The 576,716-nt window shown below is 36.4% G+C and overlaps 2 protein-coding genes across 4 annotated transcripts; one reads left to right on the top strand and one right to left on the bottom strand.

Annotated features, from left to right (window-relative positions):
- Window positions 1-90,159: 90,159 nt before the first annotated feature.
- Window positions 90,160-473,086, bottom strand: LUZP2 (leucine zipper protein 2). Of its 3 annotated transcripts, none has more exons than XM_037040408.1 (12): window positions 472,749-473,086; window positions 277,258-277,371; window positions 273,684-273,754; window positions 267,779-267,860; window positions 254,116-254,178; window positions 175,422-175,484; window positions 168,669-168,731; window positions 133,788-133,862; window positions 123,603-123,767; window positions 101,547-101,639; window positions 93,642-93,728; window positions 90,160-92,886 (listed from the first exon to the last, which is right to left on the bottom strand). In XM_037040408.1, exons 4-12 carry the CDS (start codon window positions 267,851-267,853, stop codon window positions 92,782-92,784), a joined length of 789 nt encoding a protein of 262 aa, XP_036896303.1. In that variant the 5' UTR covers window positions 267,854-267,860; window positions 273,684-273,754; window positions 277,258-277,371; window positions 472,749-473,086; the 3' UTR covers window positions 90,160-92,781. The 3 variants fall into 3 exon arrangements, with proteins under 3 accessions (XP_036896303.1, XP_036896301.1, XP_036896302.1); XM_037040406.1 differs by having other exon boundaries at window positions 277,258-277,375; window positions 472,749-472,885; XM_037040407.1 differs by lacking the exon at window positions 101,547-101,639 and having other exon boundaries at window positions 277,258-277,375; window positions 472,749-472,885.
- LOC118983112 (elongation factor 1-alpha 1-like) lies at window positions 239,290-240,807 on the top strand. The gene is given in 2 exon segments (XM_037040403.1): window positions 239,290-240,530; window positions 240,532-240,807. Coding segments are annotated over 2 exon segments (1,380 nt in total). The 5' UTR covers window positions 239,290-239,364; the 3' UTR covers window positions 240,746-240,807.
- Window positions 473,087-576,716: the final 103,630 nt, after the last annotated feature.

Here is a 576,716-nt window from a genome sequence, read left to right as displayed (position 1 = left end):
CTTTAACCTAAAATATCTTTTCTCGAAAAACTTATAAAATTTTTAGAAATATCTGAGAACTTGTTTATGATTCAATAAAGTTCAAAATACGTCAGTGCAATGAATATAATGTTTCTGTGATGAACAGTGAGTTTACAGTGTATTAAGTGATACGTTGAGACTATCAACTCCCAGGTACTGATATGATGAAACAACCATGGTACTTCTATTAAGAATTTTTATATATGTATTTAGATTATGTAGAGGCAAACAAACAAACATGGCCTTTTCAAACACTGTTAGAAGTGATTATGGCCAATTTTAACCATTTAAGCCAATTTTTATACTAGTTTTTTAAGTCTAATACCAAAAATAAGAAATTGATGGGTAAAACTATGGTCTTGCAGCATAGTGTTTAAAACCATAGATTCTAGAGCCAGATTCTCTGAATTTTAATACCATCACATACTTAATAGGTACATATTTTTAGGCAATTTAATATTCCTCTCAAGTTCCCTTCCATAAAAATAGGGTTACAATAGTACTCATCTCTTTGTATTTGGGTGAGGGATAAGTAAATTAAATAAGGCTTTCTTTAGAAACATACCTAGTTTTTTTTTGCAGAGGGGATTGGGAGAGAAGGGAAGAAAAAAAGAGAGCAAGAGAAACATCGATTGGTTGCCTTCCACATGCACCTGACTCTGGTCCAAACCCACAACCCAAGCATGTGCCCTGACCGGGAATCAAACTGGCGATCTTTCGCTTAAAAGGATGATGCCCAGCCAACTGAGCTACAACCACCAAGGCACAGAAACACACGTAGGCTCTTATCACCAGTATGCAGACCCAGAGGAAGGTGGTTAATTCAGTTCTGTAACTCCAGGAAAACCCCTCAGTTCACCGACTCTGAGGCAGGTCTTCAAACTATTTTATTTTATACCAGCCAGAGCATAATACCTGGCCAAGCCATTCTTTGGTCTATTTAGAAAAGTCAATGAGTGCAAGGGAAACTCAGCATTATTTGAGACCTCATTTTTCTCTCTCTCTGTAAAACTGAATGCTTATTACTCAGGAAGGCTGGCCACAGTGACCCTTTATGAAATATCTGTGCCAGAATAAAAAACTCATTCCCTAAAAATGCCAGTGGAGGCTGTACAGTGTTATTGCAGGGAGTACAACAGATGTTATACAGAAAGAAGCAGTGTTCATATCCAAGCAACTTTCTGGAAGACTGCATCAGGCAAATTCAAATAGGTTTCTTTAATAAAATGTTTGTCAGGACCTTCAATACATGCATGGGAATCCTATTATTCAGTGTGCCCTGCAATTACGGGGATAATAAACACCTCACAAATGTGATCGCACTGTGGAAAATGATTACAGTCACAAGCCATTTGCCTTTTTGGAATCTGTACACTGTGGGTTGAAGTTCTGCTTCTGTACCTTGCAACCTTGAGCAAAACGCTCTCAGCCTCCCCTTGCTCACCTACAAAAAAGAGACATGGAGATATACATCTTTCAGTTCTGTGTTGTCATTTTCTTTTATGTCTCTAATGCAAGTGATTCATTGAGATATTGGTAACATTCAGAACAGAGTTATGGAAGTCAGTTTATGAACTTTACTAAACAAACACTGCAGCAGAATATGCAGTCTGAAATGAGCTTCTTAAAATTTAGCCTAAGTCACCTCCCCTGTGTACATTTCTTGATTTGACTCAGTTTCTGGCAAAAGGTGATTTTTAAAAAAATTTTCACTTCTCTCCGCTGACTCACAAATTCACATCTAAAACTTTTCTTATGCTATAGGTCCAGTCTTGTATTTCTAGCAGCCTATTCTATATTTCTTTCTGGCATTCAGCTAAATCTCTAAATCATTATAACATTTTTATTGTATCAGTTACAACTTTCTGTATATTGTAGTTATTTTCACTATATCATAACTTCCCTGATATTGATTTTTAACACTTTTATTATTATTATTTTTTAAAGATTTTATTTATTCATCTTTAGAGGGGGGAGGGAAGGAAAGGAGAGAGGGAGAGAAATATCAATGTATGGTTGCCTCACATGTGTCCCCTACTGGGAACTGGCCTGCAACCCAGGCATGTGCCCTGACTGGGAATCGAACCGTGATCCCTTGGTTTGCAGTCCCGCGCTCAATCCACTGAGCTACACTAGTCACACAACACTGATATTATTTAGTCAGTTAAAAAACTATCATAACTGATATAAATTACATTAAATAAACTAAAATGATATGAAACAAAATACATGTCCATGTAAAAGGCATAGCTGAGTTCTGAAGACATAGAAAGGAACAAATTGGTATAAATAAATTATCATCAATAATTAGTATGCAAAAATAGTTATTAGGGAATTATTAATAAGGGCCTTATTTCACAACTAGTATTTATTGATATATAATTTCATTAATTATCATCACAGTATTTATATATCCATAAAAATGCTAAAGAACATTGAACAGGGGGATTCTTGATCACAGACAACAATGGCGATTTTTGAGGGGGAGGTGAGGAAGGAGGGGACAAAAAGTATGGGGGAAGATAGTAATGGAAAATATAATAAACAAAAATGAAAAAAGAAAACCGAGTCTCAAGATTGCAGAAAACTGCTATGATAAAGGGAAAGTAATTTGGCATTTGCTGTCCTAAGGTGTGCATCATGATACTGAATTCATCACATGCTGGTTGTATAATTTCGAATGAATCATTTCTGATCGCCGGTACTTCACGGTGTCTAACAGAATGATGATGATAGTCATATTTCTTTACTCCAGTCACAAAATTGTTACTAGTTTAAAATTATCTAGTGTATTTAAAAACACTCAATGAACTATAATAGATTTTAATTATGATTCAAGGAAAATAAAATAAAATATAAAGAGCTTGTGGATGTGCTGTGAGTAGTTTAAAGAGCTGTGGGAATGCTAATGCATTTCCTGAAACAGGGACTATCTGTCCTCAGGGGGGTTTCGTTTGTTTATTTGTTTTTTCCCATCCCCATATCCTCAGTTTTTACATGCAGAATTTGGTATTGTGATTAAGAGGTTCTCTGGGTTTTGGAGACTGACTTCCTGAATTTAAGCTCTAGTAACATCATCTACATTTTGTGATGACAGGCAAACCAGTATCATCTGCAAAGAAGATTAATAATGATTCAGCACATAGGTTTATCATGTGGATCATAAAATATATGTAGAGAATTTGGCAAGATACCTGGGACATAGTAAATAGTAAATAAATGATAGATGTTGATAATAATGCTGAGACATTTTTCTCCATGTTCTGTGATAATCAAGTAGTATTTTTTTTTGGTTAGAGAGCACTATTTCTAACAGTTATACATTCATTAGCCATGTACAAATAATGCTCAGAATATAAAAATATTTTAATATTCTGCCAACTTTTCTCTTTGAATTATACTTATTTACTTCATCAAGATATACAAACTATCTCTTCACTGCTAAGCAAAATGCAAACCACAAAGTTCAGACTTATGGTCAAAACTAAATGCCTAGGGTCTCAATGTGTTAGAATACACCATGGCTGACTTTCCAAACAGATGTCTTGTGCATTTATTAGGAAAGATTTTATGTGTATTAAATCTAGATAGACTTATGTTATTTTGTTTTATTTTTAAGTCATGAGGTCAATTGACCTTCCTCCAGGTCTTATTTACCAGCGAAGTTAAATCTAAACTCCTGTTTTCTAAGCAGTAGATTAAGAAAATTAAAGTAATGTTAAAAGGATTCACCATACTTTGCACAGAAGTCAAACAAGTTTCAGTTTATTAGTCAAATACAGTTGGAACTGCCAGCCTAGCTTATTGCATTGGAAAATAAATTTGAAATCTTAGAAAAACTAAGAACCATCATTGCAGAGATATTTGCTATGGGGATGTGGAAACCACCAGTGGGAGAGTGCAAGCATAACATGAATAAATGGAGGATTAGAGCTTCTCATAACATACTGAATAAATGACTTGAGATCATTCACAGAGACATTCCCTACAAAAGGGTCTTATTTCACAATATTTGTCAATATTAAACTTATTTCCCAAGGAAGCACAGACAGATGTAGAGATACTCATCTGATATTCTTTGGTAAATGTACTAATATAAAAATTCTATGAGCAACTTTTACCTTAAAAGTTTTTTGTTGTTTCTTTGTTCTGTTTTTTTTTTTTAATTTGTGTTTTAAGGGACTTCATTTTCCAGAGCATTTTTAGATTCACAGCAAAATTCAGCAGACAGTAGTACTGAGATTTCTCCTTTTCCATGTACTTCGTGCTTCCCACCCCCACCATCTTCCATTATCAATCTCCTGCCATAGTGATACATATTTTATCATTGATAAACCTACCTTGACAAGTCATTACCACTCAAAGTCAAAGTTTAAGGTTCATTCTTGGTGAAGTGCAAAATTACATACAATTTGTATTTTACCACATACACATGCATATGTTTTCCATTCATAGCATAATGTTGGAAACTACACAAAACTATCTCAACTTCTAAAAAAGTTATATTTTCACTTGTAAACATTTCACTTACATGTTCTATCTTCTGATTACAGATGGGGAAGGAAGGATTGAAAGTAAAAGAAAAAATGCAATGTGCCTAACTTACATTTTCTTCTTACAGCATAATTTTCAGTATAAAAGGTATGTCTTAGTCTGGGCTATCACAAGAAAAATAGAACAGGCTATCAGTACATAGCCTGTGTATCAGACGTAAGGGTTTATTTATTTTCTGTGCCCTGTATAAAGAAATTTTATTTAAATTTCTGTGTCTTATATATCACACACTGCTTATTCTACTGGAAATTCCTTGCCATTTGTCTTGGAGAGAGAAATCAAGATAAAGGTATTTAAATAATAAATAAAACCTCAGAAACCTGTCAGACAATATCAAAAGTTTTAATATATTGGTAATTGGAATGCCATAAAGGGAGACATGGGAATATGGGGAAAATATATACACGTTTGACAACATCGCAGCTCTGAATATGCTCAATATGGAGAAAGATATACAATTACAACTGCTAGGAGAACAACAAAATATAAGAAGGGTAAATTGAAGGAAACAATGCTTCCTTCATCACAGGAAACATTGTTCCCTACAGTCACAGTTGAACTGCTGAACAACAATGACAATCAATCTTGAAAGGTAAGGAAGAGAAGTTAAATATATAAAAGCAGTTCAAATAAGCCCTGGCTGGTATAGCTCAGTGGATTGAGCATGGGCCTGCGAACCATACGATCGCAGTTCGATTCCCAGTCAAGGGCACATGCCTGGGTTGCGGACCAGTTCTCGGTTCCTGGCAGGGGATGCACGAGAGGCAGCCATACATTGATATTTCTCACTCTCTCTCCTTCCCTTCCCCTCTGAAGATAAATAAATAAAAAATCTTTAAAAAAAACAATTCAAATGAAAAACAATTCAAATGAGTGTGCACTTCTCATTAAAGGGGTCCATCCAGATGATTGTAAAAGGATGACTTTAAAGTGCTTGAAATAATATTAAACTCAGAATTCTGTACCAAGTGAAATATCATTTGAAAACAAAGGCAAAATAAAGAAATTTGCAAATTAAAATAAACAAATCAAAAAACCACAAATATTGGAGAGAATGTGGAGAAAAGAGAACCTTAGTACACTGTTGGTGAGAATGCAGACTGGTGCAGCCACTGTGGAAGGCAGTATGAAATTTCCTTAGAAAACTAAAAACGAAACTGCCTTTTGACCCAGCAATTCTACTGCTGGGATTATACCCTAAGAATCCTGAATCACGAATTCAAAAGAACCTATGCACCCCAATGTTCATAGCAGTGCAATTTATAATAGCAAAGTGCTGGAAAAAGCCTACGTGTCCATGAGTAAGTGAGTGAGTCAAAATGCTATGGTACATTTACACAATGGAATACTATGCAATGGAAAGAAAGAAGGAGCTCCTACCTTTCCCAACATATAGTTCCTACCTCTCCCAACTGGAGAGCATCATGCTCAGTGAAAAAAGCCAGGCAGTGAAAGACAGATACCATATGATCTCACCTATAAATGGAACACAATCACAAAACAAGCAAGCAAGCAAAATATAACCAGAGACATGGGAATAAAGAACAAGCTAACAGTAATCAGAAGGGAAAGGGGAGTTGGATAACAAGGAAAAGAAGGGGAAGGGTCATCAAGTAACAAGCTAAAGGACACATGGACAAAGCCAAAGCTGGTAGGATTGAGGGTGAGAGGGAGGAGTGGATGGGGGGAAAGTGGAGACAACTGTGCTTGAACAACAATAAAAAATGCATAAAATTTAAAGAAATTTGCAGATTAAATGATCAGTAGGAGAACATATCAACAACAAGTCTGCTGTACAAGAAATGATTAGGATAACTTTAAGTCTCAAGAAAAATGGTAAGAGATGAATATACATATATTTTACTTAAGGAATTAAGAACACTGGAAATGACATGAGTATCTGGGTAAATGTAAAGTACTCTTTTTTATCTTATAGTCTTTGAAATCCATACAAATTTCAAAGCAAAAATTTTACTTTTAACTTGTGAGTAATATAGTGTCTTAGATGTATGACATAAAAACTACAGAATAAAGTGGTATAAGCACAAATAAGTCTATAGGCAGGCAAACTTTCTACATTTTATATGCAGTGATAGAATATTAATTCTAAGTATGGTATAAATATTAAAGGACATATCATTTTTATTCCCCACAGCAATTAGTAAATAATTTTGAAAAAAGAAAGAACTAAATAGCAAATAGAATACTTATAACTAAATTATAAGTCTTTTAAATCATCTAAAACAATAATGAAAAGTAGAACTGAAGAACAATTTAAAAGGGGTAAACAAAATGAATCAATTAAAATGGCAGAATTAAACCTAATCACATAAAATAATGGATCGATTTCTGGTCTCCAGAAAAATAGAACTAAAGAAGGTATCTAATTATGGCTATATCATTATCTATCTCTATATCTTTATTCTGATATTGACATTGATATAACTATAGATTGATTTTTTTAATTGGCCCAGGCATTGTTGGATCTGGAAATACTAAATTTATAAGGCAGAAATTGATGTGGGAGTTAATGCTGAGGAATAACAACAGAATTGTTCTTCTATAGAAAATCACAGCCTTTGTTTTTTTATTTTTACTTATTTTTTGGCTTTTCCTCAGAATTTTTAAAGGTTTTTAATTTATTTTTATTTTTAGAAAGAAGGGAAGGGAGGGAGAAAGAGAGGGTGAGAAATATTGATGCGTGGTTGCCTCTCATGCGCCACCTACTGAGGACCTGGCCCTCAACCCGAGCATGTACCTTGACTGGGAATTGAACTGGCAATCCTTTGGTTTGCAAGCTGGCACTCAATCCACTGAGCCACACCAGCCAGTGAAGAAATTTTCTTATTGTTAACATTATTACAGATGTCCCCAATTTTCCTCCACTTTGCCCCTATACATCCAGCTCATGCTCCCCATACCAGCCTTACATTTTTGCCTGTGTCTATGTGCTATGCCTATGTGCATATATGTTCTTTGGCTAATACCTTCCAGTCTCCCCACCCCTCTACTCTGAGATCTGTTAGTTTCTGCTTTTATTTTGTTCGTCATCTTATTTTGCTCATTAGATTCCATATATGACTAAGACTGTCAATGGATTGGATAGCCATTCATGTTTCCCATGATAACCACATCTAAAAATACCTCACTACAACACACAAATTTGTGTTTGATTAAATAACTGGGTACTATAGGCTAGCCCAGTAGACACATTAAAATTAACTATCAAAAATAATTACAGTAAATTATTTAACTGTTCTCTCCATGAGATTGGACAGAACATTCCAGTTTAAAAAAATATTGTCAATACAAACAAAAAAATTTTAATTTCTTAAAAGAAAAATTCAACTGCCATCTTATCTAAAAGTTATATATTAATTGTAATAGTAGCAATAATTTGAAAATATATAGAAAACCATTTGAGAGTAGATGAAAAATTACACCAAGGAAATATAAATAATTGAAGACTAAAGTGGCACATTTATATCCAATGACATAGAACTTGGTTAAATGTATTACTAGGTAAAAATATGGCCATTTTGTAAGGTGATGGTCAACTCATCATAAAAACCATGAAAGCATTTGTTTCTAATAGAAAAGTTTCAAAACACATGGAACAAAGGTATCAGACTTCATAGGGCAATACAACTTCCCAGTAATAGAGATTTTACATCTGTCTCTCTGCAACTGTTAAACTAGACAAAGGATCAGTAAAGACAACCACCTCAAACTGCACGATAGTCATGCAGCTCTGTATTCACCTAGCACAGCAGAGTACCCATATTTTTAAGTGTACCAGGTGTGTTCACCTATAGACCATAGCTGGTTCACAAAATCAGTCTCATTAAACATAAGAACCTTGAAATCCTACAGAGTTTATCTTCTCAATAAGATTAAATAAGAAATTTTACATATGTAAAAAAAATCTATAACTCATGATTTCTATGTATCAATCTGTTAATACTGTTTGAATACTTAAGAGATGGAGGGTTTTTTTCTTCTTTTTTTCCAAGATCTTCCACTTTTGAAGGGCAATGAAGATTACACCGTGAAATCCTGGATAATCTGTTATTGTTCCTATTTGAAAGTTAGCTGATTAGGAAGAAGCTTAATACCATCTGCAATCTTAATTTCTCTTTACTATGTAACATGACATATACACAGGTTTGGGGAATTAGGATGTTAGTATATTTGGGGGTCATTATTCTGCCTACCCAAAGTGTGCATGGAGAGACTGTGGGTTCTGACCATTTTTGCCCGAGAATGTTAGTTCTTCGCTTGGATGCTACTTAATAAATCCACTAATGTGAAGGTACTGACATTCAAAAATCCAGTCACATTAGAAACAAGATGACTTAATCTTGCTGCATTAAAATGTTGTAAAACTGGATTAGCCTTGGTCAAAGTAAGGATTAAGTAGTAACTGGGAGATCATATTAAGTAGCAAACAGAAGCATCTTGTCTCAACGATACACATTGGTTTAAAAATATATTTGCTTTCTCTAAAATAAATCATCCTTATTACTAGAGGCAATATGTTAACTATGTTATGCATCCTTATAGACAGTCAGACTCGGCAAATCTGTGTTTTCCACCTTTGGTTAAGGAGGCTCAGAAGTTAACAACTCACATATGTGAAAAACTGTGACCTTCACTTAAAATAGCTACTGGCACACCTGCGTATTTCAAGACACACTCTGATAGTTATTTGAATGTAATTGCAGTAGTTTTGGTGAACAGAAAAATATTTATACATTCTCTAATTAACTAAAAAGCCATTTATGATGAAGCGGCACCCTGGATGAAATACCATTAAAATAGAAGGTGCATACACCTGCAAATTCAATGGTGAAGAAATGTGAGCATAATGGCTGCAGTGAAAGGGTATTTTATTCCCTGGTGCCTTGGTTCTTCCTTTGCTAGTATGTAGAAGTATGCATGTCAATAATGGGCAAGGTCAGGTAGGTTACAGGAAATTCTACCAACAGCAGCTATTTGAGGAGAAGAGACTCCTGATCAATTCAATCGATGGAGTCTTTTCATTTTAGACCATAATGAGGACCGTGGCTCAATCTCATTTATTCCAAGGAGCACTGAGAAGCTATTTTCTTATCATAGATACATGACATGTCAGCTTGTGACCTTGTCACAAGTCCAACCACTACACTATGAACTACGAAAAGAATTGACTGTTGGCAGGTAAATTGAAGTTATGCTTAACATAAAGCAGAGCAAAAGCTCTGTATACAATATTAAATATTTGGGGTTAATTGTTGAGAAGCTACTGATACAACTAGTTTCACTAATACTTTTACAATCCCTGTTACTAATAATCTACCACTTAAGTGTGGCTAGTACTTTGCAGTGTATCAGTAACTTTTTAACTGATTAAGTAACTGAATGCCCACAATAATGTTTTGGGAACAAACACTCCTATTGTGCATTTAAAACTTTAACTTTATCAGTGGTTTATCAGTTTATTAGTTTAGTTACTGTGCCTCAGTTTGTTAACTGAACTTCATTTATCTCTACAGAGTACATCTGAATTGGAGCATCATGGAAGCTAAATAAGTTAGAACTATGGCTGGCACAAAGTAATTGCTTAACAAATATGTATTATTATTACTTTACTATTATTTATGAAGATAAGAAACAAGGGGAAATAATTGGAAGAGATTTTTTTAATTCAAGAAGCTCCATAGAGGTGTATGAGTCCAAAAAATATTTTACCACTTAGTTTAGAACTTAAAATAATGACAAATATTTCTAAACAGCATAAATAGGGCTGTAGCTAATAAATTGCCCACATTTTTCTAGAAACATTTTGTTTTCTTCAAAAGTGGTAATTAAGTATTTTTATGACTAAACTATTGAATGTTATGGAGAAAACCCTCAGATTATTAGCTGAGGAATGATTTACTAAATAGCTATTTGCACTTTTAAAGTTTACATATATTAACATAGTCAGATAAAATACTCCTTCCCTGTATGTTTATTCGACAACTCATCTCCCAGGTAAAGATTTTTTACTACAACATCCAAAAATGCCAAAAATCACCACTGCAGTTTTTCCTTAAAATAATGAATTATTTACTAATCTTAACTTACCTGGTTTCGATTAAGAATGATTAATTTGTCTTCCTGTACACTCCTTTTCACAATCCGTGAGGAAGTTTCTGTGAGAGAAATATAAAACTATGTTTATTTCTTGACAGATATTTTTGCTGATGACCTTTATGCATTTCTGTATGTCTTCCTTAAGGACAATTTTCCATATTGGCATAAACTAAGATTCTTCTTGTCACCAAAAAGACCAATTAGGTCAAACGATATTTTTTACAACGTAACAAAACTAAAGATAGAATAATCTTTAATCTTTAATTTAATTTGGGACCCAAATTAAGTCTTTAAAAAATCATTCCAAGTTTGTGCTCCAGATCAGTAAAAATGATGCTCCTGGTGGCTTCAGTCCTATCCTTTCCCCACATCTGTCCAACAGGACACGCAGGACCATCAGCCTCACACATTTCCCGGCAGCCGGCCCTTTCTGGTACCATCCCCCACAGCGGCAGCTCTCCACCGTTCAGACCCAGGACTCACTATAATGTGAGATGCTCTTTATAGCAATTTGTATTTGCTGTGTCATTTTCATATCCTTCAGGAGAGAATGGAGCATGTGGGTTAAGAGTTTCCTTTCTGCTATAGAAAAGATGCGGTTTTGGATTTTAGCAAGTTGTGTTACTTTGAATGGAAAGTTATATATGAAGATAAAAATGTAAGAATAGCACTCATAAAATTAGAAATAGAGTATATAACTTTTAAAAAATTAAAAAGAAGATACAAAATAAATCCAAAGAGTCAAGTATATTATTAATTAGAGTTCTCAGGAGAAATAGAACCAATAGGTACATAAACACACACACTTATATATAAATGCATGCATGGTTATACATGTTTGTGTATATATGCATGGGCACACATATGTATTTACATATGTACACATGTATAACCCCCTTTGTATGTGTATGAATGCATATATACACATATAGTATCTTTGTGTGTTTGTGTCTGAATATATATTAACAAAATATATATATATTTTACACATATGTGTATGTATATTTTTTGAAAATATATTTATATATTATATATTTTATATATAAAATATACACATATATTTTACACATATATGTGTATATATTTAGAATATATAACTATATATTTATATATTTTATATATAATATATAAACTACATGTATTTTACACACATATATATGTGTACATATACACAGAGCAAGAGTGAAAGAAAAGAAAGAAAAAAGACAGAGAGATTTACTGTAAGGTATTGCTTCCAGTGGAGTCTGAGAGGTCCCAAGATCTTCAATCAGCAACCTGTAGACTCAGAAAAGATGGTAAGGAAATTCCAGTCTGAGTTCAAAGGTCTAAGAATCAGGGGAGCCGATGGTGTAGGTTCTAGTCTGAATCCAGCTTGAAGACTGTCAGGCCCAGAGGAGGGAGCAAGTTCTCCCTCCCCAGGGTTTGCCTGGTCGAGGCCCACCTGCATTGGGGAGGACGGTCGGCTTCAAACGGTCTACAAGTTCAAAGTTCAATCTTACCCAGAAATGCCTTCACAGACACACCCAGAATACTTTGTAATGAATATCTGGGCACCCTAGTGGCCTAATCAAATTGAAACAAAAAATTAACTATCTCACAAATAAATATACTGTGTCTTTATTTGTGTGGTAATTACATAATTGTAGAGATACATTAAAAATTGTATAATAACAATTAAAACATATAATCTCTGCAGATTATATGTTCCATACTGGTAGACTCTGCCTTACATATGATATCTCATCTTTTAAATTAAAACTGGAAAAGGGATCAGAAAGACTAATGAAGAAGCAGAACAAATTAATGTAAATGAAGTAAGATAGCAGAAATAATTCCAAATATGACCCTTAATTTAAAATAGAAGTCTCAACTAAAGATATCAATTTTAAATTGGTGAAATTAAAGTCAGCTCTATCTTACATGCAAGAGACACTTAAGACATAAGTTCACAAAGAAAGTTTGTGAACGGAAGAGTGAAAAGAAACGTTGTACAACACTAACCCACAGGAAGCCGCTGCTGCGGTTGAGAGCATGGACTTCGGAATGTGACTGTCTGGGATCTTTAGGTCCCTAACAGCAAAGTTAGGATCTTTGCTGTCACAATTTTTTTCAAAGTGGTAGTTACTTACCTTTCTAATTTGTACTGGAGGGTTTTAACTATCATGGTACTGCTAGTCAGTATATTGTGAATATTAAATAAAACAATATGTATTGAGAAAACCAAAATCTTTTTCACATAGTAGATGTGAAAAAATTGTTGGCTATCATTGTGGTTAATATCATCAGCAAAATATAAAATAAACTTTATGGCATTATTATATATAAAGAGGGTATATATATATAATAAATACATTTAAACTCACCAGGCAGATGTGGAATTCCAAACATGCATGGATCTCATATTATAGTCTCAAAATATAGGAAGCAAATATACACAGAATTAAACAGAACAATGTAAAAATATGTCATTAAAGTAATTTCAATGTTTCTGACTTATTAGCTAATCAACAAAAAAAATAAGTGAGGTTGTAGATATTGGGAGAAATTTTATTAATAATTTGATCTAATGACATAGAGATAACAAATCCAGCACTAGAGAACTCATATATTTAATTAAAGCATTCATGGAACAATTGTATGACTTCACCATCAATTTAAGCTAAAGAAATTTTGCAACTACTTAAAAGCATTGTGATTATACAAAGACCACTTTCTGACTCTATATAAATAGAAAAATTAAATAATAAAAATAATTAGAGAAGTAAACATATGCTTAAATCTTAAAGTATTCTAACAACTGAGATTTAAATCAATTGTAAAGGAAGTGAAATAAAAACTTGGTGATACTGAAGATGTTAAATAGTATTAGTCTATGCTATTTCATTCTCTGAAACACAGAGAAAAACACTTATGGGATAACCGAGGAAAAAGTATGAGTGCTTGGCTTAAGGGATGTGAAGTACTCTTCATCACCCAGGCCCACGTACAAATCACATGGCCACCTTTCCAGTCAGTGACAGTCCTTATACCTTCTTCGTCTTTTTTCAAGGTTATCCTTTCGAAGTCAGCCCAGCTTTTTTACTTTTGGACGCTCTCCTCACTTTTACCTCCCTACATCCTTATCTTCGTGAAATGTGCTCTGGCACACCAGTTAAAATCACTAATAACTGGCATTTGTGCAATACTTTGAAGTTTACATATGTGATGTTTATCATTTTGCATCTATTATTTAACTTGATCATATTTTGAATGAAATATGCACATGATTCTGCAAAGCACGATACTGTGATCAGAGATATTAACACGCACGTACAAAACTTGCCCCATGTCAGAAAAGGAGGAGTCCTAGACTGAGAGCATTTGGTTTTCTGCCACCAGACTTTGTTTTTGTTTATAAATACCAGTTACTCTAGCTATTTTTTCCATGGCAACTTTTACACATGGCACAACAATTAGAATGCTGTCTTGTTTTATTGTTGAGTCATTCTTATGTTAATGAGCTGGTATATCTTACAAACAGTATGAAAAAGCCATATGTTGTTTCCCTCACAGTGGTAGAATTAATATAGCCTACTCCTTTTCAAGAGAGCTTTTTCACAGGCAGCATCAAGACTGCAATGGGACTTTAGAAAAGAGAGAGCTGGTGTGATAAAATACTTAAAACCATAGAGATTGAGCTGAAATTGCATTAGAAAAGAATAAGAAGAAATTTTTGTTTTAATTCAGGAAAGATGGAAGAATTAGAAATTATTTTTGATAGGAAAGATTTTTTTATTTTTAATTTATTTATCTTTAGAGGGGAAGGGAAGGAGAGAGGGAAAGAAACATCAATGTACAGTTAGTTGCCTCTCGTGTGTCCCCTACTTGGAACTGGCCTGCAACCCAGGCATGTGCCCTGACTGGGAATCAAACTGCCATCCTAGGAAAGATTTTTTTAACTGATGATTAATGTTTAAAGAAGATACACAATGTCAGAATTTCCCTGATAATTAGTCAGATGAATTTAACTGTGGAGATGTGTCAGCACCTGCTAGAGAGGTTTACAGATGCAAAGAGTTTGATTTGCACATTTTTATTCTGACTACATCAGGGATCATAACTTCTTTCTGTTTGTTTACTGCATCTTTTGCTCCTGAGAAAAAATTACTACTACACTCACCCATCTCTATAGAGACTAACCACATATAAGCCTCTTCCATCTTAAAAAAAAGCACAGCAAAAACCATAAATTCTTGACAGCCCCACTTGGATATCATGAAGCCTCTTAGATTCAGCAAAATCAATATTCAAATGCACCCTTCTACCTCATTTTCTTAAACCTCTTTTCCTGTTCATTTTTCTTCAGTCAGTTTTAGTAAAAAACAACCAGTTGGTCAAACTGGAAATTGAGCACTGTGTTTGGACATTCTCTCTCCCCTCCTACCAGTGACCAAATTCTCTTTCTTTCATCTACCAAATATTCACTAAACCTGTCCACTTTTATCCATGTTCACTGCTAGCATATTTGTACAAACTCCATCATTTCTTACCTGACAGCTGGTAAATCTTTTGATATATTGCATGCATTTTTGCTTTCTCCTGTATTTGCCACATTGCTAGTAGAGTGACATTTTAAAATGCAAACCTTAATTTGACTTTACTCCTGTGTCTGTGATTCACCCATTTGTTATTTCAGTGCTTGGGCACTAATTTGTGTTTACTTATCTCACTTACCAAGCTAACTCCAGTTTATAATTCAGGACTGATTTCACATGTGACATCTTCAGGAGAGCAAATTCTACTTTTTTATCCTCATTAACAATAGTCATCACTGCTCAATAGCTCAACTTCAAAATCAACCACATCATCGCACGCTTGTAATGTCTACCTGTCCTTCCTTTCCTATCAGACTGTAAGCTACACAAGGGCAGTGACCTGTTCTACTTTACTCACTGCATGCCTGGTATAGTTCAATGCACTATAATAGATTACACTATAAGCATATCTTAGACAAATAAAACAATATAATGTTGTAGTGAACAGAACTGACTCATATTTCCAAATACAAGCCTGTAACTTGCTAACTGAGTATCCTTGACCAAATCATTATGTTGTTGCCTCAGCTTTCATCTATAAAATGGAGATAATATAGGACCTACCCATCAGGGCTTTCGCAATGATTCTGTGCTTAAATGAGTCTCTGGATCATTATAAGTTTATATGTGTTAGCCATTCTTATTATTCTTATTTTTAAGTGGGAGCACAAATCAGTAGTGTACAAATAAATGTCATTAGTGTACAAATAAATACATATTCAAATATAAACCCATACAAATAACTAGTACCAATATTGCCATTTGCTATTGGCCACTTTGAAATAATAAAATTACATAAACTATTAAAACTGCTGCAAGACTAATGTCCTTTTTTAATTGTTGTTCATGTACAGTTGTCTCCATTTTCACCCCACCATGGCCCCATCCATCCCCTCCTCCCAATCTCAAACCTTTGGCTTTGTCCATGTGTCCTTTGTACATGTTCCTTGATGGCCCTTTTCCTATCACCTCCTATTATCCCCCATCCCCCCTCCCCTCTGGTTACCAGCAGTTTGTTCTTTACTTCCATGTCTCTGGTTCTATTTTTCTTGCTTGTCTGTTTCGTTGATTAGGTTCCACTTATAGGTGAGCTCATGTGGTATTTGTCCTTCACTGCCTGCCTTATTGCACTTAGCATAATGTTTTCCAGTTTCATCCAAACTGTTGCAAAGAGTAGGAGCTCCTTTCTTTCTGCTGCTTAGTATTCCATTGTGTAAATATGCCACCGTTTTTTTTGATCCACCCATTTACTGATGGGCACTTAGATTGCTTCCAGCACTCAGCTATTGTAAATTGTGCTGCTGTAAACATTGGGGTGCATAGGTTCTTTTGAATTGGCATTTCAGAATCCTTAGGATTTAATCCCAGTAGTGGAACTGCTGAGTCAAAAGGCAGTTCCATTTTTAGTTTTCTGAGGATATTCCATACTGTTTTCCACAGTGGCTGCACCAGTCTGCATTCCCACCAACAATACAGTAGGTTTCCCTTTTCTCCACAACCTCTCCAACACTTGTCGTTTGTTGATTTGTTGTATATTAGGACACAAACGTCAAAAGAAGAGAATTGATATTCCAATGTACCCTCATGTTAGTAATAATGCCCAAACAAATATCTAAATCTCTTTCCTCTTATTCTGAGTCTTCCTTTTTGGTTAGTTTTGGTGAGTCAAATATTTCAAAAAATTATCTCTTGCTTTAGATTCAATAGCAGCTTAGTTGATATGTTATCTGCAAATCCACAAATCTGAGCAATTTTAATGCAGAAATATTAAAATGACAAAGGAAAGTACTAAAAATAATATAATTTTGATTTTCAAGTATAAATACAAAAATTTAGTCAATGATACAATAATATTAAAATTTAATTTATGTTCAATTTTAACTCAAGCATTCATTTTATTTATCTTTCCCCAGGAGCATTAAAATACATAAAGACATCTGGCCAAGATGGAGGCATAGGTAGACACACTGTGCCTCCTCGCACCACCAAAACAAGGACAACAATTTAAAAAAGAAAAATAGCCCTGGCTGGTGTAGCTCAGTGGATTGAGCATGGGCCTGTGAAGCAAAGGGTTGCTGGTTCGATTCCCAGTCAGGGCACATGCCTGGGTTGCAGGCCAGGTCCCCAGTAGGGGACACATGAGAGGCAACCACACATTGATGTTTCTCTCCCACTCTTTCTCCTTCCCATCCCCTCTCTGTAAAAATAAATAAATAAAATATTTTAAAAATATATAAAAAAGAAAAACAACCAGAACTGACAGAAAATCAAACTGTATGGAAGTCTGACAACCACAGAGTTACAGACACATTCATTCAGACCTGTAGGAGGGGCGGAGACGGGCACATGGGGAGGACTCACAGTAAGGTGGTGGCTGGAGAACTGGAGCACGCAAGGCTGGGCCTGTGGATGGTGGAGTGGGCAGTCCCACATTCACATGCAGATGAACTGAGAAGAACAATTGAGGAGTGAGACAGACCTCCAGGCTAAGGGTCCCAGCGCAGGGAAATAAAGCCTCAAACCACCCAATTGAAAACACCTGTGGGGGTTAACAGTGGTGGGAGAAACTCCCAGCCTCACAGCAAAGTTTGTTGGAGAGACCCACAGGGTCCTAGAATGTACACAAACCCACCCACATGGGAATCGGCACCAGAAGGGCCCAATTTGTTTGTGGGAAGTGGAGGAAGTGACTGAAAGCTGGCAGAGAGTGGAGCAAGTGCCATTGTTCCCTCCTGGACCCATGCCCCACATACAGTGTCACAAACCAGCGACATGGGTTGCCCCATCCAGGTAAATACCTAAGGCTCTGCCCCTCACTACAGGTGCATCAAGACAAAAAAAATGGCCCAAATGAAAGAACAGATCAAAGTTCCAGAAAAAAATACAACTAAGCAACAAAGAGGTAGCCAACCTATCAGGTGCACAGTTCAAAATACTGGTAATCAGAATGCTCACAGAATTGGTTGAATTTGGTCAGAAATTAGATGAAAAATGAAGGCTATACTAAGTGAAATAAAGGAAAATGTACAGGGAACCAACCAATAGTGATGGGAAGGAAACTGGGACTCAAATAAACAGTTTGGAGCATAAGAAAGAAACATTCAACCAGAATAGAATGAAGAAACAAGAATTCAAAAAAATGAGGAGAGGCTTAGGAACCTCCAGGACATCTTTAAACGTTCCAACATTCAAATTATAGGGGTACCAGAAGGAGAAGAGGAAGAGCAACAAGTGGGAAAGTTATTTGAACAAATAATAAAGGAGAATGTCCCCATTCTGGCAAAAGAAATAGACTTTCACAAAGTCCAGAAAGCTCAGAGAGTTCCAAAGAAGTTGGACCTAAGGAGGAACACACCAAGGTACATCATAAGTACATTACCCAAGATTAAAATGAAGGAGAGAATCCTACAAGCAGCAAGAGATAAGGGGACAGTCACCTACAAAGGAGTTCCCATCAGACTGTTAGCTGATTTCTCAAAAGAGACCTTACAGGAAAGAAGGGGCTGGAAAGAAGTATTCCAAGTCATGAAGGGCAAGGACCTATATCCAAGATTGCTCTATCTAGCAAAGCTATCATTTAGAATGGAAGGGCAGATAAAGTGCTTCTCAGATAAGGTCAAGTTCAAGGAGTTCATCATCACAAAGCCCTTATTACATGAAATGTTAAAGGGATTTATCCAAGAAAAATAAAATAAAAAATATGAACAGTGAAAGAACAGCAAACTCACAATTATTAACAACCACACCTAAAACAAAAACAAAAGCAAAAGCAAACTAAGCAAACAACTAGAACAGGAACAGAACAACAGAAATGGAGATCGCATGGAATGTGATCTCCAAACAGGGGAATGGGAGGGGGAGAGAGAAGTAAAAGGTACAGAGAATAAGTAGCATAGATGGTAGGTAGAAGATAGACAGGGGGAGGGTAAGAATAGTATAGGAAATGTAGAAGCCAAAGAACTTATATGTACAACCCATGGACATGAACTAAAGGGAAGGAATGTAGGTGGGAGGAGAATAAAGGTGGGGAAATGGGACAACCATAAGCGCATAATCAATTAAATATATTTTAACACACACACACAAAAGATACATACAACCCTCTTGGAAATACCAACTCTCCTGAAAATAGTTTTTAATGATGTTTGTTTTTTTATGAAATTATATTTTTAAGTTGATTTAGCAAAAATAGTCACCCAGTGTCCCATATTGAGCATGCCCCGACTTTAAACTGAACAAAACAAAAATGCTATCACCAATTATTGTTTTTCCTATGAGCTTTTTATATCTTACACAATAAAATAACACAATGATTTCCAAGTTTGAAAATGGACAAAGCATACTAACAGACAAACACCTCAGTGAGAATTATTCTGATTTTTTCCATGATGGAGTAATGTATATTCTTCAACTAATCAATGCCCTTCAAGAAGTCCAGCATAACCATACTTTTTATTAATTGTTATTTTAAAAAGAAGAATACACAATATTTTCATAATAATTTTCATTCTACTTTGTGTTATTTCAAATGGACAACTCAGAATAAAAACACAAGTCAGTCAATATAATTCAGAAGCTCAAACCAGTACTTCGAAAATTTATAATACATTAGAGTCACAGTATAAGACCTTATTTTAACAGCAAGAAGAAAAATAAGTGACCACACCTAATTTTTAGTCATCATATGTGCCTTGTCAATTTCTTAACCTCTCTGCTATATTTGAAAAGGCATAAGATAAATTTTCATGGTAATATTCAAGCTGATCACATAAAAAAAGAACACTTAGGAGGTCTAATTTGACCTTAAGTACTTTTTGATTAAAAAAAAAGCTTTATAAAGGAATAGAGATTAAAAGCACATGACAGTATCATTCCTGGAAGGACAAGGTCTCCAGTTAATTCCCAGTCAGGTCAGGGCACATGCCTGTGTTGTGGGGTTGGTCCCAGCTCAAAGCATACACAAGAAGCAACCAATCGATGTTTCTCTCTTGCACTGATATTTCTTCCCAGTCTTTCACTTTTCCTTCTCCTATCTTTAAAAATAAATAAACTATTTTTTAAAATAAAATAGAATAAAAAATAAGAGCACAGGACACAAATTGAAATCAACATTATCTTTGATCTTTGATCTACAATTATTGGATGCATGTCATATTACTTGAATTTGTGACCACACGAAAACCTGATATAAGTTTGTAATTTTGACTAATGTGTTTGAAAATTTTTTTTTAAAAACTGACATAAGTGGAAAGATATGTTAATGGAGCAAAATGCCTGAAAGGATGTTTGTTTTATGGTACTATACAAGAGTCAGAAAAGTCCACTGAATAAACCCTGAATGATAAAAGTCCTTGATAGTTTTTGAGGAGATTTCCATGCAGGGGAAATAGTGAATGCCAAGGCCTAAGGCAAGGCTAAGTTTTTTTTGATATGTATTAGACAAGAAAAGCAGGCCAATGGGCCTGATCTCAGGAGGTTTCAGGAGATGAGAGCTGACAGATATGCAGGTATCCTATCAGCTAGGATCTTGTAAGCCAAGGTAAAAAAAATGAGATTGCATTTTAAGTGCAATTGGAAATCATTGTATGGTTTTAAAAAATTCGCATAACATGACAATTTTGATCATTCAGTCTGCCATGTTAGAAAATGTGAATTCTAGAAACCTGTGTTGTGTCATCATAAACATTACAAACTAGCAGAGGGTAATTACACATTGCCCTAAATAGACATGACCATATAACCATGATTTAGTATTACCAATCTTGTGATCAAAGTTATGTTCTCTGTCACAAATCAAAGATTATAATCAACTGTGTCCTTTCATCTCTGGCCAAGTTCTTGTGACAATTAAACAGCCTGTTCCAGGAATAAGGAACCCTGATGGTAGCAATCACACCCCAGCGGTCCAGCTGACACACGTTGAAAGGTGTCATTGTAGCAGAAAGAATGAGACTGAGCCAGAACTGCATGCCACCAGAAATTCCACAGTTCCTTGTTTTCCATGATTTCCCTACATAGGTTTAGCTGCAGTGTCTGGGATGCTAAGGTGGGATTTGGAAAAAGATTCCCCCATCTTCTCAGGTGGCCAGCATTTGAATAAACCTCTTCCCTTCTCATCAGTATCTGTCTCTTGAGTTTGGTTTTTGTTACAGCAAGCAGCCAGACCAAGGTTCGGTTTCAATCACACACCAGAAATTTTAAGAATAAATGTTAAAGAGACTTTCATCTATTTTACTCAAATTACATCTGTAGGTTCTTTTTGCGAGCTTAGCAGAATGCCTATTTCAAAATGGTATCAAATATCAACTTCATAACAAAAATAAATTTATTGTTTAGAAAGAACAACATTACCCATGTTTGACACCCACAACAACAGAGATACTAGTCAGAAATTGCAGCTTTGTGGTCCCCTCCCCTCCCAGGGCAAGGGCTCCAATCCTGCACAAGGTACCAGAAGACACTGGCCAGGAGTGACTTGGGAAGATATAGAGTTGGGTTAATCCAGGCTACACACACACACAGCAAGCAGCACATCCATAGCTGCAGTGCCAAATGCCAATTGGGAGAGTGCCAGACAAAGAGAGGGACTCTATTCTCCAAAGAATCAGGGGCTGCTCCTGGATTAGGTTCCACTTATAGGTGAGATCCTATGCATTTGTCTTTCACTGCCTGGCTTATTTCACTTAACATAATGCTCTCCAGTTCCATCCATGCTGTTGCCAAGGAAGGGCAGGAGCTCCTTCTTTCTTTCTGCTACATAGTATTCCATTGTGTAAATGTACCACAGTTTTTTGATCCACTTGTTTCCTGATGGGCACTTAGGTCACTTACAGCACTTGGCTATTGTAAATTATACAGCTATGAACATTGGTGTGCATAGGTTCTTTTGGATTGATGTTTCAGAGTCCTTAGTGTATAATAACTTGTCCCTAGAACTGTGAGACAATAAACCTTTCTTGTTTAAGCCACATAGTCTAAGGTATTTTTTTAATAGCAACCCGAGTTGACCAATATAGTAGGCTTGGTAATTATATTCTGGGCCTTGACATCTTTATATTATGCTTGAATTTGATTTTAGTTTCTAACAGTAAAATATTAATAATAAAGTATGGTTTATTGTGTTATTGTGAGGAATAAATAAGATTATATAGTCCCCAGACCGTGTTGTATGTTCAATAGTTGTTAAATTTTCACCAGTCCAGTTATGGACAATAACTAACGTGGTAGGTAGAAAGGAGACTGGAGTGAAAATGAAAAATTGGTCCATACTTATGAGGCTAATTGGATCCTATATTTTTTCATTGAAAAGATCTAGTCTTGCTAATATTTTATTTTCACACATAGCCCAGTGTGCAAATGTTCAATCAATGTCTTCTCAATGAAAAAAAAATGCTTTGCTCTCCAATGTTAATACATTTTTTTCCTATACATACCTTGTTCAATTTCATTAAGAGCAGGGCAAGAGATAAATACCATAATGCTAAGTGTGTTTCATCATTTCTGTCATATAAAACCCCCATCAATAATTCAACCTACCTCTGTGTATTAGGTTTTGCTCAGCATAGGTTTTTCATTTCCTTCCCTGGATTTTACTAGACAATGCCATGGTATTTTTGAGGGGGATGTCCAATATTTATGTGGGGTCGTAAGGGACTATAAATTTGCCACTCTAAGGGAATAAAATTAATCAAGTTGTGTCTTTAAAGCAACACATCTCAAAATCTGTAATATGAAATAGTGCATTATGGATCTCCAAGGAGAAGATGCTGATCATAGCATTTTTCAAATATTTTGTCCATTAATGTTATCTGTTTAAAATATCCCCCCCCCAATGTTGTAAACTGTGGATCACTATTGGTAAAATGCAGCAATAACAAAGAGGAAACCACCTATAGAAAGTTTAAGGGAGGGGGATGGATGACCCTAGTTGAACTTGAAATCCTTTGGCATGACTATTGGGCAACTCTTCTGTGAACTATTTAGGTATATTCTCAATATGAGAAAGAATACCTGATCCTCTGGATCCCCAGAAATTTACCTGGATTTGACTCTCTGAATATACTTATAATTGGTTTAATTCAAAGCTGCTATTTTAACATTGATTTGAAATATAAAAAGTGAATGTATGTAAAATTCACATTATCTAATGCCTTAGACAGTTGAACAAATACAAATATACAACCATAGCCACAGTAAAAAATAAATTATGTCAGGAACACAGATGTCAGGCAAGGGCGTTGTAATATGTAAGTAATAATAATCTCAACAATGTAATTAAAAGGTGGGAAAAGTAAGTGATAATGAAAACATCTATAAAAATGCTACCCCAAAACTAAACATTAGAATTCCTCAGATGAAAAACCAACAGCATGAGCTGATCAGCAGGACAGACATTGCAGAAGAAATGGTCAGTGACATCACAAAACAGCAATAGAAACTATCCAAATTTAGCTTAAAAAGACTATAAGTAAAAAAAATTTATCTGACTTGCGGAAAAATATTAACAATGTATTATACATCTTTTGGAATATGAAAAAGAGAAGAAAATACCATTGAGAATCACAGAGAAACAAAAAGGATAATAAGGATATGTTACAATAACATGACAAATTAAATGAAGCAGAAAAATTTTTGAGTGACCTTTCAAAACTATTTAGAGACTGATATGTATTATACACATTGAACTTATAATTTAAAACTTTTGCAAATTCCAGACCAAAGAGGCTTCAATGGTAAATTTATGAACTCTTTATAAATAAAACATATAATTCTTATAAAACCTCCCATAAAATAATCTGGGTTGAATAATCCCCACCTCATTTCATGTGATTCTCATTACCTTAATACAAACACTGGACACGGGCACTAGAAGGAAAAAAAAAAAAACACTTGTAAGCTAATATTCCTCACAAATATAGGCCAAATCTTTTTTTTAATTTTGGCAAATTAATTTATAAATATATAGAGAGAATACTCTAGCAAGACCAGGTTATATTTATTCCTGAAATGAAATGCTATTCTAATATTTGATAAATAATTAATGAAATTATCAAAATATGAACAATTTAAGGCAGAAAAATAATATGATTTTCTTGATGTAGTACACCAAAAGATAGATGTAAAAACAGTATTTGATAAAATTTAACACACATTCATGAAAATAAATATTCAGCAAATTATGTACGAAAGCAGACTTCTTCAACATGATAGTGGACATTTACAAAATTATTAACCAAAATAAGATGAAGAACAAAACTAAATAGTTACTTCTTAAAATATTTTCTTAAATAATTTTGTTGGAATTTCTAGCCAGTGGACTATCACGAGAAAAATAGATACAATACATTCAGATGGAAATAAAAACCAATCTGAAGTTTGAAATTACAGAGGATTTTCTCTGATTTGAAGAATATTCTAAGGAATATACAGAAAAGCTATTCATCCTACTACCTACATGTAGCAAAGTCACAGAACTCAAAGTCAATGTAAAAACTAAAGAATAAATTGTCGTAATTACAACATAAATTATAATTTTAAATGCTACCAATGATCAATTGGCAAAGGGGCAAAAACAGAAAATATACTTTAGTGTAAAATAGCTACATAAATGAAGAAATATATCATGGTCTTATATGTGAAACAAACATGTTTAATAATATCAATTCACTCTAAAATACACTGTCATCAAAGAACTTGTATAAAGGCCACACAGACAAAGCCAAAAAGGGGTAGATTTTAGGATGGGAGGTGGGGGTGGGTGGGGCAGGAGGCCAAGGTGGGGTGAAAATGGAGACAGCTGTACATAAACAATGATAAACAAATAAAATAAGATGAACTGTAGATTTAATGATTTTTCTACTAAAATCCAGCTATTGAACCAAGATTTATATGTCAACCTAATAATCACCATTATCCGGAAATTTATGTTTGAGAATTTCACTTCTGCATCTGTGTCTCTCATCTCTGTCCTTTTTTTCTTGTTTCTTGTTTCTTGGCAATCTGGAAATAATTTCATATCGATATGAAGAGATACCTGAAAATAAAGCTACTCTTATCTTCCCACTAGATAGGTTATTTGTGCCTTCTAACAAAAAGTTCGATTTAGGACTCATTACCTTAATGCAATATTAACATGAAGCTTTGTTCATGCCTGTCCCAATCTCTGAGAGGTGCTGTCTGTATCTGGTTCTCATTTATTCCTGGAATATAACTACCCCAGATCTTAAATGGAAGCCTGGAGCATTTGCTGTGGACTTTCTTTCTTCATAATATATAAGCTCTAATTGTTATTGACTCAAGCTCAGAAACCATGCTTGCTTTCTCCTACTTGAAGCTTTCAGAGCTGCTTCCCCACCTCTTACATACCAGTCACATACTGGAAAGTTCCATTTGGGTTAGGTAATGCAGAATATTAGACTTACTTCAGTGTGCTTCTCTTTCATTCAGCACTTTTCTCTTTCAAGTAACGGTTAATTGGTTGTTCTGAATCCCGAATGTTATTTCCACCCGGCTTATGAAAGAACGTGCTCTGCTAAGGGTTCCAATATTTCGGTTGTCTTTCTCTTTTTTTTTTTCACATTTTAAAATTTGTGTTCAAGTGCAGTTGTCTCCATTTCCCACCCAACAGTCCTCCCACCCCAGCCATCCCCACTTCCAACTCTTGATCCTACCCCCCTTTGGTTTTTTCCATGTGTCCTTTATGCATGTTCCTGAAAACCTTTCCCCCTCATCCCCTATTATCGCCTTCCAGTTGTCTTTTTTCTGACTGATTTTGTAGGTTCTCAGCTCCATAGCATTTACAAATTAGCAAATAACTGGTGAAGAAGAGCCAATAAAGTATTGATTTTACTTCAATGAATATTTTCTTCTGTATTCTAGCTTCCTATTAAACATGGCTGTCTTGGAAGCTCTCTGTTGCCAAAGCAACAGCAATAAAACAAGTTTGGTTTGTTTTGTTTTGTTTTATTTTGTTAATGTATTTTTCCAGCTTTGCCACTGGTCTTTGGAAAAAGTCTGCAGCAAGCTAATCCATGATTGTTTTCCGTGAAAACAATCATACACACAATAGGTATTTAGAAATATACTTTTAGTGGATATATTTAAGTTAGCCAGTTTATCACAAGTTTTGAAGGTACATAATGGAACAGTAACTTATTTGGATGTGCCAGTCATGTGAAACATTTACATTAGTTTTACAGCTCATCTCCTAGGAAAAATATAACTTGTTTATCAATCCACCTCTGCATTTTTTAAATTACCATAAATTGTTTCTTAAATCAACAGTGTTCATTCAATGAAGGAGAAATGAGGATTTGGGTGTTTCTGAAAATGAGTTTTAATACTAAGCAATCAGCTATTGATGAGAAAGTCATTGGACTGTGCCACGATTTTATTTGAGAACAATTAAACGTCTTCATGAAATATTGCAAAGACTAAAGTAAAATAAAACAATAGCTTTATACCAAGTTGGACAAAGTTCCAAGGTCCCAAGGGGGTATATTAGAGTAAACTTCCAATTTTATCTTAGAAAGAGCCCTGGATTACAAGTCAGACTTGAGGTTCGTAAGGTTATGGAGAAGTATGAAATGCTCAGACTCAAAATTTGCACATGATTTTAAAATGAAGTTCACCACGAAGGTACTCTTATTGCACATTTTGGTAGAGTTAATAAGATCGATGAAAGCTGATTAACAAAAGCAAATGGTACCTTGATTAAATGGAAGAGGACACCCTTGGAAACCTGCAGGCTGTGCTTCACGAAGAGCCGCTAACACTGACCTACGATATATGATAATACATCACTGCTGAAATAAAAGCATCCTTTGCCTGACTCCTGATGCAGAAATGAAATAAAGAACATAGCAAGATGAAAATGGAAACTGTGGGCACTCCGAAATCATTAAGATTTCACTATAACATATGTTTTCAAAATACCTAGCCTTCATTCATTAAAGACATGTATATTGCCCACTATTTGCCTTCTCTAGGCATAGATAAGACACTTGATCAAGGCACACGTTCTGGACTTACGGGCTGTGTACTCTGGTGAGGAAGATGGTCAGCAGATGAATATAGAGGGACATGACAGTAGTGATTAGTTCTTTAAAGAAAAACAAAACTGGGTAAAGAGACAGCATCTAAAATGGAGTCAAAGGAGATGTCTCATGAAGTATCTCCGGATCAGAGGCTAGAAGGATGTGGGCACATGAGCATTAGGGGAATAATTGTTCAAAGTCTATGGTGAGAGAATCTGTGAGAAATACATAAAAGTCCATAAGCCTGAAAGGTTTGAGAAAGCAGAAGATCATACTGAGCTGTTGTATGTGAAAATTGAGCAAAAAGGAAAAACGACTCATTGACACGGACAACAGTGTGGTGATTTCCGGGGGTGGGGTATAAGGGTACCAAATGGTAATGAAAAATGCAATAAAAATTTTTGAATAAAAAAGTAAAATTTGTATTTTTCATATAGGTTTTTGTTAGGTGGGGAATTAATTTGAGTAGAAAAATCACATAATCTGATTTATGTATTAAACTACCATTATGATTACTGTGTAAATACACTGTACTGCTAAGAGGAGCTGCAGGGAGATGAATGAGCAGGTTAATGAAGTAGCGGAGGTGGGAGATAATGGCGCATTAGACGTGGTGTTAGTGACGGTTGCAGCGAGATGGATTTGATGATCAAATATATTTTAAAACTGCAGTTGACAAATGTGCTAATGGAATCACTATGGAGTGTGAGGAAAATAAAAAGCTCAAGGATGACTTCAGGTTTGCAGCAGCTAACATCTGGAAATGTTTACTACGTGTCAAACCAATAATTCTAAGAGGTGAGTGTGATTACGATGATCAATCCCATTCTAGAAATAAGTTTCCAGAGCCTATGCGTTTCACCTCTATAATAGATGGCCTTTCAGCAAAGATAACATGAGCTAGTAACTAGCCCTCTTAAAAACAGTTGAAAATAGTAATAATTCAAATTGATTTCATCTGATACTTTTGCGTGGCAACTAAGCTAAGAGAAAGCATGATGAATACGTTTAACTGTATAATATGTTCTCTCCTGAAAAAAATTACACTGTTTACTTGGATGAAAAGGAATTACTGAGTAATGTTTTACTTTTATAGACTTTTTCTAATTAAAATTTTGAGCCAATTAAAATAAAAACTTTCTTGTAACTACTTGCAATTATTTCAGAAATAGATGTATCTGCAATGTATTATTAACATTTCTTCAATGACTGATACGTTGTCCTTTCTATTTACTGGCACGTGATCTTAATAGTGATAAATATCACTTAATAGTGGTAAATATCACTTAATAGTGGTAAATATCACTTAATAGTGATATTAGATACATTGTGGGAAACACTTTGGATGAAAAAGTATCAAATACTAAGGGCACTTACAGAAAACACTCATCACAGTGTATTTCTCAGTTTTCCTTGTATTAATTCAAATCAGTTCAAATCAGCTACTGTAATTGTACTATTTTACTCTTTGAAACATTTATGAATTTACTGGAACAAACATACCTAAATAATTCCATTACTAAAATGTACTATTAATTATGCACCCTGTGGTGCCATATACCAAATTAAGTCCTTGATACATGCTCTCATAATTTATTCTCACAAATCTACCAAATGGACATTGTTTATACCAATTTCTCTGGCTCTCTAGAATTCCAAAATCCATGCTCTTCATTTATAAGGTTTACTGATTCCACATGCTCCCCATAGCATTTGCAAGAAATTTATGAATAAATACAGAACTGTTGATTATTTCCTATACTTTCATATAAGTTGAATTCTGATTATCTTGTTTGATAATATAGTAACACATCTTATTAATACATATGCAAATATATTATATATACACACATATTATTGCCTTTTGATATACCAAAATATTGTTCTTTTCTGAGGCTCAGGCTGTTGACACCTCAGACAAGGAGATTCCAGCACTGTGTCCCAGTATTCTGTGCTGGCTTGAACTAGTTTGGTAAATTCCCTGGACTCCACTTGGCTCTCATTAAACTATTTTTTCAAGACTAAACCTTAGCTTTCTAAGCAGAAAGATAATATAGAACATAGGAGAATGTACCTTTTTTAGTTGGTTAATTTATGAACAGTATGGGTAATGCTCTACTTGGCTTCCAGTAAATCCAGACAAAAGCCATTGCAGTCCCATAGCAATGTCCTGAGTGAAGCAGCCCTGCCACAACGTGGTATTTTTCCTCTGCGCTGTTGACAATGAGCAATACAGTTCTGTTTCCAGTTCGAGAAATGACAGTTAAGCAGAACTTAAAAAGGGTTAGAACATCAGAGCCTTTGCCCTTCAGGATCATTCGTGCCATGGCCGATTAGACCGTCCACTGGTCACCATGATTACATACATGTAGTGGCTCTTGCCCTCATTTATCAAATGAGAGAAATGGTGTTCACAAGCAAAGATAAAAGACAGTGCACCAGAGTCCCTAACATCCTGGTTTCTGGGCTGAGGTTAAAAACTTGACCTCACTGCTGTCTAGGGTGATCTCAAGAAGATCTTTGCTCTTTGCTTCTCAATTTTCTCAATAATGAAAGGAAGAGAATAATACTATCCACCTGTGAAACTTAAGACCTGACTATCTAAGAATGAAATCACTTGGCTCATCACACTCCATTCTGTTTCATTGCTTTATTTCTTTTATATTTATCACTTAAGTATAGTAGTTATTCATGTGTTGTCTTCATTTACCTTCTTCCTTCACAAAAGATAAGCTTTGTGAATTCAAGAAATATGTCGTGTTTATCTCTGATTTTCAGCAGTTAAACTGGTGCCCAGTAATTTTAGACATTGACTGTCATTATCATGGATAACTAGTTGTCTCTTCTTTGTTGAAAAGCTTTAGAAACTTTAAGGCTTTTCTTCATTCTATGTTACTTTTGTCAAGGCATTAAATCTTCCCTAAACCTATTTTCTCTTCTGTAAAACCAGGAAAAATATGTCCCTTAATATCTGGGTTGGTGCACATGACAGTGAATTAATAAATGAATAATCAAAGTTTCACTTTATATATTTCACCTTTCTCTTTTTTTTAAATATAATTTTTATTTAATTCTTGTTCACGTACAGGTTTCTGTCTTATATTCCCAACCCTGCCCGCCCCCCGCCCCATGCTCCCCGCCTCCCTCCCCTTTCCACCCCCCACCCTTAGTTATTGTCCATGTGTCCTTTATACTTGTTCATGTGAGTCCATCCCCTTTTCCCCTATAATTCTCTCCCCTCTCCCCTCTGGACCCTGTCAACCTGTTCCATATTTGAGTGTCATTGGTCGTATTTTGCTTGCATGTTTGGTTTGTTTAGAATCCTGTTAACGGTGAGATCATATGATATTTGTCTTTCACCGCCTGGCTTATTTCGCTCAGCATAATGCTTTCCAGTTCCATCCATGATGTTGCAAAGGGTAGTAGTTCCTTCTTCCTTTCTGCGGCATAGAATTCCATTGTGTAAGTGTACCATAGTTTTGTGATCCAGTCATTGACCGATGGGCATCTAGGTTGCTTCCAACTCTTGGCTATCGTGAATTGTGCTGCTATGAACATTTTGACCCAGCAATTCCACTCTTAGGAGCATATCCTAAGAATCCTGAAACACCAATCCAAAAGAACCTATGCACCCCAATGTTTATTTCACCTTTCTCAATGCCCCCCTGAATACTATGGCCCTATAATTGAGCCATAACATTCACAGGTCTGGAGATACTAACTAATCCACTTCTCTCAGGACCAGGATGTTCACTGAGAAAACCCAGCAATTTTTAGGGTAAGTGCTAGTCTCATTAAAATTCAAAATTACGTGTCAAAGTGCGGGCATGCACTTTGTTGTGAATGGAGTCCTGCTATTGCTCGCAGTCTGTCTCAACTCTGTCCTTATGTTTTTGCCTAGTTGATATTAGAGCAAATTGTTAGGAAACAAGATTTTGTTTCTCACAGTGAGTAGCTGATATTCTATTATTATTAGACTATTTGATGATATAAAGATTAACAATGAGAATCAAGGCTAAATAAAAACCTGCAGATTTAATCACCTGCTGAGACTAATGATAATCTTGTCTTAAGCGACTGTCATAATGATTGCACCACTGTCTCCAAATAAATAGAACTGATTAAGAAATCCTGTAAAGTTAACCTTGTTTTATAATATATGCAATTTGTAATCAGTGAAGCATAAGATGATAATTAATTAGAGCTAAGAAAGGAGCTAGGACCAGGACAATTTTTGAGTTTATAAATCTAAGCTTGAATCCTGGAGCCTCACTTACTAACCTTGATAGTGATTACGGGGATATTGAAGATCATATGAGATAATACTATAAGAGGATCTATCACAGGTTTTTGTACAATGAATGCTAGCTGTTATTTTACATTATTGAAACTGAATACAGTAAAACATTGCACTTAAAAACTAAAAGGCTATTTCTTAGATGATTTGATATTAATACACATATGATCTGCACATAAATATGTAGGTTGAAATAACCTCAGTGCATATTTATTCTCCTTTCCACTTTTTAAATAAAAATGGTGATCTAATACCAGGAAAGATAAACACATGGAAAGACATATAAGAAACATAGCTTGTTCTTGATGGCATATGTACTTGCCTCTTCAATAACTGCTTGAAGATATGTTTATTGTTCTTATAAATAAAACCCAGCATATAAGATATTTTTTAAAAATCCAAGGAATTGACCTGGCTGGTGTGGCTCGGTGGATTGAGCTCTGGCCTGTGAACCAAAGGGTCACTGATTTGATTTCTCAGTCAGGGCACATGCCTATGTTGCAGGCCAAGTCCCTGGTAGGGGATGAGTGACAGGCAACCACACATTGATTTTTCTCTCCCTCTCTTTCTCCCTCCCTTCTTCTCTCTCTCTAAAAATAAATAAATAAAATATTTTTAAAAATCCAGAGAATTTACCACGATGGCTAAATTTATGTATCCACATGACTAAACCCAGAGGTAGCCAGATATTTGGTTTAACATTATTCTGTGTGTGTGTGTGGGTGGGGGGGGAGCTGTTTTAAATAAGCCTAACATTTCAATCTGCAGGCTGAGTAAATTAGATCATCCTTCCTGATATGGTGGGGTCTCAACCAATCCATCGAAGGCACTACTAGAACATGAAGGTTGACAGTAACACCAGTAAGAAGGGACTCTTTTCTCCTGATAGTATTCCAACTAGAACATTGGCCTTATTCATACTTCCAGTTGAGCTGAAACATCAGCTCTCCTGGTTTTAAGAATTTTAAACTCAGACTGCAGTTAAATTATTGGCTATCTAGATCTCCACCTTGCCAATTACCTGGGTCTCTATCTTGCTAGTTTACCCTGCAGATCTTGGGATTTGCCACCTCCAAGAGTAAATTCTTTAATAAATTTCATATACATATACATATATATATATATATATATGTGTGTGTGTGTGTGTATACACATACATATATGTATAAAACCAGAAGGTGTACAGCTATGTAATATAAAAAATGGAGACATTTATTGAAAAAGATATACATCTCAGTCCCTTCAAAGTAAGTACCTTGGAACCTCACACAATTCTCCCAATTGCCATCAGCTGCCCTGTCGTATTTTTCCAGAATCTCTTCAACAGTCTAAAATCTCTTCCCTCACAAAGGTAATTTTAGTTTTGGGAAAATCCAGAAGTCACAGGGTGCCAAATGTGGGCTGTGGCGGGAATGAGTCAGCGGGGTGACATGGTGTTTCTCTAAAAATCTCTGTACAAGACATGATGCGTGAGTGGGGGCATTGTTGTGATAAAGCTGCCAACCACCCGTTGCCCCAGATGTGGCATTCTGAATCATCTGCATAGTTTCCACAGAGGAATGTTCAAGCTTAATGCAAAATTTGATGCAGATTCATTGCTCTACTCACTCAGTCATTTTGAATGCAATGGCGCCTCAGTACACATGCTCATTCAATGGCATCTACTGCTCCCACTGCCTAGAACAATGAAGTTGTCATTGTTCACACATGCACATTGCAGTTGACTCTCCTTGACTTCCAGGCTATATCAGTGCAGCACAATGCATTCTTATATTAATAATGGCTGGACTTTTTCTGGACAAGCTATATTTATATTTGATTGCATTTTGTTTTATATAATTTAAATGTAGACCCTATTCATTAATTCATCTTTCTTTGAAATGAGGGCCTTATGAACTCTCTTTGTATTCACTTGTGAACTTCTGAGAATACAGGGGTTTCTAACTTACTGTGCTGATGTGAGTACTGAATTAGCCATTGTTCACCTTCTTTAGAAATACAACTACTATTAATATGGGCTGTATTATCATCATTCTTCATCTTGACTTCTGCTATATATTACATGATATCCTTTACCAAAAATATTTTATTTGATGCTTATTTTCTATGCAACCATCATACTTTTTGACATCATGACATCTACTTTATGTCATGTGTTCTTATTCTTACATTGCATACATCAAAATGCAGTGTTACCACATTTTTGACTTAATAGAATAGAGGAGAGGGAAATGATGATTACCCATGGTTTCTTCAATTGTTTCTGAGAAAGTCGGGATAAGAAATTACTGTCAAGTCTTCCTGACATAAAAGCTGAGGAAAGTATTATGCTCTTCTATCAATAAGGCGTGACAGTGGTTTCTTATGCAAGTGGACGGAAATCAGCGCCTGTAATTTTCAGCTGTGTTTTTCTTTCATTTTATTTTAATTCTCTATATTTATGTACATAAAATATAATTCTGAGATGCCTTATTGCCATTGGATACATTTATTCTGATGAATAACAATCTATGATATTTACACACCACCTACCCTTTTCAAAGCAGTTTTACTGTATTATCTCATGCGATTCCTATATGCCCATGGATAGATTCAGCAAACCATTATTGGGGTTTGTGGTTGTAATATGCCTGCCTTTCTGAATCTCAAGTTAGTAGGGAAGATAAAGAGGCTAAAAGGCAATCAAAATACAGTGTGAGGAGTGCTGTTAACATACAGTTATTCAACAGCAAACACAAGTGTCTTCCCATCTTGCCTAGAGGGGGAAAAACCTGGGTTTCTTTGAGGAGACTGCATTTAGGTCGAAACTTGAAATGTGATTAGGTTTTAAAGGGAAGGATGCAGGGGGTACATCTCACGCAGGGAAAGGAGATGTCTCCGTGGCAGAGACATGGATGCACAGTGCATCCATGTGCACTGTGCACAGATGTGCATGAGGGAAGAACATTTAAGAGCTCAGACTGTGGAGCCAGAGCCAGGAAGCACAGTGCCTAGTCTCATGTTGGCTTCTTACAACGTAAAACTTTGCTCAGGTTATTTACCTCCCCTGATACCCTTACTTAAAAAATGGAGAAAGTAGTAGTACATATCCCCTAAGACTGTTGGGAGTATTTAATGAATCAATGTGTGGGGAATACTTAGAAATGACCGGGCACACAGGGCTCAGTAAAAGTCATTAGCATATCTAGAGGAAGAGGAGGAGTTACAGTAGTGGAGAAATGTTAACCACCCCCCCAAAGGGGAGATTTTTTCCTCTCTGTAAACATAAAGAAACTGCAGGGAAAAAAACAAGGGATTTCTAATATTTAGGAAATCCGTTCTCTTTTTGATATATATCATTCCTTTAGTCCTATTACAGGTTACTATTTTGCTAAAACATAATTCAATAAACTTTTTTATATCTTAAATTTCTAAGAGGGAACCCCTAGTTAAATGACACTGTAGTTGCAAATAATACCTTGTAAATGCCATGCATGTTATCTGTCTACAGCTGTCTGGCAATGGAAAAAAGAGAAGTTCGGTTTTTGTTCAAATCTTCTAGTCTAGCAGTTATGGCAGGTTTGGGCAGATTTGATCATTATTAAAAATCTTTCACTAGTGGACATTCTGGACATTCAACCCCTTAAACATGAGGTTTTCCAAATTAGGGGCTGCAGAGAGAGGGCTAACATGTTTCACACATAACATGTTTTTTTTCAAAAGTGGATGCTGTCTTTCACGCGGGATTCCCAAATGACCTAGAAATGTTCCCCTTTTATTATGACTCTGTCACTGCTAGAGTATCACCTTTCAATCAGAATAGTTATTATATAATACTTTACCAAATTCTCTCCTCTTGCTGTTTATGTGCAAAAATATTTAATTTTATGATAAATCCCTCTCAGAATAATTAAAATTGGATCCAATACATTTTAATATTGGATGCCCCAGTTTATCCCAACAAAATGAGTCTGAGAAAGAAGGTATTAATGCTACATTTTTGAGAATACCACAAAATCACCAGAACTGTGTTCACTATAGTGAGGACACTGAGTTGTAGTTTGTAAAGTTTTGGGGTTGTGATTTGGAAATATCTCTTACTTTTTCCCTTTTGTTGTTCAAAACAGATATGCAGAGTGTGAACGTTCAAGATAGAAATGCACAGGAAGTTCTGTCAGGGAAGCACAGGAAGGCAGGGCTGTTCTCCCAATTAAGGTCCCAGCATATACTGTTACGTCAGCTCTGTCCACAGTTACTTGATTGCAGAGTGCAGCACAGCCTGCTTAAATGTTTTGGACTAAACCGCTCAGTTATAATTATACTGACTTATTATTAGTGGACTCATTAATTTAATGGATGTGTTTACCAACTGGACTAAATTCCATGAGGTTAGAAATTACAGTGGTCAGATTATGTACCTACCCTCAGTGTTTAGTAGGTTCATGATTCATAATTAGACAATAAGCATCTATTGGAGAAATAGATGAATGAACAAATGAATTTACTCAACCTCCCTTAAATGCATCTCAGTCTCCTGCATTTCAGAGCTTGAGTACATAACCATTGCTTACGTTTATTTTGTTCAGCTTCCATTATTGTTAACAAAACACCTTACAAAATATCTGTAGACTTTCGTCATTCATATACTTACTCTAAATTTTTCTGTATTTTTGTACATCTTTTTTTGCTATTCTTTGTAAGCAGGCTGAAAGCGTGTAGAAGAAAGACAGATCAAAGAACTTGAACACAATGTAATCTAGAAAGTTTTATATAAATGAAATACTTCAGAGGGCTTTATATGTTCTCACAAAGGAGGTATGTTATTATTTGGAAAATTTCTTGTGATAGTTGCACTTCAGGGTAGCAACTCAAGGAATGGGTTTGGAATCATAAACACGATGATCCATATCCACCACAAGAGAGTTATTCAGTCAAGGGGAGAATCATCTAGTGCTGCTGTGCAAAAAAATCACAAAACAAGTGGATCCATCTTGTCACATTTGAATGGAGAACCGAGTGAATCACTGAGCATTGTGTTGAACCCACATGAATTCTTCCTTGTTGATCAGAAAACAAAGGGCACAGCTGTTTTAACTGCACAGACAGAACGAGATTTTGCAACATAAAGTTAAGAGGACAGAGTCATCATTCAAAAAATGATTGTAACAGATGACATCAAAGTTTAAAAATAGCTCTGGAAAGTAAGATGTGTTGGCTAATGTAGGTAAGGGTCCCTGTTCTCCAGATTTTCTTCTGAGCTAAAAGCTGAGACATTTAGGATTATCAAAGGTAATACCAATCATCTTGTAGATAAATCTGCATTCGTTAGAGGGAAAACAATCCATTAACATATGTGTGTTAACATATGTGTGTGTGTGTGGAGAGAGAGAGAGACCATAAAATATATTCTATCTAGATAATTTCTGTGAGAGTGAGAATGGTATTCTTCCATTCTCATTATCATAACACAAGACATAAAGTTGCCATTTGTGTCCACGCTGAGATTAAAATCAGGCTGAATTGTCCTGTGACTTATGCTACTTACTTGTGTTAGAGAACACCTCATTTCTTGTTTTCCTTTGGAAAGATATCCATACCTGACTTGCTACAATATTGAATTATTTTTCCCCCAGTAAGGCCCTTATTCTTAATTCCTAACATCCAGCCTGCATTTTTCCACCCTGGGATCTAGATGGAAGTGACTATTGCCAATTAATAAACAGACTCAGTCTTGCTCTTCCCTCTGAAAGGTCTATCTGGGCAGCCTCCTCCATTCTGTTCTTAATGGAAAAAAATCACAGAAATATTATTATATCTACTCTTTCTTATTATCACCACTAATCTTTCCCAAGCTTTTACTTAGCCTTTTTAAAATTTGTGGAAAAGAAATATTAACATACGTCTCCAAAATAGTTTTGATGGTGAACAGCATAAATATGTGTTTTAAATATTGAAAAACACTTTAAATACTCTAAAATATTAGGAATTGCTCCATAGAAATCAAAAATAATAATTTTACTTAAAATTTAAAAAATGTGTTATATTATTTCAGGGCCCGTAATTCTTAGTCCAAGGTTAGTGAAAGGCAGTCTACATTGTATACTCTGAGCTTTATTGCCACCTCGCCTGTCACCCAGTATTTACACTCTGATGAAAGAGCCTGTTTCTGGACACAGAGGAGGATGAAAGGCAGTCAGTATAGGAGGCAAGTTACATGAACGTGTTGGGTTTCAAAAGGCCGTAGCACAGAATACACTGCGCCCCACCGCGGCACTGATGCACTGTGAGTGCGCACCCAATCCGCTAAGGCGCAGGGACTGCTGGGGCTGCTCGAGTTTCCGCTTTCCTGACTTAACTTCAGGTTGCTGTAGTGCAAGCTCTGACAGCTGAGTGCTCCTCTGCTATTTTTTTTTGGGGGGGGGGGTATGTAATGCAAGTGCCTGACGGTAAGCTTTGACTGCAGAGACATCCACTTGGAAGATGGCTCTCTCAACAGACACGTGGCCTGCTATGCAACTAAATAAAGAACCCGGCCAGACGTCCTCCACCCACCCCTGGCTCCTTTGCTTTAGAGGTCTTGGGTGATTTTAATAATTACTGTCCATCTGGACTCTTTGTTTTTTTCTCTTCCTACACTTTAGATTTCCACTCTTACATTTTAAAGCCACGAGTAAAGAATGAATGGACAAAACCCTACGCTTCCTACTTCCAATCCAATAAAAGCAGAACCCTAGGCTCACTCCTTCCTTGTCTCTACCTCTGACCTTACACACACACACACACACACACACACACGCACACAAGGATTTTATTCAGACTTGAAAAATAAAGAATCCTGTCATTCTGGACATTGTGGATGAAACCCGAGGGCATTCTGCCCCATGAAATAAGTCAGACAGATAAAGACAAATATTGTATTTGAATTGAATTCAGGGAGACAATTTGGTTATGCTGTATTCTGGTGGGTAATCTGCTTGTACTTTAAAAAATATATATATAAAGTGTTTAAGCATTGTATGACTATTATGCACAGGGAATATAACCAACCATTTTTTGTATTATTATTTGGTTACTATTAATAGATAGAAAAGACTCTATTGTTGATATTTTCTTTCTGACTACCATGGTTCCTCTTACTAACATGAATAACTTGGAGTTTATTCATTTTGGGTTTCTTAGTGTCTATATTTTAAATAATCATACTAAACCTGGTTTTCTAGTGGTTCAAACAATCAAAGTTATCAGAAAACTGGTAACTGAATAATCTAAGGAGTCTTGTGAGAAGAAAGAAAATAATTTTCCTGAGAAACAGAAAACAAAATCAAGTACATCACTTTGAATCTTGGGTAGAGAGATCAAACAGCACACGTGTAGAGTCTTCTCAAATTCAGTTACTGTTTGGTTTACTATAACTCCCAACAACATACCAGTGAAATACTTTTGTAAATAAAAATTTGAAAGTCTATTCAGAAAAATTATTTTCTAAAATGGCCTGGAAGCTAACAGAATGCCATAGGAATAAAGGAAGCAATTGTAAACTGCCTTAGTTAGGGTTGGCTCTAGCTGAACGCAGAAGCCCTCACACTATAACTCTTAAATGAACAAGACTCTATCATCTTCCTGCAGAGTGAGGCTCCACTGGAGAAGTCCCATCTCTGTTCTACAGGGGCAGGATAAATGCCAAGGGGACTACCAGCTGGTCTGTTCCCGTTGTTCAGGAAAGCTATTGCTTACTCCCCATTTCATAGTCCACACTACAGACTATGTCTATTGGCAAGGATGGATAGAAAGTGTACACTTTAGTTGAGCACAAAGCCATCCCATACAAAATTGGAGTTTTGCTAGAAAAAAAGCTTTATTTATATTTATATATGTGTTTGTGTATGTATATATGTATGTGTTTATACACATGTTTTTCTGTTTATATGCTTTTGTAAATACATCAGTATTTTATAATTACAGTAACTAAAAATGTGATTTACCTAAGAATTGGCAAAATATTAAAAGTCATAAAAGACCTTATAGATGCATTTCTTCCACCAGGAGAAGAGGATAGATCAATACATAATAGACATAGATAAATAGATTCATAGACAGACAGACAGATATTACATGTATATTTTATATTAGAACATAAGATATTTAAATAAGTGTTTTGTATTCTTATTCTAGTGATGCTATAACAAAATACAATAAACTTAGTGATGAAAAAGTTTTTTTTTAATTATGTAATCTGACACTTATGTCTTCATCTTAAAAAGACCCTTCTCTCATATTGGGTACACCCAGATAATTCAAGATAATCTCAGTTAATATCCTTAACTTAATCACACCTGTAAAATCCCTTTGGTAAGGCAGGGTAATACCCATAGCTTTTGAGGATAAGATATGGATATTACTGTGTCTACCACACTTTCCAAACCAACAGAGAATCATTTAACTGTGGTAAGAACTTTCCAAACATTATTACCTATAGAAAATAAATTAATCACTACCTTGTACCATATACCAAAATAGCTTTTACAAGGATAAAATAGTTTTGAATGAAATTTGAAGTCATAAACATTTGGAAGAAAATATCCTTGGCAACTCACCTCGGTAGCCCAGGACTTTGCAAGGAAAATGATTAAATTAAAAATGTTAGTGAAGAACTGCAATATCTGAATATAGAAACGTGTACCATAATGTTTGCATAAGTTAAGAAACAGAAAAAAGTGACTGATAAAACGAAATAGTTTCAGCACATGCGACCACTGACTTATAGCTATGTTGGCAGTCAATAGCTGTTTGAAAAATAGTGAGTGGCTATGATATGCTCAATACCTAGATGCCTTTTCTTGTCCCCATGAAGCTTCTCTTCAACTGGATGAGAGCTGTAAAGCCAATAAACCCTCTGATGCAATAGAGAACCATAGGTAAAGTTACCTTTAGAGAAGGTGGCTTAAGAAAGTGATACTTAAGTTGAACTGTGAAGGGAGAGATCAAAATAAAAGTGAAATATTCAGGCAAGAACAAATGCAGGCACCCTGAGGCAAGAAATGCCTTGATTTGTTGAGAAGCCAAAGCAGTCCAGGGAGGCTGGGGAAAAGTGAAGAGGCGGGAGTGTGGCTAGAAATAAGGTTAGAGAGGTGAGCGGAAGACAGATTCTACAACACCCTGATTTATGTTTAAGATTGTGCATTGTATTCTGAGAGCAGTCCAAATCCACTGAGGGATTAAAGCTGAAATGCTTCAAATATTATTTATACTTTATAAGTATTTCTGTGGCTGCTACATTTAAAATATAATTCACTTTAAGGCAATTTGTCAATGCCTACCCTTATAATTTAATAAATTTCTATCCATAGAGATAGTAATGGTCCTTTATGAAATCTGTCTTAAAGAAACAACAGATTTGCAACTTATTAAAGATTACTGCAGATAGCTTCCTTCGAATTTTAATTATGAAATCAAAGTAATCCAAATGTCTTTCAATAAATGAATTAAGAATTTGACATTCAAAAATGCAATATTCTTTAGCCATTAAAGATCTTTTTCAGGAATATTTAAAAAGTAACATTTTTCATGAATCAGTATTACAAAGAGAAAATGAGATCATGATACTATATGGGTATACATTGGATTCATTTTCTGAGTATGTTTATGTGAGGGTATTCATGCATAAACATAAATATATCGCTGTCAGTCTCTGCATTATATTTACCTAGGTTTGACCTTCAGCATACTGGCCCATTGTTAAGATTGTTCCTGAACTTTGTTAGACTCATTAACCAGCCTTCCAAATGTAGGTGTACTTGCATAGTTAAAGTCTATTGGACATTTCTGCAATTATTCAGCAAACACAGAAGAAATGGCAAGAAAAAATGAAATATCTTGAACACTTAAATGGAGATCAGCAAAACAACCATCAGATACAATATACATAAAAAGAATGAAAATTTTACATTTGAAGGGCCACAGGTTTTTCCCCCCCGAGGCTAAGATTTTTTATCAGGTTTCTAAAAGAGAACTCTTTTCTTAATCCTCCCGATGACATCATGCAGCATTTTATCTAAATTTTGCAGGTGGAAAATAAAGGCCATCCAGAAGTATTAAGTTATTTGTCAGGCCCCACACCACCTGGGGTGGTAGTAGATTTGGAACTTGAACTTGTCTAGATCATCTGGAAGGACAGCCGAATTCTTACCCAGCAGTCTTCATTCTGCTTCAACAACGGACACATGCCAAAAATTCCAGAACATAGTCACTTATACTCAGAACTATTTTCCCCAACTACACACAAAAATGCATTGAAAGTGCAATCTGCACAGGCCAAGGGACATCTTATCCATCTTATCTTGTTAGATGGATGGATAGATGCCCTGGAGCCCTGAGTGCCAGGAATCAGCCTCAATGCAGGAAGCAGACTTTAACATCCCTGATAAAACAGGGATGTTTTATCAGCCAGAGCGGGCAGTGTGACTGTGGGTGGATTTCCCACTGCTTCAGAAGCTTTCTTCAGCACTTATCCGTCACCTTCCTTTATAAACAGAAGGGGGGGTGTTCAATTATGGCCAAATAAAAGTATACTGTAGACTGCAGTCTGTTCCTGCGAACTCCTAGCCTGCCAGACATGCTATTTTTCAATTTCATATAACGTTAATCATGTTAAACAACACAATTTGGAAAAAACAGCTGAAAGGTAAGAATGAATGTCTTATAATTTCCCTACCAATTTAAGATCTCTCTTCATCATTCTCATGCCATCATTCTGTAATTCTGTTTCTTTTTGTGTGTCTTTCCTTGTTGTGCCGGTCTCCTGATTTATGTTTTCCCCTTAAACAGTGCAATCAATTACACCTTAAAGACAGCATCCATGCTATTTACATTGTGTAGTTCAGAAGAATTATAGTCTGTTTTTTAAGATGTGGTTTCAAGGGATAGGTTACCTGTTCAGATCCTTGACATTGCCTTCCAAATGCTCATTCATCATACTTTTTTCTCTGTGATTTTGTCATTTTGTTTTGCCTGTTAGCCATTTCAAATTCAGTCTGCCTTCAGCAGCTTGAGGAAAAGAGCACCTGGCATCGCTGAAGCTGTAAACATGATCTAAAGACTTTTGTTCTCCAACTGTCCCAGCCCTGTATTCAATATCACTCACTCCGGCGCGAGGTGTCATTCACCCTAATGGGTGGAACAGTGTTGCAAACGGAAATGCCAAATGAAGCCTTTTTTTCCCTCTTAGATTTGCAAGCAATTTATAACTGTCAAAAGAAGAAAATGCCTAAATGTAACCTTCCGCATATGGGAGTGCAATTTTAAACGTTACATAAATGCCAAGAGAAAATTGACACACACACAAGTAGGAAACACGCCCAGGGAAAATTATTCATTGCTGGGAATGATGAAAGGAATGTTTATTAAAATAAGCCTCAGTTACTATTTTTATACTAGCAAAATTATTAGCAAAATCAATTAAAACACACATGGCTGATGTGGTTTGAGTGCAATCGAAACACACAGCTTGTATCATTAGCATTCAAATTGGTATAAATGTCTTAAAAGTACCAAGGTAAAAATTCAAAATACTTCTACAGATGAATATGTGATAAGAACTTGTGGTCTGACCCAGGAATTTGCTGAGGTTGTAACTCAACAAACATGCTCAAAAAGGTTTTATGAATAAATCATCTCTTATTAAAAAAGACCTGATGTAAGTGAAATACAAATTCATGTTTAAATGGTATATTAACACCACTAATGTTTATTTGCCTATTCAATGTATATGTGTATATATATTCATATATATATGAATTAAGGAGAGAATGGAGAGATGAAGCTTTTGGGATGTTACATAAATCATAAAATATGATTATAATTGTATAATTATCACATGCACATGCATGTATGTTTTCCCAAAGCAAACACATGGTGGGGGGACTTATAAAAAAAGAGATTTATGAAAGAGTTTAGTTTTCTGTGTGTGTGCTTTAGAATTTGGGGAGGGAGTAGGACAGGGATTGTGTCCTTCATTTGGATTTTAAGTTCCTAAGTAGAAGAGACTGAGCCTTATTGCATTAAGGATGCCAAATGAACTTAGCAGTGTCCCAGCTCAAAAGCACTTAGGTCTTCAGCAGTTGTCTTATATGAATCTTTCACGTGTTTAACTCTTTCTCCATTTCTCTCTCCTGGGGTAGCAATAATCCTAACTTGCCAGAAAATTGTTTTAGCATTGCAAGTCCCAGGAAAATCTTCAATACTAGGAAAACCAGGAAGAACTGATCACCCTAAGCTGTTTTTTCCCCTCTTGTTGGAATTCTGCCCCTACTTCTTTCTATTGCAGGATTCCTGAACACTTCCTGAGTAGTAAGTAACCAGATCCTCAACTCTATCTTCAAATGGCTTAGTTTCCATCTTTTCCCTGTATATTGTTATGAAAATTAGTTTGTATCTGTGCCTTGAACTCCTCAAATTTTAGTAGAACTGGTGGGATTGCTAGTAGAACTGCTAGTAGAACTGGTAGAGTTTTGGGGGGAAAGGGTCAACTTTTAAAAAATTGATAAGGGTCCTTCGCCTTCATGCTGACTGTGCCTGTTTTGTCTAAAACAATGTAGTTCTAATACCCCAATGATTTATTATTTTCTAGAGCCTTCCCTGAGCTCATATCAAGTATAATAGAAGGAACACATCAAGTACATAGAAGGAAATCACATCTACTCACTGGAAAAAGATTTGCTCTATTTTGACAAAGTCATGTACTGACCTTATTCTTTCAAGAGATCATCTACCTGTAAATGGGCTGAATTGTTTCACAACCCTTACCTTTGTTTGCAACTAGAAATAGGTTAAGCTTGATAATCTAAGATCATGGAGAGCTAAGTGATTCTTAAAACTTTAAGCCATAAAACTATTATCTTACCTCTTTAGATAGTCATGACTACTTAAATTATCTGCATATTTTAGGACATGTAAACATTTCAAATATCCTGATTATGAATTCCTTACTAATCACATGTATGGCATCCTTAAACTAATTTAAGATTAATTTAGTCTTTTTTTCATCCCCTCCCCTTTGTTTCTTCCTTTGTCACGTCTAAAACTTCACCTGACATTTCATGTTATTCAATATATAAATCAGAGTAGAGGGATAAGTGTTGAAATATGAAAAATAATGATATATGTTATTATTGAAGCCATACAGATATGATGAATTGCTTTTCCCCTTAAAGTCAACAATTTAGCCCTGGCTGGTGTAGCTCAGTGGATTGAGCACGGGCCTGTGAAGCAAAGGGTCGCCGGTTCGATTCCCAGTCAGGGCACATGCCTGGGTTGCAGGCCAAGTCCCCAGTAGGGGATATGTAAGAGGCAACCACACACTGATGTTTCTCTCCCACTTTCTCCTTCCCTTCCCCTCTCTCTAAAAATAAATAAAATATAAAAAAGTGAACAATTTAAATATCAAATCACCTTGATACCCTGTTCAGTGGTCCAGGTTATATTTTATGAGTACACTCCATGGACCTGGTCCCCTATTGCACGGGAGTGCAGCACTTTAAAAGAACATGCACTTACAATAACCCCCAGCCCTACAGACCAGTTCTGTCGTGATGCCATTTGTCAACACACAATTCCATCATACTTAATGTGCAAGAGAGAAAGAGGTAAATCACATTCCCTGTGGAACACAGCATCATTTTTTCCCCTTTCTTCTTTGGAATTGAAATTTTACTTTCTTCTACCTAGGTAATACATTTTGTACTACTTTTCTTAAAATGTCCACAAGCATTACAAACAAATAATTTCAAAGCATGAATATAGGCTTTGTAAATAAGTGTTGAATGATTCCCATTAAGTGTAGCTATTTAATGATTGGCTTATCTTCTAGAAAGTTCATACCTGCAAACTGTCTTCCCTCTTTTTATCTCCCCTGCCTTTTCTGTCTCACATCTCTCTCTCTCTCTCTCAGAAAATGCAATATCTGAGTGCAACATTCATATTTGCTCATATTTGAAAAAATTCTCTTTCCACATATTCTCATGTCTCTATCCTTGTTTTATTGTGGCTCTAAAGGTTTGATCAAACTTCAGAGTCATAGCGGACTGACTTCAAATTATAGATATGTGTCACGACTACTTTCTCTAGCTTTCCAACTGGCTTAATCAGCAGGTTATTAGTAATATTATGTAGGTTAATACTTAAGCCACTCATCACGATGCTCTATAGGACATGCTGGTCTCCTTCCTCTCAGTAGCTGCCTTGGGGAAGGTACTTGGAAGCTATCATTCCGTCCCTGGATCCACTGGGTGGCTGTTGGACAGGTGGGGAAGTCTTTAAGAAATTTGAATCAGAGATTCAGAAATATTCTGCAAGCAAAACTGAAGTGATATAAACCAAGTGTTTAAATACAGAGAAAAAGAGATCTATCTGTAATGAACCGCTGCATCAAAATATATCTCGCTGAGAAATGCACAGTGAAAGAGGAAAGACATCAGTGCCGGTTCCCCGACCACCTTCCCATTTGAGATGTTGGTACTAAAAAAATCCCACTCTCCTCAGGCTCAGAAAGATACCACTGTACCTGTCCTGAAGATTTCTGCTGTTATTTAATGTGTTCAGGTAGGTTTTTGTAACTATAACAGCATTAAACAGGGAAAATGCTGGATATTAATAAATGTCACTAAAACTACCATCTGATTCCACAAATTTTTTTTTCAAAAAAATTTGTTTTAAAATTAAAAAAATAATAATTTCACTACCTTTTCAGAAATTGAGCCCTGGCTGGTGTAGCTCAGTGGATTGAGTGCGGGCTCTGAACCAAAGGGTCGCTAGCTCAATTCCCAGTCAGGGCACATGCCTGGGTTGCAGGCCAGGCCCCCAGTATGGGGTGTGCAAGAGGCAACCACACACTGATGTTTCTCTCCCTCTCTTTCTCCCCTTTCCACACTCTCTAAAAGTAAATAAATAAAATCTTTTAAAAATAATTAAAAATATATATTTTTAAAAAGACATTGAGAGGATCTGTGTAGGGTGTGAAGAAGACGAGCTAGAACCCAATGAGAATCACTGAGGTTGTTACAGCTTCTGACTGTGATATGCTTCCAATAGTGATAATTCCTATTTTCTTCTGCCTTCCTTATCTAACACACTAGTTGCATTTTTGCAGTTTATAATCTGGAAATAAACATGAAAAGTAATCAAAGGAAATGTAGTCTCCAGCATAACAAGCTGATCTAACACTACCCAGCACAACATTTGTTTATTATAAATTAACAATGGGCAAAATCAACTTGATTAATAAGGTTAAAAAATCAGTCAGTTGGGGTTAAATATTTTTAGTCTAGGTTGACATAGTAATTTTTAAAATTATTTTATTGTTGATTAATTGCAGTTGTCTTTATTGATCCCCCATTACTCCCCTCCACCCCGACCAAACACTCCTCCCTCCCTTGCTTCCACCCCCCTTGGTTTTGTCCATGTGTCCTTTATAGCAGTTCCTGAAAACCCTGGCCCCTTCTCCCCATTATTTCCTCCCACCTCCCCCCTGGTTACTATCAGATTGTTTTTAATTTCAATGTCTCTGATTACATTTTGCTTGCTTATTTGTTTTGTTGATTAGATTCCTCTTATAGGTGAGATTATACCATATTTGCCTCTCACTGCCTGGCTTATTTCACTTAGCATAATGCTCTCCAGTTCCATTCATGCTGTTGCAAAAGGTAGGAGCCCTTTCTTTATTTCTGCTGCATAGTATTTCACTGAGTACATGTACCATAGTTTTTTGATCCACTCATTTACTGATCGGTACTTAGTAATTTCTTTACTCAAGTTAACAGTGAGAGAAATTGGAAAAGGAAATAGTACTTATTGAACACAACAGAATGTGAATAATTGTACTGGAAAATTTGCACACATTGTCTCCTTTAAACATTCCCAAACACATGCAATTAGTTATTGTAATCCCCTTTGTCGATATTTGAAAAGTGAGGCTCTCAGTGCAATTTCTTTCATGTTCATGCACAGAAGGTAGTTTTATATGTGTCACACCAAGATTACACAGTCAGGCAACACTTAAATATTTGAATTTGTACCCTTAGATCTCTAAAACTCTCTTGTCCAAAAATACAATAAAAACAGTAAAACTATTTTAAACACAACCCATTATGAAACTAAATGACCTAATATAAACTAAGTTCATCATATAATTAACCACCAGGGAAGAAGGAATTTAATTTTCTGACAAAAAATACTCAGATTATAGAATCAGATACATTTAAATTTGTAACTGGTTTCTGAAATACACAAGCTGTACAACTTTGGATAAATTAACCTCTGTATTTTCTTGTGTATAAAATAGAGAAAATGAGTTTATATAGAGTAGTTCACAGATTTATTGTGAGAAATAAAATGACTGTAATGATCTGACTGTGCTCAGCAAGTAGTAATATATTAAACAAACAAATATGCTATAATTAGAATTATAATGAGAAAGTTTTATGTGTATAGCATATGCATGCACAACATGAAATATAAAATACAAGATCTGTCCAGAATGTATCCATCTGTGCACTATGAGAAATAGAGAAACTTACTAAAGAAGATACAAGACACCAGAAACATTGTACACAGGACAATGATGCCTCAGTCCCCTTCCAAGTAGTCCCCTTGGTACCTCACACAGTTTTTCCAATCACCATCAGCTGCCCCATGGTATATTCCTTAATCTCATCAATGGTCTAAAATCCCTTCCCTTTCAAAGATGCTTTTAGTTTTGGGAAAAGCCAGAAGTCACGGAGCACCAAATGTGGGGGCAACTTTGCCCACAAGTCTTCCCATCTGCCGCAGATGAAAGCAACGCTACCAAGACATGATCTGCTTGGAGAGGAAAGGTAGCCAGTTTCTCAGGAAAGGTAGCCAGTCTCAGAGGCCAGAAACTCCTTCCGCTGGGGGGTTTTATTGGGTTGTAATACACAGGAATACAGGCGGCAAGGATCAAACAGTAGATAACATTTCAAAGAAATCTGAGGGCTTAGTCTGAGTCAGTGTCTGTCGGGAGAGGGGGTTGTAGAAACTTTGGGAGACATACTCATTTCCTGCTCAGACCCATAACATATAAATGAAAGCACTCTTAGCAAAGCAGGTTTCACAGGACTTTTAGGAACTCTTTCTCATGCCAGATTTATCCCAATACCACTCTAGAAAGACAAGGAGTTGAACGCCTCCCTTTCACGAGTTTTCAGGCTTAAGTGGATTAGAGCCAGGAAGCACTTCTCCCAGATGACAGGGGACTGGGGTTATATCAGAATAGCCAGGGAGGAGGGTCCATCACTCCCTCTTTGTCACAGCTCCCTGATTCCTTCCATGATGGCCTCCCAAGTGATCATGTCTGGCTTAGGTTGCCCCTCTCTCATGGACTAGCTGACCATGCTTTGGGGGCAGGGGAGTAAACTGAGGCAGCATTTGCTACCAGAGACAAGCTTTGTCTCCTTTGGCTCACATTCTCACTCAGTTGAATGTGAGCTCACTCAGTCTTAGTCATGGGGGGTAGTTATAACTCCTGAAACCAGGCAGAGCGGTTTCCAACAGCCAAACATGGGCTGCAGGGTGGCCGAGTGACCTGGGTGACCTGGGTAACTTGGGTTTTTTGCCACAAACTCTGCATAAGATGTGATATATGAGCAGTTGCATTTTTGTGATGAAGCTGCCAATCACCAGTGGCTGTTTTCATTGTATTGTATCTCTCAACTGACTTAGAACATTGAGATAATGAACATTGAGATAATTGCTTGGCCTGGAATGGTATACTCATGATTGGGCGACATCTTCCCAATCAATAAACACAGTTAACATGATCTTAACCCTGCTGAGACTTTGCCCTGCCTTCTTTGAGGGTGGAGAAACAGACGACTTCCATTGGGATGACTGGGCCTTCATTTCCAGATCATAGTCATATATCCATGATTCATCTCCAGTTATGACCTTCTTGAGGGAATCTAGTTAATCGGTAGCAGTTTGAATCAAGTTATTAGCAAGTGCAGCACGATGTTCCTTCTGCTCTGGCAGAAGCCACAGAACAGATTTGCCACAGCATTTTTCATACTGAGATTCTGTGTCAAAATCTTGGACACAGCAGTTTTTGGAATCCCCAGATTAGCTTCCAGTTTTCATACTGTCACTTACCAATCTTTGTTGATTGCAGCCCGCGTATGTTCAATATTCTCAGATGTTCTGGTTGTTGCAGGCTCCCTAGAACATGGATCACTTTCAATAGATTTTTGACCATCTTTGAAACATTTGTGCCACAAATTCAGTTGCACAAATCATATCATCCTGCACTCATTGTATCATCCCCTAGAGTTTTCTGAATCATCCCAATAGTTTCCATGGAGGAATGTTCAGCTTAATGCAAAATTTGATGCAGATTCATTGCTCCACTTGCTCAGTCATTTTGAATGCAACAACCACACAGTACATGTGTTCACTCAATGGCATTTACTGCTCCCACTCTCTAGTATAGTGAAGTCATCATTGTTCACACATGAGCTTCTGGTGCACTCTCCTTGGCTGCCAGGTTACATCGATGCTGTGCAAACTGTTCTCATTAAATTAACAATGGTTGAACTTTTTCCAGACAGACCTAGGTATTTATTAAAATTATTATGTGTGTACATATCCTTTAACCTAGAATTGAAAAAGGGTGCAAAACCCAGGGAATTGCACCCTTTATTAAAAGGCTTTAAATCAAACTGGCAAATTCATGCCTTTTAGGTTACATATCCATTTAACCTAGAATTGAAAAAGCTTCAGCAATACAGTTAATTCTCAAATGCAGTAAACATATGGATCTAGTTTTCAGAGATAAAAACTCCCAAATATTCTCTGTGCATTTTCTTTAGTTTCCATTTTATAAGCCCTACTACCTATGCCTTTTTTGTGTATTTCCCCATACCTTTTATTGGGAAGATTTTGTTTAAATTTTCAGTAGAGAAACATTTTATGCGACATTTTCATTTCTTAGATAATTTGTAATTTCACTAAATTGAAAACGTTGGCTTGAAATCTAAGAGTTATTTCCAAAAGTCTGAATCACTTCAAATCCAATGAATTATTTTTCATAAAACTAAGAATAATTTTCATAAATCTCCCACTTAGCAGCTTTTAATAATATTTCATCTCACTTCCTAGATGTCATCCAAGCCAACTGACTCTATCACAATTTATATAATCCTGCCGAGAGCCTCTCTTTGAACAAGTGCAACTAAACCCCTAAGATACCCCTGATGATCTATAAAGATGGTGAAAATTGCTTTTTATTAAACTTAATATCAACAATACCTGGCTTAATTCACTATAATCAAAAGAACATGTCTAAAATTCTCCAGTAAATTGTGCAGAGACCCTTTGTCTTTTAATGATACAAAAGGATGGAAAACATAGTCATAAAATTTCACGGTTGAGTTCTGCAAAACCATTGTGCCTAATGGAGTATTGATTTGAAGCAAGTAGAAATATGGAGAAACAGGTGGAAATATTCCCAGGACATCTGAAAATCTAGATCACATTACATTTAAGAATTTTGCCAAATATACAGGCAATTCTCTGAGGAGTTGCTGTCACTTATTTCAAGCTATTCCTAGGGAACTAAAATGCTGCCATAAATGTGTGAAAGGAGCACCTGGGAGCAGAAGTTCCTCTTGGTTAGACAGAGTCAAGAGAGAACTAAATGACACTGTGGACAATATTAGTCTTTTTGTCTCCCTGCAATTCATGGATGACATTATGAAGTTACCCTTACACTTTCAATTCTTTCTTTGGCATATACACTGAACTGCTATTGTCTTTGATCATAAGTTTATAAACAGCTCATTTTTTGATGCCATGTGTTAACAAAGACTATTCTATGTTATATAAAAATTCAATAGAACAAGAATTAACATGTAACATTACTTAGTAGGTGCTAAGTAATCGATCACAGTTTTATTTCATTTGAATCATGTTTAAAAAAAACTGAACTATCAACACAAAGTACAGTAGAGACAGACTTATAGATAGAGAGCAGGCTGACAGCTCTCCGGGGGTGCTTTGGTGGTTGAGGAATTGAGTGGAAAAGAAAAAGAACTCATGGACACAGACAACAGTGTAGTGATTGAGTGGGGGAGGGGTCAGGTAGAGGTGGAGGAGGGTATAAGGGGGATAAATTGAACAGAAGGAGTTCATTGTTTGCAGTTGCTATTTTAGTCTGTAAGCAGCAGAGAAAAAAATCAATGCACATAGCCATCAATTCTGCATGATACACAGAAGACTGAAGTTGGATTGAGGACACCTGAGAAAAGTTTGCTTTTTTTCCAGGACCATATATTCTAGATCTACATTCACATGTAGACACAGTAGCTTCCCCCCCCTTTCAGTATTTGACAGCAAAGTGTCCAAAAGAAAGTCACTGAACACTGGGAAAGCTAATGAGCAGAAATATCAAAAGCTGTTGCCCTCGTGTCCGCAGACCATTTCAAGGTTCACCGTTCCTCCAGGGTAGAGCTGGCCGTGGTTTCTCACCACTTCTCTATAATTAACGTATGAACCAAGGGGGAAAGTGAGAACACGACTTACAGCAAAATGCAGCCAGGAAAAATATTGAGCAGAAACTATTTATATATGTGAGAATAATTTTAAAGTGTTAACTATTGGCAATGGTACAAGTAAAAAACCAAGACAGAAGATTATAGGTTTATGTATTAATCTTCGCAATTTGTTTACACTGGCAGGTGTGGACTGTAGGATGTTTATTTCATTTCCAGAAAGATAAATTTGTAAGGATAGCAGAAGTTAGGATCTACCAGAGGCTGGGAACTCTGCGCCGCTTTGAATTCTCACAGCCACCCTGCAAAGTAAAGTGTTACGTTTCCCTCAATCTGTGAATGAGCACACTGAAGCTCAGATGAATTTAGGGGAGAAAAAGTTATCCACTGACTCACTTGGCCTATAATTTTGAGTGCTTACAGAGTGCCATGTATCATTTCATGTTCTGGGGATGAAACTGTAAACAAAAAACACAGACATGCATTTGAGGGCATGTGAATGGGGGGGGTTGTAAATATATAAAATAAATAAAATTTAGTTTGATGTAATGTAAAAAGCAATCAAAAGTCATTGCATAAGAAAATAAAATCAGGAAGTGTCAGGGGGGCTTAGGTGGGCATTTGGTAAAAGATGGCAGAGTAAGGAAATGAAGGAGGGTCTGAGAGATAGTAATAAGAGATAAAGATAAAAGGTGATGGAGTCAGTTCATGTAGTGCCTTTTAGGTCACGATGCCATTATAATGGTTTTAGTCGTCAATTAAAATTAGTTGATTATTAAATAGAATGAAAATTACATTTTTAATAGACACATACTTATTCTGATCAGCAAGCAAAAATAATGGTAGGGAATGACTGGCAGGTGATAGACATAGATAGATATAAGAATATAGACACTGGCACGAGAAAACTAAATTACAAACTTAATTTCTTAGAAACTTGTAGAAAATGAGAGCAGGGAATTGCACCCTTTATTAAAAGGCTTGAAATCAAACTGCCGAACTCATAACACGGAAAGGCACGATTCACCTTGAGATGATGTTCTTTATCTAATGTGGTACGTTTATGGGAAAATTCCTTCCGACAAGAATGCACAGCGTTGCACGTAGAAATGCATGGTCAGCTTCTTTAGAGCTCTCTTTGGGGTCCAAAAATCAATTTGATCTATAATGGACTTGAAAAAATGGGTAGAAAATAGAGACATGGCCTATGGACACTGCCACAGACTCACAGGTTAGTGTAATGAATCTGTGGTTAGTGCAATGTCCCCACTCTTCTGCATAAGGTCAATACAATCTTCGCCTGTGTTGACAGAGCAAGACTGTGCAGAATGCAGGGAGGAACCCTTTCACGGAACTCTGCATGGATCCGTGGAGGACAATATTTCAAATTGAGAAATCACAGCTTAGTTCCAAATCATCAAGGCCGAGTTTATATAGACCATCCAACATGGCTGGGGAAATGACTACTTTGCAATATGAGGACAAACTCAATGAACTGGAGAAGAAAAGAGTAAGGAAAATAAACAAGTGATAAATCTAAGTATCTGAAAGGCTAATCTGGATGAAAGAAAAAAACCTTATTTTGATTGTCCCTAGAAGAATTTGAACCAATTTGGATATAAGGAACAAAGAAGCAGATTTTTGCCTTAATGTAAGGAAGATCTTCATAATAAGTGGGGTTCTCCAACAATTAAGTAGGACACCCAAGGTACCACTCAATAACTACAGATACTCAATTTGGATACGCATTGGGAAGAGGTATAGTTAAGCAGGGTTTCTTGGACTATGATACACATGCATCAGTGGGTTATTTGTTTAATGATGATTTGGAAAAAAAATGTGAGGTTGTGATGTATAGTCTAAGTAATTCCCATGCTTCTCATTCATTGCTCACCCTTCAAGTAGCAGCTTTTAGAGTAATTAAATGCACATCGCTGTAGTTTGAAATGCGTGTTCTAGATTTTATTTAACTCCTTTGATTTCACCCAACATTGTTGAGCATGCTGTGAACAAAGCTGTTGTCTGCTTAGGAATTATCTCCTTTTCACTCTGACAGAAGAAAAAATCTTTCAAGGAGTCCACCAGGGAATGTGAAGTGACTTGTCTAACAAGGAGGATATCCTGAAATTCACCACGTCCTAACACACGTGGCATGTAATTTCTGCCTCCTATATTGAGGTTTATGATACAAGATAAGTTAATAGAGTCATTTTCCTGCAACATGTTAGTGGTATTCTTTCATTTTGCATTAGTCCTTCATTGTCTTCCTTAATATTGTTGGAAGTAAAACATTATTCTGAGAAACTTGCATTGAATACACGTTAAATTGTTATATTGAATTTGGCAAATGGCAAATGGCAGCTCCAACACTCGATCATTATTAGCATCTGAAGTGTTTAGTTGTGATTTTTTTGTTGCTGCTGTTGTTTCCTTTTACGGCCTAACTATGATAAAAAAAAACAACTTCAGCGTCCCTGGTCTGTCTATGGACGGCAGCTGACTTGAACACATTTTCTAAACAAGGCTGTCTGAGCACAGTATTTCCACGGAAACACAGAAGATTCTGAACATTAGTTTGCCCATAATTAAATCTGTTAGTTCTCTCAAAAAAGTGTTTGACTTTCCTCTACATGATTGACTTTAGTTGATTATTTTACCTTCACATAATGAACGCCGAGGGATAAAAGAGTAAACACTTTAAAATAGTTTTTAAAACCTCCTAAAATAGACATTACAATCCATTATTCTTTATTTTCTCTATTCTAAGCCTTCAAATAATAGTGGGGGGTCGTATTTCTATAGTACCATTTTTCAACGATTCATGCCACTTCAAACTAACAACTCCACCTATTTTCAAAGAAAAGAAAAACTATACCACCACTTGAGAAAGCAAAAAGAAAAATAAAACTCAAGACAAAAGGTTCTACTCCTGACAAATATTTCCAGAGTATCCACTAATTAATAGAAAAATGATATACTACATTAATTGGCTTCCTCTCAATTACACACAAATCATGATAAATTGGAGCAAGGAACTAAGCTTCAGGCTTTATGATGAGAATAATGGAAACCATTATCCTCCGTTTAGAATAATAAAAAGGTCATTTGACTTGGGAGAATTTAGGTGACAGTCAAACTTGATCCAACCTGTTAGTGGAAAATGAAACCATATTTCCTCTGGGGTCAGATGTCAATCAGCGAAATACAATCCTGGTAAGTAAGCGGGTTGCATTATCTCATCTATCCCCTTGCCTGCTTCGGAAGGAGAGTGTCGCCACATCGTTGCAGAAGATCGATGCGGAGCTGGCTGTGAATCGAAAGCACGTAATGGTCTTTCAAAATCAGACGCTGCATCAGAGAGATTTAAGCATTTAAAGCTGGGAAAATATTTCTTAACAGAAACAAGTAGAAAAGGTAGATATTTTAAAAAATGAAATTAACTTTTCCACATAAATTTATATATTTTATATTAAAATGTATAATTATGTATTGCTATACTATTTTAATTATGGTATATAATCTTTATATTTATGTACACATACACACGTGTATATATGCATGTGTATATGTATATAGCATGTACCCACAGATCTTATATAAGCACACTCTTATGCAGCATGTTTTCATGTCCGAACACACACATATGTGTATATACGTATATGTATATTTACACATACCATCTTGCATGTATACACACATATATGTAAACATATCATCTTATATGCATACTTATACATGTGGGTTTATGTAACTATATAAAATGACTACAGAAATTTTAATTTGAAGTTTTTAACTCAAATGTTTAAAACTCAGAAGACAGAACCAGACAGACATCAGCACCAGTACCACCAGAATCATTCAGGAGCAGCACAAACTTTGCTTTAAATCATTTGCACTGGGATCCAAGACAACAATGCCACACTTAACCATGAGTTTTATTCTAAAAAGGCTTCACTTTACAAAGAAAGAGTTACATATAAAATATTTCACAATTAGCATTAATTTGTAAGTAATTCACTTTACTGAAGATGACATCGTTGTACAGAGGGACTACTCTCTATTTTCTGTTGATTCAGACCAACTAAAGGAGAAAAACTGTTACTAAAGAGGTGACACCCAGGAGGCCAAATGGCTTGCTTGGGACTGTCCCTAATTAACAATGCAAAGAGCACATGCTCAGCCTTTCACCTGACTCGGCTCTGGTGCCAAATACAAGTTGAAGACCTTTATCCATGGTCTTTGGAAATACGAGTTTTAGAATTTGCCATAGGATACAAAATGCAGACGGATGGCAATTTCATGTGACTTTTTTTCTGTTAGTTTTTTATTCTCCTCTTAAAAAGCAGAGGTGTCACAAAAGGTCCTAATGGGACCAGAGTGCAAGGTGTGTTAACTGTATAAGTTTTCCTAAGTTTTATCTTGTCAACTCCATAAAAGAAATAAACCTTATAAAAGTACAAGTCCATGTACTTTTCTTTTATAAGGTTCGCACCTCTCTTTTGAAATACCGTCTTGTCTCAAGAATACACCATTACATGCATTATTTTCCAACAACATTTTGATTTTGGATATTTGATTAATGCACAGGTATCTACATTTTATTTAAACAAGGTAGCTTATTTCTAAATATATGTCATATACTTGTGTTATTCCAGTCAGTTCTCAGGCACTGATCTCGGCACACAGTTTAAACTCCCTTTTGCTGTTACATCTTTATTTTTACTCCTATGTTATTTTATACATTTGGATTTAAATTTAGATTATTTTCATATTATTAAGAGATGTACAATTTGAAGTCTCTGGCTCTAGGTGGAATTGTCTTTGTTTTGTTTCTTGGCCAAAGTCCATTTCACCTCTCTCTTTTAAAGCATCTTTAGCACATTGATTTTCCTCGAAGTATCCACCTTCACCCTCCTAACCCACTAATACTCTCGGTTTCATTGCCTCTCTCAGTGTGCACATCCCTTAGAAATAGATGTGTATTAGTCCATACAATCAGAATTCTTAACCTAGAAATGTGAATTTGAATTTTCAAGGGTGAAAATACACTAAAAACTGAAGGATTAATCCCTCTCCATCTGTGGTACCTAGATGTTTTCATTAATTATGTCTAGCAGGATTTCTGAACTTGTTCCAACATATCTGATGCCAGAATATCCCATTTTTCCTTTAATGGTCAGGTTGCTCTCATTTCATTTTCTTCCATAGACCTCTCTTTTCAGATAAGTTAGTCTCCTTTTGTTGCAAGAAAATAATTTCCCTAAGTATATGTCAGCTCTTTGTGGTTTGGTAATCAGGTCTTAAGTTCTTATTCTAATTCTTTTCCCAGTGAATGTAAATGGTATTCCCCTTCATGCCCTAACAACTGTTTACAATGTCCTTCTGAGTAATAGAAGTCTGGATGTTTAAATAGTCATAAGGACTCAGATGTGTAGTCACAGGACTAAGTTCTAGTTAATAGAAGGCAGGTGCTATCAGTATGAGCACGTATAGGTAAGGTATCCTTAAAGAGAAAGTATTACCAGCTGAATTGTATCCCTGCCTCCCAAATTTATATGTTGAAGTATTTACTTCAGGTTTGTCAGGATGTGTGCATATTGGAAAATAAGATATGTAAAGAAATAATTGAGGCAAAATGAGGTTTACAGGGTGAGCCCTAATCCAGTATGACCAGTGTCATAGAAAAGAGGAAATTAGCACATAGATGCAGAGGAAGGAGAATCCGTATGAAGACCAAGGAAGGTGGCAGCATCTGCAAGCCAAGGAGAGAGACCTCAGAAGGAAACCAACGCTGCAAACACCCTGATTCTCCATTTCTAGCCTCCACTATCATGCGAAAACAAATTCCTTACATTGAGGTCAAACAATCTGTGGCACTTTGTTACGGCAACCCTAGCACAGAGGGTTACGTCCTTCTCTGTGGCTCTCTCATTCCTATTGGCTGAGATGCAGAAACCATGGCTAGAGTTTGTGCAGACCTCTGGAATTAAACAGTGGGAACCGCATAAAAAAGAATCCATAGGAAAAGAGAATGATGGTATAACAAACCTATGTTTAGCCATAACTTTCTTCATGATACTGAAATAAAATTAAATGTTGGAGGTACTGTTATTTTCTTTTTCTACCCACTGTTGTGATTGACTTAAGCTAATGTTAAGTTGAGTTGAACATGAATTAGTATAGAGATACTCATTTCTTCATCTGTAACAGGAAGATAACAGCAATCATAAAAATGATAACCTTATAATATGCCTTATGCAAAATAGGACCACAAACACCACTCATTAACTTAACACTTGAGTAACAAATATTAATGTTCTACTGGAATTCTCCTCCAATGCAACACTGTACTATTCTCCAGAGTGTTGATGCTGTCAGGTGTTTCCGAACTACCTTACTGTCCCCAGAAAACACTGGGAAGTTGCAGTGATGATGAAGACGGTAGGGAAGAAGTGTCAAACTGAGGCAATCAGAAGTGAGGTAATTGCTGACTGCCCTTCTCATGACTGATTTACGATGAGAATCAGTGCTCCTAAGGGCTCATCTGAGAGTACTCCTCTGTGCACGAGTGTCTGAGACTGTGGAAAGACTGGCTCTGGCTTTCACCTTGGGCTTCTTCAGAAGTGTGACCAACGAAAAACAAATGGATATCGACTATAGAAACTTCTGTATGTTTCAAACAGACCAGAAGCTCAGATTTGCAACACGTGTGGGGAGAGAGGACGCTTCTTTTTCTAAATTCAGAAATCAGGATTAGGCAGTGCTAAGGTCAACTATTTGAATGTTGATTTATCAGCAGCAATAATTTTCTTCATTTTATCCTTATAAATACATGATCACAAATTAACAAATTTGGTTAGTTATTGAGAAGGTAGTGGCAACAGGGTACAGAATGGCAACTAGGGACTTGGGTCAGTCAGTTTTCTGATTTGTGGCAATTCAGGTATGCCTGCCAGACAAGATTTTCTTAACTCTAATACGGTGCCTAACACCTCTTCCAGCCCTGGAAACTGATTTCAAATAAGCTCTGTATCAGAGAGGTGTCCTGCGAAAGTGAACTCAGGAGGCAAAAATCATATCCGAGTTCCAGGAAGAGGAAACTATTAAAAATACACAGTTCTCAACTGACTTGTCCTCCCCCCGCCCCACTTTTTTTTATCATCTCACAACCCTAGAGAGAAGAAGTTAAGTATTTAAATGGAGGTATTAGCAAAACCACAATGAAGGCTTAGGGTTTATAGATACACGTGAAGAAACACAAATATGGCAAACAAAACACCCTCCCACTGAGTGATTCAATCAACATTAGAAATGTATACAGACATACTGCTCACTTGCACACTAGCTTATGGGCAAACCATATGAAAGAAAAGAAAAAATCACCGCATACCATCAGTTTTAGAAGCATCACAGATTTTTAGGCTAGAGAAAATCAAAAACAGGTAATTATCAAGTTGTCTAAGATATAATACAGATATTATTTATGAACAATGTAAACAGCTAAGTATATTTTCATGGGTGATTTTTCTATCGGTCTGTATTTTTCTGTCTGCATGTGTCTTAGATGCAGTACCCCAAAGGATATAACCTGGCTTTAGGCGGTCTTCTATCGACACTTACTGTGAAAGATTCTTTGAAATACAATGCTCTCTCTCTCTCTTTCTTTCCTTTTGGATTGGCTGCTGATGATTCGATATTTCCATTCACTGTCCCTTACTTTGTCAAATGATTTGAGTATCATATCGTGATTATATTTAAAAAACAAACGAAGAAAAATTGTTTGCCCAGTGAATAAACTGGAAAAGCCATTTTTACCCTCTTGCTTCCAAAGACTTTTGTTTCAGCATAATTGAGACTCATATTCCAGGAGGGAATTTATGATTTCATCTTTGCTGTAAGATTACTGGCAGCCAGCACAAGTAATGTGGGAAGTAGCTTTTATTAAACTTGAGAAATAGCATCATCTCTCTGCAAAATAATGATCCTAATACACCATGCACATAAAGTTTTCTGACTAGGCTATTGTCTCAAAATGAGAAGAAATAAGCTCATGTTGAAGATATAGGCTAATAAAATTGATATTAGTAATATTATTTAACATAGTAAACATTAAATATGTTTTGTGTATTACCTCAAGTAATGAACATGACCCTATCAGGTAGGTACTATTAACAACCTCATTTTACATGTAAGTGAGGGACAAAGATAATTGGTGTAAGATTTCACAGCTCATAAGTAGAAAAAACAGGATTTGGATGAAAGTCATCTGACTCTATAGGAGTTTGCTCTTTTAACCATTATATTACACTGACTCATTCACATAAAATATTTAATCCTGCTGTTCTTTGTATACTTTTATCTATTTTCATGAAAATAAAATACACAATAGAGTGGAAATATGTTGAAAAATGAGTACAGAATTATTTTCTGTGTTATATTGTTATTTGGAGGAATTAAAATATGGTAGCCACATTGGTTGGGACATTTTAAATAGAAACTACAGGAAAAACATCTGTACTCAGGAGTTCAGCCAGTGTTATTAGAATTATATATCTCACCCAGTTCATAGATGCAAGAATTCTATATTTATCCAAATAAAAAACATTTCCCTTTGTTCACAATCTCTAAGAAATTGAAGCTCTGATTTCTCTTCAAATCATGTGCCTGTGCTTTTTATATTTCCTTTCAGCCTTGTGTAGCTCTGTCTTAACTGTGACAGTGCAATGTTGGGTTTAGGCTGAGGAGTGGTTGGAGACATAAAGGGCATGGAAATTTGTTGTATTTATTGCAAAAACACACAATAGTCTGTGGCCACAGGGCAAGAAGGTAGAGAAGAGTTACTCATGTAGTGCACTCTATACACGGTTTTGCGGGGTGTGGGGTCTGCCCCTCCTCCCCAAAGCAACTGCTCAGAAACACAGATACTGTAGTTCTTTCCCCCGGATGCAGTTGGTCGATTGGGGTTCTTCCGGGTCTCACTACCTCATGAGACACCCTCAAACGAAAGCCAAGTAGGTTATGCACAGTTTTAAAACTTGTATCACATGAAGTTAAAACATTTCAATGAATTCCTCTCTCAAAAACATGCTGGAGGACCTAATTTCTTAAACCAGATATTTTAAAAATACAGTGTGGGGCAAAAGTAGGTTCACAGTTGTCCCTATGGAAACTAATACAACCATTACATAATAATTCAAGGATGAACCCTGTTTGGCACACTCATAACTGTAAAGCCCTTTGGCCCTGCCCTGTATTTGCAGACCAGTGTTCAGTTTGGGATGCATGACAGCTGTACCCTTCTTTAATGCGGAGACTATTTTGTAGGGGAGAGCAGAGAGCTCTGTCATATGAATGTTATTTTAAAAAGCAGTCTAGTTTGTAGTTTTAGTATCATGCACTAACTACTCCTCCCCAGGTTTTATCAACGATAACCAATTATTCATTAAAACTCTGAGACAGATATCGTGTGGGGTGTATCATTGGTAACCCAAGAAGTAATATTCAAATTGGAAATGGTGATGGATTTTACTAATGTAAACTTGGCTAAGTTGAAAATTGCACTCCTTAGAACCACTACGAGGTTGGTATTGGCCAGAAGAGATGGTCCCATGAGGTCTGTAAGATTTAAATTAGGCAGTGGTGTTTATTCCCAGGTTTTCACACTCAGACAGACAGGTGCAGAGGACCCAGAGGAAGGTCATGGCTTATTCTTTCTCTCCTCTGCTCAGACCCTCCTTATCTTCCTCAATGCTTGCCTTGCTGATAGATTGTGCCCCCCATTCCATCATCAAACACTTGTCTGTAGCCCCACAGTTAACCAGTCAACAGCATCCTGTAGACCAATCCATAGGCTGTCCTTCATTGCCCCATTTCAGTGGCTGAGTGTACTTGGCCCTCAGACTCCCTGGTAACCTTCAGTGTATCCATCCAAGCCAATGCTTTCTCTTTTTCTAAATTTCCAACTCTCTCTTTCAGAACTGTTAAAGTAACTTTGCATGGTCCATGTTCTATAAATAAACCCCTTCTTATGTAACGCTCATGGTGATGTAAATCCTGCTACCCTGACTGACACTTGACTAAAACAGTAATTAGTACCAGGAGTGGTTTCCTCAGAAACAGAATCTTAGCACAAGAAATATGGGAGTGGCTTCTTGATTTGACAAGATTAAGAGACATAACAGATTATAAGAGTGCTAGATCGGGGAAAACATAAGCTCAGATCAAGCTGTTACTATTCATGTAAGTGCGCTAGTCAGAGAGCCTGGCCTCCGTGTGTTTGCTCAAGAAGCTGGAGTCAGCTTGGTTGGTTGCCTGAAACGTGGTCCCAAATGTAACTACTCCTTAATGAAGTTGAGACACCAGAATTTCTTTGTTGTATTGTGAAGTCGTGACTTCCAATACGACAATACTATCCACATTGGGATATTAAAATTAATATTACACCAAAATATTACAAGTTATCTTTGGGTTAAAAATAAGTAATTAGAAGTTAATAAATATTATGAAAACCTAAAGAAATAATAAAATTGAATATATATTATCAAAATTATGGCAGTAATTATTAGGTCATCGCAACAAAATGAGCTGAGACTTCATGTAGTTCTATTACAAACTAAAACTACAGAATTGTTTTAAGAAACAATACTCAGTTTTGTCTTTATTTCTATGAGTGGGAAAGAGTAATGGGGGCAAATGGAGACAACTGTAATTGAACAATAAAAAAATAAATAATATTCAGTAAATGTGTCCTTAATACAAATGTACATAAAATGTACATAGTATAAAGTGTATTACTAAATCTATTTTATATTAAGAAGCAACATTATTTAGTTTAATAATAAAACAAATAGTAAAAGAAAAAATAAAATTGAGAATAATGAGAATTAAAGACTAGTTTCATGGTTGTTTTAGCCATATTATAAGTGTTCAATAGTCAAATGCAGCTAGTGGCTACCATATTAGACTACACAGAGCCAGACTATCCTCGTCACTGCAGAAGGTTCAGTTGGACAGTTCTGCTGCAGAAGAAAATATTAAAGGCATATTAAGACTGGAATGTTAGAGAGGATATATCACATGACATGAGCCTGCCCAACCCTTAACTTTGCCTCTTTGAAGAGGACAATCAATTAACCACGGATTGGAAACGCGCTTTGGCAGCTGGAACACCGGCAGCCTTCCTGAGTTTTGCAGGGGTTAGTTTCTACAGTCCAGGAGTGACAGGAGGAACTGTCATCAAAGCACTTCCCAGAATTTGATGGAGATGATACGTGCTGGAGTTGTAGGAAGAACGTGACTTACGTTTAACTGATAGGGACAAATTATGTAATGCTTTTTGTAATGGTGAGCAGAATCAAAGAGACCTTTGATTCTGAGTAATTTCTCCCTGGGACTGAAATAGATGGTCAGCCTATTACATTTTTACTTGAAAGTCCAAAGTCTGGTGAACATTAATCCTTTTTCAAAAGATCAGGGTAGAGCTTATCTATCAATTCTCAGGCTTGAACCTATTTTTAAAGCCCAAACTCTTTGAAAGAAAAGGAGAGTGAATACGTTGGAGGAAGAAATGCAGTCCTTCTCAGAAGGCATTCTATAAATCTTTGCTCTGGTCTTTCCCCACTGAATCTCTCTTTTATATCAGGGACATTGTTCATTAAGGAAAAACAAAACCAGCTTTCATAGATTATTGAGCACTGACTTTGGACTGACATTAATTCATGAAGTCAAAAAGTGCAATTGTACTCTCCTACTCAGCACAGGCTGTAATGGAAGTCATGTGATTAAGGCCCATCTCATATGCATGCAGTGGGACCCCAGCCCCTTGCTACAGTTTCTCAATTCTGACATGCATAATCGGAACAGATACATGTGTACCCACTAATTAGCAGAAGCTTCACTTTGGTAAACTGACCTGTGGGGTAAGTACACTTACGGTAGAAAAGGACATTTGGAAGTGTGGGGGCAACTTTGCCCGCAAGTCCCCCCCACCGTCAGCCACATATGAAAGTAAAACTACCAAGACATGATCTGCTTGGGGAGGAGAGATGGCCAATGTCTCAGAGGAGAAAGGCCAAGAGCCCCTTCCTCAATGGCTTTTATTGGATTATAATACACAGGAATACAGGCGGCAAGGATCAAACAGTAGACAACAATTCAAAGAAATCTGAGGGCTTAGTCTGAGTCAGTGTCTGTCGGGAGAGGGGGTTGTAGAAACTTTGGGAGACATACTCATTTCCTGCTCAGACCCTTATCCTATGAATGAAAGCACTCTTAGCAAAGCAAGTTTCATAGGACTTTTAGGAACTCTTTCTTATGCCCAATCACCCTGGATCCCACTCTAGCTGGCAAGGGGCTGCACCGTCTCCCCCATCATAGGTTTTCAGGCTTAAGTGGATTAGAGCCAGGAAGCACTTCTCCCAGAGGACATGGGGACTCGGGCTATGTCATAATAGCTAGGGGGGTGAGGGTCCACCACTCCTTCTTTGTTGCAGCCCCCCGAGTCCTTCCATGATAGCCTCCCAAGTGATCGTGTCTGGCTTAGGTTGCCCCTCCTCTGAGGAGTCTTACCCATCATTGACTAAATGAATAGTCAATGGGGGTGATGAGAGTAAGCAGAGACAAGCTTTGTCTCCTTGTGGCTCACATTCCAGAAGCCGCTCACTCAGCCTTAGTCATGGGGGGTAGTTACAACTCCTGAAGCCAGGCAAAGCAGTTCCCAACATGGAAGCTCCTACATTTGTCTTTAACAACCAAAACAGTGAATCAAAAGCAATGCTGCCTTCCTAAAGGAACTGAACGACTAGTTTCACCATCACTTGAATTATGCAGGGTTGGTGATTCCAATCACGTTCCAATCCCACTTGCTTCTTTTCCTGTGCCAAAGACAAATGGATTTTAGAGAAAGAGTAGGTTATTGTAAACTTAATCGGGTGGTGACTTCAATTTCACCTGCTGCTTTAGATGTAATTTCTTTGCTGGAGCAAATCAACACATCATGGCACCTGATATTCAGGTATTGATCTGATGAATGCATTTTTTCTCTGCCTGTTAGTAAGGACACCAGAAAGAGTTTGCATACAGCTAGCAGATCCAGTAATACAGCTTCATTTTCTTACCCCAAAGTAGTATCGGTTATGCCATAATCTAATCATGGGGCCATTGATCTCTTCTCTATTCCATATACCGTGTATATCCACTTTATTGATGTCATGCGGATTGCAGCTGATGAGCCAGATGTAATGAGAAGACTAGATACTTTGCTAAGAAATGTGTACTAAAGGGTAGAAAATAAATATAGAGAAATTCGATGGCCTTTCACATCTGTAATGTCTCTCTCGATATATATAGGTATATATATATATAATAAATTAAATACATATAAATATGCATTTATTATATTATAGAAATATTTCTTCTAAGATGAATGGCAGCACAATACTTATGCCATGAATCACTTTATTCAAAGTGAACCACTCTAAAGTTTGGAAGATTATACACCTTTTGGGGATGTGCTATTCAAAGCCCATTTACCAAATAATCTAAAAGGCGGCCACTTCTGAGTACAACTCAAAGGAAGAAAAGTCATACTAATGGAATTTAGCTTTTGGGTTAAGCTACACGGGCCATCATTGGAGATGATGATTTTTCAAGTCTACGTACTAAATAGGGATGCTGTCTGGAGTCGTTGGTGTGTCCCTATGGGGTTCCATAGCACAGGGCTTTAAAGTAGTTTGGGACAATGCTATCTTCTTCTCCCTGGATTGCTGTCCTAAGGAACAACAGTTTCTGATTTATACGGTTTCAGAAAAGATCGAAAGCTCTCCATATTCTGATTATCGTGTGACCTAAGACCTCCATACCCAGATGATATCCAATCTACCTAGACCTAATTTGGGCATGCCCAGCAGCACTCCATCCAGTGGAAGGGGTGTATATAGGACCAGCTGAGGACTGGCCCTGAAAGCATTAGCAACTGGCTACATTTCTGATGCTGCTGTTCCCGTTACATCGTATTCTCTTTTGTAATTGGTTCCTATAGTACTTGTATGTCTTCCCAGTTTTCAGCTGCAGCTATTGTTGGTTGAAACTAAGTCGTCAATCACATCTGTGAAGAGCTCTTAAACAGAGATTGTGAGAGAATTACAAAGGAAGCGAGAGGTACTTGCCTTGAATTTATAAAAGAATTGTATATTACTTATTTAAAAAACAAGAGTATACAAATACCTATTTCTTTACACAGAACCGATGTTTCAAAATAGTCAGCATATCCTTAATGCTTTATTTTTGTGAGGACACTCACAAAAAAAGTAGCCGGTCCTCCCTCCCTTCGTACAGTGTCTATCTTTTCCAGCAGCCTTCAAAGTGTTTTAGGTCTATATTATCTAGTCAAGACCAGTATAAGATGAGTCAAGTCATATCGTGTAAACAAATACACACACACCTATAGACACATGAAACAAATGTCCCAAGCATAATAGAGCTTGAAATACAACATGCAACAGATTATAACAAAGGACACATGATCTATCTCTCAAAACAGAATACTATTCTATCCATTCTGTGAAAATACAACATCTGACATACTCATTCAAGGTGGAAAATCCATTAACAAAGATAACAGGGGGCAATGAGCACTTTGACTTAGGCAATCAGAGGAAAATTATTGGCCCACACTCTCTGTCTATCCTAATGGCCATACTGAAGCCCTGACAGACTGGAGGAATGCCCAGTGTTTCACTGCTGGCTAGGGATAGAGGTAGTGTAACGGGAAAAGACACCGGCATTCAGGCTGCCTGTCACTACCAAGTCCAACAAGCAATGACAGGGATTGAATCTTTTACGGGCACTTTATTCGGATGGCCAGTGATCCAAGAAGAGNCTTAGGCAATCAGAGGAAAATTATTGGCCCACACTCTCTGTCTATCCTAATGGCCATACTGAAGCCCTGACAGACTGGAGGAATGCCCAGTGTTTCACTGCTGGCTAGGGATAGAGGTAGTGTAACGGGAAAAGACACCGGCATTCAGGCTGCCTGTCACTACCAAGTCCAACAAGCAATGACAGGGATTGAATCTTTTACGGGCACTTTATTCAGATGGCCAGCGATCCAAGAAGAGGGCAGGTTCATACCCTAACAAACCATCTTCCCTTCTCTTTCCTGGCCAGACCGTTTATAAAGGGGTTGGGGGAGGACAAACAAGGTGCAGCAAGGGCTTTGAGATTCAGAAGCTGCAACACTCCAGTCCTGGGCAGTGAGCTGTTCCCAAAGGAGGGGGGTGGTCATCTCCTCCCCAGGCAGACAAAAAGCCCAATGCCTCCAACTTGTCCCCAGGCAGTAATCTCTAGCCAGTGCCCCAGGAGGTGGCTGTTTTTCCCAGGAGCCAGGATGGGCGTTGTCTGTAGTTTCTGAAACAAAAGCTTTAACATACACATTACTTGCTAGACTTATAACTTTACCTCAAGCTAAAATTTTCCAAGTCTTGAGTCCCCTATCATTAGAATTTATACAGGAATCTCTGGGATGCATGTGATGGAAGTTTCTTACCTAAAAACTCAGAAATTACACCAGGGGAAAACATCTTCAAAATAAAAATTATAGCAAAAAACATTGGAGAGCTAACAAGTAAGTATGCTAAACCCACAAAAGAGGACAAAAACCAAAACTAAATCTCTTCACAATACAAGGGTATTTTGAGTGAAGAATTAATGATCTCTGTGGATACCTTTTTCTCCATCATACCACAAAATTAAGATCTTTGTTATTGACAAATGCCATCCACATGGCTAATGCTTTTTATATGATATGCAACAATAACTACAATACAATGGAATTACTGTAAGAAAACTAACTAAATATGCTGATAGGCAAAGATAATATGCATCCCTGCATTTATTCCATTTATTCAAAGAGAGACGGAGAGAAGGGGAGAAGAGAGAGGGAGAGAGAAAAATTATAAATTTTACTGAATACTTGCAATTTCAAAAATATACCATCTCTTTCTCTCATCCAAGTACTAACCAGGCCCGACCCTGCTTAGCTTCCAAGATCAGACAAGATCAGGCACATTCAGGGTGGTATCGCCATAGACTATCTGTGTTTTTTTTTAAAGAAAGATTTCTTTTTTTTTAAAGATTTTATTTATTTACCTTTAGAGGGAAAGGGAAGGAGAGAAGGAGAGAAATATCAATGTATGGTTGCCTCTCGTGAGTCCCCTGCTGGGAACTGACCTGCAATCCAGGCACGTACCCTCACTGGGAATTGAATGGAGATTGTGTGGTTCACAGGCCCGCGCTCAATCCACTGAGCTACTCCAGTCAGGGCAACAATCTGTTTCTTAACTAAGTCCTTGGTTTGCATTATTTCCATTGCTATTTACCTTTGATGGATTGAGTCATCAAGAATGCCATATCCTTACTTGATCTATCACAGACACTTAAAAGTGACCTTCTCTAGGTAGGTTTCTTCATTCCTAGTCCCTAAACAATACCTGAAGTTCAGAAGCCTCTTCAATTAATTTTGTCTCCCTATAGCTACAAGCTAACACAGCGTCTAGAAGGTAGTAGGTACAAAAATCTTTTCTAACTAAAAAGTACTTTATATAAGATGAGCTGCATGCTATCCATACAATCTGGTTAGGGCAAAATTGGGTATGGATGATGATAATATTGAAGTGACTTTTTTTACATCTGTGAGAGAGAGCACAAATAATTTATTGGCCAAGTCAGACACACGAGAATCAAAGATCTTAGTCAGTAGCAATATTTACTCTAATTGCAGTAGCTACAGGTGAGGTAGAGACAGAGGGTAGAGGGTGTTGCATTTGTATTTTATTTCTTGGCAAATTAAGACATTCTCTGATACTTATTTAGCAAAAGAAACCTCTAAGAGTCTGCATGTGTGTGTATGTGTGTATCTCACATGCAAAGGAAACTCATTTTGATCATGAATTAGTGAAATATGCCATTATTATTCAGATATCTAAACCCAATGCATGCTCCAGATTTCAAGGTTTTGTTTTTGCTCTTGTTTGTTTGTCCTTACAGCTAGAGCAGTCCTAGCTGAACCGCATAGAGACAGCTAAAAGCATTTCACAGATGTGGGCCCTTCTAGTAGTCTGCACCAACTGCGTTCTTTGTCGGGAGGTCAGTGATTAGCATTTCCAAGAAGAATTGACCAGGTTATTTTTCTTTCTTGAGCATTTTCCAATAATTGAAAACAATCAATTGCGGGCCTGCCAGTTCTTCCTCACCTGCTGTGCATAAAAAATCTTAGAAAAATGTCTATATTAGTGTTGCCCTAAAGAACACATACTGGGAAAAATTAAGACCCCTTTAAAACTGTGCTATAGCACTGAAGGTTTTAGGACAGGCTCTAGGGAGCACGGTCAGCAATCGGCACAATAACCCTGTGCCGGAGGCGTCTTCATTATTTCACAGAAGAGGACTCTGACGCCTAGGGAGGTTAAACAATGTACCCAAAGGAAGGATATCTTTGAACTGGTTCTTAAATTCACTTGACTGCAAATTCAATACTCTTTGCTTTATTCACACTGACTTCCTGCTGGTTTGTAAATTGAAAATTTAAACACTAGCTGAAGAAATGTAAATGCAACATAGTATGTTTATTGGAAGGTTGACTTAGGTGCATTTGAAAGAAAAAATTAAGTGCCTATTTTTATTTTATTTTAATTTCTCCTTCAGGAGTCAAGAACTTGTGACTTATTTGTGAACAAAAGAGCTCGTTCATGGCTATTTTTAACTTCCATGAAAACAATGAATTTAAAACACATTATGAAAAAGATAAGAAAATATAAAAATGAAATTTCCTACGCTAAACACTACATTCTCATGTTTTATTAAGCGTGTAACTGCAAATTACTTGTGAAATATTTTTAAGTTCTCAACGTATCTTCTGAAGATCCTACATAGTTTGTTTTTTTTTAAGAATAACCTCTGTGCACCCCAATGTTCATAGCAGCACAATTTACAATAGCCAAGAGCTGGAAGCAACCTAGGTGCCCATCAGTAAATGAATGGATCAAAAAGCTATGGTACATTTACACAATGAAATTCTATGCAGCAGAAAGAAAGAAGGAGCTCCTACCCTTTGTAACAGCATGGATGGAACTGGAAAGCATTATGCTGAGTGAAATAAGCTAGGTGGTGAAAGACAAATACCATATGATCTCACCTTTAACAGGAAGCTAAACAACAAAACAAGCAAGCAAGCAAAATAAAAACAAAAGGCACTGAAATACAGAACAGGCTGACAGGAACCAGAGGGGAAAGGGGAGAGAACTTCAGGGGAAAAGGGGAAGGATTTANCTGCAAATTCAATACTCTTTGCTTTATTCACACTGACTTCCTGCTGGTTTGTAAATTGAAAATTTAAACACTAGCTGAAGAAATGTAAATGCAACATAGTATGTTTATTGGAAGGTTGACTTAGGTGCATTTGAAAGAAAAAATTAAGTGCCTATTTTTATTTTATTTTAATTTCTCCTTCAGGAGTCAAGAACTTGTGACTTATTTGTGAACAAAAGAGCTCGTTCATGGCTATTTTTAACTTCCATGAAAACAATGAATTTAAAACACATTATGAAAAAGATAAGAAAATATAAAAATGAAATTTCCTACGCTAAACACTACATTCTCATGTTTTATTAAGCGTGTAACTGCAAATTACTTGTGAAATATTTTTAAGTTCTCAACGTATCTTCTGAAGATCCTACATAGTTTGTTTTTTTTTAAGAATAACCTCTGTGCACCCCAATGTTCATAGCAGCACAATTTACAATAGCCAAGAGCTGGAAGCAACCTAGGTGCCCATCAATAAATGAATGGATCAAAAAACTATGGTACATTTACACAATGAAATTCTATGCAGCAGAAAGAAAGAAGGAGCTCCTACCCTTTGTAACAGCATGGATGGAACTGGAAAGCATTATGCTGAGTGAAATAAGCTAGGTGGTGAAAGACAAATACCATATGATCTCACCTTTAACAGGAGGCTAAACAACAAAACAAGCAAGCAAGCAAAATAAAAACAAAGACACTGAAATACAGAACAGGCTGACAGGGACCAGAGGGGAGAGAAGAGGGAATTTCAGGGGAAAAGGGGAAGGATTCACAGGAACAAGTATAAAGGACACATGGATAAAAACTAAGGGCGGTGGAAATGGGAGGGAGGTGGGGAACACATTGGGGGGGTGGGCTGGGATGGGAGTGGGGGACGGAAAACTGTACTTGAAGAAGAATTAAATAAAAAAAGAATAACCTCTATGTACCAGTCAATAAAATTCAAATTTACAGAGTTCCACAGTTTTATATATTTCCTCCAAGTAAAATCTTTAGACCAATATAATTGGCAGCAATTTTATGGAAGAAAGAGGACTGAGGCCCCAAACAACAACTTCTTGGAAAGACAGATTTTGTGTGGTGGTTAGAGTTCTAACTAGAATGTGAAGGGCCAAGTGTTCCTGAAACTAGGTGTCCTAGGGCCACCCAGAAATCATTTAAGACTTCACTCAGCCTTACTGTCCTTAGTCAATGCAGCACACGGAGATGTTACACCAGAGAGTCTCTTCATGTGAGATTCCCCCCTTCTTCATAGGAAAACAGACTTCCTATGCCCTAGATTAGCATACATGTCATCTCCGATGACACACACACACACACACACACACACTAACACACACTCCAACACACACTCCTTGCTTTCTGATCAGTCATGCTGGCAGAGAACGTCTCCCTTTACTATGAAAATAAGTTTTCATTTACAGGGTAAATTCTAAGATATTTTTTGTTTTGTGTTTCTTGGAATATACTCCATTTATACAGTAGTCGGACAATGCCTTCAGTTCTGTTCTTGAACCTCAAACTACTGGACAAACTTAAAAATGGACAAGCTACTGGACATTAGCATTTTCCAGTTAATTACATTTTATTCCTTAAAATAATAATTGATAGCAAGCTAAAATGGCCATAATTAATATAGTAATTACTCCAGAAACCAACAAAGTGAGGAAAGAAAAGCAAGAACAAGCAAACTAAACACTCTATAACCACAAGTGGTCAAGGAATTTGAGTGTAAGGATTTTCTTATTTCTTGCTAAGAAATGGTTCCATAATGGGATTCAGAAAATGCTGCCTCAAAATGTGACACATTGTGACACTTGGCACATTGAGTATTTCAAGGTTAAGGAATGTGAGAAATGACATCTGCAGGAAGGACTTTCTAACCTTCCCTTGAGGCAATTCATAAAATCTAGAAGGACTTTCTGACCCCCTGAAGCAGGTGAAAATACCCTCATAGGAGAGTTGCCCTCCTTATAGCCAAAGGGAAGGAGTACTCTCATCTCCGAAGGTAAAGGGACTCTGAGGAAGATCTGAATAATAAAGCCTCATTAAGTAGATTTTCCCCAGTTTACTGCGCTCAGCACATATTCTTTGATTCATTTCTCTCCACAGCTCTCCCCTCTTCATCAAACTTAGCACAAAAGCTCTGAACATTAAATGTGTCTTTTTATCTTTCTTTCCTTATGAAGGCCCCTGTAAAATTTTTATGAAATAAATATATATGGAATTTATCATGTAAAATTTATATGGAATAAATCTGTATGCCTTTCTTTTGATAATCTTTCTTTTGCTGCAGGGATCTGAGTCAAGAACTTTAAAATGAAAAAAAAAAAAACTTCCTCTTAGTCTGCATAGTTTTAGGAACCAGGTTGCTTGGTTTAATAACATTATTAGTCACCATTTATTCTAACCCTGCTTCCCACTCCTCTGCCTGCCTCAGAATTTATAAAAATGATTTACAAAAATTACTCTGAATCCCTTGAATTTAAAGTCTTTCTTTCAATCTTACTCTTCAAATGAACCATAGTGAAGGGAAGCAACAGGACTGGCTTGCAATGTCAGGAAAACCTGTATTCTGATCGAAAGGCAAGGCAGTACAAGGAGCCCCAGATTCAACACATGGTAGTGGAAAATAAAGGTGTGACCGTGAGTCTGACAAACACAGAGTTGACATACAAGGAGTCACAAAGAACAGGGTCTGGAAGCCACGCAAGGGCTAACTTCAATGCCAGATACTTAGTCAGAGGAGCACAGTGTATTTAATTTATGTCTGATTTTTTTAAATGTAGGGTATTTCATCAATATGTTTATTTTAATAACTTGTTAGTTGACATCTGTAAGGTGATATTTTCCCTTCCTGTGCTTCCATAGACTTATAATTAGATTTATCTTCAAGCATTTCTTACTATTATTCAACTGTCTCAATTAATGCTTGGTTTCACATGTCTCATAAATAAACAAATAAAGAAGTACCCTAATTTAAAACATTTTTGTTAAACAGTCATTTTTAGGACAAAGAAAGTCACAGGACGTTGATTGTTACTCTGATGATTGTCTACTTCTGAAAATAGCAGTGGAGGAAACTTAAAAAATTACCGTGGTTGAATTAAGGTGATGCCAATGAGTGTGAAAGGAAACGCACGCGAGTATCAGATGTGCTTTATAGGTAGATTTTTGTGTGCGTTTTGAAACTGTTGCACTGGTCTCCCTTGGTACAGGAGAGCAATATTATTTAAAAGCATAGATTATTTATACTTGGAGATGCCTATGCGAGAAAGAAGTTGGGATGGTTTGTGGTTCGTCAAGGAAAACAATATCTGTGACACAAATGTCACCCACACACGTTTTTCTGCCCCATTAAAAGGTCTTGTTTCTTCAAGGTACGCAGTTATTTGCTCATAAAATAATTACGAGTAGATAGAGATCTCACAAATCCTACACCAGCCATTTTTCTGTTTCTAAAACTCAGAAAGTTCATCTCCACTACAGATCACACCCCACTCACCCCACTACCCGGAACAGTGGCTTCATCTTCCTAGGTTAACTACCTTGTATTCAGGAATCAACTTAAATATTATTTTCCGAGAGAGGTCTTCATCATGCAAAAGAGTATTTTCAAAATATATATATTTTCAAAATACACATATTTTATTTAGCTCATATATGTATGTGTGTGCATACACATTAAAGAAAGAAACCTAGTTAGAAACATAGGACTATATGAAGAAATATTGTTTTCTGATTGCAAGACAAGTATATGTTTATTAAAGAATTGAGCAAATGAAATATATCATGGATAATGACGGCCATATTTCTAAGTGTTGGAGAAAAGAGTTGCAGATAGGAAAAGGCAGAAGATAGTAAAGTCCTTGATGGTGCATTGGAATCGGAAAGGGAAGTCCTAATATCAGCCTAGAACATATTCCGGGGCTAGAAATTTAAAAAATTGAAAAATATTCAGTGAATATGTCAAAGTGACACAGTACTCAACTTCAAAAAACTTCAATGGCTTATCTGGATTAAACTGAGCAACAAAATTAATAACAACATACCTCCACACTGTTTTGAGAGCACCCTTCCACTAACATATTCATCAGAAATGGATGGGTTATTTCCAATTAACTAGAAGTCATTTTACAATAATTTATAAAGAAAAATATGCCATTTTGCTAGAAATAGGAATTCTGACAAGAAAATACTATAAAAGTTTCAGTATTCTTCAAAAACAACTGATGATATATTTTTTATGTAAAATAAATTAGTTGACACACATGGTTATCTCCTAAAAAGAAATACCATTAATTTATAAAAAGCACTAGTGAAAGTGTTTAATCATATTTTTTCTCTTTTAAAGAAAGCTGAATGTGATTTTTATAAGGAAAAATTATTAGGCACAGTGCGAGAAGTACAACCATCAAATCTTTCCTAATAAACAAGTTTTACCGGAAGATAGACTACCTGTTACTGGTAATAAGTTAGGCAGACTTAGGAGTCACAGCATTGCAGAGCTGAAAGGGACCTTATATGTCCCTCCATCCAGTGGCTTGATTCTGTAGACAAGAAAAAGCCTCAGTGAGTTTGACTAATTCACCCAGCTAGAAAGCAGGAACTTTGGACTGTCATGTCACATAAAATAATAATATCTCTAATTAGAACCATGCTTTATAATAATGCTTTAAATATTTTTCAGTGTGCCCTTGTTCAACTTCTTCATTGAGTATTTAATCTGCACAGCTTGGGTGAGAACTCATTTTACATATTTTTTTAAAAGATTAAAGGGGAAGGGAAGGAGAGAGGGAGAGAAACATCAATGTATGATTGTCTCTCATGCGTCCCCTGCTGGGAACTGGCCTGCAACCCAGGCATGTGCCCTGACTGGGAATCGAACCGCAATTGTCTGGTTCTCAGGCCCATGCTCAATCCACTGAGCCACACCAGCCAGGGCCTCATTTTACATGTTTTAAATGATTTGTATAAAATGAGGTTTAAAATTAAAAGTGACAAATGTTAACTATGGGATTTTTATTTATGCAAGTAACAAAGGGACTAAAGCAGAAAGATGTGAAATCTTTTTATCAATAGAGGAGAACAATGAGGTTATGTTTCAGCCCTGACCTTCTCAGACTCTCCTCTATTTAAAGTATCTTGTGCTGTTAGGGGAATGCATTTGTAAATTTTGGTGGTTATTTGCTGCTTAAACTGCCTGAAATCTTTTAATCTGTCAGTCAACATCAAACATATTTTAAGCATCTACTTATGGGCCCAGAAATGCCCTAATTGCTGAAGTTATAACAGAAAGCAAATTAAACTTTAGGGAATCATAAAAAAATGGGAGACCACTGCTACATAGTTTTATTTGCAAGATGAAATGCAAAATACATTGTTTAATGTAGTTGAATGGGTGAATGGAGGATGGGTTGATGAGTTAATGCAATAAAATGTTCTGTTATGCTCTGGTATGCTGAATAATTTTCAGATTTGGGCTACATCACATATTGGTATTTGAAATGAGTTAAAAATGAACAAAATGAGATTGGAATAAAAATTATTTTTGAAACATTGAAAAGAGAAAATAATGATAGGAATAGATCATACAGCAATCTTCCTATGACATTAGACCACTGGTGCATATTATACATTCTTGAAATGAGACCCATCTGACTATTTAATGCAAGGAAACTGACTTTTTGACCATTGATGCTTGCTGAACCCTATATGTAATACCAGTAAAATTTTTAAAGAATTGAAATACTAATGCCTGTCTTAAAAGATAGTGTGTTATTAAATGATAGTGTGAATGTGTGTGTATTCTCTGTTATGTAATGATGATATACCTTTTTATTGCATGACCATTAAAATTGTGGCTATCATTGTATATCTCTAATGCTTTATATTAAGAATGGGAATCACTTTTCTACAGTTACATAACTTTTGGATCCACAGTAACAAAGACTTTGAAATAAGTAACTATAAGAATCAAATGAGATCTCTGTAGAATTGCAGATAAAAGTTTAATTCATATAAAAGAAAGGATAAACAGGTATATGAAAGACAAAACAAGTCAGGAAATTAATTGCATGAAAGCTCTTGCAATAGGGCAAGGCCCCTCTATCTGAAGATCAGAGTGCCTGGTGAGGGGGTTTGCCTTATACTGTATAGGAAGGAGTACCTGGGTGGTTACAGGTGGAGCGATTTTTAAGAAAAACCTTAGTCTCAGTAAACTGGAGAGAAAAGCTAATCTTTCATGAGACAAAGAACAGGGAGTTGGAGGGTCAGTGTCTGGTCTGACCAACTGTATTGGACAAAAGGTGAGAGATCTGTGTCTTACCTTGTCACGGGTACACATTGGAGCCACTGCAGGATCTTATGGAAGTCACGAGACAGCATGGGCAGCTACTGTTAGAGGGGGTCATTGAGAGACATGATGGAGGCTGGGCCTGAGCAACCGAAGCGTCCCTAGTCCCTCCTCTGTCCTCAGAATGCTGGTTCTGCTTGCCTTCCCTGCTCTCGAAGCCAAAGAAACTTCTGAATAAGCTTACATGTAAGTGTTTAAAATCCTGGCAGGCAGCTGTGGAGGTCTACTCCCCTGAGGTGCTCACAACAAGTCTCCTACATAAGTTCTCTCAGTTATCAAACCTGCTGCGTGCCTACTGGGAGTGGTCTGCCTCTCTCTTCGGCTCTTCCTTGCCCTCCAGGGTCACTTGGGTCTGGTTTTGAATTATGAAGTCATTTTTAAGAAATATAAATATTTTGAGGTTATGTATTTCCTCTTCATCAGCTTTCTAGTTATGTTTCTTCTAAGACCCCAAATATCTGTACCACATGTTGGCTGTTACTCATGAATCAGTATACCTTTAGAACTCTGGCTGTTTCTCTCTCTTTTTTTTTAAGATTTTATTTATTTATCTTTAGAGGGGAAGGGAAGGAGAGAGGGAGAGAAACATCAATGTATGGTTGCCTTTCGCGCGTCCCCTGCTGGGAGTTGGCCTTGCAGGGAACTGGCCTGCAACCCAGGCATGTGCCCTGACTGAGAATTGAACCTCGATCGTCTGAGTCGCAGGCCCGCGCTCAATCCACTGAGCTACACCAGCCAGGGCTCTTTTGAAGTAAAATGAATAATCAGATACCTTCCACCTACTAGGAGAATTTCTCTTCAAGACATTCCTTCAAGAATGTCCCAGAAAATCTCAAGTGTGTGCTGTGATCCCCCTATAGGGTTCTGCTAAAGGCTCCAAGCAGTACCTCCATCTGTCACTGACATTTCACGCTCCATTAAGTCATCTAGACCACATGGCTCAGGGAACAGAGTGGTGGACCTGCTGCAGAGCTTCCCTTGGTTCTGGGTCTCCTTCAGAAACAGCAGCTTTACGGGTCACTTGTAAGTGGCCAGAGTAAGCACGCCCAGATGGGAAATGTGTTGCCTCCACAATGGAAAATGCCCCTCTAGTTGCAGCACTTTGTTTTTGGTTTTCAGGACAACCAAATGTAACAATTTTTCCTCACTTTATAAGGAATGCACCATTCCACAGGATGCCTAGAAATTTCACTAGAGTAGAAGGTCCCTGAATTTTTGTTGGATTTGTTCCTTGGCCTCCGCCATGCAAATGTCTTAACAATAGGTCTAGGGTACTTGCTACTGCTTCATCAGTAGGTAAAATAAACAAATAACAATCAATTTCATCAATGCAATATTTCATATTGTGCAAACATCACCACCAAAACTTTTTTTCACCTTGCAAAACTGAAACCAAATGCCTATAAAAAATAAAACTCTGTTCCTCCTGCTAGATGCTTGTAATAGATGCTTGTAATAGATGCTTGTAATAGATGCTCTATTCAACTTTCTGTCTCTAGGAAGTTGCCTATTTTATAAACCTTGTCTACACAGAAGCATGAAATGCATCCTTTTGCATCTGCCTCATTGTACTCTACATAGGCCTGCAAAACACATCCCTGTTGGAGGATGTCAGAATCCCCTTCATTTTTGAAGCATAATGATACTTCATTGTACGTACATACCACATTTTCTTTATTCATTTTTCTATGGACACTTGGGTAGCTTCTACCTTTTCACTATTGTGGATATGTTGTGATGAATATGGGTGTACAAATATTTCTTTGAGACCCTCTCTTCATATCTCTTGTCTATATACAAAGTAGTGAGTTTCCTAAATCGTATGAGTTATATATTTAACTTTTTGAGGAACCACCAAACTATTTCCACAGCAGTTATACCATTTCATATTTCAAATAGCAAAAGAAATTTGATTTCTACACATTTTTGTCAAAAGTTATTCTTTTTCATAGCCATCTTAATGAGTATGAGGTAATATCTCATTGTGGTTTTGATTTGTTCAATGATATTTTGAACCATCTGTAATTTCTCTTCCTTTCTGTCTTTTTTTGTTCCATGCATTTTGGAGATCTGATGTTAAATAGGTACATGTTTATAATTACCATATTTTCCTGATAAATTGACTCTTATTCTAAAATGTCCTTCCTATGTAGTTTTTGTTTGTTTCAGCATCTATTGTGGCTGATAGTCTAGCAATGTAGATTTCTATGGTTGCCATTTGCATGATATAATCTTTTTCGCCCTTTTGCTTTCGACCTATTGGTCTTAAATTTAAAGTGCCTCTCTAGTAGACAGCATATAGTTGAACCATGATTTATTTCATCTAGTCTTTTAATCTCTCTTTTAGAGTGTTTAATCCACTTGCATTTAATGTAATTATTCAGAATTACACTAGTTATAATTTTTCTGTTTTCCATATTTCTTGGGGTTTTTTGTTTCTCTGTTACTCTGTTGGTGCCTCTTTCATGTTAAATAAATATTTTTAATGTGCCACCATAATTCTGGTTTTACTTCTTTTATTATTTTAAAGTTATTTTTCTGAGTGGTTTCCCTGGGGATTGCAGTTAACATTTTACTTTATAACAATCTGGATCAAATTAGTATCAATTTAATTTTAATAATATACAAAAACACATGGTTTTATTGTATCTTCCCTCCTTTGTAGTATTACTGTATAAAAATACATCTTTATCCATCACTTTCCTATCAACACAGATTTATAATTGTTATCCTAGGCAATTGCATTTTAAGTAGATAAACAGGAATAAAGAATTACAAAAAAAATAAACAAAAAAATTCTGTAATATTTGTTTCTGATGTCTTAAATTTCTCCAGTGGGTTTGAATTACTGTCTACTGCCCTTTTGTTTTAGTCTGTATGTCTTCCTGTAATTTCTTGTGGGGCAGGTTTTCTGGCAACCAGTCTCTCAGTTTTGCTTACATGTTGCTATCTTAATTTCTCCTTTCAGATACACTTGTGCTGGATGTAAAAATCATGGCTGACTGTCCCTTTCAATTGCCTTGAATATGTCATCAATGGCCTTCCTAAATTCAATGATTTTGATGAAAAATAGGTTTTAGTGCTCCTGGAAGTCCCTTGAAAGTGTGGCCACTTTTCTCTTGTTCCTTTTAGATGATCACATCTTTGGCTTTCCACAGTTTGATTATGAAGTGTCTAGGTCAGAGTTCCTTTGAGTTTATTTCTTAGGTGCTTACCTTTTTCATCATATTTGTAAAGTTTTTATGCCATTCTTAATTCAAATGTTATTTCTTCCCTTTTACCCTCTTTTTGCCTTCTGGAACGACACCCATGCCCATATCGGTACACGTGATGTTCTCCCACGTGTCTTTGAGACTGTAGGTAGGGAGCTTCCTGGCAAGAAGATCTGCAAGCACTGAGGCCCCAGGCAGAAGGAGCTTGAAGTAAACAAGAAGAGTCAGGAGGACAGCAAATCTGGAGCTCAGTGAGTGAAGGAGAGAATGATGCAAGAACAGGGTCAGCATTGTAGAGGTGTTATCTTTGGAGTGGAGGTCCCCGGATCTCAGAGGGGCTCTACACTTGGTTTGGTGCATCCTGTCGCTGTCATAAATCAATAATAATTTTTGGACAATGACTCCACATTTCCATTCTGCATTCAGTATGTTCTTCATTCTTTATTCTGCATGTTATATAACTGGTATTATGGAAAAGGACATATTTAAATGCATAGGCAAGAACCAAAACTGAACTCCTACACTGTTATTTATTTTAAGTAAGTTCACCAGACACTGACATGCATTAATCAAGGGAGAGCTGTGGTCTGATTTGTAGACTGGCACAGTGGTTAAGAACATCAACTCTGAAGTCAGACTGCCTGGTCTTGAGTCTAGCTCTGACGCCTAATAGGTATCTTGGATGATTTACTTGGATTCTCTGTGTTTCAGTGTGTCCTCAGGAAAAGAATGGGAAATTGCCCTGGCTGGTGTAGCTCAGTGGGTTGAGCGCAGGCCTGCGAACCAGAGAATCGCGGTTTGATTCCCAGTCAGGGCACATGCCTGGGTTGCAGGCCGGTTCCCTGCAGGCCAACTCCCAGCAGGGGATGCATGAAAGGCAACCATACATTGATGTTTCTCTCCCTCTCCCCTTCCCCTCTAAAGGTAAATAAATTTCAAAAAAAAAGAATGGGAAATTGATATTACTTATCTCACTGGCTGGTTGAAGTTTGGCTTAAAATATTTATGTGATGTTGTTAAACTGATTAATGGGATATAAGACAGAAAACTATACTTGAACAAGAGTTAAATAAAAATTAAAACAAGAACTGTACAAGTATTTGCTATTGTGACTAGTAATGCTAGTAAAATTTTCATATTAGGTTTTACAAATATGTTGTCAGGCACTCACTGGAGAGCAGTGTGAAAAGCAGAGAGTGGCAGGTGATGTGGTCAAATATAAAATAGCCAGAAGGCAGATCTTGTAGGGCTTTGAGTTACTCAGTGAGAAGTTTGGACTTTAAGTTCATGGAAAAATTTAAAATAAAGAGTAAAATGTTCTGATTTGCATTTTACTATTTTAGTTTTCAACTCTTTATTAAAGACTTAGGCTAGTTTGTTTACTCAAAGGCTATTCAGAAAATAATAGAAGTAAATTGTGCAATTCTTGCTGCTTCTTGAGGGAGACAAAATAGTAACTTCACTGAATTCAATGCCAGTTGCTGTCCCTAGTGTTCTTTGAAGTCATGGAAAGGCCTGAGGCCAATACTATACTATATTCAAAAAATGGTCCAAGTTCAGGTTTCTTAATGACCTACCCCCCAGCAAACTTGTTGAAAATTGTCACATTACAATCCCTCCCACAATCATCAATAATGGCCAATTTGTTACAATCAATTATCTGACATGTTCGAGGCAAATTTCTAGCTCCTGTAACTTCTCTGTCTAATCTCTTTTTTCTTGATTATGGCCACAGTTTTTGTTTCTCCATTATAAGACACCTGAAGTTCTCTGCAACACCTAAAATCCATTGCCAAGTACAAAAATAAGTAAATAAATCTTATCCCGAGGGGGAAATAAACTCACAGTTGAAAACAGTTTACGTAAAAATAGTAAAACCAGCAGCGTCCAGAAGGGACTGTTGCTACAGAGAGCCCATGGCAGACATCCACCGTGGCAGTCAAATACAGCATTCCTGTTAGAATAATTACTAGCATTGTTGGTCTCAGTAACAATGGTCAGTGTTTTCAGACATCCAAGCGGAAGAGAAGAAAGACAGCCACGGCACGCTTGCCAGCTTGGTGACACTGCATGGCAGGCTCGTAGCACAGAAATGTGGACACGGGCAACTTTGCTTCACTACTGGCCGGCAAGCTTCAGTGTTTGGAAGATGGTGAACACATTTTTGTGATGAAAAGCTTGCAAATGTACTACTGTAAGAGAAAACCTTAGAACAGGGAAAATTTGTATAACTAAGTAGCTCTCATGTAACAAGAAAATGGGAGAGATCTGGGATAATAATATACATGATATGTCACATCTACGGCAGTGATTTAAAGATTTGCACAGGTTTATCTCGAGTGCAAATAGCTATCACTGTGTATGGCGCCAGTTGTAATACTGGAAATAGCAAGGGGAACACCAGCAGGGCTGTCCAACCTCTTGGAGTCTCTGAACCACACTGGAAGAAGAAGAGTTGTCTTGGGCCACACATTAAATTACAAACATGAGCAAAAACTGATGAGGAAAAAAAAGGTTTTAAGTAAATTAAAGATTTTGTGTTGGGCCGCATTCATAGCTATCCTGGGGCTTATGCAGCCTGTGGGCTGCGGGCTGGAAACTCCTGAATTGTAAAGTATATGATTGTGTAACCAACCACCTGAAACCAATACAAAATAAAGTTTAAAAAAAGATCAGAGTTCTCAGTTACAGTGTAAGAAAATCTGTTTCAGTAATTCTGAAAGTTGGCCCAGAAATCTGTTTTTGCAATACTAAAGTGCGGTTAGATGCACAGAATTTATTAAATACTAGGTACACATGGCAACACTGACTTCCAAACGTGGATCTCAATTCTGGATTCATGTGTCTTGGGAAAGTCACCTAAAGTTTTCAATAATCACATTTAAAATCTGGCAAGTTACTCTTCACTCTATTATGAAAACTAACTTTTTGGTTTAGTTGTCTATCCTTGTTACACATTATTTTATAATTCTACTTAGAAAAAGCTATGGCTACTATTTTTGTATCAGATTCAGAGTCAAACTGTTAATGTTTATTTTTTTAGTAAGTAGTTCTATCAGAGATTTCAGGAAAATTTCAGTGGGGAAGAATAAGTGCCAATGCTCATAACTTCTGAAAATATAAATGATTAAGCAATCCTTCTGTTATTTTAAGTGACTTTCCCAACACTAGCAGACTGATTTTTTCAAGTGACATAGCTGGGACCTGCCCTGAGGGTATATATTCTCCAACTTTCAGAGTAGTCTCACCTCTGCAGTGACAGGTGTATCAAAGCCAATGGAGAAAGTTCATTTTTTATGTGGATTTATTCAACTGGTGTCCATTAGGCACCTCCTTGTCTCAGAGACTCTAGGGACAGGGCAATGAAGAAAATAAAAAGAAGCCCTGCTCACCAAGGATTACATTTCAGAAGTAGCAGACCAATGATATATATATATATATATATATATATATATATATATATATAATGTCATAAGTGATGCATTTTATGCAGAGTAGACAAGTGAATTTAGGGACTATGCAGGGATGACCACAGAGTGGAGAGCACGGTGGTACCATTGCAGATAGGAGACCAAGGATAATCCTTCTTCCACCCTAAACTTGGAATAGAGAATGAACTAAATAAATATTTAGAGAAAAACCACCCCAGCCATTGACCAGAAGGTATTAAATACTGAGACAGAAGCTTCTCAGCAAGTTCAAGGCCCAGCAAAAAGCCCAGTACAAAATGAGCCCAGTGGGCCACGGGAAGAGTAGTGGGAAATGAGGCCAAGAGAAGGAGGCCCAGCACGATGAGGCCTGGTAGCCTACGATGAAAAATATTGTTTTAACATAAATCTCAATGATATTTGAGACCATTGGTTCATTTTGCTTTTTATTGTTGTTTTGTTGCAGTTGTCCCAATTTTACCCCATTGCTCTCCCCTGCCCTGCCCACCTTTTGCTCCCACATTTAGGAGAGAAATGTCGTGATGTAACATTTCGTTTTTAATTGTCAGTATGAATATTATGTGGCAAATAGATTGTAGGGGGCAAGACCATACAGAATATACAGAATGACAACTTAAAACACAGAGCAGGTCAGAAATGAAAAAAACCTTATATTTAATGGGTGTGTTGGTTATAAGAATTCCAAACTGGTCAAGGGGCTTTTAGATCCACAGAGATCTTATCTCATTTTCCCTCAAAAGAAATTTCAAGGCAGATCAGGAAGGAGTCTGTTCACATACTTTCCTTTAATAAAAGGGAGAAGAGGGTAGAGGGGGGGATAAAAAGAAGTCCATTAGGCTTTGAAGCTTTGAAGTGGGAATGGAAAAAAGATTGAAAAAGTAAAGAGGATGCTTCTTTTCCCCAAATGAGAATAAAAATCTAGTTTCAAAAATAGTAACGAATGTGTATAGAATCATTTTTACTGTAAAAAAATGAACTGTGGCTTGGTTTTGATTAATGTTTTATTGGTGTTTTAAAGATCCCAGAAAAACTAGTACTCCGTCTATGCAATTTTAAAACCTAGAAAGCAAAAGAATCTCTTTTTGATTATATTTTGGTCTTTTACTATGAAAATATCATTGGAAATGTAAATATTTTATTTGTGTGCCTCTTCACTTGATTTATGAAAAGAACTGTCCCACATCCCCTTGGGTTATAGCCTATGATACATCTTACTAAAATTATTATGGCTGTTAGTTAGGGTAAACAGACTTCTCATTTTTCCCAGGCACTATTAATTACCTATTTGGGTAAATAATTAAAAAAAAGTCTGGAAAATAATTCAAACCAGAAGAATAAAGGAAATAGTTACATCCTTATAAAATTCTAAACAAGAATCCCTTACTTAGTATTCTGACTCTCAAAAGGAGAGAAAAATTAGATAACTCCAGGAGAAAAATGTTTCACTGTTACGTTGAAAACACAGAGAGACACTTGATGCCACTACTCAGTGGTTTTAAAAGAGTGTTCATATCTCAACTCATTCATCTTAATAAATATTAATTCAACAGAGCATTATCTAGGCAAATCCAGTCTTTTTCAAAATTAGGAGAGTTTCTGTTTAGGCAAAAACAATCATACCTCCTGCTCAACACACACACACACACACACACACACACACATACAGGACATAGAAAGAGAAATATACTGTACATGTATCCGATTCTACATGCATAATAATTTACCTGTTGGGGATTTGTGAATGTATTTATGTATGTATAGATACCTTTATGGCTTACCGTATTTTTATTACCCTTACACACCCTCTGCCTTGCAATGTCCATCCTGTTGTCCATGTTTTTAAAAAGTAGTGTTTTTAAATGTTTACAGTTTTTCCTATTTATATAATCTCACTTAATACTTAGAAGAAATCTCTTTTATTATTGTGATGCCCAGGTTACCAATGAGGATGATGAAACACACAGAAGTTAGCTAATTGCCTGCGGAGCTGAACAAAGACTTCAATGTGAGCAGCCTGACTCTCAAGTCTGTGCTCAGAACTGTGTGTGGCACTTCCAGTGTTCTGTGTACACTCCTAAAGGTTCACTCACACACGTGTAATAAAGTAACTTTTGGTAAAGCTGACCTCGAAGTAACGGATTTTCAGACACAACATTGAGACTCGAGCTCAGGAAGGCTTCTGAGAATTGCCTTCCAAACTCAGCTCCATCCCTGTACCTCCTTACTGCTTGGCCCATGCAAGGCACACAGGGCAACCTTCAGAAAAGAGACTTGGTGAGTTTGCACTGCTTTTTCAAATCTGAGGGAATAAAAAGAGACATTAAATTGTATGATGTGTTAAAGAAAAATAATTACCCACCAAGTCACCTGGTGAAGTGGGGGTCCCTAGAAACCGCAGTGCAGGTCAATCAAAGAAATAGATCTTTACATTATCTGAGAAAAGGAAATTATACAAAACACATAAGATCTTTAATAAGAGCTAATTGACCTTGGCAGTTGTACCATGAAGTAATTAGTATTTTATTTTAAAATGATAGTCATTCAATGCATTTTATTTAACCCAAATTTCAAATAAAACACAGAGAAAAGACCAAGTATAAGGCATCATTTTATTTAAAAAGGAGAGAGAAAGACAAAGCCTCAGTGAAGTATTTCCTCCTTAAACCAGTCATTGGTTTTCAAAAGTGTAGTAATTGCAAAGTAATCTACACCTGGAACCTTCTTCAGCAAATTCCTGTATGATATCATTCTCTCATTACCATTTGAGAAAAGTAAAATACCTCTTTCCCTAATCTTATGAATCCATTCTTCTTTCTCTAGCAGTGTACCTGTGCTAGAGCAGTCAGAGTGAATCATAATTATTAATGCTGTGTATTCATTGCTCTGGACATTCACAGAACTATGCATACAGTTATCTACTGTGCTCAGAATTCCTGTGTTAAAATAGCATGAAACATGTGAATAGGAGTGGAATCGGGAGAAAAATAAGCATTCAACTGGTATATGAATGTTTTGCTGAATTAATATCCATGAACACATGTAGGCGTATGAACACATATAGGCATTTACATACATGGATAAAGATGCAAATGTAGGAGGGTAATCACATACTCAACTTATGAATCTACAAATTACAATGCTTACCAACGTCAGAAAACACAAATGTGTACAGAAACAGCTAGAATAATGCCTACAATTTTTGAAGTTTGAACACCCATACAAAATAGTATGTATCCATTAATCAGAGTTTAATATCACTTTCTGAGTGAAGATCATACACTCCATCCACTCCCCCCGCCCCTTGCACGGTATGCTGTAATATGCTGTAAAGAGAACCATAGTCTTTCTTTGCATCAGTCATGCATTTATCTGCATGCGTCCTTTATTAATGTTGTCTTTTTTTCTGAACTGTGAGCTCCATAAATGCGGGCCTCTGGCCTCTGCAGGAGAGGCCGTGTGGTGAACTGGTAACGCACACAGATTCCAGCAACTCATTTTTCAGGTGTATACCCCTCCTTTTCCTCCTATCAGCTATGTGATCTTGGCAATTAATTAATGCTTTTCTACCTCAATGTTCTCATCGGTGAAATAGGATAGTTTTAATGTCTCAAGTAACCCTGAGAATATTCAACAAATCTTTTTATTGAATTTATTGGGGTGACATCGGTTAATAAAATTATACAGGCTTCAAGTGCACAAGACTAAAATATGTCATCTGTATATTGTATTCTGTGTTCACCACCTAACGTCTAGTCTCCTTCTGTCTCCGTGTACCCCTCTTTCCCTGATTCTATCTCTCCCGCCTCCTTTCCCTCTGATAATCACCATACTGTTCTCTGTGTCTATGAGTTCTTTTTCTTTGCTTAATCCGTTCACCTCATCAAAAACAGTGACTGGCAATATTACACTTATCAATATTAAGTGTAATATTGATATTCACAATGAATACTTTTGCTTACTCTTGTATCTTCAATGGAAAAGTAGAATGGCTGAACGACTGGCCATTCATTTGAATGAATAAACAAATGGGGAGAAAGGATCACAGAAGTCATCTTATTCAGTGATATTCAAATCACTTTGAAACTGGACTTTGGGCTGCCTTTTCCCATAGAACGTATATGCAGAATGTGTAGGCCCAATAGATAGGTTATTAAAAAGAATAGATACTCTATAAGAGACTGACAGCTGTCAGAGGGGAGGGCTGGGGGATGGATGAAACGTGAAAGGACTCAGCAGCATAAATTGGTGGTTGGAGGATAGCCACAGAGATGTGGACTACAGCGTAGGGACTATAGTCAATAGCACCAAGATGAACAAGTATGGGGCTAAGTGAGACCCTGAAGCAACAAGGTGACCGCTGTAAAGAACATGGTTTTCTAGCCCCTTTGCGGTCGTGCCTCTGAAGCTGATACAAAATATGATTGAATGTAAACTGTAATTGACAAATAAATTTAAAGAACATAATATATAATCCGTTAAAGGTGAGTGTTTATGCAGTCTAGAGCCTCATCCTCTACAGGTGTCCTCAGCAGTCCTCAAGTTGTCTCTGCTAAAGTTTCAGGGCTCAGGAGGAGAACAGAGAGGAAAAGCTCTGATTTAAGTACGACTACAGAAGGTCTAAGACCTTAGAAGCTAATAACAGGTGAAATTAAGTGACCTGGGGAAGTCCAGGTGAACGTCAAATCTCGATTCCAATTAAAGACACATACATGCCCTGTGAATTGTGTGTTACATTGTGCTGTGTCCCAAAATTCTTCAAGCACTGTCATATATCCACTTGGCTGAAAGTCACACTTTCAGGTCCATACATCAACCTTTCAGAGGAAAAGACAAAGAAAAAACAAACTAACTAAAAAACCACATGAACAACCACAAAACCCTAAAAGACAGCATTTATGTATCTTTCTTGAAAGGGCAGGGGAGAGCGCCAACGGGAGAAAGGACACTTCTACTGGCATTTGCAGTGTGTAGGATTTGGGGGTGGAATTTTCAAATGGAGGGCACGTAGAAACTCATCCCCTTTTCTTTCCCCTTGCTAGCCAAGGGGATCTGGGACCGGAGCATGCCTGGGCCAGGGGACTCTGGACACCAAGTAGCCAGGTGACAAGCCCAACACCTCTTCCTGCGAGAGAAAGGGCGGCAGCGCTGATGACTGGAACTGAACTGCAAGGCCCCGCTCAGCCAGGCATACAGAAGCGCTGGACACAGGGACAAGGCAAGAGTCCTGCCAGCGGGCCGTGACCAGAGGAAAGGGCAGAGGGCAAGGAATAGGATGCCAGCGCACACGGACTCCAAAAGATGCCTGAAGCCCCACTGGGCCTGGGAACCAGGTAAGCTGCCTGTGTATCTCAAAGGATGATTTCTTTAAAATAGGAGATGTGACCTTGAACTGATCTGGCAAAACATGGAGGGGTAATTTCCCTTAGGGCATTTTAAAGGGAATTGGCTTTGAGGTAGAAGCCTGTTCTTCTTCCAGAATTGTGTAGCTTTTAAACTAAAGACTCCTTTCTTTTTTCACCAAACATCTGCTTCCAGAACTTATGGGCGGCAGACAGCAGAAGCCCACGTGGTTTTATGGTGACAATTCTACTGAAGTAGGGCCGGCTCCCTGCTTGCTTCCTTTCCTTCTTCCCTTGCAGCTTCGGGTTCTCTTAATTCATTCAGCAAATATTTGAGTACTTTCTATGAGGCAGCTAGTTCTAAGCATCTGAGATTCATTCGTGGAAAAAAAAAGACAAAAATTTCTGCCATCATGGAACTCTATTTTTTCAAAAAACACTCCAAGTAAGATAAAAGATTTTCAGGACACTGGCAAAGAGAGATTGAAGAAAATCCCTAGATGAGGTCTTTAAAAAGTTCGTAGCTCTTAACACGCAGAAGCAAGCATTATTTATAATGTTAATATGTGTTTTTTCAATTAGTTTATGTAGAGTAATATACATTGTAGTTTTGGTAACAAACCTTTATTCAGGGAAAATAGGCTATCGGTGCTTTTGACCATCACTGGGCCATAAACACTAGGCTACATAAACCACGTGAACAGAGAATTTGGGGACGTTTGGGACTGTACACACGACAGAAAATGCCCACTCAGTAAACAAGCGCATCTTTGTGTCACTCTCTAGGTCTGGCCAGTTCACCCTGCTCTAAAGGGTCAGTAATATTTCAGCCTCTGCCTCAGTTAGTGCTAATTACAGTACCTAAGCTATAAAAGTGAAAGATCCCATTATTCGAAGTTCACAGAAATTGTTTTAATCCAGCTGCCCACACACTGTCGATCTGAAACAGGAAATGTCTCCTTCACACGGTAACTGTCTTAGACTTGCAATCCAGTGTATGTGATGAAAGAGAATTAGGTCCAAACTAGCAGTTCTTCATTGCTAAATATATAATTAATGAATGAAAAAAATAGCCACTTAATATGTTCAGGATTTAGAGATTTGAGATCACGCAGAAAATCACATCCTGACGAGCTACTGATGTTTTCCCTTTCCATCTGAGAATGTTGGCATTGGATAGATACAGTCAGCGTTCAATTTAGGTCTTATACACTTGAGGTACTAGTTTAATTCACAGAGTTAATAGATACAAGTGGAAACACAAAGTCTGAACAAATGTCTAACTTAGAATGAATACGTAACATGATTAGTACTTTAAAAAAAAACAGAGAGAAATAAATTGATATCATTTGGTAATCCCTATATTGTTATTCCACCAAAAAGTATGTTTCTCAATAGGAATCAATTTGTATTCTGCAAAACAAGAAATCTTCCACTGCTTACCATTACAGGAACCTAATAGAATTATGTATCTATATTCAACACCCAGGTTAATGCGTTCTTTCATATGAGGGTAGTTAGCCTATGAATGTTAACTCCTCAAGACAACCATCCATTTATAGAGCTATTAATTAAGAGATATAATAAGAAATGGCATCTCTCTTATAGACAAAAGCCACATGTATAAGTAAAGCATTTTAAACCTCTCTGATACTATTTTAAAGCAATTAAATGATTGAGAGAAATAAAATGCATCCATTAAAGTCATATGACATACTAAACAAGCATTACATAATTATTAAAAGGAACTCTCCGAATATTTCTTTAAAAATATTTATAAAGCTCTTTTGCTACAAACTCCTTTTTTGTTTTGAGACAATAATGCCATGAATATACCACAGTAAACTCTACAGGACACATAATGCTGTCTGTATTTAAAGAAGAAGTATATACATTGTGTTCATTTGGAGTAGACTTGAGGATGGCAATAATTAAGAGAAGTAACTTGATTTCATTATCAATACTAGGATAAGAATTTAGAGCATAGAAAAAATAAGCTGTTCAAATCTGGTTAATGTTAAGCCAAATTCTCATTGTTCATCATGATATGCTGTAAACATTTTAGAAAAATTTTAGAGAATTTTAGAGAATCAGTCTGGTTCTCTTTTTATTAGTCCCAAAATGCCTTGTAAAAGTACTATGCTAAAGTGAAATGGATGATTAGATCCAGAGAGTCAGATCCAGAGAGTCTAGGAGTGAAGTTGGGACACAGGGTGAGGGTAGGAATGTAAAACTAAATTAAAACAAAATTATCTAGTTCCCTTTCAAAAACCTTTGGAGATGGTTAGCATTTGTGGATACAGTGGGAATATTAGAAGGAAAAGGACTTGAGAAACTAACCATATTCCTTCTGATAGAATTACATTTTTAGAGCAAGAAATCAGCAGAAACTTTGGACCTTGATCTTTTTCTCTGTTGTGGTCACTTCATCTGAAAACCCTACGGATCATCTATAAAATTAATACTCTTTTATTCTTAGGTAGTCTCTAATCTGAAAAAATACTGATGACACTGAACGAATCTGTAAGTACAACAGCTACGTGAATATATCACAGTATTCCATTTAGTGTCAATGGGAATTTACCATGCCTCCAAGTCACTATACCTTTTTGAATATGTCTCTGTGATCAAAGATATGCCACCATATCCTGGAATTTAATTGTATCTACTAATCCAAATATATATAAATATATGTTTAAATATATTTATATTTCAAATTAAGTATTTGTAACACAGCCTGGCAGAAGTCAGTGTCCTGCTGCTTTGCGTATTCATTATGCAAATTCTATAGTTTTATTAGCTTTCTGCAAATGATCTATATATATTCGGTGCAGACAAACTATGATTGATAATTTAATCCATTAATTTGAGTCTGAAAGTTTGATGTTATAATCATCCTATTTATCAGACAATTACTCAAGTGTCAATTCCTCTAGCATGTGAGCTATGTTCAGATTATTCAGGAGTGAATTTATCTGAGCAGTAATATTCCTATATAGAGCCCCAACTTCAAAGATTATCACAGCCATTGATTCGTTTTAATAATACATTTGTTTTTAAGTTGTACAAATTCAGGTTCATTGGCTCTACATGGCTATTTTATTTCGATCATGTCCCCATTTTTAAAAAGTATATTATCTGCTTTCAAATGTGCATTTTGAAACTTCCTTTCCATCCCACATTCCTCTATCCAAATTTCATATCAAAACTCATGCCATGCATTTCTAACAACCCGATTTCTAACGTGGAGTGATTCCAGCACATGTGCACAGGGATATGTGTATAGAATACCAAAAATATATATAATTGGTTCTGTCAGAAATAGAGTCGTTCATTTAGATATTTCCTCCATATTCTACCTAGTGCAATTAATGAATAACATCAACTGACTAAATCCCTCACAGACTTGCCTTGATACTGTTTAGCCATGGTTCGACATAATAAGAACAGCAATAGACACTCTCCAAAAATATATTGAGGTTGGCAGATTCCAGCCTTGAACAATGTGACTCCAATCAGCCAGTGCGGACTGAATTCTTTATCATATGATTGAAACTGGATTCTAAGAATGCTGAGGATACAAAATGTTTTGTCTTCCAAATGATTTCAAATACTAGATCATAGAAGTACCAGATACCCAAATCAATAATCAGAATCAAATCTTATAGTGCATTTAAGTTCAAAACAAACCAATTTATACTGGGCAATTTACTGATGGCAATGACTTTTTGTGATTATGGATATCCATTCTAATTAGGTTATTGCTTCAGGGTCATAATTGGCCTGAAATCTTTTGGAAAATTTGAAGATTATTTATAAAGAACATTAAACTGTGAAAAGTTGCATGATTTAAAAATTTAGTATTTCCATTTTAAGCCCGTGGTCTAAAAAGGTTATGAAGACAATAGCAAATAGATGTTTCAACACAGTTTCTTGGTATCTACAGTATTTTTTCTTCCTTCGTTGCTCTTCCTTCAAAGCTGGTGAATTTTTTTTCCTGGGTTTTTCCCCCCTCACATTTAGTACAAGGAGACATTTGCAACTTCTGTCAAACAATAAAGAAAAAAAGTTAGGAGAGTCAAAACAAAATACACATATCTGGCAAAAATTAAAATATAATGATAATTTAAATAAGTCTCAGTAAATATCTTACAGACAACTAATGCCCAACAAAAATAAATGTAAATATGTCAATACCTCTAATTCATGAAAGTTCATAACATATTGTGTACACATGGCAAGATATTTCAAAATATTTTGAGAAAACTTTAGCCAAACCTTTCAAATTTATTTAATCTAACCCCAAATTTGAAAAATGTGTTAAGTGAAAAGAAAACTAACTATTGCTATGACACAATGTTTTAGTCAGGTGTAGAACAGTCCAGATATAATTGAAGAATTAACTTTCTGCGTTCTGTTTGTTATGTACTTTTGGGGGGGACATGTACTTTTTGTACCTGCCCTGCTTCTTCGGGTCTTCCTTTTCCCCTTTTTCCCCTAAGGAAGAAAAAAATGCGTGTTTTTCATTCTCAGATTATTTTTGTTTTGTTCCTTGGTTGTGGGTGAGGGGGCAGACCTCTCCCTCACCCTTGTTTTTCTGAGGGCCTCAGCAATAAAATTGAAAGCTTAGTGGCAGGCACAGTGGTCATGGAAACTTCAAACAACACTACACGAAGGAGTAGCTTTTATTCAGCAATACAACACCCCTGTTTCAGCTATGGAAAGAGAGGAAAATCACAGGACCACATGGATTCAAGAAGTGCTTATTAACATAATCAAAACCAACTAAAAAATAAATACCTGTGGAGTCGCCTCTGGTTCTGCTGTGCTGTTGTTTGGCGGATTTTCTTTACGCTTCATAGAACATGCCTTGCCCTCCTGTAAACGCTGCAATTAAAAACAAGTCAAAGAAAGTGCATTAAATAATGCAAGGGGGTAGAAACACTCCTTGGAATTCTTCCCATTGAGACACCTCCTTCGCTTTGATACAATCTGAAAGCCCAAACCAGGGACAAAACCATCACAACATGAATCCCAAGGAGAACGTAACCATTCATACTGGGCTTGGGGATCTCAGTAGTGCTTGTAGCAGTAGCGACTACAAAACAGTTCAATTCCAATGCACAGTTCCCTCTTTAATAATATTAAAGAATAATAATGGAAGAATTACAAAACTACTGCATTTGGGATGTGGCTAACCTTTAGGATATCAGTATGCCAATGGTCTCTGTGCCTGCAGGAACATCAACCTTGCAAGCCAGGAAACAATTTAAACAATAGAATCATCTATCTGTCTAGCAAAAAATCTTTAATGCCTTAAAAGTGTTACATTTCTGGTATAATATCCTACATTTTATTAAACAGGAGATTTCATCTTTCTTATTAGCCTCAATAGTTTAGAAGAAGGTGAATTGCTAGATGTGTATCCCAATTGGGCTTCACTTCTATTTAAACCAAAATGAAAATACTGACTTTTCCTTTCTTCTCTCTCTCCCTCTTCTTTCCGTTCCTACTTTTTTCTTTCCTTCTTTGTCTGTCTCTCTTTCATCTTCCTTTCCTTATTACCTCTCACCATCTCCTCCTCCTTTTCTCTTTTTCTGCCTCTATATTCTAAACACATTTTTCTTACACCAGAAGAATTTATTTTTATTAATAAAAAATGACAAAATGGAGTTTGGCAGTATGCATCCACTGTACACATTTTTAAAGTAATGATAAAAATCCTTTAGTATAAAAATATGGGTTTTTAAATTTTTAATCTTTTTATTTTCCCAACTCCCTTTCTTATATAAAACAGAGCTTAGGAGTTCAATAGTTCAGGAACACCAGTTAGCTCTGACCTTGAACAGGTCAGTTTGTTTGTTAGGGTGCAAATAGAATGCTTAAGCTAGTTTTGAACTCTTACATTCTGCAAATTCGACAAGTGTGGGATTTAACCCACTCCAATTCAGATTTTAGACCAAAGTTATTTTATGTGCTCCCTATTCTCACACTACATTGCTCTTACTTGACCATACACCATATCACTTTCTGTCTGTGCCTATGCCTACGGCACCTCACCATGACAAGAATCTGTCTTCACTGTGACATTCTGAAAACTGGTTACTCTTTCTCTCCCTAGCACATCACCACTCCCACTAACAGACTCAGTAACACTCTCCTCTTCTAAAAGTGTTTAGAAGGCAACCACAGGCAACATTTATCAGACCTTAATGGCAGCAAGATGTCTACCAGATAGCACATTGCCAATATGTAACCTCTGAATAAATAATAAATGAATAAAACAGAAGTTGGACATGAAATATGGTAATTCCTAGAATTTTAATAAATGTCTCTTTTTCAAAGATTTTATTTATTTATATTTAAAGGGGAAGAAAAGGAGAGAGGGAGAAAAATATCAATGTATGGTTGCTTCTCATGCGTCCCCTGCTGGGTATTGGACTGCAACCCAGGTATATGCCCTGACTGGGAATCGAACCACAGTTGTTTGGTTCCCAGGCCGACGCTCAATCCACTGAGCTACACCAGCCAGGGCTGATTTTTTTTCATAAGATGAAATGTTGGTATACTTGATGGAGGCTCTAACATGATCACACACAGCCCCTTTTTTCTAAATAAGCATACAGTATAGTGGAAAAGTAGGTTATAATTATAATAATAGCAATCGGTAGTCATAACCTTGACTATCTTATTCCCAAGAATTTTAGGCAGATGTGCAGTAGAACCAGATAAGTAAATGTTTATTTTTATATTGCACAGGTTGGAGTTAGACCTCAAATCTAAAATTACTTGGGAAAAACTATAATTATTTGATTCTCATTGTGATAATGTAATTGGTTGTTGTTTTTATTGTACTTGCATTTAGCCTTTTAAAAGTTAACTAAAGTAAGTATATGAAATCAAGCTCAAAAAACATGGTAAGTGCAGGAAGCAACCTGTATAGTGAAGGATATCCAAAATATATTTTTGAATGATGGAGTTCATTACTCCTATAAGCTTGGAGGAAAAGTTTACTCGAACATTAATCACTTGTATTGAAAGTAGTTCTCTGCACTTTCAACACACACTTTCTTAGAGTTTTGGTCTTGATTGATCTGTCCACGTAATTGCTTGAGATAGTTGTTTAAAAAATAATACTCTTGGATGATAATCGAGTTCTATAAATATGGGACTTGCATTTTTAAGTAGCACTCCAGCAATGCAAATGCACAATGAAAGTTGAAATCTACTTCATAGTGCATAAATGCCTAATACATCTTTTAGAAAGATATATGATATAAACTATTTTCCAAATACTTTTGACCTCAAAAACTTGTGTGTGTGTGGGGGGGTAGCATCACTTTAGGTCACTGCCCTGGGAAAAAATACTAAAGATTTTCAGTGGAGTATGTGCTTCCATTACTGCAAGTATAGCTGACTATTTGAGCCAAGCCTTTGATCATCTGCACAATGAAAACTTATTACATTTTAACATTAAAGAAAACACTATATGGCTGGAAGACAGCTCAAATCTTCTTAGATGCTTTCATCTTATAATGAACAGTACCTTTAAATGTATTTTTTCTGTGCCCCCTAGACACTGTGGAAACTTCATGAGATGGGGTTCAAAAAAGCCTTAGTGTTTCTCAGAGAAGCAACAGTTAAAGGGCAAAAAGGTTATGATGTAACGTATTGTTCCTTAATAGGCATCTTATCAACTTCATAGTCAACTTATTGCAACACTGCTGTTGGTAGAAACTAGGTTCTTCCATGGTATGGCAAGGCAAGCATACCAGGCATCCACACACGGGAGACTGTGGGGTGGCAACATGGTTTATTCATGTTGAAGCCTGTCCCTTGGTTTCCAATGTCCCATCTTCCCCTGTCTCACCATGGAAAAAGTCCAACCTTGTCCTCAGCAAGGCCAGAGCCAAAGCTGTGTCTAGAGTTCCTGCTTCATATTAAAGCTCAGTCCTCTGGAGCCCACAGGCAGCTGCTGAGTGGTCTCCATCCCCATGCAGGTTGGTTAACTAGTTCTCTGCTGCTCCAGGGACAGGGTCCATTGGCTGCTGGCCATGTAGCTGCTAAGCCCACCTTGTCATGGAGAAGAAAGTCACATGCACCATGTGAGTGCATTACCAGGGAGGTGAGGGGATAAAGAGAGAGAGAGAGAGAGAGAGAACGAGCCTTTTGTTCCCCTGGGATTGTATTACTTTGGGTTTGGCACAGACTAGGTGCTTCTACAAAATGATCTATGAACTCCCCAAGCTTTCACTGGCTTTGGATGGGTTTACCCCCCAACCAATTATTTCTTTCTCCAGGCTAGACTAACAGGCCTGTTTGGTCAAGAACCTCCCCCTGCACCATTTCATTACTCTTGCACATGTGCCTGCCTTCTCCTGCTCCCACCTAGCAATCTGGCACTGGTTGTGGGGAGGGAGAAGTGTTAGCTCTCTTGACAGAGCAACACCGTGATCTCCGGGGTGTAAAGCTTCCCAGCTGAGCAAGCAGGCCTATATTCCCACTCTATTAAGCTCAGTGTCTAGTCCTCTTGGCTTCCCGTCTATTAGCTAAATATCAATGGTAACCTTTGTCTAACCACTAGTGGTGAATATCTTTACAATACATATTAGCTATTAGGCTATTATTAGGCTATTAATAGCTATTGGCTATTATTAGGCTATTTTATTTACCAAAATAACAAACATTATTCTTATGATTTCTATACTAATTCTGGTAAAAAGATTACATTCACAGTTTTGCATGCTTCAAATTAAGATGTCATAAGAGAGTAAACATGGAAATTTATATCTAATTTGAAAAACAATTTATATTTAATTGTTTTAAAGACCTTAGGGAACTACCTACCATTCCTATGTTATTTGGAGAGATGAATACTTCTTATAAAATACCACAGTAGCACCATGAAAAATGCCGTGTGTGAAGTCAGCCTCCCCAGATGGTCTGATGGAGCGTAGCCTAAAATGACCAAGGTAGGTGGTAGTCTCAGCCCAATTAAAACAGGGCGTGACTTGCCTAGAAAAATTTTTAAACAAGCCTTTGCCAAAAACTTACTAGGGCCATCAGATGTCACATAATGAATATTGGATGTAATAAGCAAGCTAGGATTTCTTAAAACTGACAAAATTAGTTTCACATGACAAAGCTGGCATCGTTGTCTCCTTCCAGCTCTAGGATTTATTTTCTGAACATTTTCTTCTCTCATTCTCCTAGACAATACTTTTTTTTCTGTTGAATAAGCTCCTTTTAACCAGAAACTTGCATGCAGATGTAATGGCAAGAAAACAGAACAAGTGCTCACAGTGCTAAACACTTTTTATTTTTGTAAAACATTGAGAGAAAATTAAACGTTTGTTGCCTACAGCAGTCAGAAACATGGTAAAACAAATTAACAAATGGAGTAGTAAATCTTAATCTCTAAGTGGAAATTAAAATAAAATGTTCAACGTCTTTGATTCTGGATATGCTATCAAACACTATGAGGCACATTTACAAACTGCACGAAAATGGGATGAAGCAGTTACATCCTCTGTGTTCTCCTTGTGACGCCAGTATTATTTTAGTAAAGCTGCTTTCAAGTCATTTAAACATATCCCAAACTGATAGCCTTGTATGCAGTTAAGCCCTTGATTTCTCTGCCTAAAAAAAACCAAGAAACACAAAACAAGGGCTAAGGCATCCAGAGGTCATTTTTCTGTGTGACTTTGTCTTACTTGCATTGGGCAGAAAGTAAGAAGTGCATGGCCTCTACTCCCATTTGAGACTTTGGCCATAGGAGATACTGAGACTTTGCATAAAAATCACAGAGCAACTTTTTTAGAATGAATAAAGTAGAACATGAACAAGGATATAATTGAGTACTATATGCTTAATATCTAGTATATAATAATTATACATAATGTTATATGTACCATTTTATGTTTTATCTAAATTTATAAATATAATTATATATTATATATAATTACGGTGTATATCATTATCATGATAAACATGCAAGAAACCAATATAACATTTCTCAAAAATTTAACAGGAAATGCTGATAGAAGAAAAGCTAGGTGAGTTTATTAAACAATACACACTCTTGGGCTGTCCCTGGGACTTTATTAATTTTCTGTAGGAGCGGAGCCTTACTCTAAGCAATTTCATAGGCTGACCTGGTGATCTACAGGCATGCAAAAGTTTAAAAACTGATGCTATACATTAAATAGATAAGGAATATGAATGATAAAATAATTTGCTAAGGTGGCATGTTAGGAAAGAGTAGATTTGCTAATCAAATCTAGGTTTTATGTACTTTCCAGTTTTTCTGTACTTTCCAGGTTTTCTGTACTATGTTATTTTGTCTCAGTTGTGACCAACAGGAATGAAAATGTATCACCTTTGCTATTTATTTATTCACTGAGACATTTCCTGCGGTCCCATCAGCTCAGTGAAGTTGCTGGAGATCAAAGAATCTCATTTTGAAAGCAAAGCTAACATAACATAGTACTGTTTTCTTTCACTCCAATGTTTCAGTCCCTAACTATAATCAGAAAAAATGTTTTTCATTTTTCAGTCATATACTATGTCCTCCAGCAGCTAAGTCTATTTTCATGTATTTTTCACTAAGAGTTTACTTTTATATTTGACTGAAATATTCTCCTTATAGCTGTTGCCATAAGCTGCATCTTATTCTGCCCTGAGAGTAGCAATTAATAAAACTGGACTCTGTTTAAAATAATATTTTTTAAGGCTGCCTGTGTTGTGTTTTAAGTTCTCTCATTTGAGAAATTAAAACATTTAATTCAAAAAATATGTATTGAAGTTTCAAGTAACAGGAATAGCTTTGCGTAAAAAAAACAACAAAAAAAACCCAGAAAGTAATAATCACTGAGGGTTTACTGTGTGCCCTCAGTATACCAGGTACTAATTTAGGCTCTGTCATTTGATCGTTGAACGAGCTAGATAAGGTAAGATACATTTATGTCTCTTTTTCAGAAGAGGAAAATGATCCTCAGAAGGTCTAAACATTCAGGGTCTCATGTTGGGTTAACTGGCTGAAACATAAATTAATCTAATCAACCTGGCATTCCTGACTTTGCAGCCTTTTGTTTCATAGTACACATACTCCATTTGTCATTGTTGACCTTAGAAGTGCCGTATCTAGAAGAGACTATGCTTTGTCCATCAATATTCTTTGGCAATGTTTTATAAAGGATTTATCTTCCTTATTCTAGGTGTAGCATCTTAACTACTGGACATCAGTGTTGGAATTTCATGTAGTTGTTTGGCCAGTCTCATCACATTTTGACCGCAGAGCTCACAGTCACTTAAAACAATTTAATCTGATTCAAGATAAATATATGAAAGTTAGTTGTATTTCTACCGCTGAAAATAAGAATCTGGAAATGAAATTAAGAAAACAACTCCTTTATCATTAAATTAGAAACATTAAGGTACTTCATAATAAAGAAAGCAAAAGAAGCTCAAAACTTCCACACTGAAAATCTATGAAACATTGCTGGAGGATATTATAAAAGATATAAATAAATGGAAAGGCAACCCATGATTATGGACTGGCTACATAACGGATGAACGTATCACTGAATTGAACACAAACATTGGAAAACCTTTCCTATATTCCTAATTCAAACCAGGGTCCCTCCACTTAAGTCCCAAATTATCTTTTTGGATGCGTATCTGACCCCTTTCTGCTCTCCATTTCCTAGCCTTGCCAGTCTGCTTTCTTTTCCCTGCGCGTTTGCTCACCCTGTCAGAGACCTATCTGCCCTTCAAGCTGCAACAAAGCATCCCTCCCTGCCTTAATATTTTTGACTTCTTCCTCCCTTGGAATTCAATTGCAGAATATTTCATTTCTACTGCCCATTAATCTTATTAAATTCTAAATTGTATGGTTTTAGTACATGCTTAAATATACAAAGATAGGAAAGCAACTTGTCGAGAAATTAATATTTCTAAGTTCACTTTGGCAGCCAGTAGAAGAAAAAGAGATAGACTTGGTTAACCTATGTTTCTGTGTGGACTTATTTTATTGCTATAGCTTGATTTCTTTTTGATCGTGAATAGTTTCAACAGATACTTTGCACTTTGTTCCCTAGATTGAAGCCTACCTCGGAATTTACTCAACACAATTGTTGTCATTTGCTCTTTCTAAACTCCAGACATGATAAATCTGTAACTGTGCCTAAGTTTCAAAATTAAAATTTCATGACACTTAACTATAATTAAAAATCCAGCAGAGTACAAGTTCCATCATCCCTTTTGTCACGTGAAGGCTGAGAATCTCCCTTCCCCTAATGTAATCTCTGTATAATGTCAGGTTTATTTGCTTCACAGGGAAAGGACCATAAACACATCCTTTGGGATGTGATTTGCTTGCTTTTGTTTTTAATATTTTAACAGATTTCTTTCATGTGGTTGTCAAAGCAAGCACACTGTTGAATGCGTGGTTACCTTCTTTACATCTGACAATTCAAGTTCACAGTACTCCTAAGAATCTGGCTATACCAATGCTTCCTAATGGAAAACCTACCTGATTCACATCCAAAGAACACCTGCATTTTGAAGTTTTGAAGTGCAATGTTTAGACAGTGAACAGTATACATAAATAGAGAGTTTCACAATGGCATGAACTAGGGTTGGTAAAATGCGTATATTTTTGTTTTCATGTTGAATACTGTTAAGACCCTTTTAAGTTAACCTTACATTTTCAGGATTGCACTCAGGGCCACTCAGATTTTCTTCCTTTGTTGTAACAGCTTGAGTGTTCTCATTGCTTCTGGGAGAGCTTTGTTCAGGCTACAGACAGAGAGAGAGAGACCATAAAAGGAGAGAGGTAGAGACTCAGAGCAAGAAATAAGTTCAACAAATAGATTCGTGTGACATTGTAAAATATAATACAATGGCAGTGTTACATTCAAAGAGGAAGAATAACACACAGACTTGTATATATTAGAGACTTTAAAGGGTGTACATTAAAATTCTTAACTTTAAAACTAAATAAAATAATTTCTACTCAATTTCATATTAGCGATGTCCAATGAGATTATTTTAAGAACCCTAGTTCCTCACAAAAAAGGAATCCCGTATTTTCTCTTTATTTTAACTTCTAGTATATCTGAGAACTATTAAGTACATACCTTATTTTCTCAGTAAGAAAGATGTTTTATAACCTCACTGTAATTTGCTTCATTGCAATGCTAACTAATTAGTGGCCACTTTATACCCCTGGAAATCTAAAATATGAATTCTGAAGTTCATCTCTGTAGGAACACTCATTGACAAAGTAAAATAAAAAGGCAGTTTTCCAGGTTCTGGCTGGGGAAGGGTATACCATAACTAATATATGTAAATATCTCTATAGGCTAGTCTAAGACTGTCTCCTCGAATATGTTTCTTGGGCAAAAAGTAAACTTGGTGAGCACTAACTTGCTTGGACCTGAACCTTTCATGTTTGTGGACCACAGGGGCAGAAGAAAAGAGGAAGACGAAGGCTGGGATGCGGCCAGAGCCTCAAACCCACTGAAGTTCCCCTGGGATACACTTTAAACGGCATTGGACTGTTTTTACACAGGCAGTTACATTACTTAGCAAGGGGATATTCTTACAGAAATAATCATTTTATAAAAATAAAAACAAAATAGTCTTAATAAAATTAGTTGAGTATTAAACATAAAAAACAATTAATGAACTAGCAGCATACTAGGTAAACACTAGAAAATAAAACATATTAGTTGACAAATACAGTTTCTATATTAAGTTGCCTAAATGCTGAGCTTTCTTTATAATAATGAATAAATAAAGCAAATAAATTCCTTTTTCTTTTTTTTAATATTTTACTTATTTATCTTTAGAGGGGAAGGGAAGGAGAGAGGAAGAGAAACATCAATGTATGGTTGCTTCTCGTGTATCCCCTGCTGGGAACTGGTCCCTGCTGGGAACTGGCCTGCAACCCAGGCATGTGCCCTGACTGGGAAATCGAACCGCGATCATCTGGTTCGCAGGCCCGAGCTCAATCCACTGAGCTACACCAGCCAGGGCCCTTTTTCTTTATACTTAAAGAAGTTTCACTAAATTTGATGAGATCCAGGAGGCACCTCTGTCTTACTCCCTCTTTCTCTCCTGGTCTTTCTTATTTAAGGCCTCTATCTTCAGAGCTCCCCTCTGTGGCTTCCTAGGAATAAGGAAAATACTTGAACAGAGGAACAAATGTTTTCAAAGAAGCCAGTTCTGTATTAGATGGGGAATCTAAAGATAAGAAGATGCCATTTTTGTCTTCATAGAACTTATATAATCTGAATTTTAATCACATCAATAGTTCTAATAGAAAGAAGATTACTAAAAGCAGGCACAAGCAGAGCTTGTGTATATTTTGAAGGAACAAATGTCAATTCCATTTGAGGTAATAAGAGAAGGCCTGATGAAAAGGGGAATCTTCAAAATGGGCCTTTGAATGCTTAAGGCAAGAATGAGGGGAAGATATTCCAGTCAACAGAAACTCTGCAGGAAAGTATAGGCAGGAAGAAGAGTCAGGTTCTGGCCCTGTAGAAGGCATTAGTAAAGTAACTGTAAGAGAAATGCTATGCGGTAGGCAGGAGAATCCCAAATTCTAACCACAAAGTGTGTGCTTCATTTAGTGGCCAAAGGGGTGTCCATTGGATGTTTCAAAGCAGGGGGAGGAGATGGCTAAAGTCGCTGTCAAAACGAAACAGCAGCCATGTTTAAGAAAAACAGAACAGAAGAGAACAGGACAGGGGAAACAAGAAAGGAGCCATAAAAAATTACCAAGGAGCTGGTGTCAAAGGAGGAACTGAAGTAGTCATTTGGGCAATCCAAAAGAAATTGGGCAGTGATCACACTGAGAGCAAGGAGTATAACCTACAAAACTGAAAATCTCTATGAAAGCAGAGAAACCTGCAGAAATAATAGGTTTATAGAAAGATGCATTTTACATTATTAATAGAGAATTTAAAACACTCAGGAATATTAAATATGAGAGAGGACCCCCCCAAACAATTCATTTATAAAAAGTTATGTAAAAAGTCTTTATTCTTACATATATAAATTTCAGTCACCTTCAAAATATTCTCTAGTTGATATAATACAGTTATAGAGACTTTTTTTCACTGTTCAAAGTAGTTTTTCAACCAGTCGATTCTGATGCCTTTCAGTGCTTCTGCTTTTTTGTTTGTTTGTTTGTTTCCCTCAGAGGACATTTTTTATCAGGAAACAAACAAAAAATGTGGCTTGGGGCAAGATTGGGGGAATAGGGAGGGTGACGCATGGCAATTGTGCTGTTTTCGGTCAAAAACTGCTGACCACTCAGCACTGCATGAGCAGGTGCGCTTGTAAGTCACCCATCCCGAAATGGGCAAATGGGTTGAAAGAGTCTTCAAAAAAAATTTCACTGAAGTCAAATGCAGCCTGTCACAACAAAACCAAGTGGTACACTGATACAGGTGGTTCCTAGAACACTCACCTACTGAGGAAGTCTGTACTACAAGACTTCCACCCTCCAGAAGATAATTCTGTTTGGGGGAGTCCCCCTTGTAAATAGGCACTATTGGGTAACAGTGTAAAAAAAGACAGTTCTCCAAGGGGAACATGGAAAGGGTAAAGAGACATATGAAAGGATGCTCAGCATAACTAGCCGTCAGAGAGATGCAAATTAAAACCACAGTGAGATATAATTTCACACTGGTCAAAATGGCCATCATTAACAAATCAACAAACAGTAGGTACTGGCCAGGTTGGGAGAAAAGGGAACCCTAGTGCACTGTTGGTGGGAATGCAGACTGATACAGCCACTGTGGAAAACAGTACGGAATTTCCTCAGGAAACTAAAAATGAAACTGCCTTTTGACCCATCAATTCCATTGCTGGAATTATACCCTAAGAATTCTGAAACACCAATTCAAAAGAATCTGTGCACCCCAATGTTCACAGCAGAGCAGTTTACAATAGCCAAGTGCTGGAAGCAGCTTAAGTGCCCAGCAGTAAATGAGTGGATCAAAAAATTGTGCACTTAGACAATGGAATACTTCACAACTGAAAGAAAGAAGGAGCTTCTACCTTTCTTGACAACATGGATGGAACTGGAAAGCATTATGCTAAGTGAAATACGCCAGGCAGTGAGGGACAAATACCACATGATCTCACCTATAAGTGGAACCTAATCAACAAAACAAACATTCAAGCAAAATAGAACCAGAGACATGGAAATAGAAAACAAATTGACAGTGACCAGAAAGGAGGAGGATGGGGGATACTGGGGCTAAGAAAGGGAAGAGTTAAGTCAAACAACAAGTATAAAAGGCCCATGGACTAAGCCAAAGGGGGGTAGTATTGAATGTGGGAGGTAGGGGCGGGTAGGGCAGTGGAGAGTAACGGGGGGAGAATGGGGACAACTGTAAGTAAACAATAAAAATATTTAAGAATCAAAACACACATGTAATCTTGCTAAAGTCTGCTGAGTATCAACAATTTTTCTTCTCATAACCTACAAATTATGACAGTTTGATGCAATATGTTAAAAAAGAACAAGAGGAATAAATAAACAATAGCCAAGGAGAGTCATCTCTGTGTTCACAATGAGAACCACAACTGTAAAAACATAAACAACGGAGTAAATCACACAAACAGGCAAGAAGAATTTTTAGTGTATTTCGTTTCTGTTAAAAATTGAATCACTGAACAGTTATCCCAACACACTTGTAAATTTAATTGAATGTATAACAACATTAAAGGAAATTGATATATAAAACTCATCCAGTCCTGGCTTCTGTGGCTCAGTGTATCTGAGTGCCAGCCTATGAACCAAAGGTCACTGGTTCGATTCTCAGTCTGGGTTGCCTGGATTGCTGGCCAGGTTCCCTGTGGGTCCACACAAGTGTAACCACACATTGATGTTTCTCTCCCTCTTTTTCTCCCTCTCTTCCCCTCTGTCTAAAAATAAATAAATAAAATATTTAAAAAATAAAATAAAATAAAACTCATCTATTATTCTAGATATAACTTTTCCTCAATGTTATCTTCTAGTCCTTGACCATATTGGCATACATTAATATTCTAAATAGTCACAAATTATAGTGTCCATGTCATTTTTATTCTGTTTTTGGACAAAGTATATGACATATATACTTTATATACCTAAGGATAAATCTCAGGATATATCTATCCCTTACAGGTTTAATCAATATTTCTTAGAAAAGGTTTTCAAAAAGTGTATATTAGAGTTTAAAGATTTGATGGCTTTGGACTTTAGGTTATATACATCATATTGTGGAAAACACATTCTTGGTGATAGCCTTCATGGTCACTCATATCACATTCACCATTGGTTTAAATGTCTGACTTTCCACCAGGGCTGGGAACTCCTGAAGAAAAGGAATTGTGCCTCATCCATCATGGTATTCTTTGAAGCTAGTAAGTATTCGAATAAGTTTTGTTCGTTTTTTCATCATTTATTTTAGATATATGTCTTAAGCTAGAAAGCATAAGAATTAAGGATCAGTAGTACTGAACGAAAAGAAGTAGACGTATTTGTGGTCACATAAATCTTTCTAAGCTGAGGTGTGTGAAAGACTTTCAGCAATATGAGTCAAATACTAAATACATAGTTCTTTATCGCAGAGAGCTCTGATTTGTCCGTCATTCGTGGCCATTATTCCTTTTACCTTCCTTATTTTATTCTGAAGGACTCTGTCTCTCCCACAGTATGTTATATCCTAAGTATTGTTTTATGTATCAAGTTCCCCGGTTTATCCAAAATATAGCATATGACCCACGTTAAATCATCCAAACACCTATTCTTGAAGTTTAATATGGACTAGATTAAGAAGAGGCTACAAAAAGATAGGCACTTTGATTCTGGTCTGGTGTCCTGTCCAAGTTGTTCCTAGAGTAAGGCCCTTGTTATGGTACATGCATCTGGGTCTGCTGAAGCAGCCTCTATTTCTGCTCACTCCCACGCTTATTTCTTCCGTCTTCTCCTGGATATTATGAGCTCTTTTTATTGTAACAAAAAACACTGCGTATTTAATTTACTAAAGGCCAGTGTTGGTTGCATGTAATCACATAAACTTGGGTGAAACAAGGAGTCAAATCAATAAACTCAAACAGACAGCACAGCATTAAGGTGGCGATAACAGTGTACCATGAAAACAGGCAGGAGGGAAACATAATCGCTTGGGAAGCTCAACAGAATAATACCAGGCTCATCAATGATTACTTTTTAGGGTAGTTTTTTATATCTTCCTAAACATAACTATGTAGCATATTGATACATTTTAACGTTTGATTATTACATTTCTCATTCAAATATTGTGTGTTTATGTAAATGCTCCCAGATTTTGATGGTGAGGGTGAGGCAAGGAATACGTCCAGAATAAAAGCTTTTTTATCTGTCCATCTATCCATCTAAAAGGAGCTTCAGTAACTATTATGTTCACAAACAGCAAGGGAAAGTGTGACGAGGCAGATTCCTTTCTCCAGAAGTTGGCTGCGGTGACCCCTGTTCTCATCTATGGAAATACCTGGATGCCTGGTTTGCAAATTTCTACTGCAATACCGAAGTTATCTCAATTTTTCTTCTGGAACAAATTTCATATATTAATTACTTTTAACAACTAAAGAAATTATTCATCACTTCACCAGTCTGAGCAATAAAACGTGGAAAGTTAAACTACTCTAAATACAAAAATATGGTATCTAATTTAAGAAATGCTCACATTTAAACATAAATGCATGTATTGCTTCTTGGTCTTTTGGCTAAATTCAACTGCAAATATAATCGTCTCATCCTTTATACAGGCCCTTACTTTTAGTGAGATGGCTCCTTATGGAAAGAAGGCTTATTGCGTCTGATGAATTAACACAGAATTGGAACTGACTTTGGGGAAAAATAATATATTTGGAGGTGAAGAAACAAGGATTCTGATTGTGGGTTAGCCCATAAATAAATAAGGGACTTAGACAATGACTACAATTTTGCAGGATCCCTGTTTTCGTCTGCTCTGATACCTGCAGTCAAGAACATTTAAACCACAGCACAATCTTTAAAGTTGAATTAGGGCCCTTTTAGTTTTGTTTTCCTAATTCTACTAAACCCTTCTGTTTTGCTTCAGCAGAAAACGAGCGCACCATTTGTCCTGGGTTACCTCTGGTTTCCACACTGATGGCATTTACAGACTAACAGGTTTAACTTCAAAGCTGAGAAGCTCCTGGAATCCTGTTTGTTTGTTTGGCTGTTTTTTTTTTTTTTTTTTTTTTTGGCCAGTACTTCAGTCTCAGATTGCTTGCCAAAGTTAGATGGTTGCTCAGAAGGAAAACAAGCCTTCTCATGGGTTCTATATAATAGAGTTATGTTAAAATTAGAGGTAACAAATCATTCCCTAGAAACTACATAGCTGGCTAGATTCTTAACATGAGCAAATCTCGGATTTTGCCCAGATCTCCCTTTCGTCTAATGTGAGCAGAAATTGCGATAAGTAGTAAAAATAATCACCACCCCAATATTTTTTTTAATTTGTTGTTTAGGACTTCTCTTTGCAGCGACCACAGAGAATTCAGTGTTTTCTGAACAAATAATATGCCATCCTCTCTGTGTGCTTTTGTTCAATTTGCTCTTTCTATCCCAATTTGCTTTCTTCCCTGACTGAATAATGAGTCCTCCTGAGGCCACTGGGCACAGCTCAATCGCACCTCCCTTCAGAAACACTTCAGGAAGATTGAGGCAGGTGTAAATAGTATGTTCGTAGTTCTAAGGGAGTGGAAAAAGATGCAGCAACGTTTAACAACATGTCCAAGAGAGGAGGTAAAGCTATACACCAATTTCATGATATATCTTTATGTCAGAAATGATAAAATATGAAGAAGAAAATAGGTGTATTTGAGTCTTCATTTTTGCAGAAAACAAAATTGAAACTCGGTCATTAAATTATTTGTCCAAAGCTGTGTTACTAATACAGGTGCAATACCGGTATACTAGTTTCCTCCTGCTGCTGTAATAAATTACAACACACTTAGTAGCATAAAACAATGTAATTTAGTATCTTGAAGTTATATTGGTCGGATGTTTGACACAGCCTCAATGGTTGAAATCAAGGTTTTGCAGGACCGTATTCCTTTCTGGAGGCTCTAGAGAAGATCCAATCCTTGGTTTTCCACCTGCCAGAGCCCACTCACTGCTTTCAGCCCATAATTTCTATGTTCAAACTCAGCAACGTTGTATCTTTATGTGCCTTCCATAGTAACAATTCCCTTTGTCTTTTTTAAGGTCTCTTGTCTTCACTAGGAGCTCGTTGATATAATCCTGGTTAATGTCAACTACTTGACAACTTCATTTCTATCTGCAGCTTTAGTTCCCCTTTGCCATGTAACCAAATAAAGTCCATGATATATTTCTAAACTAAAAAGACATGTATAAATGACTCATACATATAAGAGAAAATCATAATGCATTTTTAGTTAAATTTATTGAGGTGGCATTGGTTAATAAAACTATACAGGTTTCAAGTGCACATCATCTGTATATGGCGTTGTGTGCCAACCACCCAAAGTCACATGTTCTTTCATCACCATATATTTGATCTCCTTTACCCTGTACTTTCTCCTCACCCCCTTCTCCCCAGTAACCACCGTACTATTGTTTGTTGATCATTTGCTTGTCTTATTTATTCATTTGTTATTTTCAGTTTTATAACCCACATTTAAGTGAAATATGGTTATTGACTTTTTAATTTCACTTTACATAATATTCTCAAAATTCACCCACGTTAGCATGAATGGCAGTATTACATCTTTTCTTATGGCTGAGTAGTAGTCCACTGCACATATGTACCACACCTTCTTTATTCAATCATGTGTCAAAGGATATTTCAGTTGCTTTCCATGTCTTGGCCACCATGAATAATGAACAAATACCTGGGGTATATATGTCTTTGGGAATGAATCTTTTCAAATTCCCTAGGTAGATATCCAGAAGAGGTGTTGTTGGGTTATATGGTAACTATTCTTAATCTTCTGATGAAACTCTATACTGTTTTTTGTAGTGGCTGTTCCAGTTTACATTTCAATGAGGGGTGAATGAAGCTTCCTTTTATTCCACACCTTTTCCAACACTTTTTAATACTTGTCTTATTGATTATATCCATTTGAGTAAGTGTGAGGTAGTACCTCATTATAGTTTTATCTGCATTTCTCTAATAGATAGTGAAGTTGGGCATTTTTTCATATGTGTTGTTAGTCATTTGTGTGTCTTCTTGGGAAAAACTATTCAGGACTCTGACCATTTTTTTAAATTGAATTGTTTGTTTGATGTTGAGTTATATGAGTTCTCTATTATTTTGGATATTAATGCCTTGTTAGAGCCATTGCTTGCAAGTGCTTCCCCCAATGTTTGGTTGCCTTTTTTATTGGTTTCTTTTGCTGTGCAGAAACTTTTCATGTGATTTGGTCCCATTCGTTCAGTTTTGTTGTTACTTCCTTTGCTTTTGAGGTCAAATTCATAAAATCCTCTGTGAGACAAAGGTCTATAAGTTTAGCATCTATGTTTTCTCTAATGTAATTTATTGTTTAAGGTGTTATATTTAGACATTTGATCCATTTTCAGTCAGTTATTTTATCTGGAGAAAACAGGAGTCTAGTTTAACTCTTTTGCATGCAGCTTGAAAAAAATTCAATTCTCCCAGCACCATTTATTGAAGCTTTCTTTTCTTCATTGTATGTTTTTGTGTCCTTCATCAAAAGTCATTGGCCAATATAGACATGGGTTTATTTCTGGCTCTCAGTCCTGTTCAATTAGCCCGTGTGTATGTTTCTATGCCAATACCATGCTGTGTTGATTATTGTCATTTTGTAGTATAATTTGAAGTCAGGGAGAGTGATACCTCCAGGATTATTATTTTTTTTCTCAGAGTTGTTTTGGTTATTCAGGGTCTTTTGTGGTTTCATACAAATCTAATATATTATTAATTATTTTTAAATTGCATTTCTAATAAAAATAAAGCATTGGATAGTAGCAGATTCAATGTATTGGCATACACACCAACAACAGGAAAAAAGAAAGATGCAATTAATGACACTTAAAAGGATTCATAGTGCTGCAAAAACAACTCTTCAAATCAAGAAGAATGAAGTTTTATTCTAAAAAACACATATTCAACTTCAGAAAATAGAGTGTTTAAAAATAGTCTGCGTGTAGTTGTCTTCTCTGAAGGAAAAATGGTTAATTATAAATGGGGAAATGAATGATCATACTGTATGAGGAAATCACCAGTGAAAGACTTCTGGCCAAGATGAAGGCATAGGTGGAAACACTGTGCCTCCTTGTACAACCAAGTTTAAAGACAACAAAGTTTTAGTAACAAAAATGCAACCAAAACAGACAGAAAATTGAACTGTACAGAAGTCTGACAACAACGAACCATTCAGCCAGACTGGTAAGAGGGATGCAGTGGCTGGCGGAGTGGGGTTGTGTAGGAAAAAGCAGCTGGACCCACCCAGGTGTGCGGGCAGCAGTTGGCAGATCCCAGGCTTGGGGTGGCAACAGGCAGACCCAGTGAGGGCGTAAGGTGGCTGGCTGACCTCGATCACACATTCACACTCAGATAAACCAGGCCAAGGAGTGAGCAGTGAGACAGACCACACAAATAGGGGCCCCAGCGCCAGGAATTAAAGCCTAAAAGCACCATTTGAAAAAACTTTTGGGGGTCAAGGTGCCGGGAGAAGCTCCCAGGCCCACAGAGAGTTTGTTGGAGGGTGCACAAGCCCACACATCCAGGAACCGGCATGAGAAGGGCCCAGTTTGCTTGCAGGAAGCAGCGGAGGGGACCAAAATCTGAGAGACAGCATGGAACAAGCTCCATTGCCCCTCTCTGACCCCACCCCCACATAGTGCCACAACCCAGCAACTGGGTCCCCCTGCCCTGGTGAACACCTAAGGCTCCGCCCCTCATACGTAACAGGTGCAGGCAGACCAAAACATTATGGCTCAAGAAGAAGAACAGCTCAAAGCCCCAGAGCCAATACTTCTAGGTGACCAAGAGATAGCCAATCTATCAGATGCACAGTTCAAGATACTGGTAATCAGGATGCTCACAGAATTGTTTGATTTGAATCACAAATTAGATGAACAAATGAAGGCTAAACTAAGTAAAATGAATGGAAATGCACAGGAAACCAATAATGATGGAAAGGAAACGGGGACTCAAATCAAGGGGTGGACTGGAAGGAAGAACGAAACATCCAACCAGAAAAGAATAAAGAAACAAGAATTCAAAAAAATGAGGAGAGGCTTAGGAACCTCCAGGACATCTTTAAACGTTCCAACATCTGATTTATAGGGGTACCAGAAGGGGAAAAGAAACAGCCACGAATGGAAAACTTATTTGAACAAATAATAAAAGAGAACTTCCCCAGTCTGGCAAAGGAAATAGACTTCCAGGAAATCCAGGAAGCTCAGAGAGTCCCAAAGAATTTGGACCCAAGAAGGAACACACTGAGGTACATCATAATTACATTACCCAAGATTAAAATGAAGGAGAGAATTCTAGAAGCAGCAAGAGATAAGGGGACAGTCACCTACAAAGGAGTTTCCATCAGACTGTCAGCTGATTTCTCAAAAGAGACCTTACAGGCAAGAAGGGACTGGGAAGAAATATTCCAAGTCATGAAATGCAAGGACCTACATCTAAGATTGCTCTATCCAGAAAAGCTTTCATTTAGAATAGAAGGGCAGATAAAGTGCTTCTCAGATAAGGATAAGTTCAAGGAGTTCATCATCACTAAGCCCTTATTATATGAAATGTTAAAGGAACTTATCTAAGAAAAAGAAGATAAAAAATATAAACAGTGAAAGGACAGCAAACTCACAGTTCTTAACAACCACACCTAAAACAAAAGCAAATTAAGCAAACTAGAAGAGGAACAGAACCACAGAAATGGAGATCACATGGAGGATTAGCAACAGGGGAGTGGGAGGAGGAGAAGAGGGGAGAAGGTACAGAGAATAAGTAGCATAGACGGTAGGTAGAAAATAGGGGAAAGGGCAAGAATAGTATGGGAAATATAGAATCTAAAGAACTTGTGACACATGGACATAAACTAAAGGAGGGGAATGGTGGGGGAGAGGGTGTGCAGGATGCAGGGGAATGAAGGGAGGAAGATGGGGCAACTATAATGGCCTAATCAATAAAATATATAAAAAAAAGAAAGATGTTGAATCTTAGATATTTCATTTTAAAAATTCTCAGAATATGACTCTAAGTCATATTAGACAAAATGTGTTGTATTAGACTAAATAATTTTCTAAAAATAAAAGTCTTTTATTATTGTTCCCCATTTATTTTTGCCCAAGAGAGTAAGGTTGCTGCGGGACAATTCCCACTTTCACACGCAGCACTTATATTTCAGAAAACACACTGGGTTTTCAGAAGGCTCTGAAACCTTGATCACCTGCTTGCTGCAATTCACAGATGGTGTTAACACAGGTGGGACCTATAAACCCACCCCACCTCCAAATGTTATGAGACTTTAAATAATATTCTACAAAAGCACACTCCAGAATGTGAAACTATCAGGTCATTTTTAAGAAAGTAAAGTAAGTGACACTAAGTCAAAACAACAAGCCATTCTGCTCACATTTCTGTTTCTGATAGTGGGTGGCCTCAAGAAACCTCAGAAGTCAAGCCTTCATAATGTCAGTTTCAAAGATCGGCCTGACAAAATGTTAGGTGCAAAACTCAGAGGGTGATCATTCATTAGGCAATCATTCATCACCCACTGCATCAGTGTAAGGCACTGTTGAAAGCTGTTGAGTGGAAGGGATGAGTGAGAAAGGAATGGGGCCACAGGCAGGAACTACCAGGACATAGCTTTCCAGATTGCACTATTACAGATGGTGGATGGACCACGGGCCAGATGTTTATTTACATGTTACACGAATACTTTTAAGATGGAGAAATGAAAGACATTCAGAAATAAGGAAATACACAAAACATTCACAGTGTAAATCAATAAGGAAAAAATATATATGAAATAATTCAAATAAAATGTTTTTGTTTCAATGAAATGCATGATATGAATCATAACATGCTAGCTAATTGTGTCATCTTTTGTGGATAATTTAACCATCTCTGTGCTTCAGTGTACTCATGAATAATGCGGATAAATTCTCTGTTGTGGTGGACGCATGTCATTATACAGTTGTCAGAGCACACAAAATTTACAAGACCAAGAGTGAACCTTAACGTGAACTAGGAACTTTGGGTGAAATGAGGTGTCAATGCAGGTCATCGGTTGTAACAAATCTGCCACGCTGGAGAGGGATGGAGGCTTCGAAGGCAGTGCAGAGGGTGTGTAGAGGGTATACGAGAACTCTCTGTACTTTCTGCTCTATTTTACCATGGACATAAAACTGCACCGAAAAGTAAAATAGATTTAAAAGGGGAAAATAAATAAATGATGATAGTATTGGGTTATAACCTAAAGTCTAAAATAAATATCTATAAGTTCATGCTGATATAAATAAAATATTAAATCAATGAATGAATGGGGGAGAAAAGACAAATATTTCTGACAGAAAAATTCTAAGTAATATATACAGACACTCCCTTTCATTAGGTAAAGTTTAAATGCCCTTCCCTTGAGTGTAGGTTGAACTTAGTGACTCATTTCTAAAGATTACAGTGTGGAAAAGGAAATACAAAGTTTGTGGAGAAATCTGGCGGACATCATTTCAACCAAGTGATGAGGGTTTAATTAACATCACCAGTTATGCCATATATCCTTGAAATGATGATAAGAGCACCACAATTCTGTGGTATTATTTACAAAATGTATAACCCTAGTCCAAGCATAAAACCCATTAGACTGTCCTACCTTGGGGGATATTCACAAGATATCTGACTATAACTCTTCAAAAGAGTCAAGGTCATGAAAAGGATAAAAAGATGCAAAACTGTCACAGACCGGTGGAGACCAAAGAGACTTGATGACTAAATACAATGTAGTAGCCTGAGTTGGATGCTGAAATGGGAAAAGGACATTAGTAGCAAAACTGGTAAAACCCAAATAAGCTCTATAGTTTGGTAGCAGAATAATACCAATGCTAATTTTTAGTTTTAATAAATACACCATGGTTGTGTAAGATCTGAACATTAAAGGAAGCTGAGTGAAGGGCGTAAAGGAACTCTCTTACTCTGTGTGTAAATATATATGTGGGGGCGGTATATATATATATGTGTGTGTGTGTGTGTGTGTGTGTGTATAGTTTAAAATTATTTCAAGAGATTTAGTTTTAAAAATGAAGATAATATTTCTTCCTTCTAGAGTTTTGTGAGTTCATATGAGTATAGTACAAGTCAATACATACCAGTTAATATTGCTAGTATTGCTATTAACATTAGTTTCTAAAATTGTTCATAACAAATAAGCATTAGTCTCATAATAAAAAGAACTAATACAATTTTAGAGTAGTTAATGTTATAAATGGCCATTGTTATAAATGGCCTTATGTATATGAGGATGTAAATATGACAAAGAAGTCACCATATATATACATGTTTAAAATATTAGTTTAATCTCAAAGCATTAACAAAGAGCTAAAATTAAAAAGAAAACACAATTAGAAAATCAGGCATAGCATTATTAAATGTATTTCACAACATTTTAAGGTTGAAAATTAAAACATTGTATCTATTTTGTGCTAATAAAATAGTAAGCATATAGAGAACACAGAGAAGGTCTGTTTTTAATATGGGTCAATTAGGAGTTCAACAAGACCAAGGCCATGCTCCCGACCTTCTCAGTAGCAGCGCAATGCAATGTGGGACCCTACCGGGCCATTGCTGGGTCTTTACCAGTATCAGCGAGGGGGGAGGTGGAAGGGAACACTGATACTTCAGGGATATGAGAATGCCTTCCCAGTTGTAAAGAATGGCTGTATGTGGGAGTGGGGAGAAGGGAATGGGTTTTAAATCAGTTAGATGAAATGCTATCATTATTCAGGTGAAGGACTCATAGGATTATAGGGAATAGGAGGACATTATCTTTTCCTAAGTAAGACACACGGAAAAATCCATCAGGATTTCCGAAGTGCTCAGCAAAGAAGACAGGCACTTATGGAAGGCCCCTAAATATAATATTAATGGGGAATTGGATTTCTAATCCATGAAAATAAGGCAAGTGTTGATTTTACAAATGCCAAATATATAGGAAGAAGCCAGGAAACGCTGCCTTGTGTCTCTGGGCATAAGCATCCATGGAACCTCCCTGTTATTCATATCCTTTAATACCAAGGGACCACCGGTGGCAACATTTAAGTTTCCAGGTGATTGTAATCCCTAATGCATTTTATTTATAAATTCAGATTTGCTTGAATATACATGAATTTACTAGCCTTTTTAATTTATTTTTAATTCAGTCTGTATCACCTTTTAGTGAAATATGTACTTTAATTTCACTACATTTTGTTTGAAGCAATACGTCATTTCATTGGATCTCTTTGGAAGAAAGAGGCCAGCTGGTTAACCAAGACATTAAGGAAGATTTACCTGCAGAAAATGGAGTAACTAACATCCAGGTGAGCCCTGCCTGTGCAGAACAAGGCCAGGAAGAAGCCGTCTAATTAATACCACAGACCATCTCTTGTCCATGGTCCTTGTCTGCCCTCCCCTCCACAACCCAGAGAAATATTCTTAGCAACTATTTAGTAAATACAAGTTTTTTAGTAGCTCAAGAAAAACTGTTAAGAGGAAGAGAATCTCACCTCATACCACTTTTAGGTAAAAGCTTTTTTTAAGAGGTCAACTTGTTTGTTGGTTGTTGTTGTGGTTGATGTTATAACTGGAAAATAGTGGGCTTGTGAATATGGACGTTTCTATCCTGGGTGTCAGCTTAATATTCCATAGGTGGGGAAGTAGTGTTTATGTCTTAGAACACACAGCATGCAATGGGAATTTGGAGTCACAGTCATGCGTTTAATATGTCTTAGACTTCAAGTAACTTCAACTCCCAAGCTTTTTGTTTACTAGAATGATTTCCTAAAGGAAAGCACTGCTTCGCTCCGGCTCTCCTCCCAGAATTCTGTGCGGTCTGTGGCATCTGTGGTAGTGGTAGTCCACTTTGCCTAGACACTGTGTTCTGGTCGGTGAGAGACTGAAAATTTGCACATGCAGTGTACGTGATATTAAATCATGACTTAGTGGGTATTATGATATAACAATTTATCAATTGATCAACATTTAAAGATATTGGTACTTGATATCCTCTAAGAAAAATGTGCCTATAAATTTTAGGTTGGAAGTTCACTAGAAAAACTACTTAGAAAAGAACCATAAGTAAATATCTTTTCTAATTTTCAGTAGATGTTAACAAAAATAAGTAATATTTTTATTATATATGTATCAAAGATAAAAGATTAAAAAATAGGTGTAAACTTATAAGGATTTGGTTTCAGACTATTCCAGGGTACAAATCTTAACATCTTAAGAATTGTTTCTAAATTGAAAATATCTGTGTATCAGTCCTCAAAACAATCAATACAATTTTAATTATATAAAAAAAGAAACCTGGTGAGTATTACTGTGAAATAAGAAGATATTTAATAGTGATTTTTGATATCATAATGAAATTATAGACTTCTGTCAATAACATTTCCACCAAGAATACTTTGTTCCTATGTTATTAATTTTAAAAGGTTAAATAAATTATATCCTCATGTTGCTAATAGATGTCTTTAAAAGAAGTTCATAGAGATAGCCAACTAATCAATTTCTATAAGTAATATTTTTATTATATATGTACCAAAGATAAAATATAAAAAATAAGTATAAACTTATAAGGATTTGGTTTGAGACTGTTCCAGGGTACAAATCTTCAAACCAGTAACAAAAATAAAGCAGCACAGTGTCTTGTTAGTTTCCTTTTACATTTACCAGACTAAATATATATCTTAGAATTCCTAAGTTTACAAACATTTATGTGTGTATATATGTATATTCATATATATTTTTAAACTTTATTGCCATGGGTATTCCATGTCGGCTGGGATCAAAAGTGAAACCCAAATAAAATTTCTTAGCTGTAATGTTATATTGATATTTTATAAAAATGTTCAGATATACGCCTTCATTTTTATCCTCACAATAACCATGGGCATATAAAGATGTAACACATATTTCTGTACCATAGAAAGATGTTATAGCTTAGCTAATGACAAACAACTGGTAAAAAACCAGATCTGTCTATAATTGATCACCTAGGGCCAGTTAAGAAATCTCTTCTAGAAGCCGAAAAGCAGGCTTATTTTTTAGACTCTTTTTCCATTTCCAGAGGGAGGGTTTTACGAATTCTTAGCCTTGGCTACAATTTAGAATAATCTGGGAGGTATGAATAATCAGTCCCCAAAGCCAGCCTGCGTTTCTGCTGTATTGTATCAGGATTGCGAGTGTTGACATTCAGGTGTAACTGAAGCTCCCAATGGTTAAAAAGTAGCCTAGGATGAGACTCTCTGGTCCATGAAGATTCCAGGTGCACTGTTCTGAGAATTCTTGGAACTTGCTTTGTAACAGGTTTTTTGAAGAGAAGAAATACAAATCCACCTAGCTTCATAAACCTCCCGGCGCCAAACAGAATGCAATTTTCGCTTGGATGCCTTTTCCTCCTAAATAGGACCACTGTTGCCTACTGTCCTTGAATGACTTTGGCATTTCCAACAAACTGGGAAAAAATGAACAAATCATCCTTGTCCAATTAAATACTTACCGCCGTCGTGACCCATACCAACGTAAACTGCAGCTAAGCCCAGGGCAATGACTGGCATGGGAAGAAAAACAAAGACAGAAGAAGGGTGCCTGCCAGGGGTGGAGATGAAGTGACGGGTTTTCATAACATAATTTCACCTTTTTTGAATCTTCACTGCGTATCTGAATTGTTTCTCATTTCTGCTGTCTTTTGACTTTCTCCTTTCTTTATGACATTTACTCTTATGGTCACTGACATTCAGTTTAGTGTGAGGATTCCTCCATACCTATTGGAAATATAATTCTATGAAAAGTGGCTAATGATCAGTATGCTGAGAAACAAAGCAATCTGGGGCCTCCCCTAAAAGTCCCTCTTGCCTTTCCCACATGGTGAAGGATGGTAACCACTGAGAGTTTTATTTATTCCCTCCCTTTATTCCTCCCCTTTAACCACTAGGTCATTGCAGTTCTATTCCTCAGTTGTATCTGGGCCCGAGTTTCCTTTTCGACATCACGGGTCAGGCTACTTTCATCTCTATCACGGATCACGGAAACTGATCATCGCTGGTTTGCTTGTTTCGACCCTCATTAGTCATTTTACGCAAAAAGCAAATCAGATCTCCTGGCTCATGCTTTTGCTCTTTACCTCTCTGTGGGAACAGGAATTTGTGTATAATTAATGTATAATCTCATAACCAAGATGTAAGAAAGATTTCATCTTGTGTGCATTTGGCTCCAACTATCTCCTTAGTCTTTATATTTAAACAAAGCTATCTGGAATAAGGAATCCCCAATACAATTTTTTTAAAAGTCCTCATTTACAACACACCCCTTGCATTTTTTTCCTTGTTTTCTCTTTATTGAGAATTAGGTGGCAATTCCCAAAAAGTCAGGGTTGTGTCATTTTAAATTTACATCCCTGGTGATGAGCACAGATCAGAACTACAGATGGAAAAAATGATTTATTTGAATACTAAGTACTTAATGAACACTCAACAATAAGATTTTTTAAACTCCTAAATAAGGACAATGTCCAGGAAGGTAAGAGACATAGCTGAGAATTAAATGTGTCCTCCAAAATGCACACGCTAAAGCCCTGTTGGGTTATCCAATGTGATGGTATTAGGAAACGGAACCTTCTGGAAAACTAGGCTTAGATTAAGTCCCAATAAAGAGGCTTTCGTAGCAGGATTAGTGTCCTTATGAAGAAGAAGTGTCCTTATAAGAAGAACCAGAGAGGTCTCCATGCATGTGTGCATAAAAAGACCGTGTAAACACACAGCCAGAGAGCAGCTGGCTGTCTACTCTTCGGGAAGAGTGCCCTCATCAAACACCAAATTTGCCACACCTGGGTCTTGGTCAGGCTTTGCAACCTCCAGAACTATGAGAAATGAGTGTCTGTGGAGTATTCTTGTCTATGGTGTTTGTTAGAGTCGCCCACGCTGACTAAAACAGAAATACAAGTGCCATTTCCAATGAATCCTCTAGACATATTGCTCTGAACACTAATGTAGAGAAAATCAATGAGCTAAGTATAATCATTTCCCTTAAGGAGGGAATACAGAGCCATCACTGTGTTCAAGGTATGGCCAAGAGCCATGAGGAATAAATACCGGGCTTGGAGCACTGAGAATAGGAAAAGCGATTCTAACTGGGAGGGTAAGAAACATTTACTTGAATCCAAGAGACTCAGACATAACTACAGACAATACAATGAAGGAAAGGACGCTGATAGGCCAGATTGAGACTTTTCAGCAGCAACTTAACCTATGAGGCTAAATGGGCATATAGCAAGTCTGTACCAGAATAAAAAAAAGTCAGGGTTATTAACATATGAATTATTTTTTAAGTTTTCACCAACACGTATAATAATGAACTTCCCATCTCATGAAGTCTGTGTCTTTTAAAATCCACAGTGAATGTCATATAAAATATTTATGTGTATGTACATGTGTGTACATATGGATGCCTATCTACACATACACATGCACATGTGAGCATGACACAATAAAATCTTGACTGCATCACCCAACCTTCTGAAAGAAAAAATAAAAATAAAAGGACATCTTGGGGGAGGCTGTTTTGCCTTTTTCCAGAATGGGTTGAAATTTGCTTGCTTGAATACATGTCACAGATTTCAGGAATAGACAAATACCCTTCTTTTTTCAAAGAAAATTGAAGGTTGAAAAACCAAATGAAAAGAGGTAAGCTCAGCCACATATCATGAAAAATAAGAATTCTCTTTTCCAAGATCAGACAAGATCGGGGGCCTTCAGCTCGGTGTCGCTGTAGACAAGAATAATTTTTTAATGTTGATGTCACAACAACACTCTCAGAGAAGCACTGAGGAAACTAAGGCACAGGAGGGTACATGATGTGATTCCCTCACAGCTCTCAGACGGGCACAACCCTGTATTCACAATTAGCCAAATCTGAAGACATGGCGGTTAAATATTCTATTGTAAAAGTTACTTTTACTGGACGTAGAAAAAACACTCCATGACTAAAGAGTTTACACACACCTCATATTGCATTCTATTATTCAGGATTTTGAAATTATCTGAGATGTGCCTACATAGAGATAAGCTGAAAGTATATATAAAATATATAATTTCCACCACTATTGAAAAGATAAAGAATATGGGCCAGCATAGACACCCAAGAAGCTTTAAATGCTAATCTGGAAAGTGGAATCCTCAACACTGCATCAGCTTTGATTCATTGAACTTTATCTTAAACGACTGGATTTTCTGTTATTATTTTTTTTGAAAAATGAGAAATTACCAAACCAGCCTCATCTAAATGCTTCCTATTTTTTTCTGTGATAATACAAGAGAAATAATAAATATTTGTTATCTATTTCAATGACAAGCCATACATTTATTGACGGTAAATCAGTTGAAGTACCAATCAGGGATTTTCTCCACACACTGAGGTATGTCAAGACCCTAGTTGTAATAAGGAGCTTAAATACACATATTTGGGTTGGAGACAAGTGTGACGTGCCTATAAAATTACAAAGCCGCTTTGCTCAGAGTCAGACTTAAGGCCGAGCCTTCGCTCGCCCCTGACACTAAGTGGAGGCAGTAATGGTTTCCTGAGAGGTGAGTGAGGTCATGCGGGTGACTGTGTATTTAACCGGTAACCAGATTCAATAACTTTACCCAGGATTTAAAAAATACATTATTATGCCACTTTTTCCTGGATTTGGTTAAGTAAATAAGCCCTTCGGTCCTAGAGTTTTCAAAGGGGCAGGAGAAAAATAAAGTAGAAAAATACAATTCTAAATATTTTGACATACTTCAGTACATAATACAGCCAAAGAGAATAACAGGATGAGATGGAAATATATCTATATGTAAGTGATTTTTGATAGACAAATTTGAGATTATACAGACTAATTTATGCAGCCCATAAATAGACAAAGTTACAGATAAAAACTGTACATTAGAATATGTATTTTGTTTCACTTGTTTTTGAGTTTCCATCCTGAAAAGAGTATTTCTCTAATCTACAGTCTGTCCATCTCCCCTTTAATTCAAAACTGGAGGATCACAGAAATGAGCAGGAAGAAATAGGCCCCAGACGTTCGCACCCCTGGGTAACCGCAAAGCTGGTCCTCAGTGTCCCTGGACCCAGCCTGAGAGATTTGCATTGTAAATGGATCTGGCATCTATAACACGCATTTTAACAGGGAGAGATCCTAAGGCAAGTGATAAGAGAGACGGCACTTGCAAATAAATATATACTGTTTGAAACAAAACTCTTTTCTCCAAAAACTATTTCAGATTGTCAGGATTTATTTAAATGCACAGCCTGCAGATTGCAGGTTAAGACAATTGAAACCAAAGTAGAAATGCCCTGTGCCCTGTCTGAGGTAGGAGGGTGGGGATTTGAAGGAAGATTTGATTGTCAGTTGGTCTCAAAAATCTGGGAAGCTTTTAAAAAATACTAATGACTTGAGTTCTATCACAAATAATTTGATTTAATAGGTCTAGGATGAGTCCCAAGGTCATGATTTTTTAAACAAGTATCCCAAATGAGTCTAACATCCAGTCAGTGCTGAGAACTATGGACTTAATCTCTTTAAAAAAAATATCTCTACCTTTGTAAGGTTGATAGTTATACCCTAGGAGAAAATATTTCCCATAGCAAACTTCCATTGCATATTGGAATATAATATATTTTCTCTTAAGTAAATGTAAAATAATAATTATTATTATTTTAGAATGCTATTTTTGAAAAAAATAATTGTTATAGTAATGATACTTGTTATTATTATTTTATAATTAGATCATCCTGCTTAAGAATGAGTTGGTCTCTATCTACTAAAGAATGTTTTCCCTGTGATTTTGAAGACTTTACAAATTGGGTTAGTACCATCCATTTACTTCCTAATCTTTAAAAAAAAATTTTATTTAATTGTTGTTCAAGTACAGTTTTCTGTCTTTTNCATTGCATATTGGAATATAATATATTTTCTCTTAAGTAAATGTAAAATAATAATTATTATTATTTTAGAATGCTATTTTTGAAAAAAATAATTGTTATAGTAATGATACTTGTTATTATTATTTTATAATTAGATCATCCTGCTTAAGAATGAGTTGGTCTCTATCTACTAAAGAATGTTTTCCCTGTGATTTTGAAGACTTTACAAATTGGGTTAGTACCATCCATTTACTTCCTAATCTTTAAAAAAAAATTTTTATTTAATTGTTGTTCAAGTACAGTTTTCTGTGTTTTTTCTCCCATCCCAGCTCACCCCCCGGAGGGCTCCCCAACTCCCTGCCATTTCCACCCCCCTTAGTTGTTGTCCATGTGTCCTTTATACTAGTTCCTGCAAACCCTTCTTCCCCTTTTCCCCTGAAATTCCCTCCCCTCTCCCTTCTGGTAACTGTCAGCCTGTTCTTTAATCACTGTTATATTTTATTTGAATCCACAATCATAATCACATAAAATTAACTATAAAAACAGTACCTTATTTGATTTTACTTTTCAAAGCATGAATAAAGCGTACCTTGCTTTTTGTCCTTGCATCCAACAGCTTGGTATCAATTGTACTGGGTGGAATTGACATCTGAGCTGGATTTGACCTGATTAGACTCAAAGGTGGCGATTGATCACGGAAAACTGTTGACAGGCAGAGTTGTACAGTCTGTTTCATTGCTTTCAGTTGTGACTCCTAAAAAAAAAGAGTGATCACAATTTATGCCTGTACTTCTGGTTATAAGTGATCTGATTAGATTCTCCTTTTTATCCTAATCTATACTCACTCCCCCACAAATACATATCAATTTTCAAACATAACTGCCAAATTTATAAGTTCCATTTTGATAGCCTGTTTAATGCACTCAGTTAGTTTTTAGGAGTTAACATGTTTTATATTTTGAACACTGAAATCCACAGACATGTCTTACCTTTTTACCCCAAATTGGCACGATTTCAATAATGATAGTTTGCTGAATATATTTACCGAAAAAAAATACTCTGGTGTCATTCTAAAGTAGAAAATGTCCTTTTTAGAAACCTACCGTCTTTCTCGTAGTACCAGCCTCTTTTACGAATCCCTCCCCTGGCAATGCAGGCCTCTGTCGTCCTCAGATTAGCCTCTATTAGCAACTCAATTTCCCCACATATTGGGAAAAATACATTTGTTTCTGATGAAACTCTTATTTCCTCTGGGCCTTGTTAAGAAGTAGGAGTTAATTTACTTTGACTATAAATGATAATATTAATACTTTCACATATTAGCATAGGATATTACAATATTTCAAGCACTCTTCCATGAAAGAAATAGTTTTATGCCTTCAAACATCTGTGAAACTGGGACTATTATTATGATTTCACTGTGAAGAAACGAAAGTTCAAAGTTTTCAGACCTATTTATTTTTTATTTATATCACTAAACAGGCTGAACTTCGGTGGACAACCATCTCTACTCGTCGGGTCCCATCTAATCCTTAGGCCCCACTCCTAAAAATATTTTTACATGCTGATAAGTTGAAAATTAATAATAATGTCAACCTGAGCACAAACAAAAGAGAGACCCTCAGGTGTCGAAATGAAGAGAGACATACAATCCTTAGGAAATCTTATCATAGTTTAAGGATAATTGGGGGGCATGGTCACAGACCCTACTAAGACAATGTCACATAAACAGTGAGTTCAGGACATGAGACAAGGCCTTTTGGCCAAAAGGAATGAGGAGAGAGACTAGTTACCGAGGCCACAATTCTGTGACAAGCTGACACACGTGTGGTTTTCCATTTTGATGCATTCATAGATCCATGAAGCAGCATGGCCTACTTTCGCTGCCTGTCAAAATCATGTACACCCAACAAAACTGCAGCCTCTTGTATACTATCCCAGAAACACACTTTCATATAGTGTCTTCTCCTACTCTTGACTCCCATAAAGTCCTGATGATCGATCTCTTGAAAGTAATAACTGTGATTTAAATTCTTCCCAGTGTCTACCTCTGTGCTTTCTACTCATGATGTGGCATAGAATAATAGTTATCTTTTGGTTATATGTGAGTGTTCATTGCTAGAATAACAGTTTAAGGAATCTTTCTCTTTGGTCATGACAAGAGGGCTTTTAAAATGCAGCAGTAAGACATAGACAAACATGCATTTTCGTCTCATTAGTCTTGCCCTGTGAAGTCGTCTGAGACAAAATGAGAGTCTGACAAGAACTAGGATGGAGAGACATTGTTGAGTGGACAGACGGCGCTCGGCTGAACGGGAGATCAGTCACAACGCTGGGCACTGTGTCAGAAGTGAGATATGCCAGGTGACACTGAACGATTTAAATATGTGCTCTGTGTTGTAGATTATAATGAGGCATTGGAAACAGAGCTAATATGACAGGGTCAGACACGCCGCGGAGGGGACTCAACGGCTTTAAAATGTAGACATTCATTGCTTAGATCACGCAGGAAGTGATGATGGCTATTGTATTTACTGTGCTTATATCCAGGTTCCTCTTAACGTTCTCCACATCTCATCATTGGATCTGTAACAAACTTGAGTTATATGTTCCCATAATAGACACATTCCAGAGTAGTGGCTGAAATTGGACGCTGAAAATAAATAACAAGCACCCACTTAATTGTTTTTAAACATCAATTTTCAATAAACATTGTTTACGCAAGACAGATTTTCCAATAAAGCGATAATAAATGGGGATGTGTACACATGCCATATTTTTAACTGTCTGAACATTGATGCAGTCACCTCATTCGTGTCCACTTCTGTCATTGTCTGGGTCATCTCAGGTCATAGAAGCAACAGCACGTGGATGGAACCTCCAGCTCTTCAGTTCAGAGCCGCAGTGGTAAGCTCTCTTTCTATGTTTCAACCTACTACTCTTAACCTCTTAGCTTCATGTTTTACTCCAGTTTTGAAACATAAGCTGACGACATTGGCCTTTATCTTAGATCTTAGATTCAGGTTCCAGGTTCCAGTCCTTGATTACATCATAGAATTCTTTTTTCCTCCTCAGAGACAGCAGATTGCTTTGAGTAACCCTGCCCTAATCTGGTCAAATCCTGTAAAAACTACATTAAAAAGCAGCTTTCCATTTAGTCCAGTTAACAGAGCCTGTTGCCACCGACACGCCTCAGGTTTGGCTTGACCCCAGTCCGTAAGCAGGACCCAGACAAGGATTTTGCACGACATTGCAACATTTTTAACCACACGGCTAGCTGTGGCCTATTTTGAAACTGCAAGCTGCTCTTCACTTAGAAGTTCACTTGAACAAAATGTCAACTAAAAACATGATGTGAATCGAGTGATGTATACTTTGCTGTGGATCTTACAACCTATTCCTTCCAAAGTTCAGTCTTGTTTTTTGCCCTGCCTTCTCCTCACACCCATTCCTTTGTCCACATGTCAGTACATTGCAACTCCTCCACAAGGACCTACTTGTCACGGTCTCCTTCATTTATAGTGCCTCAACCATTCAAAGCTCATTTGCATCTTGCAGCATTTATACTTGCTGTTTTCTCTACTTGTAGGACCCTTTTCCCAAATAACTATGTTAAAATTCCTGTCTCTGCTTACACATCATCTTCTTGGAAACACAGTCTCTGATCACCCTTTCAAGGAACACTCCTTACTTAAAATCTCTCACAGTCCTTAAATTATGTCCTATGTAGCCCTGGTTACCATTGCAAATGATCTTATTGTTTATATGTTTATTGCTTTTCTACTTCTCTTCTCATGTAATTTTTTGAGGACCCGTATCATTATTGCAATGTCACCAGTTTCTAACTTAACAGATGTTTGTTACATGAATAAATAAAGCAAACCTTCCAGAGGATATAAGCAAGTGTGATTTTACATGAGAAAATAATGAAATAATTTACACTTGACCATGTATACTATCAATATAAGTATAATTTCAGACATTAAAATATGAGTGCTTATGCTGTGTAATATAAAAGCTTATAAGAAACTATTGTGTATACATACGTGATCTTAAGATGATGGAAAATTTAAAAGGCAATTTTTTTGTGTGTCTATATGTGAGTACTTTTTTCAAAAAAATAATGCATTTTTTGCTAGAAACAATTAAATATACTTGCAAAGGCAACTGTTTCATCTCCCCAAAAGTAAAAATTCACATGATATTATTCATGCCTTTCTTAATTCATTTACATGAAACGTGAAGTCCTTAGAGAGATTTGGGTGTCCTATCAGCGGCTGGCTTTGGAAAGAGCGCAAGGGCCTGTGAATCCAAAGCCTTTCCCTTTACCTCTCTTTCTGCCATGAAATCAACTCTATGAATCCTGAATGGGTAAGCAGAATGCTTTTCAACGTATAAAGTTAGATATCCATCTATCAGTTTAATCAATAACTATTATCACGCTCCTGTTATGTGCTGACACACTGGCAAAAAGGGTGTTTGCTCTCTTACTCACTAGTCCCAGGAATCTGTGGGTCACCTGACTGCAGTCATCTGGAACATGGATGGAATTATGCAGGCTTTCCTGGGAGAAATGTTGTGTTGACTATACATAATGGAAACGTTTCTGTTAATATGAAAGTCTGAGAGACAAATGTCCATATCATAAAGTTCTTTTTGCATTCCAGTATCTGAGGCTATGATTCCTAAGATACTGCCAAATAAATAATTGATTGAAAATCCAAGGTTGATTCTTAGGTTTTGAGGTTATTATTGTTTATATGGGGATAGTAAACTGAGACTTCTTTCATTAAATATGTTATGAGAACTAAGTTGGAGTGCGAAATTTGTTTTCATGATCTTTATGAGGTATTGAAGGTTATTTGAAGTCCAGATAAAACATCCTTAGGAGCTGAATACCTTAAGAGAGTAAAAAATTCTCACATAAAGATACCAAGATGATGGAGAGAGGTGAAGAGCAATTTCTTGAAACTGAAGTTTTTATTCATTTTGAAGTGAACTAGCATTTCTATCTGACTTTATAACTGCAGTTTATGAGCCTCGCATATATCCTACATAAAATTTGTTGAAATTAACCTCCAGTAGTAGGGAATGCTTTTACAGTTCACTGTAGCAAACGGAGTGACAAGAGGCTGAAGGTTAAAAGAGAAATTGTTATCACAGAGAGGCAGTATCCGTGGTTTCTTCACTCATAGCAATTACTATGCTTACTGGGTGTTTTCTAGGTGCCATAAATTCTTCTCTGTATGTTGCTTTTTTGAGGCATGTAATTTTCTCATCACCCTCATAAAGTAAGCTTTATTATTATTCGATGTCACAGTGAAGTATAAAGAGTTTGAGAGAATCAAGCATGGCCATTCAATGGAAAAATTATGAGATGAACACAGGCTGTCACTGGAGACCTGAACTTACACCCTGCAGCATACAGCCTCTCATCCTGAATGCAGACTGTGGTGTGGGGTGGTGTAGGCACAGAGTTCTGGTGGCGGGGGCAGGCGGAAATGGGGAGGAGGACAGGGTAGAGTGAGTAAGGGGAAGAGGGAACAAACTGCATTAAGCCCAAACTCTGTAACTTGCAACAAATAATAATTTCTTATGCAGTATTATGTGAACACACCAGCCCATATAACCCAGGTATATTTAAAATACACACATTTAGTTTTGGTGCTGTTAAGATCTCACAGTTCTGCATGCAATTATTTACTAATTACTGATACCTAACAAAGTAGTGAGAGGAACGCAAGACCAAGTATCCTAAGTGTTTTCTGTTTCCCACAGAACCTAACACCATGGAGGTCACACAAAAGGCATTTAAACCTGTTTGGCATGGACTGGCTAGATGGATTACCTGACATCAAATCAGGGAAAAGAGTTGATGTAAGAAAAATCTTTCCAAGAGTCAGAGATGTTGAAAGCTCAGAGGAGGCCGAGCTGCCGCAGGACCTTGGGAAGTCAGCATGCATTTCAGAGCTCAGGCACATCCCAGGGATTGTGCCAGAGAAAGAATTGTTGTAAAAAAAGGTTGTCTAGCTCAACTTTTAGGATTAGATGTTCCTCTGATTTTCTGATTTCACCAATGAAGAGTCATTTCTCTTTTAAAAAGCTAATATTATGTAGCATGAGTTGGATATGGTCAGAGATTAGCATAAACTGGTTGGTATAAGCTTATTTTTTCATGAATTAAAAAACTGTAAGTTTGGAACCTTGGTAAAATAAATTATATTTGACCTCGTTTATAAAATAGTAGTTAGGCTTCCCGCAAACTATTAAATATTATATTAATTACCTGGATAAACTAATTTAAAATATGAAAATTACAAAGGAGTGAAGTTGTTTAAATATATAATTATTCATTCAAAAGCCACATTTGTCCAAAAGAGCAAAACCCTAAGAAGAAAAACCATTTGAATTTAACAAATGTCTTTACTAATTCCAGTACTACGACACTTTCCAGATACCCAGTTTGAAAAGTTATCCATATCAGCTGTGGAAAGGTGTTGGTCATAGGTAAGTGAAAAAAATTGCCATTGTGAAACCCGAGTCCCCTGGGAATGAGAAGATAATGCCACTAGAGCTTCAAAATGAATCAGCCGTGTCGCACCTCCTCTATTCTGTACCAAAACACTTACGTTCAAATTGGCGGTTAGGTGGCAATCTCCTCTCTTTGCAAAAATTGCTAAGCATATACAGAACACTATTGTAATATAAACCTATGAATGCAACCACCTTACTTGCTTATTTTTCTAAATAAAATTGTTGTTATGCTGTGATCAGAAAAATGGAAAGCTCTTGAGAGCAGACAAAACACTTTCCACTCTTTAAAAAATAACTTATTTTGGAAAATATAGGGGTATATAGAAAACAACATAAAATGTAACAAATGTCAGATAAATGCCGATCTGAATTTAAAGTTTAAAAGAAAAATTTTGATTATATAATATACATTTGTTATATATAATTGGTATTTTATAAAATAGATTGCATATGGAAATATATGCACATACATATTTGTATTATATGCCTATATATGCATGACACATATCTAATGTATACAAACAATGCGTATATTACATAACACATAAAATGCATATGATATACATATGTGTGTATGAATTAAAGACTATCTATGTCTATACAACTATTAGAAGATAAAACAGCATCTCTAGTATTATTTCACTCCACCTTTCCCAAGGTAATCGTGTCTATGTATTTGGGGTGTATCTTTCTACTTTATTTGATATATAGTCAAAAGAAAATGTGTTTTGTCTATTTGAGCAATTGTTAAATACCACACACATACCTGTGATATTTTTCACCAAACAATATATGTTATGAATGCATCAACATTGATACAAATAACTTTATATTTATTCATTAATATTAAATTCTGACTTATATTTGAAAATAATGGTATATAGAAAATACATGAATTATATATATTAATTCCATCAGTAAGCATTTACATGATTTTCATTTACTATTAATTTAAATATTGCTGTATTGAACATTTCTATAGATGCTTCCAAATATGTATGGATAAGTGCAAATTCTAAGATACACACATTTAACAGCTGATTTTAGTAAATACACACCTATCACCAGTGTATCAGACTTTGGTCTCATCAGACTTTTTGATTTTTATCAGTCTGATGGTGTTGAGATGATACACCATTGTTTTTATTCACATTCCCATTTTTCTGGTGAAGGTAAGTATTGTTTATTTTATTTACGAATTATATTGAAATGTAGCAGATAATTAAAGTGCATGGCTCTTAATTGTACATTTAACAATTTATAAGCATTTTATTTTTTTAATTGTGATTTATTTATTTTTAGAGAGAAGGGAAGGGAAGGAGAGAGAGGGAGAGAAAGATCAATGTATGGTTGCCTTTCACATGCCCTCCACTGGAGATGTAACCTGCAACCCAGGCATGTGCCCTGATTGGGAATCAAACTGGCAACTCTTTGATTTGCAGGCCCGCACTCAATCCACTGAGCTACACCAGCCAGGGCTATAAACATTTTAAAGAAATGTCATATGCATACTGATTTAAAAATTTGATAGCATACTATTGGGCTGATCAATATGAAATTCCCTTCTTAGTACTAAAAATTCTTTACTTCAAGTCTATATTGAATGATGCATAAGCTGTGTTTCTATTAATGTTTGCATAATTTATATCATCCCTATTATTTTGCTTAGATTCCTATTTTTTATTTAAAGGTGTCTATTGTAGCCCTGGCTGGCGTAGCTCAGTGGATTGAGTGCGGGCCTGCGAACCAGACGATCGCGGTTCGATTCCCAGTCAGGGCATATGCCTGGGTTGCAGGCTGGTTCCTTGCAGGCTAACTACCAGCAGGGGACGCACAAAAGGCAACCATACATTGATGTTTCTCTCCCTCTCTCCTTCCCCTCTAAAGATAAATAAGTAAATAAATAAATAAAATCAGTGGTTTATTAGAGACTTTATAAAAAAATAAAAAAATAAAAATAAAGGTGTTTATTGTAGAAATCATGGAGCTTTGTTTAATGTAGTTTTAAATTTTAGTCTTATACTTAGAATATTCTGAACATTTAAAATATAATTATTGACTTAAGTTGATATCTACCATTTTATTATTCATTTTTGTTTCATTTCATCTTTTTAGTATCTAACAATCAACAATCTTATATTAACACTCTTCTCTTTGTTTTTAATCTGCTTGTGGATTACTTATATTTTTGAATCGGTGGTTGATGTCTTTCAAAGCTTTGGAAAAAATAAAAACATTACCTCTACAAATAATTACTTTTATTTCTCACTCCTAGGTGACAATTAAAATATTTTTTAAAATTTGTAAGTTTAACACATTTCTTACTTTATTTATGTTCATTTGTTTTACATTCTATATATTGATTGGGTATTGCTATTAATTTTCACTAATATTTAGTTCTATTATGTCCAATAATCCAAACTGTTATTAAATACATATTAAATAAATATTTAATTACATTCATTATACTGTTCTAATTCTAGAATATCTACTTAATTGTATAGAATACAAGTCTAGTGAAAATTTTTATCCTTGTATCTGTTTTGGTATTCTTCTATTATATCTATATCTAGACATATCTATATCGATATCTATATATATATGTCGATATAGATATATATATACTCATATATCTGAATCATCTACTATCTGATATCTGAATAATCTACATCTGAATCATCTTTAGGCAAGTTTCTCTTGTTCCCCTTCTGTGTATCGATGAGACTATATTCTCTTTCTACATGTTGAGAAATATGTTTATTACATGCCAGAATTTGTATATAGATGAACTGAGAATTTTCCAATGTCCACATTACCCAGAGATAATTTGTCTTCCCACTGGAAGAATGATGGCTGATCGCTCCACTCTATCAAGAGTTTGTCCCTGTCAGAGGGTCAGCTGAAGGTTTAGCAAATTCAGATTACATGTGGAATGGCCCTGTTGTTAGGTATAGACCTTCATGCTTTGACTGAGAACAATGTGGGTATTAAATCTCTCCAGTCTAAAATACATGATGATTCACTATGTCCGATGCCAGGTGGGTTCTTGCAGTATTATGGTAGAGGAGGTGGGAACACTTTGTAAAGCATATAATTGTCTAACTGCTATGTTGTGTACCTGAAACTAGTACAGAATAACATTGAATATGAACAGAATTTCAAAATAAATTTAAATTAAAAATATAATGCTATAATTTACTTCATAGATTCAGAGTTTTCTGTATTAATACATACTAGATATATGTCTTAAGTATTACAGAAAATTATATTGGGTGGTTGATGAATGGGTGCTAAGTAAACAAGGAAATATGTTATTTTAAAACTGTTCTACCTTATTGTTCATAGTAAACTGAAAATAAAAAAAAAATTTATTTCCCTAATCCTGTAAAGGCTATTTTAAAATGAGAAAATAAAGACAGAAAGCAAGACTACCAAATACCATACCTATTAAACAGCATAAAAGTAATTCCGAATTACAGTGCATGACCAGTTCCTTCCTGTTTACTCTACTCGCCTTCCCGTATACCAACTCCCTACTCTCCATGCATGAGTCACGAAGAGCACTGAAAGGCAGAGGCAGGCTTCACATAAGTGTTGTGGTTTCCCCTGAGCACCCACAGTTGTGAGACAATGAGATTATTATAAGTAAAATGAAATAGATGAGGTTAAAAAAGGCCAAAGAAAATATTTTGTCAATAAGGACAATAATTGCACAACTTTGTGAACTTTTAAAGTGTGACTTTTATGGTATGTGAATATTTCAATACAGCTGTTATAAAGATGGACTCTCAACCACCCTTGCATTATCTTTATATGAACTGACTTCGTGGTTAAGAAATCTAACTTATTTTATGCCTCTACCTCCAGAACTCTGATTTAAGGTTTCAAGAATGAGAAGTATCAATGACCACTTGCATTCGCTTTATAACTCATTCATCCAGAGTGAGTACATGTCATCATTCATGGTGCTTTAAAGCATGTTTGTTTATGGTGTTATAGAGCAAATATACCAGGAAGGTGAAAAATAAAGTCGTGAACTCAGAGCCTGAAACTTGAGTCAATTTACTCTAGCATAAAAACAAAGGGAAAATTGAGTTCTAAAGTGAATACCCAGGACTCATAAATTCTACAACCTTCTTACATGAACAGCATTTGAAATTGAAATCAAGAGTAGTGATAAACACACTCCAGCTTCATCTGCTGAAACCAAAGTTGTGATGATTCATGTACATGAACTCACCCGGTCAAGAGCTGCTTTCTCCAGTGTGTTTCTTGCCACAGCTAATTTTTGTTCCAAATCAGTAAGCTGTTGGGCCTGTAAAATGAAAGAACCTGATGAGTTGATCACCAGTAAATCAACAAACAGCAAATGCTGGCGAGGATGCGGAGAAAAGGGAACCATTTCACACTGTTGGTGGGAATGCAGACTGGTGCAGTCACTGTAGAAAACAGTATGGAGATATCTAAAAAAATTTAAAATGGATCTGCCTTTTGACCCAGTGATTGTACATCTGGGAATATGTCCAAAGAAACCCAAGACATTGATTCAAAAGAATATAAGCACCCCTATGTTCATTGCAGCGTTATTTACAGTCTCCAAGATATGGAACAAGCCCAAGTGTCCACCAGTAGATGAGTGAATCGAACAACTAAGAGACATATACACAGTAGAATACTACTCAGCCACAAATAAGAAGGAAAATGTACCCTTTGTGACAGTATGTATAGACCTGGAGAACATTATACTAAGTGAAATAAGCCAGTTGGAAAAAGACAAATACCATATTATTTCACTTATATGTGGAATTTAATGAATAAACTGAACTAACAAGCATAATAAAGACAGACTCATGGAGAGAGGGCTAACGGCTCTTGGTGGGTTAGGAGGTGGAGGGATTGAGCAAAAAGGAAAAAGGAGTCACGGACATGGACAACAGTGTGTGCTAAGTGCAGTGGGGAGAGGGGTATAAGGGGACTACTTGGTAGTGGAGAAATACAATAACAATTTTTAAGAAACAATAAGGACAACAATTATAGGAGTTGTATATTATGACCCAAATTATTATAATTTGGTCCTAGTTTTGAAAGGATTAGCTATAGGAAAAATTCATATGCAATTACAAAATTGTATAAAATAACCAGAGTTCTGTTGATGTTAAACCACTAAAAGACTTATGACAGACGATGGGAACTTTACCAGAGAGTGAATTTCAATTGCCATTTCCTTGCTTTCTCAGTTTAACTCTGGTGAAGTAAAGGATGGGGTTACTGAAGAGGAGCTCTTCATGCATCTAGAGTAGCTTTCATTTACACTTAATCATTGAATAAATATCTACTCAGTGATTAAGTTTTCTGGGACCGGGGAGCATCATCTGTCTAACAGGTTGAAAATATACACTGAACAGAAATCATGTGTAAAGTGAAAGTCGGAGAACTAGAGAGAGGCTCCTCAGCGTGGCCTGAGAAGTCAGAGTATCTTCTTCCTAATGAAAGAAGATACTACTACTTTTTGTACATATCCACTTTTTGTACATATCCACTTTCTCATGCGGGCTTTATCAGTTATTTAGCAGCTACAGTCCATATCATAATTCTTAATTTACTTTTCAAAAAAATATGGACCTACAGAGCTCCAAGTTTTTATAGACCACGAAACACTGGTATGGGTTAGGTCTAGCACTCAGGCTATTGTTTCTGTAGCTGCTCCTGGCAGTTTCTTGAATCCATCTAGAATTATGAAGGATGACATCAGTGCTGTATTTAACACACAAACTCTCTCCTTTTCTTTCCTTTAAGAAATAGGACTGTATATCCATTAAGCAAATAAGACCTAAAGTTAGACAGTTAAATTTTATCTCAAATTTCAATGGGTCATTTTACAAAATTTTGGTAAGTGGCTAAATTGGCAAGATTCTAATTCATCATTCAAACATTACTTTGAGGTGTAATATTCCTGGAAACTTATTGACACAATTTATTTTAATCCTACCCTCACCCTTCTAAGTAATAATACCCAGCTATCTTCTTTATACTGTTCCCTAATGCTTACAAAATACAGAACATATTTATTCCTTACCTCTGCTAAAAAGGATTTGAAGCTATTTTACCCCTAAAAGTACTAAAATCTTTAACATAAAAAAAAACACAGGAGGCCTGTGGAGAATGTATGTTTGGGGAACGGGACGTGAAGGCAGATGAAGGCAGTGATAACAGAAGCAGGCCACACAGTTCTGTCCGTTTTCCTCGGCTGAGCCGTGAATTTGTTCCAAGACTTCTGGCAGCCAGGTATAAAAAGAAGTGGTATTGGCTCCCGCAGTCGCATCATCAAAGATAGTAAACATACCAGAGACACAGATGGTGCCTGCTTGTTCCAAGCATAGGTTCTAATACAAAATTGTAACAAACAGATTTTGTAATTCAACTCAGAATGCCATTTCTAGGAGCCAAGAAAATAGAGCCCAAAGTCATGGTTCATTTTAAATCAAGTATAACTCTTAAGATACACTACTGTGTGTCTTTGCATGCGCACATTTTCTCACCAAGACCCAGAACTCAGTATGAGCAGGTCACATGATTTACTTTCATCCCAGGGCCTGTACAATAATTCTACGCTTTCTTAAACTGCCCTAGAAGATTGATTGAAATGCAAGGGCTGAGAGTAATAAACAGCTTAGACACCAATATATAAGAGACTAGAACTTTATTTGTGTCACCATTATCTTGCTTATAATGATTAAATTACATTGGAAAATTCCTCACTATGCTTGGCTGAATTAAGAAGGCATAAGGACCAACACCGTCTATTGAATTCTTATAAAGTCTCAATTCTTTCATCTTTTGATGAAGCATAGGGAAAAAGAAGCACCATAGGGTATCAGCATCATGACCTGTGGCCAGATTCTTCTCTGGCATGGCCTTCTGCCTAGAAAGGCAGAAGGAAATTGGAAATTGTCCCACCTAGGGCCAGGTTAGGAAACGATGCATACAGACCCTAAATAGGAAATTCAGAACAAAGCCCTTCTCCTAGTGTGATGGCCAGTGCAGAGTTCTATACAATAAACTAACTCAGAAGACTACTGTGACTCATTTACTGGGGACAGGTCAGTAGAAAACTACAATGGCTGAGGTTTTTAGGATCCTGGAATTAATAGCCATCGTTACGGTAAGCTTTTAGGGAGCATCAGCAAAACGTGGTCAGAAACCATTAGAGGTTTTCTACCGTAGCCTTACTGCTTTATAATAAAGAACGTGGTTCTTACTCTATGTTTTGGAACCCATAAGAACATGCAGCTGTGGTCCAGCAAATGATGCAAAAAATATAGACAGTGAGTATGAGACATTCTAGTGCAGTGTGGGAAGAAAATAGATAAATAGATGGTATTATAAAATATGTTTTATCCTTCACCTTTATCTAAAAATAAACCATGATTGTTCTATTATGACATATTAGAACTTACATTTACATTTTTAAATTCATTGCTTTTCATCCATTTTGCTTAGAATATACTGAATACGGCAGTAAGACAGAAATATGACAATAATTGTAACAACCTAAACTTGAATGCATACAACTATATCTGGTACTTAGTATTGTTTTCATCCTTTTTTTAAAATATTTTATTTATTTATCTTTAGAGGGGAAGGGAAGGAGAGAGGGAGATAAATATCAATGTATGGTTGCCTCTGCTGAGGAGACACAATGTATCATGTGTCCCCTGCCGGGAACTGGCCTGCAACCTAGGTATGTGCCCTGACTGGGAATTGAACCACGATCCTCTGGTTCGCAGGCCTGTGCTCAATCCACTGAGCTACACCAGCCAGGGCCATCCTTTTAAAAATGAGACATAGATTCATTAAATATCTTACTCAAGGTGACTGCTGGGAAGTAACAGACCTGAAACACAAGGCTAGGCAGTTTAGACCCAGAGCTGGTCCTCTGAACCACTAAAGATATGATTATATGTAATTTATAGTTAATAAATCCGCACACATTGGATGACATATGTTTAAAATTCACTTAAAGCTGCATGATTAAAATATTCGGAGACTACCTAGAAGATTGGAGTAATTTATTTTTTAAGTTTATTCATCCAATAAGGATAATAAACTCATAAAAGATGTTCTCAAGTACTCAGTAGGGCATACTTGGCAGTTGGTAAAAGGATAATGATAGGATTAAATATTTTATGCAAATTCAGTATCTCTATTAGTATAGATGCAGAGCATATGCCCTGCTCAGCAGCATTAACGTAGAAGCTTGAATAAAAGTCTAGAGATACAACACAGACCACCACACCACCACCATCATCTCTACAGTCCAATTTACCATAAAGGTAAAGAGGCAGAAGGTCAATCATTCCCACCTGCTTCCACTCAGGCCCATAAAAGCCGAAAGCTGCAGCACCAAGATTATTTTGGCCATTGCGTTCTTTGGTGCAACACCTGCTCATTTCCATGTCATTAACTTGGGAGTTATCCTGGGAGACTTGGAATTAAATGAATAGTATATGCAGAAGAACCAAATTTAGATCTCAGCTTGCACAGGAATAGCTTAGCATAGCACCCTGTTCTAACTGCTATTAAAAGTAAATTTTAATATATTAATATCAATAAGCCTTCCCATTGGGAAATAAGAGCAGGCATATGTAATATTCCTCCAATTTAAAATTTTATAAGTGTCATATTGTCATCATGTTGCATATGCATATTGCGTTATAGCCATTAAAAGCAAATCTACTGTTGATACTTTTTTATTATGTGCTTGATGTCGATTCCTTTTCTCTCAAAAACCCCTAGACTTTGGAGGAAACTGCCTCATCCCTTTGCTCCACCATTCACTTTAACAGAGATAGCAACAGCTCCTTCCAGAAACAGTGATGTCATTTCTTTTCTTTTTACTTTTTAAAAAAATTGTTATTCAAGTACAGTTAAAGCAATTCCTCTGTCTCAACTGTCTGGTCAAATGATTGGAATTGGGTTTATGTTTTCATTACCTGCAGACCAGAAATAAGGAGATATTTACTGGTAACTACTGGAATGAAAGCTGTCTCTCTTCTTCACCTGAGTGACTAAAAATCATCTATTTTTTGTTCCCTTGCTAGTATAGTATGAGAATGTTTAAGCCCAAGCTTTAATAGGCATTATCTAGAAGGAAAAGAACAGTATGAAGTTAAAACTGCCCTAAAGAAGAAAGCCGTGCATAAAAAAATAGCAAATAAATGTATAATAAGACCTGGTGACTGAAAACTTCTCAATAAAACCATACCTGAAATCAAATGAACCTTGAAATTTCAGTAAATATGAGTAAGTAAAATTCATTTTTATCAATTAAATTTTTATGAGATGTTTATATTTGTTATTTAAAAATAAAAGCTTCAAAACTTCTGCTTGGAGACATGACACAGTACCTGACATCAGACAAGTCCTCCTACCCCGAGGAGCTCTGAGCTAATTAACCCAGGCTGTGAAACCTGAAATGCAGAAAAGTCCTGTGGTGACACCCATGACCACATTAGCTTTCTACCAGAGGACAGTGTCCTGGCCGAGGTGCACAAACTGTGTCCAAGCACTCACTGGAGGTGCTCTGAGCTGTGGAGGCAGAGACGAGAGTTGGGGACAAATTAAATGGCTGAAGTGCCAGTGTACAGAGCAGGGCAGCAGAGAAGAGTGAGGTGAGCAGGGGCAAGTTTTCCATCAGTTTAGGAGAATGTTCTTGCAAGTCCTTGGGAGAATTGGGCTGCATATAAACAGGACAATCTGTTCCACAAGGCTAATCACAAAGTCACTGTTTTATGGCTGAGAGCAGAACAGAAACTCCAGAGGTTAAGCATTGCAGAATGATGTTGGTATTTCATAGGCATCCATAAACCTTATTAACACCACAGGCACCCTTAGGTTAATAGCCATGCCCTAAAGGAGTTCGCAAACTACAGCCCAAATGGCAAATGTAACTAACTATGAGTTTTTTCAATACTATTGTTGGAATACAGTTACCTTTTTAATGTATGTGTGTATGTATATGTATGTATTGTCTGGTTGCTTTTGTGCAACCATGGTGTTTGAGTAGTTGCCAGAGAGACCATTTGTTTTGCAAAGATCGAATTATTTACTATGTGATCATTTACTAGTATAATGTCTACTTGGTATTCTTTAAGAAAGTCTCAATCAAAACCCAGGCAAGCTTTCAGAAAAGAAGATGAGATGTTTTGACCTAAGTACACTACATGATGTCTCACTGGCCTTCCATATAGTGTGTGGAAGGAGGCATGTTCTTAAACAACCTAGAGTCTTCAGCTGTTCCTGTTCTTTATGCCTGGAATCATGAAAAATCCCATGCTATCTTGTTCTCTCTCTCCATTACTATACCCCTTTCAGATTCCAGTTGAAATGCTAATTCTAATAGAGACCCATTTCTGAACTGCCAATAGAACTTTAGAATTCTTGTTACAATCTCTTGCAAAATACTCTATTTTTCTTTCTATTATTTTCATAAGTTATGGTAATCAAAACAGAAAGTAATTGGCATGATATACACATGAACCAATAAAACCTGTCTCTTCCTTGAATGTTGAAACAGGGGCCTGGGACTTCCCTGCTTGACAGGTGACAGGCAGTCAAGCTGCCCCTTAAGCAGCAACGTTGTGGCACCTCCTCAGCGGGTTTGCCATACTCTCAAAAATTCAGCCCGGAAATAGACATGAGCCCCAATCAATTTGGACAGTTTGTCTGCACGCTGAAAGCATAAGGAAGATCAGCCTGGTGTTGGCAGTCTATGTCTCTGGTATCAATCACTAGATGACATCAAGCCAGGGATGTCATATGACAGACAATGCAAGTGGTGGGTCTCCCTGCCACTGTGAATCTATCTCTAACTAGGGCAAAAATGGTTTTATAGTCTAGAATTGTACCCGAAGGAGGGGGAGAGTTGTGATATGGAAAGTTCCGCATCGTCAGGAAAACAGATAGGAATCTGCTTTATGGAACCTCCTGTGCAACAGGAAGATAGATGAGAAACGTCTCGTTTAACACTTCTAACAAGACCGCGTATCCACTGCACTCCCTGAAGGATCACAGGGCCTTGCATCCAGACCTGAGTTGAAGCACAGGTTGGCCTCATCTGTGTGGCCTGTGTGGAGATGTGCAAAGTTATCAGAGCGTGATAGCAGAGACCTTCTGCAATGATAAACTGTTAACATTTATTGCGGAATGACAGCTAAGTGACAGAGAGAGATGAAAGGTAGAAAAAAGAACAAGGGAGAAGAAGGAAATGGTTATTTGCCAGTTAATATAAAAGTGCTTTACTATTTGAATAATTTGCATGCCCGTATTAATTACTGACTAAACTCAGTCCCCACTGATTACAGCTGCCATCTATTCATTTATCTCTTTGAGTTTTAATTTCTTGTTTTCTCCTAGACAATAAGCCTGCTCACAGTATGGATTGTTTCCAGGTCATCGTTGGAATAGTGTCAGGTATCTGGTGGATGAACAATAAATATTGGATGAATAAAAGTACATTTGATGCTGACGCCCTATACTACACACTAATAAAACAGGTTTCTTATCTTTCGCTGGAGCACTTAATTTTTCCCCTCATGTGTGTCTGAAGAGCCTCTTGTGTATAAGAACTCTCTAGCTAGTTGCAAATGGAGGATTTTGAGTCCACATTTCAACTGTCCAAAGAATGGTCCTCCAGGAGCCTTGTCAGCCTGTTATGTAAATCTCTTCCTGGCAGTTAATTGACATGACAGGCAGTGACTGCGCTTCCTTCCATCAGGCACAGGAATTGATGGATCATTAACTTTACTGACAAGGGTGCTGAGGGACAATGAACACAAGCCAGCACAGAATTCTGTAGATGTCAAGATGAAGTCAGTGGTAAATATTTTGAATAGGTACTTTTTTTCCCTGTGTGAATCATCTTGAAAGTCATGATCCCGTCTATGTGTGCAAATCCTCCTGCCATTTGAAGGCTGGACGAAGCCAATTGTTGAATTTTTTGTCACTGCCAACGTACAGCAGCTGCTCTGGATGCTTTTCCTGAATATCTTTGCAAGCATTTTATCCCACTAAGTGAATTTTGTTGAAAACAGCAGGTATGGAAATATTTACACACCACCTTGTCAAATTTTCTACTACTCTAAATGTGCATTTTTTCTATTGCATTTATTTTAATGCGTGTTACTAAAGATTTTAAATATACTCCCATGGTCTATTTCCAAGAGACTTATTTTGTTCTTTTTATTTTAATTTAAAATCAGAGGACATAAAATTTGGCAGTACCAAAATTAAATGAACCTCTAGGGAAAATCAGAAGCCCCAGAAAGGTGAGGTCCACCCACAGATGGGACAAAGAGCTTTGCAACCTACGTCAGTATCTCATTTGTCTTGTAGTCGTACATGACGTCAGCTGTGGGGTTTTAGTACATCCTGGTTTTAATCCTATGTTAAATATTGTGTGGTGTGTGCACATCAAGTTCTAAACAACTTACGCATATACTGAATAGTCAAACAGCTGGGCACAATAAATCTATCTTTTTGTACTTAACTAGATGTATAAACAGAAGTTTGTGGAGTTTCAGAAAACTATATAGATAGAAGTAGAATAAACACATTCAAACTCATGCCTAGATAATTCCAAAGGCCATCTTTATGCCTCTCAAATTCCCCACTTTCAATTCTGGTTTCCAGGATCAACAGTTTAAGGAATCCACTCCAGACTATTAATACTGCAAACTTTCTCACTTCCTACCTGGAATTCCCAATCTTCTACTCCCCTCTAATTTTTCTTTTTTTTCCTATAGCACTTAACTTTCTAATATAGATATAAATGTCTTTCTGCTTATTAAATATTGCCAATCGCACCTACTTAAATGTAAGCTCTACCAAAGTAGAAAACTTTATACACTGATAAATTATACAAACACTTGGAAAGGTAACTGGCAATATTAGTCTCTCAAAAATTATTGATTGAGTGCATTAGCTTTATATTATAATATGACTTTGAATGCATTTGTGAGGATTAAAAGCACTTTTAAATGTGATTGTGGCACATAGTTGGTGCTCGACAAATGATAAATATAATAATTTAGCCCTGGCTTGTGTAGCTCAGTGGACTGAGTGCCGGCCTGTGAACAAAAGGGTCTTAGGTTTGATTCTCAATTAGGGCATATGTCTGGGTTGCAGGTCAGGTCCCTAGTTGGGGGCACCTGAGAGACAACCACATACTGATGATTTCCTCCCTCTTCTTCTCCTTCCCTTCTCCTCTCTTTAAAATATAAATGATAAAATATTTTTTAAAATATATAATAACTTATATTATGATTAAAGGGAGATGATCTCTCATATTTTTATCAGCCTACTACCACATTCACTTAACATGTAGTCATCTTACCTGCCAGATCCAGAATTTTCACCAAACTCAGTTACCTGTACATCTGGTGAATTGTTAACACATTGATAATTTCTATTTAAATTAATTTAGGTTGATCCCACAAATACTTATCAGTTATCTTCCATGTGTCAATCAACATGCAAATGATAAGGATTAGGAAGAAGCATAAGATACAGACTCTGCCCTTCAAGAACCTATATCTGAGTGAAGGTTATGATGCATAAGCTAAACATTTTTCTCTTTCAGTGGGGTATATACTACAATAGAGAGTGGTATAATGTTCTGGTGGGGATTTTCAATTTTGACTTGCTGTTATTATATATAGTACGGTAGGAAGGGTGTAGGACTTCTTCACATGCTACAGAAAACTAGTCCCCAAACTATACTACTAATGGGGCAAAGCTAATTGAAAACCTTCTAATATCTAATAGTACAGGTTTTATTTTTCTAATGTTTAAATATATTTTACTTAAGCTAATTAAGGTAATGATTAAAGCCACCAGGGATAAAATACAACTGGCTGCTAAATACAAGTCTATATGAATAGGCACGTGAAATTCCTTTACTCAGTCTTTATCATTGAGTGTTTATAATTAGGGGTATTAGAAAGATCTTGAAATATAACTTAAGACATTTTTTTTCTTTTACTAGCTTTAATATTGTCAACATGACTCTTGTTTTCTCAAAGTTTCAGTTTTCTCATCTGCAAAATGGTAATAATAGCACTAATGAACATTTAAGTATTACTTATCACATGCCAAGAACTGTGCTAATATTTACACGGGTTATTTTTAAAACTTTACAAAGCTCTGTAAGTATTATTTGTTACCACTACTTAGCAAAGGAGGCAAGAAAAACTTGAAGAGGCAATATCTGTATTTGGTGTTTGGAACTCATGTCTGATTCGAAAGCCTTCATCTAGTTGTGACTATTGGTCTGAGTTTTTAAAAGATAATGAACATTTTTGTCTCCAATTGTCAATGTTGTTTAAGGTTTTATTGCATCGCAAATAACAGCAAACTGAAAAGGACATGAAACATGATTCCTCCCTTCATTTTGAAAAGAACAAAGATGGTAAAATACAAACTGGAGTTTCATGTGAAAAATATTTCACAAAAACAAAACAGATAACATAGTAGTGAAAAGAAAATAAGAAAATTTCTCTTCTATGTGTTGATTAATCAAATTTTCCTGTGAAGGATGTCACCTTGAAAATCTAGGGCTGTAAAGAACTTTAGAATCATCCCTTAGTAGGATTTCCTTTTTAATAAAATAGTACTAAAAAGCTTAACTCCTTCAAAGGGTTGTTCTCAGGCATAGATGAGGAAAAAAAATGCAAACATAAAAGTTGATGCACAATATTTTGTTTTGTCTTTGGTATAGGAATTTAGAGCTGTCATTTTGTTTTAAACAAAACTTGGTCCTTTTAAACCAATTTGTTAGCTATATTGCTTCTCTAAAAACAACAAAAGAACAGGTTCGTTTTTGTGGGCCTTCCTCTTATGTCATTCATCTGTCCTTAGAGATAGCGTGTTCACATGCCTTGTAATTGTGGCCGTCAAAGCAGGGGTTGGATGGTGACTTCACCTGTTTGGGAGCTGTCACTGAGTTTTATTTACTTCGCCTCTACAGTTCCTGTGTCAATGGTCATCACATCACGCTAAGAAACTTACAATTGGATAATGAATGAATGAATGAGTAAATGAATATTTTCTAAAGGCACATTTTTACTGAACATGTAAAATATTTTTCTGGATAATTTGGTAAATTAAACATTGCAAGATGTTGCAAGGTTTGCTGTTCCTGTTCTTTGTGAATCATCTACTCTTCCATTTATTTACTCATTTATTCATCAATTCAGCTACTTAACCAGCTAATCCATTCCTCATTCATCCTTCCACTCACACACCCTGTATCCCATTACCTATGTATTCCTCTATTTACCTACTCATGTGTCCATCCACTTAGCCATTTCCCCTGTCATCTAGGTGAAATACAAACAAAGTTCATCTGTTTGTCTGTCTATCCATGATGCATGCATGCATTCACCTGCTCAACCCAGTAATCTATCAGAAGAGCTCAGGGTGAGTGAGATACAAATAAAAAAAGTGTTACATTAAGCTCGTCTCAGATAAGAAAGGAAGAGGAGAGATTTTTTTTTAGGTAGAGAATTTATAAAATTTGTCAAGTCCTTTCCAAAGATTCTGAACATTTCTCATGTGTGAAACTCCACACATTTCAGTCATAACTTTTTTGACCAATGTCACTGTGCATAAAAATTCTCCAACCCAAGCAGAACCTCAAGTGGCTTGTCATGAGCTTCCGTGCTTTGAAATATCTGCAGATAAATGTTGATGAAAATGAAGCATTAAGAATCACTGCCTCAGAAGACTCATGTAGTGAGATTTTCAAGGAAGATCATAGTTTTCCCAGCATGCCTCAGTAGAACACACACATCCTTATTTATGTGCTTAACAAAGAGCAGAAACCCAATGTATTTCAAAGAGTGCAGTAACTTCAACATATGTACATTTAAAATGTTTCACAAATGTAGGTGTTTAAATTAAGCCAGTACAACTGTCAATGCTAGTGAATAAAAAATATGTATTTTTAGAACTGCCTTACCTCCATGCTGGTTGATAAGAAACTAAACCAGATCTGTGTGAGTGTGAATGTATGTGTGGTTTGGGGAGAAATCTTTCCCTTCACAATCTAAAATAGCTGTGCTACTTTTTAACTGGTTCAGACCTTAAAGTTGAAAAATATCATTTTAACAATACCTTCAGAGAAACTCCCGTCATACATATGTATGTGTATACACAAAAGCATATCTAAGCTAAATATATATTCATATAGGTACCTAAAACCATACAGTGCTTCTTGAAATGTGAGATAACCAAACTGATCAGCTAAGTCCCTTCCTCCATCAAGCCAGTTCATTCTTCAACTGGAATTACTCTGCAACTTTAGAAAAGGGTAGTTTACCAACGTTGGCTGATAAGCCAGATTCCTGCCTAATCTTTGATATATCTCCTTACTCTTCACCTAGCATATACAGTACAAGGTTAAATCGCACACATATTTTCTTTTAAATAGCATTCGATTCTGGCTACTTTTCTCCATGCACACTTTAGCAATTCAGTCCAGTTTACTCCCATGTCTGTCTGTACTGCTGCGATAGCCTCATATGTAGAAAATAGTTAAAATTCTGTACCAGGACTGAAAGTGCTATCCCTGTAAAGACCCGCAGGCTAGGTTGGCCTTTAGCATCTGGGAAATTGGATTTGGGAAAGCTTTCCCTGAGGAGAGTGGCTCAGTGTTACTAAACTCTCTCTACACATAATATGAATTATGCCGAAAACCTGCTTTCCTTCTGGAAGTTTGGAGTGATAGAATCTGCTGGGCAGAGGGTGCCTATATGTCTAATACACAATAAAAACCCTGGACTCCTCGTCTCAGGCAAACTTCTTCAGTAGAAAACATTTCATACATACTGCCAGGACATATCATTAAAGAAATTAAGCACATTTGGGCAAGGAGTTCAGGAGTCCAGATTTGAACATTTGACTTCACTGAGCAAGGACTCTTGGGATCCAGAGCTTTTTACCTTCTGGACTTTGCTCCATGCTCCTTTCCGCTTTGCTGACTTGACTCTGTATCTTTTTGCTATAATAAAATCGTAGTTATAAGTATGACTAGATGCTGAGTCCCATAAGTCTTCCTAGCAAATTGTGCAACCCATGGGTATCTAGGAGGTGTGTCTTTACACATCTTCTAAGTAGTATCCCTTCCTTTAAATTGTTCTCCCTCCAAAAACAAAACACAACTACATGATTATGCACCCTTTAAATATTTTGACTAAAACATTTCAGTACTTTCTATTGCTAGAGAACTAGAGTTGACCAAAATTTTTTTTTTCATTAAAAGGCCAGATAGCTGTGTGGGCCATATGGTCTGTATCATAGCTACCTGCCTCTGTCCCTGTAACACAAAGGCAAGCAATGACAGTCAATAGACCAGTGAGAGTGGCTACATTCCAATGCTGGGGTGTTGGTGGTGTTGTTTTGAAACGGAAAGTGAATTTCAAATGCTTTTCACAGATTCTAAAGTATTATTCTTTTTTGACTAAAATATCATTTAAATAAAATCATTAAAAAATCAAAATTCATTTTTAGCTGCAGGTCATACAAAAATAGGTAAGTAAAAGGTAGGGGTTAGCTGTGGTTGGCTGACCATTTTTCTAGAATAAAATACCTCCCTGGCCCCACAATATCGGAGAACAACCTTTCCTGCTCAGTGTACCTCTCCTTTATACTGGGTCTTCCAGCCACAGGAAACACTCAGATCCTGAATCTCTGTGCTCACTCCGCACCGGGTGGCTGCAATGCATGACCCTCTACTTTCAACTCTTCCCCATGGAGTCTCTCTGCCTAAGCAGCATTCGCCTTCTGTATTTCATCACAGTTGTCCCTTCCTCATCTCTTTCCTCAGCACACCTCTAAATATATCGGTTGACGTTATCATCTTTCTGAATATTATGTACAGGTTCATCTCTGCACTTCTCAAATTTTCAAATTCATTTGTTACACTATTTTATCAATACCTGTTTTATCTCCTGGGCCATTGGCTACATAAGGGCAGGGTATAGCATGTGTTACTTTATACCTTTGTACCCCTAATACCTTGTGTGGTATCGGGCACATGATTTACTCTCAACATGCATGTGTTGAATTAACGCATACATTTTTACTATGTGTCTAATGCTGCCCTAGATACTAGAGGCACAAAACATGTAATTGAGGAGTTTATAGACACTGTTGAGGGGGAATGCAGATGTATTTTAACTGTAGTGTCATCAGCACGAAAACAGAAATATATATAGCGTGCTCCCAAAGTACAGAAAAGTGTCCTTAGACTTGAGAGTAAGGAGAGAGGAAAGAGTGCTAATGAGTTGGGCCTTAATTGCATTTTAAAGACTAAGTAAGCGTTGATGAAACAGATGGCTAGGGAAGAACTGGAGGAAGTTAGAACTGGAGGAGGAGAAAGACATAGAAAGACACTTTCAATAAAGTGTAGAAAGAGAGCACGACCCCATACCTCCACTTAGGGCATCAGGAAAGGCTTCTGGGAAAAGACCACCTGATCTCTAGTTTTAAAATTGAGTAACATTTGGGTACGTTTTCCAGAATAGCCGTGTGAGGAGATCAATGACATTTGCTTTAGTAAAACAATCATTTTTCTGGTGAAAATTAATTCCTAGAATGACATTAAAAGTCACTGGAAATGGTCCTAAGGGCATACAGCCTACAAATAAATATTCATTCAAAAAATCTTCTAAATTTGCCCTGGCTGGTGTGGCTCAATGGATTGAGTGCCAGAATGCAAACCAAAGGGTCGCCAGTTTGATTCCCAGTCAGGGTACATGCCTAGGCTGCAGGCCAGGTCCCCAGCGGGGGACACATAAGAGGCAACCACACATTGATGTTTCTTTCCCTCTATTTCTCCCTCCCTTACCCTCTGACTAAAAGTAAATAAATACAATCTTTTTAAAAGTCTACTAAATCTTGTTAAGAATAGTAACCATGCCCTCCTAATCCTCTCTAACTCTGTGCGATAGAAATTCTAAACTGAGTGTTCTACTTTGAGAGAGTGAAGCCAAGAAGGTAGGTCCCCTTCCCTTAAGCTCCCCGTCTTGTGGCTATGGTTTCACTGAGTCAGGGGCAGGCCAAGAGATCTTCTTTCCTTTAGGACTGTTCAGTGAAAGGTCTATTTGGTGTATGACAAAGCAAACATATTGAGGCCTGATCCCCGCCCCTCCACCACCTGCTTCGATTACTCATAAGGTGGAGGCTGCTTAGGGAGAGCCGAGCTAAGAAGACCAGATGCTACCACTGCTGGGTGTGCTGATGTGTAGAGCCATGGTGCCTGCCACCCAAGAAGAAATAGGCAGTTGTCCTCAGTGCCAGCACAGGGGGAAGGGAACACAGGTTCTGCCCAAGGAGCGAGGCAGGCCTTAAGCACGATGAGCTCTGCAGGTAATTCAAAACACAGTCTTAAGAATGAACCAAATGAAGAGATGCTAGAAAGAAATGGTAGGAAAAGAAAACAAGAAAAACACGGATTTAAGTAATGGAAAACTGCAAGAAGGCAAACCTGCGATGGTTTGGTGTTCAGTGTGCATGAGGCAGAAGGGATGAACCTTGCAAGCCATGCTAAGGAGATTAAACTTAGTCCTATAGATGGAATGGGCAGGTGTCGATGGGCTCAGAGGTGGAATAATGGGCAAAATGTAATACTTAAACAGTCAGTCCTTCTTTTGACAGCGAGGAAGATGGCTTGGGGAATGAAAGACTGAAGGCAGCAAGCCCTGCCAGTAATTCGGGAATGGAAAGCCTGAAGTGACACTGAGAATGGAAAGATGTAGAACAATATTTAGAAGAAATATTTTACAATCACTTTTTCTGTGGTTATAAATAAATGTGCAGTCATGTTGGAAACATTTTTCTGCCTCTTACTGTAGGCCTCTGAGTTCCAGAATGAGATAAGTAAGATCACCTGCTTCATTCCTTTCAGGTTTTCCCATTATGAAAACAGCAGGGAGGAGGGGAAAACGACGCAAGAAAGAATGCATTTTGACATCCAATTATATTGCTAATCTCTGGAACCCGCAAATAGGAATCTATTCGGGGAAATGTGCTTCTTGCCAGTGACATCTGACAATTAATGCTACAATGTGGTTTCCAGCTTGCAAAGGACTAGGGTTTCAACTGCACAGATCTAAAGAGAACTGGCATTCATTGCTTTCCACAGCAGTGTACTCAAAATCAAAACTTTGCTAAAGGTAGAAATGGGCATAATGTGTATTAATGGTGATCTATCCTTGTTAACCTTACATGAAATTCAGCACAGTACTAAATAGCAAAGTTCAAGCCCCAATCATGAAATAGAAGACACTCCAATATCTGACTTAGGCACATCATGCCTCTCTGACCCCAGGTCTCAGCTGTAGCCAGGTCACTACTGTCTCTCTTCACTCTTTGCCGAGTTCAAACCCCCCATGCTCTCTCATGCACTGGGCTGTCTGACCGTGCTGCTCCATCTGCCTCCCCAAACCCCAGAAACAACCCCAATGTTTACACCTGCATGAACTTTCCAAAGTCAGTTGAGACCTCAGCTTTCCCTCAAAATCTGTCTTAAATGCTTCATCCATATCACCACACCTTTAGCCATGCCCAAAATTGATACTGGGTTTTCCACTATTCCTCCTCACTACTCTGTATCAATTCTCACATTCTGCAGTCTCTTAGGTGTGTACATATGCATATTTTACAAGTATGTTTATGGATAATCATGCATACATCAAATGCACATACTTAAAGGTTTTTACTTAATTGAAATTTGTGTAAAATAATGTTTGGGTGCAGGGATCCTGGAGTCGGTGACTTCATCTCACAGAGCTGCCTGCAAACTGTGGTTGATACAAGTAGAACTGGCCTTAAAGCCGTAGTTCCCACATTTTTCTTTACATTGAAATTAAGTGGTAAGCTTCAAAAAGTGTTTTATGTCTTTGCTCCATCCCTGGACATTTTTTTTTAAAAGGCTGAGGGCTGCTAAAAATTTAATAGCTTTATACCTACTAAATGGCTAAGTCATTTAATTTCTGGGCTTTAGAAATTTAAAAAGTCTTCACATGGCGTATGTAAGTTTGAAATCATTGCCTTAAAGATTTTGTGTGAAGATTATGTGATCTCGCATGTGTGAGTTAGTACCACATTGCCTGCCAAGTACTAAACATGTAAAATAATAGTTACTGCCCTGGCTGGACTGAGCACCAGACTGTGAACCAAAGGGTCACAGGTTCAATTCCCAGTCAGGACACATGCCTGGATAGTGGGACAGATCCCTGGTGGAGGGCACGTGAGAAGCAACCACACACTGATGTTTCTCTCCCATTCTTTCTCCCTTCCTTCCCCTCTGTCTAAAGATAAATAAATAGCCCTGGCTGGTATAGCTGAATAGATTGAGTACAGGCTACGAACCAAAGGGTCGCCGGTTCAATTCCCAGTCAGGGCACACGTCTGGGTTGCAGGCCGAGTCCCTTGGTGGGGGCCACATGAGAGGCAACAACACACTGATGTTTCTCTCCCTCCCTCCCTCCCTTCCTCTTTGTCTCTAAATAAATAAAATAAAATTTATTTTATTTTATAAAATATAAATAAATAAAATTTAAAAAATAATAAAAATAAATAAATAAAATCTTTAAAAAACAATAAATACATATAACTAACTAAATAAATAAAATAGCGGTTGCTGTTATGATTTGTGGGCATTTTTGAATGGGAAAAACATTTCACTTATTTTTGCTCATGGCGTATATATAGGTGAGATACTTAAAACAAAGAGGGTGGAACTCAACAAATCCTTTTGGATTAAATAAATTAGAATGAATTAATATTAGATGAACTTCCCTCAAAACAGGAGCTTGGGATTCTGTCAGGCAAGGTGGTACCCAAACAGGTACCCACCCTGGGACGCAGAATGGCACAGCTGAGCACAGAGCACTGTGAACAGTGCAGAGGAGAATCAGGAGAAGGAATTCTCCCTGATTGAAAAAAAGAAGATAATAAAATGACAGAAGAGGAGGATAATAACAGCTAATTTTTGTAATGCATTTGATTCTCCTGTAGGTATTGCACAAAAGTATGAATGCTCTGATTTTACACATTGAAGACGTTAAAATTGCAGTTAAAATTTGCCCAAATTTACCCTAGTTGGTGACAAATTCAGGATTGATTTCTGGGCCTTTTATACCCTAAGTTCAGAGTATTTGACTGTCATGATGTAAGAACAAAGAATTGCTAGATGCTTCTAATCAAAAGAGATTTATATGGATTTCTTATGTAAAAACACATGATTAAATGGCATGAGAGATTGTATATTAATTACCTGGGGTATGTTTCCATACCCACCAGTTGGTCAACTTTCACTTAATAAGTAATACATGAAAATAAATTACAATGAAACAAAATGATTGTTTTCTCTTTCTCTATATTTGTGCAATTACAGTCCATGATTAATGTACTTTTCCCTCAACACAGAAACTAACCAGATAAAACTTCAAAATAAGAAATGAGCAGGCACAAGGATAAAGAACACATGGACAAGAACAAGCGGGGGGAGCGGAATCGGGAGGGAGGTGGGGAGGACTAGGGGGTGGGCTGGGAGGAGGGTAAAAGTCAGAAAACTGTACTTGAACAGCAATTAAAATAAGAAAATAAAAAATAATATAATTTACTGTGCAAAATTTTGAATGAAAGTTCTATCAGTGTTTTGGAAAATCCTATCAGCATTACAAAAAGTAAAACCCAGTTATGGTATCAGGGAAAGCTTGGTAGAATTACGAAATACAATGCGTTGCTAGTCAGCACCTCAGGGTGTCACAGCACCTTCACGTCCCAGTGTGGGAAGGAAATGGACTTTCCATATTTCCCCTGAATAACGAGCGGATTCATGTGCCCAGTGAGATATACCCTGTGGGTTACATTTATGTCCCTCTTATCGAAACACAACAGTTCCTCTCAATCCTCTCGCAGGCTTGCCTGTAAGCAACAGGAAAAAGGGGGATAAGTTTATCCGTCTAGTTCTATTTGCATGTATATAGAAAAAACAATCCAGAAGAGAAGATGAAGGCAGCCAGCATTAGCCAAGTACCCACTAGGCTGCTGACTCACATTTCCAATCTGTACACACACCGTTTCTGTTGTGTAGTGATAATTCCCACTTCATCGTTGGGAAAAGAGCTCAGAGTGATTATGTGATACCTCCTTAACAGTAAGAAGAGCCTGGGTTCTATCCCAGCTTCTTTTAGAATCACAAAAACTTGGTTATCCATATTATGATCAAAGAAAAGTAAATTTTTTTTGTTTCTGGACAAATAATCGCTGATATTTGTGCCATCCATAGGTACCAGAATACTNGTAAGCAACAGGAAAAAGGGGGATAAGTTTATCCGTCTAGTTCTATTTGCATGTATATAGAAAAAACAATCCAGAAGAGAAGATGAAGGCAGCCAGCATTAGCCAAGTACCCACTAGGCTGCTGACTCACATTTCCAATCTGTACACACACCGTTTCTGTTGTGTAGTGATAATTCCCACTTCATCGTTGGGAAAAGAGCTCAGAGTGATTATGTGATACCTCCTTTACAGTAAGAAGAGCCTGGGTTCTATCCCAGCTTCTTTTAGAATCACAAAAACTTGGTTATCCATATTATGATCAAAGAAAAGTAAATTTTTTTTTTGTTTCTGGACAAATAATCGCTGATATTTGTGCCATCCATAGGTACCGGAATACTGTAAGTTGATATTTTCATTGTGTCGCATCATTAGATTCTCAAAAAAAAAAAAAACCCAACAATTATGATATAAAACCTAACGTTTATCCCATTTTACAGGTGAGAACAAAGAGATGTGTTTTCTACCCTTCAGACCTGTAGTGAACCTGACAGTGTTAAATGGAGAGATCTGAATCCAGAGCCTCTGCTGGTAAGTGCTGCCTCTGGTATGGGTTAGAGATGAAGATGGCAAGACCCGTTTCGAATAAAATACAGGCTCAATAAACATTTAAAACAGGTAATACCGACCCTAGGGCTCCCATTTTTTCTTTATTACTCAGAATAGTCAAGTCTGCCTCCCTTCCACAGCCTAAGAGATGTCTTTAAATGAGAAAACTCGTATACCCCATTAAGCAGCAATACAGTTTCCAGTCTCATTAAACTGCTTATTAAAATGCATACAAAAATATTAGACTGTGATGTGTTTGGGGGAGATATTTTTTCCTGAGTATATTTCTACACATCGACCTCCTTTTCCCTCTCATTTTGATCTTCATTTGCTTTAAAGGCAAAAGAAATTTAAGTTGATAACTGGTAAAAAAAATAAATAAAAATATGCATGAATAAAACAGAACCAGAAACTGCAGGCTTCCTGATCAGTCAGAAGTGTCTGCATAGTGTTAAATTGTTGTTGGCATCTGCCTCACTGGCTAGAAAGATAACCCATTCAGGACCAGTGGGAGGCGATCGAATTAGACAGGGAGGTTGGTTTTCATCTACAAGCCAGCAGTAACTCGAACCTTTCTCCCCCAACAAAGAGAAGCACTATCCACAAAAAACAGTGAAACTTTTTTCCTAAAAATTGTTCACAGCACCATCAATGTCTCTCACGGTTGGGCACAAGCTGTCTTCCCAATCTTTTCTCTTGCTTCCTTCCACATGCACCACCATATGTTCCAGCACATCCTATGACAGTTTGTAAAACAGCAATGCATGTTCAGACAACCCTCCCTATGCCTAGACTGTGCTGTTTTGTCCATAAAGACAGCATTTCTCATGTACTCTTCCATGCTCCCTTTCCTTTCCACAAATACTTACCGAGTACCTAGCAAATGCTGTCTTCCGTGCAGTGCGTTCAGGTTCTAAACCAATATCACTCTTCGTGAAGCTTGTCCCAAAGTTTACTAAATTTTGAGGCTCCCCTCACTGACCCCTTCCCCAAGAGAGGAAGACAAAATGCTCATGAAACACTTGCCATGTGGTAATAAAATTAATTGTAAGCTAGCCTGGGTCCCTTACTACCCAGAGAGCAGAGCAATTTGTCACACAGCTTTGTCTTTGTTACATGTGCTGCAAGATGTCAGCTGTGGTGGGGGAAGAAGGACATTAAATAATAAGCGTAAATACTCCCTTTCAGAGGTCTATATGCAAATGAAATGGTAGCAAGTTAAATGAAAGGTCTGAAAGGGAACTCAGACCACCTGATTATAAATGCTGGTTCTTTTGACTACACCCTGTCTACAGTATTTTACAATTAAAAAAAAAAAACACACCACCTTGCACGTCAGATTTATTAAATACCTAGAAACTTACAAGTTAAAGTGTGGCCTGTAGACCACCGGAGCCAGCAATCTCTAGGGTAACGAGGTACACAGGAGCTCCCTACATGTGGTACAATTATGAACAGCAGCCAGAACATCCTTAGGAAATGGGGGATTACTGTTAAAACAGCTAGAATTGAATAGAAAATGTCCAAGCCTATACTTGGTTGCTACAGGGCTCATACAGACCAATGTAACATTAAAATCCAAGCACCCTGCATATAAAAGGGCTCACATAAGTGTAAATGGAACTATATAATCACCATTATCAACAATGTATCTGAAGGAAAAATAAATTCAGTAAATGAAGAAAGGGGGAGTGATATCATATTGAGTCAATATATCCTTTCTGTTTAATTTGAAAAAAGAAGGGAACTCAGATAGCTGCTTTTAATATTACTTTTTAAAAAATTACAGATTTTAATGAATACATTATTATATCAGCTTATCAAGTTTGTTCAAGATAAAAACAAATTATGATAGCAAAGGCCTCTTATCTGTCGAAGATTAGAGACAACTTTCATGTTATTTCCACAAATAACAATGTGTTCAAGCCATTTGAAAAGAGAATGAAATCTTTGGTATCTCTGTTCCCAGACAATGGTCAACAGCAATTTTGTTAAGAAACGATTGAGTTCTTGGTCTCTATATCAATTTATTTTTAAGTTAAAGTAATTGTATAAACATTTTATCAGGAAATATGTATCTCAACAATTTCATTTCTGTAAAGCTATCATGGCCTTAGTCCTTGATTATCATATAAGTACTAACAGAAATGAAATATTTTTCTCTCCAAACAGTTCTTATTTTTCATTCATTTCCAAATGAGTAAAACAAATACATGTGCCCGAAATGAAGGGGATGTACCGTCCTTCCCCCTGGCTTCCAAGGTGGCTCTATATTTTAAAGGGGGAAAGGCCCTGGAGTGTGGTTTTACACAACCCTGTGACTGCAAAGTATGAGGTAATGTGACTAAGAAAACAATTGCTTAGAGTCTGATAACATGATCTGCTATTACCTAGAGAAGTAAATTATCCTCTGCAAAAAAAATCAGCTCACTAATAATGAAATGTGTGTAAAATATGAAACTGCATATTAATCTCATTTGATCCTGCTAAATAACTTTGAAGTATGTGTGTTTATGTTATTCATAGTTTTCTGGCAGAGGGAGTGATACCCAACAAGGCTAAGTGACCCCTTTAGCTCAGTTTCCAGGTACTCAGAAGAGCTGATAAAGACCCCTGAGGCCCTGAGTGCAACTGTATGTCTTCTTACCATCTCAATGCACATCTACTAAGGAAGAAAAACTGGATGAAATAGTCAGTAGATGATGCTTAGGACTGATGTCAGTAGAATTTTTATACAGATTAGTTCAAGCTGCAAAAGCGTCTTTTTAGAAGTGTCTCGTTTTGTTTTCTTCTTCTTGCAGCAAATGCACAACGGGGTCCCCTAGGAGGTGCTTCTTAATTGTGCTCCGTGGCTTCTCTAACTTGTTGCAAGAAGTACTGACTAAGCAAAAAGATTTTATCCGAAACATGTTCATAGAGTTTCCACATATCACTTACTATAACCTGTATGGGTATTTTCAGCCTCAGGAAACTTTGACATTTCTATTTCTGGGTGCAGAGTAGCGTGGTTAGAGGCAAGGTGGGAAGATATGCTACTTGGGACTGATAAAAGAAGAGATTATGCAACTGGGAAGAAAACAGAAAGATGTGTGTGGCTGACTAAATTTTGGCTTCTGGCTACGGAGCATGAGTTCAGGGCAGGGGAATACTTTTTATTACCTATCCAAATATTACACCCCACTTTACTTTCCAGTTTATTTCACTGATAGTAATGAACTGAGTTCCACCCTTGGTTGAAGCCACAATGTTTCTAGGACTTAAAAATCAATTACATCATGAACTCCAATTTTCCTTTTGAAAGGACGTTAGAAGAGTAGACACAGAGACTAGGTAAGGCAAACGGAGTCCAAGACTAGAGAAGGAACAAGAACAACAACAAAAGACCGTGGGGAAACACATTAGAGAGACGAGCCTGGCACGTCTGTGGGAACCAGGTTGGCATGTAAAAAAATCACCCACAATTGGGAGTGAGAAGGGGGTTCTCCAACAGTCAGAATGTTGTAAGAAAGGAAAAAACCCACATCAGAATGTTGTGAACATTAGTCACCGCACATCTATAATCAGGGGCACAGCTGGCAGGGAGAATAACCAAGACCATGCACGAGACAAGAATGAAAAGTGTTCCAGGACCCTTCTCATGTGAAGGCTCTATGTTCCTGAAAATGCACGTAATAACTCGATAGAACGTGTTGCTCAAATGGGGTCTGTTCAGTCCAAATGACGATGGTGGAAAGACTAAGAATGCTGAAATCTTTCTCTAAGAGACCTACTAAGGGCAATAGTTAAGTGGTAGTGTTGCCATAGTGAAAGACTCCCAGGAGATACTACTCCGGGATTCCGTTCTTGCCTTCACAAACTGCACATTCCTTTGTGTAAACTATGGAGAACGCTTCTCATTAAAATTTCTCTGAATTGTGTCTGTTTCAGCAGCTTTCTATGCAGTTAACTTTGAAAGTAATTAGCTTCTTCTTTTTTTTTTGTAGGCTGTTGTTAATAAACACCCTAGTAGCGGGGGAACAACAATGATATGTGAACTGAAATAAATGGAGTCAATTCACAAATATGCCTCAGAAATTTCTCATGCAGAGCATGAGAGCATCTAAATATGTTGCTAAAATGTGCAAAAGGTGGACAATACCTTGCTGTTGTTTTCTGAAATTATAGTTGGCACCAACATTAAGCTCAAGAACATGGAAAGCAAGGCATTTTTTAAAAGCGTAATTGTATAATGAGTAAAATTGCTGTATATTTTCTTCGCTCTTCCTTCTTATTATCTCACATTGAAAATGTTCAGAATAGAGACACTAGTGTAATGTTTCTATACTTTAATTAGAGATGAAAAGCTACTTGAAGATGCAGCTTGATCCTGAGCAGTGCTTCCAAGGAGCTCAAACTTAATTCTACAACAGGCCATGATGCCTAATCTACAGTTTAAAACCTAAGGTGAGTTCTTAGGAACAAGCCTTGAACTTGCAGTGTGCACAGAAGAAACAGATGTCTCACATTAAAAAAAAAATTAATGTGCTGAAAATAGAAGTATATAGGACCCAAGAAACCAGTGCATTTGTTGGTATTTATTGTGCTTGGAACTGAATTAGCCAGTCCCTCACAGCGTCATTTCCCCAACAGTCTCATGATGGCAACACTGCCCTATATATGTGCCAAGCAAGGAAATACGCAGAGTCAGCTGAACCTAGAAAGGTTGGGGGTTCCTCTCAGTGAGAGGACAGCTTGCTACACCATGACACTCAGGCAACAAGATAAGTAGGACAAGTGGTTGGTAGGGAGGTCAGCAGTTCAAGGTTCACCCCACCCTCTCAGAGCCGGGGAGAAAGGTCCTAGGGTTGGTCTAAAGTCAATGTCTTTATTTTGATTTTCTGCACTAAAATGACCACCCGTGCTGTATTCTCTTAGTATTCCTTAGTTTATGAACTATGTATTTACCATGTCTGCAGATAAATAACAATTATTACTCCCTGGAACAGTAAGACAATAGTGAGCAAATCCTGCAAGAGTAGCCTTCGAGAGACTGAAGAGAGGCTTCATATGCGCAGACTGTAGAAAGCTCATTCAGGGGTGGCAGATAGGTTTGTATTGAGTACCACCTGTGACTAGCTTTGGGGCGCTGCTTCAGGTCGCGGAATGGGAATAATTTTGAGGCTAGATACAAGCTCAGTGAGAAAGAGTACTGTGACCCATCAATTAGCAAGACGTGGGATAGGCTCAGAATGCAAAATGGGACACACAAAGGTATTCACTTTTTAAAATGCATTTAAATTGTTTTGTTTTCCTACGTAATAGGCCATGCTATTTTTTCAAAATCTTGAATTATTGGTAAATTTAGTCAAAATGGTAACACTTTAAAATGTTAAGATTATAAGTATTTTCAAAAAATTATTTCTAGCATAATCAATAGTGTGGAAATTAGAAAATAACCTCAGTTTTCTAATAAGTGAACAGAGTAAGAAATAAAAAGGCAAACTTGGAACGAGCATAGTGAGGCAAATACTAGCCAGAGAAAGCTCTNATTTAAATTGTTTTGTTTTCCTACGTAATAGGCCATGCTATTTTTTCAAAATCTTGAATTATTGGTAAATTTAGTCAAAATGGTAACACTTTAAAATGTTAAGATTATAAGTATTTTCAAAAAATTATTTCTAGCATAATCAATAATGTGGAAATTAGAAAATACCTCAGTTTTCTAATAAGTGAACAGAGTAAGAAATAAAAAGGCAAACTTGGAACGAGCATAGTGAGGCAAATACTAGCCAGAGAAAGCTCTGTTTACCATTCCCTAAAAGAGCTTAGAACAGTAGAAAGTTAAAGTCAGTATTCAAAGCAAATCCTGTTAAGTTTGGGTGCTTATAGCCAATATGATAATCTGATAATTTATACAAACTCCGATTCCAAACGTTGCCATACACAAACTATAAAAATTTTGACAAAATTCGGAGTCAATGTCTTCACCTAATGTGTCCACTTAATTTAAATCAGGAATCAGGAATTTTGGTCAAATGAAAAAGCCACTTTGCTCAGTGCCTCACAAGAAACACCTGCTTAATCAATAATTTTCGACAGATGATTGAAGTCAGGAAATGTGTATTGAATTTGCACAATTGTAGATAAGTCACTTTAAGACTCTAGGTTTGGTTGCTTTTTAGGTATCATATTTTCATGATTTTCAGTATTTGGGATATTCCCAATGTTCTTTTTTTGGAGAAAAAGTATTTATTAAATTTAAATGTGTTAGGATTTCTGGGCCCTGGGTGTAGCTCAGTGGATTGAGCAAGGGCCTGCGAACCAAAGGATCATGGTTTGATTCCCAGTCAGGGCACATGCCTGGGTTGCAGGCCAGTTCCCAGCAGGGGACACACAAGAAGCAACCATACATTGATATTTCTCTCCCTCTCTCCTTCTCTTCTCCTCTAAAGATTAAAAAAATCTTTAAAAAATTTAAATTTTTAGGATTTCTGATAAGAAATATGCCTCCTTTAAAAACCTGTCTATGTACTTTATTATCTGTTGAATATTTTTAAAAGTTAAAAATAAATGAGGCTAGTTGGCTTTTGTGTTTTTAGCATGGAAGCAACAATGTTGCCGTAAAACAGTCAGAGTGCCAGGAAGTCTCCTCCATCAGCCAAGGGAGTGGCAGGGGGGGTTTCTCACACTGACTGCATGAACACCTAGCAGCATACTGAAAGAGAAAGGGAAGCCCTTCCCCGACTCCCTCTGGTACCAGACTGAGGGTAGTACTGGGTGAAAGCAGGTTCATGAGACATAGAAGTCAAGATTGCAACAGGAGGTTCTGGACCAAAGAGGCCTGTCAATCTAGCTTAGCAGAAGGAAGGGATTGGTGGAGAGGTGGATCTACTCAAAGCATGCAAAAGTTTAGGAAGTTGATTGGTCATTTTGAGAAAGCACCTCTTACACCCCAGACCTAAACTAATAGAATCCCAGGGGAACTCATATAGTTCACTCGCCAGTTCTCTCCATGAACCATGTGGCCTAAATAATCACATGGCCCAAAGTCTTCAGGATGGAGCCCCACTCTCTGCTATCTATCTGGTGACTCACTAGCCCCTGCATTTGTGTGCTCTCTCACCCAGGAGCATGTGACCATACATCCGTGGCAGCTGCCTGGCCCATGGCCATGCCTACTCCACAGGCCCACTATAGGAGGGAGCTGAAATGGACAGAGCTGGGAACAAGCAAAGCTACCTGAATGGGGTCTGTGGCCACTTAGGAGCTGCCTGCAGGCTCCAAAGTACTGCACTTTAAAATGAAGCAGGAACTCTGGGCCTTGCCGAGGACTGTTGGACTTGTTCCATGGCTGAGACAGGAGATGGTCTTTGAGAAGGGAGTCAACCCTTTTCCCATGTCACAGAGCACCTGAATGTAACCTCTTTCCTTTGGCACCAGCATCTGCCTCACCAGTTTGGCTTTTGTGGTAATAGGCAGCCAAACCTCTGTTTTGTTGTTGTTGTTGTTGTTTGTTTAGTTACAACAAGGCTGAAAAGTTAGGTTGACGTAGACAATGTCAATTAGTTTTCTCCCAGACAGCATGTCCTCATCCAGTAGTTTTCAAAACTCCTAGAGTACATCACAACAATATGGGGAGCCAGAAAAGAAGTCTCTGTCCCAAACAAGTGCCAATTCAATACTGAAAGCACCTTATTTTTGAAATAAAAATTATGTTTTTAAAGAAATGCACTGAATTTAGTTACCAACAGAGAGCACGTTGTTAAGTCACTAAGTTATATTCCCATGTATGCATTTTTGCCAGTCAGGTCTTTGAGTGCATTACAAATTATTTTTGAAATATATAAATCATTCTTAGATACAAAATAGAAATATAACAAGGGCAAACCTGGTAGTGGAGTTACAGACTTAGATTAGAATTAAACTCCGCATCTTTCTAAGGCTGTGATTTCAGACAACCCCCTTCGCTTCTCTGAGTGCAGTCTTTTCGACCCATGCTGAGGTGGCAGAATGACCTGCCCCGGTTAAACTCATCATTTATGTCGAGGTACAAAGGGATGTGTTTTGAAAACCTCAAAGTTTTTTGAATTCCATAAGAAAACACAATGAATAACCCCTTTCACCAAGTTTGCAAGGTGCCTACACTTTCAGGGCCGGAGCTTGTTTAATTGGAGATGGATTGACACATAGCAAGTGGCATTGAAAATGCTTTTTTCATTAAAGTGGTTTATCATGTAAATGAGAAAAATGTCAGTTAATGAGAGACAGATGTACAAAAATTATACTTAATTGACACAAGGGTTTGAAATTAAGGGGCCACTGCTTCACAAAATTGAAGTCATCAGAAGTAATTTGACGTTTGTTGGTGGCCGTACACGGAAATTCGGGCAGGGACATTTCTGCTTGCAGGAGCAGACAGCTGCAGAGACAGCATGTCGAGCACATGTGGTTTCTACAGGAAATACCAAGGAAAACACATGTCATTTTGATGGCTGGGTGTCAGGAAAAAAAGGATACAGCTGGTGAATCACAAAATAGGCCAGCATTTTGATACAATGGTATAAATAAATGTTACATTAACAGTTATCCAAGGACTGACTTACGCATCCCTGTCCAATAGACTTGATCATAACACTCCAGCAAGTCAGTTGCATTTAAAATAAACACACAGAACAGAATAGTGGTGGTTTCCATTGGTTAATACATTTGCTTAGAGAGTAAGTATTTTGGTGGTTTTGGGTGTCAAATATTTCAAGGCCTCAATTCACTCATTGTGCTGTGAACCCGGCACTGCCTCAGGGTCTGTAATGAAGATCAAATGAAACAGTGCCCTGGGTCAGTATAAAATGCTAACATATGTGATATTAACTTCACGTAAATTAATGTCGTAAGACATGATTTTATCATTCGACTAAAAAAATTCATATAAGCACTGATTTAAATTTTTTCTATTTTATTTCAAATAATGAAAGGCATGTGGCATTATTAAATTAATTTTATTCAGTAAGTAAGAGCAACAGTCACAAATCCAGCATCCTTCTGTGTAGGTCTCTCATAGTCTTTTTCCATGAAACAAATAGAAAAAATCCAAATTGAATGTCTCAGAATGTTGGAATGTAAGGGAAAGAATGAATATGGGGAACAAAAAAAAGTCCAGTCATCCTTTGAAACCTAAGGATGAGATATCAACAACGAGTTCATAAGTACAAGAGGACAAAGCAAAATGGGATGCTCAGTGTGTGCTGCAATGAGTAAACAATGTTTTTTGAGCACACGGGGAATACACAATGGGGAAAGGGCAGTCTTTCCAGTAAATGGCGGTGGCAGGCCTGGGCGAACACACGCTGGAGAGTAAAGCTGGACCGCTCTCTTTCACCATTCATGAACCCAACATGGTTGAAAGACTTAAGTGTCAGATTGGCATCCATAAAACTTCTAGAATAAAATATAGGGAAAAAGCTTCTTGACGTTTTCTTGGCAATGATTTCTTGCATAAGAACCCAAAAGCACAAACAACGAAAGCTAAAATAAGCCAATGGGAATATATCAGACTAAAGAACTTTTGTACTTGAAAGGAAACAATCAACAAATTGAAAGGTAACTTACAAATGGAAAAAAAGCATTTGCAAACCAGGTATCTGCCAAGGGGTTGATATCTAATATATATATAAAGAACTCACACAACTCAATAGTTGAAAAGCAAATAATACAATGCAAAAGTTAGCAAAAGACCTGAACAGAATTTTCTTCAAATGAGACATACAAATGGCCAACGGGAATATAAAAAAGGTACTCAACATGACTAATTATCAGGGGAATGTAAAGCAAAACCACAACAAGATATAATGCCAGTCCTGTTATCAAAAAGAGAAGGGATAAGTGTTGATGAGGGTGTGGAGAAAAGGGAACTCTTATACACTGTTGGTGGCCATGTAAATTGGTACAGCTATTATGGAAAATAGTATGCTAGTTTTTCAAAGAGTTAAAAATAGAAATACCGTATGATTGGGCATCCCCACTTCTGTGTACATATCTCAATGAGATATCTGTATAGCCATACTCATTGTACTGTAATTCAGTAGAACCAAGATACGAAATCAACCTACATGTCTTTTGATGGAAGAATGAATAAATAAAATGGGGTATATATACTCAGTGGAATATTATCCAACCATTAAAAATAAAGGAATCCTGCTATCTGTAACATGATTGAATCTGAAGGTCATCAGAATGAAATCAGCCAAAGACAAATACTGTAGGGTATGGCTTATACGTGGAACGTGTGGAACCTTAAAACACACACCCACACAAATACCCCCCCCCCAAAAAAAAAAAAAAACAAGCACAAAGGAGATTTCATAGAAACAGAGGAGAAAGTAGAGGCTGCCCGGGTCAGGAAGGAATGGAACAGGGCAGATAGGCATCAGAGCATACAGATTTGTGTCTATAAGTACAAGTTCTGAGGATCGAGTGCACAGCATAATGACTACAGCTAATAGCAGGATCGTGTACAATTCAAAGTTGGCTATTACCAAAAAGACAGAGAGAACAAATGTTGGCAAAGTTGTGAAGAAAAGGGAACACTTACACTCTGTTGGTGGGAATGTAAATTGGTACAGCTTTTAATACAGAGCAGACCTAAATCACTCTCAACTCGGACACAAAAAATAAGAGTTAACTATGTGAGGTGATGGATATGTTCATTATGTTGATCTTGGTAGTCATTCCACCATATATGTGGACAGAAAATCACTCTGTTGTGCCCTTTAAATACGTACAATAATGTTTGTCATTATTCCTCAATAAAGTTATAAAATATCCAAATTCAAAGAAAAAGGTAATGTGTCTAGGTACCCTTACTTAGCATTTTACAGTTTTCAATAATTGTATTAAATTATTTTAGTTAGATACATGTTCAATATAAAACTATATTTCATTTCAATATCTCTGGTTATATGTTGCTTGCTCATTTTGTTGATTAGGTTCCACTTATAGGTGAGAACAAACATTGAAATTAGGAGCAAACTCACAATAGCCAGAGGGGAGGTAGGAAGGAATAATGGAATGAAAAGGGGGAAGGGTTGCCAGGACCATGAATAAAGGACCCATGGACAAAGCCAAAGGGGGGTGGGATCGAGGGTGGGAGGTGGGGATGGCTGGGGTGGGGGCAGGGTGGAAGAGAATGGAGACAACTGTACTTGAACAACAATTAAAAAAAGAAAGAAATGTATAAAACACCACCAGAATACACATTTAAAAAACCAAGTATACTTCAAGTTAAAAATAATATTGTTCTGTTTCTTTTCTGTTCATTTTTTTGAGTTTTATTTGTAGTGTTGATGCTATCGGAGTTGTTCCCACTTCCCTCCCTTTCCCCAGTCCCACTCACTCCCATCCTCTCCCCTTCCCAAGCCAATCCCCGCATCGTTGTTCGTGTCCATGGGTTGTGCACAGACATCCTTTGGTTAATCCCTTCCCACCTCCTTTTCATCATAGTGTAAACTGAAATCATAATACCCACACATACATGTGAATCCTCGCCTATTTAAGCCACTTTGGCATGTAGATATCATGGGAAAATTTTACTTAAAGTTTTATGAAACACAACTATAATTGAAGGATTTTTAATGTTTTAAAATTATGTGAAAAGTGGGATATATAATATATAGTAATATATACATATATGTGTATATATATTCATCACAAAGCCTATTGTACCTAAAGCAACTAGATTGAAATATTTCAAAGTACTGTGTTTCTTCTTAGTGTTGGTATTTTAAATGTTATCTCTTCACTTTATACCTTTTGACACTTTTGACACCTGCCTACAATAAAAAATAATATTTCTGGAGTAGAAAAGGAGTGTATATGCAGAAGAAAATAGAACCGCAAAATGAAGAGCATGTATTCCAGAGACTATCAGTGCCAAGTGCAAATGAGAAGGATAAGAAGTAGCCCCAGTCCCGGGCAGTTCACAGTCAGCAGGGCCTTGCTGCTTCCTTTAGCAGAGAATTTTCACTACTGTTGGCAGCTTTCCCCAGCCAAAAACCAGCTCTCCAACATTAATAAGGATACAATTTATCAACATGCCTTGCAGTTGTCAGCACATGACATTATTTTTAAAATAAAATTTAAGTGCTTCAGCCAACAGGCATTGCTCTTTTAAAGTCTGTCTTTACCAAACCCATCAATTCCATTTAGAACTTGACAAATTCTCAGGGAAACTATTGGACACAAAATCTTTTGTGGGCTCATTTTTAAAGGCTCATAGGTGAATTTCTGTGGTGACAAAATTGTTATGGTTAAATATATCAGCTTCTACTGTCTACTGCCCTGATACATCAACATATGTATGTGTATATGTGCATACATATGTCTACATGCATGTATTCATTCATTCACTTAAAATGCATTTATGTAAGACCTAAAGGTATATTGTGGCTATAGTAGAAAGCAAATCAGATGAGTTTACCATTACTGCTATCAAGATGAGTTGATAATTACATTGTAGCAGAAACTGTCTGTTGCTTGGTGTCAGTAACCCCCTTCATTTTACCTTATATAAAAAAGAGACAATCGTTCCCAACAGAAGCTGAAAACACTAAGGGTTCACTTATGCATGAATACATGATGAAGTTTGGAAAGGCTTCTTAAAATTTTTCTCTCCTTTTTAAAAAATTGCAACACTAAACTCTGACTTTGTACACAGCTGAGGGGGGCAGCCTAGAGATCTTTAGCCACTATCATATCACAAGGAGGAGTCAAATTTTAGAATAAGTTAGTAAATTGAGGATCATGTCATGGAAAGAAGAAAAATAGAAATAAAAAATAAAGAGAGAGAGAGAGAGAGAATGTGGGTTCTTGTTGACATTGCTTAGCTCCTGAACAAGCTATAATATTCTCATGCTTCTAAACATCTTGCTATTTTACTTATTAAAAAAACTTTTTGTTAAACAGCTGTTGGGGAAGGGTATAATCTGAGGATATCCTAATTAATACAACTTCATTGTCTACTCATACCCAATTCACCTGATTTCATACACAAGTGTTCTTCCTAAAATTACATGAAATAATAAGGCTTATATAAAATGTCTCATTTCCAAGTCAAAAAGATTTTCAACAAACCAACATTTTAGTAATTTCTGAAAGTTGGTAATCTATACTAATTGCTAATTAGTATAAATTACTAATTAGTAATTATTAAATTACTAATCTATATTCAACAATTCTAATTTTTTGTAATTGGCATATTACAAAGAAATAAATCACTGAACATTAGTACACATCCTCATTTTCTTCTCCCAACTTACCTTTCTATAACTCTTCAATTTGAGAAGTTAAATTCAAAAGATTTTAAAAGTCTCAAATGAATTTCTATCTTTACATAAATCTGGTTGTCTAATAGTTCAAATTTACCAGCTCTATTGAACTTGAATTTGTGCTATCACATTCCTGATATTAAGTTAAACTAATCCACAGAGAACCAGAAAGTTCTTTGCAAACAAAAGCACACACACGTTTTCTATTGTGATTATTTATTACTGATGACTGCAAGAAGCTAAATAAAAGCTGGATGCATGGGTTAAGATAGCCAGATCTCAGGAGTCTCAGAATGAAAGATTAAAGTGAGACCGGCAAATGTCCTGTGTTTCAGACCTTTGTCTTACCTATTTCTTTCGTACAATGTGCCGAGTGCTGAGAAGTACGGACTGGTAAGCTCTAATGATAATTAATGAGCAGTGTCTTTGTTGTCCTGGGGAATGCCCTGTTACAACTGAGGTCAAAGGAATGGAGTGGCAGGGGGTGTATTTATGGGGGAGCATGCAGTATAATGTGCTTTGCACAGAACGAGTATCTCATAAGTATTGGTTGACATAACAGGAATGACTTCTCGTGACTCTACACCAAAAGTGAAGGTGTCAAAGAAGAGATAAGTTCTCTTCTACAGTTTCCATCTAAAAAAATTACAGGATTTTTCAACTATTCTATAAAATGAAGAATTATACCTCTTTCAAACTGACACAACTTGAGCTGATCACCATTGTGAAAATTATTGCAATTATTGCAATTATTGCACACAAAATAATTTGTACTTATTATTTATTTAAACAAATTATTGTTCCTACAACTAAGAGCCTATTATCCTATTATTCTACTGCATTTGACTATGCAAATGTATCATAACCACAACAATTAAGGACACCTGGCTCTTATTTCCTGTGCTGAAAGGAGATAAAAATAAATTATCTTTAGTTATTCTTTGCCGCCATAATAAACTATCATAAATGACATGGTTTAAAACAACACGAATTTATCCTATTATAGTTATGGAAGCTGGAAGTCAAATGGATTTTATGGGATCAAAATGAATGTGTTGGCAGGGCTGATTTTTTCCGGAGTTTATAAGGGAGGAATCTTTTATCTGTCTTTCCTCCCCCAGCTTCTGTGCTCACACAACTTTTTTTTTCACTTAGGCCTTTTTGTCTCACTGTTGACAGGACTTGTGTGATTATATTTAGGAACCACCTGGATAATTTGGGATCATCTTCCCATTTCAAAGTTTTTAACTTAATCACATTTGCAAAGCCCCCTTTGCCATAAACGATGACATTACCAGGTACCAGAGATTACCAAATGGATCTCTTTGGTGTGGTGGTATTATTTACGATCACACCCACAGTTGGGAGTATGAAACTCCACAGTTTCATAACTATGCAGAGGTTTTGACTTAATGTCTTATAAAGAAAGAAAAGGATCAATAATCAAAGTCAAACAACAATAACTAATTATGAAAACCCTTCATAGTAATAAGATTTCTGAAGGCTCTCTGGACGCTAAGAGTGCAGGTTACCAGTGAGCCTTGTCTCTGCACACTTACTGGGTGTACGCTCTCCTTCGCGTAAGCATTCCAGAAGATAATACTCCTCGATGCTGAATTCCAGTAATTGGAGGTTACAAAGGGACTTTAAATACTTTGTAATGATGCCGGCCTTTGATTAAGAATGTACCCAGGAAACCATATCTGCATTCATCTCCATTAATTAAGCAGGTAATAAAATGAGAACATCTTAAATACAGTCGAATACAACTCTAATTTGTGTGAACATCTGGAAATTTCAGCTCAATCGTATTTTCAATAATTTACAAACTGGGCTGACAAGTTGGGTGGGGGGAGAAAGATGCTCACCTTAAATAATAAATCCTTCTTCCCATAACGGAGCTCCTTCAGCTGGGCTTGGATTTTTTTTGACTGCAAGAGCAGAAACATGGATTAGTGTTTTAGTTTCATTTACATTTTCAAAATCTATGATTACAATTCTTTCAAATGTCACAAAAATGAAATTTGCTGCTAGGGAAAAGAGTCCAGTGATTTTGGAAATGAAAAAGAAAAGGTTAATCTCCACTTCAGGAGCAGGACATCCAGTTATTCTAGGCAAAGAGAGAAAACCAAAGCCTGCTAAAAAAACAAACAAACAAAAGATTTTTTAAAAGGTAACATTAAAAGAAAATGACTTTCTCTTCTCATCTAAAGAATTTGAGTCACCTAGACATGGCCAACACTAATTTTAATATGTTGTTTTTGAGTTTTAGAGAGAGGGGGAGGGAGGGAGAAAGAGAGGATGAGAAGCATCGATGGGAGAGAGCAACATCGGTTGGTTACCTTCTGTGCATGCCCTCGGGAAGGCCAGCAGCCATGTGCACTGACCAGGAATCATACTGGTGACCTTTCATTCAGTTCCTGGGACAACACCCAACCAAGTGAGACACACCACCTGGGCTGCCGAACCCCAATTTTAAATGCTAAATGCATTTCTGCAATTGTATGCCTCAGTTTTCTCTGCTTATTTGTATTATTTATTAAAGGAAGATTAAATACGAATAAGTTTAAATTGATGGCCAATTTTGTATTTGGCATGTGTTCAAGGAGAAGGTGGCAAGCAAAAGTGGCAGGAGGTGAGGAAACGCTTAGAGTGCCAAGACCTCGAGGTTAAGGGTGCCTGCCCTTTAGAAGGATGAGCTTTTTCAGAGAGCCATTACTGATGTAAAAGTGCTTGTAACAGGAATCTCAGCAGACACGTTTGGCTACCACATGGAGATACATTCTGGTAAACTACAGTAGATGAGCATGACTCCATTTTTCCAGAATAAACCCAAATTCAAACATTCTAGCTTGTTGGGAACTGCCCTGCCTGGTTTCAGGAGCTGTAACCCCCGCTTGGCTAAGGCTGAGTGACCGACCTCAGGACCATAAGCCACTAAGGAGACAAAGCTTATCTCCCTGGCAGGAGCATTGCTTCTGCTCCCTCTTCCATAACTGGCTGCCAGTGCTTGATCAGTTAGCTAATGACAGGTAAGATTCCCCAAGGTGGGAACAACCTAAGTCAGGCATGATCACATGGAGGCCCCAGGGAAGGACTTGGAGGCCTATGGAGAAAGGGGGTGATGGACCCTCGCCCCTCAGCTTTGACAAAGCCTGATTCCCCTGAGTCCAAGAGAAGTCTCTAAAAATTCCTTGGCTATCTGCCTCCTCTGCCTGACTTAAGCCTAAAACAATGACAGAGGGCGGGCTTCCAGGTGATCAGGCCTGAGAAAGAATATGTAAAATCCTGTGAAGCCTGCTTTGCTAAGAATGCTCTTAGTTAAATGATAAAGGTCTGAGCAGGAAATGAGTTTGTTTCCCAAAGTTTTGTAGCCTTTTAGCTAATAGACCTTGACTCAGAAGAAGCCCTAATAGTTCTTTGTATTCCATCTACTGTTTGATCCTTACTGCCCGACAATGATTAATGAGCTTTACCTGTGTTCCTGTGCTAATTGAAACCCAGTAAAACCCTGTCCAGGCAAGGGTCGGGGCACTCTCTCCTTGAGAGAGGGGCCATGCTGCTCTGAGGTGCTCCCCCCTTGAGGGAGTAGCTGTACAGTCTCTTTTCCTCCACAGGAGTTGGTAGTGCATGTGAATTTGTCTCATATCTCATCCATGAGGCTGCAGGCACTGTGAGCCAGTGCCTGCATCAGTAACTCAAAAACCTCAGTTATTTTTCTCTCTACATCAAGATTATTGGTTCCAATTCTTCAGTAGAAGAAATAGAACACAAACAGATAGATTATCATAGTCCCATGAAAAATGATGATTGAAAAAAGTTGAGTGAGAATATAAAATAGTGCAGTCACTTTGAGAAACAACTTGGCAACATAGTATAAGCATATACATACTGCCTTAAAGGGCAATCCTTTGTAAGAATCTACCCAAGAGAAAATATAATGTGTAGATTATTGTTTAGAGCATCTTTTTTCATAATAGCCAAGTGCTGGAAAAAACTGCATGTCTATTAACTGGTGAATAATAAACAAATCATGGTATATCCATGAAACGGAACACTAGAATACCATTGAGTAATTTTTTTAAGAATTAAGTACTGAAACATATTAGTGATGTAGATGGATGTCAAATGCATTAAACCATGTGAAAGAATCCAGTCACTAGAAACTATATTTTGCATAATATTATTAATATAATATCCTACAAAAATATGAACAAAAGAATAGAAAGAGCAACCAGGTTAGTAGTTTACATGGGCTGGGGATTGATCGTAGAGATTGTAAAACAGCAAAAGGAAATTTAGGCATAATGGTAATGTTCTATTTTTTGTATTGTTTTTCAAGTACACTGTCTCCATTTCCCCCTTCCACACCTCCCCACACTGATCCGACCCATTAAAAATGTATATTTAAATGGGATATACTGTATGTAAATGTTATCTTAATAAAGTTCAATTTTAAGAGTAGCTGGCCATAGTGCATAATAAACACAACATCCTCCTGGTACTATTATATCCATGTAAACTCTGTTGAAATAAAGTCTTCTTGAATACATAAAGTCCACTCTTATATTTGAAACGTTATGATTTTTCCAGCATACATTCAATGTGTATGAGTCTTCCACTAAACCAACTGCAAATGTACTGTGAGTGTTTCCTAGTCCATTCAGAACATTGCTGACTATGCAAGGTAGTCAAGGTTGCAAAATAGGAGATTACGGTGCTAATTTCCAACTCATTATCCCATGTTGGAAGTACCACCAATTAGAGTACAAACTGGAAGGTGCTATAAATGATACCCCACTGCAAGGTGCTAATCTTAGAAACATAGTTTTTCACAGACATCCTTATTGTGTGCCTCCGGCCCTTTGTGATTCTTTGAATTGGGAAGCTGGTAAGAGAGAAAAACAGAAAACAAAATGAAACAAAAAGAAATGAGAAAAGAAAAGGAAAAGGATGATAAGACAGGGACAGAGAGAAAGAGAGAAGGGAGGAGAAGGGAGAAGGAGAGAGGGAAAGAGAGTTAGATAGGAAACAAGGAAGAAAGGGAGGAGGCGTTTGACATGTTAATGATTCAGAATTATGCAATTAAACTCCATACCCAGGAGCAGCAAGGGTTTGCAGTTTCTTACAAGCTAGTAAGATTTCATTTTCATTAAAAAGCGTCCTTTTTTTTCTTGCTATGGTTAGTGAAAGTGAAATGTATGTCAGAATGCAGAGGAAGCCAAGGAGCCATTATTATGTGTATATGGTTGCTACTGGCTCTTGAGAAGGAAACTCACACCTGAGCCCCCAGCACCTTGAATTTGTGCTTGTATTTCAGGACTCTGTATTTACCACAACTTTGCTCTTGCTCACACCAAGACTCCCAAGTGACCCAAAGTGATATTTCAGACGCAGCATCTCTCCCTTGTTGTATGAACTTTATTTCTGGAACATTTCATGGTTTTCATGACTATCTTTAATATTGTGCTACTGATTTCAGTAAAGGACTATTTCTGTTATCTTTCTCAGCTTCAAATGCACATTGATTAGCTTTCTCTTTCTGCTTTTGCAATCTGCTGTCTAGGACCCATGTATAGCCAAAACAGTGTCTTAGGAAAACATACTTCCAGTTTTTCTCCAAAGCAGTGTTGACCGGTATCAACAGGAAATGAGAGATTCCCACTACATCCTGTGTGTGTGATTTGGCCAACTTTACTTTAATTCTTTCACACAATTGAAGCATTATATTGAGGTGTTAGAAAGGACTCATTTAAACCATTTGAGTATTCATTTTTAATGAATACTCACACTGAATGCACAGAATACAATTTAAACTTTTCTTCATAACTCGGACTTATGATTAAAATATCAATGTTGTATCATGCACTAATTCACTCAGAAACTATAATAAAAACCTACAAGTCTTTTTTCCTACACAAAGTGAACATGAACTGCCAGATTTACTGAGCTTAGTTATAGATATTTAAAAATAATTTGTTAAAAAATTTTCATCACAGTCACTCGTCACTTCTCTGCATCTTGTATTCCACTCTTCTAATATTCAGTGAGTTAAAAAGCAAAATTCTATCTAAATGTTTAATAAGAATATGATCAGTGGGAATAAATGCACTTTGAGTGAGCACATCTCTACTTTGTGATCCACATGGGTCTGAACCCCAGCTGACGCTGTTTTCTTTTTAGCTTGTTGGCATCATTTTGAGAAATTAAATTTTTCAGAGGGGTATTCTTCAAACGATTGAGATATTACTATATTGGGGATTTTAGCATTTTTTACATATGTTAATGATCTTAAATGTAATTCTAAATGTTGGTCCCTGTGAGTCATCAGTTTTCTCAAGTCCTTGGCAAACATAGTTTGTGATGATGATTCTGATGGTGATGATTATAATTATAATAAAAAGATGATAACGGAGGTAAGAGAGAGAGAAGACGCTGTCTGTGATAGACCATTTTAGCTAGGCTTATTTTCCCTTTTAGAGACTATCACTCAGTTGGAGATTGTTCTTCCCTACAACTTCATATTCAAATGTCATTTCTTTCAGGAAATAATAGTGATAATGATAGGGTGGTATGTGATATTTGCAGTAGCTCTATCATTTTTAATATTTTCCTTGGCAGAATAAAACAATGACTATCCATGAGTTATCAGTGGGACTTGGACATTTTATGCATCTGCAGATAGCGAACATTTAAGATCACCGATCCAAAAAACAAGCACCTTTTAGCTTCTAAACCACTAGAAGTCACTGTTCTTTTGTTTTGGGGGTGGTGGTGGTGGTGGTGGTGATGGTGAAAGAAAGAATACAAATTTCCATTTATATTGAAGATAAATTATCAGGACAAAAATGTACACCTTCTTTATAACCCAAATTTAAAGTCTCCATTTGATTCATAAATAACGGAATAAGGTAAATGTGCAAATCATAATGAATATATTCAATTCATTTCAATGATATGCAATACTAATATATAAACTGTCTAGTATATCATAAATAAGAATGTAAAATACTGTATTCTTTAAGGAATGGAGATGAAGAAAAAATGAGTCATTTCTGAAGCAAGGGTTTAAAATACAGGGTGGACCCAAGCTGCGATTGTTTCTAAACACTACAGAAACCTTGTTCCGGGAGTTGTCTCTGTTTCATGTACATGGGCAGGCACAAATAACGCCCCTGTCCTATTACAGTTTCTTTGATTGCACGATCATAAGCATGTAATTCTGCAATGTAACAGTATGGTACTATATGACCTTTTAGGTGAAATGTTCAAACTAAACTACCAATTATTAAACCCATGTTATTACCCTACCAACCACACTCACACAGGTTGTACTTCTGCTGGACCCTGTCCATGAGTCTTATGGGGACCACAGGAGCATGGCAACCATCTCACAGTATAGTTTCAGTCCACATATTTCTTATTCAAAACTGTTCTGCTTCCTTACCATCTAGTAAGTAATATTAAGAAAGTGGGCACTACATATGTAATATTTCTAGACACTTAGAAAATACAAACAGTATAAGAAGTGATCTCTACTCAAATTGAAAAGTATAACGAAAGAAGAACTATAACCCATTCATTTTGATTTTTTATCTTATGGGGTATTCTCAGGGGGCAATACCTGTAATTCCCAGCTGTTGAAAACGTATATTCATTTCATATACAATATTATTATATGGATGTTATAACATGGCTTATTAATACTCACGTTAGACTTTTCATGTTTATAATAATCACTTTTACATGTCCATCAAGGAGTGTTCTCAACTTCTTTAACAAAAGAAATTCAAAATTTGGATGGGCCTACGACTACCAAACTAATGATACTTTCATTTCCCTTCAACTTGGCTGCGCAGGTGACCTGGCTCTGGCAGGCCACTGCCTCCTAGTTGCACTCCTAAAACGCAGTGCTTGTGGGACACCAGGGAATCTTCCCTGTCTCTGCTGCTAGAAGGTGATAATAACAGAAAGAGGCTTTAGAAACAAAAGTTGGTTGCATATTTAGGATATGACTGAGGTGTTTCACCAGCTCTGTGCCTTATGTCTAGACCGATACGGGACAGGGGTCAACTTTCAACCTGTTTAAGCTGCCGTTCTTGTTCCTCAAACTGGTTTTCCTTCCCCCTTCCTTCACAGGCATCAGATCTGCCTCATGGTATGAAGACTCTCAGGCCTGATTCTTATCATTCCCATCTTTGTGCTTCTCAGAGGAAACAGCTAACCCAGTGACTTGAGCCTCCTCGCCTTGAGGTATAAAGAATCACTATGGACACTATTGCTACTATCTCATTACCACTACTAAGAATTATTTACTATGAGCTACATTTCTACAACATTAAATCATAAAGTAAAAGTAGATTTGGGTAATTGGGAGTACAGGAAATTGATTTTAATTAAACCTGGATTAAGCAGAATAACTTTTTTTTTTCTCTAAGAAACGCATCAATAGTTATTTTGGGGTATGCAGTGTTGCAACATCCAAAGATACCCCCAAATTTTCTTTAGTTAATCCAATCTTTGTGTGTATGTTGCAAGGGGAAAAGGTCACTATCTAGGTTAAAAAAATGGCACTAATATTGTTTCTATCCAGCTGAGGTTAGAGGAGAAAATTGACTCACCTCTTCTGCATGGATGCCACACAGCTTGTTTCCTGACAAGAGTTTGTTTTTCAAGCTTTTATTCTGAGGAAAGAAACATTGTTTTATTACTAAGAGTGACCAAATACTAAGAATTACTTTAAATATGTCAGTCATATTGGGTTTCTGTATGTTTTGTTCATGAACAAGTTGATGTGAAACACAATGAATACAGATAAACCGAGTAGAATCTGTAATGTAAGACTGTTACTTCTGTTAAATTTTTGATGGATTAGCATTAACCCATTCATTTAAAAAATGGAACTTTATTTGGCCTATATTTAACTTTTGTCTTATATTTTTATATCTTATTTTATAAAATCATTTCATAACTTTAGTTTCAAATCTATAATCAATGCTAGTTTCTGAAAACATCCCTAAAAACAGCAAGCATTTATGTATACTACCAATTGGATGCAGGTCACCTTGGACACTACTATAATACAGCCACAGACACATCAGGGTCTGGTTTCTCTTTAAAGAGGTAGTTTTCAAGTCCTCTTATATTGCTGACACCAGTTAATTGCTTCTGAAGGGTTTCTTGATACTAAGAAGCTATTTTGTTTTCCAGGCCTCCTAAGAATGGTCTCTTTGGCTTGTCCGAAAATAGCCAGATCAGTTAACAAATGTCTCATAATTTTCCTAGATTCTTAGGTAAATGTTTATTACTTCTCACATGAAAGCCACAGGCTCTTAGCCATCTGACTCTAAGCCCTTAGAGCTATTTAATTATACCTGTCTCATTACACTCAGGCTTTTAGTCTCCACCTCAGTACCTCAGTACCCAGCCTCCTTTTAAAGAAGTGGCTGAAGAAGAGCAGAAAAAAACTATGTAAACCCCCCCAGCATTTTGACTTCCTAATGTCTCTACAGGAGCAAACATAGAGATGGTAAAGTACGTCTGTATAATGACTCTAAGAGAGTCAATTTGATGAGCACCATGAACAAATTGAACAAAATTTATGCAAAGTAAATGAATAACCGAATAAAAGGATGCATCAAATTTAAGAGTTCTTCACTCACAATTCTCACAGGATTCTGAACAGCATTTCCTATTTTATTTTTCTGTCATGCGAAGAGGAAGTACAGCTGCCTCAGTTCAAAAGAATCTTTTGTCTATTTTTCCACTTTAGCTATGAGTTGAAGTTCTAAAATGCTCATTTGAATTTCAATACCATAATATGTTTTACACATATGGGGAGTTATCTTGATTCACTTGATAATGTCTTTTTGCAAATATTTGTATGCATAATACAAGCAAAAGATTAGAGTTTTTAAAGAGACTTTACTAATATACATTATTTCTATATTTAAAATCTTGTAACTACAATAATGGCATACATACCAATGTTCTAACTCTGCGGTGTTGCTCAGATTTTAGGTTAAAATATTCCCTAGTTTTCTTTCTGTACTTGTCTATGATTTTTTGACACATGCATTCTTAAATATTTTTAAATAAAATGGTCCCCTTTTTCCTTTCTTTACTATTCCTATTGCTTTAGAGATATAGAGATATATAGAGATATATATCTCTAGAGATATAGAGATATATATCTCTATAGATTTATAGAGATAAATCTATAGAGATTTATCTATAGAGATAAATAGAGATATATAGAGATATATCTCTATACATAGAGATATATCTATGAGATACAGAGATATATCTCTAGAGATTTGATATGCATTTATATTTTTCATCTTTTCATGGTTATATTGTTTTAGTGGAAGACTATTGAAATTCAAATAAGGCCTATAGTTTGTTTAATAGTATTGTATTAATGTTAATTTATCAATTCAATAATTATCACTTTCTATGATGTTACATTAGAGGTTTGGATAAAGGTACATAATAACATTCCATATTAATTTTCCATGCTCTTTTCTATGCAAAAAAAAAGATATTGCAAAGTAAGTTAAAATATCCAAAAATAAATTTTAAATAAAAATAAATAAGTAAAAATTGAACAAAGTACATCTGGTATGAAGTTTATATACCAACAAAAAGTATCCACACCTGATTAAATTTTTAAAAAATGATAATAAAATTTGTAAATTAAAAAATTGGTAAATATAGTCTACACTGCTTATCATTTGCATCTTCACTTAAACTTTTCTTTCCTGTTTGCCTTTGGTTCATTTTGTCCAGTTCCGACGTGAGAGATAACGCAGAGAATAAAACCTCCTATCACTGGGAATGTTCGCAGGTGCCTTGGACAACTCACTTCATTGGCTCGGGGAAAGCTGTCACTCCTCAACAGGGACACAGTCCAAAAACAGGCAGTGATTGTACCGTGTGTCCAGAGTCAGCTCTGGCAGTTGGTATTTCTGGGCAACTGTGTAAAGCAATATGTTTCCATTAAGCTAAATGTCATTTCCAGAGCTTAAGAATTACAGCATTTCACTATTTTGCAACATATCCAGGACTAGGAATAATTAATTATAATCACCCACAATGGGGCTAATTAGGGCACACAAGGGAGACTTGTCAAGGTCCATACTGAGATTATTATTCTTAGAAGGCATGTTCAGAATGTGGACAGCACAGATTCCCAGACCATGCACTCACACACCTCTCCACTAGCGGTCAGTGACTGTACTTCTTTAGTTACAGAAAAATTACGGCTTGATAACATGTAGGCATTGAAAATATAGCTTTTACTGTTTTGTAATCAGTATCATTACACTTTGTGTCATTTCATCTACCTTCTACGTAAAGAGTCTCATCTATATCAAATTTAACAGAATTTTTATAAGATCTAAAATGTAATTATGCCCAAAATGCCAGGATCCAATTATGGCGATGCCTCACTTGAGGGGGTGTAAATGAAAGTATATTTAAAGTTATCCAATGTTTAAATGTCTGTTCTTTTTGTCACTCTTCTACCATTCCATCTTCTTATGACCATAATCTTGACTTTTTTAATGAGAAAGATTTTCCACGCTAATTTCAGGTGGCTTGTGTGATACTTACTCTACCCACTAGATCAAGAGAGAAGAATGAGACTCAAGCCCAGCCTGTTGGAGCCTTTGTCCAGATTTGGTAAAGTAATAAGAAAATTACTGATGAGGCTCAAACAAATATTTTATTTTTGAGAATTAGTGAGAAAAAGGCTTTGAGGTTCATTGTTAAATCGGAAGTTATCTGAGACTAGATCTAACATTGTGGAAGAAAAAACACACTTGAGTATGTGAGGTCTGTCCAGCAAGTATCCAGCCATGCAATATGAAAAATAGAGACATTTATTGAAGAACATACAAGATACAAGAAACATTGTACATAGGACAATGATGTCTCAGTTCCCTTCAAAGTAGGCATCTTGGGACCTCACACGATTCTCCAGGTCATGGTCAGTTGCCCCATTGTATTTGCCTAAACCTCATCAAGGGTCTGAAATCCCTTTGTTTTCAAAGGTATTTTAGTTTCAGGGAAAAGCCAAAAGTTGCAAGGCACCAAATCTGGGCTTAGTGGGCCTGACTCACCTGGGTGATTTGATGTTTCACCAAAAATCTCTGCATGAGATGATGCATGAGTAGGCAAGTTGTTGTGATGAAGTTGCCAAACACCAGTGGCCTGTAGCTGTGGCATTCTAAATCATCCCAATTGTTTCCACGGACAAATGTTCAAGCTTATTGCAAAATTTGATGCAAATTTGTTGCTCTACTCACTCAGTTATTTTGAATGTGATGACTACATGGTACACATGCTCACTGAACAGTGTCTACTGCCCTTACTGACTAGTAAAATGGTCATTGTTCATGCATGTGCATTCCAGTCCACTCTCCTTGGCTGCCAGGTTACATCAACTTTATGCAGACCTTTCTCATTGCATTAACCATGGTTGGCCTTTTTCTGAAGAGGCTTCTATACAGAAAAATGCTAAATTCTGGTGATGTTGGAGCCCTCTCTTCTCTCTTTTGTACAGCCTTGTCTGAAGCATGTATACTGGGGTTTTTTATTACATTTTTCTAGCACCAGCCCTTCTATTCTCTTGAGGCCATGCTTAAATCTTCTTTGCCCACCCTACAATCACACAATTTCTTCACTGTCTTAATATTTAGAGAAGCAAAGTTCATCCAAGGAACTATGATTTTATCTAATACTAATGACATAGCTTAACAGGATGTGGGCAGAGAACATATCTATACAATTTGCCTTTTCTAAATGTAAGGCAGATCTCACTTGCCACCTACTTAAGTAATTCTTCCCAATTGGGTGCTGTTCACATTTGAGGTGGATTAAAATAAATGCCCCTAAAACCTTCTTGGGAACCCTGCCCTACCTAAAAATGTAATTTATTATTTCTCAATGTCCAGATGATAAAACTCAAACTCAAATCTGGAAAAACAGAAAATCTTTCTTAAATAAATAATATATCTGCTTAATCTAGTTTTGTTTTTTGTCTGGGAACTTAAAACATTGTATTTTCAGTATTTTTCGCATGGTGTCTCAAACCCAAAAAACATTCTGGACTACAAAACAGAAAGAGAAACAAACCTAGAATATTTCTATAACCTTGCTATGTGGAAATGTAAAAATCTCAAATTACTGTGAGTAATTTTACATAGCACTTTCAAGTAAAATTAGGTGTTAATTGGGATTTTTGTTTGCAAACAATAGAAACCAATGATGGCTAAAACAAGCAAAACATGAATTTATATTGTGACGATTGCATGTAGAATAAAGAGAAAGCCTGGGGAATAAGGCTCAGAAAATATGCAGGAACCAAGGAGGAGGCAGTATCCAAAATTACAAGACAGGAATAGAGCTATTGTGACAACATAATAAGTAGCTGTAAGTCGCTGTACTTAATCACAAGGTAAAATGATGAGGTCTTAATGCATTTTCATGGTGCAAGTCAGAACTTGGGACTGCTAAGGATTGTCAAATATAATAAATTATGCAAATGTGCTTATCACATTATTTTCTGAATTTAAATAAAATACGCTACTGCTGCTACACAGCTGAAAACACGAGCCAATGCTGCCATAGAGCAATTAAATGTGAACCGACAGTAAAAACACCTGCAGTGGTATTCAAACTAAAACCAGTCATTGCTGTCTCACTGTGAAAAGCACCTCCAATTTTAGAACTTTCTAAAACTGACGTGCAAAAAACCACTATGCATGACTGCTTGAGATCCACATTTGTTTCCATTTAAATGTGTCTCCATTTAAATGTGTTTTTAAACTGCCTGGAAAATGGGCATGCCTTTTGAAATAGCCATCTTTGCCATTGAAAATCTTACATGCTGTATTTAAAAAAACAGAATTTAGGAGTAATATAAAATGTAAGTGCTTTGCTTCCAAAATACTGGCAAATGTTATGATGTTTTACAGTTGTCTCAGCGCCCTCTACTGAGAACATCTCAGGGAAGGGCTGCGGTTCAGAACTGAGGTGGAAACCATGAGGGTTGACTTCATCATTCCTCAGACACCATTTTTTTTTCACCATTTAATGTTTATGAAATCAGGAGATAGTCTACAGTATTGGTCACTTTTTATGTAGTATTTATGGTTTCCCTAACCCAAATAAAGTTAAATTAGACAGTGTACTTTAAAATTGTTGAATCCTTAAGTATAAAAATTGTTATTTCAAAGTTCTTGTTTTTAAATAGGAGGCAAAGTGGTCAACAAAGAGAAAAAGTTTCCTTTCATCTAGAAAAGTTTGTTTATCAAGAAATGAGGGAAATAAGAAATGTGTATATGGGCTTTTTATTTATTCTAAGCCACATAGAAGAAAAAAGTAGAATTTCAAAATGGACAGAGATAAATGGTTTACAAAATAGTTTTAAATTGACAATGGAGGAAAGACAGAAGGGAACCAGCCATTTATCTCTCTCATAATCTAAGAGCAGAGACTTTAACCACCAACAGGAGTACTCAGAGGCTCTGAAGAGGCTTCTGCTGAGGACTTGACACTGTGATGTTTTTTTGTCATGTAAAGGGATTCCCCAAATAATAGGAAATGACAAGAGAAGGAAGAATATATGCACCAGAAATTTAAATGTTCAATTAATTATGCATAAGATTCATAATTCTGGTGAAAGAGTGTTATGTTAGCTATGTGGGGCCCTGCATGTATTGAAGCCGCAACACCGAATGGTTAACATGACAATCACATGATCAGGCTTATTCTTTAGTCAGGGCACATGCCTGGGTTGCAGGCCAGTTCTCAGAGGGGGACGCATGAGAGGCAACCATACATTGATATTTCCCTCCTTCGCTCCTTCCCTTCCCCTCTAAAGATAAATAAATAAAATCTTTTAAAAAATTAAGAAGCTCAAATAGATCAACAGAGAAGTCTGAAGTACATTTGATGCTAGAATCAAACTGTCCTTTATTTAGGGTCAAATGCGTCTGTTACTACCTTTTCCTTAAGCAAAAGCTCGCTCAGTCCTATGTGAAGGTTTGCTCACGTCCCCACAGCACTAAGCATTCTTCCAGGATCATTTTTCTGCTTATTTAAAACTTAATAATTCTGCTATAGCGATTGTACTCCAAGCGATTGACCATGCTGTGAGGAGAGCAAGGACTGCTAGTTCTATACAGACTTGCCCCTTTGAAAGGAAATCACGCTAGTATTATTTCTGGCCTATGACTGATTAGTTCGGTCTTGGAGAAAACATCTGTGGAGGAGGCAGAGATGGAGGCAGCTGCTCAGCCGATGATGCCAAGGAATTTCATGGCAACGTTACGGCTCTCCATCTCAGTTTGGCCTCTATTGTGTCAGAATATTTACCATTAAAGTCAGAGTCCTAGTTTTGATTTGATTTATTTGATCACTCATTCATTCATTCTTCAAATATTAAATCAGTACTCCTGTAACCCTTGTATGGTGGGTACAAACACATTGACATATATTATTGATTTCACATTACATGTCATTAGGGAGTGCAAATTAAAACAGTAATGAGATAGCACTATGCATCTATCAGAATAGCTAAAGCTCAAACTGCTGACACCACCGAATTCTATGGAAGATAAGGGACAATGGTAGCTCTCATTCACTGCTGGTGAGACTACAAAATGGCACAGCCATTTTGGAAAACAGTTTGCCACTTTCTTACAAAAATGTATATATTTTTACCATATGATTTGGAAATCATACTTCTTGAGATTTACCCAAATGAGTTAAAAACACACATCCACAGAAAACCTGCACAGTGATACTCCTAACAGCTTCATCCACGATTGCTTAAAATTGGAAGCAACTAAGATAACCTTCAGTAGCTGAATGAATGAATAAACTGTGGAATACCCAGACAATGGAATCGTATTCAGTACTAAAGAGAAATGATCTATCAAGCCGTGAAAAGACATGGGGTAAATTTAAATGCATATTACTAAGTATAAAAATTATATGGAAAAGGCTACACACTGTAAGATTGCAACTGTATGATATTCTGGGTAAAAAAGTAAAATTATGGAGAGAGTAAATGGATCATTGTTTGCTAAGCATTCGAGAGAGGGAGAGATGAACAGGCAGTTCACAGCATTTTCAGAACAGGGAGAACTATTTCCTAGGAGAAAGCAGTTCCATAAAGGTGGATGTATGTTACATATTTGTACAAACCCGTAGAATGTACATCATCATGAGTAAACCCTAATGTGAGATGTGGACTCTAGGTGACAAGGATGTATCAAAGTTGGTTTGTTTACTGTAACAGATGTATCATCCTCATGGGAGACGTGGGTAGTTGAGGAGACTGTACAAGTGTGGGAATATCGGATGTATGGCCATCTTAACTTTCAGTCTGTCTGTGAACCTGAAACTACTTTAAAATGTGCAATATATTAAACACATTCAGTTTTACTAAAAACAAAACATATCTGACTTTACAATCTACAATACAATAGCCTTAAAATATTGGTATATTCACCATTTAAACCAGGTATATTGGATCTTTCATGTAAAATATATATTCCTTGAAAAATAATATTAGTATGATTGAATGAACAAATGAATATTAATAGAATATTTTTTAAATTTTATGATAAAACAACCTTAATTTTCATAGTAGCTTTATACCACAAAGAGCTCTTTGAAAGTACCTAAATAGCAGATTAATAATTTAAAAAACTTATTATCTATTAAAATAATCAACTATATCACAGAGATTCTAGATTAAACTACATATCCTCTTTGGTACTTGCTAAAATAAAGTAAAAGGAAAAATATAAGCTCACCAAATACAGAAGATATTAAAATAAACATATTAAATAAAGAGCAATAAATAAATACACTAAAGAAGAAGATATTAATACTTTTTCAACTTGATGCAGTTTTACAAGTGTACATACTTTTTAAAAGTACACTTTGCACAATTGATTATGTTAATCTTTTTGGTCTTTATGATATTTTCATAAAATCTGCTCACTAAAATTCAATATGCCTTTAAAAGGGACTCCATTGCAGCTATCACTCATGTCAGCAAACATTTTCCATTCTAATTGATGTTGATGTTGGAATTTGAGTGATTATTTTCATTGTATGATTTAATATTTTGACCCCTGCTTCTAAAATTGTGGTCCTAGCAAGAGAGAATATGTATAGTGGGTGAGTATGATTTACCTTTACTGAATATTTGGAGCACTTTGCTATTAAAATCGAGTTACGTTCAACATCCTCTAGTTATCCTTTTCGTTGATCACGAATACACACAGGGAAGTGCTCCAGCTTTCTCCATGAGGAAATCATACAAAAGCACATGCTGTCAGCTCCCTGACACGTGACCCGTCCCTCCTATTCATCTTTCAGACACAGAGAAATGCTCAGATTGAACTTGATCTCTGTTCGAGAAATGCTCAGATCGAACTTGATCTCTGTTCGAGGCCCATGGAGTGGGCCTTTCTTGTGAAGATTTGTTTTACATATATAGATATATTTTTTGCAAATACTTAGCCCCTTCTTTTTTTTTGTTAAATGCCTTTGTCAAGGATGACTTTTATTTTTTATTGAATTTATTGTGGTGTCATTGGTTAATAGAATTATATAGGTTTCAGAGGTACGATTCTATAATACATCTTCTGTATATTTTATTGTGTGTTCCCCACCTCAAGTTGAGTCTACTTGCATCACCATTGATTCCCACTTTTACCTTCTTCTTTTATTTTCTTCAAACTAGAACCAAAAATGTCTCAGGTAAATGAAAAGTAATATAGTCAAACTTTAAATTCATTAACTCATCAAAGGCTTGAAATAGCATCCTAATGAAGAAACCCATGAAGCAGTGAGGTGAGGACACTCAGACTAAATGAATCTCTTAAGCTCACAGCAAGTTTCTAGGAGCTAGTGGGCCTCAAAATGTGTTTTCTGGAATAGCAGCATCCTCATCATTTGGGTACTTATTAGAAATACAAATTGATGGGCCCCGAATTGACCCAAGCTTACTGAGTCAGAATCTCTGATAGTGGGGCCTGGCGATCTGTATTTAATAAGATTTTCAGAGGGTTCTGCTGCTCAGTCACGTTTGAGAAACATGGTTGAAAGCACATGTGAGAACTCATCCCAGGTTTATACAGAGAGAGTCCAATGGCATTCCGTTTCTGGTTTTGTGCTCACAGCTAAATAAAACCTCTCTAGTTCATATCACTCATAAATATTTTAAGTTAACTACTCCCATCCTTTCAACTCCACCAGCCCACCTTGAGTGATTTTAAATATAACAAATGATCTCACTAGTACATGGCTACCTTCATATGGTACTCCAGTGTCATTACCAAGCAGACCTCTCAAATACGGTAAAAGCACACCCATAAATCTCACTGCCTGCAGGGCCATGACAGGCTATTTCTCATGATGATGGAAATACAATTCAAACAGCCTTTAACATAAACCCTGCACTGTATACTCTTCATGAATAATAAATCAGCCATTCAAATAACCTTTCTATATCCACTTTTATGGACATCCCCTCGGTATTTGGTAAGGGGCTTGAAACTCAACATTGCCACTGTTTCCCTTGCAGTATAGTTCCCAACAAGTTCATTAAGATTTTGAGGCCAAATGGAGACCCAGCTAATGTTTTCCACTAAAGGTCTTTTGGCCTGGAGTTCACTCAAGTCTCACAGCCTGGAGTTGGAGGTAGGTTGTTTCCTTATCGACTTTAGCATAGCATCTTAATCACTGAGTCAATGGCTCATGGTTANTATCCACTTTTATGGACATCCCCTCGGTATTTGGTAAGGGGCTTGAAACTCAACATTGCCACTGTTTCCCTTGCAGTATAGTTCCCAACAAGTTCATTAAGATTTTGAGGCCAAATGGAGACCCAGCTAATGTTTTCTACTTAAGGTCTTTTGGCCTGGAGTTCACTCAAGTCTCACAGCCTGGAGTTGGAGGTAGATTGTTTCCTTATCGACTTTAGCATAGCATCTTAATCACTGAGTCAATGGCTCATGGTTATAAATGATGACTTATAAATCACCCATTAGTAATAAAAATAAATACAAGGCTGTTCACTTGCAAAGTACAGACATTTCATCATGCAATTTGCATGCATATTTTTCTTTTATGGTTCTTCTAATAGCCTTATGAGGGAAGTTCTAGAATGCCCATTTTGCAAGTGAAATAACTGTCTGTCCATTTTACATTACAATATTGCAATTTTCTAACCCTGAGTGCTTATTCGACGCTTTTATTACTTACAAAAAAAAAAAAACCTGTGCTTATCTCTGTGTGATAGAGACCCAGAATAGCAGGATCTTAAATAAAATAGAAGTTCCTTTCTCTGACTTTCTGACACAAAATTCTGACTGCTGTGACTCCTAAAGTTGTTTAAGGCCAGTCTCTTTCTCACATGACATGCTGCCATTTCTCCAGGGTTGCCCTTGCTTGTTTGATCCATGATGTCCTCACCTCCATATCTACAGGCAGCCATCAAGGAAAGGGGAAAGAAAAGAAGAAGACCACGTGCTTTCTCCTCTATCCATACAACCTGGAAAGTGCCAACAGGTCTTCTGGCTACATGAACGGTGGCCAGAGCTTAGGAACATAGCCCCAGACAGCAGCAGAAGAGGCTAAGAAATGCTTACTTATTCCAGGTGTCATTTTTGCTCAGACGAAAGTGACGTAGAAGAGAGAGAACAGCTATTGGATGGAAGTTATCGATCTTTGCCACATTTGGTCCCCCTTTTCTCTCACCCCAACTCAGAACCTGGATTTTAACTCTTAAGATAGATGGTATAAACAGGTAAATAACATATCTTCAGTATTAAAGTTAAAATATAAGAGAAACCCCTTTTTTTCAGCTGGAAACCTCAGTGTACTAGCCCACACTTGGTGAATCTGCAGAAGCCAATTAATTATAAATTGCGGTTCTTGCTGCCCGGCCACTTATCCACCTGGCGAGAGAGCATCCTAGATGAAGAGCTTAGTCAAGATTTCTCACGCTGGGGTCTACAGGTCACCTTCGGAATCTCCTAGGGAATTTAGTAATAAGTCAGAAGCCTGGTTCCTGCCCACACTGTGTGAGTCACAATCTCTGGTTTTGTAGCTCAGGAGCCTACGTGTTAGCATTACTCCTAGGAAAATCGTACCCATGTTAAAGACATTGTAACATGACAGGAAGAAATGTATAGGTTTTAATTACTTTAGACATTCTTTGTCTTAGCTTATGTGCTCCCATTCCTAACGCCCTCTACAGCAGGGGTCCCCAACCTCCTGGACATGGACCAAGACTGGTCCAGGCCTGTTAGGGACCAGGCTGCACAGCAGGATGTGAGCTTGAATGTAATGTAACTGAATCATCTTCCCACCTCTGTCTGTGGAAAAGTTGTCTTCTAGGAAACTGGTCCCTTGTGCCAGAAAGGTTGGGGACCACTGCTCCACAGTATTTAAGTGGTGGTCTTTCTATGCTTATTAATCACTAGCGGGTGTTAGACCTCAAATGTTACAGATGATATATAGAATCATCAAAAGTAGTCACACTTTCAGGCATTATCTTATATCAGCTTCTTAACAACTCCATGAGGTTGACAGCAAGATGTAGTGTCCCACTTAACAGGCAAGTAAATTAAACTGATCCTCGGAGAGGCCAAGAGACTTGCACGATGCCATGCAGCTCTTCAGAAGCAAAGGTGAACTGAGATCTTGATCTGACCACAGAGCCTGTGCTCTTCTTCACCTTCTTGAAACTATCTCCCAAATAATAAGAAGGTGGAGAGCATAATCCCCAAAAGAACCCAAATATGACTTCAGCTTTTCCAAATCTGACCCACAAGGACATTGGTGTGTTGATACCTCTGTTCTCACGGCTTACAGTATATCCTAACTAGAAGGCCTGCTTGGCATTTTATATGTTGAAAATAATATCTAAAGTCAAAGGGTTTTTCCTGAGGGAAGTGGGTGGGAGGTGATACTGAATGCCTGCTCCCAACACTGATCTAGGCTCTTCACAAAATACAGGTACAATAGTGCACACTCCGAAGCCAAAAGCTTTTGTCACTCTGTTGTTCTGACTTACCTTGTGCTGGGTTTATAGTGTAAAATGATCAATGATCCTGCACCTACCTCTATTTTCTTCTAATTAACTTCAACGACAAAAAATGCACACTACTTAAGGGAGTTATGAATAGATGTAGGACTTTGAAGTCTCTAAATGCCACTTCATTTTCACAGTTTGGAAAGATGTGCAGTGTGGACAAACCTGGGCCCATGCCGGAATCTCCGTGTGGCATCCCTGCTGTGATGTGTGCTTTTAGACCAGCACTGGGGCTGGAAAGCATCAGAGTCTGCGAGTGAACTGTCATCACATCTGTCTTAATTGCATTTCCATCTGCTCATGCGGCACGCACCTGCACTTGGCTGATTAGATGAGAACAAGGGGGAAAGTCTTCCAACGCCATTCTCAAAACCAAGACTTCACTTTTCCACCGACAGAGTGTTAAAGAAAAAAAAGAGCAAACATGGAACAGAATCCACAAGGCATATATTTAAGTCCTGGGTCTTCCATTTACAAGCTGTCACCATGGACATATCTGTTCTGTGACATTTCTAAACCCCCACATATCTATCTATAATTACATCTGCCTCTTCACTATGCGAGTGTGAGAACAAAAGGAAACAATAAATGTGGAAGTTCTTTGTAAATATAAAAAAATGTGATTTTTTTCAAATGTCATATAGTCAAATGTCATTGAGACCGAAGCACAAACTAAACCTTAGATTCAGGATTCTCTTAAAATATGGAGTTTACTGGTCGATGAAAAAATCCATCTGTGCTTCTACTGCTTAAATTACTCTCCATTTTGATGAGTATAAAGTGGGGATCAAAATATGTGGGAAGAGAGGACTGTTGAAGAATTGATAGGTAATTACCATTTTAAATATGCTTTTTAATCCTCCAAAGTATTTTAATCTCCTCCAATGGCCTAATAGTTGCCCTACTGAGCCTCTACAGCCAGGGCAGGAAGCAGTGCTTAGATTAGGGAGTGCAGCTGAGACTGCAGCAAATAGAGCAGGCAAATCCAAAGTGAAATCATTCCAGATGGATATAAGTACCCGCAATTAGTAGCAAACATTGTGTAAAGCACATTAGAGGGAACAAACCTCCTTCAGAATGCTACCGAATTAGGCTAGCACTGGTATACAAGGTGAATTTTCCATAAGTGTAACTAATGACTGAGAAGAGTCTGCCAGTGATAGTAACTGACGTGATAAAAGACACAGACAACCAACCCAGGGCCGAGTGATGTGAAAAAAGACGGCGGCTGGGCACACACACAAATGGAATCAGAACAACCTGGACACTTACTGTAACAAGGAGGAGGAAGGAGCAGGAAGGGGAGGTGGGGTCCAGGGTAAGAAGGACAAGGAAGAGGAGGGGTAGGTTGGTGGGGCAGGAAGTCAGGAAGAGGGGAACAGAGAAGACAAGAATCAAATGTAACTAATAGGAAGCCCAGGTTTCCATCACTTCCTTATTAAGGTATGACAGGGACTCGTGCATCATTATAGTTTGGAGAAATTACTTCCCAATGTAACTTGATCGCAGATTGCACATTAAAGCTCATTCCCAAATGTAGGTCAGTTATTCTAAAAAGAAATGCTTATATTGACATTATAAAGTTCCGAATTAAAGAATACCTGTGCTCACATTAAAAAAAAAAACAGAAAAAATAATTTTTCCAGTCCTGCCTGGTGTGGCTCAGTGGACTGAGTGCCAGCCTGAGAATGAAAAGGTCACCAGTTTGATTCCTAGTCAGGGCACATGCCTGGGTTGTGGACCAGGTAGGTCCCTAGTAGACACAAGAGGCAACTACACATTAATGCTTCTCTCCCTCTCTTTCTCCCTCCCTTCACCTCTCTAAAAATAAATAAATAAAATCTTTTAAAAAAACCTAATTTCTCTAGATGCTATTAAACAATTCTTAATGCGGGCCTTAAGAAATCATAGCTCTATAGAGTAAGAAGAGTCATAAAATCACAAACAACTCAGTAAATAAATTTGACAAACATTGCTCTTTGCTGAAGGACATCTCAGAATGTAGTTTAAAGACAGCTTGGTGAATCTTCAGGGGCAGATTGGAGGTGGTGGTACTTCTAGTACAACTCAAGCTGTCTTAAAAAAGCATTTCTGACCATTAAAGCCAAGAATGAAGTGCCCAGAGGGATAACTTCAGGCTGACAGCACAACTTACTGAATGGTGATCTCTACAATCAACTGGACTTGATGACTGGTTGATAGCAGCTGATTGATAGGAGAGATGACAAAATTTCAAGATACTAATTATAGCTAGATACAAAGTGACTTAAGGTCATCTATTGACTATTTCCACAGAGAAAACAGCGGTAACAACCTCACTAGTAATTAACTCAATTCAAATTCGCAAGAGATAACAGTTTTTGAATGTATCAAGTTTGTTTTAAAATTGGAAGAGAATATGAAGTACTTGGTAAGAGAGGGAAAGTGAAAGTATAATGAAAGGGTATTTTCAAACACTGCTAAAGAGATGATAAATTTGTATAACTCTACTGGGAAAAATTTGACAATATATTAAGTATCTTATGAATATTATTACATTATAACTCAGTGTTATCATATCTTAAGAATGAACCTAAAAATAGCATTGGGGGGAGAAAGTACAGAGCAGAAAGTTATCACCCAATATTTTATAATAACATAAAACATGGGAGCAACATAAATGTTTTCCAGAAGAGATTATTAACTAAATAAAGACATTCATTCCATGGCCAATTTACCTTCTCGCTTTTTCTCTTACATTTAGATTGTAATCTGGGAACCAGTAAAGAATAACAGCTGTTGAGTTTTTTACCAGTAATGATCAGGAAATCATTGATCAAATGAATATTTGTTTTCAATAAAAGATGTTAACCAAAAGCAATCCCTTTCAGACTTTTATTTAATTTATAGCCTGTGACAGATTAAAATACATCAAATTTCTTAGGTAATTCTTGAGCCAACAGCCTCAAACATACAGGGTTTCTAAAACCAGGGAATAGCATCTTTAAGAGACAGGCCTCTTGACTGAAAGTAACAGAAACAGATGTTTGCTAGGAGCCCATGGGAACTCAGGAGGCTGCGCAGAAAAACAATAGCCAAGATAAGGCTGCAGCTACTGTTAACGAGTCCTCCAAAGTATTCTCTAAGCCTTCAAAATCCTGGCAGAAAATGTATGTTCAGGATGTTTAGGGCAATATGATTGTGCAAGAGAGCAAATAGAAGGGTCTGGCCACCCTCAGCTCCTGTAAACAGAAGGCGGAGGACGTCACCCAATGGAAATTTCTCCAGATGGGAGAACAAGACGCAAATAGGAAAAGAGGATAGATTGGATGTACTAAACCCCAAAATGAATGGTTTGCTAGAATTGCCTCCAGGGCCACTTTGTACTGCAGGGCAATTGCAAAAACCAGGGAATATTGTAATCACAAAATCACCTTCTTTATTATGATAATATAAGCTCCCCTCCCCTTTGAGGGACACCTGGTCACTTTGCCACCCCAGATTAGTATCTCCTGGATCATGTTTATATGATGTGCCAGATAATTCTATTTAGGCTGCTCTTGTCTATCAGGTCTTACCTGCTTGTACTTAATTATCACCTCATTTATCATTTAATTTATTATCTCCAGTTTTTGCCTAGCTGTCTTACTAGGAATGACAGTCACTGAGTCCAGGGTGGATATCTTTTAAGAAGAGGCACAATTATCTTATTTTCTTTCTCTAATCAACTGGCAGGTTCTCAATGTTATTTTCTACTTAGACAGAATACCGATGTCTCCTCCTGTTACCAATGCCTGTTAATAATTCTGAAAATCTCTGTAAAGAAAATTTCCCTAAAGAGGTGATGTACCTGGAATACCAAGATGTGTGCCAATCTGCCTTTAATCTTACCCAATTCTAGTAATGTTTACTGAGATTCTGCTATATATCAGACTTTCTGATTAGAACTGGGATATGAAGATGAACGAGGCCTGCCACCTGCCTTCAATAAACAATGCATTGTGAAATATGGACCCAGACTGAACAAGGTAAAAGCTAGTTATTGATATCAGCTAGGTTTTATGTAACCCAAAGGAGGGAAAGTTGGCATTTCTGGGAGGCTGGGGACACTTCTTAGCAAAATTAATGATTTTATTTCACTTTGAAATTGGCAGCATTAACTCTTTCCCTCTNCTGATTAGAACTGGGATATGAAGATGAACGAGGCCTGCCACCTGCCTTCAATAAACAATGCATTGTGAAATATGGACCCAGACTGAACAAGGTAAAAGCTAGTTATTGATATCAGCTAGGTTTTATGTAACCCAAAGGAGGGAAAGTTGGCATTTCTGGGAGGCTGGGGACACTTCTTAGCAAAATTAATGATTTTATTTTACTTTGAAATTGGCAGTATTAACTCTTTCCCTCCGCCCTCCTCTTTTGCTAGGAGGTGTGAGACAGAGTATTTTTAATTGTACAGCTGCCTAATTTACCTAGCTAGCTACCTTTTAAAACTCCAAAATAAAGAAACTCTTTCATACACACACACACACACACACACACACACAGGCACAGGTCTGAACCTTAAATTCGTTCTAGCTTTGAATAAAGAAGAAAATTCAGAAAAAAAGTTTATAGCATCAACAAGAGTGGCTTAGGAAGTTATCTGAAATGGGACAATTGATTAGGAAGTAGAACGTGAGACAACAATAGAAAAAAAGAACAACCTTTTATAAATATATAATGCTAAATAGCCTTGTCCAAGTGTGAATGGGATATTTAAATTTGTCAGGTTAGTAGAGGGGGAAAAGTAAGTGAGGCTACACTTAGACAAGGTTAAAACACACAGGGTGAACATGTTTTCTTATAATAAGAAAAGGAGAAACTTTAATTTCACATAGCAGATCAATGAAGTACATACTCTTCTTAAAAAAAAAACCCACTAATTTATTTGCTTTGATTGAACACTGATACCATTTTACCCTCTGCAATCTCCTCTCCCCTTCTTTATCTCCCCCCTCTTTTGCCAGTAGGTATGGGATACTTTTATTTCTACTTTTGCCTGATTTATTTAGCTACCTACCCTCTAAAACTCCGAAATAAAGACTCTATCACAGGGTGGAAAACATCTCCCCTTTGGGAGGTAGATTATTACCAAAGGTGGCTTGGGGAAGGTTCCCGATTTGTCTGACAAATATATGAAAGACTCATGGCCATATCAATGGTATCTGTTATGTGAACAAATCCTTGGGTGGCTGCTTGTTTTTCCATTCCCCTGATCACAAACAATCCAATTAAAAAAATAGGCAAAGATCCTGAACAAACACTTCTCCAAGAAGGACATACAGAGGACCCATAGACACAGGGGAAAATGCTCAGCATCACTAGCCATGAGAGATGTAAATTAAAACCACAATGAGATACAACTTCACACCAGTCAGAATGGCCATCATAAACAAAGCAACAAACAAGTGTTCGAGAGGTTGTGGAGAACAGGGGACCCTAGTTCACTACTGGTGCAGCCACTGTGGGAAACAGTGTGGAATTTCTTAAAAAAAAATAAAAACAGAACTGCCTTTTGACCTAGCAATTTCACTGCTGGGATTATACCTTAAGAATCCTGAAACACCAATTTAAGAGAACCTATGCACCCCAGTATTCACAGCAGCACAATTTACAATAGCCATGTGCTAGAAGCAACCTAAATGCCCATTAGTAAGTGAGTAGATCAAAATACTATGGGACATTTACACAATGGAATACTACACAGCAAAAAAAAGGAGCTCCTACCCTTTCTGACAGCATGGATGGAACTGGAGAGCATTATGCTAAGTAAAATAAGCCTGGCAGTGGTGAAACACAAATACCATAGGATCTCACCTATAAGAGGAATCTAGTGAACAAAAGAAACAAATGAGCAAAATAGAAGCAGAGGCATGGAAACAAGGAACAAACTGACAGGGACCAGAGGAGAGGAGGTTAAGAGAGAAAAGAAGGGGGAAGGATCTAGTTAAAGAACAAATACAAATGACTCATGGACATGGACAACAGGGTGAGTGTTGATGGTGGGAAGAGGGTGGGGGTGTTGGGCAGGGCCTGGGAGAGTAGTGGGGGATAACTGGGGCAACTCTAATGAAACAATTAAAAAATTTTTAAAGTTATGACGATGGTCCCAACTACAAACTCCTTTTTCATGAGTTGGCTGGACAAGTTTTAATGAGAATTTTGGGGATCCTGGCCATNTGACTCATGGACATGGACAACAGGGTGAGTGTTGATGGTGGGAAGAGGGTGGGGGTGTTGGGCAGGGCCTGGGAGAGTAGTGGGGGATAACTGGGGCAACTCTAATGAAACAATTAAAAAATTTTTAAAGTTATGATGATGGTCCCAACTACAAACTCCTTTTTCATGAGTTGGCTGGACAAGTTTTAATGAGAATTTTGGGGATCCTGGCCATGCATCAGAGCAGGAAGATTCAGATTCTACATATGTAAGTATGTGCATTTCTAAAAGGGTGATATTATCTAAATGAGTCACCTAAGGTTCTTATTTATACTAATATTCAACTAGTTTCCCACATCTCAACTAGTTGTAACATTGGGAAATATGGAACCAAATTTACATTTTAAAAAACACACCAAGGGGATTCATTGTTCCATAGTTCGACAACTACTGACATAAATAAGCGGAGGGTAAGATGTCGGCTTTTCTTCTCTCTGTGTATCTGTGTGGAAGGAACTTTTGAGGTAAGAAGACATCTGATATTGGAATCTTCCAGTCCTGAGAAACCACGCCACACTCCTTAACAAATACACAGCATGAGAATGAGAACAGGAAGACTATTTCTCACTGAAATAACAGGAGCATTTCAAGTCACCATGAGAGGGAGGCAACCCTACTAAAGGAAACCCAAGGGGACTGCAACATGTAGCCACACCTAAAGTTAGCTTAAATCTCAGTAGCAAGGGCAGGTGTACCGTTACTGTTTCTGTTCAAGAAGGCTAAGGGCCAAAGAGAGAACACCAAAACCTGAATGGCTGACAGAGGGAAAGAGAGAGAGGAACAGGGAAGCAGCTTCAGAGAAATATACAGGTGTGGGCAAAAGTAGGCTTGCAGTCGTGAGTACATGAACACAGAGACTGAATTATTATAATTAAAACTGGGTATCATTTCCCCTATGAACAACTATAAATATCTCTGCTCATGCCTATTTATACTAAACCCAGTGATCCTTTGAAATGTTACCAAAAGGAAAGAATGTGGAAAATCCTAAGAGGAGCTATTAACCTAGACAGACCAACACAGAAGTAGAAATTATGTCCTCAGGTACAACCCTGGGGACTTCAAATCCTAGCTCTCCTACTCTCTGGAGTCTTCTTTTATCGTGAGAATATAAGTGGTTACTATGGACCCATGAAAGACATACTGTCTCCTTCCTTTGGTGGAAATGTGCTCTTTTATTTATTCATTTATCCTCTTAAAGAAAAAGAAGAAAGACAATGGTTCATAATTTATACTCAGCCACTTAATTGGGTGACCTAGTAACTCTTCAAAAGACTTTCTGAAGCCAGGATACAGTCCTCAGCTTCTGTTGAGGTGCTGCTTTCCTGGGGAACGGGCTTTAAGGCTGCAGTTGGTGCCATCGGCAGCAGCTGCTCACCGCAGCCCGGCCTGCATCCATCCCCAGACTCATCTCCCACCAAACCCCTAGGAGTTTGGACAATCACATTTTCTAATCACACAGAGCATTCCTCAAGCACTGCGATTGCATTCCTGCCATTTTCTCACATTCTACATTTCTGCGTGGATTGAAATCCTATGTAATCTAGCAAAATCTAGCGAAACATAGCCATTTCTATGAGGACTTCCCAGATTTCTAAAGAACCCCAAACATCATCCTCAATTTTATCATCGCTTGTTATTTTAATAGCTGCACCTCACTATGTATATCACCCCAAGGTAGTGGCTTCCTTTTGCTCTATTCCTCTCTGCATGTAGCACAATGCTTTGCACTCAGTAGTATTTCTAAGGGTTATCTACTACATCTCCTCTTTCAAATAGATTGGCTACTTTATAAAAAAAACAGTGTGGTTGTATGTTGGCTACTAAGTAGATCATTAAATCTGGCAGACTGTCACTTTGCTCCTGAAGGAAACTCATTAAACAGTTTTTCCTTAGAACATCTTATTCCAGCCTGGTTGTCATGGCCAACAGAATAATAAGATAGTCACCATGGGATTCAACAAGAAATATGTCTAATTTCTTTTCTTGCTGGTGATACAGAGCAAGAAATTTCACTGTGCTATGAAATTATTTGTTTCTTTCTATGAGCCAGGTATTGTTTGGGGGCACTTTAGTTATAGCTGTATGAGGATGTTATGGGAGGAAAGAAGACCAGGGATTGCTTGTGACAATTCGTGGAGAAGAATATAAGTGACAGAAAAATCTAAAAACTGTATCATTCTGTAGAGTCAAGAGTATTACTGTAACATAATGGTAAAGACATTTAGTGTGAAGGAGGGGGAAAACTTTAAAAGACTTGCATACAGAGGAAACAAAGTAGGGCCAGAGGCATTGGGGAGTGGCTATTGACAGTCCCAGAGACAGAGTGTTGAACCATGCTACACAGACTGTACTGAGTGGACAAGCCAGGGGCATTTAAAAGAGCTGGGAAAAAAGAAGCCAAAGATTTGAACGCTTCACATGTTAACATTTAAAACCATTGCTTATTAAATATTTACCCTGGGCAAATTGACCAGACCAAAGGTTTTATGTACACTTTTACAAAAACTTCTCAACAAACATTTAACGCAGAGTAAACGATTCTATTTTATAAATGAGAAAAAATATTTAAGTATTAGCAAAACCAAAAGCAGTCATTAGCATTTACTAAGAACTTTCCAAGTTCGGGAAATGTTGTAAGCATCGAACATTTGTTTTCAGATGAGATTACCTTAGAGGGGCTAACCTACATTTTTGAGGATATAAAAAAAGTATATGGCAAAGTTCTCCACACTCAACTTGTTCCAACTTCAAAGACTTTGATTTTTACTATCATTCTAAAATCTTAGCGTGAAGCTTGCCCCGGTACTCTTCATTATCATATCAACACTTCACACCTTTAATTCATAATGTGGAGTAAGAGGAAATGGCCAACTCCTGGGGTGAAAGGGCTGTACTCAAGTTCTTGTCCACCAGTATCCAGTTGCGGGACTCTGAATACATCTACAATTCTCTGACATCGTCTTTTTACATGGAGGGCAGTGACCGCTTTTTTGTTTCTCTATCCCACATACATGCCCCTATCTTTCTTGTGAAAACATCTCTGAGATTGATTGTGGCTCTACATCTTGATGACTTTTCTTCTTCTCATCTAGAGGAATGGAATTTGTGAACCACTGTAAACCAGTTCACAGTCCTCATGCCTTGGGTAAAATGATAGGTATAAAAGCAAATTGAGTTCATTGGCATCATTGTCCAATGTTCACACTTGTGCTCAACATATTTGCTCTTTTCCACTTTTTGGGAACTACCCTGCCTGATTTCGGGAGCCATAACTGCCCCGTGGCTAAGGCTGAGTGAACAACCTTTGGACCATAAGTCAGTAAGGAGACAAAGCTTATCTCCCTGGCAGAAGCACTACTTCTGCCCCTTTTACTTCATCCATAACTGGCCCCCAGTGCTTGATCAGTTAGCCAATGATGGGTAAGATTCCCCAAGGGGGAATGACCTAAGACAGGCACGATCATGTGGAGGCCCCAAGGAAGGATTTGGGGGACTACAGCAAAAGGGGGTGATGGACCCCCAAGCCTCAGCTTTGACATAGTCTGAGTCTTCATTCTGTCTGCAAGGAGTCTCTTAATCTCTTGGCTGCGTCACTACCCCTGCCTGACGTAAACCTGAGACAATACCTTAAACCTGAAACAATGCTGGTGGTAGGTACAGCCCTGCACTGGAAAGGATGGGTTCCCTAGGGCAATTAGGCCTAAGAAAGAATATGTAAAATCCTGTGAAATCTGCTTCGTTTAGGATGCTCTCAATTAAATAAGGGTCCAAGCAAGAAGTGAGTTTGTTCCTCAAAGTTTTATAGCTCTTTAGCTCTCTGACCCTGACTCCAAATAGGCCCTCAAATTTCTTTGTTATCTATTGTTTGATCCTGTTGTCTGACAATGATTAATGAGCTTTACCTACATTCCTGTGCAAAATGAACCCAATAAAAGTCCATTGAGGAAAAGGCTCTTGGCCCTTCTCCTTTGAGAGAAGGAGATCATGTTTCCTCACGAAGCAGATCATGTCTTGATAGACTTATTCTCATTTGTGGCAGCGGGGAAGGCCCTGCAGGCAGTGCCCCCCGACACCACTAATGTTGAATGTAGAATAATTGATTGCCTGTGTTGCTGGCCAACAACTTGCAACCCGGAAGACAAACTATGCTTTTTTCTGCTTTGCATAGGAACATCCTTCCATTCTAAGGATGACACTGTTCACAGGCTTATTATCATTCAAAAGACAAGGACATGAAATATCTCATTTTCTAACTTTACATGGATCATTAAAGTTCTCTGTATTTGGGAACAGCCTTTTATTTTTCCAAATGCTCCTGGTGAGACCATCGACACAGGTAGATATACAGAGCAATGTGACATTATTTTACATTGCATTTTCTCTAGGGGTGATAATAGCAACTGCTTAGAAACTTCCTCCCCCAGGGAGAAAGGTGAATAACTTTGTCCTACTAAGTTACTTGAGTTGCCTTGGAAACCATTGTGCTATAGGAAAAGAATAAAGTTTTATCTTCGAAGAGAGCATCTCTCAGCGTAGCAGTTATAATTTTTCAGGGAAAAGAAATAAGGCAGACAAATAATTATCTTTTTTATTGTGAGGTAGGAATAAGGTTTGGATGATAAAAGTCAGTTTCAGAAAGACAGGAAAAGGATGCCTCTCTAAAGACAGGGTCCTAAAAGTGTGCAATTGCCACTAAAGAAGAGGATTTACTGAAACCAATTTTCTACTACGTGTGTGGAAGGTTGTGCTTCCTTATGAGAACAATTCTAGACATTGTCTAGCAGAGACACTGTAGTGAATGTGATGAAAGCTAGTTCTTTCTCCAGTAGGAAAGCACAATTATACTTGCATGTAAGAATATGCATATCATTTTAAGGGTCTGGAAATACAGGCTGAATCCCATGCATGAATCCAGGATTAAAAATACTGAAATAGGATATAGCCCAATGGAGGCAACTGTAAGTTTTCCGTGTCTAAATAAGGTTATTTGTAGACCTGAGAAATATATTAGAGATTATAGCTTTAAAAACATAACATTTATAGTGAAAGGGTGTAATGGGGTAGGAGGAAATGGCTGGAAGCATGCTAAATTACTTCATATTAAAAATGGATTATTTCATGGAATTGACACCTATTCACCCTTAAATGAGGCTCAAGATGGTTAAGTAATTATAGTTTAGATTTATCAAGTGCTTATATTGTACTGGTTGCCTTTCTAAGTGCTCTACATATATTAACATTGTTTTACATTCACAATAATTCTAAAATGTTCAGTATCATAGACACGGAAGGGAAAAAATGTTATTCAAGAATTTGTATCTAGAAAGGGGTGATTCCAGGATTCAACCAAGAGAATTGCTTCCAGAGACCAAGGCGGCACCCTCTTCTGCTGTGCAACCTCACTAACAAAATGTGTGGGAACAAGATTTTCACACAATATACAGAAATGTTTGATTATAATTAAGCTGGCTCATCATAATTTTCTTTTCAAAACTGTCATGTTTTTATATTGATTGTATGCTAAAATTGTAGAGAAGAACTCAACATGTTCTGAAAAATTGTATAAGATTAAGTAAATTTGTTCTAATACATTTTGGAAAAACTTACTTGTTAAATCAAATAAACCTGTTTAAATAGGCCTGGTTTGGTTTGGTTTGATTTTTCACTTTGGGGAAAATGCTGAGAACTTGGTTGGTATCTTTACTGATTATGTTAATCACAGTATTTTTTAAATCAGTTTTGGTAATTATACATATCTACATATTTGTGTGTTCTTAAAGGTTTTTTTCAGAGCATTCTCCTGTTTTATATTTTAATATATTTTGGTATTTGTAGTTACTCTCCTCTTAATTTATAACACTGCTTATTATAGTCATCCTCTGACCAATAGCTTTGGAAAGTATTTCTTTAGGTTTTAAATTTGTTGTTTATTTCCCTTATTTTGGTACTAATGTCTTCCTTTTGTCTACTATTTCTTTGCTTGGGTTTAACTTACTCTCCTTTTCTAACTTTTTAAGTTGAATGCTTGGCTTATTAATATTTTAGCTAATGTTCTTAACATAAGATTTTAAATGCCCCTTCCCCTTGAAATATTTTATGGCTCAATCATGTCAATATTAATGTTGTATGTTCATTATTTTTCAGTTCAAATATTTAAAACTTTTCATTATTTTTTTCTCTAATTAGTGAGCTATTTAGAATTGTTTTTTTATAAACCACAAAAGTATATTTTTGTTATTAATTAGTAGCTTCAAGGTCAGAGATTATAGTTGACAGGTTACCAATTTTATTTTGAAGTTGAAAGGAGTAATTGTTGTGTGAAGAGGTCAACATTTGTTTACCGAATTAACCTTCTTGATTGTGTTTATACAATAGCATACTTTTTAATTAGCTTTTTACTCTAACTGACCTATTGGATACCTAGACGCATGTGCTGTGTATATCCTAAGCTCTGATAGATGTTCTACTTTAAGACTTACAAAGATATTTTATTAGAGTCACATATGTTTAAAATGATTATGTCATCCTTGGAATTGAATATATTCATATTAAAGTTTCCCTCTGCAAATAATGATTTTGTCTTAAATATAATTTTGTCTGACATTAATTTAATATAACTTTATTCTAGTTAGTGTTTTCCTGGTATGTGGATATTTTTCTGTCTTTTTACTTTCAGTATCTTAGCTTTATTCAAAGGCTTAAGGTTAGCAGTTGGGCCCCAGGCCTGAAACATCTATGTGCCAGTTCATCTTAGATACGGCTTTTGCTCTAAGACACTAGTTGACTTCAAATTCATTGAACAATTTTGTTTCAGTTGCTTATTTGCACTTTGGAATTGATTTTCTCTTGATAGTTTGAAAAGCATTTTAAAAATATGTGCTACATTTTATGGAAATCTAAATGTGTTAAGCAAAAGGATTTTACTGAAAATGAAATTTGTCATATCGTCAGAAGTTAAATTCAATGTGCTACTACTTCACTTTGAATTCTTCTTATACAAATTCTGCCCTATACAAAGACCCTTCCAAATGCAAAGTCATTACCTTTCCACATGCTACATTGTTCTCTTAATAATTAAGAAACACAATGGCATATTAAATTCAATGAAAATATTTGCAGTAAGTAACCTGTCTAATTGTACTTATTTTCAACCTGCAGCAATGTTGAAAATTTTGGCTAGCATTGTGCCAATTTTGTTTAGCAAATCTGTGGCTCTTGGGAGACAGAAAAATGCCCATAATTCAATTTATTAAAAGGACACAAAATGATGTCTGACCTTCATATCTGGTCCTTGAAGATACACTTTCTCTCTTGTCATTTATTTAATACATTTGTAGACTTGGAAAAATCACTTAACCCTGTGGTCTTGACCTTAACTGTACATTTGAATCACTGGTGGATCTTCAAAATAATAATAATTCATAGAACTGTCATCCAAACATTCTGAGGAAATATTTCAGGAGTAGGCCCTGAAACGGAACATTTAAGGGAGAACTTGGAATGCAGGTCATTTTTATGAGCTCTTAGATCTCAGCAGTCAGACAAGACTAAACGCTGAAGGGAGCAATTGATCTGGGGTTTTCCCATGTGAGGAATTCAATAATTGTTAAGATCCCTTCCTGTTTTTTTTAAATTATGATTTTTTTTCTGATCCTTACAGAGCTTTATAATTTAAACAAAGTTCAGAATAAGAGATAATTTGGTATAAGAGAACCACTGCGTCTCTTTCAAACTTTTCTTGTATGAACTGTTCCTTTTTCTTACTGTGCTTCTATTACAGAGCATGAACTGGAAAAACACCTCACTCTATTTTAAGGCTAAGGGTGGGAGGTATAGACGTTCTAAAAAAGAAGCTTGAGAAAAATTAAAATAAAAGGTACTGATTAAATTAAAAAAAAACAATAGACCAACAGTTTATAAATCTGGGGCTTTTAGTCTTTGCTTAATTTTTATATTAAAAAGATTACTATTAAATACAATCAGAAGAAAAATCATGCCTTTGGTCCCTACGCACATGTTCGAGGAACTGTTACAGAAAACTAAGAAATATCTATGATTTCTGAACCACAAATATCTGACCCATGAATTTAGTGGCATTATTAAAGAGGAGCAGCGAATCACTTTTCTCCTCTCCATGGCAAAATACGACAGGGGCCTGATGCCATGATGATCTTTGAGCCAACAGAGACTTACGGCGTCAGTTATGTCCAGAAATGGTCTAATTACATTTTTGCCAGGCTACATTATCAGTATCAAGGATAAGAGTCAAGCGTTATCTCATTTATATTTTAACTCACCATCATTTGATTCCCACCTGTGGCTCACGAAAGATCAGACAAGAGCAAACCGAGACAGCTATGACTTGGCTGCCACATCAGTGTACCCCTAGGGTGTACAGTATCTTCGATTTTTGTTAGTGTCCTGGGAACTCATCTCCTTTGAAAGAAATTCTGTTTTAACAGTAAGATGCCTATGAGTCGATAAGTCATCAAGCTGTCTTCAGGAACATTTGCAATTATCATTTAGCAGTGATGAAGAATTTCATAAAAATAAAAGCCTGAAGACTTTTCTCCTCATCAATTCTGAATTGTGTTGTAGTACCACATTCAGCAGCACATGCAATTTGGGATATTAATGATTCAGAACTTGACTTGGCTATATTTAGCACCATTTTTTCAAAACATTTAATTCTCTGTAGCCTAAAAGAAGGTTTGGCTTCTCAAACAATGGATGGCTTCTTAACAAAAAATTTGATTAAAATATTACAAAGATATTTAATCCGTTCGCATGGGTCTCATTCCAGAAAATAGTGTACTATCAATTAAACCTGATTAATGATCAAAAACCAGGTTTGCAATAAAGGAGGTATTTTTCCAACGTTATAGAGATGCAAAAAATGGGCTTCCTACAGGATAATTTGTAGACTAGTTGCAGTGAATCTTATAATAAACTATTTTGAATAATACAGAAAAAATGCCAGACACATCTAAGGTGAAATTAGATAGGATCATTTTGGAAAATCTGCAACTTGATTCCCATGTATACAAAATTAGAATCATAACTGTAATTATATAGCTGTTATTAGTATAAGATGAAATATCGAGTCTAAGATATTTAGAACAATACCTGGAACAGAAGTTCTGACATTTATTAGAGGCTGTGGCGTTAGGAATGTGAAAGGAATGTGGTCTTAATTGGGGTTTCAAGTACCAGCTGCATGAAAATGTCCGAATTGCTACAATTGTGTGGGAACTTTTTCTGAATGTATACTTTTTTCTTCAGGGAGGAAACTCAAATCCTTTCTCATTCTCTAAATGGCAATGGTCCCAAAATGCCAAAAATAGCCAAATCCTTGATGTACTGAATATCTCCAGATGCTATGATGAATGCCGTTTAAGATAGAAAATAAATAATGTTTTATTTTTTTAGATGTTATTTATTTATTTGAGAGAGAGGAAGAGGAAGAGAGGCACGGAGAGAAGCATCAATTTGTTGTTCCACTTATTTATGCATTCATTGGTTGCTTCTTGCATGTGTCCAGACTGAAATCAAACCTGCAGCCTCAGTGTACTGGGATGATGTTCTAACCAACTGATATACTTGGCCGGGGCTAAATAATCATTCAAGTTGCTTAATTTAATAGCTTCATAGAAAACTACTTAAAGAAAAACTCTGAATGGTCATATAAAATTCAAAATATCAGTCACCAAAGTGAACTGAGATGTTCTTAGCTCGTTTTCTAAGGATAATAATATCCAGATTCTCTGCTACTTCTCCCACATCCTACCATAGGTAAGGTCTTAGTAAGAAAGACATTAATAGCTAAACTATGCAGCAATAATAGGGCATGGGAAAGAGCCCCATGTTTGGTCAGGAGGCCTGAACTATGTCTCAGCTAATCTACAGTCCTGAACAAGTGACTTCACTTAAAAGAAAAATCTCATTTATCTCTAAAAAACAAAAACAGAGCAAACTGAACCACATCTTTTTCACAAGGCTGAAGGAATACAAAACGTTAGAATACATACAAACATCTTATAAAAAATATTAAATACTACAAAAGAGGGATTATTGCTATGAATAGTAATGGAAAAATATACCTATTTCTCCACAGCAAGGCCAGTAGTGTTGGAAACTGTCCTGCCTGGTTTCAGAGGCTGTAAACTCCCCCATGGCTAAGGCTGAGTGAGCGGCCTTAGGACCAGAAGCCACTAAGGAGACAAAGTGGACAGATCCCCCCCCCACACACACAGTAGAGTAAAACAATTCCTCGAATTGTGGGTATCAGATGTAGTTTTATCTTGTGCTGCTATGTATCAGCAATGGGGTCTTGGAAAAATTCCCTAAACTTTCTTCTAAGATTTAGTTAGATCACATGTTAAGTGGAGAGTATAATAACATATAATAAAGAGTTGTTGTATGCGAGTGAATTGCTGTAGGGCCTCATACGTACTTGCTTAATATAGAACCTGTCAGTAACCTATTCCCCTTATAATCATGCAACTGTGTCTAAAATCTAGTTTCTTCATCTGGAAGAAACGAGGTTACTACTCACAGGGTATGGTGAAGATCAAACACAAACACTCTGATAACAAGAAAGCACCATATGAAGATGGGAGCAGTGGAGGGAATTACCTCCATTACCATATACTGAGCACATGCGATGGAAATTCCCAGTAGATTATTCCACACTCCAAGTCATTTAGCTCTGAGACAGCCCACCAGTTATATCCATTTTGCAGATAAAGACAATCAGATGATGATAATTAAATGATTGGGCACATCTGGAGTTCATGTTTTTTTTCCTTTGTCCTCAAGAACTGCATCCATTTACTATGAAATAAACCACTGTGTGTTTCTAAGAACATGAATTTTTCTATTTGCTATATTATTTTTCTACAAGTCATCTTTACAATGTAGAGCAACTGTCATCCTGATACATTTTATCCATAGGCCTGATCGTTGTAACATTCTACTTTTGCCCTCATTCCATGCCTTTGGTTCAAAATGGCTTCCATTCAACAGCTTTTCAGGTCTCAAACAGTACATAAATATTAATTTGAAGGTACATTTTCTATTCCATCTGTTCAGAAGCCCTACTCAACATCTCTTCATCCTGTATAACACCTCTTGTCTAAAACTAAAAGCTCCCTGTCGTGTTTTCAGACACAAGACAAATCTTTTCATATAGCTTAGTAAGTCTATTAACTAGCATTTTGTACATTTATGCCTATAAAGAAAGCACAAAAATGATACATACGCTTCATAATTACAAGTGATTCTCTACTACGCATGTGTCTGAAAGGACAGGGGACCGGAGAGGAAGGTAGGACACACAGACAAACTACATGGGGTAAACATTGAAGAACTTCAGTTCTGCCCATCATTCTTACTCAGTTCAAAGCTTCAATAGCTGGTGTTTGAGTTATTGTTAATGTTATCATTATTGTTATCATTTTATATTGAAAGACTCTGAAGGTAACAAAAAATTGCAAGTAGAGTTAAAGCAAAGTTGATTTTTCTTGAACAATTTGAGAGTTAGTTGCAACATAATCCCTATAGATATATAGTATGCATTTTCTAATAAAAAGGATTCCTCAAATAACCCTAACACAAGCATCAATTTAAAAAATAACATCGATACATTGTTACCATCTAACCTTAGTTTCCATTCCACCTTTTTTTGTCTCAATAACATCCTTTACTATAAAACTTTCCAATCCAGAAGTCTATATTACCTTGGGTTGTCGGATCTTAGTCTCCTTCAGTCACCCTGAGCCTTTTTTTCGTGACTTTCATAACCTCCATATTTTTCGATATTACAAACCAGTTCATTTGATAGCATGTTTCTTGTGTTGAGCTAGTCTGACATTTTCTGTTCAAAAGATGAAATCTATACAATGTTGGGAGAAATATCACAGAGATAATGCTGTATTTTTCTCATTGCATCTTACCAAATGTCCCATAAATTTGATTTACTCTTTTCCTAGTGACATTAGTTTTAATTTAGATGGTATCTGCCAGGCATCTCTGCTGTATAATTACTCATTTTTCTTCAGTAACTAATATGCATGTGCAAGGGAGGGTGGTATTTCAAGATTATCTAAGCACCCTAGTCCTCCAGTTTCCTACTTTTTCTTTCTTGTCTTTTTTTTCTTATATGATAAGCATAGCATTTTTCTGATTGCATAAACAATTTAAGCATATTGTAGAAAACACAGATAATATTAAAAATAAGAGACTAAATTAACTTGAAGTTCCACCCTTGTAAAACCACCATGACTGTGTTGGTAAGCATCCTTTTCCTGATACAATAAATTAAGCAGTCCCTCTAGATTGAATTCTTGTCCTTTTGTATCTTCTCGCTTTCCTTCCTTCTCTCTTTCCCTCTCTCTGTCTCTTCCTTTCTTCTTTTCATACCAGTATGGTTGCATGGCTTCCTATTATTTTAATAAACTATTATTCATTATTATCATTATTTATTTTGCTGCTTGATTTGTTTCAGATTTGGCCAATTTACCCATTTATACTTACTTCTGTGTTCTTCCCTATGCGCCAATTATTAATTGGGCAATTTCCTATTTTCTGGTACAATGAGCTTTTCTAGGATCATCTTGTACCTCCCATACTCCAGCACTGAAATTAGTTACTTCTCCAAAGAGTCTTAGTTCTTACAGTGGAAAATGGTGTTTAGAAGCTGAACACTGGATTCTGGGTGAGCTCATAATTATTGAGGCATCACTTACCCTAGGCCCTTGGGTGGCAGAGCTACAGGGCTAGAGGATAGAGATACTTATAGACATTATATATGACCTATACATACTTTATAGATAAGCATTTACACGTGGTTATATTTCACTAATAATCTAATACTGTATAGTTGTTCTCCTTTTCCCTCATTATAACTTCCTTCTTGGACAGAAATAATCTTGCCTCCCTTTAACTTACAAATGTAATTATTTGGGCAACACCCCTGCATATAAGCAATCTCCCGTTATTGGAGAGGGAATCTCCTCGCTCCATGCAAGCTCCAGTTCCCTGTGCTTGCTTTCCATTTGCACGTCCATCCTCCATTCTTGTCTCGGGCTCCTGGCACCCAGATTCCCCAAGTAGGACAACTCACAACAACTTCCTTAGTATTTATCAAGTTTAAAGTCTCTATTAATGTCACTAGTTGGGACATTGGTTTTTTTATTAAATACTACACTTTTATTAAATACTACACTTATACTACACTTTCAATTGGTTTAATATTCCTTTAAATATCATTTGGCATAAATAAACTTTAAGGCTTAGTAATTGTTGATAGCATTAACAACAGCGAACACTTAATGAGTTTTGCTTTATACCTGGCAATGGGCTAAAATCTTGCTGTACATTTTTAAATTTATTTATTTATTTATTTTTTAGACAAAAGGGAAGGAAGAGTGAAAGAGGGAGAGAAACGTCAATGTATGGTTGCCTCTCACGCACCCCTTAACGGGGATCTGGCACACAACCCAGGTATGTGCCCTAATTGGGAATCAAAATAGCTACCCTTTGGTTCAAAGGCCAGCTCTCAATCCACTGAGCCACACCAGCCAGGGCGTGGTCTACATCTTATAAGCCAGTCCTCACCAGTGCTCACATCAGATATTGCTGTCATTATTAGCACCACCATCTCATCATTGTCCATATGCTTTTGATGGACCTCAAGTACCTGATGCACAATAACTATAGCCCTAGCTTTGAAAGCTGAATAGTCAGGGTTTGAAACCATCTCTGCCTGACTGCAAAGCCCACATTATTAAGGACTGCAACACCGAGTGCCATATGGCATCTGCATTTCCACCTGGAGGGCAATAGACCTGATTAAGATGTATTTTTATCTTGTTTTTTTCAGAATTTCAGAGTGAATTTATTATGAATAGCTTCCTGATTGACAACTCATAAAATTGTTTGACAAACATAAAGAAAGTGGTCAGCTTAACAATAAGTTAATATTCACTTAGAAAATTAATAAACAGTAATGAAATGCACATTATTTTGGCAACAAATGGGAAGAAATTTATTCTATATGAAGGAATTCAAGACTGCTATTCTGTATGAAGGAAGTTGCTAATGCCAAACTTCCTAATGAGCATAACATTTCTCAAGCTATGGCTAACAACTTAAAATTTCAGGGGGCAACCGGGTTTAATGTGTAATGAAGTGGGTATCAGGAAACTTGGATCCTGATTTACCTCTGCCAAATTTGGGCTGTTCGCTGTACACAAACCATTTCCACTCACTAAATTTTAATTTTAGTATATGCAAACTGAAATATTTAATTTAGATTTATGAAAGTATAGTGTAGTTTCTAAATATAACATTTAATATGATGTCAAATCGTACTAAGTATCAAAGAGGTCACACTTTTAAGAACCACAAATGCATATCATTAATGTCAATAATTTGGTTTTCCCTCTTATTGGATAGTAACCCAGGCCTTTCCTTATGTGTCTCTCCAGAAGAAAACTGTTGAGGTAGATCACAGCTGTCTCCACCTGCAGGGGACTTTTAAGAAATACTGATGTCTGAACCCTATCATCCACTAATTCTGATTCAGTTGGTCTGAAGTGAAGCCCAGGAATGAGCTATTTTTAACTCCCTTCCTCTCCCTTCCTTCCTTCCTACCGTCCTTCCTTCCTTCCCTCCCTTCTCTTTCTTTTTTAAGTAAAATTACCACAGATGATTCTGATTGACAGCCATGGTTGAGTGTCTCTGGGTTAGACTGAGTCTCTGCTAATGGCTGTGTGACTGGGAAACCAGGTTATGAATCTCTGCCTTCTCAGAGTCTTCCAGTGATGCACAGTCTTAATAATGAAAACACATAAAGATTTTCTCAACAAGCTAAATAACCCTTATTGAAAACCAATTTTACTCAGCAAAATTAATAGTGATGATGGTTTAATTTTAGCAATTTTCACTGGTTTCATGAATATTCTCTTTCAGCATACTCTCTTGTCCTGCCATTACTGAATTTCTCCCAGTTCTGCAATTTGCAAATCTGATACAAAAGAGAATGAGGTCCATTTACAACAAAATTTTTAGTTATTATCATTCCAAGACACCTTTCTAAGACTACTTTTCAAAACATATACATGGCTTCTCTATGCCATTGCACTCATTCCTTCATTCCTTTCTTGCTAACTACGCAAGAACATAGCAGATTGCTATCTATCAGAGATCCTTGATTCAACTACCTTTTTTTACATCTAGGGTCATTGAAGTCCAAAGAGGTGAAGTAATTAGTTCTAGAATCATCTAACAAATTGGTCAAAACTAAATATAGGATAGATATCCAGATTTCTGGCTTCTGAGCTGAACATTCTTTGCATTCAACCATGGATATTACAAAAAACACTAAAGTACAATAAAGTTGCTTTATTGTACTTATGTACATTTAATAAAAATTTATGGTAATATATAAATCCCATTAAATATTGTCTTCTTTCAACTCTGACATTATTGTAAACATTTTTGAAACTTCTTTTAGAATTCACAGTAAGATACTTTATAAAATGCAAACATACTCATTACTTTCTAATTATATAGAATTTTGCTCTAGCCAAAGTATTTCTGAATCCTCGGTTGCCACGGATACTAATGACCTTGCATAATTTTCCATTTTTGTATATTTTATAAGTAGTGTTCTACTGTTTCTGAATGAAAAAAAAATGAATCACTAGCAATATATTATGAAAAACTAGATTGTAGTGTGTAGAACTCTATTTTGTATTTCCAAAGTGATTTTCTGAAATGGAAACACCTACTTGAAAAAATAAATGTTATTAGATTTATTATAAAGTCTGTTTCATTACCTTAAAGACACATGAATTTCCTATGAGTAGGCAAGATAGCTTGTTTATTATTGCATTTCTTTTGTGGTTGTTGTTTAGGGGTCAGGGCTAGTGTACATCATTATGATCACTAAATGTATCGATGCCAAGTCAAATGAGCATATCAAATTATTCTAATGTGAAAACTCCTTTTGCATTTTGCTCCATTCACTCTTCAAGGTCCATTTTCTCAATAATGGCTCTCATTACCCCATAAGTAGATGTTAGTTCTCTTCTATTACATACAGTGACTCTGCTGTATCATCTGAATTCTATTGAAGTCAAGATTCCTACAGGATGGATACACTCACATTTTACTCATGCATTTGTTTAATAATTCTACACATACTTATTTTATACCTAATATATATATCTTCCACTATTCTAGGCACTAAAATATATCAATAAACACGCTGACAGAGTTGTCAGTGAGCCTACCTGCTTGGACAACTCTTGGTCTCTTCTTGGGATTCTACCTGCCGGCATGCACTCACTACCCACGCTGTTCGTTACACTAGAGATTTATGCATTACAGGCACTTGCGTAGCAGACAGAAAAAATTATTTTACTTTGGCCTCTTTTACATTTTTAAAGATGTTCTCTTCTCACTACAACTGGTTAATTGCATTTGTTTAAAAGACAATAGGTGCACACAATAGAAATGCATTCATATATTCATTAAATTACATGTTCATAGTAATAAAGACAGTGCTTGATTCCTATCCTCAAATTCTTCTATATGTCTAATCTTAAGAGATAGTCAGTTACTAATTGTACAAGTTTCCAGCACAGGTAAAATTACCCAAAATGTAATTGATAATTTTTTTTTATTTTAAAGATATGAACTATATTGTATGTCTCTTCTTTCAAAAGCATGTAGCTCTGATTTTCTTAAGTAAGATTCTGAGGTTTTTCTCAATTTCCTTCTTCAGAGGTATTAGTCTCATTTAAAATCCCAATTATGCTCATGAACATCACTTCCAGAAGTGACTCCACACTGGTTCTGTGAATTTACTGTACTTTTCCATACCAACCCTCTGTAGATAAAGTTGACAGTTACTCCACTGTTTGAGTTAAAGAGCTCAAACCATAAGCCAAACATTATGCCACAAAGAAGCAAGAAAAATAAGTGGTATTTTGCTCTTGAGAAGTTTCTACCACTAGAGATTTTATATATATTCATTGTACAAAATTTATCTTTCTCCAATAATTTTGAAAACTAATCATCTATTGCTACAAATTAAGTATGTTCAAATAACTAACTTACAAATTTAAAGGCCTTTGTTCAAAAAAAGAGAGAGAGTTGTGCTTTCTCCTACCTGCTACTTTTTACGATTCATTTTTTTCCTGCATTGGAGTTTTCCATTTACTTCTCGGTTTTGTGACATTTCATCATTATGTGGTGATCCCTACCAACTCTAAAACCTCTTTATTTTTGTTAAGATCTTGCTAAGCATTCTGTCCCTGCTTCATCTTATTAGAATCCCCTGTCTCCTTTGTTATTCCTGCATTTAATTTTGTTTGTCTCCTGAATCAGGTCACAGGTACATCTGCCTACCTCTGCTTGTTTTCACAGGGAATAGAATAGCAGTGGAGCTGTTCTCTCCCAGCAGTCAGCTCTTTCTTCAGGAAGGAAACCAACAGGATTTCATCGTGCCAGGGCTTCCCTTTCAAAGAGACACAGGAGGACCATTCAGCATCCTTGTTCTCTCCCTTTGATTGGACATTGGAACCCAGGGCCTCTCAATGTCTGCCTCCTCCCTACACTAATCCCAAAGTTTCATTTTTCTTCTACTTGTTTTTTATAAATCTTAAGTTTAAAAAACTATGTGTGTGTTGTATGCTTGAAACTAATATGATATTGTATGTCAACAGTCCTTTAATGTTTAAAAAGGCTAAAAACTCTGTACCCATTTGCAGTTACTCCCCATCCCTCCACTCTCCCCTTCCCACCTGACCCCTAGGTTTCTATTTAATTTTTTACATTTTTTTGTTTATTTTTATTTTTTTCATTGTTGTTCAACTAAAGTTGTCTCCATTTTCCCACCACCACTTTTCCCCACCCCACTCACCCTCATCACTCACCCTCATTCCTTTCCCTCTTTGGTTTTGTCCACGGGTCCCTTATAGGTGTTTCTTGATGACCCTTCCCATTATTTCCCCTGTTATCCCCCTCCCTTCTCCCCTCTGGTAACTGTTAACTTGTTTTCTATTTCAGTGTCTCTGGTTATATTTTGTTTGCTTGTTTGTTTTGTTGATTAGGTTCCACTTACAGGTGAGATTGTATGGTATTTGTCTTTCAATGCCTGGCTTATTTCACTTAGCATAATGCTCTCCAGTTCTATCTAGTCTGATGCAAAGGGTAGGAACTACTTCCTTTCTGCTGCTTACTCTTTCATTGTGTAAATGTGCCACAGTTTTTTGATCCACTCATTTATGGGTGGGCACTTAGGTCCCTTCCAGCACTTGGCTATTGTAAATTGTGCTGCTATGAACATTGGGGTGCATAAGTTCTTTTGAATTGGCGTTTCAGGATTCTTAGGGTAGAATCCCAGCAGTGGAATTGCCAGGTCAAAGGGCATTTCCATTTTTAATTTTCTTAGGAAATTCCATACTGTTTTCCACAAAGGCTGAACCAGTCTTCATTCCCACCAACAGGGAACTAGGGTTTCCTCCTCAGCACTTATTGTTTGTTGATTTGGTTATGATGGCCATTGTGACTGGTGTGAAGTGGTATCTCATTGTGGTTTTAATTGCACATCTCTGGTGGCTAATGATGCTGAGCATCCTTTCATATGTCTCTGGGTTGGGGGTGATGGGAATGTTCTAAAATTAGATTGTAATAATGGTTGCACAACTTTGCAAATTTATCAAAAATCATTTAATTACACACTTAAAGTATGTGAATTGTACCATAATAAAGTTGTTAAATTAAAAAAAAGGAAAAATTGAAGGAAAAAATAATTCAAACAGGTAAAATATACATAAAAACTATCCAATTTATTTGTTATGAGAGTAATGAGAATTTTCTTATGAGATATCATTTTCTACCTATCACACTGACAAAAATAAAAACATAAGAAATCTAGTATTCAGTGTCATCAAACATGTAAAGCAATGTTTATTCTCATTAATTGCTGTTAGGATTATAAACTAAAACAATTATTAGACTTTTCACATAGTTAAGAAATTTTGTGACTATCTTGAAATTGGAATTGTTAAATTATAGTGTATGAACTTAATCATTTGAGAAATGTATCCACTGAGAAACAACTTATATCATTGCATAGAGACTTTTATGCAAATATGTGTATTTTATAATTTTATAATGATAACATGGAAAACAGCCAATGTTCATTAAAATGTAAACATTCACCAACCCTGGTTAATGTAGCTCAGTGGATTGAGTACAAGCCTGCAAACCAAAGCATCACCAGTTTGATTCCCAGTCAGGGCACATGCCTGAGTTGCAGGCAGTACCCCCAGTGTGGGGTGTGCTAGAGGCAACCATACATTGATGTCTCACTCCCTCTCTTTCTCCCTCCTTTCCCCATCTCTCTAAAAATAAATAAATAATATCTTTAAATTTTTTAAAAGTTAACATTCACATAAATTATGAACATTTCTATATCATGAAGACATTTGCAAACATTAAATACTATGTTTTGCAAAAAAAATAAAATAAAAGGCTAAAAAAAAGAAAAGAAAGTTGCTTACCCCGGGTTATGCAGATAATTAGTTCTAGACTCAAAACTTTAATCCATGTGTTGTGAGTTGTTGTGAAAAGCAGCTCCTTCTGTCTAGATGTGGGCACATCTCTCCAGAGCAGCCCTGGTATGGCCTGTGCTGGTTGCACAGGCTATTTCCACTGCTCTGCTCCTCGCTGAAGCACCTCATATATATGGCTCTTTTACAAGGTATCTATTAGTTAACCTACAGATCTTTACACTAGGTCTTTATCCTCTTAAATGCTATCGGGCAATAATTTGGGATTATTGAGTGCACAGAACTTTCTATCTTGCTCTAAAAAGATACTTCTGTGCTTTGTTCCTTCACTTGAAAAAATCGTTAAAAATATAGAGATTGATATAAAACACCCATATGGCCACCATCTTTGCTTAATACTAACAACAATAATAATACCCTGCACATAGGAAACCACAGAGAAACTAAAATAAATGGGCTTTTCTGTATGGCCCTCTAGACCCTGATGCGCACCCCTGATTTTTCTAGCCAAGCTGGCATGTCTCTGAACAGCTGCCTTTCTTCTACCTCTGGCTCATGGGAAATAAATGCTGGGCTGCCACAGTTTTGAATTTTGCTTTTTTTTTCATCTGGGCTGGGTTATGACATCACTTAAAGGCTGATAAAAAATACATCAATTCACTAAGAAAAAAGGGAATAGAACCTATGCACCCCAATGTTCATAGCAGCACAATTTACAATAGCCAAGAGTTGGAAGCAACCTAGGTGCCCAGCAATAAATGAATGGATCAAAAAACTATGGTACATATACACAATGGAATTTTATGCTGCACAAAGAAAGAAGGAGCTCCTACCTTTTGCAACATCATGGATGGAACTGGAAAGCATTATGCTGAGTGAAATAAGCCAGATGTTGAAGGACAAATACCATATGATCTCACCTTTAACAGGAAGCTAAACAACAAAACAAACAAGCAAGCAAAATATAACCAAAGACACTGAAATAGAGAACAGGCTGACAGTGACCAGAGGGGAGAGGGGAGGGAATTTCAGGGGAAATAAGGGAGGGATTTAGAGGAATCTATATAAAGGATACATGGACAACAACTGAGAAGGATGGAAATGGGAGGGAGGGGGGAGTATGGGGGGTGGGATGGGATGGAAGTAATAGACAGAAAACTGTACTTGAAAAATAATTAAATAAAAAAATTCAAGGGAAAAAAAGAAAAAAGGGAATATTTGGAGATTCATGTTTCTGCCACAAGGATGGTGGTTGTAAAAACTACCTGTAGGGTTCAGTATCAATAACTAGGATATCAATAGGTTTTTTCTCCCAATTACTCAAAATTGTAATACACTTCTACCATTCTAAACCACTTTGAATATGGGTTCAATGGGGTGGCAAACTTAGTGAAGTTCTTATAAAGATAATTAGAAAAATACTTTAAGGTGCCTGCAACAGGCTCTAAGCTGCATGAGACCTTGAACAGTGAAAAAAATTATTCCAGACTATTTATGTATTTAACCCAAATATGTTATCATTGTGGGATACTAAGAACAAATGTGACCTGCAACAAAAGCAGAAGTAACATAGTCATTATTTAGATCTGGCCTTGGGATAAAGCATGATCTCCTTTGCCTTCTTCAAAATAAGTCATTAGGGTAGCATCCTATTTTTTCTCTTCTTTATTTCTTTATCTATCTATCTATCTATCTATCATCTATCTATCTCTCTGCACAAAACCTATAAGCTGCAGATTACAAAACACTTTACTGTTGCTCAGCTTGGTCTAGTGTAACACATAGAGCTCTACGAAAATTTCCTGTAAAGTGTGGACATTCATTTTTATCTTTCTCAGATTGTAGCTCACAGTCACTGTGTGCCCTCTGTATGACTTTGGACAACACATAAATAGCATAATCTCACAATTTACTGAGAATCAATTTACTTTCCCCTTACTATAAGAGATTCCTGAGTCTCAAAGGGACATAACTACTATACTATATTCAAGATCCACAAGACTGTAATTCTATAATTATAGAGTACCAGTCTTGAAAGCTTAGAAACACAAACCAAGATGAGATAAGGCAGATCAAAAAATCCTAAATTATTCTCTAAACCCACCATTACTGTGATTAAAAAAACACTTTACTTATAATGGAGCTTAAAACTTTTTCTAACAAATAATAAAAATGAAATTCACTACAAAGTCTTTGAGAATCTTCCATACTATTGATCACATTCAGTAAGAAAAAATATTTGAGACTATCCTGTGGGGTTATAGTGGAATACTTAAGTGAGGAATGTTTAATTCCATGAGCATGGAAACCATTCTCCCCCAAAGGAAATTGTATTTTTTCAAAGATCTTCTTCATTCTTTGAGAAAATAAAAGACTGTATGTACCTGTTCTGCCTGCGGATCCTACTTATGCTTTTTTGACATTGGTTAGATGTCTGCTGTTTCACTAACTGTGAACAATGTTACTTCTGGTGCCTCTTAAAAGGTGAGTTGTGCACAGGGACACTGAAGACCAGGCTAACGTGGCTCTCTAACGGAGCACGTGAGAAAATAGAAGTGGAGTGATTCAGGAGAAGGAGAGATGAAGAGAGAGAAAAATTAAGTGCAAAGTAATTGGGCCTTCAATTGCGGAGAGCTGGTGTAGATAGGAGGGTGATCTTGAGAAAACTATGCTACAATACAAGTTGCCCTTAATTGGACGAGGATATAGTGGGAATATCAACTTCTCTCATATCTTGACTTGTTTAATAAAATGTTTCATAGAAATATTTCAGGATACTTTTTTTTGAAAAATGAGAATCCACATTAGAATGAAATAGATAAAAATAAGGTCTTAGAATAGATATGTTAGATAAAACATATAGCCTTGAACTCCGCATTTGTGTGTGGGCAGTTTTTCACATGAATCTTCCCATGTGTGTTTGTGTGTCTTCCAAGTATCAAATTTAACACTGTTTCACTGGACAAAATTGATGTGAAATATAGAGCCTATATTTTCATGAACAAAAAGATAATGTATAATAAGCCCAACTTTCATTTTGGTGTGGAAATACAAAACACTGTAGAGACCTGCTTAAATTATCCCCATAGTCCACATTTTACCTAGTACAAGTCAAAATATTTAATTTTCTATGTCCCCTAAAGTCTTGTATGATGCAAATCTTTCCCACCTCTCTGAACTTATCTCCTTCCGAATATCTTTTTGTTCACTACTCTCCAGTTATTAAAGTCTTTGTAAAATTCACCAAGACCACCTTGCAATCTCAGTACCTTTGAACTTGCTTTCAGTTCTTCCTGAAGCACTCATGACACACCCAAACGACCATATGGCTTCCTCCTCTTTCTTATTTAAGATTCAGCTAAAATGTTGCCACATGTTAGAGACACCGACTTTGACAAGTGTTCCTGCTGATTTTCCTATATTATAAAACCTGGCTGTATTAACTTCATAGCATTTATGTCGATCTGAAATTCTTATTCCAACAAAAGCACCAAGAGAACAAGGATATTGTCTGGCTAGTTCTTCACTGAGTGCCCAGCTCTAGAAGTGTTCAGAATATGTAATAGGAAGGTATAAAAATATTTTCGGAATAAATGAATGAGCTGTACAACCAATAAACAATATTTAATGTCTAATATCCTTCACATAAGTGAAGCAAGGAAAAATTAGGATTTTTTATAATATAAATTTTAAAGCTATCATATAGGCAAATAATAATGAAGTACATATCAAAAATCATTAAAGCTACTGAAAACTTCAATCATCTAAATATGAGGATTCATTTTTCAAATTGTGTTCCAATATTTATTTCTCAAAATAAGTATGAAAAAATATTTAAAAGCACCGCCTTAGATTTGAACCAATAATGAGATAATAATGGGTCAGGGAGGTGGACACACTGAGACTCTCGACCAAAAGTGTCATTCATTGAATAACACTCATTAGTGAATAGAAAACAACACTGAGGTATTAGACATTTTATGGGACTCAGGATCCCAAAAGAATGTTAAGCAACAGAAAGAATGGGATATACATAAAGAGATACGTTGGCAATAATACTTAAATCTAACACTCATGAATAAAATACGTGTCATTTAAAGAAAGTGTCATTTAAAGTGTCATTTAAAAGTGAAAGAATTTCACTTCTATGTAGTTCTACTTTAATTTTGTTCTTATTGCTAGTGCTTCTGATGTCACACTGAAGAAATCATTGTCAAGGACAATGTCAAGAAGCTCTTCCCTATGATATTTTTCTAGGAGTTTGACAATCTCATATGTAACATTTAAGCCTTTATCCATTTTGAATTTATTTTTGTCTGTAGCACTGAATAGGGGTATACTTTCATGCTTTTACTCGTGGATATACTTTTTCCCAATGCCATTTGTTAAAGAGATTGTCCCCATCATCTATTCTTGGCTCCCCCATTGACCCTCAGTTGATTGTAAGTATGTGGCTTTAAATTTTGGCTATTCTCTTCCCTGGCCTTTATGTCAGTCTTTATACCAATACCATATTGCTTTAATGACGGTAACTTCTGCACAGCAAAGGAAAAAAATCAGTAGAATAAAAATGCAACTTAATAAATGAAATAAAATGTTTGCAAACCATATGTCTGGTAAAAGGTTAATATTCAAAATATATTTGCAAGCTGATATTATTCAATAGCAGAAAAACAAATAACCCAGTTTAAATTTGGCAAAGGATCTGGAGACACACTTTTCACACAAGACATACAAATGGCCCTCAGATATGTAGGTGTATAGAGAGCTGCTCAGCACCACTAATCATCGGGGGATGCAAGTCAAGCCCACAATGAGAGGACCCCTTCTCCATCACTGATAGAAATTGAAGATGATGTGGCTGCTATGAAAAACAGTATGGAAGTCTTACCAAAAATTAAATTACCACGTGACCTGAGAATCTCACATATATTCAAAACAATTTGAAATTACTATCTCAATGCGATGATTGCATTCCCATGTTCATCCCTGGGCTATTCACAATAGATAAACTGGTAAAGAATAAGTACATACAGTGGATACTACTCAACCTTAAGAAAGAAGGTAATCATGCCATTTGCAATGGCATCAATAAAACTTGAAAGCATTATACTAAGTAAAATAAGCCAGTCATAGAAAAACAAATATTGGATGATTTCACTCATATGAAGTATTTAATAGCATTAACTCATAGAACTGTGGACTAGGATAATGTTTAAAAAGACTAAGGGGGATCACAGAAAGAAGAAATGAGGAATTGTTCAATAGGTCAGTATAAAGTTTCAGTCGTACAAGTTGAATTAGTCCTAGGGATCTGCGGTATAGCACAGTGGCCGTGGTCAAGAACCTAGTGTTGTGTCCTTAAAAACTTAAGTAGGAAGATCTCCTGTTAAATGTGCATACCACAAAAAGGGGGGGGGGGTGACACAAGACAATTTTGAAGATGATGAATAAGTTTATTATCTTGATCATGGAGATGATTTCAAGTGTGTACATAAGGTCAAACTCATCAAATTGCATATATCGCATATGTACAGTTTTTATATGCCAAATATACCTCACCAAAGCTGTTTAAAAATGGACAAAAAGAAAAAGCCTTTCACCTACTATGCACACACATGCACACATATACGCAAATAGGCACACACTCCTGTGATGAAAGAGTCATAAAAGAATACATAAAATGTACCAAAAGGAAAGTTAAGTAAAATTGGTTTACAAATATACATCACAATATAGTGTTCAGAGGAGTAGAACAGCAACAAAACCTTCTTAGGCTCCATTTGGATAGAGCAGGGGGAAAATGAAAGCCAATAGTAGGTCACAGACATGTAAGGATGTGGGGATGGGAGAGAGAAAGAGAAAGGAAGAAAGTTATGAAGAGAAAAGAAAGAATGGAGGGAAGGAAGGAAGGAAGGAAGGAAGGAAGGAAGGAAGGAGAACAAGAAGGAAGGAAGGAAAGAAAAAGAAACCTCATTGACTTTAGACATCTGTAGTAGAGGAAATAATCTGTCAATAGGAAAATAACATCCATGAATTGTCTGCTCCATTCCGCATGGTAAGGCATTCTGGACAATTCTTTTGTGTCTCATCCTCATAACAACCCATAACAACCCTGTAAAGGACATGTCCTTTGCCAGGGATTCAAAGAAAAGAAACTGGGATATATTAAGAAACTTGTCAATGGGTACACAGAAAATTTATTTTCACTAGGATATGTACAGAAGTTAGTGTGACTCCAGAACTTATATTCTGTTTCTTTTAATATTAAGCCAAAAGCAAGAAACATGTTTGCATATATGCAAAATCCATGTGCACAGAAGACAATGTGGTGAAGGCAGGGACTGTGGTGACGGGAGGCAGGGGCTCAGTGGAAGGGGGAAGGAGGGTGAATGAGGGAGATCTGTAATGGTGTCAACAACAAAAAAATAATAAAACAGTAAGCCTCAAGTATTCAAATATATTTAGTGACATGTTGGCATGTAATTTTAATAAATACCTTGAGGTGAAATTGGAAAGATGATAGTCTGCCACACGTCCATGTACTTTACCTACAGCTCCATGATTTTTATCTATTCTTATATTATTGTATATTTAATTAACCTAAAAATATGCTCTCATGTAAAGGATAGTAGTAGATAAAAGGCAGCAACCTGCTAGGTTCAAGTGACAAAAATGACATAAATTCATGTTTACTAACACAAATACTGTGTAGCAGAAAATTTAAGGTCAAGAGCAAGTGTGAGAACAGGGTGATAAGAAGGTAAGTTTCAGGCTTACTATCAGTTGAAATAATCATGAATTCAATAAAATAGTAAATAGAAGTCCAGTTTGAATTGAGTTGGTGTTTATAACTCAAAATTCTATTAATATAATGGTCTGGAGATAGCATCTGGAGAATGAGACAATTCACTCTTGTGCATACACTCATTTATTCTACAAATAGTTGATGAAAAGGCACTGTGTTCTCAGTACTTGTTTGGTGTTGGGAAATGTGTACATTGGTAGGTGCCGCTTGCAACAAAAAAATACTAATTAATGCAATGGGATAATGAGCTAATCAAACAAATGGTAAATAATTCTCTTCTCCACAAGAGAAAAAAGCAATTACACAAAACAGTATGTGTGCTGTGTTATATTTACCTTTTAATTTTGCTAACTTTTAAGATAGCAAATTTCTGAAATGTAACAGTGATTTTTACCAAACATTATTTCTACTACATTGTTTGAAAGGCTTTCCAATGCCTTCTACTCACTAACATATTGTTGTGCACATTCATTTATTGGCTGCAAAGTGGAACATGAACTTGATTGTCTATGTTTGTTTCCCTGGCTCAGAACTTCCACCAAAGTTACCAATAATTACTAAACTCCGAAAAGTCTCTTGGTCTCCGTGACTTCTAAGATCATCTTATCCTATGCCTTCCACGATATCAGATTTCCTCATTTTAAATATTTGTCCTCTGGTCTTTCATTATGACACACTTGCTTCCCATCCAACTACTTGAGTTATCTCTAAGTCATTCTTATTTTTGCTCCATTTCCCCCCACATTCTCTTACTTGCTCACCAAAGTCATCTTGGATATGAATTTCAGATCCTCATATTGTTCACGAATTCTACCACCAATACCTTAACTTCATTTTTATTCAGGTCCTGTCATTAATTTCCTTTACACCCAACCCACTCCCCACATGAATGTGAGATGACCCTTCCTAGGACAAATCTTAATCAGGCAAATCTAAATCACATAACATTCCCTTATGTGAAAGTTTCTGGTAGCCTTATGTCATCTCTGGCTCTCAATTAACTTTACATTCTCATCTCTTATGACTTTCCCGGGACTTCTTTTTTGAACCTGCCCTCTTTACTAACACACACACACACACACACATATGGTGTTTCTTTGAACCTAGTATGCATTTCCCCTCCTCTATAACTTAAGCATCATTATAAATGGGTATTCAGTGTGGGTTCCTGGACATACATGTAAACAGAGATATCTAAGTGGCTAAACCATTAATAGAGCACACAGTGTTTGGATATGTGAGACCAGAAGTATCTACTCACCTAACAACTCACTTCAGGAGTGCTTTTCCTCACACAAAAATTGAATCTTATCACTTCCCTACTTAGTTCCTCAAGATCTTCATATATATAAAATCTATCTATAGATAAAGAGATAATACATTGAAAAAATACATATATTAAAAATTCATGGGGAGGGCCTTTCAAAAGCTAGTTCCTACCATTTATCTGGAATCATTTCCCAGCACCCTGTGCCTGGCTCTCGGACTTGATGTGTAGTTTTCCAAACATACTGTGCTTGCAGACTTTTTTCTTTCACTTCCCATTACATTTGCCTCACCATTCTTCCTTTCTCAGAAGCAAACATATCTTATCTCAGAGTCACCTGTGTATTATATTTTTGACATTCTCAGACATTCATGTTTTGCATGCCCAGGGTGTCTTCTGTATATTTTAACAAAATAGCATGTTTAATTTTTTTAATTATTTGCAAGTATGCCTTTTCAATGCCTGAAAATATTGAGCTTTTGCTATGAGTACTAGATTTTTCTTAGTTATTTTAAGAAAATAACTAAGAAAACAGGTACAACTTTTGATCTTCAAGCCTACAGAAAATTGGGAAAGATGGACATTCTATAAGCAATAACAAAAATACATATACAATTAAATATTAAAGAATGCATGAGAATATAGTGTAGGAGACAAAGTATAGGAGACAAGAGAGGCTTCTCTGTAAAAGCAATGTTTATGTTTAAAACATAAAGATAAGCAGTAGTGATGTCTATTGCCTAACAATGTACATAGCCAATTCATGGTAGATGTTTGTTGAGTGAATGAGTAAATGACAAAGTAAAACTTTTCTTCAATTTTCTACATAATTATTGAAAACTTCTGTAACATTTAAGAGTTCAAGATTTATCTCATAAAAATAAAAATATATTTAACACAAATAATTTAGAGTAGAATCCTGTAATGATTACGGCCAAGCTGGGTTCCACCTCCCACCTCTAGATACTGGTGTGCGGCCAGAATAATATTTGATATGATTTGTTCCCAGCTCTATGCCAATTTCTATAAGACTATTTTTCATCTCTGGTATATAAATAAAATATGCTCAGTGTTTTTCAAGTTGGCTGATAAATTAATCATTATAGTAAATGCAACAAAAAATGTTGTATCTAATTTTTCCTTAAGAATGCAATCACTTTTGTTCTCTGCCTTCTTGACACAAAGAACCTGATCACCATCCACCCGCAAGATATATCATTCATCTCATCACTCATCCACACAAGTTTTTTGAAAAATTTTCTACTGACAGCTAACTCTATTTTGCTAATCTATGTAGAGGAATGGAACTAAGGTTGTTTTAAAAAACTAAGTTGCTGCCACTCAAAAAGCTTGGGGAATTTTCTAGCCTAATATATTTATTTGAGCATAATGTGGCCCATGCTGGAGATTTCCCTAAAGCACTTATTCTGTAAGCATTTGTAATATGCCAGTAGGGACAAAAAAGACACTAACAAATCTTATTATCAATGCATTTGCAAAAATGAGTTGAGAAATAAATCTATAAGACATGAGCATATTACACAGTGTATGACAGACTTCTATTTGGAACAGGAGAAAATAAGTAGTGCAAGAAATTGTGATGCATTTGATAATTCCATTTTCTCAACAATGATTTTCTAAAACTCCAGTTCACTCTGCAATTGGACAAAGCTGCCAGTTCTTGTCTTCGCTAAAGACAGAGATCTGTACCCTCCGCTGTGGTATTAAAAAATCTGTCTTTCACTTCACAGCTTTCTTCAGTAAGGAAAATTCTCACAAAAACTTCAGCAATTTTGAATTAACTTTGTTGATCAACCTGGGGGTTGGAAATGGGAGGGAGGTGAGGAGGGCTTGGTGGGTGGGCTGGGCTGGGAGTAACAGTCAGAAGACTGTACTTGAACAACAATTAAAATAAAAGAAATGTATTTTAATTAAAGTTTGTTATATCTCTGTATACAGTTTAATATTGTTAATAACATTTATTGCTCAGAAACGCATGTAAATTTGAAATATTATTCTCATTTTACAGATGATGAAGATGATTATCAGTGAAATGGGGTTATTTACCAAATTACCAAATAATACAATCTGAATGTAACTATCTGACTATAGCACATAACCATTGTGTTATATAGTTTTCAAATCATTTTGTAAGAATATATCTTTCTAAATTTTATCTTGGAGGTCAGGAATTAAAGCATGTTATAGAATATTGATAATTAACTCTTTTTTTCTAAGTCATAGTTAAAATATTTACACAACTAGCATAAAATATTAAAAATACTTGAAAACTTTCTATACCTGAAGAAAAGCAAACATCATGAACAGAAAATGTTTCATGCACTTGTCCTGTACGGCACCTGCCACCCGCAAAATGAAGATGATCGCAGTACCTGCCTCAGTAGCCATCATGAGAATTAGGGAGATAACTGATGCTGGCAAAGCACTTAACACAGCAGTTACCAAATTACTGAGTAATGGAGCAAATTCTGACTCTAGATGTTTGATTTCATAGCATCAGTTTTTTATAAAAATCAGCTTTGGGTAGGGGGGAGATATTTGGCTTATTGCCATATTTGTAGGAGTATTTTAATAAAATATGTGTCTTTGCTATATGTAATACATATATACATATATAATTTGTTAGTATTGTTGAATTAGACCAAAATATTTTCCAATATAAATAAACAAGAATACATTAAGTGCCCTGGACTTGTTCTGCTTAGCATCACCAGCTTTTTCCCCCAAATCTTTTAAATCATGCTCTAAGAAGCCCCAAATCACTTATTTCCACTTAGTCCCACCATTCATTGTTAGAATCTAAACTTTTACCTTATCTGAATGTCATTGTCAGAGGGATACAGAATATTCAAGCTTAATTTAAAAAAAAACTAATATGCTTCAATCATCGTATTTCTAAATAGAGCTAATGTGGTACAATCATCATATTTCTAATTAGAGCTATCAGCTTCAAAAAAGTCACTAATTTATTTGTTAAAAAGAAAAGATAAGAGACAGATATGTTACAATAAACCAATTTCACTCTTGAGTAGAGACCTCTTAGTATTCCCACCTGACACTAATCCATTATACTGTATTTAGATATTAAAAATTTAGTTCCTGTCTACTATATGCTATTACACTCCTATTACTATACTCCACTATATCCATGTAAAAGGAAGAGGTATTTCAGATAATCAGTATTCAAAAGCCAGAAATGCAAAACAGCATTAAGTAATTCAGCATTTCTGGGACAAACGCTCTATATGGGGAGTGGTAGGTACAGGATTGAATGAAAGAAACAGGAACCAAATAAGGACTGTGTATACAGCACATGCTGAGATGAAATAGAGAAACATAAGGCGGTGGGCCAGGAGGTCAGGGGCTAGATGACTCCATCAGTAAACATAAGATAACAGTGGCAATCTGCAATAAAAGAGTTTCAGTACAGTAATACGTACTTAGCAAGATGCTGAGGAGAGAGAGTGGACAAGATTTGAGAGTGAAAGAAAAGGACTAGAATGACTGCCAGTCATGTTACCTACATAGCACAAACTGTGACAGAAAGATTAAGAGTTGTTTTCCAAAACACCAGGTCCTCAGGTTTACTATAATTATTTCACGTGTATGTTTAATACAGGCATACGTCTAGTGAAAGTATCTGTAGTTACCAGCAGTTTCTGAGAATGCATGTCACTTTTCTTCATCCCTCATCTATGCAAATGCAAAGGAAGTATCTAATTTCACCTTTTTTTGTATATGAGACTTTCAAATAGCTTTGCAAATATTATCTCATCAATACTCACATTATCTCTATGAGGTATGCCAAGGAGTAATTTATTCCTATCTTTGCAGGGTAAAAAGAGGTTAAGTGACTCATCTGGGGAGTAGAAATAGAAGCTCAGTCTCCTCACTTGGCTCATTCAGTATAATAGCAAATGTCAAATAGTTATTGATAGTTCATATGGCTTGAGTTGTACAATTTTTATTTACTGGTAAACAATGAGCTCAGGAGCAAGAGTATTGAAGATTGCTTTTCCAATACAGGCTTTTTCCCCCTTAGTTCTGGGTAAACTTTTCCACTGACCTGTCGTCTAAATAAATAAGGATCTCACGGTGATGTTGAACATCAATTGATATAGCCATAGAAATACGAGGAGAAATGTTCACTGTGTAAAATTTGATGTTTGTGTGTGTGAAACATCCTCCTGCAATCCATCCTAATAAACAAACATGAAGTACATATTTTGAAGTTTTCTAGCACTGAGTGATGCTCTATGGATGAGTTTGCCATACATTCTTTATCATACCTGGTGAGCAACTATGATGAAGCATTACAGTGCCCATTCTCATCAACAGATGGCAAACGATCACCTTCTCTCGTCAAACCGTTGGTTTGTCATCCCAAGGGAATTTTTAGTTTCCCGTGCTTTCTCGAATTTCTTTCCACTCTTGTGGCTCTTCCTATACAGTGTCCTTCATTGATCTCTCCATTGCCTAACATCAAAATATGGAAGTGCCCCTTGGGGCCCCACTGCCTTTTAACTGCACTGCCTCTCTGTGGATGATCTTGACGCATGCTGGTAGGACCTGATGGTGGCGTGGGCCACAATGGAGTGCCAAAGAAATAAGGAATAGAAAGCTAATGCACTGGCTTTGTGTTAAAGGTAGAGCTTCCAGCACTTCCAGAATGACAAACTGCAAGGGGCACATAAAAGACAACCATCAAAGGTGACTCCGTGCTCTTTGGCCGAACAACAAAAAGGGTAAAGTTGCCATTAACTGTGTTGGATAAGACTGTGAAGGTAACAAGTGTGTGCTAGAACACATCAGGAACTCAGTTGTGGATATGCTACATTTGAGAGGATTATAAGGTATCGGAGATGGATTAGTGCTCTAATTAGGATTCAAAGAAGTAAACAAAACCAGTACAAGATCATATGGAACATGGAATTTATATTAGCAATTAAACCTTTCATAATTATGAGAGCCAGTAAGGTAGTGCCTGGAAGGCCGGCACACGTGAGTCTGGTGGTGGGCCTAGAATCACCGTAGGATAATAACAGGAGAGGAAGTCAGTAAGGAAGTCGCAAGGGAAACAAGGCGAACAAGGTCAAAGCAGAGCCTTTAAGAACAAACTAAAACCTGCAAAAGCAAACCGGAACAAATACAACAAATGGAGACCCGTGTCTACTGTTCACAGTCTCTAACTTCAGCAATACATGTGACCTTCAGAAGAAGCTGCTGTTTGCCGTGAGCTTCTGCCTCAGGACTCAGGCAAGTTGAAAGATGAGACTCCATGGAATCTGTCAGAACTACAAACCAGGCACTCGACCCATATCAGCAAGTGAGTGGCAGATCAGTGACACTAAGTATGTGCCACAGTGACACTTGGTGTCCTCCACTGACCTTCAGGGTATAGTGGCTACTGTCTTACAATAAACATTCACTTCGTGTCTTTCACTCCTGTCAGGACATCATTTTTCTCTTGAGGCCTCCCAGACCACCGTTTTTAATTGCGATCCTACTCTCTCACCCAACATCTTCATCCCTGCTTTATTTGTGTCCTTGCCACTTTTTATTTCACAGCAGAGTGTATATCCATTCTATGTATGTATCTTAAATTTTCCCTCATCCACTAGATTGTAAGCTTTGAGAGTAGGTTTATTGCCTGTTCTGTTAAACAGTGTTTCCCAGTTCTGACGCATGATAGGTACTACATAAGGTCTATTGAACCAAAGGAAGAAGTCTTCATTGAAAAATTAAACAGCCTAAGTTTTTTACAAATTATAATAATATAATTCTATGACATGCCATTCAGAGAGAATGGCTTTTATTTTTAACATCCTTGAAAACAGCTGTTCTAGTGCATTGATTAGTTTGAACTGCATGAAATGGCTATTTTGAAATTATTTTTAACCCACCAAAATGGCAATTTCATGCAGCTCAACTAGATGCTAAAGAGAACTCAAGGAAAAAAGCAACGGCATTCTCCTGTCTACAAATGAAATTGATCTATGTTGCATGTTTTGTGTGCCGTGTATGTGTTGATTAATTTTCTCCTTTGACTTTCTCCTCGTTTCAAAAAGCTGATTCTCATATGTTCCTCCTCCTTTACTCATTTTCTGTTAATCTTAAGAATTGATTGTGTTATTCTTATACATTCTATTTATTCCAAACAGTAAAGTAGGATCAAATTAAGGGAAAATTGACTTCTACATATAGTTCAGTAGGAGGAGGAGGAAAGCATGTCCTTGGAATTGGGGCGCTACATTCATGTGAGATGCTGCAACGGGGATAAGAACAGGATGAGGAAAGAGTGAACAGTTAAAAAAGGAAACTAACTCATTGATCACCTGTGACGTGTCAGCAAATTGCTAGTTTGCTTCCTCAGCAGTTCTGCAAAGTCAGACCTCTGCATTTAGATGACTTAAGGTTAATAAAATTATCCAAGCTAATATGCACTTTATTTATTTATTCACCTATTTATATGTGTGTTTGTACTTCGTATTTTGGTAAAAATGAATTGAAACAGCTTTACAATCATACATTTAATTAATCATAGCTCACAAAGGAACAAAGCTCTCTCTCTGATAGCAAATGGTTTGTTTTTCCAGCTAAATTATGCCCATCCTTTCTTAATATAAAAACATACTAATGACCAGGTAATATTTTCTCTTTCCAAAAGAACTGCGTTCACCTGTTTGCCTAAATGAAATAAAATGACAATAAACTGTTTCAAAATATTTCATCATTTCTAATTTAAGCCATAGTAATTCCAAATTGACATAGTATCTCTAGGAAAACTTAAATTTTCTAGGAAAAAATAAGCTCTTTAGTAAACTCACCTTCTAGTACTATATGGTCCATTGGCGGTTTGTTCAGTGGTCATTTCTATAACAGAGCGTCAGGGTTTATTTTATTTCTTTAATTTAACTGAAGAGCCAGACCTGGTTTTGCATATATATTTAACTTATTCTTGTGTTTTCCAAACCTATGGGGAGGACTCATGATTGTTGGGGGGAGGAGAACCCATGTGAAAACATTAGTTTTTCTGTAAATCTTTCTCAACATATTTTTCATGTAGCCAACTATTTGTTCAAACAGAGGTAGATGTAAATAAAATGTGGCACTGAGCATGAATTGAGCAGGCATACATGCTCTTACGTGTTAAAGTCATTTGAGGAGTAGTCTATATTATAGTGTTGTTATTTTATATAATTAATTACCCTATACTGAAACGTGCATATATGAAATTTAAAATAAAAGTTTTCTTAATATTACCATTGATGGCTGGGGTGTTATATTTGACTGCTAAGTACACTGGGGTTAAGTTTTGGCATTACTCTCTCTCAGGAATGCCAAATGTGGAGAACAATATACGGAGTAAATACACTTAAATTTTTCTTCCATTAGTGCATGGACCAGGCAGGTTTAGCACGGCAATGTACACTACAAAGTAATCCTATGTAAAAACTTTAATTAAATCAATGTATTAGATTTTTAGATGTGCATCCTAAAGTTTATCTATACTGGAAAATGTGAGATTGGGATGAGGGGTTAGAAGTTGGATTTGAAACCTGTTGCTTCCACTCTGCAGATTGGCAGAGAAATAATTAAAATTTCTAAGCCATGTTTATCAGATAATACCTACAATAAAGGTTTGGTGGGTATTGGGATTTGCCAACCTTCAGAACTGTGTACACTGTACATCCAGTCAGAAGCTTAGATAAATACAGGATAATATATTAGGGGTCTTCACAGAGATACAAGCCAAACATTATTAGAATTTACACTGTTTAAATCCCAAAATTTTTCTTGACTGTGTTGGATATAATATGACCATCAGACCTATGTTGGCATCATGTGTTTCCATGGTGAAGTTGTTATTTACAATTGGAAATGATCATGTCAGTGACAATGCTTCATAAACTCTAAAAGACTTCAAAATATCTATTATGATTTTTATATTGCTATTATCATAAGTTCTATTTCACAAGACGTTCAACTTTTAAAGTTATTACCTTCTGAAAATTAAAAACAACTGGGAAAGTGCGGAGAGCAATGTACTCAAAGTACGACAAAGGAAAAAAGACAGTTGTCAGAATTCTTAGATAGAAATTTAAAATCTCAAATCTGGACTCGTGACTTGCTTTATTCTCAATGATGTCTAGGACTATTTATTTAGTCAGCTAAATTAATTCAGCCCTTATATTAAAATTCTTATTTACTGTAGCAATCAGTTAGCAAAATATGCTTACTGCCTGAAATTCAGGGAATATTAAGTTTGCTTAACTCCTTCTGATATAATAATAATAATAATAACAACAATAATAAAGTATTACTTTTGTAAACTAACAGTAATCTCTAATGCCAGGAATCACAATAACTTTCCCATAATTTATTCAATATTCACATCATTATTGGGAGATAGCTATTGTTATATATCCTATTTCATGAATAGAAAACTAAGACACAAGATGTTGTATAAGTTTACCATAGTCATAAAGTTAGTATATGGTAGGACTGATACTTGAACCCTCTTCTGCCAGATTTGAGACTCAAGGAATAATTTCTCTTCAGGGAAGCAATGCAAAGTCCCTTGAATTTGATAGCTCATATGAGTTTCTCCAATTTCCTTTGTAGATAAAGGTAAAAAAAGTTTCTAACTCATATAAATGTTGTAATAATTGAGTGAGCTCAAGTAGATAGAGCACTCAGAACAGTGCCTGCCACCCTGAAAGAGCCCAGTAGGGGTTACTTATTTTTAGGATGATGATAACCACAAGAACAATGATATCCATGGGGGAGGAACAATAAGAGAAAAAGATCACAATGAAATGCAGCCCTTGCTTTCTAGTGGTTTAAGCTTCTACTACTGTAATAATATTTAGCTTACAAATTGCTTGTCCCTCAAAATTCTTTTTCCCTCAGAAGTAAAGCTAAGCACAGGAAGGAAAGCTTACCCAGACAAAACAAGTCTAACTATTCTACCCACTTCTTGTACCAGCAATACTGCTTTAGCCACTTCTGCTTACTATTTACATTACTTTTACAGGAAATGCAGCTGGGGTCCACTCCCGAAGCCAGACATGCAGGGGATTCTTTCCCTTACTTCATTCTCCCCAAGCTCTAGGAAATTCTTTCCCCTCACCTAGCGGGAGGCAGGGGGAAGGGGAAAAGGATGCTCAACAGGAAGGACAGATGGGCTGCTATATATAGTTTGTAAGGCCAGTTGGCAGAAAGAAGTCTGCCCTTTCCACCTGAACTCCCTAGGCTGAATGCCCCTGGTGCATTGTAATTGGATGTTGCACACAAGGCAGATAAAAACTTAGGGCACTCTTCCCTGGTTGTGGTAAAAACTGACTGCAAGTTCCTCAATTCAAAGTGATACAAAATATAAGATACCTGTGGCTTCAAGAGAAAAGGCTAATTATGCTTTAATTTTTAAAATAAGAAAATATACAAAAAAACAAAGCACCTGTATATTTCACAGAACATCATATTTAAAAAAGTGAAAACAACCTTTAATCCACAAAACAAAAGAAAATCAAAGCAAAATTGGGCCTAGTATTATAGGTTATCCTATTTGGAAAATTGGTCTTGCTCTTAGATGCTTTCTTTATGTTTTTCTTAATGATGCTGTGTCACACATATGTCCTCCGTGCTTCTCTCACAACTAACAAAAACTTTAAAATGCCTTGAAAGCAATATATGGGGAAAAGGTACAATTTGGTAAGTTGTACTCAACTTTTGGCCATTAACTCTCTACCAGTGCCTGGTCATCAAATTTCTAAGAGAACTTTGTCAGTAAATAGCGATCCTAAAATAAGTCAGTTGAATTACAGACTTTTTGGGAAAAATCCTAAAAGTTCTTATCTGACCAGTATAAGATTAAGGTTCTAATGACAAAATGTGTTTCCCTTAAATTATGATCCATGATTGGATGGGAAGCATCTTTATTGAGACAAGCCATTTTGTCAGTAGGAGAAAGAGCTTTCAGCACTGACTCCAGTCCTTTGCTTTGTGACCTTGAATAAGATTCTTTAACCTCCAAGCTCCAATTTCTTCATGTATAAAGGCAAAACAAGGATATATCTTTCAAAATAGATTTTAGAATTAAATGAGATGATTTACATAAAAGCTAATCCATCACCACCAAACCAGTATCACATGGGACGTTAAAGGGTCTTCTTTAAAAAGAAGAAAGATGAAAAATACAAATAATAAAATGACAATTAACAATCTATGTATGAATAATCACTTTAAATGCAAATGATTAAATTAAATGCTCTAATTAAAAGACATATGAAAGCTGAATGCATACAGCTGCTGCTTCTTTGTTCTTGACTTCAAAGAATTTTTAATTTTTTATTAAAGTTGCCATGCAGTATTATACTAGTTTTAGGTGTACAACCCAGTGAGACCATGACATACGCTGTATACAAGAGACACATAGAAATTGAAAGTAAAGGCATGGAAAACAGATTTCATAAAAATGGAAACAAAGAAACAAAAATCTGGGGTAGTAATTCTTACTCCAGACAAAATAGATAAAAAAAATAAATAAATAAACTAACAAACAAAATAGAAACTGACTCATAGACACAGAAAACTTTTTTTTAATGTATTAATTGGGGGGGGCGTGGATGGAAAGAGAGACAAAGAAACATTGATGTGTTGTTCCACTTATTGACACATTCAGTGGTTGATTCTTACGTGAGACCTAACCAGAGATCAAATCTCCAACCTTGGTGATGCTCTAACCAACTGAGACACCTGGAACATTTTTAATAATTGCCAGATGGGAGCAGAGGTTTGGGGGAAGGGAAAAAAGTTGAAGGGATTAAGAAGTACAAACTGATTGCTACAGAATAGTTTAGGGGATGCAAAGTACAACATATGGAATATAGCCAATAATATTGTAATAACAATACATGGTGTTAAGTGGGTACTGGATTTATCAGAGGGACCGCTTAGTAAGTTAAATAATGTCCAATCACTGGGTTGTACACCTAAAACTAGTATAATACTGCATGGCAACTATAATAAAAAATTAAAAATTCTTCGAAGTCAAGAACAAAGAAGCAGCAGAATGTACGGTTAATTTTATGTGTTCATTGGACTGGTCTTCAGTGCCCAGATATTTGGTCTAGCATTATTCTGGATGTTTTTGTAGGAGAGTTTTATGATGAGGTTTACATTTAAACTGGTGGGCTTTCAGTAAAGCAGATTGTCCTCCATAATTTGGCAGGGCCTCATCCAGGCAGCAGAAGAGGAAATGGAATAAGGCATTGCCTTTTCTCCCCAGCAGAACGCAATTCCGCAAGCAGGCAGCCTTTGGGGTTTGACTGCAACATTGGCTCTTCTCCGGGTCTCCAAACTAACTTTGCAGATTTGTACTTATCAGCCTCCATAATCATGTGAGCCAATTGTTTAGAATAAATATCCATGTACCCATGTAAAATCTTATGTAAATTACACATACTTCCTATTGGTTGGTTGGTTTCTTTGGAGAAGCCTGACTGATACGCAGGGATATTAACTGACACTGTGGGTTGAGGGGAAGGAGGTTGAAGTTCGAGGACAGTGAAGAAAATATAAAAAGGGCTTTATCCCAATGGGAGAAGCAATGGAGTGTGCAATGAATGAGATTACAGGGACTGCTTGGCAATAGTAAGGACCCAATTGAGACAAATGATCAAAAATTTAAAAATGATGTCATTCATCATACTTATTCGATTTTTACCTGCCATAGTCTCCTATATTGAGCCAGGCATAAAGGGACTTAGATTTAATTAAGTTTGGGATTTAAGAGAGACGAAGGAGTATTTTAGGGAGTGATTGTTACTTTGAGTAGTGAAATCTAGGTTGAAAAAAGAAGAGACACAAGAACATGAAGAATCAAAGAACAGTAAAAGGTATGAGCTCAGTGGATGTTTGTCTGGAAATGAAGGCTAAACAAATGTTAAATGCTAAACAAATGCTAAACAAACTGAAAACCAAATGCTTCTTTGTACCACATCTCTCATTTGTTAAGAAATAAAATCCCATTGACAATCAGTAAAATAATTGCTGTGCCTTGGTACGTGCTGTTAAAAGACGTCTATGTCACTGTTTTTAGAAAGAATGCCACGTGCTGGGATAGGCAGAGTTTTCTATAAATGGTTCCCTACACGAACACATTGTGAAGAGAACATGTCAAATGGTAATTTTTTAAGACATCAAAATGTTAACAATATAAAGGTTTTTATACAACACTTAGAAAAATAACACGTTTCCATCGGCCAGAGGGACAGATGGGTAAAGTCTGGGGATCTAAGTTTCACACACATGTGTATGTATCTATGGGGTGTATATAAATATGTATTTAGACAAATAGATATTTATAAAACAATATATATAAAGGTAGAAAAACTACCAAAGATGTGAAATAGAGTTGGAGATGGAGCTAGATATGTTTCATACATAAATTTACTTTTTGCTATTCACCTCTTATTTTTTTCTCATACTGTGATGCTTTGAACTCTTATGAAAACATAATTAAACTTTCCTTCAGTACTCTTTGTCCATTCCCGATTTTCATAACTTGTTTTTAAGGTTTCTATGGAACTGTCAGAACTAGTGTTTACCAAGGGGAGTAAGTAGATGAAGGTTTTTCCACTCAAGTGGTGTCCCAGTGCCCGGCTCCTTCAGGGCTCCCAACTCTTTACAAGGACCAGGGCTTTGCACAGCTGGCATCAGTAATTACAGTTTTGATAATAGTGATTATGTAAATCCCCAGGGATACTGCAATCAAGTGTGTTACATTCGGGACCTCGTTCTGTGACAGTAAAGACAATTATTCAATATCCATCTGAATTTCTCCTCTGTATTTAACAAACCACAAAGAAAATAAATATGAGAGAAGGGAGGATCATGAAGAGAAAACAAATAGGGATGGGTGTTAGAGAAAGAATCAAGAAAAATGTGACTAAGCAGAAAAAAATAAAGTATATCATTTGAGAACTTTCATCCACAGTCTTATTACTGCTCACACTGATATGTTTAAAAAACAAGAAATATAAAAGGTTGCATGTTGCATTAAGGGTCACAGGCAAAATATTAATTATGAAATATTTTATAAGCCATTTTTTATTTTATATAGTAAAATTACCTGTGTATAAATTTAAAAAATTAAGTATAATCAAGTATGGTATTTAAGAAGATAAATATTCATATTATGCATTCTGCAGAAAAAGATATTTTTCTGTTTCTATGCATTTCTTCAAAGAGAAAGAGCTAGGTACATTTATAAATAATATATTGCTAAGTAAATCAAGTAGGAAGCACTAAAAATACATAAAATGAATAAGTATAAACAAATCACATGAGAATATAACATTTTATGTGTTTTAAATTGATTTGCAATGATAATACTAGTTGCAATGATTATAGCTAGCATTAATGAGATGCTACCTTTGAGCTGGTTGCTATTCTTTCTATATACTTAAAATTTCACAATAAATCTATGAGGTAGATGCATGATTATCTTATTTTATAGTTAAAAAATGTAAGAATGAGATCCCGAATTGCTGAACTTACAACCGATACACATTCAACTCAATTTTTTTTAACTTCAACATTCTGAGTCATGGAAAAACACAACTGCTTTGTAAATGTTGAGCTTGAGGCTCTGGAAGAGACAAAATAATCAAAGGAGCTTAACTTCACAAGACCTTCATTGGCTGGAGACTCAGAAAGATGCCCAGTGGTAGCTATTGAAATAAATAAGGTCTTTTAAAAAATCATTTCAGGGAATCAAAGGGCATCTGTCAGAGCTGTGTAACCTGAGTTAATGGACACCTTCAATTTATCTCTCATTGCTCAGCCATTAATTTGATGATTACCAAAAATACTCAATACCATGAAAAAAAATTGTATAGGTACTGATTTAAAAGTAAAACATAATATTTTCATCTACAGAGGCATCAGGTCTATATTTGTTAGATATGTTTGTATATTCTTTTTTTCCCTTTATAAGATGACAAAACAAGTTTCTATTATTTTCTTTGTTACCATTTTTGTTCCTATATTGAACATACATGCATACAATTATAATAGAGAAATAAATTGACCTCCTTAAAAGTTTCACTACATATATAAATATATATTAAATATACATATGTATTTTATGCATTTATTTATTAAACCATACAATACATAATATGCTTCTTGTTTTTCACTTTCCCTGAGACACACATTACAATCTCTTCATAATCCTGAGGAATTTTGACAACTCACATAAAAAATGTAATCATTTACCAAGTGCCAGCAGGGGACAAATTCTCCCCCAAGGAAGAATAAGTTAATACAATGGCATGTGCCATGACCCCAGATTCTCTGAAGGGCTAAAACCTACAAAGTTTATAAGCACAAACTCAAATCATTGCATTTGGAAAATGCTTGCAGGAAGTTATTTCTATAGTTTCCATGAGTTAGAACCAATGCCAGTTTGAAATCAACCAACCACACAAAAAAGTCACCTTTTTGGTGCCTTTTAAAGTCACCAACTTGTCTATACAGTGAGAATGATGGGCTCCGTGCAGACGGAGGTCTCTGGCTTTAATGGTGTGTATAGTACTACTTATGTAGAATCCTAGCCAGAATTTGGTTGTCAGATAAAATTATCTTAACCTATTTTTTTCTTCATTCTAACCATGTTATGATAATACATTAGGATTGAATTGACCACCAGGATCATTATGTCAAGCTCATTGTACTTCCCAATAAAATGTCAGATTCTTCCACAAATACATCATTCATATTCCCAAGTAAATAGCAGTGTCTTTACAGGGCATGGGCTATTTAAACTACTCAGTTAATATTTCAAAGCAAGATTATTATTTATTTAATAATTCACATATTGGCACAGAAAGCTGGCACATTTTTAACACAACTTTAATCATAAATTCTCCCACCCATTTATTTATTAATTCCTTCTCTCCTCGTTCCTCTCTTCTTTCTTACCCGGAAGTATTTAGAGCGCAGCCTTCCTTAGAGTTTAGTGTATAAGACAGACACATTAACAGAAACTAGTCAGCAAGAACGATGGAAGCCACGATGGAGAAATGTGTACGGCATGTGGTGGGAACAGATGAGGAAGTCAATTAATTTACATGAGAGGCTCTGAAATAAAATCACAGAGGTGTGTTTCAAAGACGAATTGGGTATCTGATGGCAGGGAGGAATGTGTATGAGAGGCATGGAACCTACAGACATAGGGGATGTGACCCCCACTTTCACAAAGCTGTGAAATGTATATGTAAATCAGTGTACTCAGTTTTAAATAAAAACTGATCCCAAGTGAGTTCTGTCTAATATCTGGATACTCACATGCAAATGCATATACATGTATATATTTATGCATATGCCTTTGCTGTCTAGCCATATGCCTCTTTCAAAGTGACACTATGTTGAAAATAAGGATAATACAAAATTGAACTTTTGTGCAGACTCTACCTTTCTGTAATCAGGAACATGTAATATAACAAGCTACATTGTAGGGCCACTAATTTATTATTGTTCTGTCCAGAGAGGGGACTCAGACACTCTGAATGAGTATTAATTTCAGAAATCCAGAGTGCTTGACCACATGGCTTTAGAGAAAGAACATGCTCTTGTGATAAAACTGACAGATTAGAGAGTCTGATTCACTATCACTAGACAATAAATTCAGTTTAATTTTCGAAGAAAACAGATAAGTTACCTTATTTTTTTTTTTGTATAAAAAGCAACTCCCAAAGAATTGAAGGAAAGACTGTTTGCAAGAAATCTAATCAAACCAACACTACTAAGCAAATATACTACTGATAATAGATCCTTAGAACTTATTATGTCACCATTTTTCTAAGGAAATCTTCAAAGATTCTTAATTAAAAAGGAAAAAGTCTTGGTATGTAGTTTCAATATTAATCATTATAAAAATAATAAGGGTCCTAAACTTATGTGACAAATAAAATGAAAAAATGCAATAAAAGCACGATAGAATTTATATCCAGTTAAGGGAACTTAATTAAGAAACTTGCCTCTGACATTATTGAAAAAAGAAAGTTCTGTTTTTATAAAGGTTGAATCGTGTTCTCTTCTGTTGATTTGCAAGACTTTGAAAATGAAACGACTCACACCAGATTCGAAGTCTGTGTCTTGGAGTGTATGTAATTGTGCAGTATGAGAGAGGCCTTGGAGCTACACAGATGGCAGTATTTTCAATACAAATCCCAAGTAGTAAGAACTCTCCTTCTTACCAAAGTAAGTTTCCCCCTTCACCTCCCAGAATATTGATTCGGTAGAGAAAAATAATCACACACACACACACGCACACACACACACACAATATATATAGAGAGAGAATTCAGGTTAGGTACTCATTAGGCAGTTATTAAAAGTTGCTCCGTGTCATGTATTGCATTAGAAACTGGGAGTAAATAGAGAACTGATAGGAACTTGCCCTTCCCCATTCTAGACAAGTGTGATGCTGTGTGGCGACTTCTGAGATCTGAGAAGTGTGGGGTAATGCCCAGACACACAGAGGGGCACAGATCGAGCTTTGATAAAGATGAAGCAAAATCTTTCACAAAAGTTGAAGGATAAAGATCCCGATAAAAAAAACCACTTTGCCTTATTTGAGCAAGAACGTAAAAAAGGCAAAGATAAGATGGAAAGTCCTCTGTGTAAGATATGAACCAGATCTTAGAAGAAAAAGACAGTTTTCAACATAAATATAATTTGCAGATTGGAAAAGAATTTATCATTCAATCACAGTGAATAAAGGTGTACATCAGGCACTTAGTGACAAAGAAGTAATTATACAAAAAAGCAGTTACACTTTTCTCTTTCATATATAACCATGAACTCAGAGGTTCCTTTATATAGCTATTGCCCAAAACATAGTCATGTGGCCCTGACTCACTACAAAAGATGCTGGGAGGCTGGTAAATGTAGCTAGATAAGTAGGTATAAATTTCTAGCTAAAACTCATTTTTTAAATTACCAAATGTAATACTGAGAAAATGGATATTGGTGAGCATATGATTGTTTCAACCACACTGCCTTATTTTAAATTAAACTGGTGATCATGGGAGGCAGTGAGTATCAGACAATAATTTATAGATAGATGATAGATAGATAGATAGATAGATAGATAGATAGATATAGGTATGTATTCAATGTATATATAGAGAGATATCACACAAGTTGTAAATGTTGTGTTCTTAAATCTAACAAATGTATTAAGTGTATGGACCTTTCAGATAACCTATAAGAACTAGTTTCAGATATACAGGTTAAGAAATAAAACTTCTATTAGAAAACTGTCTCAGTGGTCAAATACCCAACAATTTCTGAATGAGAGGGCTATTTTTTTTACATTAAAATCATTTAAAATGCCTACTAGAACAGTTGTTTTGGTAAGAAACCTTTTTTCTTCTCCTTTTTCACAACAGCTTTGCCGCCAGAACACAGGTGTCGAGAAACATACCACTAAATCAAAGCCAAAATGGGAAAGGAAAAGATTCACATCAACCTCGTGGCTATTGGACATGTAGATTCTGGCAAGTCTACCACTACTGGCCATCTCATCTACGGATGGGATCAATAAAGAACCATCCAAAAATTTGAGAAAGAGGCTGCTGAGATGGGAAAGGGCTCCTTCAAATATGCCTGGGTCTTGAATAAACTGAAAGCTGAATGTGAGCGTGGTATCACCACTGATATCTCCCTGTGGAAATTCAAAATCAGCAAGTATTATGTGACCATCACTGATGCCCCAGGACACAGGGACTTTGTCAAGAACATGATTACAGGCACATCTCAGGCTGCCTGTGCTGTCCTGTTTGTTGCTGCTGGTGTTGGCGAGTTCGAAGCAGGTATCCGCAAGAATGGGCAGGCCTGTGAGCATGCCCTTCTGGCTTACACAGTGGGTGTGAAACAGCCGATTGTTGGTGTTAACAAAATGGATTCCATGAAGCTGCCCTACAGCCAAAAGATATATAAGGAAATTGTTACAGAAGTCAGCACCTACATTAAGAAAATTGGCTACAACCTTGACACAGTAGCATTTGTGCCAATTTCTGGTTGGAATGGTGACAACGTGCTGAATCCAAGTGCTAATATGCTGTGGGTCAAGGGATGGAAAGTCACCCAGAAAGATGGCAGTGCCAGTGGAACCACGCTGCTTGCAGCTCTGGACTGCATCCTACCATCAGCTCATCCAACTGACAAGCCCCTGCATCTGCCTCTCCAGGCTGTCTACAAAAGTGGTGGCATTGGTATTGTCCCTGTGGGCCGAGTGGAGATTGGCGTTCTCAAACCTGGCATGGTGGTCACTTTTGCTCCAGTCGATGTTACAACCAAAGTAAGGTCTGTTGAAATGCACCATGAAGCTTTGAGTGAAGCTCTTCCTGGGGACAATGTGGGCTTCAATGTCAAGAATGTGTCTGTCAAAGACGTTCGTCGTGGCAGTGTGGCTGTTGACCGCAAAAATGACCCACCAATGGAAGCTGCTGGCTTCACAGCTCAGGTGATTATCCTCCACCATCCAGGCCAAATCAGTGCTGGACATGCACCTGTTCTACATCGTCACACAGCTCATATTGCATGCAGATTTGCTGAGCTGAAGGAGAAGATTGATCATCGCTCTGGGAAAAAGCTTGAAGATGGCCCAGTTTTTGAAATCTGGTGATGCTGCCATTGTTGATATGGTTCCTGGCAAGCCCATGTGTGTTGAGAGCTTCTCTGACTATCCTCCTCTGGACCACTGTTCAGTTCCTGACAGGAGGCAGACGGTTGCTGTTGGTGTCATCATAGCGGTGGACAAGAAGGCAGCTGGAGCTGACAAAGTCACCGAGTCTGCCCAGAAAGCTCAGAAGGCTAAATGAATATTAGCCCCAACACCTGCCACCCCAGCCTTAATCAGTGGTGGAAGAACGGTCTCAGAACTGTTGGTCTCAAATGGCCATGTAAGTTTAATAGTAAAGGACAGGTTAGTTAGTACAGTGCATTGTAAAACCTTCAGAAGGAAAGGAGACTGTTTTGTGGACCATTTGGGGTTTTTTTTGTGAGTGGCAGTTTTTAAGCTATTAGTTTTTAAAATCAGTACTTTTTAATGGAAACAACTTGACCAAAATCTTTCACAGAATTTTGAGACCCATTAAAACAAAGTTTAACGAGAAACCTGTGTGTTCTTTTGGTCACCATTGTAACTTTTATGTTATTTAGGTTAAAAGTAGCCCCGAACCTATTTCTGGTGTTATATTTGCTGATGATTCAGAATCGGATAAATCTGTTAGAGTTTTTCTTTCTTTCCTGGTTGGAAACTTTTTCACCTTGTCCTAAGGGGAGGAATGTGTTTATGTAGTAAAAGCTGTGGGAGGGGCTCTGGTGCAACACAAAATAGGTGAGGACTGATAAAGTTACTATTTATGTGTAAGCTAGTTTATAAAGGCCAAATTCTGGTATATCCATGCATCTCATATAAAAGTTTTGTAGTTAACATCGAGTAAATTTTGTTAATGTCAAATCTAGTTTTCATTTTTACTGAAATACGAATTTATGTTTATAAATGATGAGCTAGTTTAAAGAACTTAAAATGAGGCTTAAATACTATTGAGCACTGTCTTGCTATAGTTAACTGTATCTAGATTCTAGGAAATATAAATGATACTGGAAAGTGAAAAAAACCTTTTTCTTAAACTTGAAAAATACTAGAATTTAAATTGGAAACATGTTAATTGATAAATAAGATTTTAATCTTTTAATCCCTTTTATCTCTTAAAATTAATATATGTTTGTTTTTTTTAAATTGCATCTAGCAACTCTATCAGGTAAATTTGAATTGTGAGAGAAGTGATAAAATTCTGTTAGTTTTACTTAGAAAATAGAAGGGTAAGTGGAATTTCATTGAAAGCTGAGAATAGCAGTTCTCCACTATATCAACAAAGCCATAATTTTATCTCGAGGAGAAGAAATCAATGGGATTATGAGTGGTGAAATCCAACAGGACAAAAACAGCTTAATGAAGAATGTAAAAAAAAAAGTTTTATTTTTTCACAGCTATGGTCAGAAGAGTGAGTTTAGACAATGGACTCGTGCATGTGATATTTAGAAAGACTAAAAGAAGCAGTTATTTAGGTGCCCAGTTCCACATGTATGTCAAAGTCTATTATCATGAGAGCAGAATGACAAAAGCACCTTGAAAGGACAGGGAAAATTGAGCGCGTTTCTTTGCCACTTTCTGCTGGTTCTGTGAAATTAAGCAACTAGAAATGTCTGTCAGATGTCGTTTTCCTTACCTCCCTCTTCCATTATGAATGTGCTCCGCTTGACATCTGGATTGTTCAGATTAAGGCAAACCATGCAGAGCAGGGGCTTGCCGCCGAGAAATGCAATTACACATGTAACCTTCGAGCAAGCCGCAGGAGTAGCGGTGAGAGCAGGGGCCAAGTCGGTACATTCGATCGACTTCAGCCATGGTAAAACTGTTGTGTTGGTGAAGACTGCAAAAAAAAGTTTTCTGCACTAATGTTTCACTCCAACGATTTTAACTACAGCAATGTGAATAGACCGTTCACAGGAGGGAGAAGGAGGAAAGAATGGGAAAGGGCAAAGTGTTTCCGTTGGTGGTTGAAGTTAACTCTTAAAAGAGGTGGAAAGTGTTTCAAACTTCAATCAGGTTTAATGCAAAAAAATGATTAAAAATTGAACTCGGTAACTGAAATTCATAGTGTAAGTTTTATTTAAGAGCAGAGGGTATTATTAGCTTTTGTTTCAGAGAGCCTAGGCTCAAACCCACGCTGCTGGATTGACTCTGTAACTGTTACCTTGGTATCCCTCAATCCCTTCATTTAAAAATCATGAATGATGATACCAAAAAGATTTGTGGCAAGATCTACCTCACATGTTGGTTTTTTGTCTCTACCAGTGTTTATTAAAAAGGACTAAGAAAACTTAAATAACTGTGCAGAACCAATTTCACAGGATGAAGTTTACCAGGGACCATAGAACCACAGATCATGACTGATTCCGTTCTGTGCACCAGAGGTCGTTACACTAAAGAAAACAAAACAAACAAACAAACTAGTTGCTTAAACTGAATGGGATGTAAACCATGTATGGTGATAATGCACAGGCTGGCCCTTGGCGTGTATTATCACATATGGTGATAATACACACAAGACAAATACTAGTAAAGCTGTTGTGGTATCATCATCACCATCACCATTACCATTGTCACTGCTGTGTATCTCAGCACTAGCAAATTTCTCACTCAATGATTTCTTATGGAGTAAATGAGTAAAATGCTTCACCCCTGGTGCATATTGTATTATTATTGTATCAACTTATTACATGTTTTGAGAAATCCTTCCCACACAAGACTGTGATTTACAACAAGGCTTTGGATTCATTGATCTTATTTCCTCCATGTTTAATTAGCACAATGCCTAGCTAAGACCTAACAGTGTAATAAACAATAATTTAAGAGGATACAGATGAGTATTTTCCCATTATCTATAAATTGTATCTCATTTCAGTTTAATTTTAAAAGTAATAGGAGAAAATAAAATCTTCCATTATATAATGTACACTTAAGTAATTACAGCTTGCCTGGGTACATGTCCATCTAGACCGTACCATATTAGTTTTAGAAGCCACTGTGAAAAATTACCACAACTTGGGTGGCTTAAAATAAGAGAAGTGTACCATCTGTTTAATAACTCTGGAGCCCAAGGTCAGAAGTCACCTGGCTGTGATCACGGTGCCGGCCTCTTCCAGTCTCATTACTGCAGGCACTTGCTGATTTTGTGGTTGCATCTTTTCTAACTCTAGGTGCATGTCACTAAGGACACTTGTGACTGCATTGAGGGTCCACCGGAATACCACCAGTAAGAAGCAATAATCTCACTATCTCAAGAGTCTTAACTGAATCACATGGTCAATGACCCCTCTTCTCTGTAAGGTACCATGTACAGGTTCCAGCATTTAGAACCTGTCATCTTTGGGCCATTTTTCAGCCTTAGATGTATTTTCCATATATAAGCTAATTAAGAATACAACAGGAGTAGAAATGTTTCACTTGGGAACAGTCACATATTAATAGATAATAGTTATTGGAAGGAACAAGGAAGGACACAATGAATAGTTGTGAGAACAAGTTGTTCTCATGACTATTATTTTATCTGATTCTCATAACAATGGTGAGGATGGAGTTGGAGTCTCTAATTATATTTAAGAACCACAAATAGTAAGTATCAAAGACATAAGACATTCAGATTATGAATGTCTGAATTATGACATTCAGATTATAAAACATTCAGATTATGTCTTTGATACTTACTATTTGTGTGTATGTATGTATATGTATATATGTATATACATACACAGACTGTATTTTAACTGCCAACTTTCTTATTACCCATGACACCTACTTTTGTCTTTCTAAGCACTGGTATATTTTTTTATGATTCAAGGGGTAAAGAAGTTTATAATTGTTTAAAATATTTCTAACATCCTATGAATTTTTACATTTACTAGAAATAACCCCCAAAATAATGTTTTCAACTTTATTTAAAATTAACATTTAGCATCATAAATATAAATTGAATGGTGAAACCTTTTAAAAAATAATCTTGAATGGTGACTGATTACTAGGCATGTTACACTTATTTAGCACATGTGCTAGAGAATAGCCAACTTTAATGTTCAATATTTTTAAACACTCCTAGAATATTCTGAAAAGCATTGAGCAAATTCAAACACAATTTAAAGTCATTCAGGGATTTGTCTGAAATACTGAAGACTGTCCATTTGAAATTCATTCTCTGTTTAGTCTCAGGCGTCATTAACTCACAGCTTCAGTGCTGCTGTTTCTCCAGGCTCAGAATTTATAAACTTTGTATGCGAAGCTGAAATTTAAGGAATCATGTGAATCACTTCATCTAAACTCTTTATTTACCAATCACACTATCAAAATTGTTATTTATTCAAGATGACATAGTGAATAAGTCTTAGATGCTGGTAAACACTTCATTCTGCCCCAACTTTGTGTATACCCTCTCCCATTACCAAAGACCCCACCAGAGAGGTGTATTTGTTTCAACTGATGAACCTACAATAACACATCATTATCACCCAAAGTCCAGAGTTGACATTAGGGGTCACTTTTGGTGTTGTACATTCTGAGTTTGGGCAAATTTACAATGTTGTGTGCTCATCCATATAGTATATCACAGAGTATTTTCTTTTTTTTAAAGGATTTTATTCATTTATCTTTAGAGGGGAAGGGAAGGAGAGAGGGAGAGAAATATCAGTGTATGGTTGCCTCCCGTGAGTCCCCTACTGAGAACTGGCCTGCAACCCAGGCATGTGCCCTGACTGGGAATCAAACTGCGATTGTGTGGTTCGCAGGCCTGCGCTCAATCCACTGAGCCAGGCCAGCCAGGGCACATTTTACTTTTTTTTTTACTATCTCAATAGTTTTGCCTTTTCTAGAACGCATATAGTTGCGATCAATCTTTTCAAAGTGGCTCCTTTTATTTAGTAATATGCACTTAAGTTTTCTCTACATCTTTTATGCCTCAATAGCTATTTCTTTTCAGTGTATAATATTCCATAGTCTGGATTTTCACAGTTTATTTCTCTATTAACCTACTGAAGAAAGGTTGCTACAAGACTTTGGAAATTATGAGTAAAGCTACTATAAACATCTGTGTGCTGGTTTTATGTGGACATAATTTTTCAACCCCTTTGAATAAATACCAACCAGCATGATTGCTGAATGGGATGGCAAGAGTATGCTTAATGTTGTAAGAATCTGCCAAACTGTCTTCCAACATGCATTTTGCATTCCAACCACATGGTATGTGTTTTTAACTGCAATTTTAAAAAAGCAGTAGATAAGAGTGAAAAATGAACAATTAATGAATTATATAATATAATTTCAAGAAGTTTTAACTGCTATAAAGAAAAAGACAGTAATATGTGGCATCAGATTTTTCTGTTAATCATAGGTTTTATAATAAGACTATAATTATCTTAAATTGAGGCCTATGTGTGTAGTTTGTTGTAGTACAAAAAAGTTTGCCACTTTGCCATTGAAACAGTTATTTATTTGGGATATACTATAACTTCCTGGAATGAGACCACATAAAAATGAATTCAGAAATAGTAATTCACCAGGCCAATTTTCCCCAAGGAATAAATGCTATAAAATTAATATCTGTATATTCAACCTGTTAAAGAAATAAACAACCTGTTTTCAGTGAGTTAAAAATACAAATTAACTTGTTTCATTTTGTCAAGTTTTCATGAACAATGAGAACAATATTACCTTATTTAATACTTTTAAAAATAAAACTTATGCAAAACCCACAAACTTGTGTCTCCTGGATTTTCATTATGGATCAAATGGGAGATTATCAGTTTATTTTCATAAGTTATTCATATATATTTTGGATCTATTAGTTTTCCTGCCCATGATGAAAGAGGCTCTCATTCCATCCTCTCAAACCTGCTGAAATAACCCCCACTCTGTGAGTTTCCTTCTCTTCCACCTTTAACTACTTGTAGCTCCTTTACCTTTCCATATTCAGTCTGTGGGGTTTTTTTTTTTTAGCAAAATGAAAGTAACATTTATTTATTTATTTATTTATTTATTTATTTATTTATATTGTTGTTCATGTACAGTTCTCTGCTGTTTCCCCCCACCCTCCCACCACCCCAGTAAAGACTACTTAGGGTACAATGGTTTCATGGAGGAGATGAAACCCATTTTAAGCCGGGACATGAAGGATGGTTGACCACATAGGCTCCTGTAGTAACGTGGGATCAGTGATGCCCCAAAGGAGGGTACAATGAAGTGAAGGAGAGGCTGAGCAGCAAATACAACAGAATAATGAGTGTCTGAGGACTGGAAACAAAGCAGTTCTCTAATTTCCTTCCAGGCACAGGGATGGAGCATTTATCTAATGTTATACTACTAAAGCTTCCTTTGTGCCACTTTTATTGAGAATTTGAATGTAGCATGTAAATATTACACGAGAAAAGTAAAGATCCTTAATATGTTTGGAATGGGTTTGAACTGTGTACCAGGGAGCTTTGCTAACAAGGATATGGTGATGCAAATGCATCGTGCATGACTTGGGACCTGAAGGGACGAAAATATTTCTTGCATGATCTGATCTGAGTGATAGTAAGAAAGTTGGTGAAAATGACAGAAATAAATATGTGTTTAATGGTTTGGGGGGTACATTTTATTTATCAGTCCAATATCTAGTAATCTTCACAACGAACCCTCTTTTTCTGTGGCGAATTCACCTGTGCTTGGAGTAGGGTTGACTCTGTATAACAAAGAAAATGCCCCATTCATCTGGTCATGCTGATTGGCTCAGGCATGAGAACAATTTAAGATGTTTTCCTGGGATTTTTTTTTTTGCTGGTGTTGTCTGAAATGACTCTGTTTTGACTAATTTTTCTTAGCTGGTAGGATGTGAATCAGATAGTGCTTGGTTGCCTTGTTTGCCAGGTAGAAAGAGACACTATGAAAGATGGAACTATACTGTCTAGTAGTTAGAGAGGTCGAATACACCGAGGTTAGCCTTCAGCAAATATACTGAGGTTAGCCCTAGCACCTAATATAGATGTGTTATAGTAAACTTTAAAATCCTGGATATACAATTAACCAAAATACCACATTGACCAAAACTTCTCACAAATAATCACTTAAAGAGGCAAATCAGGAAAAAATAAAGTGAAAAGGTAGTAAAGAACTCATTGGAATACAACCCGGGCAAAGCCCTGGATGCAGTACACATCTGACTCAAACTCTAATACCTAGTCATCTGCAGGCAGATGTGGAACTATACTGTTTAGTAGTTAAAGAGGTCGAGTTATGTCTTACCTTGGAATTTATGTTTAAGTGAAGTGTGGAGTTTCTTATACATTTCTTTGATTGTTTAGAATCATTTCCTAATCAAAGTTGTACATAGCATTGCTTATTGATGTCCTAATTTTACCTCAGAAGGCCATGACAATAGTAACAATGATGAGGATGACAATAGTTTCCATTTTTAAAAAGCTAAATGTCTAAATATGTGATAAATGGCCCTGGCCAGTGTGACTCAGTTGTTTGGAGTGTTGTCCCACAACCAAAAGGTCACACAAGTTTGACTCCCAGTCAACGAATATACTGCGGGTGCTCGTTTGGATCCAAGTTGGGGTGTGTATGAGAGGCAACCAATCATGTTTCTCTCCCTCACTTTCTCCCTCCCCTTCCCTCTCTCTAAAATCAGTAAGCATGTCTTCAGGTGAGGATAAAATAAATAAATAAATATATGTCTAATGTCTTGCATACATTGTTTTTTCATTTACAAAATTAGCAGTATTCTGAAATACATCTTCTGAAGTACATAAAACATACTCAATAATTTTTATAAAATTCATGAAATAAGAAATGAAAACTGTCCTCTTACTTGAAGCATGGCAGAGAACACCATACACTCTTCTGTCCGAGAAGAGAAACAGTGACCCAGAGGCAGGCAGGGGCATTAAGTCACGCAATTTCAATGGAGACTCATCCGTAAAATTGTTTATAAGGTTGGCATCTAGCCAACATTCTGAAGCAGGAAATCACAACTTGACAGAATTAATTGACTGCAATAGTAAATAAGACAAAATTTAAGTAGACCCTTATCTGCAGTAAAACAGGAGCCCTGGCGTACTTCTGAAATGCTGAGTAAGAATTCTGTGTCTTTTTAAAGTAGAAAGTTCACGGATATAGTTGCATCTGATAGTGGAGGTTTTCAGATTTATTTTTCTGTGTTTTGTGCCTTGGCCATATCGATCAGGTTGGCAGCCCCAACTCTTTCACATGACACTTATTTGTAGCACCGACTGGAGAGTGAGCTGGACTGAAATTGGTTTCGGCTACAATCAAAATTAATTGCTTTCTTCACAACAGTAAACAACAAGCAATATTTTCACATACATGGGAACTTTTGAAATGCCAACCTTTTTTATATTTGCTGTCTAGTCGTGAATGAAGAGCTACAAATTCCAACCCTTGCAAAAGCCATCCAATCAGTGAAGCATTCAGTGACCACCACACCTCATAGGTATTGCCCTCAACTGTCCTCTTACAGTATTTTATTGTCAAATGCAAATTTCAATGTGCTTTTATTATAGCTATTTTGCATAATTTTTGTAATTATTATTGTAGCATTATATGTTATATGGAAAGTAGTATCTATTATGTAAATTAAGTTATATTCTTTACATTCTTCATGGTCAGAGTTNGAGCTACAAATTCCAACCCTTGCAAAAGCCATCCAATCAGTGAAGCATTCAGTGACCACCACACCTCATAGGTATTGCCCTCAACTGTCCTCTTACAGTATTTTATTGTCAAATGCAAATTTCAATGTGCTTTTATTATAGCTATTTTGCATAATTTTTGTAATTATTATTGTAGCATTATATATTATATGGAAAGTAGTATCTATTATGTAAATTAAGTTATATTCTTTACATCCTTCATGGTCAGAGTTTGTTTTGTGTAACTGAAATTTTATATTATTTCTGTCCCTCGGGAATATAGCACAATGTTGGAACAAGTTTGGGAATTAAATAATATATCTATTCTAAAAATGAACATATAGACAAATAAATCTTACATATGCAACTAAATAAGTAATATCAGAGTATGTATATAGACAGAGTTATACTTAATGAATTAATGAATTAATGAATTAAATGCTAGATTAATTAATGAATTCATTAATCAATGAATTAATGAATTAAATGCTAGATTTTCTCCTTAATGAATTAATGAATTAAATGCTAGATTAATTAATGAATTAATGAATTAAATGCTAGATTTTCTCCTTGCCTGTGAAAAAAATTTAATTTCTTAAGCTGTTTACTTGGAATGTATAAAATGCCATAGATGATGAAGTGGTATCGGTTTTGATTAGTATCATCCCAAAATTTAGTATCACATTCTGGACCCTCAGAATGTGACTTTATTTGGCAATAGGGTCTTCCCATATGTAACTAAGTAATAACTAGGTTACACTGGATTAGGGTATCAGTTTAAGACAAAGGGAGAACCCACAAGTACAGAAACACACAGAGAAGGCTATACATAGGACGCTGGAAGCAGAGGTTCTTGACAAGCCAAAGAAAAGCAAGCATTGCTAGAAGAGACCAGAAGTAGGAAGATTGAAAAAAAAAAGATGATTCCCCAGTGCAGAGGTATCAAACTCATTTCGGGGGGCCACATCAGCCTGGAGGTTGCCTTCAAAAGGCTGAATAGAGAGCTCCTTACCCCTCCTTAAAAAGTAGTTACATTTATACAGTCCTAAAACTACATTCAGACCTTTGAAGGCAACCACGAGGCTGATGTGGCCCCTGGTGAAAATGAGTTTGACACCCCTGCCCTAGAATATCCAGAGGCAGTGTGGCTCTGACAACACGGATTTTAGCTTTCAGAACTGAGAGTACCTGTCTGCTGTCTTAAGCCACCCAGTTTGTGATACTATTACAGTAGCCCTAGCACCTAATATAGATGGGTTATAGTAAACTTTAAATCCTGGATACACAATTAATCAGAATACCAGGTTGACCAAAACTTCTCACAAATAATCACTTAAGAGAGGCAACTCAGGGAAAATAAAGAGAAAAGGTAGTAAAGAACTCATTGGAATACAACCCAGGCAAGGCCCTGGACACAGTGCACATCTGACTCAAACTGTAATACCTGTTCATCTGCAGGCAGATGTGAGACTCCCCTGGCAGAATGATGACTCCGAGCACACTATTACATTACACAATGCCCAATCATCATCCTCTCTAGAAGTAAAATGGAATAATTTATTTAGAGGGTTTTATGCCCATAAGAGTTGAACCAAAATGGGCTTTCTACTTAAAATTTAGTAGAGTTTTCTCCAGATTGGAGGTTATTGATCTTTATTAATTCTGTTTCTTTGTTTTAGTCATAAACTCCCCCTGAGAATCTCTCATTTAAAAAAATATATATGCACCTATACTTTCTTCTGTTATAGTATAATCTCAGAGATAAAAACTACATAGTGTTGCACAAAACTAGAGTGTATGGAGAAAATGTGACCGAAAAATGCCACCCACAATGTAACTCTGTAATCATAACATTAACAGAATAATAGTACTACTACTAAAAATACCACCACAATTTAATATTTTGTGACATTTATTCCAAGAATCATAGTCAATTCTTTGCAGCCTTACACTTAGGATTTAGTGTTTTACTTTTCCTTTGAGGTGTAGATATTAAAGGGGATTGACTTTTAATAAAGTACATTATCATCAACATTAAAATCTGATACATATTTTTACTAGACTTTTTTTTTAAGGCAGGAAACATCTTCATGGTTTTCTATACTCACATCTCAGCCAGATATCTTGGTGCAGTGAAAAACATTTTTTAAAACTGTTTGAAGTCACTAAATGCCCACTACAAGCACTAAAGCACAATATATGGCCTGTATATTTTCTTATGTTGTTGTATTGCTAAAATTTCTGTAAAATATGACAAGGCTTTCTCCTGGTTGCTTGAAATCTTAACATGCTGGGAAAAATCACACAGAAATGAACACATTTTTTTAAAAAACTTACTGCTATCACGTCACCATTTAGTAACAACATCCTGTAGACACAAGTTCAAAGTGATGCTCACGGGCAGAGAGAGATAAATGAAGTAAAAACGCTTGCAATGCTCTCACCAACTCTTCGTGTACACTCTTTCCGCCCGTACTTTCTATTTTCTTCATAAATTAAAAATGATTTCTTGACCTTTTTCCCCTTCACTGTCCTCTCTGTACCCTCCAGTGTTCTTTTCCAGTTAAGCTCTTAGGTTCTGAAAGGTTGTGCTTCACAATATTTGAGTCACAAGCTCCTATGTAGCCTGTTTCAGGTATATTTGCCCGGATGAAAAAATCAAAATGCTGCCCACCCCACATAGCATTTGATTGAAAAAAAAAGTGTAAATATGTTTCCTCTTCCAAGGGACATCTTAAAGTTAAAAACTAAATTCTACATGCTAATATGAAAGTATCTTTTAATGGTTACTTTCACATAATGGAAAAATGCTAATTATGTAAAAATAATGTTTTAAAAGTCCTTTTCTACAGGGACTTCCCCAATAACCTCACTCAGAAGTAGTTTTCATTCCTGCATCACTACCCTTGCTTTTTGTATTTTGTTTATTCAGTTCACCCATTTAGTTTTCATTACTCACTCCTGGATTACACTGTTCTAGGTAGTGTCTGTACGGTTTTACTGGACATTTATTTTGCTCAATCTCTACATGGTAACCATTTGTCAAAATAATAAATCTAAAAATTCAAGGAATTACTACAAATGAATCAAATTAAAAGCTGATAATATATGTTCACCATTCAGTTGATAATATATGCTCACCACTATTTTTTAAGGGAACTTTCTGGTTATCGATGTTCATCTTATCAATTTTCAATGCTCTGAATGAAAGCAGTAGTAAATCTAATTACAAAACTTACATTTAGCAGATATTACTTCTGCAGAATTGTATTTCTCTTAGAATTATTCTGGCCTACATACTTTAAAATTAATATTATATTATACAATATTACACAGAGATAAAATATTTTGTCCATCCTCATATGTGTTGGTTATGAATAAATTATAGTGTGATTTTGAAAGTACTTCCTCCTTAGTTAAATGCTAGATTTTTAAAAATCACCCAAGATTTAAAGTTAGCTGGTGAGACACATAGAGATTTAGATTAACCCATAGTCCTTCCATTAGCATACAACCCAGTACACGTTTCACGAGAGTATACGTGTGTATGTGCAAATGAACTTTCTTTCCTATGTTAATACTATCTTTGACATTGCTTTAAAAGTTTCTCCTGTCTTAAACGATCTGTGGAAATTGTATGACTAGGGCAACCTAGGCCTTCACCGTGCTTTCACTGAACCTAAGTGAACAAGAAATTATCTAGTACACCAGGTACTCTGGTAACTCTGATGTGACATTTTCCACTCTGAACAGGAAATCCACAAAGTTTAGGTTTTAGAGGAAACTTTATCAATCCTACCCCATCACTCTTTCTTGAGAAGACTGAGAAGAAAAATCATTAGAAAGACATTAAAGTGAAATTATCAGAAAACCATTTAAAATTGTCTTGTTTCCTTTCACCCTTACGGTCTTTGCACATCTGAAGAAGCATTTGAATATCACTGTCAGAGTGCCCGTGCTGGCCTTGGATACCAAGACATTTGTCAAGTCTATTGTTCAACCCTGACACCAGGTGGAAATCGTTTAGGAATAATGTCTCTAAATGACTCAAAAAAAAAAAAAAAGAAAGCAAGGAAGAAGAGATGGAAGAAAAGAAAGAGAAACTCATAAAGCTAAGGTGACTGATTTGTAATAAAAAATTAATCATAGTTAGTGGGATTGATCAAGAAAGATGTACCCATAATTGATCATGGTTCATTAGTCCTAAGTAACAAATTGCATTTTAAAAAAAGTAAAAAGGTAGAAATAAAAACACAATGAAAGAATTTTTTAAAAAATTAAGTATCAGCCCTGGCTAGTGTAGCTCAGTGGATTGAGTGGGGGCCTGCGAACCACACAATTGCGGTTCAGTTCCCAGTCAGGGCACATGCCGGGGTTGCAGGCCAGTTCCCAACAGGGGACTCACGAGAGGCAATCATACATTGATATTTTTCTCCTTCCCTTCCCCTTTAAAGATAAATAAATAAAATCTTTATAAAAATTAAGTATCAGTTGTATAGCAAGATAGAACAAGAAGAAAAGTGTATAATGTTATATAGGTTCTTACATTTTAAAGGCTATAATGAAAGTTGTTAGTTTATATTATTCAAACCTACATTACTCTAGAATTCTTGCATAAACTTTTCATTGGAGATTGGTTCTTCCTAGCATGAAGTCAATTTCTAGCTAGCCTTTCTCTTCAGTGTCTGTAATGTTAATTGGTAGACAAATTTATGAAATGAAAATACATTTTTAACATTTCCCAAGCAAAATATAATCAGAAGGGAAAGTGAAGTAGAGATATAAGAACCAATAACATTATCAAATAAATGTAGAAGTAGAGATTAGCACATAACTGGAGACCAAACTTGCACGTGATCATGACTCCAAAGCTTTTGGCAAATCAGGGTGTTTGTGTATATTCTTTGATTTGTATAAAATTTGCATGAAATTTATGCCTTACCTCATTCTGAAGATCTCGGATCATTTTGCTCTTCCTTTCCACTTCGGTCTTTAAAAAATTAATCTGGAAATGAATAGAAAATTATCAATACACATTTCTCATTTATTTTCATGGCTTTATAAATTTATTTTTATAATTCTGGAGGTGTAATACAATAATATTTTATCAACATTGAAAAAGAAAAAAGAGATTAAAATTTTCATTAACTGAACTTGTATTTCTTAATTCATACATATATCTGCTGAGTTTATACAAATAACCTTTTTCTCATATAATAAAATATTTATTTAAAAAAATTTAGAATCCAAGCCTACTATGAATGTTATCCTCTTATCTGTTTAAATGTCAAATTTTAAAAAAAAATGTGACTCTAAGTTTTTTTTTAATTAGAATCTAGGGTTGGGCTTAGAAAAATATTCCTAAAACACTCTCCAGGTCATTTTGACCTATGGCCAAGTTTGAAAGTAGTGATATTCATGAATTCAAAAGCACAGAATGTTATTAATACCGCACCAAAGAAATCATGATATTTCCTGTTGAATGTGATACTGTTGGGAACTGTAAATTTAGACCAGTAATTCAAACTCTATTTGCATAAGCATAGCACATTATCTACTTGAACACCTTGAAAAAAAGTCAGTAAAGCATAGTAGGTACGATTTGAAACTTGATTGGCACTGAGGTTTACTGTAAGAAAAGCTAACTGTATGCCAGTGGATGAAACATTTAACTTCTCCAATTTTCTAGTTTTGGTAGTCACATTTTAAAAAAGTAAAAGGATATAGGAGAAATTAACTTCACTAATATATTTTATTTAATGCAATATATTCAAAATTTCATTTTGACATGTAATAAACTATTAATGCATTTTTTGGGGCCTCATACCTCCAAAATCCACTGCATGTTTTATACTTACAGCACATCTCAGTTTGGACTGGCCACTTTTAACTCTCAATAGCCTCATGCATCTATTGCTTATGCATCTAACAACATAGTCTTTTAAAAATTCCTAGAATACTACAGAAGAGATTGGCAATATGAATCCTGTCTAGAAATAAATTGAATCAGTAGAAATCAGACAAAGAGTAAAGTTAGTTTTCACCATATAGACAGAATTTAAGTTAGTTCAGAAACATTTCAAACATAAAGAAGGGGACAAGAATTAATATATGACCAATAAAATATTTCTGGGCCCAATCCTAATGATAAACATACAAAAATGTTTTTTCCAGTTTTATTCAAACCTTGTAAAGAAAGCATTATACATACTCTTAAAGCCCTACCTGATTTTTCTTCTGTCTCCCCAAAGATAGTGATTGCCCTGAAGTTCATGTGTATTCATCTCCTGCGTGTTTTCCTGCATTTTACTTATTGTGTGCAGGGTAAAGCCTGGGAACACAGGTTAATCCCCCCTCTTTCTGGTTGTACAGTGGTCACTGCTATTGTTGGTGGAAATCAGGTTCTTCCACAGGATCTCCAGGAGAGCCTTCCAAGGACCCATGCATGGGAGATTGTTGTGCAGCAAGGTTTATTCAAGTTGAAATTGAAGCTGCCCCCTGCATTTCCAATAACTCATCTCTTCTGTCCCACTGTGAAAAGAGTCCAGTCGTGTCCTCATCAAGGCCAAAACAAAAGCCAGTATCCAAAGTCTCTGTTGCATTTTAAAGCTTAGTCTTTTGGAGCCCATGTGGTCACGTTTTCCTGGGCAAGACAGCTCACAAATAAATAGAGCAAGTATGAGTCACAATCAAGAGAGAAAGGGAGAGAATGAGCTTCTTTGTTGCCCTGGGATTATATTAATTTGGGTTTGGCATGGACCAAATGCTTTTTTCAAAATAACTAATAAATTTTCCTTGCTGTCACTGGCTTTTGATGGCTCCACCACCTAGGTAATCCATTGTTCCCCCAGTCTAGCCAGACAGCCCTCTGTGGTCAAGCTCCTCTTCCTACACCATCTGGACTTCCACTGTGTGTGTTTGTCTCTCCATGACCCCCTTTCTCTCCCCTAATCTTGTACCAAAAAAGGGAAGAGAGAATTCTTAATCCTAGCAGACCAATACTATGACCCCCTGGGGTGTAGAGTTTAGCTTCTTGATGAAGCAAACAGGCTCATATTCCCCAGTTTATTAAGGTCCTTATCCCCTGTGCTTCCCTTTCTTATTAATAATTAGTTAATCATCTATGGTAATATTACCATTCCCTCCAATGGCAATGGAAATCAAAAACAAACCATTTTGATGGTCTAACTACATATAAAACAGAAGCAGAAGCCTGAGAACTACTATGTGTATTGTTTGACATAATAATATTCAAGATATGTTTAAACTATGAAGATATTGACAGCAACCTCAAAACAGGAGTCACAGTCATTGCCCCTTTAGGGTCATACAGTTTTATTTGGTCGATGAAACAAAGGTATCCATGAGAAGACTTGATGTCATTCAAAATTAGATATGTATGCAGAGTGATAGTGTGTGCCCTAATAAACAGCTTTTACACTCATTTCTATTATTTTGTGCAGATTTTAAAGATTATTGAAAGTGACTGGACTGGCCCTTGTTGGTTTTATTATAATTTGTAAGAAATTCTCAGCAATAACCATCAGGAAACTTTGAATAAATAAGTTTATAAATTCTAAGTCTTGAAAATAATGTGGCACACCTGGAGTCATACATGGGGGGGGGGGGGAGAAAGGAGGAGCAAAGAGGGGAAAAGGGGCAAAAAGAAGCTAGGACTGAGGTTCTGGTGTTCTTGAGGTTGGGTTCTTTATTGGTGAATCTAAATCATGATGGAAACTTAAATTATAGGAGTAGAAAAACAAGTGGCCCCAACAGTCCGTTGTTGGTCAGTTATGGAGATCGACCAGGATCTCTAAAATAAAGAAGCAGAGTATGGGGGAGACGAAGGGAAAGCGGAGAGCGACCTGGGCTTCTGTGGCTGGCTGGTGTGTTTTGTGAGAGTCCATCTTTGAAGAAATGTCTCTTCGCAGTGGACACCTCTGCAGTCGAAGCTTAAGTCATTTGCTTGAGTTACTGGTGGAAGTGGAGTTCTTGCAGTGTCACCAGGAAAAGAACTTCCCGAGACCCATATGTGAGAATGGGGTTCCGTGGTAAACTTTATTGATGATATAAAATCAAGGGGGTTCCCTCCTGACTTCCCAATGTCCCATCTCCACCCATCTTGCCATGCAAAAATCAGAGCCAGAAGTAAAGTCAATGTCCAAAGATTCCGGGCTATATTAAAGTTCAGTCTAGTCTAGCCCTCAGCTAGCATAGTCATGTATTTCCAACTGCAGTCCACTGCTGTGCTGCAGTATTCAGACTCCCCCCTGGAGCTGCCAGTGGGGTCAGCACAGCCCTGGGCCATGCAGCTGCTAGGACCAAATGGCTTTGGAGAAAACAAGCTCGTGCACCATGAGAGTGTGGGTCATTGGGTGAAAAAGACAAAGAGATTCTTTTCCCCCTAGGCATTACATTAGCTTGGGCTTGAATAAAACCAGAAGCTTTTTCAGTTTGGCCAATGAGATTCCCAAGTTTTGCAGATAAGTCTACCCCCAGGTTAAAGTGAGAAGACTCTTTTTTAAGCCCCTCCTTCTGAGCCTCCAACAATCCAGCAATCAAATATTAGAGGTAGGGAGAAGAAAGCAGTCTCCTTGGCAAGAGAAATACCGTAAGCCCCTGGAATGTGAAGGCTTCCTGACTAAGCAAGCAGGCACCTGCTCCTCATTTTGTTAAGCTCAATGTGTAGTTCCCTTTGATCCTTTTTCTTTTTTAAAATATATTTTACTGATTATGTTATTACAGTTGTCCCACTCCTCCCCCCATTCGTTCCCCTCCACCCGGTGCACTCCCTCTCAACCTCATTCCGCACCTTTAGTTCATTTCCATGGGTCATGTACATGTTTTTTGGCATCTACATTTCTTATACTACTTTTAACCTCTTCCTGTCTATCTTCTACCTACCATTTATGCTACTTATTCTCTGTATCTTCTTCCTCTCTCTCCCCCTTTGACTTCCCTGCTGATAACACTTCATGTGATCTCCATTTCTGTGATTCTATTCCTATTCTAGTTGTTTGCTTTTGTTTTTGTTTTTTTTGTTTTAGGTTCAGTTGTTAATAACTGTGAGTTTGTTGTCATTTTACTATTCATATTTCTATCTTCTTTTTCTTAGATAAGTCCCTTTAACATTTCATATAATGAGGGCTTGGTGATGGTGAACTCCTTTAACTTGACTTTATCTGGGGAACACTTCATCTGCCTTTTCACTCTAAATGATAGCTTTGCTGGATAGAGTAGTCTTGGATGCAGGTCCTTGCCTTTCATGGCTTTGAATACTTCTTTCCAGCCCCTTCTTGCCTGTAAGATTTCTTTTGAGAAATCAGCTAATAGTCTTATGGGATCTCCTTTATAGGTAACTGTCTTTTTTTCTCTTGCTGCTTATAAGATTCTCTCCTTGCTTTTAATCTTGGGTAATGCCATTATGATGTGCCTTGATGTGTGCTTCTTTGGGACTCTCTGGGCTTCCTGGCCTTCCTGGAAGTCTATTTCCTTTGCCAGATTGGTGAAGTTCTTCATTATTTGTTCAAGTAAGTTTTCAATTTGTTGCTTTTCTTTTTCTCCTTCTGGCACCCCTATAATTTGGATGTTGGAACGTTTAACGCTGTCCTGGAGTTTCCTAAGCCTCTCCTCATTTTTTTGAATTCTTATTTCTTCATTCGCTTCTGGTTGAATGTTTCTTTCTTCCTTCTAGTTCATACCATTAATTTGAGTCCCAGTTTCCTTACTATCACTATTGGTTCCCTGTACATTTTCCTTTATTTCAGTTAGTATTGCCCTCATTTTTCATCTAATTCATGACCAAATTCAACCAATTCTGTGAGGATCCTGGTCACTAGTGCTTTGAACAGTGCATCTGATAAATTGGCTATCTCTTCATCACTTAGTTGTATTTTTTCTGGAGCTTTGATCTGTTCTTTTGTTTGGGCCATTTTTTTTTGTCTTGATGCACCTGTTATGTAGTGAGGGGTGGAGCCTTAGGTTTTCATCAGGACAGAACAACTCATGTGGCAGCACTATGATGCTATATGTGGGGAAGAGGTCTGAGAGGGAACAATGCTGCGTGCTCTGCTTTCTGCCAGATTTCAGTCACTTCCCCCACTACCCACAAGCAAATCGGGCCCTTCTGGTGCTGATTCCTGGGTGGGTGGTCTTGTGTACGTTCTAGGACCCTGTGTGTCTCTCCAACAAATTCTCCTGTGAGGCTGGGAGCTTCTCCTGCTGCTGCCTCAACCCCGACAGGTGATTTCAATCAGAGGTTTGAGGCTTTATTTCCCTGCACTGGAGCCCTGGGTTGTGTGGTCTCTCGCTCCCCAGTTGTTCCTCCCAGTTTATCTGCATACAAACATGGGACTGCCCAGTCCTCAGTCCACTGCCTCACCTGGTCCTCCAGCCACTGCCTTGCCCGCCCTGGTCCTCCAGCAGCAGCCTTGCTGTGAGTCCTCTCTGCCTGGCTTCCTGTTTCCATCCCTCCTACCGATCTGGATGAATGTTTCTTCTTTAACTCCTTGGTTGTTGCTCTTCCATACAGTTCAATTATCTGTCAGTTCTGGTTGTTTTTGTTTTTAAATTTGTTGTTGTCCTTCTTTTGATTGTGCGAGGAGGCACAGTGTGTCTACCTACACCTCCCCCTTGGCCCGATCTTTTTCTTATTAATAATTATCTGAATACCAATGGTAATACTTGCAATACAAAAAAGAAAAACTAATGGTCAAGGCTTACACTACATCTACCCAAGCACTTTGTGAACACCAAAAATTTTCTACATGTTACCAATATGTCTTCACTCTAGTCATGAACTATTCGAAGCCATTGTGTTTATGTTAAAATCTTGCTTTTCCACTGTTACCATTATTTTCCTTAAATCCTCACACTTGGATACTATTCAGTATGTTTTCCATAATTACCAACTTTAATTAAAATTACAATAGAATATATTGGAATGTCAACAGTATAATTATTTAAATGTTAAAATGAGGCATAAAAGAACTTGAGAATATTCAAATATTCAGGACCTAAAATAGATTCAGAATATTTAAAGGCACTCGCATTTTGAAACCACTCCTATGGAGTTGCCTTAGGTTTTAACATCCTTGGAAACATAAGCATTCCTAGCAGGTAGGAATAAATTAATTTTTAGAGACAAAAATACCATATCTTATTTACTTGAAAAAGAATGAAAGAACATAGCAATACTTTATTCTTAATGAGAGGCAAAGTTTGCAGCTAATTATTACCTTTAGACTAATTATGCCTCACTTAGGTAAGTTCAGCCATGAAAATGAACAAGAGTAGTGAAATGCCTCCAATGAGCATTAATATCTTCAATTACTCTGGTTATACCTGAGAGCTCATTCTTCCTTGCTATTAAGTATTTCACAAGGTACACAGATGTGAAAGGTTTGCCACTTTGTTATTTGCTTGTGTATATAAACAAAGGTTTACATGTTCATAAAAACATTTTCAACAGAATTAAATCAAGACAGCTTTATTTCTTTTTCAACTTAATTTTTCAAAAGATTATCTTCTTTTCTATTTTGTAATTAAAAGTATTATTACCATTAAGTTTCAGGCATTTTACTTTGAATGTGCCAAATGCTGTGATATTTGCAACATCTTTGGCATAGAATATACAATTTTTTATTTTTATGGAAAAAGCCATGAGTAATGAGATATGTAATGAAGATATGTAATGAAGGACAACACATTTTTACCTGCTCTAAATCTAAAATTGTACAACAATATTTACAGAATCAATCCAAATATTTTTACTTTGAGAGTGAGCAGTTACAATCTTCTTAATCTCCCTTTCTTACATAATCTTCAATTATACCAACTTAAGTTTCCTTGGCAGACAAAAATAATTATTTAATTATTTGCAATGGTGAATATCTATGTTAATTTAATCATTTAGTTAACCTAAAATCTTCAAATAGGGAGAAAAAGCATAAACTGAGTCTTTATCAAAATTTGGACATGTCATAACTCTCAGTAACATTAAATATGTCTTCTTCTGGATTCCAGCAAATAAACGTTAAAATATATTCTAAATATATTCATATAATTTTATATTATATAGTTATATTCATTACACATAATGGTTATATAAATATACATTTATATATGTACATAAATGCTTGCATGTAATATTTATGTGACATATATAACTATATAAAGTAGTTTTAATAAATGTATGTTTTTCTCATATTTGTTAAGGTTTCTGTCACCTCTTTCTGGATTCTGACTTAGAAAACAGTCATTCAATTCAAAACATAGAACAAACTCTGCCACAAATATAAGCATATTTATTGTAGCAGCAGATGTTTACATTTACTGTTCATGATGACATACTTTGCTAATACACTCTTGGATATGTTTGTATAGGATTTTTGCATCTGTATTCACTAGTGCAAAATATCTACTAGTTTATTTATGCATATTGTCATTAATTGATTTGAAAACATAAATGTGCATGCTCACAAAGTAAGATGAGAATTTTAGCTCTTTATTAATTCCACCCAACTAAGCTATTCAAGTAATAAATTTCTTCTCGCAGATATTTTTGCATGAGAAGAAATTTATTTTATATTTATTTATCTAGAAGTTACATATAAATTTTACAATTTATAAGTAAATATTGCTTATTTATAATGCTTTTTTTAAATCTCTATTGTGAATATGGCTATTTGCTCTTTTTTATTTCATGTATTAAAATTTGAGTTTGAGCCCTGGCTGGTGTAGCTCGGTGGATTGAGTGCGGGCCTGAGAACCACACAATTGTAGTTCGATTCCCAGTTAGGGCACATGCCTGGGTTGCAGGCCAGTTCCCAGCAGGGGACTCATGAGAGGCAACCATACATTGATATTTCCTTCCTTCTCTCCTTCTCTTCCCCTCTAAAGATAAATAAATTAGCCCTGGCTGGTGTAGCTCAGTGGATTGAACGCGGGCCTGTGAACCACACAATCATGGTTCGATTCCCAGTTAGGGCACATGCCTGGGTTGCAGGCCAGTTCCCAGCAGGGGACTCACGAGAGGCAACCATACAGATGTTTCTCTCCTTCTCTCCTTCCTTTCCTCTCTAAAGATAAATAAATAAAATCTTTTAAAAAAATGATAAATAAATAAAATCCTTCAAAAATAAAATAAAATAAAATTTGAGTTTGTCTTTTTATACTTATGTAATCTCTCCAAAAGTATATTTATTATAATCTTCTCAAAAAATTAAATTTATTTTTTTGGTTTTTATTTTAGTCAATTTTACTTGTCTTTAGAATTCTCTCTTTCCTTTTATACTGAGTTAGAAAATTAGTATTAAAATATTTTAATGTTTCTTTTCCACTTTCCTTATGCTGCTGCTTTATGTAAATTTTTATCAGTGCTACTAATTATTACCTTACTCAAGGAACTTATATGGTTTAGTGTGTTCTTTATTTTAGCTATTGGGTATTATGTATGATTAATATTTCCAGCTAACTCCTTTTTATGGCTTCATGTTCTTTCTGTGTATTGTTAATATCCCTTATCTTCTTGGGTGTATTTAAGATATTTAGCTTAAATTCTTAGTTCCTCTATTTCAATAATTCTGCTTTAGTGAACACATATAGCCCAATGCACTTTTTTTTCTTTTTAGTATCACTATATCTCATAGCTCAGATATCAAGTCATTTTAGCTTCTTAGTTTATTTATTCTTTTGGTTATTAGCTACTCCGGGTGGCAATGTGTATAGGAAAAGAGCCACAAAAAAAACAATGAACCTGTCCTGGTGAGAGAAGGAAAGAACCAGGGCAGAGAACCTTAGAGCCGCAGAATCCTGCTGAGAGTGGAACTGTTAAGGAAGGAATGCACAATTCTGACCCAGGCAACTGCTCGTGTCAGTGGGGCTGAGGGCTGCACTAGTGTTACAATGATGACAGAGAGGCCTGAGTTGATGCTACTGACTTCCAGGGTGAAGGAGAAAGAGGTGATTCTCCAAAGGAAGATTAGAGAAAGCTAGAAGAGCAGAATTTACAGATGTTCTTCAACCTGCCTCCTCATGCATCCCACAGCTGTGCTTTGCACCAGCCAACAGCAACCAGACCTCCTCAGCCCATATGCACTCGTTCCTTTGAGACCTCTGTCTTCCTAGAGAATACACATGGTTTTACTTTACTTTTTACTTTTGGACTGGTTTCGTCCCATTCTTTGGTCTATAGATTCCACTAACTTCTATGGTTTTTCTAGGGTTGATTTCAAGGGAAGGCATTAGGAATGTCTTCAGTTTGTGACCTGGAGAATAATTCAACAGTTTTGAATTTCATAATTGCTCCTGATAATGATGGGTTAAAAAAAGGAGAAAAGAAGATGGTTTATTCTAAGATTTCTAGTTCTTACTAAGAGACTAATAAATATTTATTAAATGAATATATAAGCAATAAGGTCTTGATAAAATCAAGGGGGGAAAAACCCTGGTGGCTTCCATACATTTTGAATACAGAAATATAGGAAGTCAAGGACACCATTAAAGAAATAGATTAGAGTAGAAATTACAAAAGCATATCACACATAAGAAGGGTACTTGTGGCTTACTTAATCTTTTTTTCAGGATAAAAGATAAACAGATAAAAACATGAATTTACTTATATGTGTGCATATACATTGAATGTGATTAAAATACATTTCTATAATATGCTGTTCTAGTGAGTATGAAAGACAGGTAGAGAGAAGAAAAATTTTAGGGATATTTTCAGCTCTTACTCATAAAGAAAAAGTTCTCCCAGGTATTATTTAAAAAATAAACTTTTTGTTTTTCAGAATTGAATATGTAATGTATTCAGAAAGTTTTCCAGAGAAGTGACTCCAAAGTGAATCTGTTTAACATTTTGTTTTGGTTTTTGTTTTCTGAATACATTTTGTAAGCTATCAACATGTAAAATATTTGTAGAGCATTGCCAATGATGTTTGCTTTCTTGTTTATTTATCATCAGTTGTTGTTGTGTGTGTTATGAAGACAGACTGCTGTCAAAAACCTCACTTTTAACAGCAGATTTATGAAACTCTCTGTTTTTCTTTTCTATCCTGAGTGGAATACATAAGCAGCAATTATGTTGCAGAAAATATGGTGATAGCTGGTATACATGTTACTGTAATAGCATATATGAGGGTCCCATTCGTGAGGCCAATAAGTCTATGGAAGTCTGGAAGGGATCTCAAGACATGAGTTCTCTGCTCCGTGAAGTGTTTCAGAAACTCATAGAGTTGTCCAATATTATGTGAAAGTGGACATTTGTCTGTATAAGAGAGGAAGACCAGTCTATTTCCAAGTTCCGATCTTTAATTCCCTGGGGTATAAATAAAACTCTAGAGTGTTTTTCTCATGGGTGATGTAAATTTTTTATCAGCCTCTGTCCCAGAATATCACAAGTAGATAATTCTCTTCTGGGGAATACAACCACATAAGAGGCTCCCACTGGAGAAAGAAACCTCCTAACTTTAAAGCTATCTGAAATTTACTCTCTTCTGTTCTTCCTTTTCCATTTCCTTGTCTCCTTTTATAAATTCTGCCAAAGAGCAAAGACCAAGATAGTAACTTCTCATTTACACATTAGGCCACCTCCAGTAGAACTTCCCTTGAAGTCGTTTGGAAATTTTGTCCCTCCAGTGAACTGTCACAATAATAATCCATAGACTCTCTGACTTTGTCACCAAATGGTGGCAAGGGTATAAGCATTTTTTAACTTTAAGAGAGGAGTGAGGTATTCCTCTGGCATTACTTCCCATTACCTAGTTATACTGAGATTTTCATTTCTAATTGAAGGTTTATATTTCACCTGACAACTTTTATTTTTCTATGTTTATTTAATAAAAGATACAATGAATAAAAGGGAATTCTGTCCTGAAATATATTCTGATTCTCTCCGCCCCCCCCATTTCTGTCTCTGTCTCTATCTTTCCACGTACACACACTCACACATAAATGCACTCATATATGTACACATATATCTTTATATACCTACATAAAGGTACATTGGGGCCTGAGCCCCAAAGTAGAGAACAGTCTTGTAAAATTTTGATATACTTTTGAACTAGCTTATGATTGATTATACACTCGGTTCAACCTTTTGCATGCATCAGATCATATAGTAATCAAATAAACTTATATAAGTAGCACTGACACAGTTTTTACAATAAAAGAGCCTGAGAGATAAAATTAATTTCTTATATTTACTCAGCTAAGAAGTGGTGCAGATGAAATAAAAAGAAGAATATTATATATTTAATGCTTACGATCTTCTACATGCCTGATATAATTTTAGGAAAATCATATATGTTATTTTCATTTGAATCATCCCCAAAATTCTGAAAATAAAGGAACTTGGAAAAGTTAAAGAGATTTTTCAAATTCACACAGTAAGTAGATGGCCCCCTAGGAATTTAATACCAGAATAATCTTATTCTGGAGCACATGCTAAGTTATGAATCCCCATAGGCAGTTTTGGGTAGAGTAGAGCATTTCGGGGTAGGAGAGGGTAGCCTCTCCCACAAGATTCAATGCTGAGCCGTAAGAAAGGCACTGAGAGTGTGCTCAGATGAGGGCAAGGTGACTGGGCCAGTCCTGCCTCCTTTCTCTGGCCAGCAATGCATCCGTTGTCCATGACATTTCTCACATTCTAACTTTGGCTGTGCTCTTTCAAGAGTCATAACCTTCCTCTTTTTAGAGGTTAGGAACAGTTTGCATAACATATTGGAATAATCATGGGTCCATGCCATGGCACTGTGTGAATACAAGCAAGAAAGTTGCCTTTTCTGAGTTACTTATTTTTAGTAAAAGATAATAAACCTGTAGTTGTATTATTAGAATCTAAGATAATTGTATGTGTGAGCAATTCTATTTCCCTCTAACTGCCAGATTAGTAACCAGGCTATAAATAAGTCTAGATTAAATGTGATAGACTAGGACAGAATGGGATTGAGATGAGGACCCCCTTGTAGGGTGGGTCAGGGGATGAGGGCAGAGATCAATATTCTGATACTGAAAGTTTTCCTGCTCTTTATGTAACCTCTGATAGCTGGAGAGCCAGGCATTAGGATACGTTGCAAGTGAGCAGTGAGCTGCCATGGAAAAGCAAAGAACCAAAATGCTTAACCTTACAAGTGGACAGAACAGATAACAGTGGATCCATTAATAAGATACAAGCCTGTACCTGGCAAATTCAACAGTCATTATTAGATCAACTGCCTTCAGGAAGCAGGTGTCCCAGATGAGAGACAAGGATGAGTTTCCGAAGCAAAACTCCACACCTTAATCCAAATTATTCATGGAAGTCTTGCAAATGAAAGGCAGCCTGACAGTTCCTAGAGGACTGGGATCCCAGGTCACTGACTTGGATGCAGACTGTATTAATCATGTTTGTAACTTCTATACATTTGTTGCTTTAGCATCTACCCTACACATATATGAAAACAAGCCTGTATGAACAACCCAATAATGTTAGAGTCATCCTCCCTTAACCTCCTTCTTCCTCATTGCTGCTCCCTCCTCAGCCCCCAAAAATATCTACCTTCTGATGGTAGGCTTTTCAAATACAGACTAAGCAGTACAGAACCTACAAGCTCGACCAACCCCTTGTAATCGGTTCTCACACTTCATTCTACATGCACTCACCCTAATCAGTCCAGGGCCAGGTTACCAGATACCCTGGGGTCATCTATGTGCCCCAGAGCCCAAGGAAATCACTTAAACTAGTCATTCCTAAGACCGCTTACCTCGCCTCACCCATTCCTTCTGACAGAAACCACAGTGAAAACTCTTGTCCACAGTCCCCCTACCTCCCTCTACCTTGTGACCCAGGCAACGTTTCCCTGTGGTCGCTGTCACTGGGAGAAATTATCTATCTTTTTAATGGCAGTCATTTCCTGTTGGTCTTACAATACCTCAATACACTGTCAATACACTGTATTTTTAAACAGGTTTAGATTCTGGAGTCAAGATAAAAGGTCGATTGTCCAGAAATGGTGATTAAGGTGTCTGGAGATAAGGCAGGAGTCTGAGTTTTGGCGCTGCTATCAGGAGCACCATCGCTTCTGCTTATGGCGGACACTAGTCATAAGAACTAAAACATCAGTGTCAAGAGGACATTATTGGAAAATAAAAATCTGGAGGGGATTTTGATTCTTAAACTTTGGGTTGTATCAGAATCACCTGTGGAGATGACTAAGTAGGCACATGGTATGTCCTCATTTGATAGATTCCTATTCAGTAGATGTTGCATGTGGTGTAGGAAGCTGTACAGCTTCACTTAGTCCAAAGTTAGTTACCCTCCATAATTCAAGAGCCGATGCACTGATGTGGGGACTGACACCTGCACTCTTGCCCCACCCTGGCCCTCAGTTTCTCATCCATAAGCGAGGGCTGGAAATTAGAAGTCCGCTAAGAGTCAAATACAACACAAATGTTTATTGGAATGAACGCTGACCAAGTATTGTTATGTCCTTTGTGACTATATTCTCTTTATTGTAGATTCTCTTTTATTTTTTAGACGGATATTTGTTCCATAGAGATTTTTGAAAAAAATTTAACAATTTCCCAGTGCCAAATCAAAGGACACAAAAAATAAACACACTCACAGTGGCCTGTTGTTTCTCTGCCTTCTCAGATGTCTCTTTCAGTTGATTTTGCAGGGCCTCCTGGAGAGACTTCATTTGTTCTCTAGTTCAGTAGGAAATAGAGCACAAGAGAGACATAATATAATTCCGTTATTTCCTGTGTACATTATGAAAGGAGGTTTTGCTGGCTGTGTACATTTGGGAAACAGATAACAAGAACTGAATAGAGACATCCTTAAGCACTCAGGGTGTGATCCAGGATTCTAGCAATAAAGGGTTTTTTCTCCCATGCAAGTATCAAAAGCAAGCTATATTTCAAGGAAATTGCCTTGCTATTGTGTCTTATAAGAATCCCACTGTGTGAATTACCTGTGAGCTGCACAATGTGTTGAATTAAATCAATAGAATAATTAGTGTTGAAAAGCTAATTTTCGTGACAGCGTGCCAAGGTGTGAACATGTTAGTTGGGGAAAAGGTTACAATAGACTGCAAATAGGGTAAAATTACTATTCCTGTCTGATGCTCCTAATTGATTAATTCTAAAGCATTGTGCTTTAGACATCCATTATAAAGCCTGAGACTTTTTGTAAGAACATAGGGATAAAAAGACACTTCTAACTTGAGGGTTGTCTCCTGTATTGGGGATAATAAAATAAAAACTTGTCTGCATATATAAAAACATTGTTTCTCAAACTCACAAATATATATTGACCCTCTCATTTGTTAAAGATATAAATATTTCCATAAATACGCATTCTTCTGAAGGGTTTAGGCTTTAACAATTTATGACAAATTGTGTTATCCTTTTTAACTTTATTTTTCAATTATATTTACATTGAATATTATTTTATATTAGTTTCAGGTATACAGAACAGTGTTGGAAGAGGAGAAAGGACTAAGAAGTATAAATCGGCTCTGGCTGGTATAGCTCAGTGGATTGAGTGCTGGCCTATGAACCAAAGGATCACAGTTCGATTCCCAGTCAGGGCGCATGCATGGGTTGCAGGCCAGTTCCCAGCAGGAGATGCATGAGAGGCAACCATACATTGATATTTCACTCCCTCTCTCCTTCCCTTCCCCTCTAACAATAAATAAAATATTTTAAAAAATAAAAAAATGGCAAAAGTGGTACATTTAAAAAAAGAAGTATAAATCAGCCCTAGTTGGTGTGGCTCAGTGGATTGAGTGCCAGCCTGTGAACCAAAGGGTCATTGGTTTGACTCCCAGGGCACATGCCTGGGTTGTGGTCCAGGTCCCCAGTAGGGGGCACATGAGAGGCAACCACTCACTGATGTTTCTCTCCTTCTCTTTTTCCCTCCCTTCCCCTCTAAAAATAAATAAATAAAATATTTTTAAAAATATAAATCAGTAATTAGAAAATAGTCACAGGTATTTAAAGTGCAACAAAGGGAATATAGTCAATAATATTTTAATAACTATGTACATTGCCAGGTAGGTACTGAGAATATTGGTGAAAATACTTTGTAAAGTAGATGATTGTCATATTATCTTTCTGTGCCTTAGTTTTATCACCTAAGCTATTGTTTCAAAAAGTTCAGGTAAGGGTTGATATGCCCGTTAGTGAGTGTGTGTGTGTTAATTTTGGCTCGAGGAATAAACTCTTCCAAACAGAAACCTTTCTAGTCTCACCAGCAACAAAATCCATTAAAAATGTCCAGTCTAGTTCCCAAAGACTGCATCTGGAACCTTGGTGGGTAACCACAGTCCAGACCATACGGGCTAGGAGGGTGCCCTCTCGGAGTAACTTTGTAAATCTACAAAATGGGTGCAATAATAGAACTACCTCATAAGTTGGTAAATTCGTAGTGGGATTTAAATGACATAGTACAAGCCAAATGCTTAGTACAAAACCTGGAAAATAATCATCACTTAAAAAATTTTAGATCATTGTCATAGCCAGTGGCACTGCTCTGGGTCCCTAAATTCATTCTGTGACCACCACATCCTGCACTACCACAGACAGCACTCTCATCCAATGTGCTTACACTGTACAGAATCATTATATTCACGAGAGAGAGAGAAACAGAAGAAGTATTTACATATTATCCCTAACACTCAAATCTTCAACAAGCACTGAATTAAAATATAAACCATTATACTCCCAAGTGATTAAAAATTATAACAAAATGTTATGATTGTCATTTTGATATTAATTATAAATTTTATTTTTTATTTTTAAATACTATATCTATAGTTTAGTTAAATTATAAAATATATTTTTTAAAAAATGAAAATATGCATATCTTTAAAAATTCCCACATACTGAGATCAATAGTCAATGTATGGAGAAAGACAAAAATAGCGACAAAAGCTATAAGCAGCAACTGGAGAAGGTAGAGAAGTCTGCACATTTTCATAGCAAGGAAAGCTATCAGACAATGCCAAAGTGGGTATTTTGAATCTTCTGAATCTCTCTGTCTCCTCCTCTGCCTTCTAGGATTATTTCTGCACATTCTCACTGTTCTGAGGCTGTGCATGGCCCCATATTTCTGTCCCTCAGGGTTGCTCATTTATACACCTCTGAAAGATGATTCCTGACTTATTCACGTAACTGAACAGTTACAAGAAATTTTAAAGGATAGCCATTTCATACATCTGCCATCCCAAATTATAAACAAACACCTCCCCCCCAATTACTCCACAAGAAGGCATGTTTAGAGTGGTTACAGCTTGTATTATACAAACATCCCAGATGGAGAATTCACGACTACCCCAGGCGTTCTTTCCATCTTCAGAGAATGCTGTACTGGAAAATCCTTGAGCACACAGAGCCCACCACTGCCTGCTAGGAATCCCCACCCACCAACCACTAGAGACAGTAAAGGCTTTTATATTAACTTCTTTCTCAACAGTCTTCCAGAATCTTTAGGGAACTGCCCCCTCGAATCTCTGTTATGTGTTTATGCACACTCACTTATCACATCGTATAGCTTAAGATCTCTTCATCAACCTGGGGACTCTTCTACCAATATTACCCAGGCTGTCTGATCATTTCTTAAAAGGTAACACTCGAGAGTTGAGGCAAACTCTTTCTCCCTCCCCACCCTCTTTTCCTCATACGCACATATAAAAACACGCACATATAAACACACACTCCATTCTCTATCTCTCTTGCCAGAAAGGTACTCTCTGCTCTCTCCATATGATCATATATGGCCACCATACCCCCTCTGAGCTTAGTCTAGTTTCAGCTACACAGAGATACTGATTGGTTGCCTCTTGGTTGTAACGCCAAAAGGGAAAGTTCTAATAGATTCAGTTTTATGTTGATGGTCACCTCTGAGCCAATTAACTGTGACCAGTGATGTCAGTCACATAAAAAAAATAAATAAATAACCTCTAAGGACTACTTTCCAAGAAAAGGGTCAGGTGGCAAGGTGACCGGAGGGCCAGGACAATTGGCAGTGGGGTGTATAGCTAGATGAATCTACAACACATTATACTTTTTCTGACTCTGATATTATTTCTACATTTGCAATCAATGAATATATTTCATATTCTAAGATCATATTTTTCTTTTACTCTGTATTAATATTTCTTATTTGGGATGAGAGACATAACCATCTTCACATTTAGATAACTATGATTGCTACTCATTTCTAAGTAAATAACATAAATTAATATGTAAAAGTCATATTCTTTTGAAAAGCTACTTATTGTAAGAATTTATTAAATTTTCCATTCTGATTTCATGTACATTATACAAGTTATTCATTTTGAAAATGGCTTTTTTTTTTAAATTTTGGGAAAACAACTGTGAAAGTGAAAGAACAAAATATCTGTTCCATATAAGTCTTTCATTGAAAGATTCGGTCCATCATCTGGTAGTTTCTAAAATGTACGAAATGTATAGATGTTGATTAAGAATTTCTTAATAAACCTCACCACATTTTTTCCTGGTGTGCCCGCCTACTTCGTGTGTCATATAGAAACGTCCAAAGCTAATTTATGACAATATTAGCAAACTAAAGGAATGTCTTCTCTCTTATCACCATCATGCATCAGCCTGCCTCCTCTCTGCCTCCCCTGCAATGGGGAGGGACACACGCTATTACTCTCTCACTGTTGCAACCCCCCTGTCCTCTTCTCTCAGCCATTCTGTCTCCACCTGGCCTATGTCTCTTTCCTCTTTCCCTGCACAATGCAGAATAATCCCCCTAAATGCTTATTAGATTTATATCATTCTCCTATGGAGCTACCTAAAATGGGTTCCTTCCGATCTTTGAGTTTTTGTTCTTGTCTCGGTAACCAGCTTTATTTTCTGATTTTCTCCGACCGACTCTGTCCCTTAGTCACTGCAATCCTCTTCATGGTGCTGCGTCTGCATGGGGCAAAAGGCACCTCCTTTTGTTTTTGTTTTCATCCTCCCCCACTGTGGAATGCTGAACAAAAAGTAATCATTTTCAGTGACTCTCGGGCTATTTTGACTAGTTATTTCTACTTCAAGTGCTGTCTATAATTCTTCAACACTAACTCAAGGAGCCTCAGATAGTTGTATAATATTAAGCATTAGTATGTTAGGAGGGTAGTTAAATTCAAACCAATAAAATAATTTTAAATGATATACTTTTAGAAACATGTTCACATCAATATTTACAAACTCCTTTTAATATTGAATTTGAAAACAATTAATGTTCAATCAATAATTATTTTAATAATAAAAACAGTCAATGTAGGATGATAGCCTTGAGTTTAACGTATCATCAGCTCCATCCAAATANTTCTTCAACACTAACTCAAGGAGCCTCAGATAGTTGTATAATATTAAGCATTAGTATGTTAGGAGGGTAGTTAAATTCAAACCAATAAAATAATTTTAAATGATATACTTTTAGAAACATGTTCACGTCAATATTTACAAGCTCCTTTTAATATTGAATTTGAAAACAATTAATGTTCAATCAATAATTATTTTAATAATAAAAACAGTCAATGTAGGACAATAGCCTTGAGTTTAACGTATCATCAGCTCCATCCAAGTATAGGCAGATGAGAGAGAGGTTTCTGAGTCAAGAGGCAAGGAGAATGGAGAAAACCTACAAAGGGGAGAAGGTCTGACTACAAAGTGTATAGTGTGTGTGAGCTTTTCACTGCTTTTTGCTTTGTGATCAGGGAACTCAAGTGAAAGGGTATGGCTATTGTGTAAGAACACAACAGAGCAAATTCCAATTAACACAGCTCTCAGCAATCCAGTTAAGCACTTCAAGCAGCAATTTCCTATCTGTTAAATAAGTATAATACCTGCTTCAGAAGGTAATTGTAAGAGAGAAACAAGAAAAGGTACATAAAGCAGCTAGCAAAGCACCAAGGAAATGTATAATAAATGCTGGCTTGTTTCTACCTTAAAATGCCTTTTTCTTTCAGAGCAATTTCATATCATATAGTTGTAATACTGCATAGAAATGGATCTCATTATATACTTCCTTCAAAAATAAACAAGCTAACACTGATTACACTGTATTAATTCCATTTATATTGTTAATAAGATTACCCAATTTTTTACCAACCCCATCATTATCACCATGATATTATTAAACAGGTTTGGTATTATCAAAAATTGGCCCCCTGAGGTTGGTGTTATTGGATCTATTGACGGGCAGACTTATCAGGGTCCATCTCGGGTAATGCAGGAAAGTACTACAGACCTTTAAACACTAGAATTGTGACCCGCAAGGAGCATTAGTATCACCATCACAATGAAATTTGTTAGAAATGCAAAATCTCAATCCCCACCCTAGTTTTGCTGTATAAAAATCTGCATTTAAACAAGGTTCTCATGCACTCAAATGTAAGAAGTTAAATATATTAACACATTTAGAATGAACTGACTTTTATGAGGTTTCTCAATAGAGTTAAACACTATGGAAAAAAGATCTGAGAAAATGAAAAGAAAGCACAGTATTACCTTTGTTTCTGACCTATTTCCAGAAGCTTCTGAACATCCGTTTTGGCAGATTTCTCTTCATTCTTCAAAGACTAAGAAGAAAAAAGGGGAAAGGAAGTCTTATTCAAGTGATAAATTGAGGTTCACTTTACTTTTTGTCTGTATGGTAAAAGGCATGACAGCACTTATGCCAGGGGACAAGAATGTGCAAATGAGGCCATGACATTGGCCTTCCTGGTTCTCAGGATGCACACAGGAATTCAGGACTCCAAGTGGTGCAAGTGGGTGAAGGGAATGAACTGAGTCTGAATCTTCAGAGGTTCCATGGGGATGTGTAGGTCTTAATAAGTGAATATAAAAAACATCTTCTGCTCCATATTTGAAGCTTTACTGTGTCCTTTCTGGACATATTAAACCAGCTCTGGTATAGTTTCCAGAAATATAAGGGGCCATAAAAGGCCTCCCTAAATGAGTTAAGTAGTAATACAATTCAAGATCAAAGCAGCCAAAAAGCATTCATTCGTTTGCAATTGCCTAGTTATCATTTATGAGCAATGTGTGAGAATACAAAGAACGAGGGCCATGTAAAATTAACTGGTCTGAGCAGACAGGGTAGTAAGAATAAAAAATACCACCCCAGTCATTAGAGTTTATTTACTCTTGCAAATTCAGCATTCACAGATCATGAATTAAACCAGAAAAGCCCACTGAGCTTTCTTATTACAGATTCTGCCCCAGTAAGCCTTCCCTAAGAACTTTCTTATTTCTAGTCAGTAAATTATTTAATAAGGTAACCTATTTTTCTTGATATTATAAATTGAAACTGACAGGCAATAATATTGTTTGTAGAAAGAGAAGCTGTGAAAGGTAGAAAATTGACAATAGCAAGAATGGCAAACACTTTGTTTACTTAAAATTTATTTAACAAGTCATATCTTGAATTATTCAAAGATAGGTACAAAGGCATGGCATCTGCCTTCACAAATTTTCTAATAGAATGCTAAAAACAGACAATCCTCATGGCGTAAGATAAACATTCTGATGGGCAGGTGGTAGGCTGAATTTCACATGAGGAAATTCTTCCCTAAAAGGCCAAATTTTATCTGCAAGCAACCAATAAAAGAAGCTCTGCTTCTTTGGCAGGAGTAGCTTCACATAAAATACCAAGAAAATGTGACAGGGAAGTACATTGTGGGGAAAAGTCACCAATCCTGAGATTTAAAGTTCAAAGTACATCACGATCTGCTCATGGATGAGCAGGTCATAAAAAGATGGTTTTTGACTTCCTTACTCGAAAAACAAGGATGAGAGTTTTGAAAAGCCTACTTTAATTGGTTAAGGGAAACTCAAAAGGGATAATAGATGTGTAAAAGCACTTGGTGAAAAGCGCAATAAAAATGTGCTTATTAATTTATTGACTATCTGCTATACTCTGGACATTTTGAAAGCAACTAAGATTTAAAAGGCAGGGTACGTCTTTAAGAAATTTAAGACTCAATAAAAACAAAACACAAGATGCAGAAATGGAAGTAGATACACAAATGTGTGTCAGCAAAGCTAATCTAACTAGAAGATCTGGAGTGCACTTGACTGTTATTTCCCCAGCAATATCCAAAGAAATAGATTATACTTCTTGGAAAATATCTGTAGCTCATTAAAGGACAATGAAGGTTGATGGACTTACTATTCAAACAAAATAATGTTTCTAAATTGACCTATATTACCACCCCATTTTGATGTTATGACTACAGAGATAAACAAGGCTTTCAAAGCTGCTGTCTCCATGAAATCCCATTGGGGGGAAATATGTACAGTGGCTTGTAGAGTTACTATGATTTTGAAACCTGGAATCACCATTTATTAGATGTATGACTTTGGACATTTCTTATGGCCTACATGAGTCTTGTTTCCTGATTTTACAAAGGGCCTAATACCATCTTAATTTTGTAGAGAGTTTGTTAAGAAAGGTAAATAAGATAAAAAATAAAAACCGCCTTGCACAATAATTGGCACAAACTAAACAAAAGATGTCTTAAAAATTGCAACTATATTTTAGGGACAGGATTGTTACCTTTCAAAAATGCAACTCCATGATATCATACATTTTTATCAACCAATTTTCTAAATTGTAATTAGATGTCTTAATTTAGGCTACTGCTATGTAGAGACTGAGTGTCTTGGGAATAATTGTGAACAGTGACCACCCATACACATTTTACCATATGCTTGAAATATTCTCCAAGTGCCAGGTGTTGCATTCTTTGAGGAGGTGCAGGTGCCTTGACTACTTTTTGTAGCTTCATATAACTAGTGAATTGCTATCTGATGATAAGGTGGAGCGCATCAGATTCCTGTGAAAAGCAATTACTCCCCTTTCATCCTCATCAGTGCTTCCTTACTGCTCTGCGAATACCTCTGTCACAGCACTGTTTATTATTCCTGCAGTTATCCGGATACCTGATTCTCTGTCCTACTGGACAGGGGGTATTGTTACCTCTTATTTTCATGTTCTCAGACTATAATAGCTTCTGGAACAGGGGCTCTGGCGTTGAGTTCAATACCAGCTCTGCCGCCTAGCTATCTACGTTTTGACGCCTCATTAACCGCTCTGTTTTTTCACCTACAAAATGAAACTACCAGTAAATAGCAGAGTTGCCAGGTGAAAATTAACTCAAAACTGTAGAAAGAGTGCCTAACATAAGACCTTGCCATGTTCCATAAGCTATAGCATTTACTGACACCGTCGTCATCATCATCACCACTCTCATCAAGGGACTAAAAAGCTATGGACAGTGGTGACCCTACGTGGTTTGGAAACATGGTCATTGTAATAACTAATAGACAGACTCTGGAGCCGAATTGCTTGGATTTCATCTCTGGCTTCCATTGCGACATTCACAAATAAATAATCTTCTCAAAACATGATTCCACATGTATAATAAGAAAATTCACCTAAACAGTATCTAGCTCATAAATATATTATGAAAATTAAATTTCATAAAATGGTCACAGCTTTTAGTACACGTTATATATTCAATAAATATGTTTAAGCTAAATTTAAAATATCATGTAGTTTAGAACATTTTTCTTTTTGTATATAGATCTTGTTTTTTAAATTGAGATCTCACCGAGTAGGTTAATACGTTTTATAATGACACTCTTCCTTTCAAGACCTTTGCCCACTTTTGTAATAAAGTTTATTAAAGAATCTTCAGAGCTAATCTTTATGAAATTTAAAATTATTTTCTAAAGAACATGTCTATATTTATTCAACTCTTGATAATTACTTCTCACCATTTCATAATATAAAAAGCACAGAAGTCAAAATGATCTTAGCAGCAGTGAGAAATTGATAGCTTTGTCAAGCACACAATTTCATCATTCCTGTATTTGCAAACCACAGATTCCAAGACTGAACTTCAATGGACATTTCCCTTCAAAGTTGATATAATAATAAATACTCACTTTTATGGTCAAGCCCAGAAACATATTCAGAACTCATAAAAAAAAATGCAGATGTTCATGCATTAATCTACTGAAAGAAACCGAGAGACTCCTCATCCTTTGCTGCTGGGAAAACTAGTTTTCATCTCACCTGAAGGTTGACTTTAATGCCATCAAGTTCTCTCGACGTCTTTGTCAGCTGACGCAGGATGGTGCTTCGCTCCTTAAAGACTTCTTTCAGTTGCTTTTGTAGCTCTTCATAGTCCTGTCTAACACAGAAAGTAGGGTGTGAGACCCCTCAATGCTTCCACAGTAGTCATCATCACCAGCCTTTGAAATTAAAGCAGAATCTAGAGTGATTGAAACCTTAATTACTAGACTGTTTTGTTCCTATTCTTTCATCAAAAAGGGGAAATTGAAAAATCAAACAGGTTTACAACAAAGATTTTATTTTGCATGGAAGACTATCCAGGCTATAGAAAGTTTCCAGAAGAATACTGTACATTTTCTACATGTATAACATATTTTCTCAGGCTCCTCTCAGGAAAGAAAACATTTCCATGACATCAATATACTTTTTTCACATATTCTTAAAGTTTTACAGCAAGAGCTATGGTTTGTGCTGATGTATCTCGAAGACAGAGACAAGTTGTGACAATGGGTGGGGCGGCAAACTCAGCAGTAGAGTTGGAACAAAGTGTAGGGGCCTTGATTCATTGCTGGTTTGTAGGGAAGGAAACCCGTTGAAAAGGCATCCTTTCTGAACATGCCTAAGAGTCTCGATTGCTATAAATGAGCTACTGGGAAAAAACCCAAAATATCTATGAAAATCAGTCAATAAATATAGTGAAACTTGAATAGACTTGTTAACAATTACCATTGAATATATCTATCTCAGTATCATACATATATATGTACATAATTTCCCATGTTTCTCTTGTGATCTTCACAAGAAGACAAGACAGATGAAAAGAAAAAGAAGTGAGTTCTGAGAGATTATGTTACTATCCTAAAATTCTATTTAAGGAATGAAGGGGAGAGGAGTAAGGAGACAGATAATTGCCAGTGCAATGTGGAATTGTAACTGATTGTGGAAGGTTAAAATGATTAATTGGAGCACATAGGAGAGTTGGTAATCCAGGGAAAACCTCCTGGATAAAGTAATGTAAAATACATGAGGTGGTCCTTGAAAGATAAGTAGAAATTAGCTACATTAAGTGGGAAATACTAATGAAAATGAGCTTACTGAATTAAAAAATAAAGTGCATAAGTGTCCGATGGTTTGGAGTCCTAATTAGGCAGTGGGGAAGTTTGTCTTTGAAATGAGGATGTGAAAAGCATAAACAAAATTATGCAAGACTCTTAAGCAATGGTTAGGAGTTTGTGCATTGTTTTGAAAACAAAGGGGAGTAATTGAAAGGTTTTGCAGGGAGTGACATTGCCTGATCTACTTCTGTTCGGGCAATATTTTCCTGTTCAAACCTGAGGAGTGAACTGGAGGAGGGGAAAAACCTAGAGAATGGAAGTTACCCTAGCAATAACGCAGGGGAAAAATTGAGGTTGCCTAAACTAGGTTAGAAGTAGTGGAGACAGGGAAGTGTAGATTGATTTCAGCAAAACATGCAAAATTAAATCAATAATATATAAGTAAAAATATTTTGTCTGTGTGTGGGGGGAGGGCTGTATTCATTAATGATGCTTGTTTCTGGCTTAAGCAACCCTTGGACACAACCCTTCGCTGAGAGAGATCATAGGATTAACAGTTCTTCAAAGAAAGTTGCATTAACAATTTTAAATTTAGCCCTGGCTGGTGTAGCTCAGTGGATTGAGCACGGGCCTGCAAACCAGAGGATCTCGGTTCGATTCCCAGTCAGGGCACATGCCTGGGTTGCAGGCCAGTTCCCGGCAGGGGACACACGATACATTGTGGGTCCTCGGCAGAGGCAACCATACATTGATATTTCTCTCCCTCTCTCCTTCCCTTCCCCTCTAAAGATAAATAAATTAAATATTAAAAAAACAATTTTAAATTTAAACCTTGGAGGAAATCAGGCTCAAACTCTCTCACCTTCAGTTTCTTCATCAGTGTATAGGCAATATGAGCACTGACCTCTTTCAGATCATTATGTGTTAAATGAAGCAACTTACGTAAAGCTTTGAAACCATAGTAGGTAATTAATTTTAAAAATATAATATAAAATTTCTATTTCTGATAAATCTGGTAAATGTGCAGCCTTATAAAGGATCTGGGTCTATTAATGGCCTAAGTGATGAGACATGTGTCACCTACAATAGGTTTCTATTACAACTCTTTGCTTTTGTTCAAATTGTTAAATGTAGGTCTTGAGCACTCTTCATATTCTTCCTATTCAAAGGAAATTGGAATGCCCTGCTGTTAAGGACTTTATATTTCTCCCTGGCCTGGATATTTTCACTAACGAGCAGTAATCAGCCAGTAATCAGATCGTTATTAATGTCCCAGGTTTCCTTTCATCTCACTAGCACAGTCAAATAACGAATGATCAGGCTCATTTTCACCTAATTCTAACCATACAACTTTACTTCATGCCCCAATTAGAGTGTCCTGAAAGTGACAATAAACACATATCCAAAATTACCTTAAGTGACCGTAATAAATCATGTTAGATAACACACATTGACAATGTATTGCATGAAAGATGGTGTTACATATTCCTGTATCTAATCTTTAGAACAACTCCATGAGATAAGCACTAGTATTAACCCACTTTTACAGCTGAAGATATGGAGTCGTAGGGATAGTAGCTCCCAAGAATGAATTTCTATTTTGGAAGTGATATATCAGTCAGCCCTCAGAGTCCAATATTGTAGCTATTATGCTGCAAGAACGTACTTACTGGTTAGGAGTTTATTGCAATTAAACGTCTACTGTACCCATCACAGAACTGATTGGGTATCACTTCTTCTTTCACTATATGTATATATATTCTGTGAAGAATTTATCATTTATTTGTCTCCATTTAATACAATTATGAATAGCATTGACTTCTTTATTATTTATAACCACCTTTTAATTTCATGATCATATTTGGCCTTCAAATGACTTCATGAGGAAAAGTGAACCAATTTAAATCCCTATATTTTCTGGTAAATGTGCTGAAAACCATTAATAGGATATGATTTGCCAGGAAAATACAATCAGAAGTGTTGATAGCACTACTCTAGGTTCAATCATTCAAGGTCCTTATAAAAGGGGACAACTTTGATCACCAATGAAACATTGGTTAACATTTATCAGATTATCTTCCATTTACAGATGAGTGCATGTTTATAACATAATTCATTTTATATTTTCCTATAACATAAAACAAAAAATATGATCCTTTACATTTTTGTTGTACAACTGCCTTGTACTTCTGGGAGCTCTTTCTAGATCCATACATATTAGAATCCATTTAATATGTTTTACCACAGCACTAAGGGTGTTTTCAATTTTTCTTTCTCTCGTAAAAAGCACTAAAGTCCACATGTGTGGGCCCACATATTTTTCCCCGAAATTTTGTGACTTATTTTCCTAAAAGTGGAAATATTTCACTCCAAATTTGACATGTTAATATGCATAGGTGCTCGTAAATTGCCTTCTGTAAGCTACTCTAGTCTATACTCCTATTACAAGTATATTTTTATGTTCTTCTCAACACATTCACCTGAGCTGGGAGTTGTTTCCCTTCTTTGTTTAATGTTTGTAAATGGCACAAATAGAAAATGATACCTTCTTCCTGATACAATTTGCAGTCATCGCATTAGAAAGATTGATTATATTTGCATAACTTGATCACTACCTGTATTTCTTCCTTCATGAATTATCTATGCCCTTTCCCCATTTATATATCAGGTTAGTTGCTGTATTACTTTCCTGGGGTTTCTATAACAGAGTAATCACAGAATGAGTGACTCAAACAACATAAATATTTTGTCTCACAATTCTAGAGGCTAGAAATCCAAAATCAAGTTGCTGGTAGTAGAGCTGGTTCATTAAGAGGCCCTCGGAAGAATGATCCAATCTGGGCCTCTCTCCTTGGCTTATAATTGTCTGTCTTCTCCCTATGTCTCTTCCACAGTGTCTTCTATGCATGACTGTGCCTAATTTTCCTTTGTTATAGAAGCACTGGTCTTACTGGTTTAGAACCCACTCTAACGACCTTATTTTAACTTGATGAGTTCTGTAAACACCCACCTCTAAACGATGTTACATCTCAGATACCTAGGGTTAGGATTACAACATAAAAATTTTGAGGAGGATACAATTCAACCCATAAGAGTTATTTAATGGATTGATGTATAGAAACTCCTGTCAAGTATGATTTTTAGTTCATTGTCATTATAAAGAAAATATTTCCCAAACATGTTATTAAAATATTAAAATATTTTAATTATTTGTTATTAAATAACAAATAATTTAATTATAATTTATTTGTTATTAAAATATTTCCCAAACATGTTATTTAAATTTACCAGACCCCAATTTTCTTTCAAATACATACATAGATAAATCTTTTCCTTTATGGTATTTGGATTGCTCTTGCACAGGTAGATCGTCCCCACTCCAATATTTTTCTTTAGGAGTTTCTGTATGTTTGTGAAAATATATTCATTGTTAGTTGCTGCTAAGCTACCAACATAATTTTGGAATATATTATTTTCTATATTTAGTAAAAGGTAGAAATATGATTTAGATAATGACAACCAGTTGTTCTAGCAACACTATGACAACTGTTCTCCCACTTGTTTTGGAATGACATGTTTTTGATGTGCTAGATTAATTTGACTGTATGTTTTGAATCTTATATTCTCTGATGAATTTGTTTCAGTGCCATGTCATGGTTTAATTATTAAAACTGCATACCACATTCTAATATTTCCTAGACTTGCCCCCTATTGTTTTTATTTTTAGTTTTATCGATAGATTCTCTGTATTTGTTTCTCCTCAGTAAATTTTAGAATCAGCTTGTCAATGTCATAAAAGCTCCTACAGGGAATTTAACTGAAACTGATATATATGTATGTATATATGTATATATATGTATATACACACATACACACATATGGATGATGATATATACATACATATACATAGACAACAATAGGACATCTTCTAATCCCAAACATGGAGTGTCTCAGCTATCATTCAATTTCTCTCATAGGATTTAGGAAATCTCTGCTGTTACTTCACAGAGTTCTTACTCGTTTCTTGTCAGATGTATTTTTGTTGTTGTGGATGGATTTTTTTTCCATTCAACTGTCTACATCAATATCACAGGGTTTTCTGAAATTTATTTTTTTCTTAAAAAATTTTTTATTATTATTTTTAAAGATTTTATTTATTTACCTTTAGAGGGGATGGGAAGGAGAGAGGGAGTAAGATATCAATGTATGGTTGCTTCTCATGTGTCCCCTCCTGGGAACTGGCCTGCAACCCAGGCATGTGCCCTGACTGGGAATCGAACCTCAATCGTCTGGTTTGCAGGCTTGCGCTCAATCCACTGATCTGCACCAGCCAGGGCTCACAGGGTTTTCTTAAAGCTATTTACTAAGTTGATCTTGCTTCCAGATATCATATTAAACAAACTTATCAGTTGCTGTAGTTACTCAGTTGATTTGCTTTACTTTTTAAAGTGGTGCATTGAAGTTTTTCTTTGAATATTTGTTTTCTTTGAATAATACCAACCATCTTTTTTTTAATAGTTAGAACTTCTCCTTCTTTTTTTTTCTTTGCTAATTGCTCTGGCTAAGACCACCAAAACAATGTTGAGTAGGAAAAATGAGGGCGCAACTTCTGTCCTGCCTGTGGTTTTAAGATAAACAAATTATTGGTATGTTTCATCACTGAGTAAAACATTTATAAATGTTTGCTATAATTTTAAGGTGGCATCATTTTCCTTCAGGCCACTATTTTAATAAAAATTTTATTGATAGATTGAGTGCCGGCTTGCAAACCAGCTGATCGAGGCTCGATTCCCAGTCAGGGCACATGCCTGTGTTGCAGGCCAGTTCCCAGCAGGGGATGCATGAGAGGCAACCACACATTGATGTTTCTCTCCCACTCTTTCTCCTTCCCTTCCCCTCTCTCTAAAAAATATAAATAAATAAAGTAATAAAAATTTTATTGAGTTACAACACTCATTCAAAAAAATGTACAATCCCAAGGGCACCGTTTGTAAACTGTCACAAAGTAAATATACAAAACTTGTACAAATAGAAAAGGCATCTTAGAAGCTTTTCTTTGACCTCGCCCATTTATTACCTTCACTTTCCTCCCCAAATGTAACCAATCTTCTGACAAATACTGCTTTATAATCATTTGCCTCTGTTTGAAAGAGATCAGTGATTACGTCTTCTTTTGTATTGGATTTGTCTTATACAACATGACATTTGTGAAACTATTTCACACTGTGTAGAGATATAACTTGTTAAATATGATCACTGCTTAATATAGAAGTGAATAATTCTATGTCAGTGCATCTAGTGTTGATATCCATGATTATTTTATATGTGTGCATCTATACTGGAATAGATGTCTATTTCCTTCAAGGGGTTTGTGTGTCCTGTGAAATATTATATACAATTTTGTCTTTTCATAAATGTGTGAAAATTTTTCCAGGGACATTGTTGAAAAGAGTATCAAAAATGCTGATAACTCATAAAAGTATAAGAATCACTGCTTGTGAGCAAAATTCAGGCAAAGTTACCTGTAAAGTTTCCTGACTATCCATAAAGATACTATCCCTCTGTCAATTAGTCATACAAATATATACATATATATATATGTATATATATGTGTGTGTGTATTTAAATATACATATATACACACACATGACTAATATGTATGTATTGTTTTCTTTCATTTCAGCTTTGGAAAATATTGTTCTCTCTTTGGGAGAACATCAGATGAATTCCACGTCTTTTATTTAAAATTACGTTGCCATTGAGAAGGAAGGAGTTGTTTCTTTAAAAAAGTCACATCTGGGGTGGCGAAAGGATGAAGAAAATAAAAAGCATGTCAAATATATGGTGATGGAAGGAGAACAGACTTCAGGAGAATATACCCTATTGTACGGTGAGCATACAACAGAGTATACAGATGTTGTTTTACAAAGTTTTACACCTGAAATTTACATAATATTATTAACTAGTGTGGTCTCAATAAATATTATTTTTAAAATGCATAGGGAAAAATCACATTTATCTTGATATAATGCCTCTTAGCTCACACTTCCTCCAAGGCATATGCACCTAAATGGCAGGTACAATTATTACTGTGAGACAAAGTTTTGCTCTGATATTGCTACTTTAAAAACTACTCCAGAACCCTAATGGCTCAAAATGACAAATGCTATTTTTCAAATTCAGGTTAAAGAGTCATTGGGGTGTTTCTGCTTCAGAGTATAAATCGAATTCACATTTGTTCTACATATTTTTTTTTAATAAGCCTGAAGTTACCTCAAATAGTTATTTGAGGGAATTTCTTCACATTGGCATTAGCGGGAGAAAAAGAGGAAAAGCAATAGGAAATAAGCAACATTGAAAGTTTTTGATGTGTCGTGTCCTGAATGGTGTGGGGATTTCTATTCTGCCTGCATTTGCAACACAACAAATGGTACAAGTATCACCTACGAATCAATAACAAGCAATAGGCAAATCAATGGAAAAAGTCAAGAGATGTAAGTAGGCGTTATAAAAGATAATGTGTAAATAGTATCTTTTCTACAGTGCTCACTTTATGGTCACCAGTGAAATGCAAATTACCTCTAAAATGAGACACTATTACATGACTACTAGGGTGAATAATTTTTTTAAAAATACAATACAAATTTTTTTTTAAGATTTTATTCATTTATTTTTAGAGAGGAAGGGAAGGAGAGAAGGAGAGAAGTCATCATTGTTCACACGTGCACATTCTAGTCCACTCTCCTTGGTTGCCAGGTTACATCAGTGTTGAGCAAACCGTTCTCATCATATTAACAATGGCTGGGCTTTCTCCAAACAGACCTGATAGTCCCTGCCTTCATGGAGTCCTTAGTCTAAAAATGGCAAGTACAAATACATAGTTGCAATAAAATGTGATAAATTTATGCTAAAGACATGATTAAGTTCAGTGATATTGACAGAGTGGGTTTATTTTAATGAATAATCCAAGTAATAGAAATTCTTTTTGATTAAAGAAATTCAAGCCAGAAAAAAAATAATGGCTTGCCTACTTTATATAATAGTAGAAAGTTTCAGCTCTGGCTGGTGTAGCTCAGTGAATTGAGCGCAGGCCTGGGAAACACGTGATCACAGTTTGATCCCCAGTCAGGGCACATGCCTGGGTTGCAGGCCAGTTCCCTGCAGGGGACTCACAAGAGGCAACCATACATTGATATTTCTCTCCTTCTCTTCCCCTTTAAAGATAAATAAATAAAACCTTAAAAAAAAAGAAAGTTTCAGAAGGGCATTCTACAGTATTGGGACAGAATACGAGACTGTTAATCACAGAGAAAAATAGTTTTGCCAATAAATTATGAATGTGTTTTTATTACCATTATGTATAAATACAGAAATACATTTCACTAGGGAGGACTCCATGGGTTTGCATTCTGTTTCATACATGAAATAAATCAGTGTTTATTTGTTTCAGTGTTTCTGACTGATAGGAATTATATTGATCCTTCAAGCCTCTTAGTTTGAGACATTTCCGATCCTGCTGTTCTGAAAATTGCGTGTTATCAGATACACTAAGGCTGGGGGGGTGGGGGGCGTTGTGCAGTGGGGCAGGGAGCAGATCTCTAAGGCCTGCATGATATTTTTGATTCTACCATGGGAAATCTCCGAAGGCACTTTAACATAATAAAATCACCTTTTATTTACACTAATCCTTTCCTTCCGGACTTTACAGTGGTTCAGATATCTCACTCCCTTGATTTCCATTCTCTCTCTGGAAGACACAGGCAGAGAGGCCTATTGAAATGTTATATGAGTCTGATCTCAGCAAATGATAATCATAATTAACTTGGGGGCAACAGAAAATCCTCTCAACAAAAGGAGTATTTCTTTTACTTTCCCAGGTGGGAACCTATAACAAAAGGATTGGGTTCTGGTTCATGTTCATGTAAACATTTCATGTCCTAAGGAGATGATGAACCAGTGACTGAGAAAGGCAGACACTAGGCAGCTGTTGAATCCGCAAGCTCTTCTCCATATTACTCACTGCTGGCCAACAGAGAGAATCACTAACTTCTGCCCTGAATTTTTATTCTTCCAATTGCTCCTGAGGCCCACATATATCAACATGGCTATGGTTGCACAAAGAATGAAGGTGCAATGGAAGGCTTTGTGCATTCCTATTTATTAGTAATCAGCTGTACCAAATATGTAGGATATAGTGGGTACACATCAGCACAGGAAACTTCTATCTTGAAAGAGTTGTTGAATGATTACTGGAACATTTGAAATACAGTTCTTCAATCATAACTTGAGATAAAGTGTAAGTTTGTACTAAGTATAAATGGGTGTGTCATAACTAAAAAATGTAGATCTAATTGCAAAAAAATAATTTTTGCCTCTCTCTTTGGCTTTACCTTCCTGGTAGTTTGCCTCATGTACTCTATATTCTAGTCACAGTGTATTTTGTTCCATTTGCTGAATACTCTGTACTCATAACTGTGTTCTTTGTGTATGTATTCTCTTCTGGAATGATGTTTAGACCCACTCTAACCAGATAAACTCTTCTTTTGTCCTTTAAGAATGCAATAGATGGAATCGGTTGCCTGACCATTAGCTATTTCCTTCTCTCTTTTCTTGCGGGCAGGACCTGACCACTCTCTCTCTCTCTGAATATGTGCAAGCGCGGTGCAGACAATTTATCAACCTACGTTGCAACAGGACAGCCCTGTCATGTGATAGATCTGGACAATGACAGATAGGGTCTCCTGGTCTTTAGGAAATTATTTTTCTATAACAAATTGATATAAAGTATGTTTTGCAACCTTAACAAAGTTTTGCTTCCTACTTCTAAAGATGTGAAAATAGTTTTGGAAATGTCACACCCCATTGTCAATGGTAGATGAGAAGCTAGTTTGCTACAGATGCTTAATTTTGAAGTATAAAAACAGCGTTGGTACTTAATGGCATATTTGGGCAGCAGTGCCAGCTTCTAGAAGCTCCAACATGCAGGCTCTTGGTTACGTGATGCTATTAACTGTATTTTATTTTAGGGCTCTGTCAAGCTTCCAGGGAATTTCATCTGAATTCAATCCAATTATTACAAAGAACATTTTCTAGAGCAGGGCCATTCATCAACTGTCCTGAGTTCCAGAAGTATCAGCATTGTCTGGGGATTTAATACAAATGCATGTTATTGAAACCCGTTTGGAGTTCCTGAATCAGAAACTCACGGGAAGGGGTCAAACTCGGATATTTGTTTTAACAAGCTGAATGGGTTTGTTTTAAAAAGGTGATTCTTACAGGTCTTTAAGGAGGAACATTACAGGCTTTCAAAAATTAGTACCACTTTTTAACAACAGCTTTAAGTGAACCTTGAGGATTGTCTCATTATGTTAATTGCCTGAGTGTTTCTGAGTGCCTGGCTTGTAACCAGATTCGTATTAGGATAATAAAGGTTTCCAAAGCTGCAATGCACAAAGGTGGATTATAAGACTGAGTATTTTAGTGAAGATAAAGTTCACTTGACTATTTCTCATAACTGTTCCCTCACCTCTATCTTGTCATCATTTTCTACCTGCTTTGTGGCAGAAACTCAGTTTCTCCTCCTTATTTTATCTTCAAATACTACTAGCTTTCTGAGACACTCATCTGATCATGATATTCCTTAAAGAAATGTGCCATCGCCATTTAGGACCTTGCAAAACCTGACTCCAAACTTTTTTTCTGATTCTAATGTGTATTAGTAATTGTAATACAAGTATTAGTGCACCATAGAATCTATTCTATTACAAAAATATACATCCTCACTTTTCATTGCTTGATTTTTTTATTCTCATTCTGCAATGTTCTTGCCTTCTTTAAGTTTGTGTATAAATGTCAACTCCTTGTAAAACATCACTGACCTCTTCCTAACCCTGGTAAATCTCATTTATTGTTAATATTGTCTGTTCTCATACAATACTGCATATATCTCCATACAGTACTTATCACATTGTGGCATAATTGCTTATGTAGAGTTATTTTTCTGATTATAAATAGAATGCACACTGATTTTAGGGAAAAATTATTCAGCATATGTTAGGAAACTGGGAACTAACAAAAAGAAACTTGGCACATGGAAAATACCCAGTAGTCGGGTAAGACAGAAACTTTAAAAAATAAGGCTAGTTTAAAATTTTTAATATTACATTGATTTCTAGCTGTGTCTAGTGCTTCACTCCATTACTGCCTACAATTTTCGAGATCTATTTCATGTTAATTGTACTTTGGGAGGCATTACACAGAAGTGGTGCCGCTCTGTCTAGGAACAAACAAAAGGGAGAGAAGAGCACCATACAGTGTTCAGTGGAAACAAAGAATCTTAGCAGCATTCTTAAAATTGTCGAGAGACCTCAAGCGTCCCAGTGTTACCACAGAGGATAAGAGACACTGGGTTTCCGTCTCCCCATGGGATAGAAGAGAGATGCAGCTTTTAAAATTACTTATGAAAGAGAATATCAGATGTCTTGGCAACTCCCACATCACTGAAATTTGTTATAACAAAATAAATAACATGATCTCAACATTCAATAAATGTTATGTCAACATTTTATTCCCCAACCCCTTACCTGGCCAGACTTTTGGGAAAGTGGTTATTATCATCATCTTCTTCATGAAAGTTTATTACAAAAGAGGACATTCAAACTCAGGGATTTTTCTATGCCTTACAATATGACTTATTCCTTTCTCCATTTGGGGAAGAAGCGTCGAGAGCAGTCACCACACAGTTCACAGAGAAAGAAAATGGTCCCATTGTCCTAGGAGCAGTCTCCCCTTGGGGTTTACAGACCTAAATTTGAGCTATCACTCCGCAATTTCCATAAAGGCAAGAAGCAGCTTTAGGAAACTTTTCTATAGTTCAGCATTATGAGCACATAGTTCACAGTTTACATTGCTGGAATCTTGAGTTAGTAGTCAGTTTGGCATATTTCCACAATTTGCATATATCATTTTATTTGAAAGTATGGGCATATTCATCACAGGTTATAAATCTATGTTATATAGATTAAATTAATAACTAAGATAGAAAATGTAAAATGTCACTTTTTATGATCCAGGTACTATATACCATGCTTATTAATCAAGGTGAACAGCAATGTCAAACAGCAGCAATCTGCCCTGGCTGGTGTGAGGCTCTAGTTCGATTCTAAGTCAGGGCAAATGCCTGGGTTACAGACCAAGTCCCTAGTAGGGGGCACAGGAGAGGCAAGTACACACTGATGTTACTCTCCATCTCTTTCTCTCTCCCGTTCCCTCTCCAAAAATAAATAAATAAAATTTAAAAAACAACAGCAATGATCCAACTGGTGATCATTTGCAGCACTGTAACTGCAACTGTTCAGCTCCTGTCCCCAACTTTCCCATTTGGAAGCTGGGGCAATTCATGTTTCATCTTGTCAGTAACTTGTTACTGCAAACACTTGTCAACTGGCACAGCTGGGTTTTTTTGTTATTATCAATGTGTCTCAGTAGATATACATTGGAAAGTCTAATTTCAGTAGATATTTAAAGAAAATACTTAAATCCGTCTCAGATCTTAGATCTTAGTCTTAGTCTCAGATCTTAGAACACACTACTGATTCTATGTTCATAAATTTCATAACTTGTCTCATAGAGTACATATCTGGATTAGTTTTTCTTAATGTTTTATTTATTTGTTTTTCGAGAGGCGGAGGGAGGGAGAAAGAGAGGGAGAGAAATATCAAAGTGTGGTTGCCTCTTATGTGCCCCGTACTAGGGACCTGGTGTGCAACCAAGGCAGGGCACTGATTCCCAGTACCCTGACTGGGAATCAAACTGGTGATCACCCTTTGGCTCACAGCCTGGTGCTCAATCCACTGAACCAAACCAGCCAGATGAATTAGTTTTTTTTTTCCCCCACAAAAGAATAAACAAGGTTAGAAAGAATTAAGGGGAAATGAATCATGACTTTGAAATGCTCTGACACACACCCTCTTTTCTATTTCTTTCTCATTTGTTTCTTTTCATGTCTCCTCCTAATTCATCCTTTTATAAAAGAGCAAGGAGATCCTACTCCAAATCCAAAAATCTAAAATAAAACATAAATAGTTGTAGGAAAGTAAGGTTTTAAAATTTTCACTTTTCTTGGCATTAGAGATCAACTGAGTGATTTTATTCTATGTTTTACTTTATTTTCATGGAGAAAATGAATGGTCAAGACAGAAATGTCCTGGATGCACAGGGAGAACTTTCAAGAAGGTTCATAATCAAGTCAACGCAAGTATATATGTATTTGGGTGTGTGCACATTTGTATGTGTAGACAGACAGATATGACTGTTCCTTTTAAAACTGTGTGAGCCCAAGGCTCATTATTTGCCAATCAAATTACACAAGTAATAAATTTTCTGCTCCTCGGTTCCTTTAGAGGCTCCTATAGAGATTCTGTGATTACAGATTAGTCACATTTGTACTATATGCAATTCTTCATTGTCACTTTTAATATGATTTTTCTCGTGAAAAAGTTTTAATATGATAATTAAATCATCCTTTGTGCTTTCCATTTATTTCAAACAAAACAATGTGGACTAAAATTTTGCATAATACTATTCCCTTTGAAATTTAGTTGTTTGAAATATTAATATGTATGTGAATTTGAATATATGGTTCCGTATCAAACATTATAGCAATACCACAGAAATCTCTAATAGATAATCATCCAACTTACTGACAGATACTCCTGACTCCAATGATGATAGTATAAGTTCCAGCTAATTAAAGCCACAGCTGAAAAGAAAATTAACATGTAGTACTCATTCGCAATCTTATTTTTTCTTTTACATAGTGTTTGGAAGAACACTTTTAAAATATATGTTGAAACAATAATTTGGACTATGTTTTTATCACATGAGAGAAAAACCATAACCTAGGGTAGAAATCCTGTTAATTTGTATAAGAGAGAAATGGACTACTATCGCATTGACCTTGCTCAGTGTCCATGGCACACAGGGGACAACAGCACTGATGCTCTAAAGGGCACTTGTGACAAGCCCAAAAGATGTGAGGATTTTCCTCCCTTCACGGAAAGAATATCATTCAAAGGAGGCAGTGGAGATCAATTCAGAGTAAATCACACTAAACAATGTCTTTAAAGGAAGGAAAAAAGGAAGGGCGTTTTGTTTGAAATCACACCGGAAACCCCTTAGTGGGCTGGATGAGGAGCCAGGCTTAAGCCCCACCTGTCCTGAGAGAGAGAAAAGCTGTTCCACTCGGTTCAATTAATTTATCTTACAAAGACTCCAGAGTAGACCCTAAGTGTCCCTAAGTGTCCAGCCTGTGGAATGTGCCAAGACTCAGCCACTGTCAGTGCTCATGGGCTTGCTCTGAGGTCCGAAGGGGCAAACTGCCACAGGACCATTTTGACCTGGGAGAGGCCCATATTGCTCATGGTCATGAGAGGAATTTTTTTTTAAGATTTTATTTATTTATATTTAGAGGGGAAGGGATGGAGAGAGGGAGAGAAATGTCAATATATGGATGCCTCTTGTGTGTCCCCTGCTGGGAACTGGCCTCCAACCCAGGCATGTGCCCTGACTGGGAATCGAACTGTGACCCATTGATTCACAGGCTCATGCTCAATCCACTGAGCTACACCAGCCAGGGCAGAAATGAGTGTTTTTAAACATCATTAAATCAGCACAAATCTTTCTAAGGATAACAGTTCAACATGTCATTTCATAACTCATACATATGTCTATTTATAGAATATATATGCTATAATATATGTGTGCGATATGTGTGCTATTTCTTACAAAGCACAGTTAAATGTGAGCACAACCCTTTGTATTTTTTCCTAAAATGACTATGTCATGGTTTATATGCTATTCCGTTCCCCTGTTATTAAGACTCTACGGCATAAAGGTTTCCTTGTAATGTAGTGATCTCATGTTTCTCTGCTGGCAAATGTGTGAGCATGTTTGTGTAGGCATGATTAAATTTTATATTTCTACATATTGGTTCTAAAATGTCAATTACTTCAGAAAATGAAATCATTCTTTTTCTACAACTCTAATTACCAAAGCATGCCTGAGCCCAAGGAAATTAGCTTCGCAGTTAGAGATACTAAAATACCCTGTGAATAAGTGTGCTGAAGCCTGAAAACTCTACTATTGGGCCCATTTCAGTAGCATTTTTATCATTGTTGTGAATAAAGCTTTCTCAAACCAGTCTATTCAGATTTAAAGTTTCAAAAGATAAATAATTAAAAATCTATGTCACTTCTGTATTAAATGGCTATATTGCTGAGCATAATTTTCAGGAATGAGAGTCCACCAAACTACCTATCCCATAGGCATGAGTATTTCAGATATAAGTAGTTACCATTGATGGCTTTGTCCGGTTACCCTCAGGTACATGAGGTTTACCGCAAGCCTATGAGCTGATACAGAACCCAAAGAGAGTAACCTCAGGAATCTGATATTGGTGATTAAGAGATCACCATGTAAGGGATTTGTTTTTTTAAAAACACCTTCAGAATGTCTACATGAAAGTCATATATTCTATTATAGTTCTTTAACCTTATAGTAGTGATTCATAATCCTTGACCTTCATCAACTTTCTTATTTTTCCAGACTCCTTCTGCTTTCACTTGCTTGTCCGGCACAAGTTCCACGTTCTGCCACCAGAATTACTTGTACATGTAGTACATAGTGCAACCCTCTCTGTTCCATTTACTCATCTGGTTGAGCACAGACATTACCTTCTCCTTGTACCTAAGGCAGCATAAAGTAATTGGTGACGTTGACATAAGAAAGTGGTTCTTCCCATTTAAAGTCCAAAATGACAAAGTGCACATAGGAAATTCACACTCCTTGGGCATCGTACCACTTTCTCCTTTTAAATATCATCTTCTGGAATGACTAGTAAATTCCATTTACTTCCTCAAAAATCTTATTCTTGCTTCACTTGTACCAGGTTGAAGAGTTCATCGAAAACAAACAAATAAACAAACAAACAAACAAAGACATGGACAAACAGCCTCAACTTCCTCAAATCAAATCAATACTCCTGAATTCATCTGTATAGATCTTCTCTTCTTTTACTGTGGAGATATTTTATTATTCCTGTCAAAGCTAGTACCTCTAATGGTTTTAGTAACAGAATTACCCCAAACAGCAGTTAACATACAGTCTCCATTTCCCCAATCCCTAGTCATTCTTAAAACCATTTCAATCTTGCATCAGTATCTACTAGTTCAATAGAATTTTCTATTCAATTCCAAAAGTCATTGAACATAAATTATTATTTCCATTCAATTTCATAATTATTTACATTTAAATACATAAATTATCAAACACTGAAAATACACCCTACATTGGTTGAAATTCTGGAGATAATGGTAGTTTTAAAATAAAACAAAATCCTTGCTTTCTTGGGTCATTTTATAATAAGAGACATAGTATAAACAACTAAGTAAATTACATAATATGTTAGATGTTGTAAATGCTAGAAAAATAAGTAGAAAAGAAAAGTGTAGAAACTGTCAGCATCGGGTGTGGTCAATTTTAAATTAGATGATCTGGGAAAACATCACTGAGATGGTGATACTTGAAGAAAAACCAGAGGGGTGAAGGAAATAGCCATGCAACAACCTAGCGAAGAACTGTTAAGGAGAAGAAATGACAACTACAAACTCAGGAGTTGAACTGTGTGACAAGTTCCTCCTCTCTCACTGATTCTTCCTCCCATCCTCTTTCCTGTTGTCGTTGGCTTGGACTCCAACAAAATGCTATGCTGTACTTCTTCAGTGCTCGAAATTTTAATTCTCTCCTCCTTTGGATACTCTCTCCCTTAGTGGCATTGTTCATTCCATGGGTTTATTATCTCCGTTCTGACTCACAACTATACATCTCCAGTCAAGGGTACTCTTCAGAGCTCTATATCAATATATTTATCTGCCCTTACATTTCCATCTATGTATTAGACTTACTATGTCCTTGACAAAACTCTTGTATGTTTCCTTCATCAGAGTTAATGATAAAACAGCCTCCCCAATTCTCAACCAAAACACAATTAGTCATGTTTGATATCTCCATTTTTCTGCCTTTAGTATTCAATCCATCAGTAATCTCTGCAGGCATTACTTCCATAATTTATTTTATGCATCTTCTAGCATGGCTGCTCGCATTTTTATTCACCTAACATATGGCCATAACCCTCACACTTGTTCCTCTGCTTACACAGATGATGTCTCCTTCAATCAATTTTTCACAATTACCCAGAATAACTTTTCCAAAAAATAAATCTGGTAGCTTTCCCCTCGATTAATGTATTTATCCTTTCCATGATGGAAATAGACTTTTATCATCTCTTATTTTATCCATATACTTCTCCTAGCTCACAAAACTCCAGCCACATGAATCTTCACATGACTCGAGGTAGCTCCACTCCTTCTGTGCCACAACGCCTTCCCATTACTGCTTCTACAGCTAGAGATCCCATGCTTCTTTTACTCATGCATGGCAAGTTCCCTCACATATCTTATATAACAGTTTTTATGTCTTCTTAACAAGGACACTCATATTTTTCTATCACAGTATTCTGTTAAGGTTGTTCACAGAAATTTTGACAACCTGCATTCACTTTTGCCACTTAATTCTCTGTCCTCATAGCCTTCAACACTAGTTTTTCATCTATTTGCATAGTTTGTATTTTCCTACTGTATTCCAGAATTATACCTGTTTTTTATTTTTCTTCATTTTATTCCAAGACCCTCCTGGAATCAGTGGTTCATAGAATGTGCATAGTAATTGTTGTACAATATGCATTTGATGAAACAGATTGATCTGTTATTAGGAAGCAAGTAGAAATACAATCAAGTTTGGCAAGAATAAAACATACACTTTTTTAAAGTAGCACACTCTGCTTACATAATTACAGTGACTCCTACTATTATGATTGGTGAATTCCTATTCTACAGTATCAGATTAACATTGTGTGAAAACATATGAAAGGGCAAAAACCAAATAAACAGAACTCTTTTTTGTGATTTCAGTGTACTAGGACATGTCTGTCTGTGCTGGGACCCATCGTCCTCAGAAGCTCTCCCCCTGTCAGGAGATTGTGGCAGTCTAATTGCATCCAGCTGGGATATGCTAAGGTGAATTATTCTTAAGGTCTTGTTTGCCCAACAAGGTCCTTCTGATTTCCTTTAAATAGTGTTCTTAACAAGACAATTTCTTATTAAGTAAAGCCACCCCCACGATCGCTTCCCAATCACACAAACTAAAACACCCCATTCTAACCTGGTATGCAAAGTCTTTTACAACTGTCCCTCACACATTTTCCCCAAGATCTGAGCAACTCAGTCATAAAAGAAACTTCTACTTACATTGAAATTGTGTAACTGGAATATTCCCAGTAACCCTAGTAAAATCTACCACTGTAAATTCTACCTAGTAAATAAATTCTACCTAGTAAATTCTACACTGAAAGTATAGTATACTCCAATGTAAACGTCTACCTCAAATGCCCCACTTTTCTATTCTTTCTCTATTTCACAGTCTTTGCTTTTTAAAGTGCATGTATATTTTAAGCTTCTATTCAAATGCTCTCTCATCCCAGAGATTTGGCATTCTTCTGAACTTGTCAAATCACTTTTTATTTTTACTTTAGAAACACATGCACATACACACATCATTATATTCTTGCTAAAAATAACTCAACAGTGCATACACTCTCCTTCACATGTACTTTTCCTTCCAGCCACACTTAGTTTCCCAAATATTATGACAGTTATTAGTTTGCAATACATCTTTAGAGAGCTCTTCTTTGGTAACACAGAAGTTTAAAGGTAGACGCTTCCTCCCTCCACACAATTAGGTCATATCTTATTAAAACTCGCTTCACTCACTTAAGGATGTGTTTTACATCATTTCATGTGATGATGTATAAATCTTCCACAATAATTTGAATCTTGTATAATTTTCCTAGAATGGATATAACTATGATTTATATTGATGGACCTTCAGGGTATCTATAGATATTTTTTAATACTAAGCAATGCAAAAAATAGGCAATGCTTTTTTGCACACAATGCTGTATTAATTCAGTAAGTATCTATTAAGGTGTGTTTTTAAAACTTGGGGTAAGTAATTTTTTAAAAAGGAGGCTGACACTGTGCAGAGAGAAAAGATAGAAGATGACATACAAGGTTGAGTAAGATGGCCAAGGTAAGCCTCTCTGAAACTGTAAGATTTGGGCCAAGGTCAAGCAAGCAAAGAAATTAACTAAATAAATAGATGGGGAAGAACATTCTAGACACAGAAATCAGAACAAACCCTCAAGCTGAAACCACACCTAACATGTTGGAAGAACATCAAAGAGACCCATGAGGCTAAAGTAGTGAAGTAAGGGCAACTATGAGGGGAAAAGGGCCAGAGATTTCATTAAAAAGTATATAGATTTCATAAAAATTACATTATATAGATTTTATTTTTTTTAAAAAAACTTTCCTTTTTACTGTGAGTAGATGTAGTTACTTTATAAAACCTTCACCTTTATATGGGGAATAAAATCTGAACCCTTGCAAGAATTTGAACAAAAACAAAAATAATTCAAATTTCTCTCTCATATGGTTTCCCAGTTTAAATTTTGCCAAACAGCTCTCTCTAAATTTTGCATCACCATACATTTCCACCAATAATTATATGAAAATATCTCTTCTACCTCGTTCTAAATATCTGTGGATTATTATCAATACTTCATTTTTTTTCTAATCTGATGACTTTATACTGCATTTTCCTCATAACAAGGGAGGGTAGATATAATTGTATACATGTATTGGCCATTGTTATATCTTCTCAATCTGAGTCACTTATTTTATATTGATAATTTTCACATTTTTAAAGAAGATTTTATTTATTTTTTTTTAAATTTATTTATTTATCTTTAGAGAGGAAGGAGAGAGGGAGAGAAACATCAATGTATGGTTGCCTTTTGTGCGGCCCCTGCTGGTAGTTAGCCTGCAAGGAACCGGCCTGCAACCCAGGCATGTGCCCTGACTGGGAATCAAACCGCAATCATCTGGTTCGCAGGCCTGTACTCAATCCACTGAGCTACACCAGCCAGGGCCAATATTCACATTTTAACATGCATTTGTTTATTATCCCCACACACATTTTTAGAGATATGAAGTACACTGATTTTGTTCTTTCTCTTTGCTTTCCTCTGGTAAATTCTAGACCCTGCTAATGTCCACCTAGCTTTTATATGCATTACAGACGAAAAGAGTCTGTATTCAAATACACAGTGGATGAAATGCATTATCATCCCTAGGTATCTGGAGGGATTGATTCCTGGACCCTTAGCAGATACCAGAATCCATGGACACTCATGTACCATAGATCAGTACACCCAATCTTTCCAATTTGAAAACATTTTCTCCTACTAGTTTTGAAGATTTATTGCTTAGATTCTCCTATAGAAGAAAAATCAACTGCCTTTATGAACTATTATGTTAAAATTCAAAAAATATTGTCATTCTGGTGGTGTAATAGCCCAATAAATTACCCAATGCTGGAAAAGACCATGCTGTTTTTTTAACAAAAGATATTGATCAAGCATAAAGAGTACAAGGATACAAAAGAATGAATAAAATTAGAAAATACAATGAAACTACAAAGTAAAGCAATATAATCAATAGAAGAAAGCTGGGACTATTAATTCTTAGTTATTTTAATGGTAACTAGTATACTTTTAAAAATAGATTTTCCCTCACTTTTAGTACAAAACATATTATTTAGCCTCTTTTTGTAAAATCCAGAAGAAACATAAAAAATCACTGTCACTCAAAATTGTGTCAATGTCAAAAAAATAAATGAGCAGCTGTGAAAATCGAAGAGAGTCCTATGTTTAGCTATTTGCAGAGGAAATGCCAAGTGATGTTGGCCTTACTTGTATTTTCCTTACTCTATGGATTAGAAAGTAATGCTTTAATATTTTCCTAAATGTGAAATGAAGGATAATACTTAGCATAAGTTTTGTTGACTTTTTATTTATTTATATTATTTATTTTTTTGAAAATATGCAGCCAAATTGTATGACTTGTGCTTAATAAAAATTGTTGGTTTTGCCCTGGCTGCCGTGGCTCAGTGGATTGAGTGTGGGCCTGTGAAGCAAAGGATGATGGTTCGATTCCCAGTCGGGGCACATGCCTGGGTTGCAGACCAGTTCCCAGCGGGGGATACATGAGAGGCAACCATACACTGATATTTCTCTCCCTCTCTCCTTCCCTTCCCCTCTAAAGATAAATAAATAAAATCTTTAAAAAAATTATTGGTTTTTCAACTACATACTTTTATAATGAAAGAATGTATTGTGCTAAACATGAAATAATGATATAAATATTTGTAGAGACTAGGATATCAGGTCATTTTCAAATTATTTTGGCCATAAATATATATGCCCAAATATATATATTTGCAATGAACATAAAAACAACATTATGGCTGTAGTTCTTGCTTATTAAAGTGATATTGAAATCTCACACTTGAAAAAGTTAAGTTTATGCTAGAGAGAACCTCGTATTCCTGGAAGATTTTACTACTTTTCTTATTTGCAATTTTTCTGTCTGCTTGTGAGTTAGTTTTATGTATCAACATGACTGGGCCGTGGGTGCCCAGGTGTTTGGTTACACACTGTTCTGGAAAAGCTCCTCAATGATGATTTTTCAGATGACACCAAAAGCACAGGCAACAACATTAAAAAAATAGACAAATATAAGTGGTTAAATCAAGTAAAAAAGTTTCTGTGCAGCAAAAGAAACAAATACCAAAAAGGGCAACCCACAAAAAAGAATAAAAAATTGTGAATCACATATTTAATGAATTAATAAATCAAGTACATGTGAAACTCCTATAACTCAATAGCAAAATATAAACAGACAGAAATAAAAAATGGGCAAAGGAAATTGGTTTTTTGAAGATCAATTCTTCTTTTAAAGAAGACATACAGAAGCCAACAGGCGCATGAAAAGTCCTCAACCTCACCAGTACCAGATAAATGAAAACCTAAGCAATGAGAACCTAAATGGTGAGATATCAGCTATCCCATGTTAAAATAGCTATCATCAAAAAGACAAAAGATAACATCATTAGTGATAATTTGGACAAAAGAAAGTCTTTGTACACTGTTGACAGGAATGTAATTTGTTAAAACCACTAGGAAAACACAGTATGCACGTTCCTCAAAACATTAAAAATAGCACGACTGTATGACCCAGCAATTCCACTTCTGGTTGTATAAGCCAAATAAATTGACATCAGCATCCTGAAGAGACATCTCCCATTTTCATTGTAAAATAAGCGGGACAGGAAAACAATTTAAGTGTCCACTGACAAACGAATGCATAAAGAAAAAAATATGTGTTTGTGTATATTACTCAGTCATAAATTGAAGGAGATCCTACTGTTTGTGACAGCCTGGATGAATCTGGAAGACATAATGTTAAGTGAAAGAAGACAGACACAGAACGGCTTACACTGTGTGAAACCCAGAAAAGCTCTACTCATAGAAACTAGAGAGCAGATGAGTGGCTGCCAGGTGCTGGACATGGGGAAATGCTGGTCAAATGGTACAAATACTTTCTGTTACAAGACATAAAAATTCTGAATACCTAGTGTACAGCATGATGACTACAACATGATGACCATGATGTAAGTGGATTGTATGCACGAAATTTGCTGATTACTAGTGATCACATACACACACACAAACGGTAACTATGTGACATGATAGATGTACTACTTTACTTGACCGTGGCCATCATTTCATAATGTGTACATCTATTAAACCAGCATGCTGTAGAATTTAATATACAATTTTTGTCAATCATAATTTGATAACACTGGAAAAGTTTTAAATAAAAAAATTAAAACTAAGCCAAACATGCTTGGTGTGTCTGTGCAGATTTTTTGGATGACATTAACATTCCAGCTTCTGAACTAAAGCAAATTGCCATCCCCCGAGTAGGTGGGCTTCATCCAACTCTTTGAAGCCCTGAAGAACGAAAAAGTGGAGTAAGAGAATTCTTTCTCTCTCTGCCTGTCTTTGAGGGGACACACTGGTCTGCTCTTACTTTCAAACTCAAATTTGGACCTTCCAGGATGTTTTCAATAGCCTTCGAACTGGCTTGCCAATCAACCCTTCCTTTTGATGGAGGTGCCCCCCTGATCACTCACCTGATCTTTCAGAAAGTTAGTTTTGTTTACATACTTTTACTGCTCAGAAGTGCTTTTTGCTCTTAATTATCTACAGGGGCGGGTGCGGAAACTTCTTAAACTAGATTCCTACATTATCTTTTCTCAATCCTGTGTCATCAGGATTTCACTCCCTTTAGACTCCAGGACTGATTTGCATATTGTCCCCGATTTCCCCTGGACTTTCCCATCTATATGATTTCACTTACCTGTGAAATATAAAGTGAAAGCAACAAATGCACAAACAAGACAAACAACTAAAGCTCATAGTCAAAGACACCGGTATGGTGGTTACTAGAAAGAAAGGGGGCGGGGATGTTAGTAAAGGATAACAAGGACAAAATACATGGTGATAAAAGATTTGAGTTTGGGTGGTAAACACACAATGCAATAGGCAGATGATGTATTATAATATTGTACACTTGAAACCTATATAATTTTATTAAGCACTGTCACCCCAATATGTTTAATAATAAAAAAGAAAGCATCGTTGAGAGAAGTCTTGAGGATTTGATTTGGGAAATATGGAGGAAAAGTGAGATGAGAGGAAGAAAGAAGGGATATTATAGAGTCATTCTAAGACCGGGTTAGTGTTTTGATGTGAACGCTGAGGCAAAAAATAAAGATTGTTTTGAGAGCCTTTCTCTCCCCTGAAATTAAAAACTCAGGACGAGATTCTGCATGCTGAACGTAGGTAACAATAAAGGGACAGTGAGCTCTAGTTCTGATCATGTTAGACTTATTAGAGGCAATGGGATGAGTGAAGGACAGTGAGAAGTACAAGAGGCATTTCCGGCAGGTAGGCAATGTGGGGGTGCTGCTGAGGGGAAATAAACACGATGTATAAAAGAACGGATACACCAATGTCCCCAGTTAAAGGCAAGGGACCATGTTAAGCAGTGCTGAGAGATGAGGTGACATTCCTTGGAAATGTTAATGGTGTACAGCATCAAAATGTTAGACCTTGGTGCATGAATTTATCTGAGAAAAGAATTCAGAGCCAATAACTCAAACACAAGCAAACGTTTATTTAGAACGTCACAGAGGTAAAATAAGTAAGTCATGGTAGTGGTGAGCCAGCTGGGCTGTGTGGACTTAAAAAACAAGTTCCAGAGGCAAAAGAAGGGCCCTTGGAGCTCAGGGACATGAAAACAAAGGTGTGCACCTTGACGGAAGAAGACGGGTGGAGAAAGGATTGGATGGGCTTGAGAGAGAGACAGAGACAGAAAGAAATAGCTATTCCCGAGTCCTTTGTCCTGAAGTCTTTTACCTGCTCCCCAAAGGCTGGGACCCTAGGGGAGGTCCCAGGGGAGGATCTCAATACAACATTCATCAGCGTTCCAGGTATGTCTTTTCAGGGTGGTGGTCTTCACCTATTGGTCAGTGCATTAGCCATTGCAGCTGGTCCTGATGTCAGCTCCACTGCTTTACTGGGCATGGAGCTGAGACACAACTGAGGGCTGGCTATTGTCTCCAGTTTGGTCAGAACTCTGTCTCTGTGGTCAACAGACCCCAGGAGGCTTTGCTTTTAAGATTAATTGATGTGGGTCAGAATCACATTGTTCTGAGGGCTTACTGCTAAAATGGGAGTCCTAGAAAACTATTTTGCCACCCTCTTCTTCCTCCTAAAAGGGGGGTCTGCCACATGATTAATGACATGTCAGAGAGGAGAGGTCAGGGGTAGGTCCAAACCGCATGACCAGTGATATAAAGGTCAGGGAATCTAAACCGCATGACCGGTGATACGTAATGAGAGGGAACATTACCCTGGGTGGAGAGTGAGGACCTACCCCAGTTTTCCCCTTTGCTAGATATCTGGGGTTTTCCACTCTCGTGACCTTGAGTCTCTGGTCTATCTTTCCTACTCTGCTCATCTATGTCTAATTGCCTACATATGAGAAATACACTGCCCATCTGCAAAGAGATACTGACAGGAGTCTGACAAGGGTGATTCACATTTCCATTTGTTGAACCCCTGGGCACCACTGGGACTTACAAACAGTAGATCATCAGTGATTACCCTTTGGCTGGTAGTAGGGAAGCAAGAAGAAAGGGGGGAAATGGTAAAAAAAAAGAGGGGGAGCCTGGGGAGAGAAGAAAAAGATAAAAAGAGAAAAAAACAGTGTCCATAGTACATTCTCCCCTCCAGGCAGGCAAAAGAGAGGGCATAGAGTTGTTAATGCCCTTTTTTGCAAAAGAGCTGCCAGGCTCATTATTTTTAAACTTTCTAAAATTGCTCCCAGCTTCCCTGTGCTTCCCCTGTAGCGGCCCTAGACTTGCTTAGATGGCAAACGTGTCGGAGGTTTTTAAATCTTTTCTTAAAAATCACCCCAGGGCTCCCCCTTGCCAGCAGGATTAACAGCAGCGCCCTGAAAGTGCCTCTTTGGTGGGAATGCAACTCCGGTGTAAGCCAGGCTTCTCAGGGCCCAGGTGCTTTGGGAACCATTTCCTCTCCTCCAAGGGAAGAGAGACGGTGCGTAGACAAAAAGAAAGGAAATATCCAAGGTTAGGCCAGGAATGAGATGGTTTTCCTCTTCTTTATTTTGAGGATTTGAATGAGAGGAAAGAGGCTTCATCTTTTTTTTTCTCTATTTTCTATCGGCAGGCTTGCTGGACTAGATTTCTAAATTATTCCTTGAAACCATTAACTGGAAACGTTTTGTTGTGGGATTCTGCTCAACACAATCATAATGACTGGCCAGGAACTTCATGCACCTGGTCTCCAATTATATGCACAGAATTCATGTTGGGAATGGAAAAAAATAAAGTAAGTATTGCTAAGAGTCACTGAAGATAGAGTCAAGGGGCTGATACTGTCACATGACTTATGTTCATCCTCTGCCTCAGTTTCAGAGCTGCTGTTAAGTTAGTCGCTACCCTATTGACAAATTCTGCCCAAGGATAAGCTGTAAAAACATCTTCGAACAACTGCTGCAGGTACATATGTGAACTTCACTTTTTTCCCTGAGGTTTTCACCTCCCTTATTTGCATATTGGAGCTAACCAATCCCTGTCAACCTAGCCAGCGATCCTTCATTTGCATGGACTAATTACACTTGTGCCCATTGCCTTTATAAACCCTGCTTTTCTTTGTTCTCTTTAAGTTGCTACCTGGATTTGTGTCTACCAAGTAACAACTGTTTTTGCTCAGTGAAATGCTTTTTGTTCTTTAGTGTAGCCTAAAACCTCTTCTTCGATTAACACTATAAAGTACTTGGTATCGTCTTCACTTTCTAGATAAGGAAACTGCGGCTCAGATCTAAATGCAGTTACTTTGCCCCGGGGTCACAAGGCTAATGATGGTATAAAGTGGGTATGAACCCAGCTTTCCAGGCTACAAAGTCCATGCTCTTTCCAACACTGGGACCTGTTTCCCCAACTTTGGACCACGAGTGTTGACACCAACCATCATGCAAAACCAAGGAAGTTGAACTTAACAACAAAACACTCAGGATAAGTCTGTGATTTCCTTGATTTCTCTAAAAGACATTTTTCTTAGAATCTGTGATCTCGTGAGTCTTCTCAAACATTTATTCAGAGAGATTCTGAGACATTTTATTTTCTTAGAAAGTAGAAAAACTTAGGTCAATACTTTGTTAGTTAAGAACTAAGAAAAGAGATATTTTTGAGCTTCCCAATTCTTGAAGAATCTCATTCTCTTATGGCCACTATACCTTCTATTTATGATGTCCCTACCTTTGTTACTTTATGTACAAGAGATGATACTAGAAACACAATAGATATTAGGTTCTCAGTATATCTTGGTGAATTATCTAACTTACGCATCTAATTGTACTCTTAAATATGTTTTGAATCCATCTATGTATTTTCTTCATTAGCTACAGGTGAACTATATAGAAGAATTAGCTTCATTTTCAATACATCTTGCATTAATAGAGTGGATACTTGCAATGTTTATATTAATATAAAAATGTAATGTAATTTACCCTTTACTTTGTTCTTTCCAAAATTCATAGTCTATTTCAGTTTATCAGTGCTGCACGCTATTTGCATTAGTTCACTAGATATCACAAAGCTAATTTGATGGCATTTTTCCAAGAATAAATTGCATTCTTGAAAGAAGAAAACATCACCCTAAACTAATACTTACTTTCATTAAAATTCAAAATACCTATATGCATGTAGGAAATTTTGTACTTTTTTTAGCCAGCAAGAATAATTTTTGTAAACACCACAAATTTTTCCATTGATTTTTGTTATCTAAATGGCATTTAAAAAATCTACTTCAGAATAAGCAGACAGTTGAATTGCCGACAATAGAGAATATTTCTAAGATATCCTGTATTCACCAGCATTTACCGTTAATGTAGTGAAGACAATATAAATAATACATTATATAAAAAAGAGAAAATACAAATTCAATAAAGGTCACTCTATATTTATATCTTTTTATCTGAATTAAGGAAGGTACACTATAATTACATCCGAGGCAGCAATTTTGGAGAAGCCAGGCATATACTGTCATTTAACATCACACCAGCTCAACTAGTCAAGAGGTAATATATTTAAAAAGATCTATCTACACTTTCAGTTTTCTTCATTTGGTCTGTAATCAATATTTACACAATTGTTTTACTTATTAGAAGACAGTCTAGCAGGCTACACACAGAGACACACATGAAAAATGTTGAAAATTATATTGTTTCATTTCATTACAATTTCTAGTCAGATTTCTAAATTTCTTGAGCAAAGACTAAATTAAAGACTGTGTGTATTTAAAGGATGAGTTTGGAGTTGAATTAATCACATGATCACTGTCACTCACCAGCAGGTAGTAGAGAGGGTCAGCTTTATTGATTTAGGGGGCTTGTTTATTTGAGACTTTTGATTTCCTAGAAGTCCCTTGATAATCTGACAATTTACTAAAAATGCGTTAAAGCAATTACACTTTACTTTTCAACATTCATCTCTACTCATTTTTAATGAAAATAATTTTAAAACATCACTGATATGGATCCTTGAATTTGCATAATTTCTTCTTCTTTTCTTTTTTACATCGGTGTTTCAACATTAGGTGGTTAACTTCCCGCACATGTGATCACACATACCTCACATGACACATGTAGCCATGGTAAAATCTCATCTATGCATCAATTAATTTATTCAATAGTGCACAATGAGTGCATATAATGTGTATATAATAGAAATAAGACAGGCACAATTATTACGGCTAGGAGTTTATATTCCAGTAAAGGAGACACAAACTAGTGATTGTAATATTGGTAAGAGTTATAGGAAGTAATTACAGGATACCACATGCACAAATTATAGAAACACTGATCTGTTACCTCTGTTTCCCATGATTCTCCTCTTAAAGTTTGAGGGACAATGTCAGTAATTGTAACACTTAAAAAATAAGAATGATGAAACTGGGAAATACGTCATTAACCCAATTATAACCTTTAAAAACATTTGAAAATTAAATTAAAAAAATTAAAATGGAAAACAACAGAAGGTATAACTCCATTACAGAAGATACCATCGTAGTTTTATTCAACAATTCATACCTAGCTCAGTGCTTGGTACCTGTCACCTAATAAGGGCTAGTTAATATTTTTAAACTAAACGATGAATGGATGAAAAATGCTAGTGATATGTACTGACATTTCTCTACTTTCATGTCTCAGTTCTACAGTATTTTATGAAATATAACTATTTTACATTATTGTTGATTCAAGTTACCATGTGTTGAATACCTAACATGCCATTCAAATTGTAGTATGAGTAAACAGGACTTAACAGCAATTAAAAAACTTGCCAAATGGCACATGTGTGATAAAGGTCAGAGCTGAGCTGCAGACTCTCATACGTCAGACTCACCTCATCTCACATGACCTACTGTCTTTCATGACATAAAGTTTCTTCAGCTAAGGCAATAATTGAGTTCTTTCCACCCATATGTTGTTTTATGACCCAGTGAAAATAAACCTGCTTAGCAGTGGCTGTAACATTTTGAAAATGTTACTACCATTGGAAATCCGAAATTAAAAATACTTTCACAAATCATTTCCTAACTAGAGGACATAACACTTCGTTGAAATGTCGAGGATTATTCTCTCGCAGAGTAACCTGGGTGCCTGGATGAAGCACTATATTTTATTTTGCAGAAAATAACTTTTCAGGGAAGAATAAACGCTTCTCAATGATGATATGCACTCTGTTACAAATAAATTCAGCCCTCATTTGTCAAGCCTAAATTAGCACTGGGAGATACGCTGTGCTTTTCAGAGGGGCTGAAAGTCCTGCCTTTGAGACAATCAAATTCCCTTCTGAGACAGTTTAAAGTTAATTTGCATTTACTGAAATAAATATCTACCTAGGGACTTATATTATGCTAGAGACTTTGAATGTTCTTTTCTTAAAAGAAAATAGTATGTAAGACTTGGAGTTTACTATTGAGCTATAGAAATATTTGGAGCTACAATAGATAGGTCACAATGTTTAATAAATATTTGATTTCAGGCTAATTACATTAAACACATTGGAAATACCTGCAAAAAGAGAAACTAATCAAAAGCTGTACATTTGGGTATGGACATCCTGCTATTGCTTGGGGGCCCAACCTTACATGGTAGAAAAAGTTTTGTATTAAAAGTCCTAATAGTTGGCTCACAACCATCTAGCTATATGAGCTCAAATAGGTACCTTTTCTTTTCATTCATTAATCCATGGATTATATAAAAGTTTATTGAATATTTGCTGTGGGCCATGCATTATCATAGGCACTGGATGTAATGTTGTGAATAAAATATGTATGTTCTTTGTTTTTATGGTCAAATAAACAATTCAAAAAACAACAATCTACCTCTCTATCTACTAAGTCCCCTCAATCCCTTCCCCTCTTCCTCTTTCCCTCAGTAGAGATAGATAGATGGATAGATAAATAAATAGATAGATATACCTAGATAGAGATAGATAGATAGATGATAAGTAGATATATACACACATGTGTATACATGTATATATGTATAAAATGTACATGCTTTATATTTATATTTACAAATTGTAATAAACAACTCATAGAAAATAAACAAGGAATAGTGAGAAATGGAATATAGATAGCTCTACCTAGATAGAGCAGCCAGGAAAAATTTTCCTGAAAAGTGACATGAGAAGTTTTGAAGAATGTGAGAATGCCTGCCGTGCAAACAGAGGGTCTTCAGAGTCCCAGCTCAGAGGGAGAGTGTAGGCGAAGGCCCTGAGATCAGAGCCATGTTGCAGTGCTCGGAGACATGAAAAAGTCCACTGTAGCTGGAAAAGGGAGAAGGTTCTCTACAACTCATTAAGTACAAAGCCATACAAGGACACGATCATACATTTATAAGATTTGGAAATGTATTGGCATATTAATCTAAATGCAAAGAGATTGATTTTACAAATTATGATTTTAAAGATCTTGAGGGGTTGTAAGTGGAGACAAGATTGTAGGGAGTTTGGAGTGGATGCAAGAGGGAGTCACTTATAGTAGTGCCCAGCAGCCAAAGGTAGAGGTTAAATTAAGTGAGAATAGAAATCAAAATACAGTTAACATACATTCGGAGGCAGAAACAGAATGAGTTATTTGATCAGTCTGTTGCTTGTATTATCCGTAATTTTTTTCAATTACATTGTCTTTAGTATTCCCTTAGAGTTATAGCTATACATGTTAAAACTGTAAGTGATTTTATTAAGGAACCTTAATAAATCAAGTATCCCTAAGAAATTTTAGTGAGACTTTTGTATAAACAGAATTTATCTGATCCTAATGAGGTCAGTTAGTTTTTTAAAAAATTCTTTACCTGTTTATTGGAGTTAATAAGTATTTTTCCCAAGTTCCAAGTTTCTTAATTTTATTCCCAATGTTTAACATGGTGTCTCAACTGTACTCTGTAATAAGTATTTTGAATTTGTTATGTTCCAATCCCAGCATTGTGTAAATATCTTGTATTAAAGGTGTTTGGAGTATATTCTAAGTAATGCTTTGGGTTCTAGAGAAGAAATTTTAAAGATACCCATTTAACAAAGACTGATCATTAACAGACAATCCATAATTATTTATGTGTTTTCTCAGACATGATGTCAATGGACCCCATGGGGAAGTTTTCCACCTGTAAAAACTACCTTTTCCTCAAAGTTCTTTCATAATCAAATATCATTTCACTGATTTCTAATTTTCTCTTCAAATTCAGCCATATAAAATAAGGAAGAGTCAAATATGTTAATAGCACTTTGTTGGGCTTTTTTATACTTTGAGAAATAAGAAAAAATAAGAAATTTTGTAGAATAAAATACTAATAATAATTTTTAAATGGCCAATTAGGTATTCTTTTAAATTATCTTTCAAAAAATTATAAAGATTCTTTTATTCTGTTATTACAGCCTTTCATTGTCATCACATATTTTGATAAAATAATTAAGGCAGCATTATTACATAAATTTGTATTCAAATGTAAAGCTCATTTAATAGAAGTGGGTAAAGGGATAATATTCTGTTTGCTACTATAATTGTTACAGTTCAAAAATCCTCTATGGTGGAATAATTTTCCCTTGAACAATTCAACATTTATAGCACTCTACACATAATGTTCAAACTCTATAATCTAACAAATGAGCTAAAGTTTGACCCTGTGGGATTGCTTTATAATTTACAACAATAACCCCTCATCTATAGTCCCTAAAATTGCCATAAAAATGCTCAGGAAAATTGAGATATTTTTCAATCCCTTAATGGAAAACATATTTTGAAAGTCTCACATTACAAACTTTAGAAAAGCCAAACATGTTTCTTTTCATAAGTTTGTTAGAAAATACAAGGTCTGTTTTTATTTTTTTATTTTTAAATAAAATCTTTTTATTTTTATTTTTTTAAAGATTTTATTTATTTATTTATCTTTAGAGGGGAAGGAGAGAGGGAGAGAAACATCAATGTATGGTTGCCTTTCATGCGTCCCCTGCTGGGAGTTGGCCTGCAGGGAACTGGCCTGCAACCCAGACATGTGCCCTGACTGGGAATCGAACCGCGATCCTCTGGTTCGCAGGCCTGTGCTCAATCCACTGAGCTACGCCAGCCGGGGCACAAGGTCTGTTTTTAACATAAATGTTTGTTGGTAGCATAAGATCAGATAATGGGGGAAAGAAGAAGAAGGGCCATCAAGGAACATGTAACAAAGAACCCATGGATAAAGCCAAAGGTGGGTAAGATTGAGGGGTGGGGGAGGTAGGGGAGAGTTGTGGTGGGGGCAGGGAATGGAGACAACTGTACTTGAACAATAATAAAAATATATGTCAGAAATTATTGTTCAGACAATCTAACCCAATGATATAGAGTTTTTAAAAAAAATTTTATTTATTTATCTTTAAAGAGGAAGGGAAGGAGAGAAAGAGAGAAATATCAATGTATGGTTGCCTCTCGTGAGTCCCCTTCTGGGAACTGGCCTGCAACCCAGGCATGTGCCCTGACTGGGAATCGAACCGTGATCATGTGGTTCGCATGCAGGCCCGTGCTCAATCCACTGAGCTATACGAGCCAGGGCTGATACAGAGTTTTTTTATTTACCTTGTACTTAAACTATAGCATAATTATCTTAAAGTGATGACAAGGCAACAAAATAAACATTAAGGCCATGCCCACTGTGAAGCTAGGACTTTATCACAGTTTCTAACCTTGAAGAGGTAGGTTTCAAAAGCTCAATTTCCCAGAATTAGTTAAAAATACATTATACATAAAAATCTTCCTAGGTAAAATTTTTAGTTTAGATTTTTAAGCTATAACTGCAACATTATCTTTCCCTTGCTAAATGGAGAACAGGTACAACTCTAATACCTGCCTCTTAACAAATTCCATCCCAGGGTAGTGCCCTAAGGAAAAACATCATTAGAGTTTGCACTTGGGGTTGTTATATGGAACAGAGAGGAGGGAAAGAAGAAGAGGGAGAATCAGAGATAGACATAGGAAAATCCAACAGATTTTTTTTGTTCTAAATATGATCAAGAGAAGTAGCATTTGTTGTTTAGAAACACAGGGAAATAAAGTTTGGGACCATAGATGCACATGACCATGCAAATTCATTTAAAGGTTTGGTAAATAAAACATTAGAAAGTATGTAAATGTAACTTTGCACAGTTTAATTTAAAAAGAAGTCATGGCATTTACTCTTCATATACCTTGCATTTTACATTTGAAATAAAGACCAGAAATACAAAAAATGAACATTAATAGGAACTCCATTTGAAAGAAAGAATCTGTTCAGGTCATTTTCCCTTGTGCAAGGAAGAAACTCAAGAAAAAGAACTTTTCTGAGAAACAGTTTGGGAGAACACACAGCAGCTGCCACGTGCAATCCATTTTTTAGCCACAGCCAGACAGAAGTACAATGGACTTTCATTGACTGTCTCTGAAGGAATTACAAATTGCAGAGCACACCCCGCCATGTTTACAGCTCTCGGGACTGAGGTTCTTCCACACATTTTCATTTGTTTCATTGTGTTTTTCTGCTGTTGTCCTCCTCATGCTGCCTAGTGAAACTGAGAAAATGAATAGGGCTGGGACATCCCTGACACCTCTCTGTGGAAGCATTAAAGAAGGAACAGATGAGGTAACTGTTTCATTTTGCAACGGAAGCACAGAGAGAGAGAAGCAACTAAAGAAGGAAAAAGCTCTTGCTAGTTCTATAACTAGCAAGAGAACAAAGATCACTAGCTGATTTTCCTGGGAAAGTGGCAAAAAAGCAAAAAAAGAAAAACCAGTCTGGACCCATGACAAGTGCTTGTGACTGAGAAAAATCCAAATGGGCCAGAAGAGAACTATGTTCAACAGTGTTATTTTTGTCTAATAATCCCTCCTCTACAGTTGTTGTGAGACACAACCACCATGTAGAAAAATGTCCAGTAGAGTGATTGGTACATATTAAATTAACAATATAAGGTAATAAGTATCCCTTCACATATTTTTTTAAAACCGTGCCTGTATATGAAGTAATTTCATTCTGTGATAGTGATAGACAATGTCAAATATTTTAGAATTCAAAAGAGAGAGCATTCACATGATTTAACCATTGCAAGTTTAACGGTGTGTCATGAGGGACCTCATTACCAAGTAGTTTTAGAGAGAAATTGCCGTAGATTCAGGAATGAGTGTGTGGTAGGGATACTAGAGCAGTAAAAGAATTCTGAAACTGTAAAACACCAACGGGGAAAAAAGAGAAAGCACACTGACATTGGCATTGGCAAGAATTTCTTGGATATGACACCAGAAGCAGAAGCACGAAATCAGAAACAGACGAAGGAGACTACATCAAGCTAAAAAGCCTCAGCACAGCAAAGGCAATTGTGAAAAGGCAACAAAGTATGCAATGGGAGAAAACATTTTTATTTATGTATCCAGTAAAAGGTTAATATCCAAAATATGTTTTATTTTTTATTGTTGTTCAATTAAAGTTTTCCCCATTCTCCCCATTACTCTCCCCCACCCTATCCACCCTCACCTCCCGCATTCATTCTGCCCCCCACTATTGTTTTTGCCCATGGTTTCCTTATACATGCTCCTTGACGACCCTTTCCCTGTTTTCCCAAACTATCCCTCTCCCTATCCCCTCTGGTTACTGTCAGTTTGCTCTTTATTTCAATGTCTCTGGTTATATTTTGCTCACTTCTTTGTTTTGTTGATTTAGGTTCCATTTTGAGGTGATATGGCAGATACCATCATATGGTATCTGCCTTTCACCACCTGTCTTATTTCACTTAGCATAATGCTTTCCAGTTCCATTCATGCTGTCAGAAAGGGTAGAAGCTCCTTCTTTCTTTCTGTTATGCAGTATCCCATTGTATAAATGTACCATAGTTTTTTGATTCACTCATTTACTGATGGGCACTTAATCTGTTTCTAGCACTTGGTTATTGTAAACTGCACTGCTATGAACATAGGAGTACTTAGGTTTTTTCAAATTGGTAATTTAGGGTGCTTAGGGTATAATCCCAGCAGTGAAAGTGCCAGGTCAAAAGGTAGTTCCATTGTTGTTTTCTGAGGAAATTCTGTATTGTTTTCCACAGTGGCTACACTCATCTGCATTCCCATCAACAGTGCACTATTGGGTTCCCTTTTCTCCCCAACTTCTCTAGTACTTCTCGTTTATTGATTTGTTTATGATGGCCATTCTGACTGGTGTGATGCAATATTTCACTGTGGTTTTAATTTGCATCTCTCTGATGGCTAGTGATGCTGAGCATCCTTTCATGTCTCTGACCGCTCTGTGTGCCCTCCTTGGAAAACTGTCTGTCCAGGTCTTGGCCCATTTTTTAAATTTAATTGTTTGTCTTCCTGGATTGGAGTTGTGGGAGTTCTTTATGTGTTTTGGAGATCAAACCCTTGTCTGAAGTATCATTGGTAAATACATTTTAAAAACTCCTAGAACACAATACCAAAAAAACAAAAACAAAAACAACTTCCTTTAAAAATAAAGAAAAGGCCTGAATAAATAATTCTTATTTAAAAAAAGACAAATAGTCAACAGGTATATAAAAATGTTTTCAATGTCACAAAAATGTAAATCAAAACCACAATGTGATATTACCTTACATATGTTAAGATAACTATTATTAAAAAGACAAAAGATAACAAGGCTGGCAATAATGTGGAGAGAAAAAATAACCCTTGAATATTGTTAGTAGGGGTATGTATTGGTATAGGCATTGCGGAAAGCAGTATGGAGGTCCCTCAAAAAAAAAGATAAACAGAACTGCTGTGTAGAGCAATCCCACTTCTAAGTATATATCCACAAAAATTGAAATCAGTATCTTAAAGAGATATCTACACTCTCATGTTCACTGAAGCATTACTTACAATAGCAAAAGGTGTGAAATAACCTAAATGTTGTATAAAGATAAATGCATAAAGAAGATGTGGTATATTAAATAAAATGGAATATTATTCAGCTTTTTAAAACATAAATTATTCCATTTTGTTACAATATAAGGAAATGTGGAGGGCATTATTCAAAGTACCATAAGCCAGACAGAACAAATGGTCTAGGGGAAGGGGAAGTGAGAGAGATGTTGCCCAAAGCTATAAATTTTCAGTTATGAAAAATGAATAGACCTTAGATATCTTCTGTTCAGCCTCATATACACAGTTAACAATACTGTATTGTATACTTACAAATTTATTAAGAAGATCAATCTTATGTGTTCTTATAAAAAAACACAGGGGTAACTTACAAGTGATGGTTATGTTTATGGTATTGTTTATGGTGGTAATTCCACAGGTATACTTACCTTCAAATTCAACAAAATGCCTACATTAAATATGTAAATGTGTTTGTATGTCATTCACACCTCAATTTTGAAAAAAGGAAAAGGAATCCTAGATTCCTGGATTTTTGCTTTGAAAACACAGAGATAATGCAGTACCATTCAACTTGGACAATTTTTCCTTCTGTGAAACATTTAACAATGTCTATAGGCATTTTAGGCGATACGCCTGGAAGTGTATGCATCACATCTGCTAAACATCTTAAAATGCACTGGACAGGATTTTGTAACAAAGAATTATCTGGCCCAAATTGTCAACATTGCCAACTTTGGAAACCCTGAGCTTAAAGATTCAAGAGAATGTTTGTTAATTTTGGATTTTGAATAAATAAGCATTTGCTTTAATAAAATCTATGTGAGAGATAACATCTAACTGAAAAAACAAGACGTCTCATATGACAGAATTTGTAACTCAAAATGGAGTTCTCTTCCCACCTATTCCCGTTCCTGAGCCCTACTTGGAACACTTAGGATCCCTCTAGAACGAGGCAGAAGGACTAAAGCTGGCATAGAGATTGAACATGGGATAGCTCCTCTAGCCACACCAGTCTTCCTGGAAACAACAGAATATTCTCGTGGGCAGAGAACAAAGATCTTTAAAAATGGTAAGGTTTCAACATAATCCTAGAGATCTTTTCCTTGGGAAGAAGGGTTCAGGCATGTAGTCTTCAATTAAGACTACTGCTCCAAAGGTTAATGAAAGAAATATTTGATTGATTTTAAAGTCGAGAGGGATGTTTTACATTGGATAACACTACACTATGGGCCATCAGTGTATTACCTGGTAAGGATTTATCATCTTTGTTTATTAAGTAATAACTGATAAGATGGCAAGTCAGGGATTTTGAAAAGAGGGGTCTGAGACTTAATCATAACTCCTTTAATTGCTAGCTAGGTAATCTTAGACGACTCACTTAATCCTCAGGGACCTAATCAGAAACTGCTATTTTGAGCTGTTGACTTAATCCAATGAAATGCAACACATTAAATACAATAGGATATGCTAATGTATATAGCAATCGGATAACCAATATATATTCTTTTTACCAGAAGATAAATATTAATAAATTCATTGTACTGCCACAAACGAACAGCAAATAAATTGAACAAATATTATACTGTAACTCTATTTTCATATTTAGTGCATTATTCTGCTCAGGGAGACTACTTATGCCATGTAGGCATTTTGTTGGTGAATTTGCAACTAATTCTAAAGGAACTAAAGACTCAAGTAGAATATTTATCTTAGTGAGCAAGAAAATGTTGGGTTTATTGCACAACTTGGGATATGTAATACAATTCTTTTCCATAACTGTGTAAATTGGGTCAATATTTGCAAAACTAAATTGTACAATATTTAATTAATCACACACTATGAGACACATTTCTCAATTAAAAATGCAAATGTTTCAGAATATATATTGCTGAAAAACCCATGTCCTTACATTTGTTGTCTGTCTGTAAGCTCCACATGTGCCAAATGGTGTGTGCTCTCTTTTCCTGCTTAGAGTACATAAAAAGAGATAAATAAATTTAAAAATAAATATCCTTACCCATTGCCTTGAAAACTAAAATAAATGATCTCCCCCCCCCACACCTATTGGGCCAAGCAATCTGTGTCAGTTACATTGTATCTTACATTCATTAATAAATCCTACCAGTCTGGAAAATTTTGCACACATATTTTAACCCACTTAGTGTGATGTTCAGAGAGTGGAACTTATCTTTGATTCTCACTCATAAAATGCCATCAGTCCATAGGACACTTAAAGGGTGTTGGGCTACAAGCCTTTGTTTACAAGTGAGCACTATCCAATGAATGTAGAGAAATGATAGAATTAGAGAATCCTTATAGAACAAATATTCACATAGCCTCAGAATATCATCCCACATATTAAACACTACTAAAAGCAAAAGTGTCTTTATAGTGGAGAAATCTGTCAGTACATACCACCATAACCAATAATGCACTTTGTTATCTCCAGTTATGGGACAAGTTGACATAATGAACAAGCAGAAGCATACAGTGTCATGTATGAGGCATGGTTGACAAAAATGTTTAATCTTGGCCTAATGACAAAGACAATCCCAGAAAAATCCAGATTCTGTGGCATTCTAAAAAACAGTTTGAATTTCAAAAAATGTCAATGAAAAGTCCAGGAAAAAAATGGTACAGGGCAAAGCTGTTTTAATTATGGAGAGTAAAGAAACAGGACAACCAATAAAAACACCACCTTTCCAGTGTGTCTGTTAAAGTCACCCCACATTGGAAATGACACCTGCAAAGCAACATTAGAGTCTTTGTGTAGGTGGTATGAAAGAGCTTACATTTGCATAGAAAGGTCGTGTGTGTATGTGATAATTAGATGAAAGTTTACTTTGGTCAAGAAAGAAAAATCCATAATACTTTAGCAACTAGTATTTTGTTATATCTGTCTCAATACCTATAATTTTCAAATCAAATTTTCATATGCAGGTATGTTTATGGCAATGTTACTTACCAGAACAGACCCTAGAAGTCAGCTAATTCATTAATAAAGTGACAACTTTGTGAATTAAGGGAGTTGTATAAAGGAAATATCTACAGTCCAAGGAGAAAAATCTTAGATGTAATTTATAAACATACTAAAACTACTAGGAATAAGTTTAATAATAAATAGATGAGAAATATAAGAAAATACTAAAAATCTACGCTGATATAGAAGTGGACTCAAATGATTCAAAGGCATAATTCTGTCTTCTTGGAATGGAAAATTCACAGTAGTAAATATATCAATTATATTGATTACTCAACATTAATAATATTAATTGAATCAATATTAATCACCGCATAGATAGGATTTTACAAAGTATTTCTTTAATTATTCTAAAATTGTTTAGGATAAAGGTATATAAAAATATGCTGGGTATCTATGGAAGGAAGAATAATAAGGGACAACTAGCTTTGATAGAAATGGGGACTTGCAGTCAAGATGGAGATATAGATGAACATGGCTCAACTACTCATACAACCACAGAAAAAAAATATAACTGCTCTACAAAACAACTATCACCCAGAATTGCAGAGATATGGAGACATGAAATAGGTGGGCCTATGTTGATGTGCGGTACATTAAAAGTGGGAGGGATACCTTGGGAGTCAGTGATCCCAGCCCCACCCCAGACCAAGTAGCCCAGGGTTCCAGTGCCAGGAAAATAAGTCCCCATAACTTTCAGTTGTAAAAACCAGTGGAGTGTTGGGCGGGGAAGAAGCTACGGGATTCTCAGGTGTTTCATCTTAAATGGCCTGCAACAGACCTTGGACTTATGGAGACTCACAACCTCTGGGCTCTAGCACCAGGCAGCAGCTGTGAGGGCAATAGCGGCACATGGGGAGGAACTGAAGGGTCTGGCACCAAAGTGAGTGCTGGAAAACAGCTTCCTCCTGAACAAAACTCCAGAGGCCAGGAAATGGCATCGACCCCTTTCTGAGCCCTCCCCACACAGAGCCACAGAGCATCAACACCATAATGGAGACTCCATCAATGACATGTGCTACCCTGGTGATCACCTAAGGCTCTACTTCATCCAACTTCCTATGTGCTTTTCTACATTAGGCTGTGTAACTAAGACAGGGAGTCAAAGAAGTTCTACCTAATACATAGAAACAAACACAGGAAGGCTGCCAAAATGAGGAGACAAAGAAATATGTCCCAAATGAAAGAATAGAATGAAACTCCAGAAAAAAAACCCTAATTAAAATGGTGATAAGCAATCATCTATCAGATGTAGAATTCAAAACACTGGTTATTAGGATATTGAAGGAACTCATTGGGTATTTCAGTGGCATAAAAAAAAGTACAAAAAAACTTTACAGGGAACCAACAGTGGAGTGGAAAAATTCAAGAATCAAATCAATGATTTAGAACATAAGGAAGAAAAATAAAACATTCAATCCGACCAGCAAGAAGAAAAAAGAATCCAAAAGAAACAAGAATGGGCTTAGGATCCTCTGGGACAACGTCACACATGCCAACATTCAAATCATAGGAGTCCCAGAAGCAGAAGAGAAAAAACAAGAAATTTAGAAATTATTTGAAAATATAATGAAACAAAACTTTCCAAATTTGGTGAAGGAAATAGACATGTAAGGCCTAGAAGGACAGAGAGCCCCAAATCAGATGGACACAAAGAGAACCACACCAAGATACATCATAATTAAACATTATAATAATGTCAAAATTATAATGTCATTATAATAATGTCATAATTATACATCATAATAATGTCAAAGATTAAAGATAAAGAAACTTAAAAGCAGTAAGAGAAAAGCAGGTAGATACCTACAAAGAAGTTCTTATAAGACTGTCAGCTGATTTCTCAAAAGAAACTTTGCAGGCTAGAAGCAACCGGCAAGAAGTATTCAAAGTTATGAAAGGCAAGGACCTACAACCTAGATTACTCTATCCATCTGAGTTATCATTTAGAAGTGAATGGCAGATAAAAATGCTTACCAGACAAGGTAAAGCTAGAGAAGTTCATCATCACCAAGCCATTATTTTATGATATGTTAAAGGGACTTATTTAAGAAAAAGGAGAAGATCAAAACTATGAGTATTAAAGAGACAATAAATGTATAACTATCAACTATTGAATCTGAAAGACAAACTAAGAAAACCAGCAGAACAGAAATAGTATCATAGATATGGAGATTATTCGGAGGGTTCTCAGTTGGGAAGGGGAAGGGGTAGAACGGGGAAAAGGTGCAGGAATTAAGAAATACAAATTGATAGGTACAAAATAGACCAGAGGATGTTAAGAAAAGTATAGGAAATAGAGTAGTCAAAGAACTTGTATGCATGACCCATGGACATGAAGTAAGCTGGGAGAGGGATTGCTGGATGAAATGGGAGTGTTGGGTAGAGAGGGGCAGTGGATAAAAACTGTGACAACAGTAATAGCATAATCAATAAATATATTACAAAATTTAAAAAAAAGAAAATGGAAATGCATTATAAAAATATACTAATGCAGATTGGCACTGGCTCAAATACAGACGGTCTACTACACAAGCATTAGAATACTCCAAATAGGTAGGGGAAGATAGATTATTTAATCAAGGGTTGTACCTTAGCCCTTCTAAGAAAAATATGTACCTAAGTACTGATTTCACATAAGCTAAAGTGAATAATTGGTTAAATTATTTTTACCATGAAGTAAAAATATGAACCTGTTAAAGACATTTTTTAAACTAATTTTTAAGTAAATGGCAGTTTTTATAAATTAATTAAAAACTCCAGAAGGCATAACAGGTTTACAAATTTGTCCACAGAGAAATAAAATATCAACCCCAAATAAATGTGTTTGCATTTGTGTTTGCATGTGGGTGTGCGTGTGTGTGTTTTCAGAAGACAGCAAAGGAGGAAGAGTTCCATGGCAGCACCTGGAATTTGGGACGTGGTCTACACTGTACTGGAAGGATGGGCATTTTATGCGGAAAATACAATGAATTCAGGGCTGACACTCTTTGTCTACTGGGCCTAGGTTTACTAGTTGCTATGACTGATCTGAAATATTTAACTGTTTGAAGCTTCAGATCACCTGACAATTGGCAATGATAACATCACAGAGTTAACTTAGTGTGTCTGTGAAAGTTACTGAAACCATAATAATCCTCACATAAGAAAAGATAGTAAAATAGTAGCTATTTTTAAAGAAATTCACTGAAGGTTAAGAGCAATGGCACTCTGTGACATGGTACCAGCTATTAGTACTAGAGTTGAAACCTCCATGCAGTGTTTTTGAGTCCAGACTGAGTGCTATTGGTAGGAACACTGTATTTTTAACCACAAAAATAAAAATGTGAGATCATCTCAAGAAGCTTCTTCAAGAAATATAAACTAGACTATATTTTATTATTTTGATCTGTATGTATAGCATTGTTTGCAACTACTTATTTATCAAAAATAAATGGCTGTAATGATATATATTTTAGTTTTTTATTATTATTTTTTCAGAATACAGCCAAGTGAACATATTGATTGCTGTCTTTATATGCTTGGTATCCTACCACTAGGTATTTAAAGTGAAAAGTTCAGCCAAAGGTAGCTAAAGGAGATCTTGTTTCTCCTTCCTTTTCTTTAAGGCAAGATTTTTCAAGATTCACAACCTAAGTAAAAAAAAAAAAAATTTGCTTTTTTAAAGTTTAGGAAGAGACCAGGTGCCTATTTGGTACAGCACTAGCAAAACATGATTCCTCATATTTGAACATGAACCATAAAACCAATGAGGTGTAGCTATTGTCAGTTACTGCAAAATGCACCTGCTTAAAATAAACCAAAACACACTATCCTCCCATCCAAAAACCTAAACACATTTGCATATCTGAGGGTGGCCATTTTCACAAGGCAAAACATTGGTATTAAAAAGAAAAAAACCAGAAAAGATCCATTGAGTTTCCTCTAATGGTTTCAAACAATTGTAGCATTAATTGTTATCCCCAAAGGTTATCTCTATAAAACTGCACAGCTCATTTGAAAGCAAATCATTAATGCCAATCAGGAAAGTATTAAGCTAGTCCAGACAGGATACATTTTTTTTTTTCATTCCAGGGAGAGGATTGCATAGTACTGGGTGATAAGCTAAGCTTGAGTAAAGCTGAAAACAATTGGGCACAAGAATAATAACTAATTAGGAAGGGGAGCTACTTGATGGATGGGAGGGGGGACAAACTGCTCATTTTGTTTCTGAATAAACCTGCTCCCCCTAACACTTTCATTCCACTGAAGACAAAGCTGAAGTCAAAAAGAACATTTTCCAAGGTCACAAGGCAGCTTCTATTGGAGACCTTGAACTCAGGGTTTCTAATCCCCCTTTCCAGTGGTGCACCTCCCTGCCGCCTGGAGGCAGGCTGATGGGAATCTGTTTCAACTAAGCACTTAAACCCAAACTTCCTGCTTAAAGAGAAAAGAGTTTAATTAAAAAAAATCAAGTCTGACTACGTTTTCTGACCATTTTGAAACTAATGGTTAGAAAATGAAGCACGATAAACATTTAACTATCCAAGAAAATACAATGTATTACTCAAGTTCCAAATGTGCAAAGTCATATTTTAATCCTTGCCTCCCCTTTCTTTTCATCTGCTTTTTTGTGCATTTCATTTATCATGATGAAACTTGATTTTCAGGGTTAAACTATTTATTAAAATAGAGGGCAAGGGATGCGTAGTACAATAGACATTTGGTATTTTGCTCCTCCACATCTCTTCTCCCTCCCAGCAAAAGCAAATCATTTTATTTAGTTAGGGGAGCCACCTTGTACTGCTTTATGTTACCTGGAAAGAGATCAGTTAGAGTATTCCATACCTTTGGCTACAGTAATCCTTCCAGTAATGGATATATAGGCCCAATCTACTCAGAGTGTATCCTGAAGTATTTTAAGAAATAGTGTAAAAAAGACATTCTCTTACTGCAGATATTGCCACTTTGGGTAGATATGTTTCTGGACCTTGCAGCATGTCATTTTTCTCCACATGGGGAAAGATGATTTGAGAATAAAACTGCAAGGGCAAAGACAAGAGATAAAATAAATAAATAAAATAAACAGCCAGCCCTGGCTAGTGTGGCTCAGTGGACTGAGTGCTGGCCTGTGAACCAAATGGTTGCTGGTTTGACTCCCAAGCTAGGTCACATGCCTGGGTTGTGGTCCAGGTCCCCAGTAGAGGGCGCGTGAGGGGCAACCACACATTGATGTGTCTCCCTCTTTCTCCTTCCCTTCTCCTTTCTAAAAACGAACAAATAAAACCTTTAAATTTTTTAAAAAAACAAACAAATGCCACCGGATCCTAAAGACATTCTTTGAGTTCCTGCACTCAGCAGGAACTCAAGCCTCCGGAGGGAGCCTCGAGCCTCGTAGATTTACTGAAGCCTCGTAGATTTACTCTGCACTCTTCAGTGAGACCAATAAATTCTCTTTAACTGCTAAGTGTTGGAGATGAGTCTCTATTACTTTTAAGCAAAAACATCCCAATGAATTCCAGCAGTAAAGCTAATGATTTAGAAGGTGAGGAAACTGCAGTGGTGTCCTGTAATGATCTGATAAACCTTCCATTGTGAAGCATTTGACTGGCAGAACGCATTTGCCCCCTACTGTGCTTGCCCTCCTGACCCTGACAGTACTTATGGCAGCAGGTTTTGATACTTTTAGAGTTCCCGTTGCTCTAAAGGTGGCTAATACATTCTTAGAGAAAAGTATCCATCCATCCTAAAATTTCTCGTTATTGTTCGAGCTTGTGCACTAGCAATTTACTTCCCTGACAGGAGTCAGAAGACTTTAGGGCGCGTGGATTGGTAAGAAGCCAATTCTGCAAAATCAGTACAAACAGCTGCCTTCTCAAGGCCATTGTTGAGTCTCAAGAATCCATCTTTCTGCTCAGATGGTGTATTTTGTGTTTTTGACACAGCCTATTTATCACTTGCTATGCTTCCTCAAGTCCTCAGGCTGCTGGAGTTAAGCAATCCTTAAAATCTGTACTGCAGGTCAGAAACCTTAGGAGTGAAAGTCAGTTCTTGAATGTGCAGATTCCGGGCCCTCCCCACCCTGACCCACATGCTATAGAATGCATGGTTCAATTCCTTTAACACTGTGTGCATTCAAACGGCCTGTTTAAATTTATGTACTCAAGAACACACCACATAATTTGGGAAGCTGAAACGCTGTGTATTTTGAATATGTGCATGAGTAGTTAGGAGAACCTCGTGAGCGCTATTAACAAAGCCAATTAACATGGTTATATAGCACTTTGCTGGTATTAAAGAATGTTTCTATATATTATCCCTTTGTAGTCTCCTGAAAAAGAATTGTGCAGGAAAACTGAGGACTATGTTAAAAAGGATCAGTGACTTCCTACAAATGAGCAAGGGAATAATGGAATGAATACTAAAAAAAGAGAAGTACATGCCAGTTCTTGTATTCTCTCTATACTGTATTTCTCCTTCTCCAAGCTTTTCAACAAGATGTTGGTTTTCATTTAGTTTTGCCTACTTTTAGGTAAAATAATCCATCACCTATATAGTAGTAATAACATTAAAAAAAAGTCACCACTTCCAAACTCTGAGGACAAGACCTTTTTTAAATGGGTCATGTGTGGGTGCTGCCCTCACCATAATTCAAAACCGAATCTGTCTCTGAGTGAAGCCTCTCTTCCAGGCTGAGGGTAAAGATTTGATTACATAATTCCCAGCTTTTATATGTGGTGCTAGAAAACTAAGTCATTTCAGAACAGTGCCATCCTTTGGTTTAATTTAATGTTTAAATGTTAACATAAAAGGCGTTTGCTATTTTTTGGCCTCCTATATTCTTTATTTATTTATTTTATTTTATTTTTTATTATTGTTTGATTGCAGTTGCCCCCATTTTCCTGCTGGTATGAACTGTTTTCAACGGAGGTCTCATGTATTCATTTCTTTCCTTCTTCTCCAATGTGGCAGAGGTTTCTTTAGAAATTCTCATCTCTCTGATGTAAAGGTTTTGGTATCATTTTCTACATGAACTTTGCTTGTGTTTTCAGTTCCTTCCCATGAAGTGCTTCGAATACAGTAACAACCGGAACTAGGGAGGATGAAGTCGCATTCATGCAGGAAGTTGCATGCAGGTTTCTGGGGGTTACCACTAGAAAGATTGTCTTTCCCTGCAATCTTCCATCTCCATCCACGGGTTCCAGCTTTTCATAGAATCCACTGACTCATTCTTGCCTTCTTTTTTTAAAAAAAAATATATTTTATTGATTATACCATTGCAGTTGTTCTATTCCCCCCCCCTCATTCCCCTACACACGCACACTCCCTCCCCCACTATTCTCCCCCCCTTAGTTTATAACCACGTGTCTCAAGTTCTTTGGATTCTATATTTCCCCCACTCTTCTCACCCTCCCCCTTATCTATTTTCTACCTACCATCTATGCTATTTTCTGTGCCTTCTGCCCCCTTCTCCTCCTCCCACCCCCCTGTTTCTAACCCTCCATGTGTTCTTCATTTCTATGGTTCCACTCCTGATCTAGCTGTCCTCTTGGTTTGCTTTTGTTTTAGGTGTGGTTGTTAATAACTGTGAGTTTGCTGTCCTTTCACTGTTCATATTTTTCATCTTCTTTTTCTTATATAAGTCCCTTTAGCATTTCATATAATAAGGGCTTGGTGATGATGAACTCCTTGAACTTGACCTTATCTGAGAAGCACTTTATCTGTCCTTCCATTCTAAATGAAAGTTTTGCTGGATAAAGCAATCTTGGCTGTAGGTCTTTGGATTTCATGACTTGGAATACTTCTTTCCAGCCCCTTCTTTTGCCTGTAAGGTCTCTTTTGAGAAATCCGCTGACAGTCTGATGGGTACTCCTTTGTAGGTGACTGTCCCCTTATCCCTTGATGCTTCTAGGATTCTCTCCTTCATTTTAGTCTTGGGTAATGTGCTTATGATGTACCTTGGTGTGTTCCTTCTTGGGTCCAAGTTTTTTGGCACTCTCTGAGCTTCCTGGATTTCCTGGAAGTCTATTTCCTTTGCCAGACTGGGGAAGTTCTCCTTTATTATTTGTTCAAATACGTTTTCCACTCGTGGCTGTTTCTTTCCCCCTTCTGGTACCCCTATAATCCACCCACATACAACGTCACAACCCAGCGACTGAGTTGCCCTGCTCTGGTGAAAACCTAGGGCTCCGATCCTGCTACTTAAGAGGCACGGACAGCCCAAAAGATGGCGCAAGAAGAACTCAAAGTCCCAGAGGCAATAACTCTAAGCGACCAATAGATTGCCAGCCTCTCAGAAGCCCAATTTAAGACACTATTTATCAGGATGCTCACAGAATTGGTAGAGTACAGTCACAAATTAGAGGAACATATGAAGGCTAAACTAATTGAAATGGAGATGTCCAGGAAACCAATAGCGATGGAAAGGAAACTGGGACTCAAATCAATGGAATGGACCATTCTTGCCTTCTTAAATCCCACCCCCTGAATCCACCTTAAATCTCATTTTTTAAACGGGACCCTGCCAGTCATCCTCAGATCTTCTTGTTCAGAAAATGGGAAGCCTTCACTCTTACTGTAAATGCAATTAATAAAATCCTTCTAGGGAATACAGTTTTGAGTTTCACAAATATTTGGTAAGTGATCAGACAGCCTGCACTTAGAAATCTACCCCCGCAAAACCCTAAAACACACAGAAAACTTACATATAAAAATGATCATCGCATTCTGTGACACTTTTTAAAAAGCAGAAAATAACATACAGTAGTAGTAGCTATGAATCACTGCACAGCTATTCAATAGAATAAGACTCAGCTATTCAAAAGATATTTGTAAAGCACTTTTACTATGTGAATAATTATAATGGTAAGGAAATATGATACTATAAAATTATCTACAAACTGTAATGATCAATCTTCTGAGTACATACATAGGCTGAAGACTATACTGAATATATCAAAAGGTGAAAACTGATCACCTTTGAAATGCAAGATTAAAAGTGCATTGTTTATGTTTACTTTGAACATTTTATGTTTCCTATTTTTTCACATAATTTAGTTATTTTAAATGAATTTCTCATTTATTTAAAATCTTCATTGTCCCTTCCTAGTGTATCCTCATTTGTCTACAGGATTTTAAATCAAGAGCAATTTTTATTTGCTCCTCTGAATATAATACACCATTGTCTTCTGCCAAGGCACTACCATTTTGATAAATTATTTTAATCTAATTCTTCTGAAGACAGAGTTTGTTGTTTCTTTTTTGTCCCCAGAAATTTATAGATTTTATGTAATTTTATTTTTCTTGAAGTTTACAAAATGAATCTTAGCAGTGTACGGACTCCCAGGAAGATTTGGACCTAATTTAGTTATTTCATTATAATTAAAGTATTTTTTAAATAACATTTATTTGAATATTTTATTTCCTCAAGAATCTCAGTTTTTCTCTAGAAAAATTTATAACACTATATTGAGATTTTATTTTTTCTTTCTGCTGATTGCTAGTACAAATTTTAATTTGGATATTCTACTTTATAAATTTATACTGTATTTTAATTCCTTCTTACACTTAAGAATATATTTTTTAAGATTTTATTTATTTGCCCTGGCTGGCGTAGCTCAGTGGATTGAGCGCGGGCCTGAGAACCACACAATTGCGGTTCGATTCCCAGTCAGGGCACATGCCTGGGTTGCAGGCCAGTTCCCAGCGGGGGACTCACGAGAGGCAACCATACATTGAGACTTCTCTCCTTCTCTCCTTCCCTTCCCCTCTAAAGATAAATAATAAATAAAATCTTTTTTTAAAGATTTTAAAGATTATATTGATCTTTAAATCAATATAATTATAAATCTTTAAAGATTTTAAAGATCTTTTAAATTTTTTTAAATCCTAACAATCTGGAAAATTTTGCACACATATTTTAACCCACTTAGTGTGATGTTCAGAGAGTGGAACTCATCTTTGATTCTCACTCATAAAATGCCATCAGTCCATAGGACACTTAAACGGTGTTGGGCTACAAGCCTTTGTTTATAAAGTGAGCACTACCCAATGAACGTAGAGAAATGATAGAATTAGAGAATCCTTATAGAACAAATATTCACATAGCCTCAGAATATCATCCCACATATTAAACACTACTAAAAAGCAAAAGTGTCTTATAGTGGAGAAATCTGTCAGTACATACCACCATAACCAATAATGCACTTTGTTATCTCCAATTATGAGACAAGTTGACATAATGAACAAGCAGAAGCATACAGTGTCATGTGTGAGGTATGGTTGACAAAACTGTTTAATCTTGGCCTAATGACAAAGACAATCCCAGAAAAATTCAGACTCTGTGGCATTCTAAAAAACAGTTTGAATTTCAAAAAAATGTCAATGAAAAGACCAGGAAAAAAATGGTACAGGGCAAAGCTGTTTTAATTACGGAGAGTAAAGAAACAGGACAACCAATAAAAACACCATCTTTCCAGTGTGTCTGTTAAAGTCACCCCACATTGGAAATGACACCTGCAAAGCAACATTAGAGTCTTTGTGTAGGTGGTACAAAAGAGCTCATGTTTGCCTAGAAAGGTCATGTGTGTGTGATAATTAGATGAAAGTTTACGTTGGTCAAGAAAGAAAAATCCATAATACTTTAGCAACTAGTATTTTGTTATATCTGTCTCAATACCTATAATTTTCAAATCAATTTTCATATGCAGGTATGTTAATGGCAATGTTATTTACCAGAACAGACCCTAGAAGTCAGCTAATTCATTAATAAAGTGACAACTTTGTGAATTAAGGGAGTTGTATAAGGGAAATATCTGCAGTCCAAGGAGAAAAATCTTAGATGTAATTTATAAACATACTAAAACTACTGGGGATAAGTTTAATAGATGAGAAATATAAGAAAATACTAAAAATCTACAGTGATATAGAAGAGTGATATAATTTAAGAATTATATTTAATTATTAAATATAATTATTTAAATCTTTAAAGATTATATTTGAGTCTTTAAATCTTTAAAGATCTTTATAATCTTTAAAAAAGATTTTATTTATTTATCTTTTAGAGAGGAAGGGAAGGAGACAGGGAGAGAAATATCAATTTCTGGTTGCCTCTCAGGAGTCCCCTGCTAGGAACTGGCCTGCAACCCAGACATGTGCCCTGACTGGGAATTGAACCGCGATCTTTTGGTTTGCAGGCCCGTGCTCAATCCACTGAACTACACCAGCCAGGGCTTAAGAATATATTTAACAATATATCTTTTTTATTTTTAAATCTAGATAATTAAATATATGCTTTTTAAATATATGTTTATGAACTTTTTAAAAGGAATTGTCTAAGAAATATCTGAAATTGTAGAAAAGGTCTACAATGGGTGACTTTTCATGGCAAACTTTTGTTTTACAGATTTGATGTTTACCCATGTTTCTGAGGCTAAAATTTTTCTTAATTAAAAGTCTCATATTCACCTTATTAGTTCCTTGGGTTCTTTGGTTTGACTTTGTTTTGATTTTAGCATTTCATAGCACTGATTTTTTTTTTTACAGAATTTTTGATGATAGTCAATTTTACGCTAACTATAGCATTTGAAATTCCCTGTTTGGTGTCGGTCGGCACTGTTTCGGTTTTCTTTTTTTTTTTTTAAGATTTTATTTATTTATCTTTAGAGGGGAAGGAAAGGAGAGAAAGAGAGAAACATCAATGTGTGGTTGCCTCTCGTGTGTCCCCTGCTGGGAACTGGCCTGCAACCCAGGCATGCGCCCTGACTGGGAATCGAACAGCTATCCTCTGATTCTCAAGCCCTCGCTCAATCCACTGAGCTACACCAACCAGGGATCCATTTTCCATAAAATGCATCTGCTGGTTGTGAGGGAAATGCCAGTGCTATTGTGGAGCCTGAAGCAGGAGTATACCATGGGGTGAGCTTTTCCCTCAGGGACTGGGTCCCCTCTGCCCTTTTGGGTGTACATGTCCTGCAGTCAGACCGCTCTCTTCAAGCATTGTTATTATTTTTCAGTTTTTAGTCAACTCCAAAATAATTAAAAGAATAGGTTCACAAAGGTTAATATTCCACCATAGTCATAAAAACATTGTTTTAAAATACGATAGCTAAGTAAATTTTAAGAAAATGTGAAACTATGGTTCATCCGCACGAGAAATAGAAGTTTATGGGTACCTACAATAAGATGGAATTTCCAGGCAAAGGACAGCTGAGCCCTGCTGAGAGCAGCTCTGTTGGTTGGGCATTATACTGAAAAGTGCAAGATCGAGGGTTCGATTCCTCGTCAGGGCATATGCCTGGACTACAGGCCTTGTCCTCAGTTGGGAACATGTGAGAGACACCAAAGGATGTTTGATGTTTTTCACTTTGCTGTTTCTCTCCCTCTGTTTCTCTTTCCCTTCTTCTCCCTCTAAATAAATGAATACAATCTCTTTTTTTTTAAAGGAACAAATGAAGTCAGTGGTTCTAGCAGTGCTCAAATCCAATGTGCTGAAACATGGACTGGAGGAAGCTACTACAGTGGAGGGGTTTGTAATAACAAGGTCTGCTTGGCATGAAGTATTGAACATTTCCACCCCCCCCTTAAAATATACATTTTTATAAAGTGAAAACCATAATAAATGTTTTGGATATTTTTTTCAAAAACCTCTGCTAACAAGGAGACAAAACTGGAACCAGAGGTATGTGCAGTCTCAGCAGCCCCAGCTGTGCAGGGGCAACGTCTGAATCGAGCATCTGTCTGCAGCCCATTGAGCAGGCTCTACAGCATCCAACCAAGACAGGAACTGTTTCCAAAAGGCACCAGGTGTTAAGAGTGTTTCTAAATTGGCACAAGCCTCATGAACGGTCATTCAACTTTATATGCCAACATCAGATTTTTCTCCCAATTAGCAAGCCCATGTGAAGCAAAGAAGCTCAAGCTGCCATTGTGTTGTGAGTTAGTATTTTATTGTTGCTTGCACGTCAGAGAGGGCATGAAAACAAAGTAAAAACATTGTATTATTAGAGTATTGGTGTGTTAAATTACAAAAATATGAAAAGAAAGGTATCTGATGTTTCTGTTTAAAACACACTTATTTGTGTAAACTTGGAGGATAAAATCAGTGTTGTCTCAATTTAATTTTCTTCTCTCAAGGGTATGTCTTGAACGTTTTGGGACAGAGTTAAATTACTGATCAATGTGTGACTGTCTTCCATGCAGAAAAGGTACTTTTTTTAACTGTAACATAAAAGAATAGAGATTTTAAGTGTCTGTATTTCTGATACAGACAGAAATACAGACGTCTGATACAGACATCTCTCCCATCTCCCAAATATATCATTTGCAATTTAGGTCTTTATTAAAGCAGAATTATTTTATGTCCTTTATTAAAAGATAATCAAATGTTTTTAAAGTAGTCTAATTAAAAAGAATATAGTTTAGAAATATTGCCAAACTATTCTTCTCCTTGCTTGCATCTAGTAACATAACAAAACACATTAACTGAAAGGATACCCTGCTTAACTGAATGTTTCTGGGTAGTTGAAGATTCCTTCCAGTGCCTTTTTTTCTGTTTCAATATTGATAGTTTGTACCTTGTCTCTAAAAAGAACCAGTACACATTCTTACTTAGAAAGAAACTTTATGAGCAGGGATTTCCACCTGAGTCCATAACCTCTCCTCAAGCAATCCAGAGATATTTGAAAGTATTTGTAAACTTGATGGAAGAAAAATTATAACTTTTTACACTAACCTATAGCAATAATTTAGTATTTCCTTCCACTACAAATACTAAAAAGAAAGCATATTGAATTGACAGTTTCTATGACTCTGTCACAAGTAGAAAACACAGACATTTTCATATCACATCATGGTAATGGCAGATAATCTAGTTAGGTAATTTATGTTCATCAGTACTTTGAAATCAGTTACCAGAAGTGATCAGACCTATTGCTAAACACTGTTATGGGTGGTTGTTTTCTGTTACTGTGTAACAAATTGATCACATATTTAAAACTACGAATGTCAGGGGCCTAGGCACAGTTTAACTGCATTCACTGCAGAGTTTCACAAGCCTGCAATTAAGCTGAGTCTGTGATCTCATATGAGGCCTAGGGTCTTCTTTCAAGCTCTCTTGGTTGTTGCCAGAATTCATTTTCTTGCAGCTGTAGAATGCATGGAAGCTTGTTTCTTCAAGGTTAACAGAAGGAATATCTCTCCTGCTTCTAGTCTCTGACCCTAGAAGGTCAGGCCTATCCGGGTTAATATTCCTTTTGATTACTCAGAGTGAACTGATTATGGGCCTAATTACATCTGCAAAACTCTCTTCACCTGTGCCACACAATATAACCTAATCACAGGAACATTCTTCATTATATCCAGACATTCTGCTCATGCTGATGGAGAAGGGTTATATACTTCCGGAGCAGGAATCTGGAGATCGTTGAAAAATCCTTTCTACCATATTATATAATTCACTAGTGAAGAGCACATATATTGCAGTATTACTAATATTTTATATATTTTTATAAGTATATTTCAATTCATTGATTTTCTTTCAACCTGTGCATTTTATTTTATTTAAAAACATTCTGAGAAAAATTCCATAGACTTCACTAGATTGCCAAAATGATTAATGGACCAAAAAAAAAAGATTGAAAATCTTATTTCTAAAAGTACCCCATTTACTCAATTGCTCAGTCCAAAATTTAAAATTCTTCTCACTTCTACTCATGCTAATAATTCATACTTAACATATCAGTTTGTCCTGTCAGCATTCCTTCAAAATATATCTCAAATTCTACCACTTCTATTATTTCCACCATCCCCTCAAATTATGCCTTTATTATCTCTCACTTTTACTATTCTAATAGCCTTCTAAGTTGCTTTTTTATTATTTTTTCCTCCATTTACTATTTTTATTTTGGGGGAATGTAAATCAGATCAAGTCCTACGTTTGCACAAAAGCCTCCACAGCTTACCAATTTATTAGGGAAAAAAAATCAGTAGTGTTTCACATCCTGCCCATACTGTGGCAAGGATCCCACACCCTAACCCCCAGAACCTTGGATAATTACACAGCAAAATGAACTTTGCAGGTGTACGTAAGGTTATAGGTATTAAAATGGTGAGATTATCCTGAACTGTCCAGGGGCACTCAGCCTGGTCACATGAGCCCTTGAAAGCAGAAAACTTCCTCGGGCTGCAAGCAGAAGAAAGATGACACGGAAACACAGAACAAAGATCAGAGAGACACTCAGAACAAGGGGGATGTGGCCTGCTCTTGGTGGCTTTGCGTTGGGAAAAAGACTCTGCAGATGTAGGAACAGAGGAGGCCTGTGAAATGACAGCCAGGCACACCACAGAAGACAATCATCCCGAGAACCTGAATGAGCTTGGAAGTGGAATCTTCTTCAGAGTCTCCATGAAGGAACGAAGAAGCCCTGTTCACAACTTGATTTCACTCTGTGGCATGTGTCAGACTCTGACCTGCATAATTGTCAGATAGCACCTCTGTGTCCTTTCAAGACACTAAGTTCCTGGTAACTTGTTATAGAAGGAATAAAAAACAACCCAAATGGGTCGTGTGGGTCTGGGTAACCAGACCCCAGCTTACCTCTCTAAATTGGGTACCAACTCCTTGATTATTTACTCACTCTGTTTAGCTACCTGGGCCCTTTTCCCAATTAAGCCTCTAAATTTGTGGTCAGTTATTGCAAAGCAATGAAATTAGTGCAATGGGGATATTGCTTTTGAAACCATCTAGTTTGCAACCAGAAGTCACAATGCATTTTTCCTAGAAAGTTATTGCACTCTTGATCAAAGTTAGGAATTTGATATCAATAGAATTATCTTCCTCATTTTGAATTTCACCTATCTTGATTTGAAGAATAATACAAACTTAATAATTATAACTAGTTCTTGGAGATTTGTCTTTATTTCTTGAGAAATGAATAAGGACTTTGAGGGCCAACAGAACTTTGTACGAAGCTCATTAATTTTGCACACTGGGCAAACCTTTTGAGATTCCAGAGGGTTACTGTTCCAAACTGTAAAACTTGGGTAATCTTTAACCAGGGGAGAAGTTACAGGAAAGTAGAGTCACACACTAAAAGCTCACTTAGCACAGTGCCCAACATCCACAATGCACTTGAAAAGTCTTAGTTTTCTGATCTTGTTCCAGAGATTTGTAAGAAACACAGAGAAGACCTTTTTAAAAAGTCACAGAGGAGAATATCACTAAGAGCAAACTCTAGTGGACAGATGGGTCAGTCACTCCATTCCAAACACTGACACTCTATTCTAGCATTTCAGGTCACACCCTTGTTTCCTCGTGAGGGTTCCTACATAGTACAGAACCTGAGCCCTATACCACTGCATTCTGCATACATCTTTACGATCTTAGAAGCATAATAGTTACCTAATATTTGGCCAATTAGCATGCTATTACCTTTTTTACTAAATATTTTATCTATTTATTTTTAGAGAAAGGGGAAGGAAGGGAGAGGGAGAGAAACATCAATGTGCGAGAGTAACAATGATGAGTTGCCTCTTACAGGCCCCCTACCAGTGACCTGGCTCACAACACGGCAATGGAATTATCTTTATAACACCATCTTAAATACTTATAATCTAAAGAAATTATGATTTCTAGGCCTTGAGTGTTTAACATTACCAGGCAACCCTTCACTTGCAGTTTAATTCCCAGATCATAATCCAAAACATTCTCTGTACCTCTAGTTATTCAAAAACCTACAACACAGAAAAGCCACAGCAGTGATATCATTGTGCCAGCATGTACATAGACAGCTGTTTTCCAAATCCCTTTTCAGTTTTCTAAAGTGTTTAAAGCAATGGAATCATGCATAATTATAATTTTAACCACATGAATATATTTAACCAGAGACCAAATTTTTTCTTAACCGCTGATAAAAGTCCCTGTTGGCACAACTTAGCTCAAAGTCTTAATTACACCAGTGTGAAATCTGAAACAGAAACAAGTAAAATATCTTTGTATTCCATGGTTAATTGCCACTTCACAGTGAAACAACTGGTGTTCTAACAAATTATGAAACTTACTTATTTCTGCAGCACACGAGTCTTCATTTTCAATACAATGAAATCATATAAAAGTTGGTTTTTGCTTATTTAAGCCCACTGCATGTTCATTTAGAGAACTCAGTCTAAGTAACCACCCAATATGTGAAAAAAAAATAAAAAACAAAATACACCTTTACTTTTCTGAGAACTTTCTACGAAATTTTCAATTCATGTTCTCCATTCAAATGACATTTAAGAAATTCAGGAATGTATTTGTTTATAAAAGTAAAACCACTTTTTCACTTCTAAGAAATTAGTAAGGATGAAAACAAAGATTTCACCTATCATCAGGACATGTTTAAATAGCGCTATATATGAAATTAAATAAATAAATATTAGGTGCATATTATTGAATGTTCGTTACAGGGATTTTCTTTCTTTTTTTAAAATATTTTATTTATTTATTTTTAGAGGGGAAGGGAAGGAGAGAGGAAGAGAGACATCAATGTATGGTTGCTTCTCGTGTATCCCCTGCTGGGAACTGGCCCCTGCCGGGAATTGTCCTGCAACCAGGCATGTGCCCTGACTGAGAATCGAACCGCGATCATCTGGTTCACAGGCCCGTGCTCAATCCACTGAGCTACACCAGCCAGGGCTAGGGATTTTCATATGGCCTTAAGAATTGGCTCAGTACCTTCATATCATCCTTCTCCCAGTTACTGTGTTGGAACTGCCTGGCCTCCCATTCTGCGCCCACTTCTTTACATGCCTGCCTCCTCTTCTCCATGGTTTGTTCAAAGTCTCAGTAGTAGAGCTCAGACTACATCCAGAGAATTGCTAAAATTGTTTACATACTTTCACTTAAACTCATGTTAAAGTAGTTAAATTTCAAAATAAATCAGTAAACGCACAAATACCTGGCACTTTTTCCTTTCTTTGTGGACATCACTTTAGTGAATTATCCTTTCATTCTTTCTTCTGTATTACAATTTGTCATGAAACCCCAACACCTCAAAATATATGGCTTAAAAGGCCCTCTTAGGAAAACAGTGTTTTAGGTAATCATCTAGTTATTGTCTCGTATCTCTGATTCATTTTCTTCAGTGCAGTTTTTGAAAGAATTGCCTATACTCTAATACCTTTTTTCTTGCTTTCCCCTAGCCTCATATTGCTTGTACTTTTCTCCCCAGTGTTCTTTAAAAATAGATTTTATTAAAGTTACTAGTGACCTTCAGGTTACTAAAACCAATAGTTGGCTCTCAATTCATATCTTACTGTGACTCATTGGCAGTGTGTCTTTTCCCCCAACTTTACTAGGGACTGATTGACAAATATTATTGTCCATGTTTGAAGTGCACAGCATCATGATTCGGTATACATATACCTTGTGAAACGCTCACCACAGTCTAGACAATTAACATGTTCGTCACACTCACAACTCTGTGTGTGTGTGTGTGTGTGTGTGTGGTGAGAATGCTTAATGTTTCCTCTCAACAATTTCAAATATATAATACTGTAGTATCTTTTTCTGAAAAACTCTCTTCACTCAGTTTCCAGGAGCTAATCACTTTTGTTTCTCTGCCTGTCTCAATGTATATTACTTGCCAGTCTCTGCTATATAGTTCCTTCTCACATACACAAGCCCAGGGACAGAGGGCGCTCTGAATGTCCAAGGTAGCAACCAGAGTACCCCTCTTCTCCTGCTTACTCTCTCAGATAATCTCAGCTCAAGTCATGAATATCATGACTATAAATGCCTTAGCTAAGCTGAAAACTTCCAAATTAATACATGATTGATACATTAATCTGAGAAACTTACATAATAGCATAAACTATAACATAAGTGTATATAGCATAAACCAAAGTGTTTTTTTCTGTGTGAGCAATTTACAATTAGTAAAATGTTTAGTATATAATTATATTTTACTTTATTTCACCAAGTTACAAAAAATCTACTTTTTCATGAGAGAAAATAATTTCCAGAATGTCTCTGGAATCGCCACCTATTGCCCAGGCGTATGATCTTTGGAAAAACAATACTATAAGGCTTCCATGAGTTTTTATTCTGTAGAGAATGTGTTTTTTGTTGTCTATTTAATTACTGGCTATACTCTGAGTATTCATAATTTTATTTTCCTATGAATTTAATTAGTTTAGTTCACCAATAATAATTTAAAAACTCAGTGCCTCAGTGCAGAAAAATACAGTTACCTGCTTAAATTGAGCAGGTGCTCAATTGACTAAGTAACTTAAGGGTGGCAGAGAACTCTGAAGGATCAATTGCACACGCCATTGAGAATGAGTTTGGTATATTTGAAAACTAGAAAGTCACAGGCAGCATATGTGGAAGGTGGAATAAAATGACATGGGGGACAATTCTTCCAATGGCATTTGGCCCATCTACCATTTACTTTTTGTGGTAAAAGAGAAGTCACACCTCATAAAAATCCCAACCGCAGAATAAATAACTTCTTCCTAACAGAGCTGAATTAAAACATCAAAAGTCACAAGTTATAAGAAGTAAATGATGCTACCTCCTCATAGGTAATTCAGTGTGAAATAATAAACTATAAAATGTGTACGAAGTCTAACCAAATAACTGTGTTTTCCATGTTGACTATTTCAGCTCCCACTAACATAGGACATCCGATGCTCACTCCTCCAGTTTTTTCCTGCTCACACACCATGATAACATGTCAGGAGCACTGTCCACCATGAAATACTTGCACTCTTTGCCACCTTGTACCTTGGAGAAACCTTCTGATACAGAAATGGCCAAAGAGACCTATGTGAAAAACTTGTAAAGGGCTGTGGGAAATGGTTTTTCTTCCTGAGGAAAGAGGAACAGAAGTGATCCATACTCTACACATTCAACCCCTCTTCCCTCCGTGAACACGGATGTGGTGACTTCAGCAGAAGCTGTCATCTGGCGGCCACCAGATTGTAAAGCAGAAGAGCAGGAGTCCAAGTGCTGGTGTGGTGAAGCGTAAAGATGGGAAACCCGAACGGTGTCACTGACCGACTGAACTGAGCCCAGTAGTAATACCCCTCTTAACTGCTTGTCTAGGTCAGGAAATTTTAAACCAGTATCTTAAAACCTTGCTGGTTGTGATTTCCATCATGTAAAATTTAAAAACACACTAATGTGTATTTTAAAACACTAAGATGAGCTGTTGTATTTGACTTTTTTCTTTTTCATTTGGAAATCAAGTATAAAATATGCAGTTCTTCTTTCTCATTTTTTGAAGGCACACAGTACTTGTGTTCAGTCTAGTTAACTCTGAGCTCAATGAAAATCAACATAGGGAGCAGCGTTCATTGTGCTCTTATGAAAATCAGGCTGAGCCCTTAAAACTGGATAGATAAAAATCACTTCAATGGCACTACGAGACTGGGGCTGCTACAAGTCATGTTCTACAGATGAAGAGCTGAAGGCTCAGAAGCATGAGCAGTGCAAAGCCACACCACTCACGAGTGACAAAGTCAGGTTCGAATCCAAGTCTGTCTTCCTAAAGGGAGCTTCCATCTAATCACCGTTCCATGAACAAGCTGTTTGATTTAGACAAGGTTTAGTGGACCAAGTTAGTGAGATTTTTACGTACATTTTATTTTTATGGAAAAAAAGTAAAAGAGAGTGTCTCTAAAGATACACACACAGTCACATAGACACACAATGTAAATATGCAAGTTAGGGGGTCTTTCTTACTATTTGCAGTTCTTTATGGAATTATCACTTAATACTCTCAAGAAATAGCAATAAGGGCATAACAAAGTACCAAATTTTAGCCACCTTTCAATTAAAGACAGCCACGTTATATCTATGTTTCAGTATTTGTGAAAACTATTCTAAGAGAAAAAACAATGACAGGTTTTTAACAGACCAAACCAGCAAGTATTCTGCTAATTAGATTAATTGCACACAGTATGCTTCCCTTTTCCTGGAACCTAAAATTTGTGGAAATGCTTGATAAAGTTTCCTCTGTTGCTATGGCTTAATTCCAGTGGCCTGTGCGGCCAAGAAACCCCTGACAACCTGCATCTTAAAGGTGCATGAATGGCAATAGTCCCGCACGGTCACCACCATACAATCATGCAAAGAGCTAGTTTGATAGGAAGTGGGCTTTTAAACAAATAATATAATTGAGTGACAATATAGTTAAGATTTTTTTCTTGCCAATAGAAAGGGAGGGAGAGATTGTTGATATCTGACTGCATCATTGTCTGTGGCCTCTCTATTTGAAAACATCTTTTCTTTATCTCTCAAACTTGCAAGAGGCAGAAATAGTCTGAAAGTAAGCTGAGAATGAAAGTAATTTTGGGCATGATGCCAGCAGGCTACGCATAAGGAAGGTTATACATAAACAGGACTGAAATCTAGACACAAACATTTGAATTAGAGTTGGGCGAATAAAATGACCCAGGCAAGGAGAGATAACAAAATGGGTATTACCAGGGTTCTATGTAAAGTGATTTCTATTAAACAGTTGCTACCCCTGAATCTTTAGGCCAATAAAAATAAGCTTGTTGCACTGTATTTTTTTTTTCAATTATTCTCTTTCTAAAATGCTTTTCCAGCAACTCTGGGTTTTACTTTTGTGGTCTTATTTGTACTTCATTTTTGAAAGATTTCACTGAAGTATCAGAAATAAATAAAAGGAGGGACCCAAACCAAACTAATAAAAAGGAACAATCAAGAAATGTATGTGCCGACATAGCCACGGTATCCACCTGCCTTTCCTTGGGAATTCGCTTCCTGCGATCTCATCCTTGTTGGCTTGGCTGATTTGAACACTGATGCCAGTGTTGATGCTGTACTTCCTATCCCTGCTTGAATCCTCCATTAGGTGGCCCTTTCATTTGCTTTGTGATCTGTGTGTAGAGTGAAAATGAACATAAAACAAGTGAGCCACTGCAAACCAATGTATTATTTTGGCCATCCACTCAAGCTGCATCCACAAGGGTTTGGGTAGCTGAGCAAGAACAGAAGGCACTGGAAAAGAGGAGAGCATGTGTAGTATTCGACTTTGTGCAGCATGAATGGGAGAAGCTCAGCAGATGAAGACTCACACTTCACTGCACAATTGTAAACAGCATCTGAGTGGGCTGTACAGAAGTTCCTAGGAAAGGCAGACTAAGAGGGATTAATCCTCATGCGGTTCTTACAGTTCTTATCTGAGAGTTGCACTTGGTAGTGTGTCATCGGGCTTAGCCAGCAATGGACATTATAGGAACACCAGGAAGAGCCAAATATTTCTTCCACCCAAAAAACACAATAGGAACATTGGCTGGAAATTGCGCATCTAGAGTTGTATACACTTTGGAAGAAAAACAGCAGAAGGTGGCATTATTTCTCCTATAATTACTCAGTCCTAGGATAGAAGTCCCTGAATCTGTTGAAGTGATTACTAGTCATGGCGGGGGAGGGGCAAGTGTGAAATGTGCCTGAAAATTGGGAAATGCTGTTGTATTGAAGAAAAAATATAATTTGTTCTATGTAGCCCTGGAGTTTAGGCTGACCTGGTACCAGTTGTATAACTGGGGAAAAATTACACTGTGAATGTATTATAGTAAAAACACTGCATTAGTTACAATTATCCCAGAGTGAAATATACAACAAGGGGAAACATAGTTTTCTATCACTGAAACTCTTTCAACAAGATCTTCCAACAAACTTATGGTATAGATTGTCCTGTCTTAGATATACTGTTTCCAAAAATGAGTGACTACTTTATTTGTTAAATATAAATTAAGGACAACACAACTAATCCAACTGCTGCCATCTGTTTTACAAAGCAAGCGCCCAAGGGTTGTTCAGGATCATTCCACGATCTACCTGGTTATTCATTATTCACGGGCTCTCAAGGCCAGTGAGTACAACCCACGTAGTTGGCACGAGGTAAGGAAGGTTTTTTGAGAGGAGCCAACTGCATTGTGCAATTGCAGGAAAAGCATCACTTCCCTTGTAGTAGTTACATGGGGCAAGTATCTTTGTTTTGTGCTCCGGTGGAAATTGGATCCTAGTTCTGATTCCACCAATTATTCTTGTGCTTATGGAGTACTTACTGTTCTTTTTTCAGCATTAGCCAGCCATCAGGTCACCCGGCTTTTAAATTTAAAGCATTTCTGAATTATCCTACATCATTAATCTCGTTTCAACCTGTATTTTCAATTCCAGTAATTTAGGTTATCATGACATTTTTTTTTTCTAGGCTTGAGCAGATCAGAATTCTCTCTGCCTCTCCACTGTACAAGTGAAATATTTAAATACAAATATGAACTAATGTCTTCTCACATAGAATGATTTGTTTGTACTACTCTCTTCTTGAGCAGTTACAAGATCGTGCGTTTGTGTACTAGGTCACCGTGACATTCTTCTGAGTTAGTAAAACCGTGGTAACTGTCATACCGTGCATATCCATACCAACAAATGTACCCCTACTTTTGCCAGCCCCTGTATGAACTGGTTTTTTTCTGCCCTGGCTGGCGTAGCTCAGTGGATTGAGCGCGGGCCTGTGAACCAGACGATCGCGGTTCGATTCCCAGTCAGGGCACATGCCTGGGTTGCAAGCCGGTTCCTTGCAGGCTAACTACCAGCAGGGGATGCACAAAAGGCAACCATACATTGATGTTTCTCTCCCTCTCTCCTTCCCCTCTAAAAATAAATAAATAAAATCAAAAAAAATAAATAAACTGTTTTTTTTTCTGTACACACATATCAATCATAAAGTTCAATTTATAAGTTAGGCATAGTAAGAAATGAACAACAATAACTAATAAACTCGAATACTTACAATTACGTACTGGAATAAAAGGTACATGAATGTGGTCTCTCTCTGTGATAAGTAATTTGATAGCCAGCTTGCTATGAAGTGATCACTTGCAGCATAGAAAATGAAGTCATTTATTTGATTAATCAAGATCATGCTTCTGGTAAGTTATGTCTCTAGATCCCTGCTCTTAACGACTTTGATTTAACAGTGAAACACTTTATTGTCTTTGAACAGTAAAGAAAAGCGGAGTTTGTCATCCCAAACCCTTGGAGATATTATTTTAATATAGTTATTTTTAAGATCCAAAGTTTAAAAAAAAACCCTTTGGCTTTCCAGCAAACTGCCTAAAGAAATTAAGATAGAAGGTCTTTTCCAGGAAGGGACTACGATCATACATCACTGTAGTTCAATCTGAAGTAGATATGGCGGACAGGGAGGAACCCAGCCAGGGGGATTCGAGCAAAGGCCTCTCTGTGACCCATTGTTTCCAGATGGTGCAGCAAACATTTGGTCACAAAACATTACCTCGGCTCCTCCTTGTGAATTGCCTTGTTTCCCTCTGAAGTCCCTGTCTCCTACCTTCTTCGCTTTAGTGCCAAGTGACACCTTATTTTGCCTCACTGTTCTTGGCATTTTCATGTTTATGTGAATTCACCTTGTGTACTACTAAAATTTTATTTTCTTTTGTCCGTCTTCCTATGTTATTTTACGACTCAACAGGTAAACGGAGGGGAATTTCCCCCTGCCCCACAATAGACAGAAAAATATTTTACCAGTTAAAAATCCATTTATATGCTTCGAGAGCATGCTGACAGCTTTGGGGGTGGGGGTGGGGGTTGGAAGGGCCAAGTATTTTTTAAAAAGGACTCGTGATGGACAACAGTGTGATAATGATTGCAGGAGGATAAATGGTAATGAAAACATACTGTTAAAAAGAAACCATTAAAATAAATAAATAAATAAATAAATAAATAAATACCTTTTTATAGTTCCATTTTCAAAATCTGAAAGATGTCAAAAGTGATGGCTCTAAATCGATGGATTGTAATTTTATGCATGTTATTTAGAAAAAAGTTAATTGTTCATTTTATGAGAAAACAAAATCCATATGCTTACTATATTATTGTATAAATACTGGTAGCCATATTTTGAGACATTTATTAATTCCTTTGGGAAAAGATGTGGTGCTTAAATATGTGAAACATATTTAAACATTTTAATGCTTACAAAGCATTAAATTTTAGAATAAAATTTTGTCAAATTTTAAAATAAATTTTTTTATGTAAGATTTTTTACAAAGGCAAATTGAGAGTATATGAGAGCAAAATTCACTACTCCAAAACGTGCCTCTTTGGCATGAGGCTTAACTTAAGAAACAGACTGCCTAAAAGAATTTAGAGAAAAACCCCGATCCAGGAATAGAGCTCTTGAACTTCCTCCTGTTAATTTGTGACATGCCAATTTAATGATTAGAATAGCCAGAAGAACCTGGAAGGGGAGAGTAAAATTTATTCCTCCCCAACATAACTTTTAATACATATTTTGATTTAAATTGTATTTTTTGCATAAATATTTTAATTCATGGACATTTGCACTTCTTTTTAATAAAGTGTACTACAGTATAACTTAGAAAAATACACAGCTTTTCCCACCATTTTTCCCTCTCAGTTATCTTCTACTTTTTAAGGTCTAATTGATTGATGTTTTTACTGGGGTGACAATGTTACTACTAAAATGGACACTTGATTTTTCAAAGAATTACTTAAAAAATTTGAATGGCATAACTTATGAATGGCTAAGACTAATACATTGACAACTAAAGCCAACTTTTTAGTATATTGGGTTTGGTTTGAGGTGACCTACACAGTCTAGTTTTATTTTGAAATGTTTGAAAGCATTTTGGGAACTCTGTTTTATTGGTTTTGGATAGGATGTTTTTATGGGTTCTGTTCCTGAGTGGAAACATCAATTTGAGAAAGAAACATTAAACGGTTGCCTCCTGTATGCACCCTGACTGGGGTCCAATCTGCAAGATAGGTACGTGCCGTGACCAGGAATCACACCCACAACCTTTTGGTGTACAGGACGACACTCCAACCAACTGTGCTGCCTGGCCAGAGCCTGAATGCTTTCCAATGTAAGCACAAGACAAGCCTAAATAAAATGGTGAGAATGCCACATGCACGTAAAGGTAATTTTACATGTGGCTAGCATGAAGGACATAAGATAGTCAGTGGGGTTGAAAAAGACAAGTCATATAAAAACAAGGTAAAATTTTACTACTGGTTGCTCAGATTTTCTTCTGGATCCTACCATTTTAAGGTTTCACCTTTTCTTTCCAAACAAGAGTCCAGCACTCTTTCAATACTTTAATATTTATTGTGGCCCTGGCTGGTCTAGCTCAGTGGATTGAGCGCGGGCCCGCGAACCACACAATCATGGTTCAATTCCCCGTCAGGGCACATGCCTGGGTTGCAGGCCAGTTCCCAGCAGGGGACTCACGAGAGGCAACCATACACTGATATTTCTCTCCTTCTCTCTTTCCCTTCCTCTCTAAAGATAAATAAATAAAATCTTTTAAAAATATGTATTTATTGTGTAGTCCATGTTATTCTTTAATATGCCACTTTATTGAAGGAGTTTAAAATTGTTCTCTCAAACAAGTTGGATAACCCCAATATCCCCATAATCTCTGAAAGGTAAATACATCTGCATACCTCAGTCTGTCTACATTCTCAAGTCATTTTTCACTTCCTTATATGTTGGAGGGCTTGTCTCCTTTTGTGATGAAGTTGAGTGCACTGTATACTAATTGTTTACCTTGTCCACACAGGCTAGGCAGGATTTGTGAGATGTTGGGAGTACACCTGTTTTTTGATATATGGAGGTTGTTTGGTGGAGATAATATTAGGATTGCCCTGATGAGCAGTCAGGGGTGTTCTCAGGTGCTGATTGCTAGGGACCAAGGAATATTCTGCGATTCCTAGAGAAGATTCCTGCAGAATCAAAAGGCGTACTTGTTCTACCTACCTTACTGAACAGAGAGCATCAGTCATAATGGCATAGGTGATGCAAGTGAAATGTTAACCGTCATTTCTGTGCACACTCTATGACATTTAAATTGCTTCTCTTTCTAAAAGACATTTAGCCCAGATTTATTTAAAACTGTTTGTGAAAAAAATACTTGTTGGACCAGGAAACGGCAAGCTCTTTCACAACACAACCAAATGACTAATCTTTCATTCTTCACAATGCCCGAATATGCATGCGTGGATAATAATTTTACTTCATAGCTTCTCGATACCAATATAAGTTCTTCTATTATGCTGTCTGACAATTCAATAGCAAAATATCTCACAGTATTTTAATGAATTTGTAGGTATTGACATATCCTCAAATGTCAACCAGCTTTATTCACTACTCTGAAAACTAATATAAAACACCAATATCTATAAATAACTCAGTTCTATAACAACCAAAAAAGACTATTTCCATTTTGGATCACTTCCAACGCCAGAAATAGGCAGCTGCAGCAAACCAGCTGCTGGCTGGGTTGGGCTTCGCGGTTGTTGCACCACGTTCACTGGTCTTCTTTCCCATGTTCACTGGTGTTCTCAACTGAGAAGATAAATTTGGTACAGAAAGCTTGGCATTCCTCACAGAATTTAGCACATTGTTTTGTACATATGTAACATATACTACATATACTCAGTTGTATTAACTCTTTTATTTAGCACATTGCTTTTCATGTATATACATATATACCCAAAATATGTGTATGTTGTATATGTATATATATATGAGTTCACACGTACATGTATGATCACACATATATTCTCTTGTTTTTTGTTTTACATGCAAGACCAAACCACTATGAATTACTTGAATAATGTTTTTATACTAAATAAGTGAGGACTCAGTTGCATCTAATTTGAGAAAAGAAAGGAGTACCTCAAAAGCTATTCCAAAATCTTGAATGTATAAGTGGGTGTCTGTGAAAATAGCAGGGGAGAGACCCTTCCTCACTCCCGTTTCCGTGGAAATCCATGGTGCATTATAGAATTGACTCTGCAGTGTTTTAAGCAAGGTAGAAAAACATAAATGACCAAAGAACAGCAACTTTTTTTTAAAGGTAAGATTTTCTAATTTATTTATTTATTTATTTATTTATTTTTAGAGAGGGTAAGGGAGAGAGAAAGAGAGGGAGAGAAACATCAGTATGCAGTTGTCTCTTGTGTGCCCCTGACTGGGGACCCGACCTGCAACCCAGGCTTGTGCCATGACTGAGAATCGAACCAGCAACCCTTTGCTTCTCAGGCCTGTGCTCAATCCACTGAGCTACACCAGCCAGGACAAGAATAGCAATTTTTTAACAGATAAACATAAACTACAAGCATAGATCAGGCATATTCCCAAATGTGTGTCTGATTATCTTATAAGAATTATCCGTATGATCCAAAAGTTAAAAGCATGGAGGTAAAAACAGTGTTCCAACTACCCCTGCTGCTTACTCTGGAGTATAATTTACTTTATAATTTCTTTACACGGGTGAACTATCAGTAGCTCAGCAAAGTGCCAAAGACTGAACACTCCCCAGACAGTAAATATTTCAGGGTCCAATTTTATTGACCAACTTTGATTACTTTTAGCCTATTTAGAATGCACGATAAAGATTAATAAAATTCAGTTAAACACACGCACATTGCGGGAGAGGGCTGTCTGTAGTCTCCCACCATACATTCAGAGAAGAATGAATCATAGAATGTCTAAGAGGAATCACTGGAGCTTTCACACTGTAAGGTGTCCTTAGTCCTGGGTCTGGCTCTGACCTCTGTAGGGTCAAACACCGAATTACCAGTGCTTCACAGAGGTTACATTCTGCAGGGAAAATTGAAGTCAAGCTCTCGCTCAGAGATGGATGTTGGAACTAGACTATCTACTAACTACAAGAGAACTCACTTTTCTGTTCTGCCTCTATGTGGTAAAGCAAATTGCCATCGGAGTGTTCTTGGACAGCCTGGGATCACAGCAAGCTAAGTCAGTTATAACAGACGCAGATCTGACTATAGTAAAAATAAAATGGATTTATATCGAAATTCCTGCTCTAGTGACATACTTGCCATGCAAAGGAGATAGCCTAGTACTAAGGAAAAAAAAATCCTGTGCTCCCTGACAGTGCCTGAATGAGTACTATCAATTCCACTGATAGTCAAGGCTTCTCTTTTCAAAGATGAACGATTCCTTTCATGGGCGTATTTCCCTGATATTTAGTCACCCAAAGGTGGTCTAATCTTCTTGTCCTAAGAGCCATTAATACCATTTTACCTGTGTCTGCTAAGATATTAAATATCGATTGAAAATTTTAATTCTCAAAAAATGACATTTCACGTATCTTCCTGTACTATAGAAATATCTCTTTAATATCTCTGTGTTCATATCTTTATTTAAAAGAGTTCTCAGATAAGATAAAATTCAAGGAGTTCATCATCATCAAGCCCTTATTATATGAAATGTTAAAGGGACTTATCTAAGAAAAAGAAGATGAAAAATATGAACAGCGAAAGGACGGAAAACTCACAGTTATTAGCAACCACACCTAAAACAAAAGCAAACCAAGAGGACAGCTAGATCAGGAGTGGAACCATAGAAATGAAGAACACATGGAGGGTTAGCAACAGGGGAGTGGGAGGAGGAGAAGGGGGCAGAAGGCACAGAAAATAGCATAGATGGTAGGTAGAAAATAGATAGGGGGGAGGGCAAGAATAGTGGGGGAAATACAGCATCTAAAGAACTTGAGACACGTGGTTATAAACTAAGGGGGGGAAAATGGTGGGGGAGGGAGTGTGCGGGTGGAGGGGAATGAAGGGGGAAATAGAACAACTGTAATGGTATAATTAATAAAATATATTAAAAAAATAAAGACAGAAAGTAAAAAATAAAAATAAAGATAAAATAAAAGAGTTCTAAACATCCTGTTTTATTTTTGCCTTGCCACTCCACCAAAAGGATTAATTTATTCTTTATGTTAGCTAAATAGCAACAAGGTCAGAGTGCCCCAAAGTCTACTTAATTCAGGCTGTGTGACTTAGGCAGACTTTAGGAACTGTTTTTCCCAACAGTATAGTAGACTCCATCTAACCTAAAAAGCGGGAGTTCTGTTTTCTTCCAAAATGAAATTTTAGTGCTGAGGTGAAATAAAACTCTCACTGGTGTGTTTAAGATACAAAACATAGAACTTGTTATGTCAATATTCATGGAATAAAAAATTATGTATCACCTATGTTGGTCTCTAAATAAATTCTTGCCTTAATAAAAGGGTGAAAATAAGGGTAACTGAACATCCCTCAACGTTTCCCTATTATGGACAGCAGGAACTGAAATATTTGTTCCTTTAAAGTAAATATTTTAGGCTTCAGGAGCCATATGATCTCTGACATAATGACTCAATTCAGTACAATTAGCCAGAGGAAATATGCAAACAAATGTGTGTGGCTGTGTTCCAATACAATTTTATGTAGAGAAATAAGCAGCAGGGAAGATACAGCCTACGGGTTGGGGTTTGCAGATTCCTATTATAAATGAAAACATATCCTCCCATGTGACCTGTGAAATAACATGGTGTTTCTCTTTTACTGTTCTCGTTTACACGATAACAAATGTCTCCCATTTTCCCCTCTCTTGCCCACCTCCACCCAGTCCTCACCCCCTTCAAGAAGATTGTACTTCTTATAATCTTTTTCACATACCATCTCAGACTTTTGTGAACTACACACTCACTTTCATGATGTCTATTAATTAATGTAATGGCAATAGGAGTGCTGGAACGAGGTGATGTCTTCTCTGTATTGATTTTAACAGTAATTTTGACACTGACCAGCCTTCATCATGTTAGCCTGCAGAGTTGATTCACAACAGTCATTTCATTATAAATAATTGGCTAGAGTTCAGTAAAGTTTAGGTGGATATTCTCAAACTGGCTGTGGCATTTACAGAGTCAGTGTGATTCATTGATTGTAGTCTCCCTCGTCACCTTTATAAACGGTTGAAAGGTTACCTTCTCACTGATGAAAGTCTACCAAGAGAGAAGGCAGTAAGAGCTATTGATGGAATGTCTGAAGGGGGGAAGGCAATTATAATTCTTTGTGTATTTCCACTTGGGAATGTATTTTATAACTTCACAGTTGAGAAGCAGTTTAATTTGTTTTCTCCTGCTTGAGAGTCAGTGTTTTGAATCCTGCTGACCACTGGAGGTTGCTGAATTTATTTATAGATGATAGGATGGTAAAATTTAGAGAATGCAGGCTCTTGGTTGATATGCCTTATCTTAGCTGAACCCTGATTTTCCTCCAGGACCGGTGTCATGCCCAGCCTTTCTCAGTGGAGAAAGATAATAGAGATAGTAGCCGTTTGTTTGTTTGTTGAGGAATCGTCAGTAACTGCTCCTCTTCTTAGCATTTCACAGACATTGCCTTATTTATACTGTTAATAGCTGTGCGAAGTTGCCACTCTACAGTAGAAGAATCTAAGACTTTGAAGACCCAACGTAAATTATTCAGGGTTAAAAACAGCTAAAATGTGGCAACCTTTGAATTCCCAAACTCTGGCTTTTAACTACCTTTTTTCCCCTCTCCCCATGTACCCTAAGGCTGGTGGATTGAAAATATTGGTATTCTCCAAGATATTTTCACTGCTTGCTGCTCACTGCATCTCCAGTCTCTTGTACAAGTGTGTTCTTCAAATCTCCTGCCACCCAGCTAATCTACTCTCCATACCTCTTCATCAACATTATTTGTAGGCCTGGTTACCCCCCTTCTTAAACCGAGGTCTCTCCATGGACTTGGGAAATTTTAATATCTATGCAGAGTGCCACAACTTATTTCTAAACCTTATTTCTAATATTAATATTTTTCCAAGGACGTTCACCTTTACTTTAGCAAATGCAGGATGAGTTTGGACTTTGTCATTTCCTTCAAAGTTTCCACACATGAGATTGTAACGTTTAACGTCTCATGCTCATCCTCAGTATCCATTGCTCCTTCCCTCTCACCTGTTTCCTCATTAATCTCACTCATTTTCTCCTGTTCATTGATATCTCAATTTTAACACAATCTATTATCCTATTTATGTATTTCATTCCTTAAATATAGCTTAATAATGACACTACTGCTATCGTTTTGAAGAACTATGCACTTTTTATTATTATATCTGGGGATCAGAGAAATGAAGCAAATTATCTGTGACTAGACAGGTAACTAGGACATAATTAGGATTAGAGAGCAGGTGTACTTTTCCCAGTTAAAGGTCCACTTTTTTTTTTGTAACTATACATTGTCACTTCTATGACTTAGACCTTATGATTCATTCCTTTAATAAAATATCAGCATAACCGTCTTGGCTAGTGTAGCTCAGTGGATTGAGCACGGGCCTGCAAACCAGAGTATCGCGGTTCGATTCCCAGTTAGGGCACATGCCTGGGTTGCAGGCCAGTTCCCAGTGGGGGACACATGAGAAGCAACCATATATTGATATTTCTCTCCCACTCTTCTTCCCTTCCCCTCTAAAAATAAATGAATAAAGTCTTTAAAAATATCGACATAACTATGAGCTCTCTTCTCTCCTGGTCCTTCAGGGAAAGCATTCCTGGAAAATTCAGTCTTTAAAATTGTGACCTTATATATGGCTTATTCCTTTATCTACACTTTAATAAGGTATTGAAATAAAGGGCTTTAGAAGTATCTTCAACTTTCTATCTTTTACTAGGAGTTTTACTCCATTATATTGTTATTATTTATGTACTACTCTCTGCCTCTGAAATATGAGTTTTTGAAGAAAAAGAAAATTATGATTTTTTCAGCACCAAGTACACACTAGGTTCCTTATTAAATATTACTGACTATGTTAATAAATAGGTGACTGCACTATGACTGACTGGGCTATAAACTCTGAGATTCTGGCCTTGAGAGGAATATTAGGCATACCACTTGAGTAACGCTAGAACATTCATTTCACTTACATAGTTCTCAGTTTTCCTCTTTGTATATTAGAACTAATGTTTAGCCTGTCAGTATTTTTAAAATTAAATATATTTTAAAAGTATTGATAAGATGAAATCAAACCCTGAATATAAGCATACTAAGTATAAGTATTTATTATTAGCAGCTAATATTAGGCAAATTTGTCTCTCCCTAAGCATCATATTGAGGCAACAACACCTTGGTGAATGGAAAACAACAAATATTCAATAATTAATCATTGAACACTTAGTAAGCATTAGGTAATGTTCTATGTGATAAGAAAACAGCCATGACCAAATATGTACATTTGCTGCTCACCTAGGATGTGTCCTCCAATGCGCAGATGCAAAGTAAGGCCTTTTGCTCTTTTCCTTCTTTTTTTTTTTTGTTATGCCATTCTTTTTTTTTTTTTAATTTATTTAACTTTTGTTCAAGTACAGTTTTCTTTCTTGTATTCCCAGCCCTGCACCCCCCCAGTGCTCCCCACCCCTCTCCCATTTCCACCCCCCGTCTTAGTTATTGTCCATGTGTCTTTCATACTTATTCATGTGAGTCCATCCCCTTTTTTTTAAAGATTTTATTTATTTATTTTTAGACACAGGAGAAGGAAAGGAGAAAAAGAGAGAGACATGTGCCCTGACTGGGAATTGAACCAGCAACCTTTTGGTTTGCAGGCCTGTGCTTAATCCACTGAGCTACACCATCCAGGGCCCCTTTTGCTCCTTTCATTAAAGATTAGCAAGTTCCCTTCTGTGTTTCTATATGACTCTATGTTGTACCAAACAAGTGCCAAGAAGAAAATCCGAATATAGAACTCATTTTTCTATTAGTAGTTAACATAATGACAGATCCTTCCATAAGTAATTCTGATTTTAAGCCACTATTGGCTTACTTAGATTTATGTGACCCTTTTGAAGTTTTTTACTCATGCATATAATTTTCCCCTTTATCTAGCTGCACAATGCCTCTGCATGGAAGTCTTGCTAACAGCCTACACAGACCCAAGTGGCACCCCTGTGTGTTCTCATAGCTCCATTCACTGACTAAGTTTGTTACCTGTCTCTCTCTCTAAATTTCATGTTCCTTAGGTGCACTCTATGCCCTCAAGAGCTTTTTACATAATGTCAGGAATGAATGCCTAAGTAACACAATGTATGGAAGGTTAGCTTATGATAGGCCTTGTGCTAGATTTTTAAAAAATTTATCCTGGTTAATTACTATTTTAAAACACTAGAAAACTGGGATTCAGAAAAAAACACTAACCTTTTCAAGATTAATAACATAGCAACATTGTCTGGATGTGAACTGGAGTCCCTTTGACTTGGAAACCCTATTCTTGTAGTGATACCATATTGCATTTGTAAAGACAGGCAAATTTGTTCTTTCCATTAAGCTTCCATAGAATGATTACAAATTACTCAGGAAAACACTGCAGACCACGGGATATATACATAGTGTCAAGCAAACTGCAGTGGTTCTGTGGAGTCAGTTTGTGGACATAAATGTTGAAGCCGAGTGATGTGGAGGCCACAGGTAAAATGAGAGATGAATTTCAAAGTTCAGCCCATTTCAATTTCTTTCTTCAAGAAAAACAAGTAAGTTGCAGGCTGACTGAAATTAAATCCAATTTCTCACTCTGTGTCTTCAGAAAAAAATTTAAAAGTGTGGGCATTAAATAGTTAAAGCACTTACCAATCAAGTAACTAGTTGTTTTAGCACGGAGCAGAATCATGGAAACCCCTGCTGACACATGTCTTAACCATGGAAGGTCCTAAGCATCTGAGTTACAGGGAAATGGACAAGGTGGGCAGCTTATTTCCCACTGGTATAAACATTTTTCAATACTTTGTGCTCACTGAAAAATAATTGAATTCAGGTGAAATTTCTGATAAATTATGGCATGTCTTATTGATTTTGCCTTGACCTACACTGTAGTGATTTAATAGTCCCACTCCCATTGTGAATTTGCATGCATGTGTGTATTTGTGCATGTGTTTCCTGGAGAAGCAAACTGTAGCTCTCCATGAAGGGGTCAAAGCTCAAGCGATGTACTTTATATGATGGATTAATTGTTCAAACATTTGCTGATTCCGGTACCATATTTTGGCACCATATCACCAACCTAAAATGTAAATCTCTTCAGAGACAATAACATACTTTATGTTTTTGACATTTCAGATAATGCTTACATTACTCAATTTACACAAACACATGGAAAAGTAGGCAGTGCAGGTATTCAATAACTGACAAATTATCTTTAAGGGAGTTTCTTTAGTTGCAATAATACCATTGAGCATAAGGGATAGATATTATCATCACCACTTTAAATTGGTAAAATTTGGAAACTAGGGGAATTTAATACCTGTTGAAACTGAAACAAGAGTCAATATTCCAATACTGGAAAATGTACATCATCAACTGATCTGAATATAGAATTTTAAAATTAAAGACCTTCACACATTGAATTAAAAAGGGCTAAAAATGCACACTCTAATTTTTATGGAAAAGGTCTAAAAATTCCCATTCATTAATGGTAAAGGACACAAATGACAAATAAAATTCTCATCCTAAATGCTTTTATTTCAGTTGACTATTTTCTGTGGCATTACAGATAATTAGATTTTGGCGTTAGACTCACTAGCTGAAATGTGTCTATTTAATTAAGCCTGAAACTAGAATCCACAAACCACTTCTGACATTGGAAGAAAAGAAAACAATGTCAAGCTTTCCAGATGAAAAACAAAGGAGAATATAAATAGAAAGAATGTTTATTTTAGTAACTATAGCTCTAAAATACTCATAGTATTTGTAAGAATTACTGCTTTTGAAAAATCCCAGCTATAGTTTTTATACTACAATTTATCGTAAATATGATATCAAAATTCCAATATTTTACATATACGATGAAATGTCAGCAAGTAAAAATAACTCTTTTCTCCAAAAAACATGCAAGTGTCTTCCATGTAGAGGGCACTGAGCTGGGTACTTGGCGTATAAGTAAAATGTGTTCTTATACTACAAAACAACTTTGAAGAGTGCAGAGGCTAAGGTAGACTGACCAGTGAACCAGTGCAAATGAAGTACTGCTGGTGGGTTCTGTTTTTTTTTCCTTGTCCTATGTAACTCAGACTTGGACCTGAAGAAGCCACAACCCAGAAAGTCCAAATGTACAGACAAAATAAAAGTCATAACAGAAGCTTGCAGTCTCTAGCAAAGGGATGTGAAAAGGGATGGATTAGCAATGCAAAACTCATCAACGGTAACCTCCCCACTCCAGTCAAACATGGCAGAAACAAACACGTGACCCCACTCTAATTCATGCCCATAGAGGCTTAGTCAGCTCCTGCTTCACCAGCCTATGAGTAAGTAGCCCAGGCCCTCCAACAAGCTGGTGTCAGGGAGAGCTGGCATCTCCAGTGTGCAGTGGTCCTCTCTCCCCGAAGTGTTGCAGCAGATTTGTGTGGAGCCTGAACCAACAGCTCACTGAGCAGCAGGGAGATGCTTCTCCCACTCTCACTGTGGTTCTGTCACCTGTGGCCTCTTAGATAGTCAAGACTTTCACTGCTGCCCAGAGTGATGTCAATGCAGGCTGCGTAGATAGTGAAAACTCCCACAATGGCCCTGCGGTAAAGAGAAGCCCTCCTCGCCCATGGGGTGTCAAAGGAGGTCTGGGGGAGAACTGGTCCTGCTATCACTTCCTGAGAGTAGTAACAAGACCTTGTCCTCTTACCTCGCCAGACTGGGGTAAGAAGAAGCCAGCTAAAGTGGATGGTTTAAGTAAGACCTAGAGTCTCATTACATAATGCCTGAAATGTCCAGTTTTCAATCAAAAAGCAATTCTAGTAAGGATTATAAAAATTATGAAAATAATTTTAAGAAGTCATCATTAAAATACTTCGTGAGTAATTATCAACACACTTGAAATAAATGAAACGACAGAAAGCCTCAACAAAGAAAAAGATATTATGGAGAGGAAATCAATGGGGATTGTGTCACTAAAAGCTAACAAGTTAGATTAAAAAAAAATACTCGCAGTGGATGAGCTCAAATAGAGAATATTGAGAACGCAGGGAGGAAAATTAGCGAACCTTAATATAGAATGAAAGAAATTGCCTGATCTAAATAGCAGTTAAAATAGACCGAAAAAAGTATCATCAGAACTTCATGAACCTTTGAAACTGTGACAAAACATCTAGTATCCCTGACTCAACAATTGCTAGAATTATTCCACAGAACATCTGCGAGGGCACAGATGCACTCACACCATCAACCAACAGGATATAATCAGCATTTACACAGTGCTCTACTCAACAATAGCAGAATATTCCTTCTTTTCAGGTACTTATGAAACTCGACCAAGATATAGCATGTTGTTGGCCATGAAAGGAACCTCATCCATTTTAAAAGAATAGAAATTATGCACAGTGTGTTCTTGTATCACAAGGGAATCAAACAAAATGAGTAAGAGTGGTAACAGATAAATATCTAAAAGCTTAGAAAGTAAATGCACCTGTGACTAACACAAGTTAGACATGCAAAATTATAAAATGCGTTGATTTGAATAAAAATAAACTTACTATATCACAGCTTAAACTTACTTATATCACAGCTAAGGCAGTGCTGAGAGGAAATTTTTAGAGAATATAATGCTTACATGAGAAAAGAGAAACAGTATCCATTTAACAATTTAAGCTCTTACTAAAAGAATCTAGAAAATACACCCAAAATAGGAAGAAAAAAGGAAACAATAAGAATAAGAGAAGACTTGGTTAAACTAAAGACAAATAATTATGCAGAAAATTATTGAAAACAAAAACTGGTTCCCTAAAATAATCCATAAAATTGACAGACTCCCAGCAAGAATGCAGAGAAGGAGAGAAGGTACATATTACCAATATCAGAAATGCAAAAAGAAATGTCAGCACAGACCCAACAGATATCAAGACAGAATATTATAAACAACTCTGTAAACATGATTTAACAATTTGGATGAACTGTACCTCCTCTTAAAAAGTACAAACTATCTCATTCAGTATGAAATAAATGATTTAAAGGGTTCTACAAAAATGCCAACAGTTATTTATAATTTTAAAACTAGAAAAAAAATTGCCATCCCCAGAAGCTGTCAGTGCAGAATTCTAGCAAATGTTTGAAGAATTAACAGAAATTCTATATAGTTAGAGAAAACAGAAAATAAGGGTACACTTTTCAATTCATTTTGTGGAGGTAGTATTACCCTGATTATGAAACCAGACAATGCAATCATTAAAAAACACCCCCCAAAACAAAAAAATCATAAAAATACTACTGATCAACATATCTCCCCAAAATAGACCAAAAAGTTTAACAAATTATTAACAAATAGAATTCAGCAATGCATAAGAGGAACCACATACCATTTTAAAGTGGTATATACCCCTAGGCTGGTTAAACATTAAAAATTAATGATTGTAATCCAACATATTAGCAGACTAAAAAAGAAATATCATATAATCATATAAATTTACGCAGACAAATTCTTTGAGAAAAAACAATTTCCATTTGTAGTAAAACTCTCAAGGACTAGGAATAGAAGAGAGTTTCCTCAATGTGATAATAAATATCTGTTAACAAAACTTGCACTTACTACTACAATTAATGGTGAAAGACTGAATTCTTTATTCCTAAGATTGGAAGCAATTCGCAGATATCTGCTTTCACCACCGTTATTTAACATAGCACCGGAAGTCCTAATCAGTGAAATATGGCAAGAAAAGGAAATAAAAGACATACCAATGAGAAAGGAAGAAATCAAATTATTATTTGCAAGTAACATAATTGTGTACATAAGAAATCAAAAACAAGCAAAGTCCCAGAACTAATAAATAAATTCAACAGACAGTATAAGAGATAAATATCAAAAAATAAATTGTATATCTATGTGCCAGCCTTGAACACATTACATTAAAATATAATACCATTTACAAGTGGCAGAAAAAAAAGAAATACTTAGGTAAAAATTTGATAAAGGAAGTACAGGGCTTATATGCTCAAAATTTTAAAAGCTGATGAAGAATAATACTCTCTAAATAAATGAAAAGATGTTTTTCATCAATTGAAAGACAACACAATAGAGAAAGTATCTATCTCTTCAAATTGATACACCGGTCTAACACAATTCTTATCAAAATGCTACCAACATATTTAATAGATGTAGATGAAGAAGTTAAGGGCATGTACATAAAATAGATAAACCAATTTGGAAAAAAGAATGAAGTAAGAGGAATCAGTCTACCAAATTTCAAGACTTATTATGTATCTGTTATAATCAAGAATGTATGGTATTGATGTACAGATAGATACAGAGATCAGTGAAACAGTATAGAGAACTCAGAAATACATCCAAACAAATGTACACGACAGAACTTTGACACGAGCAAAAAGATTTCAGTGGTCGAAACATTAACTTTTAAATCAATGTTGCTAGAGCAATTAGAAATCCATGGACAAAACAGAAACAAAAACAGAACTCTCAACCTTAAATTCCATATTTATTCAAAATTCAATTCACAATAAATCATGAATTTAAGTATAAAGTGTATAAAACTTGGAAAAAGCTAAAAATATAGAGGGGAACATGTAGGAAAAAATCTTCTGGATCTAAGGCCAGGCAAAGACTTGACAACAAATCTATGATCTATAAAATAAAAGATTTGCTAGCGCTGTTTCATAATTATAAAAAAATTATCTTTATACAACTCTATGAATATGCTAGAAGCTACAGATATGTATACTTTAAAATGGTTTTACAGTACATGAATTTAACTCAGTAGAGTTATCAAAAAATTTCACCTCTGTGTAAAACCTAATAAAGGAGTAAAAACACAAGCTATAAACTGGGAAAAAATATTTGCTCACCATGTATACCAGAAAGGATATATGAAGAACTCTCAAAACTCCACAATAAAAACAATAACAACAATGTATTTAGAACATGCACAGAAAACCTAAAGAGATATTTTAACAGTGAGGATATGTAGATGATATTTAAACACATGCAAAAAATGTTGTTAGTCATTAAGGAAATGAAAATTAAAAGCATAATGATATACCACCTGAGGAAAAAAGAAATAAACATAACAACTTTTAAGTGGAGTCATTGCTTCCTTTTCTAAGAAAATACTTTGCATGTCTTGCTCTTTGAACCTTTGGAACGTTTGAACTGTGTAAAATAACATTAGGCAGGGCCATCATCACTGTCTTATAAACAAACAACTGCTTGAAAAGCTAATGGGAAAACAGACATCCTGACTATGAAGCCTAAAAATTAAAGACATGCTTCAGAATTAGCACAACCACATATGGCTGAAGAATAGTGCAGCTGATTAGCACTAACGGAAATTCTTGCCTTTTGTTCATGTACCTTTCCCCTCCTTTTCTTATAAAATCCCTTGCCTTCATTTTGCCTCAAGGCTTACCAAATTGCTATCTTTGAGATCTCAAATAAATGTGTGTTGCCGCTCACCTTGCCTTTTTATTTTAAGATTAATAAACCACACACTTACCAGAAGGACTAAAATGAAAAACCGGATTGCTGATGTACTGCTGGTGGTAAAGGAGAACGGCGCACTTGCTCCGCGCACCTGCTGGGCAGCTCTGCTGCAGACCAAACACACTACTGCTCTACAACCCAGAACTGCGGTCCTGGGCACCTATCCCAAGGAAATGAAAACACGTTCACGTAAAACCTGTTCACACATGTTCACAGTATCTGTATTGGTAATAGCTCCCAAACTGGAAGAAAACATAGATATCTTTTAGCAGATGAGTAGTTAAACAAACTGTGATGCATTGAGATTTCCAGGAAAAGAAAAGAATAAACCATAAATCCAAGCATAATTTGGATAAATCTCTAAAGAATTATGCTGAGTAGAAAAAAAAATTCAAGCTCAAAAGTTTACCTATTGTGCCATTTTATTTATACACTGTTCTTCAAATAACAACAGTTTAGAAGTGGAAAAGAGAGGAAAAGTTTGCCAGAAACTGAGGACTGGAGTGGGTGGGTGGGGTGAGTGGAACTATAAAAGAGCACCCAAGAATTTATTGTGATAGTAGAACAGCCGTGTATCTTGATGTTCTCTAGGTCCAAGTGTCCCTCCTGATATTGTATAATGGTTTTTCAAGATGCTTCCATTGGAAAAACTGGGTAAAAGTACATAGAACTTCTTTATTTACCTCTGTATAGGCCTACAATTATCTGAAAGGAAAAAAATGTTGAAGTAAATAAATCCATAAAGCATTATTTTCAGACCAACCATAAAATGAACTATGATTCCAAAATCAAGATTTCAAGAGCATCTGTTAGTAACAAGCTTTAAGTTTTATCTATTGAACCTAAACAAGGACTTGATGATCTGCTCATTAAGTTAATTTTATGTTTAACACATAATTCTTGAGTATTATTATTACATGCTAGGCACCGTTCTGTATTCTTGCAAAAGAAATATGCACGGGGCAGATAAAGTCAGTGATGCCAAGAAATTACACTTAAATTGGGAGGAGAGTTATGAAGAAGTAATCATATCTAAAAGGAGATTTTAAATGATAATGAATACAAGAATAAAAAAGTAAAAATATGAAGATTGTATCATAGTAACAGTTGGGAACTCAAGAGAGGTGACTTTTAGGTGAGTCATCAGCTAATGTTTCTCTGAAAACACAAAGGAGTGAGTGGAAGAGTTTTTCCAGGAAAGGACAAATACAGCACGAAGTCCTAAAGCAGTAACTGTTTTTCTGAATTTGAGAAATACAAAGATCGCTGTGATTAGAGTAAAGTGAATAAAGAAGAAATTGGCAGAAGACGAGATCTGAGAAATATGCCAGGATTGAATCATGGGGCATCCTATTTTGAAGACTAAAAATTTCAGCTTTATTACTAGTGATGATGAAAAGTTTTTCTTGGGACAGGGCTATGATAGGAAATAGTATAATTCGCTGTGAATATTGCAAAATGTGTAATAGATTATGGGCCGGCCAAGAGTGGGAAGTAGGAAGATCAGTTAAAATATATTGAAGAAGCTCAAGAAAGAGACAATGATTATTTGGGTTATGGTGGCAGAGATAGTGGAGATGAAAAGAAGTTGACTAAAGTCATGTTTTCTAGAAGAAAAACAATTTACAGATTTTGAAAGATGGGATGGACTGGGGGAGAAAGAGGAATAAAAAATAATTCTTTGTTTTTTTATTTAGACAACTGATAATCTAGTATTTATAAATAAACTAGAATTCAAAGATCAAATTAGTTTACACATTTACACAACAAACATTTATTATTGATTAGGCCCATAGGACAACTTTAACACAGCAATGGAATGGGGCAGATAGCAACATGTACAACGGAAGTAAATAGAACACATACGTTGATTATACAATTGTTTGCGTCTGGGAGATTACAAATGACCACTAGATTTACTAAAAAAATGTTTTTGTTGGTTACTTAGGATTCACAGAGGTGGCATGTTTCGAAGAGGAGTGTACTTAGAAGTTCCTACAAACAGTAAGAAAATAAAAGGCCAAAGCAAAGGTTTGTGAAATAGCTAGTGACTGAGTCAAAATTAGAAATATGTTTTCAAATGTACACAGTCTTGAGATTTTTCAGCATAATTCTCTTTATAATTTCCCTTTTCTTCCCTGATTTTCCTCATTAAAAAAATGACAATCACTTTATTGTTCTCTTTTTCTCAAATAAAGGCAGAAATAGTCATTGTTCACAATGCTATATTTAGGTTCATTTTTCGAAGTAATGTAGATTCAGCTAATTCTAGACGTTTGTCACTTCCTCTCCCGCATGCATTTCACATGCAGTATGCTCAGGTTTTATGTCTTCCAGAAGAATGTGAACTGGGACTCATTCACAACAACATTTTCCTCATTCTAAGCTTGAATCATGAGAAAAGGTAAATGTGGTGAGCTTTTAAATTTAACTACACACATGCATTCTTATTTCTGTCATGTACTTTTACTTTATCATTTAAAGTTACCTTTTCAGTAGTTTTTAATACAGTACAGAAAAATAGAGGGAAAGAAGTATGTGTGTTTGTGTGTGTGTGTTGTGTTTTAATAACCTTTCCTAGCCAATTATGAAATTTTCACCTCTATGTCACTGAAATGACACTTTGCATTTGGTTTTGGAATCCAAAGTCAGGGAAACACCACTGACAGTGCAAAGAGAATTGCAATACAAGTATCTTTCGTGGTATTGGAAGGGAGAGACAGGACTGTGAAGGAGAGCTTTTCTGTTCATATTCATATGGAGTAGAAATGGCAAAAACACTGGTTCCTACAGATCCTTTGAAAAGATGCTTTGACTCCTTCTTCAACAAATATTGGCATGATTAGGTTTTTCTAATTTAGTAGGGAGCAAAGATCAAATCAAAGAATTTAAAAATTGGGTAGATTACTACTGGATAAAGGGACAGATATACCTCACTGAAGAAAATTAATAAGTCCAATTCTATCTTTAAAAGAATATGCACAAAATGTGCTTGATAATGTTGTGGACTGCTCTGCCTCGTTCTAGGAGTTGTAACTCGACTCCCTGTGGCTAAGGGCCAGCAAGGACCTTTGGAATAAGAGCTGCAGGAGATAAAGCTTGTCTCTGGTAGCAAATGCTGCCTCAGTTTCCTCCCTGCCCCCAAAACTTGGTCGGAAGTCAATGATGGGTAAGACCCCTCACAGCGGGGGGCAACCTAAGCCAGACTCCATCACTTGGGAAGCCTTCTTGGAGGGACTCAGAGGGCTGCAACAAAGGGGGAGCAATGGACTCTCGCCCCCCAGCTTTGACAAAGCCCGAGTCCCCATGTCCTCTGGGAGAGGTGCTTCCTGGCTCTAATTCTCTTAAGCCTGAATACCTGACGGGGAGGGGTGCAGCTCCTTGCCTTGCTAGAGCATGTCCTGGGGAAAAATCTGGCATCACAAAGACTTCCTGATAAACCTGTGAAATTTGCTCTGCTAAGAGTGCTTTCATTCATATGTTAAGGGTTCAAGCAGGAAACCCTAAAACTCTGTTCCTGACAGACTCTGCAGCCCTCAGATTTCTTTGAAATGTTATCTACTGTTTGATCCTAGCTGCCCTCACTTCCTGTGTGTTACAATCCAATAAAAGACCCTGGAGGAGGGGGCTCAAGAACTTTTTCCCCTAAGAAACTGGCTGCTTCTCCTCCCCAAGCAGATCACATCATGTGTCAGTCATGTTTACTCTCAGTCATGGCACATGGGGGAACTTGTGAGGAAAGTTGCCCCCACATGCTAATATGTTTTTACAGTAGAAATTAAAGGTAACTAATTATGAAAGAAAAATGGATTAGATAATGATGAATATTCTTGCTCAATTTTAATGTTTTAATTCAGAAGGAAAGATAGAAATTAAATATCCACCTATTCATAGATGTTTTACTAGCCATAAATTCCCTTTGAAAGGAGAATGAAGCTAGCTGGCTGCCTTCACAAAACTGCAGTAGTGTGTGAGAGAAGTCATAATATAAACTAAACTCTACTCCCAATGATGATACTAGCCTCATAGACTATCTTCAATATGAATATAACTATAATAGGAACTAAAATACATTATATTTAATGGAAATATATCATAGCAAAATAATCTCTACTTACAGATAATATATATTTGTAAGGTCACAATAATTTTATTTTTTAATTAAAAAAAACCTTAGGCTGCTCTAGAATTTTATATCTTCTTATGCCTATCACTTCTTGTCCTTTTGGCTAAGATCAATTATTTTTCTTCTTATACCTCAAAAAATGTAAATACAGTATGTTCAAAACTAAAATAATCAAATTCCATCAAACTTGTTACTTGTCCCAGTCTTTGATAATGACCCAATTCCTGCACCAATTTGTCCAGGTGTGAAATTATGTAATGAACATTAATTTCCTCCTTTCTTCTAACCCCCTGACATTGAAATGATCACATTTGTCAAATCTATGCTAAACTTGTTTAGCATAGATTTGTTTCTGTCACCAAAACTATTCCCTGTTTTAACTTTTATCTTTCTTGACTTAGAATTTCATAATTTTCTCCTAATTAGTCTCTCTGTTGCTCACATTTTACACTGCATAACCTTCTGAAAAAGAAAACTAATAGCATAATCCTTCAGAAAGACATCAGACATATTTTGGAGTTCAAACTTCTACTTTTGTATCCTTTATCCTCTATGATCATAATATTCCAACCACAGGAAAGAATTGGCCATGATATGGTTCCCAGATACGCCATGCTCCTATGAGAGCTAGATGCGTAATAACAGCTATGTCTCTGTGCACTTACCTTCACATTTGTAAAATAGTGATAAACGTGAGAGCTATGACTTAGCTTATTGTGAGGATTAAGAGTTAATCCTTATCTAGCGCATGGGAATAAGCAAGTCACATAATGAGTGCTCATGAAATACTATAATGACGATGATAACTAATCAGATGAAGAGCACCATGCTGTATTCATACTTCTGTAAATGTCGTACATATTTTCCAGTAACAGCCTTTGTTCCTCGCATAGTTCTCAACTTGGCCAATGCTGACCCAGCATTTATTTCAGACAATCTAGAAAGCATCGCCTGGGCACACCCACAAGGATCAGAGAACAGATCACAGTGTAATATCAATGTCTACATTTCCACTAGTAAACAGAACATTCCCATATTCTACATCTGTCTGCATTCATCTGTGTTTGGGGTGAAATAGAACTTCCCTTGCTCTATTTCAGGAAGAGCAAATGGTTTAGATACGTTAACCTCCTTGAAGAGTGGACTACATCAGTGTTGGTTTTTGCTGTTATAGATCCCCCATGATCTGTGAGTTCCATGAGAGTGAAGATTGACATTATTACATCACCAGTAGCTACAGCACAACCTTGGTGCATAGTAAGGGCTGGCAGTTTTCAAATGAATGATCCCAATGTTATAATTTCACAAGATTTAGAAATGTAAGTAAAAACACATGCATTTTATTTCATACCGCCAAGTGTGTCAATTCAGGGATTTGTAAAAATACAATAATCACATAACTCCAATCTATCCATATTAGAAAAACAGGCCATTATTTCTAAATCCCAATAATGTTATCAAAAGTTACTTTATTATGCTGTTTTTTTTAGCTACTCTAAAATATTTAATTGTGAAAACTATGCATGTAGAAAAGAGGTTAGCACCTAACTGGAACCAACTCGTAGAACATAATTAGTATCATCGGATTCTCTGGGAATTTATGGCTCTAAATACCTTTTTTTGAGCCACCATAAACACACGTCTCCTTGAAGGGAAAGGATAGATTCATTAGTTTACTCATTCACTCGTCAACAAATGTTTACTTATTCACCAATGCTATCTAGTCAAAGTTTCCTCAGATATAACAAATTTTGACCAGGTAAAAAGGAGATTTGAAATTTCACTTTGTTGTGGATTACCATCAAAAAGGTTGTTTCTAAAAGTTGACATTCATAAATAGAAGAGATAAGAAATTACTTACCTATAATATACTGAATAATGTGATGTTTTTGTAAGATACTTTTAAATGATAAATATACACAATTCTTTCCCACAGGAATATTAAGGCTACTGGGGAGACAGATAAAAAGCAAACAGTCACAATAAATACATGGTTACGAATTATGGTAGTGATATGAAGAAGTGAAGAATGACATGAGGGAGTACACAAGTATGGATGAATTTAGATTTCGGCCTTTGGAAAGGCTTCTCTATGATTTTATATTTGAATTAAGATCCCGGGGTCCAGTAGCAGGTGAATAATGAACTCTGGACGAGAGACATGGTGCAGAGGAAGAGGAGTGCAGGGAGACTGAAAGAGATCAGCATGGCTGGGTCTGAGCGAACGCAGAGAAGGTGATGGGAGGTAAGGATCCAGAAAAGTTCATGACAAGTTCATGAAGGAAGGTAGAGGCCACAGTCGGGACTCCACCACTTCTCTTAATGCTCTTCAAGTCAATGGGAAGATTAAATGCGGAAGTGATTTATTTACAGGTCTCACTCTTCCTCTGCAGTGAACCCTTGAGAGGAAGGGATGTGTCTTATTCATTCAGTGGGAGTATATACCATATTTTTTAACTATATACCACACTTTCCCCCCCAAATTTTGGAGGAAAAGGGGTGTGTGTCTTATAGTCCAAATGTAGCTTACCTGGCTCACTGTCGGGGGGTGGAGGGGTGGGGCAGCAGCCTATGTTATTTATGTTATTAAATATTTTACTACATTTTTTCTTTCCAAAATTTTTCCCTATTTTCCTCTAAAACTTAGGTGTGTCATATGGTCTGGTGCATCTTACAGTCCAAAAAATTGGGTAATCTTAATTAAAAACATTTGCATCCAGGCAGAATTGATCTCAAGCCCACACACTATCATTTATGAAGTATGTGACTTTGACAAAGCTCACGGCATTCTCATATGTGAAGTGGGAATATAAGCATGCTTACCTCACTTGTATGCATGGATCACATAAGACAAAGTGATTAAGGCACTCTTTAAATATTCATTATTATTGTCAATATTAAATCTCCATCCCCTACAACATTGACTAGCCCATGACTACTGTTCTGTAAATGGTTACAGAATTGGCCCTGAATTCTATACACGGCAAACAGCAGCCACAGAATTTTTATGAACACGAGATATTTTACCCCAGAGTAGCTTTTATCTCCAACAAGCTTTTTAAAGATAGATACTGACAAAACAAGATTTTTATAGCATAAATGAGGATGTGAGGACCTCATATGTACTCCTTCTCTAGCCCATAATTCCTTACATGCTTCTATCTGCCTTTTATCATCACATTTAGTTGCTCCCTGTTTTATAATTTATTCCAATTCTATTTATCACAGTTCGAAATCTTCACCAGAAAACCATGCAGTCAGCATTCTAAGATGCCCTAAAGTTCCTGGAAATGGATCCGTTAAACACCTTATTGCCGCTGGTACAGCAAATTCTTCATGACTTCTCACTGGCCTTAGAGCAACAGACCAGCACTAAAAACAAATTCTTATCTCTCCAAGGACTAGAAGTCAAACAATATCTCTCTGAATAACATGTCACTTCATGCAGAGGCGCAACATTCAATCAGCTAAAGTCACACTTTGCTGTCTTGTAGTGGCTCAACTTGAATTTCCCATGTCAGCTTCCCAGTAACAGATGGCAAATCCTGCCGAGTATTTTCCTGCGTGGACTGATGGCCTGTATGCAGTGCAATAATACCTCATCATTCAAACTAGCCAAGCTGAATTCTCAGTGCTCAAAGAGATTGTGGCCCTCTTAAGAGTGCAGGCACTATGGAGGATAGGCAACAGCCAGTTACATCACCTTTGATGATTCAGCAGTTCTGTCTGTCTTCGATGTAGTACACAAGCAACTTTGGGGATACTGTCTGCCTAGAAAAGAGGCAAAGCTCCCCTTAACACACACCTGGGGCTCAGCAGAGATGCCCATTGCACAGAACCCAGCAGAAAATCAAACGGGTGCCCCTCCCTGGAGTCTGGAAGTCTCCCCACAACTCCAGTTCCCTAAATGAATTATTTCAGCCTCATCACATTATTCACATTTCCTCTTATTTGGGTTTCTAGAAAATCATTATGAAAGTACCAAAACGTGGGTTGTCTATCAGATTTGGGGAATGATCTCACGAGGGTTCTAAAATGGTACCATGGCTGACAAGTAATAAACAAAGCTGCCTACTTCAGGTTACGTTGGGATAAATTGTCCTTTATTGTTTGCTTTTACACTTGTTCCTAAATCCTTCATATTTTTAGTCTTTGATGTTCTCCACCCCTTTTAGCTTTTGTTCCTGTGTCCAGCCCTCACAATCTTTTCTTATCTGAGAGGAGTGTTGATCGCTGTGTAATTAGCTGCCTAGGATAAGAGCTGCATTTACTCTGACTCACTTTAGGCAGTTTCTGTCAGACTCAGATTGAACTTCCTGTGCTCCATGTTCTCATACAGGAGGGGGACCCCAAACTGGAGTCATCTTTGGAGGGCAGGCCCTTGCAGCACAGGCACCCACCACTCGATGTGTATTGTTCTAGGAATCCATCTGTATCAGTGTGCTGCCTGGTGTGGTTGTGAGAGGCTGTGCTCTGCTTGAGTGAATTTTTTAAAACTTTTTTTATTGTTGTTCAGTACAGTTGTCTCCATTTTCCCCTCGCCGCACCCCTCCACCCTGGCCATCCCCACTTCCCTCCCTTGATCCTACCCCCTTTGGTTTTGTCTATGTGTCCTTTATAGTTGCTCCTGAATACCCTTCCAGGGTAGGTGGGAGGTGGGAGGGGATGTTATTGTCAGTTTGTTCTTAATTTCAATATTTCTGGTTATATTTTGCTACCATGTTTGTTTTGTTGATTGTACCCTTTACCACTTCAGTGAATTTTTTTTAACACTCTTTCAACACATGTGCTCATTTCATGCTGGGTGATTGACGAGAGTACCTGCCCACACCAGGCTGAGTGTTTGGCAGTTTTTGACCAAAAAATGGCCTGATCTGCATGCCCAACCCTCCTTATTCACAAAGATCTGGCCACCAACAATATTTTTTTTGTGTGTCCCAGATGAAAAAAAAAGTCCTCAAAGGGAAACATTTCCCCAGTGTCGATGAGGTGAAACAAAAAAGTTAGAAGCACTAAAACTCATCAAAACCAAGGAGTTCAAAACTGTTTTGAGCCGTGGGAAAAAAATGTCTCGATGGGTGTATTGCATCAAACAGAAAGTACTTGGAAAGTAACTAAAATTTAAACGTGTGAGAATCAATACACCATTTTTTATAAATAAATGCTGTTATTTGGGGGTTCCCCCACATATCTTTAGACTTGCCTCCAGCAGCAGGTGATAAACCATGGAAAGTGAAGGATGGGATGACGATTCCTTGGACATCCATTCATACCAGCCAGTGAATAAGATCAGATTAGAAAGCCAAACCCTTTTGTTCAAAGAGTTGTCACGTGTACGTTTTCTTGGAATTCTCCCAACAATTCCAAGATATTTGCATATGCTCATTTTACAGAGGAAAGAGCATTAAAAGAGTTTAAATGATGACATGTTTTACACAAATAGTAAATAGCTGAGATTATGTTGAAACTCAGGCTTTGTTTTTTAATAAAATAAATGTTAATTTTATGTTAATCTAGGTATTATCAAAATACAACGCAATGTAAATTAGTCTTCATCACCATAAATATATGCTTTTCCAGAATTCCAAAACACATCTCTCATAATTAAATGATTTAAATATTTTATATGCAATTTATATCCTTCATATATGTGTATATATATGCACATATACATATACACACAGAGAGACACACAGAATATAGTGATTATATATTTACCTTAAATTTATGTCAGGTATTATAGTGAAGAAGAATCAGAACCAAAGCACTTCTTGGAGATTTAGTCCAATCTCTCTTTTTGTGGGAAGTAAATGAGATTCAGAGCAGTGAGGTAATTTTCTAAGTTTATTCAACTACTTAAGAGTCAAAACTGGGACTTAAAGCCAGGAATCTCTACCTTAATTTCCCTTTCAAATACACAGAACACCATGACTTTATTTGATTTTAGGATAATCTTACAAGTGGTTTCAGCAAGGTAACAGTGACATTTTACGTGCAGGAAAATAGGCCAAGGATGGGAATGTACTTCCATCCTTGCCACTAACTGCAGGATCCCGTGGCTAAACACCACCAAGGAAAAGGCTGAAACCTGGATCTCTTGTCTCTGTACCCAGCACTTTTCCCTCCTGTTTCATACTTGCACATGGCACTGCCTTTATACTAAGAAGGAAATGACTGCTTTAAATTTTTAAAACAGAAACCAAAATTAGTTAAAAAGCAGAATGTTGTACCTTTTTATTACCTGATTTAAAAAACAAACAAACAAAGAGATCCACTGGTATTAGGCAAACTAATTAAAAGAAAACCTAATTAAAAGAAAATACACTTTTATGACATTAAATTATTTCATTGTTTTAATTCAAATTATTGTAAAATATGAAAGTAAATTTTTGACTCACCACATAGCAGCCACTCTGATAAGAGAATGATGAGTCTACGCTCCTGTTGATATATGACCTTTCAAACACTTTTTATGCAATATATTTATGTTATATATCTCCAATGACATCTAATGCAAGCTGTCACCTAAAGAGAGTGGGGTTTATCACGTATGATTAAGCTAGCAATCTCTCTGAAGGACAGCATTTACTCCCAAGGCTCTGACTGTATCAGTGAAGATAATTGCCAGATTGATGAGTCTTCGCCGAGGTCATGGCACAGGTGCCGTAACACTTAACACAGAAGACGTGATTCTGACCTTGTAATTGAAAAATCCAAGGAGGGAATTTGCTTTGAACAGCAACAGTGTTTCATGCAAAGGGCAAATGTCATTTTATTGGGGCTCAATTTCAGGAATAGATCAATGTGTGCATAAAATATGACTTTAATCAAGGGTATCAGGGGTGTCAAAGGGGAAGGAAAGGTAGGATCAACAAAACACCTACTGGATTTCAGGCTTTCTGTTAGGCATCAGATGATTTATTTTATTCAACACTCATAATGATAGTGGGAGAAAAGTGCCATTATTTACATTTTGCAGAAACAGTGAATCAACATTAAGCGAATTACCCAAGTATCTACAGCAGGTTTGAGATGGAGGTAGAATCTGATCTCCACTTGATCTCATAATCCCCATATATTGTATTTTCTAAAAATCAATCTTATGGGCCCCTGACACCTCTGAAAAGGTAACCTCAATCCTACAAATACCACAGTCTTTTATTTTCTCTCTGATATAATCTTTTTTTTAAATGGCATCCAGTTGTTCTTTCTTTTTTTTTATGTTTTTTTTTAAGATTTTATTTATTTGTCTTTAGAGGGGAAGGGAAGAAGAGAGGGATAGAACTATCAGTGTATGGTTGCCTCTTGTGAGTCCCCTGCTGGGAACTGGCCTGCAGCCCAGGCATGTGTCCTGACTGGGAATCGAACCGCGAACGTGTTGTTCGCAGGCCCGCGCTCTCCGATATAATCTTTAGTGATTTCTTTTTTGCTTCTTGACTGGGTCAAAGACAGCGCTTTGGAAAGAATGCCTCAGAGTAGGAAACAATCAGAGCCTTTTGTTCGATACAGAAGGCAAGTGGCAAACCTACTCAAGGCACATTCATAAGACTGGTTAGATACAGGGAACAACAAGGGACATCAGATCAACATTACCACTCCCACACACACTCTCACCGCAGCACGGAGCAGGTATCAAAAGCCATGTCTGAGTTTTTACGAAAACCTATACTTTCCTGTGGTTTTACACATTGCCAATTATTGTGTATCTACAGATAGCTCTTTAACGGACTTTAACTGAACAAGTTTAATACTTGTTCAAACATTAGATATTTAGTTTTAGTAGCTACCAATTTCCTTCAGTATGACAAAAGGATCAATATCCAAGAGACCCAAAAACAGTCTAGAGAAAACCAAAATGTGTCAAGTGAAAGCTTTTTCTAACACCTCAGCATGTTATTTACATGAGTCCAACCTATAGGAGATATATTTTAATGAACATAGTTCATCTTTATTTCTTAAAAATATGTACAATGCCCATCTGGGTACTAAGATGTTACTATGCTATGTCAGTGAGTAAACAAATAATCCTTTAAGATCTTAGTCATTTGAATATTTATAGATATGTTACTGAACTCTTGTCCTTCCTTATACTCATCTAGAGGGTAAAGATGTTCTAATAAGCCAGAGAACAGATGAGAGAACTGAGAATTTTAGAATGGAAAAACAATGGCAAGGGGCCAACATTTTCTTTTTTTTTTTTCTTTACTGGGTAAATGCAAGTGAAGGTCCATCAGCCACTTTTGAACCTCTATTCCTCTTTCTGTGAAACAGGAACATACCTATTTCATTGTTTCTTTTGTTAATCTCTCTGTTGAATTAGCTGCCTCAGTCCTTACATCCAGTTGTAAGCCTTGGCTAATTGGCAGATGGTGGCTCTGTTGTTCTAACTATTTCCTGGGGCATAAACTGCTCTCTCCAATCAAATGTGGGCCCCTTTGGAAGGGCAATCCTCGATGACCGTCTTAAAATTGTTGTGATCTGAGGAGGGGTTTTTTTCCCTTGTTATTTCCCCAGTGTTCTTTGGCAAGTTGAGCATTTTGCTTGTTGCCCTTATGGCTCTACCATCCTCCTCTCAGTTGTTAGAATCTGAATTGTTTTCCAGAGCATATTTAGCCTTGACTTTTTTTCCCTACACTGTTCCAAATACAAGCAGATTATCTGCGAAACTCATTTGAGTTTTCTGTTCTGAGAATCTGCAAATTTTGCAAACTCTGCACCACTGTGCAAGAGCTAGGATCAGGGGACCACTTCTCTCCTCATTACACCCTCTTCAAAAACAGGCCCTGGGCTGGAGCAATCGGGGGAATAGGCTTTTTTTTTAATTGTCTTTTTAAAATTTATTTTAATTGTTCAAGTACAGTTTTCTTTTACTCCCATCCCAGCCCATCCCCTCAGTGCTCCCCACCTCCCTCCCATTTCCACCCCCCTTAGTTTTTGTCCATGTGTCCTCTATATGCATTCCTGTAAATCCTTACTCTCTTTCCCCTGAAATCCCCTCCCCTCTTCCCCTCTGGTTGCTGTCAGCCTGATTTTCAAGCTCACTTCTTAACATGGAACTTTTGCCCTTTGAGGTAGGTGAGGCAAGGGTGATTGGTGCCGGCTCAGTTAAGCCTGCTACACCCACTGTACATCTTTGATCTTCCAAGTTGGGGTTGGAGAAAAGAGGAGAGCTCTCGGCCTCCTATCTTTTGTTGCCTGTGTTAGAGCATCTGCAGCGTCGATCAAGCAGCCTTCTTTCTGCTCTGGAGTAGATTACAGCCCTTGACTGTGGTCCGAGCAGAGAGAACAGTGTTATCGTTCTCTGTCGCCGCCCCGAGTGGTTCTTCTATCATACTGAGCTGGGAGTGGGTAAGACAAAGGGACTGTAGCTCCATTGTCATAAGCTTTTCCTGTTCTCAATGAGATTGAGTAAATATTTCTAAAGTAAAGGTTCTTTATTTTCTGTATGCTCTTAAAATAGTTTCCAGAAATTTACAAATATTTTCATCATTTCTACCAGTTATGTTTGCTTAATATGTAGTGGGTATTAGGGCTTCTCAGAGGACCACTCCAGAGTCATCTCTATCTTGTGTTTCTAAATTATGCTACTCAGCTTCCCAGGGAAGTCTTCTCACTGCAGCAGCAAACACTACAATACATCTTAAACCGAGGTGTTTGGTTGGAAAATATAATTTAGAAAACTGTTTTTCCACCTCCTTTAAAAAGCTTGTTGTTCCTTACCTAATTACTTATAAGATAACTGTATCATACTGAAAGGCTTCTCTGTGTTAAGTCTATAGTTTTTATTACTTCTAGTATATTTGTTGATTAATTTTGGCAAAAATATACTCATTGATACTTCTCTCCCTCTCTTTCTCTTTCCCTTCCCCTCCCTCTAAAACTAACTAAATAAAATATCTTGAATAATTCTATTTCTGTCATAAATTATAATAATACTTATGCCTTCTTTTTATTCTTCTCATGTATTTCTGAATATATTCACAAATCTTTACTAAATGCAGTGATATATTGTTTTTGTTGCTTTCCTATTTTACTAGGAGAAATAATACATTAAACCCAAAATAGTTTGCTATTTCTTTAAGCATAGGGATGTTATAAGTTTATATACAACTGCTCAATTTCTACACTGCATAAATCTGTAGAGCCTAGAGATATTCTGCTTTTATATAGTGAAACTACACTCTCATTATTGGATGATAATAATATATTTTTCTAGCCCTCTTTTAGCTGATATCTGCACCTTTATCAGAATGCACTTTCAGTTAACACCCTCAACAAAGATAAAGCCCAATAGATACCTTTGCATTTAAAAAACTCTTTAATAAAATAACCCTCTTAAATATTGAGGGTATCACCATCAAACCAGGGATTACCTCCATCGAATCACAATGGGTAATTGGAGAAATATCTGAAGTTTAGTGCCTGGTTTTCTTAAAAAAAAAAATGTAAGTGAGCATGTTCAAGACTGATAATCTGAGATTTATACAAAGTTATCATTTGTCTACATTAATTTCATTACTTTAGAAAAGCTAAATGACTGTGAGTTAAATATGTGGTCAAAATAGAAAGAAAAAGGTAAATGTCTGAGTTAAAATTAGAACTCAATTGTCAGTTTCAAAGGAACTACGCTGTCTCCTCTATATTAAAATCTATGCCACAGCTTCATTTCCAATTTCTGCATTTTCTTGGTAGAATATTATGTAATTCTTATTTCCATATTTCTGTAAGAGACAAAAATGTGTGCTGAAAGAGAAAGCTAAGTAGAATTTAATGTTATTTTTAGTTTTTTTTTGTTTATAGTTTGAAACTCTAAACTCAGGAATAATAGGCATGACTTCTACATTGCTTTACATTGTATTTTTAGCATATATCAAAACCTGGGTAACATTCTACATTCAAAAATTGTCTGTTGACTGAATTAATTTATCTATCAGATAGTCATGTGAGAACTATGTGCAAGAGATATATGCAATTTTCAATATAGGGTAATAAGTGAATAAAATAAATTATGCCTTCAAGGACTTCACATTTTACTGGTAATAGCAAGGGCAATGCCATTAAGATTTGGTGAAAGAGTATTAAGTGCCATGGGCTATACAGTGTGGTGGCAAAACTCCGAAGGTGGAATGACACTCCTCACTTTTTTTAATGCTGAGCTGGAAGAAAGCTAAACATTTTTATTGCATTGTAATTTACACAGAAAGATCTCAAAATTCATCCCCACAATTAAACACGTTATAGGTAACGTCCTTTAAATCTCCCCTCACTAATGGTGAAGCTCAGGCTTAGAGAGAGTATATTATATTATATTAGTATATTATATAATTTACTAATGTGCTTAATATCACAAACTTAAATGATAAACACAGAACATGAAAATATACTTTGACTAATTATGAACCCTGTATTTCCGTATTTTTCTTCCCTTATTGTCTTCTGGGAAGATTTTATAGAAAATATAAAAGAGGAACATAAGTTCATCACTTGGTTAATTGAAGCAATAAATAATCCCACCTATTTATAAGAGAGTATTTTGTAAATCAGATTACATCTTTTTATTAGAATAATGTAGGTACAGAAGGATATTCATATTTACATACAGGGTTATATGCTTACAAATGTATGTATCTATACATATACAGATATTTAAATTTTCCCTTTCTCTTACTACACATTTTTTAAAATATTCCTTTGGAGGAGCAGTATGGTTATGAGAAGAAGCACGCCCTATATTTCTAGATGCATACATTTTCTCTGAATTCACAATGCTATAGTTTCTGCAACATATTTCTGGCTCTCACTTGGATGGTTACTCAAATAGTCCAAAAGAACATTAACATCTGTAATGTTGAGATAGAGATTCCTTTGAAACCTAAGGTAATGAATGAAATCTTCTCCTAGAAAATCATCTTCCCCTTTAAAAATGAGAGTTAAACGGAGACTTTTGGGGTCACTCAGAAATAACTGTGGATCACACAGTGTGGGGCTGCAGGTAAAAGCAGGACAGGAAGTCCACGCCTCCTGAAAGCTTGCCAGCCTCTCCGCTCCGCGCTGGGACTGTATTTTGGGAAGCACACAGGCTTGCAGTATCCGAAAGGCGCTTACTACTCACATGACTGGAGCCAAATATACAGCCTGTTGTAGAATATTTGGAAGTGAATATGCTGTAACCACATTGAAGAGGCACAAAATAGATAATAAGTAAAATGTACTTTAGAAATTTGGAAAACAGGGTAATCATTTTGATACCTCGGTATGCTACTGATGCTGTGAATTTTAAAACAAACATCTTTACATTGTTCTACCTTTGGTAGAATTCTACCGTAAAGTAGTAATCTTTATCCTACGTGAAATAATAATAAGAAATGTCTGCCTTCTCGTAGTCTTACTTTACTTCTTTTGGCAAGAAAGAAAAGTGCTTTATCTGTGAGAGCAGTTTATCAGATCAGTGGGCATGTTTGGCACTCAAGGAAATACGAGAGATCTCAGGTATGGTTATACATCCAAAGCATCTTTCCAGTTCAACATTTTCTGTAATAAAGCTAATATTTGTATGCATTGCCTGTGTTTTAAATTTTATTTTAAGTTAGGGGGAACTTAAGGGTGATAAGTAACTGTAACTCAAATTTCAAAGCAAAAAATCTAAAATGAAGCAAGAAAAGCAAAATATCCCTTCTGAATTTTAAATATGAATCTTCTAATAAGAAAATGATTCCACATAGCATTTCAACATATTTAGATTTAGGTCTACTTTTTATCGCATAATTGTTTTAATGTCCATAGTTTATAATATAGAAGCCAGAGCTTTCTACTTGATTGAAGTTTATAAATTCTCAATTGGCTTATGAGGTCAGTGGAGTTACTTCTTTTTGTTTAACTTGATTTCTGGGAAGACTTCATTCAAACCCTCAAAGGTCATCTCATCACATGGAATTATATTCTTCATCCTCTCCAGCTTTTTCTCATATTGCTTAATCCTGGCCTTTGAGATATAAAAACTCAGCACAACTTTTCATCTCTCTCTCTCTCTTTCTCTCTGTGTATGTATACACACACACACACACACACACACACAATTGGCAGATATATATAACTATAATACAACTATATATTGTTTATACTGTCAATAGTATGTATATACACACACTATATATATACTATATATACTATGTACAATACATATATAGTACGTATAATCAATATATGCAATATATAGTATATATGGTATTGTATATACCATATATATCATATATGTGATGTGTTGTATATATCATACACACTATATATTGTGCATATACTATATATAGTATATATAAGATACATATGTATATGTACACACACACGTTATTGGTAACTAGATTGAGGTTTATTTTTAATTTTATAAAAAATCCTATGTGTCAGTAGTGCCCGTATCTCCTTTTTCTTTTCTTTTTTTTTTTAAGATTTTATTTATTTATCTTTAGAGGGGAAGGGAAGGAGAGAGGGAGAGAAATATCAATGTATGGTTGCCTCTGCATCCCCTGCTGGGAACTGGCCTGCAACCCAGGCATGTGCCCTGACTGGGAATTGAACCTCAATCCTTTGGTTCTCAGGCCGGCACTCAATCCTGCACTCAATCCACTGAGCTACACCAGCCAGGGTCCTTTTTCATATATATATATATTTGTGTTCATGTGTGAGCTTCTACATCTGAACAATCCTGTAATGCTCTCATGGTCAAGGACTGGCATATCTTGCTAAGTCACAAGGATTTGCAAAGATTTCAAGTTGTCGTGTCTTTATCACTGTAGTTGCTGTCAATGATGGAGCTCATTTAATTCTTCCTCATATTATGCACTGAAACATAAATTATCCTTTTTTATGGTGCCATAAAAAATTTTGGTTGGAGAAAATTGAAGACAATTTGAATTGACTACCTGATAAAGTAATATATGGATTCCCATATTCAATTTGCTTAGAAATGTGTTTGCTTAAATCAAAACAAAATTGATGTAATCTCTTAAGGAAGCTAGTAAAGAGAAACCAATGCAGGAGTTAATGAAACAAGGAGCCATTACACTGATGTGATCCCAGTACTGTTCAGGGATATGTAAGCAAACAGAAATCTAAACCTATTAAATCAAAACACCTAGCATGACCAATCACAAAGAGCCATCCAGGCCTTAAGCTGTAATTAATCAAATAATTTCCTTTCTTTGCTTCCACACTTTCTTTATGTAAGTCTCTCCCTTGGCTCCTGCCTGAGGAGTGCTCCTAACCCACTCCTAATTTGACACTGCCTGATTTGAAGCAATTTTTGTTCAAATGAAATCTTAAACTTTTTAATAAGCCTCAGTTTATCTTTTAACACAGGGTGTCAGCATTGTTACCTTTATCCTTATTTGACATAGGTGTAGGCATTTGTTTCCTATTTCAGCCTAGCAAATTACTTCCAATTTAATATCACTTAAAATATCACTCACTTATTATCACAATTTCATTGATCAGAAGTTTAATACCACATAGCTGGAATTTCTGGCCAGGGTCTCACAAGACATAAACAAAGGTATTAGTAGTGTTTTTGTTTCCTTCTGGAGTAGCTGGGGAAGACTGTTTCAGAGCTCATTCCAGTAGGCAGAATTTAATTTCTGGAGTGTGTAGGACTCCATCTCATTGATATATGCACCTCTCCATCTTTGTCAGCAATCTCTCATATTTCAAATCCAATTTCCCTTTCTGCATTCAGCTGGAGAGAAAGAGTTCAAAGGCTCATGTGATGACAATGGGCCCCACCAGATAATCCAGGATAATCTCCAAATTTTTAAAAGGTTTTATTTATTTATCTTTAGAGGGGGAGGGAAAGAGAGAGGGAGAGAAATATCAATGTATGGTTGCCTCTTGTGCATACCCTGCTGGGAACTGGCCTTCAACCCAGGCATGTGCCCTGACTGAGAATTGAACCTCGATCCTTTGGTTCGCAGGCCCCCACTCAGTCCACTGAGCTATGCCAGCCAGGCAATCTTCATACTTTTAAATCAACTGATTAATTAAGCTACTCACATTAGTGAAGTCCCTTTGGCCTTCTAAGATGAATCAGGAGATTATCGGCCACCCTTGGTGCTTCTTGGCTTGTAGCTGCGTAACTCTAATTTTTGCTTGTGTTGTCATATGACAATCTTCCCACTGTGTGTCTCACATGACGAACTCTCATCCACTCTGTGTCTTTAAAGGTGTTTCTTATCCTCTTATAAAAATGCCAGTCATCTAATTAGGGTCCTGCCTTACTTCAGTGTAACCTCATCTTAACTCACATTAAACACTTATTTTCAAATTAACAAGTACAAAGGATTAGGACTTCAAGATGTTTTTTGGGGGAAGATACCATGCAGCTCTTGTCTTTATAACATGAATTTATTTAAAAAATAAAGGGCATTGAAAGTTAGTTCCTGTCCACCATGACAATGTATTTCATACTCAGGTGTGAACGTGAGTGGCAAAGGATTTAGACTTAAGGAAAATTATAACTTTACACAAATAATGCAAAGAAAAATAAGTCTTTGTGTCCTTGCAAGCTTCTCAATTTAGTATTGTCATAAAAATACTGAGAACATTATTAACAAATACCCCGGTATAGCTCAGCTATAATGATGCTAAGATGATTCACATTTTAAGAGGAACATAGAAAAACTGTAGAATATAGTCATTGTAGAAGATAGTCATTGAAAAGACAACAAACAAAAAGAAAACAGATTAGAATGAGGTAAAAATAATAACAGTTGTTTAGTTTGGACAGGTGAAGGCCAATTGCTCACACTTGCTCAGAACGATGATCAGACAGTGCATGGAACGGCGGAGGTCAGGTTCAAGAGGTGACAGTTACGAGCAGAGTAAGAAAGGGTGCTCTGACAATAAAAATGGCCAAAGGTGAAGGATGCTATATAAGTTGGGAAGGAGCTACCGAGAGAGGTCAGATGACTTCTGGAAAGTGATGATGTAGCGGGGGTTCTCTCACAAACTTAGGACTGGAGTGATGATGCACCCCTACACCTGAATGTCTATACTGTAGTGTGGTGGGTCACATTCCTTGTTCTACTCTAGAATAGCCATTTTCCTTTGGAATCTATGTGTTAGTATTATTTAAGTTGCTCAAGACCTAAGGGGTGGCCATCCTTATACGCTCTTTGCTTTGGTGATGGGGAAACATTTTCTAGCTAAAAGCATTTGACACCTAGTCACAAGTGAATAATCCAATTAGTACCCCAGAGAAACGTTGCCAGCTGTTATCTACCTAGATTACTGATTTACAAAGGGAGTCCACACTGTACTGAATGGCTTGGAGGAAGAAAAACAACTATTTGGCCATTTGAACAGAACCAGAAATATCACTGTAATTGCTACACCAATCCCTCATTTGCCCTGACTTTCCGGTGTCAGCAGGCTTACAGCATTGGCAAAAAGCCCACCTTTGAAATTGCTTCTCTGGATGCAAAGATGTCCCACCGTGCTATCAACAACTGCATACTCCCATGTACCAAAGGGTTTACTTCTGATAGATATAAAACCAGACTGAATTCTGGCTATTGCAAGGCTCTGTCTTGGAAAAGGTCAGCATAATCTGCCTTGGAGTCATATTTCTTTATAACATCCTTTTTCTCTGGAAATCAGCTTATTCTCAGGAACAATAAAAAATAGATGTATTTTTTTTTTTTTGGTTTTCTCAGAGCACAGTGAGATTTTGATATTTGCATGTTAGTTTCTCCCCATCCTCACTTCCATCCAACCTGCCAATGTACTTACATTTTTCATGGAAAGGCAAAAATTACTTAAATTTTTAAATCGTAAAACTATAAGAAGTCATCTATTATAATGTTCACCTTTTCCACCCCAGTTTTAGGAAACTCCTACATTAAGGCAGATAAAAGTTTTGAGCAAAATTAGGATCCAGTTTTTATTTACTTGCTTAGGATGCAAAAACCGTGTGTGCATCGTTCCTATGGTTTATCTTTTACTAATGGCAGTCATTTGTTTACTTGTCTTCTCTAAGGCTACCTCTGGGGGGAAGGAACATCCCTTTTCTGCATTATCAGGGCCTGATCTAACAATTCTACACCTATATGGCACAAAGTAGATGCTGATAAATATCTGGTACCTGAATAAATATCATTTCTTATAGTTTAAACTGATTCCTAATGTAATATTATATAAGATAGGGAGGGCAGAAAGTAACAGGAATTTAACTAAAAGGGAATTACAGGAAAAGTGCAGTTTTATTCCTTTGTATATCATTGAACTTCCAGCCGTGGAAGGGCATTTCTAACATTTTAATGAAAAGTAAGACTAAAGGTAAAGTAAAGGAGTTCATCCTCACCAAGCTCCTATTACATGAGATGTTAAGGGATTTATCTAAGAAAAAGAGGAAGATCAAAACTGTGAACAGTAAAATTACAGCAAACTCACAACTACCAACAACTGAACTTAAAACAAAAACAAACTAAACAAACAGTTAGAATAGGAACTGAATCACAGTTCCTGTGATTTAGAATCACAGAAATGGAGGTCACATGATGGGTTATCATTGGGGAGAGGGAAGGAGAAGAATGGGGGGAAAGGTACAGGGAATAAAAAGTGTCATTGATAGGTACAAAATAGACAGAGGAAAGTTAAGAGTAGTGTAAGAAACAGAGACGCCAAAGAACTTATATGTCTGACCCATGGACATGAACTAAGCTCTGGGAGACGGTGGGGGGGGTGCTGAAGGGGGAGACGGTGCAAGGTGGAGGGGGATAAGGGGGGGAAATGGGGCAACTTTGATAACATAATCAATAAAATACACTTAAAAAAGAAAATAAATCTTAAAAGTTCTCATCACGAGGAAAAGATTGTCACTGTGAAGTGATGGATATTAACTAATACTGTGATGATAATTTTTCAGTATATACATATATCAGATCATTATGTTGTATCTCTTATTCCTTTTTAAATTACAGTTGATATATAATATTATATTAATTTTAGGTGCATTATGTTGTACACCTTAAATTTATGTAATGTTATATCTCAATAAAACAAAAAATTTGAAAAAATTTAAATCTATCTATCTCTATATATATCCACAAATAGACACTATGTGCATATAATATTTAAAATTCACTTTATGTCTGCATAATAACTCCTTGGAAATGCACTTTTATTACTTTTGACTGAACCCATTTCCTCTTTCTAATAGCATTTGCATTAGCCGTACTATATTGCAATTGCCACTTCATCACTAAAACAGGACATAAACAGTGATCTTTCCTCCTCAGTTATAACACAGCATAATGACATAGACCAACTGTGGACGTATCCTCCTCGTGTTTTGACATTTTAGAGAAACGATAGAGATTAAAAATTGTTGGAGTTCTATTTTTTATCAGGGATATCTTATATGTTGTTCCCAGATTATAACAATAGAAGATCATTCTTGATGTTATTGTTCCTGCAGTGTGAGTTTCTCATTTTAATCCTAGTTTTCCATGATTCCTGAGCTGAGGATTTTAGTCTCCAAGAAATGGGGATCATTCCAAAACAATTCATTTTTGATCAACACAAACAGAGTTGGAGTCTTGCTAGTAGCCACTGCCCATGAGCTCCTGAGTAAATTTTCTATGTTATTTTTGTTGCTCTATAATAAGACATCAGGATACTTTGGCCAATACTCAATTAACTTGTTAATAAACAACTATTCCCCCAAATAAATATCATACCCTGTCATCACTAACTAGAGTGCTACTGTTCCCTGAATTGGATATATCATCTCTAGATAAAATCCCTACCAATCTCCTACACCAGCTCAAAAACAACACTTCCCCTGAATCTTATCTAATCTCCCAGGTGATTTAATCTCTTCCTCTCTTAAATTACCCACTAAATTCGAAAACTGACTTTAGGATTTATTCTGCCTTATATATGGTTATTTGTAGACACACAGGAAATTGTTAAAGAAATAATGTATTGTTAGGTAGATACAGGAAAAGTAAAGTGCAGGATAGATATGAGGTTATTGAATTGATTTCTCAAGAAATACAAAGCTGATGATGCCTTGGGATTATATTTTTGTTGTTGTTGTTGAGGCATACAGAACCAAAATGGATAAAAATAAAGGAATTTCAGGTTTCTTGTAAGATTCTGCTGTCATAGTTCATGAATTCTCCAGAACAGGGATAAACTAAGCTATATTGGCATGCAGAAGAGATAATGTAAGTGATTTTCCAGCACACACACGGAGTTTCTTGTTTTAGGAAAACTGTGGTATTTTGCTCAAAAATTCTCAAAGTTTTAATAATCAAAATTATTAAATTAGCCCTGACTGGTGTAGCTCAGTGGATTGAGCATGGCCTGCGAACCAAAAGGTTGCTGGTTTGATTCCCAGTCAGGGCACATGCCTGGGTTGCAGGCCAGGTCCCCAGTAGGGGGCACATAAGAGGCAACCACACATTGATGTTTCTCTCCCTCTCTTTCTTAAATGAACAAAATCTTTAAAAAATATTAAATTAACTGTATGTTTGTGGAACCAAAACTTTCAGGAACAGGGCTCCAGTATGAGGGCTTGTGCTATACTGTGAGCCTCTTGAAAACAAAGGCGATAAGTGTTAGCTCTTTTAGATTCCATCACCTAAATCACTTGCCATCTCTTCATTAAAATAAAGAAATAATCTCTTTTACAGTCTCAGATTCTCTCTGCAAAGGTCTCTGGAATGATTCCACACTGTCTTAAAAATAGCCACAGTCTTATCTTTCGTAACTGGCTTTTGTGAAGCATGGACTCATTTTGTAAAATGCAATATTTAAATATTAAAATCATATATCCAAAAGATGGATAATTCCTAATACCAGCAAAATTTACAGCTTTACATTGGTTTTGAGGTACACACACCATCCAGCAGAAAGGGACAACATTCAGGGCTGATTTCCCATAAAAGTACTTGCCATTGAAGAGAATAAATTTGAGTTACTACTGACCTAAGCTTCATGTAAATCAGTGACCTAGAAAAGCTTCATGTCCCAGTACCAATTAGTTCTTACTGCCTGTGTTGCCTGGCTCTCTGGTTTGGAGCAACCGACATTTGGATGCAACTGGAGGGCACCCAGATCTGAAGTGCACTCTGTGTGGGGATTCAACAGAGCTGAACTTCTGTGCTCAGCCCATGTAATAAAAGCCATCTGAGCAGCCCACAGACTGTGACCGCCTCTCTTTGGGGAATCTAATAGAATTGACCCTGTATATTGACAAAGATTGAACTGCCTCTTTGCTAGAATCTAAGAAGCACACCATTCTTCATTCCTGAAGCTAATCTTTTATGGATCTATGAGAGTATTCAAAACCTCTACAGTAAGGGACAAATTTCTGTGTTAACTTATCAAGGCCAATGTCTAGGTACAGATCCTTGACTAAGCCCGGATTAGCACATGATATAATTGTAAAACATTGACAAGTATAATTTTGTTTATAGAATTGGGCCTGGGATTTATCATATTCCATTTTGAAGGAAAAAAATGAGATCTAATACAGGATTTGATATAGAAAGTATGGCTATTTGTCTACAGAGATGACATGTCTTGCCAGGACACCAAAATTTAAGTTCTTGCTTAACTTGAGAGTATGTTTTTCTTCAGGGCACCAAAAGCGAAAATATAAAGGCTAAAACAGAGATGAGAGGTTTTTTTGTGTTGTTTGGTTGTGTTTTGAGTTTCACTTCTTAAACTCCTGTCATTTTAGATGCATACAATAATGCATGAGTGTCTCAACAGTGGCATTACTTACTGCCTTTGTGACACTACCTGTGGCTTTATTAAAACACTGCCCAAGGTTGGAAATCATTAACTGACTCTTGAGAATGCTCAGCATTGATCTTGGCATAATATGAAGCATAAATTTTCTCTAGTACATTATTTTGCTCTTCTTACTACTGATCTACATTTTTCACTTTTAAATTAATAAATTAGGAAAAATCTAAACAATTAAATGTAATTTTAATTCAAGTAAGAATTAATAACAAATTTGGGTTAAAGATATTCCTCCATTTTTTCTTTTTAAAGCATTTGTCAAGTGCCTACCAAGCTACCCTGAGGGGGATACACAGAGGCAACATAAAAGTGAATGGAGCATTGCCCTCCAAGAGATTAGGGAACACGTTGTTTGGCAGGTTAGTCACCTTCCAAAGATGGCAACAGCAACATTCACTCTTTCATTATGTCTCCTGCAATGTGACTTTGCCACTCCTTCAAGGTGGGGTTTAATTTCTCACCTATTAAATTGGTGCTGGCCTTAGTGACTTGTGTGACTAAAAAAATTCAGCAGAAGTGATGATCTGTGATGTTTGACGTTAGTGTATACAATGCCTGGAGCTTCTGCAAAAATCTCTTGGAACACCACACGTTAGATGTCAGCCCTAGCAACCCAGTCTTGAAATTGTGATAAGTCTTGATTCAGAAGGTGACTGAACAGTTTGCTTTGTCCAACACTGAGGGAGTCCCAACATGTGGGACTTTCAGTGCAAATACTGAGAATGCCCTGGAAAAACCAGGACAAGTTGGCCACCCTAAAAGAAAAGCCAGTGGCAGCTCTGAAGACAGTGAGTTCAGCTGAGTTCCCAGCCAGCAGCTAGCGTCAGCCAGCAGTGATGCCAATGAGTTATCCTGGACAGATTTAGTTGACATGTGACTGCAACCTCATGAGAGACTTCAAGGAAGAACTCAGCTGAACGCAATCAGCACAAAAATCCTGAGAAGTACTTATACGTTATTTGGGGGGCAATTTTTTGATTAAAGATAATAGAAATAATGGTACATAATGCCAAAAACCTGTGATTTTAAATTACACTTATAATGCAAGTCACTTACAATATAAGGCAAAAGTAAAATGCCGTATGAAAGATTGAAGTACCATGTCATCTGCACATGGTACGTCAGAGAAATACTGGTGTTCACTGAAGGGACAAAAGTGATCAGTCTAAGCATTAGGGGGAAGTAGCATTCACATGGACATGAACATACAGAAATGGAGATGGGCCAATGAAAGTAAAGCATTGCAGATATAGTGCACAGTGAAAGAAAAAGGATAAAACTGAGAAAATAAACAAGAGCACAGAAGAGTAAGGGAATGATCATAGACACAGAGAACAGGCTGTTGGCTACCAGAGTGGAGGCTTTTGGGGGGCTGAGTGGAAAGGGTGGAGGGATTAAGTACTACAGCTCAGCAGTTACGGAATAGTCGCAGAGATATAAAGTACAGCATAGGAAGTACAATCAATAACATTGTACCAACTGTATAGGTTGCCGGGTGGGGCACTGGAAATATCAGGGGATCACTTTGTAAAGTATACAGGTCAAATAACCAGTCTGCGGTACATAGGAAACTAATATGAAATATTATGAAATGTGAAACTGTAACTAAAAGATAAAATTTAAAACGCTAACTACCTAGTGAAAGGGAATAGTGCAAATTAATGTGGGGCTCATAGGTCAGAAGACTTTGATTGCCCTTATTTAAAAAGCAATTGAACGGCAGGCAAGTTTGACATAGACGAATCCAGCAGTGCTGTCAGGACTGGATGGGATCCAAGGGGGAAGAGTCCCTCTGGGAGAGCATCGCCACCAGCACCCTGGGACTTAGTAATGTGAACTATCACTTAACAGTCAGAACAGGCCAAGCGTTCCAAACAGGAATTCCCGTTTTTCCTGCTACCACTGTCATTGAATTTTGAAACTAAGGGGAACAGCCTCTGAAGATAAAGTTCCATATGCAAAAATTGTTCAAATCTTATAGAACAAAAGTGAAAGTCTATTTGAAACAGCAGGAAACTAAAATATGAGCATTATTTGACTTGCGTGCATCACTAATGGATGTGGTAACAGATTCTATTGTTAAAGGTACGAAGCCTTCTATTGAAAGACTGGCCTCTTTTCTGTGTAATTTTTGTTCTCTTTGCCTTTTCCTATTATTATATGGCTATGACTTTTCAAAGCAATATTTTACTACCTCTTGCCACACTGAGTAAAACCTTCACAGCCAGTATATCTAGAAGGTCATTTCCATTATGCTGTCTTTCAATCCAGAGAGTGACACGCAGGTTTTCCGTCAGCACATTCCCACAGCCTCGGTTGAATTCAGGCCGTGCTGCAAAGGTGCCCTGTCCAGGTTTAGCATTCAGAGGACCATGTCCAGGGCACTAAGTAGGGCTTGGTAAGCCTTCCAGATATATAGCAGGTCATTTGTAAGGTTGACAGCCATGCTGAGATGATGAAAGTATATTTTCACTGAGGAAAATATAAACCTAGAGAAATACCGTAAAACATACTTCTCTTAATCAGCCTGTCATACACTTTTGCTCATATCATTTGGGTTTTGTGTCTCAAATAAGCCATTGCATTTTAAAATAGCATAATGCTGACAGTACTCATGCTAGAAGGTTGTTGAAAATCAAAATCTGCAAATCAAATGTAAAATGTTCCACAAATTCTAATTACCAACATTCATGAAAACAGTTGATCTGATTGAATGGGATGCCAAGAGACGTATGACAAGTTGTAACTGGAATGAACATTGTCAGGAAAACCAGAGGTGCCAGAACAACACCCCACTTAAAGGTAGTTAAAGTTTGCTTAGGATAAAACCAATAAAGTTCAGAGTGAGGAGAGCTTACAGCTGGAACGCAACCACACACAGAGTGTGCCCTGGTGGGTTTTCCATTTCCAGTCAGCACCGTCTCTACAGTTTATTTTTCCCAGTGGCTCCTTGTTAATCTGCACAAGATGTAATAAATATATTACAGAACAGTCACCATTGGCTGAAAAAAGACTCTAATGAAAGCTAGTAGGCATTTGTTTTTAATTAAAAGATAATATATCTTGGGCCACAGTTAAGTACTTGCAGTGGCTATCTTAGAGGTAAATATCTCTAGAAGTTATTTTTGCTTTTTATTTTATTAAAAGCCACAACGGTCCTCCACCATCGGCAATCTGATTTGAGAAGGTGATTGCATTCAGCCTCACAGAATGGCATTCAGGTATTCTCATGACCGCAATTTTTCACATGGAGAAACAGAACTGCTGGTAAGTTACATGGCTTGTTCAAGGTCATCTGATTGATCTCAAGCTAAAGATATGCTATAGGTTTCAGAGATTCCTCCTCTTATCCAGGTTTGAGGAGCAAATTCGAAGACAAAATCTGAATAAAGTTAACTCTGTTAAGTTCCTTCTTACTGCAATTTTTCTACTTTCCCGGTTTATTTGTATTTATCTGTCAAAAGGAATGCAGAAGAACAGCGATTGTGAGTAAATTATCTGGACTCCAAAAGTTAATTATACTAGCTGATATTCAAAACAATTAATATGTTAAAACCAGAAAGGCCGCAGTGGTCGATATGAAGAGTTGAGCTTGGTACTTGGGCTGACCCGGATCTGAAGCATTTTCTGCCCTTCACTTTGTGTTTGATCTTGGTCAAATGGGTATCTTTTCTCCATTTTGGTTTCCCCACATGAATATAGGGCCATAATATCTATTTTGAAGAATTAAAGCTATGTAAATCTTTTTTCTAAGAGATATTATAAATGTTCAGAAATAGTGACTATTAATTCTTCTATATCAAATCTGTAGAGGAGCCAAAAAGAAATGTCACTGGAAATCTTTCTATATATAACTCATGCTAAATAGGGCATGGTAACACGTAAGGGGGAAAAACATGTATTTTAGAAAACATGGGGATGGTTAATATATTACTTATTCTAAAGTACCTATGTTTTTGATAATGCTAACTTAATGATATCTATGTTTATTAATTATGCCTTTAATAATCAATGATATTCAATAAAATATTATCAGGTGATGAAAAAATATAGAAGTTTGTGTGCTCAGTGGCTGTAGAAACATGTTAAGAATGACAAGGCACAGATTATACAGTCTAATATTCTGCTACAGCTGTACCTTTTTATTGATTTTTGAAGAGTGAGCAAGTAATTCCACTATAAATCTATCTTATTTCTGCATGGAAAGTTGAATGCCAAGTACACATACCAGGAAGATAAGTTTTAATTTTTATGAGTGAAAGGAGAAAATGAAATAATTTTAAATGCACATAAACCAAAGAAAAATATTCCAAGTATTGAAGCCCTAGCCAGAATATCAAACTTTAGGAAAAAAAGTAATTCAACTTTTTTTTCAAAACCTCAATCACTTCAGTTATGATATAGTTGATGTCATTTCATGCCTAAGATTCAGTGTTTGAATTGAAAATATTTGGTATGGGATCAGATGAGCTGAAAAGGTCCTCATTCAGCATTCAATTACAAGCCAGATTGAAAATAAATGAGGCAAAAGGTCAAGGTCAGACTGAGCAAGAATTTCTCCATCATATATAATTTAAGCAGTGGTTTGACTTTTTAAATGCTAACTTGTAATAATGTACATGCTTCACATGATTTGACGAGAATGAGAAGACCTCTTTAAAAAAATATATCTAAGCACCAGTTTGAGAATGAGACAATGTAAAGAGTCTTTTGAATTTCTTTGAGTGTATTCAATTCCCCTTCGTTTTATGCAATGCCTACTAGAGCCTGACTCAGCAAGAAACTAAGGTATTTGAAGTCTGATGTCAAAGTACCTTGCACTTAAATAGTGAGTTAATAAATCACAGGTAATAGAATCACTAAACCTTGAGAACTCCAGAGAGTATCTAGTCCAATCCTCTGTGTTTTACTGAGAAGAAAATTAAGGTGTTAAGTGTTTAAAAGCACTTTTCACATCTATCATCTGACTTATTCTTACAGTAGTTTTGCAAAGTAGGCACAAGGTAACTAGAGAAACAAAAGTGAACATCTTTTTACTGGGTCACTGGAGGAGCAGAAAACCTGGGGAGTCACTGAGATTTGAAAGAGAGACAGAACACTAGGAAGTGTCCATAGGAGTGAAGTACAGATCCAGGAATACCTGCAAATCCTCAGAAGACTCCCAGAAGACAATCAGGTGTCATGTCCAACAGCTATGACATTATGAGCTCTGGCATTGTGGGGCAGAAGTGTGTTTACATGAAGTGGAAGAGCAGAATGGTGGGAACTAATGGCCAAAGTAATAAGTGAAGTCTGAGATGGTTCAGAAACATACCCCACCAGTTTAAAAAAAAAGCAGGGGTGTCTGCCTTTCAACTGCAGCCGAGGCCCAAGATAGCTAGGAAATACATTATAGATATTTAGAGTTAAGTAAAACATGAATATGAGGCCAGAATCATCATTCTATTAGTTGATGACTTTGCAGAAATTAGTTATCCTCTCAGGGCCTCTGCTTTTTGTTTATAATAATAGCTTCATTACAGAATTGTGAGAATAAAATGAGAAAAGTAATGTAAATTTTTCTGAATAACAGCTTGGGAGTACATAAATGATCAACACAAATAAGCAATTATTAGTATTAGTATCTGTATTTTACAATATAATCTTTTCTTTAAAAAAGAAATCATTTATTTGTTTGTTTTCAAATGAACCCAAACCTGAGATATGGAGATGGATATTAAGCTGGGGATTTTTCTGGTGACTTAAGTGTCTTCATCTGAGGTCATCAGAGACAAACTGGAAAGCCAGGTTCTTTCCTCCAAAGCTGTATATACTTAATATATATTATATAATCTAATATTATGTGTTATATATTGTATGTATAATATACGTGATTTCCTTTTGCTATCTACCTTTCCTTCAACCACTTTTTAAAATTTAAATAAAGTCCAATTGTCTTGATATCCTCAAATGATCAATTAAATGCAGTCACAAGTCACCACTCAGATACACTACTGTCAATCTCAGTTTCAGGGAAGCTGTCATTGCTTGTGTTAAAATTTCGTATTCACTGGCAAAAGGAGTCTCTGCCACTAACTCTCTTAATGTCTCACCTTCTGGTGGCTATGCAAATTAAGGGGTAAATGCTGAGTCCCCTTGGACTCATTGCTCTGGATATCTTCCCCCTCTCTAAAAAGAACATTTAGGTGAACATATAATGTTCAGAATCCATGGGACACTTGGAGAACCTCTTCTGATACTTCTATATGATGTGTGCTGTTTACTGTGTCCTCTGCTCCCTTAGAGTTTTTTATATCAGTCATATATATTCATTTATTTAACAACAACAACAAAGCTGACTAGGCTGAAAATTCCATGGAGGCAGAGACTGTCTCATTTGTGTCTATGCCTTCAGTATTAATAGGAGTGACAGGCACCTACTAGTTACTCAAGTAGAAGTAGTTACTGTATGTTCAGTTACTATAAGATGCTTTTCACTTCCAAAGCATTCTAAATATTTTTTCTATAACCTTCATACTATTATATTCCACAACTGGCTTTATGAAATATAGAGGGAGTATCACATGCAGTGTCAGATACTGTAGATGGGAATACCAGGGAGAACCTTGGTGTTGGGACAAAGCTTTAACCAACTGAACAACCAGGTTAGGGCCACAAGGAACGGATTTTATGTACACTATTAAAGATAGGCACACGAAGAAATACATTTAAACCTGAGCAGGAAATCTAAATAGCCCCACATTTACACTAATTGGAGTATAAGATAAAAGTGAAGGAATAATAACATATATTTGTGCTCATTTATCTAACCCTCTGCAAGGAAAACAGTGGTAAAACATTTTTTTAAACAAATGACATAGGAAAATTCTCCTGACTAATTTTTAAAGGATTATTTGGGATAGTCAATAAAACTATGTGGTTATTTCTAATATTTACTACCTATCTAAGAGTAGATGCTCTTGATAGCTCAAATAAAAAGTTGGCTATAAATCAATACAATGAATTAAAACTAGTTAAAAGGAATATGCTATGTATTAGTGACATTTTAGAAAAGAAATACAAAAATCAAAAGTCCTAAAGAATATTTGCAATTGGATCTTCCTATGTAAGTAATACAGGATTAAATCTCCTAGTGAGGATTAATGAATTACCCCCTATAAATTTTAGATACTGGAATTTTAACACTAATAGCATTCATGCTTGGTCCATTCATAGTTTTCTAATTTAAAATATAAAACTGAATCATAATAATCACCCAAGTTCACTTATTTTTTATTAAGAATGAAAAGGGCACTCATAAGTAGCAGGCTGACAGCCACATGGGGATTGGAGGGTGGAGGGATCCCGTGACATAGGAAAAGGACTCACGGGCCTGGACAGTGTTGTGGTGACTGTTGCTGGAAATAGCGGGGAGAAAGGTGGGAGAGAGTATAATGGGGGTAAGTGGCAATGAAATGAAAAAACTACAGTAAAAAAAACACCTTGACTCCTCTCTGATATTAATTATGTGGGTATCATTCACCCCTTTGCACCTCCACAAAAGTTATTTGAAAGAGAAATAAAGGGATGATAACAGCTAAATTTGTTGGGCACAGTGAAAAGGTGTGTAAAAGGAAGTTTAGAATGAATATGAAAGGGCATAGGTCAATAAGAAAAATGTATTTTAAAGTTTCCTGTGGTTTATTTCCCACTAAGCATGGATAATTATACATTGGCTCATTTTTATTAATCATCTAATGTTTAGGGTTAGGAAGAGTATTCTGAAATCATATTACAGTGAGTCAATCTCTTGTGAGACTATAACAAAACATTGAACAAAATATGTTTGAAAGCATCTTTCATTAAAGACTCCTATTTCACTTAATGCCTTCACCTGGTTCACTCAGCCACCTACTCCCCACCCCACTGACAGCTGTCAGTCTGTTCTCTATTCTGAGCCTGTTTCTGTTTCCTTTGTTAGCTTCTTTTATCCATTAGATTCCACATATGAACTCATATGTTTTTTTCTCTGCCTGGCTTAATTCAGTTAGAAGAATACCCTCTAAGCATAACTGTGATATCATATTGTGTAAGATATCCTTCTTTTTTATGGCCGAATACAGACAACAGCCCAGTGATTACCAGAGGGAAGGGGCACTAGAGCATATAGAGGAGGGTGAAGGGGGGGTAAATGGTAACAGAAGGAGACTAGATTGTAAGTGGCGAACACAGACTGCAGTATACAGAAGATGTATCACAGAATTGTACACTTGAAACCTACGTAACTTTATTAACCAATGTCACCCCAACCAAATTGATAAAAATGTACATAAAAGAAAGCCCAGGTCAGTCGCATTTATAACTTTGTTTTCCCTTTACTTGTATGTCACTGCTGTGTTCAATAGCCTAAAACGGATTCCCAGGGACTCCCAGATAATACTATTTTCAGCAGAGTCCAGGGAACAAAAGAACAGAAGTATTTGAATATTCTCAATTTTAAAAAGAGNTATGTTTTTTTTTCTCTGCCTGGCTTAATTCAGTTAGAAGAATACCCTCTAAGCATAACTGTGATATCATATTGTGTAAGATATCCTTCTTTTTTATGGCCGAATACAGACAACAGCCCAGTGATTACCAGAGGGAAGGGGCACTAGGGCATATAGAAGAGGGTGAAGGGGGGATAAATGGTAACAGAAGGAGACTAGATTTTAAGTGGCGAACACAGACTGCAGTATACAGAAGATGTATCACAGAATTGTACACTTGAAACCTACGTAACTTTATTAACCAATGTCACCTCAACAAAATTGATAAAAATGTACATAAAAGAAAGCCCAGGTCAGTCGCATTTATAACTTTGTTTTCCCTTTACTTGTATGTCACTGCTGTGTTTAATAGCCTAAAACGGATTCCCAGGGACTCCCAGATAATATTATTTTCAGCAGAGTCCAGGGAACAAAAGAACAGAAGTATTTGAATATTCTCAATTTTAAAAAGAGGAGAGTATACACCACTTACTTGAAAGGATTATAATAAAACAGCTTATGAAGTACACAGAGAAGAGTAAGCAAGATGAATAGGCTAAGCTGGAAAAGTCCTTTCTACTGGTTTCAGCAATGCAGTGAGACATATGATGACTCAAGAAACCAACAGCAATAAAATTCAGTTTTTGCACCTGACACTGCCTATTGATTCACAAACAAGTCTTATTCCCGAATCAAGGCTGACAGCAGCCAGGCAAGCCCTGTCAAATACAGTTTCCACTGAACGTGCATGGAACACTTTTTTTCTTTAGAAACAGCAACACCCAGGTCTTCTTACATTCAAGGTACATAAGTCAATCAAATAAGCACTGAATACAGTATGAAGGAACGAAAGAATCTGTTTTCTCTCTTTTTCACTGAATGTGCTCATGTTTATTCTGTCCAGATCTTTACATACAGGTCACACAAAGAGAGCGTCTGAGGGTTCTACATGGGTACTGATCAAAGGAGGCAGGATTCATCATCATCTTTCAACCCAGGCCCTGACTCTTCCTGGGTATGACTTTGAGAAAAATAAGTCCTTATCAATAAAATAGGCAGAATAGCATCTACTTCTCAGAGCTCTCGGAAGAATAAAACTCGATCATGTAGGTGGCTCCAGTTTTCTTAAAACAGCAGCTGTTTTTTAAGATACAAACCCTAAATGTGGTTTTGAGGTTATTGACCACATAGAATCAATTGTTTGCGTCATTTCTTTGTCTTCTCAACTGTAGTCTCCGGTCTTCTAAGCTTTCTTCAGAGGTCACGTTTGCTAGTTTTTAAGCCCCTTTTACCTTTGTGGTTTCCTTCTTAGAATACACAACAACTGTATACCATTAAGAAATTGAGAAGGACAGAGGTCTCTGACTAACAGTATCGCTAGTGTTGAATACAAGGGCAAGATGACACAGACTCTCCAAGAAGCTAAAAACTACTCTAAAAACTATATGATGGGTATTAAGTAAAATGTAGAGTCATGCATTTATCACACTGAAAAGCTAACAGTAATTATATATCACTTACATGGGAAATTGTCATTTTTTATGAAATATAAATATTGGAAGCTCAAAGAGCCACCATACACCACTATAGTCTTTTAAAAAATGACAAGTTAAAAATGACAAGCAAATGATATAGAACATTTAGCTAAACAGCAAACAAATAACTGAAACTTCTAAAAGCTGTGCAAGCATTTACACAGATTCAGCCTAAGATAAATTAAGGTGATTTTTAAAACGTGTTGGTAAAGATGTACATAGAAGGAGGAAAACAAAGAGGGTCGATGGTCACGTAGGTTTGAGAAATGTTTGGTTAATTGAAGTTAAACGAGTCTAATTTTTTTACTTCCTTCTCTGTGCGCCTCCTCACACTGAATTTCCAACACAGGAATATAAAATACATAGTATTTTCAAAGCTGTTGGACCATGGAATCCTGTTTCACCAGGTACTTAGTAGAAATAGGATTCTGAATAAGACACTGTAGAAAGAAGTCTGGCCTCATTTCAATAATCCTTCTTCATTTTCAATACTGTGATGACCACAGTGTCTTTAGCAAACCACTGTAAAATCCTAAGATTCCTTTTATGTAAGAGGAAAGCCTCATCCTTCCAAAACAAAATGCTTTGGTGCATTCTTATTGCATGAAATTTAGCGAGAAATAAAAACATCTGTTTAGCCAGAAGTAGCCAGAAACACTCCAGAATTGTGGAGATAAGTGTATTTAGTAGAATATCCATACAAAACTGGCTTTGACTCTTAACTAAACTTCAGAGGTAGTGAGATATTCAGCAGTGGCAGTCTTCATGTGTCCTTTGAATAAAAGCCATACAAAACCACAGGTCACACATTCTCCACTCGTATCACACAGTTGTATATTATATGATTATCATGTTGACTTTATTGTGAAGGTGGAATGTGTGTGTGTATTTTCTGTGTGTTTTCATAACCTCTGAGTAAAATAAATCTTGTATTTACAAGGGAAAGGATCATCTATCACCAATGCATTTCTAGACCTCTACCTGCACCTGTAACCAAAACAGAGGCTTAAATAAATGACTTCTGAGTTTAGTCTTCTGGCCTGTCTACATCAGGACCTAACCTCTACTTTTGCAGTATGCCTATGGCACACCATATAATTTGCAAAAAATCGTATTAAGGAAAACTGTATGTGGGCAGTAAAGTAGTTTCTACAGATACTTCTGTCACTACAGGCTCTATCATCAAGGAGTTCCTGCTAATCCCACCCCCCACAGACCAGAATGCATGCTAATTACTAATGTGAAGATAATTAGCATTTAGTAACTTCTCTTAGGAGATCAAAACAACTGTGAAAAGCTATTATTGCAACAGAACATTACTGAGGACTCTGATCGTGAGAAGTTAAGTCCTTTATCTACAGTTAACCACTCAGGGAGCAATCGGTCAGATGAACAATTACAGAGTGGAAAGTGTCCCGCTGTTTTCTTCTCTGGTGAACAGAGAAACAATGATTGTCAAATTCAGCACAAGAGTTGTTAGTTAAATACACAGAACAACTTTTTAACATATGAAACACTAGAGGGTAATTGGATCATGCCATAATTTAGGCCACTAAAATGGGCAGAGGCCCTGGCTGGCATAGCTCAGTGGATTGAGAGTGGGCCTGTGAACCAAAAGGCTGCCGGTTTGATTCCTAGTCAGGGCACATGCCTGGGATGCAGGCCAGGTCCCCAGTAAGGGGGCATGTGAGAGGCTACCACACATTGATGTTTCTCTCCTTCTTTCCCTCTCTAAAATTAAATAAATAAAATATTTTAAAAAACAAAAATAAAGTGGGCAGAGGTAGGGTGGAGGTGAGCTTGAAGGTAAGAAAACAGGGGTTATGAGTTTTAATGGGCAGGGGTGGGACAGATTACAAAAAGATGGCAGGTTTAATTTGATCTTTCTAGACAAGTCCAGAATTTGGTATCCAGATGGTAGAACCTTATTTTGCTCACTGACTTATCTCCCATATTTACAGAGTCTAGTACATATATTCACTCAACAGACATGTATTTGAATTAATGAAGGAACAAAATACCAAGTAAAAATAATTTAAATGCAGGGCACATTTAGACTTTAACTGGTCACTTCTCCTAAAATTACAACATGCTTTATTTTCTTTCTAAAGAAGTCTAATCATGAGAAAGATGAAGAATGCCTGCTTTTCCCTTACTAGGGAAATAAAATTGAGAATTAGAGTTTGGATATATTGGGCGTTAGGTGCCAAATAATCTGCTCCTTGGTTATTTGGAATACTGAAAGTTTTCAGTATTCCAAAAAATGAGAAATTTCATAGAAACAAATGATACGATACTTCCTGATTGGTTTCTTACACAATCCAGCCATATCCCAGTATTCCTGTTCTTAAGAAATATACTATTAGGCCTATCTTAAAATAGGTCTTCCATTAGGGGTCTAAATCACTGTATACAAAGAAAAGAACCTGTTGACAGAGTAGAGAATAAAGGAAAAGATGGTTCCTGGTAACTGGCAAAGAAATTCCATTTTTGTGCTTGTTTTTATCACAGATATGAGTTAAAATAGTACTAGGCAATTTATATGCATATGGGTGTGCATGTGTACACATTCTAGAATAATGATATAACTCTGAAGTCAAGAAAATAAAGCTAGAGGACGACTAAAAGTTGGCCACAGAGGAATCCATGGGGCCTCTTGTTAATATCCTTCTTTGTGTCATTGCCCATTGCCAACCTTAGTCAAATCTGAAAAAACAGCTGCATGCGATTGGTCTTACAACATGTCCTCTCTTCTAGAACCCTGTCCCAAATGTAAATATCCTAGTAACTATGCTAGTTTTACATATTCCCTTTCATTCTCTCATTTACTAACTTATAAGATGACTCTTCACACAAGATTAGAAAAATATCATAAAAGATAAATAAATCAAACTTCATGATTACCAGCCAGGATTTAAAAAAAAAAAAGAAAGAAAAAAAACCTGTTGGCATTAAGCACCCATTTTTCTAGACCAATGTGTTGAATGGTAGTTTCGAATTTAACAGAGAATCACAGTCGTAACAGTATACACTTCCCCTGGACATCTCTATAATGTGTCAAGTAAGGGCAGGGAGAAATCTATATCTATGCAGCTTCCACTAAGTGCAAGGACTTGAGGTACATTCTTAAGGGTTACTTATTTTTATTTTACATGAAACAGCAAATTGAAAGTAGAAGAGGTTTGGATTAGTAGTGTAACTCATTTTAGAAAATCCTAAATCTAAATTTTACAGTAAAATGTCAGGCACATCTCCCACCTCTTGTGATTTTAATAAGTTTCTATTTCCATCCATCTCTAGATTCCATTCTTTGGCAGAAAAATATCTAGGGATTACAAGGAGCTAAAATATTACTTAAAAATAATATGGGTATTGTCTGTTTAAGACATACTTGAAAAGATACATGGAAAATATCACATGCAAATAAACTATAATTAGATGATCTGTTAATGACTAGCATTGTTCCAGTTAGAATAAATCAGAATGTGCTTATTTCTTTTATGAACCATTTTATTAACATTATGTGGTAGAAGAGCACAAAGCTTATATCCCCCCAAGTGAAATCATTCAAAGGAGAATAATGGCTGAAGCTCAGTAGGAAATATGTCCAGCGTGGTTTAAAAAGAAGATGGTAGTTACCAGTACCAGCATGGGCTACCGAATTAGCCTGAATAGGGCTTGAATACCTGCTGCACCTGTGACCTGCTATCAGGTAAGTTGACTCAACTTCCTGAGCCTTAGTTTTCTCATAATGAAATAGTATTTAGCATCTAACTTCTAATGTGACTTGTTGTGAGGACCATATGAGAAATGTGCAGAAGCACTTAAGATACAGCCAGGTATTAGCAAATACACAATACAGCTTAGCATACATTTGTATGTGCCTGTTACCTTCAGAATATGGTGCATCTGCTGTGTTTTAAATGCAATGTAGTGTTTAAAAACACACACACTAGGAGTATTGGTACACTTTGTTATTTTTATTCTAATGGCAGCATTTTCTTCATCATTAAATAAATTTAAATTGTTATTTGTCAGTGAAAAAGTGTACATCTAAGGATTAAGAAATGCTTTATTTCCTTTTTAAGAAATATCGTGCTGTATACACCTCTGTGTATACAGGGTTCCAACTGGCTAGAACTTTGCACTATGCTGTTCCAGAATAAGGTGAAATAAAGTGGCCTCAGGTTCTTTGAGAAATACATGTATAATTAGGTTTTACGGGATTTTTCAACATATGACATCTAGGAAAAATAAAATCATTAAAACAAAGATGAGTAGATTTCTAATTATATTTGGCTCATAACTTATATGGCAGTAAAATGAACAATAGTGATTAAACTACTTTTACTAGTGGAAAGACTTATAGAACTAGAACAAAATTCCCTACAAAATCAAAACAGAATTCTTATTAACAATATATAGTACATTGATGGATGCATTTTGCTAATGAACACTTTTCAATTCATAAACATGGAATAAAATTTGTAATTTTTATGGAAGTCAAATTAGACAGGCTTATTAAGTGTGTAGGACCAACACCAAATGTTGAATAATTCATCAGCTGTTTGACACATTTGCTATAAAAAATGCAAATTGCTTTTATTAGTGAACTCATTCTAAATTTTATGTTGTTTTGTGAAGGGAGTATGTTTTTTCAATGTGAGAGACTCAAGAAGTGTAATTCCGAAGTGATTAACATGGAGCTTCTGTTAATTAAATCAGGAGAAGGAGATTTAGTCTGACACTGCCAGGTGCTCAGGTTAAGGGGCTGTCCTATTGCATTAAATAAAGTGCATCTACCATAGATAAACTCTCAGCCGCTTTATTTGATGCAGCGGTCAATATAGGGGAAAAATGAATCTTTCCAGTATTGTAGGCAATAGATACACAGCTGTTTTACTTCTAATTGCCCAATCTACAACTTTTGAAAGGATTAGAAAGGATTTAAACAATGTCCTTAAGCCGCACCAGAATATAATAAAATACAAAGTAAACGCCTTCTCAGTAAGTTAATTGGTCTCCCAAAATTGAATAAAGGAAAAGAATCTGCAGATGTATGCAGAAACATCTGTGGGTTATATAATAGCATTAATCATCAGGAAATCTTAAATCTTCCTAAACAGAAAATAACAACTAGACTATCTGGTCCTTCTTTTAAGAATCATAAACAAAACTGGGTTTTTAATAGTTGTTAATCAATAACTTTTAATAAATTTTATTTACTGATTTATTCATAAATATCATATAACCTATTTCATATCAGCCAGTAAACATTCAAACCATGAATGTAGTTATAATCAGCAGACACTGTTCTTGCCTGCAACTCCCTTGTACCTAATGTTGGAAGCTATTTTTGAGATAAATATAGTCTTTATCACATTAATAGACTGTTGTCTAGTATAAGTATGTACTCAAATAGTATTTATGAATAAATTAACAAGATACCTAGTAATTTCTAATGTGTGATTTTATAACTTTAACCTAAATAAAGAAGTTTTTGGTTTATGAATGTTGGCTAAAGGGATATTTTCTAAAGGGATAAAAATACTTACATTAATTTTCTTCACCTAATATTCCTGACAAATGATTTTCTTTTTGATGTATTTATCTTTGTATTCTGTTGAGGTTTCTAACTCACTTCCAAGTAACCTCTAAGTGCTGCTATTCAGTCTACTAATGAACATTTCATCTGAACTACCTAACTTCTAAACAGGCAAAAAATTTCAAAAATCATACAATCACACAATTGTTTTATTTCTATCACTATTCAATCGTTGACTAAATCGGTTTGTCCAGGATGAATTTATAAAGCAAAAAATTAAAAGTTAAGCACAGCAGCACTTTGAGCATTTGCAGTAGCTTTGCCTTGTGCGGTTCTGCAGAGACAGGCCGTTGTTGGCCCTACAGAAACAGAAGGGAAATTATGAAGCACCTAAATGGCCATGGGAATCTTAACACAGTTTAACACCTGTAGGCAGTTGTGCCATATCTACCAAGTGAACTTCACCCACCCTTAAACTTTCAAAATGGCCATCTGATATTTACATGTTAATCTACTCAAGAAGGGTTAATCTGTCAAACTGCATATAACCTACAGGTTCTAGTTATAAAATCATATAAAAACAAAAAGTTAAAATAATCACATATGCATTGTGTGCCAACACATTTTTATAGCTTTCAAAGATCCTTCCACCTCTTATTAATTTAATAAATCTGCCACACTTTTCAAAGTCACATAATCAAAATTTTAATATAGAATTAATATAGCCTTTGACTATGTTATATCTAAGTTTTAAAATTAGAATTTACACCAGGAAAATATAAGAATATTTTATTTAAAAAAGATTATGAGCCCTACATTTGGAATTAGACAAATCTGGCTTTAAATCCTAGCCCTGCCTCTTAATGATTAGAAATGAGATTTCTGGTTACCCAAAATACATACAATCTCTTTTCTTATTACAAGTATCCTGATATTGTTGTGGTAGCAAAGCATGAAGACAAAAAGCTGTATTATGACCCACATCACATATTTCTGAACAATGAGATCTAAGTGGAAGTTGTTGCCTGCAGTTTCTGAGAAAGCTTCTTAAAATAAAGAATTAAAATAACAGCATTTGTTTTTACATTGTCCCTTTCTTTTCTTCCTTAAGAAAACACAATCTGGTAGTTTTTGCTATGAGGAAAAAAGTGCATGCTGGAAATGGCTGAGCTATTGGAAAGAAGTCCAGAACACTTAGGGCACCATGGAGCTGACATCCCAGGCCTGGAATGAGGATGACTTCCTCCGACACTTGCCAAGATATGAGCAAAATAAAAATTCTTACTAAATCCATTTTATTCTAAGTTCCTTTCTTGAAATTTGAATGTAATTTCTAACTGACAAATGAACTGCATCATTACATGATTATAAATCAAAATACCTGTGAATTTCAGTTTTTCTATGAATAAGAAAGGCATAATAACAATAATAATTATTTCAGAATTGGGAGGGATAAAATTAAATTTAAAAAGCATTTAATTAAACTGCTGAGTATAACACATACCACAAAATTTATATTATGTCATACTTATAAGAAATTTTTTCTTTTTACTCTGTGTGTTTTTAATTTTATATCTGATAAATCAAGGTAGACATTCAGATATTTGATCAACTAATTACAAAATATGGTTCTTCTTATATTGTTACAGTTCTTTCCTTCTCCTTTTTAAATTTTTGACTCTACCAGTATAGCTAAGCATTAAATACAGAATTTAAAAGATATGGCTATGCCTCTAGTACATCGGAAGGCATGTGTAATGAATATCCTTAAAAGGGTTGTTCTTCCCCCCCCAAAAAAAAACTTGTGCTAATTCTACAGCTTTGCAAAGTCCCCTGGGTAAAAATTCTAGTTCACCTCAAAACACAGAAAAGAATGTTTGTGTTGCGGTGTGCACTAACTTTTTTGAGAAAGCATAATTTAAATAGATTACAAGCTTCATATGATAATTCATAACTTACAAACAAATAGTGTTAGAACATTGATATTTTAAAAGAAATTAAAAGACAGGCCTGGTATCACTTTAGGAAGCAGCTGATTTTTTAAAAATAAAAAATTATGATATTTATCATAGCACTGTTGCTAATGATTTAAGGAGCAATTTTAAATAAAATATATCAAATTATATATATTAACGCCAAAAGCATGGATGTAATTGTTATGTAAAGAGAAATATCATTTATTCATTGCATAGAGGGTGTTTTTTCTATAAACAGAGCCATCAATTTCTTCTTTATTTATGAAAATATTTTAAATGATACCTCAGACAAGGGTTTAATCCCCAAAATATACAAAGAACTCACATGACTCCACTCAAAGAAGACGAGCAACCCAATTAAAAAGTGAGCAAAGGACTTGAACAGACATTTCTCCAAGGAGGACATACAGAAGATCCAGAGACACATGAAAAGATGCTCAATACTGCTAGCTATCAGAGAGATGCAAATTAAAACCACAATGAGAGACCACTTTACACCAGTCAGAATGGCTATCATAAACAAAGCAATAAACAACAAATGTTGGAGAGGGTGTGGGGAAAAGGGGACTCTGGTCCACTGTTGGTGGGATTGCAGACTGGTACAACCATTATGGAGAACAGCATGGAATTTTCTCGGAAAACTAAAAATGGACCTGCCTTTTGACCCAGCAATTCTACTGAGAGGATTACATCCTAAGAACTCTAAAACACCAGTCCAAAAGAACCTATGCACCTCAATGTTCATAGCGGCACAATTTACAATAGCCAAGACTTGGAAGCAACCTAGGTGCCCGGCAATAAATGAATGGATCAAAAAACTATGGTACATTTATACAATGGAATTCTATGCAGCAGAAAGAAAGGAGGAGCTCCTATCCTTTGCAACAGCATGGATGGAAATGGAAAACATGCTGAGTGAAATAAGCCAGGTATTGAAAGACAAACACCATATGATCTCATCTTTAACAGGAAGCTAAACAACAAAACAAATAAGCAAGCAAAATATAACCAAAGACACTGAAATAGAGAACGGGTGGACAGTGACCAGAGGGGAGAGGGGAGGGAATTTCAGGGGGAAAAAAGGGAAGGATTTACAGGAACTATTATAAAGGACACATGGACAACAACTAACAGGGGTGGAAATGGGAGGGAGGTGGGGAGTATGGGGCGGGGGTGGGGGTGGGCTGGGACCGGAATAAAAGAAAGAAAACTGTACTTGAACAACAATTAAATTTAAAAACAGAAAATGTTTTAAAATTAATAATACTCATGATCATATTTCTAATAACCACCTAAGTTAAGAATAGATTTTTTAAAAATATTTATAGCTACTGTGCCAAATTATCTGTCTGTATAAATACCTAAATTAACTTGGTAATTAAGTACATTTACCACAGTTTTCTCTCATTTCAACTGTTGATTACGTCTTTCTTCCTTTTTGTATTCTTTCTTTCTTTACAGGTAGACTAAAATTTTTCTATAATTTGTTGGAAAAGGAAATCATTATCTTAGGGGTTTTTTGGATTGGATAGCTTACTTCCATTTGCAGTTTGGGTAATCTTTGATTTTTATTTTATCAATTACTTCCAAAGAAATAATTTTTGATATTGTCAATTAGGCATAATCTGTTCACATGTTTCTTTTTAAGAAAAATTTTTAATATATTTTTAAAATTTTTATTTATATTTAGAGAGAGAAGAAGGGAAGGAGAGAAACATCCATGCGTGGTTGCCTCTTGTGTGCCCCCAAGTGGGGACTTGGCCTGCAATCCAGGCATGTGTCTTGACTGGGAATCAAACCAGCGACACTTTGGTTCACAGCCCATGCTCAATCCACTGAGCTGTGCCAGCCAGGGCCTTTTTTTTTAAACAAATCTTTACAATAACCTCAAATCTGATGATGATGACTTTTCCCTATCTCCCCTAAATATATAATGTTCATTTCACTTAAAATAAATAGATTATAGAAAATATAGTCCCAAGTGAAAGGTGATTGAGAGAGATTAGCCATATGTTCAACCAGGAAAAATGTGATGGGGAAATTAAACTCATTAGGTTAAGTAAAGTTTCATGTATGTTATTTATTGATTCAGCTAGAATTGTTGAGTAGATCTTAAATGATAAATATGGCATTTTTATTAAAATATAGATTGATAATCTCTTGAGTGCAGGGACCCTGTTCAACTAAATTTTGAATCTCCAGCCCATAGCATATTATAGAAAGAGTAAAAAGGTGACAGAGAAGAGACTGTAGAAAAAGTAAAAGGGAATAAATAGAGACAGGGAGGCAGCCCTGCAAGGAAAAGAGAAAGGTGGAGAGAATGGAAGGTGTCGAAGCAGTGACCTGTGGTGATTAGAAGTATCACTTGTAGCTGAAGATAAGCCTCATCTTTAATGCAGGCTCTTATCTTAATAGACTTTGTGATCTTTTTCTCTCATTATCTCACTTTTTCCTTTATCCAGGGGATAATAGAATTTACTTAACGTGTGCTTGGTGGACTAAATGGATTATCAAGCCAAAGTGCTTAATACAGTGTCTGATAAAGAATAAGAAATGAAAACACTCATACATGGCAATTACTAATATGTGGAAGAATATAGTATACAAATCATAAGTCATGACACTAATTCTATCCTAAATCTGTATTATAAAGAGATATCAAGACCAAGTCAATAAAATATGACAATGATGTGAAGTTAAATAGACTAATAAATACTCAAAACATGCAGCTACAATATAAATTCCAATATAGTAATCAACCATGCAAACACAGGAAAAGAAATAGATTACTAAATATATTTGGAAGAAAATATGTAGGGTCATGACAGGCCTTAAGAAAAGTGGAGTTAGAAAGTGCCATGATAAATCCCCTGAAGGTTCACCCTTCTGTCCTTCCTTCTTTTCTTCCTTCCTTTTTCTTTTTTATTGGCCCACTCTCCAATAGGGTCTGAGTTTCTCTTTGGTCTTCTATATTTAAAATGGCAGGTCTTTGAGAAAGACATCCCTGGATAGTAAAATTGAGCAGGCAGGGAGAATATTTACATCTAAAGGGGCAGAGAAAGAGTTTATAATGGCAATTTTTTAAAATAAATGCCCTAAGAAGAAACATGTTAGGGGTATATAGCAAAATGTGAAGGGATTAAAAAGTATAAATTGGTACTTACAAAATAGTCATGGGGATGCAAAATAAAGCATAAGGAATATAGTCAATAATATGGTAATAACTATGTATTGGACCAGGTCAGTACTTAAATATCCGGGGACCACTCTGAAAATTGCATGATTGTCTCACCACTGTGCTGTACACCTGAAACTGATACAGAATAATAGTAAATGTGCACTGTACTTGAAAAATAAATTTTTAAAAAATGAAGTGAAATTAAAAATAGTCTAAGCTTCTGAAGAGGAGAGATAATTATGGAAAGTTCTTGAGGAAATGACAGAAATACTTTAACTTAGCAAAGAATTATCTATAAAGTAATCACCTCGACCACAGGTGGCAAACTCAAGGCTCCAATCCGGCCCTCCTCCTGGTTTAATCCAGCCCGGCACCTTGTTTCTACCTGGTGGCAACGCCAAGCTGTCGCCGAACAGTTAAGGAGTAGTTACATTAATACAGTCTTCAAATTGCATTTGGCCCTTTGAAGGAAACCATGAGGCTGATGTGGCCCCCGGTGAAAATGAATTTGACATCCCTGATATAGACAAATTGAACTTTCTCAACCTGACTAAACTTTTGACAGATTTCTTCCTGACTATACGCCTCTAACATGTCTTTTCTCAGGGCATTTATTTTACAAATTTACCACTGTAAACTCTTTCTCTGCCCCTTTAAGATGTAAATCTTCTCCCTGCCTCCTCAGTTTTACTGTCCAGGAATGTTTGTCTCAAAGAGCTGGGCATAACCTCTGTGAAACGTTATCATCAAGGAAGACAGCAGCCCTATTTTCTGCTTGTTGTGGGAAGGTAGGAACATAAAGGTGTTAAGGACCCATCAGCAAATGTAGATGACCTAATCACATTGACTGGTCTCCTAACAATCTAGATCACCCCAGTGCTTAAAACATCCCCTGCTTTTTGCTTCTTTAATTAAATTTATTAGGGTGACATTGGGTAATAAGTTTATATAGGTTTCACGTATACGCTTCTATGATGCATCATATGCATATTGCATTGTGCGCCCACCACCCAAAGTCAAATCTTCCATCACCATATATTTGACCCCCTTTACCTGCCCCCATCTTCTTTCCTGTGGTAATTGTTGTCTGCATCTATGACTTGTTTCTTTTCTTGTTTGTTCATTTGTTGCTTTCAGTTGTATATCCCTTTTGTTTCAATGCAGTTGAGTTCTATCACTCTTATTGCGGAGAAAATCTCCCTTGACTATTTAACTTGTCCAGTGCAATTTTTCTTTTACTGTAATTGCATTAGTTCCCAAGAATACTAAAATTATTTATTTTTCTGAATAAGAAAAGTAAGCTTATTTTCTGTCTCCCTCTCTCTCATTAACATGAATCATGCAGAGAGAGAGAATGCTAACAAAAAGTAGGGGGTGGTAAGAAATTGGGAAGATCAAATAAGGAAAGGAAGGAAGGAAAAAATGGAGGAAGGAAGGAAGCAGGGAAAGAAAAAAGGAAGAGAGGAAGGAAAGGAGGAAGGAAGGGAAGAATAGAGAGGAACAAAAGAAAACAAGCAAGTTCAGAAACAAATTAAGAAAAGAACACAGTGGCTGAACCTAAAGGGTGTTATGCTAACGAATTAAGTGAGACCAAGAAAGACAAATGCTATATGACTTCACTTATGTATGGAAATTAAATAAACAAAACAAATGAAAAAAACAATCTCGTAGAAACAGAGATCAAACTGAGGGTTGTGGAAGGAGGAAGCGGGGTGGGGGAAATAAGTAAAAAAGATGAAGGCAGTAAGTCAATAATATCATGAGGAGTTTGAAAGACAGTATGCTGAGTATATTGTAAGGTATATAAATGTGAAATCACTACATTGTACAACTGAAAATAATATAATATTGTATACCAACTATGCTTAGAAAATAATGCAATTAGATTTAACAAAAATTCCTTGTGTAATAAAATACTGAAATGAGATCATGTTTTTCTACAGTTTCTAGTTCTAATGTATACATCCTTGGGAATATTCATAAGTAAGCAAAATACATTGTCCTTGATGACTTACATCATAGAAAATGAGATGGACCATTTTGTGTTCTATTTTAATGAAACCTCCCAACTAATCCTAACTAGCTAGCAATATATTGACTACGTAAATTAATGAAATATAACAGCACTAAGTATGACATCAAAATAGAATTTCTAATTACCATACTAATATGTAAGTGCCAGATAATAATAATAGTAATAGTAATACCTACAGTTTCATTGCTATGATAGAAGTCTTTCACATGCACCTTTAAAAAATCACAAAATCTTTGGGAAGCCCTGATTATTACTATTGTTTTACAAGTTTTCAATAGAAATTTAGGCAAGAACAAAGAGGTAGTAATTTCAAAGCTGAAATTTAAATCCAAGTAAAAATGATATCCAAATTCAGATTTAGGACACCATCTTTGAGACATTTAGGTGCTAGAGAAGTTTATAGAAATGAGCATTTGCAATATATGAGGTACTTACATTAAGTGCTCTTTGTGTTCCTGTGTGTCAATATTTCTTTTTTAACATTTTTTTTATTTTTAGAGAGAGGAAAAGGGTAGAAGAAAGAGAGGGAGAGAAACATCAATGTGTGCTTGCTTCTGGCACGCCCCCTACTGGCATGTGCCCTGACTGGAAATCAAACTGGGCAACCCTTGGTTCGTTCACAAGCCAGCACTCAAATCCACTCAGCCACACCAGCCAGGGCTGTATCGATGTTTCTTCTTTGGACATCCCTCTACTTTAAAATAATACACTTAAAATTTTTTATTAAAACATATTGGTTGATTTTAAAGAGGGAAAGGTAGAGAAAGAGACAGAGAGACATCAATTCCCTCTTCTGCTTACTTATGCATTCAGATTGGTTCTCTCACCTGCCCTGACCAGTTTTCCAGCCTGTGACCTCAGTAAGTCAGAGTGGCACTCTAACTAACCAAGGTCCAATGCCAGGACACCTTATTTTTATTTATAGTAATTTTACTTTTTATATATCTATTTATCACCCACCTGTCATGACTCCATGTTGTTTTTTGTATTGCTTGCATATTCACCTGAAACCACCTAACGAATGTTATAACTTCACTCAGTCTTCTCAGTGCCAGTAAAATTTGTGTCTGCAGAAAGCAAATGCTGTGTGATCTCACTCACATGTGGAATTTACAATAGCGAAACTCACAGAAGCAGAGGGTGTTTGCCAGGGCCTGAGGGGAAGGTGAATGAGAAGGTGATGGACAAAAGGGTGACAGTTTCAGTTATGCGAGATAAATAAATTTTGGAGATCTGCAGAGTACAGTGCCTATAGTTAATAATACCTCCCTCCTCTTGGTATCCAGGAGGAATTGGTTCCAGGACTCCCACTGCAGACACCAAAATACTCAGACGCTCTTTCCATAAAATGGCATAGCATTTGCATATAATCTTGCATATGCTTTTGCTAATTTAAATCATCTCTACATTGCTTATAGTACTTAACACAATGTAAATTCTATGGAAATAGTTGTTATACTGTATTGTCGAGAGAATAATCATTAGGAAAACAAGTGTGTATATGTTCAGTACAGACACAACCATCAAAGGCCTAAGTACATGGCACATAAAAGCAACAATGTAACATTTAAAAAAAAACATTCCCCATCAGCAGTTGATTGAATCTCCTGATGGGGAACCCCCAGATATGGAGGGGTCAACTACACTGTATTTCAGATTTAAAATTTGCTAAGAAGGTAGATCCGCTATTAAGTGTTACCACGCACATACACATACACACACAATAACAGTAGTAAAAGGAGAGGAAGAAACTTTGGGAAGTGATGGACATGTTTATGACCTTAATTGTCATGACAATTTGATGGATGTGTACTTATCCTCAACATGGAGTTATATACATCAAATGTGTGCAGCTTTTTGCATGTCTATCATGCCTCAATAGAAAGGCTTAAAAATGAGTCTCATATCTAAGGTGAATCTTCTTAATTCCAATTTATCTCTGTGCTTAAAAAAGAAAGGAAATAATTTTTTTTCTGTACAAATTTTAGAAAAACAAAAAATATTGTGTGTTTTTTGATAATGGGAAACATTCCAATCTAAGTTGGGAATGATTGCATCCCAGATCTCTGATGCAGAACAGATATCAAGTTGCCTGACAGATTATGGACTTCACCCTTCAATTTTGATTTTAGCTTTTGTACGTCACCATCCATGCACACAGAGGAGTTACAGACATGATAAACTGCGAAGAGAATATTGGCTGCCCATGGTTTGAGTATTGTCAGATTTAGAAATAGACTTTGCCCTTTCCATTCTGCACTGAACAGTTTAGTATTTACACAAAGAATAATGAACCCACCCTGGCCAGGTAATCAGCAGCTAGAGTGTCACCCAGCCATGCCAAATTTACAGGTTCAATCCCTGGTCAAGGCAAATACAAGAATCAATCAAATAATGCATAAATAAGTGGAACAATAAATCAATGTCTTTCTCCCTATAAAGAAAATCAATTAATTAATTAATTTAAAAAGAATAGCCCGGGCTGGTGTAGCTCAGTGGATTGAGCGCAGGCCTGTGAACCACACGATCATGGTTCGATTCCCAGTCAGGGCACATGCCTGGGTTGCAGGCCAGTTCCCAGCAGGGGACTCACGAGAGGCAACCATACATTGATATTTCTCTCCTTCTCTCCTTCCCTCTAAAGATAAATAAATAAATAAATAAATAAAATCTTTAAAAAAAGAATAATAAGCTCAATATTTATGAATGGCAAAGCAGGAGTATAATGAGTCTTTAGAGTAAAATTTCTTGTTTTATAGAAAAAAGGATATTAACTGAATCATTTATGATCTGTATTACCATAAGTTTACATAATATAATAAAATGGTAAGAAGGTTGGTAAAATCAATATAGATTATATTTTTAAGAATTTAAAATGTTCTAAAAATTGGAATGATTTAGTTCATGGAAGGTAGTTTTACAGTAAACCCTGTTGTGTGTTTATTCAGAGTATGCGTGATGACCTGACATCATTACAGTGTCACTACTGTGTTCTCGTGCCATGGATCTACCATCAGCCATTGTTCTCATGTGTTTTTTCCAATGGTTATTTTGTGTATATGTGGTCATCATTCTCCAGGATCCAAAGATTTAAAATTTACATAATTTCCTCACGTATTAACATGGAAATAGAAGACAACTGTGTACAGTTTCATAGAGAGCAGTATAGAGTGACTTGAAAAACTGGAGAACCATTGATCTCTTCTAAAAGGGATAATTAAATTGTACATGGGAGTTTCTACACTGAGATTGTCTTCCTGGAAATGGCTTCTCAAAGTTCAGAGAAAATGGAAGCATATCTTTCCAACAGGGAAGTTTGTGGCTAATAGTATAACAACCACATCTTGCGGTTTCCCAAGCTCAGAAATGGATAAAACTTTCAAAAGCCTGATAAAATCAGTAGAAGTTACAGAGAGACTCAACAGTGCCTACTTCAGTAATTATAGCTAAATAGTAAAAACAAATATATGTGTAAAGCAATTTTATGTTTTTGTAAATGTAGTATTAAATGATGTGTCCATGTTGATTTCCCAGGCACCAAATGACCTATTAGCTTGTTTATTGATTTTCACTAGGGACACCTAATACCTGGCTTAAGGGATTTGATTCCCCATTTTGCACCCAACTATATGCCAGAATTGCTTAGTATACAACCATTGAGGCAGCTGCTAACTCTAATTTGGAACCAGCATTTGAGCTACATTTATTTGTTGTGAGAAACACAAAATTCAGGCAGGGAAAATATAAAGATACGTACAGGCCTTTCCCAGGATGAGGGGCACCCCCCCCCCACCGGGGGAAACCCTGAAAGGCTGTCTGAATAAGCACAAAGACACTTTCAATTTTGCCTTTAGTAAATTCTTCTCTAGATCAGAAACACCAACTAAAGGAGGTCACATTCTTATACATAATAAATCACAAAGCTCTTGGAGTTGACATGCGCCTTCAGAGATGTAATATCAAACATTTGATCAGATGTATCTCTCCTCCATACCACCACCGAGAGTGGAATTCCAGTTCTTCCTCAATGTTTCAATAGCTGGGAAAATCGCTCTTTCTTGTGCCAACCCATTTAAACTTCAAGCAGTTTATGTTGGTAGGTTTTTTTTTTTTTTCCTTTGGATAGAATAGTAGTCTATTCCTCTGTGACTTTAGTCTCCCACCCATGTATCCTATCTCTCTCTGATGGGCCTCCATAGAATAACTTCTATTTCTTTCATGTTAGCTTTTTCAATATTTGAGCATCAATTTTTACCTTCCCTACTACACTCCATGTCTCCTTTAGCTTTTATGATTTCAGGTAAACCCTTTTCTCTCTAGCCTTAAGTTGCCTAATCTATAAAAGATGTATAAAGTCATTTAGTAGTAGAACATTTTATATATGAAAGTGAGTGGGGAGTGTAGAGCCCCATTCATTGGCTGCCCCTCAGGCTGTCTTAGGAATCCCTCAGGCAAATGTATCTGTGGAATGTATCTGTATCAAAGGCTCCTTAGAAAAGATCTTGAGAAACACCAAGACATGTGGAAGATAAACTCTTGCTGAGTTGTAGATTTCTGTACTATTTAAACATGAAATATCAACTCCTTTTGGTCATTGCTGAAGAAAACTTTGATCCAGCTGGTTCTCTTCGGAATACGGATGATGAATCTTTAACACATTTGTTGAAATGAAGGATGTCTTCAATCAATTTCTTATGTTAAAAGCCAGTCAGCTTCAAAACTGCATGCAAGATGTGCAAAATCGTTTTACCATGAAGGCCCTTTTCCTGCCTTTGTTAGGGGATAAAACTGAATGTACCAGAAATAGTTAACCCTTTAATAATACAGTTAAACATTACATGTTCGATGGCCTGAACCATGGTTGATGCAAACGTCAGGTGTTGAACTCACTCAAAAATATATTCTTGCATATAAAAATGGCTTTTTAAGAAAGGCACTTTCCTCCTCGGACCTCTAAAAAGTCTATGAAATATCAATACATTTCTTTACAGACCCTCCCATGTTATTGAATGAAGCAAGTACCATCAACATTTTTCCAGTCTATGAGTCAATGGGCAAAATACTACAGCCAAGGAGTGTTGCCTAGTTGTTCACTTCCTGTCTGATGTGCTTTAAATTTCACAACAGTTATTTGTATACAAAAAATTCACCTTCTACTCACTCTTAAGGCTATTGTCTCAAATAGATATGTATTAGAATGGTGATTTTGATTATGTTTTACCAGTGTATCAGTACATAAATGATGATAAAATTTGGAAATACAGAGTGAATAATTGTATAAAATACAATTTGAATGAGATGAAACTATTCTTTTGATGGATTTTATAAAGCAAAACCATTACTAGCACAGTTTAAATTAAGAGAAAACAAACTTTATTTATTTTTTTAATATAATTTTTATTTAATTCTTGTTCAAGTACAGCTTTCTGTCTTATATTCCCAACCCTGCCCGCCCCCCGCCCCATGCTCCCCGCCTCCCTCCCATTTCCCCCCCACCCTTAGTTATTGTCCATGTGTCCTTTATACTTGTTCATGTGAGTCCATCCCCTTTTCCCCTATGATTCTCTCCCTTCTCCCCTCTGGACCCTGTCAGCCTGTTCCGTATTTGAGTGTCATTGGTCGTATTTTGCTTGCTTGTTTGGTTTGTTTAGATTCCTGTTAACGGTGAGATCATATGATATTTGTCTTTCACCGCCTGGCTTATTTCGCTCAGCATAATGCTTTCCAGTTCCATCCATGATGTTGCAAAGGGTAGTAGTTCCTTCTTCCTTTCTGCAGCATAGAATTCCATTACAAACTTTAAAAAACATTGACTACCTATACTGCACCATTTTTCTTTTTGCAAGAGAAGTAATTATACCAGCAATTTATGTACTCATGCAAGACCTATCAGTTCTTTATAAATTGGCAATATTTTTCAGCACCTGTTTATAATTAACATTTCAGAGGTGGAATGTGAAATTATAGTAAGAAATTAAACATATCTGAGATCAGCATTGCAACTAGAACATAGCTTCTATTTTCTTCTGCAATATTTCTTGTTATATCACATCTTATGCCTTATTACATGCTTTCCTAGGTTTAATGGAATGTGGAGAACTGAGTTATGTGATGGAACAGGGAACTGTGTGTGATGTGTATCTGAGATCGTCACTACGCAAAGTGTAGTCTCAGAGTGGCATCAGCATCACTAGGGAGCTTGTTAGAAACGTAAGATCTCAGGCCCCATCCTAGACATACTGAATTCAAGTCTGCATTTCATGAAAGTGTCCAATAGATTTGATCAATCAATTGATATATCAATCAATATATCAATGGATACAGAATATACATATATATATATATATATTCTCTTTGTGCATTTAAACTCTCTGAATCATGCTTTATCAGTCTTCGTTAAAGAAAAAATATAAGTTATATAAAAAAAGTTATTGGTATCAATAACTTTAACACAATTTGAAAGTTGTGGCCTTTTAATAGGACATTTTAAGGATTTTATTTCTATTATCGGAGATAATGTTATTTCCGCTGTTGTGCTTATGGTTTTCTAGAATTTTGACTACTTTGTTTTACCATTTTTGAATGTCTGTTGCTAAGTGTTGCAGTTGGTTTCATTTATTTTTCCCTGAAAATGTTCACCTTACTCTTTTATTACTGTTCAAGTACAGTTGTCTCCATTTTCACCCCACCATGGCCCTCTGCCCCACCCATTCCCACCTCCCACCCTTGATCCTACCCCCTTTGGCTTTGTCCATGGGTCCTTCATACATGTTCCCTGATGGATCTTCTCCTATTTCCCCCCATTATCCGACTTCACCCTCCCCTCTGGTTACTGTCAGTTTGTTCTTTATTTCCATGTCTTTGGTTCTACTTGGCTCGCTTGTTTGGTTTGTTGTGTTGATTAGTTTCCACTTACAGGGGAGATCATATGGTATTTGTCTTTTAATGCCTGGCTTACTTCACTGTAATGCTCTCCAGTTCCATTCATGCTATCTTGAAGGGTAGGAGGTCCTTCTTTCTTCTTGCTGTGTAGTATTCCATTGGGTAAATGTACCATACTTTTTTGTTCCATTCATTTGCTAATTGGCCCTTAGGTTGCTTCCAGCACTTGGCTATTGTAAATTGTGCTGCTATAAACATTGGGGTGCATAGGTTCTTTTGGATTGGTGTTTCAGGATTCTTAGGATATAATCCCAGCAGTGGAATTGCTGGGTCAAAAGGCAGTTCCCATTTTAGTTTTCTGAGACAATTCCATACTGTTTTCCACAGTGGCTGCACCAGTCTGCATTCCCGCCAACAGTACACTAAAGTTCCTTTTTCTCCACATTCTCTCCAACACTTGTTTGTTGATATTATCACTGGTATGAAGTGGCATCTCATTGTGCTTTTAATTTACATCTTTCTGATGGCTAGTGAAGCCATATAACTTTTCTTATATCTCTGGGCCCTCTGTATGTTCTCCTTGGAAAAGTGTCTGTTCAAGTCCTTCGCCCTTTTTTATTGTTTTTTATGTCTTCCTGGAGGGGAGTCATGTGAGTTCTTTATATATTTTGGAGATCAAACCCTTGTCCGAGGTATCAATGGCAAATATGTTTTGCCATACAGTTGGTTCCCTTTTCATTTTGCTGATGTTTTCTTTAGCCGTCCAGAGGCTTTTTAATTTGATAAAGTCCATTTGTTTATTCTTCCCTTTATGTTCCTTGCATTAGGAAACTGATTAACTGTAGATTTTAAGTTATTTTCTTACAATACATAATTCTTCTAAAGTTTATGATATACATCTTTGTAATCTATTTCAGATTCATGTTAATCTAATTATAGTAAAGGATAAAAACTATACCCCCGGGTGGTTTCATTCTCTCTTCCACTTTGTGGTGTGGTATTATTATCGAAAATGTATATATATGTTATAACATCAAAATGACAGCTATAATAAAATATTGCTTTATATAATCTCATATCTTTTAAAGAAGCTGAGATAGAGAACAAAAATATATTTACACAATTTTTCAAACTTTCTCATATACTATCTGTGGTTCTCTTCATTTCTACATGTGGATTCAATTTATTGTTTGGTTTCACTCACTCCAGCATGGCTTTATTTCTACNTTTTTAATTTGATAAAGTCCATTTATTTATTCTTCCCTTTATGTTCCTTGCATTAGGAAACTGATTAACTGTAGATTTTAAGTTATTTTCTTACAATACATAATTCTTCTAAAGTTTATGATATACATCTTTGTAATCTATTTCAGATTCATGTTAATCTAATTATAGTAAAGGATAAAAACTATACCCCTGGGTGGTTTCATTCTCTCTTCCACTTTGTGGTGTGGTATTATTATAGAAAATGTATATATATGTTATAACATCAAAATGACAGCTATAATAAAATATTGCTTTGTATAATCTCATATCTTTTAAAGAAGCTGAGAGAGAGAACAAAAATATATTTACACAATTTTTCAAACTTTCTCATATACTATCTGTGGTTCTCTTCATTTCTACATGTGGATTCAATTTATTGTTTGGTTTCATTCACTCACTCCAACATGGCTTTATTTCTACCTCTCTCATTAGTGTTCTGATTGTCAAGTCTGTGACATTTCCATATGTCATAGGCATCAAAATATACTTATATAGACCTTGTTTGTGCAATTTCCTTTTAAGCCAGTTGGTAAAAGGAAGATGATATATGTAATTATTGAGGCTTTTATATTTTACCTTCTTCCTATTTTTTTTGTATCCAAGTCAGCAGTTTTCAAATAACCCAGACGGGAACTAATTCGAATATCCATGAACAGATGCGTGAATAAAGAGTTTATTCAATCTTTATAGTATTTCCTCCCTCTCTTTAATGTGTGTATGGATTAGAATTACTGTTTAGTGTCACTTTCTCATGAATTCTCTTTAGTATTTCTCTGAAGGCAGGTCTTCTAGCAACACGTTTTCAGTTTGTGTTTACCTGGAAAGTACTTATTTTATCTTCCTTTTGGAAAGAATTTTGCTGTATGTAGGATTCTTGTTTGATACTTTTTTTTCCTGTCACCAATCTGCATATGTTGTAACAAAGCCTTCTATCCTCCATTGCTTCTGATAATAGAACTTTTAGTTTGATTGGGGTTACCTTGCTGGTTTTTTCTCTTGCTGTTTTCGGGATCGTCTCCTTATCTTTGGCTTTCAGCTTTTTGACTATGATATTACTGGGTGTGGGTCTATTTTTATTTATCCTACTTTAAATTCGTTAAGCTTAGTAGATGCGCATGTGAATGTTTTTATCAGATTGAAAAAGTTTTCAGTCACTATTTCTTTAAAAATATTTTCTCATTTCTTTATCTTCTCTTTTTTTCTGGCACTTCTATTATATGTATGTTGAAAGTGCTTACTGGTGTTCCAACTATCTCTGAGTGTGTCTGTTTCTCTCCATGCTTTTCTTTCTCTCTGTAATTAACATTGCATGATCTCTATTTACCTAGATTTGAGTTTGCTGATTATTTTTTAAATCCACAGTTGAGCTTTGCTGGTGAATTTTTGTCCTTTACATACTTTCAACCCCAGAACTTCCATTATTCTTTTTGAAATAATTTTCATCTTTATTATTATTCACTCTTTGATGAGTCAGTGTACCATTTTTTATTCTTTCAATATAGTTACTTTTGATTCTTTGAATACATTTATAATAGTTGCTTTGAAATTTTTGTCTTCTATGCTCAACATCTAAGTATACTCAAAGGCAGTTTCAACTGTCTGCTGTATTTTTCTTTGTACAGGCTATACTTTTTCTACATTTCTATGCTTTGTAATTTTTTTAAGTTGTATTTTTTGTGGAAACTGGGTGTTTCAGATACTTTATGTAGCAATTCTTCTGTATTTTATTAATGGATCTTACATCTCCTGACAAAATGAATTATTCCTTTATTCAAATATGATTGATGAATTTCACTAGCTAAAGAACTATTGCTTAATAAAATTCTAGCATTCCAAACAATAATTTATAATTTTTTTAATTTTGAAATTATAGAAAAAATCTAATATTAGACCCACATTTCTTCACTTAGACTGTTAAAGTGTTTTACTCTTCTGTTGGTTTTTGTTCAGAGATAAAGTACTTGTCGGTTCTGTTTGACCGTTGGCATTTTTCCTGCCTACGTGTTTGTAATACTTCATGTTACTGAATTTAGAATTTTTCTCCCAGCTACATTATCAGTTTTGTCCTTTAAAAATATTGATATGGCAATTAGTGGGAACTTCAGAAATGTGGTCTCAGTACTCTTCCACCATATAACTGATAATATTTTCCATTTTCTTTCCATTAGTACATTATTCAAGAATATGTAAACAAAATAAACACTTTCTTCTTGATCTTCATACATTTTTACACAAGAATTTATTTTATTATTCACCTTCCAAATACTTACCTTAAAGTTTCATATGTGCTTATGAAGGGTAAGTAGAAATTCCTCAGTTCCCTTCACTGTCTGCATGGTGGTGTACTTTGAATCTCTTTGGAATCGTAAGCATTAAGGGTAGTTCTGAAATAGTTACTGTCTTCCAGTCTTTTGTGTTTTTGGTGAATCTACTGTTCCAGGTCCTGGCATAGACAGCAAGTTTTCTCATCAGCCAGGCCTGTACACAAAGTTCAGAGGATGATACCTGGCCTTCTCCACTGTAATCTGTCTTGCCTCTCAGTGACAAAACCATTTGTGGCAAGGATATATATATACACACACACACACACACACACACACACACACACACACACACATATATATATAATTTTCTTATCATGCTCTTTAAAGATAGAGTTACACCAAAATAAAAAAAATTGTAAATTCAATGGTCTCACTGATTTCTCTATGCCTGTTCCATCTCCTGATTTTGAATCACTAAATTAGGTATCTTAGTAGGACTTTCCCAGGGATCTTCAAGGAACCAATTACATTAAGATTATTAGACCTAATTTGTCTTAAATATACATATCTACAAAATCATAAGAATCAATGAGCAAATATTATCATTCATAATTAAAATGAGAACATACCCCTTGATTACTCAATCCACACAGGACATTATTAACTAAAAAGATTTGCCAATATTATTCAAATAACTGTGAAAACCTACTTCTGGCTACAAATTTGATAACTGATCTGCTTCTTAACTGAAAGCAAAGGACTGATTACCCCTAACATGCTCTACCAGGTGTAGTTTCTAGCTACAATTCTGGCCAGCTATGAATACTTGTCCTATTTTGCTCAGACTTCTGGCACAGGGCATGCAACTATGCTGCCCTTCCTGAAGGTTTATACAGAACCAGGGTGAAATATTTAATATAAAAATGTGCCTGAGAATGTCAACTTAAAAAAAAGTTAGTTGCATGACCTGTTGAATTTTTTTGCATTCTTTTAACGGTCCAAACAGAATGTGATCTTTTTATAAAAGTAATTTAATGTCTTCTTTTTATAACTTCAAATCCTAACTTCAGGAGTGTTAAACACAAACCTTACCTGTTTGTGATGCAGTTTGTGCTAACATCCTGAAATCAGGTGGCTAGATGTCAACATAGTACTGGTTTTTATTCTTTGAATGAGAAAGAGGAGGACTACAGAACTTAAATGTTTTCATTTTAGAGCCCCCAAAGTGCATTAAAGGAGTTCACAGATAGAATGCAAAGCTGTGGAAAAATTATACATTCAAACCTTAACCCCTAATTACTTTCAAATCTTGAAGTAAAACTAAGAGGAAGAAGTCAAGTAAAATAGCTTTATCTCAGTGGATTTAAGATCAAGTTAACTATTTGGGTTTAACTTAAATCTGAACTTGAGCAGCTAATTTTCCTCCCTTCAGGTTTCATTTCCTCTTAAACATGCAGTTTATTTTAGACACTAAAATATATTCCAAATAATCATTATTCTGCTTCAAAAATAACTCCTTTTATGCAGTGTAGTTATAAGTGCACAATTTATAAAATAAAAAATGAAATTAAATACATAAAAGAAATAAAATAGAGTAAAATTATAGAGGAGGAACTATCCACCATTATGAATATAAACTTCTTAAAATTTCTATGTTCATCATCCATTTGTTTACTCATCATCTTCTATTTTTCTATGCTAACAAAAAGTTTGCTTTCCTGAAATAGAGGTTGATGTCAAATAACTACCAGAATAACACATATTGTCATATGATTATGTTGATAATAAGAAGGCTACGAAGAACTATGAAATATGGAATGCATAAGATGACTGAAATTACATGGAATTTGACAGAGCCCTACTTAATCTTTCCAACAACATAGCAAAATTATCCCTGACTTACAATAGAAAAACTTGAGGTACACTAACATGGGAGATCCACGAGATTAGGATCTCTTTAAGTTCACTTTGTATCTCCAAAATTAAAAGAACCCTTGTGAATAGAAGATGCTCAATAAATGAGTTTTGATAAATTAATTCCCCCAAAATTTCTTCAATGTCATGGAACATAAGTGTTTGCTTTGTCCTATTCCGTGGAAAGAAACTCACTTTTTAATATGAAGTGTATTTTAAGAATTATATTTCAATTTTCTTAAAGATTTTATTTATTTATTTTTAGAGGGGAAGGGAAGGAGAGAAGGACAGAAATATCAATGTATGGTTGCCTCTTGTGAGTCCCCTGCTGGGAACTGGCCTGCAACCCAGGCATGTGCCCTGACTGGGAATCGAACCACGATCNGTGCACAATTTATAAAATAAAAAATGAAATTAAATACATAAAAGAAATAAAATAGAGTAAAATTATAGAGGAGGAACTATCCACCATTATGAATATAAACTTCTTAAAATTTCTATGTTCATCATCCATTTGTTTACTCATCATCTTCTATTTTTCTATGCTAACAAAAAGTTTGCTTTCCTGAAATAGAGGTTGATGTCAAATAACTACCAGAATAACACATATTGTCATATGATTATGTTGATAATAAGAAGGCTACGAAGAACTATGAAATATGGAATGCATAAGATGACTGAAATTACATGGAATTTGACAGAGCCCTACTTAATCTTTCCAACAACATAGCAAAATTATCCCTGACTTACAATAGAAAAACTTGAGGTACACTAACATGGGAGATCCACAAGATTAGAATCTCTTTAAGTTCACTTTGTATCTCCAAAATTAAAAGAACCCTTGTGAATAGAAGATGCTCAAAAAATGAGTTTTGATAAATTAATTTTCCCCCAAATTTCTTCAATGTCATGGAACATAAGTGTTTGCTTTGTCCTATTCCGTGGAAAGAAACTCACTTTTTAATATGAAGTATATTTTAAGAATTATATTTCAATTTTCGTAAAGATTTTATTTATTTATTTTTAGAGGGGAAGGGAAGGAGAGAAGGACAGAAATATCAATGTATGGTTGCCTCTTGTGAGTCCCCCGCTGGGAACTGGCCTGCAACCCAGGCATGTGCCCTGACTGGGAATCGAACCATGATCGTGTGGTTCGCAGGCCCTCACTCAATCCACGGAGCTACACCAGCCAGGGCTCAATTTTCTTTTACATTCTTCACTTGCTCCTCTGACTTATAAATTATTCTTCCCATTTTCAAGAAGAGGAAATGGTTAGACCCATTCTTGTGCCTAGCTTCTACATGCCTTGCCCTGTACGTGGATGGAGCATCTTAGTTTGCACATGCAATTTCATCTCGTTTCACTTTTCCAAAGACAAAGTGTTTGATCAAAAGGTGATTAATCAGCTCCAGTAATACACTGACCTAATGTTGAAGCCATCTCTGTAACTAGTCTGCACGAATACAGCACTTGAGTTTTCATTACTTCTCCCCTTCCTCCTAGGCTCTGTAACACATCTCTTCATCATTCCCTATCTCGTGACCCAGTTATCAATCACAGCCTTTCTTCACTGGTCACTGTTGGTGGATTCTTGCCTTGGTTCACCTACTGCTATCTCAGAGCTCTCCTATACCTGGGTTTCTTATTTTCTGTTTCCGGGACTCATTTGTGAGATCAAAGCCTCACCCTTGGGGGGCAAAAAAGGAAATTAAAGTGTAACGCATCTCTCAGGCCCTGTCTTGTTAAACAGGTCACATTTTCTTTTGGAAACCATCAGTGAGTTAGTAACCCAAACTCCTGACACATCAAACAAGAGTTACAGTATCAGCTTTGAGTTCTTTATCATCTCCCATCTTATGCTATAAATTGTACTCTCCCCATTTAATACACCATGGCAATGTTTTTCAGTGTTTCTGACACTTCCTACAAAACACTTATTTTTCATATTTTAATTCTTTATACAAATCCTTCTGTAAATCTGTGCTTTAAAACCTCGATCCCATTTTTCAATTTGAAAAATCAGAACAAAACAAATTTACACACCCCACATAAAGCCACATTCTTCTCTTCATCTTACTTCCCAACCGCATATAATTTCAGCTGTTTCACTTAAAAACAAATGTGGTATTTCACAGGCTTTCACTTCCTTTCAGACTGCCTTCCCTGCCTTCCCATGGCAAACCGCACATCTTTTAAGACCCGATTAAGACACACACAATGTTGAGGCTGTCATCTATGTCAAGTTGTTCCAGCTGCATCAGTCTTGAGGACCGTTGAGAGGAACAGGATTTGGGACCTATTACGGCTGCTGCCGTGCTGGAACTCAGACTCATTATATGTAAAAGGGGATGGGGTCACAGTACACATATCGTTCTGAACTGTACCAAGAGTTAAATCTGACTTACCATCTTGCCTGTCTTTCTCGTTCCTGATATTTATTTTACACACTTTCCACGAGTTTTCTACAGCGTAACTCTGACCTTGTGTCAATCCATATTCTTTTTGATGAGGTCCCTTTGTTCTCAGAATAAATCACATAACATTTAAGTATTCGGCCTTTGCTTAAAGTTCACTTATGTTCACTTTGTAAAGCTATTTGTATTATATTACATATTTGTATTTCATTATAAATATAGATTAAGTATATTTAAATTATCTACTTTCAAAGATGTTCTAATTATCAAAAATTGTAATACATTACACTGTTATTCATTCTGATGTGAAGTTTTGTCAAATACAACCTTCTGGAATTTGCCTGACACTTTTATTCTCAGCCTGCTGTTTACAATGCTGTAGTTGTATTACTTGTTCTGAAGCCTACCATTATACTTGTTCCTTCAAAAATTATTATCTAGATATGTAACCAAATTTATCCTTTGCAAGACTGTCTTAATTTTTGTTTGTGTTTCAGTATATGAATAAATGTGTCTGATTTGATACCATCTATAAATATAACAAGCAAGATTTCTTTCACAAATGTTAAAAATTATTTAAATATTTAATAGAAAAGAACTTGCTATTAAGAACAACACATTTATTTAGAATTTTACTTGCAATAAAAGATATCACCCATTAATCAACTTGATATATATCAAACAAAATAAAATGAAGTTACAATCTTATTTTTACAGGTTTTGATTTTAATATTTTTGTTAAGATTTATGAAAAATAACTATTTCTTCCTTTTTTATTACTTCTTAATTTTTTCCATCTGTTTGCTTCCATTAAACTGAAATCCAAGAGAGACTTTTGTTCAGCCACTGCATTCTAATGGTGGTCATAACCAAAAAAATGCTTGAAATACACATGTCACTTTGCTCATAGCCATAATCATGCCATTCTCGTAGCACAGATCTTGAAAAAGACATATTTACATTAACTCACAATTTGGCGATACTGACATTTCCATTACATATTCACTCATCTGTTAACTAATTCAATAATATCTTTTATTAATTACTAGCCAACCACAGTGCTAAGTCTTGGAAGCAAGAGATATAGGACTCCTGTTGGCATAACACCTGCAGTCTGATTAAGGACAAAGATAAGTGAGTAATTACAATACAGTGGAACAAATCCTTCAGTAAGGAGGTCCAGGATAGAATAAAAGGATGGAGAAGATTGATTAGATGAGCCATCAGGGAAGATATTTTGAGAGATAGGGTAGCTAAGATAAGACTTGAAAAAATATGAGAAAATTCACAAGAAAAAGGAGGAGCGCAGGAGCTGGATGAAAATGTCAAATAGTATAGAGTGAGGTATTAGCAAAGGCAAAGGTTACACAGAACTGGGAAGATTTGGGAGAGTATACAAATAAATATGACTTAAATCATATTGGAATATGACAATTGTCAATATGCTACTAGTTTTACAGGCAAACTAGTATCTTACTCTGTAGTATGGATTGGATATGATTTGATATTATCGTATTATCTCCTATTTTTCTGGGATGCTTTTTCTATCTCTGACTTAATCTCACACATACCTTGTTGTTTTCTTCATATGCCGCATTCCTCATGACATTATTCTTTTCATTCACTAAATAAATTCATTTTCTCCTCTCTGAACGTGCATAACATCTTTATCTCTAATATTCTATGTCCAAATCTTTTTTCGAGATAGAGGTATCTGTAAACTTAGTTTCTCCTACTAGACTACATCCTTGAGAGAAAGTACTGCATAATTATTTTAGCATCTCCCTTAACACACAGTTTCATAAATTGTTAAATTGACAAGTATTATATGTCACAATGAAAAGTTAAGAAAACATTTTTCAGAAAACTTTCACACCACAATAACAAACGGATATACAATTAAACATTATCTTCCAAGCTTTGAACCCTATGTGGTGTGTGTGGCAAGGGCAGAAATACATCCATTGTCTTTCTTGTTAACTGCAAATGGTTAGTGTTAGTTTAGCCGAAGCTACTGAAAATGTGAGTAAGTTATTTTTCAGTTGAAAAGGCACCATCATCCATTATAGAGAGATTGAATAGCATTACACTAACTTGCAGGTAAATCAACCATGAGCCAGACTAAAAGGACAGTAATGATAACCAATTTTGGATAGCATGTCTTTCTCAGAACAGTGAGGTCAGCCACTTATTTGAATGACTCTCTTTGAACTGAGTGCACTGGAATTTTATAGAGTGTTTAAAATGGACTCTCTGGCCTTGATTTTTAGATCAATTAGATGCAAAGGACTCAACCAGTCTATGAAGATGAACAGAAGTAGCAGAGAGAGATTCACTTCTGTTCTCTAAAATTTCTTATTGCTACTTCTGCACAAGTAATAATACAGTGTGAATACAGATAGATGGCTGATTGAACTTGAAAATTTTGCCATTTGGGGATTTTACTCTTATACAAAGCTAAGTACCTATAAAATTATAACAACAACAAATTTATTGTGAATTTACTAAGTAACATTTTTAATTGATGGGTTTTTTATTATTTTTATCTCTTTTTTATTGTTTTTTCAGCACAGTTCTCTCCACTCCCCCCCCCTACTCTTCCCTTCCCCACCCACCCCACTTTGGAGTAAATAATATTTTATTATAACATTCCTTTTCATAAAACTGTCTTGAGTTCTGTATCTTGATGTTTTCCCTTCTGCAGATGAGAAAAACCTTCGTTTACATATTATGTTCCAATACTTGGTACTGTCTGATATATCTCTTTTAAATTTATAAGCTAGGCTAAAAACTTTTAGTTTCTTCACCTATTTCTAAAGATAATATGTTTTAAATGGCCTGATTAACTTGAATGGGCTCAGGTGTGCATAATTCTTAAAATACAGCAATCAAATCCATACAGCACACCAAAGAAAGTTTTTTTGACCAAGGAGGAGCCTTGTTCATTTTACTCTGAACACAATATGCCCATCTCATAATAACTTAACAGGTTTCTGAGAAACCAATTTACACTGATACCTTACTACACTTATGGCTAAGATTATAAAGCTGTTTTTCTAACCTGCTAAAGCAGAACTGTATCTCCCAGTTTTATAATTGGACTAGCATTATTTATAATCCCAGTAAATATTATTTATTATCTCAACTGCAGAGCATGAATGAGATGAATTTTAGGGATAACTTTAGGGTTGTTCTATTTCCAATATAACTTCAACAAGTGTTAGATTCTTAACTCAGCAGTCCTTATCTAAAAATCTTTAAACAGCAAGATTCTAGTGCTTTATACCACAAAACCACAGACTTTCTGTATTGATTATACAGTGTCCGGCATAAATAAGGCCTGCTTGAGTGTGGTTATTGGGGTAATAATATGGGTGTAATGATTTATAGTTGTCATTTGAACATTTTACCTAAAATGTCATATGGTGTGCTTGAGTGTGATATTGTTATGTTACAGAATTACATGTTTATGATTTTGTAATAAAATATTATGTAATAAAACAGGGATATTAATGTGCCAGGCCCTGTTTACAAGCAATCTTCAATAATTATTCATTAATACATTATTTTAACAAAAATTCTAGGAATTTTATCAGTAGTTAAAAAGATCTAGAGATTAAATTTTATTTTCAAAGGACATTAGAGTAGTCTGCATTAAAAACACTTAAAAGGCAACAATTTTCTTATTGTGTTTTAAAAATCAAATTGAAGTTTTAGCCCTGGCTGGTGTAGCTCAGTGGATTGAATGCGGGCCTGCGAACCACATGATCACGGTTAGATTCCCGGTCAGGGCACATGCCTGGGTTGCAGGCCAGTTCCCAGCAGGGGACTCACAAGAGGCAACCATACACTGATATTTCTGTCCTTCTCTCCTTCCCTTCCCCTCTAAAAATAAATAAATTAAATCTTTAAAAAAATAAAAATCAAATTGAAGTTTTAGATTTATAAGCAAATCTTACAGGGTAACACCTCAGAAAATCATTTTTGCCATGTATAAATATATTTGAGAATAACTAAGATTTTATTGCATTAAATTTAATGAGCATTAGATAAAATTACTTATTTCCTTATAAGCACATAAGGTAGTACATTTTTCAGTTTCACACCATACTCCACAGGATACATTTAGAACCGTATCAATCATAAATTCATAAAACAATGAAGAAAAGAAGCAGCTTATAAGATAACAAGACTGTTTCTCCTTATATAATTTCTGTTGTCTGCAATTGCAGTTTTCAAATTCTGGTATTCACATCATCCCTCTTGGGACCTTAGACTGGATATAGGAGTTAAAACTCAGCCGTCAACTTTAGTGTCACATTTAGGGAGAAAAGCAAACACCAAACCCCCAGTCCTCTGTGCAGCAAAGAGCAAATGTGCCCAGAAGAAATAGAGTTCCCTCACACGGCCTGCACAGGGCTTGCTTTCTGAGAACTATAGGGACAGAAATGCTATGACGGCCTCTCTAGCCCTGAGTGAGAGCAAGGGCACTAGTGAATATCAGTTTTATTCATCTTTTCTCAAAAAGAGAGAAAATGCCACTAAGGAGAATGACCTGTCCAAGTAATGCATATATGAAAAGAAATCTTTTTAACTAATTTATTTTTATTAACAGTTCATTTACCCTTGCTGGTGTGGCTCAGTGGACTACGTGCTGGCCTGCAAACTTGGAAGGTCAGTTTCAGTTTCCCATCAGTACACATGCCTTGGTTGTGGGCCAGATCCCCAGTTGGGGGTGTGTGAGAGGCAACAGATCAATGTTTCTGTCACGTGTGTTCCTTTCCCTCTCTTTTTCCCTCTCTTCCCCTCTCTCCAAAAATAAGTAAATCAAATTGTCATAAGAAAAGACTTTAGAGGGAGCAGTTTTTGGTTCACAGGAAAAATAGAGGGGAAGGCACAGAGATTTCCCACATACCCTTAGCCCCATACATACATAGCCTCCCTTATCATTCCCCACAGAGTGGTACCATTGTTACAATTAATGAATCTACAATGACACAGCCTTATCACCCAAAGTCCATGGTTCATGTTACAGTTCATTCTTGGTGTTGTACCCTTTATGGGTTTGGATAATTGACACATACTCATCATCATAGTATCGTACAGAGTATTCTCATCGCCTTAAATAAAACATTCTCTTATGTTCTGCCTAATCAGCAGCCTCCCTCCCATGACTCCCCGGAAACCACTGATATTTTTACCACCTCCAGAGTTCTGCTGGAACATAATGCAATATAGTTGGAATTATACAGAGTACCCTTTCCAAATTGGCTTTTTTTTCACTTAATAATATGCACTTAATACTTCTCCATGTCTTTTTCTGAGTTGATAGCTCATTTCTTTTTAGCACTCAATAAGATTCCATTGTCTGGATATAACACAGTTTGTTTATTTATCTATTCAACTACTGAAGAACATCTTGGTTGCTACAAGTTCTAGCAATCACAAATAAAGCTGCTGTAAACATCTGTTTGCAAGTGTTTTTGTATGGACATAAGTTTTTGTTAATGAGTGCAATTGCTGGATTGTAAGGGAAGTATGTTTAGTTTTGTAAGAAGCCACCAAATGACAGTATTGCCACCAGGAAAAAAGAAGACTTTTTGTTGTTTGCCATCCTCCCCAGCATTGGTGGTATTCACCACACACAGTCCTAGTGGGTGTGTAGTGGTATGTTGTTGTTTTAATTTGTATTCCCCTAATGATGGAGGATATGGAACATTTATTGCTATGCTTATTGGCCATCTGTATATCTCCTTTGATTAGGCATCTGTCAAGTCTTTTGCCTATTTTGTGATGTTTATTTTCTTATCAAGTTTTAAAAGTATTTTGTACTGAGAGGCTTCATCATGGCAGGGAATTGGATCAAAATCAAATGTTCTTTTCTAAATCTACTGATGGAATTATATGATTTTTCTTTTATAGCCTGTTAAATTGATTTTTTCAAAGCTGAACTAGATTTGCATACCTGAGAAAAACCCACTTGATCATGGTGTATAATTATTTTTATACATCGTTATATTTTATTTGTTAATATTCTGTTCGGATTTTTACATCTCTGTTTATGGAAGACATTGGTCTAGTTTTTCTTTTCTTGTATTATCTTTGGTATTTGTATTTGAGTAATGGTGTTATCATAGAATGAGTTATCATATATTTTCTCCACTTCTATTCTATAAAATAGAATAGAATTGAGAATTGGTATAATTTTTTCTTTCAGTGGTTGGTAGAATTCACTGGTGAATCTGCCTGGTACTTTCCATTCTGAAAGGTTATTAGTTATTAATTAATAGTTTATAAATTATAATCTGTGAATTATAATTTAGTAAATATAGGTCCACTTAGTTTGTCCACTTCATCTTTGTGAGTTTTGGCAAATCACATCTTTTGAGAAATTTTGATCTATCTTATCTAGGCTACTAAATTGCTGGGCAGAGAGATGTTCATAGTACACTTTTATTATCCTTTAACATCCATAAATTCTGTAGTAATATCTCCTCTTTCATTTCTGATACTAACTTTAAGAAACTGTCCTTTCTCTTTTTTTCCTAGTTAGTCTGTAGATAGCTATATCAATTTTACTATTTTTTTCAAAAAGCAGATTTTGTTTTCATTGATTTTTTCTCTTGATCGTCCGTTTTCCATTTCATCAATTTCTGCTGTAGCTTTTAGTGTTTTGTTTCCTCTGCTTACTCTATGTTAAATTTGTTCTTTCTTTTATAGGTTCCTAAGGTGAAAGACACAGATTTCTAGTTATAACCTTTTAAAGAGAAACACATACCAAAGACGATGCTGTCATAGACACGCTGCAGCCCAGCCCAAGACTATAGTTGTGCTCTTGCTGTGTCTCTGGTCTGTGGCACAACTCACTTCAAGTGGAAACTAAACCACAAGAAAAAAAAGAAGAGAGAGGGGCCTGTTCTAAATATCGTGATGTTATTTAAGAAGTGACTTTACTAAGAAAAAGTCTTACTCATATCCTGTAAGAAGTCCTTCCTTATAGATCTCATATATTTTGCTCATGTGTATCCAATATGTACACTTCTATTCTAGATACAGATCTCTTATTGCTTTTAAATATCCTAATATCTCCTACCACTCTGTCAAGTGTTTAATGCAGATGTTTTAAAGCTGATATCATCCTATTCCTTATTTCTTTTCTTCAGATTAAAAAATACTTTACGTTCTTCCATAACAATAAATTCTTCTATATTTTCTTGAATTTATAGCTTAACTTTATCTATTATATTTTTAAGCATCCAGACTCTAAATTATTACACTCTATTGGAAAGGGATTTAACTTTATTTCCTTCATATAAAATGCCAGTTTTCTAATAAATGAATTTGGCAAAACAGCGGGTTACAAAGTCAATACCCAGAAATCAAAGGCATTTTTGTATACTAACAATGAATCAGCAGAAGCAGAAATCAAGAAAAGAATCCCATTCGATATAGCAAAAACAAAAATAAAATATCTGGAAATAAATCTAACCAAGGAGGTAAAAGACCTGTATGCAGAAAACTACACAACACTGAAGAAAGAAATCAAGAAAGACATAAACAAATGGAAACATATACTCTGTTCATGGATTGGAAGAATTACATCATCAGAATGTCCATACTACCAAAGCAATTTACAGATTTAATGCAATACCTATTAAAGTACCAATGGCATATTTCACAGACATAGAACAAACACTTCCCCTAAAAAAATTTTAAATAATGCATCTTTTTACATTCTTTTATAATTTATAATTAAATCTATGTACTTTCCATATATAATATCTTGTTTTGACTGAGTCAAATCTTGACATATTATATTTTGTCATTGTGTTTATTGTTATTCAGTTTTCATTAACAGATTTCTTGAGATATATTTCATTTTCATAATATTCACTGATTTAATATATACTGTTCGTTGTTTTTTAGTAGCTAAACAGGGTTGTTCAATTACCACTAAAATCTAAATATAGAACAGCTTCAACATACTAAAAAAACCACAAAAGTCATTATCAGTTTTTCCCCATTCTCTTTTCCAAACCCAAGTCACAGTCCCTAGGAACCAATCATCTAATTTATATTGTATGGAGTTCACTGTTTCACACATTTTCATAACTAGAATCATACCATACATGGTGTTGTAAGACTGGCTGGTCTCACTTGGCACAATATTTTTAGGGTCCATCCACCTAGCATCTATCAGTACTTCATTCTTTAAATTGCCAAAAATATCCTATAGTACAGATATACCATAGTGTGTGTTTAGTTTTAAAATGCTTCTGTTTATGATTTCTCTTTTAACCCAAAACAATTATTTAACATTATAGTTTTTAGGTTCTAAATATGTTATTTTAAAAATAATATACCCTTTTCAATAAATTTAATTATGTTTCACAATACATGAATACTACGAACTGAATGTTTTTTGAGTTATGCCGATTGATATCCTATGGTACCTGTTTTAATCTTGAGTAACAAAAAAATTGATCTTGAAACATGAAATAGTCTCACAAAAATTATAGTCAAAATTTCAAGAAGAAATAGTAATAACCTTCATCAAATTGTTTATTGTTTCATTGGGATGAACATAAAACTGTTTTTATTTAGGTTTAAACAGTTAAAAACCATGATACTTTTTTTTGGCTTCAATGTAGTAGATTCAGTAAGGAAAGAAATTTATTATTCTTCAAATTATGCCTTAGATTTATGTTTTAAATATATTAATGTAGTCAGTTTCTATTTTAAAATATTTCCAGAACACTGTCATCTCTAGCAATTAGTCTCAGAAAAGTTAGCACATCTGAGTCATTCTAAAGAGATTGACATGTTACTCTCTAACTGTAAAATATATTCATAAATGTTTTCAAATCCCCAGCCATTTAAAGATTTTACATAATAGTATGAATATTTTTTAAAGCTGTCACACAGGGTACACTTTTAGAAGTCAGACATTTCATGAGAGGTTTCTCCCTCTATGTTTACCCCATAGAGTTTTTTTTTTTTTTTTTTAGCTCAGAGCAGCTCCATTCTAAATCACAGTAAATTTATTTATTTTTTTCTGATTTTTCCAAACTATTGTGAACAGCAAGATGAACACTTAGGTTGCTTTAGTTAAAGTTGTAAGTATTTAGAGTCATATAATTTGCCTCATTCAAAAGTATCTACTTCAACAACGTACGATTTTTAGCTATCTAGCAATATCCCACTTAACATTGGCTACACCTGTGTTAGCAGCCCTTTTCCAAATGAATCATTGAGAAGCTTTTCATTTTCTTTGGAATCTCCAAATAGCTCTATGATAGTGCGCAAAGCCTGGAACATCTTTTACCAGTGTTATGGTCACATAAATATAATCATACGAAGGTGTATTTAGGTTTTTATGAATGGCACAGTACCTTTGAAAGTGCCCTACAATTTGCATTTGTTCTCCCATAAAAATGACAGTAGGCTGGCTAAGGCAGCTAGAGTAAGTCAATATATCCCTTTCATGAATTAATTCCTCATCTTTTAAATATATCAATCAAATCCATTTTTGAGTTGTTCCTAAAGTATCCACTTTTTAATGAAAAATTTAAACCATCTACTATGATTATCTCTTTTGTAATTAAATGTATATGTATTTAAAATATGTAAATAAGCCAACTCTCTCCTTTCAACAGATTCTGAGTTACAATTTTCCAACAGTTATCATGTCCACATACAGTATATTTAATGTATTGCCCTATCTTCCCAGGAGTCATAGATAAATAGGTAATAAAGTTCCCTCTTTTACTCAAAACCAAGAGACTCCAGGATACTGAGCAACTGTAACTGAGGATATATGACGTCAAATTTTACTCTTGAAGAAATGCAGTCTTTTGCATTGATCTTCCCAAGCAATCTGTGAGGGACAATTAAATTGTTAAAAGTGACACAGCCACTCAAAAAAATGAAGGATAATCTATTTCTATGAATAAAAGTGATGATCACTTATTATTAAACAAGCAAATTAGCATATTGCCAAAATCTGTTTTGTATAATCATAGTTAACACTCAGATAAGGAATTTTTCCCATCGTTTACTTACATTAGTCTTTTCATTGACAACAAAATTTGAAGATCTATCCTTGTTGCTGCTATTCATACTCTTCATAATAGCTATAACAAAAAATTTTTGGCCCGAGAATATTCTTCAAATTGCTATTTAACATTAGTAATAACATAACTATCAATTTTGGAACTGACATATGAAAACCAAGTATATTCCTGTAAGCATACTTCTCTCTCTTGCATCTGAAGGGGTAATAATGTTGTTAACAATTGACTGTGGGCATCATCTCATGACTTTCAAAAGGCAACACTTTTTTGAAACTTTTTAAAATTTTATTGTTCAAGTACAGTTGTCTGCCCCCCCTTCTCCCCCTCACCCCAGCCATCTCCACCTCCCTCCTCTGGTTCCACTCCCACCCTTTGGTTTTGTCGTGTATCCTTTACCGTTGTTTTTTAAAACACTTTACTCAAACAAATGAGGAGAGGCTTGGGAACCTCCAGGACATCTTTAAATGTTCCAACATCCTAATTATATGGGTACCAGAAGGGGGAAAGAAACAGCCACGAGTGGAAAACTTATTTGAACAAATAATAAAGGAGAACTTCCCCAGTCTGGCAAAGGAAATAGACTTCCAGGAAATCCAGGAAGCTCAGAGAGTCCCAAAGAAGTTGGACCCAAGAAGGAACACACCAAGGCACATCATAATTACATTAGCCAAGACTAAAATGAAGGAGAGAATCCTAGAAGCAGCAAGGGATAAGGGGACAGTCACCTACAAAGGAGTACCCATCAGACTGTCAGCGGATTTCTCAAAAGAGACCTTACAGGCAAGAAGGGGCTGGAAAGAAGTATTCCAAGTCATGAAATCCAAAGACCTACAGCCAAGATTGCTTTATCCAGCAAAACTTTCATTTAGAATGGAAGGACAGATAAAGTGCTTCTCAGATAAGGTCAAGTTCAAGGAGTTCATCATCACCAAGCCCTTATTATATGAAATGCTAAAGGGACTTATCTAAGAAAAAGAAGATAAAAATATGAACAGTGAAAGGACAGCAAACTCACAGTTATTAACCACACCTAAAACAAAAGCAAACCAAGAGGACAGCTAGATCAGGAGTGGAACCATAGAAATGAAGAACACATGGAGGGTTAGCAACAGGGGAGTGGGAGGAGGAGAAGGGGGGAGAAGGTACAGAAAATAGCATAGAGAGTAGGCAGAAAATAGATAGGGGGGAGGGCAAGAATAGTGGGGGAAATATAGAATCTAAAGAACTTGAGACACGTGGTTATAAACTAAGGGGGGAGAATGGTGGGGGAGGGAGTGTGCGGGGGGGAAGGGAATGAAGGGGGGAATAGAACAACTGTAATGGTATAATCAATAAAATATATTAAAACACACACACACACACAAAAAAAAACCACTTTACCCTTTCCCCCTCATTAGGCCCTCCCACCTCTTCTCTGGGTACTGTCTGTTTGTTCTTAATTTCAATGTATCTGGTTATATTTTGCATGCTTGTTTGTTTTGCTGATTAGGTATATGTTCTTGTTCTTTGCTATTTGCTGGAATCTCCCACAATTCTGAAAGAGCCTTTCACTTCTAGCAAGGAGAAGATACGATGAGTATTGAGTGCTGGAGAGAGGTAAGAGATGGCAATACTGTCATTTTTGTGTTGTTATATATCATCTTTAATTTTCCTTCCATCATTCTTTTCCTCTCTATCACTTAACTCCTGGTCACATTATCCCTGGTTGCCAGAGGTCTCTCTCGCTTTCCAGTGTAAGTGTTGGGGAGGTTACAACACTGACGTGTGCATTTGTAATTTTTATGGGTTTAAACTTAGTTGGAATTAAGTCACCGATTATAGTGGCTTAAGCATGTCTTTCCTTTCATAAATAGAAGTCTAAAAGTAGGTATGCTATGGATAGTGAAGCTGCTTAATGATGATTTTAGTATTTTATGCTGTATTGATCTTTATGTTCTTCTTTGTTTAAAAATATGTCTTATTTTTTTGTTTGCTAACAAAATATAACCAGAGGCATTGAAATTAAGAACAATCTAACAATAGCCAGAGAAGAGGGGGGAGGGGACAGTAGGAAGAAGGGTTTTCTGGAACTACTACAAAGGACACATGGACAAAACCAAGGGGGAGGGTAGAAGCAAGGGAGGGAGGTGGGTTTGGAGAGGGTGGGGAGAAAATATGAACAACTGTACTTGAACAACAATAAAATAATTTAAGTTAGAAAATAAGTTTTTTTAAAATGAAAAATACAAGTATTTATCATTATGCTTGTCACTTGACAATCAGGGATCAATAACATGACATGACAAGATCATAAGGCATAGGATGTGAATACAGATCTGCTTAATGTTGTGGTTTCTCTCTCTCTCTCTCTTTCTCTCTCTCTCTCTCTCTCTCTCTCTATATATATATATATATACACACATACACATATATATACACATTCATATGTATATCCATCAAATTTAATCAAACTGACTTAAACAAAACTTTGTTATAAAAAAAGGTTAGACTGAAAATAAATAAATGGTGAAAGATGAGAAACTAGTACTTTGTAATCCCAGCAGAGAAGAGTGTTTTCTTCAGTGGGTCTGCATAAGGCTTCATAATAGAATGGAGAACCAACAGGACCCAGTTTAACTGTCAAAGACATTCTGCCAAAGTATAGCAAAGGTATACCTTATTAACATTCTTTCTTCAAGAAGCCAGTAGTGACCTGATACCTAATCCTCTGGACTGAGAATCTGTGGATCGATGCTGTCCCCTTGCTACTTAGAGTTTAGTGTTGGCCTGTTTGGAATGCTAATCGGCAATTATTTAAACAATGTTTTTGTCAGTTGCTTTTCAGTACTTTCTGTTTTGTTTTATTTGAGGATATGATTCCTTCATAACCCTATCATAACTACATCCATTTCAAACACCAGCATTCCATAATTATCAACATATCAAAGCTATTGATGAATAATTTTAGTCTTCATGTCCATCCTCTCTCATCCTTCGTCCCTGCAGAGTTAACTTAGCAGTAGTAAGATAACAATTACTCAAAAATTATTGCAAAGAACAATTAGGGTACCACCTCTGGTCTTCCAATATATCTAAACAGTCATGATAGAAAAGACATAGTTTACCTAGTTTTGAGCTTTGATATTTTTCCTATTATCTTAAAAATATGGCCCTGGCTGGTGTAGCTCAGTGGATTGAGTGCGGGCCTGCGAACCAGACGATCGCGGTTCGATTCCCAGTCAGCGCACATGCTTGGGTTGCAGGCCAGTTCCCGGCAGGGGACACACCAGAGGCAACCATACCAGAGGCAACCATTGATATTCCTCACCCTCTCTCCTTCCCTTCCCCTCTAAAGATAAATAAATAAAATCTTTAAAAAATATGAAAATCCAAAATGATATAGTTGAAGATTGTAAATCTCATATGGTAATAAAACTTGTAAGTTTGTGGTAGATTTCCATTGACTTTAAAAAATATGTCTCATCTTAATTTAAGAATCGTCAAATAATTCATGTGAAAACAGTATATACTCACACATTCATATTATATTGATGATTATGATGATACAATGAAAAAATTACAACAAAGCCAATATTTACCAAGTGATTTAATATATGCCAGTGCAAGTTCTTACATTTATATGGATTAATCTAAACCATGCAATTTTCAGAAGTCAGCTAGTTTCTTTTTTTTAATTTTAATTGTTGGTCAAGTACAGTTTTCTGTCTTTTACTCCCATCCCAGTTCACCCACCCAGCCCTCCCCCTCCCTCCATTTCCACCCCCCTAGTTTTGGTCCATGTGTCTTTTATACTTGTTCCTGTAAACCCTTCCCCATTTCCCTTGAAGTTACCTCCCCTCTCCCCTGGGGACCCTATCAGCTTGTGCTCTATCTTAGTGTCTAAATGGGCAAAGGACTTGAACAGAAGTTTGTTAGTTTCTAAACATGTAGGAACACGCCTACTGACTGAGATGATCATTTCTTACCCAAATCGGTGCTCTAAGTCACCTTGGGCAAATAAATATATTAATTTGCTCTCCATGTAACTATTGGTTATTTGATTTTACTGGTGATGTCTATGCACAGTGTAATTAATATTGAACGAATCTATGAGCATAATATAGGGATACTTACTTCAAGGACAATATTTTCAGGAAAACTGTTGTGGGAAGGGGTAGGGCTATTACAAACATTGTTTTGTGCATATGATTTAAGACCATCTTAACTAATCTAATTTAGAGAAGGTCAGACAGGATGTTTCATCTTACAAAAAGTCAGATAGGTTTTTCTTGATAGTTAAATAAAATATGCAACTGAAGTGATCCAGAAAAAATTTATATTCACATATTTTATATCAGAAGATGAAAATATTTAAAATTCCAGACATATCCTTTTGAAAATTTATCAAAAGAAAAAGGAAGACAATTTAAAAGGCAATAAAATGATTTAGGACCTTGGAGGTTTTATTTTCAGTGAGACTAAGGATAAACCAACTAGGCAAGTTTTATTTTGGCAAATAAATAAATGAATATGAAAATATCAATCTCAAAGGAATATAAAGAGAGTTGAATCAATAGGACATAACAAAGATATAAAAAGATTAATCGCTTTTGGAATGGCTGACCAGTGCCCAAGAAGAAAAAAGATAAATGGATTCTCCTACATTCAGAGTTGAATGAAACTTCTTAAAAATTAGAAACCTGGCGAAAACAGGGGAATATCCTGTTTTGATTGTGTGCAAGGGACAGATTGGCTAGTAGAATTCTATATGCAGGAGAAAATTACTTTGTACACATTTTCTGTGCACACACATTCAATATGAACTCTGAAATTAAAAAAAATTATATACACACTCTCTATAATTTTGAGATGGTATTATTAATGATCAAACACTGGAGGACTAGTTGACTAGATTAGGTACATCCAGTCAATGAAACACAATAAAAAAATAAAATACAGGTTCTTCCTTTTAGAAGTGTTTTGTAGAGAGTTGTAAATGTGAGCAATAGTGAGATAGGAGCAGAAAGTCAAAAGAGAGGACAGTAAGTCTTTATGAAACACCAGTGATAGGCTCTAAAAGACAAAATAACATATAACGAAATCAATTTTACCATAAACCAATTGATATAAGCAAGAGTTAAGTTTCTATGGCATCTCCTCTATGTTATAATGAAACAATGTTAGATGAATTAACAGTATTCAAGAATCTGTTATACTTATTTTTTCCTACAGAAATATCTAAAATTATATTATCCTTATGTAGGTGTATATACCCATATATGAGGGGGGGCCAAAAAAATGGAACTGTCCTCTGAGGGTGGGCTCCTTGTAGTATAGTGCATGTTCTAGGATCCCATCTGTGTCAGTGGACCAGCTGGCCTTATTGTGAGAGACTGTGTTAGACTTCAGTGAATTGTTTTGAAGACTCTTCCATTTCATGATGGGTGACTTATGAATGCACCTGCTCACAACAGTGTAAGTGTTCAGCAGTTTTTGACCAAAAACATTGACCCACAAGCTCCACCCTCCCTATTCACCTGATCTTGTTCCAAAGAATTTATTTTTGTTACTCCAGATGAAAAAGATCCTCAAAGGGAAATATTTGGCTGATAGGGAACAATTTAAATGAAAAACGGCAAAAGCACTAAAAAGCATCAAAATCTATGAGATTAAAACTGTTTTGAGCATTGGATAAAATGTCTTAATAGTTGTATCAGATAGAGAGTACTTTGAAGGTGACTGAAGTTTAAACATGTAAGAATAAACACACAATTTTTTAATAAATAAATTCCATTTTCTCCCCATCCATAGGTATATGTGAGCAAGCTGATGCTTGGCACATGAGTGATATATTTTAATCAAAAATTAAATTGAAGACCTAACAACTGTTACAGATGTCAAGTAGAAAACTTTGCAGGTCAAATATATTAATTCTAAAGTTATGAATTTAACTTGCCCTGAATCCCCAAAGTAATGAGAATAATGTAAATTTTCTCAATGAATTCATAATCATGTAAACTGCATTTAAAATTTTTTGATGCCTTAGTATTAGAATCAGAATATTATTGATTAAATTAAAAGAAGAAAGGTACATTAAAAATTGCAACAAGAAATGAAGGGGAACAAATTAAAATATGTTGATAGCCAAGATTTGTAGTACATTTCAATCCAAACTTCCACAAGGAAAAATTCTAAGGTACAGAGTTTTGACATATTTTTTTTCCTTTCTTTAAAAAAAATTATTTTGGGACTTCTGCCAAGATGGAGGCATAGGTGGAAACACTGTGCCTTCTCCCACAACCAAGTTTGAATACAACAAAGGTTTGGAGAACAAAGACACAGCCAAAGAACAGAAAATTGAATTATACAGAAGTCCAACAATGAACCATTCAGCCAGGACAGTAAGAGGGGTGGAGCCAGCAGCAGAGCGAGGTCAGGCAGGAAGGATCCCCCGAATCTGGGCACACAGGTGGCCCAGACCCAGTCAGGGTGTGGGGCAGACTGACCTCGGCCGCACATTCACGCACAGTGAGATGGACCACCTGGGCCCCGGAGGGCGAGCCCAGTGGTGGAGGGCTACGGCACACTCGTGTGCAGTGGGATGAAACGTGCGGGCCCCCAGTGACGGTGGCAGCTGAGGCACCTGTGACGGTGGCGGCGGGAGGTGACAGACAGGATGCCATTGCTTCTCTTTGTCCCGGCCCCCACATACAGCATCACAACCCAGCAACTGAGTTGTCCTGCTGTGGTGAACACCTAGGGCTCCGATCCTGCTACGTAACAAGCACGAACAGCCCAAAAGATGGTGCAAGAAGAACTCAAAGTCCCAGAGCCGATAACTCTAAACGACCAAGAGATTGCCAGCCTTTCAGAAGCACAGTTCAAGACACTGTTTATCAGGATGCTCACAGAACTGATTGATTATAGTCACAAATTAGAGGAACATATGAAGGCTAAATTAATTGAAATGAAGGGAGATGCACAGGAAACCAATAGTGATGGAAAGGAAACTGGGACTCAAATCAAGGGAGTGGACCAGAAGGAAGAATGAAACATCCAACCAGAAAGGAATGAAGAAATGAGAATTCAAAAAAATGAGGAGAGGCTTGGGAACCTCCAGGACATCTTTAAATGTTCCAACATCCTAATTATACGGGTACCAGAAGGGGGAAAGAAACAGCCACGAGTGGAAAACTTATTTGAACAAATAATAAAGGAGAACTTCCCCAGTCTGGCAAAGGAAATAGACTTCCGGGAAATCCAGGAAGCTAAGAGAGTGCCAAAGAAGTTGGACCCAAGAAGGGACCCACCAAGGCACATCATAATTACATTAGCCAAGACTAAAATGAAGGAGAGAATCCTAGAAGCAGCAAGGGATAAGGGGACAGTCACCTACAAAGGAGTACCCATTAGACTGTCAGCTGATTTCTCAAAAGAGACCTTACAGGCAAGAAGGGGCTGGAAAGAAATATTCCAAGTCATGAAATCCAAAGACCTACAGCCAAGATTGCTTTATCCAGCAAAACTTTCATTTAGAATGGAAGGACAGATAAAGTGCTTCTCAGATAAGGTCAAGTTCAAGGAGTTCATCATCACCAAGCCCTTATTATATGAAATGCTAAAGGGACTTATATAAGAAAAAGAAGATGAAAAATATGAACAGTGAAAGGACAGCAAACTCACAGTTATTAACAACCACACCTAAAACAAAAGCAAACCAAGAGGACAGCTAGATCAGGAGTGGAACCATAGAAATGAAGAACACATGGAGGGTTAGCAACAGGGGAGTGGGAGGAGGAGAAGGGGGGAGAAGGTACAGAAAATAGCATAGATGGTAGGTAGAAAATAGATAGGGGGGAGGGCGAGAATAGTATGGGAAATATAGCATCTAAAGAACTTGAGACTCGTGGTTATAAACTAAGGGGGGCAGAATGGTGGGGGAGAGAATGTGCAGGTGGAGGGGAATGAAGGGAGGAATAGAACAACTGTAATGGTATAATCAATAAAATACATATTTAAAAAATTATTTTGAATTTGCTTTTCTACCTAGAATGGTTGGGGATCATTAGTATTTTGAAGATAAATACAAATATTTATCAGTATACAAACAAATATTAATTTTCAAAAAGGAATTATATTTCAAAAATTAAAAAATATTTTATAGGTTCATTTATATAACTTGACAAGCTATATTTAATTATTGACATCTAATTTTGTATTATAGACTGATTTGATAGAATGATCATACTCACTTGCACTATTAAATGTGTCTAATGTCACCAGATGTGCATAACTCCTTGAGTACTATGAGTGATCTCAAACAAAATATTTTTTATTGATTGATCATTTAGATTCTGGTAGTTAACAGCCATATACCTATTGATTCTTGACTGTGAATAAGTATATATGACCTTTTGTTTGAAGAGGAAAATTATTGATAAAATTGTCTATTTTTTAATATATTTTATTGATTATGCTATTACAGTTGTCCTATTCCCCCCCTTCATTCCCCTCCACCCTGCACACCCCCTCCCACCCACATTCCCCCATTTGGTTTATGTCTATGTGTCATAAGTTCTTTGGTTTCTACATTTCCCATACTATTCTTGCCCTCCCCTTGTTTATTTTCTACCTAACGTCTATGCTACTTATTCTCTGTATCTTTTCACCCTCTCTTCTCCCACTCCCATGTTGATAATTCTCCATTTCTGTGATTCTGTTCCTGTTCTATTGTTTGTTCAGTTTGTTTTGTTTTTGTTTTAGGTGTGGTTGTTAATAACTGTGTTTGCTGTCTTTTTACTGTTCATATTTCTTCTTTTTCTTAGATAATTCCCTTTAACATTTTATATAATAAGGGCTTGGTGATGAGGAACTTTTTGAATTTGACCTTAATTTGAATTTGTCTTTGCCTTTCATGACTTGGAATACTTCTTTCCAGCCCCCTCTTGCCTATAAGGTCTCTTGTGAGAAATCAGCTGACAGTCTGATGGGAACTCCTTTGTAGGTGACTCTCCCCTTATCTCTTGCTGCTTCTAGAATTTTCTCCTTCATCTTAATCTTGGGTAATGAAATTATGATGTACCTCAGTGTGTTCCTCCTTGGGTCTGCCTTCTTTGGGACTCTCTGAACTTCCTGGACTTCCCGGAAGTCTATTTCCTTTGCCAGACTGGGGAAGTTCTCCTTTATTATTTGTTCAAATGACTTTTCCACTTGTTCTTTCTCTTCCTCTTCTGGTACCCCTATACTTCGGATGTTGGAAATGTTTAGAAATGTCCTGGAGGTTCCTAAGCCTCTCCTCATTGCTTTGAATTCTTATTTCTTCATTCTTTTCTGTTTGGTTGTCTCTTCCTTCCTTCTGGTCCACTCCGTTGATTTTAGTTCTGTTTTGTTTCCATTACTATTGGTTCCCTGTGCATTTTACTTCATTTCTCAGTGTAGTCTTCATTTTTTTTATATAATTTGTGACCAAAATCAACCAATTCTGTGAGCATTCTGATCACCAGTGCTTTGAACTGTGCATCTGATAGGTTGGCTATCTCTTGGTCACTTAGAAGTATTGGCTCCGGGGCTTTAATCTGTTCTTCCTTTTGAGCCACTTTTTGGCGGGGAAGGGGGTCTGGCTGCACCTGTTATGTAAGTGAGAGGCAGAGCCTTAAGGGGTTCACCAAGGTGGGGCAACCCAATTACTGGGTTGTGCTGCTGCATGTGGGGGCGGGGTCAGAGAGGGAACAAGGGCACTTGTTCTGCTCTTGTATTTCAGTCTCTTCCGGTGCTGGTTCCCAGGTGGGTGGGCTTGTTACATTCTAGGACCCTGTGGGTCTCTCCCACAAACTCTCCTGTGAGTCTGGGAGTCTCTCCCAGCATCTCAACCCCTGCAGGTGTTTTCAATCGGTGTTTTGAGGCTTTTTATTTCCTGGCACTGCAACCCTGGGTTTTACAGTCTGTCTCGCTACCTGTTTTCGCTTGGTTTATCTGTGTATGAATATGTGACTGAGATCAGCCAGTGGCCTTGTGCACCTCACTGGGTCTGCCCATTGCCACCCCATACCTGGGGTCTGCCAGCTGCCACCTGTGCAGCGGGGATTGCCAACCACCACTTTTTCCTGTTGTGACCCCTCTCTGTAGACCACTGACTCCGCCCCTCTTACTGGTCTGGATGAATGGTTGCTGGACTTCTGTGCAGTTCAATTTTCTGTCACAACTGGTTGATTTTTTGTTTCTAAATTTTTGTTGTCCTTAATTTTGGTTGTGCGAGGAGGCACAGTGTGTCTACCTATGCTTCCGTCTTGGCTGGAAGTCGAATACTGTTTATTTTTAATGATGAATACTAATTATGTAGGTTTATATCTAATCTGATTCTCAAAAACCATTATTTACTGTTTTTAATTCTCAGAATTTATTGCATATATTTTAGGAGAAATATGATTAGCTCTCATGGATTAGCACTTTGCTTTCAACCTTGGAAAATTAGTAAGTAAAGGATTTTTGATACACTGTTGAATTCAAATACTTGCTCTCTACCTGAGCACTTAGATGAAGACAAAGCATGCATACATTCATTCATTTATATTCTCATTCTAATTACTGAATAGCTATTTTGTACCTGTTTGTAGGCTAGGTCTTCTGTCTGATAAAAGCAGACATAGTCTCTCATGGTCTCAGATAGCACCTCTGCCTTTTGGGACTGTATATTGAGAGCAATTAAAATTACTGAGTTTTTTAGCCACTGAAGTAGCATAACCAGAAAAGCCATGTAGGAAATTTATTTGGTAGTACTTGGGATTTGAGTGGGTTGATTTTGTCTTCATTGTATTATAGTTCATCTTCATAAAAGCAGTGTCTCCAAGCTGTTTCATGGTTACTCCATAAAAAAAGAATTAGGCAGTGGGAGCAAAAAAGTATTTTGTTGGCAATTAATAAGGAGTTAAGCTTTCCCTAAGATGGGTTACTACCTCTCTCCAAAAACATAATAGTTTCTTTAGGTTAGAATCATCCTTAAAAATACCATCAGCACTTGTAACAGCATTTCTTAAAATATGTTTCAAAGTATACTGTGCTTCCATGAAATGTTCTTTGGTGGGTAAATTAATTTGGTAATTTCTGCATATTTATCCACTCCTTAGAGATTCATGTGTATATTAGCATATCAAAGAATGTGAAAATTCCAGCAATAAAGAAACTTGTTTAACTTTTTAAACCAGTGTTTTCCTCAAGGGGATTATTTTGTCATTTGATGCCTTTTCATGTCTAGAGAAACTGTGTCCTTTGAAACATGCTGAGAAATAGAATTTTGACTCTAAATTATTATTTACTTTCTTTAGTATTATCAATTAGCCATCAAATTTTCATTAAAAAAAACACTTCCTGAACAAGAGCAAAATGTTCGTGCCTACTATGAGCAGAGGAGTGAGCCGTATTTTCACTAACAGTCACTTGAGAAAACTCTGTAAAGACTTAGAACAAAGAGCGGAAGTCCAGCCCTGTGAATTTGAAATTTCCTTCTTAGGACACTGATTTCTGGTTACAGACCCAAATTCTCTATGACTACCAATTATAAATCACCCTCTATTCAGTTCACAAATCCAGAAACAGACTGTGGAGTGACCTAATTCGCAAGAAAAGGAGATTATGCTGGGTATAAGGTCTGTCTGATTTTCTCAAGGCTGGATTAAATGGGCATTGTGTATGGGAGGGGAGAGTGGAAACTGAAGAATAAAGGCACAAAAAGAACAAAAAGACATTTCCAAAAGATGCCAACAAACTACAAATTGTTTGAGTGTGCATGTATATGAGAGAGAGAGAGAAGAGAGTGATGGGGGGTGGGGAGGCGAGTCAGGAGTGAAGACACTGAATTAGGTTTGAAGTAGAAAGTTATTTTACTTCAAAGCATGCATGAAGTATTCCAGTTAGTCAATATTACCTTTTCTTAAGATTTTGACAACCAATCTAGCTCTCAATTTTTTTGCGCCTTGGAAATTAAAGATACATGGCTACAGGACATGGTAGAATGGCTCCAGTTAAATATAACACTCAGTATCACTATAAATGCAAAAAAAATGAGTGCCATAAAATATTATTTTATGCCATAACTATTTTCTTCCTTTTTTAATACTGATTCTTCACCACCTAATAGAAAGTTGACACATACTAGACACCCATTAAATATTTGGTGACTAAATGAATAGACACTTCTGATACCCATGAATATAACTGCAATCATCGCTATCAATTTCTCAAAATTAGTAGAAATAGGGAAATTTAAAATGCTATCTCTTCCAAATCTTTGATTTCTCTATTTCATCTTCTCCACTGTTGATTCCTTATAATGCATTTATCATTTCAGTTAATGAATTCTTCATTTCTGACTGGTTCTTTTTATGTTTTTTTTTAATCCCCATTTTTATGTTTCCAATCCCTTTGGTGAAGTTTTCACTAAGTGAATGCACTCTTGTCCTAAGTTTATTAAAAATTCCCTTTTTATTGTTGTTCAATTACAGTCATCCTCATCTTTCTCTCATTTCTCTCCCCTGCCCTATCTACTTCTCACCTTCTACATTCAATTCTCTCCCCCTTGTTGTCTTTGTGTATGGGTCCTTTATACATGTTCCTTGACTGACCCTTAAAACCAGCGTCTTGAATTCTGCTTCTGACAGATTACCTGTCTTTATTTCATTTAGTTCTTTTTCTCAAGCTTTGTTCATTTTTTTCCCATTTGAGACATGTTTCTTTGTCCCCACATTTTGTCTACATCCCTTTGTTTCTATGTATTAGGTAGAGCTGCTATGTCACCTGCATTTGGTAGAGTGACCTTATGTGGTGGGTATTCTGTAGGGTCCGCTGGCACTCCAGCTTTGCCCCCTTGTGGGCTGTGTGCACCCTGCTGTTCTGGTTGAGCCTTGATTTTGCTCAAGCTGATTTGCTGCAACCACTGTGGAGCATCAGCTGTGCAAGAACTGATCCCATAAAGTATAACTTACTTCAGCAGGGCTCTGATGCCTGCTGAGTCCATCCCTTGGGTGTGTTGCTCATGGAGGTGGCTGTGTGATGATTCATAGCATTCTGAAGCTGTTTACTGTGTTGTATACTACTGCCTGTGGGAAGTCATGAAATCAGGGACCCCTGGTCTTAGTGACAGGCAAAAGTGTGCTTTTCTTTACACAATGAATATTCTTAAATTTATGTAGTAACTGTAAATTATATGATTTTAACATATTTCTCTCTCTGAATGTGTGTGTGTGTATTCTGTCTACCAAACATTCAGTGCCAATTTTATGGCTAATTTCTATGAAGCCTTGTAGTTTAATTGCATGTTTTTCCATATGCTTGCATATTTTGTCCATATTTTTCTGTAGTTCTCATTTGCTCATAAATTTAATTGTAGAATTTTAAAATTTTATTTTGAGTTGTCTTGTAAATTTTAGTCATATGTACATATCTTTTTCTGTACACACATACACACAGCTATATCTATACATATTTGAGCCAACTTAAGTCATTAATAGAAGTAAAACAAAAATAAAAGTAGCTGTTGATTTATTGAAAAGACAGTGAGAGTGTGATTGAAGCACCCTTATCTATCATTAGGGTTCATTCAAATTCTGTATTTACATAATTCTGAAAATGACATCCCAACAACATGTCAAATCAGAGGGAATGTTCATTGGCAAGGCTTGTCTCAGTTTCTCTACAGGAGAGGTTATTATTCCTTGAAGGCCTCAAATAAAAATATCAAAACTAAAAGAAGGAAAGCTTAGCAAAGAAGAAGAGAGAAGACTGGAGCCTTTTCAAGGACCCATTCATTGTACCTCTTTCATGACCCCATTCTTATCCATAAGCTTTGTAGATTGTAGACTATTTAGTGTCAGATGTTTGTGACTCAGTGATTTTGAGACCGTGGTATGAAAACCTCAGAAAAGGATGACGTGTAACTTTGTCTAATAGAGAACAGATTTAGATGCCATGATATTGAAGGCCAGAGCTTTCATATTCTCCTCACTGACCTAGCACACTGCCCACGTTCATTTCAGTTTTTCAAAAATGCTATTCATAGATAGAGAGCAGGCTGACAGCTCTGGGGGAGGAGTAAAAAGAGCCAAAAGGCAAAAGATCTCATGGACGCAAAGAAGTTTGCTGATTGTGAGGGGAAGGAAGGGAAAAATAGAAGAGGGCATGGGGGATAAATAGTAATGGAAAACATACAACAGAAATGAACTATAAAAACTAACTAAAATAAATAAAAATAAAACAAAACACAAAGTAAAGATATTTTTACATTTATGCATAACACAAACCTGGACACACTGTGGTGATGGCCAGAGGGGAGGGGTGGAGGCCAGGTGGAGGTGGGCAGAAAGGGGAGAAATGGGGACCTCTGCAATAATGTCAACAATAAAAATAGTTAAAAACTAGTAAATTGAACCTACAAAAGGTGCTATTCAATGTTCCTGGTTGACTCTGTTTATTTTGTGGTAACTATATTCTTTTTTTCTTAAATATATTTTATTGATTATGCCATTACAGTTGTCCCATTTCCCCCCTTCATTCCCCTCCACCCTGGACACCCCCTCCCCCCAAATTCCCCGCCTTTAGTTCATGTCCATGTGTCACAAGTTCTTTAGCTTCTACATTTCCCATACTATTCTTGCCCTCCCCCTGTCTATTTTCTACCTACAGTCTATGCTACTTATTCTCTGTACCTTCTCCCCCCTTCTCCTCCTCCCACTCCCCTATTGCTAACCTTCCATGTGATCTCCATTTCTGTGGCTCTGCTTCTGATCTAGCTGTTCTCTTAGTTTGCTTTTTGTTTTAGGTGTGGTTGTTAAGAACTGTGAGTTTGCTGTCCTTTCACTGTTCTTTTATCTTCTTTTTCTTAGATAAGTCTCTTTAACATTTCATATAATAAGGGCCTGGTGATGATGAACTCGTCTTTTTTGAGAAATCAGCTGACAGTCTGATGGGAACTCCTTTGTAGGTGACTCTCCCCTTATCTCTTGCTGCTTCTAGAATTCTCTCCTTCATTTTAATCTTGGCTAAGTAATTATGATGTGCCTTGGTGTGTTCCTCCTTGGGTTCACCTTCTTTGGGACTCTCTGAGCTTCCTGGAGTTCCTGGAAGTCTATTTCCTTTGCCAGACTGGGGAAGTTCTCCTTTATTATTTTTTCAAATAACGTTTCCATTTGTTGTTCTCCCTCTTCCCCCTCTGGTATCCCTATACTGAGGATGTTGGAATATTTAAAGATGTCCTGGGGGTTCCTAAGCCTCTCCTCATTGTTTTGAATTCTTGTTTCTTTGTTCTTTTCTGTTTGGTTGTCTCTTCTTTCTTCCTTCTGGCCCACCCCATTGATTTGAGTCCCAGTTTTGTTTTGTTTTTTCCATTACTATTGGTTCTCTGTGCATTTTGCTTCATTTCACTTAGTGTAGCCTTCATTTTTTCATCTAATTTGTGACTAAAATTAACCAGTTCTGTCAGTATCCTGATCACCAGTATTTTGAACTATACATCTGATAGATTGGCTCCTCTCTTGGTCACTTAGAAGTATTGGCTCTGGGGCTTTGAGCTGTTCTTCTGCTCGAGCCCTAATGTCTTGGTCTGTTTGCGCCTATTAGGTATGAGGGGTGAAGGCTTAGGTTTTCCCAAGGGCAGGGCAACCCAGTTGCTGGGCTGTGACGCTCTATGTGGAGGCGGGGTCAGAGAGAGAACAACGGCGTTTGTTCCATGCTCTCTCGGATTTTGGTCCCCATGCCACTTCCCACAAGCAAACTGGGCCCTTCTGGTGTTGGTTCCCAGGTGGGTGGGCTTGTGCACCCTCCAGAACCCTGTGGGTCTTCCCAACAAACTCTCCCATGGGGCTGGGCACCTCTCCCGGCACCTCAACCCCCGAAAGTTTTTCCAATTGGTGATTTTAGGCTTTATTTTCCACCACTGGGGCCCTGCATTGTGCAGTCTGTCTCACTGCCTGTTTTTTGCCTGGTTTATCTGCATGCAAATGTGTTTCTGTGGTCCGCCAGCTGCCTTTTGCACCTCACTGGGTTTGTTCGATTTGTCCTGCACCCAGTTCTGCAAACCACCGCCTCTTCCTGCCAGACCCCTTTCTGCCAGCCGCTGACTCCACCCCTCTTATCAGTCTGAATGAATGGTTTGCTGTTGTCAGACTCAGTACAGTTCAATTTTCTGTCTGTTCTGGTTGTGTTTTTGTTTCTAAATCTTTGTTGTCCTTAAATTTGGTTGTGCGAGGAGGTACAGTATTTCCACCTACTCTTCCATCTTGGCTGGAAGTGTCGGTAACTATATTCTTGTTGCTTTCCACAGATACTATGCCAAGGAATTTGAAATATTGACTGAAGCATAAACAGTACTGCTTTTGCTCAGCAGAAATAGCATTGCTGTGATCTACAGCGGATTTCAGGGAAGGGTTGATTACAGTGACCTAAACTCTATCTAAGAGAGTGGAGCTCTGAATTAGAAAGAAAAGAAGTAACTTTTCAACTAGATGCCTCAGAAGTCAGTAGAGTGGAATCTTTCTCAAGAAAAAGCCCTTGTTTGCACAAGAAAACTCTTGCTATCAGTATGTTTCAACAAAGCTTAATATCCCATGAGGACACATCCTCCCTATGACCTTTTGCCATTAGTCACAATATATCACCCTGAGTGACCGGCACAAGGGACAAGGAGTTGTGACTTGAAGTGTAATGTACAGGCTCTAAACCTAAATTAATTTAAAATATATTTTAACATCGATGTATTATTTTTGTGATGAAATGCAGCATTTAACATCTGTAACACTTGGCAGAAGGTAATGGAACTGCCCGGCCCGATTTCTGAAACACATCCAATACCCAAGAAAATTAATTTGAGAACTAGACTCTTATCCCATGTGAACCTCTGTCCAACACTGTTGTTTTTGGGTGAATTAAATTCTGACTCATTCATGAGATAAATGAATGGATTTCAGTTTAACCTTTAATTACCCTTGTGCCTCATTTGACCTCTGTTTTTAAGGATGCTTGACAAAGAAGAATATATTAAAATATTTTTATTTTTCATTGCAAAATAATATAAATAACTTCTATTTTTACCTAATGTTTTGTGCCCCACTGCCTCTACGGCCTAAGATTAATACATTTTATTAGAGGCAGATTTAATATAATATGAAGTGATGATTCAGGCTTGTAATAAAAGCCAAGTCCATTGAATATTTACCCTCCCAGAGAGATTAGGTAGGACCTCAATTAAAGTAATATTGTTATTGCCAATGGCTCATTTACTTGTAGATATTGGTTAGCAGGATCCTGACTTAGAACTAAGTAGGCAATCTATATACTTTAACCTGACAAAATGAGACTCATTACCAGTCTCTGAAGTGTAATAGATTACTATTTGTAAATTAACACATTTGCAATTGATTTTTAATAAATCAAAAACTTAATATTTTAAATCAATTAACATGTAACAATGTATTTGTTAAACAAATTCATAATACATCATGCCTGGCATATGAAGAATTTATATAAAATGTTATTATTGGGTAGAGGTTTATTTCATTTGTGCTTTTTCTTTATTTTCCATTGTTTATAATGCTATTGAAATTAAAATGTATTTTGGAATTAAATATTACTTTAACTAAAAAGGAGCTATTTATTTAAGCCCAAACTTGTGAAGGGTCACATTAAGTATAATCTACTGAGACATAAAACATAGAGAAGACTTAGATTTCTTAAGCTAAAAAGCAATTATAAGGCAAGGCCAGTTGATACCACAGGGATTTCACTGTCTAGCCAGATGCTAAATGAGCACAGGTCAGGGAAGGTTTATCACACAGTGACTGTAAAGGACTATGTTTTAGAGACAATTCAATGATGTGACTGTGAAAATATCAAGTATGGAATGGTGAAGAGAAATTTGAGGGAAGACCTTTAGGTGGGAACTATTATGTGAGCGATGAAAAAACAAGTTTGACACGAAGTGTGTTGCACACTGTGTGTGTGCACATCAGAAAAGTTTTGAGTGTAGAAATTGGGAATAGGAAGAGTATGATTTAAAATGTCCTTACTGAGTTGTCTCCAAAACATAAATAGAAAACCTTGACTATGTAAATCTTGTTTTAAACTCTCATAATCATCCTCGGCAGCATCAAAGCCAGAAATTCAACACAAAGAGCTAACTGTTGAAAGGATGAGTGTGCAGCCCTATTTACTCTCACATCTTTTCCTATTTGATTATATAAAAGCAAACATAAAACACTTTAGGACTGGGGAAAAGATTAAAGTGTTGCCTCAACTACAGACAACCTGACTCTCATGCAGCACGTGGACCAAACTTTTGACAAGGAGTTATGCCGGGCAAAAAAAAGTCTACAACTGAGATCTTGCCCTCAGAGGACTTTCAGGCTGACCAATGAGCCTCCACTTTGCTCACATATCCAGGATTTGCTCACAGGGGCACTTAACAGGCGCCATAGCTATATTGACCTCTTTTCATTATATAGTTAGGTGATTGAGACTAAGACTAAAGACTTTAATTAATTCAGAAAAATTATAGTATAATACACATACATGTAGGACTATGAGTGAAAGACTTGATAAAGAGTCAGTCTTTAGAATTAGGTTACAAACAGCATATGAATATTTATGCTCGTTTCTTCTGACACAACATGTTATACATTCTGTTCTGAGTTTAAAGGCATAGCTGTTAAAGGGTTCATGCTCGGTTGTGAAAGAATCATGAATGCATTGGTTCTGGAGCTTTCTTTCACAGCACTTTTCAAAAGTTCTCCCCTCTTAATAAAATCAGCTATTTCTATCTATTAAAAAAAGCCTTGAGCCAGTTATTGCCAAGTATTAAACTACACAAAAAAGATTCTTATGCAGTACCTAATTTCTTCCATTTCTGTAAAAGTAATACTTTTCCTTATTTTATTTGGTAACAGTTACAAATCAATGGTCAAAAGAAACCCATACACGAACGGTGTCCTTTCCAACGTCATTCCTCCAGAATGTGTTTCCTTACCTAGGTGGCTTGAAATCACAGGTTTGCTGGTATTCAATCAATGCATTATTTCCGAAAGGGAAATCTGAATAGGAAAGGAAAGGCCCATCTGTTTTGAATCACAAAGCAGCTGCTCCCTCGTTGTGATCTCTTTCATTGACACTAGAGTTATTAAATCTATAATTCCAAATATATTTTCTCTTAATTAAACTAAGTGTCGGGATTACTATGAAAATTGTTTCATTAGTTATTGAGAAGTATGACGGGCAATGACAAATTGATTCATAAAATAGCTATGCTTTAAGTCTACAAAGTTCACAGCCAAGTTTTCCTTCTTTAACCTTTGCTTCCCCATCCCCCACTCCAACACCCCAGGAAACATTGCCATAGAAACTATCAGTTGAACTTCTTGTTATTCTTCTGATGTAGACAACTATAGTTGTATGACTATGGAACAGTCTAATTTTTTAAGTGGTTACATTAAAAAGCAGTTCCCGCCCTGGCTGGTGTGGCTCAGTGGATTGAACTCCATCCTGTGAACCGAAGGGTCACCAGATTGATTCCCAGTTAGGGCACATGCCTGAGTTTCAGGCCAGGTCCCCAGTAGGGGGCACTTGAGAGGCAACCACACATATTTATCTCCCTCTCTTAGAAAAAAAAGCAGTTTTCATTCAAAAGATATTGAAATATAGAAACACATCTAGGGAATTAAGAACATATGTCTACCTTCAACACTGTCCCTCTTGCCTGTAGGAATGACCAAGTTGGTTGACTGCAGTGAATGCTGTTCTGTTCCTCCACTCTCTTGATTTGACTATAATCCTGGAAGACTCTTGGTAGAGTGTTCGCCGTAACACCCAGGTTTCAGTACCTGAATTCTAGCAATCCACGAGGAAAATATACTCAACGATATACCAGGACTTTAGAAATAAATATTTAGATGTGCAGCCCAAGAGATTAGCCTTGATTACAACATTTTTAGTAGACTTTCCTCCTTACCATGGCAGAATGTAAGCTCTACCTTTTTGTTACTTCTATAACACGCTAAATGCAAATTTTGAAGGATATTCTATCACGTTATTTGTAAGGGAACTTAACAGAAAAAACATCTCTCCTTAGGACTGTATGTTCTTCAAATGCAGGTTCTCTGTCCAATTCATCTATGAACCTGCTGCACTGACCAGCATATTGCTTTATGTCCTTTCAACGAAAAATATTTTTTCAATATCATCTGTGTGTCAATGACTTTTCTCACAATGGAAAAGTAGTATGACCCATAAGCTCTTCAGGGAAAAATTAGGAAGTGAGAAAAAGCAATTTATAAACTGCTACTGATTAAATCTCTACTTCTGCCATGAAGCTCTAAGATCTACAATAACAATAAAGAAGCTTGTTTGATATTGCTGACTCAAGGTTCTCCAAATTTATTTTACAACATATTTCAGTTTTTCCTAGTCTTTAGGCCTTTAGGGATTATTTCAATTTGCAGTTTCTATAAATCCTTATCTTAATAAGTTTGTGTTTTTCACATGTATCATTAAGACTCAAAGGATTCTTGTTTTGGTCTAAGGAAAAGAGTTGTGTTATGGAGGTGGGCCCTCTTGTGTCCGGGATTTAAATATTACCACTATGAGTAGCACTTTCCCCTTCAGAAAACTACCAGTAAAATGTAACTGCATTACTTGGTAAACATTGGCATATTAAGCCATTTTTCCTAGTCAATTCAAGCAGAAGTAGATGCATATATTATTGATCTACCAGTAACTTTTATTTGAAATATACTGTCAACTTTTAAAGAAAGAGGTAATTACATTGGGCTGCAGTCTCAACTATTAAAAACACTGCTGGATAAGTATTATTTCGGTGTCATTCGGGTTGACAAAAACATATTTTGAGAGAGAGTCATGAATAGACTAAGTGCACGTCATATATTCTGAAGGAATGATTGCATACTACTAAAGACAAATTTAACATTTCTCAAGGGAGGCCAGGTTAAATTCCCTTTCCCTAAGCATCACTCCTTAATTTTATTTAGTATAAATTATTTATTTTAAGCATGGTCTCAAAAGCTACCTGGACAAATCACTCTTACTCCAAATTGAAGTCCAATAGATGATGTTATGGTTCTGGTGATACGAGCCACTCTGAACCAGTTATGGAGAGGAGCACATCACGAAAAAGAGGAAAACAGGATTAGTTAGAGACATCCTGGTGGAGGCCACTCATGATGAAGACAGGTAGTTATTTTAGGCAATATGTGAATGTATAAGCATATGGGATATATACAACTCTCCTTCAAAGTGATCTAAATGTAATATCAGGAAGGCTAAATATATCTGTGACTGTAACTAAGAAGACATAGGAATCCCTCATTCCAAAGGCCAGAAAATAGAAATAGTTCTTGCATCACTGGTCACTAACATGACTAACGAGCCATTATTTAGGTGTTCTTTACATAAACAGAGTGGGCAGTTAAGGGTGTCTTGAGTGACTCGTTACTTAAGAATGCTGACTATTTCCAATTAAAGCTCACCTGGGTTGTGGTAAAAAAAACAAACAAACACTCAACATGTCTGCCATAAGACAGATGCATCTAAATGTTACCCATGGCATTGACTGACTGTGATGTTTGTACACATTCCAAACTTCCCCAGGCTTTAGTATCCTCATTGTCATCCTAAAATGACAATGATTGTTTTAAAAAGCCCACACTACGAACTTGTGAGAAAATACAATAATATACATAAAGAGCTTTGCCCAGTACTAAAGCCCATTTTTTCAATAAAAGATAGCAACAGCTGCTACGATTGTCATTATTATTAAGATCTGATCTTATATGGTTACTTATGACTATTTTCCTATAGAAAAAGGTAAAGCAGTGCATGAAAAACATTAGGATATTTTAATCATTTTAAATAATGGATTTTCTTTTTTAAGACTATTTATTTTTAGAGGGGAAGGGAGGGAGAAAGAAAGGAAGAGAAACATCAATGTATGGTTACCTCCTCTGTGTCCCCTACCGGGGACCTGGTCTGCAACCCAATCACGTGCCCTTGATTGGGAATAAAACCAGTGACCCTTTGGTTTTCAGGCCAGCACTCAATCCACTGAGCCACACCAGCCAGGGCTAGTTCTAATTTTGTTAATGGTTTCCTTTGCTGTTTTAAACTTTTGAGTTTCATGGAGTCACATTTGTTTATTTTTTCTTTTGTTTTCCTTGCCTGAGAAGATATAGCAGAAAACCACTGGTAAGAAAAATGCCTGAGATTTTACTGCCTATGTTTTCTTCTAAGAGTTTTATTGTTTCAAGTCTTACCTTTAAGTCTTTAATCTATTTTGAGTTTATCCTTGCATATAGCATAAAGAGGCAATCTAGTTCCATCAGAAATCATCAGAGAAACGCAAGTCAAAAACACAGTGAGATGACAGTGCGTACCGGTCAGAATGTTTATCATGAATAAATCAACAAACAAGTGTTGGCCAAGATGTTGAAAAAAACTGAACCATAATGCAGTTTTGGTGGGAAGGCCCATTGGTGCAACTACTGTAGGAAATAGTTCAAAGTTCCTCAAAAAATTAAAAATGGAATTGCCTTATGACCCAGCGATTCCACTTCTGGGAATATATCCAAAGAAATCCAAAACATTAACTTGAAAGAATATGCACCCCTATGTTCACTGTGGTATTATTTACAATAGCCCAAGATATGGAGGCAACTCAAGTGCCCCCCAAAACAGATGAGTGCATGGCAAAAAGCTGTGATACCTATCCACAATAGAACACTACTTAAAAAAAGAGAAAGAAATCCTGCCTTTTGCAACACCATGGGTGAACCTAGAGAGTATTATGCTAAGGGAAGTAAGTCAGACAAAGACAAACACCAGGTGATTTTACTGACATGTCAAATTCAAAGAACAAAATAAACAAACTGAAAAGAAACAGACTCATAAATACAGAGAACAGACTGACAGCGTTGAGAGCACAGGGGTGTTGGGGTATTAAGAAGTACAAATTGGTAGTTAAAGAATAATTACAGAGATGTGGATCGCAGCACTGGAGACATAGTCAGTAGTTAAGTGATGGCTGTGTGGGGGGCCAGGCGCATGCTTGAAATATCGGGGGGCCACACTGTCAGCTGCATGACTTTTGGCCACTGTGCTGTGCCTCTGAATCTAATGCAGAATGGTGTTGAATGTCACTTATCATTGAAAAATGAAAATAATACTGACAATAATGAAAAACAACATCACTACCGATATTTATTCTCTGCAATGGCAATACTGGAGCTTTAGTTTATGTTTCAACCACTTTTAGATTCAACTAATCAGGAGTTTTCTTCTTTGCTGACTTGATTTACTTCGGGGTCTGCTGACAAAACTTAAGTTTCTGGCCCTTCAATAGTCTGACTATTGCCTATCTAACTACACTACTATTCAGGTTTCCTGAATCTAATCTTGCCCAGGTTTCAGTTCTTGTTTAAGTAGAATTGATGCTGACCTATACTTCATTGTACACTTTTTTTCCCTCCCCTACAGGATAACTGAACACAGGAAAATGAAGGAGAGCAAGAAGACCCCATTTCCCAGTCCGCTTTCCATCAGTAAAAAACTCATTAACTATTACTCGGTGACATATTCAATTTTAAATTTGCACACAACAATTCTTCTGAGCAAGCACAGTAATCTTGCAGTCCTTTTTTACAAGTTACATGCACACTTCCCCTGGTCAGAAAAACACTGAAGTCATACCTGATCTGTATGGCAGAGAGTGTTTCAAAGTGAAGGGGATCACAGACACGAATATTTATTTCACTCATGTTTCAATTCTCCCTTCCCTCCACGTTGATAATGGTTCTATTTCCAAACATCCTTTTTGCTCACACACTAGTGATTTTGGAGTAGATAGCAACTTTTTGCACAGTTCGTATCATTTAATTCTGTTGGTAGTAACTCCACTGCATTTTGACAGCCGTTTTTCTACCAGATTATCCCTTGTGAGAGAGTAATCTCCAAAATCCAAAATCCTCCATTAGAATTCTCCAAAATTAAAGATCCTAGATACTAAGGCCTTTGTGCATCATTTCACTACTTTAAAGTCATACGACTATGAAGCTTCTGAGACCAGGTACTAAGTTAAGGTACCTAATGAAACTAAAATCATGACGTAATAAAAGGAAAGCATTTATAACCACCTGGCCCCAGTGGTTGCTGCTGTTGCTACCCTGAGTTAGTAGAGAAGAGTGAAAACATATCTCAACCCTGTGCTGTCAATAGGTTCATGCCTGACACTTGTCTGAAATGAAAACCCCCTGGTAACCGTGTTCCCTCACAAGTTTTAAAAATATTTTTCTTGGAAAAATGCAGTTTTTTGTTTTTATTCTTATTTAGAAAAAGGCACGTTGTTATTGTAAAATAACTATATTGAGATAGCAATACTTTACTGAACTCTAAAGTAAAGCTCCTCGTATAATAAAAAATAAATAAATGAAATCCACCCCTGCCTCCTACCCCACGCCCCCAAAAAGACGTGAGAAGGCGACAAGTCCCAGTCCACGTGCGCAGCTAAACTGAAACGGTTTCTGCGGTGGATCAAACCCTCTCCTGAGGCCTTGTCAAAGAGAAAGTTTTAGAGGGAGAATAGGTGTGTTCCAATACATTCACAATCCACTCCTAATTCTGGAAATCTCATGCCTTCTTTCTTTAATTGTGTGTTTAATTGACTTAAACACAGAGTGCTTTTAAATATATTAAAAACAATAACACCTGAAGAAAATCTTTAATTCAAATCTTTGTCTTTCTCCCTAAACTTACATTAATTTCCCAGATTCCCCTGGGCGTCAGATCCCGTTCTTCTATGGAGTCCAAAGCTCTCTGCAACTCCAGACTCATTCATAGTAAGGTGTTAGAGTGCTTTAGCGGTGATATTAACAGTTCTGAGGAACAACCATCTGAAGCACAATTACAATTAAAATATGAAGCAAGGCTGCAGAAAAGATAATATGACTGTGACAGCAGACTAGTTTATGAAGCCATTCTCTATTTTCTGGCTAGCTTTAAACTAAGAAGACATAAATAATGTCTTGGTAAGACCAAGAAGAAAATGACTCAATAAGACCCACTATCATCTTCTGACATTTCAATCTTCAACTTAATATTCTCATGACTATATTGGGGACACTCAGAAAACATTTCTTTAATAACTTAATAGCCATTTCTCTTAGATTTGTTTCAAGGAGCAAGAGACTGGATACTGCTTTTACCCAGGCTCTGGCACTTCCTCACACTTTCTTGCTCATGAAACTATAACCTTCTACTCCTAGAATACACCCTGACTTATTCTAAGCAACTAAAGCTAAGAACCTACTTGCCTACTCAAATTCTCATTCAATTATATTAGATATTGGGTGGAGCCCCCTTCGCCAGAGCTGGAAGCCAGGAGAGAAAAAGGGTGGAGAAAGAGAATGGGAAAGAGAAATAGAGAAAAAATTACGGGACATGGATAGACATAGGTTTTTAAAGCCCACACTAAAATCAAGTGAAGTAAGATTTCTCCTTAAGATTTATGGAAAGGATAATGTACCTTCAAATACCTTCTTATCTCACATGAGTCTGAACTGTAAATATGAAATATTATCAGGGGTAAACAGGTATATCAAATTTTCCTTCAAAAATAATCAAAGCACTTTAACAGTTATGGCTAACTCGATGAAGAAACCAGACTTTAGGTTCAAACACTCTTGGGCTTTGAATTCAGTTTCCACTATTAACTAGTTCACTAACTGAAGTAAATCTTTTATCTAAGTATTAGTGTACACATCTATACATCATACATGTTTAATTAACTTAGGCCAAAACAGATTAAATGGGGAAATACCTAACAACGTAAGCTCTAATTATTCCCTATCATTATTATTTAATTCATTAATAAAATATGATGAATTAAAGTCTTGTTAATCCTTTTAGCTCAAAGAATTATTTGTTCTTTGAGATTTTCATTTTATTTTTCAAGTCAGTAGAACCTTAATGGATAAAAAGTATGAATTAGCCCACATTTCAAAAAATTCCTGGAATATGTCATTTTAAAAAACAAATGATGAATAAAAATGTTATTTTATGAGTGCAAAATTATTTCCTCAGCAATAAAAAACCAGAACTTTGATATAATTATGAAGAGTCTCTTATACACCATGAATGTTAGACATATAAAAAATTTTATCTTTCTCCAGATAAAACATAAAAATAACCTTCAGCAGCAACATAAAGTAATTTTCAATAAGTCAAGATTCAATTATCTTTTAGCTATATTAATGTATATGATAAATCCAACTTTCTTAACTGATTTTTTTAAAGAAAAAATATAGAAATTGTCTTAAATAATTGGATTTCTTTGCAAGTGATATGATTGATGTCCTCATTGAAAGAGCTGAATTTTTTTGAGTCCTTGTTACAACACGCAAGAATAAACAAGTATGAAATTGAAGAAATAGTAGAAGCCTTTTACATAAAAGATGATATTTATGTATACACTTCTTAACCTTTAGCAATAATTCCTCAGACAGGGAGCTGCCTTTTTCAAATAAGATTTCATTTCTATGTTTCAACTTAGAACACAGAAAACATAATTTTGAAAAATACTTTGTAGTTTGCATAGGAAGAATTATGAGAGAGAAATGACTTTGATTTCAACACAAAATTCACAAACCAACAGAAAGAGAAGCCTCACCAAGAGATTTGGAGCAGGAATCGCACCACACTGCCCACTCCGCCTTCGCGTGGTCACAGACCTCATATTCACACGAGACCTACTCTAATTTCACAGAAATAACTTTAGGTTTTGCATTCATCTGTGTAACTGAATAGTACAGAAAGTAGCATAAAACTTGTATAAGTATCAGGTATTTTAAATCTGTAATTGGTTGGTCTTCACAACAGGACTTTGAGATTAGGTATTTTCCCAGTTCAAATGAAACTAAGTAGTATAATCTTTATTTTCAAAGGCTCACCCCAAATCCCACTAGTAATGTGGAGGGCGGGAATTCAAATCCAGGGGGACTGGCCTCTGTCACAGGTCAGTTTCCCTAGAAGTGAATTTAAGAGGACCTCCCTTGGAAATTACCTGCATAAGTGAGTTCTTTCAAAAGAAGGTGAGAATACCCTATCCAGCAAAGCTTTCATTTAGAATGGAAAGGCAGATAAAGTGCTTCTCAGATAAGGTCAAATTCAAGGAGTTCATCACCACCAAGCCCTTATTATATGAAATGTTAAAGGGACTTATATAAGAAAAAGAAAATAAAAAATATAAACAGTGAAAGGACAGCAAACTCACAGTTATTAATAATCACACCTAAAACAAAAGCAAACTAAGAGGAAAGCTAGATCAGGAGTGGAAACATAGAAATGGAGATCAAATGGAGGGTTAGCAACAGGGGAGTGGGAGGAGGAGAAGGGGAGAGAGGGTACAGAGAATAAGTGGCATAGGTGGTGGGTAGGAAATAGATGGGGGGCAGGAATACTATGGGAAATACAGAATCTAAAGAACTTGTGACACATGGACATAAACTAAAGGGGGAAGAGAAGGAGAGAGGGAGAGAAATGTCAATATATGGTTGCCTCTCATGTGTCCCCTGCCGGGAACTGGCCTGCAACCCAGGCATGTGCCCTGACTGGGAATCGAACCGCGATAGTGTGGTTCATAGGCCCGCACTCAATCCACTGAGCTACACCAGCCAAGACAATCTTTATTCTGTTATACACTGCTCTTCTCTTCCAGAAATTTGTTTTCCCAATCATAAGTTTTGCCTGAATAGTTTGAGGTGTTGAAACCCATAGAAAAGTCACTTACTTCAATGACATCTTCTACAAGTCCCTCCTATTCTTAGAAGTGGAGAACTTGACTCTTCTGTTTGGACTTTTGGTGTTACATGCTGCCAAAGGTCTCTCTTGCAAGCACTTAACATTATTTCCTGGCATACTCCTACATTTGCTTATTAGTAAATAGTATAAATCAATTATTATTTATTAAATAAAAATTAAATCAAATTTACATATTCTCCTTTGCTATTAAGCTAACAAATTACCAAGGTACTACTCTTGTTACTTGCCCTTAAGTGTCATTTATTGCTTGGAGGTCCTTGGGTTCAGGAGACTAAACTGATCCTCCAGGAAGACAATAAGTTATGGAAGATGTGGTCTCCGTAGCGTAACTACCCACCTCCCTCCTCTTACCTAACACATCCTGGGCTACTGGGCACAGTGTATGATTCCATACTTCCCTCCAGGCTGAATGTACAACACCCAATACAGAGGCCCTGGGTTAACTGAGTCAATGTCCAAGAGTTTATGACAGGCTTCCTGGCTCTAGTCTCTACCCACAAATCTGGGAAACAGCAGAAAACCGACCTCCCAGCGACCTTCACTTGCTCTTTCGAGCTCAGATCAGCAGAAAGTCTGACTGCTGATTTCTTGTTCACTTTATCTTTTGGCCTTATTAACACTTCATTTACTCTCCTTTTGGAGATTTCAGATGCAGAGTCTGAGAGACAGAAAAACTCAGACTTTATGCTCAACCCTAAATGGCTTTAGCAGGCCCCACCTATTTCTTGGTATTGTGGAGTTGGATTTCCTTGACCTACATACTCGAACAGAACTGTTCTCATCTGAGGGGCTTATTCCAGTAGTATTGCTTTCTCCAACCCTAGAGGGGAGAGTTTTTTTTTAATTGCTCACCCCCCCAAAATTGTCCCAGTAACTAGTTTTACATAATACTGCTCTTTTGTCATACACTCATCTCCACACCCTTAATGGTATCCAACAAGAGCAACAAAAGAACGAAAACCCAACTGCAGAATTATGTTTATAATTTTATTCATATAAACAGCAACAATTCAGCTGGTTCCATAAAAAGGTGTCGCCATACCAACCCCCACAAAGTAAAATACATAACCATCCAGTTGCAAATTGAGCTCTAGGGAGGCAGAAATCCACTCTTATTATATGTTTCCCCTTAATGCTGTAGCAGGCCTTCCTCATTCCATGCTTCAGTCTCTTGGGTCTATCCTTTTCTCAATTCCCCTAAGACTAAAGGCTGTTTATTTGTTCAAGGTCACTCAGTGTTAAGGCAAGGTCACTCGAATCTGTTCTTCTCATGTTACTATATCTCAGTTTCACTAAGAATGAGGAATAAGGGACCCATTCTCACCAACTGTTTATCTCCTCCTTCTGTTAGTCTTATATGTTCTTTTTACTGCCAGAAAAAAAAAATATATATATAGCAACAGAAAATAGTCACTGTCTGCATTCAGTGGGAGACTTCTCTTTCACCAGTGCAAACTTTTCCAAAAACTATAGCTCAATGCCAGTGATACACCACAGGCACCCGTTTGTGAGCACTGCGCTCACCACTTACCGTCAAACATTGTTTTTCAGAGGTCTGTTTTGTTTGTTTCCCCCCCAGATGTGCTTCTTATTATAATACACAGCCAGCAAATCCTGACGATACTTGCATATGTCCAGTGCCTGCACACATCACAGCTTCGAACCAGCTTCCTTCTCACTTAGCCCTCCACTTAGCATTCTGCCTGGAGATGCTTCTTTTCCCGGCCTGTCGCCTTTTCATCACTTCTTTCAGATAAACACTCTCTACACTCAGCATCTGAAAGGTTACAGGTAGACAAAAGCTGGTGTTTTCCTGAAAGAGCAATTCACTGTTGTTTTGTTTTGCTTTGTTTTTTACCAGAATTTAACCTTTGCTTGGTACTAATTGGGGCATCCACTAAAGTCCATGGTGTAACCTAGACTTTGGAATCAGAGTCTAGGGTTCAAATCCTGGCCCTGAAACTTATTGTAGCTATCAGAGATGATGGACAGAGAGGAGGCAAAGACAAAACTATGCAGGTTGCGTTATACATGTCCTGAGCACATTAAGAAACTTGTCTTTATAGTTTTAGTTCTTTAAAGAAACAGTCACAATAGAAGCATGATTTAGAAGTGGATATTAATAAAATTTATGTTTTCCTAATATCTGAAAGTGCTGTTAAGACAGTGTTGGCCCAGAACATATCTCTACATTGCTATAATAATTATAAAAATCAAATGTAACAAAATTTTACCAACGATTGCTATATAATCATGACTAACAATCCTATGATTCCAAAGGTTTTCTTTCATGTATAGATGTTTCCAGCTCAGACATAATCAAATCTTTTTTGAATTCAAAAGTAATCAAAAGTGACTTCATTTTTTATTTGTCACAAAAGCAATTACAATTTTAATTTATTTATTTTTCAGAGAAATGTGTGGGTTTTTTTTTACCTGAATATATTCCCCAATAAAAAAAAAAAGACTAGTCTCAGCTTCCCTTTCATCTGGGTACAGCCATGTACTTTGAACAAATGAGAAGTATTTGTAAAGGAAAGATGGTATGTCTTTCTCCCAAGCTGCTGTTTGAAAGGATGATCTGCGCTTCAGCAGCCCCCTTGGGCCATGACCGTAGAGGCCTGAGCAGAGCAGAGAGCTGGAAAGAGCCTGGGTCCCTGTTGACACACACAGTGGGCACAGGGCCTCGGGCCCATGATATGTGTAGGGGCCCACAAATTAAGTTTAAATTTAAAAATAAACTTTAAGTTTGAATAAATGTAATATGAATATATTAATCTATAAGGTGTAGTGTTTATATTAATACCTAACATAGTCACCAGCTGTAATTATGTACATATTTAAAGGAGGAAGGATTTGAGGGAGGTAAAAGCACCCAAGGCCGACAAAAGATGTAACACAGCCCTGCTTGCCGACCATGGAGAATGAACCAGCCCGGCATTTCCTACTTTTATGCACCTCAGGTGAGACAGAGGTAAACTCTTATCTTGTTTAAGACACGGTAACCTAGAGTCTTCCAACACATCCAAGACACCGAATTTTTAAGATCCAAACTGTGTATGACAAAGACAAATTGTGTCAAAGGCTGCACATGCCCCACCCCCTTTTATCCTGCCAGCCTGGTAGCCTTGCTTCATCTCCCCAAAATGAACACAAGCAGCAACACAATCTAAAACCAGCCCCTCTTGCCCTGACTGGGTGCTCAGTTGGTTGGAACGCCTCCCAGCAAACCCAAAGGTTTCAGGTTCGATCCTGGTCAGGAACATAACTAGGTTGCAGGTTCAGTCCTCAGTCGAGGAGCGTAAGGGAGGTAGGGGGTGCAACGGACAGATGTTTTGCTCTCATATCGATGTCTCTCTCTTTCTCTCCCTCCCTCCCTCTCTGTCTCCCTTTTCTTTTCAATAAATGATATCCTTGGGCAAGAATATAAAACATAAACAAATAAAAATAAAGCCAGGTGTCTCTTGCTCACCAGACTTTACCCTTCCCTTAAGACACAGGAGCTAGCCTAATGCATGTTACAGACTGCATTTTTATGTTTCCCCAACATGTATATGTTGAACCCCCAACCCTCACTGGGATAAAGTTAACAGGGGGGCCTTTGAAGGTGGAGCTCTCGTGAGGAGACTGATGCCCTTATAAAAAGAGACCCTGAAGTGTGCTTCCTCTGTTGGCATTTCATCACATAATGATGCAACAAGAAAACGGCAGTCCGAAAACCAGAAGGCATTCTCTCAACTAATGTTGCCTTTGCAGCACCTTGATCTTGGACATCCTGAGCTCCAGAACTTGAAGAAACAAATGTTTGCCGTTTAAGCCACCCAATCTATGTGACTTTGTTATAGCAGCCCAAGCGGAGTACGACGAGGCAACTCTGCCTCCTTTAGGCTCCAGTTTGACGTCCCAAAGGAGCTTTTACACTCTGGGAAAGCGGAACTCAGAGCCCTGGGTCTGGGCCACCTAGTTGTCATCGCTATCTGTTTACAGATAAAAGGGCTTATTACACATTTCTACACAGGGTGATAAAAAATGCATGAGCATGTTTAAAAATTTAAATGTAAATCTTATAAAATATCAGATATTATGTCTTCGTCACATGATGCCTAGTCAGAATTCCTTTGATATGTTGTCAGTTCAGTTAAAGAGTACATGGGAAACATGGGCGTATGAAATGTTCAGGACTAATTCCTCTCACAGAGGAAAGTGAACATACATGAATCACTGTAATGATGAGTGGAATCAAACTAACTGTAGAGTGTTACCAAACAAAACCTATTTTCATGGATATCAGAATACTGTAAAATATCTATGTGGAATATATGATTTATTAAAATAGTAGATATTATAATACGCACCATGTATATTATGTGGTGTATGTTACATACACGCATGCATAAACGTGCATGCATATATCTATATGTGTTCATGACTGTGACATGAAAGCAAGCCTTTTTTAGGATGCCAATTTTAAGATGAACGTGTCAGTGTACAAACAGGTTAAATCTGGAACAGAGTCTGACTGCACTGTGTGTACTTTGTACTTCACAGGACCATCCTCCGACCACCCTTGGAAGTGCAGTCTCAGTAAAAGCGTTTCAACTTCTTGATGAAAACCTCTGGCTTTCATTATTATTATTAATTATTATTATTATTATTATTATTATTATTATTATTTCAGTCTTCTAAATAGATTAAGTTCAAATAATTTGTGTTTCTCGCCCTTCACACCTGTAAAACAAAGGTGACACTATTTGTGACATAGGGTGCTGTGAGAGTGTCCATACGAAAGGGGCATAAAGTTCACGTGTGCCGGACTCCATGGCTCACGCAGCCATGTTCGTATACGATACCAGATCCCTCTTTACACTAGCCTGCATGTGGTTCTCCATGGCTGCTTCATTTCTGAGTTACTTCCCAAATGCCTGACACCAAAATATATTGGTGTTAACTTTTTTTGTCTAAGGATCTTCACCTGGATGCTTACACCTTTAAATCATGGGTTCAGATTCCACCTGTACGTGTTAGTAATCTTGTTACCTTAGATAGACTAACTTCTTTAATCTACCAAGTGCCTTCACAAGTATGGAAAAACATTACATAAAGTAACCCTAGGGAACTGCGTACAAAAAGAAAACAAACAGTAACCTTCAACTACTGTTATACATTTAAAAAATTAAATTATGAGTCCAGGCAGTTGAGCTGGCTACCTGGGATCACAAAGGTAGGAGGTGCTGAGGGGCAACTAGCATGCAGGTCACCCTGATCCCTACCGCAGTTCAAATGTGGGTGCCGTGAGGAGTCGGGCAGCATAACACTGTCGTTTGCAATATTATACAAATATACAATTACTTTCTTGAGCAATACAAGTTAGATAAAATAAACACTATTTTAGTTAGAACTTTAAAAAGAGAATCTTCTGTCATCTTTGGTCTTGAACTTAGAGGATCCCTGACAAGAAGTTACATTTTTCTTTCCTTCTCCTCCTGAATAAACGAGAACCCACAAATAAAGCTGACACAGTCTGACGCTGGCACATCCCAGTGCTTTATATCAAATACTATGAGGCGCTGTGGCATAGTGAGTTTAAATTCACTGTAGCAATTAAGCATGGGCAAGTAACCCCATGTGCCTTATTTTCCCGACATATAAAATGGAGGCAACATCGTTATAACCACCTCAGAAGGTCATTTGGAGGAGAACTTCAGGAAAAAGTTCACTGAGGAGAACTAACTGCTATGGAGACAGGGGAAAAGAACTAAAGCAATATGGCTAGCATAGTTGCACATTCTGTTTAATACAAAAAAAATTATTGAGTGAATTTGTTTTCCTAAACATGCAAAATCAACTACTGCTAATGGGAATGATTGGGGGACAGGAAATCAAAAGGTTATTTTCACAAGGCTTAAATATTACTTCCACTTGGTCTGAAAACTCAGATTCCCTGCCCCAAGAAGAAAACGACAAGCATTTATATAGCCTCACGTTCAGGTCCTAGTGTCTGATGCCTCTTTATCATACCACTGGAAGTGACGAATGCGAGGTGGGAAGGAGAGTTAGATTTCATTTTTTTTCAGTGTATTCATAGATTCCACCTTGATGTCAACCACTTTCTAAATAGAGCATGTCTCCAATATAGCCATGTAATATAGTTTTGAATCATTTAGTTTATTTTTCTCAGCCTTTTGCAGAAAGGTATACTAAGCAGAGAATTGCTTTCATGTACTTTGACTGAAAATGCAGACTGATACATGGCAAGATACTCCCTTATTAAATTTATTTATATACCTGTGAAAATAGCTGTCATTTTTGCCAAAACATCACCATCATTCCAAACTCCTGACTCCAGCTGCAATTGCCATGCTGAGTAAATGCCAAAGAGATCAAGGTGTTCTAGATGTTCCGGTTCTTAGATACTGAATCAATGGTGTCCCAGCTTTATGTACTTCAGAAGTATTTGAATTCCATATTCCATAAAGAGTATTCGGCTCCTTCCTCAAATAACCTAATTGAATATATTTAGGATAGGGACCAGGAAGTTGTCTTTTTAACAAGCACTTTGGGTGACTCTCCTTTAGGCACATGGAGAGTATACTTTGGGAGACACTGATGTGAGGAGGCATATGTTTTCTACAGAGAAACATCGAACTTAGCTGGCAAGCTTTTGTATTGTATTTATAACAAAGGTTTTGATTGGGTTGGCCTTAAAAATAATGATTTGGGGGGGTGCTAATTTATTTTAAGAATATATTTATGTAGGCATAAAAATATAATTATTTGCCAGCATGGTTTAGTTTCAGCATTGCTATTTGTGTTATACATGATCATTTTTCTTCCATGTGCATTTATACAGAGATTGGTTGCTATAGGCAGTGCTAGCTACCATTGCCTTTAGAAAGCAATTCTCAGAAATAGGCTAGGCTCTGACCACTTTTCAGCCGTGAGAATATAGGCTAATCATTTCATATGTTAAAAAAAAACTCTGCCTCCTGGTGATAAAGCATATGGAAGTATGATGCATTCCAAGGAAATGAGGGATAAATGACAAAGAGCAGTGACCTAGCGTAATTCCAGAAGAGTTAGTCCTCGCCCATGCTGGCTGAACCTGTAACTTACACGTTGTATCAAAAAAACACATAAGTGAAATAATGATATATACAACATGTACAAAATGGATTCAATATCTTTCAATATATTTCTAACTTGTAGTATCAGGAAAAAAAAAACAGTCTGCCCCCATTTTTGAATGTGAATTTCTTGGCTGGAGAATGACCTCACATTTCACTTTGTGGCATCTGAAAGAAAGAGTTGCATGCTCTTCACAATATAAAGCTTCCTCAGCCATACCTGCTTCTTCCCAACATGTTACTTCAATTTTTCATGCATTTTTTCTTTCTTTTTGGCTTCCCTCTTTTTCCTGTCCAATATTTAGGGTTTACTTTACTGCAAAAACCAGTCATTAGTGACTGCAAGCATTGGAAAGAAAGAAAACTAAAAATAAAACCCAACAAAAATAGGAAATCGAGTCTTGGGGAATTTTCCTTTCCACTCCTACCATTTCTGCCCAGTCACACAGCATTGAAAAATCCCTCTGCCATCCCAGCCCCTTCTTCTCTACCATTCCGTGGAGGTCAAGAGCAACTGCACCCTATTCATTATAAGATCAGTTAATTATAAAAATCCAGAACCCTCAACTTGTCAAAAGGCTTGTTGGTATATGATGTCCAAGTTTAAGATATATTTCTTAGGTCCTGACATCTTTAGGTAAACAAGTAAAATAACCTCATTTAAAGGCATTCATGCAATATTGTAGCAATCTAAATTGATGCCTATGTTTAATGCTTAACCATATTAAGCAACCTAATTCAGAGCTTTCAGATTTAAAATGGAAGTTAGGTCAGGTCATACAGATTTGTCCTATTTTTCTTGGCAATGTTACAGGTGTTCACATCAGCGCTTCTAACTGGGATTGGTTAGGATGAACCAGAATTGGCTTTCATGTTGGCCTTAAATTGCTGCATGAGCTTGGAGGAAAAAAATATTAGGTTTTATTTCTTTGTGTTAACAGTATTCTTTATATATACTAGTTTATTCAATCCTCTTGAAAAAATCTTTGAAAGAGGCACTCATCTTTTCTTTACTGATGAGAAAAATGTGACTAAAAATGTTCATTGACATTTCCAGGTCATGTAGCCAGTAAGTCTGATTCAAAGGCTGCTTGATTCCATGTTCTTTGGATTTAACCCATGTGACCAGACAAACATTTCCTGTAACCCCTGCCCATTAACCAGCTATTCACTGAGTAAGTGCTTCTAAATGCTCAAGAGTTCTGTTTTGAATCAGCCTGAAGGGAAATAAATTAGAAACCCTTATAACTCTCTTGAGGATAGGCAGAAGAAAGTCACCAAAAAGTCACATTCTCTATAGGGACATGAGGTGAAGGGTGGCCCAGGATCTTCCGCAGCTTTTGCCAACACCATGGTGCAGCAGGAAGGACTACTTGGAGAGGCAACAAGTCCTTGCATGTTGTCCGTTGCATTTTTTTCCTCCGGATCATTCGCTGGGCTCAATTCCCTCCTCATCTTGTTTCCAGAAGAATCTTATCATAAAATATACCATGGGTTTATTATTTTGGCTGCATTAGGGAAGCACTTTATAATTCATTTAATTTTATTTTTAATAAAATTATTATATTAAGTGTTGATTGCTTAAGATGTCCAATATAAAAGCAACCCACTAAGTTGTAACATTTATGTGAAGTAATAGCTATTAAGTCTTGGATGTCCTGAGGGATATGAGCACAGTTATGTGCTTGCACTAAGATAGAACTTAAATACATTCTTGAACATTAAATGTTGGATATTGTTACTTTACCATTTATAGATAGGAAATGTAAGTCTCAGAGTGGTTTGGAAACCTATTCAAAGGCAAAGAACTTGTGATGTGTACATGTAAGATGAAATCTGTGACTACCTAACCTGAAAAATTGTATATAACTATATCATAAGCCACAATGAAAATATAGAGACATGCAAAGCAAGTGAAAGTAATGTCACCCAACATTAAAGCAGTAAGTGAACATATTTAGTATCTCAGATCTTTAAGAGAGTTAAGTACGCTGCCCAGTGAATAATACCACACAGCTGCAAAACAGACTTAATAGGCAGGAAATATATAAGCAAATGTCTAAGAACTACATTTATAAGAAATAGTTTCAATGAAAAACATCTCAAAGACACCAAAATGTCATCTTACAATACAACTGAGAGATCAACAGAAACCGTAGAGATAAACTATGCAAATGTAAGAACTCATAAATGATTCTGCTTTGGGTTTTGAAAATGACCTGGCATCTTTTTTCAGACCAGCTCACTCTTCAGCCAACAACTAAGTACAGGTGAATGAATGGTGTTCAACACCTATAATTCCATTTGACAATAGCCTGTTGTTCTATGCTAATTACATGTGGTCAGAGAATTAGTTTTAAAATTACTTTATACTTTGCAGTAATCATAATAGCTCTGAATATACTGTAGGTACCGACTATACACATGTGGCATGACTATACAAGAGATATATTATGACTAGCAGTCAAATGATAGCACTCAAATCGTGTTGGAGCACGTTCTGAGTGGCTGTTTCTGTTGCTGTCTGTGTGCTGAGTTAAGTCTCAGCTGCTCTGGACCTCAGTTTTCTTGCCTCCAAAATAAAGGGATCTGGACTCTTGCACAACCATGTAACTACACTCCAAGAAATTAGAAAACTCGAAAGCAACACCGAAAATGTCACACATAATTGTAAAGCAATAACAAGCTATCGTATAACAATGTTTTCTAGTGTTTATAAAATCATTCTTAGAGCACAATTCAATTGGTTGACCTTCACTTTGTATCTGAATGGAATGGTTTGCTTTTGATATTTCTTTGCCTCCTGTAGTCAGGAAACAAAGTTTTTAGATGTCCCAGAAAACACATGTCTTTTATCTGATGAAAACTTATTATGATCTCTGGCTTTTATTTCCCCTGAGCAGCAAATTGAATTTTGTGCAATGATCCACTAGATTGACAAATGTCAACACACAATCACATGCACAGTAATTTATAGCAAATATATATATATTTTGATTTGGTAATTAGAACTTCATGGCACTGGAGTACATAGTTTGTGATAAAGTGTGTAAAACTAGGTGAGGTCAGATGATCTCTAAAGTGTCTTTCAAAACTGAGTTAGTATAAAATCCTTTTTCTGTGATATTTCTGAAGCCATATAACAAACAGAATAGCTTCTTGTATGTCAGTGGTTCTCACATTACTCTCAATAGTAGGAAGAATATCTCAATGTTACCTTTTCTTCCCTGAAGTTTTCGAAATGTCTGTACCTCTCATGGACTGCTAACACCTGATGAAAGCCGTGCACGAGCAGAAAATAGGTTGTAGAAACTTTTCTACCAACCCTGCCTATGTAGTTTGGAAGAATCTATTTTTAGTCATTGACACCTGTGCATAGGGCTTTGAACTGATATTATGATTCATGAGCTATAAATGCAATTACATTTAAAACACATAGACAAGTAGCCAAACATCTACTTTTGTGATAAATCACATTCCTTGTGATTAAGTTAAATTTTGCAGTTTTTCACGGTGTTCCCCAAGGTACACAGCACCTTCCAGCCCGGCATTTGCCAGCAAAATGCTTTGGACAGAGCTGGCCTAGTTCTTAGGAAATCCTTACTGCTTCTCCTGCTGCCTAACACCTCTCTTTGCTAACACTTTCTTTCTTTTGGATGATGATGTTGAGTCGTGTTAAATTTGTGTCATCCAGTTGATTTTGTGTCCAAGTTTTCACTCCTTCTGCTATGCCCAGATCAATCACAGACCCAAAGATTTCATGAAAATAGAAATAACAACATAGTAATAGCTACACAGTCTCACTCTTTTGAGCACTTACTGTGTTCCAGGCAATATGGTAACATTGTTTGCTAGATGAAGTCACTCAGTCTTTACCACAATCTCTCGAGTAGTTTATACAAGTAGTTTTATTTTCTAAGTAAGAAAAACTGAGAGGGTAGTCAGTTTTCCTAATATCACACAACCAGCCAGCGTTGTATAATATGAAAGTCAATTATAAAATGTTATTTCTCTCCTTGTTCTTGGAAAAGAAAGAGAAGTTACTTCCTATACTCCTTAAATGGCATTATTTACTCCCTCTAGTCACACTTGGAACTTTTGTTTAAAATATTTCTTGTTACTTATCCAATTCCATATTATACATAATTATTTCTGTGCATGACTAGATTATAAGGATTTGTATTTGTAACTAATATATTATTATATTGCCCTGGTGCTGTGTACAAAACTGATTCATTGAAGACACACTTGTACACATGATAATGAAAATATCAAAGACATCTCTAAAGGTTATAACAACAAATTAAAACTTTTTTTTTGGATTTTCCAAAGAAAACTTTGTATTGAGCATTATCTATATAATCAGGTTATTTAATTACTTGGCCCCATTTCTTAAAGGAATTTTCTTCTAGAAGTCAGTCAAAAGCAGGCACACCCACACACCACACACACCCAAACACAAGCACTCCCACAACACATGTGAAAAATATCATTCCATTAAAACCACATACCTCTCCACAGTTTCGGTAAATTTCACTTCCTGGTTGGTAGGTGATAGATCAAGTTCTTTCAATTGCCTAGAAAGTGGTCTAGGACCACTGCACACTCAACCTATATATGGTTGAGGTTTACCTTTCATTAGTCATAAGGAGAATTTACTCTACGAAGATAATGCCCAAATAAGTCATTTAAAAAAAAACTACTATTGGACATTGGCAACTAAGGACCAAAATTGAAATTGGACATGTCAAGACATGTTTGGACATGAAATTGGACATGTTTGTTAGTATCTCCTTAATCTAGAAAGACATTTCTCTAACTCTATTACAGAGAATGCTTATTCTTATCACAAAAGAACATGTATGGGGCCAGATTGAATGTGTGTATGTAGCAAGATTGGGGAAATAATTCCAGGTTACTGCAGATCAAGTTGGGGGATGCTTCCTACATGAAATACATATGCTTAAAAATTAAAAAAAAACACTTTGGGGCTTTTTATACCCTTATTGTGATGATTGCCTTTCCTTTTTATCCTATAAATCAAACTGATCCTCAGGACAGATAAATGATGCCAACAGGAGCCAGGGATGTCTTTATACATAGTACCCTTTTACAGAAATTCCAAAGTAAACATGTGGTGTGACTGCTGATCAGAATGCCCAGTAGAGACCTATGAGGTGACTCCTATCGGGAGGACTATAAGCAGCCATCTGCGTAAAGTTCTTGCTCGAAGGAAAACCATCAGAAGTCAGTAGACCTTGACTCCTTCCTGCCACGCTCCTCTCCCCATTCAGTCACTTAAAACTCAATAAACCAAGGGCATCAAGAGTAGAATCACAGCATAAAGGAACAGAGGTTCAGCAATCTAAAGCACAAGGCTTCTCCAGCACTCCATGGGTCCCTTTTCACCAGGAACTTCTAAAGATTTTTTTTACCCTACTATTCCTTTCAATACTTGTAGTACTTCTTTCTGAAGTGAATTGCTGGCTGCATTGGAATTGCAGTTTAATACTTCTACAGAATGGAGCTATTTAAAAAGTGCAGTCATTCTACTCTGATGCTATTAAACCAACACTTTGTTTTCTCTGACCACATTTATTTGTACACAGGTTAAATGCTTCTTTATTAATTGCATTAATTATAACCTTACTTGGACTTCTGAATGTGTGTGTATTTTCTAAACAGAAGAGACAATGCACCGGAAAATTAAACTGCTCTTTTTAATTTTATGGGGTTTTCCAGTAAAACAGTTAATTCTTGGCTATTGTAGAAGGTGATCATTTAGTTCTCTTTCAGAACATCAATATTGTTCACTATGGTAAAAAATTATGAAATTTTTGTGCTTCAGCATCTTAAGTTGCTATAAAAAGATGAAAATGAGGAGAAAAACCCAAACTGAAAGGTATTCAAAAACTCATATTTAAAAGCCAGAATTGTTTTAGAGTTTTCATCCCTGTGGAAAAATATTGCTTATAGTAACTCTGTAATGGTTTCATTTGTTTCAGTGAACACATTCCTGTATTTTAAAACAGAACTGAACTTAAAACCTATTGGAAAGATAAGAGCAAGTATTAAAGGGGTGGGCCCAGAGAAAGAGATGTTGAAACAGATACTTTTTCCATCAAGAGTCTCAGATCTACTTTTCTCACACTTTAAAAAGAACTCGGCGATTGCAGCCAAGTGATAAAGACCATAGGAAAATCTAGCAAGGGCCACACTCTCCTAATGTATTCAATATGGTCTTAGTATGTGAAATGCCATTTATTTCACATATAGGACCACTGAGTAAGACACTCAGTTTACAAAAGTCTTTGGCTAGAAAACCCACCGTCACAGGTGGCCATGGCTGAGCTACACCGTTTTTCTCAGCAGGACAATAAACTCACCTTTACTAATGCAACTGTTCTCGCAAACCTGTACGGCTTAGGCTCTAACTTGCACATTAACCATATGTCTGCACAACTCTTAAATGTTGCTAAGAGAATGGCCTTCTGTTAGAGTCCATTAAAACACAATCTCTTCTTGCAAAATGACATCCCAATAATACCATACTCATTTTTTAATTTGTTCACTGTCACAAAGTAATCTGGATATCCAGTAAAATAAATTGCAATGGGGTCATTGCAATAACAAGAAATGCCACTGGTTATAAAAAGGCTCACGTTTTTAAGCCCACCATGCCCTTCCTGTTGAGAAAGTAAGAGGGAGAATTGAAAGAACCGTCACAATTTTTATATACAACCAACACTGAAGAAGTTTCATATCTAAAGTAATCTAGGATTGACTAATTCTAATATGTGTTATAATAAAGGCATTGACTATTTAAAAAATTATTCTTAAAATTTACAACTTTCATAAAATGGAAAATGATGGTTCTTTGCCTGTCTTTGTACTATGTAACCACATTAAAACTTTGGAAGCTACAGACTTTAGAGCTCTCCAAATCACTGAAAGTACAGCATCCTTAAATATGAATGCACTCTTGAAACACTAGAGATTTCCATGTCTTTAAAAATCACTTTGGTCTGGGTTTTAATTGTTTAAATATTCATTATTTTATGTATATGTTGAGAAGCATCTACTTTAGCGTCAAAATTTGAGAATTTCTTTTCTCTAGAAGACTTTGCCAGTAATTATAAAACCACAACACAAAAGTTCACAGTAAATGACAAGACACTTCAAAGAATAACTGTAATGCCCAATTTGCATTGAGTTGTTTACAGCCAACCTCAAATATTAAAATGAGCTTTGTGATGGGAACAAATTATTATATTACTAAGTAGCAAAATGGTTTTAAAGCCAGCTACATTTTTTTAACCGAAGTGACCAGCAAGCCTCAGAGAAATTAGAGAATACAACTCATTTTATTTTAGTCTGGGAAAATCACCTGGGCTTTGTTTGCAAGGAAAGACTAAGTTCATCAACTACTAACCTTAGCAGTCCTCACACTAAAAGGGAAAGTTTGGTCATAAAAGCCTTAAAGCAGATAATGCAGATTAGGAATGGACTCAAGAATTGCACTGCCTTGATTTTTCATATACAATGAGGTTTTTTTCATACATTTAATTTCTGAATTAAATGCAACCCTTTTACTCTCCCTTTCATTTTTCATCAGATACACAATCAGATAATGTTTCCATTCACATAGATTTGAAAAGCTTCTCATCCTGGGTGGGTTATTTTATTTTATAGGAGCCAAAGGGAAGAGGTTGCTGCCAATAGGATGCTGAGTGCATACAGAATAGAGGCTCAGTCCTGGGCAAGGAAACAGTTCACCCTTGTGCTGCTCTTGTGGAAGAGCAGCACAAACCCATCACCAACTTCAGGACTTGGTGAACAGTGGGGGAGTCACAGAACTCTTTTCAATCACTGTATTTAACCCTCCACTTAAAATAGCCCCTCTGTGCTGGGGGCTTGAAGTCCCATCCGTGGTCAGTGATGAAGTACAGTGTGTAACTGTTTCTGACTGGGGTCTCCGCATCAGCACCAAGAGTGTCTTCTAACTTTTAATCACCTTTGTGTGCTCCTGAACTACATCTTCTCACAAGACCACCCAGTGAAAATGCCTCCCACTAAGTCTCCGCAAGACAGAAAAACTGGTACTTTACCAGTCCAGGAACTTTTGTGCAGGGCTTGCCATCTTCTGGGATTAACTATTTTTCTCTGGTTCTCTAAACCTTACAATTTCGCATACACTTGAGGGAGAATAAAGCTTTCTGACTATTGAGACAGCTCCAGTGAAAAGACACTGCCTGGTGACAGTTCCCCCCTTGTCTCTCTGTGCCCTTTATTGTGGTTGGCTACTGCGCGTTATCCTTTACTATCGCCAGAGCTGGAGGGAACATGTCTTTGGAAGGGGAAGCTCTTGGTCCCTCACTGGGAGCAATACTGAGACTTTAAGGACTGGGATAACTAGAAAAGGGCTTTGCTCTCTTGAAAGGATTTCAGAAGCCTAAAAATAGAGGGACCCTCTCACTTAGGTGGGGGGCGAAAACAGCTTAAGTGACTGTCCTTGGCCCCCACAGGTGATCTGCAGTAGGACCAACCGGCCAGCAGCGCCCCTTGCTAAAGGTCCCTCACGCTCCTGGACTCACCTGGTGCTGAGGACCAGCGCGGGCAGGAGAGGCAGCAAGTAGTGCGCTGGACTGAATTTCATTCTGTCGCCTGCCAGGGTCCTCCTTCCCTTGTTGCCTTTGCTCTCCTGCGTCCTCCAGGTCCTCTCTCTCCTTGGTGCCCGACTCTGCTCCCGGCCGGCAAGAAGCTCTCTCCAGCAGCAGACGGAAATGGACAAACGGACAGATGCCTTGAGAAGGCAGGCACTGAGAAGAGGGGAGTATCTTTGGGAGTGATGTCACCAGCAGCGAGTCATTCCCAGCCCGGGATTGTTCGCTCGGCACTACCGCTCCGAGCCCCAGCCAGAGCCGGGGGACGCGCTGTCACTCGGGCTGGAGGCGGTGCGGGGACTGGGAGGAGGTGCCCAGCAATGGCCCCTTGCGCTCCAGTCAACCGGCTGCGCTCACCCTTCTGCATACCCGCTCCGGGCTCATCATTTATTCCCGCTTGCCCGGAGGATGGGGAGGGACGGGGCGGGGTCGAGGATAAGTCTAATTTGCCAGTAATTGCACCAGCGTACTCCGCAGGAGGCACTGTGAAAGACCATCAGATGCTTCGATTACAGGCACTTGAGTCTCACCTGCTGAAACAGTGCTTGGAAGAACGCCGCTCTGGAGAGAGTTTCAAAATGTTATTCTAATTAGCAATACATAATGGCTCGTCAGATGAGGATGGGAAGACAGCAGGAGTAAGCAGCCTCCAGAAATGTACACTGAGCTCATAGTGCCTTCGCACGCTTCTTAGTCTGCAAACGTGGACTCTAAGGTTTCAGAACATTAAGACGTCTGCTGCTTCTGGTTTTCGGAGATTTCTGACCTTCCTCTGATTTCAGTGTTTCCGCTGGTACTAGCAGCTGTCAGGGGTGTTGGAGCCGATGGCCCAACTCCACTCACCTGAAGAGGTTTTTTTCTTGAGGTGAGGAAACATAACTGAGAAATTCACCAAAATGTTCACAGTAATTAACTCGGAGTGGGGGCATTAGGAAGCAGAAAAAATTGTGTCATTTTTGTTTTCTACATTTTCCAAATTTTCTAGACTGGACAACTTATGTTTAATAATCTTACTTTGAAAAATTAATTAGTAAAATGAAATAACACATAACTCAAATGCAAAACATCATTTGGCAAAAGCAATCCTGGCAAACAGAGCCAGCTTCATCTACTGAGGTGTTCAGTTGTAGGATCTCTACCACGTGGTGCATTTTTGACATTCCAGCAGGATATCCTGGTTAAATAAATGTGTATGCAACATTTCCTCATATAACATTTCATTTGATCTTACATCTATTACAGAGGTGAGGAAACTGAAAACCATCAAGATCTGAGCTGGGCTATTATTATTATTTTAAACAAAGAATGGGTTCTCCTAAAAGTTAAACTGTTGCCTGGAACATCACACCCAGCCCAGCTAGCCCAGTGATCAACACAGAGCTGATGTGCGATAAAGGTGGGAATTCATGAAAGGCCTCATAAGGTGAAGGCCTGTGGTCTTCAGGAATTCCTATCAGGAAGGCTCAGCTCATATTCCGTCACTCAGGGGTAAGCCATGTAGAATAAAATTTGGGTTGAGCATCTCCTTTAACCTTAATTTTTAAAGACAGTATTCATAGGAAACGTTCTCGTGTTATAAAGCTTTATTTTAAAGAGGGTAAAATTTTTAAGAATTAACCGCTTAATTTACGGATTTTTTTTTCTTTTAAGGGGATTGAAGTTTAAAACATTCCCCGAGAACAGATATTGCTTTCAAACCCCAGGCCACTAAAATGGGTGCATAGTATCTTTTGCAAACTGGATACCAACCCCATGGGCAATAGTGAGATCCACACCAGATATAACTAGGCATACGAGTATACAAATCGACTTGCTTGTGAATAGCATGCTATTTAAATGGAAAGATTGCGCTACACATTGCTAAAACAGAACTCTGACTCCAAAGGAAAACATGCATTTCAGTTTGTTCTTGCCAAAATTGTGTAATAATAGATTCCCTGCTCAGTTTGGAAGGTGACCATTGAGTTGCATACTCAACAAAGACACATGGCAGTACTTCGTAATGAAACCGTATGTGTACTGGGAAATAACACTCATATTTGTAGAACACATTTTTGTTTACATAACAAGATGGACTTCATTATCTGTGCCCTAATTGTAGGACCCAAGTCTGATACTCATTTTTATCCTTCTCCTCTGGCCGTTGAGGCGACCGATTCAGAGTGGTTTAGTCAATCCTGACTATCACTCAGTAACCAGTATAGTGGAGGTGGGATTCCAATCTGCCCTGAATCACTTCAAAACACTTGTTTTCATCAGGAAAAGGTTTTGTTAAATATATCTGTGTAATAAAAGACTTTCCTCATCCTAAATTGTGTTATTTATTACATGTCCAACATGAAACAACAAATTACTATAAATTGTCAACCAAGAAAGGGAAGTATTGGGATGAACTTTTTTTAGCCTGCCATATGGTTACGTTGTACCTCTGCGCTGAATGCCAATACAGAGCCACAGGATCTATTGGCTTCTGTGCATTTCTGCCAGCAGACAAAGGAGACATCTCACTTAGAAGGGCATGAGAGCATCAGGGAAGCGCACCTTGGAAGGTGAACTTAAGTGAGATCTCAGAGACTCCTGTGGGTGTACAGGACTGAAGTATTGTATCTAAATTCTAGAATGGAGCTGCCTCTCAGCAGAAGTCTCTTCTTGGGGGGTTACAAGACCATAAGTCTCTATCCCTCATGATCTTCTGTCCACACAGTCACAAGGAAACTCAAATCCAGAATTAACTTCATGGCTTCAGAGATTTGGTATATAAATTGTGAAGGTGCAGCTGTGCGGACAGGAGGTTCGCTTAGCTGAAACCACTTGCCCCGAGCTTAGTCCCAATGCGGCTCTGCAAAAGTCGTTTACGGAAACTACACTCAAGTGTGGAGAAAGACATCCAGAAAGCACGTGCCGTTACACTAAAAAGTTAGTCTCCATAAAGTGCAAGGGTTGGAGACCCTGAGGATCTTAAAAAGAAAAACGAAGAGCTTTATTAAGATTTAATTCAGGTACCCAAAATTTAAGCATTATAAAGTATATAATTCAGTGTTTTTCACGTATTATCACAAGGTTATAAAATTGTCACCATTATCGAATTCCAGAACATTTTCCTCGCCCTCATACCCACTAGCAGTCGCCTCTTTTGTACAAGGTTTCTTTTGAGAAATCAGCTGATAGTCTTATGAGAACTCCTTTGTAGGTAACTGTCTCCTTTTCTCTTGCTGCTTTTAAGATTCTCTCCTTCTCTTTCATTTTGGGTAATGTAATTATGATGTGCTTTGGTGTGTGGTTCCTCGGGTCCGACTTCTTAGGGACTCTGAGCTCCCTGGACTTCCTGGAAGTCTATTTCCTTAGAGGAAGAGCAAGAAAGTGTGTTATTATTTTTAATTATTGTATTGTTTTCCATATAAACAACTTTAAACCTACTTTTGCCCCACCCTACAAATATGTGTCCCCTACAAAAACAAAAGAAGAACAAAAAAGTTATAAAAGACCAAACCCCATAACCTGTAGTTCTTTTGAGCTAAGTTTTATTCATTGAGTGACTTTGACTCACTTTCCCCGAACTCTTGATATCATCCTGCTGAATTATATGAATGGTGAGAAGCCTGTGCAAGAGCCCTGGAGTGAAACTTCTCCAAGAAGGAAGAAGAACTCAGGCATTTACTAACCCATGCTCGTTGCCCTGGAAACAATCTTGTGCCCTCCTCTTTGCTGGCATCATGATGTACTTGAGTTATCCTGGGACTACATCTATTCACTTGAAGAAAATAGATAAACACAGCAATAAAAAATTAGTTGTTTTGCTTCCTTTTATCCAAAGGCAGGAGATACATTGTAATCAGCTTTTGGCAAACAATTATATTGGAAATCCACCACAGTACTGAGACTTCAACAAATTCTTTTGTAAAATGAAGAAGTCTTTGGCAATGAACACAGCTATGCTTTAATCTATAATTCCTTAGGCTTCTTTTTGTTTTTAACATTTTCACATTTTGCAGTATATCTACAAAGGCATCTGTTCTGACCAACCAATTCATTACCTGGATTAGTTCATTTCTACCTACCTTTTTAGCTCAATGGCATTTCTTATTTTTTTAATTTTATGTGTGCTTTCCTTTGTCACATACATTTGTATATCTCAGGGAATTTCTTAACACAGATAAACTTCTCTCTTTTATTACTGTATCTCATTATAAAATCACTGCTAAACTAAGATTTCTAAGGCATAGCTTTTCTTGCTCACTGTATGAAATGTTGGACATATGGTTTTTAAAGATCCTCTCATTCAACGTGATACTTAACTCAAAATGTAATTAGTGATGAGAATTTTGCTTCCAAGCATAAAGGGATAATTGGTACCAGACTTTTTCTCTTACTATAAAGAAATATAAAATTTAAAAAAAAATTAGGGCATGACTATTTCAAAGGATTGAGAAATAGGAGGAGTTGGATCATAACAAGAAGGCCCATGGTCACACCAGCTTTCTCAATAGGAGCATTTTAACTCCTATGGTACAAGAAGATGGAATACAAGAGAAACAATAGTCCTACTGAGATGAGGAGGGAAAAAAATCAAAGTTTTCATAGCGAAAGTTTCTAGGATTTGTGGGAAAATAGTAGCAGAGAAAGAAAAGCTTTGCATAAAACTTCAAAAATAATGAGCAGGCCTTCACCATGGGTGCCTGGCCAAGGGCTGGGCTGCATAACCACAGACCAGACTCAGAAAGGCCCAGTTGTGCTAACCTACAGTTACGCTGAGGCTGGGGTAGTGATACCAGTAGTAATTCTTTATGTACTGTGACTAGTGGAATTTTCATCCAGCCAGAGTGGAAAATACCAAGAGCACTTTACAAGCACATCAAGCATTTAGTTGAGATTCTAGAAATGCCAGGGTTAACAAGAAACAGCAGGCCCAAAATGGAGTCACTTGTGCTAAGCCCTATGTTTGCCAAGGAAGAATTAATTGCATGTTCACCTTTCTTAGGATTGTGACCTTTAACCAGTCAATCTGGAATTTCCTCATTAGCACTAGGGTGGTAATTGGCCTGATAAGACTTTCCTAAGAGAAGATGATCTTGCTTAAAAGAATCCATTCTTTTGACTTCCTTTCCCTACCATTCTTTGGCCTATAAAAGCCTTCCAATTTATACAGCTCCTTAGAGTTCCATCCTGTTTGCGCTAGCTCAGGTACTGCCAGATTTATAAATCCTTTAATAAAACAAACAAAATCCTCAAATTTACTTGGTTGAATTTTTAGCATCAGGCTTTTGGAGTAAGAACCATGCCTTATCAGAGAGGTAGCTTAGAACAAAGAGAAAAAAACCTATGTAGATTCACTGTAAAAAGAATTTTTATAAGCCCTATAATATTGCAAATAGCTACCAGTAATTTAACTGTCTACAGTGGAAAATGCAACATACATTAAAAAAAGATGATATTATCTAGAATCACCACAGTGTTTCTAGCACAATGCCAAGCATACAATCAAATTGTGAGATGCATGAACAAGCATAGAAATATACTCATAATCAATAAAAGCAATCATCAGAAATAGAAACCAAAGCAACACATTTTGAAGTTAATTAAGACTACATAGACATTTAAACTATAAAAAGAAACAAACGAAAATTCTGAAAGTGATAATATAATATATGAGATAAAAAGGCACAAGTGTGAATATTAAAGAACAAAGTGTTATATAGGGGAAAAGCCATCAAGAAACATGTATAAAGGATCCATAGACAAAGCCAAAAGGGTAAGTTCAAGGGTGGGAGGCAGGGATGGGTGGGGTGGGGGCTGTGGTGAGGAAAAATGGAGACATCTGTACTTAAACAACAATAAAAAAAGACCATGCACTGAAAAAAAGAACAAAGTGTTAGTAAACTCGAAGACACAAAAATAATTCTATCTGAAAAAAGAAATAATTGAAGAAATATATGAACAATAATTTAGGAAACAGTATTATCATATCAAGTTGCCTAGACTAGTAAACATATATTTGGAGTTCCAGAGGGATAAGAAAAAAAGGTTAAGACACATAAATTATATTTTTCAAAAAGACAAAATGTTCAATATGTTTCAAAACCTAATTGCAATTTTGAGAAGTTCTACCATATTTAAGCTGGATAGATACAAAAAGATGCACACTTAGGTATATCATAGTCAAAATGTTAATAAGAAAAGTAAAAAAGAAAGTCTTAAATAGAAACATCATATACAAAGGAATTTCAATAGTCATGACAGGTTATCAACAGAAACATGTAGAGTAAGGAAGACACTGGAACAATATCTTTAAAATGTTGAGAAACTCTCATTCCAGCATTTTATATTCAGTAAAAAAATATCCTTTGGAAATGAGAGCTATATAAAAATATATTCATATAAATAAGACAGGAAATAATTCTTTATTTTATTTTTTATGTTTTAAGTATATTTTCTTGACTATACTATTACAGTTGTCCCATTTTTTTCTCACATTTATCCTTCTCTGCTCTGCACCATCCCTCCCACCAGCATTCCCCTCTTAGTTTGTGTCCATGGGTCACACGTATAAGTTCTTTGGCTTTTCCATTTTCTATACTATTCTTAATTGCCCCCTGTTTGTTTTTTCTTCCCAGTCTATTTTGTACCTACCATTTATGTTTTTTATTCCCTGTACATTTATCCCCACTCCCCTTCTTCCCACTGATAAGCCTTAATGTGATGTCTATTTTTGTGATTCTGTTCCTGTTCTAGTTGCTTCTTTAGTTTGTTATTTATTTGTTTTCATTTTTTAGGTTCAGGTTTAGGCTTTTAATAGGCCTACTAAAGTAATTTAATTAGCAATTTAAAGCTTACTGAAAAGAAAAAAATTGAGATAGCTTCATTGATGAATTCTATCAAATATAGAAAGATGAATATGAATCTTATTTTTCAGAAGTTTGAGGAAGATGGTCATGCCTTCACCATTTTATGATCTTTATATAATTAATATTTCCCTGGTAATACAGTCAGACAAAATTATGAGATGTTAATACAACTATAGGCAATTTCTTTTGTAAGAATGTAATACAAAATTCTTTAGAAAATATTATAAGCCCTGGCTGGTGTAGCTCAGTGGATTGAGCGTGGGCTGCAAACCAAAGCGTCGTTGGTTCGATTCCCAGTCTAGGGCACATGCCTGGGGTGCAGGCCAGGTCCCCAGTGGGGGGCACATGAGTGGCAACCATGCATTTATGTTTCACTAACTCTCTTTCTCCTTCCCTTCTCCTCTTTCTAAAAAAGAAATAAATAAAATCTTAAAAATATATATTTAAAAAATAAAAAATATATATTATAAAATCTAGTCCAGCAGTATACAAAAAAGAGAAAACAGCACCACCAATAACAATTTTTATAGAAATATAATATTAGTTTTACATTCAAATTAAAAAATGTTTTTCATAAGTTTAAAAGAGCATAGGACTAAAAGCATATAATTCAATTCTCATTCAAAAATAAAAATCCCATCAAAATGAGAAAAAAAGAGAATCATCAACCTGATAAAGGGTATTTAAAAAAGCCTTCATTATATTCAATGGTGAAGAGACAGTGCTTTTTGTAAGACAAAGAATAAAACAAGAATGTCTTAACACTATTTTAAACTTACAGGAGGAAAAAATGAAAGAATCATTTTATGACTTAGGTTAGGCAAAAATTCTATCAGGCACAAAAGTACAACACTTAAGATAAATTCATTGATAAACTGTACTTCAATAAATGAAATACTCCTAATTTTGGAAGAGGTCACTAAGAAAATGAATAAAGATGGCAGAAATTGAAAGAAAAAATGGCAACATTATTCTGACAATAAATTGTACTTAGAATATGTAATTGACACTTAAAATAAATAATCAAAAATTAAAAGCACAACAAAAATCTTGGCCAAAAAACCTAAATAAGCACTTCATAGAAAAGAAAATCAGGGTATCAAGATAAACATTAAAAAGGTGAGAAATTACTACTAGAATGACTAAAATGAAAGTCTAGTGTCATGAAACATTGGAAAGACTATTGTGAAATTTGAACTCTTTTCACGTTCTGTGTAGATTAGAAAGTGACACAATCACTTTAGATCGGCCACTTCTTATAAACAAACGCATACACTATGACTCAGCAGTTGTAACAGTGGATATGCACGAAGGACTTGTATGACAAAGATTTATAGCAGTTTTGTTCATACTAGCCAGTATTTATGAACAATTTTAATATCAACAACAAAAGGGTGCAAATTGAGGTCTATTCATACAGTTTTTTCAAAAATGAATCACTGCTGAAACCAAAGAAGCCAGACATAAGGAATTGCATACTAATTAATTCATTTTATATGAAGTTCAGTTTAAGCAAAACTAATCTATAGTAATAAAACTCAGAACAGGAATTGTCAATAGGGGATGTTTATTAAATGAAATTGAGTATTCAAATTTAGATTTTATTGGTCAATCAAAATGTTTTGTATCCTAATTACATTATTGATTCAAAGGTGTTGAAATTTGCCAAAACTCACCAAATTTTTAAAGCCTAATTTTACCATTTGGTCAACTCTATTGAGATATAATCATAAACATTTACACTTACTATATGTATTTCATTTTACATAAATTGTATTTATAAAATATCATTTCATATGATAGTCATTATTATTCCTAATAAAAAACTGACAAGGAAATATCCACTCATTCATCCATCAATCCATCTGTTTAGCACCCTAATCTATTTTACTAGTCAATCACTGATCATATGAGGATATCAGTGGAGTTGGAATTTATATAAACATGAAATTTAAAAATAATTGCACATGTTTTCTGAAAGAGTAATCAAAACTTTCTATTTAAAGGCTCTAAGTAAGTTTTGGAATCACAGAACCCCGAAGAAAATAATATCTCTGTAAATTACAAAGGACAAGAAGGGCTTTACTAGGGGGGAAAAAAAGAAGATGAAGAAAGGAAAAAAGAAGGGACGGTCTGAATTGATCCAAGAGCATAATAGGATCTACACACAAACTATTTCAATTTGAATATCACATTGCCTCTCACTAGTTCTGAGTCTTTGAAAAGTAAGTAACCTGATTCTCTGTAAATTAATCATACCTATACCATAGAACTACTGGGATAATTAATATTGTTTTTAGTGGGGTACTATAACTACCTTCAAGTTTAGGGATTGATCAGGACTCTTGGAGTTAATGATTGGATAATATTCATGGCTAAGATTTTCATTTAGAGCAAAGGACACAAAGTGAAAGGATCAGGGTAAAAATTTCATTGGAAAAAGTCAAGAGAATTGAGATGAAAGCTTCTGATTCCTTCTCTTAGGAAGACTGGTCATACAGGCACATTCCCATTATGTGACCCGCCATGATGACTAAAACTCAGGACCCAGCCTAGATACCAAAAGTACATTATAAATCTTACTAAGCAATCCTGAAAAGCATGCACATCATGTCTCAGTGCTGTCCAAGCATTCAATAAGACACCATCAATCACGAGGACCACACTCCTAGACATTGGCCAAGCAAAAATGCTGGTTCCAGCCCTGGCTGGTGTAGCTCAGTGGATTGAGCACGGGCCTGTGAACCAGACAATCACGGTTCGATTCCCAGTCAGGGCACATTCCTGGGTTGCAGGCCAGTTCCCGGCAGGGGCCAGTTCCCAGCACGGGATGCACAAGAAGCAACCATACATTGATGTTTCTCTTCTTCTCTCCTTCCCTTCCCCTCTAAAGATAAATGAATAAAATATTTTTAAAAAATGCTGGTTCCAGGATGTCACAGAAGCATGCAAGGATTGCAACACCAAACTTGCTGAGTTTACTTTTCCTTCACCTTGAGACCGAGAACTAACATGATTCTCTTGAAAGTTACAATACCTTGTATTAAAGGATTACTGTGAGGATTAAATATGTCTATAGAAAGGATATAGAGAGTGTTTAACAAATATCAGTTACAAATATAATATAATAATTATGTCTTTAGTATACCACTATTATTAAGGAACTACAAATAGTTTATGTTATCAAGTGAAGAATACTGAAATATTTAGAAGGGAGTGTTTAAGTAGGTAATGGAGGGCAGGAAATAGAACTAGAGAGTCAGGAAGAGTCAGGGTCTTAAGCAGCCACAATTATCACTGTAAAGAACATGAATTTTATCCTGAGGGTGACAGATACTTGAAAGATTTAAAATAAAAATGTTATAGTAGACTACAGGAAAGTCCCCAGTAATTGTACTCTTTGGCTGTTCACACAGTAATGAGTTTCTGCCCACAGATTTTGTGTACATCAAAGATCAGTAGAACTTAAGGAAAGTAAGTGCGAGTCACTTCCGATATTGTCTCTCTTCTTCTTCTCCTCCTCCTCCCCCTCTTCCTCCTCCTTCCCTCCCTCTCTCCCCTCTCCCTGTCTGTCTCAGTTTTTGGTCACCTACTCTTGGGGAAGCCAGTGGAATGCCACGCTGTCCCATCAAATCCTTTAGCCCAGTTAAGCCTTGAAGTGATTGCCCTCTGGCTGAAAATGTGAATGCACACGCATGAGACACCCTAAGCCAGAACTATTCAGCTAAGCTTCTCCTAGATTACCTACCAACAGAAAGTGAAATCATAAATTTATTTGTTCTTTTATGCTGCTATACTTCACAATAATTTTTATGCTCCAATAGACTATCCAAAGGATAATATCAGTCTCTGATATGGCCAGATGTGTGTTTAAAACTTCTATAACTTTGTAGCCCTGGCTGGTGTAGCTCAGTGGATTGAGAGCGGGCCTATGAACCAGATGATCATGGTTCGATTCCCAGTCAGGCCTGGGTTGCGGGTCAGTTCCCGGCAGGGGCTAGTTCCCAGCAGGGTATGCACAAGAAGCAACCGTACATTGATATTTCTCTTCCTCTCTCCTTTCCTTCCCCTCTAAAAATAAATAAAATATTTTAAAAAAAAGAAAAAAATAAAACTTCTATAACTTTGGATACCAATTTTTATGTACCATTTGTTAACCCCATACTAAATTTTTAGCATTTTAGAACTATAAAACATTTTGAAGATCATTTGCTAATTATTTTCAAGGACACATTATATTCTTTAGCATGAAATGCTAGCTTCCACGTAGGTTTTTACATAGACTTTTTAAAGTAGAATTTAATTTTAAGTATGAATTTATTTAATCCTCACTTTAACTGTACATTGCATACACTCAAAATTCTTACTTTTAGTGTATAGATATGAAAGCTGAGCTCATGATCATACAGCTAACAAGAATCAGGACCTGGATTTGAACTCAATTTCTCTGTTTTAGAAATAGGAAAATTGAAAGCCTGTGATTGGCCCCAAGTCAATACAGGTCACTGACAGCCATGGAGGTGTGAGCTCAGGTTTTCGCACTCCCAATCAGATTCTCTTCTGTTTTTACTCAAAAATAATTTTCTCTATACAATTCTTTCACTATAAGAAATTAGTTTATTCTATTTTATTTGAACATGAATAAAAATATAGTATTTATAAACCAAGTAAACATTTTGAGATCTACACTCATTTTTTATTTTTCTTAGACTAATATTACCTAAACACATTAAGTGCCAAATAATAGAGCCATAATATCTGTTATAAACAACTAACATATAAGTTTTCTAACTTACTTACCCTTTTCCACATTTAAATTTTATAGAGGAAAATGTTCATACAGTATTTTCCCCCACTCTCTCTGTGGCTGCAACTGCCTATTTCTCAGTTTTATTAATATGTACTAATTTGGTTTTACTTAAACTCAATCTCTTTAGAGGGAAAATATAGTGATAAAAAATCCCCAGCATTAAAACAGCACTGAAGAAACTACTGATACATGCCACTTTAGTTTTCCATTTCTAGAGAAATTTATATACTTTTCTTAGTCTTTCTGTTTCTTTTCAACAAAACACCCAAATTAAACCATGCACTTTGGTACTGATTATGACATCAATTCCAAAGAGCCACACCAAGAAATGAAATCATTTTTTGTCACATGGGCAAAGTCTTATGTGTCATCCAATTAGATCTCAAGCATGCCTCTATCAATGCTACTGGAATCAAAATTGAAAATTCCATGTTAAATTCAACAGGAGGTGACCTTGTGTAAAAATCATGACCATCAAATGTTTGTTGTTCCATTACTTTTTCTGATTAGGAAATAGGTAAATGAAGATATTACACTTATATATGTAATATACACAGGAAACATATACATAATTCACAGTATATAAGAGAATAAATATAATTCATTATATAAATATATATTTATATATATAAATTAAATATATATATTAATATATATTAAAATATATATATATTTATATATATAAATTCAGATGCCAAGGTTGGGACTGTGGTCAGCCTTATTGGACATTTGTTGCTTTGCCTGCTTGCTCTACCCCCATCATCTTGCTTCTGTAAATAAGTATTGATTTTTCTTTGGAGAAACACCTCTGCCTTTTTCTCAGTTGTGATTTAAGTAAGGCTTATACAATATCCCACTTTCAGAAGCAGGTATACACCTCAGACTGACTAATCAGCATGTTCTATACTCTTGGTCACACATTGGTTTAAAGATGGGCTGTTGTGAGTATAACACAACCGTGCATACAACTCCTTACCACATCAGCCCATCTCAAAAATAATCAGTCTGTGAAGCCTTCCCAAACCACATTTTACTTGATTTTTGTGGATTCTGTGATATTCTAAATCGAGCTTTATTTCCAATTCCATTTTGGTTTTGCTCCACTGTTAGCAACTAGTTACAATCCCTCATTCATGACAGATATTATTCACATTTACTTAAACCATTCCTAAAATTTATTCCCCATACTGTCTTCCTAAACATCCAGTATGTTTTCTTAATTTTTGTTTTGTGATTGAAAATACTGAGATTTCCAGCCCTGGCTGGTGTAGCTTAGTGGATTGAGCGCGAGCCTGCGAACCACACAATCAAGGTTCAATTCCCAGTCAGGGCACATGCCTAGGTTGTAGGCCAGTTCCCAGCAGGGGACTCACGAGAAACAACCATACATTGATATTCCTCTCCTTCCTTTCCCCTCTAAAGATAAATAAATAAAATCTTTTAAAAAAAGAAAATATTGAGATTCCCATTATTTCCATGCATTGCTTCACTGGAACTATCTCAGGCAAGTTTCCCTTCACTGTATTTTAGCATTTTAATATCTGAATGCAAAACTAAATATAAAATCCACATAATATTTAAGTATGCACTTAGCTCAGGTATCTCTTTTTTACTGGATAATTTTTCTTAAATTTATATCACAATATTCCTTTTTCAGGGTATCTAAGGAAATCAGGCTGCCCACTGAATGATGTTGTGGATTTATGCTGAGACTCCAGCCACTCACAGCAAAATCAATCAGATTCAAATAGAAAATGTACCTATTTGAAAGAAACTGATTGCACATGTTTTTTAGGTTAAAATTGCATAAAAATGTAATTGGATAATAAAATTTGCTCTTTACAGCAGTCTGAAACTCTCAAAGTATGTAAGAAATAAAAACAAATAGTACTATTGAAGTAGAAAAATGAAGTACAGAGAGGTAAGGACATCTAAGGTCACACTGGATGCTGATAAAGTATCTGGGATTTTGAAATAGAACAAAAACTGTTAGTTTAATATTCTAATTGCCGTTATTACTCTACGATCACTGTTAGTTGAGTACTAGCTATGCTCTAGGTGCTCTAGGCATTGTTCTAGGTGCTGTAAGGAATGTAGCATCTCACCTCTGTGATGATACTTGGAATTTCTTGCTATATTTTTCTTTCTTGATTTTAACATGTACTGAGTGACATAAAAATTTAACTGTTGCTTCATTCGTCTACAGGTTTTTCTTCATCCTCTATTTCTATTCATGAAATACCGTGGTCCTTTTAGCCATAGAATCTTATGATCATGACATAAAAATTATTTCCTCAAGATGACAATGAAAGTTTGTGATGCAAAAAAAGGCAGTGATGAAAGAATCAAGGCAGGATTCCCTGCACAGACAGGACACAATAATATCAGTTTTGTCCTGTATGATGAGGGTAAGGGAGGGGAGATCCCGATTTCTGCCCTTGGGTACTTTCCTGAATTATCTCTCAGGTAGAATAGGTCATTTGGTAGTTTCAGGCAACAGTAAGTATACGATAAGTGACTATTTTGGTAGAATATAATTGTATCTATTTAATTTGGTTTGGAGATCTTTATTTCTATCATTCTGAGGGAAGTTCTGTGTCCTAAGTAGTCACATTGAAAACAAATCACTCTGAGACAGATAGATATGCAAGTGCACTACCATTTGTTGAAAACATTCTGTATGCCAATAATAATATGAAAAATGTTTTATGCGTGTGTTGTAGTTGGTAACAGTTGAGACCCTTCTACATTTTTTATCTCACTTAATGTCATTTAATTTGCCCAAAGGCCAATTTTGAAATAAGAACATACCTTTGAAATTTCAAAGAAATTGAGTCACTTTTAAAATGGGACTCATGTTGGAAAAACTATTTAGATATAGAGAGGCAGTGCACAATGGTGGTTAAATTGAAAAGGTGGCCCATGTGTACTCTTGGGCGAATATTCTCAATTTCATCAATAGTCAAGTGAGAAAAATAATAGCATTCACCTCTTACAGTTATAAAGTTTGAATGAGATAGTGCATTTAAAGTTCTTAGCACAGCATCCAACATAGGGGTATGATTAATGAGTATTGGTCATTGCAATGGACACCAGGTGCCTTTCTCAGAACCCTTCTTTAAGACCCACATATCTACCTTCTGAGCTGGAAATATCTGCTGTAGATGGTTTACTGTCTTCATTTTCTTCAAGGACAACTGCACTTTGTTGTAGAGAGCTGCCTTGCTCATAGTTATTCCAGATCCAGGGCTGTCTTTTGGCCAATGACAGATTCATGTGTAGACAGAAATGCTCAACTTTCTTCCTCAAATTGGTAAAACTCTGAAGAGTCATCTCTCAACAACAGCGCTTCTCAAAAGGTCCACTGAGGCTTCAGTTGCTTTGGAGGTCACCTTCTTCTCTTGTCTAATCTACTGTCTTTACTTTCTTTCAGGTAAATCTCCTGACAGTTATCCCCAATAAATCTGCATACAATACTTTACCTAAATCTGTCTCCAGAGATCGAAATCTAAAATACCGACAATGATGATAATATTGAAGAATGTGTGTGTGGTATGTAGTGATAATATTCACCCCCCACAGCAGGGGGGATAAATGGGCAGTATTAGAAAATACAGCTTGTTGTAATAGCAATAAGCTATTTAACTTATTTGAGTAGCTATTTCTAGTTTCTTCACCAACAGAATAGGTATACTTTCAGTACCTAACAAATGGAGATTTCTTTTTTTCTAGAAAAGATATACAACTTTCAAAATATTCTGCATATAGTAAGCACTTAATGAAGCTTGTAATCATTATCTAAGTTTCAGTACTTTGCTTTGAAAGGTGAGGAAAATTATACTTACTCTATTTTCCTCCTAGGGTATCTGGGAGATCAAATGATACATTAAAAGTGACCAAACTATTATCAACTGGCACACAAATATAAAGCATTTTTTCTACTATTGCTGTACCAAAAAGGAAGATACCAACCTAGTTAGAACCTAGAATCTAACTTTTTTTCCCTTAGGACCCACCAAAATAAGGGTGAAACTTTGCTTTAAGACTATAATTAAGGAAGGACCTTGGTTGATATATAGTAATGTACCAAGAGAACTGAAAATGAATTAACCCACATATTTTTGCTCTATTGTTTGTGATGGGTTGTGTCTGTGACCTTGGATAAGTCCTATAATACCTCTGAGCTTCAATAACTTGCAACCTATTTCACAGGCAGATTGTATGAGAGAGAGAGGGTGAGATCATTAATGAGATAACATGTGGAGAGCCCTTTAGAATTCTTAGATGAAAGATATCACATGAACAAAATGCATGATCTCACTGTTCCATAGTGGGGGAAAACTGTATAAAGTGCATTTCCAGGCATAACACCTAACTGTGTCAAATAAAATCGAAGCATTGTATTGATTCCCTAGACTTTACAGCCAAGGAACAGAATTTCTGAGTTTTTCTAGTAGTGTCAAAGGGCAATCTTGACTAAGCACCTGTGTAAGCTGTAAGTGTATAAATAAGGACAAACTATAATGATAATAAAGGCTTTGCATTTGTAGATAATGTTATAGTATAAAATAAATGTAAAGCTGAGATTAAAACCCCAGAATTTTATGCTAACTACTCTAAACCCCTGGCTCTAATGTGTCAGTGTTAGCTGTGTAACCTTGAGTAAATTCTTCACCCTCTTCACTTTGCCTTAGTTATTTTATTTATAAAATGGGAATAATAAAAGTCTCTACTTCATAGAGTTGTGAGAATTAAGTGAGTAAAAAGTACAGTAGGTCTTTGAATAATGTAATTTTGCTTGGTGTCATTTGGTTATAAAGTTGGTTAAGGGGAAAATAGTTTTCCTGGCTGGGGTCACTGTCTACGTGGAGTTTGCACAATCTTTCCACGGCTTCTAGAATTTTCTCCAGTGGTTCCAGTTTCCTCTCCCATGGCTAAGATGTGAAATGAGGGGGGTGGGCATGTCTTCCCAGTCTGAGTGAGTGCAGCTGTGGGTGAGACTGTGCCCTGCGATGGAAGGGTGTCCTGTCCAGGCTGGGTTCCTGCCTTGAGCCCAGAGCAGCCAGGGCAGAATCCAAGCCCCATGACCTTGAATTGGAATAAGTGAGTTAGAAAAGTCATATCTTACTTGTTTTTATTGCTCTTTCTTAAATGTATGCATACCTCACATTTATGTTGATGTTTAATATTAGAAACATTTTGGTTCTTTATTTAGAAGTTTTTGTGACTTGCATTATGCCTTAGGAATTTCACTCTTGTTTATATCAATAGCCTATAATGAAATTGGTTTTGTTATATACCATTTTGCTTAAAGACACAGTGTCTAAAAACCTAACAATGTTAAGTGAGGACTTGCTATAATTAAAACATAATCAAGCCCTGGCTGGTGCAGCTCAGTGGATTGAGCACAGGCCTGTGAATCAAAGGATCGTGGTTCGATTCCCAGTCAGGGCACACGCCTGGGTTGCAGGACAGTTCCCAGCAGGGGATGTGTGAGAGGCAACCATACATTGATATTTCTGTCCCTCTCTCCTTCCTTTCCCCTCTAAAGATAAATACATAAAATCTTCAAAAAAATAAATAAATAAAATAAAAAAGCATATTAGAAAAACATAATCACATATTTGAGTCATTCATTATAGGTTAAATTGTCATTATACATAACTGAAAGGTATCTCAAATTTGACAAAAGTCAAGCAATCAATATCTTGAGATAAACAGAACAATATTTTCATAATACAAGAAGTTTGCACAAAATGTAATGAAGTCAAGAAACAGTATTTTCAAAGCTGGTACTGGATTCTATCATGATGAGCCTGCATGAATGAAATCTGGAAGTCAAAGGGTAGAACCATGATTTAAATCCAAATATGCAGTCAGATGGTTGGAGAAGTATAATGGTTTAGAAGAGAACTTTTCCCACCACCTGAAGCTGCCATCTTCCCTGTCACCTGGATTTAATGTCTTTAATATATTTATGGAGAGCTCTGAATGAAGGTAACTTTAAGTTACCACTTAGCTTCTCACAAAAGTAAATCTTCTTGTTTTAGGCAAGACCAGGACTCTTTATGATATATATTAACTATCTATTTTGAAAAAAACATATTTACAAATTCCACATCAAAAATTATATTAAAAATTATGATCATGCCAGAAGCAAAAGGAAACTATTTCCTAATTCTTCAGCAAATTAAGTTTTATTTCTAGAAAAAGCTATACCAGTGAGTTATCTTAAACCTGATGATTACCCTAATTTAGTTCAAATCACTCAATCAGACCATATTAAAATATTAACATTGAAATACACTAACAGAAGGAAATAAGAAAATAAGAGTTTACTTATGTAACATTGTATCTAAGAGCTAAGTATAATGTCATTAAGTTAGTTCAGTTCACCATGGTATAATGGAAAACACCAGTCTATGATATATCAGTATTCATTTGATCCTTCTGATGATAGAAAGATTTAAGAAAACTAATGGGTCCCCACCCAGGACAGTATTAGGGTAGGTAGACCCTAATCTCATTTTCAATTATTGGTGACATTTTTCAGTAAAGTCATTATTTCTGGCCTTCCTTCAGTAATCACTTACAGTGATTTATTATTCTCTAATTTTTAAACTTCTTAAATTCAGAGATTGTGATTTAGATGAGGTACCTAGTAAGCCAATATAATAAAATGACCACCAAATCAGTGGTTATGCATAATAATTTTTCTCTCACATTATTTACAGAAGTGAGTAATCCAGGGGTGGACATCTATTCTCAACAAATAGATTCCAATGTTTCTCCACTCATTATGATTTTCTAAACAGCAAAAATCAGACGAAGGAAAAAAATCTCCACCAACTTGATCCTGAAATAGAAACTTATCATTTGTATTATGACCCCTGGACTGTCCTTACTCACAAAGCAAGGGAAGTCGTAAAATAAAATTTCTAGCTGAGCAATCATGCAACCATTTAAAACCTGAATGTGTAGTCATTCACATTACTGCAAGGTAAAATTGCATCTAATTTGTTGTTTCTTAAATACAGGGGACAAATTGTAGCTAAAGAGGAGAGACAATGTGCATAGCAACAGGCTATAATTCAGAGGCCAATTGTTATCCTTTCCTTATTTCCCTACACCACATTTGTGCAAGGTAATCAATGACCTTCCCTTAATGCCTGCTTTGCTTGACTTCTGTAATACCAGTCTTTCTTGGTTTACATCTGTCCTTATTGGCCAACTTGTCTTAAATTATTTGTTAATTTGTCCTTATATCCCAAACAGATAAATATTAGCATGTCCGAGAACTTACTCTCCAGCCTTTTCTGTACTTGCCCTTGACCCTTAGGTGATATTAACCAATGTCATAAATTACACACAGTCTTCATATCTATAAGCCAGGAGCTGGGGGGAAAGCAAACTCTAGCTTGGACTGCTCCTCTAAAGGTGATACATCCGAGTGCTTCCCAGACATCTTCATTTGAATTTCTAACAAGCATAACATAACTAATGTATTTAAAACTGGACTTCTAATTACTCCCCATTTCAAAACCACATCTCTCATTGGCTTCCCCAGCAAAGTTTCTCCATCCTTCCAGCACAAAGCATAACCAAGAGAAAAAGCTTTGGCATCATTTTTCACTTCTCTCTTTTTTCACCTAGTGCCCTTACATTCATCAGTGAACTCTGCTAGTTTTTCCTTCCATCCTTACCCAAGCCATCTTCATTTCTCACACTAGATTAGTTTATCTTCTAGTTCTCTTAATGACCACCCACAGTCATTTGTCAAAACAGCAGCTGAAGTGATCCTTTTAAAATGAATTAAGATCACCTCATTCCACTGATCAGACTTTCTAGTCAATTTGCATCTCATTCAAATTAAAAGTCTGCTCCCGGCCATGATCTGCTTTATCTTTCTGAATCCACCTACTATGTCCGCTCTGGCATCACTGACTTTCTTGTTCTTCATCACAGTTATCAACTATGAACCATCTTTAAGTTCTTTGGAATTGTTTCCTCTGTCTGAATTTTTTTTCTACAGAGCATATCTCAATTCATTTAGACCTCTGATGAAATCCCACATTCTCAAGGATTTGTGTTAGTGTTTTGTTTACTGCCTCCTAACTTCACACCTGTACTTGGAATTTTAGAAAATTACTAGGATAGCAGTTGGGAAACAGATTGGTACAGAGTCAAACTGTTCGCAGGAGCCAACTATGGAGTCTGTCTTACCAGTCCAGAGAAAACATCATGGTTTTATAAAATAGAGTAGTGATAGGTAGAATTCAGAGAGGTGGACAAGTAAATAACCTACTCAAGATACCAAGGTTTTAGTTGTTTGTATAGTCTGTATAGTCTATATTTCTATATCTGGAAATAAGCATAAACAGGTGATGCTTCTGTTTAAGTTTTACTATGAATAAAGATAAAAATCAATTTTGCTCATTAAATACCATTTATATTTTTGCATTTTTATTAATCATTTAGAATTAAAATATATTTCAATGATATATTAAAATATATAGAAAGTATATAAAATAATATGAAGACTTCTTCAGGAGAGCCTAATTTATTCAATAAATAGAAAGTACGCAGACAGCTTGGGGGGTGGGGTAAAGGGCTGGGGAGGGTTTGGGCACTGAAGGATGGAGAGATTGAGCAAAAAAAGAACTCAGGAACCCAGAAAACAGTGTGGCAATTGAGGGGAGGAGGGGGTGGTGAAGGTAAAAGAGGGAATAAGAGGATAAATGATGATGGAAAAAATAAAAATAAATACAATATAAATTCTCTAAAAAACTATTGCCAAGTATTGTGCTAATTGTGCTCTATTGCCAAGTATTGTGCTAAATATGGGAAAAAGAAGTAAGAAGTAGAGGAAAGAGAGAGGGAGAGAATGAAACTTAAAATCTTTCAGAAAACTTACATATTATATTATCAATAACAAGTTCATACTGAAGAGAAGCTGTGATTGGATAGCGGTGGGAGCAGAACTTGTTCCAGGAAGAAGGAGGCCCACATGCAGCAGAACTAAGAGTTAACATGCTGCGTTGAAGAAATCAAATATGTTCAACTTGGTCAGATCAGAGAGCATTAGAGAATATAATGGAGAATGGGGAAATATATGATTTAAAAATGAAACAAATCTTAATGGACACCATGGATAGATGTTAAATAAAAATATAATCAAATTTGAAGTTTGAAAAATTACTAGGACAACAGGGTGTAGAACATTTGATGCAGAGTTAAACTGTTGACAGAATCAAATTTGGAGTCCTAGTAAGAATCAAATCTTACTAGGCCAGGGAAAACATCATAGTTTTATGAGGCAGGGTGTTGACAAGTGGGCTTTAGAGAAGTGGAGAGGTTAAAATCAATTTAAAACACCAAATGCAAGGCATTGCAATTGAATAGACATGTGAATAAAGAAAAGATAAACTCAGTCCTGATTTGGAGAGACAGGCATATCAATCAGGGTTCATCAACAATGGAATGTCATAACCAGAAGGTAAGCCAGTCCACAGCCAAAAATAAAAGTGGAGCCTGGAGCTATATGATAAAGAACAAAGGAGTTATTTATTCATTAATTCAATCATTCATCAAATATCATTTTGGCACTTCACTATAGCACTAATGAGTGATCACTGTATTATGGAAGCAAACAATAAACACTAATTGTTCGCCATCTTCAAAATTATCACAAATATTTCTTTTTTAAAGTATTTTATTTATTTTCAGACAAAGGAGAAGGGAGAAAGAGAGGGAGAGAAACATCAATGTGTGGTTGCCTCTCCCATGCTCCCTGCTGGGGTCCTGACCCACAACCCAGGCATGTGCCCTGACTGGGAATTGAACCAGAGACCCTTTGGTTTGCAGTCAGGTGCAATCCACTGAGCCCCTCCAGCCTGGGATATAAATATTTCTTAAAAGATGTATCACTTGTGACAATTTTAGGTTTTCATAACTGGTGTTTGATATTTTCTATTTCTCCTTCAAAGCCATGGTTTATCCTTCTTCATTGTGCTCTGATCAGTTGAAGACTGTTGTTATGTCAACAAGTTTCCTTGCTCCTTTGCCTCCCATTGGATTCAGTTAATGGAGGAAGCAGTCATATACCCCAAAGGATAAGTAGAATAATGGAACTTTTATTGTCTTGGGTCTCACATTATAGTGGCCTCCAAGCATTGACTGTGTCCCTCAACCAAAGGGATCTTGTTAGAACTCTTGTTACCCATTATTCTCTCTGGTTTTTGTAATAACTTTCTAGTCTGTCTCTTCATATGTGAGTTTTTAAAAGACAGTGCTGTCTCTGCATCTGAAAAATTTAAATATGAGATTACCACTGCTCCTGTGTCGTGTAAGATACAGCCTTTTCATTCTGTGAACTGGTTATCCAGCAATAGGATTGCCACAGCAACATTTCAAATTTTGTCACTGGACAGCTGATATAACTAGTTATTATAGCAGTTGAGTGAAGTTACAATCAGTTTTGGAAACAGATATTTGGTTCCAGAATTAAATAGAATTTAGTGGAAGAAAAAGAAACAAGTGACAAAAGATAAAATATGGAAAGTAAAATTTCATGCCCCTTGTTTGGTACTGGCTAGCAGACTCTGAGGGGGAAGTCAGTGTGCAGGAGATAGATTAAAGAAAGTGTTCAGAATGAATATTTGTGAAAGAAAAGGGAAATAAGGAGGGCTCAGCAGAGGGAGACTCAGAGTTGTAAGATATGTGTTGGTTTTGTTAGTGTATACCACCATTCAATGGGGCTCCGTGGGGAATTCTGAAGGGAGTATGACCCTTCAAATCTTTTCAGAACTTTTTCAGTATTGGGCTAAGGTTTTTGTTCTGCCACCTCCACCAGTTTTTGGATGCAGAAGACTTAGCATAAGGAGCACAACCTTGGGCAAGGAGTCTCACTTCAGACTTAGTCAGTTGTCAAGAAGGTTGGCAGCTAAGAGATATCAACCAGTGGAAGAACTAGCTGCTTGGATAATGTCTTCCTTCTGGAAGGTTGATCTTGGCAATATATCCTACTACCCACCATGTCTTATGTTCTACTTTCAACATTTAGTCTTTAATATTTGTATATTTTATTCCAAATGCTATCTTGTCTGTGGTTTTAGTTTTTGAATCATCTACTTGAACTTTTGGAAGTCTACCTCAAAAACATACCATTCTCTTTTTCCTTTCATCCCCCCTACTGCTTCATTATTTCACTACCTCACCTGTCCTCAGAGCTTGAAATGTAAAGTTAGAATGCAGACGGACACATTAGATGCTTCAAACTATTAACCCTGGCCATGTCCTTTGCTTTACAACCTATGACTTCATGGGATGCCCTTCCACTTATGCCCACAGAACCATTTCAGATCACCAAATGCACGCTAATGTCACTTTTCTGTCCCTAACATCAGTTTCTTCAGACCACTCACCCTTCTTCCTTTCCATGCCTAATTAAATGGCACATGCATTTTAAGATAATGCTCATGTAGTGCATAGTCCACTATGCCACTGCCAGTCACCACACCCTATACTCTTGCCTCCCTATTATTTTATATACACCTTTAATGTTGTTTACATGATGCTATGTAATAATTGGCTTACTTGTTTGACGCCTTCTCCAGACAATGAGCTCTTGGTAGAAAAGGGCTGTCCTATCTCTTTGTTTCAAACACATAACAACATATCAGACCGCATGCAGATTTGTGGATACACAATCAATGCACACTAGGTGAATGTTTGACCATATCCATAATGACAGTACAAGCCTTAAAACAACAAAGATACAGGCTTCCTATGATTAGTTATTTTTTCACTCGATATAGTGCTCAGGAAATGTGTGAATTGTTAACATTATTGAAAATGATTAGCTTGAGGATATCATGGTCCTCACTGGCTCTAAAATTCAACAATTTAATAGTTTTATATGTCAGAGTTATAGAGAAAAGACAATAGAAGACTAGAAAACACTGGCTTGCCCCTCTTTCCAATTTAGTTTGATTCTTCTCCACAGAGCAACTCTGAAACTGGCGCACGATCCTAATGCCAGTGAGCATGGGACACTGAGAAGTAAGGATCCGACAGTGCCTTCCGTGTTTCCTCCTCATTATTTTTTGTTGTATGTGTAGGTCAGCATACACTCTCACTTCTTGTTACTCTCTGTAATAATTTTGATAACAAGCATAACCATTACAAAAACATAGAGCATCCTTTCATTTAGCAAATATATACATATATAAATATGTATATGAATATATATTTATATATAAATATATATTCACATATATATTTAGAATCTACTTTGCTCTTTATACTATCACAGATGCTGGAACTATGTCAATGAAAAAGACATATCCATGTTCCTCAAAACTTCATGGAAGAAACAGACAATACATAAGTCAATAAATATGTATGTGATATATATTTAGATTTTCCCTTCATAAGTCATAATAATAAAAAGTGAAACATTGCAAGAATATTGAGAATGATGAGGGAAGGACAGCAACCTGACTGATTATTTAAAATGTGCCAAGTGATTTGCTAGGTACTTACTACTTTTTTTAACATCATAAGAAAGAAAAAAAAGTAGATTATTAATTTTTCTAGGAAGATCTTTGAGACTCAGAAATGTTGAAGAACTGTCTAAACAATGACTTGCAATAAAAACAGATATTAAAATAAAATTCACGGACACTTCAAAAGACTCTTCAGCTGCTGTAATTCAATGCTCACATATATTCTCAGCAGCACTTCACTATTGCCTATAAGATCAGCTCAGAACCCCCAACAGCACTAATCAATGGACACCAGGAGTGTAGGTGTAAAGTCAGAAAAATGGAAAATTCTCAGGATCAACAGAGAAGTTCAGTGTCCAAACAGTAAGGAACTCACATGCAACAAAGCAAAAAGAATATCTTATTTTACCATCAGACCTTTCAGTAAGACAGCAGGAAAAGATAAAAGATTGAAGAAAAATGGTAAAAAAAAAACCCCAGCTTAGCAGTAGTTTTTCACTTACATTTTTAAATACTTTTTCCAGGAAAAATAAGAAAATGCTTCGGACCTGTTTTAGGAAACAGATTTACAAACCAGGTTCTTTTTTCCCCGTGATATATTTAAATATTGAGCTGCAAATACAACAGATGCTCAAATGTTGTTCTGGTTTTCTGAAAGTTAACAGCAAAGCATTAAACATATCTAAACCTGCCCACAACTGCTTTGCATTTATATAGCACTGAATATTTTTAAAAAGCATATTTTTACCATCACTGAAGTAAGCCACCCCTGCAAACTTTCTCATTTTACACATGAATAAAAAATGTTACACAAAGGAGCGAGTATCACTGACTTTTAGATGAAAAAGAGACTTATGGGTTTATCTAGTTCAATGTTTTTATTTTATGGATGAGACAAGTGGGTCCCTAAGTGGATAGTTGATTTGCTCAAGGTCACAGCACTATTCAATGGCAGAATTTAGCCTAAAAGGAGTGCTTTTTATTGCTAGTCTAGAGCTCTTGTAGATACTACTACCATTATACAAATGTAGTACATTACACTTCTATTGAATTACAGATGCTCAAAGGCCTGCAAACAAGATACACTTAAAAATTACTGAATAAAAATTTTAATCTATTCTTTCTTATCTCTCTAATTTCTTCCTAAGTATGTCCATGGCTTCAGAAGGGGCAGGCCTATAATCTCAGTCTATAAATCTTGTCCTTCATAGTTGATTGCAATGGAGTAAATCCCAACCAAAGAGGGTCTTCACAATGGCTATTGAAATTTTTAACCCAGAGAGACAATATTTTTCTTAGTCATGGCTGAGTAATAATGAATAAAAAGTTGGACTAGACCAGCTTCACTTGGCCATTGGTAGGTAGAATAAAGATGATAACTATAAGAAAGGTTAAAATGATGAAAAGATAGTATTTAATTAGGGGCTTCTCATTCAAGTTAAACTAGTATTGGCTGTTGGATTCTTCTGTTAAATAAAATTTTCATGCAGAAAACAGGGAAGAAAACTGTTGTTGAATCCAATACATCAACTGGGGACGTGGAAGATGGTTGAGTTTTCATGAACGGTGAGCAGAAGAAGGCCAGGTATCTCAGACAGGGGAAATAGTGGAAGACACCTTTCTGGCCATGTCTTTGCCTTTATCCATGTAGCCATTGGAAGATGATTGTCCAAGGTCTCAGAAAACAGAGCCTAAGACATGAGAAAACATCCTGAATTTCCTTCCAAGTGCTCATGTCTTTCTTGGTAGAACCTCCTATGTAACTCTCTTAGGGGAATAATGTTTCCAAATTTTAACAGGTGGGAGGGGCTGATGCCTCCCCATTTCAGGCTCTATTGATTATTTGGCTTCTCTAATAGGAGCTCCTTGATGAGAAAAAAAAAAAAAAAACAGACAAATTGCCTCTTAATTCTCATCTAGAAAACCCAGTGTCATTTTTTGCTCATTTGTGAGTAACAGATGAGTCATAGTCCTGACCCCTGTCACATTATTTGTGAAGTAGAAGTATGCAATGGAAAGCAATGAGACTGAAATCTTCATGCAAATATCATTTGCCATTTGCAAGAAAATGTAGATTAGAGCTCTCATTAAGGGGGACTTCAGAGGTGAAAGTACAGGAAAAGCCTTTGGCTAGAATGAAAGTAAGAGAAATTCCATTCGAGTTGCACACTGGAAGAGGCCATCTGTTCTCTTTGGGAAAGAGACTATGGCAGCAAAGACTCCAAATTACTATTATAATATTTATTATGGCCTGGTTTGCAATAATTTTATTTGGCCTGCAGAAACAAAGTTATCAACATTTATGCCTGACCATCAGTAAAAACTTAATGGGAACAAAATTGGTCTCATCATTTCCCTGTCACTACCAAGACTGCTATCCCCGAAATTCGCTCTTTACTCAAATTTCATGTCCTGGTTAGGCCGATTGTGATGCCTGTTTTGCTTGTGGTCTCTGTCTAAGATAAACTGCCTGGTCATATCCTTTAGTGAGAGAGCAGCCTGGGCAGGTCTCTAGCTGGTTTAACTCTTCCATCAACTACAGCAGCTTGAACCAGTGCTGGTCATTAAACCAAGGATGGTCAATCTACGAGTGTTACGATATTGGGCCAGAGACCACCATTTGTCTCCCAATGTCCATTACCTTCCTCCCTTCTTAGTAAACAAACCAATGTTTAACTGAGAACATGGCTGCCCAGTTAAGAGATTGTGTTTCTTTTTCACCTTAGCATTGTGACTAAGTTTTGGCCAATGTGATAAGTGAACAGGACATGCACCGAACTCCTTTCACTTATGAAGTTTCCCTTTGCTTGTCCCTCCTGATGTATAGAATGTACACATATGGCAGAAGCTGCATGAAGAAGGATATACTTCCCTGACCCAGATCCCAGGGTGTTTTACTTCCAGATTTCTTTAAGTCATTGTTTTTGAGATTTACTATTCTCAGTCAAAAATAATNTCCCAATGTCCATTACCTTCCTCCCTTCTTAGTAAACAAACCAATGTTTAACTGAGAACATGGCTGCCCAGTTAAGAGATTGTGTTTCTTTTTCACCTTAGCATTGTGACTAAGTTTTGGCCAATGTGATAAGTGAACAGGACATGCACCGAACTCCTTTCACTTATGAAGTTTCCCTTTGCTTGTCCCTCCTGATGTATAGAATGTAAACATATGGCAGAAGCTGCATGAAGAAGGATATACTTCCCTGACCCAGATCCCAGGGTGTTTTACTTCCAGATTTCTTTAAGCCATTGTTTTTGAGATTTACTATTCTCAGTCAAAAATAATTGTAACAGACATCACTGGCTTATGAGCTAGGAGTGACAGCAAGCATGAAGCAGTGCAAAACAGGCCCTTTATGTCCCATCCTCTAGCATTCAGGGTGCAGATTTGGAGAGAGGATAATTGGTTAGCAATGAGAAGTGCCACAAAACCTGCACCAATAACTGCTATCACAGAGTGCCTGTACAACAATAATGCAGATTCCTAATGAAATATCAACAAACTCCTGATGTAGTGTAGGGACCATAGACATCCTAACCTCTAGCACAGTGCTGGATCATGAGTCATCCAGTCTTTGTGAAGCTTGAAAGGATCATAACTATTTCTGGCATTCTATTTAGGTCCCAAATTCCTTTACTACCATATATGGTATTGCAACAAATCTTTAATTTTAGGAGTGAAGAATAAAGAATAAAAAGAGCTTCATACACTTGTTTTCTTTCCATGGTCTTAGAGTGCTCATGAATGCATGTGTTTTCTCTCTTCCTACTACATACTCATTTGCCAAAACCTAAGGTTCTAACTTCATAGTACCTCAAGAACATATCTTTTCCTTTCTGTCTTTGTTAAACATTTAGGCAGATATCAATTTTCTGCTGCCTAGGCAATTGCCACCTGTGCATTCTGATTCTGCTGTTCCTCTTAATTCAACATCAAGTGATATGCTTTATGGATTAGGGAATGCTTATCACCCCAGCTTGGTTTAACTGTCCTGGACAAGTGACTATTTGCTCCTATAATGTTGAATGCCGCTATCTTTAAATAAAACAAAAAGAAATAATATCAAAGAGCTCCGCAAGATATCCCATAAAATTATCAGCAAAGGCTTTAGTCTGACATTCAATATGACTTTACACCTTGACCACCTGCTTCAGAATTACTGTGCCTCATTCTCCATTTTGTAGCCTCTCCTATATTTACATCCTTCCTCACAGTTTTCCCCACTTCTAAGAGCACCTTATTATTCTGATGGACCCTCTCACTGTAGCCACATTCACAACCATCTTATAATTCTTTCAACTGTGTCCTGTCTGGCACTCCTCTCTCAATCTTTCTGTCAGATGTGGTCTTTCTCACATTTGAAAATCAGACACGTTTTTTTTTAAATTTATAACACTTAGAATGATAATTCGCCTTCCAATAGACTATCCATTTTTTTTTTTCCTGGGGAACAGGGCCAAGATCTTGTTTTTTCCTGGGCTACACCTATATTGTTTGCAAACTTAATATGTTTTCAATTAAATTATATGTGTTCTTGCTGCTTTATTAATAGTCTTTCTCTGGAACCAGGTGGTGAAACCTATACTGTTAAGATTCCAATCAACAGGACTAAATTTATCACAACACCTTGCATAGCCCACATTGGTCAGGGCTATTTCTTCGTAAGGACATTTTTTAGCCCCTTTCCAAACGCACTGCCAGTCTTAATGTACCCTAAAATATAAGTAATCTCCAGAACTAAATCAAATCACAGTAACCAATGTGTTGGAAATCTAATGATTTCGTATTGTTCATATATGATTTCATTAAACAATAAAAACAATTATCTAAGCATGCTTGGAAAGTATCTCTGTTTAACGAATGTTACTATTGAAGAAAACATCCTAGATTCACATTTAAGAAGATCTGAGATCTTACCTAAGACTCCCAGGATTTTTTATTGATCATTCCAACAGATCTTGGGTCAAAAGAGAAGCAATTCCCCACCAGTTCATGAATCATCATGTTTACAGAAAAAGGCACCCTTTCTTCCAACCTTCAGTAAACACCTTTAACATCTCTCCTCCATATGAAGTAAATAATGACAAACTCCAAATGTCAGAAGCTCCTCAAAACATAGCTGGAGCAGCTATTTAAAATTATGAGTCAGAGGCTTTCTATATAAATATTGCATAGCTCTAAAGTTTCGATAATGCTACTGGACTCATAATAAGGAGGCATTTTGATATATATGGTCAAACTGACTGAACGTCAATTCTCCACTGCTTTCAAGTAATAGACGCTTTTTAATGTATTGTAATTTGCTAGTCCCTCCCATATGTAAAAAAAGATTTTATGAGTATTACGAATTTGGGTAGTCCTGTGGGTGGGAGGTGTGGGGACAAGAAACTAAAATATTCTCCTAGTTCTTAGTCTGAAATGCTGCATCTTTTCTACTATCAACACAGACTAAGAGAAAAATCAGGAAAAAAGGAAAAGAAAATAAATGAAAGTGGAAATGGAAACAGTTATGAAATATACTTCAGCAGATTTAAAAATGTAATCCAATATGTTTAAGCAATTCAATTGACATTTTTTTTCATGACAAATAGAAGAAACCAAATTTAGTTATACTGGTAACAGGATGGAGCAAGAGACGTAAAAAATTAGGCAGAAAGGGCGCCTGCTGTAGGAAGGATTAGAAGGAGAAATCTAAACACAGCACACAACCTAGACAGTGTCCTCTCTCTGTGTTTCACTCTGATCTTCCTGAATTTCTTTCCTTTTTTCCCCTAGAGATTACCCTCCTCATCCTACATAGAGGACGACCACTACTCTCTGTTCTAAATATTTATTTTATTACATGAAGAGATGGAAACAATCGTGTTATACTTCTCAATCCTTCTATGGCCATCTTTGTACTCATCCTGTCTCCACACACCTCTTCCTTTTATTTGAATCTCCCAGGTATAGAGCTTCATGTGGCCCAGATTGAGTCAGAAGTCTACTCATGGCCTGAAGAACAGTATCTGGCAATAAATTCATGGCTGCAGAGGACCACCTTGGTGCTGACAGGCACCATGTGGCAAGGCTGGGTCCAACCAGTAGCATCTCCACCATTACCATGAGCTCAGGTGCTGTGATGTAACTGCCAAGCCATAAAGCATTATATCAGTTCTCAAAGACCTAAGACTTACCTGGGAGATAGATTAGATGTATAAAATTTAAAACAACACCAAAAAGTCCTGGAAAAACAGACAAGACGCATTTTTCCTGTTCTTCCCACCCAGGACTACTAAAACCCTGGGCATTTTATCTGAAACAAACAAAAGACTATTAAAAAGTGGAGACACGAAGGCAGACTGGCTAGGGGCATTGCAATCTAAGGAATAAGAGGTTAGTGAATCCATTAATTTTTTTGCTTGAAATAAATATCTTCTATTTGCAGCCCCCAAACCTGGCAACCCTGAAATGTCAAGAGTCAAATAAGAAAGGAAGCCCAAGAAAGGAAGTCTGCTCTCTCTAGCCATCACCGAGAAAAGGGAACACTCGCAAGAGTGAACACGTTTGGGAAATGGCTGCTCTAATCCAGTCAAACATCAAGTAAAAGTAGTGACCCACCTCCAGCCATGCCAGCAAAGTGTGAGGGGGCAGCCTACTAGGAGGTGCCCCAAACACCTGCTAGTATGGTGTCAAAGAATCCCAAGTAGGAAGCCAGGACATTTCTCCCCTCTAGGAACTTTAGAAGGTTTCCTTAAAGGTAAATGAACTTAAATGCAAAACATGATCTATAAGGCATTTGGAAAAACAGAGAAGAAAATCTTCAAGTTCTAGGGAGAGGTGAAGAGTTCTCAGACGATACCAACAGTATGATACATAAAAGGAAAAGATCAATAAATTGGACTTCATACAAATATTAAAAAAATCTATATCTATAAAATTTTAAAAAATTACATAGACTATATCTATGCTAAGAGAATGAAAAGACAAGCTATAGACAGCAATAAAATATTTTCAAACCATATATATCACAAAGGACTAGTATCTAGGATATTCAGAGGGTTCTCAACACTCAATGATAAAAAAAAATCAATCAGAAAATGGACAAAAGATAAGAGAGACACTTCACCCACAATTTCAGATAAGAAATAAGTACATGAAAAAGTTCAACATCATTAACTATTATAAATATTCAAATAAAAAACAATGAGATACCACTATCAGAATTATTAAAAACATGTTTAATTGACAAAAATCTATTGTGAGCAGGATGTAGATAAACTGGATCCTACATACATTGCTGGTAAAAATGTAAAAATGGTACATAGCCACTTTAGAAGACAGTTTTCCAATCTGTAGCTAAAAAACAAACAAACGTACAAATAACACATGACCCAGCAATTGCACTCCTCAGTATTTATCCCAGATAAATAAAATAGATAAAGACATGTTTTCACTAAAGCCCACACATAATTGTTAAAAAACCCCAAACTGGCAACAATTCAGATATTTGTCAATAGATGAAAAGTAAAATGAATTGTATTAGACCTACACCATGGAATACTCCTCGATAATAAAGAGAGAAGAAAATATCCACACATCAAAAAATTACGTGGAGTGAAACAAACAAGTCCCCAAGGTTACAGATTATATGACTTCATTTAGATAACATTCCTGAAATGACAATATTATAGAAATAGTAAACAGATTGGCGGTGGCTGGGGATGAAGCAGTGGCTGGGATGGAGGGACAGAGGGTGTGTCTAAGGGCAACAGGAGGGATTTTTGTAATGATAACAGTACTGCAAATCATGACTGTGTTGATGTTTTAGTTTTGATTTTATGCTAGTTTTTCAGATGATTACTTTTGGAAAAACAGGTAGGTGGTACACAGGATCTTTCTGTATTATTTTAACTGCAAGTGAATCTACAATTATGTAAACATAATAACAATTACTTAAAAAATAAACACCATTTAAAGCATCATTACCCCATAATAACAAAGAAAATTACCAAATAAATGCAAAAGAATTGCAATAGATGAATCTATGACCCATTGTACACAAACATTCTCTCTTTGAGTGGCCCTCCGAAAGCAGAAACTTGCGCAGCCTTGAAAGGTAAGTCAGTTCAAAAAAGAAAGAGAAGAAATGCAGCCCCAGTAGAGTGACACAGTCAGCAAAGACGTGGCAAGGGTGATGCACATGGCGCGTGGGGCACGTGGGGTCGGTGATCACGGACGACCGACTGCACAATACATCATCAAATCGAATCATTCAGAATAAAGTAGGCACCACATCAGGCCATCGCACCACATATCACCTTCAAACATCTCACGGCTCACCAAACTCATTTTCTAGAAAATTCTCAAAATCCCAGATATTCTCTAGCAGTCCCACCTAAAAACACTTTATTGCAACAAATTGTCTTGATCTCTTTACTTTAAGAATAATACGGACCCTGGAAATACTAGTTTTTGTGGGTATAATAGGAACTTCCTTCTGACGAGAAGAAATCTTGCTTTCTCACCTACCCCTGGTCCTATTTAATTAGTTCACTCCTTGAACCTCACCATGGTGGTAGCCATGCTCTTTTTATACCAAGTTGATTTTTTTTAGCTTAATAAGTAAGTAATAGATTTTTGAAAATGCACATACAAGATTTTAATAAGAAAGATGTTAAGAAACTATCATGTAAATAGAACTTTGAAATAGAGGAAGTGCTTTGAGGAGATTTGAAAGCCTGCTAACACATAGCTTCAGGAGACAGATTTCTCGGCTAGCAAAAGTAGTATGGTGCACTTTTTCTAAGATATACTTATTTGTAGTCATTTTTATTTTTCACCAAATAGCTTTAGTTATGAGAAGCACTCATCTATACAAAAATCAATCATGTATATAATAACATTGGAATCTGTTGTTAATCTCAGTGATGGCCAGATAGTATCAAGTTATATAACATTTTAATGTATATTTTTGGTTTATTGTTTCCCGTTGGTGGCTGAGTTATTATTAGCTTTTTAAAAATATGAAATGGTGAACATTTCTTGCATCTATTATAATAACCTCTTATGTCCAAATAGTAACTGCGACTTTCCAATGTGTTATACTATTTCATCTCACCTCCAAACAGGTTACATCAGGAAGGAATTAGTCATCACACCAGACAACTGAGTAATGGGTGGGGACCTCGAGAGAAAGATATTTAGTGAGTTTCTGAGGTTTTAGAGCTAATGCAAGACTTAGGATGAAAACTACAACTTTACAAAGAAGACGGAGGAGTGGACCAGCATTCATTGACTGTCTATGCTGGGCTGAGCACGACAAAGTCACTCTAACCAAATTTTATCATATTTTACCAGGGTAACAACCCAGTGAGCTGGTTTCATCATTTACATTACACATAATTTGAGAATCAGAGGCACAAATTAACTTACTATAAATCAATTTCCTAATATGAAAGCTGAGAATAAATTTTACATTTTCTGAATGCCAATGAAGAATGCTATCACTCCAAACTGTAAACAATAGTAATATTACAGAATATGTATTAAACTCTTCCATGTGAAAAGCATTGCCTTTAGTAATTTTTAATGACTATTGTTTTGTTTTCTGCAAAGAATGCTTTCCCTAAGATAATAGGGATGAATCTCTTCATTTCAATCAGAATTCTCCAACCTCTTTTTTTTTTTTTAATTAGAAGTGGGAGAGAAAAGTCTTTTACTTCTCTGATCATGCAGCTATAAGGCTATGAGCCTGGGATTAGAGAGCCAACTTTCTTATTTCATGAACAATTTTGTATAATAGAACAGAGGCAATATTCAGAGAAAACAAATTTAGAAGCAGCATTTTTGTTTTAAAGGCTGTGTTTCCAAAAATGCCTATAGTTCTTCAGAAAGATTTATTGCTATCTAAGTAGCAGTTTTGATGTTAACCAATCACAGTGCTTTTCATTTTTTGGTTTTGCCTTATTTTAGCAATTTGTAGGGGTATTTTTCTCTGAAGATAACTTTACCAATAGAAGATACTTTTACACACATTGCTTAATTCCAGCTTAAAGCCAAACATAAGATAGTTCATTCATTCATCCAATATTATTGAAACCTAATGTAAATGATACTGTTCTAGGTGCTAAAGATACCACAGTGCAAAACATCAGGCCAAGTACCCTGTCTTGTTCTTGTTCCAAGGTGAAGAAATTGAGATGCTGGGAATTTAAGTGTTTTAACGAAAGTTTCAGCATTAATAAGTGGAAAAGGAACTTGATCTGACTTTCAGAGTTCAAGTTATTATTGTTTGATAATGATCCTAATGAGAGCCCATTTCTCACTTCCATTCAGTCTCTAAAGCAACCCAAATTTAAGTATAAAATTTGATTCATGGTTGCTTAAGACATGAGTATTATGCGGCTTAGGGAAATGTATGGAGTCATAAAACTCTTATCAATTGAATAGTTTATCCTTTGCTTAGTCAACTTCAGCTTTGCTAAATCTAAAATGGATACAGTTAAGAGAAAAACAGATCCTGAGAGAAGTTACTCCTGGGACATTTTTCCATATTAAGCTTTACGACTTACAAGAATTCCTTATTTGACAGCGATAGATGTTTAAAGCATCCTATTTCAGATACTTTATCTCTGAAACTTTATCTCAAATTTAGAAAACTCATAAAACAGTAAATGGTTAATAACCTTACTAAGAGAGATCTAAGTATGCTCAGATTCACAGTCAAGTGTCTAGATCGTTCATGAATTTATTTAATAGAAAACAAAATGTCTGTGAATTGAATTTCATGCACTGCAAGTAAATATGAGCACCCAGAACTCAGGGCGATGGGAAGAAACAGATCTGGAGGCCCTGGTTATAGGTTTCCCATGAGTTTGTAGATCTTTGTAAGGATTTTTCATGAGTGTCTCAACTCCAAATCCCTCTCTTAATTATCTCTGAATTTATTTTATCTAAAGAGAAAATCTTATTGACCAAGCTAAAGTCAGGCACCCTTGTTTGATCTAAGAGACAAAGGCCAGGGGAAACAAGTGCACAAGACCCAGACGTGACTAACGGAAATCCAGAAGTTCCTTTTGCAGGAGTTCCCTCTGCAGGCGTTTACTAAAACAACTCGGACTGATGGGACTCAGTGTCAAATTTATCTGAAAAAATGACTGTCTCTCAAAAATATGTGGATCCAGCCTAAAATAACTTCCCTAAGGGGCAATGCTATTTTAATAGAATCAAGGATGGCCCTGCAGTAGTGACTACAAGGACCAAGAGTAAAAAAAAAAAATGATTCATTTTGGAGTCAAATTTATGAGAGTTTAAGTAAACCATTCACCAAACACTTCCTTCATATTAAGAGTTAGTTTAAAATTATGCAGTGCCACCCTGGCTGATGTAGCTCAATGAATTGGGCACGGGCTGTGAACCAAAGGGTCACCAGTTAGATTCCCAGTCAGGGCACCTGCCTGGGTTGCAGGCCAGTTCCCAGCGGGAGCCAATGTGAGAGGCAACCACACATTGATGTTTCTCTCCCTCTCTTTCTCCCTTCTCTCCCTCCTTCCTCTCTCTCTCTCTCTCTAAAAGTAAATAAATAAAATTAAAGTATGCTTTACAAAAAATTATGCAGTGCCAGCTTCTGAATTGGTCCTTTCACATACTGTCATCTTAGATTCACAACACCCATGTCAAATAAATACAATTTTTCTCTGTCTTCTCTCCAGTATTTTTAAATAACACATGAAGAAACAGATTCAAGTAAGTTAAACAACAGCAGTTTGTGCACCTGAAAAGGAGTGCAGATATACAAACAGCAACAGTCAACAAGTCACACACAAAAAATAAAAAAAGTAAAGAAGGACCATTTGTTCTGAAGCCAATTTAATTGGTCAAAATGAGCCTAGGAAAATCCCTAACACATATTTATTTAGCAAAGTTCTGAACATTTTAGCATTTGAAGACTTGACCAGGGAAAGTGTCATTTTTATACTCCAAGCCCCGTCAGTTAAAGTGTTAAATTTACATCATGCTGTTCAAAGCCAAAGTTTCAACCTCATCTACCATTCTGTGTCATTTCCCTGTACCAACAGAGTGCACTCTAAACTAGAGGGTGCTTTTACACCATACACAAGAATAAATTTAAACCGCATCAAAGCCTTAATGTAAGACCAAAACCATAAAAGTTTTTTTTAAAGATTTTATTTATTTATTTATTTTTAGAGGGGAAGGAGAGAGGGAGAGAAACATCAATGTATGGTTGCCTTTTGTGCGTCCCCTGCTGGTAGTTAGCCTACAAGGAACCGGCCTGCAACCCAGGCATGTGCCCTGACTGGGAATCGAACCTCGATCCTCTGGTTCGCAGGCCTGCGCTCAATCCACTGAGCTACGCCAGCCAGAGCCCGTAAAAGTTTTAAAAGAAAACATACTTACCAAAATCTTGGACATTGCTCATGGAAATATTTTATCTGATGTATCTCCCCAGGCAAGGGAAACAAAAGAAAAAAAATAGGGCTACATCAGTCTAAAAAGTTTTTCAATAGTAAAGAAAACCAACAGCAAAATAAAAAGACAACCAACAAAATGGAAGAACATATTCACTGATATATCTAATAAGGGGTTAATATCCAAAGTTTATGAAGAATTTATTTAACTGAATACCAAAACAACAAACAGTTCAATGAAAAAATGGACAGAGGACCTGAATAGATACTTCTTCAAAGAGGACACAGAGTGCCAGTAGACATACAAAAAGATGGTCTATATCACTAATCATTAAAGGAACGCAAATTATAACCACAATGAGACATCACCTCACTCCTGTCAGAGTAGCTATCATCAATAAGCCAACAAACAACAAGTGCTGGCAAGGATGTGGAGAAAGGGGAGCCCTTTTGCACTGTTGGTGGGAATGCAGACTGGTACAGCCACTGTGGAAAGCAGTATGAAGATTCCCCCCAAAATTAAAAATGGATCGCCTTTTATCCCAGCAATTCCACTTCTGGGAATATAACCAAAGGAGCCAGAAATATTAAAAAGAACATACTCATCTCAATGTTCATTGCAGTACTATTTACAATTGCCAAGATACGGAAGCAGCCCAATTGTCCATCAGTAGATGACTGGATAAAACAACTATGGGACATTTACATAAAGGATATAAAGGAATGCTACTAGGCAGAGAAGAAAATGTTACTGATTTTGCTACTGACAGTACAGTTACACCTGGAGAACATTATGCTAAGTGAAGTAAGCAGCCAGAGAAAGACAGCCATTCGATTTCATTCACAGGGAATGAATTACTGTGGGATGTAATGAATAAACTGAACTAACGAGCAAAATTACAGACGCATAAGTAGTGAGCAGGATGACAATAAGGGGTGGAGGTTATGGGGTAGAGGGATTGAGCAAAACAGAAAAAGGACTCATGGACATGGACAACAGTGTAGTGATTGTGGGTGGAGGGGTGTAAGTGGACTACATGGTAAAAAAAATTAAGAAAAAAGGAACTAACAGTATGTCAAGATAATTTTTATTGCTAAACAATATTCTATTATATATATTGATATATAGATATATAGATATATATAGACTATATATATAGTCTATTTGGAAAAAGTCCTACCACTATTAAAATAATGAGAATGCCTTGTGCAACATTGGTGTAACCTGGCAACGAAGGAGAATGGACTGGAATGCATATGCATGGACAATTACGACTTCACTGTACTAGTCAGTGGGGGTGGTAGATGCTGTTGAATGAGCATGTGTACCGTGTGGTCATTCAAAATGTCTGAGTGAGTAGAGCAAAAAATCTGCATCAAATTTTGCACTGAGCTTGAACATTCCCCTGTGGAAACTATTTAGATGACTCAAAAGGCCACTAATCCCCATGGGCAACTGGGGATTAGCAGCTTCATTAGACAAGGTACCCACTCATGCATCACATCTCATGCAGCTTTTGGTGAAACATCAAATCACCCAGGTGACTCAGCCCTGCTACAGCCCAGATTTGGCATCCTGCAGCTTCTGGCTTTTCCCAAAACCCAAAACTAAAATCACCTTTGAAAGGGAAGAGATTTCAGACCGTCCATGAGATTCAGAAAAGTAAGACAGGGCAGCTGATGGCAATTGGGAGAACTATGTGAGGTCCTAAGGTGCCTACTTTGAAGGGGACTGAGTCACTGCCATTCTGTGTACAATGTTTTTTGTATCATATATCTTCCTCAATAAATGTCTCTCTTTTTCATAGTACATGAAGGGATACTTTCTGGACAGACAGTGTGTGTGTATGTGTGTGCATGTGTGTATTCACATCCTATTACCTTTTTGAGGTTCATTTTCCCTTTGTGTTCTCACAGGATGAGGAAAAATTATGAAGACAAAAAATTTGTATTGCCCCTTTTTAATGGATAACTTAAAATTAATACTATACTTCAGCTCCCCTAAAAATAAAACAAAATAATAAAATAAAATAAAAATATAAAATTGTTATTACCTGAACATTTCTCAGGCTGTGTCACCATGCCCTTTGTCTTATTTCTCTTCCTGACACTCCCTCTCTCTGTCTTTTCATTGTATTTCAGTTTGTGCCACTTCCCACACTTGCCTCCTCCCCATTGTCAGCTCTGGTTTCAACTAGAGAACTCCTTGACGAGTATTTGCAGCCCAACTCAAAGCCTATCTCTGTAAAGCTTTCTCTGTTAATTATCCCTCTTCTACTCCAATTTAAGTGAAAATGTATTCTCTTCTCATTATTATTCCAAAGACACTTTATGCATATATTTAGTACAATACCTTTTGTCACCAATAGCCTCTTTAATGTTTATAATTTTACCTCTGTGAAAATAGAACTAGATTTTCTTATTTTCTCTTGACTTCCTAACTTAGTGCTTTGTGAATATTAATAATTAAGTACAGCCCTGGCTTGTGTGGCTCAGTGAGTTGAACATGGGCCTGAAAACCAGAGGGTTGTCGGCTGGATTTCCCAGTCAGGGCACATGCCTGGGTTGCCAGCCAGGTCCCCAATAGGGGGCGCACAAGAGGCAACTCTACACTGATGTTTCTTACCCTCTTTTTCTCCCTCCCTTTCCCTCTGTCTAGAAATAAATAAATAAAATATTTAAAAAGAAAGAATTTAGTACATATTGATAAATTAAAATTATTTTGCTGAGTGGTGACAAAATTGTTAATACATAATTGTTAGAAAGATAAGCATAAAGATAGATTGATAGCTAAAATTCATAGACTTCTATAAAGGGAAATATATTAATAGCATTTATTAGAATTACTCTTATAAGGAAACAAACCTTGGTAAAAAAAGACAACTGGAAATGTTTTGTGAATACAAGATGGGACAACAAAGGCTTGATTATCAGCCAATTTCAGAAAGTGTGAAACCAGCAAAAGAGTTAGATGCATCACCTAAGAATTAATAAAAGAGGGAGGTAATCTTGGGAAGATGGACAGATGGAATTGGTCAGTGAAATTACTACCTAAGAGGTGGCCAAAAGCTGATTAAGAGCACTCTACTGAGTACTCCAATTGTGGTATAGTGCATGTCTGCACTCTAAATCTCTCTTCAAAGACTTCCATTTCTAAAAGCAGGAGAGAGTGATTACCCTGTTACACCTGTTAAAACAAGAATGCTAAAACTTCAGAATAATGTATAGTAAATATATTTCTAAGTTTATGGTTGCGTTTTCAAGAAAGCAAGGAAAGCCCGAGAGGTTAAAATCAAAGCAGAGGATAGAACACAGGGCAAGAGTGTGTTGGGTGACCCAAACCAATGTGGCAGTCTCAGTGATCAAATGGGTTCAGTTTTAATGACTTCTTAGAGGTTTGAATCATAACCCTGGACTTATAAAAGGTTTTGGAAGGGGCATCCCCTCATACAGTTTCATTGTTGGATGTTTCAAAAAAAAAAGCGTGAACTAACACAGTACAACTCAAAGAGGGAGAAAAAGATGACTCATCTGAGACTTGAAATTCAGTAAGGAAAAAGAAAATGTTCTGCCTGAGACATGTTAAACAACTCTCTTTAGGTGATGAATTTGTATCCATGCAAGTATCATAATAGTGCTTCCACAGTTTTAAAATATGTATACAAATTATTGGGCACTTCTTTCTTCAGAGAGTGGAGTTCATTCCCCTGCCTTACACGGGGGCTGGATTTGATGAGTCTTTCATAACACGTAGAATATGGCCGAAGTGGTGTGGGTGACTTCTGAGACGGTCATTAAATGCAATGCTGCTTCCTCCTTGTTCTCGCTTCAATCTTGGGCCATGTCGTGCAGATATATTAACCAGTTTTATGGAGAGATTTGCATGGAAACAAACTCAAACATTCTGCCAGCCACAAACAAGAATTTGAGGCTTTCTGCCAACAGTCACACAAGTGAGCCTCTAGAAAGTCAACCTTTCAGCCCCACTCAAGTCCTCGGGTAAGTAAAATGTTACCAGTGCTCATGACTGTGACTTCATGAGCCATCCTGAGCGAGCACCATCAGGCTATGCCACTCTGAAAGTCCTGAATCACAATGAAGACCAGCTGTGTCAAAATGTATAATTATGGTAATAAATTATAATAAATATTTCTGTTTAAGGCTTCTAATATTGATTGTATTTGTTACAGAGAGGAAGATAGAAAATATAATCTTATATAAAATATTTTAACTTAAAATTTGAAGCCGGGTTGATAGTACTCCTCTGGGGTCTGGCACAAGCCAGTCCAAAGCCTGTGTAAAAGGTAGATGCTCAGGACAGACTTTGTATTTACAAAATTAACAGTGAAGGTCATGATGAGAAATTCACAAAACAAACTTTAAAGTGAAAATATCTGAGAAAGTAAAAACAACCTGCAGAATAACACAATGGAAACTGTTGGCAGGCTTCTAGGATTTGATGACTTTGTCAATATGGTACTGGAAGATGTCACTGAGTGTGAGATCACACCAGAAGTGAGAGCGATTACAAAATTAGACCAGATTTTGCTTAATGGAAATAATGTAACAATGCTGGTTCCTGGAGGGGGAGGACCTGAAGTACAAATGGATTTCCATGACTGATTTCAGAGTCTGTGTCGGCTCATAACAACAACAAAATGAAATTTTTTTAAGCCTTTTGATGTCTGAATTTTTTGAAGCTAAGGTTCCCATTAAAAAGGGGAATGCTTTAAACAGACATTGTAAATGCCATTTTTGTAAGTTAATAATGTTTATCTTGGAAGAAAAAGAGAGTATGTCCTTAGAAGACTACAGTAAAGGTGTTTTTGGTTAAAAAAGATATAAAAGACTTAAATAACAATTATTTGCAAAGCTGATCTGTATATACATATATGTAAAATTATATCCCAAATATAAAGTAATATTGTTCTCAAGAATGCAAGGAATATTTTTAACAATGTACACAGTATTAGATCAAAATTGAAATTTCAATAAACTTCAAAGAATTTTTATTCTTTAGGTCATATATCTTTAACCATGTCTTAATCACATCAAAAATAAATATTAACATTATACCTAAAATATATACAAATATGTATATTTTGTATATATATTAAATATATATTTAATCCCATAAATATGAGATTAAAAATCACTTTTCTAAATATTTCATGAGTCAAAAAATTCACAATAGATATTAAAATATATATTAAAATATTTAATACTGCAAATAATTAAAACATTCCACTTTATAGTTTGGGGAATGCCTAAAATGGTCATAGTTAAATTTATAAATATGAATATTTATACTTGAAACAAAGACTGAAAATTGGCAAACTAAACTTTTGAGTTAAACAAATAAAAAATGACAAAAAATGTGGGAGAGAAATATGGTAATAAAGAAATTTTATTAAAAATTAATACTAATAAAAATTGATTTATAAAGGTAAAGAAGAAAACCCATCTATTCTTCAACATATTTATATATGTAATTTCATAAAATTTCAACGTGCAATATTCATTTAAATGAAGGGTGATGATTGGCTCAGTAACAACTAGGGAAATTACTTATAATACAAGACTTTCATTTAAAAGAATCAGAGAAGTGCTGAAACATTAAGTAGAAATAGTAAGAGATAAGATTTCAGAGGGAGACATACAAAAGACAGGTCAGCTTTCCTTCTGAGGTCAACTTTCCCCTGGGAGTATTTGTTGATTTGGGGTTTGAACAGGAGGAGTTTGAGAATCCAGTTTATATTTGGGCAAAGCGAAGATGGTGAGGGGCAATTTAGCAGATATTTGGTGAAAATATTAGCTAATCAATAGTCTTCTCACCTGCACAATTATGACATTTGTTTAATTCTCATACTTTATAGGGGAAGAGACCTACAAAATTCAGCTAAAATCTTTTTGAAATCAGAACAGGATTTTCAATTGTACACAGAAAAGTTATTGAAATCAATAAGTGAATAATGAAAAACTATGCATTTTATGTTTCAACAACAAATACTAAATACAATTGGAAAAACAGATACAATTCAAAGTAATATCCTGAAGTGTCAAAGAGCTATGAATAAATCTTACAAAAACTTATAAGAATGTACTCTGGAGAAAATTATTGAACAAATACATAGAAAAAATCTCAATATGTTAATAAATATTACGAAGGTGTCAGTTTGCTCCCAAATTTAGTGCAACCCAAATAAAAATCATATTAATTGGGGGAAGTGTCAAAGTCATTCTGAAATTTTCTAATCATTTTAAAGACCAAAATGGCCCTGGCTGGTGTGGCTCAGTGGATTGAGTGCCAGACTGCAAACCAAAGGGTCATCAGTTCAATTCCCAGTCAGAACAAATTCCTGGGTTTCAGACCAGGTCTCCAGTAAGGGGAACTTAAGTGGCCCACCACACATTGATGTTTCTCTTCCTTTCTTTCTCCCTCCCTTCTCCTCTCTAAAAATAAATAAATGAAATCTTTTAAAAAGTGAAAAATAAAAGACCAAGATAAGCCAAAGCAATCTTGAAGTAAAATAATTTAGCTGCAGAACTACCATACATTAATAGTTATTAAAAAGAGAAGAAATTAAGAAAACGTGGTATTAACACGGAGAACAGACTGATGGAAGAGAAAAGGTTCAGAAAAAGAACCAAATATCTGACGCTGGACACTGCCCTGCAGTGCATGTGTAATAGGTGATATTGGGTTAATTCACCACTAACATAGGAAAAACATGAAACCTAAATTTTAATCTGTTTCTAAGAGAGGCCGGAAATGTTTCCCCAAAGCTGTCCATGTCCTATTCCCAGGAAACGGTGAGTATAGTCCCTGGTTTGGCAAAGGAAAATCAAGGTTTCTCGTCATCTGACCTCAGAGGAGAGAGATCCTGCTGTAGTGTTTGAGTGAAGCTACGGTAATCACGAAGGTCCGTAAAAGTGAAAGAAGACCGAGAACAGTTCAGTGATGTGATACTGGGGAGGCCTCAAATTGCCTTGGCTGGCTCAGCACGGAAAAGGTGGTCCTGGGCCAGTCAATGAGGGTAGGTTTTCGAAGCTGAGAAAGGCAAAGAAACAGATTCTCTCGTGCAACCTCCAGAAAGAAATACCACCCTGCTGACAAAGTGAGACCAGAGTCCGACTTCCGACCTATAGAAGTGTAAGATCACAACTTTGTATATTAAGCCACTAATCTTATGACAATCTATTTTATAAATCACAGAATTAAATGTCATAGACAAAAATCATAAATATAAACCTAAACCTCAAAAGTAATTATGAGAAAAAAACTTATTTAATACATAATAAAAATACTTCAAAATTGGGATGTAGACAAAAATTTCTTAAAAAGCACTAACTAATGAGAGAGAAACAAAATAAATCGGGCTATATAAATATTAAGTTTATTTTTAATTGCTATTAAAATATAAAAGGCAAGCCACAGATTGGATAGAGGTAATTTGAAATATATTTACTGTGTATACATATTGTATTCAAAGGAATTGACATAAGATATATAATGATTTTCTACATCAATTATAAAGAAGCAGACAACCCAATAGACAAATGGTTAAAATATTTCAACTTTTTAATTGAGGTGTTATTGACATACAAAAAGATGTACATATTTAATACATGTACTTTGATGAGTTTGAAGATAAGTACACACCCATGCAACAGTCATCATACACAATCCATTACCTAATGACCACCTTGAGAGGTTTTCTCCTTTCTTCTTTTCAAATAAAATTATTTAACATTAAATCTGTTCTCTTACAAAAAATTTAAATATTTAATACAATATTATTAACTATATGTACTATGCTGTACAGTAGATCTTTAGGAGTATTAATCTTACATAAATGAATATATGTACCCTTCGATCAGCGCCTTCCTGATTCTCAATTCTTGTAGCCCCTGGTTACCTCCAATCTTCTCTTTGCTTCTATAAGTTCAACAATTGTAGACTCCTACCTAAGTGGGGTCATACCGCATTTGTTTCATGTCTGGTTTATCTCATGTATCATAATGTCTTTCAAGGAATCATTCAAATTGAAGGTCATTCATATTAAGGCTGATTAATATTCTGTTGTGTTTTTGTACCACATTTGCTTTATCCATTCGTCTGTTAACATAGACTCTTTCCATGTCTCCACTAATGTAAATAATGCCACAATGAACATGGGAGTGCATACGTGTGTATTTATTCAAGATTTTTATTTTAATTATTTTCGGCAACACCCAGAAGTGGGGTTATGGGATTATATTTCTGTATTTAACTTTTACTTTTTGAGGAAACTTGACACCCTTTCCATAGTTGCTGCACCTGTTTATATTTGAAGGCACTTTACACATGATGACATGAATGGGTCGGTAACAATTAGTCACTAGAGAAGCGCAAATTAAAACTGCAATTCCGAACTACTACACACTCATCAAAATGGCTAGGCTGAAAAAGGACACATTGATTGATAGGGACATACATACATACATATATAACACAGATAATTTTGTCAAAAATGCAGTAGTTGTTACTTTCTCTCACAGATGATGAATATGTAAGTTGGTCCAATTGCTGTGGGAAACTATTTGGCAATATCTCCTAAAGCTGAAAATATCCACAATTTGTGTTTTAACAATTCTGTGTTTAAGTAGAAGTGGATACTCGTATTCTCCACAATACCTGTGTACAAGTATTCAGAGCAATGCTATTTATAATATGCAAAAATGGAAAAACATAAGTGTCCATCAGCACTGGAATGCATGCATATATAGCATTCAAAACATTGAATATTGTTCATCAGTAGCATTAACAGATCTCCAACTGTACAAAACCAAATGGATGCCACAACTGTCTTTGAGCAAAAGATGTTAAAGCTAAAGAGTACTCCTGGCATGCTTCCCTTACATAAAGTTTAAAAATATAAACTTTTCGAACAGTTATAACTGATCTATGGTTTTAGAAAATGATAGTAGTTATCTTTCTGGGTAGGAGGGGAAGGGAAGTAAAAGTTGCTCAAATATTGTACAAAGAGGTTTTTGTGGATGCTGTTAATGTTCTGCTTCTTGACAGGTGATAATTATATGAATATGGTCATGTTTTTGCATGCATTTTGTAACCTAGTAAAGAAGAAATTCTGGAAGTAAATACATAAGCTATTTTAAATCAATTAAATTCCATGGTAAAAATCCTTAGGAGATAATGAGAAACTATTTTAGCTTGTTAAAAGTACTTGACAAAAACTATCAAAACTCCAAAGCCAAAACTCACTTTGAAATCAGGAGCATAAAGAGAAAGCCCAACATTACCAATTCTACTCAACATTGAACCAAAGGCAGTAATATTGAAGAACAGAAATATCTAAAAGTTTGTAAGATAGGAAACTGTTGATATTTTGAGCATTTATGATGATAGTCTACATAGGAAAACCAAGAAAATGAATGGAAAAATATTAAAGTTAACAATTTCTGCAAGTTGCTAGATTTGAAATAAGCTGCATTATTTATAACAGTAAAAAATATTTTAAAAAACAATATAAAGTGTGTTGTTTATAATAACAATAGAAAACATAAGATCTTTGAACATACATCTAAAATATGGCTATTCATAGAAATATATGAACTATCAATTAGTGGGTGACATTAAAGAAGACCTAATTGTTGATTTCCGAGGTTCTTGGAAAAAACATCTCAGTGATTTTTATGTCAATTGTTCTCAATAACTGTTTAATTTCAATTTCAATTAAAATTACCAGTAGTTTTTCTATTGAAATTTAACAAACAGAAACTAAAAATTATATGAAGAAGTGATGGTCTATTAATATTTAAAATAGTTTTGAAAAAAGATAAATGGCTTATATTTCCAAATATTGAATATTACTCTAAAACTATAATGCTGGATTGAGACATGATACTGTCTCTGAGCTACATGGAGAAACAAATGCAACAAGGAGTCCAGAAAAAATACTCACATACATTATATGGGAGTGTTACAGATCACAGGAAAATTATATAAATTATTGGAAAACAAATGTTCATTAAAGCTTATTTAATAAAGTCTGAGAAAATTAGTATCCATATTGTAAAGCTAATGTTATCATGCTATCTGTACCAACCACAACAAATAATTCCAGAGGGTTTAACCACACACACACACGGATATACAAGGGAAAAGTAGGATTACCGTTGTGAGTACAGGAAACAGAGTTTATTCTTGTACTATTATTATTTTTTAATTATTGCATTATCTTCCATGCAAACGACTGTAAACCTATTTTTGCCCCACTCTATCGTATCAACATGGTCTGTCTGAGAAAATAAAACAAACTACAAAAATGAATGTCATATTATAGTCCATTTTTTTAAAGATTTTATTTATTTTTAGTGAAAGGGGAAGGGAGGAAGAAAGAGAGGGAGAGAAACATCAATGTCTGATTGTCTCTCTCGCCCTCCACCAGGGACCTGGCCTGCAACCCAGACATGTTCACTGACTGGGAATCGAACCAGCAACCCTTTGGTTCACAGGTCAGCACTCAATCCACTGAGCCACACCAGCCAAGGCATAATATTCCATTTATATAAAACTTGATGCATGCAAGATAATTATATATTTTATATACAGATGCATATATACACAGCAAAATTAGAAAGATGGGGCATAGGAAAGGAAGTTTTGTGGTTACTGAGGAGTGAAGCTAAATTACTCTTAATTGCTGATCTATCATCATCAGATGTAGAAATTAGATTATTACTAGACATACATATTTGAAAACACTGATAAATTTAGGGAGAAGCAATATTTTAATGCTGTTTATAGAATTCTATATTATCCTAATCCAATTATTTAATAGTTCTAAGATGTGAATATTATAATAAAGAAGTCTTAGCTCTTAATAGCTTTTTTAAAATGTGTTTCCCTGACACTGTTGATTATTTTTATTCAGTAATCATTTCTTTTTTCTTACTAATTTTTTTTTACTTTAAAATTTACTCTTTCCTCTTGGAATTCAGGAGTAAACTTTATTATGCTAAACTAGTCAAGAGAATATGATTCACCCTTCCAAGTTCTGATTAGGAAGGAGCATATGATGAAATTCTAGGCAATAAACATAAGCAGATCTGTCCTAGAAACTGATTAAGACACTCTTTTTATCTAACACGCATTGTTGTCATTGTGAGAATGCTGAGTTTTAATTGTTACCGTGAGGAGGACGTAGTCAGTGTGAGGGGCATACCAGAGTAGGATATTGGAAATAAACAGTCTTAGTGACATCCTTAAGCTACTCAGTTAATGGACCTTGGAAACACACTGCTTTAGAACTACTGGTTATATGAACTAATAAAATACCCTAATTAATTAAGCCACTTGGACATGAATTTTCTATTACTTGCACCATAAATGATACACTGTCACAGCGAATATGACACACTGGATGGTCACCAAGATGGCTTCTTCCGCCTGACTTGGGAAATATTCTTTGAAATGTCATCATCAAAAAGATAGCACCACTATCTCCCAGTCTCTGTAAGAGGCAGTTAGCAAATACAGATGGTCTGACAACACTTACCAAAATGCTCACGAATATTCTGCTTTTACACTTGCTGTCTTCAGTGCTTAAAAACTATCCTGCCTTTTGTTTCAAGGACAGAGTCGCGTTCAGTCTCTCTTGTCTATTGCAGTAGTCATGAACAGAGTCTTCCCTGACTATTTAACTTGGCTGGTGGTGTTTCCTACTGCAATATGCAATATGCACTATAGTAGGAAGAAAATGCTGCACTGCCTCAAGAGTCAGAAGCTAGGGATCTGATTTTTAAAACAGCTTTAAATTTAAAATCTCCAAAATGTGGCCCTGGATGGTGTGGCTCCGTGGACTGAGTGCTGGCCTACAAACAAAAAGGTTGCCGGTTCAATTCCCAGCCAGGGCACATGCCTGGGTTGCAGAACCAGGCCCCCAGTTGGGGAGACATCCAATTAATGCTTCTTTCCCTTTATTTCCCCCTCTGTTTCTCTTTCTTGAAAAAATAATAAAATCTAAAAAACTTTTCAAAATAAAATCCCCAAAACGTATTTGTTAATCGTTTCAAATACCAGATTCTCTACTGGGTGTAATAGAGAATATGAAAATAAATAAAATAATTGCCTGCCCTCAAGGAACTTACAGCCTAAGGAGGGTGGAAAAAATAGTTAACACAAGTTAACAATTAATAATATTAGTATTGTTGTCTTAGACCCTGAAGGTTAAAGAGCAAAGGGTTATGGGGACATCGAGAAAGGAAGGATCATATACTATCCATTATACAGGGGTATCCAACTCATGGCCCTTGGGCCACATTTGGCCCCGGATGGCTATGAATGCAGCCCAATACAAAATCATAAATTTACTTAAAACTGTTTTTCGCTCATCATTTTTTGTTAGTATTTATGTGTTTAATATGTGGCCCAAGACAGCTCTTTTTCCAGTGTGGCCCAGAAATGCCAAAAGGTTGGACACCACAAAAGGGAGGTATGAAAACTTTTTCTTTAAAAAGACACTTGAAATGCTCAATATTACAAAGTAATGGGGGAAGAGACAGGGTACACTCCAGGCACATGTACCGCACACCAAAGCTCTAGAGGGAATTAAAGCAACTATATGGTCAGGGAACAGGATAGTGTGGGGAGTCCCTTCTCATTTCTAAGCTACTTTCTGTTTTTGTAAAGCAAAAGATTTAGGCTGGACAATTATAAAGCTATCTTTCAGTTCAAAACAATTACATTATGTTATGCTTCATGAATAGTTCAAATAAGAAGTTATGCAACATTGTTAATATTTGCTTTAACTTTGAACTATTAAATAATTTACAAACGTGTATTTACCAAATAGGAAAAGGAGGACAGCTTTTGAAAGAAACCGAAAGAAGAAAGACAGACACATTTTGTAATCTAGTAGCAAAGTGGCACCACATTTGGCTTCATGGCTCATTGGGTCTAAATAGCTTGAGATATTTTCACTCCTTCTAGCCTAGCCAATTCTTCATTGTTAAAAGTCACTAAAGTGGTATCCCTTGGTATTGGAGTTGGAGCCAAATGTATCCTCTTATTTGTAAATTTTGCAAAAGAAACACTTTGTGCTTCTGGAAAGGGAGAATAATTCTTCTAATGGGCACTTGTTAAAATGGCAATAATACTGTTTCCAGTATAGTAGGTCCTAGGAGAACGTGATGAGCATACCTCATCAGCTTTCTCCTTTGTGTGTGATAATATAATTATATTTGCTGAGTATTAATGGGTGCAATTAACCAATTAGGGTATATGGTACTTGTTCCCTAAATGGAGGCTGCAAACAGCCCTTGCAATTTGGCATCTGAAAATGATTGTAGGTGGGAAAAGTGTCCTAATAAAGGCAGTATTTGTTTGCCAAATGTTGTTGAAACTCAACTTTTAAAGTCAAACCAAGTGAATGGATTTTACTGTCACCGTTTTAACTCTTTTATTTTAATTTCCATACTAGATGCATTCTTCAAAGAATTCTTGCATCCTTATACAATGAACTCACTGTTTAACCACAAATTAGTGCACTGAAATTCCCAAGAAAAGACACCTTTTGCTTTTTTATATCTTACTAAATTCATACTGTCTAAGGAAAATAATTTCAGCACCAAAAAATAAACTATGTACATCACGTTAAATATGAATTTGTATCTATTAACTTTCCACAAATATAGGCCGTGTCCTACAATGAGTCTTGAGAAGTGAAGGTATTCAAATATACAGCTTAATCTTATCTGAATTATCCTCAATATTTCAGCTTCTCTTATTGCACAGAGGTAATATGCATGATGGAACTGTCAGAAAGAGGAAGAATTTTCTCAGCTGATGTTTGACTATAAATTCAGCTAAGCATCTTGCTTTCTTTCCCTTGGTCAAAAGCTCCATAGTAACAATGCTGATCCTGTGAACTCAGAAGAACGCTTGCTAACAGGTCAGATAATTCAGCCTTGCACTAAATAGTACCTCTGGAAACCTCTAGGGGTCTCACTTCTTTATCTGTAAAAATGGAACCAAAAATCAAAATTAGAATAATTCACATAGGGCACCATACTATCTCGAAAAAAAATAGAGAGTGCAAATGCTTATATTTTTTAATTTTTATTAAGATTTTTTCAATCTGTGCAACTTGGTGACTGGGCAAACTTTCTTGTTCTATATGGTGGAAAATATTTTGTAAGCTTTGTGAAAATTTTGCTGGGTTAAGCTATTATTATGTCAATGACCCTAACTAAAGAGAAGGCCAACTCATTTAGTAGGGGCAGTGTTAACAGAAAAGTTGACATCAGTCATTCCTGCTCTCAGTCATCTGTAAAAGAGGCTGTACTTTCTTACTTAGAAACAAAATTAAAAAAGAACTCAGGTCTAGAAGTAAAACAGGATGAAAAGAAGTACACATTCCATGGGTGAGTGTGTTTCTCTGGAGTCCCAGTGGAATAGGATAAGGTCAGTGACAAAGTAAGGTGGGCAAGGGTCATAAACCTGCCCTCGGTGTGTTAGCGAGAATGAACTTGTGACATGTGTTCTTTGGTATCTTGCCCAAGATTTCTGGTAGAGCTAGGCTAACACATGTGTATCTTCTGTGTCCCACAGACCTATAAATTAACAAAAGGAAAATGAACAAAAGGAGAGTTCAAGGAAAATATGCTTAATATGCTTAGTGGTTTACACATGGGGCCACTAGAAGAACTTTAGTGGTGATTTGTGTGTTTGTGAGTGTGTGTGGATGCTTGAGGGTTTGTGGGTTTGTTTATTAAGAGAATTACAATGTGTGTATTCTTGAGCAAGTAATTTTTCTAATTTAGGCACCATTTACTTTTTAAATTTGTGAATGAAGTAAATGGACTGCTCAGGTAATTCTAAACTCTTACTTTTATTAGGTAGGATAGACAGCAAACCAAGGCAGGAAGGAGGAAGGAGATATGTCTCACCTGTTAACCCAGCAGTCCTGAGCCCAAAGTCCCCAAAGATTTGGGTTCCTATTACTTGAAGGGGGAAATGATAGGTAACAGCTAGGAATGAGCAGCTAGAGGGGACGTAATGGCAGGGCCTTCACCATTACAATCTAACAAAGGTCTTGGTACAGGGAGCCAAGGAAGACGTGTCTCGCTCATTAACCCAGCAGTCCTGAGACTGGTTCAGTAAGACTGCCATACACTCTGAAGAGCAAGCACAACTATGATAGCACAGGGCGTGTAAGGGGAGCCCTTGGAAGCCAGTGTGTATTCTCTCCACTTGCTGAGAAAAGGGAAACCTTGACACTGTATTTATCCCATGCTTAGAAGGGGAAGGGGCGGGGCTTCACAGTACCCAAAGAAAAAGCCCATAAGACAACTTTGGTTAATTGCCTGCCTCGTTAATTGCCTGTATATTCATTCATATACAAAATGAATGAATAGAGTCTGGAGCAAGATGAGGATTTGGGCTAACATGGGGCTAACACCTACCTGCATTTGGGTAGTCACATCTCCCAGGGGGAAATTTGGCACTACCTTTACCCATCAATCAACATATAACTCCCTCACCCACACCCCTCCAACTATATAAGTCCTCAGAACAAAAGACTTGCTCTTTTGGCTCTCTTGCCACATGGGGGAACCCTTGGCCATGTGGCTTTTGGCCACCTGGGTGCCAATCACCCAGCCTCTTAGCACTAATAAAGTTTGCCTGGATGCTAATAGCCTTGTTGGTCTGTAATTATTAGATCAGTGAGAAGAACCAAGTTTCTCCCTTAACACTTTCAACATCATTACAACATGACTAAAACTCCTTAAAGTTAAAGCACACACAGAATTCAAAAATAGAAAATAGATACAAATCATGGATGAGAGCCATGAATCTTGACTTATATATTAAAGAAACAAGCCATAACAATCTTAAGGCAAGTGTTAACATATATTCAAGAACATATAATCCTTATTATATATTCACAAAATAAGCAGAAGGAAAATTCTTAAAAATATTTCAGACAACCAGTACAACATTGATATCAAAACCATAGAAAGAGAATGTGAGAAAGGATTATAATAGACAAATATTTTAAACAGAGCTCTGAATATCCCAAATAAAATGTCATCAAATATATCATCTTAATATATATGTGTATGTGTTTATACATACTTATACATGCCACACACATATGCATAAAACATGAGTTGTCTCAAGATAAAAAGTGATAAACACTTTGTCAGTGACATTGAGAGTGAGGAAAACAGGCTTTCTCAAACATACTGGTGGTACTGTAAATTGGTACAATTTCTATGGAAAGAACTGTCAATATATGCTGCATCATAATTCTAAATGCAGGACACTAATTTAGCTTTTTCTCTATTCCTATAAATAATCATACATATTTAATTACACATAAGCATATCATTGCGGTATTATTTGTAAAATTAAAAGACTGAAACAAGCTAAATGTTCTGCAAAAAGAATGGTCAGCTAACTCATATCAATAGAGTGAAATTCTGCAGAACTGGTAAATCAAAGAAAAATTAAATGTACTGGTATGAAAAAGATGTCCTATGTATAGTGGTAACTGAAAGCAAACTGCATTACAGTAGAGGGTACAATATGCAATTCTTTGGGCAAAAGATGCACAATTATATATATTTGAAAATACATAGATTATCTCTAAATAGAAAATTATTAATACCATTTGCTCCCTGGAAGGGGGACCTGTGTGGTTAGAGAAAAGAGAGAGATTTAATCTTGCCTTTTTATTTTCTCATTTCTGATTCTTTGACATTTGGAGCCTTGCAGACTGGAGAGATTGCCCTTTCCAGAGCTAGCCAATTCCTAGAGATAGTAAAAGACACACTAGTGAGCAGCCCTTTCATATGCAAACCAACCACTCCAGAGTCTAATTCAACTACCTACTTTGTCAGACCTTTAGACTAGGCACTATTTTCCCTGCTCTGAGAACAAAGTACCAGGCACCCAAGGACAAACCCTGTGCCCCAGAGCCCCTGACATTCAGTGTAGCCAACCCTAAGTCTGTTTGCTGTGTCTCTTCCAAACATTCCTGTTGAAAAGATGGGTCTTGTCCACCTTTTGTCCTCCCTCCTTCTGCCTCTTGGCCAATTCTGGGTGCGTGAGGCCACTCTGTAAAGTCCATAGTTTTCTGGCCACCTTACTATACACCTGAAACTGGCGCAGAATGGTACTAAATGTAAACTATTTAAAAATGATTTGGTACAGGCACAAGAATAGACAAATTGAATGATGAAACTGAAAAGGGAGCCCAGAGAAAGACCTTCTGTGTAAAGAAACATGTATATAGAGTACACATCGGCAGGCAAGATGTATTCTAGTAAATGATACTAGCAATATTACCAATCAATATTAAATTAATTATATTGATACTATCATATTGATCGTATTGATACTATCAATATAAAATATAAAGTAAAATTAAATGTCTTACATCATTCATAGATACCTTCCGAGATTTATATAAGTAAATAAAACTTTTAAACTTTTGGAATAAACTATTGGTGAAAATTTTGATGACATTGGGATGGTACAAATAATAAACTACAAAGTAGTAGTAATAATAATAATAATAGTAAATAATTCTGGCATATTGGGTCACCCTCCATATAATGCAAAGTTACCTTCTGCAGTGTTCTTAAAGCTCAAATGATCACAATCACTGAACTGAAAGACTTTACTTCAAAATAAAGACTCATTTGATTGCTATAAAACTTCCATGAAAAAAAAACAACAGGTAAATAAAAGTATATCATATCAATCTCATTCATATTAATCTCCCAGGAAGGAGATTAATATTTGTCCAAAGTCATACATGGCTGAGAGTCAAGGAAGTAAAAAATTTAATAATCACAAATCTTCAAAATTCATCTTGTGTTAAAATGGAGAAAACATGTAAACCTTCCTATATTCTGGTAATGAACAGCACTACAAGTACAACCTAGTTTTTTGAGAGATAACTGATTTCATTTAAAAACATGTATTTATCTTAAAATCGTCATATTTAACTTCTGAAACAAATCCACATGTGATGGTTTGGGACCGTATTAGGAGTACTGCCACTCCATTGAACACCATCCAGCAGCCTGAAATGCACGTTGGCATAAGATGTCTCACAGCATTCCTAAAAGCTGCATCTCTACATGAGAAATTCCAGAGCGCATTAGCTCTAATAATTTATTATGATATAAAAGAGACTTGAATTGTACCTGGATTCACCAGGTCTAAAACTCATCTTCTGTGTTTTGTCATGTTTTCCCATTGGATAAGACATGCAGTCAAAGGTACCAACTCCCGCCCCCCGCAAAAAAACCCCCAACTAATTAAAGCATAAGAGGGTTCAAACTTTTATAATCATTTAGGGCCCTCCTAGATTGATTTTTTCTATAAATAGAACAGATGTAAATATTCAGTATGGTGTGTTTCAGTCACAAATATCCACCAACTGCCTGGTTAAGTTTTATGAAAAGCATTTTTATACCAAATAGTTTGGTCAAAAGTAATCTTTCCTAACCTAATACCTATGTCTGTGGTATCTTGAATTAGAGTATTATGTTAAAGAGAAAATTCTGGCTTATCAATTTGACTGTGAGCTGACTAAAGGAAGAGGTTCATTTTCTTCCCACTTTCCAACTCTCCCATAACTGCTCAGAGTCCAGATACACTGAGAAATTCAAAACAAGCAGAATTAGCTTTCCATTTATTAAAGAAAATTACTATGGGATATAGATAGGTATCTCAAGGTTCTTCTCTTTTGTCTTCTTTTAAAATAAAAATTTGACTATTTAGCAAAATGATACTCTGTTACTTGTACTTTTTTAAAAATAAATATAACATAAAGTTTTACTATTTATGTGAGCACCTATAATATTCCAGGCCCAAATAGGAGATTATTTATCTATGTTATGCCATATAGTTTTCATGAGAACCCAACAGGTTACAATTTTTCATTTTCAGGTGAGAGAACAGAAATGCACTACATTGAGTAGGAAATTGTCGGATTCAGACTAGCAGGAGATAGGGCTGGGGTTCAAACATTTTCTTTATGATTCAATGGCTTAATCATCCTTAATCGTTGTGCCTGATAGAAGGCTCTCAGTAATGCAGTAATGCATTCTCCATTGTATGTCTGGTATTTAAAGCACTTTTTGTTTAAAGGGCAAAAATATTGACTTTCCAAACCATGAGCTTCTACACATACACTGTCTTAGGCTTCATCCACTGTTGTTTCCTCTACTCTTAAAGCTTGTTTTTCTTGTTCTGTTTAGAGGCTTCAAGAATTTCAGACATCATAGACCAAAGAAAGAAACCCTGCCCTATTCTCTGGTTAATGAAGCCTTCTAATTGTTCCAGGAACTGCTGGCTCTTGTCAAGTTTACTGTCAGTTATTGGTAACCAGTGTTATTGTAAAATTAGAGTTAGGATTCTAATTACAAAAATGTAAGTGAGCATGCTTTTAAATATTGTATATTCAGTATACTGTTGTTAGTTTGTTTGTATTTGGCTTTACGAAAATCTACCTGGATAAGCAAGCTAATAAATTGTCTATTTGTTCCAAAACATCAAGATTCATGATTCATATGCACTACAAATTTATTCTTATTATTTGAAGTAAATTCTAAAAAGGTAAGTAAATTAAAACATAATTCTTACAAGATAAAATAAAAGGACTGTTTACTTTGTGAAGATGAGGCTGATTATTTTAACTCTTATATATGCAGTATATGTGAGGTAAATCTCATCTATTTTTGGTGAATGACTCTTCAGCTGAGTATTAAACTGATTAAACAAAAGGTAAATTTTTTATTGTTTATGCAATTACAGATCTTCCTGTTTTTCTCCTTTTCCCTACCTCCACCCAGCCCCCCACTCTCTCCTCCCTAATTCCATCTCCACACCATTGTCGTGTCCAGTGGTTGTACAGAAATAGTCTTTGGTTAATCCCTTCACCATCTTTCATTCACCCCACACAGACACTGTCAGTCTGTTCTGTGTATCTATGCTTCTGTTTCTATTTTGTTCATTAAATATGTTCATTAGATTCCATGTGTGGATGAAATCATATGGTATTTGTCTTTCACTGACTGGTTTATTTTGCTTAGTATCATATTCTCCAGGTCCATCTATGCTTTCAAAAAAGGTAAGAGTTCCTTCTTTTTTACTGATTTATAGCATTCCATTGTGTAAATGTGCCATAGCGTTTTTATCCACTCATTTACTGATGGGCAGTTTGGCTGTTTCCAAATCTTGGCTATTGTAAATAGTGCTGCTATAAACATAGGGCTGCATATATATTTTTATACTGATGTTTCAGTATTCTTAGGACATACCCTCAGAAATGGAATTGCTGGGTCAAAATGGAGTTCTATTTTTAATGTTTGAGGATATTCCATACTGTTTTCCACACTGGCTGCACTAGACTGCATTCCCACCAACAGTGCATTAGGGTTCCCTTTTCTCCACATGCCCGCCAGCACTTCTTATTTGTTGATGTATTAGTGTTGGCCATTGTGACAGGTATAAAGTGATATTTCAATGTGCTTTTAATTTGCATCTCTCTGTTGGTCCATTTCTATGTCCATACTACTCAAAGCAGTCTATATGTTCAATGCAATTCCTGTTAAAATGCCAATGGCATATTTCAAAGGACTAGAATAAATATTCCAACATTTTATATGGAATATAAAAACACTCCAAATATCCTCAGCAATCTTGTGAAAGAAGAACAAAGCTGGAGGTATCAAAGCTCCTGATATCAATTTATACTATAAGGCTTATGTAATAAAAATAGCTTGGTACTGGTACAAGAACAGATATAGATCAATGTAACAGAACAGAGAGCCCAGGAATAAATCCACACTTCTACGATCAATTGATATTTGACAAAGGAGGCAAGAGCATGCAATAGAGCAAAGACAACCTCTTCAATAGGTGGCAATGGGAAAACGGTATGGGTACATGCAAAAAAATGAAACTAGATCACCAACTTAACACCATAACAAGAATAAACTCAAAATGGATAAGACTTAAATATAAGTCTCAAAGCCATAAAAATCCTAGAAGAAAACACAAGCAGTGAAATCTCAGATATGTCACATCACAATATTTTTGCTGATATATCTCCTAGGAGGGGTGTCTAATCTTTTGATATCTCTGGTCCACACTGGACAAAGAGCTGTCCTGAGCCACACATTAAATACATTGTGACACATAATCATAAAAAAACCCTCATAATGTTTTAAGTAAATTTACAATTTTCTGTTGGGCCACATTCACAGCCATCCTGGGCTATCTGTGGCCTTGGGTTGAACACCATTCTTAAGGCATTTGAAACAAAGGATAAAAAAAGAAAATGGGAATACATTAAATTAAAAAGCTTCTGCAGAGCTAAAGAAACCATCATCAAGACAAATAGGGACCCAACTCTTTGGGAGAACATTTCACCAATGATACATCTGATAAGGGTTTAATATTCAGCACGTATAAAGAACTAATACAACTCAACACCAGGAAGACAAAGAACCCAATTAAGAAATGGGGAAAGGACTACTGAGAAAGAAAAGAGTAATTTATGACAATGATTTGCCTGTATTCTAAGATAATCTTCCTAGGATTTTCCCCCAAATTTTGGTGGAGATCTGGGATTTAGAAATTAAAGAAAAGTTAGCCCTTTCCTCTCCACCCTCCCCCAAAAGATATAATGGAACACTTAAAACTATGAGTGGACTCATTTTATACAAGTTGCTATAAATATGTTCTCCAAAAGCAATTATCTGTTTGATCACATGTGCTTCCTTACAATTATTTATTTCTAATCAACAGTGCACTTCTTGCCACAAAGATATTATTTCTTAAATTTTGGGGGCACTCTGAACTTAGGGAGAGAGTTTCCTCTCAGAAAATTTTATATATTTTGTACTAATTCAATGCACTGACTTTGAAGTGCTCAGATTTAAAAGTTCTGTCATTAAAACATAAGGTTATATGATATGGGAATGTTTACATTTTAACAAAATTTTAAGCTTTACTCCACTGCAAATTATTTCACAGAATGAGGTTGGGATACTTTAAAAAATTATTTCAAAAATATCTTATTGCATTGGGTAAAGAAGTTTTATATGCTCTACCATTTCCAAATCTCATAATAACCGTGTAAGGAAGTTACTATGTTCATTTTAGAGATGAGGACTTTCTGCTGTATGATAAAGTGTTTGCCTAACATACCACCAAAGGCAAGCCTAGAATGCCCTTTAATTTAATCAGTTAATTCATTAATTCAACAAAGAAGAATTTTCCCACCACTTACCATAAGTGAATATGTAAACTTCCACTCATCTGCCCCCCACCCCCTGACATTTTATAGCAAACATGATGGGTGGGGCTGAACATACTTCTAGCTACAGGGATTGAAACTTGGTGAGCTTTTCCAATTAGCAAAGTCCCACCTCCTCTGCTATTGCTAGTGTTTCAAGTTAGTATTTATAACCCTAGCTTATGTCAATCAATACCCATAATGACTGGCTCAGGTGTTCCCACCCAGGCTTTTTAATAAAGATAGAAGCCGTGGATTTTTAAGTAATATTTGAGGAAGAGATTCCAGGAATCTCTCTGAATCTGAAACGTTTCTAGATTTCTAATCTAAAACATGAAGCTTTTTGTTTTGTTTTGTTTTGTTTTGTTTTGTTTTATTTTGCTTTGTTTTCCTGGAGCAGGTGTTCATTGTCGACGGAAACGAAAAGACGGAACTGACACTGGAAGAAAACAGCACGAAGCTAAAGAATGAAACAGGGCCCTTGAGTGTCACCAGTTGGAAGTGTTGGATCAGACTGATATTGATGGTCACCCTACCTCTAAATTTGCAAGTCATTTGGGCTAGTTAATTCGGTTGATTGGTTAAGCCATTTTCTTTTGGATTTTCCTGTACCTGCAACTTAAAGTCATGAACAAATTCTAAAATTGGTGTTATCTCCTGAGCTTAAAAATGTCACTTCTTCTTTTAAATAAATTCAAGTAAAAACATTGCCTAATTTATAGATACAGGATTTTTAATTTATCAAGATGGAATGTTTGATGTTTTACCGACTTAAACAGTATATCTTGTTACTTTTTTTTTCTGACTCTTTGCCATACAAGACATGTTAAGCAGCAGTTTCTGTCAAATGAGATTGTAGATGAAGAAAAAATTCCCAAATGCCCTAACTGCTGTGGTTAAAGAATAGAGATATGCAGAAGCTTAGTTTCTGCCAATCACTCCTAGGGATCACAGTCAAAAGTCTCTTCATTGCAGGACAGTTGCCAGATGAAAATTAGCACCCAAAGCTGAGGACACTTGTTTGGGTTAATGACAGAGTAACTGATTGAGGCTGGTTCGATGCATCTATCCCTCGTATTTAGAAGGTCCATGGGCGAGCTTTTCTGGGCTGAATAATGAGTACATGAACTAAAGGGCTGAAGTATATATAACCCAGCAAGATAAAGGTAGCCAAATAAAGGCAGAAGTGACTTGTGTTTGGATCGGAGCCCTGAAACCTGTCAACATAAACTCAGGATGCAGAAACCTCAGAATGTCCAATTACAGGGCAGAAATCTGAATCTTTAAATTAAGATGGAATAGGTTTTCATGAATTGAAAAAACAGATGTCATACATATTTCACCAGTGACATACACATGTCACAATGCAATTTCAATGAAGAGAAGGCAGAATAAGCTGAAGAGGTGAATTTTGAGAACTCTTGGGTGATACGTCTGCAAGCCCAGAAAACAATGTCATTGAAAAAACTTCAGTCTCACCCTTCCCACTAAGTTTCTCATGGCCAATTTGAATATATGGACCTATATTTTCGTATATCTGATAGCCAAGTCCTGTCATTCTCTTCATCATTCTTTAACAAGAGTCTGTGAAGAGAAGCAGGCATTTCCCTCAACCTGTTGTGTTGTGGGAAAATGGTTGTGTTGTTGTGTTTGTGTTTGTGTTGTGTTGCTGTGTTTGCACTGGACCAGATGAAGGAAGAAGCTAGTGAATGACTATGGGCTGGCGGGGTACAGCAATAAACCGGACTAGAGCATGGGTGAATCACAACATGTGAAGTACTGAGAGCCGGGCTGTGATCTCAGGTGATAAGAACTACTTTTTCAAAAGTTTTGCCTAACAACTAAGGAATTTTCAATGATGTCTTTAAAAAGCATTTAACAAATGTCATCCAGAGAGTGACAATCAAATTTTTATGTGAGGGAGAACAGGTTTGCAGTGGAGTTAAGGGTATGCAAGAGTAGCTACCCCCTCTAGCCTCGTTATTCAAACACCATTTACCTAGGGTATGTGGACTGTGGAGTCAAACCAATTATATCTCTCTGGTGCAACTATGCATATAAACAAGGAAATATGAATTCATAACATTCTTGGAGCTCAAAATTGTTCAAGGTTTCTTTGGTATTTTAGCTGGAGTGCTTTGCCAATTTGCAATTTTACATTACTTTGCACATTTGAAATGTAAATTTAAACTCATAAAATTCATATGGCATATAGTGTGATTCTATCCATTGATCTGATTCATATTACCTTCCTGGAACTAAATTTTCCCTTCACATATTTATCACAGAGATTTTTAAATAACATCTCGCACCTGAGTATAAGCACTTTTAAGAACTTGCTTCTAAGTAAGTGACAGGATAATCTAAAGTTAAGTTTTATTACTGTTCATAACAGGCATTTCTGTAATACAACACTCCCCCAAAATAAATATACTTACTCAAGCACACAAATAAAAAATAAGAAAAGGATATTATATTTACAAAGTTAGAGCATGTGTTTGTTGCTTTTTATAGTAGCTGTTAAATTAAAATTATTCCCACATTTAATTACTTGGAGAGAATGTTTAGTTGAAGGAAGCATGGGATCTTGTTGTTGGAATGTAGTTCTCTCGTGTGACATTTATTACCAGGTATGCACAAGTCCTTCTCCTAAGTATCATAGAGCCACAACAAAGGAAAGTGCATTGTTTATATCATAAGAGAGGCTAAAGGGGGAAAATCATTGCTATTACTATGACCATAAATGAGTACACAGATTTCTACAAAGCCATTTAGTGTAGAAAAAGGTAGCATCTATGCCAGGCTGCCTGACCTTAGGCACGAACAAGAAGTCATCAAACAGAGCCACAAAACAAAATATATCAGTGCAGATACAGAGATGGGAAATGAATGTCAAGTAAAGAGAGGCACAAACTGTGGCTAGGTCACATGGGGGGCAGGGAGGCCCGTATTTTGAAGGATCACAGGAAAGTGCCAAAAGATAAGACTACAATGTTAGGTAACACTCAGGTCATGATGGATCTTGGATGCCCCACTTCAAAATTATTCTTGAAAGATGGACTGAGCATTCAGGAGGTGGAGAAAGAACAAGACTTGAGATAAATTTTGATTACAATTTTTTTTTAATGTTGAAGTTACTGGAGGGGTAGAAGTAAACTAACAAAGAGTTGCAGTGAAACCCAAATAGCTAAATTGATGGTAATGCTAAAACTCAAGACCTCAGGGAACCCATTTCCCAGAGAAGATGAGATAGGATAACAGGAAGAAAAGCCTTAGATATCACCAAGACTCACAAAGCTTTATCAAGATTCCTTAGTCCATTCTATAAACAAAAGACCAATTGAAGTTGAGTAAGTAGTGGTGATATAAATGCATAGACTGAGCCTAGAAAATGGCCAATAAGATTTAAATTCTACTTTTTGAATAAATGAAGAACTTCTAAACCAGAAAATCAGAGGCAGAGGAACTTCGGTGAGTCTTATGGGAATCATTATAGGACAAATGACTGCAAAAAATTAGCATGTCAGACGTAAGTGATAATTTCTCCTCAGAGTAAAGAAAATCCAGAAAGGAAGTACAACATTAATATAGACTGGTGATCATTGTATTTTCAAAATGTACAGAAAGTTAAATGTTATCTGTTTGGATAGTTTGATAAACCTATTATATTAATTAGCATTCTCTCTGACATGTGACATTTGCAACTGCACATCATTTCCAGTGTTGCAAAAGTATATAGTAGATGCTCAATAAATATTTGCAAGTTGAATGAATGCAGGACTGAATGGGCCTGTTTGTCTAGATGGTTTCTGCAAACCATAGTAAATTCAAAATATTCTGAGATCTACAAACAGAGTATCTTTTAATACAACCTACGCTTCCGTTAGCTAGTTTTACACCACAATCTTTTCGGTTGATATTGATGTTATATCTAATTAAAGAACATAAGAGTGCCTTTAAAAAGTTCCATATAATGTTATACTTCCTAGAGGCTGAACTCAGCTACAAACAAGGAGGGTTCAAGAATTGCTGGGATCAACGTGCTGATGGCAAGACTGATACCCTCTCAGTGAATCTAGCCTTGTCTAATGGACAAGTTTACAACCTAATGGATCTCAAAGAGGCCATGCACTCCTTTCCAAGAATAAAATCCACCAAGATGATGTGACTGTAAAGAGATATAATTGCTGGTGTCCAATCTCTAACTCCTGGAAGACTGGGTTTATTCTAATAAGACAAAACTCTCCAGTTGTTAGGACATTTGACATCATGATACATACAGTCTGATAACCCTACACTAATAGGCTGTGAAATGTGAAATACAGTAGAAAGAGATTAAAAGAAAATATGATCTTTGGCTGCTAGACATCTGAGGTTGCTTATATCCTGGCTTTGCCACTTACAATGCTATCATTCAAGATACTCTTTTGCTTGTTCTATCAATAAATACTTCTTGAGTGCCAGTTATGTGCCAAGTGTTTCTCTAGTCTCCGCCCATGCAGCAACAAAAACATATTCTCTGCCTTTAAAAAACTGACATTCTTATGGAAATAATAATGAACAGTTTAACAAACATAGTTTCTTACAATGGCAACCGCCATGGATAAAACTACTGATAGACATTGACGCATATGGTGGAGGGAGGTAGACGGCAAGAAACTTGACAAGCAGCAATACAATTGTATCTGCACAACAACGGGTCTTTTTTGAGCCTGAGTAGGCATTTTGAGCCTAAACAGACATTTGAGATAAAACTAGAAGGATGGTAATTCAATTACATGAAGTAAACAATCTGATTGTGTTTCTTTTCCTGTAGAAGTTGGAATTATTTTATCTACTTTTAAATACATTTTAGAGATTATAGAAAGTAGAAAGGGAGGTGAGTATTGTGTTGGTTGGCATATATTAAGACCTTAAAAATGGCATCATTTTACAGTGATATTTGCAATAGTGGTTGATGATGGCAGGACTCTTAGTGGTTAGCATTTCAAAATGTGTCTTGAAGTATTATTACTTGGAGAAGTAGGTCAGGGCAGAAGCTTATTTGGAATCCTTTTTCATATCCGCAGTCCTCTTTCTCCGAGTTTCTCTAGCATCTGGGATCTCAGAAACACTTGCCAGCCTCACAATGGAAACTATCTTCTTTATCATGGTCTCACACTCTGAGCTGACCTGATTGGTTATAAAGGTGATGGCTTCATCCTGTTAAAGTCTGTATTGATCTGGCTCTGTGAAGAAGATTTATGTTATAGAATTACCCTTATTATTGGATCCTAAATGATTAGCCCTCCAACCATTCACTGGCCTTTCATGAGCAAACTTTCAATACAGCAGTTCATTTTTATCTGCAGTTAATTTGTTTTGTGCTCAGTAGCACATTTTTTTTTAAATGCAGAGGGCAGTCGATGATGGTAGAGAGAGCACAAGCGTAAGAGGACTTGAATGTTTAATAAAAGGGGAAGAGCTAAGAAAATTACAAGAACTCTGGATAGGAAACTACAAGGTAAAAGCAGAATTCAGTCATTCAAAACTGTATCTGCTTACTCTGCACAGTACTCTTAACAATAATGAAGTCGTATTTAAACAAGGATATAAAATCTTTAATTTATTTAGGAAAATTAAAAGAGGGCCATTGTGGTTAACTGTAACATTTTAAATTAGTTGTTAGTATTCAGTTTTGGAGTCTGAACTGAACTATTCAGGACAAGAGAAGAGCAGCTTTGGTTCTACAGGCGGCAGTCTCCATCACTGTAGAACGTGCCCCTGTGTCCTCAACTAAGGAAACTCCTTGCTTGTAAACTATATATTCAAGAATATAATTTCAATGAATGGTAAACTAATAGCTTGCCTGTTATGCTGATGTTCCAGGGTGGAAGACCTAACTCTAGAGTATTTTCTTTTTATTTTTAGGTAAATGAAGGGTGGAAATGTCTAGTCCCAGTGAAACCCAGATAAAGCAGTATCTGCTTAGCTTTTGATAAAGCCAGAAAATGACCCCCTCTGTCTTTTTCATTTTTGCTTGTTCCCTGATTTAAGAACAACGTCAGTCACCTAGAGGCAATCATAATATTGAGTTTTTTTTAATGGAGTAGTTAGTAGTAAATAGGAGTGGAATTCAGTCAGTGTAGCATTATGCATAAAAAAAAAAAACACTGAAGATTTTAGTGACTATGCAAAATAAACAGTTTACTTGACACCAGTATAAGCTGGCAGGCAAGGAGAGTGGACTGAAATGTGCATTCATGAACCGTGATGACTTCACTGTACTAGTCAGTGGGGAGAGTAGACCCCATTGAGTGAGCAGGTATACTGTGTGGCCATCACATCCAAAATGACTGAATAAGTAGAGCAACAAATCTGCATCAAATTTTGCATTAAGCTGGAACATTCCTCCATGGAAACTATTTGGATGATTCAGAAGGCTGCAGCTGTGGGCAACTGGTGACTGACAGCGTTATCACAGTAGTGTTCCTACTCATGCATTATGTCTTATACAGAGTTTTTTGACAAAACATCAGATCATCCAGGTGACTCAGACCCCCTACAGCTCAGATTTAGCACCCTGCAACTTCTGGCTTTTCCCAAAACGCAAACCAAAATCACCTTTGAAAGAGAAGACATTTCAGATCATCGATGAAATTCAGGGAAATATGGTGGGGCAGCTGATGGCAATTTGGAGAACTGTGTGAGGTCCCAAGGTGCCTACTGTGAAGAGGACTGAGGTCATTGTCCTATGATGTTTCTTGTATCTTGTATCTTCTTTGATAAATATCTCTTTTTTTCATATTACATGGCTGGATACCTTCTGGACAGACTTTGAGAATATATACGTGTATGTGTGTATTTCTAAGACATATATATATATATGTGTGTGTGTGTGTGTGTGTGTTTTAGAAAAGCTCTTTTGAACCAATTCATTTAGAAATTGTCCCAATTCAACATGCACGTGATATAATAAAATTATTCTGAAATTTGAAAGAAATCAAATTACTGACTGAAATTACAGAAACTAAATATAACAATCGTAACTTTGGATGGTATCTTTAAAATCCTCTGACTAGAGTCGATCCCGCCCTGCGTCCCACAGACATCCATGCCATTTCATTTCAAGTTCAAATTCCCTAGTTTTATTTGTTTCGTTCTTAGATCACAGTCATAATTACTCTTCAAAATACCTGAGAGGTAAAGTATGACATTACTTGATAGTTGGCTCTGAGGAAAAAGAGATGTTATCTTTGGAATCAAAATTAACATTTATGATTGTGAATTTCAGGTTACAAAATAGGTCCAGAACAGAGAAAGTAGCCATCAAAAAATAAATGTTTTAATATACCTTTATTTAGCTTAGCTTAAAAATATCATTTATATATAGTATCTTTTAAAGCTAACTAATATAGTATGAGAGTTCCTGTGGCCAACTTCCATTTGATTAGCACACAGCACACACATGAGGAGCAATCTTAACATATCGTTGGATAATGTCGAATAAGCTGTATGAGACATAGATAATGTACTATATAGAACCATTTCTAAAAGATGTAAAAACAACTAAAATTAAACAATAATCTGCTTTCATGGACATACATGAACAATAAATCTATTTTAAAATTGGCTATAAAATGATAAAAAATTTAAAAAGCAACCCTGGCTGGTGTGGCTCAGTGGATTGAGTGCCAGACTGCAAACCGAAAGGTCACTGGTTAGATTCCCAGTCAGGGCACATGTGTGGGTTGTGGACCAGGTTCCTAGTAGTGGGCGTGGGAGAGGCAACCACACATTAATGTTTCTCTCCCTCTTTCTCTCTCATTCCCTTCTGTCTAAAAATAAATAAATAAAATCTTTTAAAAATTTAAAAAGCAAAATTCAAGATAATGACCACTTCATAAATCAGAGAAACAGGAGGATCAGACAGAATCAAGAGGGATATTGGAAAAATAGTATTTCTTAGGACATAAAAATTATGATTCAAGATGATGATGTAAGAGAATGGTAAACTCGCCTTCTCTCAAGAACACACAGAACCTATAGTTGCACATGGAACAACCTCCTCTGTAAAACCCTGGAACTGTCTGAGCAACACCTACACTTCCTACAAAGGAGAGGAGGCTGGCATGGAAGCAGGTAGGAGAGGCTGAGACACATTCTCACCATAACAACCTTCCCCACACCACCCCCAGGTGATTCTTCCTGAGGAAATCTCAAAACCCAGAGCTTCTCTGAGAAGCAAAATGATTGAACCCCACAGCAGACATCTCAAATTTTTAAACTGAGAAACAAGCTCCCAAAACATCAAGCTTTGAAAACCACCCAGGCTCATGCGGAGGAGATCCACAGAATAAGGAAAAACTCTCAAAGGGTTCAGGGGCTAGGAATCATTCTCCCTGGGGCCCAGAGTAAGGGGCCATGCAGATGTGCCATGTTATGTGTGGAAGATGCTCACTTGCTTACTTGGTGCGTTGATCTGAGAGTAGGCATCTCATCTGACACACATACGGGGACTATGGGAGTACTATCTGGGACAGAGAGGGACAGAAGCCCCTTTGTGACTTCTCCCCTCCTCTGCCAGCTTCTGATCACCTTTCTCTGACCAAAAGGAGCTTGTAGGGGTATTTTACTCTGCCACTCTGGTTTTTGCAAATGGCACACCCTAGCACTGGTGGCTATAGGAGCTTAGACTTGTGGTCCCATGGGATTCTATGTATATATTTGTGTACTTTAAATCTGCTGCCTGCGGGTCTGGCTTCTAATAAGCCTGAATCTGCATGCTGAATGAGATCTTCCCTTCGGGGCACAGTTGAGTGTTATGGAGCACCCCCACCTACTGGGAGCCCTCAAAAATCCAACAGGCAGGAGGAATTCCAGCCAAGATAGAGGTGTAGGTAGACACAATGTGCCCCCTCTCACAACCAAAATAAAGACAACAACAATTTAAAAACAACCAAGACTGACGGAAAATTGAACTGTATGGAAGTCCAACAACCAAGAAATTAAAATAGACCCATTCATCCAGACTGGTAGGAGGGGCAGCGTCGGGCATGCAGGTGGAGAGGACTCACGGCCAAAAAAGCGGTGGCTGGCGGACCCAGTGAGGTGGCAGATTGTAGAGGGGGAGGTGCATCCATTCCCACATTCACAGATAAACCAGGTGAAGCTGGGGAGTGAGACAGACCAAGCAACCCAGCGTCCCAGCACCAGGAAGTAAACACTCAAAACACTGATTGAAAACACCTGTAGGAGTTGAGGCGTCAGGAGAAACTTGCAGCCTCAAAGGAGAGTTCATTGGAGAGACCCACAGGGTCCCAGAATGTACACAAACCCACCCACATGGGAATCAGCACCAGAAGGGCCCAATTTGCTGGTGGGAAGTGGGGGAAGTCACTGAAATCTGGCAGAGAGCATAGCAAACACCATTGTTCCCTCTTGGACCCCTCCCTCACATAAAGCATCACAACCCAGAGAGGTGGGTTACCCAACCCTGGTGAAAGCCTAAGGCTCTGCTCCTCTCTACATAACAGGTGCATCAAGACAAAAAAAATGGCCCAAACCAAAGAACAGATCAAAGCTCCAGAAAAAACACGACTAAGCAGCAAAGAGATAGCCAACCTATCAGGTGCACAGTTCAAAATACTGGTGACCAGGATGCTCACAGAACTGGTTGAATATGGTCACAAATTATACAAAAAAAATGAAGGCCACACTAAGTGAAATAAAGAAAAATCTACAAGGAACCAATAGTGATGCAAAGGAAACTGGGACTCGAATGAATGGAGTGGACCAGAAGGAAGAAAGAAACAATGAAACAGAAAAGAATGAAGAAACAAGAGTTAAAAAATGAGGAGAGGCTGAGAAACCTCCAGGACATCTTTAAATGTTCCAACATCAGAATCATAGGGGTACCAGAAGGAGAAGAGAAAGAGCAACAGGTGGAAAAGTCATTTGAACAAATAATAAAGTAGAACTTCCCCAATGTGACAAAGGAAATAGACTTCTAGGAAGTCCAGGTAGCTCAGAGAGTCCCAAAGAAGTTGGACCCAAGGAGGAACACACTGAAGCACATCATATTACATTACCCAAGATGAAAGATAAGGAGAGAATCTTAAAAGCAGCAAGAGATAAGGGGACAGTCACCTACAAAGGAGTTCCCATCAGACTGTCAGCTGATTCTTCAAAAGAGACCTTACAGGCAAGAAGGGGCTGGAAAGAATTATTCCAAGCCGTGAAATCCAAAGACCTACATCCAAGATTGCTCTATCCATCAAGGCTTTCACTTAGAATGGAAAGGCAGATAAAACGCTTCTCAGATAAGGTCAAGTTCAAGGAGTTCATCATCCCCAAGCTCTTATTATATGAAATGTTAAAGAGACTTACCTAGGAAAAAGAAGATAAAAAACATGTACAGTAAAATGACAGCAAACTCACGATAATTAACAACCACACCTAAAACAAAAATAAAACAAACTGAGCACACAACTAGAACAGGAACAGAATCACAGAAATGGAGGACACATGGAGAATTATCAGCAGGGGAGTGGGAGGAGCAGAGAAGGGGAAAAGGTACAGAGAATAAGTAGCATAGATGGTAGGTAGAAAATAGATGGGGGAGAGCAAGAATAGTTTGGGAAATGTAGAAGACAAGAACTTTTAAGTATGACACAGGGACATGAACTAAAGTGGGGGAATATGGGTGGGAGAGGGTGTGCAGCATGGAGGGGAGTGAAAGGGGGAATGGGACAACCGTAATAGTATAATCAAAAAATATATATTTAAAAAAAAACAGGCAGGTCTGATAATCACAAAGGATTGAGATGCGACCAAGAGTTACCTCTTACCCAAGGCCTCTCCTTCAAGCCTAGGAAAAGTGGTAGTTTTATCTAATGCACAGAAACCAAAATAGGGATGAAAGCAAAATGAAGAAAAGGAGGCATATGTATTCAAGATAAAACTAAAAAAAACCAAAACTTAAAATTAGATAATGTTCTCATGACTGTTTATGTTATCATACATATCAGTTACATGTAACTTACTTTATATATTTAAGTTACTTTACATGTCTAAGTAACATATATGTAGTGTATTTTATATGTGTTAAATATATTACCTTTTATAATACAAACATTTTAATTTAATTTAAAAATTAATGGATATTTAATATAAACAAACTTAAACTATGTAATATAATTTAATTAATATAGCAAGCCATGTATGTAAAATTAATACCTGAATTTAAGAGTAGCTAGGCACATTACAATAATTAAAAGGGACTTTAATGATATATAGTTTAGTTCAATAAGTTTCTAATCTGGGGACTAAAAAATGTAAATGAAATTTAGCCTTTTCTTTATCAATACACAACATTAATGTCATAAGATAAGAGAGGAGTTCATTTCTTAAATGTAGGAGATTTTTCTCTGTGTAATGACAAAAGACCAGATGGGAAAGCACAATAATATTAACTTATTTAATAAAAGACATATTTTATTTTTATATTTTTCTAACACATTACACTCTCAAAAAATATTTTTATGATTTTTCTAAGTCCTAAACTGTGATTTTATAATTAATAATTAACGAAAGGAAAAGTAAGTCCTCTTTCTGATTGCAATTTAACCTCAAATTCTTTGGATGTCAATCACTACCTCTTAAAAAGAAGGAGCTTAGCCTGGTAGAGCTCATTCACCTCTAAAGGTTTGTAATCGAAGCTGAAAAGCCCCAAGTTTTATAGTCTCTCACCCCCTCTTCATTTGCATATGATGTTCCAAGAAACATTTGTCAGAGTTGGAGTCTTGCTTCCCAGAATGAAGCAAAAGTTTTGAAAAGCGTATCCATCATTATACAGCTTTGGAGGACATGAGACGTGTCCTTCAATCACGTCTCATATCAACCCAAATGTCTTCATAGCTGTGCTAGCTGGAGAAAAGGAACAGTCAGCCTGTGTGGAGCAAAGGACGGGCTCACGATTCATGTCTGTTTGCTCCCTTCACGTGTCTAGTCTAGTATTTTCAACAACTTTTCCTCTATGCCTATTAGTTAGTCCTGTACAAAGCAGTGTATTTTAAGTGTAGTTTGCCTTCTGCATCATTTGAGACACCTTGAAGTGAGAACAAGGAATTATTGTGGTCTTCTCTAACAATAATGTCATAGTGTAGAACTGAATGCCGTGTTTCACCAGAAGGGCACATGTGTGTGTGTCAGATGCACTGATGCATGTGGGAGAGAGACAAGATTTTATTTCACATCACATGAGCAATTTATATACCAAAGTAAAGGATAAATAATGGAAAATATAACAAGCAGTCTCATGAAACCAGAGTGAGGAGCTGTTCTCCTGTGTTCTCCTAAGTTTTTACTCTAAGGAAACCATCCTTACTAAGAGCACGGTCCTCTCAGATGCTGCTTGACACTCTCACAGTGCCATCACAATGAATCTTTACAGATGTAAAAACCAATTCACATTGTTACCAGGAGAATAGGATTTGACTCTGCAGTTCAAGTAGCTTTCTCATGGTCAAAGGTCGTATTGACAAAGCAGTGTTTTTAAGGTAGGTCTAGGTCAAAAGTTCGTGCTTTCCCACTGATTCTGTCTGACCAAGAGTCTTTTCATACTTTTGCTTATTACCTATATGACATTTGAATATTTAAAAGTTTAATGAAAATATGTTGAGTAGTAACTTTCATTAGCAATATTTTCATAGTTTATTACAGTTATTTTATTTTATTCTTAATTTATTAGTTATTTTATTTTATTTCTAATGTCCATGGATTGTATTTTCAACAAGTTGTTATTACTAATCTCAAAACTTTTGTTAATATTTCTATTTATGCTTGGAAATTATTCCTGAAAAGGAAATATTCTTGGAGTTACAGATCTCTCTTTCATCTGCCTATCAGACAAGGTTGACTTAATCCAGCTTTAATAACTATAATAGCCATGAAGTGGGCACTGGACTAGTAGTGAAAAAATATAATGGTTTTGTATGCAGACATTCTATGTTCCTGCTCCCCTCGACAGACTGCGAGCCCCTTGGGGACAGAGACTATGTCATTTCTCTTTGAGGACCCAGTGCTTGGCATGTTGCAGGCATGTATGAAATCTTTAGAAAACAAATGATTCACTTGATACTCCTGAAAATTTTTTGAATATTATCTTGATTGAGAGAAAGTGATACTATTGTATGTAATTGTTAAGCATTGACATTATGAAGGTTCCCAACATTATGATTTAGTAGCAATAGAAAATACTAGGTAACACTTTAACATTTGTGTTTACACTTTTTCCAATGTTCTGTGTAGTGTTTTTCAACTGCCATTTTCCTGCTTTGATGGGTAATCCTATTTGTCAACTTCAATAGGTCATGGTACCCAAATACCAAATTTCGGGTGAAGCACTAGTCTTGATGTTGCTGTAAGGGCATTTTTAGATATGATTAACATTTAAATTAGTAGACTTTGAGTAGATTACGCCCCATCTTGTGGATCTCATCCAATCAGATAAAAGCCTTCAGAAAAAAGCCCTGGAAGTCCCTGAAGAAGAAATTCTGCCTCCAGACTCCCTTTAGACTCAAGGTGCAACATCGACTCTTCCTTGGTTGTCCAGCCTACCCTGCGGATTTCAAAGCTGCCAGCCCCTGCGTCTGTGGAAGCCAATTCTTTAAAATAAATATATATAATGGCCAATAGGTTCCATTTGTTTTTTTGTTTTGTTGTTCTCCCATTGGGAAATATCAGACTTACGTACCTGCTCTGAAGGCTGTATTTTATCAGCCTTAGGCCCACTCCTTTCTGAGCCCTTCATTCAGGACAGGAGCAGTGACTCTTTGTAGTAATTGCTATAGTAGTGTAGTCTCTTCCATTCTTCTTTCTTATGCATGGTACCCTGAGAAGAAAATCTCTATCTGTCACTGTCCCAGAGCATAATGGGGACTGTGGGACACATAGATTTCTCTAAAGCAACCTATCAGAATTAAGGCAAGCCTAGGATTTGAGGACAAGCTCCATTTTTCCCCAGCTGCATAGCCCTGAATAAATGAACCTGGTTTAGCTATTCTGGAGACAGGGTTTGTGTAACCATTAAGATAATACACCGGAGGTAAGGTCCTTAGCACAAGGTTAAAAAGAAATAATCAATATTATTATTAGCTATTTCATCCAGACAGGAGAACTAAATGCTAGTATAAAAGTTCTTTGTATTTAATTGCTACTGCTACTTTTATCCTCCCCCAAATCGATTGCTACTGACATTGATGTCATTTTATATAGACATTTTTAAATGCATTTATGAAAGATAAAAATAAGGTTATGATTCAAGTTCAGGACTGTTTTCTGGAACAGATAATATGATAAAACAGTGAAAAATCAGAGAAGATTCTAGTGTGTGGGGATTGTTTTGGATGAACCTACCACATTGACACATGTAATTAATTACAACCTAGGTTATATAGCTGATATTGACTGAAGACTTCTAACCTGTTATAAATTGTGTTTTAAATATCTGTCCTAACTCCTTCTATTTTAGAGGATGTGTCAGCAAATCAACAGTATTTTCTTTGGTGCAGTCAAAATGGTTTTCAGGTCAATCTCTCTTTCTTTCTCTCTAACATTTATCACCATGGGCCAGGTCTCCACAGGCTCCGTAGGGTGGAATTGCTCATACAAAACAAGGTTTAATTCTGCCTTTGGCTCATCTGTCTCCACATGCGGTTATCATCCTTCACCTGCCGTGGTCCAAAATCCTGCAGAAAAATGCACAGGTGTGCTCCGTCTCCTTTATGCGGGTATCTCAGCCACACCCACCACTGCTGCCACCATCCCTGCCATATATCATGCCTCAAATGTGATGACAGGAAACAGCAGCAAGGACATTTATCACAGATACTAAAGAGATCCACTTCAGGACGGAATGCTGCAATTGATGCATTAGTCACAACAAATCTAACCTGCTTACTGACATCTGAATTACAGTTCTAAACTTCTGACTTTAAATCTGAGATTTTATGGGAAGAAGCTGCTTCTCCCAACCTTGATGAAAACTGAGGTCTGGTATCCATTGTTGGCTCCCTATCTGTCCAAAAGAGAATTAACACTATCTTTCTTACCAAATGAATACAGGTTTTGTTTGGGTGATACCGGATCTACCCCAGGGTATTTACTACTCATTGTTCTGGATGGGAAGGGGCACACGGTGAGATGAAGGGCGATCTTCTTAGGAAGTGTCCCTTCCGGGTAAAAGTGGAGTGCTATACAAAGAGAAGCCCATTTAACCCCTGCCCCCTTCCTTCCCATTTGGGATAGTGTCCTGTGAGAAGGTAATGCCTGGAGATAAGTCTGAAATATCGGGACTATGAAGAGGGACACTGCAAATCTCCTTTCTGCATTGTAAAAACATGTGATGTCACCGCGTCATTCATGTTACTGTTAAGTGACTGCACCTAGACTGAAACTTTCTAGTACACATTTCTTACTGAGTGATATACTGTCTGTTTTTTCAGGCCTGTCTCAGTCAGAGATTGTGTTTCTTGCTGCTGAAAGCTTGTCACTGATGAATATGGAATCTGGTTCTCTCCTTGTACCCTTTAGGGATGGGACATCAGTTAGTGGATTCATGCCAGAAAATAGCTTAGCTAGACTGAGCTGGTCCAGAGGAGAAAGTCTGAAGCCCCAAAGGAAAAGCAAGTGCCCAAGGCTGTGTCATTTTAAATCATAAATCACATCATTTTAAGCAAAAGAGAACAATGTTTTATATAATGTCCAAGAAGTGCCTTTGAGTCTTTGAATGAGAGGCAAACCAAAAAATCTCAGAGAATCTCCAGAAAAAGAAGCAAATACCCAAGTAAAGGTCAACTAGGAAATTAAATAAATTTAATGGGAAGGCATTGGTGCCAGAGACTGGTAGTTATTGGATTTTTTCTACCACCAACGGAGTTAGTAAACGTGCCTTGAAAGCACCAGTTAAGAGACATGAGTGGGTTCTTGTTTCTAAAATACTAGTACCCTTTAAATTCCTTTTGACCGAGTCTCTTATCGCACATTCCCCCCCCCCCCCCCCGTGTAGTGGAGATGGCTCATTGTCACCAGAGAGTCCCAAATATATGACTTCCTGGTTTCTTTTCTAAGATCGTCCAAAATATCAGCCTTCTTGTTCAGCAAGTGAGATTTCCCAAGAATGTACATAGGACATTTCCTTCTAATAGGCTTTGTAGCATCGAGTCAGAAAGGTTTCCTGAGAGTCTTCTACAAACTCGGCCCTGGATCTGTTATTATCTCTCAGGAATAACAATGTCACGTGATCTGGGGATTTTGTATTGTACAGTCTGCACAAATGTGAAGCAGAGGACACTCTTTCCATCAAGCTAACTTATTTCTTTAAAAGTGATATTGTACATTCATATTCAGTTGTTATCTCTCTAATGCAATGTGAAATAAATGCCCATCATTTTTCTTCCTGAGAGCCATCATCTGTTAGATTTGGCTGACTCTTGTGAAGTACAGAAATCTTTGCTTAGAAATAAATTATTATTTAGCTCCACATCATTTGTCAAGGCTCCTTGGGATATCTGAACATATAATCAACTGTTGCATCAATCAGGGCTGTTAGTCCAAGGAACAGAAAATAATTCCAGCTAACACAAGCAGGAAATGCATTCGAAGGTCATCAGGCTGCCCTCGGAATCTCTAGGAGAGGCTTAGAACTAAGACCGACACCTATGCAGCAGAGGAGCAATGCTAAAACTCACGGGGCCGTGACACCCTGGAACGGACACTACTGTTGCCCCAGGAATGGACACCAGAGCTTACTCCATTGATGTTGGACAATGGCCCTGCCATTGGAATGGTCACCCCAATGCTTCTGCAACCTGAAACAGCTGGGCCTGCTGATGCCAGTCTCTGCAGAAAGGATTCTGGACTGTCCAGTTCTTTGCTTCAATGTCATATGAATTCAAATTCCTGGGTGAGTGCATGTGATGTGTCAGTTAGCTTTATTACTAGAGAGGTCAAGAGAGTGCATATCTAACATTTTATATTTTGATAGAAGACTTTGTGTTGTAAGAATGAGGTTTCCTAAATGTAGCAAAGGGACTCAGATTCTAAATTGCCTGAGAATCACAAATGTTCACATAGCAGCCAATTACCTTTTTCTCTTTATTATCACTCATTTTTTTTACTTACAATTTTTCTTGTTTTTTAGGAAAAACATATGAATGTGATATAACTGACCCACTATTAATGGGGAAACTTATTCAGAGGGTGATTAATATTTGTAGTAAGTGGCAGACTCTTGATTTTAACCCATGGGAGATCCTAAAACTCATGGTATTTCAAAGATTGCCTTCTGTGATCAAGGATACACACTTAGGATTTTGGGTTGTGATTATGAATGAAGTCCTAATACAATGTACAACAAATAGACAGTGAACCTACGTGCTGCTTTTGTTGAGTTCACCCTGGTTCTGGACGAGCTAAGTGCCTCTGAACTCTGCTCTCTGGGTAACTTCACAGCACCTTCTCAGAGGAACTCAAACCGTTGCTCCTCATGAAACTGACAATAACAGTCTGGATCCCGGAACAGCCTATGGTTGTAGAGTAACCGGTGTTTTTCCAGACCTGGGATTAAGAAGCAAGGGCGTGCATGAAGGCTTACCCCTTCAGTAAGATATGGAAATCTTTGAGGCTCATAGATGTCACTAAGGAGTAGAGCAGGCTATGTGGCAGATGGGAGGACCAGGTTTCAGAGTCCACGTCTAGTAGCCAGAGATTTCCTAAACCAGCCAAGTAATGAGAAGCTTTCTCACAGGTGTTTCTGGTTGTGCCATAGCACTTCCTCTCTTTACTGACATGGTGGTGGGGAACCCTCTTCCCTTCATATTTTATATTAACTCTGTGCAAGGGTGTCCAACCTGCGACCCACGAGCTGCATGCCTCTCAGGGTGGCTATGAATGTGGCCCAACACAGAATCATAAGTGTACCTAAAACATTACGAGATTTTTTTGTGATTGTGTGTTGCAATGTATGTATTTAACATGTAGCCCAAGACAACTCTTCTTCTTCCACTGTGGCCCAGAGATGCCAAAAGTTTGGACACCCCTGCTATAGGGTTGGATACATATGTTGTGGGGTCTGGTGCAAAATGAACATGCAAGGTGCCTTGTCACAAAGCAGGAAAAAATATGCTATTAATGCTACTAAAATACAAAATGTGTTTCTTTCTTCAATACACACTCTGTTCGTCATAGTGGTTTTTAATTCCAGTTTAATAGTATTCTAAGTAAAGAAAAACCAGACCTTAAAATTATTGGCATGAATTTTACCATTAACCTTTATGTTGTACAATGTTAGGTTTAAATGCTTTATATTTGTTTAAACTTGTTTATATTTTTGTTTCCTTTCTTAAATGCTTAAAATAAAAATTTTAATCTTTTAATGTGAAAGGAATTTTAAGGGATGGTTTTCAGAGGTAAGATGAGAAGAAAAGGTAAAAGGAAATTTAGTCATTAACATTTTAATAACTTTGCAAGGTGACAGATAATTATTGAACTAGAATTAGTAGGGTGATCACATGGTAAGGTAAAAAATGTCAGATCACTATATTGTATACCTGAAACTAATAAAATATACAATTACATATCAATTCTACCTTAACTTAAAAAAATAATTTTAGGGGCTAGTTTTAAGTAAAAACATTTAACTTGTATGCAGAATCACTAAAACCACACTCATCTTTTGTGGCTCCCGCATGCACACATGATCTGTTCTTACCAGAGCGGTGGAAATGTACAAACCTCACTCAGCTCTCCCAACTTCTCCTCTTGATGTAGTACATCCAACGCTTACTCTCTGCCTCTAGCTGACAGATGAGGAAAGGGCTTCAAGGAAAGTGAACTACGGGTTGCCCTGTCTTACCCTTTTCTTTCTATGGCCTGATTTCCACATCAGTGTTTGGTTAATACAGGAATAAAGGATGAGTAAGAAGGGATAGGATAGGGTTGCTTGTCATTGTGTTTCTGAGCACACCTCTGATTTCCTTCTGGATTTGAACCAAGTTTCTCCACCCTGTTAAGTAGTTGACATAGCATGGTTACTTTGTCCCGACTTCGCATGGCATGAACTCATGGGTCTCCTGTAATTTTTGGCTCACAGAGCATCGTGAATGACAGAAAAAAATGTGGCACAAGGAAGTGAGGACAGTGATAACACATAATGTACATATCTCCTCTGTCGTCATAATGCCCCATTGTCCCATTAGACTTCAGGCAGAAAACTGATATTCAAAGATAAATGTATAATATTTAGAATTTCAAAGTGGACCACGATGCTGCCTCTCATTTCTCTGTAGGAGACTCCCAAGGCAGTTTTTTGGTGTGATTATGTCGTCATACTGAAACATAAGAGTCATTTGTCTTCCTTTCTCTCTCCCTCTCCCCCTCTGTCTTTCCTCGCTCATTTTCTTTTCCTCAAACAGCAGCACCACGTGGGCCCAAGTTCTCAGATGGAGAAAGTGGGGAATTGAAAACAGGAAGTACCAGAAGGTGATTAAAACAATGCATACTTTTGCGTGCTCTTAAAAGTGCTCTCTTTCCTCACATCATTGACAGTTTTGGCCAAAGCTTGTATGATGTATATGACCAAAACCTTTTCTTATTTTTGAATATCTCTCACTAAGAAACTCTCAGATGACTTTATTGTCCCTAATTTTATATACCTAACATGTTACAAATCTGTAAAAGATGGAGTCTATTCAGTCCAGTTCTGGCTCCACCCCAGGCCCACAGCCACAATTACAATGGTAAGGTACCCCGTGTATATAGTTCACACAGATGGATGTTGTCAGTCTGTAAAAGTGTAGGCTCAGATTTCACTTATCTCACAGACAAAGTTTCCATCACTGTAAACAAAAAGTTCTCCCTGGCTGGTCTAGCTCAGTGGATTAAGCACGGACATATGAAACAAAGGGTCACCGGTTCGATTCCCAGGCAGGGCACATGCCTGGGTTGCAGGCCAGGTCCCCAGTACAGGACACATGAGAGGCAACCACACATTGATATTTCTCTCCCACTATTTCTCCTTCTGATCCCCTCTCTCTAAAAATAAATAAATAAAATCTTAAACTAAAAAAGTTCTTCAGAAGCATAAAATATTCATATATCATAATAATTTTAATATGCAGATCTATAAATATATGAACTTAGACATTTTGAAAATCCATGTAGCTATACCATGCTTCATATGACGTGTGTTCCTACAAAGTTCCACACAAATCAAACTTGTACAAAGCAGGTTTTAAGTGAATTCTAGGAATGTAACATCTAAATAAATCCTCTAGTGTGTTCATGTGTAAAGAGAAAAAAGTCATTCCCTAATATGTTGGTGGACATTTATATATTTTCATTTATTGAGATTTTTCTTTACATATTTTTAGGGTAAGCAAACAATTTAATTCATACCGTTTATATTTTTTTACTCTACATTGAGTAATAAAGCTACAAAGTACAATTAAGGGCACTCTTAACAGCTGTCAGACACAATATTTGGCATAGATTATCTATTAAATATTTCAAAAGGCCATGTAGTGAATAATGTTATCCCTTTTTAGATATGTATATTTAAAAAATAAGACTTAAATGTTTTAAGTAATTTGTCCAAAGTCAGGCAAATTTTATGCCAACCTTAAAGCCTCATGTTATACTATATGTATTTATTATTGTATTTCTGTAAATATGTCGAATGCATTTTAAATCTGTTTATGTAGATGGAATGGGTTATCCTGATAGAGTACTGGGCACCATTCATGAGCATTTTCAACTTCACACAGTGTGGCCGTGACAGTGCTAAATGAGACCCTGTAAAGGAGGATGCACATTGTCAAGGAAATGAACAGTCCATTGTAGAGGAAAATGCTTCTACTGACAAAGTGCTGTTTTTTTCTGGTTGACATCACAGTTTTAAAAATATGCAGATAAATTCTCGGCATGTACTTCAGATAACTGTTGTGCATTTCTAAAACTGCGTATATTTAAAAGTAAATATTTAAGCCATACAGAAGGCTTCAGTTTGCAGAGCTTAGAACTGCCTGATTAAAAGCTGGCTCAGATGCCAACCTCTGCCCATGAATGACAGTGTTTCTCAGACAGCATCATTTATTTTTGGTCACCTCCTAAGCAAATGTAGGGGTTTGGGTAAAACTGTGTTCTTCTTTCCCTTTTCAATGTAACCAAATACACCAATTTTTTTTCATTCTCAGTTCTGAACTTAAAATTTCCAGGTTCAATTTTTTTAATAAATGTCCACTTTTTTTAAGATTTTTATTTATTTATTTATCTTTAGAGGGGAAGGAGAGAGGGAGAGAAACATCAATGTATGGTTGCCTTTTGTGCGTCCCCTGTTGGTAGTTAGCCTGCAAGGAACCAGCCTGCAACCCAGGTATGTGCCCTGACTGGGAATCGAACCTCGATCGTCTGGTTCGCAGGCCCGCGCTCAATCCACTGAGCTACGCCAGCCAGGTCCAGGTTCAATTTTAAAACTTCACACATCATACTTATTTATTTGTGTCATGAAAGAGACATTCTTTTAAAAGAATACAATAACAAATTTTATATTATATTAACATTTTAATATTTTAGGTTGACATTTATGGATGTTTTGCTGAGATGTATTTTTATATTATTTACAAATACTTGAGTACTATTCCATGCTTACCAATATTGCTTTGAGGTTGCTTGGCTTCTAGAGTTGAGAAACAAGCGTCTTTCACATTAAAATCCTTTAAGACCCAAAATCATAAATCATGATGGTGGTGGTGGTGGTAGTAGTGTCACTGGTGGCATGGGAGCGTGTGATAAGTGTGTTTGTGAGTGTGTGTTTTTATAGAAGTTAGTGTCTACATTTTCCATTCTCAAGCTTTCTCCCATTAGATAAGTAACACAAAATTATTCAACCATCAAAGTGCACAAGCCCTAATACTGCATTGTAGTTAGTTTCTAACTTTCCTGGGTTTTATTTTTGTGGGAGGGCTTTGCCCGCAGACCCTCCCACCCCCATCTACCATGGATGAGAATAAGTCTACCAAGACATGATCTACTTGGGGAGGAGAGGTGGCCAATCTCTCAGAGGATGAGGGCCAGGAGCCTGTCCGTCAATGGGCTTTTGTTGGGGTCAGTATGCATACGAATACAGGTAAAGCTCATCAATGACTTTCAGTCAGTAATGATCAAACAATAGATAACATTCAAGAACTCTGAGGGTTTATTCTGAGTCAGGGTCAGATAGCTAAAGGGCTATAAAACTTTGGGAAACAAACTCATTTTATGCTTGGACCCATATCAGAAAATTGAAGGCCTTCTTAGCAAAGCAGGTTTCATAGGATTTTATGCATTCTTTCTTAGGCCTGATCACACAGTGGAATCACCTGTTCCTGCCCAGGGCTGCACCACCCTCCAACATTGTTTCAGGCTTCTGTCAGGCAAGGGAAGTAAGACAGCCAAGAGATTAGGACACTTCTTGCAGACAGAATGAAGACTCAGGTTATGTCAAAGCCGAGTGGTGAGGGTCCATCACCCCCTTTTCCTATAGCCCCTTCCTTTTATGGACCTGATGGTCCCATCATGACCATGCCTGTCTTAGGTCATCCCTCCCTTGAGGAATCTTACTCATCATTGGCTAACCAGTCATCTGCCCCAGGCCAAGCAGGGTGAAGTAAAAGGGGACAGAGGCAACACCCCTGCCAGGAAGATAAGCTTTGTCTCCTTAATGGCTTATGGTCCCAAAGTCTCTTAACTCAGCCTTAGCCATTGGGAGTTATAGCTTCTGAAACTAGGCAGGGTCATTCCCAACACATTCTGAAATGCCACTGAGTGAAAATACAGCATTGGTTTATTGGCATGTTTTACTTTCACAACATAACAAACATTATTACACTGAAAGTCATCTAGATTTTAGAAATAGTCAAATGTGGGAAAATAAAATTATCTCTATATCAAAGAAAAGCATATGTGTTTATCTTCCCAATTATACAATAAGCTCCTTAGGGCAGGAACTGATCATTGTAATTTCTTTTCATTATTTTCAGATAGTGAGAAAATAGGCAACTTATTACCAATGGAAGATATATGCTCTATTTTTTAAAGCAAGTAGTTTTGTTTTGTAATGGCTTTCAATTTTGCTGTTGAAGAATGAATATTTGGGGGCCATGTGATTGTGGAGTGAGAAAGTCATTGCGTGTGTGTAAAGAGCCACTCACTTCGCTGTTGCACATCTGTGGTTGAGCACAGCAGTGAGAGGTAATGTGTTCTAATCTTGTTCCTCAGGAAACCACTGGAGCCTGGAATGGACACCTGTATCAGCAGCCATGGCAGGTCTCAGGGCACAGGAGTCAGTTCTAACCACATACTTGAGCCATGTCTGCAGTGGTAAGAAGAGGACCCCTGGGATGTCTTGGTGTCAGCTGTGTCAATTAGCCTTCGGCTTGGCCACCGGCAAAGATCCCTGTGGCACAATGGCTTCTTCTGGAGCAACCAATGTCAGGGGGCAGGAGCAGTTTTAAAGTCCTGCAGAGACGAGGGGTATTGTTGAGCTCTGAATTCTGACCAGTCATTTGGCATGAGCAAACACTCATTTCTGGAGATATCTGGGGAATGACGCATTTGCTTGAGGGTCTGACCTGAGGACGTTTGTGTGGGCTCAGGTGTTACACTCCCGATCCTTAAAAGGAAGATGCTTGTCCACACCCTGGACTATAAATGAGGATGTTCTAGTCTTCGTATAATAATATACTTAATCACCACAACAGTATTCAAAGAGATATAAAATGCTACTATTACGCCCCTTCGTGTGTGAGGAAACTTTACATTAGACAAGTAAATTGTCCGATGTTATTTACTACAGTGGTTGCTTTAAACTCAAGTTCATCTGATTCTAACCTCTGGCCTTTTAAGCATTTTGTTTTACCGTATGCAAAAATAATCATTTTCCTTCTGCGGGAGATGGAGGGGACGACTTAAAACTGACTGTTGTTTCTATTCTGTTTATCACCTGTATTTGGGGAGCATCGACCACCACACATTTACCTCGGATTACCACAAGGGGGCATTCTTAGAACTCTGAGGAAGGACCTAATAAAATCAATACTCAGTGGGAGGAAATCCTTGATTTGTCCCTCACGACCAGGTTCTCAAAGTGTATCCCCCAAACCAGAAGCAATAATATCACCTAAGGAATTGTTTAAAATGCAAATACTTGGGTTTCTTACCATGTCTACTGCATCAAATCTCTGAGGGTACAGTCTAGTAATCTGTGTATTTACAAGAATTCCAGGTGGTTTTGCTACATGATAGTTTCAGAGCCAGTAAATAAGCATTTTTATAGATGATTATTCAATGATTCGTCTTTCATTCCACCACACTTTAAGAACTACTATTCTAGGATAGACTATTTTTGTCAAATGATGGCCATAACCTATTCATGAATCATGAAATCATCTTAGTGGGTCTACAAAAGAAACATAATAGAGAAAACCAGAGTATGTTACACTTAGTAAGAAAAATTTCCTTTGTGAAAGTCTGTTTTTAGATGAGTCATGATGTAAAATGCATAGTTTACTGTGGGCCAAAGTAAAAAAAAAAAAGCCACCAAATGGTTTTTAAGCTACTGTGACAAAGACTCTCAATGACATAGAATAGCCATGGCATTGCCTGAGCTGCGAAGGACGAGGTGAACGTAAGGGGCGTGTTTGCCTTGGAAAGAGAGAGTGCAGAGGAAGACGGTGGTCATGGAATCCAGCACTATGCCAAGGAGGTCCACTGCCTGGGGAAAAGCAAAAGTACACACAGTCAACAAGCCCTGAACATTCTGTCGCCTAAAGAGACATTATCTGTAACTGTCTAGTTCATGTTGACCTAAAGGAGTATAATTTCCAGCCTATTATAATTTGGAATCACTGAGGATACCTCTGATGAAAAGTCTGCCTACACAAGTGTTTTCCTCCTGGGAGGGTGTGTCCTGCGTCAGGGCCTCCGATATTCCCATCAATAGGAAGAGCTACTTCCCCTGAGAAGTACCAAGAATTGGAGTCTTGGGTTAGTTGTCTCTCTAAACTGAGTTTAGTTTGGCGAAAGTTCTGTTCCTTGTATTCTGTTTTGGTCTTCTTCTTTGACAATTTTTTAACATGTGAAAAGAACCATTGTTAGCACATGGGCCATTAAAAAAACAGACCAATCAGGTGTGGGCTGCATTTAACCCAGGGGCTGCAGTTTGCTCACCCCAATCAAACAGCATTAAACAGCATTTTTTGGTGACTAAATTGTATTCAATCACTCGTTTTACACTGAGTGTCTGATTCAGTATTGTTACATTTTGAAACGGTATTTCGTGAGAGAATGCCTCAAAGATGCCCTAGGGCATTGCTTGTATGGGTTTTGCTTTTTGTTTATTTTCTGCAGAACTGGCATGGAATTCTCAGGAACAGCTAATTAAGTTTCAAATGATCCAGCAAGATTTTTAATCCCATGCTCTTGACAGTCAGTCACTGCTAGGGCAAGATAAGGTCAAATCGCTGCTTGCTCCAGCTCCCCTCCTTGAGTTTTCGGCCTCTACATCACTTTCAGCACTCATCTGTGTTCTGCAAAGATTAATGCCACTTAACTGGTATTTCAGGGGTTATTTGGGTGTTGTGCTTATTGTCCCATTTTATTTGCCACAGCTCAAGCCTAACTAGCCCCCACAGAAAGCAAAAAGCAATGTTTTAAGGGTGTGTGTGTGTGTGTGATGTTTGAGCAAATATAGGGGAGCGAGAGAGGGAGGGAGGAAAAGAGAGAGAGATGGTATTCTTGTAGGAGAAATTGTGTTGCCCCACTCATATCCCTCTGTTGAAATTCCCATTCTCCCTTTCTGCCTGCCATACCTACTCCCCAGTTACAGTCAGCTTCTGTGGCCCACAGTTGGCTTCCTTTTCCAGAAAATTGCCCTCCACTGGCTGGTACTCTTTTTAACCCTGGACGTTATACCGGCCCCCATTCCCTGAATAACCCAGAGCCAAAGATTGATTGCCACTGGGAAAAAAATAAAGTGTATACCGTGACTCCAAAGAGAGCAAATTGCTGATCCATTTTTCTCAGAAAACTCCTCCAATGAATTAGGCCAAAGCCAAGGATTTCCTGAGATTGTATTGCTTCTCACCTTTTCCATCTGTGTTGTCCTGTTTTGCCCTCTTACAAGATTTTTTGTTGTTGTTTTTATTATATTTTGTTTTGTTTTTCTTTTCTTAGAGATCACTGTCAATAAATGACTTTCAAAAGAAATCTTATCATCACCTCTGTGTCTAGGTCATTGAATCTAAGAGAGTTGGTGGCACACGTGGCCCTAGGAAGCCAACTCTAAGGATAGATTTCTGGAGATGAATCATTCATCAATCAGTGACAATAAGGACCCCATCACTTGCAGTAAATAGAGCTTTGCTAGTCTCCGGAAGGCCATAGCAGTGTATTTGCCTAGATGTTTACCTATAGTGAACTTGGATCAGACACAAGATGAAGAAAATGCTACCTGATCAAAATCAACAGTTTCTGAGAAGCATGGGAGAACGAGAAACTAGTCTGGAAATCAGTGTCTGTTGCAAAATGCCATTGATTTGCTGAAGAGAAAACGGGGAATTTCAGATCTATTAATCCACAATTTAAAGCAAAAAAGTAAGAATTGGAGTGCTTCTTGTACAATGTTTAAAGACACACTCACTTCTTGCAATTTTAAGATGGATAGATGTGAACATCAGGCATACAGCCTAATTTTAACACTGTGTAGGTGTTAAGGAAAAATAGGTTATCAGTTGAAGCAAATCTAATAGGCTAAAATCAGGAAACTAAGAGGGAAGCTGTGAGCCCTAGAAACTGGGATGATGAATGTGCGTGGATGAACTTGAGAATCCTGAACACTCAGATACTTCTAAACTTTCTGCAATATAGTTATAATTCACGCAGTTTTCAGCAAAATCAGAATGATCCTCAGCCACAGGGCTTTTTGAAGATTATTAATAAAACATGGTGAGTTTTGGGACAAGTCAGATGGACAATCAACAAAGACAGTGCTTCTGCCTGAGACTGTCTTCTGGTAGAGATGTGGTGCATGATCTAAACTTCAGGTGATGATGTAGCCTCAGCAGGTCATCATGTGCTAGGTTGTGTCAGACCACCAAGTCCTAAATTCCCATGAACCCAGCTACAACAGATTATAAAAGGAAATGGGACTATGGAACTGGACTTGAACAGATCCACAAGACACAAGGAAGTAACATGAACAAATTACTCTGTTCTTATGTTCTTATGACTATTATGTTGATTCTTCTCCCTCAGCTCACACGTATTCTCTAATGATGTTTTTTATAACAGTCTTTCAGAAAAATAAACCCTAAGCTTGATTTAAAGATAAATTATCTCCCAGGTATGGGTGCAAACCACAAATGAACTGCTGCACTGAGAAAGAGGCATGTGGACAGATCTATGCAAGTGAGCATATAGAGAGTATGCATCTTTGGGTCATAACTATATGCCTAACATGGGCTCACACTTTTATTCCTCAAGTCTTTAAAATTATCTATAAAACCTATATTTTGAAAGATCTACTGAAGGAAATAGTAAATTCACAGGGTTGGATTTAATTTTAACTCTCTTGTAATATGATACTAAAATGTCATTCATTTGCCACCATTGTGAATATTTTAATACTATAAAAAGGAGACTAAAGCAAAATACATATCCTGGCCCCCATATGTATCTTACAAAGAGAATGAAGAATAACTGTTTTGTAACATGCAAATTCTTTTACCCACTTCTAGAATGTAAATGGATAAAGAGAGTACAGGAGCACATGGTGGAGAAAAAGTAAGATTACAGTTGATTATATGGAAAATAATATAATGATTAATAAATAATAACAAAAGAATAAACTTTATTTTGCAGACACATAATTATAAACCCCCATTAGTCCCACCCTGTACTGTGAAAAAGACTTCTTTCAAGAGCTTTCTCAGTGCTCTAAGTCCCTGTTTATAGAGAGAAATAAAGGGGCTTCCTTCTGTCCCCTTGTTTAGTGAGAACATTTCAAGTGTTCCATGTGATTGGGATTGAAATGTGATGCCCATCGGTAAATGACTGGATCAAAAAACTATGGAACATTTACACAACGGAATTCTATGCTGCAGAAAGGAAGAAGGAACTCCTACCCTTTGCAACAGCATGGATGGAACTGGAGAGCAATATGCTGAGCAAAATAAGCCAGGCAGTGAAAGACAAATACCATATGATATCACCGTTAACAGGAATCTAACCAACAAAACAAACAAGCAAGTAAAATATGACCAAAGACACTGAAATACAAAACAGGCTGACAGGGACCAGAGGGGAGAGGGGAGAGAATCACAGGGGGAAAGGGGAAGGACTCACATGAACAAGTATAAAGGACACATGGACAATAACTAAAGTGGGGGGCGGAAATGGGAGGGAGGGGGGAGCACGAAGGGTGGGATGGGATGGGAGTAATAGACAGAACACTGTACTTGAAAAATAATTAAATAAATTAAATAAAAAACTAAAAAAAAAAGAGAAAACCCCTTATACTTGCATNTGCAACAGCATGGATGGAACTGGAGAGCAATATGCTGAGCAAAATAAGCCAGGCGGTGAAAGACAAATACCATATGATATCACCGTTAACAGGAATCTAACCAACAAAACAAACAAGCAAGCAAAATATGACCAAAGACACTGAAATACAAAACAGGCTGACAGGGACCAGAGGGGAGAGGGGAGAGAATCACAGGGGGAAAGGGGAAGGACTCACATGAACAAGTATAAAGGACACATGGACAATAACTAAGATGGAGGGTGGAAATGGGAGGAAGGGGGGAGCACGAAAGGTGGGATGGGATGGGAGTAATAGACAGAACACTGTACTTGAAAAATAATTAAATAAATTAAATAAAAAACTAAAAAAAGAGAAAACCCCTTATACTTGCATATGGCTGTTATACTATTAAATAAAATCACTATGTTTGTTTTAAAAAAAATAAAAAAATAAAATAAACAGGACACAAAATCCTTTACATTTGGCAGCTGGGCATTTAGTTAGGTATTCTCACTGCTGAGGAACCCAGGTTTTCCAACATCCTTGCAAAGAACATGTTGAAACTCATCAGAAGTATGAATGGCTATAGACAAAGAGTGACTGCTTAGGATTCAAATTATGCTCCTGGATGTTGTTCCTTTAGCCTAGAATAACTTTTGCTCCCAACACAAACTTTTTCCTGTGTTACTGGTGTGTTGTGAAGGGTCACTATACTAGAAAGTGTTTCAAGACTTCTTGACTTTTTATACGGCCCTCTTTTGTGACCTTAAGGCAGTCTCTACATACATTCATTAGAACTTATTAAAATAAAGCTAAACCAAAGCTATGGGTTAATTTAACTACTCCACTATTAGATAATAAGCTTTGTGATGGGAGATTATGGGTTTTTTTGTAGGTTGTGGCATTATGCCTATTTTAAATATGCCCAGAAATGAATAGGTATTCAACAAATAGTTGTTGAATAAAGAAATTAATGAACCAATTGATTAATTTAAGGGGGTACTGATTACTTGTAAAATAAGGACCCATCTGTAAAAAAGAGAATAATTATACTCCCCACATCATATAGTTATTTTAAGAACATAATGTGCTAATATATATTATATATATATGTAATATATGTGTAATGTTATAGTGTAATTATATGTGATTATAATTATATTGTAATTATGCATAATGTATATAATGTGTGTACATATACACATATGTAATATATGTAATATATGCTGAGAGCAAAGTATGATATAGTGCAAATCTTATACAAATGCTGTTTTGGCAATAGCTATTAAAATCAATAACACAGGGTATTAAGGGTCGTTGAGATTTGGTAAGCCTAGGACTATTATTGGTAAAGATGTTGGAAGATGTCACTTGATGAATGAGAAACATAAAAATATGAATGAAACATGCTCTTCACTTCTGCAAACTTTATGTTAATGTTACACCAACCCCAAAGCAGTGGTTGAGCCGCTCAGCTGGTACACTGATATGCTAAACAATGATAAAATCGTTAACTTTATTGAATGTGATAATACAAAATTCTTGAAATCAGTGAGTCCAGGCAAGAGATGACTCTCTAACCTAAACCCAGAACTTTTCCTATACAACATAACCCATATGACTCAATGCTAATATCCTGTATCCTGCATGCATTTATCTATCAAAATATGGCCATTAACAAAGCATAAATTGTATTATGCAAAGGGAAGGAGCTATGTTCTACTTACTGTTTTATTCTCAGCAGCCAGCACCATGAATTCTCATACACATTTGATCCTATGTAGAATCTGCACCCCAATTATCTTCCCATGGAATATTTACTCCTGTATCTTTGTTGAATGTTCCAGATACGTGCAGCACATTAATATTCATCAATATACTATCATTAACATAAATTAACCTAATACCAAAGATACATTAAATAACTTTAGCAAAGTAAAAATATTTGCAAACTCTTGGAATGTGCCACTTTGCATATCCATTTATGATTTTTTTCATTTCTGTGCATCATAGAACAAGGGCATGGAGGGAAGAAGTTAATCAAATAATCGTATTCAACAAATCAAAAATTTGTTGAAATATTTCACTTTTAAAATATTTCTGGCATTACATAATCACAGCTTATACCATAATACAATACAAATATGAATACTTTCTGAAATATGTGCTAAAATTCAACAACCATCTGTTTTCCTAAGTGTTTCTTTGAGTAACAGAATGTAGTTTTCTAGAGAACCACAAATGTGGTAGCATTTTGTCTTTCACCAGTGTTTAAGTGATATGCAACTGAAAAGTCCATATCACCTTGCATTTTTAAAATATGCACATTCTGGGAACTGCATGGGCAAACAAACCATCAGATGATAAGCTATGTTTCTCCTTACCCATGGAATGCTGTGGTATAGCCAGTTTGTTAGTTATATCCTTCTTTTTGTTTTTAGGGCCAATGTTAAGAGACAGGAAGTTGTTTCAAGAAGCTCCACTATAAATTAAATATCTCCTGACTTACTCCAAAAAGATGAGATGGAAAGACTGTAATTTAGAAAGATAGGTGCCCGTCCAGAACAGTGCTATGGTCTCTAACTAGACAGTTGGAATGAACTATGCAATCATTGCATGCTGAGAAAGCAGAATGTCAGGGTAGAAAAAGTTGAAATCTTATTAAGCATTTCAGTTTAGCTTTTGTCTATAGACTTGGGGATGTTTTAAAGAGACCTAGTAACATATGACAAGTACTTCCATTTCACCTTCATAAAATCATAATTTTCTAATAGAAGAACTATTCAAAATGGTCACATAGAAAACTTTCTTTAATGGAATATGAGAAGTTTCTGGACTTTTTGTATATAGATTTTTTCCCCAAAGGACATAACATTCCTCTACTGGTTGGCTCTGTACAGTATAGTGCATTGCTGATACTCATACATGACTATGATTTTCAGAGCTCAATTTTCAAAATGAAAGTATTTTAATGATTAATTAAATTTATTATATTTTGAATTGGGAGTTTCTCTTTGGATAAGAAATTTTTAGGTTTTATGATTGTTTCTCCCTTCTTATTTTTTCTGCCTAGTTTTAAATACGTTTACTTTAAATCTTCATATATTCTTACTAATGTCAAAGCTAAAAAAACATCAATTTTTTACAATTATTTCACTTTGAAATTGGAAAAGTTTTTGGATAAAATGGTACAGTATTTATTCTGAGACACCACGTGGAAGGGTTATTTAACCCAATGAGATACCTCAGGGGAAAAAAAACCCTTTTGCTTCCTTTATACAAAATATAGTGAAAACAAAATATGTACGAAGAGTACTTCAGCAGCAAACATTGTACAGTCTATACTTAAAATTTACAAAGAAACTTGAAATCAATATGTTTTCTTATGTTTGACAAAAGGTTTGAGAAAATGCTGGTAGCTGAAGAAAGGCTGGGAAACCTGAAGCTGACTACAGGTGAGTGTACTGTTTTTAGATGAACTATCAGCTAAGTGATTAAAGGATTGCTTCCTTTTTCTTTATATCATGACGTCGCATCTCAGTTCTCAGCTTTTGGATACTCCTACATATCCCTCATTTATAAGAGATCTGTCAAGTAAAAGATTGATAAAGTTAGGTTGAAGGGAGAAGCAGCGATTTCCTTTATTGTGTTAAATAATAAGGTTGTGTGTTGCACTATTTTATCTATACGCTTAATACCAGATTTTTAGAAACATAGTATTATAAAGAATACAAATGTATGTTTCAGGAAAGAATGAGTCCCAATATTTCCAAGGCACCAGACAAGAACATAAAATAAAGAAAGCCCTTTCTTTTCTTCATCCATCTGCATAATGGTCTGGATGTCCGCATTTAAAATTGGTGCAAACTTTGACGTTCTCCCTAGGGATACGGTGGCTCGGGGAGAGCTGGCTGGAAACTCCTAAACAATGGTTCATGCTTTCCTTCTCAACTCCCTGCCCCATCCTGTACCAAGGACGGCGTTAAGAGCAAACTTTTAGACTCCTCAGCCTGCTTGTCGAATCTCAGTTCATATTCCATCAAAAGCTCTCCTTGGCAATTCCTTGGGCCGGAGTTGCACCAATGGATGTGTGGTCAACTTTAGAAGAATGGAACTGGAGAAGAGGCTTGAGCAGGCTATGTAAGTAGCCATGAGTCTCATGTGCCTGGCATTGCAAGATGAAGTACCAGTATGGGAACTAGGAGAAGGTTGGGAGAGACTCCTAGACTATCCCACCCACTCTGTGTTCTACTTTCTCCATGGAAAGGGGCACAGAAGAAGGGTGGCCCATAGAGGATCCCCTGAATTTAGGAACCAGGGCAGGAACTTTTTCCTGGGCCTAAGGAAAGTTGTAAATTCAGGTAGATCTCAGATTAATATCTCTTTCTTATCAATTGTTAGCTATTTGCTCTTAGATAGATGTTTTAACCACTATACTTTCTAGTTTAAATAGAAAGTATAGTGTCTTAACCACTATACTTTTCAGAGTGAGTAGATTTGAACTTCTATTCCACCACTGAATTGCTGGGCACGTGTGGGCAAATTACTTAATCTCTCTTTGCATCAGTTTTCATCTATAAGTGTGAGTAATAATGTCATCTGCCTAGAAGGAGGTAGCAAAAGTTGAGTTCATAGTTATAAAGTGCTTAAATAGTGCTTGGCATATGATAAGCATCATATGTGTTGTTTCAAATATATGTATATATATATATATATATATATATATATATATATATATATACTGAAATATATATGACTAAACATATTGTTATATCTGTCACGAGATGGTTGCAAAAATTAAAGAAGATAATGCATGCAGTTCTTAGCCAAGTGCTTGGCTTATAATAGTGTGCCAAAGTATGACTAATAATGTAAGATAAGAATAAATAAAACATTGCGCCTCAAATATACATGGTAAGATTTAACGTTATAGCGTTTTCTCTCACATTTTTACTGTTGTGTAGCATAAGTATACACTGTGCTTTTACTTTGATGACAAAAGACATTGCATTTACCCTGATTTTGCTTAAATGTTCCAATATATACTTCCCTTGTGTTTCATTTCCATTTTCATCATGAACAGTAATATGAGTAACAGGAAAGTTCATACTACTCTTGGCATTGGGAACCAATCCTTTGGCTTCAAGCATGACCACCTGCTACATGTCCAAATCAGTGCAAAGGCACAAGAAGTGTAAGAGAGCATCAGTCAAATACATGAGGCTGATTATTTTTCTATGAAGCACTATTCTGCTCAGAGGGACAAATACTTAATGAATCAATCTGATCTTCACAAAATAGGTGTAAGCCATGCTAAAATGATATATTAAAGTACCTGTTCATTGTATCCTTCTGAAGGTTACTTCAGATTTGAATTTTAGAACTAATGACTTTCTTGTCTTTGATATTCATTTCTTGTATTCAAAATAAAGAGAAATGTCTCTTAATTTAATACAGAAGAAGATGGTGATTAGTCATCTTAAAGTTTCGGTATTTCAGTATTCACTTTAAATAAAGGTTCATAAGATAAGTTACAAAGCTGTGTGTAATTTTGGAAATACCCATTGAAAAAACTTAGATTAAAACATAATTTATATTTAATGTGATAGACAGAGATGTTATACCCTCGTTTAAAAGCTATATTTTTGAGAAAAACATAACCGTGAAAATAAATTACTCATGTGCAATGTTTGCTGATTATGTTTAAATGATTGAACAATGTAAATTATTACTAAGGTTGTCTTAAATTATTTATTGGACATTTATATAGATGTGAACATGCTTTGATAATTAAAATGTCTCTAACTATTCACAGTCTTACTGCTCACTGCTTCCTTAAGACCATTGCTTCTGTCTCTCACTTAGAAAATGTATACGAAGGTCCTCATGAACTACAATTTTCTTTGAAAGTCATTAGTTGCAGGGTACATGGCCAGCACTTTGAAGTAGAATGGTCTCTAAAGGGACAAGGATAAGTGAGACGAGACCTGTTTCTGACAACTAAAAACTGATTTAAACCTCAGTCTAGTACCGTATTTTTCAGACTATAACATGCACTTTCCCCCCAGGTTTGGGAGAAAATGGGGGTGCGTTTTATAGGCTAAATGTAAATGTAAATGTAGCTTTACATTTACATTGCTGAAATATTATTTTATTTATGTTATTAAATATTTTACCACATGTTTTGCTTCACAGTTTTTTTCCTATTTTCCTCCTGTAAAACGCAGGTGCATCTTATGGTCCAAAAATAGAGTGCTTTATGAAAATATACTTGCAAAGATTCATAAAAATATTTAAAATTCTCTATTATAAACTTTTAGACACCTAGAGACTTAACCAGCTCTCTAGTTCCAGATTTTATAGTATTCCTAAATATAATGAATATAATGTGACATTACCCTAGTAAGAAAAATGTTAAGTAACACATATGATTTGCAAGATTATGTACAATATTTCAAAAATTGTAATAATAAAATACAATAGTTTAAAATGTCCAAAGTTAACATTGTGTTTGATTTTTTAAAAAATGCCTTCCACTCCTTTCATCCTGTGCCCTTCTTTTTCTAGGACAACCACATTCTCTCAATGTTTAAATGCTTGTATGCCCGTTTCTCTTCCTCTGTTCTTTTTGCTGAAACAATTTATTAAATTGCACATAATATATGATGTAGAGAATATATATAATACACATATGTGATATATATCATACATGTGACAGATGCATGATATATGATCCGTGTACATGCTTACATATACATACACACATACTATGCATTCATATATATAAAATACAAATAGTAATCCAAATAAAACCTTGATAAATATGTAACTTGGAACTTCCCGTTTTCCTAAGATGTGCCTGTTTGTTTTCAAGGCAAGGTACTTGCCTTATATTCTACTTTAAATTAATGGTTGCCTATTAGTTAAGGAAATACCTGTGAAAACATCCCCCAAGTGTGCAATGGCTCAAATATAATTGATGTGTGATTTTTGTTCACACAATTGAGAGGTTGTTCTTTGATTAGTTGGTGATTGTCCACCACTTATAATACCACCACTTAAAGTGGCCTCTACTTCTGCGGTATTAACCTGTTCTACACAAGTGAATGGGAGAAGGGCACTATGATTTGGGAAGTCTTGGCTAACCATGGCTGGAAATGACTCCAACAGTTTCCTCGTATTCCATTGGTTAGAAGTCAGTCACATGGTCACACCCATCTTACAAAGCCGTCTGGAAAACAGAATATAGCTGCAAGCTCAGGGATAAGAAGAAATTGGTTGAGTTCTACTTGAAGTGAAAGGAAGATATAAGAAATCATAATATTTTTAAAGAAAAAACTATTGTTAAAAGAAAATTCTTCTTTACTCAGTAAGCTACCTGTCCACAACCTAATAGTTTTCCTGAGTTAAAGTAGATACCTTTATAAAAATAAAGAATGAAAAGCATAAGTTATGTTGAAATTTAGAGTAAACCATTTGAAAAATTGGTTAAATTTCGATTAATGGAAAAGTGGACTACATGTGAGCATAAACAGTGAAGGGAAAACTCTAGAGGACAATAGTGTAAGGGATGAGAACCACTTTACAGGGAAAACTACCATTTTCAGAAATACAAGCAGATAAGTGGGTGGATTATAACAAATTCTTATGAAAACAAACTTTAAAAAGGGTTACATACAGTATAGTTACAAACACAGGCAGATCAACCTCAAATTGTTGTGAGTTTTGCACCTCACACAAAGACATATGACAATGTGCAAATGAGACCTGAAATGTTAACTAATCTATGGTGGCTAACACTTGTGTCCAGGGAGAGGCTAAGTCAGCTGGGAGGAAGGGGAGGGAACATTTTCTTTACAAAAGTACCTCTGGTGTTCGGAACCACTGGAATGATGGCAACTTTTCTAATTTATCTGCCTAAACCAGGCCTCTCTTTCCAATTTATAGAAAAGCCAATGTAGGCTAGTAAAGACCTGAAATAGGATGGAGAAGGAGGATCAAAGAAAAGTCTATAAAATTTCTAAGTGGATGTGGTATTCCAGGGGAAGGTCAAGAACTAAGCAGAGATTTGGATATTTTTGCTACCTATCTATCTATACAAACACACATGCACACATTTATATACATATATTTGTGTGTATGTGTATCATATATTTATTTTTTGTCCAGAAAGTATATAGCCACAAAATATGAAAAATAGAGACATTTAATGAAGATACAAAAGCAATTATACATAAAACAGTGATGCCTCAGTCCCCTTCAAAACAGGCACCTTGGGGCCTCACACAACTCTAATCTCTATCAGCTGCCCTGCCATATTTTCCTGAATTTCATCTACAATCTGAAATCCCTTCCCTTTCAAAGGTGATTTTAGTTTGGGGAAAAGCTGGAAGTCATAGGGCACCCAGTGTGGGCTATGGTGGGGCAGAGTCACCTGTGATATGATGTTTCACCAAAAAGTGCTGCACGAAACATGATGCATAGCAGTGTCACTGTCGTGATGAAGCAGCCAACCTCTGGTTGCCCATAGCTGTGGCTGTTTTCATTGTATTGCAGCTCACAGCCACCGAAAAAGGACACTGAGGTAGTACTACTTATTGTTTACCCTGGAAGCATGTACTCATGATGGACAATACCTTCCCAATTAAAAAACACAGTTAACATGATCTTGATCTTGCTGTGACTTTGCCACACTTTCTTTGGGTGTGGAGAAACAGACAGCTTCTACTGGGCCTTGGTTTCTCTATCATAGCTGTAGACCCATGATTTGTCTGCACTTATGACCTAATTGAGATAAATTCTGGCTCATTGATAGTGGTTTGAATCAAGTCATTATAAACTGTGGCATGATGTTCCTTCTGCTTTGGTGGCAGAAGCCACAGAAAGAATTTTCCACAACACATTTCATACCAAGATCCTGCGTCGAAATCTCAGACAATGTAGGTTTTGGAATCCCCAGATCAGCTTCTAGTTCCTGCACTGTCAGTCACCAATCTTTGTTAACTGCAGTCTAGAAATGTTAACATTCTCAGGTGTTCTGCTTGTTGCAGGCCTTCCAGAATGTGGATCCCTTGCCACAAATTCTTGACCATCTTTGAAGCATTTGTGCCACACTTTTGTTCGAACTGCTCTCATTGGTCTGTACCCAAAACCCTTCTGAGTCATCTGAATAGTTTCCACGGAGGAATGTTCAAGCTTAACGCAAAATTTGATGCAGATTTGTTGCTCTACTAGCTCAGTCATTTTGAATGCAACAACCACACAGTATACATGCTCACTCAACAGTGTCTATTGCTCCCACTGACTTGTAAAGTGAAGTTTTCATTGTTCACACATGTGCATTCTTTCTACTCTCCTTGGCTGCCAGGTTACATCAATGTTACACAAACCATCCTCATTATAATGGCTGCACCTTTTCCGGACAGACTATATATGTGTGTACACACACACACACACACACACACACACACACATACACACCCATCTCAGGCACCTGCCTGAAGAATGAGAATATACTAAGTGCTCAATAATACACATGGTTGGCTACTCTTAAATTTTAATGCAGGAACTTTTTAGGGCAAGGGAGACATGCTTAGGTAGTAATGACAAGTTTTTAAAAGACTAATTCTAAGAGCTAGATTTTTAATGACAGATATTTCTATTTCTCCACAAGTTATTTTTCATCAACCAGAACATTTTTACCTGCAAGCAGGTGCTCATTGGTACAGAGTAGACACTTCTGCATACAATTAACTGATTTTGAAGCCACCAATGGGACCCTGACTTTATAAATGTTTTTGAATGTGTTTGATTTTGGTCAACTCTATTTTCTATTTTTATGTACTGATCTTGATACTGTGAACTAAGAGGTTAAGATTACTTTGATAGTCTTCTTAAGTGTCCTGCACCTGTGACCTATTTGAGTAAGTGGGGGCCGGATCATTCAGAGATTCCTGGACATGTGCACATCATGTCTCTCAGATACCACTTTTGTCTCTCTAGTTAAAAAAAAAAGAGTGAGTTCATAGCCAGAACAAATATTTATCTGCAAGTGTGACCTGATATGGTAGTTTGCTTAGGAAAGAGAACATGATCGTGAAAGGAATACATGCAGAAAACAGAAAACATGGCTCTTAGGTTTTAGGTTCTTTTACCCTACCCGAGGAATCCACAAAGGCAAACCAGTCTCTTAACCATTCCGTTCGATGGCAATTTTAATCTTTCAATATATTTTCAAAATATTCCCAAAACATTTTTAAAATCACCAAATTATAAACTAATAAGTTTACAATGATACTAAAATATGCATTTAATAGGAAGGTCTCTGAAACATGGGTGAATTTTACAAGCATGTACTATGTAGCATGTAGGAATTAATTTGGCATGTCTTTCTGCCTCATTGAAGCACAAAATAAGAGCATGTGTTACAGCTGACAGTGATCTAGTTTCAATAAAATACAGATTTATAAAAATATATATAGCATTGAGTATAAAATGCAAACATATGGCATTAAGAACATCAGTGTCGATACTGTGTGCAGCAGTGACTTCCAATATCACCTCATGACACATGTAAGCTAATTACTAAAATCTGTAGCATGCCAAAAATATATTTTTTGCCTATTTGACAAAAAATAGGTATAATTTTGATTCACACTAGATAGGTATAATTTTGATTCACACTAGATGCCTATTGTTGTGTTGGCTGTTGTCATTCTTTTATTTGGAAATCTAAGAAAAAAGAGGTCAATGACTCTGACTAAATAGTCAAGCACTGTATGTTTTAAAAATTCTGTTGCACACTAATTGAAAATCAATGATGCAGAAGATCTGTGTTATGACTTAGTTATTTGTTGCAGGAAACATTTGCCTGGAAAAGACTAAACCCATAAGTAACTTCATTGTTTGCTTCAGGAAAATTGCACAAATTAGTATATCAGAGACAGATATCTGCCCCTCTGGGCCGATAGCTCACTTATCAGACAGTGCACTCATAAAGACCCATTTCAAGACCCTCAATGTGCTGTATTTATCTCCTAAACTCTTAAATCACAAACTTTTTATCAACTGCAGTACATGTTCTACCTGGAAAGATAAATTATAAACCACTGGAAACCTGACTCAAAGTCTCACAAATATATTCTGTAAGGTAAGGTTCTCCCCACCTTTAGTGAGTTCAAACAAAGTAAATGCTGCTTTATTAAGAGGTGATCTGGTGATATTTTGTAGAGTTCAACAACAATGCGCGTCAACTCCAAAATACTGTTTGCTGCTGCGTGGGGTGTGAGAACGACAAAATGCAGCTGTGGAGATGTATATAAATTCTTTCTTTCTCTGACATTGAGAAAAGAATTAAATGGGAAAAAAATTGGATACCTGTTGAATCATGTTGGTTGGTCATGTATTTTCTCTGCATTTCTAGGGAATTGAAATATCTCATAATTGAAAACTAAAGCAGATAGAGAAGCAATATCAGCGAAAGTTGATCATGTAAATTTTTATTCAGAGGAATTAATAGCACTGGTAAATTGGGCTTTAAATCTGATCGCGCTTTTGACTGGTAAGTAAAAAAACATGATACATCATGGAGTTCTCATTATTGAGAAGGAGGAAGCATGGTAGCTTCTAAAGGGAGATGGCTTTTTTCAACTCTGCGTTCTGTGGGTTTGGCAGATCTGCATTGTGGAAGGACAAATGACTGCGCATTCAATTCCATATTCTTCCGGTGCCATACTGAAGCCTAATAGCATCATCACAGAATAAACTTTTGGGAGCAAAGAAAAACATTTAAATGTCTTTTCAACTAAAAATGATTGATCATAGGCATTATACATATCCTTGAAATTATTTTCTTCTCTTCATATACTGAAGTAGCATATTTTATTGTAGGCTTACGAGAAGTGAACAATTCACAAATAAGACTTTAAAAAACACTCTCAGTCTAAATGAAATTAGATAACTAAATGTTCATTATAATGCTGAAAGTTTATTTTATTTCATGTTATGAAAGCAGGTATACCAAGTAAGTAAAGGAAGGTTGGAATTCCAATTTAAAACATCTTTGTTGCTTTGCCATCTAATTATAAGTGAATAGATCTGTTTTTAATTTTCTTAACCTTATTTAGCACCTACTGTAATTATTTTACGTTATTATTTATGTTGTTTTCTCCCATTGAATCAAGTTCCAAATGAGCCAAGACTATGTTTCTCTTATATTTTTATAGCCAATTTTCATAGGCTACAAAAGGCTATGAAACTACATAACCTTTTACATGGGCTACGCTCCTTATACATAATAGGTGTTTACTAAACGTTAGTTGAATATGAATACTTGGAAGGTATCTTTGAACAAATATTTCCAAAAATATTTTTATTATTTTTAAACCTATAAATAGATGACCCTGAATGATTAAATTATTATCAACTAAAATTTTTAAATCTCAGGTAGCAGTTAAGAATATTTTATTGGCTTGGCTGGGGTTGAGGGGAGGAGTTTCGGAGAGAAAATGCAGACAATTGTAACTGAACAATAATAAAGTAATAAAAAAGAGAATATTTTATTGGTTTCGTCTTTAAATGAGCTAATATTTTAATGTGAACTGTGATTATCCAAGAATGTGATTTAATATTCTCTTATTTCAAAACTTGTTTGACTACAGATGCTTTTATCTCTTTTTTAAAATAGTAGAACATATTATGCAACTTTTATTTTATGGAGCACACTTGAAAGACCACATTACTCCAAAAATGTTTACACAGATATCATTTTTGTCTTTGCTTTTGTGGTATTTTTCCATTACCTTTTATATCCTCTTACACCTCCACCCAATCTCCTCCCTGCCAGAATTGCTCCGCTGTTCTCCATGTTGTGAATTCTTTTTGCTTAATCCTTCCACGCATAACCTCCCCCCACCATTAGCCGTCATCCTGCCCTCTATCTTTGAGTCTGTCTTTAGGTTGCTTGTTAGTTCAGCTTGTTCATTAGATTCCACATATAAGTAAAATCTTCTGGTATTTGTCTCTCTCTGACTGGCTTATTTCACTTAGATTATGTTCTCTAGGTCCATCCATGTTGTTGCAAAGGGTAAAATTTTCTTCCTTTTTTATGGCCAAGCAATATGAAATACTACACAGGACTCACTTTGATTAGAATAAATAAATCTAAATTTTACTTTAATTAGACTCATTGTAAAATAGTAAGGCAATTAAAACAAAGCCAGATTAGTAATTGTTATACAATGTTGTTTATTATATCACATTTTAAGAAATTGTTTCTTGATTATTTACCTTTTATTAGCAGTAGTCATCAGATTTTCTCAATAAAATGATTATTGTAAAACTGCTATAAATTATTTGATATATTTAATTATACCATGTTGTTTTCATAAAATGCTTACATAATTTAATTGAATGAAGGAATGAATAAAGTGGATTTTCATTCTAACTGTGGACTTATAGCCTACATAGTTACTACAGAGTGTCTTTCAAAGTTTATTTAAATTAGAGTCTTGGTTTAATTAAGTATTTAAATTAATTCAAATAGTGCACATATCAATCAAAATGCACATTTTGAAATTTTATTTATGATATTTTGTACTGCCCATAGAAAATCAAATGAATAATATTTTTAAATGGCATAATTTTCAACTAGTATCTTAGCATTTATGAGATCATATTTTGTGTTGGGTTTCTTTGAGAAGCAGAGTCTGAAATGGAGAGTGGAGAACAAGAAGTTTATCAGGGAATACCTCTGGAATAACACTTGAGGCAGGGAAGAGAAGCAAAATTGGACAGGAAAGAAGTTGGACCAAAACGCACTTTTCCCTGGAGGACTCAATTCCTTCTATAGAGAGCTCTAAAGCTGAGATGACCTTTCAGAGTTATCCTGAGTTGGGGCAAAGGGACCAGAACTTTATATTTCCACCTCAAATAGTCACTGGATGCACACCTCCCAGGAGGACTATCTCCTTGGACAAGGAGTCTTTCCTCAATTGAGGGAACATTTAAAATGGACTAAGTGCTAAAGTTTGCCTAGGTGCATTTTCTGCAGCTGAGATTACAAATGGTTCGTTCCTGAAGAGGAGTGTATGGGCAGTATATTCCAGTGTCTACTCCAGGAAACCTTTTGAACCATTTATATCTACTTCTAAAATTACATCCTGGAAACAGTTCCTTTGATACTCCAGTGGGACTCCTTGCCTAAGAGAAACATTGAATATCAAAGATGGAGAGAGAATACAGACCCTTTCACCATGGCTGATATTTGAGACCCAAATGATACTTATCACCTGCCTCTGTTGTAAACTCAGCAATGCCAGGTGGTGGTTTTGTGGCTTGTGTGGTGGCAAACCCCAGAGTTATCTATTAAGAGCTCAAACTCTTTGACACTATAATTTGTCCAAGTCATACTTGCTTCTCTCATCATTTACCATAAACATTGAACAAGGGCATACCAAGAGGCATCCAAGGGAGTCACCTGGGTGCCAACACATATTATTCCTATAGTGGATATTGCAGCCCTACATCCCTGCTGAGAGAATAACTCCTGTTTTTGCCTGCTGGCTCCTTGGCACAGAATTCCCAAGTGTGGGAGCCAAAGCTGTAGCTGAGGTTCAATAGCTCTTTTGTTTTCTTCCTGAAAGAATTATTTCCCTTTTGGGAAACAGGAGCTTGAAACCTACAGAACACATTGCTGCAGAAACAGAAAGCACAAATTCCCCAAATAAATCACTGGGATTTAGGGTAAGCAGGACCACTCCTATACTGTACATTATATCAACTGGAAACACAGAACCACATAAAATTTACTGATTTAAGTTGTTACTGAACCCTTACAGATAGCAAATCACCCTAGCCAAGTACTGACTTCAAACTGATGGTTCAGCTTTGCCTCCAACAGGCATTCTGATAAATTTTTAACACTGGTGGACTCCAGGTTGTGGGTATGTGGTGTGACCAGTAAATCCTGTGATCATCCTCCTACTCCTGCAGAGTTTTACTATTTTGTTCCCTTGATTTGATATGTTGCTAAATGGGATCTCATGTCTCTAATTCCTTTGATGGTGGTCCTGGTTGCAATGATTTGGGCAGGAAAAGCAAGCTCATAGTTGGATTGTGTGTCTATATCTGTCAGTATGAATTTTAGCCTCTTCTATAGTGGAAGGGATCAAATAAAGTCAATTTACCATCAAGTGGCCAATTTATTTCCTACAAGGATCACACTATCTTTAGAATTTAGGTTTGTTCCTGGCCATGGTAAAAATAGTAGCTAAGCCACCTTCATAAGCAGGGTCCAGGCAATGGACCCTACGCACAGCCTCTTTATCTGGGACCACAGTTACTCCGTCAGTGATTCAACAGCATCATTTCGAGGTGGCTGAGGAATAAAGTGACTGCCTTCAACAGGTCTGGTAATTTTCTCCACCTTATTTTTTTGTGTCCCTTCCCTGCTAGATTCTCCCAAATGGTCATTACCTTGTGATACAAAGACCTGCACATTTAATATAATCATTGATAATTAGGTTTCCAGAAATCTATAAAAAATAGCAAACACATGTAAAAATACATCATAAGATTCTTTCCTCCATACTTCTGTTATTCAAAAGAACAAACACTTAATGGGGGAATGTGAATAACTTCTGCTAAATGTTATTTTCCTATTGTCGTCTGTTTGCTAACATTTTTCATAAACAGGTTTGTTCATTTATTCTTTCACCTATGTACAAGTTAAGAGCACAGAAAATATCATAACTTTGATATTGACTTGGCATTTACTACATAGAGTTTATCTGAGTTTTATTACTAGCCTTAAATTAATAAGGTTTCACGCCTTAGGAAAAGGAACTGAGTCTGTTAAAGGACTGACAATTTATAGTTCACAGGATTTGATTTTATCCATGAAAAATACCCTGAATATTTGAAAGGTAAATAATAATTTTGGTGCAGAATAAGGGAAAATGTGTTATAATGTTTAAAAATATGAAAAATTATAAAATGTTAGAAATATATATCCTTTTTTACTTTTTAAAAATCAATTGAAAATATGTGATGTTTTGCACAAGTATTAATATAAAAGTGTCTTTTCAGGTAGTTGTATTTTTGGTAGTCAAATGATGCTTTCTTTGCATTTAGGTAAAAGCTACAAAGTTACATACTATTTAAAAACACTATAAGTTGTTTTTAAAGCAGTTTTCTATAACTTTATATCTATATACTTTGAAGTTATGAGACTTGTCACAACTAATGTTAAAATGTTACATGGATCAAAGTTGTAAATACAGCATCTCTTTGTCTTTTAAATATTAAATATACTAAAAACTAATTTCTAGTAAATAAGGGACAAATGAAAGTCATATACATCAATGATTTTAGCTCCAGATTTTATTTTATTATTGTGGAGAGTTTA

This window comes from Sturnira hondurensis, unplaced genomic scaffold (assembly GCF_014824575.4).
Source record: "Sturnira hondurensis isolate 20B ecotype Veracruz unplaced genomic scaffold, ASM1482457v3 Scaffold0002638, whole genome shotgun sequence".
NCBI classification, from domain to species: Eukaryota; Metazoa; Chordata; class Mammalia; order Chiroptera; family Phyllostomidae; genus Sturnira; species Sturnira hondurensis.
The sequence above is the reverse complement of the archived record's forward strand: the minus strand, read 5'-3'. Positions and strand labels throughout refer to the sequence as shown.

Excerpts from the sequence above, each read along its gene's own strand:
- LUZP2 (XM_037040406.1), bottom strand. The coding sequence starts at position 472,810 with ATGAAATTCAGTCCAGCGCACTACTTGCTGCCTCTCCTGCCCGCGCTG. Across the intron at positions 133,863-168,668 it reads AGAAGGATTTATTATTTAAG|GCCCAACAGCTTACTGATTT; the intron begins GTGAGCATCTTT and ends TTCATTTTACAG. Across the intron at positions 93,729-101,546 it reads CTGAGTGCAATCCTGAAAAT|CGTTTACAGGAGGGCAAGGC; the intron begins GTAAGGTTAACT and ends TTTTAATTGCAG.